This window comes from Sorex fumeus, unplaced genomic scaffold, assembly GCF_029834395.1.
Source record: "Sorex fumeus unplaced genomic scaffold, SorFum_2.1 ptg000047l, whole genome shotgun sequence".
NCBI lineage: Eukaryota > Metazoa > Chordata > Mammalia > Eulipotyphla > Soricidae > Sorex > Sorex fumeus.
In genome coordinates, this window is record NW_026606104.1 from 26,615,848 (window position 1) to 27,192,563 (window position 576,716).

Consider the following 576,716-nt stretch of genomic DNA (forward strand, 5'->3'; position numbering starts at 1 on the left):
ACAGATATTAAATAACAATTGGCAAATTGAACAAATTAACAAATTTTCTTCTGCATGGATTTTTCACAGTATTTTCAGTGTAGTGATGTTAGTATCATGGATAAGGCAGATTATTCAATATGAATGAGAAATTTGTTATAAAGATAAACAAAATGTTCATGGGGTTTTATCCAAAAATTTTAGGTTTTGTCTAGAATTTACATATGTCTCTAAATAATGTCTTTGTATTTCATGTCTTTCTGTACAAATCAAATATGCCTAAGTAAAATTATGTTTCTTGAAGTTAGGGTTGCCAATCTAAGAATCAAAACGGAGTAAAATAACAAAGATCCTATGAGCACTAAAATTCAGGTGAAATCTTACCACACTGAAATGCATCAGCCTTGTTATCAGAGAGAAGGGGAGAAGTGTGATTTAAGGCCTCATGTTTCCATATTGGTATGTGGGAATGGTTAAGAATCCTGACTCTCAGAAACAAAGGGACAGGAATTGAAAGATTGCACTCATCTGTGGAATATAAAGTAACAGAATGGGAGACTAACACCCAAGAGTAGTAGAGATAAGGACCAGGAGGTTTGCTCCACGGCTTGGAAATCAGCCTCACATGCTGGGGGGAAAGGCAGCTCAGATAGAGAAGGGAATGCCAAGTGAAGGATGTTGGGAGGACCCATTCAGGTTGAAGATGTGTGCCAAAAGTAGACTGTAGACCAAACACAATGGCTGCTCAATACGTCTACAGCAAACCACAACACCCAAAAGTATAGTGAACAAAAGGGAATGCCCTGCCGCTGAGGCAGGGTAGGGTGGTGGGGGATGGGGTGAGGGTGGTGGAAGGGATGTTGGGAACATTGGTGGAGGAGAATTGGCACTGGTGGAAGGATGGGTAAATGATCATTGTATGACTGTAATGCAAACACGAAAGTTCGTAAGTTTGTAACTGTACCTCATGGTGATTCACTAATAAAAAATAAAAATAATAATAATTAAAAAAAGAATCCTGACTAAGTTTCCTTCTCTTTTACATATTATTTATGTATGTATGTGTTCTAAGAATATGAAGATACACACACATACACACATATATAATTTTATTAAGGCACCATGATTTACAAAGTTATTTATATTTGGAATTTAAATTTCCTATGTTCCAGCACCAGTCCCACCACCAGTGTCTTTTTTCATCCATCAAGGTTCCCAGGTCCTCTAGTCCCCCTTTCCAATCCCCAGCTTGCCATCTTGACAGGTTCATTTTTACTTTAGTTGTTTAAACTTGACTCTCTTGTTTTCAGTGTTGCTGACTCTGATTTGAATATTTCACTGTATCATTCCTTTATACCATCCTGTACTTGGATTTCCTTGACCCCTACGCCCCATTGTTTCCTGTCTATTTCTTCATTCCTTTTTCACCTAGGAAAATATTTTAATGCACTTATTAGGCTTTTAAAAATATTTTTTACTAAAACACAAAGCCAAAAAATACCAAAGTTGAAGTTACTGTGCAATTAGGTTAATGTGTATACTTAAGATTTGCTTTGTCCAAACTGGATATCTTTCTTCAAAACTATTATTGTTAAAAAGTCCAGTGATATAGTATAAGGGTTTAGATGTTTGTCTTACATGCAACTGACTGTGGTTGGCATCTTGACATCATATATGGTCCCCCAACCTCTTAGGACTAACCTTGTACAAAGATCCAGGTGTAGGTCCTGAGAACAACCTGGTTTGATGCCCCCTCCCAAATTAGTATTAGAAATGTATTTCCTTATGATACAACATCCTGGATGATGGGCTGGAGCGATAGCACAGCGGTAGGGTGTTTGCCTTGCACGCAGCCAACATGGCCGACCCGAGTTCGATTACTCCGCCCCTCTCGGAGAGCCCGGCAAGCTACCGAGAGTATCTTACCCACACAGCAGAGCCTGGCAAGCTCCCCGTGACGTATTCGATATGCCAGACACAGTAACAACAAAGTCTCCAATGGAGACGTTACTGGGCCCACTCGAGCAAATCGATGATCAACGGGAGGGCCTTTACTTTTTACTTTTGCTTTACAACATCCTAAAATATACATAGCCATGTGAAAAAGTATATTCCTTCTATCTTAAAATTAAATCTGTGTAGTCTTATTATTTAAAAAATATTCCCTTTTGTTCACTTTTTTTTTTCTTTTTTAGATTAGTCACAGATTTTGCAGGTTTTTAAAATCTAAAGTGAGTGGGATGTGGCTTGGGGTTAGAGTACTTGCCTCACATACTATGGGCCATGAATTTAAACCCTGGTGTTGCCCCTTGTACTGAGTGAGATTTCTGACAGTGACAGTGTGGCCCCTAATCACACATCAGTGAGAACAAAGAAAAAGTAAGGAAGGAAAACCATAAGTGAACATGAACATTGAAAAAAAAAAACTAAGCTGGATGGTGGGACAGATAGCTCAAAGACCTGGCTTTGCATGTTGGATTCTAGGGTTTGTATGGCTCCTTAAGTACTGCTGGGAACAACCTCCAACTCTCTAGCATGGAACCAGTAGTAGTACCTGAACATCATTGGATATCACTCCCCAACAAAAATGAAAGCCCAACCAAATAAGCAAAAGACCCAAATCCTACGCAGAAGTGAATGTTACGATTATTTTGAGGAAAAAAATTTAAGTACTAGATATTTTTTTAATAGTGGGACAAGTTTGGATTCTTTTGACATCATTTAGTATTAGCATAGTTAAAATCATTGCTTTTGGTTTTCCTTTTTCTTTATTCCAAATTACAATAGTTAATTTGTGAATTGGCATTCAACATAAAATATTCTATCCAAAAGTACTCTTTGGAGGGTTATATTTTCAACCTTTTTACTGAAGTTGTTATAGCATCCAATTAATTATGCTTCATGTAGTATGAATTACATTTTCATTTTATTCTTTAGTGTAATTTGTAATGCAAGGTCATTTTACTTATATCCCACTTTATGCTTTAACAAGAGGAACATGTACTGCTTTTTATCAATTCTCATTTTTTTTTTACTATATGCGTAGTCTTAACATGGCTAAAACAAATGGTAACTACATATAGCTAAGCTTATTTTAGATTTTGGATAGTTTTGGAAAGGATTCATTCTGAACCTTTCTGTAAGGTAAATAGAGATAATGGCACTTTTGTTTTTGCCATCACCTTTATCATAATCATTATCATTATGATACTTTGTAATCATTATTATAATCATCAAACAGAATATTTCCTCATACTCCAGAGAGTCACATCTGGCTTAAGTTATTTTTTTTTATTTACTGTACACATTCATCTTAATGGCTCCAAGAAAAGCCAGAAATTTTAGAAAAAAAATTTCTCTTTTCAAGTCATTATTTGAGTGATGGATGCAAAAACTTGATAATTTTTAATTCTCAGAGCATGTATACACCATCAGAATCAGAATTTATGATTCAATTTCATCCATTCTGTCTGCATTTTTTAAAATAATGTTTGTATCATGTATTTCTTCCCATGATTGATTCCGAAAGATATTTTGTTTTTAGTCCTTAAGTAAAAATTTGCAATATGATCCACTCAAGAAATAATTGTGTTAGAAATTCAGGGTTTGGGTTTGGGTAGCTGTGATCATAGTACTCCTGGATCTGTCTCCTTCTCTCTTCAGTGGGAGTGAATAAAACTCTTCAGATGCTCTTTTTGCAAAAGTTGTAAACCTCAGTTGATAACATGCATGCGAAAATACTTTCAAATCCTACAGAATAAAATATTTTAACCACCCACCATCACAAAAAGAACCAGACATAATTTGTTAACTAATAAGTTGAGTTTCTTTTTCAGGAAAAGGTTGGCACCATGGCATGAATAAATAGTAGAAGGGAAAATTTCTTTGGTCTAAAGTGGAACAATTACACTTCAGAGCTGGTATCATGGGGATAATTTGGTATTGTGTTAGAAGAGCTTCAGAGAAGTACTGGAAATGCTCACAAGATAGTATGTCTCATCCACCTTATTTGTCTACAAAATAAATATAAAAGATAGGACACATCCTTTGAACTTAGAGACTTCTCGGGAACAAATGAAATAAAGTATGTGCTAGTATAGTATGCACTGCAAGATATTCTACTGTAGTCAATAATTAGTACTTAGTGATGAAATAAGAACATATGAAGCTTAAGAATATTTAAATACATGCACAATGACTTTAGAGTTTGAAGAGATGTCTGTGTAATTTTGAATGGAACCAGAGACATTTTCTAGAAAAGAAATGTTGACCGAGTTTCATTTCAGATGATAAGACTGAAAATGGGGCTGTTTTGTTCACTAGAATAAGCCTGATGTACTCCTCTGCTGGGAGAAATTGGGCAATTCAAGTGTTCTTCAGATAATCTGAGTCCACAACTATATTATATAAAGCTGATTTCAGAGGGCCCAAATCACATGATTATTTTGTAAATGAAAAAAATCTCAGGACATTTATTACAGAGGAGAGGAATTTTTGAAGTAGCTCACAAACCAGAAAACAGAACAAAGGAATATGACATGCCTTGTGCAAGTTATCAGGGGCTGGAAGGTGACGGCCAACTCAAAACCAAGCATCCATGTGGTCCATGTGGTCTGAGGCACCATATGGATGCTGGAGCAGCTTCTAATATGGTACAGAGTTGAATCACTGGTTGGATCACTGGTTGGGAGGGTAGGAAGAGGAAAGAGGTGTTAGTAAGATCTGAGTGAATTAGGTTAGGGGGACGCCTCAGGTCTAATGCAGGAAGAATTGATCTCACACCCATGGGTTGTGATGGAGCACAGTGTTAATCCCCTCCCGACCTAACCCCCTTGCCCTCCTTGGACGCGTCTGAAGCTTTTGCTTGCAGACCTGGGGCACTGGACGGCTGTTTCTCGGATCAGCACCCCAGAGAAGGACAGCTCCCTCTGGGGTGAAGCACTTTACAAATCTATCTCTGCCCCGCCCGAAATCAGCAGCTGGTCCCCCGGGACAGAGGCTCTACCCACCCGCTATCTTCTCCGACCCCAAGAGGGTTTAGCTCGCACCTCTCTCACCACATCGCTCAAGGACCTCAAGGAGGGTCCGAGTCCACTCGCAAGAAAGTGGCTTAGGGCCTGAACTAGGTCAACTCTTCCAAAGTGAACTGCCTCCGCGATTGAAGCTCTGCTTTCCTCCGCACTACCTCGACTCCCCACTTCTTACCTCTTCCCTTCCTCGAGAGCTGGGGTGGGGGCAGATGTCGCACCCCGCCCGCCTGGATGGGATTGGGGTTCTGTAACCCTGGAGGAGGTTTTTTATGGTGGGGGCGGGGAGGACAGCGGTGGGTCCGGACGGGAGTTCTTATTGGCCTCGGACACAGGTGCTGGCCGCGGGGGGTCCCTCAGAACCCACCCCACCCCCGGCCCCTCCTCTCACATAGCGTCCTGCAGCCGGGAAGGGAACTTCGGGGACCCGGAGCAGGTTAAGGGGAGGCACTATGAGGACTGCACCGCACCCCGGCTGCCTGGTTACCCCCTCCCTGGCCCTAGATGACTCCGGGCTCTGGCCAGCAGCGCCCCGCAGCGCCCCGCACCACCGCCGCCGCCGCCGCCTTCTCCAGCAGGGGCGGCCGGACCCGGGCGCCACCACTGGTGGGATCGGAACCCGCGGCTCGGATGGGACAGCGGGGGGAGGGGTGGAGGGAGGAGGGTGTGTACGGGGTGGGTGATAGGGGTGGAAAGCGGGAGGTCAGCGCTGGGCGGGCGCTTGGGGGACCCCACGCCGCCCCCTCCAGGTCTAGGCGCCGCACAGCATCCTCAGTCCGCCTCCAGCGCCGTCCCCGCGGCTCGGGCGGCGCGAGCGCGAGCGCCAGAGGCTCACGGAGCGGCGCGGCCCCGAGCCCACCGCCGCCGCCTGGCACATGCCTTCGCGGCAACAAAGAGGCGGCTGAACCGAGCGCGGTGGTCCGAGCTCGCCGGGAAGCCGCGGCGCCCGCTCGCGGAGCGGGGCGGCAGCCGGAGGACGCACGCGGGGCGTTTGGGGACCCCGAAAGGGGGCGGAAGATGGCCAAGAAGAGAAAGCCCCGAGGCCGCCAGGGTGAGTCTCGCGCCCTCTCCTCCCTCGGCCCTCAGCCCGGCCCCTCCCGCCGGCCCGCCGGCCTGTGCATGTCCAGACTCCGCCAAGTGCGCGGCTGCCTGCCCGGGAAGAGTTTGCCTTCACCGGGAGGCGCTGCTGGGGACTTGAGCTCTGCTCCATCTCCCTGTGCCTACGGGGAGACTCTCTGTCTGGAGTTTGTCCCTCGTTTAGGAGCCTGTAAGACACCGGAGATGCTTTTTGCTCTCACCTTTCCTCGTCCAGAAGCCGGGGTGTCTGTTCACCTCCCCTTAGAATAGTGTGTATACCTCCCCTTAGAATTGTGTGTGTGTGTGTGTGTGTGTGTGTGTGTGTGTTTGGCAGAAGAAGCCGCTCTCGGCTGGTTGCTAAAGGCCCATCCTTTTAGGACCCCCCCCCCCGCCCCCGGCCCCCATCCAGCGTTACCTTACTCCTCTCCCCTCCTTCATTTCTAGGGCGACAAGTTCTGCATCTGTTTTTCTCACCCTCCATCCTTAAAGAGGTGACATCCATCCACCCACCCCCCTCCCCAGTTCCCTCTCACCCCAGGGTCCAGGGAACTGGCTCCCCTCCGGGTCCTGCCCGGCACCGCTCCCTGCCCCAGAGCTCTGGCTGGCTGCAACTCTGGCTGAGCAGTTCCCCCTGTTGCGGCTTTGGATGGAACCTGAATCTTTCCAAATTGGAAAGTTCAGGAGATGCAGTAGCTGGAAGGGATACGGGACAGAGAGCTCATAGTTGGGGGTGACTTGAGGCTCCGCCGCGCGGTCTGGGGGCTGGACGCTGAAGGGAGCCTCGGTGCGAGGTCGCAGTGGTCCCGGCTACCCCTGCGCTTGGCACTCTCGCCAGGAAAGGACCCGCGGCCGCGGGAAGGGGGAGCCGGTCGACAGCAGCGCGGTGTGGGGCGTCAGGGCTCGGAACCGGGCCCGGTGGAGAGGGGAGGAGTGTGGGGTGGGGGACATCCGAAGTTGGTTTGCAGCTTTGGGGGTCCGAGATCTCGGGAAGCAGAGAATTCGTGCCTTCTCGGGGTTATGTAAATAGCCCCCCCCCCAGCCGTTGTTTCACTGATTTTCTCGACCCGGACCCCCCCCCCCCCCCGCCCATTCTAATCCCCCCCACGCCGGACACGCCGCCTCCGCGCCCCCACCGCCAGCCCGCAACATCCTGGTGTCTGGCTTATCCGAGGAGCTTAGCTCTACTCTAAAGGTCACCAGGGGGACACAACTTTATCTTGGTGCTTCAGCTTGCTGTTTGTTTCTGAATACGCAAATCAGTTAGTAGAAATGGTTTAGGATCTTAATCCTTAACCACAGACACCTGAGTCTTTGGTTTGAAACTCTGGTATAGTATGAGGATTTTATTGCAGTATATTTCTTTAAAAAAAAATCACAGCGCCTGTCAAATAGAAGAGCCCTCCCACCTCTCTCTTTACCTCTCTCACTGTTCATGTTTATAGTGGTAGAGAAAAAAATAAGAGGATGTATATATCTATAGTACTCTTTCCAAGGTAGCAAAGAATTAGTTGAAACCCAGACTGACAAATTGCATTAGCAGCACTTTTGGTTCGTTCCGTTTTTGTGGAACCATATGGCATGATGAGCAAAAGGAGGGATTGGTTTTCAGCGGTGCTGATGTGACTATCCATTGGCAGAATACATTTCACACCCACCCCAAACCTTGCAGAATGTACATGGTCCATGAATTGTTAAAATACTGTAGTTTTACAGTATTTATCCAAGCTGGAGACAGTCTTACCATTGAAGTTAATCTTGGCAGAAGCACCAAAAGATATGAGATTAAGATAATAAAAACCAAACCAATGTAAGAGATTTGATGAAAAAGACATCTCTTTATTTGTTCCTCAAAACACCAAGAAGTTTTGTATGCCAACATAGAAATGTGTGTATTCTCTTAAATTTTATTAGATAGTGAAATAATTGAAGAAAAGCAGTTACTAGAATTTTATCATTCAATTATTAAAGTTCCTGTGGAAGACTTAATCAAACTTTCCTAGGACAAGTGATCTCAAAAAATCTTACCCTGTCTCTGTTAGTTACTTTGGGTGCCTACCACTGACTGTAGGGCATCAAGCATAGGCATATACTCTGCCACTCTGCTTTATCCTGAGACCTATAATTTTTTGAAAATAAGGTTCAGATGGTAGAACTGATAGAGCCAGAGGATGAAGGTGTAGGGGGACAAAGAATGAAGGGAGAGCAGGGACATTCCTAGAATGGGGTTTTGGCACTTTGGTGATTTGGCATTTTGACAGCTTTTAAAGAGGCGTGAAAAAGCACTTCCAAATAAATAGTAAATCAGTGGTGCCTCTATGAAAATTTTTTTACCTAATATTGCATTTTTAAAGGAAAAGTAACTATATTCAGCTCTTATTGACCACTCTCTGTCTTTCTCTCTTGTTCAATTTGAGTTTCCATTTTTCTATATTTGTATATGTGCTCAGAGCTTACTCCTGGCTCTGTGCTTAGGGATCAGTCGTGGTGGGACTTGGGGGACCATATATGGTGCTGGGGATTGAACCTGGGTTGACAGCATGCAAGGCAAGTGCACTATCCACTGCACTGTCACTCAGGCCCCAAAGTTCCTTTTTATGTTGTTTTTTTTTCTTTTTGGGTAATACCTGGAGATGCACAGGTGTTTCTCCTGGCTCTGCACTCAAAAGTTACTCCTGGAAGTGCTCATGGGACCATACGGGATGTTGGGAATTTAGCCTGGGTCGGCCGCGTGCAAGGCAAAAGCCCTACCCGCTGTGCTATCTTTCCAGCTCCTCCAAATTCCCATTTTAACTGTCTAATTTAATATTTCTCAGAAGAAATGCTACAATTTTTAATTTTCACAGCTTCACTTTAGCAAATCAGAATTCATTTGTGGTATTTATAGACACAAAACCAAACCCAGCAAGTTATAATCCATTGGCTCAATTTTACCTTTTAAGAAGACTCTACAAATGCATCTGACTCCATGAACAGCTCTCAGACATCTGCTTCTAAGCTCTAGCAGACTGAACTGGGCTTCCTGGTAGAAAGCCAGATTGTTAAATGTCTAGGTTTTTCTTGTGGGGGGCAGGTCTTCTGGGGTGAACTTTGCTGGATAATAAGCTGCAGGCTTAGCAGTGTTCCATGCTGTGTTAGTTATCCTCTTAGGAGGGCTGCTTCTCTGCTTAGCTACACTGCATGAAAAGAGAGATCATTTGTTGGCACATATGACAGGCAAGTTGCTCATTGGCTCCTCAGTTCCTAGCAGTAGAGACTACATATCTAAAATGGCTAGACATTTGCCAATGTTATAGTATAGTATCCTAACGTGGTCAGAAGAATAAGATGAGTTATGAGTTTTTCTCAAGGGATAATGTTATTTATTTGTAACACAAAAAACACATCCTCAAAAAGGCAAACAGGATATCAGCTCAATATTTATAATGTTTAAGAAAAAATGCTATAATTCATGATTTTAAAATGTCGTATAAATACAAGTTATCACTATTAGTTGTATAGTAATTCCACCCCCCCATTTAAAAAAATGTGGATAAGTTGGACTGAAGAGATAGTACAGTGAGCAGGGTGCTTGTATTGCATATAGCTGACCTGGGTTTGATGTCCAGCAACCCATCTGGTCCCTCCAAGCCCACCAGGAGTGATCCCTGAACGCAGAGCCTAGAGTAAACCCCGAGCATCACCAGATATGCCCCCAAGACAGGATAATTTGTTTTATTTTCTAATAAATATTTTCTCACAAATCACAAATCACAAATCATCCTGTTATTCGTCGATTGCCTCGAGCAGGCCCCAGTAACGTCTCCTTCATCCTAGCCCTGAGATTATATTCAAGGCTCTTTAGGAGAATGAGACCCATCATTGTTACTGGTATTTGGCATATTGGGTACGCCACGGGGAGTTTGCCAGACTCTGCTGTGTGGGCAGGCTACATTCGGTAACCTGCCAGTTTGTCCAAAGTAGGAATGAGATAATAAGATGTCATAATAAGATGTTGCAAGGCCGCGAATGCGGCCGTGCGGTTCCGGGAGCTGGTTTTTATAGTCTCTGAGTCTTGGCTGTTGATGGGATTACACGGCGCCAAGGGGCCAGTTGGTGGGTGTGACCCCCGCCTACTGGAATATTTTCTAATAAATATTTTCTAATAAAAAGAATATGTTTTTACTGAATTATTTTAAGTTTAAAGGGTAAGTTGTGCTTGTACTTATCTATTCATGAATTATACATATGTTTATTGAGCATTGAATAGACTAGGTCCTGCAGGATTGAAAAACATAGATTCTCAAAGTATATAGAAGGCATCTGGAAGGAGGTTATAGATCATGATCAGGAAATTTTCAAAGTGTCTGACATTATGGAGTTTATTATAGGATAACCTGAAAAGGTGATACTTGATGAAAAGTAATTTTTATGGTAAGAACCGGAACAGAACTACAGGCCTTGAGGCAGAAATGAGGTGGCAGCTTGGAATCTTCAAATAGATATGGAAGGCTGGTTTGAAGTGTAATGCAGAAGTTAGAGACAAGTTAGAGACAAGTGGGAGGAGACCAGATCTTTTGAGTCTCAATTAGGAAGAGGGGTGTTGATTTTTAAAGAATAGCACATTGCTGCTCATTAGATGTTTATTTTAGACTAGATGGGGTTAGATTGCATTAGGTGTTCCATCTTATCCTTGGGATGATTTCAAGGAGGGCAGCCCTCCTGCATCAGCCCCTGAGATCAACTAAAGCTACCCATGAACTGCACTTTCCTAAAAGGTCCAGATTATGTTTAAGTATCTCTTACTAAGTCAGCATGAAGACTTGAACTGTTGACAGAATTTCTGGGACTTGCTGCTGAAAAAACACCACTTAGAGAGAACAAGGATAAAACCAAAATTTTAATAAAAGATTGTTAGGTTAGTCACCCACCTAGGAGGACTTTTTGAGCAAATAATTCTTAGAAAAGCATATTGTTAGAAAGGATGCTCGAGGGTCTGGAACTTAACTAACTGTTCAGTAGGTGGAATGTAGAAGGGTGTGAATGGGATCCTAGGAAACAGAGAGGGACCTAAGGAAGTAGAGTGGTGTTGGTCAAGGGGATATTGGAAGGTCTTGAAAACATGAACCATTTCATGATTTATTTCCTAAGAAAAGTGGAAGCCTAATATGAATGTGTTCCAGGAATAACAAAGCATGAAGTTAAGTTCAGATCAGGAGAACATTATGCTTCTGACGGATCTTTCACTTTGAAGCATTTATAACAATAAAAGCATACAGATTTTAAAAGAGAGCTTTGATTTTTACCTTTTTTGTTATCAGGTGGTTCTTATGAGTACACACCTCACTGATGACAATATCATACAAAAAGAACAATGAAAGCTGTCATTTGTTAGAGAAAGCTGCTTGTCATCTGGTTAGCAGAAAACTGCTTGTGGGTCTTTTTGATCTCACTGTGATGTTGGCAGTCGGGAAATGGGGGCTACTGGATGATTTTCTACTTGGAAAGTACTTGTGACAAGACAATGATATAATATTTAGAGAAGACAATTATTTTACAGCTCTCTACTGCTTTCTTCTACCTCCAAACTAGGTTTTGTCTACTTTTCCCATCTAAAATGAAAAATTAAAAGTATACTAACAATTTTTGTAGACTTAGACCTTTTTTCAGTCCATTCTTTCTCTTTCTTGGGACTTCGTGTCTTGTTGAGGTGAGCAGGATTGGTCAAGGGGATATTGGGACTTGGGCACTGTGTAACTAAGAAAAGAGATCTGACTGACCCTCACTGATACTGTAGTGACACTAGGTGTTTATGACATCAGCTTTTTTCATAGAGCTGAGACTTAGAGTATATCAGAATTAGAAGGAAGCAGAGTGGAGGAATCATAAAGAAAGAGGTGAGTGATGCTCCCAAATGAATATTTCTATAAGGAATTCGATCAGTCAGTCTATTTTTAATAAATACATATTCTGTATGAGCCAAACTTTATACTTGCTATATAAGTAATAATTTAAGATATATGTACTTTATTAAAGATATATATATATAAGTATATATATTCACACACACCTTGAATTTGATTGTTTACTATTTGTAAAGGAATACTCTACTTATATACTGTGATATATGTATATACAGTTTACATAATAGTGATCAGTTTCCAGTTAATACTTCCAGCTCATTATTTATACAGGGTGATATTTCTATTTCAATTGTGAGAAAAAATTGATATCCAGTGGTATTAGGAATTTCTTGTGGTCTGAGAAAAAATTGTATCTTGTGGTTAGAGGCATAAAACTCCATGACTCTTTTTACCTTTATCTAAATCTAAATCTAATATTTTAATATATGTAACTTTTGGGGGAGCACACCTACTGGTGCTCAGAGGCTTCTCTTGGCTCTTTGCTTAGGGATCACTCCTGGCAGTGCTTGTGTGTGTGGAGGTGAGTCTTGGGGACCATATAAACTTGCCAGAGATTATTGAACCAGGGTTGGCTGCATGCAAGGCAAGCACCTTACCTGCTGTTCTATCTCTTTGTCATCTGTTCACTTTCCTTAAGTTCTATCAAGTCTAACATTGAAAGGTAGATCATCAACTTACTTTTGATTGTTAAGTTAAGAGGATGATATATATTCTAATTTACCTCAGAAGTGACACAATTTTATTGTTTGGGACCCTCTTTAAAGATAAGAAATGCTAATGAAAAGTAGACTGATCACAGATGCTGAGGTAACTGCAGAGTTTTTAGGGCTCTCCAGAGGTAGAGAGGCAAGGCAAGATGAACAAATGTGCCCATGTTTTAAAGTTATATAGGAAGTGATGTATCTAGCTCAACTCTGAGGGGGTTTGTGATTAGTTTGCTATTCATAGGAGAAGTCATTTGACTGTTGTGGTAATCAGCCTTCAAGGTGGTCTCAGTGTTCTTCTCCTACCTTTGACATTGCCTCTGTCCCATGCCTGCCCCTCTGCCCCCCACTCCACCTCGCCACACACATATTGAATTCTTCTGATCAATATGACCAGTAGAATTTGTGAGAAGACTGATTCCCATGTACCTGAAAGTAGAGTGGCTTCTGCTTTGCTTGCGTGTGTCCTTTTATATTACTTACTTTGGGGGAAAACCACCATACCATGTTGTGAAAACCCTCAAGCATCCCTTGGGGGACCTCTGTGTGAGAAGGTGCTGAGGCTTCCTGCTGCAGCTTGCAGCAACGTGCCAGCCACACGCACAGTCTGCCTTGGAAACAGACCCTCCAGCCCTCTGTAAGTGCCTGCAGTGCCTATAGTCGCAGTCAACATCTGACTGAACTTCCTGAGAACTCAGATTCAGAAATCCCCAACCAGGCTGCTTCTGGATTCCTTCATCATGAAACTGTGAGAGATAATAAAGTGTATTATTGCCTTAAATTGCTGAGTGTTGGGGTAATTTGTTATACAGCATGAGATAATGCATATATCTGTTATTCATTATTCTGCACCTCTCACGGGAGGCAGAGAACTTCTTAATGGTGTGTATTTATTAGGGGACAAGCATGCATAAGAGTATTTTTCTTTCAAATCCTCCACAATAATGGTAATAATTTACTTATTTTTACAATTATTCTTTGATTTCCCCCTGAACTCCATCTGCCACTTCTGAGCTCCTCAAATGCATCTGCCACTTCCAAGCTCCTAAAATGAAAGCAAGACGCTAATTCACCATCTTCATTACTAGACTCAGCAGTAGCCTTGAATCTTACTTCTCTTCCCAGTTGAGTGAATTGTACTAAAACCCTAAATTGTACTAAAAGTTTTCCCTTCCTGTTTTCCTTGAGATCCTTTTAGCAGTTTATTTCTCCTGCACTTTCCCTCACCCCACCCCACCTTTCCATTTTTAGTCATATTTCCTAGTCCCTATAGTTTGGTATCTTTCACTTATTATTTATTTATTTATTTTTGCTTTTTGGGTTACATCTGGCAATGCACAGGGGTTACTTCTGGCTCATGCACTCAGGAATTACTCCTGGTGGTGTTCGGGAGATCATATGGGATGATGGGAATCGAACCCAGGTCGGCCACGTGCAAGGCAAGCCTGATATGCTATCTCTCCAGCCCCTTCTTTAATAATTATTATACATAATAAAATGTATTATAAACAGCTCCCTCTTGTTTTTTGGGTGACATCTGAGAGTGCTCAGGGATAATTCCTGGCACTGCACTCACAAATCACTCCTGGCGGGCTTGGAACCATATAGGATGCCAGGAATTGAACCCAGGTCGGCTGCTTGCAAGGCATGTACCCTATGTGCTGTGTCTCTCTGGTTCCCCCTTAGCTGTTCTTTATTACGATAATGTTGCATTCTTTTACTTGTGCTTGATTGTGTGCTCACTGCCATAAGATCTTGGCTGAGAACACAAGTTCTGATTGTGCTGGCTCTGGGTCTCTATGATATTTGTACAGATGCTCACCAGATCTTGCATTCCTGACCCTGGCATGTGCACATGTTTTTAGTTGCAGTACTAACTAGGTGCTGGAGAATTGTACCCCCTTTTTTTTGTACTACACACACCTGGCTGCGGTATGATCAGAAATGACTTGCAGCACTGGGACAGAACTGCTGACTCTTATTATTTTTATTCTATTAGATTAATTTGTTGATTCAGCATGGATTACGAAGTTATAGAGTTTTTCATGATTAAGTTTCAGGGGTACAATGTAATATTCGAGCATGGATCCCTTCATCAGTGAGCTAGCTGACTTTTGCGGGGGGATTTGGGTCAGGCCTAGTAGTGCTCAAGGCTTAATTCTGCCTCTTTGCTCAGGAATCACTCCTGTTGGTGGGCTTGGTGGACCATATGGGATGCCAGGGATTAAACTCCTGTAGTCCACATGCAAAGTAAGTGCCCTGTTCTCTCTACCCTCTGACCTCGTGGTCCTTGACCTTAAACTAAAAGGAGCCCCAAACAGTTTTGGACATACAGTAAATTGCTGAAAAAGTTTTGGGATATAAATGACCTTAAAATCCTAACCTAATTTCCCCCCCCCCCAACTTATCATTTAGACTTTATGTGGAAAGTTCCAAGATTGTCATACAATGACATTTTTATCTACCTGACTGCACAAGTAGAGAATTTGGAGGTTGCCTTTTCCAGATCTCTGCTCAACACTGAGTCAGTCACTACCATTGATCCTAAGTAACATTTCTTTACCTCCACAGCCAGACAGAATTTAGTGCTCATCATTTCTAATGTGGATTAGAAGCACCTCTACCCTTACATGTCTCCTTGTATAAGGTCTCAATATTCTGTAATTTACTTTCTACACTATGCTAAATATTCCCAAAGGAAAATCTGATCGTTTTAGAACTTGAAATTCCAGTGACTCTTCTTTACCTACTACTTGATAGTGTGAAATTTCAAAGCAAGTCATACAAGGCAGTTCTAGAGTTTGACACATGATTCTTTGTCTGATTTATCTCCCACCATCTCCCGCAGTCCCCCTAAGCTTAATGAGTGATCCCACCAGCCTAAGTATAGGGATCACACAATTCCTTTATCATCTCTCTGCCTTTATGAGTCTTTAAAAAAACTTTTTTGGTAATGCTTAAACTCCATTTTTTACATCCTTCAAGACTCAGCTCAAGTCTCTTCTTTCTCTGTGGAACTTTCCCTTCAACTCCACCTCTGACTTGCCCACCTTGCTCTGTCCCTCGGAGCACAGAGATGCTCCCTTTATGATGCTCCCATTACCTCTTTGTGTTCTTATCATGAAACTCATCCATCTTCTTTCTAGTTCTTCTGTAGGTAGTCTTCTGTTCCAAATCAAAAATAACTAGAGTTTGGCAGAAAGCCAGTCAGTGGCTTTATAACCCAGAGTCCAAGTGTCACTGAAATCAACCAACTTCTCATGTTCCTGTGATCAGACAGTTCATGCTTGAGAGAACGGTGACTTTCCCACAGTTAGCTAGAAACTTTTTTTTTTCTTTTTGTATCACACCCCACAATGCTCAGGGGTTACTTCTGACTCTGCACTCAGGAATTACCCCTGTCAGTGCTCGGGGGACCATATGGGATGCTGGGGATCGAACATGGGTCAGCCGCTTGCAAGGCAAAGGCCCTACCCACTGTGCTATCACTCCGGGCAGCTAGAAACTTTCTGCTCTTTGTTAGAGTTATGTTCAGTTTTTCTGACCTCTTTTGTTTTCCTGAACCTAATCTGTGTCTTGTCTTCTGTTGATGCCTGGACTTGAACCTGTATCTTACTACGATTAACAAAGGACAGTGAACTCATAGTACTTGGAGTTTTCCATGTTGCCTGCTCATCTACTTCTCTGGTGGATTAATTGTAGTTCCTGCTATAGATATTGCCCACTAGACTATGATCTCTGTGGGTCCTGATTTTGTGATATTATCTTTTAATCTAAAATGGCTAGAATAATTCTAGCATGCCACAGATATTAAATGAATGTTAATTGAATTAATCAAGTATATATATAATTTCTTAATAATTCAGTTGTTTTTCATAATTTTAATATTAATGGTTTGATAATTACATTCTTTATGTTAACTAACATAATTAGCTGAAATTTTTTAGTTTTTCTCTGCAAATATGACAGCTTAATGAATCTCTCTTTGTGTACTACGTTGAACTGTCTTTTTAAGTTAAAGAGATCCAGTAGCATAAAAGCTGTGACCCATGAAGTGAAGTGAATTTGTTATTAAAGTATCCAGGGACTGACTGGATATTAGATCTGATATTAGCTCTAAGACCTAGTGGTCTTAGAGCTAAGGGCTGGAGCGATAACACAGCAAGTAGGGCTTTTGCCTTGCATGTCGCTGACCCTGGTTCGATTCCTTTGCCCCTCTCAGAGAGCTGGGAAAGTTACCCAGAGTATCCTGCCTGCATGGCAGAGCCTGGCAAGTTACCCGTGATGTGTTTGTTATGCCAAAAACAGTAACAACAAGTCTCACAATGGAGTCATTACTGGTGCCTGCTTGAGCAAATCGATGAACAATGGGAGGACAATGACAGGACAGTAATGAATTCCCAACGTTAGATATAGCCTTGGGGTCAGATATAATAGCTCTAGTTCTTAGATACCAACCTTTCGGTTAACAGCCCACCCAGGGACGCGCGCCTATCTTGGGGCTGGAGCGATAGCACAGCAGTAGGGCGTTTGCCTTGCATGAAGCCAACATGGCCGACCCGAGTTCGATTCCTCCACCCCTCTCGGAGAGCCCGGCAAGCTACCGAGAGTATCCCACCCGCATGGCAGAGCCTGGCAAGCTACCCGTGATGCATTCGATATGCCAAACACAATAACAACAAAGTCTCCAATGGAGACGTTACTGGGTCCGCTCGAGCAAATCAATGAACAACGGGAGGACTGTGACTGTGACAGTTCTTAGATAAGTTGTGGAAGAGGGAGTGTGGCTCTGTGGAAGAGATTATATATATATATATATATATATATATATATATATATATATATATCACTGTCACTGTCCTCCTGTCGTTCGTCGATTTGCTCGAGCCCAGTAACATCTCCATTGTGACTATTGTTACTGTGTTTGGCATATCGAATACGTCATGGGTAGCTTGCCAGGCTTTGCCATGCGGGTGAGATACTCTCGGTAGCTTGCTGGGCTCTCCGAGAGGGGCGGAGGAATCAAACTCAGGTCGGCCAGGTTGGCCGCTTATAAGGCAAATGCCCTATCATTACTCCAGCCCATATATATATATATGGTTTGCATATGTGTAGCCCTGAGTTTGATCCCCAGCATTGCAAAACTAATTATGACTTAGAAGAAAGTTAGGCAAATTCTTTTACTTTGCAGTTAGAGGCCCTGCTATTTCCTTCTCTAGGGCATTTTTTGTGGAGGCTGGTATTTATCATATCCTGCTTTTAAAAACTTTGTGTCATTTTACTTATTTTTTTTGTTTTTTTGAAAAGCATGGGCTCAGCTTGTAGATCTATTGCTCCGGAACTATTAATGTTATTTTTTACTTTATGTGTTATCTGGTATGCTTTGGGGCCTGGGAATGCTGAACTTTTTTTCCCATATAAATGAATGGAAACATTTTCTTAGCTTGTTATCGCTTTAGTTTATTAAAGTTTTTATATAAATGCTCTGCTTTCATGTGGAGGAGGAAATTTGTTAGGATTAAATAGAATAAACCAATGACAAACTTTACAGCATCATGTTGTATATAGTTGGTACTCAGTAAGTGCTCGATTAATTTATTCCTTCCTCCCTTCTTATTTTTCTACTGCCTCTGGCAACCTTTCTTTATTCCTGTTTCTCTACAACTCCCCCTTTTCTTGAAATGAGAGAACTGTAGAAAATTAGAAATATAGTCAAAGCTAGCTGCTTGCTACAGCCAAGGGACTCAGTTCAGTTAACATCAGCCAGTTGCCTCTAGGTCAGTTTCTTCTTTTTCACAAACTCTCTTTCCTATTTGTATCAAAAACTGACCATACTTACCTTATTTTCCAACTTCACTTGTTTGAAATCTAATTATTCTGCCATATACTTTCTGGCCAATTTATAGTATGCTATGTCAAGCTAGCAAAAAAGTCTTAGTGATGGGGTCTGGAGAAGATGCTACAGAGATAATACAGGCGTTCATATGCTTGTCTTGCATGTTGCTGCATCTGAGTTTTATCACTTACACTCCATATTGTTCCCCAAGCTGTATTAGGAGTTACCCCTGAGCACAGAGCCAGGAATACACCCAGACCACAGCTGGATGCTGTCCCCATATGGGTCCAAAAAATTAATAATAATAACGTAACAGAAACAAAAAAAGAGTGAACTAGTGAGGACAGGCAGCCTTGGAAGGCCAGAGTTTAAAAATCTTGATGAGAGCATGTTAATTGAAGAAAATTGTTCCAGGATTAGTCTTTAGATGATTTAGGGCTCATCTACAAAAGAAAAGAGGAAGGTCACAGCTGTTTCATTTTCTTGCTCCTGACTGTTAAGGATGGTATTTCATTATCTTTAAATCAGGCTATGCTACAATTTTTTTTTTCTAATTGAGATTAGAACAGGCCTACTATGCAAAAATAAGAGTGTAGAATCACATAACAGAATTAAAGAAAAACACAAAACTACTTTGTGTTTTTTTTAAATTTTTAAATTTTTATTAGTGAAACAACATGAGGTACAGTTGTAGACTTACAAATTTTTGTGCTTGGGTTTCAGTTATACAATGGTCAAATACCCATCCCTCCACCAGTGCCCATTTCCCACCACCTCAGATTCCAGTATCCTTCCCACCCCCCATCCTCCCCATCCCACCCTGCCTCTGTGGCAAGGCATTCCCTTTTGTTCTCTCTCTCCTTTTGGGTGTTGTGGTTTGCAAAAGAGGCAATGAGTGGCAATCATGTTTGGTACTATAGTCTACTTTCAGCATGCTTCTCCCATCCTGGGAAGATCCTCCCAATACCCTTTATTTGGTGCTCCCTTCTCTATCTGAGCTGCCTTTTTCCCTAGCATGTGTGGCTGGCCTCCAAGCCACGGAGCAAACCTCCTGGTACTAATCTCAGCCACGCTTGGTTGTTAGTCTCCTATTTTGTTACTTTATGTTCCCCAGATGAATGCAATCTTTCTATGTCTGTCCCTCTCTTTCTGACTCATTTCGCTTAACATGATACTTTCCATGTAGTACCACTTGTATGTAAATTTCATGACTTGATCTTTTCTAACAGCTACATAGTACTGGAGCGATAGCACAGCAGTAGGGCATTTACCTTGCACGCAGCCAACATGGCCGACCCGAGTTCTATTCCTCCGCCCCTCTCGGAGAGCCTGGCAAGCTACCGAGAGTATCTCGCCCGCACGGCAGAGCCTGGCAAGCTCCCCGTGACGTATTCAATATGCCAGACACAGTAACAACAAAGTCTCCAATGGAGACGTTACTGGACCTGCTCGAGCAAATCGATGAACAACGGGAGGGCCTTTACATAGTACTCCATTGTGTAAATGTACCAAAGTTTCTTTAACCAGTCATCTGTTCTTGGGCACTCAGGTTTCTGGCTATTGTAAAGAGTGCTGCAATGAACAAACAAGTGCAGATGTTGCTTCGACTATACTTTTTTGCCTCTCTGGGGTATATTCCCAGGAGTGGTATTGCTGGGTCAAATGGGAGCTCAATTTCTAATTTTTTGAGAATCGTCCATACTCTTTTCCAAAAGGGCTGAACCAGTCGGCATTCCCACCAGCAGTGAAGGAGGGTCCCTTTCTCGCCAGATCCGCGCCATAGCCCATTGCTTTTGTTCTTGTGGATATGGGCCAGTCTCTGTGTGTGAAATGATATCTCATTGTGGTTTTGATCTTCATCTCCCTGATGATTAATGATGTTTGTGCCACACATGATAATGCTAAGGGGTTGTTCCCTGATCTGTGCTTTATCAAGACATCTAGAACAGGCACTCTTGACACAGGCACTTTCATGAGCAGTGATTGAGTGAGGTTGGGATTTGATTAAGGACCAACTTGGTCCTTAATCTAAACACTCAGAGAAAATCTTTGTGTGTTTTGCTCGGGGTGAGACTGTATTTGATTTTTAAGTTATCACTAACAGTTATCTTGGAGCCAAATGTTATCTTGGAACTAAAAGTTATCTTGGAGCCAAATGATTTCTGCAAAACAAATGGTTACATACTTGCACAAATTGTTGTTATTGATAACCTTTCTTTGATATAAGGCTAAAGAGTGTGATTTAGGAGTGTAATAGGAGGGTTTAGGACCACTGCATAATTAGTCCCTGTGAGTTATTCTAAATGCCAGTTTTCTTAACCTACTTAATCTGGACATTTTGAGCTATGTAATTTGCTGTTGCATGGGTTTCCCTGAACTTTGGAGAATATTTAGTAGCATCCCTGAAATCTGCCCACCCAGTGCTAGCAGTTCTTTTTCCAATTCTAAGAAAACAAGATGTTTCCTCATAGCCATATAGATATGGGGGTAGGCTTACTCCATCTCCTTTTGAGAAACACTGTTACAATGAAAGAGAGATGAATGGTCAATGGCTGTCTGTGAATCTCGAGACTCAACATTTATGATACTCTAACTATGTTTTTGTTCATTTATTAAGCATTTTTATTGAGTTTGTACAGCCTGTACTTTTCTATGGAGGTACATAGATTGATATGTTTTCTACCTGCAGGAACTTGCTTTTCTCAAATAAAAGGTAAGTGATGCCTTACCCATTCATTTCCCACAAGGCTAGGGAAATATTGTTAGATCCAATAATGCATCTGAAGTTAACACAAGGTGCAAGGACACTGCAAAGGTATGACCCTCCATTCACTCAAAAAAAAGTTTTACTTAAAATATCAGTGAAAAGTAATAATCATCTGAGGCTGTAGTTTAAGTTCTAAACAAAATCAACTTTGTTGACATATGCATGTTGTAAAATTTTGATACTGTGTCTTATGTCCTTGTTTTTTTATATAGGCAGAAGTTTTGGGGATGAGATTAATGTTTTACTAATGCAGTGATTCTCAAACTGTCATTTTTGGATCAACAGGCCCTATCATCTGAGAACTTGTTAGGAATTCTTGACTTTACCCCAGACATTCTGAATCAGAAGTTGAACCCAGCAATTTGTGTGTTTTTTTTTTAAATCCCTACTCCTTATTAGAATCACCTGAAGCTTGAGACCCACTGCTTGAATAATTCACAGATTTTTTTTAAGTGTTTGGTGTTAAATAACTTTATTCATAAATATGCGTGAAATGATGATTTAGAAAGTAGGATGTAATCTTCATACTCCCATGAATTAACGTGTTGATGTTAGTATGTGTCACCGGTGACACCTGCTTGGATGTCATTGGACAGACTGTACCATCAGAAATGGTTATTGTTGCCCAAATTTCATATAACGTTTTATCATTAATGAGGCCACCAGGTGGTGAGAGGCATGATTTGAGGATGATCAAATGAGATCACCAAATGATGATCAAATTTGGTGAGATCAGGGGCTGGAGAGATAGCACAGCAGGTAGGGCGTTTGCCTTGCACGTAGCTGACCTGGGTTTGATTCCCAGCATCCCATATGGTCCCCTGAGCACTGCCAGGAGTAACTCCTGAGTGCAGAGCCAGGAGTAACCCCTTTGCATCGCCAGGTGTGACCCCAAAAAGCAAAAAAATTGATTAGATCAGTGAGATGTACTGTTATCAACATGTTACATTTGTGCTCAGTAGTCATACATGATCTCATTCAGTCCACAACAGCCCTAAAAAGGAGTTTAGTAGTACAGAGCTGTGTGTTAGCTTTCACAAACCAGAGTTTGCCTCTGACCTATGATATCCTGACAGTTCTTGGCCAACAGGGGCTGCCAGTTTAATGTGAGGGTCCAAGGATATGTTGCTGCTCAAGCCCTGCAGTGCCAGGGGTTACCTGGGTTATTCTGGAGTGCTTCTGGGCTTACAGGGCTGCACCTGGCAATGCTCAGGGATTTATATGGTGTTGGAATGTAACTGGGGCCGGCTAAATGCAAGGTGTGGACCTTAACCCTAATAGTCTCTCTCTGGAGTGGGCATTATTATTTCTATATTTTCTGTGCATAAAGATTGTGTTTTAGAGGGGACACAGAATTTGATTAGAGTTTGACTAGTCAAATAGAATGAATCTGAAGTATTTCATTATTTATTCAGTAAACACTTGTTAACATTGAATGATTACCGAGACACTCTGGCTTCAAGGAATGTGCTCAGGTCAATTCTATTCAGGCAAAATCTATTTATGTAGTTTTTCTGAAAGAAGAAACATTTCATCAGAATAAATATAATATGTGAAATATCTAATATTTGCTAAGTAGTTTATAGCTCCATTGAAAAGTATCACAACCTTGTCATGCTATTATCACTGCTATTTTATAAATTAAGTAACCAAGGCGGAGTGAAATTAGATAATTTGTCTCAAACTTCACAGTCAGAATGTCCTGAGGCCATGACTGTGAATATTGGTTTTCTCACTTCAGAGTTTAGATTTTTCTTACAACTTAACTGCAGATTTATGTAAATCAGAATAAGGACATTAAGTTATACAACATTTGCAGTATTAATTACCTTCCAGATTCATCTTTGTAACACGGGAACTATCTTTTCTGATTTTTAAATATATAGACACTCTCATAATTCATTGTTAAGAATGCATGTATTTGTCATATAGGGTTTCTATTCTAGTGTGATTGGTACCTGGACAAGTTTGATGGTGTGGTGACTGAAGCAAGTAAATTCATTTACCCGCAAAAGAATGCATCGAGGATAGTGTACTACTCTTGATATTAAGTTCCTTTAAATTACCCTAGTGTCTTCTATTTTTTCCACACAGTCTGAGTCACAGGAGATGCTCCGTAAAAGGACAGTTTCATTTAATAGAAAACTTTTTTTTGTATGAGTATTGCTATTTATTCAGCCACTGATTAGCTGATTGAATTGGGCATGAACTCCACCTTACTGTTTTTTTAAATTTTATTTCTTTTTTTTTATATTTATTTAATCACTGTGGGAAAACTTACTAAGCTTTCAGGTTTAAGTCTAGGTCAGACAATAATCAAACACCTTTCCCTTCATCAGTACTCATTTTTCACCACCAAGAACCCCAGTATACCCCCTCCCATCCCTCCAAATGCCTGTGAGGCAGATGATTTCTACTTAATTCTTCTCTACATTGATTACATTCATTATTTCGACAAAAGATGCACCATTATTGTTTAGAATTTCCCCCCAAACAATCAGAATTGCTGAAAAGGCATTGTGAAATATTTTGTTTCCTATAGCTGGTTATGAGAATCATATGTCATGCGGCCACGATTTTGGATTTCTGCAAAAAGCAAGATAATTATGAAATTGGTTTCTGTGTGTCTGATGTTATGGCTGTGCCGGAGAGCTGCTCGTGGGGGGTAGGGCGTGAAGGACATGCCGGTACAGCCCCTCTTCCCATTAGACTGCATTTGCCCCATCACCACCGACTTGTACCTGGCTATCCTATAAGCTCTGAGATGGCGGCTACCTTGCTGCCGGGGGGGAGGGGGGAAGGTAGAAGGGAGCAACACCCTTTCCCTCCTGGGGAGTCATGGCACCATAGTTTAATGCATGGTCCATTCACTTTTCTTCTGTAAGCTGCTGGTCTCTGGACTAAGTCCTTTTGCCTCTGGAGCCACGGCCGTGCCAGAGAGCCGCTCGTAGGGGGCAACTCATGACCTCGGTAGGGCGTGAAGGACGAGCCGGTACCGTCCCCCTTCCCATGAGACTGCAGTTGCCCCTTCACTACCATTTCATACCTGGCTTTCCAATAAGCTCTGAGGTGGCGGCTACCTTGCTGCCAGGGGGGGGGGGGGGGGAAGGCGGAAGGGAGCAACACCCTTTCCCTCCTGGGGAGGCATGGTGCCATAGTTTAACGCATGGTCCATTCACTTTTCTGCCTCAAGCTGCCAGGTTCTGGATTAAATCCTTTTGCCTCTGGAGCCATGGCCATGCCAGAGAGCCGCTTGTGGGGGGCAACTCGTGACCTCAGTAGGGCGTGAAGGACGTGCCGGTACTGCCCTCCTTCCCATGAGACTGAAGTTGTTCCGTCACCGCCGGCTCGTACCTGGCTTTCCTATAAGCTCTGAGATGGCAGCCACCTTGCTGCCAGGGGGAAAAAGGCAGAAGGGAGCAACACCCTTTCCTTCCTGGGGAGGCATGGCATCGTAGTTTAACACATGGTCCATTCACTTTTCTTCTGCAAGCTGCTGGGCTCTGGACTAAGTACTTTTGTCTCTGGAGCCACGGCCGTGCCAGAGAGCCGCTCGTAGGGGGCAACTCATGACCTCGGTAGGGCGTGAAGGATGAGCTGGTACCGTCCCCCTTCTCATGAGACTGCAGTTGCCCCTTCATCACCGTTTCATACCTGGCTTTCCAATAAGCTCTGGGCCGGCGGCCACCTTGTATGTAGTCCAGATGCATTTCTGCCAAAAGCTGCTGGGTTTCAAGATTTGTTTCTGAGTCTCTGGTATGGCTATTAATCAGCTTGATCAGGAGCCAGAAAGGCCGTTTGTAGGCGGCGACTCGGGGTCTCGTTGGAATGGGGAGAAAGAGTCGGCTCCACCTCCAGGTAGTGAGGCCCCATGTGTCTCGTCACTGCAGGCCCAAACCTGACTTTCCAGTAGCCTTTGGAGGATGGTGGTCACCAGGCCGCCAGGTGGAACAGGCCACGGCACAAAACCTATTCCCACCAGGAGTGGCCCAGCACCAGTAACCTACTGCAGGAACAGGACACATTTCTGCCAAAAGCCTTTGGGTTCCAAGATTCGTTTCTGAGTCTCTGGGATCATGGCCATTAAGCAGTTTGATCAGGAACCAGAGAGGCCATGCCTCCAATTATATAGCTGAGCCGGAGGTGGTTTGTGGGTGTGTCTCCCACACACCTAACTTTTGGCCATTTACTTTCTTGGTAAACTTTGCCCCAAGTTTTTGGGGTCTGTCCAAAGGCACAGCAGCAATTTTGGGGTATCTGAAAGTCTGACATTGCCATCAGGCTGCTGATGCACTCACCTCACAGGTACAGATTGACCTGCTGGTGGCACCATACCCCCTTAATAAACAACTTTTAAATGAGAAACAATGCCCAGGATTGAATCCAGGACTTCTCACATGTGCAAATCATGTGCTCTACCACTGAACCATGTGCCCACTCTGACAGCTTCATTCTCAAGAGACAGAGTCATTTAGAGTGAGGACCTTTATCCCTTTACTTGATATTCTCCTCTAGAAGTAGTTGAGTGAATTCAGAAAGATAAATTGTTTTTAAAGGATCTTTATTTAAAAGTTGCATTATGTCTATAGCAATATATGGAACAGGAGATGTTGTCTTAATATTTGAGAATTCAAAGTTTAGGACATTGGATGACAATAACCTCCACATTTCAAAGAGAGGGGCTAGATAGAACACAGCCACAGAGAAAATTTGTCAGATTACTAATTTTATTGTCTGCTTTTGGTCTGTTGAGTACTAGAGAGATCCGTTTATGTTTCTTTGAAGAGAATTCATAAAATAGAAATCAATGTAGCAATTCCTTCTCCCTTTTTACACACTTCCAAGTCCGAAGGTCAGGGAACCTAAGAGTACTGTGTATAAACTTTAGAAATGCTTATGAAATGATTAGCATCTTGGGTGGTTGCTAGCAAAAGTACAGAAATGATTGAACATATCCATGTCTCTTGCATGACCAGAAGTGAGCCGTTTTATTGAGATAACTTGCCATGTGATTCATGCCTGCCTACTCCCCTCCAATTTTGACCATGGTGTGGTAACATTAGGTTTTTTCACTTCAATTCTGGGGAAAACTGAGAGTAGGAAGCTGATTGGAACTGCTTTTTCTTAGTTTTTCAAACTGAACTTGCATTAAAATTTCTGTTAGCCAAGTTAGCCTCAAGAGGACTGCCTTTTGGGTCAGAGTTACACTACAGTGGGGAAGGCAGTTGCCTTAAATGTGGCGGAACTGGTTTTGATCCCTGGCTATGAATATGGCACCCCTTGCCAGGAATAAGCATTGGGTGTGACTGAGTGTGGCTCCCCAACCAAAAAAAAAAAAAGGCTGCCTTTTGAGGATAAGCTGAGAAGAGTGTGGTGGTGGTTTAATGAAGGATGCATTGTTCATTATGCGAGACATATAATGGAGAACCCTCTAGGAATCTGTGGATATGTCTATGAGAATTCAGTATTTGGAAATGTATCGCAATAAAGAGTACATTTATAGTTAAGTGAGAATTGGAAGTAAAACCTTCATTTTTGATCTTTGGCATCAGAATTGGAAATGGTGTGCAAGGAAATGCAGTGGGGAGTAAGGAAGGAGAACAGAAATATGTTCCAACTGCATCTTCTTTGTTCTTCCAGAACTGGAGGCAGGGGAGTGGGGAGGGAGTAGTAACACATTGTATATGAAGTTGATGCTTTGAGTTTAGTAGCTTTTAAAATGGGTGAAACTTTACAAAGAAATTTAAAAGAGCTACCAGTCAAGGGGAGGAAGGGTAATTATAGGAAAGACCTGATCACTTGATCACTTGACTTCCTGTTAATCACCAATTTGCTCGAGCGGGCGCCAGCAACGTTTCCAAAACAGTCTTTTAAGTGCTTGATTTATGTAGGCAGCAAGTATTAATAATGCTTGAGAAAAGGATCACTGGTGACAGATCTTCTGATCACAATAAGCTTCACCAGAGGGAAAGACATCAAGATGGTCTTAAAAGATTAAGAGAATTTACAGTGATCACTTGATCACTTGATCACTTGACATCTGTTACTCATCGATTTGCTTGAGCGGGCACCAGTAATGTCTCCATTCATCCCTGTCACATGTTGGTGCAGCCCAATGGCGTCTGCTCATTCTAGGAACACAAAGAGCCTCAAACTGATCGTTCAGGGTCTTGACGAAGAAGTCTGACCATCTTGTAGGTGGGCGGCCACACGATCTTTGGATTCCCATGGAATTGAATTCCAATGGAATCTAGTCGGTAACAGTTCTAGTCCAGCGTCATCTCCAAATCTCATTACATGTTCAGCCCATCTGATTTTCGACGCCTTGGCAAATGAGACAGCGTCCCTGATTCTTGATGGTCAATGGGGTCGGAACTCCAGATTCTTTCTCTCATTTAAGTGAAGTGGGTTACTCCAAGCATAGCTCTTTTGATTCCTCTTTGGGAGATCCCAATAGCGTTCTCATCCTGTTTTCATAGGGTCCAGGTCTCTGAGGCGTATGTTAATGCAGGAAGAACAGTGGAATCGAAGAGATGTGCCCAGAGCTGGAGGTTCTTCATCCTCTTAGCTGTTTCTTCGATGCTCTTGAAGGCGTTCCAAGCCACTCTCTTCCTCCTGCACAACTATCTTCCTCCTTCTGAAGGAAAGACCTGATCAGGGCTAAAACTATTAGCTAGCCCTACTTCAGCTTTCCAGGTTCTTGACTTCACTGCAGGAAAGAATTCAAGTGAGTCAGTGAAAGTACTGAAAGCAAATTATTAGAGCAGAGAATACATTAAGTAATGAATAATGAAGACTTCTGTTTCTTAATAGACAAATTGTAAAGAAAAAAATGAAAAAAAAAGAAAATAATTTTCCTGAACTATAAGCAATTTAGAAAACTATATAGAAATGCCTCGTTGAAGTGAGATATATCAAATTAACCATTTCCATGATACAATGAGTGTGAAACATCTACCTTTTGGGGGTATGTGTCTCTTTAACAAGTTTTGGCCAAGAATAATTAATCAATTTTCAATATATTTTTGTACTTAGGCTCAAATATTATTTTCAAATACTGTCTACATTTTCTATACCATCTTATTCCAAATATAATTTTATGAGGTATTATAGAAGATTTTTCATTATAACTGTAAAATTACTTTTTTAGTTGCAGACATTGCAAATTTTATAATGCTGGTCATTTAATAGTGGCATTATATAGTTGGCATTGTTTGGAGTGGTTAGCATTTTAATCATATTATGCCAGTGGACAAATAATGACTCAAACCTTTTGAAATAGGTTTATTTATTTAATTCAGTTAATTATCAATTTTAAAAAATCAGGATACAATGTAAAACAATTAAAATGATAAACTCCATGATCAATTTTTAGACAATGAGCTTTGCTTTTACAAAACCTTCATCATATATCGTAATATAAGTGGTGGGTCTCTCTCCAATTCCTTTTTTAAGCAATTGGCTGTTAATGCTAATGGTCCTTGACTCATTTTAATGGAAGATTTTAATCATTCATTATATGTTGAATTTGGCTGTTTTTAGCAGCCTTCAGGATTTTGCCAGTCTGAGTTTTAAATTGGCAAAAGTGAATAACATTTGCTTTTAAAATTTCATTTATGAAAAATGAAACTTATTACTAGCTTCATAGATTGCAGGTATCCAAGAAAGATTTTTTCCCTCCCTACAGATACTAATTCTATCTTGTGTTTTTTTTTTCTTTTTAAAGCACAGAACCCTAAGGTCTTCGTGAAACCTTCTAAGCGTACTTTTCTTAACTCATTATTCTTTCTAAGTCTTTCATTCCCCCCCCCCCCCCGCCAGAACTAACTATAGAGAGTTATAGCATTTTCTGGTATTAAGCCTGGTTATTGAAGTTATTTATTTATTTATTTATTTGCTTTTTGGGTCACACCCGGCGATGCTCAGGGGTTACTCCTGGCTCACGCCCTACCCGCTGTGCTATCGCTCCGGCCCCTGAAGCTATTTTTTTTCTCCATGAACATGGCTATGGAATATAAGTCTTTTTTAAAAAATTTTTTTTTATTAGTGAAACACCATGAGGTACATTTGTAGACTTACAAGTGTTTGTGCTTGGGTTTCAGTTATACAATGATTGAGTACCCATCCCTCCACCAGTGCCCATTTTTCAACACCAATGATCCCAGTATCCTTCTCACCCCCCATGCCCCCCATCCCATCCTGCCTCTGTGGCAGGGCATTCCCTTTTGTTCTCTCTTGGAGCATAATTCTTGATCGGTTGAAACATCATAAAAACGCAAATATTTACATTTTAATCTCAAACTAAAGATTTTAGAATGAGTCTAGGGAGAGGCTTACCCTGCCTGTTTTAGAGGGCCATGACTTTTAATTCAAAACACTGCAAGTTGTTCTTATTTCCCTGGCTCATTGGCCATACAACTGTCCATAAATATTCCTTAAAGATGATTGGGTTTGCTTTTTATTTTTCCTTTTTATAATACAGATGTTATTGCTGGGGCATATATTCATATATTTAATTTGTTTGCTTTTGGGTTATACTTGGCAATACTCAGAGTTTACTCCTGGCTCTGTGCTCTGGAGTCACTCATGGCAGTGCTCAGGGAAACATGCGATGCAGAGGATCAAACAAGGGTCAGCCATGTGCAAGCAGTCACTTAACTCTTGTACTATCTCTTTGGTCCTAGATTCACATTTTGGACCCAGAAATATTATGTGTTTACTCTATTTTATAGGTCTTCCATATCACCTCCCCACTCCCCCCGCTCCCCCGCTCCCCCGCCAATTTGGTGGCTATTTGTTTTGGGAAGTAGTTGGATAAAAATTTTTTTTTAAACCTTTTTTTAATCTAGAGACTGTAGCACCATCCTCCTGTTGTTCACCGATTTGCTCGAGCGGGCACCAGTAATGTCTCACAACAAATTGTGAGACTTGTTACTGTTTTTGGCATATTGAATATGTCACAGGGAGCTTGTGAGGCTTTGCCGTGTGGGCAAGATACCCTTGGTAGCTTGCGGGGCTCTCCAAGAGGGGCAGAGAAATCGAACCCGAGTTGGCCATGTCGGCCATGTGCAAGGCAGACACCTTAGGGATATATATGTGTTCATTGGTTTTTAATTTGCAGCTTGTGAGAAACCACAATGAAAAATGCTATGCTCACTTTTTACAAGTTCAAATAAAAATGGAATAGTCTCAAAAGTCTCACTTTCATCCCATCCCTAGTAGGCAAATTAAGATAAGATGAAACATTTTACTTATTTATTTTTAAAACTTTTTAATCGAATCACTGTGGAATAGAGTGTTACAAAGCTGTTCATGGTTGTTCATGACTATTCATACAGTATTCCAACATCCATTCCAAAGCAGTGTACATTTCCTAGCACTGGTGTACCCTAGTTCCCTCCCATAACTCCCCAATCCCCACTCCCAGCCTGCATCTATGGCAGGCGCTTTTCTTCTCCTCCCATTCCACCTCTTCTTCCCTCCCTCACTCCCTCCTTTTCGGTGTTGTGGTGTGCAATATTGATACTGAGAAGTAGGGTAATATATTTTAGTGTAGATTCCAAATCTTTCATGGTGGTGGAGGGGGTCTGGGGGATACTGCCAGAAGGTTGGACCTTTGTAGTGCTCATGGCTTACTCATGTTTGTGTACTCAGGGACTACTCTTGGCTTGGGGGAATTATATTCAGAGCCTAGGATCCAACCCAGATTGACTGTGTGCAAGACTGCTTTACTATCTCTCCAGCCCCATTTCATTGAATTTTGGCATCTCAAAATTTTCCCTCTTTGTTAAAGCCAAGTTTACAGACTCATTTAAAATTTCTTTTCTTATATATACTGTCTTCTTCAAACTCTGTTTATTGATACATTGTTTTTATCATTTGTCAATACAGAAGCACACACAGGTCTTATCCAACTATATATGATTCTTGAGAGTAAGTGCACTTTCTTTAGGAAAAGACTTTTAAAATATATTGTCTGTGAGAACTCAAACTTGGGTTGGCAGACCAGCTGCATGCAAGGCAAACACCCTAGCTGCTGTGCTATCGCTCCAGCACCTAACACAGTAGCAACAAAGTCTCCAGGCCCGCTCAAGAAAATTGATGAACAACGGGAGGACAGTCTGTGAGAAAAATAGAATATAACATGAAGACCAATATCTTAGTGTAGGAAAGTGAGTGAATGGAGAAAACCTTTTAAAAGATTTTACTTGTCTAGAATTTATGCCATTCTACAATTTCTGATTTAAATTAATATATCCTGGGAAATCTAGCTGATTAGTAAGAATTATGCTTTATTTTTAATTGACTTTAATATTTATCCAAATCTAACACTTCCATTTATAACTAACCCCCTTTTCTGGTCAATTGATAGTCATAATTCTCAATCCATTTTACTTCTTGACTGAAACTCCTACCTATAGGAATATAAACGTGAATTTTTATTGTTTCATCTGAACATTTAAAACCCAACAAGTTCCAATATATGTTGATCAATGGTGTTTTGTCAAATAATTATACGTTATAATAGGCATCATTTTATCACCTGGTAGATTTTATGTTTTAATATTTTGTATTTTATTTATTTATTTTTTAAATACATTTTGTACTTTTTATTAATTTTTTGCTTTTTGGGTCACACCTGGCAATGCACAGGGGTTACTCCTGGCTTTGCACTCAGGAATTACTCTTGGTGGTGCTTAGGGAACCATATGGGATGCTGGGAATCGAACTCAGGTCGGCTGCGTGCAAGGCAAACGCCCTACTCGCTGTGCTATTGCTCTAGCCCCATATTTTGTATTTTAAATGCTGAAATTTGGCAGTATATTTTTTCTTGGAAAATTAAAATTCCTGTATTAAATATACAAAAGACCTATTTTGTTGACTTGGTAGGAGGATGAGACATTGGTTGACTAAAATATTTGGTTACTTGAAAATTACTATATATATACATTATGAAATAATAACTTGGCAAAAATAATATGCCTGAATGCCAAACTTCTAAAGCTATGCAAAAAAAGCAATATTTTATTGAATTACGAAACTTACCTACAGACAGATGTGGGGGTGAAGGTTAGATGAGAAGTGACATAAGGTGGAAGGTGGAGTGTCATGAGCACTTTGTTGATGTTGGGGTGTGCTAACTTTTCATGTAAATACAATACACCATTGTAATCATATTACTTAAACTTTAACAAAAAATAAATAAAAAGCAAGCAAGACTTTCTAGTAATTAGTCAGAATATTTTGCACATTTGTTGTCATTATGCTACAAATGTAGAGAAGTGCTAATAAAGAGATCTTTGGTTATGTTGGATTCTAGAAAGTCCCTGTTAGTAATATATTTTGTGTTTGATTCTGCTATGTTTAGAATTTTAAAAGCAGTGTAGAAAGATCATTATCTTCATGTTCAATTTTTTTTACTATGTGAATTATTTAGTGCAGATCTGAAAAAATATAAAAATATTTATATTGTTTAGTTCATAACTTTTAATAAATCAGGAAATGGAATATATGCCAATTATATTTAACATTGAGTCTTTTTATAATTATCATTAGGGGAATGTAGTTAGGAACTGTTTAAACATATAAAATACAATATAATGGTAAAGGTAAAAGGTAAAGGCCCTCCCGTTGATCGTCGATTTGCTCGAGCGGGCCCAGTAACGTCTACATTGGAGACTTTGTTGTTACTGTGTTTGGCATATCGAATACTCTCGGTAGCTTGCCGGGCTCTCCGAAAAATACAATATAAAGCTTTTAAAACTAATTTTTAATAAATTATGCTTGCAGTAAATATTTGATGTTTGATAATCATGAGCTTTTAATATTAGATTAATTGCACACTGAAGACAGAACACAAAGTAGTAAGAAATAGATATTTGTATTAATATAATATATAACTAAAGTAACTATTGAGAAGATTTAAAACACTTCTGATGTGATTACATAAACAAATACATTAAATGATAGCTAACACAGGATACTTAGTAGTCAATGACACATTTAAAAATGTTTTAATTTTGGGAATATGGTGCCACCAGCAGTCTGTACCAGTGAGGCAAGTGCATCAGCAGCCTGATGGTACCTTCAGACGTCTAGATACCCCAAAATTGCTGTTGTGCCTTTGGCCAGACACCAAAAACTTGGGGCAAAGTTTACCAAGAAAGTAAACAGCCAAAAGTTAGGTATGTGGGAGACAGACCCACAAACCGCCTCTGGCTCAGCTATATAATTGGAGGTAAGGTGTCTCTGGTTCCTGATCATACTGCTTAACGGCCATAATCCCAGAGACTCAGAAACAAATCTCGGAACCCAGCAGCTTTTGGCAGAAACATGTCAAAGGGTGCTGTCCCTCCACCTGCTCCCTCTTGGCAACTCGGTGGCCGCCATCCTCCAGAGGCTACTGGAGAGTCAGGTTTGTGCCCACAGTGATGAGACATGTGGGGCCTCATGGGTTGGAGGTGGAACTGGCCCTTTCCTCTCTGCCCCAACGAGACCCCAGGTAGCCACCCACGAATGGCTTCTCTGGCTCCTGATCAAGCTGCTTAATGGCCATAATCCCAGAGACTCAGGAACAAATCTTGGAACCCAGCAGGTTTTGGTAGAAATCCCTCAGATTTAATTGTTAAAATTTCAGAATTCCAAAATTGAGGCCATTATTGCGGTCGCATAATCACTTGACTTCCCGTTAATCAGCGATTTGCTCGAGCGGGCGCCAGTAACATCTCCATTTGTCCCTGTCAAGTGCTAGTGTAGCCCAATGGTGTCTGTTAGCTCTAGGAACATGAAGAGCCTCAAACCAATCGTTCTTGATCTTGATGAAGAAGTCTGACCATCTGGTAGGTGGGCGGCCACACGGTCTTTTGACATCCCGTGGAATCCAGTCGGTAACAGCTCTAGTCCAGTGGTCGTCTTTATATCTCATTACGTGACCAGCCCATCTGATTTTTGACACCTTGGCAAACTAGACAGCGTCCCTGATTCTTGATTGTCAATGGAGGTCAGAACTCCGGATTCTTTCTCTCATTTGAGTGAAACGTGATATTCCAAGCATAGCTCTTTCAATTCCTCTTTGGGAGACCCGAATAGCGTTCTCATCCTGTTTGCATAGGGCCCAGGTCTCTGAGGCATATGTTAATGCAGGAAGAACAGTGAAATCAAAGAGATGAGCCTGGAGCCGGAGTTTCTTTGTCCTCTTAGCTATTTCTTTGACGCTCTTGAAGGCATTCCAAGCTGCTCTCTTCCTCCTGCGCAGTTCGGGTGCCAGGTCATTTGTCATGTTGACTTCTCAACCTAGGTACACATAGCTGTTGCATTCGGAGATGGTCGTTCTGTTGAGAGTGAATGGGGCATCAGGAACGAGGCTGTTTCTTATAAACATTGTCTTTGTAAGATTCAGCTGTAGTCCGACCTTTCCACACTCACGGTCGAAGTCGGCCAGCATTTGTGCCGCTTGGCTAATGTTTGGTGTTATTAAAACAATATCATCAGCAAAGCGGAGGTGGTGTAGTTGCCGACCATCTATCTTTACTCCCATTCCTTCCCATTCCAGTCGTCATATGATGTTCTTGAGGGTGGCACTGAAGAGTTTCAGTGAAATCGTATCACCCTTCCGAACCCCTGTCTTGACGTCAATGATTACTTCTTTGTAGAATGGTGAGATCCTGGTAGTGAATCCGTAATACAGCTCATGGAGGATCTTGATGTATTGAGCTTGAATGCCCTGATTGGCTAGGGCTTCAATGACAGCTTCCGTCTCAACAGCGTCAAAGGTCTTCTTTTAATCAGTGAACGTTAGACAGAGCAGCATCTTGAACTCACGAGAAACCTCAATGAGCTTGGTTATCATGTGGATATGGTCGATGGTGCTGAATCCTTTGCGGAATCCGGCTTGCTTGCATGGTTGTCCTTCATCTAGTGTTCTGCCAATCCTATTTAGGATGACTCGAGTGAACAACTTGTAGATGACAGACAGTAGGCAGATCGGGCAATACTTGCCAATGTCGTGGATGTCTCCTTTCTTGTACAGTAGTACAGTCCTGCTGGTGTTCCATTGGGATGGAACCTTGCATTCAGAGAGGTAAGCCGAGCCAGCAGGTTCTTCAGGTGCTCAGATCTGACCTTGTCTGTGCCAGGTGCTGTTAGTTTCTTTACTGATGAAATGGCATTTCGGATTTCGGAAGGGAGAACATTGGAAATGACATATCCATCCTGTGGAATTTGTTATGTTGGCAGGTGGACATGGCTCTCAAAGAGATTTGAGTAGAAGTCATGGAAAATCTTCTCCATTGCCCTTCTGGAAGATGTGATAGATCCATCAGGTCGTCAGAGGGCAGTTATCTTGATCTTGTAGTTGGCAAAGGACAGGCGGGCATTACGAATACTTTTCTAGGCTTCTGCTGCATCTACCAGCTCTTCTGCTCTTCTGTCTTTGATGTCTTCCTTGATCGCATCTCTGCACTACTTTGCAAGCTTGGATGTTCGCTTGCAGTTGCCTGAGGCATGCGCCAAACCACGTTGGTGAATAAGCTCAAGAGTTTTCAAAGACAGACTTTTTTTGTGGATATCTCTCTCTTGGCGTTCCTCACACAATCATGAAGGTGCTGAACCAGTTGATCGTATTCCTCGTCAATGTTGTCAACAATGGCATCTTCCCATGTTGCAGCAATAGTGCTAAAAAGCTCCCAGTTGGTGTTCGTTCTGGGAGTTCTCTTTTTAAACTTTTCAGCCCTTTCTCCCCACTCTGTGAAGTAGAATTTTGCACGAAGGAGACGGTGGTACAATCCCGTTTGGAATTTTGAGACAACAACGACATCGGTCAGGAAAAACCATTGATTGAATATGATGTGGTCTATTTCACTGTGGAACCGTCCACCGGGAGACTCCCATGTCCGAAGTTTAGATTCGGCCTTCTGGAACTGTGAGTTACCATGGATGGTCTTGGTCGACATGATGAACTCAGACAGTCTCTCACCCTGTTTGTTCCATTCTAGGCCATGGGTCCCGATGTGGAGTTCTTCAGCTGATCTTCTCGGTCCTATCTTGGCATTAAAATCACCCACAATGATTTTGTAGAAGGTGTGGTCTTCTTTATAGAACTTCTCCAGCTCCATGTAGAACTTCTCAATTTCTCCATCATAATTGGATGTTGGTGCATAGACAACGAAGATAGAAACTGCCGGCAGTGAGCCACGTCTATTCAAATGTAAACGTCAGATTTGGATTGTTAGGCATTTGAATGAATCAATGCTCACAGTCAACTTTGTGTTGACAAGGACACCTCTTTTATCGCATGTTCTGAGAACAGTTCTTCTCCAGTGTCGAAAATGGCATGATGAGATTGGTGCCTTCTTGTCTCAGTCATACCAATGATGTCGTACTTGATCTTTCGCGCTTGTACCATCAGGTCCTGTATGGATGCATCTGATGCTATCGTACGTGCATTGAAAGTACAGACGATCATTTTTGTATTCCTTCTTTGTGGCAGCCTAGCTCGGCCTTGAGATTTTATCAGCCTCTCCTTTCTCATCCTTCTCAATGTTGCCATATTGGTGAAGCCTTCAGGGTCAGGGGTATGAGACCCATTGTAATTGCTGGTTTTGGCATATTGAATACACAACAGATAGCTTGCGAGGCTCTGCCGTGCGGGCGGAATACTCTTGGTAGCTTGCCACGCTTTCCGAGAGGGATAGAGGCTTTTGGGGCGACCTCTAATCGCCCTTGTAGGTGTTACCATATTTGAACCCTATCAACTATGGTACGGCAATTCCAGAAGATGGGTATTTAGTGTCTTATAATGTGTCTCTCCGCCGCTTTGCGGTCACGCGGGTCCGGAAAGCATCCTGGAGTGTGGCGGCGGCTGGGTAGTGGAGGTAGTGTCGCATAATATCTTATGCGGTAGCATAATATCATATGTTATTCATAATCAACGATAGAAAACAAATTGTCTATGGTTGCCTTTTCAACAGATCTGAGTGTTGGGATAAAATCCCAAATAATAATGGTTGGTTTGTGTGTAAACTCAAAAAAGGAGCACAGCAGCAGCGGCTCTGTCTCCCGCCACCAGCGTTCGGTAGTCTAACGCCAGTTCCCCCACCCCGGGGAGGTCGATGGCGATGGGCAGGCAAGGGAAAGAACAAGGGCCAGGCTGGTTGATGTCAGTTGCAGTTTATTCCATTCCTCTCTCCATCCACTCCTGTCTCTGTCCTCTGCCTCTTCTTCTGCTTCTTTCTCCCCCATGCTACTTCATTCTCCTTCTCAACCTCCCTTCATCCTCCTCTGGAGTTTGGATTCTGATTCTGATTCCCTTTCTCCTCTTGCTCTGGAGTCTCGATTCTGATCCCCCAGCCCACTCTTATAGTATAGTTAAATCCCAAAGCATGAGGGGTTGGGGTAACCATTACACATAGGTGCGATCACAATCAATAGGGGTAGAATTCTTTCCCTTGGGGACATCCACTCCTAGAACAGATGCTCATTATCAGATCAATCCACCCTAGAGCGGATTCCCTTGGGTGTGTTTCTCCTCTCCTTGTCTAACAAATATATAAGTATATGTAATATAAATCATTTTGTATGGATAAGAAATACCTTAAACTCATAGAATTGCCTTCCTAGGGCCATCTTGATCTCAGACTACAGTGCTCAGGCCAGATAGTCATTCCTACCCCTAGCAGGGTCCTGGTCTCGTCATTACTTTTGGATTATGACACCATTTGTCTATGATCAAGCTCTTAACTTATAGTTAAGAATCGTGGCACTTTGGCCTGTCCCATTTCAATGCCAGGGTAGCTCACCACTTCCCCTGTGTCCATTCAGTCTCTTGTTGGGAACCCTGCTTTTGGGGTGTTAGGAACTAAGGGAAACTGAGGCTTAAGTCGGGAAGGCAGATGCCTGGGAGTGAATAATATTCAGTCAATTAAACCCTAAGTTACAAAAGCATAGTATTAACTGTCTTTCTGTATCTATAGAAAAAGGACATTGCATTAAAGTAAACTATTCAAAAGACATAAGGAGAGGAGAAAGGCAATATTAACTTATACATATAAAATCATAGATTTCTGAGTAATCTAACCTTACAAGTTAACAGAGTCTGATTAGGTGGAAAGCTGATTAACTGGTTGAGGAGGAGAGCATAGGGAAGAATTTACAGATAAACACAATGGAATGGAAGTACCTCAGGAGCACTGTGATGGGTGTAACCTGATAAACTTAAGCTCCTTGTGTATAAAGGGAGAAAGGACAAAGCAATGTCATCCTACAGGTCTGGTGTCGAAATATTTTGAATGTAATCAAAGTAGAGAGAGAATAATGTGGAGGTCATTTGCCCCACAGGTAGGGGGAAGGTGTGGGATGGGGGTCACGGTCATGGTCACGGTCCTCCCATGTTCATCAATTTGCTCAAGTGGACCCAGTAATGTCTCCATCATGAGACTTGTTACTGTGTTTGGCATATTGACTACGTCATGGGTACTTTACCGGGCTTTGCCGTGTGGGCGAGATACTCTCGGTAGCTTGCCGGGCTCTTCGAGAGAGGCGGAGGAATCGAACCCAGCTTTGCCAGGTCAGCTGTGCACAAGGCAAATGCCTTACTGTTGTGCTATTGCTCCAGCCAATGGATGGGAAGTATACTGGGGTTTTTGGTGGTGGAAAATGAGTACTGGTGAAGGGATGGGTGTTTCATCATTGTATGACCGAGACTTAAACCTAAAAGCTTTGTAACTGCTCTCAGGATGATTCAATAAATTTATAAAAAGGAAAAAAAGAAAAATGTTTTAATTTTATTAACTTACTGGATTAAATTTGGCTGGAGCAATAGCATAGTGGGTAAGCATTTTCCTTACATGCGGACAACCTAGGTCTGACAGTTTTGCCTGACTGATGTTGCTGCTGTCCCAAAATTCCAAACGGGAGAGGACCACCGTCTCCTTGTGCAAAATTCTACTACATGGAGCGGGGAGAAAGGGCTGCAAAATTTAAAAAGAGAACTCCCAGAATGACCACCAACTGGGAACTCTTTGGCACTATTGCGGCAACTTGGGAAGATGCTGTCATCGACAACATTGATGAAGAATACAATCGACTGGTTCAGCACCTCCATGATTGTGCGAGGAACTCTGAGAGAGAGAGAGATAATCACAAAAAGACAAAAACTTCAAAAACTCTCAAAAACTCAAAAACTCTTGAGCTCATTCGCTAACATGGTTTGGTGCAAGCCTAAGGCAACTGCAAGTGAATGTCCGAGCTTGCAAAGCAGTGCAGAGAAGCGATACAGGAAGACCTCAAAGAGAGAAGAGCAGCAGTGTTGGCAGATGCGGCAGAAGATGTGAAAAGCATTTGCAACGCCTGCCTGTCCTTTGCCAACTACAAGATGAAGATGACTGCCCTTTGATGTCCTGATAGATCTATCACATCTTCCAGAAGGGCAATGGAAAAGATTATCCAGGACTTCTACTCGGATCTATTCGATAGCCATATCCACCTGCCCACATACCAAATTCCGCAGGATGGATATGTCATTCCCAATGTTCTCCCTTCCCAAATCCGACATGCCATTTCATCGATAAAGAAGTGAACGGCACCCGGCCCAGAGAAGGTCAGACCCAAACACCTGAAGAACCTGCCGTCAGTACTCATCAATACTCGGCTCAGCTCTTCACATGCTACCTGTCTGAATGCAAGGTTTCATGCCAGTGGAAAACTAGCAGGACTGTACTACTGTACAAGAAGGAAGACATCCATGACATTAGCAACCATCTCCCAATCTGCCCGTTGTCTGTCGTCTACAAGCGATTCACTTGAGTCATCCTGAATATGATTGGCAAAACACTAGATGAAGGACAACCATGCGAGCAAGCTGGGTTCTGAAAAGAATTCAGCATGATTGACCATATCCACACAATAACCAAGCTCATTGAGATTTCTTGAGAGTTCAAGAAATTATCAGGAATGACAGGGAATTATCAGGAATTCAGTTTTGGATATATTGAACTTGAAGTGCTTCAAGTGAAGATGTAGTCTTACAATAGCTTTGAGCAGGAATTAATACTTATTGTCTTTACATGTGTAGTTGGCATCTTTTGGCATCAAGATGCTGCTCTACCACATCACCCAAAAGGAGAGAGAGAACACAGGGGATTGCCCTGCCACAGAGACAGGGGGGATGGGGGGATGGGGGTGGGAGGGATATTATCCATGGTGGTGGAAAATGGGCACTGGTGGAGGGATGGGTATCTGATCATTGTATAATTGAAACCAAAGCACAAAAAATTGTAAATCTACAACTTTAAAAGAAATAAAATAAAATAAAGGGAAAAAAATTAAAACAAAACAAAACAAAAAAAAAAGATGCTGCTCTGTCTAACATTCATTGATTTAAAGAAAGCTTTTGATTCTGTTGAGACTGAAGTGGTTATTGAAGACCTAGCCAAACAGGTGTTCAAACTCAATACATCAGGATCCTCTGTGAGCTGTGTTATGGATTCACTACCAGGATCTCACCATTCTACAAAGAAGTGATCATACATGTCAAGAGAGGGGTTCCGCAGGGTGATACCATTTTGCCAAAACACTTCAGTGCCACCCTCAAGAATGTGATGTGACGACTGAAATAGGAAGGAATGGGAGTGAAGATAGACAGTCGCCAACTACACCACCTCTGCTTCGCTGATGACATTGTTCTAATAACACCAAATATTAGCCACATGGCACAAATGCTGGCAGACTTCGCCCATGAGTGTGTAAAGGTCAGACTACAGCTGAATATCACGAAGACAGTGTTTATGAGAACAGTTTAGTTCCTGACATTCCATTCGCTCTCAACGGAACAATCAGACGATCATCTTCAAATGCAACAGTATGTGTCCCTAGGTCAAGAAGTCAACATGATGAATGACTTGGCACCTGAGTTTCGCAGGAGGAAGAGAGCGGCATGGAACGTCTTCGAGTGTTGAAGGAATAGTGAAGAGGACAAAGAACCTCCGGCTATGAAAACAGAATGAGAACGCTATTCGGGTCTCCCAAAGAGCAATTGAAAGAGCTATGCTTGGAGTATCATGCTTCACTCAAAGGAGAGAAACAATCTGGAGTTCTGACCTCTGTTGACAATCGAGAATCAGGGATGCCGTCTCATTTGCCAAGGCGTCGAAAATCAGATGGGCTGGACACGTAATGAGATTTGGAGACAACTGCTGGACTAGAACCATTACTGACTGGATTCCATGGGATGTTAAAAGATCGAGTGGCTGCCCACCTACGAGATGGTCAGACGTTTTCGTCAAGACCCTGAACAATTGGTTTGAGGCTCTTTTTGTTCCTAAAACAAGCAGACACCTTTTGGCTACAATAGCAAGTGACAGGGATGAATGGAGATGTTACTGGCACCTGGTCGAGCAAATTGATGATGTCAAGTGATCAAGAGATCAAATATGGAGTGACTTCTGCCAAAACCTGTTGGGTTCGGAGAATTCTTCCTGAGTCTCTTGATTCATGACCGTTAAGCATCTTGATCTGGATCCAGAGAGACCATTTGTGGGCAGCAACTCGGGATCTCCATGGGGCAAGGAGGAAAGGGCCGGCTCCCCCCCCCCCCCCCCAGGCCTTGCGTGTGTCATTACTGTCTCATCCACCTCTAGAGGATGGCGGTCACTGAGCCAACAAAAGGGCGAGCAGGCAGAGGGACAGTACCCTTTACCCTCTGGGTAGCCTGACACCAGTAACCTACTGCAGGGACCAGACACATTGCTGCCAAAAGCCGCTGGGTTCTGAGATTTGTTTCTGAGTTTCTTGGGTCATGGCCATTAAGCAGCTTGACCAGGATTCAGAGAGGCTGTTCATGGGCAGCAACTCGGAGTTTTGTTGGGATGGGGAGGAAAGGACTGACTCCACCCTCATACTGTGAGGAACCACGTGTCTTGTCACTGTGAGCCCAAACCTGACAGTCCAGTGTCCTCTGGAGGATGGCAGCCACCGAGCCGCCAAGGGGGAGCAGGTAGAGGGACAACACCCTTTCCACCCTGAGGTGGTCTGCTCCGGTAATCCATTGCAGGGACCGAACACATTTCTTCCAAAAGTCGCTGGGTTCTGAGATTTGTCTCTGAGTCTCTGGGATCATGGCCATTAAGCAGTTCGATCAGGAACCAGAGAGGCCTTGCCTCCAGTAATATAGCTGAGCCGGAGGTGGTTTGTGGGTGTGTCTCCCACATACCTAACTTTTGACCATTTACTTTCTTGGTAAACTTTGCCTCAAGTTGTTAGGGTCTGGCCAAAGGCCTAGCAGCAATTTTGGGGTATCTGGAAGTCTAAAGGTGCCATCGGGCTGCTGATGCACTCGCCTCACTGGTACAGATTGACCTGCAGGTAGCACTATACCCCCCAAAACAACCTTTTTCTATGGAGAGTTTAGAGATACATTTTTAGATGGTAGTGCATTTTTGTTTTGTTTTGGACCCCACCAGGCTATACTTAGGACATACTCCTGGCTCTGTGCTCAGGACTTACCACTCATACTGCTTGTGTATGCAGTGATCACGAAAAATCATTCTCATGATATATATTATCAAAACTAATGATAATGAATAGTGACACTAGAATTTATATCACCAGATACTTCAAAGAGATAGAGTCTTTTTCACTTTTTTTTGAACACCATGTTATAAAAGAAGTATTTTTAGAAATGAAAAAGGATTGAGGGAAAGACAAAATAAAAAGTATCTAAACCTTGAACACCCCCTGTTTGTTCCTAATGAACTTCAATCCCATCTACTTTCTTCATTCCCTTTTTCTTTTGTTGTTTGTCAGCATTTCTGTGTCCTTCGAAGAACCCAGAGTGGATTCACTGGAACTTCCTTTCTTTTCTTAGTTTTTAAAGTTTTTTTTTAATTAAAAAATTTCATTAATAGTGAGACATCATGAGGTACAGTTGCAGACTTACACATTATTGTGCTTGGGTTTCAATTATCATGGTCACGGTCCTCCCGTTGTTCATCGATTTGCTCGAGCGGGCCCAGTATCGTCTCCATCATGAGACTTCTTGATACTGTTTTTGGCATATTGAATACGTCACGGGTAGCTTGCCAGGCTCTGCAGTGTGGGCGAGATACTCTCGGTAGCTTGCCGGGTTCTCCGAGAGGAGTGGAGGAATCGAACTCGGGTCAGCCATGTTGGCCGCTTGTAAGGCAAATGCCCTACCGCTGTGCTATCGCTCCAGCCCCGTGATCATATAGTGGGTTTCAATTATATAATGATCAAATACCATCCCTCCACCAGTGCCCACTTCCCACCACCACACATCCCAGTATCCCTCCAACCCCCCATCCCCCCATCCCACCCTGACTCTGTGGCAGGGCATTCCCCTCTGTTCTCTCTCTCCTTTTGGGTGTTGTGGTTTGCAAAAGAAACATTGAGTGGCAATCATGTTTGGTCTACAGTCTACTTTCAGCATGCTTCTCCCATCCTGGGAGGGTCCTCCGAACACCTTTATTTGGTGTTCCCCTCTTTATCTGAGCTCCCTTTTCCCCTAGTATGTGTGGTTGGCCTCCAAGTCATGGAGTAAAATTCCTGGTACTAATCTCGGCCATTCTTGGGTGTTAGTTTCCTATTTTGTTACTTTATGTTCCCCAGATGAATGCAATCTATGTCTATCCCTTTCTTTCTGACTCATTTCGCTTAACATGATACTTTCCATGTAGTACCATTTGTATGTGAATTTCGTGACTTCGTCTTTTCTAACAGCTACATAGTACTCCATTGTGTAAATGTACCAAAGTTTCTTTAACCAGTCATCTGTTCTCGGGCACTCAGGTTTTTTTTCCAGATTCTGGCTATTGTAAAGAGTGCTGCAATAAACAGGCAATTGCAGATGTCACTTCGACTATATGTTTTTGCCTCTCTGGGATATATTCCCAGGAGTGTTATTGCTGGATCAAATGGGAGCTCAATTTCTAATTTTTTGAGAATCAACCATACTGTTTTCCAAAAGGGCTGAACCAGTCAGCATTCCCACCATCAGTGAAGGAGTGTCCCTTTCTCACCACATCCTTGCCAGCACCGGTTGCTTTGGTTCTTGTGGATATGGGCCAGTCTCTGTGGTGTGACGTGATATCTCATTGTGGTTTTGATCTGCATCTCCCTGATGATTAATGATGTGGAACATTTTCTCATGTGCCTTTTAGCCATTCGGATTTCTTTGTGAAAGTTTCTATTCATTTCATCTCCCCATTTTTTGATGGGGTTGAATGTTTTCTTTTTGTGGAGTTGAACCAGTACTTTGTATATCCTTGAAATTAACCCCTTATCAGATGTGTAGTTGGCGAATATCCTTTCCCATTCTGTAGACTGTCTTTGTGTTTTGGTCACTGTTTTTTTTTTTTTTTTTGAGGTGCAGAAGCTTCTTAGTTTAAGATAGTCCCATTTGTCTATCTCTGTTTTCACTTGCTTGGCCAGAGGTGTGACATCTTTGAAGACACCATTAGCTTCTATGTCATGAAGGGTTTTGCCAACTTTTTCCTCAATGTACCTTATAGATTCCAGTCTGATGTTGAGGTCTTTAATCCACTTAGATCTTACTTTTGTACATGGAGTTAGGCAGAGATCTGAGCCCATTTTTTTGCATGTAGCCGTCCAGTTTTGCCAGCATAATTTGTTAAAGAGGCTTTCCCTGCTCCACTTCACTTTTCTTGCCCCCTTATCGAAGATTAGATGCTCGTATGCTTGGGGGGGAGATGTCAGTATATTCAACCCTGTTCCATTGGTCTACAGTTCTGCCTTTGTTCCAGTACCATGCTGTTTTAATTATTACTGCCTTATAGTAGAATTTGAAGTTAGGGAGGTTTATTCCTCCCATTTTCTTTTTCCCAAGAATTGCTTTAGCTATTTGTGGGGGCTTATTGTTCCATGTAAATTTCAGGAGTGTTTGCTCCACTTCTTTGAAGAATGTCATGGGTATCCTAATAGGGATTGCGTTGAATTTATACGGTGCTTTGGGAAGTATTGCCATTTTGACAATGTTAATTCTCCCGATCCATGTACAGGGGATATTTTTCCATTTCCTCGTGTCCTCTTTTATTTCCTGAAGTAGCGTTTTGTAGTTTTCTTTGTACAGGTTCTTTACTTCCTTAGTTAAGGTGATTCCTAGGTACTTGATTTTCTGGGGCACAATTGTGAATGGGATTTTTTTCTTCATGTGACTTTCTTCTCTTTCACTATTTGCATATAGGAAAGCCATGGACTTTTGGGTATTGATTTTATAGCCTGCCACTTTACTATACAAGCCTATTGTTTCTAGGAGTTTCTTGGTAGAGGTTTTAGCATTCTCTAGGTATAGTATCATATCGTCTGCAAATATTGAAAGCTTGATTTCTTCCTTTCTTACCTGGATGCCCCTAATATCTTTTTCTTGCCTAATCGCTATTGCAAGTACCTCCAGTACTATATTGAACAGCAGTGGAGAGAGTGGACATCCTTGTCTTGTCCCTGATCTTAGAGGGAAGGCTCTCAGTTTCTCGCCATTGAGGACGATGCTTGCTGTAGGCTTGTGGTAGATGACTTTAACTATATTGAGGAATGTCCCCTCTATCCCCATTTTAGCTAGGGTTTTCATCATAAATGGGTGCTGGATCTTGTCAAATGGTTTCTCTGCATCTATTGATATGATCATATGATTTTTATCTTTTCTTTTGTTGATATGATGGATTATGTTGATTGATTTCCTAGTGTTAAACCAGCCTTGCATCCCCGGGATGAATCCTACTTGGTTATGGTGTATGATCTTTTTGATGAGTAGTTGAATTCTATTTGCTAGTATTTTGTTGAGAATATTTGCATACGTGTTCATCAGGGATATTGGTCTGTAGATTTCTTTTCTCGTGGTTAAGTTTTTAAAGTTTTTTTTTTTTTTGGTGCCACATTCAGTGCTGCTCAGGGCTTACTCCTGGCTTTGTGGTCAGAGATCACTCCTATTGGGCTTAGGGGAGCAAGTGCTTTATCCATTGTACTATTGCTCTTCCCCCTAGACCTGTCTTTTGAACAGTAGGGGTTTTGAGTTTTCTGAGATGTGAAGACTCTGTCACTCTAAAGTGAATATCACTGCTGTCTGGTCTTGCCACTTTGAATTTTATGTGTTGTCCGACTTTCTTATTCCCCAAATCCTCAGCTGAGAACTTTACACCTGATTGTATGTGGTGATGGTGACTCCCCTCAAGGTCTCTGTGTATCAGCCACTTTGGATAGCTGAAACCTTGTTCTGGGGTTTAACTCTGAGTGAAGATTCTGGTTGTTGGGACGGATACATAGTGCTAGCATGTAGTGAAAAGTGATTCGATTCTGGATATATTTTGGACGATAGAGGAAATAGGATGTAGTGTCTGAGAGGAAGAAAAGAATATCAATTCAAAAAATTTTTGCTCTGAACAGTGAAAAGAGGATATTACCATAAAGACATAGAAGATTGTGGAAAGAGTCAAGTTTGACAGGGAATTATCAGGAATTCAGTTTTGGATATATTGAACTTGAAGTGCTTCAAGTGAAGATGTAGTCTTACAATAGCTTTGCGCAGGAATTAATACTTATTGTCTTTACATCATGTGCTGACCATATTTCAGTCTCAAAAAGACTTGCTTTTCTTTGTCACTCAGGAAGGATTCAAAGATAGGCAATTTGGCACTTAGTTCCTGATTTTAAACATTAAGGGATTTACACGTAAAGGTTTAGAAATGAGTGCAGTCAGGAATGTTGAACTGCAGAAAAATTCATACAAAGCAACAGATCTAGGACATATGGCAGATTTGAATAAAATGACTCTTTAAAGAACCATTTGTAATATTGGATCTTTGTACTTTTTATCTATGACTCTTCCTCTTCACTTTTATCCTAAAGAGCTACTTCTTTGAGTCTGTCTGGCTTTTATATACAATGTAACTTTAGCTGTCCTTTTTAGTGTTCCTTTTTTGATCTTTGAACTCTTCTGGTATTTATGCTTCCTTAGTTTCAAGATGTTTATTATCTTAGCTTCAAAGAAGCTCATGCAGTTCCTCATTACTTATTGAGTGTTGTTGGGTTCATGGGTTGTTTCCTGAGTTCACAGCTAATGACATTGATCAAGTTTAGTGTGTCCTTAGAGTTCCATATTGCCAAGTATGAGTAAAATTGTTTAACTTACCACATGACAGCTATTTCAGTATGCTTTTGTTGACTGATTTTGCCATACTAGCCCACTCTAGATAATTTGTGTTGCATTATGTATGGTATATGTCTATGAAACAAATGATTATAATTTAGCTATATACAATTTGTATTAAGTAGGATTAGATTAAGTAACATAAAATTCCACTGCTCTGTATAATTTGTTCAAACAAATGTGGAGTTAGAACAATCGTTTTTTTTTTGTGATCTGGGCTAAATTTCCTAGTAACTTATAGGAAAAGTTTTATATCTTGATATATCATCCCTGGAAATACATACTTGTTAATGAATGCTATACTTAGCATTAGCAATTCAGCATTACATTTGCTAGCTCAATACAAATGCAATGCATCATCAATAATCCACTTCATTTCTCACTAGTGGTTGGTCCCATTAGAATACTTCAGTGTTATAGAAACCAAAATGTTTTCCTTTCTGCAATGTATGCTATGTCACTTCACGATTGATTCAAAGTGTTAAATCCTGAACTCATTACATTTTGAATTTACAAGCAATAATGCATGTGACTGAAAGCATTTAGTGAAACAATATAATTGGCTGAGAGAATTTAATCTCATACTACACTGAAACAATGTATGACTTGGGGTTAAAAGCTTAAAAATATGGAGGACATTGAAATTAATTTGTTTTAGGAAAACAAAACTGTTTTCTAGCCTTCTATTTGTAATATTACCTTTTAATAGCATATGTTCTCTCCGGTTCTAACTGGAGTGCAGGTACACCTGTTTTCTGGACTGTGTTTTCTAGAGTCTCTCTCCCTATGGAAATATTCTTGTGCCATTCACTCATCGCATGCTCTTTTTAAAAAAAAATTTAAAGAAATTAAATTTTTATTTTTAAAATTTTTTAATTTTAAATGAATCACTGTGAGATACAGTTATAGACTTACAAGTTTTCATTTCAGTCATACAATGATTGAGTACCCATCCCTCCACCAGTGCCCATTTTCCACCACCAGTGTGCCCAGTATCCCTTCCCAATCCCCTTCCTTCTCTCTCCCTCTGCCTCTGTGGCAGACAGATGCCCTTTTTACTCGCTTTCTCCTTTTGGGTATTATGGTCTGCAATGCAGGTATTAAGTGGTGATCATGTTTGGTCTATAGTCTACTCTCAGTATACTTCTCCCATCCAGAGTGGGTCATCCAAGCATCTTTTACTTGGTGGTCCCTTTTCTATTTGAACTGCCTTTTCTCCCAGGTGGCCTGTTTCTGGGTTGTGATGCAATCCTCCTGGTACTCATCTCTACTATTCTTGGGTGTAAATCTCCCATACTGTTCCTTTACATTCCACAAAAGGCATGCTCTTTTATTTGACTCCTGTACTGTCACACTGTAGCACTGTCATCCCATTGTTCATCGATTTGCTTGAGCAGGCACCAGTAATGTCTCCATTCTGAGACTTGTTATTGTTTTTGCACATCGAATATGCCACGGGGGGCTTGCCAGGCCCTACCCTTTGGACGGGATACTTTCGGTAGCTTGCCAGACTCTCCAAGAGGGGCAGAGGAATCAAACCCGGGTTGGCCGTGTGCAAGTCAAGCACCCTATTCGCTGTGCTATCACTCCAGCCCTCCAAAATTAATATGTGTGATAAATATAAAACAAAAACAAGATTGTTACGGAATTCAGTACTATTAGTCAATAAGTATGGCAGACTTGGAACGGACAGTTTCATGAAGACACTGGAGGTGAAGTTTTTTCCAAGTGAAAGACAATTCTGGACTTCAAGAATATAAAATGTACTTTAAGCTGGGCTGGAGCGATAGCACAGTGGGTAGGGCATTTGCCTTGCACGCAGCCAACATGGCCAACCCGAGTTCGATTCCTCCGCCCCTCTTGGAGAGCCCAGCAAGCTACCAAGAGTATCTCCCCCGCACAGGCCCGTGACATATTCAATATGCCAAACACAGTAACAACAAGTCTCAAAATGGAGACATTACTGGGCCCGCTTGAGCAAATTGAAGAACAACAGGAGGACCGTGACCATGACTTTAAGCTATTCCTTCATTTTTATTTGTTTAGTATAAATATGCATGGCATAGTATATTTCTGAAAAAAGCAATAGGCATATTAAGAAAATAGATGTTTTTCTAAACTTTGTTAGGAATAATAGGAATAATATTATTAAATAATACTTAATAATAATTATTATTAAAATAATAATTCTAAAATATGTTGCCTGCACATGTTCATAAATATGTAATCAACATTTCTATCTTTGTATTTTTTATTGTTTAAATAATTTACTTAAATTACCTGAAGTCCCGTAATATGGATTTAATGCTTCTATTAATCATTAGATCCAGAGGACAGTCACATCTAGGAGAAGTATTTTATTAGGAAGATACTGATTGAGTTGATCTTCAAATAGTGCAAGTAATGGATAATGGGGTGTTTGTACGAGTGAGGCTGTGAGGGAGACGGGCCTCTGAGGATTAGTTATTTTGCAGTTTTGCCTGAGAGCTAGCCTGCTTCGATGTTATTAGTTGCTTGCTTTACCAACACTACTGCTTTATAATTATCAAAAGTATTTATTTTATACTTTTCATCAGGATCTGCTTTTAGAGAAGAAAAGATTTCAAGTTTAGTGAGAAAAGGTTTCAAATTTACTGTAAGGATATGCTTTGCTTACTCAGGCTTTGGTCTCAAAACCCAGTGACACCATCCAGATCCAAACTTAATTTAAGATGAGACTGTTGCATGATAGTTTGTCTGAAACAACTTTGAAAACATAACTAAGAAGATGAATAATTTCTTAATAGTTCATAATATCAGTTATTTCCCAGGGAGAGCACTGTGTCCCCTAGTTCCCCAGTTTACCCTTAGGCGCAGTTCAAGGTGTTGGCTTTGATGTATTCGGCTTTCTTCACTTAATTTTTTTCCAAATGCTACCTCATGCAGTTTATTTAGCTGAGACGGAAATGAGTTGAGATTTCCGCTGACAGTCTCTCAATTTGCCATTTTCATTGATGCATTAGTGCACTAGTGCATTGGGTGCATAACTATTCTTATCCATGTGGTAGATGCAAACTCTATACTTAAGCCTCGCTATGGTGAAAACATCAAATATTTCTCAAAACAGCGTTTTTTTTTTATGGAAAGAAGATGTAACCCCTCCCCCCATTTTATTAATTGAATGGCACTACATTTTTTTTGTTTCTTTTTTTTTAATTAGGGAATCACCATGAGGTACAGTTATAGACTTACAAACTTTAGTGTTTAAATTTCAGTCATACAATGATCAAGTACCCATCCCTCCACCAGTGCCCATTTTCCACCACCAATGATCCCAGTATCCCTCTCCCCACCCCACCTCTGTGGCAGGGCATTCCCTTTTACTCTCTCTTTCCTTTTGGGTGTTGTAGTTTGCAATAGAGGCACTAAGTGGCCATTGTGTTTGATCTATAGCCTACATTTGGCAAGCATCTCCCAACCCGAGCAGGTCCTCCAAACACCCTTTACTTGGTGTTCCCTGCTCTATCTGAGCTGCCTTTCCCCCCAGCATTTGAGGCTGGCTCCCAAGGCTTGGAGAGTAAACCTCCTGGTCCTTATCTCTACTATTCTTGGGTGTTAGTCTCCCATTCGGATACCTTATATTCCACAGATGAGTGCAATCTTTCTATGTCTGATTCATTTCACTTAACATGATATTTGAATGGCACTACATTTTTATCTTGTGAATTATTTCTGGTGTTACTCAGGGGACCTTATGGGATGCCAGGGATTGAACCTGGGTCGGCTACATGCAAAACAAATGCCCTAACTACTGTTCTATAGCTCTGGATTATCTTTAAAGGTCACAATCAGACTTAGAAATGTTTTAGCCTATTCATTTTACCTAACTTGTGGGGGGCTGCTTAAGGAGTATTTTTGTTTGTACATTGAAAAACATGAAAACTTATTAATTTAATGGTAAATTCATATGGTTAAAAAGTACAGCATAATATAAGTATGATTGTCTAGTAAAGAAACATTTTAAAATAAAGTCACAGTACTTGATTTATTTTCATTAAATCTACATGAGATATACAGCTACAAAGTTGTTCATGATTGAGTTTCATTCATACAATGTTTCAACACTCACCTTTTCACCATTGTACATTTCCCATCATCAGTGTCCCTAGTTTTCTCCCCAAACTGCTCTTCTCCTTCTCCTCTTTCTTCTCCTTCTTCATATCCTCCTGCTACTCCTCCTCTTTTCTCTCCTTTCCCCACTTTCTCTCTTTTTAGACACTGTGGTTTGGAATACTCTTACTGAAATGATATCATGCACATCACTTTTTCCTTTTAGCACTCAGTTTTGTCGAGAATGATCATTTCCAATTATTATTATCACAGTAGTCCCTTCTCTGTCCTAAGTGCACACCCCCTTTGTAGTAAGCTTCCTGCTATGGACCAGTTCCCTTGACCCTCATTTCCATTGTCTTTGGGTATTATTCTCATACTACTTTTTTTAAAATTCCACAAGTCAATGTGATCATTCTATGTCTATTCCTCTCCCTCTCCCTCTCATGCATTTCACTCAGCATGATACTCTCCTTGTTCCATTCATGTATAAGAAAATTTCATGACTCATTTTTCCTAATGGCTGCTTAGTATTTTATTGTTTAGATTTACTTTGTAAACTCAAAAAAGACTGCAGCTGCAGTGGCGGTCTATCTCTCCCACTGCCTCCATCCGGGAGTCTCATGCCAGTGCCCCCACTCCAGGGAGGTTGATCGCGATGGGCAGACGAAGGAAAGAAACGAGGGCCGGGCTGGTTGGTCTTAGTTGCAGTTTATTCCATTCCCATCTCCATTTTCCTCTGATTCTCCTCCTGCTTCTTCCTCCCCCATGCTACTTCATTCTCCTCCTTGATCCCCCTTCATTCTCCTTCTCACTCTGAAATCTGGATACTGATCCCCCAGCTCACTCTTACAGTCTAGTTAAATCCCAAAGCATGAGGGGTTGGGGTAACAATTACACATAGGTGTGGTCACAATCAATAGGGGTAAACTTCTTTCTCTCTGGGAAAGCCACTTCTAGGACAGATAGTCTCTCAGCAGGACGACCTACCCTAGAACGGAATCCCCTGGGTGATTTCTCCTATCCTTGTCCAACAAACATATAAGCTTACATAATATAAATCATTTTGTATGGATATAGTAAGAAATACCTTAAACTTATAGAATTGCCTTCCTAGGGCCATCTCGATCTCAGACTACAGTGCTCAGGCCAGACAGTCTTTCCTATCCCTAGCAGGGTCCTAGTCTTGTCTTTACTTTTGGATCATGACAACATTTGTCCATGATCAAACTCTTAACTTAGAGTTATGAATCATGGCACTTTGGCCTGGCCCATTTCAATGCCAGGGTAGCTCACCACTTGCCCTGGGTCCATTCAGTCCCTCATCGGGACCCTGCTTTTGGGGTGTTAGGAACTAAGGGCAACTGAGGCTTAAGTTGAGAAAGCAGATGCCTGGGAATGAATAATATTCAAAACCAATTAAATCCTAAATTACAAAGCATAATGTTAACGGTCTTCCTGTATCTATACAAAAAGCGCATTGCTCAAAAGTAAACTATTCAAAAGACATAAGGAGAGGAGAAAGACAATATTAACTTATAATACAATTTCAGTGTCCTAGAAGGATCTGACCTTACAAATAATTAACAGATTCTGATTAGGGGAAAAGCTGATTAACTGGTTGGGGAGGAGAGCATAGGGAAGAATTTACAGATAAACACAATGGAATGGAAGTGCCTCAGGAGCACTGTAATAAACCTGAGTTCCTCGTGGCATGGGGGAAAGGGCAAACCAATGTTAAGTCTAAAATATTTGGAGTTATATTCCAACAATTTACCATTGGTCCTCCCGTTGTTCATCGATTTGTTCGAGCGGGCCCAGTAATGTCTCCATTGTGAGACTTCTTGTTACTGTGTTTGGCATATGGAATATGTCACGGGTAGCTTGCCAGGCATTGCCGTGCGGGTGAGATACTCTCAGTAGCTTGCCTGGATCTCTGAGAGGGGTGGAGGAGTCGAACTTGGGTCGGCCATGTTGGCTGCATGCAAGGCAAATGCCCTACCTGCTGTGCTATTGCTTTAGCCCTAACAATTTACCATAGTTATTTTAAATTTTTAAAATTTATTTTATTTTTATTTATTTTTAATTTTATTTTTATATATTTGTCTACAATAATTGATTAAATTCAATATTTCAACACCAATCCCACCATAATGATACCTTCCCAACACCATTATTTCGAATTTTTCCACTACCACTCTAGCCTGCCTCACAGGCAGATGATATGTAATTTATTTAGTATTGCTAGTTATGAATGGGCTGGAGCGATAGCACAGCGGGTAGGGCGTTTGCCTTGCATGCAGCCAACCCGACTGACCCGGGTTCAATTTCTTTGCCCCTCTTGGAGAGCCTGGCAAGCTATCGAGAGTATCTCGCCTGTATGGACGGCAAAGCCTGGCAAACTCCCCGTGACATATTCAATATGCTAAACACAGTAACAAGAAGTCTCACAATGGAGATGTTACTGGGCCTGCTAGAGCAAATTGATGAACAATGGGAGGACAGTGACAGTGACAATCATCAGTTATGAATAGCATGAGATGTTGCACGCCACAAAGGTGGCTGTGTGCTCCTGGAATTCTAAAATTTTAAATAATTGGTGTCCAGAGACGTCTCTGCACCAAGCTGTTTGGTTCTGAGATTCATTTGTGAGTCTCTGGATTGTGGCTGTTAAAGCGCTAAATGGCACCCGGAGGCAGTTTGTGTGTATGACAGTCAGGACCCCGTAGGGTTGGGGAGATGGGAAGGAATGGCCTATCCCTGATCTCTTGAAGCCTGGAGTTTGCAATCATTGGTCTCACATACCTGAGTTTTTCATTGGATTCTGGTGGTTTGCGGCTGCTGGGATCCATAGGGGGTAGGTGGAGGATGACATCTGCTCCTGACTGTGGTGTCTGGTGAAATCAGCCTGGCACAAGCACAAGGTCCAGAGGCATGTCTGTGGTGAGCTGCTATGTTCTGAGGTTCATTTGTCTTTTTAATCTTTTTTTTTATCCACTCATATGTTCATGGGTACTTGTTTTTTTTCCAGATTCTGGCTATTTTGAATATAGGAGAGCAGATGACTTTTCTGCATGTTTTTTTTTCTTTTTTTGCCAGCAGAGTATATTCCCTGGAGTGGTATTGCTGGGAATATGGAAACTCAATTTCTAGTTGTTTGAAAAATGTCTGTATTTTTTCCAAAATGGCTGGACCATTTGGCATTTCCACACCTTTCTTACTTTCTTCTCACACCTGCACCAGCACTGGTTGTTCTTGTTCTTTTTGATGTGTGTCAGTCTCTGTGGTGAGTCACAATATTTTAGAAATGCAGCATCACTACAAGAAGAGTCAGAATTAAAGTCAGTCACTTCATTTAGCACGACTTCTCTAATTCCGTTCAAGTGGCAGCGGACTGCAAGATTTGATCTTTTCTCATAGCAGAGTATACTATTCTATTGTGTATTTATACCATGATTTTTTTTATAAACTCATATATTTGACACTTGGGTTCTCTTGCTCATATATGGCATGTAAAGAAACAAAACAAGAGATTAGACTATCCCCAGTGAAAACAAACATAAAAGCACTATGCCAATGGTGGATTGGGGGAAGGAACATTGGGATAACGGTGGAGAGATCTTGGCCCTCTAGTGGCTGCCAAAAACAAATTAGAGGATCCCATGAACTCCATCCTTCAGTGCTATTCAGTGCTATTAATTTGTTAGTGTGACTCAGAGAAGTCAGAAGCCCATTTACTCCACTGGATCTCTGATTTATTATGAAGACTTTAATTCAGGGAAAGTAAAGGAAGAGGATGGGATTATCCAGAATTTCCTAGTGCCATTCTCCCCCAAATCTGCACTTGTTCCACGTGTAATACAAGATTTCTGAAGTTTCTTTAGTTTTAGTTTACTTCAATTTTGTGGTTTTGGGTTCAGGTCTTATGCATGCAAAAACACATATATTCTTTGGTGTCTTTATTTTTTTCTAAAAAAATAGAGGCTTCATTACATAGGCATATTCAATTTTATCATTGGCAAGTGGTCATTGAACTCAACCTCTTCAATCCTGGGGACAGGACTGAAATTTTTCCTTCAGTTCAAGTTGAGTGAAGGAAACCAGCCTTATCCTCACGTGCTTTCCAAAAGTTACCTTTATTGCCTTCTAACATGAGGCTTTATTAACACCATCCACTACTAGGAAATTCTAAGACTTGGAAGCTGTGAGCCAGGATCTGTGAATGAAGACCAAATATTTATGAGAAATATAGTTCTGGTGATTTGAATGACCCAATACATGTACATATCCTATAAGCCAAGTGTCACAGAAGGGTACACCAGAAATTAAGTGAACGAGATTTTGGAAACCAGAAATATCTTTATGCTGCTTCCTTGCTTAAATGACCTAATAATTTGGTTAGAAATAGAGTTCTTGGTTGAAAATAATTTGTTTTTAAAGGTAAAGGTAAAGGCCCTCCCGTTGATCGTCGATTTGCTCGAGCGGGCCCAGTAACGTCTCCATTGGAGACTTTGTTGTTACTGTGTCTGGCATATCGAATACTCTCGGTAGCTTGCCGGGCTCTCCGAGAGGGGCGGAGGAATCGAACTCGGGTCGGCCAAGTTGGCCGCTTGTAAGGCGAACGCCCTACCCGCTGTGCTATCGCTCGCTTTGATGTTTTTATCACTTAGTTTTCTGATGTCAGATTGATTTTTAATTCATTTGTCGATTACTTGTATCTTTCTCTCTCTGGAATCTTTAGGGTCATTACTTTTTGTTCTAATTATCTCATTATGTGTTTTTTTTTCGTGTTATACTCTTTCTTTTCTCTGCTCTCAAGGAACCTCAAAGCAGTATTGATGTGACAGCTCATTCAAGGCAGTAGGGATTAAACTCAAGGTCTCATGCTTATCCTGGGCTCTTCCTAAACTCCTGCTCAGCACTGAGGTTTGAACTTGAGGACTTCAAAAGGCAATATTCTTCCTTTTGCTTTCTTATTTATTCAAAATTTGGCATTTTAGATTTGTCCTCTTTTTTCATATTTACTGTTATTATTAATTTATTTTTGTCCTGTTCTTTGTTCTGGAAGAGTTCCCTTATTTTATCATCTAGTATTTCTGTTGGGCTGGAGCGATAGTACAGTGGGTAGGGCATTTGCCTTGCATGTAGCCAACCTGGGTTCAATTCCTTTGTCCTTCTCGGAGAGCCCGGCAAGCTACCATGAGTATCCCGCCCACACAGCAGAGCCTGGCAAGCTCCCTGTGGCGTATTTGATATGCCAAAAACAGTAACAACAAGTCTTGCAATGGAGACGTTACTGGTGCCCGCTTGAGCAAATAGATGAACAAAGGGAGGACAGTGCTGCAGAGCAGTGCAGTACTTCTGTTTAAATGCGTCTTTTATCTAAAAGTGCATTCATGTTTACTGGTCTTTCTTTTTCATATTCCCCCCCTATTTACAGATTAGACAATTTCTGTAATATCTGAGCATAGCATTTTGAGTTTTTAAATCATCATTTTAAACCCTCAGATTTATCATGCTTTCTTGTGGGTAATAATTTTTTCCCAGCTAGTACATTAATATCTTAAAAAATATTTCAAAATGTTCTCAAAGGTGGTTTTGGTTGCCTTTGCATATGAAAGAATGAACAATTGACAGGAGGTTATGGGTACAGGGGAATTTTCCTGACTCACATCGTTTGTGTTTTTAGTTCATGGCTGGAGAACCAGCTATTTCACTTGTGAATTGCCAATTACCAACCCCAGGAAGACTTTAATCGGTATACTAACACTTGCTGTCTTTATTTCTCCCTGTGATTATCAGAGAAGAAAGATCAGATTTGTGTGTTCCTACAGGGTTAAGTGGCAGAGTTCAGGCAGTCTTACTTCCTGGGAGTGGAGATGACTTGGAATATTCATTATTCTATAAACTAGTGGTCAGTAAGAGCTTTCTGTAGAGGTCCAATTGTAATATATGGGCCCTATACAGTTGTCAAATATTTTTAAAAAACACTCTTAAAAATGTAAAAAAAAAAACTTAGCTCACTGACTCTACAAAAATAATTGTAGACTATTGTTTATCAGTTCCTTAAAACACAGACCAGAATTTAGTTTTCTGTTTTTAGACCTGTTTCAGTGTAGATTCCTGAGTATCAGTCTTATCTGGAACTGGGGTTCTGTAAGCTGCATGACCCCTTCCTTATCCTCCACACCTGCCTTCCTGGGTTTTCTCTTCCTGATCTGTATATTATGGGCTGTTTTTCCCCTTTGTATTTCTCAGTAATTAGTCTTTCAACTGCTTTATTTTCTTCTAAGAATCTGTTGAAAATTTATATCTACTTATGGCTCCCTCCCAGTCTTCCTTCTGTTACTGTGTGCAGTAAAATGCGGTTGACACACTCATCATCTATTTCCAGTTTCCCAGCACCCACCTTTATCCTGAAGGTTCTATCTGGCTGAAGGAGTTGGGGCAGGCAGAGGAGTCAGAATAGCCTCTCATACCATCTCTTAATCAGTGGCTAAGAGAAATAGCTGTCAAAATTCAGAAAAAAGAAAAAACCAATGAATCACTGAAGTGATAATTTATAAGCATTTATTGTGCACACCTATGAAAAAACAGTTTACAAAGTGGGGGTATTCAAACAATATCATGGAACAAGGTTTTGGGAGATGGTGTTGTAAAATACTGTAGATAATGAGAAAGCAGTCACTATTCTTCACAATGATTGTTATTTTTTGAATTTTTTTATAAGGTAGTTCACAATAGTTGATTACATTTAATATTCAAACACCAGTCCCACCACCATTACACCTTCCCACCACCTAACTTGGGATGTTTCCATCTCAAGCCCTGATCCCTGTCCCAAAACACAACTGAAATAATGTATTTTGTGTTGTTTGTTATGAAGAACCACTGAAAATGCTTACAAAAAAGTATTCATATAGGAAACAGTGTGAAGATTGTTCTATTTTGGCAGGGTCCATTAAGATTCTTCTAGGATATCACTAACATTTTGTTAAAGGTTGAGTGATGTGAGCTTTCATATATATATATATACGTATATGAAAATATGTATATTATGCATATATATTTCCCTCTATGATTTGTTGCCTACTATCGGAACCCAATCAAAGGTGGTATGGTACTTATGGAGAATTGATAAGGAGTGTCTTATGATGTGTCGCATGGCCGCAAATGCAGTCAGTGGTCCAAAAATTTGTTCACTCATGCAGGAGGCTCGTCCCTAGCATGTAGGGAAGCAGCCTTGAGCATGGCAGTGGTTGGGTTCTGGAGGTTTTTGGCTGTCAGAGCTGGGTCCCTTGGGTGGGGAGGACTCTCACCTGTCCCCGTCTGGGGAACCCAGAGTGAAACAACAGTGAAACAGCCTCCTGTGGAGTCCGATGGCTTCGTATTATGCTCCCTTCCAGGAGAAAGAGCAGTGGGATCTGGATTGTGACTGATGATGAGATTATCTGGCGCCAGTAGGAGGTGGCTTATGGGTGTGACCACAATGATTGGTTTTAATAGAATTTTCTTAATGTCTAAAGGATAATAAATTGCACTGTGGTTAAGTCATAGTAATCTTGGGAAACAGTTTAGAGTTTTTGCTTGGTTTGTAAAGGTATAAATAAGAAATGACCCAGGTCAAGTTAATCTCGAAAAACAAGTGAAATAAAGCTTAGTTTTTATGACTACTCTGGTTTGTTTACTCATGGACTTTCCAAGGCTAGTTTCCATGTGTTTTTTATTTTAAAACATTCTAGATCCTTTGACCCACAGTTGAGGGTAACTCTGAAGTACCTGCTCTGCCCTGGCTATACAGTTAATTACCTGTTTATTACAGTTTATTAAGCCCCAGGAACTGATAATTTCTTGCTTCATAATGGCCCCTATCAGTTCTCTTTTATTCCCTTATGTTCTCTTTCTCCGGTAAATATTTCTTGAGGTTTTCTTTCATGTGATTTATCTATATTTGAATCCTGATCTAGTCTTCTGAAGAATTCAAATGGAGATATCATAGTTTGATTTTAAATTACAAGATTTTAATGAAGACACAGGTAGAAGAGCAGATAATTTAGAGTAATTCTTTTATTATGATAATAGTCTGACAGATTATTACCACTATTGTATGTCTATTATGAATCAGGAATTTTTCATGAGGGAGAGAATAGTGAATTAGACAGGAACTCTGCCTGTAAGTAGTTTATGTTGTAAGGAGCAAATAACCCACACAGTGGAATGTTTAAAGATTTGCTAGAAGAAATTGAAAGGTAAGCATCATGGAATTCTAAGGCATGAAAAGTTATTTGCAGATGGGTGATTAAGATTGACTTTGGGATGAGATAAATTTGAATTCAGTAAAGGGCAAGTTATTTGAAAACAAAATGATGAGTTGGCCCTAGCGGAGAAAACAGCATAAAGATAGTCCTTTAACAGAGGTATGTTGGGACTGGATTGATAGTACAACGTGTAGCGCACTTGCTTTGCACGTGATTGACCTGGGTTTGATCCCAGCATCCCATAAGAGCCCCACCAGGAGTGATTCCTGAGCACAGAGCCATAAGTAAGCCCTGAACACTGCCTCTGGTGACCCAAAAACAACAAAAACAAAAACAAAAAAAAGAGGTTTTCCTCAAGAGGAGTCTTATATCCCTCAGAGAGGATAAATCATGTAAAACAAACTCAAGTCCATACAAACACAGATATCTCTATGAAGAATTAATTTATGTTTAAGAAGATGCTTAAATCAATATTGATGGAAATTGGTGTTAAATGATTAATATAATTTGACGTTTGGATTTGATCTAGGAAACAAATGGAAACCATCTAATTTCCTCTATGAGGGGAAATTCAAAACGATTCAGGGAGAATGTTATGGTGTAGGATTTTCATTTTTGTGAGGAGTATATTAAATGTAGTAAGGAAGAAATTATTGAAGATGATTTTATTTTTAACCTGAATCATTGGGGGGAGCCAGGGGATTAGGATTCTAAGAGCTAATTTGAGAATTATTGAGGAAAAATTTGATTTATCAAAGGCAGAAAAGCAGATAGAAGTTGGAGGACGACAAAGCAGGGAAAAATTCAAAGGAAGAGGGCCTTTGAAAGACTCGTCAGGGTCTTTCAAAGTTGAAGGGAATCTAGATAGAACAGAAACAGCAAAACCTTTCTTGGGACTCAGATCTAATTGGAATAGAGAAGATGAGCTGATAGAGCTTATTAGCAAGAACTCTGTTGCATTCTTTTCTCGTGTTAGCACTTTCTAGCCATTTGTGCCCTTCAAAAGAGTTGATGAAGAAGTGTATAAATCTACTGAATCATTGGATATATTTGGAAAAGTCTTTTTGGTACCATTCTCATTCTCCTATTACAGAGGTTTAAGTGGAAACAATTAAAAATAAAAAATAATGTGCTCTTCACTAAAAATAAAGCCTTTATTATAAGACTCTTAGAGCTTTCAAATTGCACATTATAGTGCCTATTTAAGCTGATTTGTTGCTTTAGTCATAGTTATTTGCCAGTTTCCATGTGAATGTGCTGTAAATAGAGGAATAAGTACAAAACAGAATTCACTGCTTTCCCAAAACTTTAATTTTTTAGGTACCAGTCTGTAAAATAGCACTATCAGATGGGTAAAGGGACATTTGATGCCTAGCCATGTGTATTTAGTTTAAATACACTATATGCAGAGAAGATATAGCACAATGGGCAGTGCATTCGCCTTGCACATGGCTGACCTGGGTTCGATTCCTCCGTCCCTCTCAGAGTGTGGCAGGCTACCGAGAGTATCCCACCCACACAGCAGAACCTGGCAAAGCTCCCCGTGACATATTCGATATGCCAAAAACAGTAACAACAAGTCTCACAATGGAGACATTACTGGTGCCCACTCGAGCAAATAGATGAACAATGGGAGGACAGTGCAAGAAGACAGTGCTACAGTGTGGAGGAGACCATGGTCATTACTGCAACTATAGGGTAGCTGAAGCTACACACTAATAAGGTATGAACAATTGTTTTGGTGACATTGTTTTACCAATAACAAGTAGTCTACATTCTATTTTTCTTCTTCCTTGCATACCTTTACAGAATAAAATTAATGCAGGGAATAGTCCATCTTGGAGAGACAGAAATATTTAAATCATCTTCAAATCGGACTTGCTGTCCTTGCCCAAACTTGTTGTTAGCATTTACAGTTATTCTTGCATTTCATTTGTTCTTTCGGATTTCAAGCTTTTGTTTTACTTCACACATCCCTTTAAGTCAACTCCTACCGTCTTTTCTTTTAGCAGTTAGTACAGGTGATATAACACTCTTAGAGTTTCCAGCATTTCTGCTTATTAGTAATTTACCTTTAAGATTCATTTTGATCACCCAGCAATTTAGAAATAAGCTACACTTCAGGATTTTTTTTTTTTGAGAAAGAACTTTGGAATCAGAAATTTCTCAAAAGTCCCCCTTTCTCCTAATTTTGCCTGTTTCTTTCTTTTTTTTTTAAATGTAGGATTACTGCTATTTATTCAGCCACTGATTAGCTGATTGAATTGGGCATGAACTCTGCCTTACTTTTTTTTCATAATTTTATTTATTTTTTTCTTCTTATATTTATTTGTAAAGGTAAAGGCCCTCCCGTTGATCATTGATTTGCTCGAGCGGGCCCAGTAACATCTCCATTGGAGACTTTGTTGTTACTGTGTTTGGCATATCGAATACGTCACGGGGAGCTTGCCAGGCTCTGCTGTGCGGGCGAGATACTCTCGGTAGCTTGCCGGGCTCTCGGAGAGGGGCGGAGAGGAATCGAACTCGGGTTTTTATTGAATCACTGTGGGAAAAGTTCCTAAGCGTTCAGGTTTAAGTCTCAGTCATACAGTGATCAAACACCTTTCCCTTAACCAGTACTCATTTTCACCATCAAGAACACAATATATCCCCCCTCCCATGCCTCCCAATGCCTGTGAGGCAGATGATTTCTACTTAACTCTTCTCTACATTGATTACATTCATTATTTCGACAAAAGAGTCACCATTATTGTTTAGAATTCCCCCCCCCCACAACAATCAGAATTGCTGAAAAGACATTGTTAAATACTTTGTTTTCTATAGTTGGTTATGAGAATCACATAATGTCACATGGCCACAATAGCGGCCGTGCGATTTTGGATTTCTGCAAAGAGCCAGATAGATAATTACGAGATTGGTTTCTGTGTGTCTGGTGTTATGGCTGTGCCGGAGAGCCACTCGTGGGGGGCAACTCATGACCTCGGTAGGGCGTGAAGGTCGAGCCAGTACCGCCCCCTTCACATGAGACTGCAGTTTCCCTGTCACTGCCGGCTCATACCTGGCTTTCCAATAAGCTCTGAGGTGGTGGCCACCTTGCTTCCAGGCGGGGGGTGGGGTGGGTGGAAGGTGGAAGGGAGCAACACCCTTTCCCTCCCGGGGAGGTATGGTGCCATAGGTTAACGCATGGTCCATTCACTTTTCTGCCGCAAGCTGCCGGGCTCTGGATTAAGTCCTTTTGCCTCTGGAGTCATGGCTGTACTGGAGAGCCACTCATGGGGGGCAACTCGTGACCTCAGTAGGGCATGAAGGACGAGCTGGTACCACCCCCTTTCCCATGAGATTGCAGTTGCCCTGTCACCGCCGGCTTATACCTGGCTTTCCAATAAGCTCTGAGGCGTCGTCCATTTTTTATGTGGTCCAGATGCATTTCTGCCCAAAGCTGCTGGGTTTCGAGATTTGTTTCTGAGTCTCTGGGATCGTGGCCATTAATCAGCTTGATCAGAAGCCAGAGAGGCCTGGCTTTTTTTGTAGGCAACGACTTGGGGTCTTGTGGGGATAGGGAGGAAAGGGCCGGTTCCACCCTCATCTGGTGAGGCCCCATGTCTTGTCACTGCAGGCCCAAACTTGACTGTCCAGTAGCCTCTGGAGGATGGCGGTCACTGGGCCACCAGGGGGAACAGGCCAAGGCATGAAACCTATTCCCACCTGGAGTGGCCCAGCGCCAGTAACCTACTGCAGGAAAAGGATTCATTTCTGCCAAAAGTCTTTGGGTTCTGAGATTCATTTCTGAGTCTCTGGGATCATGGCCATTAAGTTGTTTGATCAGGAACCAGAGAGGGCATGACTCCAATTATATAGCTGAGCCGAAGGTGGTTTGTGGGTGTGTCTCCCACATACCTAACTTTTGGCTATTTGCTTTCTTGGTAAACTTTGCCCCAAGTTTTTGAGGTTTGTCCAAAGGCACAGTAGCAATTTTGGGGTATCTGAAAGTCTGAAAGTGCTGCTGCTGCACTCGCCTCACAGGTACAGATTGACCTGCTGGCGGCACCATACCCCCAAGTTTCTTAAAAAAAATAAATGTTTCATTGCTTCTACTCTACTGTAGTATAATTAGAATATCACTGCTTGGTTATTGTCAGGTATTTCTGTTTAGAAAAATAGCAAGTGTTAAGGATTTGACTTTTGGTGAATATTCCTGCTTCTCTTTTTCAGATTGGTGGCATTACTATAGCAGAGGTTTTAAGAAGTTGGATTACTGGATTAAAAATTATAAATGTAAAGATAACTTTTGATTTTGGGGGGACCACACCCGAAAATTGCTCAGTGGCTACTTCTGACTCTATACTCAGAAATTATTCTTGTTGGTGCTTGGTGGGGACCATATGGGATGTTGGGGATTAAACCTGGGTAGACTGTGCGCAAGGCAAGTACCTTACCAGCTGTACTATACTACTACCCTCCTGTTCTGTTTTGTTTTAGTCCTTGCTATCTGTTGCTTTCAGAACATGTAAAGGCTATTTCTTTACATTGTGCCAAAATCTTTTCTTAGTTCTAGACAAAGAAACACACTGTTGGTTCCCTTTTACCTATGAAATATTTCCTACTAGCTCTGCATTGTATCACTTGAAACAATTTGCGTGTCATTCACACACAGACATATTTGAGTTTTTTAAAATCAAGTTATGTTTTCTTAATAACAGTAACAAATATTATGACAAATGTTTACAGTTTATCAGCATAATATAACCTCACTCTACTTAAAGAAAAACATTCTGCTTTAACAATAGCTGCCATTGACATTGTTTTCAAAGATGCAGTTTCAGACCTTTGCTAGTTTTTACTGATACTTGATTCTTGAAGTTATTTATGAATCTCAGAATATTTTAAAATATTTTAAGTAGACTTAAGGTAATTTTAGTATGTATGTATTTATGATAAAATAACCAGCACTGGGATAACTCCTGCTTGTTTTAATTTTGTATGAGTTAGTGCTCTAATCCTCAAGCACAAAGTCCCATAACTTCTGGCGCTGTGGTGTCTGTTTTCTCCCAGTTCTCACAGGCCCCAAACATTGATTTTAGAACTGCCTCATTACTGCATAATGTTCCTGGTTCATTGTTATGAACAGATAGCCTGAAGTGGAATGTATGCTATTTAAAGACAGCAATGCTTTTCTTTTTTCCCCATATTTGAATAATGCATCAGTGTGAAAAATAGTACCTTCAGTATTAAGTTTTGGAAGTCAAATTGAATTGCACAAAATTTCCAACGTTTGTGCTTCAAATGCAACTTCATAAAGCCCTATCCATGCCAGGTAGGGAAAATACATCATGTTTATTTAGTAGCTTTCAAGTGCCAGGTACTTTGCATAAATTGTATTATTTAATTCTCACAATAGCTCCAGGAGGTAGGAATTATTGCCCTCATTTTATTGAGAAGAAAAATGAAAGTTAAAAAAAAGGAAATAATTTGTTAAAATAATAGGTGCAAAGTTAGGATTTGGATTTGGATATGATACCAAAGACTGCCTACCTTTTCGCTCTCCTTCCTTGAGAAAAGGAGAAATAAATGTGTGTAGTGAAAAATAGAAATGGCTATGACCATCTGGAAAGATAGCTCTGCCAACTTATAATGTGTAAAGTTCTGGGCATTGTTATGGGAAACATTAAAACAGAAAGATGAAGCCCCTTACATTCCTATAATAATTCTGATACTGATCACACTTTAATTCTGAGTTTTATCCCTATATGTGAGGCTATCCACTGGCTATAGTTATTGATGTTGTGACTTTGTTTGTGAGTCAATTTTGTGAGGCTAGGTGAAATTTTCCATTTAGTAAGAGTGTGAGTCTTCCCTGTAGAAGTCCCTTAATCTCCTGCTGTGATCTTTTTAAACGTTTTGAGATGAACTAATCAGTGTTTTGCATCCTTTCAATAATGTGAATGTTTTTTTCTCTCAGCATAATTTAATGTGAGAATATTAAGATGTAAATATATAGAAACACTACCTTACCCAGTCTAGGAGCATTTTGTTTGGTTAAGTGGGCTAATTCAGTGATTCTGATGGGTAGACAATCTCATTAAGGTTTAATTTGAGATAGAGACTTCAGATGAATATTTATAATGGGCAGTGGTTTATAAACAAGTTTGAATAATTTTTTTCCTCAAAATTTAAGAATTAATGGCCATAGGTCACTTGCAGAAACTTGAATTTTTCCTTGGGGGTATGTGAAAGAAAGGAGACTCATTCACAGACTCTCATAAGCAATAGATAAACTTTTTGTGTATGTGTGTCACACTTGGTGATACTCAGGATTTACTCCTGGTTCTGTGCTTAGGGATCACCCGGGGTGCTGGTGATGAATCCAGGTCTGCCATATGCAAGGCAAGTGCCCTACCCACTGTACTATCACTCAAGCCTTCTTATAGATACGTTTTATTTTTTTATTGAATCACTGTAAGAGCATTACAAAGCTGTTTATGATTGCGTTTCAGTCATACAGTGTTACAGCTCATCCCTCTACCAGTGTAATTTCCCAGTACCAGTGTCCCCAGTTTCCCTCCCACCCCTTCAAATCATCCTCTACCCACTCTTGACTCTGTGGTAGGTACCTCTCTTCTCTCTTTCTTTCTCATTTTAGTTATTATGGTTTGCAATGCAGATGCTGAAAGGTTATCATGTATTGTACAAAACTAATCACGCTGAAGGTTGTGTGTTCACGGACTCTCTGGCTCTTTCTCACTGCCCGCATTTGGTGCTCTTGAGCCGCTGTGTGTGGCCTGGATCAGGACAGCTGTTGGCTGAGGGCAGATGAAGGAAGAGGGCAGATGAAGGAAGAAGCGAGAGCCAGGCTGGTTGATCTTTGTTGCAGTTTATTCCAATCCTCTCTTCATTCACTCATGTCTCTCCTCTGCCTCTCTCACTCTCTTGCTTCCAACTCCCCTGCACTCTGGGCTGACACGGCACCCAGTCAGATAGCAAAATCAACATAAGAAATTCCTGAGTGCCAATCTAAAAGGTATTCTAAAGCCCTTCCTGACTGCCCAAGGGCAAAATACCTCCTAAGGTGTTTTTCTCTTTTCCTCAGTCCAATAACTATCAACACTATCAACACTATCAACACTAGCTATTTTTGTATGGACATAGTAAGAGATAACATTGAGACTTGTAAGGCAGCTTTCTTGGGAACATCTTGCCACAGACTCAGACTATAGGGTTCAGGCCAGATTAATCATTCCTAACCCTAGCAGGATCCAAATCTAGGTATTACTTTTGGATCATGACCGCATTTCCATGACCAAGCTCTTAACTTACAGTTACATTATGGCACTTTGGCCAGGCCCATCTCTATGCCAGGGTAGCACATAGCTTACAGCTTGCCCTGGTTCCATTCAGTCCCTCGTCGGGACCCTGCTTTTGGGGGTGCTAGGAAGTAAGGGCAGCTGAGGCTTAGGTGAGAGAACAGATGCCCAGGAGGGAAATATCACTGAGAGTCACATTACAAAAGCATGTCTTCTTGTGTCCATACAAAAAGGACATTGCTCTGAATAAACTATGAAAAGGACTTAGAGAGAAGAGAAAAACAATATTTACAAGTCAACAGAGCATAAAGAAAGAAGTTGCAAATAAACACAGAGAAATGGGAGCACTGTGATGGGAACAACCTAATATACCTAAACAACCTGAGGCTATGCAGGAAGGACAAAACAGTGTTATCCTACAAGGTATATCCCTTTACCTACTTTAAAAACTCAGTTCTCATCCAGAGTGATCATTTCCAACTAGTATCGTCATAATGGAACTTCCCTATCTTAACTACCCGCCATCCTTTACACCTTTGTGGTAATTCCCAAGTATTGACCAGTCCTCCTGGCCCGTTTTTCTTGGCCTTGGGTATTAGTTTCATACTATTTTTTATATCCCACAAATAAATGTAGTCATTCTATATCTGTTCCTCTTCTTCTGACTCATTTCATTCCGCATGATACTCTCTCCAAGTCCATTCATCTATAGACAAATTTCATGACCTCATTTTTTTTCTAACAGTTGCGTAGTATTCCATTGTGTAGATGTACCATAGTTTCTTTGTTCATTTGTCTGTTCTTGAGCACTCATGTAGTGTCCAGTTTCTGGCTATTGTGAATAGTGCTGCAATGAATAGAAGTGCAAATGGTGATTCTTCTGTGTGTTTGTGGACCCCTAGGGTATATTCCCTGAAGTGCTATTGCTGGATAGCACTTCAGGGAATAGCACAGCAATACACAGCTATTCTCTGATAGCACTTCAGGGAATAGCACAAAAATACAGCAATAGCATAGCAGTAGGGCATTTGCCTTGCATGCAACTGCCTGGCTGACCCAGGTTCGATTCCTCCACCCCTCTCAGAGAGTTCGGCAAGCTACTCGCCCACATGGCAAAGCCTGGCAAACTAACCGTGAGGTATTTGATACACCAAACACAGTAACAACAAGTCTCACGATGGAGATATTACTGCACCTGCTCGAGCAAATCGATGAACAACTGGAGGGCATTGACAGTGACAGCTCTTGCTGTGTCAAATGGGAGCTCTATTTCTTTTTCTTTTTTCTCTTTTATGTAGGAGTACTGCTATTTATTCAGCCACTGATTAGCTGATTGAATTGGGCATGAACTCCACCTTTTTTTTTCATTATTTTATAATTTTATTTATTGAATCACCATGAGAGCAGTTACAAAGCTTTCGGGTTTAAGTGTCAGTCATACAGTGAAACACCCATACCTTCACCAGTGCCCATTTTCCACTCCCCAAACCCCCAGGATACTCCCATCCCATACCCTCCCCTACTTCTGGGGCAGGTGATTTCCACATTACTCTCTCTCTACTTTGACTACATTCAACATTTCAACACCACACCCACCATTATTATTTGGGATTTTACTCCAACACTAAGATCTGCTGAAAAGGCAACAGTAGACAACTTGTTTTCTATTGCTGGTTCTGAATAACATATGATGTCACGTGGCTGCTGTAGTGGCTGCGCGATTTTGAAATTCCAAAATTTTAACAATTAAATCTGGAGGGATTTCTACCAAAATCTGCTGGGTTCAGAGATTTGTTCCTGAGTTTCTGGGACATGGCCATTAAGCAGCTTGATCAGGAGCTAGAAAGGCCATTTGTGAGCCGTGACTCCGGGTCTCGTTGGGATGGGGAGGAAAGGGCCGGCTCCACCCCCATCCTGAGAGACCCCGCTTGTCTCATCACTGAGGGCCCAAACCTGACTGTTTAATGGCCTCTGGAGGATGGCGGCCACTGAGCCTCTCAGGGGAAGCAGGTCAAGGGACAGCACCCTTTCCCTCCTGGGGTGGTCTAGGAACAGTAACCTGCTGCGTGGTCTGACTCATTTTTGCCAAAAGTCACTGGGTTCTGAGATTTATTTCTGAGTCTCTGGGATTATGACTCATAAGCAGCTTGATCCAGCTTGATCAGGAGCCAGAGAGGCCATTCGTGGGCGATGACTTGGGGTCTCTTTGGGGGAAAAGGCCGGCTCCACCCCCATCCCGTGAGGCCCCACGAGGCTCGTCACTGAGGGATCAAACCTGACTGTCCAGTGGCCTCTGGAGGATGGCGGCCACTGAGCTGCCTAGGGGGAGCAGGTGGAGGGAGAGCACCCTTTCCTCTCTGGGGTGGTCCGGCAGCAGTAACCTACTGCAGGTACAGACGGGAGCTCAATTTTTAGCTTTTTGAGGAATATATATATGTTGTTTTCCAGAAATCCTGGACCAGTGGCATTCCCACTAGAAATGAATGAGGGTTGGGTCCTTTTCTCCCTGCATCCGCGCCAGCACTGGTTGTTCTTGCTCATTTGGATATGTGCCAGTCTCTGTGGTGTGAGATGATATCTCATTGTTGTTTTAATTTGCATCGCCCAGAAATAGATAAGATTTTCATGGTACCTATCAGTGTTAAAAATCCCACGTTTTCTTCTTCTGATGGATTACTTCACCATAAAATTAGAACAATGAATTTAAAAACATTCTTCCAAGAGGAAAACAGCTCTAATTTTCCTGTAGAGGTTATTGGTACCATTTCTTTGGGGTTAGTATTACAGAGTATAATGCTTTTAATATTCCAGGATTAGGACAATTTCTTTGAAAGTGAAAGGCATACAATAACTTGTAACAAGGAATCAAGTGTATTTGACTTGTATTCTGATGCATGAGACAAAAATTTCATTTTTTTGAGGAATGGTTTGGATCACACTTATGGTGTTCAGGGTTTTCTTCTGGTTTTGGACTCAGGGATCACTCCTGGTAGAGCTTCATGGACCACATGGGGTGCCGGAGATCAAATTCATGTCAGGTGCATGCTAAGCAAGTGCCTTACTCACTGGACTGTCTCTATGGCCCAGAGATAAAAATGTCTTTTGTTGTATTTAATTACAAGTTTCTTTTAATATAATTTCTTTAGTATTTAAATATGTAGAGATATAGGTAATGAACCAGTGTTGCTTTTCTTTATGATATTAGAACAGACTTTTAAGTGTCAGCAGTATTTTGCATTACTTTCCTATTGGTAACCTGAATATTTTCCAGCCCAAATTTTGAAAACAGTTTTTATAGTTTTATTTGGAAGAGTTGGAAATTATTAAAATGATAAAACTTCATGTTTTTCAGATACCTCAATGAAAATGCTTGTTTTTTAAATGCTTCAATATGAAACATTTTTCTCATTTTCATTTATTATATGGCTTTGGATGATAGAGTCAAATACATGTAACAATTTCATTTTATATCAAGTTTTTGATCCTGAATTTTTTTTACAGAGGAATCGTTAACATTTTTCTATATTCGAACATAATCTAACCTATTTGTGTGCCTACATATAGATACATAATACTAAAACACAACTGCATACGCATATGTAGTTATGTAATAGTCTTTTAGAGTGGTTCAATTATTTCTTTCATTTATTTAAAACAATAATTTCCTTTTTCTTTCCCTTTCTTTGTTGTTGCAATGAGTGAGGACCACATATACATTTGGTTGCTCTCTTCCCTTGGCTGTTGTGCTTGCTGGGGTTTTACATACTTAGTTAGATTATGTTCACATTTGTTCGAAGTGCTTGCTTGTACCTCACAGACTTGGCTGCAGTGTATTGCAATCATACACTCTACAGTGATACTGACACCCCCACCCTACTCCTCCCAGCATTGCTGCCGGGATTGCATGTAGTATATGTAGTAGTGTAGAAGATCAAACTGATGGCTTCGTGCCCACATGGGAGAAGCTTTACACTTAGCCATCTGGGGCTGGGGTGGGTAGGGTGTTTGCCTTGTATGTGATCAACACGGGTTCAATCCCCGACATTCCATAAGATCTCCTGAGCACAGAACCAGGAGTAACTCCTGAGCATCGCTGGGTGTGACTCAAAAAAGAAAAAAGAAATCACTGAGCCATCTCCAACCCCCTGGTTCAGTTATTCTTAACTAGTGTTTTTGAATATCATTTAAAACAGCATTTACCTCTTCAATAGTATTAAATATGGTATTTAAACTGTGATGACATAGAAAATGTCATCAATATTTTGGAATTCAAAGTGAGTAGAATGGACAAACTACCTCTCGTATAAAATGGTGGGTAAACAAGGTCCATTCTTGTTTAAATATGTCACACTGACTCAGCTTAAAAATACTCATTTGTACTTAGCAACATATTATGCCTTCTTTCAGTGTTAATGGGTTGGTAATATAATTAGTCTTAAAATGTTAAATTCAACAACTGGTTAACTTAGATAGCACAGCCGTAGGGCGTTTGCCTTGCACGCAGCCAACATGGCCAACCCGAGTTCGATTCCTCCGCCCCTCTTGGAGAGCCCGGCAAGCTACCGAGAGTATCTCGCCCTCACGGCAGAGCCTGGCAAGCTCCCCATGACGTATTCGATATGCCAAACACAGTAACAACAAAGTCTCCAATGGAGATGTTACTGGGCCCACTCAAGCAAATCGATGATCAACGGGAGGGCCTTTTACCTTTACCTTTATATAACTATCTCTGAGACATTACTATGAAAATCTATATCCCAAATATTTATTTTTCTTCTAGGGCAAGGATTCCATTATTTTAATATTTTAAGAACTATTCTTATGTAAGTAATATATAATTATATTAAGATATAGACAATGTGTATTTCAACCACATAGCATCAGATTATTATCTATCAAGAGAAAAAAAAATCCAAACTATGCAGTTGAAAGAAATCTAAAGTATGTTATCTCAAAACAGATCAAAACATTTAAAAGTACAAGTAATTTGGAAAAACTTTATAGTTCTTTCCTGTGAGCTGCTTCTTGAGTTGTTTTACATATTTATTTATATATTTATAACTATGATCTCTTGATATCTTGAACAAAGGGTGGCAAAAAAAATTCCTAGACAACTAAGAAGTGAATAGTGTGTCACACTTAATAGAAAAACAAATATACAGATCCTAAATTAACAAAAGGACAGTTTTCCTAAGGATCAGAAAGACAAAAAGGAAATCTATCCAGCAGTGCAGTTATTTAAATATTCTGTCATAAAATAACAAAGTGAAATAAAATTACTGATAAAAATTTTGGATTTATCTGGGAAAAAGTGAAAACTATTTAAAAATTAACTTTTCTGTTTTTGTTTTGGTATCACATCCAGTGGGCACCAGTAATGTCTCCATTGAGAGATAGTGCAGAGGTTAAGGCATTTGGCTTGCAAACTACCCACCCCCAGTTGGCTGCTTGCAACGCCCTACCCACTGTGTCATGGCTCCAACCCTGACAAATCTAACTGATGATTATTTCTCTTCCATAAAAGGGATGTTATATATCAAATGACACTGTGAACTATTTAGGAACCATCCAGTGATAGTAAAACATTTTTTATCTTGCCTTTTTGCATTTTAGAAAAATTATTGAATTACTGTGTGATAGCACAGAGGATTGCGCATTTGCCTTGCACGCGGCTGACCCGGGTTCAATTCTTCTGTCCCTCTCAGAGAGCCCGGCAAGCTACAAGAGTATCCCGCCCACATGTCAGAACCTGACAAACTACCCATGATGTATTCGATATGCCAAAAACAGTAACAACAAGTCTCACAATGGAGACGTTACTGTGCCCAATCGAGCAAATCAATGAATAATGGGAGGACAGTGCTACAGTGCTACAGGATCACATCCAGCGGAATGTAGGGCTTACTCCTGGGACAGTTCACTAGGAGCACGCTTGGGAGGAGTATTCAGGGAACCATATATGGTTTTGGGGTGGATAGTTTGCAAGCCAAATGCTTTAACCTCTGCACTCTCTCTCAGGCCTCAGGAATTAAGCATTTTTTTTTTTGTTGTTGTTGTTGAGGTGATGACAGGCGTAGGATAAAGTATAATGAATATATGAAGAATAAAAATAAGATATACGGGGAATGTATTTATCAACATTTTGTGGAAAGATCCTAAAAATTTTGTTTGTTAAATAAAAATTACTGTATAAATTTGGCTTGTTATAGAAAAAAATCTATTTTCAAATAAGATAGTATTTTCTTTATTTCACCATAAATCAGATTATAGCAATCACTTCATGGTAATACAACAGTAATAAGCAATCAGTTTAAAATAACCATAGTGGAGGCTAAAGATATAGTGGGCAAGGCTCTTGCTTTGCATGTGACTGCCCTGAGGGTTCTACTCTGGAACTCCACTATGCTCCCTTGAGCCTATCAGAAGTGATCCCTAAGTGTAGAGCCAGGAGTAAGCCCTGAGCACTGCCAGATGTGATCCAAAACAAAGAAAATAGCTAGAGTATAACTGAATAAGAAATTAAAATATTTTAAATTATATATTTGTAAAAAATGCCAAATCTTTTTGTTTTTAGTAGAGATGGCATCATTCATGGAATTTGAGAGTTTTCTGATATAATATTTTTGCTGTTTAAAAGTATTTATATATATTTTGTTTTATTCTGCAAAGGGCCACATGACTTTTCCTATGCTTTATAATGATTAAGTTTGTTGAATAGTTATTAATCATTAAAAAATAATGATCCTGTTAATATTGAATGGTATAAGTGCTTGAGATGTGGTAGTAAAAAATATCAAACTCACTGTTCCATAGTATCTACATTTCCTGGGAAAATAGAAGACAATTTACCTGTTTATTTGTTTGTGTTAATTTTGGGGACACACCCAGCAGTGCTCAGTTGCTACTTTGGTCTCTGTGCTCCAGGATTGCTCAGGATGGAGCTTGGTGTGGATTATTCAGTCCTGGGGATCAAAACTGCCTTTGGCATGCTAAGTATAAGTTTATACTTCAGCACTGAGTTGTTTTTGAAGCTCCACAATTGTTTAAAAAATGACAAAGAGGTAAGAATGTATCTCAGTGATAAAATCCAGGCACCACAGACACAAAAATTAAGCAGGTTAAAAGGAATTTTGTTGCTTTAGATAAGAGTAGTTTGAACGAACTATCCTAATAGAGTTTTGCTGTCATAAAAATATTTCTCTTCTTGCCTTTTATATTGTCAAAAATACTACTAGCAAACTAATAGCATGTCGTGAGACTCTATGTCTAATTATTTAAAATTTATTTTCTACCTTTTAACATAGTGTAGAGCTGATTATGAATCTAATACATTTGGGTCTTGCAGAGAAAAACATTTCATATAAAAAAGGTCCATGGAAAAAGGGGGACTGACATCTGATTTACTGCCAGAAACTTCAGCTAAGGACATGGCAAAGTACTGAAATAGTGCAGAAGCCTTGGAGACTTAATTAGGATCGATCTTTTATTATTATTATTATTATTATTATTCTTTTTGGGTCACACCTGGCAATGCATGGGAGTCATTCCTGGCTTTGCATTCAGGAATTACTCCTGGCGGTGCTCAGTGGACCATGTGGGATGCTGGGAATTGAACCTGGATTGGCCACGTTTAAGGCAAATGCCCTACTCGCTGTACTACTCCAGCCAGCCCCTAGGGATGATCTTTAAGCCTTACTAGAATTATTAACCATGTATATCAAAATAGGATCAAGTGCATGGTTTATTTTCAGGGGCAATAGTGATTATACAGGAGGAGATGCTTGCCTTGCATATGGCCAGCTTGACTTCATTCTGTGGAGCTGGGTATTCCCCCCTCCTGCTAAGGGTCACTCCTAAGGACAGAACCAGGTATCGTTCCCATTAGCTTAAATGGGTGTACCCCCCCCCCCAAATCAAAACCCAATCCAAAATGTAATTTATTATCAATTTGTTTTAGGTTTTGGTCATTGTAACCATGAGTCTGAAATGTAATTTGGAAATTTGAGTAAGATCTTGCCCCCTCTTGTCAATAAAGTAGGAGATTTCTTGTGGTGCTTAACAAATATTTCATTGAGTGACTCGCTTGCTTATGGGAGCAGTCACTGGAGTTACTTCCCTCCCTGGAGGCATTTGCTTAGTCTTGAGGCACAGAGTGTTGATAACCAAATTTATTAGAGGTGAAACTTTGGTAAGATGTTTATAAACCAACTTCAATATTTTTGGTGCCACACCTGGCAGTGCTGAGGGGTAACTCCTAACTTTGTGCTCAGGAGTTTCTTCCGGCAGTTCTCAGGGGATCATATGAGATGCTGAGGATCAAACTGGGACCAACCATGTACAAAGCAAGTGCTCTACCCACTGTACTATCTCTGCAGCTTCCAATTTTTTAAACTTAATTAAAAAATTATTTTAATTTAAAAATATTTATTTTTATTTAAATTATTTTAAGGAGCCAGCATTTACAAAGTTACTGGTGCATTTTTGGCACACAGTAATTCAACACTAACCCCTCAACCAGTCTCAACTTCCGCTCATGGTGTTCTCAGATTCCCTCTCTATCCCAACCCCCCACTCCATCCACACCTGTCACCTTGAAAGACACACAAAGTTTCAGTGGTTGTCGCTTAGATCTCATGTTTTTAGTACTGCTGAATCTGTGTTTTGGGTATATGGCTATACCCTTCACTAAAGTCACTGGTATAATTGAATCCCTGATGCCTGTCAACCCATTACTTTTTGTTCTCTTCTTTCCCGACACCCTCCCACCCTTGATTTCTTTCCTTCTCTGTCAGTCTGCTCTAAACACCGGGGTCAAAAATGATCTAAGTATTCCCTTTTACTACAGTATGGTTCTTCATCCAGTAGTCTATATTTTACAGATTAAGTGAGATCATCCTGTGCTTTGTGTTTCTTCTGGATTACTTCACTCAACATAAATATCTTCCAGTTGCAACAATGTTGCAGAAATTTGCATGGTTTCATCATTCCCCATAGCTGCATAGTATTCCGTTGTGTATATGTACACTACATCTTCACAATCCATTCAATCTGCCATTAGACAACTGGGTTGATTCAGTATCTTAGCTATTGTACTGAATTGTAATGAATAATGATCTGTGTACTTCCTTTTGAGAGGTAAAGGTAAAGGTAAAAGCCCTCCCGTTGATCGTCGATTTGCTCGAGCGGGCCCAGTAATGTCTCCATTGGAGACTTTGTTGTTACTGTGTTTGGCATATCGAATACGTCACAGGGAGCTTGCCAGGCTCTGCTGTGCGGGTGAGATACTCTCGGTAGCTTGCCGGGCTCTCCGAGAGGGGCGGAGGAATCGAACTCGGGTCGGCCATGTTGGCCACTTGTAAGGCGAATGCCCTACCGCTGTGCTATCACTCCAGTCCAGCCGGAGAGAGAGAGAGTATTTTTATGTCCTGGGAAGAGATGCCCCAAAGTGTAATTGCAGGGTCATATGGCAGTTCAATACTAAGTTTACTGAGAACTTTCCATACTGTTTTCCACAGGGGTTGTACCAGACAGCATTTCTACCAGCAATGGATAAGAGTTCCTTTTTTACCACATCCCTGTCAACACAGATTGTTCCTATTATTTTTGATATGTGCCTTTCTCACAGTGTGAGATGTTACCTCATTATTATATTGATTTGAATTTCTCTGATAATTGATGCTAGCATTTTTTTCTTGTATCTACTGGCTTCCTCTGAGAAGTATCTATTCATTTCCTCCCCCCTTTTCTTGATAGGGGTTTTGAACTTGTTTTTGTTGATCTTTTTGAGTATTTTATATATCCTGGATATCAAGCCTTTATCTGATGTGTTGAATGCAAATATTTTTCCCCATTCAGTTAGCTGTCTTTTCCTTTTTTTCTAGCATGAGATTTTATTTATTTATTTATTTTATTAGTGAATCACTGTGAGGTACTGTTATGTACTTACAAACTTTCGTGTTTGCGTTTTAGTCATACAGTGATCAGTTACCCATCAGTTACCCAGTTACCCATCCCTCCACCAGTACCCACTCTCCACCACCAATGATCTCAGTATCCCTCCCACCGCCCCCTCCCCTTTCCCCACCCTGCCTCTGTGGCAGGGCATTCGCTTTTGTTCTCTCTCTCTTTTTGGGTATTGTGGTTTGCAATGGAGGTATTGAGTGGCCATTTTGTTTGGTCTATAGTCTATTTTTGGCCACTCCCAACCTGAGTGGGTCCTCCCAGCACCCTTTACTTGGTATTCCCTTCTTTGTCTGAGCTGCCTTTCCCCCCAGCATGTGAGGCTGGCTTCCAAGCCGTAGGGCAAACCTCCTGGTTCTTATTTCTACAATTCTTGAGTGTTAGTCTCCTATTCTGTTACTTTATATTCTAGACAGCAATCTTCCTATGTCTGTCCCTCTCTTTCTGACTCATTTCACTGTTAGCTGTCTTTTAGTTTTAGCACATTTTTTTTCTTTCCATGCAGAAGCTCTTTAATTTTTATGTAGTCCAATTTATTTTTGATTTTGTTGCCTTTTCCAGTGGTATCAGGTGATTGAAGGTACCTTTGAGGTTCAAATTTTGAAGTGTTCTGCCTATACTTTTCTCAACATACTTTATAGTTTCTGGCCGGATCTCATGGTCTTTTATCCACTTTGAACTGACTTTTGTGTGAAGTGTGAGATGTGGATACAGCTTTATAAATTTTATTTTTGTAAAGACTTATTTTTTCAAGGTTTAATTTACATACTACACATTAACTGATATTAAGAGCTTACATTTCAAAAATATATTTACAAGATTGTGTAGTTGTACCAAAAACTAATTTTTTCAGAACCAACTAAATTTTAGGGAGCCATCTACATACTTTTTATTCCAATAAATTTACCTATTAGGGATGAAATTCATTCACTTTTTTTCTTACAACCAAATAATATTTCATTTTATCACCATACATCACATTGTTGACATTTGTATACTCTTTGAATATGATGATGATTAGTGATTAAATACAAAAGTACAGGTTTCCCTGTGGATTTAATTTTTGTTTTTATCATGTCTACACATAGGAGTGAAATAACTAGGTCTATAAAGCAACTTTATCTATTTGAGGACCTGTCAAGCTATTTTGTAAAATGGCTGTGATATTTTCATTTCCTACAGCAAAATAAGAAGATTCCAATTTATCTTTCCTCAATATAACATTCGCTACTATTTTTTGTAGTATAGCCTTCTCAGTGTATATGAAGTGGTGCCTCACCAGGATTTTGATTTTCACTTACCTAATGATGAATTATGTTAAATTAATTTTAATGTGATTATTGGTCATATATCTGTCATCTTTGGATAAAATTTCTTTAAACTATTGTTTTTAATTAGGTTATTTGTCTTTTCAGTGTAGCTGCAAAGTTCTTTGTACATTATAGATCAAGTCCTTTATCATATCTGATTTGTAAATATTTTCTTATATTCTGCTCTCCTTCTACTGTCTTTTGTGTGTTGTGGAGCTGAGGGAGTGGCTCCCAAGTGGTCCCACCTGGCCAGCAGTTTCAATGCAAGCATCTGAGGATGCTGCTTTGGCTCTGTAGTGCCTGGACTTACCTAGGTCACCCTGGTAGTACCTGTCGTCTGCCAAGGATGCACCTGACTATGCTCTGCAGACCATGAGGTGCCATGGATCAAACCAAGGTTGGCTGCATGCAAGTCAAGTGCCTTAACCCGTCCTACCTCTCTGGCCCCTCTTTTATTCTTCTTAACTGTATCATTCACAGCACATATATATATTTAAATTAATAAAATTTAATTTCATTTAATTATTTTCCTCGACCGAAGACCGGTCCGTCTCTATCGGGGAAGGCCGTCCTCTTCGACCGAGCGCGCAGCTTCGGGAGGGACGCACATGGAGCGGTGAGGGAGGAATGGGACACCCGCCTAGCCAGCCAGATCAGCCGAATCAACCCCTCTCGGAGAGCCCGGCAAGCTACCGAGAGTATTCGATATGCCAGACACAGTAACAACAAAGTCTCCAATGGAGACGTTACTGGGCCCGCTCGAGCAAATCGACGATCAACGGGAGGGCCTTTACCTTTACCTTTACCTTTTAATTATTTTAGTTTTAATTTTTTATTTATAGTTTTGGTGTCATGTAACAAACATTTGAATGTGTAGGTTCAAAGCACCTACTTTGTGCTAGGCACTGTACAAAGTGCTAAAGATAACTACAGGGATTGACAATTTTTCTGAGGCTACACGGTAAACCATTAGGAATACCACTGTACCACTGTGTTGTTGTTCATCGATTTGCTCGAGCAGGCACCAGTAACGTCTCACAACAAATTGTGAGACTTGTTGTTACTGTTTTTGGCATATTGAATATGCCACGGGTAGTTTGCCAGGCTTTGCTGTGTGGGCAAGATACTTTCGGCAGCTTGCCGGGCCCTCCAAGAGGGGCGGAGGAATCGAACCTGGGTTTGCTGCATGCAAGGCAAACGCCCTACCCGCTGTGCTATCGCTCCATTCCAAACCATCAGGAATAATTCTACTATATTTGATAAAATATTTTATGTTAAGAGCTTATTGCTCATGAACCTACTGTGATTTGAAGTGGCATAAACCGTCTGCTCAGTAGAAGTCTGGGTGGAGTGCAGTGAGATAGTGGTATTTTTAGAATTTTCTTCTTCCTCTAAATACCTCTCAAACTCTGAAAGAGTTGGTATTTTAAAAATGGAAACTGACCTGGAAGGGCCTGGAGGGTGAGATTCAGAACTAGCTTCAAATATGCCAATCAGTCGTTTTTCTGTCATGCAGTTTGCATAAATCCCTTCAGTTAACTTGCATAAGCTGCTAAGGCCAGTTTCCACACATCATCATTATACAATGCAATGGGAATGTTTTCCTTCCTAATTTCCTTTGTCTCATGTTTCAAAAATACGGTTCCTATGAAAGAATTTCCCCCTGGAGCTTCCTGAAGGGTGATGCTCACACTCTTATAATTATGTATTATAGATATCCCAAGGGCTGGAGCGATAGCACAGTGGGTAAGGCGTTTGCCTCGCAAGCGGCCAACATGGTGGCCAACCCGAGTTCGATTCCTCCACCCCTCTCAGAGAGCCCGGCAAGCTACTGAGAGTATCTCGTCCGCATGGCAAAGCCTGGCAAGCTACCCGTGGTGTATTCGATATGCCAAACACGGTAACAATTGTCACAATGGAGATGTTACTGGGCCCGCTCGAGCAAATCGATGAACAATGGGAGGACAGTGACAGTGACAGATATCCCAAATCTTGTTTGGTATATTATCTGGAACCTGTTCCCTATCCTTTCTCTTTACTATAATTTACTGATACATTGGTTATATTCTTATTTCTATCAAGATTTAGCATCTTGTTCATAGCTTTTACCTCAAATTTGATATCTATTATTAACCTGGGTGTCTTTACCTGCATATTGAGCATTAATTTTTTCTTTATTACTTTTATAGTGGTTCCCTATGGTCTAGTAGGTCATACTTCAGCTTCTTAATACAGTCATGTGTTGCTTAATGATGGAACACATTGAAAAGCACATTATTGGCCATTTCCTCATTGTTAATATCAGTATAATCATATAACCATAAATGATATAACCAGCTGCACATCTAAGTGTTTTATACAGACTGTAAAAGTAGTATGTTGTTTTCCCATATATCATGAAACAGTACATAACTGTATTGAACTGTATTGGTACAAGGCAAATATCCCTACAACTGATGTACTGTACTATCTGTCTGGTCTTTCTCTATTTTTGAGGACAGGGACTATATCTTATTTCAAATCAAACATAATGCATGAATCATAGTTGTTGTTTACATAAGTGATAAATGAATTTATTTATGTTATTGGAATGGGCTAAAATACAATAAAACTTAAAGAGTTGGGAACAGAGTTTAAGGGCACTTGCTCATGCTTCAGGTGCTAGAGATCTGGGTTCATGTTCATGATGATTTGTTACAGACATTCAATATTCCAACACTATTTGCACCACCATTGCACCTTCCAACCACCATTTTCTCAAATTTTCCCAACCACACCTTAATTCTGCCTCATAACAGACCCTCAATCACTTATTTTATATTGCTTGTTATAAATACTTTGATGAAATAATGATAAAAATGTTTACTTAGAGGAAATTTAGTGAACATTGTTGTATCTTACCATGGAGCTATTAAGGCGTTGTATAAGAGATTGCTAAAATGTTGTCACAGATTTAAGCATTTTGTTTTTATACTTTGTTCTTTGTTAATCAAGATTGGTTGCCTTCTACATTGCATGCCATCCAATCTGATGTGTTACTCCTGTTTTATCAGTGTCATTGAATTTGAGATGTCGCTCTAGGTAGTCCAAAGTGTTCAACGAGGTGATAAAACTGGAGTTAAATTTTTAACTGTGTGGGACCTTTGCGGAGTGTGCATGGCTGCCTGGGCTTCTGGAAGTACAGGGAGATGAGGGAGGTAGACCACCCCAACTCCGTGGAAGCCTGGAGATTTCAGACACACACACACACACACACACACACACACACACACCCCTCAACTGCATACTTGAGTTTTCAAATAGATTAAGTTCTGGATGAGGTTTATCTCGAGCAGTGGAGAGTCTGTTTGTTTTGGAGATTGGTGGTGGATGTGGAGTTTGGAGGCCATTGGTGATCTGTTTGGGTGGGTGAGGGATTCACTAGCCCTAGGGGGAAAACTTTTTATTTTTTAAACTTGTATAAAAGCTGTTCAAGTGGTTTTTATAAAATGGAAAATTACCTCAGTTTTGTAGTCATGCACATCAAATTAAACATGACGTTAATTTGTATAAAATTCTCTGTAAGATGAATTATTGTCAGATATTCTTTGAGCTCGAGCGGGCCCAGTAACGTCTCCATTGGAGACTTTGTTGTTACTGTGTCTGGCATATCGAATACTCTCGGTAGCTTGCCGGGCTCTCCAAGAGGGGCGAAGGAATCGAACTCGGGTCGGCCATGTTGGCCGCGTGCAAGGCAGACGCCCTACCTGCTGTGCTAGAGGGTAGGGCGTTCGCCTTACAAGCGGCCAACATGGCCGACCCAAGTTCGATTCCTCCGCCCCTCTTGGAGAGCCCGGCAAGCTACCGAGAGTATTCGATATGCCAGACACAGTAACAACAAAGTCTCCAATGGAGACGTTACTGGGCCCGCTCGAGCAAATCGACGATCAACGGGAGGGCCTTTATTTATTATTATTATTATTATTCTTTGAGCAAAAATGTTGCATGAACAATAGTTTCCTCTAAGACATATACCAGATTAGCCACCATTAACATCTATATATATTTTGTATTTAAAAATAACTGGTAATTCTGAAACACTTAAGAATGGATAAAAATTATCTTATATTATAACTTTGTTGAACTACAGTACTTTTTCAGCATTCCTTATCATCAAAAACATGGTTAAAGTTTAAAACTAGGAGCAACTTGGGGGTATGGTGCCAAGAGCAGGTCAATATGTACCTGTGAGGTGAATGCATCAGCAGCCTCATGGCACTTTCAGACTTCCAGATACCCCCAAATTGCTGCTGTGACTTTGGCCAGACCCCCGAAACTTGGAACAAACTTTACCAAGAATGTAAACGGCCAAAAGTTAGGTATGTAGGAAACACACCCACAAACCACCTTCAGCTCAGCTGTATAATTGGAGGCATGGCCTCTCTGATTCCGGATTGAACTGCTTAACGGCCATGATCCCAGAAACTCAGAAAGTAATCTTGAAACCCAATGACTTTTGACAGAAATGCGTCCAGTCCCTACAGTAGGCTACCAGCTCTGAGCCACCCCAGGTAGGAATAAGTTTTGTGCCATGGCCTGGTGGCCGTCATCCTCCAGAGGCCACTGGACAGTCAGGTTTGGGCCCACAATGATAAGACACTTGGGGCCTCAGGGGATGGAGGTGGAGCCAGTCTTTTCCTCCCCGTTCCAACGAGACCTCAAGTCGCCGCCCACGAACGGCCTCTCTGGCTCCTGATCTTAATGGCCATGATCTCAGAGACTCAGAAACAGATCTTGAAACCCAGCAACTTTTGGCAGAAATGCGTCCGGACTGCACAGTAGGTTACTGTCACTGGGCCACCCCAGGGAGGAAAGGTTGCTGTACCTCGGCCTGTTCCCTCTTGGCAGCCTGGTGGCTGCCATCCTCCAGAGGCCACTAGACAGTCACGTTTGGGCCCACAGTGACGAGACACATGAGGCCTCACAGGATGGGGTGGAGTTGGCCCTTTCCTCCCCGTCCCAACGAAACCCTGAGTCACCACCCACAAATGGTCTCTCTGGCTCCTGATCAAGCTGCTTAATGGCCATGATCCCAGAGACTCAGAAACAAATCTTGAAACCCAACGACTTTTGGCAGAAATGCATCTGGTCCCTGCAGTAGGTTATTGGCGCTGGGCCACCCCAGGTGGGAATAGGTTTCGTGCCTTGGCTTGTTCCCCTTGGTGGCCTGGTGGCCGTCATCCTCTAGAGGCCTCTGGACAGTTAGGTTTGGGCCCTCAGTGACGAGACACATGGGGCCTCACGGGATGGTGTTGGAGCTGGCCCTTTCCTCCCCATCCCAACAGGAGGCTGAGTCGTTGCCCATGAACGGTCTCTCTGGCTCCTGATCAAGCTGCTTACTGGCCATGATCCCAGAAACTCAGAAATAAATCTTGAAATCCAGTGGCTTTTGGCAGAAATGCGTCCGGACCCCCCATACTGTCATTGGGCCACCCCAGAGGGGGAAGGAGTGCTGTCCCTCTACTTGCTCCCCCTTGGCGGCTTGGTGGCCACCATCTTCCAGAGGCCATTGGATAGTCAGTTTTGGGCCCGCAGTGACGAGACACGCGGGGCCTCACAGGATGGGGGTGGAGCTGGCCCTTTCCTTCCCACCCCAATGAGACAGCGAGTCCCTGCCAACGAACGGCCTCTCTGGCTCTTGATCAAGCTGCTTAATGGCCATGATCCCAGAGACTCAGGAGCAAATCTCGGAAGCTAGCCACTTTTGGCAAGAAATTCCTCCAGATTTAAGTGTTAAAATTTCGGAATTTCAAAATGGCACGGTCACTACTGCAGCCACGCGACGTCATATGTTATTCATAACCAGCAATAGAAAACAAATTGTCTACTGTTGCCTTTTCGGCAGATCTGAGTGTTGTGGTAAAATCCCAAATAATAATGGTGGGTGTGGTGTCGCAATGTTGAATGTAATCAAAGTATAGAGAGAGTAATTTGGAAATTATCTGCCCCACAGGTAAGGAGAGGATGTGGGATGGGGGTATACTGGGGGTTTTGGTGGTGGATAATGGGTACTGGTGAAGTTATGGGTGTTTCGTTGTATGACCTTAACTTAAATCCAAAAGCTTTGTAACGGCTCTCATGGTGATTAAATAAATAAAATTTTAAAAAATGGAAAAAAAAAGTAAGGTGGAGTTCATGCACAATCCAATCAGCCTAATCAGTGGCTGAATAAATAGCAGTACTCCTACATAAAAAAAAGAAAAAAAGAAAAAAGAAAAAAAAACTTGGAGCAGCATAGAAGTAGCTAATGAAATTTACAAACGTAGAGTACATGTTTAGGGAAATAAACATTAAAACTTAACGGTTAAAAGAAAAGGTATTTTTTGGAGCCAGGGTAGCCACACTTGGCAGTGCTCAGAGCTTACTCCTGATTCTGAACTTATTGATAGTGATCACTGTCAGACCTTATGGAATGCTGGGAATCTAACCATGATCAGCTACGAGCAAGACAGGTGCCTTACCCACTGTATTATCTCGCTGTTCTCAAGAAATGGTATTTTAATGAGATAATCAGAGGTGGACAAATATATATATTATATGTATACATATATGTACATATATATATGCGAAGATATACATATAAATTTCACTAATTTTATTATCATTTAGATAATATACTTTCCATAGTGCTTAATTTTCTAGTAATAATATACAAATTTACTGCACATGACCACCACCAAAGTGCCCAGACCCTCCATTACTATTCTTCTCTCAGTTCTGGTTAGCTCTTCATTTTCTTCTCCACTCCTACCTACTCTGTTTGCTAATAATAACTTTTGTTACCCAACATCATGGGTTCATCATTATTAAATACTGGCTATCCCTAATTATCACCTTTTTAGCATGATTAATTATTTTAATACACAAATGAAGAACTTTTGGTATGTTTAATTATTTTAATATGTTAAATGTTTCTGTCCTGAAATTTGCCTATAAATGTAATGGAATAATTCTCATAGTAGATTAACATGTTGTTGCCGGTGATTTAATTAACACAAGTTGCAACATCAGTGTCAGTGTGTTAAACTAAGCTATTTTTGTATGTCTTTTTTGGACTGTGTGTATGCCCTTCGTGGTTGGGGGAATTGTGTAGCTTAGACTCAAATTGGCATTCCATTTAAACAACATTTTTAGTTGAGGCTAAATCTCTTATTACACCTATACTATTGCCATCATCATTTATTGATTCACTTGAGTAAGAAATGTAAGAGTTGTCACTCTAGATGGATTTTTAATTGTTTGATTTTTGGTTTGGGAGTCCATACCAGGTGGTGCTCAGAGTTTGCTCCTGGATCTCTGTACTCAGGGATCACTTTTGTGGGCTCTGGGGTCATATAAGATGCCAGGGATTGAACCTGGTCAGTGCTTTGTGAAATAATTATTTCAGATTACAGGTTGAGCCTTGTGTGCTAATATATATATGTATATATACATATCTATATATCAACTTATGTGTATATACACATAAATATACATACATATATATGTAAACATACATACATGCATGAATGTATATATGTGTATATATATATATAAAATTGAACGTTGGTTGCCTTCTAACTTACATTCTATCCAATGTATGCTACTCCTTGTACATCAGAAATTACACCTAGGATGTCACTCCAGGAATTCTAAAATTTAAAATAAGGAGATACAGCTGGAGTTAAATTTTTAACGAGATGGTGACCTAGGGATCTGAGGCATCTCTGCAACTTGTTTGTCTCTTCCAAGGCTTATTTGTGGGTCTCTGTATTATGGCCAGTTAAAAAGCTTATATGGCACCAGAGACAGTTCATGGGTGTAACTGCCAGGCTCCAGGAAGAACAGGGGGATGGGGGGGAGATAACCCATCCCCAACTCCGTGAGAGCCTGGAGATTTCAGTCACAAAACCTACATACCTGAGTTTTTCAATAGCTTCCCTTATGGTGAGGCTTGTCTGAGTCTGTGGAGTTAGGCCGTGAGCATGGCGGCAGTTGGGTTCTGGAGATTTTTGGCTGCCAGGGCTTTGTTAGGATTGGTGGTGGAACTCACTTGTGCCACTCTGGGGTGCCCTGGATATGAGGTTCAGTCTGGCATGGGGCTGGAGGCATCTCTCTCATAGTCTATTTAAAGGCAATATTTTGACTTTATTTTTCTTATTTACTTTCATATATCCTATATCTCTTTTCACAGAGTACATATTTCATCATTGTTCCGGTTACACTTTTCAGATTTCTTGAAAAATAAATTGACTGCACACTTTTTATCGTACTAAATCTAAACTAACATGGCTTATCAAATCCCATCATGTTTATCCCTTGCCCAACTCTACTATTATATATTGCCACTTTAACTGCAGCACTACAGATTTTTGTATAATCTCTCAAATGCATTTTGTTTCTTCAGATCTTTTTCTTACACTTGTTGATTTCCATCTGAAATATCCATTGCTTTTTAATTTAATTTTTAATTCAATTTATTTTAAGACATAAATTATAGGAATGTTTGTTGATAAAATGTTCTTTGACTCCTCTCCCTTCAGGCAGAATTAATCAATTTTTCTGCTATATTTTGGTGCTTTATATACATTTGTATCAGATACTTCATGTGTACCACTTCAAAATCTCTGAGTCTTACCTTTTATTTCAGCAATGATTGTTAGGTCCACATCTGTGAAGATACTGTCAGTCTTCACATAGGTACAAACTCACAGTGTCCTGCATCAGATCTGTGCAGTTTACATGTTGCTGAACCCTACTACCACCATGGATTCTGTACTTGATGGAGTAACCTGGGACATTCATAAAATTTTTTTTTCAAGCATGTGCAACTCACAAGTGACAAGAGTCGATATTCTGGGAGAACACCCTTGATTAGTGAGGAGTAAGGTATTGAATAAATGCCTTTTTCTTTTTTTCCTGAGTGATGGTTATCAGGATATCATATAAGACATTTGTATGGGTTTCCAGTCAATTCCACATGAATCATTTTAAAAATATTTTCTCCTTTCTCTGCTGTGCTCTCTTTTTCCTAACTCATGCTCCCTGACTTTTATTCCCCATAGGTTCTGTATTCTGGAAAATCTAGAATGACTGAGAAAATACAATGACCTGTATATATTACCACAGTTATTTAAATGTCTTTTGCTTCCTCCAGGCCAGCAAAGCAATAATATTTTTTCAGTCCTCAAAATATGTGACTTGTAAAGATAGAACAAATCTTATTGGAAATAGAATGAGAATAGAGGCTTTGAGAAATAAAAAAAATGTGCTAATTAAGCTATGAGATAAGAAATAAGAAAATATTAATCTTTCACTGTGATGAACCTGGTATAATGGCTGACTCTCAGCAGGTAGTCAATAATTTAACTGAATTAAATTGAATTGAGGAAAACTAAGTGTAGAAAATATGAATAATTTCATTTAAATGATAGTGATTATGTGTAAAAGATAAAACAAACAGAAATATTGTTTATACATTTTCTGGAAATGTGAAGTTTATTATAAGACAGTAAAATTTTTCGGCAAGCTTAAGTTTTTCCATGCTTGAGTTGTGTGTATCAAATTCCAAACTGTTGTCCTGTTTTCTGATAATTGCTAGTAGTATTAGGCTGTAATAGAATTAAAAGTATTTTGCACATTCTTTAAGTTATTTATTTGGTAATATTTATTTTGTAAATATTATCTATAATAATAATAATATTTTTGTTGTACTTGAAATCAAACCCAGGCCTCACACATACCAGGCAAGCGTGCTACTAATTAGCTACATCCCCACCTATAATTTCTAGTCATAAATATAAAATGGTAGAGTTAAAGATAATTTATAGAAAGTAAATTTATCACCACCACAAAATAAATTATTCACAAATGGAAGCTCTTATATCCTGTGATTGCAATCGATATTAAAAGTTGTCATCATTTCTTAAATGCAACATAAACTCCAGAGAGATTAATTTGTTAAGTGAGTCTTCTTTTTTTTCCTTTTTGGGTCATACCCAGTGATGCTCAGGGGTTACTCCTAGCTCTGCACTCAGGAATTACTCCTGGTGGTGCTGGGGGGACCATATGGGATGCCGGGAATTGAATCCAGGTCAGCTTTGTGGAAGGCAGATGCCTTACGCTCTGTACTATCACTCAGGCCCTGTCAACTTAGTTTTTTAGTGAACAACGCCTTATGAGGTATTTTGAGGGAGAGAAGTAAAACTAAATGTAAAAGTCTTAACAGAACACTTATGTTTTAACAATTTAAGCAAGTTATATTTTTGTGAACAAGTGCTTTTGTTTCTCTATTGATTCATCAATCCATCCACTGAGCATAATAATGCTGAGGGTGGAATGTAGAAATTCTACTTAAGGTTATGAGACTTATTCTTTAGGATCTATCAGTGAATTTTTTGGTTGATCATTATTATTAAAAACAAAATGTGTGTGTGTGTGTGTGTTCTGAAGATTGAATAAAGGGCCCAATATATGTGTTCTCCCACTAAGCCATAAACTTGACTCTAAACAAGAACTTTAATTCATATGGAGAGGCAATTAGTGTTTCATTTTTTTCCTCCTCTCCCCCAAACCCACCCAAGTGACTCTTTTCTAATTTATTTATTATAAAAATTGGGCTTATTTATGAAGTTTGTGAGTAAAATATAGTTTTAAATTGCATCCACCCAGTCCACCAATGTAAATCGAGTGACACTTACTTTGTGTTAAAGTACTGAGGGGCGAGGAAATGAACAGAAACTTTTGCAAAGAAGTAATCCGAATGGCTAAAAGGCACATGAGAAAATGCTCTACATCATTAATCATCAGGGAGATGCACATCAAAACCACAATGAGATATCATTTCACACCACAGAGACTGGCCCACATCCACAAGAACAAAAGCAACCGGTGCTGGCGTGGATGTGGCGAGAAAGGGACCCTCCTTTACTGCTGGTGGGAATGCCGACTGGTTCAGCCCTTTTGGAAAACAGTATGGATGATTATCAAAAATTAGAATTTGATCTCCCATTTGACCCAGCAATACCAGTCCTGGGAATATATCCCAGAGAGGCAAAAACATATAGTCGAAGTGACATCTGCACTTGTTTGTTCATGCAGCACTCTTTACAATAGCCAGAATCTGGAAAAAACCTGAGTGCCCGAGAACAGATGACTGGTTAAAGAAACTTTGGTACATTTACACAATGGAGTACTATGTAGCTGTTAGAAAAGATGAAGCTCAGATAGAGAAGGGAGCACCAACTAAAGGGTGTTCGGAGGATCCTCCCAAGATGGGAGAAGCATACTGAAAGTATACTATATAGACCAAACATGATTGCCACTCAATGCCTCTCTTGCAAACCAAAGGACCCAAAAGGAGAGAGAGAGAACAAAAGGGAATGCCCTGCCACAGAGGCGGGGGCGGGGGGAATGGGAGGGATGGGTGGGTGGGAGAAATTCTGGGACCTGTGGGTTGAAGGATGGCCGCTGGTGGAGGGATGGGTATTTGATCATTGTATAACTGACACCCAAGCACAAAAATTTGTAAGTCTATAACTGTACCTCGTGGTGTTTCACTAATAAAAAAAAAGTAAAGTATTGAGGGTATTAGAGATGGAAGGGACACCAAGAGGCAGCAACTGGGCTTTTTGGTGTAGTTACTTGTTATCAAAACATAAACATATAGAAAGGTTGAATGATTTGCCCAAATCACTATATTCAGATTTAATTTTCATTTGCTTCATCCTTTAAGCATCATTGAATGATAATTATGAAGATAATCAAAGATAAAAAGGTAGTTGCATCAATGAGAAAATGATTTGGAAACTGTTTTAAAGAGGGACAATTATGGTCATATTGCCATGCAGTGGCATTGCAATGCAGTGGACTGGTGCGATAGCACAGCAGGTGGAGCGTTTGTCTTGTACATGGCCGACCCAGGTTCAATTCCTCCATCCTTCCCAGAGAGCCCGGCAAGCTACTGAGAGTATCCCGCCCTCACAGCAGAGCCTGGCAAGCTCCTTGTGGTGTATTCGATATACTAAAAGCAGTAACAACAAGTCTCACAATAGAGACGGTACTGGTGCCTGCTCAAGCAAATCGATGAACAACAGGAGGACAGTGCAGTGCAGTGCAATGCAGTAGGACAAATAATGTAATCATTTAAATTCATTTTAAGTTTTTCAAACTTGGAGTTTTTCTTTTGTTGAATTGCATATGGTTAAAAATAATCCCCGCTGTTTACTGAGAGTCTAATACGTGAGAAGCACATTCATGTAAATAAACTCATTAAATATTGACAATTACTCTTTGAGGTTTGATACTGCTAAATCTGAATGGCTGTTTCAGTCCAGTGTCATCATATATGTGTCATATATTATATTTTAGTGTTCATCATTGCACAGTGTCTGACACATTGCTTTCTGGTTCAGAAACTGGGTTATTATATGGTCACCCAGAGATTAATAGGCCTGAGCAAATTGATTCCTTTTGGTCAGACTTACAAGAGCATGATTACAAACCTGAACATCAATTTATAAGTCTCTATGAGGAAATTAACTGCCACGTAGACTAGAATACTCATTTCAACTTGTCAGCATATTTTATTCCCCGTGGAAAAGAAAGCTTCTAAAATAAAATTAAGGACAGAGGATGCCAAGGAAGTGCAAAATTAGAGGAAAGTGACTTTTGAATGCTTTTAATAATCATGCATTTATTGGAACTTAATATACCTCATCACCTTAAGAATATACTTGCCCGAATATAAATATTACTGCCATCTATTCAAATGCCTCTGCTAATATATCTCAGAAAATTGACTCAGGTGCAGAAACATAGAAAAAGGTGGGAGTGTCTGAAATTTAGTTTAAAACCAATTTTCAAGGATTAGAAGGAGGGTCAGGTCTGGAACTATAGTACAGCGCGTAGAGCTCTTGCCTTGCATGTGGCCTGCCTATGTTCAATCCTCAGCACCCCCTCATTCTCTGAGCCCTGCCAGGAGTGATCACTGAGTGCAGAGCAAAAGTATGTCCTGAGCACTGCCAGTTGTGGCTCCCAATAAAGAAAAAAGAGGTTCAGAGAGACATTTGTGGAATAAGTTTAGTAATAAGAACAAATATTATAGCAATTCTAATATAATCAAGAATTTACTATATGTTACTAGATATTATTCTAAACACTTTATATCAATTTATTAATTAAATATTTAATAAAAATATGAGATAATTGTTTACTATTCATATTTTATGGATGAGGAATTTGAAGTTTAGCAAAGTTATATACTTCCTAGTGATATGTGGGGAAGAAGAGTTTGGGGCATCTCATAGTTAACACATTTGAACCCAAGTTCTTTGTTCTTAAAACATTATCCTCCTTCAGGTTGAAAGCCTTGGAGTTCTAGATTCTTCCTTTTTCTCTCCTTTTTTCCTGCCTTCTGACTTTCTTCACTTTCAGTTTTTGGCATTAACATATCTGGAAAAGTTTCTATCACAATATCTCTCTATTCTCTCTCCTCACATTATAGTTCCTATATGTAGGTGCTACTACAGAGCAAACTGAGTCTCCGATTGTCCAGACTTTTTTTCTTAGTTGAATTACAATTATTGTAACATATTCATCATTTTAACTACTTTTTAGGCAACTATAACTGGTAGTGATCAGGGCTTACTCCTAGCTCTGTGCCCAGGACTCATTCCTGGCGGGGCTCTGGGGATCATATATGGTACAAGGGATTCAACCTGTATTGGTCACATGCAAAGCAAGCTCCATATCCACTGTATTATCTCTCGGGGCCCCATTTTAACCATTTCTAAGCATTCCGTTAAGTAGTTTTTTTGCATAGTCACATTGAAAGTACCACAACTATCTAACTCTAGGATAGTTCCAAACCAACAAACCTCTCATTGGTTAAGAGTTCTTCCCATTCTTCCTTCTGACCATAAAAGCTAATAATATACTCCCTGTTTCTCTGAATTTACTTATTCTCAATATTTCATGTAGATAGAATTATCTGTTTGTGGCCTGTTGTATCTGAATTTCCTCATTTAGTGTAGTGATTTTATGGTTCATACTTTATGTATCATTTAACAGTATTTGGTTTATGATCAGATAATATTCGTTGTAAGGATGTATTGCATTCTGTTTATCCATGAGTTGATAGACACTTGGATTTCTACTTTTAGGCTAAAAAATGATGATATAAATATGTGTATCTGTTTTATTTTGAATACTTTTTAAAAAATCCTGGTATAATGTTATAAAATTAAGATCAGTGATTTTTCCACTCCAAAGCTCTGAGGGATTCTCATTGTAATGATATTAAATCTTTGTCATGACTGACAATGATTTGCATGATCTCTCCTTTCTTGTTTAAACATCTTTCCTCTTCCTTTCCTTTAACAGAACCAGTATTGTCCTCCACTTAATTCCTCTAATTCCTTTTGACTTTTTTAGGGTGTTAAATGTCTATTTTTTTTTTCCTGGCCTGAAATGCTCTTTCTAAGCTTCGCGTAGGGTCTGTTTTCAACTACCTGATAATCACATTGATGCTGCCTTCTAATTGAAGTTTTCTCTGATTAAACTCCATCACTCTCTATTTTCTTCTCCAGACTTTTCTCACTTTATAACTATTTGGCTTCTTTTTGAACATACTGATGTCTCATTCCCTTCACAAGAATAAAAGTTCATTATGGACAGGAATTAATCACTGCTATCTGTCTGTGCTTCTTAAACTTACTCTGCTTATAACCTCTTTTCACCTAAGAAGTGAAAAGATGGTGCTGCTGAAACCACCTAGAGCTTGTCATACATCTTATTTGAATCAATTTTTGGTCACTGTGCATTCAGAAATCCTTTCTTGGTGTGTATGTGTGGGATCTTGATTCCTGCAGAAAACTTCTATTGTTGTCATCTTTTTTGTAACCTCCACAAGATTACATGACTCCAAACGGAGTTGTGACCTGCAGTTTAAGAAGCTGTGCTTTTAACACAGAAGAGATATTCCAATGAATATTTGTTGAATAAGTTAACAAATAAGAGAGAACACATGTGTTTGAAGTAAGATAAAATAATTTAACATGTAGTGACAGACTACATTAACAAGAACCAAGAGTAAGGTCCTGAGAATTTTCAGTTAAAGTCAGAGCTCAAGAGTGAAAAAATAAAGAGGACACATTTAGTTAAATAAATTCTAAAGAAGTTGGTTACATTTTCTTATCTCTTTTTGCTTTTTTTTGCGTCACACCCAGCAATGCACAGGGGTTACTCCTGGCTACAAATGCAGTCCCATTTGTTTATTTTTGTTCTCTTTGCCAATGGATTTCAATCATCAGATACCTCTGAAGTCAATATTATGGAGAGTTCAGCCTATTTTCTTTTCAATGCATTTGGGTCTAATATTGAGGTCTTTAGTTCATTTTGAAATAATAAAGATCCAGTTTTCCTTTCTTCCTTTGTGCCTGCTGACAAGCAGCTAACCGGTTTCTCCAGCACCATTTGTTGAAGAGAATTTCCTTGTCCCACTTAATGTACCTAGTTCCCTTGACATAAATTTACTGTTCATACATCTTGAGGTTAACTTTTAGGCCTTTACTTCTATTTCATTGATATGAGAGTCTTTATTCCAGCACCCACAGTTTTGATTGCTGTAACTTTACAATATAGTTTAAAGTCAGGGACTGTAATGCCTTCAATCTTCTTATTTTCTGAGATTTTCTTTGGCTATTTGGTGAGCTATATGATATTATATAATTTTTAGCAGTGTTTGTTCTATGTCCTTGAAAAATGTCATGGGAATTTTTATAGGGATTTCATTGAATATGTACAGTATTCTAGTAGAATGATCATGTTAACAGTGTTAATTCTTCCAGTCCATGAACATCAAGTATGTTTACATTTCCTGTTTCTTCTATTTCTTTTAATATATATTTTTATATTTGTGGATTTGGGTCACAACTGACAGTGCTCAAGACTTACTTCTGGCTCTGTGCTCTGGAATCATTTCTGACGGTGCTTGGGGAACCATTTGCTGTTTCAGGGATCAAACTTGTGTTGGCTTTGTGTAGGCAAATGCCTTAAATCCTGTACCATTTCTCCAGCCCTCTTCTGTTTTCTTTTACTTTGGGGTCATACCTGATGCTACTCAGGCTCTGAATTCAGGGATCACTTCTACAAGGGCTTAGGGGGCTATATGTGGTGCCAGGGATTGAACCTAGGTCTGCTGTGTGCCCTGTCTACTGTACAGTCACTCTAGCCTCCGTCTTCTGTTTCTTTTAAAACAGAGTGGCAGTTCTTGACTTGGCTACAATCTTGGGAAAAACACCATATTTGGAGACTTCTGGTGCTTAATGACAAGAGGTAGAGCTTCAGAAATATAGAATTTGGATAACTTTTATTAGTTTAGTAGCAGAATTTCCTAAGTTATTGCTTAGTTTGGCAGTTGTTTGTCACTGTCACTGTCCTCCCGTTGTTCATCGATTTGCTTGAGTGGGCCCAGTAATATCTCCATTGGAGACTTTTGTTGTTACTGTGTTTGGCATATTGAATAATCACGGGTTGCTTGCCAGGCTCTGCCATGCGGGAGAGATACTCTCGGTAGCTTGCCGGGCTCTCCGAGAGGGGTGGAGGAATCAAACTCGGGTCGGCCATGTTGGCTGCGTGCAAGGCAAACGCCCTACCGCTGTGCTTTCGCTCCAGCCCTGGCAGTTGTTTAAGTAGTAGAAATACTTAAAAATAATTTAATTTCAGAAAGTTACTGTCTACACTACTTTCACTAAAATTATCAGCTAAATTCATTGTTTGAGGATTTCATTTTAATTTTTGTCTCAACTAAAATTGAACTAGTAAAAAAATTCACTGATTCCTAGATTATAGGATTATATTAAGTATGCTTTTGCTTTCCAAGTGTGATGAAACATGATAAGAATGAGAATTAGTCTGTATAAACTTGGTATGTATTAGCAAGATTTGTAGATAGGGGTTTTTCCAGAACTGATTAGGTAGTAATATAATAAGACCAGGCAAGTCTTGGATTATAATTAGAAGTCTTAAGCAAGTCTTAGTAGTTTCAAAGTTTTATGAAGTAGAAAGATAGTTAAGTTGGATCAGAGTGAAATGTCAATTCTGACCTTCTTGTAACATTGAAAGTGTGAAAATATAGAAAAAATAGATAGCATTCTTCAAAATTTAAAAATAACTTTAAAAACCTCTTGAATTTGAACCTTACTAATAAGGAATAAAAATACACATCAAAGAGAACTTTCACTGTAGCACTGTAGCACTGTCCTCCCATTGTTCATTGATTTACTCGTGCAGGCACCAGTAATGTCTTCATTGTGAGACTTGTTGTTACTGTTTTTGGCGTATCGAATACATCATGAGTACCTTGCCAGGCTTTGTCGTGCGGGTGGGATACTCTCGGTAGCTTGCTGGATGGGAGGAATTGAACCCGGGTTGGCTACGTGCAAGGCAAACACCCTACCTGCTGTGCTTTCACTCCAGCCTAAGAACTTTCACAGAGAAGAATAATTGTATCATTGACTAAATGTGAAAGGAACAATAAAACAGCAAATCACCATTTTGCAGTCGTTATGAGAACAATTAATTCAGAAGAATAGTCAAAGAATACTAAAGTTATAAGAGGAACAAAATTTAATATTTTATCAAAGTATTTCTCTACACATTACTAATTAGTTATAAAGTAAGAAGCTAGCTTTACAGTACAGAAACCTGTACTGATCACTACCTCGTTGAGTTATCAGAGCTAAAGTTAACTAGTGATGAATTAAAACAACTCCAGTTACATTGAGAAAGCAATAATATTGTTTATATAGTGTTTCTGCTGAAAATGCATAACCTGAATCTACTGTGTGAAAGCATTAGGCAGACTCAGAGGTACATTCTTCAATATAACTACCCTGAAACTTCTGAAAAATTTTAATGTCATGAAAAACAAATATGAAGAACTGTTTCAGATGAAGAATAACATGATATTCCAACTGAAATGTAGCTTATGATCATGCATATCAATCAGAGAAAAAATATGTGAACATAATTATTGAGACAATTGTAGAAAAAAATTTAGACTATATACTAGATTGTGGTGTTATCTTGAATGTTATATTCTTAGATTTGATAAATGTTTTGTGGCTACCAAAGAGAATGTCCTTGTTATTAGGAAGTCAATATTAAATTATTTGGGAACTAATGGGTATAATTCTACAAATAATTCTCAAATGTTTTATGACATGTTTTTTAGTGTGTGTATTCATGTGTATAGAAAGGAATCAAAATAGTAAAATTGTCTTTGGTGAATCTGGCTAATGGATCTGTAAATTTTCTGTTCTATTCTTATGACTCTTTAAGTTTGAAATGGTTTTTATACAGAAAATTATATAAAATATTATAAAATATAGGGCTGGAGCGATAGTACAGCGGGTAGGGCGTTCGCCTTACACGCGGCCAACATGGCCGACCCGAGTTCGATTCCTCCGCCCCTCTCGGAGAGCCCGGCAAGCTACTGAGAGTATTCGATATGCCAGACACAGTAACAACAAAGTCTCCAATGGAGACGTTACTGGGCCCGCTCGAGCAAATCGACGATCAACGGGAGGGCCTTTTATAAAATATATACCAAATGTAAGGGGTTTCTTTTGGCATGAGCCACTGTCACTGAGTAGAAAGGATTTGTCAGTACTAACGTGAAAGTATGACCCCCATGAGACAAAAATGAGTTGGAGGTGAACTTGCAGCATCATAGAAGTAGAAAACAAAGGCAATTCCCAGTAACTCTCCCAGAAGATTTTTGCTCTCAGTGGATAATTCAGTTGACTTTATAAAACATTATAGTGTTCCTATTAAATATTAGGATCTCTGCTGGACCCAGACATACTGTGAAGTCTGAGTCTCCTGATCTTGGGTTATTTACAGATGATGGGAGCACAGCCATCGAAACAAATTTAATATGCAACAATTGAAATAAATAAAAGGCCACATAGTGCTGGGGTTAAGGTTCTTGTCTTGCATGCAGCCAACCCTGGTTTGAATTTCACCAACACTTGATATCCTGAGCATTGCAGTGTGCAGCCCTTGAAGATTCACTACCCCTGTCCTAGCACTTCAGGCTGCCCAGGGTGGCCTTGATAACCTGTCACTGTAGGATCTCAGAAGCTGGATATCCTAGGCTTCTCTCACTGAAGCACAGGGCCTGGTTGGTTGAGACTTGCTGGGAGTGACCTCAGGACTCTTGAATGTCATTTGGATGGCTACTCAACAAGCAAACAAAGTAAACAGAGAAAAAGTAGAGAAGATAATAAGACAGTAGGTGTGTTGTGGTGAAAGGGAATGAGAATGAGGCCCAGGTGTCCAGCCTGCTGAGGAACAGAGCAGGAGAGAAGTCTTTGAGAGCTGTAAGAGCAGAGGCAGGAGATAGGATGCTTGAGCTGTTTGTGGCACTTCAGCAATTAAGTATTGCTCAAGTATAATAAGCTTTCTGGTTTTTAATTTGTGATATGGAAAAGAAGTCAGTTTTTAGTTTAATTATGGTTTAATGATGAATATTTATAGCACATTAGCACTGCACTGTAGCATGTCCTACCCTTGTTCATCGATTTGCTTGAGTGGGCTCGGTAACATCTCACAACAAATTGTGAGACTTGTTACTGTTTTTGGCATATTGAATATGTCACGGGGAGCTTGCCATGCTTTGCCGTACGGGTGAGATACTCTCGGTAGCTTGTTGGGCTCTCTGAGAGGGGTGGAGTAATCGAACCCGGTTTGGCCATGTTAGCCGTGCAAGGCAAACGCCTTACTCACTGTGCTCTTGCTCCAGCCCAATAGTATAATACTATATGCTTATACCAAATGATTCTTTGATCAGTTCTTCCTATTTGTATGACATGGTATCTTATTTTAAGTTGGGATTCCTTTTTTCATCTTTTTTGCCTAGTGTTGGTTTTGTCAAATTTGAATAATTCAGTGATTTATTTTAAGGAAAGAAATTCCGGTTAGTCACATATCCAGATGCTCATTTGTTGGTTGGTCCCAACTTGAGAAACAGTGAGTTAAGAAGTGAAAGCCTTATTTTAGGAAAATACAATTATTGCCATAAAAGAATATTTTGTTCTTAATTGGCAAAATTGTTTTTGGTATTGAAATAAAAACATAACAAAAAGTCAAACAAAAAGCATTTCCAGTATTTGAGTTACAAATAGTAGTCTTCACATGAAAGTTTAGTATACATTTGTAAATAATACATCAAAAATTGCACATGGGTATGTATGAGACTAAAGCAATAGTACAATGCCTTTGGCTTGCATGTGGCCTACCTGGGTTCTATCCCTGGCATCCAACATGTTCCCCTGAGCACTGCCTGGACTGATCCCTGAGTGCAGTGTCAGGAGTTAGCCATGAGCACTGCCAAGAGTAGTTCAAAGGGAAAAAAAAGCAAAACAAAAATGAGTATGTATATAGACAAAGATCACAAATAAGCAATTTACAATGGGTGAATCAAAATGACTAATCAGCATTTCACGTTCATATTTAATAGTAACTAAAAGGTAATTTAAAATGAGATGTAATTTTAGCTAAAAGAGACCCTAACAAAAACACTCCAAGACATATCATAGTTAGAATGATTGATGCTGCCAATAGAGATACAATACTGCAAGCAGCAAGGTCAAAGAAGGAAATCACATACAAAGGAGCACCCCTTAGATTCACAGCAGATTTATCAGAGAAAACCCTCCAAGCCCTAAGGAAGATGCAGTGAAAAAACTCATTGAAATGAATACTTCACCAAGAATACTCTATCCGGCTAAACTCTCACTCAAAATCGAAGGAACTATACAATATTTTCTAGACAAACAGCAGCTCAGGAACTTCATAGACTCAAGACCAAACCTAAAACAAGGGCTAAAGGAGCTACTTTAAGACAAGAAAAACCCTACAACCACAACACACCCTTACAGAAAGATGACACAAAATCCCATAACAATAATCTCTCTCCATGTCAATGGTCTAAATTCACCAATTAAGAGAGACAGAGTGGCAAAATGGATTCAGAGACAGAACCCAACATTCCGCTGCCTACAAGAAACTCATCTCAACAGCCAGAGCAAACACAGACTCAAAGTCAAAGGATGGAAAACAATCCTGCAATCACACAGCTCCTTCAAAAAAGCTGGGGTGGCCATACTAGTATCCGACAACATTAATTTCACCTTGAAAAAGATTAGAAGGGACAGAGAAGGCTATTTGCTCTTCATCAAGGGATACGTACAACAGGAAGAAGTCACACTTAAATGTATATGCACCTAATGAGGGAACAGCTAAAGATTTAAAACAACTGCTAACAGATTTTAAGGAGGACATCGCTACCAACACTATAGTAGCTGGAGATTTCAACATCGCCTTATCACCTCCGGATAGATCAACAAGAACAAAACCCAGCAAGGAATTATTGGCTGTGAAAGAAGAAATAGAAGAGAAAGAGCTTATAGGCCTATACAGGGCTTTACACCCCCAAAAGAAAGAATACACATTCTTCTCCAGTGCGCATGGAACATTTTCCAAAATAGACCATGTCCTAGGCCACAAAGCATACCTCAATAGAATCAGGAAGATAGAAATAGTATCAACAATCTTTTCAGACCATGAAGCAATGAGAATAGAAGTGAATCACACACAGACACAGAGGACCAAATCAAACACCTGGAAATTAAACAACTCGATGCTTAACAATGAGTGGGTCAGGAAGGAAGTCAAGGACGAAATCAAAGGATACTTGGAAACAAATGAGAATGAAGACACGAGCTACCAGAATGTATGGGATGCAGTGAAAGCCGTTTTAAGGGGAAAATTTATAGCTCTGAAAGCATATGTCAGGACAGAAGAAAGGATGCACATAAACAACTTGACTTCACAGCTCAAGATCTTAGAAAAGGATCAACAGAAAGAGCCCAAATTGGGCAGAAGGAAAGAGATCATAAAACTTAGAGCAGAAATCAACAACATGGAAACCAAAGAAACAATCCGAAAGATCAATGAAACTAAGAGTTGGTTCTTCGAGAAAATAAATAAGATAGATAAACCACTAGCAACACTCACAAACAAACAGAGAGAGAGAACCCTAATAAATCGAATCAGAAATAAGAATGGGGATATCACAACAGAAATCAAAGAAATTCAAAATATCATCAGAGACTACTTTGAAAGTCTGTATGCCACGAAACAAAAGAACCTAGAAGAAATGGATAAATTTCTGGATTCCTATCATCTCCCAAAGCTGAATCAAGAAGATATAGAGTACCTGAATAGACCTATTCACATCAAGGAAATTAAAACTGTAATCAAAAGTCTTCCCAAAAACTAAAGCCCAGGTCCAGATGGATTCACTAGAGAATTTTTCCAAACATTTAAAGAGGACCTATTGCCAGTTCTTCTCAAGCTTTTCCAGGAAATTGAAAAAACAGAAACTATCCCAGTTTCTATGAAGCCCATATCTCTCTAATACCAAAAGGAAACAAAGACACCACAAGAAAAGAAAACTACAGGCCGATATCCCTGTTGAACAAGGATGTGAAGATTCTCAACAAAATACTAGCAAATAGAATTCAACAACTCATCAAAAAGATCATACACCATAACCAAGTGGGATTTATACCAGGGATGCAAGGCTGGTTTAACACTAGGAAATTAATCAACATAATCCATCATATCAACAAAAGAAAAGATAAAAAACATATGATTATATCAATAGATGTAGAGAAAGCATTTGACAAGATTCAGCACCCATTTATGATGAAAACCCTCGCCAAAATGAGGATAGAGGGGATTTTCCTCAATATAGTTAAAGCCATCTACCACAAACCTACAACAAACATCATCCTCAATGGGGAAAAACTGAGAGCCTTCCCCCTAAGATGAGGGTCGAGATCAGGATGCCCACTCTCTCCACTACTGTTCAATAGAGTACTGGAAGTACTTGCAATAGCGATTAGGCAAGAGAAAGATATTAAGGGCATCCAGGTAGGGAAGGAAGAAATCAAGCTCTCACTATTCGCAGATGATATGATACTATACTTAGAGAACCCTAAAACCTCTACCAAGAAACTCCTAGAAACAATAGACTTGTATAGTAAAGTGGCAGGCTATACAATCAATACCCAAAAATCCATGGCTTTCCTATATGCAAATAGTGAAAGAGAAGAAAGTGACATGAAGAAAACAATCTCATTCACAATTGTGCCCCAGAAAATCAAGTACCTGGGAATCAGCTTAACTAAGGAAGGAAAGGACCTGTACAAAGAAAACTACAAAACGCTTCTTCAGGAAATAAAAGAGGACATGAGGAAATGGAAAAATATCCCCTCCTCATGGATGGAGAGAATTAACATTGTCAAAATGCCAATACTTCCCAAAGCATTGTACAAATTCAATGCAATCCCTATAAGGATACCCATGACATTCTTCAAAGAAATGGAGCAAACACTCCTGAAATTTATATGGAACAATAAGCCCCCAAGAATAGCTAAAGCAACTCTTGGGAAAAGGAAAATGGGAGGAATTAACCTTCCCAACTTCAAGCTCTACTACAAAGCAGTAATAATTAAAACAGCATGGTACTGGAACAAAGGCAGAGCTACAGACCAATGGAACAGAGTTGAATATACTGATATTTCTTCCCAAGCACATGATCATCTAATCTTCGATAAGGGGGCAAGAAAAGTGAAATGGAGCAGGGAAAGCCTCTATAATAAATTGTGCTGGCAAAACTTGATGGCTACATGCAAAAAAGTGGGCTCATATCTCTGCCTAACACCATGCACAAAGGAGGATCAAAATGCATTTATGACCTCAACATCAGACTGGAATCCATAAAGTTCATTGAAGACAAAGTTGGCAAAACCCTCCATGATATTGAAGCTAATGGTATCTTCAAAGATGTCACACCACTGGCCAACCAAGTGAAAACAGAGATAGACAAATGGGACTATCTTAAACTAAGAAGCTTCTGCACCTCCAAAGAAACAGTGACAAAATTACAAAGACAGTCTACAGAATGGGAAAGGATATTCGCCAAATACACATCTGACAAGGGGTTGATATCAAGGATATACCAGGTACTGGTTGAACTCCACAAGAAGAAAACACCCAACCCCATCAAAAAATGGGGCAAGGAAATGAACAGAAACTTTCGCAAAGAAGAAATACAAATGGCTAAAAAGCACATGAGAAAATGCTCTACATCACTAATCAAAACCACAATGAGATATCATTTCACACCAGAGAGACTGGCCCACATCCAAAAGAACAAAAGCAACTGGTGCTGGCATGGATGTGGCGAGAAAGGGACCCTCCTTCTCTGCTGGTGGGAATGACGACTTGTTCAGCCCTTTTGGAAAACAGTATGGACGATTCTCAAAAAATTAGAATTTGATCTCCTATTTGACCCAGCAATACCAGTCCTGGGAATATATCCCAGAGAGGCAAAAAAGTATAGTGGAAGTGACATCTGCACTTGTCTGTTCATGCAGCACTCTTTACAATAGCCAGAATCTGGAAAAAACCTGGGTGCCCAAGAACAGATGACTGTTTAAAGAAACGTTGGTACATTTACACAATGGAGTACTATGTAGCTGTTAGAAAAGATGAAGTCGTGAAATTTACATACAAGTGGTCATGGTTACGGTCCTCCCGTTGTTCATCAATTTGCTCCAGTGGGCCCAGTAACATTGTGAGACTTGTTACTGTGTTTGGCATATTGAATACGTCACGGGTAGCTTGCCAGGCTTTGCCATGTGGATGAGATACTCTCAGTAGCTTGCCGGGCTCTCCAAGAGGGGTGGAGGAATTGAACTCGGGTTGGCCATGTTGGCTGCATGTAAGGCAAATGCCCTACCCGCTGTGCTATCGCTCCAGCCCATATAAGTGGTACTACATGGAAAGTATCATGCTAAGCGAAATGAATTAGAAAGAGCAGGATAGACACGGAAAGATTGCATTCATCTGGGCAATTTAAAGCAACAAAATGGGATACTAACACCCAGGAGTGGCCGAGATTAGTACCAGGAATTTTTCTCCATGACTTGGAGGCCAGCCACATATGCTAGGGGAAAAGGAAACTCAGATAGAGAAGAGAGCACCAAATCAAGTGTGTTGGGAGGATTCTCCCAGGTTTGGAGAAGCATGCTGAAAGTAGACTATAGACCAAACATGATTGCCAGTCAATGCCTCTCTTGCAAACCACAGGACCCAAAAGGAGAGAGAGAGAACAAAAGGGAATGCCCTGCCACAGAGTCAGAGTGGGATGGGGGGATGGGGGGTGGGAGGGATGCTGGGACCCGTGGTGGTGAAGGACGGGTGCTGGTGGAGGGATGGGTACTTGATCATTGTATAACTGAAACCCAAGCACAAAAATTTGTAAGTCTATAACTGTACCTCAGGGTGTTTCACTAATAAAAAAAATTAATACCATCCCTATATTATATAAACTGAAATAAATGCCACTTTTCCTTTGATCTTAAAAAAATGAGATGTAATTTTGCTCTATAAAGTTACTAGATATTTAAAAAAATCAACCTGTGTTGAGGAAAATATTTTTATGACAAAAAACACTGAACAAGGTACAGTGTGGAGAGAGGATAAATTTTTTAAAAATTTATTTATTGAATCGCTGTGGGAAAAGTTACAAAGCTTTCAGGTTTAGGTCTCGGTCATGCAAATATCAATCACATTTCCCTTTACCAATACTCATTTTTCACCACTAAGGACCCCAATAAACCTCCCCCCCCAATGCCTGTGGGGTAGATGAATTCTAGTTAACACTCTATCTACTTTGACTAGCTTCATTGTTTCGATAAAAGTTGCACCATTATTATTTAGACTTTACCCCCCACCCCCCAATCAGCCATGCTGAAAAAGCATTGTGAAATGATTTGCTTTCTACAGCTGGGTTCAAGAATTAAATGATGTCGGCCGCACAGTTTTGAATTTCTGCTATTTTATTTATCAACCCTGGAAGTATTTCTACTGAGAGTGAGATAATTAAGAGATTGGTTTCTGTGCTTCTGGGGCCATGGCTGTGCCAGAGAGCCGCTCATGGGGGGCAACTGGTGCCCTCGGTAGGGCGTGAAGGACGGGCCGGAACGCCCCCTGTCCCATGAGGTATCCATCGTGCCCCCCACCCCCTGGCTCAGACCGGCTCTCCACCAGGCTCCCATGCAGCCGCCATCTTTCTTTCCAGGGAGGAGAGGGCGAATGGGGCAACACCCTTCCCCCTCTGGGCAGGCAAGATGGCATGGATTAATGCATAGTCCATTCGCTTTTCTGCTCCAAGCTGCTGGTTTTCTGTATTAAGTCCTTGTGCTTCTGGGGCCGTGGCCGTGCCGGAGAGCAGCTCATGGGGGGCAACTGGTGACCTCGGTAGGGCGTGAAGGACGGGCCGGAATGCCCCCCGTCCCATGAGGTATCCATCGCGCCCCCCACCCCCGGCTCAGACCTGCTCTTCACCAGGCTCCCATGCGGCCGCCATCTTTCTTTCCAGAGAGGAGAGGGCGGAAGGGAGCAACACCCTTTCCCCTCCAGGCAGGCAAGATGGTGTGGATTAACGCATAGTCCGTTTGCTTTTCTGCTCGATTAATTTGTTTTTAATTTAGTGATTTTATTATAAATTTTTTAATGAATTCTTATGGAATAATTTTAAAAATATAAACTCAAAAGAAGAGTGCCATTCATTGCACTTTGTTGATCAATGAGGTGCTAAACATAACATAAATATGAAGCTTAAAAGGGTCCACATGGGGAGAAACTGATAGAGACATCAGATGGTTAGGGATGCGTTTTATGGGTGAATCTGAATCTTGAGAGTAGATAATAAAAATAACGACAGATTTAGGAAACCGTGACATTGAGGATTTTATTTTAGTAGTAAAGAATAAAATGAAGACTTCAGAGTAGATTTGCTGCAGTATTTCATATGTGAGAAATGAATTAGACCAATTCTTTGGTGTTTTTAAAGAACATAAATCATAGTAGATTGCGGCAGTGCTCCAATAAGGTTGGTTTTTAATGACTTAAATATTTTGCTTCGGATAACCATCTTCATACTTGTTTTTATCACAGACTTCTTTCTAAGCAACTCAGCTTTGCGGTGATTCAGGTCTTCTGAAGATACAGCCCCTTAATGAGTGACAAAGGTAATCACAACCCACTAATCCTTCTCAATCTAGATTTTAATGTGCAATTATTTATTAGTATTAAGTAAGGCCAAGTAGAAAAACAAATGCATACGGTGACAACAGAAATTACACCTGAGGAATTGCAGCATGCTAAACATGTGATTCTCAGTTTTTTCCTAACTCGTGATCTCTGAGATGCATCCTCCTGGCATCCCTCTATAGCAGTGGTTCTGGGTAAATAGCATCTATGTGGCTCATAAAAGCACAACTCAAATCAGTTTTAGAATTGCTGCCTTTCTCCTGGATTAGCCATTCCACCTTTAGAGTTACTACAAAAGGAGAATATTTAACTTTTATAGTAGGCATTGTTTACAGACTTCTTTCCTGGATTAGCCATTCCACCTTTGGAGTTACTGCTAAAAGGAGAATATTTAATTTTTGTAGTAGTCATTGCTTACAAACTTCTTTCTTATGTATACAAAGACAAATCTTTCTACTTAGAGAAGCAGCAAGGTGTCAGAATTTGTTCCTTGGTAAGCCACTATGATGTTCTACTTTAAAATTTAACCTCATTCTACTTCTTAATTAGGTATAAGTCCCCTGCAGGCACAAATCTGGTTTTATCTATCTTTCCACCTTCTTCAAATTTAGCCTTTAACCAAGGTAGTTACTTGGTAAATGTTTATTGAGTTGAGGGGTACTATTTTTCTTGAGGGAAAATTTTATTTCTTCTTCTTGAAGGGAAATATATCTCTTGTGATAAAAAAGTAAAAGTTTGTGTAAGTACAAGTTAAATAAAATGAAAGGTACAGAAAGTGTAGCTTAAGGTTAAAACAGCAACTCTGATCTTTGGCGTAGTATTTTAAAAAGATTTAAAGCATTATTAAAAACAACCTAAAGGTTTAATGAAACTGGAATAAGGGTGTAAGTATGTTAATTTGCATAAGTTCCAAAAGATTGCAAGTACAGTGTCTTTGTCCATGGTATTGGACAGGGATACCTACTATTAGAGAGTTATAGGAGATATGTGGGCAAAGTTTCTGCTCCCTCTGTGAATGTGGATTACAGTTACTTCTTAAGTATAAAAACTGGGGAACAATGATAGACTTAAAAATCATTTTGTTTTAAGCAATATACAATGTTATTTTGTACTCATGCCTCTACCATACTTTTGAGACCTATTTGCACATCTGTGAAAGGGAAAATAGTGTCTATGATGTCTAAGTTTGGGATTGAATTGACTAATGCATAAGAAATAGTGTGTATATGCTAAGTTTACGATGGTTTTTAATTGTTGTTTGCAAATTGAAATTCAGAAATGTGTTACAAATGATTAAATGTGTTTGGAGTAGAATTATTAAAGGCTATTAAGGCCACATCGTACTCCATCTACATAGAAGTTTTGATTGGTTTATGTGAGCAGAGATCAATGCATTCTACCATGACCAACTATGCCTTACACAGAATTGTAATTTCTCAGTATTGTTACAGCTTGCTCAGGTTCTTGTCCTTAGACAGTCAGGATTGAAAGCAGAGGATGAAAGATGAGGTGGCTGAATTCAATAAAAATTTATTTGAGAAAAGGAAGGGTAGTATAGGGAAGATGGTGAATATTCTTAAGTAGGAAGCCTGGGACCCACTGAAAATCTCTTTATGTTGGTTTTTTTTGTTGTTGTTGTTGTTTTTTACTGTGGGGATGGCTGTGTACTTTGCTGTGGGTTTAGAACTTGCAAGATAGTAAGACAATGATCTGGAGAAGAGAAGGATGTTTGAAAAGTTTATCTTATGCATATCCTGGCCCATCTTGGGTCATTCTCAGGAATTTTCCCCTCAAGTGTTTTCTTTCTAATCTCACCCTGCCTATATTTCTCTTATTTCTCTTTAGCAATATCAATACTGTACAGGTATGCTGCCCCCTAGGATTTTGAAATTGTGACATACTCAATACTATGGTGGTCAACTCAGAGTTGAATGTTGTCATTTTATAACCTCATATATTATTTATGTTTTATGAATATTGAGTATTGGATAACCAAGAAGAGTCATCTTAATGAAACATCAGAAAGCGGGGCCTGGAGAGATAGTAGAAGGGTTCAGGTACTTGCTTTATGGCCTACACTAGTTAGATCCCTGGGAGTGCTTTTGGCCCCCTAGCAAATGTCTGGAAGATCAATAAGCACAGAGCCAGGAATAAATTCTGAGAAGTTATGGGTGTGGCCCAAACCACGTGCCCTCAAAAAAAAAAGTCTGGAGAGTTATTAGATGGAGAGTTATTACAGGGCTTAAGGACCTTCCCTTGCATATGGTTTACCACAGTTCAAATCCATATTACCACAGATGATTCCTCAGCACCACAGGGGTCACTCCTGAGCATAGAGTCAGAAATAATACCTGAGTACTTCTGGGTATCACCTTAAAACCAAACCAAATGAAACCAATACCAAACATACATAAATTCAGTAGTTTATTTATTTATGACTTAAAAAATTTTTAGTTTATTTTTATAAATTTGTTCACAATAATTAATTTCATTCAATATTCAAACACCAATCCCACCACTGTGCACCTTCCCATCATCATAAGAGCAAAGTGTTTGAAGATTGTTGTGTTTCACTGTGGAGCCATTTAAGCCCTTGTAAAAGAGATTAAAACATGTATGTTTAACCCCAAACAAATATGTGCTGCTTTTGGTACATCAGTGGGCTAGAGTATGAAAGGTCCAGGAATTTGAAATTTAGAATGATGATAGGCAGATTCACTCATGGGTAAGGTGTATGGCTCTCTCTTCTGGGAACTTTATTTCAGTCTCTGGATCTTGGCATTGATGAAATTATATGGCTCTGGGGGCAGTTTGTGGGTGTGACTGCCAGGCTACTAGAAAACTCGGGACCCGGGGGGTGGAGGCCCAGTCCCACTCCTGGGAAGCTTGGAGATATCAGTTACAGGTCCTGCATAGCTGTGTCTTCTCTGCAGGTTCCCTTGTGAGTGAGGCTTGTCTGAGCCTGTGGACAGTGGCCTTGAGCATGGCTGTGGTTGAATTCTGGAAGTTTTCGGCTACTGAAGTTCCGCTGGAAGTGCAGTAGTTTAATAGCAATTTCCCTGCCTCCAACCCCCCTTTATATTTCTGCTCATTGATGCTTCTCTTGGTTTACTTTTACTTTGGATTCCTTGGGCTTGAATCATTACTTATGTCACCCTATAAGGACATTTTAAAAAATTTATTAAGGTATCATAGTTTATAATAGTGTTAATTTATTATTTCACAGTTGCAGAATACTATACCGGTTCCTTTATCACAGAACTTGGCAAACCTTGTCCATTTGTAAGATAAGGCTTCTATACTTGCTAGAGTAAGACAGAGAAGTCATACTACCACAAGCAGTGCCCTGATGAATAGAAAATACTCAGTAAAGTTAAAATTGCCTGTGAAGTTCACTGAGTGTCATGAGAATCACATTGAGAATGGTGACCAGGAATTATTATATAGAATTGATGCCAGAATAAAGACATTAAGCAAATATCCATTTAAGTGTATGCTATGGTTTTCATTGTATGCAGGTAAGGTAAAAAAATGAAGTATTGACTTGTGGAAAAGGTTATATGACAGAAATACAGATTAGGGATGAAGTTTAGAGCTTTCCTGTCTTATTAGTTGATGCATGATTGTATGGGGGAGTATTTCATGGGAATTTCCGCTTTACCTGTTAGTTCCTTTGACTCCACACAAATTGACACAAAGACAGATTAACTAGAGAAAAGGCACATGGAGGTCTATAAGATTTGAAACCAACTGAATGACTTTTTAAAATATAGTTTTTACTACAGAAGCAATAAATCTGTGAAGAACAAATATGACAGTCTTGTTGATTTGATCAATTAATTTAAGCAGAGCTTTACACAGCTTCCCCTCTTTTTTTCTGTTAATATGGGGTCTCTCCATATTTTTGCAACAAGTGTACTTTTCACAGAGATTTACTGTTTTCAGGGGAATTGGAGGAACAGTTTGAGAAAATTCCTGCTCTTAGGAGAAATGAGCTCTTGGACATATTCCTGGGGGTTAAGATATCAGCTATCCTTTGATTTTAGGTGATTATTTTTTTATAACTTTTTTTTACACTGTGGTTTGCAAAGTTGCTCATATACAGTTGTTCTGGGCAGTCGGTGTTTCAATATTAGTCCCACCACCAATGTGACCTTAACCTCCACCATTGTTCCTCCCATTCTTCAAGACTGCCCCCATAGCAGGCACAAAATAATTTATTTTCTATTGCTTGTTACAACAAAATGGTAAAAGGAATTATCAGAAAGAAGTTCAGTAAAAGAAAATTTGTGAAAATTGTTATACCTCACGATGGTGTTATTAAAGTCATAGTCTGAGGATTTACTGAGTTGTTGCTGTTGAGCTCTCTACGTTATTGTTTTTCCCTATTGAGTTAGTGGGACTCTATGTTACTTTCCCAACTAATTAGATGTGTTGCTACTGGGCTGCCAATATTGTGGAATTTGGAGCCATCTTCCTGCTGCATGTGTGGCCAAGCTGAGTGCTCCAGGAGCTGCAGAATTCTGATGATTCTTTGTCTTGGCATCCCTTGAGCTTAGTAGTGAATTTGTAAAGCTGGGCTATTTATATGCCTTAGGCTGTGGGGTGTGGGTGTGGCTGCAGAGCTCAGAAAAAATGGTTCCCGACCTTAGAACGTCTCCAGGAAGCTGTAGATCTGACAAAGAACAATAGTAAGAATATGACATTGTTCTTTAGAGTTTGTCAGGGCCTAGAATATTCATTAGTGGTGGTGGCCCATAGAATAAGACTTCAGGAAAGAGCCTGGGGGAATCCCTGGCTATTACTTTTGGAATTAAAAAAAACTCAGACTCTGAGGAAGCCTCTTGCTTGTACCTGAGGCAAGGAAATGTCAAAATGTGCAATTTAAATCTGTGGCGGGGAGTGGGGCAACAGATGGGAGCACAATATTTTTATGCAGGTAGCTCCAGGGCATTGTATAACTTGAGGGCCAAACCCAATGCTGACCATCACCTAGATACTGTTTAGTAAAGGAATGAATAGCACAAAAATTGCCTTAAAGAGAAAGAGTAAATTTCACCTGAAAGTGATGTGAACTTTATATTTCTAAGTTTGTATGTTTTTAGCAGTAGACATTTAAATAGGATTTCCAAAATGATATTTCACGCAGACTTTGTACTTTAGCTTAAATAAGAGTGTTGCAATTCACTTCTTATTCATTCTTGGAATTGAAGTCTAATATGTCTTAAAGTACAGTGATAATTTATTTGTATTAACTTACTAATTTTGCTAAATGCCAGTAAGTGCTATCCCTTAAATTCATTTTTTTTGTTGGAAATTTCCTAGAGCAAAATATTTCATTGTAAAATTTAAAATATATAACTAATAATTAAAGCAGCCAAGATGCTATTTATATACTTATCATACAGTTGTATGTACATTCATAGCTATCTTGCCATATGGTCCAATGGTGACACTAAAAATATATGACAAAAACTGGCACGTTTACTAATAGCTAATAATATTAAAAATCATATAAAATTTACAACTTTACAAAGACTATAATTCAATTCCATCTTTCCTGTTCTTAGACAAGCATAGCTGATCAAGACTTCGTTTATTCTTAAACATGATCAAAATCTGTTTGTTCTTGTTTTTTCCATTCTAAGCCTGTGGGTTACCTCATTCCTATATTTTACATTATAACAATACTGGAATATCATCTTGGTGATTAGCATAGCCCCTGTGCAAAGATGGCTCACACATTTTGTAAGTTGACATATTTTTGCATAATTACTTCCCCTTTTCCTTCCCATAGCACATTCCATCCACAATAGTTGTCATTGTGCTGTATTATAATTTGTTTACTCCATTGTCTCTATTATGAAAAGAAATTTTTAATATAAGAAAATTATTCTCTGTATCCAGTATTGGTAAGCACAGTCCCTGGCTTCTGAAAATTACCCAAAAATATTTAATGAATGAATAGAAAAATAAATAAAATTTATGTGGTTTATAAGTAAGAAATATGAGGCAATTCCCAGTGAATGGATAAATAAATTCTAAAATAGTTCATCCTTTTCTTTCCTTTTCACCTTGTCTTACTGTTGACAGAAAAGTTATTTTAGTATAAAGCCCATGTGACCACTTCCTGTTGATAACTTGTGGACACAACAACTACAATCTAATTTTGATTATGGACAGACGGACAAGCTTTCTGTTCTTTTTCTTTCTTGCTCTCTTGGTTGCATCAACATGCCTATCTTTCCCTCTTCTCCCCCCTCTCCCCCCTGGACTGTACATATTTGCATCTAACATTGTCTTGTTATATTTACACTATTTGAAGCTGTAAGCATCCTTCATATGGAAGATAAACAAATATTTTGAAAGATGCAAGTTGTGTAACTTGAAAAAAACGCTTCATATTAAAGACCATAGCACTGTAGCACTGTCTACTAATTGTTCATCAATTTTCTCGAGAGGGCACCAGTAACATCTCCACTGTGAGACTTGTTGTTACTGTTTTTGGCATATTGAATACGCCATGGGGAGCTTGCCAGGCTCTGCCATGTGGGTGGGATACTCGGTAGCTTGCCTGGCTCTCCAAGAGGTGCGGAGGAATCGAACCCTGGTTGGCCGTGTGCAAGGCAAATGCTCTACCTGCTGTGCTATAGCTCCAGACATTAAAGACCATAAAATGTTCTTTTTTTTTAATTTTTTTTCCCCTTTATTTTATTTTATTTTTTTTAAAGTTGTAGATTTACAATTTTTTGTGCTTTGGTTTCAATTATACAATGATCAGATACCCATCCCTCCACCAGTGCCCATTTTCCACCACCATGGATAATATCCCTCCCACCCCTATCCCCCCATCCCCCCTGTCTCTGTGGCAGGGCAATCCCCTGTGTTCTCTCTCTCCTTTTGGGTGTTGTGGTCTGCAAAAGAGGCATTGAGTGGCAAACATGTTCAGTCCATAGTCTACTTTAGACATGCATCTCCCCTCCTGGGAGGATCCTCCAAACATCCTTTATTTGGTGCTCCCTTCTCTATCTGAACAGCCCTTTCCTCTAGGATACCCGGCTGGCCTCTAAGTTATGGAGTAATCCTCCTGGTGCTGATCTCAGCTATTCTTGGGTATTAATCTCATACTTTGTTACTTTATATCCCCCAGATGAATGCAATCTTTCTATGTCTATCCCTCTCTTTCTGACTCATTTCGCTTAGCATGATACTTTCCATATTGTACCACTTGTATGTAAATTTCATGACTTCATCTTTTCTAAGAGCTACATAGTACTCCATTGTGTAGATGTACCAAAGTTTCTTTAACCAGTCATCTGTTCTTGGGCATTCAGGTTTCTTCCAGTTTCTGGCTATTGTAAAGAGTGCTGCAATGAACAAACAAGTGCAGATGTCACTTCGACTATACATTTTTGCCTCTCTGGGATATATTCCCAGGAGTGGTATTGCTGGGTCAAATGGGAGCTCAATTTCTAATTTTTTGAGAATCATCCATACTGTTTTCCAGAAGGGCTGAACCAGTGGACATTCCCACCAACAGTGAAGGAGTGTCCCTTTCTCGCCACATCCACGCCATCATCGGTTGCTTTTGTTCTTTTGAATGTGGGCCAGTCTCTGAGGTGTGAGATGGTATCTCATTGTGGTTTTGATCTGCATCTCCCTGATGATTAATGACGTAGAGCATTTTCTCATGTGCTTTTTTGCCATTCGGATTTCTTCTTTGAGAAAGTTTCTGTTCATTTCATTGCCCCATTTTTGGATGGGGTTGGATGTTTTCTTCTTGTGGAGTTTAACCAGTATTTTGTATATCCTGGATATCAACCCCTTGTCAGATGTGTATTCGGTGAATATCCTTTCCCATTCTGTAGACTGTCTTTGTATTTTGGTCACTGTTTCTTTGGAGGTGCAGAAGCTTCTTAGTTTAAGATAGTCCCATTTATCTATCTCTGTTTTCACTTGCTCGGCCAGTGGCGTGGCATCTTTGAAGATACCATTAGCTTCAATGTCATGGAGGGTTTTGCCAACTTTATCTTCAATGTACCTTATGGTTTCTGGTCTGATGTTGAGGTCTTTAATCCATTTTGATCTTACTTTTGTACATGGTGTTAGGCAGAGTTCTGAGCCTATTTTTTTGCATGTAGCCGTCCAGTGATGCCAACACAATTTATTAAAGAGGCTTTCCTTACTCCACTTCACATTACTTGCACCTTTATCAAAGATTAGATGAGCATATGATTGAGGAGAGATGTCAGTGTATTCAACCCTGTTCCATTGGTCTGCAGTTCTGCCTTTGTTCCAGTACCATGCTGTTTTAATTATTACTGCTTTGTAGTACAGTTTGAAGTTCGGGAGGTTGATTCCTCCCATTTTCTTTTTCCCAAGAATTGCTTTAGCTATTCGTGGGGGCTTATTGTTCCATATAAATTTCAAGAGTGTTTGCTCCATTTCTTTGAAGAATGTCATGGGTATCCTTATAGGGATTGCATTGAATTTATACAATGCTTTCGGTAGTATTGCCATTTTGACAATGTTAAGTCTCCCGACCCATGAGCAGGGGATATCTTTCCATTTCCTCATGTCCTCTTTTATTTCCTGAAGTAGTGTTTTGTAGTTTTCTTTGTACAGGTCCTTTACTTCCTTAGTTAAGCTGATTCCTAGGTACTTGATTTTCTGGGGCACAATTGTGAATGGGATTGTTTTTTTCATGTTGCTTTCTTCTCTCTCACTGTTTGTGTATAGGAAAGCCATGGACTTTTGGGTATTGATTTTATAACCTGCAACTTTACTATACGAGTCTATTGTTTCTAGGAGTTTTTTGGTGGAAGTTATTGGGTTCTCTATGTAGAGTATCACATCATCTGCGAATAGCGAGAGCTTGATTTCTTCCTTTCCTACCTGAATGCCCTTAATATCTTTTTCCTGCCTAATCGCTATTGCAAGTACTTCCAGTACTATATTGAACAGCAGTGGAGAGAGTGGGCATCCCTGTCTCGTCCCTGATCTTAGAGGGAAGGCTCTCAGTTTTTCCCCATTGAGGATGATGCTTGCTGTAGGCTTGTGGTAGATGGCTTTAATTATGTTGAGGAAGGTCCCCTCTATACCCATTTTGGCTAGGGTTTTCATCATAAAGGGGTGCTGGATCTTATCAAATGCTTTCTCTGCATCTATTGATATGATCATATGCTTTTTATCTTTTCTTTTGTTGATATGGTGGATTATGTTGATTGATTTCCGAATGTTAAACCATCCTTGCATCCCTGGGATGAATCCTACTTGGTCATGGTGTATGATCTTTTTGATGAGTAGTTGGATTCTATTTGCTAGTAGTTTGTTGAGGATCTTTGCATCTGTGTTCATCAGGGATATCGGCCTGTAATTCTCTTTCTTTGTGGTATCTCTGTCTGCTTTTGGTATCAGTGTGATATTTGCTTCGTAGAAACTGTTTGGAAGTGTTTTTGATATTTCAATTTCGTGGAAAAGCTTAAAGAGCATTGGGAGTAAGTCCTCTTTAAAGATTTGGAAGAATTCACTAGTGAATCCATCCGGGCCAGGACTTTTGTGCTTGGGGAGACTTTTTATTACCATTTCAATTTCCTTGATGGTGATAGGTCTGTTCAGGTATTCCAAGGACCATAAAATGTTCTTAATTGTTCTGAATAAGAAAGCTCTTCCACTTTTCTTTTACCATAGTATGATTGATTAAAAGGGAAATAAAGTAGCCATATATTTTTGGGAAAAGCAATCCAGATTATAGTATCACTGAATTAGTTCACTAGATAATCACACAGAATTTTAATTCACTCAAATTGCTTAATCACATATATGAGTAGTGGAAGTAGTGGATTCAAAATGAGCAACTGATTTGTTAATTGTTTAAATTGTATAGAACTTTCAAAAGCATTTTGACATAGACTTTTTTTTATTTACAATAATAAGGGAAATGAGAGAAGAAAAGTTATTTATTTAATTTTGATCAACTGCCTGGCATTTATATATATTTTTCTATTTTTTTATTTAATCTGATGAAATATACTATGCAAAACATTTGAATTATCTTTTTGGGGGAAGTTCCCAAATGGTGTTCATGGGCCTCTAGGGTCCCTCTCAGTAATACTTGACTAACCAGTCTGGTGCTAGGGCCTGAGGATCCTAGGGAATTTTTAAATCAAGTCCTCCAACTCTCACATTTATTCTTGCAGTTGCCCCTTGAGCAGTAGGGAAAGGGGAAGCCAATTTCTAAGTAGTCAGAAACTTGCTTATAATTTACATCTCGCCCAAAGCTAACTACTAGCATTCTGATGTTGACTAGACACTTTATCAATAAATATTAGCATATTTTGTATGTTGTATACATTTTTATATGTATTATAGACTGAATTCTTAAAAGAGTAAAAGCTAAAGAATAGAAAAGCTATAGAAAATGTTAACAAAATATTAGGTAAAGGTAAGGTAAAGGCCCTCCCGTTGATCGTCGATTTGCTCGAGCGGGCCCAGTAACGTCTCCATTGGAGACTTTGTTGTTACTGTGTCTGGCATATCGAATACGTCACGGGTGGCTTGCCAGGCTCTGCCGTGCGGGCGAGATACTCTCGGTAGTTTGCCAGGCTTTCCGAGAGGGGCGGAGGACTCGAACTCGGGTCGGCCATGTTGGCTGCTTGTAAGGCGAACGCCCTACCCGCTGTGCTATGGCTTAAAAAGAAAATATATTTATAATTTTGTATTTATTAGTATCTTTACTTTGTTAAGGAGAGAAATTGTGTGTAAGTGGTTTTATATAGTTCATATCCATGTTGTTCATCAGTTAGCTAGATTTACTTTGTTGAATTAATCTTTATTTTTCAAGGAATTTATTTAAGTTGTAGTTTTCTTAAGGATTTTCCTTAATTGTGAATGGTGTCTTGGCTGCCCCCTAAAAGTACTTCTGCTGAATTTGGGGTACTGTTTACTTTTACTTGAATAAGTATATTGACTGAAAAATAATTCCAAATTATGATTTAGAGGAAGTGATCTCTGAAGTTTTGGATTTACTAAGCCAGGAAAGAAAGAGCTTCAGTGTTTCACAAATATTCCTCAGATACTCCTGTAGGTACTCTTTCTAGAAGTTATTTTTTGTTTTGAGCTGAAGGATTCTGTTTGACTTAAAGAATCAATCCTTGGATTACCATGATGGGGTCTCACTAGAACTCATGCTTTGATTTATTTTGTTTTTACCAAATTCATGAAATCTTAGTAATTCTCACTCACAGTTGGGGGATGGGGATGAGAATCACTCTAGCTTTGTGGAATCATCCTTAGCAAGCATCAATATGTGGCTAGATGTTTTGAGACCCATTGGGATTCTCCTTCACATCCAGGTCTACAAGAGCAATTGTACTGTCTCTTTTCATGGAGCTGCAGCATTCCTGGCTCTAGTTTTTTCCTGGCAGTTTGAGCATATAACTTCCTTTCTCCTCAACCCTTTGGTTCATCTCTTCTACATTCAAGGATGACAAGTTGCTTTCCTAAGAGATGAAGAGCAGAGCTTCTATCTGATTGCACCTTTTCTCATTCTGCCCTAAAATATGAGTCAGACACCTTCCCAGGTGAAAAGGACCAATGGTACTTTGTAACTCAATAACTTGGTTTTTAAATTGGATTAACTCTTAACTAACAGAAGTGCCAGTTGTCATATTTCTTTCCTTAGGTAAGCAGACAAAGTCAGAGGCAATTTCTGTTAGATAATGCTCTCTTCTCCCTACCCAAAACTGCTTCAATTATATATGCCAAAAAATGAGTTAATCAAGACAAAATTATCAACTGGCGAGATAAAATTTGACAAGTGATTTTCATTCCAACCTAGTTACAAAGGTGATTTTAATATTGAGAAACTGCTTTAGAGAGAAACTCTGGTTAAAGTACTAATTCTAAAATATTGGCATAATTTCCACAATGAGAAATTGGTCATTAAATTAAAATCAATATTGATTTTTTGTATATTTTTCATATATTTTTCATATAATTTCAAATATGTGTATTTTAATAAAGTTACAGTATAATCAAGCTATATTTAAAATAACGCTTACTCAGTAATAAGAGGAAGGTCACCTTTAAAAAGTGATTTGGTAATGCACATTGTTTCAGAACTGGATTTGAGCCAGTGCCTATTAATAAAGACTATTTCCATTTTCTTTTCCTGTTACCTTATTAAAATGATGTTTTGTCTGTTTCCAGTGATGACACATTCTAGGCTTGGGTAAATAAACCCAACTGAAAATAACAGACAAACCAACCCTGTCTGTCACTTGACTTGAAGCTGTCATTTTTTTTGGTTTCAATGTTATATATTCATGAGCATGAATATGAAAACTCCGTCAAAGAGAGATAGTTGTGTTTTGATTGCTTTACAATGAAAATTTAAATGCTGAATTTCAGAAATAAATTAGGAAGAAGAGTGGATTAAAGGGTTCTGGAAAGTGCTGATTTTAGTCTTGGTCTGCTACCATGTGTGTATCTTGATAAATCACCTTTAAGTTTCTTAGTGTTAGTTTCCTATGCTCTTAGAACCAAGATGGTTTAACAAGGTTAGGATGGCACACAGGTGTTCCCTTGCCTGTCAACTCTGAGGCAGTGGTTTAGAGGACTGTATGGGGATGAGGGTGAGATGGCCTCTTCCACATCCAGTGACAGAAGACAGAGGACAAAGACCCATTTATTTGCCATCTCTGAATTCTACAGCTTGAGTAATTATGTTTCTATTTTGACTTTCCTGATGTGTCACTTTTACAAACCAAAAATTAGCCTCATACTTTACCAGATACCTTGAAAATTTGAGGATACTGTTTTTGAGACCATTTTATTAAGACTAGGTTGATGTGTCTGAATGTGCTTTGTAAAATATAGACAATTACTTTTATTATTTTAGGGTATTTTGGCAATTAATGAGAAATTTTCCCTATTGTTTTACTTGGGGCTCTCTTATTTTTATGAAATTGTTGTTGCGTGAATGACATAGCTTCTTTTAGTAAATTTCTTAGAGGTTACCCATTACAGTGACGTTTAAGATCATTTGTAGTAAAAGATGATAGACTTGCGAAGAACTAGAGAGCTATAGAGTCATCATAGGAATAGTAAAGAGAGAGGAAGAACTTTAGTGAGGATCTAAAAGGGACTGAATATGGAAGAGCATTATTAGCAATGGAACAGAACTTTAATAAAGCTTCGGATGAGATATAGACAAAATTGCAACAATAAACAGGAAGTATGAACTATTAGGTTTCAGTAAGGAAAAAATTAGTGTCTGAAAGAAATGTGGAGGACTGGAAATTATTAGAGATACTGATTACAAGCTTAATTACAAGCTTAATTATCGAGTGAGGAAGAAACATGGAAGTTTGGCAGTTATAATACACAACTGTCAGCACATATGTAGTAGAAATTAACATGAAACAAATGAACAGATCCATTTGGGGAATAGGATTGATTTAGATTTAGACATGATGCCATTTTGTGGAAAATTAATGGCCAATTTTAATCCTGTGAGGTTGATCATATCATATTATAGAAATCAGATAGTATTTTATTTTAAATTTTATTCACTATGGGTAGCTGTAATATATTCTTGACTTGAAGTTTCTTTTCTTTTCTTTTCTTTTTTTTTTTTTTTTTTGGTCTGTAGCACTGACTGTAGCACTGTCCTCCCATTGTTCATCGATTTGCTCAAGTGGGTCCAGTAACATCTCCATTGTGAATTTTGTTGTTACTGTGTTTGGCATATTGAATATGTCATGGGGACATATTCAGGCTAATATTGCCAGGCTTTGCCATGCGGGCGAGATACTCTCAGTAGCTTGCCAGGCTCTCCGAGAGGGGCAGAGGAATTGAACCTGGGTCGACCGGGTCAGCCTCGTGCAAGGCAAACGCCTTACCTGCTGTGCTAGAGAAAATCTATTCTTGGTGTAGTAACAGGAATTAATGTATTTTCTTAATGGTGCACTTAATTTTGAAAGTAAGTCCTATCAATTGTATTTCTAAAAATGTATTTTCTCCTTACACGCCAGTGGAAAGTATTTCATTATAACTGTCTCTTCAAATGCTCAGAAGAAGTTTTACTTTTTTATTGCCTTTTCTTAACATTTAAATCATATCATTTTAGATCACTTTAGCAAAAAGCAGTATCATTTTATCTCATTTACTTATTTTTTGGGTTTTGAGCCTCACCTGACTATTCTTGTTCTGTACTCTGGCATCACTCCTGTCAGGGATTGGGGTCCAATGGGGTGCAGCACCATGCCAAGCTGTGTGAAAGCACCCTGTCAACTTTCATTTCTGGAAAAAATTAAGGTAGCTTTATTTTCTACTTATGATAACAATAAAATTTTTCTTAGGACTTTTTGTTTTAAGTCACTAAATTCAATATTACTTTCATGTGTAAACTTGGATATTCAGGGACTGGAGAGATAGCACAGTTGGTAAGGTGCTTGTCTTGGAGGCCATGGGCTCAGATTTGATTCCTGGCACCATGTATGGTGTTCTGAGCACCACCATGCGTTATCTCTGAGCACAGAACCAGGTGTAAGTATTGAGCATAGCAGGTGTGGCTCAAAAAAAAAAAATCCCCAAACCCAAATCAAACAACTTGGCTGCGCAAACATTTCAAATTGAGTTTAACTGGAATATTTATTTAATTTACTCTTAGTTAACTGGATTTTTTGTTGATTGGATATCTTAGTTGACTTGCAGGATAAATTTTTGAAGAGAAGGAAACAAAATTTTGAAAGTCAATCAGAATGTATAGAATTAAAGTCTTTGCAGTAAATTCTAGAATGGATTAGTGTTAACTTTTTTTCCCCTAAAATATATATATTTCACAGACCTCTCTGACTCGGATGATGATCCTCAGATGTTATGGGCTGTGAAATCATTTCAAAGAAATGGATTTTTTTTAAAAAAATAGTTTTACTATATTTACTAAGAAAGAAAACTAGAATGATTCATTTCAGAACTGACAGAAATAGATAGTCTTCAGAAAGAGTGCTAAAGTACCAGATTTATTCTATTTTTAAAATAATGGTAGGAGATACATTTACTAGATAACCCTGTTGCTTCAGTGAAGTGGGATAGGTAAGAATGTGGTGGTGAGTGGTGCCTTTGAGTAGTGGTAGATGGGTGTTAAGAAAGCTCCCACTCATAAGTTTTGGGCAGCATAGGCAGCTTGTGCCAAGTATAAAGCTCTCGTATGTGGTAGGAGATGTAGGGAAGAGATAACAGAGTCAGAAACTGTCTCACATGCCTCAGGAAACTTACTAAAAGGTAAAGGTAAAGGCCCTCCCGTTGATCGTCGATTTGCTCGAGCGGGCCCAGTAACGTCTCCATTGGAGACTTTGTTGTTACTGTGTCTGGCATATCAAATACTCTCGGTAGCTTGCCGGGCTCTCCGAGAGGGGCGGAGGAATCGAACTCGGGTCGGCCATGTTGGCCGCTTGTAAGGCGAACGCCCTACCGCTGTGCTATCGCTCCAGCCCCAGGAAACTTACTAATGCACTTTATTAAACATTAATGTTAAATATTGCCAGTAACTTTGCAATGATTTTGTAGATTGACACCATAAACTTTAACATTATCTAAATCCCTAAACAATACCAAATTTTAGGGGTGAGCAATATTACAATGGGTAGGACGCTTGCCTTGAATGTGACTCTGGCACCACATATAGTTTCTTCCCCTGACTGCCATCCACCTTCTCACTCTGCCAAGAGTAAGCCCTGAGCACTGTTGGGTCTGACCCAAAACCAAAACAAAAGAAACCCAAAATTAAAATTCCTAAATTTTATTTTAAAAAGGAGTTTGCCAGCATCTTATTTTAGAAATATTTTTTAACAAGAATTTAAATTAACAGTAAGCCTTGGATTACTACATGAATCCATTAGCTAAACATTTGTATGAGACTCATCTAATTAATTATTAAACGTCATCAGGTAGCAGGTACTGTGTTGTGGGCTGGAATAACTTTACAAAATTAGATAAGCATGAACATTGAACAAAAGTAGATAAACATTGTTATCATTGTTGCTGACCAGACTGAAATATGGATAAAAAACCAAAATAGGGCAACATTTGATAGGATAAATATGGTGAATCATGATAGTATACAGAGATACTTAAGGAAGCAGGTAAAAGGAGGCATCTATAGGAAGAGTGAACAGGCATTAGACAAGTGGTAGAGATGGGACAGGAAAGAACATTCTGGGTAGGGGAGAAAGCTTATATAAAAGCACAAAATAAGCACTTTAGCACTGTCCTCCCATTGTTCATCGATTTGCTCGAACGGGCACAAGTAATATCTCCATTGTGAGACTTGTTACTGTTTTTGACATCGAATATTCCAAAAAGCAAAAAATAAGAACATAAATAATGCTTTTTGGTGGCATACAAATCTTAGAATAGTAGAAATGATGAGGATTGAGTCTAGAAAAGTAAACATAGTCCAGACTTGTAGAATTTTCCAAGAATTTGGGTTTTAATGTAGATGGAATAGTGTTACTGGAAGGTGTTTCAGCAGAGAAATGAATAACATGCATTTTTATTTGTTTGTGGGTCACATCTGATGGTGCTTGGTGGCTACTCCTGGCTCAGTACTCTGGAGTTGTTTCTGGCAGTGTTTAGGGAATATGTAGCTTTGGGGATGAATCCTGGACCTCCTACATGAGAAGCGTGCATTCAACTAGTTGAGCTCTCTTTCTGGCCTTATTAAATGTCTACTCTAAGTAAATGATTGGTAGCATTAGGGGCAGTGGGTTGGAAAGGAACAAAACTGGAGAGTGATGTCAAGAGGCAGCTTGTTACAAATGTTGTGTAAAACAAAAACGGTAGCATATTCTTTATTGATAATTGATGGTGTTCTTAATAGCCAGCAATTTTATGAAAATCTCACATGCTGGACATTAGTTATTTGCCCCTTTATAAAACTGAAATATATGTGTGTACTCTCAATAGTTCTGAATTTTATAATTCTTCAAGATATAATCTTCATTACCTCCTTCTAATATCTTTATAAACTAGACTATATTTTTATTGCTTTCTCAGTATTCCTCTGAAAGTATCTTTTCTGTTTTTGAAATATATCACTTTTCCAGATTTTATCATTATGATTTTTTCCAATATGAATAGAATTAATTTGAGTTGGAGTTAGTTTTGAGATGGAAGAGTTATGATTCTAGTAAATAATTGATTTAGTTGCCACAGCAATGAAGAGTCTGAGATTACCTGGAGAGGACTAAAATTGCTGAAAAAATTCCAGCAATTCTCTCAGTATTGGAAGGAAAGAAAGTAGTTTAAGGAAAAACAATGTTCTTAGAGGGGAAAAGGAGTGCTGAACAGCGATCAATATAGTAGGATTATAAAAGACCAGCATGGATCAACCCCAAAGTGCAAAAAGTAATTAAGGGCACAAAAGGCACATAACATATGTCAACTTCAAAAGAGAAGCTGAGAAATTACAGAATGAAATTCAGAGTTTAAAAATGACAGAAAGAGCAAAGGTGGAAAATAACAAAAAACATTTCATGTAAGACTGAAAATGTTGCACTATTACAGCAGTATTACCCAGGACACAAAAGGTCAGTGAACAGTCTAGAAAGGTGTCTAATGGAGAGCAAGGGTAATCTGTTGACTAAGAGTGTCTTGTAGACATTGACTTAAAAGATGGGAAATTAAATGAATTTTTTGCCTCAGTGCTCTCAGAAAGCATAGATGGGCAAAAGGAGAAATCAATTTAAAAAAATAAAATTGTTCTTGGAAATGTTACCAATCAATATGTGGTAAAGAAATGGAAGAATCTGAAATCTTATCTAGGACTATAAATGCTTTCTTTCACAATTAGTGCTGCTCAAGACCAACAATTCATTTAGAAATGGAATGAATTTAGAAATTTTTTCTAAAAGGCTATTTTATTGCCTTTGTGAATTTTGTTCCCAAACCACCAAATGTAGGTCATCTTTAATACTTTCTTGGCGGGCTATCTCTATGTCAGATTCTGAGCCTCACTAAATGCAAAGGGAAACATCAGAAATATGCTTAGAAGCCCCTGCAAAGAAGCCCCCTCTTTTTATTATTTTATTTATTTTTTTAGTAAGTATGCTAATTTTCACGTGAAGTAGAGAACTGGAAGATTGGGCATTGTTCACTCTGGAAATCTTTTGTCTTGATCAGTTTGGGTTACTATAACTGAACTAGCGTGGACTGATTGGGGGTGTGGATGGCTTAAAGCAGGGCTGCTTAAATTTTTTCCACTAAACCTCTTTTGCCTGAGAAATGTAAACTGGGCACGTGGTACCAGAAACACTTTAGATTCATTATATGGTTGATTTTGAATTAATTATGATCATGGTGCATGGTACATGTTGCCAACTTTTTGGTGAGACTCAGAGTTTAAGAAGCTAGAACCCAAACAACAAACTTTAAACTTGTGGTTTTGGAAGCTGGAAAGTTTGAGATTTGTTTCCCGTTTACTGTCTTCTTGTAGACAATACTTATAGCGTATCAGATGGTGTGGGTTGGGGGAGGGAGGAAGAATGAAGGGAAAGAAGAGGTAGTGAGGAAAAGAAGCAGCACTCATACACTGCACGTGGGTGTGTATGTGTATTTGTGTGTATGTGTATGTGTGTGCACGTGTGCATGCATGCATGTATATAGAGAGACTGACTCTAATTTCATCATGAGAGTTCCACTCTTATAACCTAATTATCTTTGAAACGCTCTAGCTCCAAATATCATACATAGCATCACACTGAGGATTAAGAGTCTGACAAATGAAATTGGAGGAGACATAAACATTCTGTCCTTATCATCCTCAGAGAGAGAATTTTCTCAAACCACAACAATGATTTGTTCTTAATTGCATGGCAAGCCAGCAAAGGTGTGTTTCATGCAAAAACAGGGCTACCCTCTCAGAAAGGATTCAGATTCACATGGGTAAGCCATATGAAATTACTGTCTTTATAGGTCAAACAGACAGACAGACAAACAAAAACCAGTAATAGTGGCAGTTTCATCAAGTTCAGTCTCACGGTTGAGAGATTCCTCTACATTAGCATTGGCTTAATTTTTCTACCCTGGTGTCCCTAGTCTGCTTCTTCATTGTGAGTGGAAATTATCCCATTTAAGTTAAAACATTTTTTTTTTACCACTTGAACATAGTGCCAGATGCAGAAAACAGAGAGAGAAGCCTCAGACTTAACGAACACAATGGCAATTATCCTGAGGAGAATGTTGGCTCTTTGAGCCATAAGAAATAATGGATAAGAGGTACTCTAGGAGACAAAAGCCCTAAGGGGTTAGCCTGAGGGACCAGGTGGGGTTCCCTGTTTCTCTGTTTTCTTAGAAAATGATGAGCATTGGGGGAGTGTGGCCTTGCACACGGCCAACCCAGTTCTATTCCTGGTATCCTATATGGTCCCCTGACCACCATTCGGAGTAAATCCTGAGCACAGAGCCATGAGTCACTCCTGAGCATTGCCAGGTATAGTCCCAAACCAAAAACAACAACAACGAAAATGAAAATTATGAACTTTGGGAGCTAGCATCAGTTAGTTGATTGTCTGTAGCACTGTAGCACTGTCCTCCCGTTGTTCATCGATTTGCTCGAGCGGGCACCAGTAACATCTCACAACAAATTGTGAGACTTCTTGTTACTGTGTCTGGCATATCGAGTACGGCTCGGGGAGCTTGCCAGGCTTTGCCATGCGGGCGAGATCCTCTCGGTAGCTTGCCGGGCTCTCCGAGAGGGGCGGAGGAATCGAACTCGGGTCGGCCATATTGGCCGCGTGCAAGGCAACCGCCCTACCCGCTCTGAAAACTGATAAGCAATGAGTCTGAGTCCTACAGACTTAGGAGATAGGGAATTTAGTTGCTGTTTAGTCTATAATCTGTTTCCTTTATTCTTGGAGTGAGGGCAAGTATTTCCCCAAAATGAGTAGGTAGAGAAGATAGTAACTCTTGAAGGTGGAGAAGAAGGCTACTCAAGTATAACAGGAGCTAGGGAAATAGTGGAAGTGGATCAGAAAGAGCTGGTCTGAAGCCTGTGCCAGATGAAAAAGTTTCAATATTCAGGAAACTGTTGTTAGTTTGCCGATTATGTATACCTCTTAATTATCTGGTCTGGGAAAGACAGTGATTAACTCTGGCATTGTTAACTATCTTACTTTCAATGTACTTGTAGCACTGTAGTACTGTCTTCCCATTGTTCATCGATTTGCTCGAGCGGGGCCAGTAACGTCTCCATTTCTCCATTTGAGACTTGTTGTTACTGTGTTTGGCATATTCAATTCATCATGGGGGAGCATGCCAGATTTTGCCGTGCGGGCGAGTTACTCTTGGTAGTTTGCTGGGCTCTCCGAGAGGGGCGGAGGAATCGAACCCGGCTCGGCCAGGCTGGCTGCATGTAAAGCAAACGCCCTACTGCTGTGCTATTGCTCTAGCCCAAATGTGCTTGTATGGCTTACAATATAATTAAATTATTTATAACTTAAAATTTCACATAACTTTAGATTTAAACATTTGTTAATACATAGGAAGATTGAAAGAATAAATATGAGCACTTATATACTAATTATTTTTTTTGAAGGGTTCACCTGGGGTGCTCAGGGATTACTCCTGACTCTGCTCTCAGGGATCACTCCAGGTGGGCTCCGGGGACCGTATTGGGTGTCAGGGATTGTACTTGGGTTGGTTATGTGCAAGGCAGATGCCCTACCTGCTGTACTATCTCTTCAGCCCTGTACTCATTATTTTGCATACATGGATGTAATTTGATATGCATAAATATTGCAGATTTGTATGTACAAATAATAACATGCACATCATTTTACAATAATATCAGCTGTTGCTTTTACTTTAAATATTTTAATTATTATTTGTAAGCATATGGAATATTTTTTGAAGGCCTTAAAGTAAGTTATCATAAATATTTATATAGCTACCCTACTACCATTACTATGAAAGAATTTGATCAAGTGATCAATTTTAAGTACAAATTTACAGTGAAAGCAATTTTCTTAATTATTTAAAAAATGACTTTCCTGTCTTTTGTAAAAATAGAGATTTAAATAAAGTCCACAGATTGTATTTGGTGCTTTTTTTTAAAAAAATTTAGTCACTGTGAATTCCATGACTGGATTTCAGGAATATAATGTTCCAGCACCAGTCCCTTCATTAGTGTCTTTCCAGTCAGTATCTTTTAACCTAGAAGTCCATTTTTTTTATGGTGTCTTTTTTAGAAATAGCATTTGCTTTTGAAGACATGACAGAACACTTATTGAATGTCCCACATACTGAAATTGTTATATTTCTCACAGATGGTGTTGTTTTCCTAGTTCTTAACATCCCATCTTTTCCATTTCCTAAATGCTAAAATTAAGCATAATAGTTTAATTAGAGTCAAACAGTAAATATTTTTGGCATGAATTTTACATAGAGGATATGCTCATTTTATATTATGTTTCAACAGAAGGCAAGTAATGTTAGACTATCCTCTAAAATTGTGTTTAATTTCATCATTTACTTATATAGCAATTGCTAGATATCTTCATTGTAAAGGAATCATTCTTTTCACTTTGCAGTTAGCAAGTAATATGTAATATACCATCTTGGAACCATGTGAATAATACCATATTTAACAAATAGTAGTTTATATGACATGTTTACAATAGTATTAATGTGTTCGTACAGTTATTGCACATTACTGAGTTCAAAGTGCCCAACACCCTCCACCAATGTACTTATGTCACTTCTAGCTGCCTTTTCATCCCCCTTCCACCCTACGTGGCTATTTTTGCTTTGTTTTTTGTTTGTTTGTTTGGTGTGTGTGTGTGTGTGTGTGTGTGTGTGTGTGTGTACATGCATGCGCATGTATATGTGTGTGTGTGTGTGTGTTTTACACCTGGCAGCCTGGCAGTATGTAGGGTTTACTCCTGGCTCGATGCTTAGGGATTACTCCTGGTGGGCCTCAGAGTCCCATATATGGTACTGGGAATTGAACCTGGGTTGACCATGTGCAATGCAGATGTCTTATATACTATGCTATTTCATCAGCCCTGGCCTATTTGGTAAATTCAAATTTATAATCCCAGACCTAGTTAAAAAATTTATGCACTTACATCCACGATGCTTTCCTGAAACATTTTATTAGGAATTGCAAAAATAGTGATTTTTTAATTTAGGAAATTTCTTCAGTATTTAATAGTTGGTAGTTCTCTGTGTAAAATAATGTTATCTCCTGAACTAGGACTTAATTGTATTTTTCCCTGAAAATCAGGATGAATTTACACTTAAAAATTGTAACAATTTTGAATACAGTAAAAGGCATAAACATCAAGTGTAATCTCAATGAAAAATTGAACCAGTATTAACAATTTGATGTATTCATTCCAGTCTTTTTAAAAACCTGTATAGATATACATTATAAAATCTGATATATAGATTTTATACCTTCCATCTCTGTCAATATTATATTATCATTTATTATTAAGTATTATTTATAACATTTGTGCTGGCTGTATACAGTTCCATAATCAAAATATGCCATACAGTATTTTTCAATTCACTTCTAAGCAGAATACCATATAACCTGGTTTGTCTAGGGTAATTCTTATTTATGACAACCCTTCTAGCAAAATTATATAAGCTTTACCTTTCTTTGGAGAATCATGCCCATTTGGAAGATGAATAATATATTCATCTTTGTAAAATTGTCCTATGTACAACTAATGTTTTGCTGTATAAATTTTTCTGATGTATTTACCAAGTCATTCGGTTGAAGGGTTGAATATGTTTTTCACAGAGCCTTTACCAGTCTATGCTTTGGGAACAGGGTCTCATCACAGTGATGTTTGTGGGATCATGCAGGATCAAACTCAGGGCATTGCACATATGTATATGCTCTACTGTTTAACTTCTGTCTTTACCTAGGAGATAACTACATATTGCCCCACTTCTGTTTCTCTCTTAATCACTTAATCACTTAACTTCCCGTTAGTCGTCGATTTGCTCGAGCGGGCACCAGTAACATCTCCATTTGTCCCTGTCACATGCTAGTGTAGCCCAATGGCATCTGTTCACTCCAGGAACATGAAGGGCCTCAAACCGATCGTTCATGATCTTGATGAAGAAGTCTGACCATCTGGAAGGTGGGCGGCCACGCGGTCTTTTGACATCCCGTGGAATCCAGTCAGTAACAGCTCTAGTCCAGCGGTCGTCTTTAAATCTCATTACGTGACCAGCCCATCTGATTTTCGACACCTTGGCAAATGAGACAGCGTCCCTGATTCTTGATCGTCGATGGATGTCGGAACTCCGGATTTTTTCTCTCATTTGAGTGAAACGTGATATTCCAAGCATAGCTCTTTCTATTCTTCTTTGGGAGACCTGAATAGCGTTCTCATCTTGTTTGCGTAGGGCCCAGGTCTCTGAGGCATATGTTAATGCAGGAAGAACAGTGGAATCAAAGAGATGTGCCCGGAGCCGGAGGTTCTTCGTCCTCTTAGCTATTTCTTCGACGTTCTTGAAGGCGTTCCAAGCCGCTCTCTTCCTTCTGCGCATGCGCAGCTCGGGTGCCAGGTCATTTGTCATGTTGACCTCTCGACCTAGGTACACATAGCTGTTGCATTCGGAGATGGTCATTCCATTGAGAGCGAATGGGGCGTCAGGAATAAGGCTGTTTCTCATAAACATTGTCTTCGTAAGATTCAGCTGTAGTCCTACCTTTCCACACTCACGGTCAAAGTCTGTTTCTCTCATGCAAAAAAATTATATATTAAATTGATTTAGGCTGCCAAATCAATGAAAAAAATTCAGAGTGAAATTTACTGACTTTCAACTTTGAATATTTCATTCTCTTTGAGCAGCACTTCTCGATATTGACATTATTATTATTATTAACATTTTGGTTTAGATAATCTCTTTCATAAGAGCTATTGGTTTATTGTAATATGATTTAGCACCAGTCTTGGAATATACCTGCTAGATGTTAGTCACTTTCACCCCAAGTCCTGACGATCAGTAGTCTCTAGGTATTAATAGCCCTCAATTGAGACCCACTCACTCAGTTTAGAAAACCACGCAGAAGTAATATTAATACACTTATGCAACTTGTTTGTGCTAAGAAGCTATGGATTTTCAATGAAAAAATTGATTAGTACACCAAAACTGGTATTAATTCAAGACTCATGACCGAAAGTGACAGAGTAGGTATTTAAATTTAGTGCTTTCTGTCTTAAAAGTCTCATTCGTGTGTCTTGCTGCCTGAAGAACTTAAATAAGTACTGTTTACTCTTATTAATGTACTCACCATGCAAAAAAGGCAAGGCAGACATGGGGGGTGGGGCGGGAAGTGTTTTCTCTCAAGTGAGTTCTGTTTTTCTTATATAAGTAATTGAAATCAATTTTATTTAAAACTATACATAAATTAATAATACAGCCAAGGGGTTTTTATTCATTTACCGGGGACATAATAGTCCAAGAAGAATAATATTTATTGCTGATTAATTGTATCACTGCAATAAAACTTACAGACCTTTTCAAGCTGCAGAACTTGGAAAACATTTTATAGCCTCCTGCATGGGCACAGAGCATTGGGCCATGGTCCTGCCCTCTAGGAGCTTACTGTGTACCAAGAGGGAAAAAAACAGTCACAACACACAAAGAGTTCACATTTCTGTCATAATAAGAGCAGTTACTAGCATGTCATCAAATGTTTTAACAAGTAAATCTTAGGCTATTTTAGCATACGTATAGTTACTTGAACTTTTAGCTTCACTTACCAAATTTTTAAAAAATTTTTAATATAATTTGTATTTATTCGAGTTTCAACACAATTTAATTAAAGGAGGGAAATGTAATTCCAAGCCAAATGCTCCATATTCCTTTCTGTTCCAAATAAAGAAATAGATTGTTTACATCCTGAAATTTTTCTGCTGCTTCATATCCAGATGTCAAGTTCCAGTTTGTTTAGGCTACCAAATCAATGAAAAAATTCAGAGTGAATAAGCAGTGCCCCTATTCAAGTTCATTTTGAAATCTAGGAAAATACAGGACAAAATGTACACTCTACTATCAATACAGAGATAATTTGGAGAAGGGTTTCTCCAGTATCAATGCAGGGATTGTTTGGAGGAGGCTCCCTCGAATCTAGTCCTCCTTCCCCCAGAACCTTCTACGTGAGATTCATCAGAAGAGAAATTATTCAAATATTAATTTACATCAACACTCTGAATTCCCTTTTAAACTGTGGAGGATGCCCACATCAGATTTAAAGACACCTTCCACAGATGTCCTTCTTCTATCAGAGGGCCAGGGAGATGGAAGGGCAGTGTTGAGGATGTAGATGGAGCTTCAGTACTCCCCTCAGTGTGCATGAGTGCCAGAGGTTGCTATCTTTTACCTCTTAGACTTGTTTTCCTGGCATTTTAACTAAATAGTATTTAAAAGAGTGATTATGTGGTTGCCTACCCCTCGATTTAATGCAGCATTTCAGCATGTGCCTGACATGTGTCTATTTATGTTTGCTCTTTTGTGTCCTTGTGTGAGACTGAGTGAAATTTACTGCTGTATGTTTATCTCATTTAAAATTTTTGATCTCTTTTCTGCTGTCTCTTAGGGGTTGGATATTTACTGTGTTTCAACCCCTGTGACCCTGTGTCAGGACAACTCAGCTCAGGGATGAATTGCTGAGCTATTTAATTTTAAAACCTCTTAGCCCTTCTCTCTGTCAAATAAGCTTGGACATCTAATAATGTTGTCTTAAGTAAGACAGAATTGGGATTTATTTTGAGTAAATGAAGAATATTTGAAAAATACTGCAAGTTATAAACAGCATAAAATCTCTGTCTTTCTGCTCATCTCTCACTGTCCTCTCTTCTGCTGTTTTCTGTGGTCAATTATGCACAGTGTATTAAGGCATAAAGTAAACTTGGAAATGTAGTTCTTTATATATACATATATACATATATATACATATATATACATATATACATATATACATATATACATATATACATATATATATATACATATATATAAAGAACATATGGAGGACTCCATATGGTCGTATTAAGTGTCAGGAATCAACACCAGGTTGGGCTATATGCAAGGCCAGTGTCCTAGCCACTGTATTATCGCTCTGGCCCTGGACATAGAACATTTATAGGAAACTTACACATTTCATGGAATTTAAGGTGTTTAAAAGTATTCATCTTGAGGATTAAAGTGGCCAAAAGCTTATAAATGAAATTATATAAACTGATATCTGAGATTTTCCAATTAATTGTTTTAGTGTATGCTGCCCTGTACCTTTGGTTTCAAGTCTGGAGTTGAAAAGGTGGTCACTGCAAGCCTGACTTTATAAACCAATTTCATTGTCAATGGTTTATGATAGAAAATCTCAGTGAAAAAGAATAGAACAGTTGGCAAAAATGAGTGCTGAGCTCTCACAGACTTCTTTGAATTCCAAATAGAGACATTTTATCTGAAATTAGTATAGATACTTAAACATTTATGGAGAAATAGGGACAAGAAAGATATTTTTGAACTCAGTTTTTTTTTGCATAATACCTGGTAATGCACAGGGGTTACTTCTGGCTCATGCACTCAGGAATTTCTCCTGGCGGTGCTCAGGGAACCATATGGGATGCTGGGAATCGAACCTGGGTCAGCTGCGTGCAAGGCAAATGCCCTACTTGCTGTGCTATCGCTCCAGCCCCTAAAGTCAACTTTCAATGGAGACTTTGTCTCTACAATCACTGATGTTTGAGAATTATTACTTCTTGGACCTTCATCTGTAAAATTATTTAAGATTTTTTTCTTTTTTTCTTGTAATTGCTTCGTGATTCTGCACCCTCTTCTTCCTCCTCCTCTTCTTTCTCCTTCATGTTTATGAAATCACATGATGTATCAGATCAATATATTGGATGATGAAAGTAACCATTCAAGAGCTTTCATACCAACAAAAAAGACCAAAGAGCCATTTGGATGGATAGGATAAGATACCGTACAGCTGGTAAGGCATTTTTTGCATGTGGTCGACCTGGATTGAGTTCCTGGCACTGACATGTTCTCATAAGGACTTAATCACTGAGCTCAGAGCCAGAAATAACTCCTGAGCAGCACTGGGTGTAGATCTTTCACCCAAAAAAATGTTAACTAGAACTTACTGTGGGACTGTGGTGCTGTAAACTTGCCAGATTTGGGGAGATATAAGGTGAGCTTGCATATAAAGAACTGATTGGTTATAGTCCAGCACCAAGTTTGCACCCATTCATCAAATTATTTACCTAGACTTCAAAGAACAAAATCTTAAAATCTTGATCCCAAGTAGTTTCACAAACCACCTCTTGCTATTGTCTGTGGACACTCATGTTTTATACAATAATGGCATTTAAAAAATTATATGATTTCAAACTACTGCAGTTATTTTTTGAAATGATCAAGAGACTTTAATAGTGATTCTAGTATAATTGAAAAGTTAATAATTTCTAAAGCTTATTTCAAAAATTATTTTTTCTCATTTTATTTGTATCTATTTTATAAATTAGTTTCTATCCTTTTGATTTCATATACCATAAAAGATATTTAAGTAATTCAGATAGGATAAATGATAGGTTCTCTAACCAAAAAGATCACTTTATTTTCAGTTATACTAGGTGCCCCCAAATGATACTGAATTTAAAGATGGTCCAAATTGATTATTAAAAGTGAATGTACTTGATTCAGCAATACCACTCCTGGGAATATATCCCAGAGAGGCAATAAAGTATAGTCAAAGTGACATCTGCACTTGTTTGTTCATTGCAGCACTCTTTACAATAGCCAGAATCTGGAAAAAACCTGAGTGCCTGAGAACAGATGACTGGTTAAAGAAACCTTGGTACATTTACACAGTGGAGTACTATGTAGCTGTTAGAAAAGACGAAGTAATGAAATTTACATACAAGTGGTACTACATGGAAAGTATCATGTTAAGCGAAATGACTCAGAAAGAGAGGTATAGACATAGAAAGATTGCATTCATCTGGAAAACATAAAGTAATAAAATAGGAGACTAACACCCAAGAATGGCCGAGATTAGTACGAGGAATTTTACTCCATGGCTTGGAGGCCAACCACACATGCTAGGGGAAAAGGGAGCTCAGATAGAGAAGGGAATGCCAAATAAAGGTGTTGGGAGGATCCTCCCAGGATGGGAGAAACATGCTGAAAATAGACTATAGACCAAACATGATTGTCACCCATTGCCTCTTTTGCAAACCACAACACCCAATAAGAGAGAGAGAACAAAAGGGAATGCCCTGCCACAGAGGCCAGGTGGGATGGGGGGGATGGGGGGATGGGAGGGATACTGGGATCCGTGGTGGTGGGAAATGGGCACTGGTGGAGGGATGGGTATTTGATCATTGTATAATTGAAACCCAAGCACAAAAATGTGTAAGTCTGCAACTGTACCTCATGATGTCTCACTATTAAAAATTTTTAAAAAAGTGAATGTATTTTTTCTCTTTTATTTATTTTTAACTTTTTAATTAAATTTCTCTGATATAGACCATTACAAAGCTGTTCATGATTGTATTTCAGTCATACAGTATTCCAATACCCATCACTCCACCAGTGTATACATTTCTCAGCACCACTGTCCCCAGGTTCCCTTCTACCACCCTGCACTCCTCACTCTCTGCTTGCCTCAATGGCAGGCGCTTTTGTCTCTCTGTCTCTGTCTCTGTCTCTCTCTCTCTCCTTTTGGGCATTGTGGTTTGTAATATTGATACTGAAAGGTTATCAAGAATATCCCTTTATCTACTTTTTTTTACTTTGATTACATTCATTATTTCGACCAAAGATGCACCATTATTGTTTAGAGTTTACACCCAACAATCAGAACTGCTGAAAAAGCATTGTGAAATAACCATATGATATCATGACTGTGTGATTTTGGATTTCTGATATTTTACTTATTAAGTCTGGAGGGATTTCTGCCAAGAGCTAGATAATTACAAGATTGGTTTCTGTGGCTCTGGAGCCATGGCCATGCTGGAGAGCCACTCGTGGGGTGCAAGCCCTCAGTAGGGCTTGAAGGACGAGCCGGGAATACCCCCCTTCCCATGAGGTTGCAGTTGCCCTGTCACTGCCAGCTCATACCTGGCTTTCCAAAAAGCTCCAAGGTGGCCGCCATCTTGCTACCCAGGGGGAACGAGGCGGAAGGGAGTGACATCGCTTCCCTGCAGGGGAGGCATGGTACCGTGAATTAAGGCATAGTCCATTCACTTTTCTGCCGCGAGCTGCCGGGCTCTGCATTAAGTCCTTGTGCCTCTGGAGCCATGGCCATGCTGGAGAGCCGCTCGTGTGTGTGTGTGTGTGGGGGGGGCAACTCGTGACCTGGATAAGGCGTGAAGGATGAGCCAGGAACGCCCCCCTTCCCAGGAGGTTGCAGTTGCCCTATCACCACCGGCTCATACCTGGCTTTCCAAAAAGCTCCGAGGCGGCCGCCATCTTGCTGCCCAGGTGGGAAGAGCTTCTTTATCTATTTTTAACCCTCAGATCTTGTCTAGTGTGATCATTCCCAACTATTATTGTCATACTGGTCTCTTCTTTATCTTACCTACTCTCAGCCCCACACATTTGTGGTTAGTTCCAACTGAATGTATTTTTTTGATCTGGAATAATCATATAAAAATAACTCACCTTTATAATTGGATGTTTAAATCAAAAGTCTGTTTTCTTTGCATAATCTCAAATGTACTGCTTAGTTGATGCAATCAGTTTGTTTTCCTATGATGTATAAGTATTTGAAAATACTAATTACCTAATTAAGCACCAAAAAATAACGTTGTTTCAAATAAAATTTATGTTCATAAAGAAGAGACTAAAATCATTATATAATATTGGATGAGAAGGTGTTCAAAAGGGAAGGAGGTTTATATATCTCATCTTTATTACTCTTGGCTTTCATTTGATCACCACATCAATATTTTTTTCTTCACGTGCAGAGTATCAATATTTCAACTGATGACTGTATTGTCTCACCTGACACACAATTGTTATCCTCATAATGTTGGTGTGACAAACAAATGTTGATTGAAATGCAAGGCTGATTTTAGACTCAAAGTAGTAGAGAGCTATTAATAATCTTCACTAATGATTTTTGCCTGAAGTAAATGTAAAGAAGATATAGTAAATAACAAGTAGGGATAAATTATTTTTTCATATCAATGGTGACAAAATTTTGGTTCAGGACACTCAAATGCTCGACAAAGTAATGTGCAGACATGAAGTGATATGCCTATCATTCTACTTGGAGTTGGAGTAATTGTTTGCTTAAATCCAGCTGCAGATCTTTAGAGCCCTCAGTTCAAAGTAAATTGGACACTCTAATAACATGAAAAAGATTTCTGGTTTTAGCACTGTTTATTGAACTGAGTCAGTCATCCTAGATTTTGAAAATCCTCCTGTTCTAAATAAATTTTGAGTCAAATTTCTATTACTCATTTAGAAAATAATTCCTTAAGTAGGATTACAGTTTCAGAAAGGAATCTATATCTTAAGGATTTTGTGTGTGTGTTTTTTTTAACTTGAGTTCTTTGCATGAGCACCTTTCCAGATTTATTGAGGCCAAACCATAGCACATCAACTGGATTACTTGTAGGACTTAGCACAAGACCCAATGGCTTATCAGCTCCTGTCACAGAGCTGCGCATAACTTCTCTGTGGCCTTGTGCCAGTCAGTAAGCTCTTCTGGACTTTCATGTCCTGGTCATGTAATTGGGATTATAATATGTGTCTCTCCCCTGCCTCACTTGAATGGTGAGAGGATTAATGAAGAGAATGGCTTGACTGTCCTGTGAGAAAGAAGTAAATCACTCGCTTTTTAGAGGGGCTCATTAACTCTTTGAAGCTAGTAGTTATTTAGTGCTTGGAAAAATGATAATTTACTAAATGACCTCAGGCTAGCCTCAGAGATGAAAAGCAGTTCCTTAAAGTGAGAGATTGTTCACTTCTTACTGGCAAGAGCAAGCATTCAACCTTGGGTCTCACTCTGTATCAGTAAATTTCACAAACATGCGTAGTAGTCAAATAATGCTGATGATAGTATACTGAGGATATATTTGAATGAATTTTATAGGTATATCTTACTTATTTAAACAAGATGTACTTTACCATACTTGATTTTGCTGTTTTGCGTTCTTAATTAGGTTTTAAAAATTTTTTTTATTTATTTATTTTTTTATTCTTTTCTCCTTTTTTTTCTCTTTTATTTATTTATTTTTCATTTATTTTTTTATTAGTGAAACACCATGAAGTACAGTTATAGGCTTACAAATTTTGTGCTTGGGTTTCAGTTATACAATGATCAAGTGCCCATCCCTCCACCAGTGCCCGTCATCCATCACCACGGATCCCAGCATCCCCCCATTCCCCCCCCCCCCCCCGTCCCATCCTGCCTCTGTGGCAGGGTATTCCCCCTTGTCCTCTCTCTCTTCTTTTGGGTACTGTGTTTTGCAAGAGAGGCATTGAGTGGCAATCATGTTTGGTCTATAGACTACTTTTAACATGCTTCTCCCACTCTGGGAGGGTCCTCACAACACCCTTCATTTGGTGCTCTCTTCTCTTTTTTTTTTTTTTAATTAGTGAAGCACCATGAGGTACAGTTGTAGATTTACAAATCTTTGTGCTTGAGTTTCGGTCATACAATGATCAAATACCCATCCCTCCACCAGTGCCCATTTCCCCCCACCCCCCCTCCCACCCTGCCTTTGTGGCAGGGCATTCCCCTTTGTTCTCTCTCTCCTTTTGAGTGTTGTGGTCTGCAAAAGAGGCATTGAGTGGCAATCATGTTCAGTCCATAGTCTACTTTCAACATGCATCTCCCCTCCTGGGAGGATCCTCCAAACACCTTTTATTTGGTGTTCCCTTCTCTATCTGAACTGCCCTTTCCCCTAGAATATCTGGCTGGCCTCTAAGCTATGGAGTAATCCTCCTGGTGTTGATCTCAGCTATTCTTAGGTATTGATCTCATATTTTGTTGCTTTATATCCCCCAGATGAATGCAATTTTTCTATGTCTATCCCTCTCTTTCTGACTCATTTCGCTTAGCATGATACTTTCCATATTGTACCACTTGTATGTAAATTTCATGACTTCATCTTTTCTAACAGCTACATAGTACTCCATTGTGTAGATGTACCAAAGTTTCTTTAACCAGTCATCTGTTCTTGGGCACTCAGGTTTCTTCCAGTTTCTGGCTATTGTAAAGAGTGCTGCAATGAACAAACAAGTGCAGATGTCACTTCGACTACACATTTTTGCCTCTCTGGGGTATATTCCCAGGAGTGGTATCGCTGGGTCAAATGGGTGGTGCTCTCTTCTCTTAATTAGTTTTGTGGGAAAAAATATGTTCACACAAGTTATAAAGGTCACAATTGCTTGTAGCATAATGATTTTTGTTCAGTCCATCTGTGTGTGTGTAGAGTTAAACTATTGATGTATTAAATTAAATATATAGTGTGGAAAATTTTTTATGTTTAAAAAATAAGTCCACATACTTGACAAGTTCAGAAAGTATTGTTTGATAACAAAGCTGATTCTATTTATCGGATGTCTGACATCATTGTTATTCTTGACTGTAATATATGAGATAACATTTTGGATTTTCCTCAATGTTCTTACCTACCATTTCAATTTTATTTATTAATATTGTAATTTTTGCTACACAAATTGGATTCAGAGGGCAGATATCCAAACATGATTTTCAAGGCACATCAAGAATTTATCAGCTGTACTAACTAGCCAATGGATTTGAGATTCCTAACCAGACAACATTCCCCATAATTATCATGGTGATAGTATATAGGATGTGGTTAGCACAGTGACTAATTGCTATGTGGAATGGCCATTTAATTGACAATTTCATTTCCCTTTGCTTTAAAACCGCTGTCTCGGGAGTGCTTTTTAAATAATTCAGTCATTATCTTTATTTATTTATTTATTTATTTTGCTTTTTGGGTCACACCTGGCAATGCACAGGGGTTACTTCTGGCTCATACACTCAGTAATTTTCCTGGTGGTGCTCGGGGGACCATGTGGGATGTTGGGAATCAAACCCCGGTTGGCAACATGCAAGGCAAACGCCCTACCTGCTGTGCCAAGCTCCAGCCCCAGTCATTATCTTTAAATGACTGAATAATGTGTTAGGTCTGTTTTGTTCTCCTTTTTATCTTCCAATTTGGTAACATTTATTTATTTATTTATTTATTGAATCACTGTGAGAACAGTCACAAAGCCTTTCAGTTCAAGTCTCGGTCGGTCATACAATGATCCAACACCTGTCCCTTCAACAGTGCACATTTTCCACTACCAAGAACCCCAGTTTACTCCTCCCACCCACCCCCGACCTGTGTGGCAGATTTCCACTTTTCTCTCTCTCTCTCTCTCTCTCTCTCTCTCTCTCTCTCTCTCCATTGATCGCATTCAATATTATGGCAAAAGACCCAACATTATTATTTGGAATTTTTCCCAACTTTCAGACCTGCCAAAAAGACATCATTAGATAATTTGTTTTCTATTGCTAATTATGAAGAGCACATGATGTTGTGTGGTCACTAGAGAATTTGAATTTCTAATATTTTAGTAATAAACCTAGAGGGATTACTGCCAAAAGTCCCTGGGGTCCGAGATTGGTTTGTGTGCCTCTGGGATCATGGTCGTTCAGAAGCCAGAAGAGGCATTTGAGGGTGGCAACCCGGAGCATTGTCGTGGCGGGAAGCAGGGCCGATTCCACACCCCATCCCACGTGCCTCATCAATGCAGTCTCATACCTGGCTGTTCATTAGGCTCTAAAAGATGCAGGCCACTGTGCCACCGCTGCATGGGGGGACAGGCGGAGGGACAGACACCCATCCCCTCTCAGGGCAGCAGAGCACCATAGTTAAGTGCACAGTCCAGATGCATTTCGGTTGGGCATTATATTTTGCTCAGATTTTCCCACCGCCATTCAAGCCTGTTTTTCAGGGACAAATGCTAGATCATTTACTTTCCATTGATCACTTTGCATATCAGGAAATGTCAGAAAATAGTTCTGGTGCCCGCATACCAGAGCCATGCTTTTAGAAGCTCATCGCCACAGGGATTTCATCGGGAGAAGGCGGGGCCAATTTGGTAACTCTTTTTCTGATCTATACTTAGTTTCACTGAGAAATAGTTTTTATATATGTACTTTATTTGTAAATGTATCTTACTGAGTTTCAGACTCATACTTGTTGTCCTTTCTGTTGTTTCATAGTCTGTTCAGGAACCTCACCTACTCTAATCGCCCATAATCCCTTTGAGTTAGGTGCTGCTCTAATTGTAGAAATTTATGTGCATCTTTAATAGTTCCCAAGTATATATGGCTTAGTTACTTAATCTGTTTCATTCACACACAATCCCAAGGATGGCCAGGTGAGGCCCTGGTGGTCCTCACATTGAACCAAGTGGCCTGCACAGCTGGACCAGCATGGGAGTGACTAGCAGGCCACCTGAGCATTGCTTGGAAGCCCCCTTCTCCAAGTGACTTGGTCGACTTATAAAATATTCAAGGCAAATGAATCATTGGGAAGCGAGACATAAAGCATTAAGATTGGATTAGAATAAAAACTCTCTGATTAAGGAAAAATGTCTAAAACATTCTGAGAAGTGAAATGTGGGCTTAATTCTTTGAAATAGCAATATCATAAATCTCATGTTCTTACGTCTCATCACTTACCCAAATTAGTGACCTTTCCAACTGTTACATGAGGGCAGCATAGTGCTGGTGTTCCTGGGACCATGTGAAATAGTCTGCCTGCCTACATGTTACTGGTAGTGGTGTGTGTGTGTGTATGTGTGTGTGTGTGTGTGTGGTGGGGTGGTATGACCATTCAAATAAACACAGTTTTCATTGTAATCTAATGTCATGGCAGTTCTTTTTTTTTTCTCTTGGACCATTCCTGGGGATATCAGGGTATAATCCTCTGTGCTCAGGATTCACTCCTGGTAGGGCTTTGGAAACCATATAGGGTGCCAAGAATGAAACCCGGGTCGGCCATGGGTAGGCGAGTGTCCTACCCTCTGTAGTATCTCTCTGGCCTGGCAGTCCTATGTTCTGACAAGGCAAGTGCCCTACCCTCTGTACTCTCTCTCTGGCCTGGCAGTCCTATGTTCTGACAGCGTGTGATATTTGTCTTAAAAGTGGACCATTTGTTCCTGAAATTTATATGGAACAATAAGCCCCCACGAATAGCTAAAGCAATTCTTGGGAAAAAGAAAATGGGAGGAATCAACCTCCCGAACTTCAAACTATACTACAAAGCAGTAATAATTAAAACAGCATGGTACTGGAACAAAGGCAGAACTGCAGACCAATGGAACAGGGTTGAATACACTGACATCTCTCCTCAATCATATGCTCATCTAATCTTTGATAAAGGTGCAAGTAATGTGAAGTGGAGTAAGGAAAGCCTCTTTAATAAATTGTGTTGGCATCACTGAACGGCTACATGCAAAAAAATAGGCTCAGAACTCTGCCTAACACCATGTACAAAAGTAAGATCAAAATGGATTAAAGACCTCAACATCAGACCAGAAACCATAAGGTACATTGAAGATAAAGTTGGCAAAACCCTCCATGACATTGAAGCTAATGGTATCTTCAAAGATGCCACGCCACTGGCCGAGCAAGTGAAAACAGAGATAGATAAATGGGACTATCTTAAACTAAGAAGCTTCTGCACCTCCAAAGAAACAGTGACCAAAATACAAAGACAGTCTACAGAATGGGAAAGGATATTCACCGAATACACATCTGACAAGGGGTTGATATCCAGGATATACAAAATACTGGTTAAACTCCACAAGAAGAAAACATCCAACCCCATCCAAAAATGGGGCAATGAAATGAACAGAAACTTTCTCAAAGAAGAAATCCGAATGGCAAAAAAGCACATGAGAAAATGCTCTACATCATTAATCATCAGGGAGATGCAGATCAAAACCACAATGAGATACCATCTCACACCTCAGAGACTGGCCCACATTCAAAAGAACAAAAGCAACCGATGCTGGCGTGGATGTGGCGAGAAAGGGACACTCCTTCACTGTTGGTGGGAATGTCCACTGGTTCAGCTCTTCTGGAAAACAGTATGGACGATTCTCAAAAAATTAGAAATTGAGCTCCCATTTGACCCAGCAATACCACTCCTGGGAATATATCCCAGAGAGGCAAAAATGTATAGTCGAAGTGACATCTGCACTTGTTTGTTCATTGCAGCACTCTTTACAATAGCCAGAAACTGGAAGAAACCTGAATGCCCAAGAACAGATGACTGGTTAAAGAAACTTTGGTACATCTACACAATGGATTATTATGTAGCTGTTAGAAAAGATGAAGTCATGAAATTTACATACAAGTGGTACAATATGGAAAGTATCATGCTAAGCGAAATGAGTCAGAAAGAGAGGGATAGACATAGAAAGATTGCATTCATCCGGGGGATATAAAGTAACAAAGTATGAGATTAATACCCAAGAATAGCTGAGATCAGCACCAGGAGGATTACTCCATAACTTAGAGGCCAGCCGGGTATCCTAGAGGAAAGGGCAGTTCAGATAGAGAAGGGAGCACCAAATAAAGGATGTTTGGAGGATCCTCCCAGGAGGGGAGATGCATGTCGAAAGTAGACTATGGACTGAACATGATTGCCACTCAATGCCTCTTTTGCAGACCACAACACCCAAAAGGAGAGAGAGAACACAGGGGATTGCCCTGCCACAGAGACAGGGGGGATGGGTGGATGGGGGTGGGAGGAATATTATCCATGGTGGTGGAAAATGGGCACTGGTGGAGGGATGGGTATCTGATCATTGTATAATTGAAACCAAAGCACAAAAAATTGTAAATCTACAACTGTAAAAAAAATAAAATAAAATAAAGGGAGAAAAAAAAAGTGGACCATTTGAATAGAACATAGACTTCATAGGTTTATTAGAGTTAATACATCTCTTCAAAGAGAGTGTGAGTCAAATTCTGTTGAGTTTGAGTTTACAAATACAAATTATTAATGGACATTAGCATCATCAAGAAGAACTAATTGGCATTTCTTTGGCGATATTGTAAAGATTGGAGACAATGTGATTCTATCCAGGATGTGAGTTTACTTTTTATGTAACTATTCCTGTGGCTGTGTCATTGTTATTTTAAATAAAAATGGTGGCAGGTGATAGCTTTTGATGACGTTACACTTTTGATACTGTTCTTAGAATAACCTCTCAATATAGGCAAGAAGAATATGAATCACCTGAGTAAATTGGACTGAGGACAAGCTGGATGATTTGAGGACCAGCAGGGTAGGTTGCTGGCCAAGCCAAGCCTGGAACCTCCTTTAAAACTCCCATTGCCTATTTGGACCTGTCCAAGTCCTATTTGAACTTGTTAAATAGTACTAGAAAACTCCACCTGAGTCACTTAGAAGTAATAATTCTTTCCAGTCGATAGCCCCCCCCGCCACCATTACCAAATAAAAAGATTTAAAAAGCAGTATCTTTGTATACATGGACCTGGGTTTCGTTGCTGGCACTCATTGGAAAACAAAAAGGAGAGACTGTGAATTTTATCCCTATTCTCTTCATGCATGAATATTAATTGTGGTTCATAGTGTGGTTGGCACTGTAATTAGCTAATTTTATGTGAATTCAGATTTCCCATAAGGAGGTGATAAAGTAAAATGCTGCTGGCTAAAAACATTCTGTCAGATACACAAGAGGCAAAAATATTTTTTGTCCTTTGATCATTATTGCTTTGCCTCATTTAGACAAAATTTTTCATCCTATGTGTGCAAGCAAGACATAGGAGATACAAAGCTACTACTGATTTTGAAAGAATCTCTGCACTCCGAACGCTGTGTGACTGGAGGCATGCATGTGTGTGTGTGTGTGTGTGTGTGTGTGGTGTTTGGTGGGGGAGGAGGGTTTGGGAGAAGGGGGTTAGGGGAATCACAACTGCTCCTTTCCTGTATTGCTTTTGTTAATAAAACCTTATAGACCCCACACTTGTTTTTAGGACTTGAATTTGCTTTTATGCTTTTTTGATCACAAAGAACTTTAGTAATTTTATTCTTGGTGTATCTGACTGATAAACTTTGTATGTAAGACTTGGGCTTCTTATATCCAGTTTTAGCATGTGTGCCTAGAGAGAAAGCAGGTTTTAAAAAAAGAACAACAGAAGTCAATTATTTTGCTGTATAATGCTGTTTTATTAAGCATTTGGCTTTGGCATTATTCATTGGCATCTGTCTTTTTTTGGTGCCTGAGGATTTTGATTCAGATAACAATTCATCAGAGAAGCATAATTATTCAACAACAATCCTCTATGTAGCAACCTGGACTGTAAACTATTTCTGCTGTCTTTTGGAGTGATGTGAAAGCTTAGTGATAACTAATAAAACCACAGTAATTTCTCTTTGGCTCATGAAATTCATGACTGAAGGTTTTATTTTTAATAGGTGTTTCTTGATCATATTTTTTCCCATTTTAAAGAGAAAATGAATGTGAAAGTGCTTTGAACTTTGTAGGATGCTTAGAAAACATCAGAGAATTGCTACTGCTATCAGTTATGCTCACAGAATGCTCACCCTAATATATATGAGATTAACTTGAAAAGGGAACAAGATGTGGTATTTTTAGTTTTGTGCAAGTATGGAGAATGTAGGAACAAAATCTCTGCTGACAAAGAAAAATATCTGGTCCATTATCTATTTTGTCACTGCCTTTTAGGCTCTCAGTGCTTGGCAAAGGAGGATGAGGTTGAAGCAGGACAGAGAAATGAAGAGATAAGAGGGAAATAATGCCCAGGAGCCTCTCACTGAGATGTGGTGCAAAATCTGGTTCTTTGTCTTCCTCGCCCATCTGTTGTGCTAATAGTTTTTTTATTTTTCATTTTTGGATATTTACTGAAGCAGTTAATAGAACCTTTTACTTACTAAATTAAAAAATAGAGTTACTTTTATATCAATCAATACAAACTAGTAATTTTCTAAGTATTAAAATTAGTAAGAGGATAGAGAATCAACTGGAAACTTAATGTCTGACTAAGCATCTTTTCTCTGATAAAGTGTTATTAAAACAGTCCCACAAAATAGTAGGTTCTCCTATTTTATGTATGAGAGCACAGAGGATCCAAAATAGAAACTCTATGTGGCATTCCAGGCTTGGAGATCCCAGCCCTGGGACCCGCATGCCTTTGTTCCTCTGCCGGTACCTTCATGTGTGTGGAGAGTGATCTCAGCATGGTTGTGGCTGGTTCTGGAGGTCTTCGGCTGCCAGGGCTCTGCTCAGGGTGGGGAGGGAAACTCAACCTGCCCCCTCCAAGGGGCCCTGGCGAGGACAGCCAGGTGTGGGGGCAGGAGACTCTGCGCTGTTCTTTTCCGGGAGCTGGGTTTTATAGTCTCTGGGTCTTGGCCGTTGATGGGATTACACAGCACTGGGGGCAGTTGGTGGGTGTGACCCCTGCCTACTGGACTATGGAGGATCTGGGTGGAGGATGCTCAGCCCCGATCTAAGCAGGCTTGGAGATCTCAGCCCCTGGTCCTGCATGCCTTTGTTCCTCTGCCGGCACCTTCATGTGTATGGAGAGTGGTCTCAGCATGGTTGTGGCTGGTTCTGGATGTAACCTGTCTACATGGCAGAGTCTGGCAAACTCCCCATGGTGTACCCAATATGCCAAATACCAGTAACAATGATGGGTCTCATTCTCCTAACCCTGAAAGAGCCTAGAATATGGCACTTTTTAGAATCTTAGGGCTAGGGCAAAGGAGGGAGACGTTACTGGTTCCTGATCGAGGCAATAGTTGAACAACAGGATGATCGTGATCGTGATTGTTGAAAAGAAATGATTACATTTTTTGTTTCATTTTGTTTTGCTTTTTTTTTGTTGTTGGGCTGAATCTGGCAGTGCTCAGCGCTTACTCTTGGCTGTGTGCTATGGGAATCATATATGGTGCTGGGGATTGAACCTGGGTCGGCTGCTTGCAAGGCAAATGCCCTACCCGCTGTACTATTTGTCTGACCCTAATTTTTCCTCATTCACACACTATCCTGTACATTTCAAACATTCTTTTAAAATTTCATTAATGTAATATTGTTGCCATAGTGTTAAAGTTTGTAGTATTGAGGTACAAACTGAGTTACTGTATCCCACCACCATCAAATTTCACAATACCCTCCACAACTATTCTTATATCACCTCTCATTGGACCTCTATTTCCTGCTTTTATTGCCTCCCCTGTTTGTTACTAAGTTTTGTCATCCAAGGTCTTTGGTGTACCATTATCCTAGACCATTTCCTTGTTTGTCTTTGTGTATTACACAGATGAGTGAGATCATCTGGTTTTTGTCCCTGTCTCTCTGAATTATGTTCATCTATGATACTCCAGTTCTATTCACAATTCTATTCACAATTTCATCTTTTCTTACATATCCATAATATTACAGTGTATATGTACCACAACTACTTTATCCAACCCTTTGTTCAGAGGACATGTTTTTGTTTAGGGGCCACACCTGGCAGTGTTTGGGTATATTCCTTGCTCAGAAATAACACTTGGGAGACCATGAAATTCTGGGGGACCAACTCTAGGACTCCTGCTTGCAGGAGTGCCACTCCAGCCCATCTCCTTGGCCCATTGAGCTATCTCCTTGGCCCCTTTTTAAAATTTTACAGGTGAGCCTCGGAGTATTTTATCAATTAGGATTCCTGTTTTCCAAGATTGCAATGGTGGGGAAAAAAAGACCCCCAAAAAAAGTGATGGAAAGGCCACTTCCACTTCTGTTCTGTCCTGAACTAGTCATATGATCTTACTTAATGGCAGGGAGAACCGCTAAGTTTTTTTTTTAATAAAGTTTATATAAACTGTAGCTGAGCACAAATGCAGGTTCAAAAATGTGGATGATATGCCTTTTAAATTTTATTTTATTAAAGCATCATTATTTACAAAGTTGTCTATATTTGGATTTTAGGCATATTGTGTTCCAGCACCAATCCCAACACCAGTGTCTTTTTCCCTCCACCAGGGTTCCCAGGTTCCCTCCCTCCCCAACCCCCCACTTGCATCCTGCCACCTTGACAGGTTCATTTTTAACTTGATTGTGGAAGTTTGGATCTCTTGTTTTCAGTGTTGTGGACTTTCAGATGATCAGTCTTGGAGGGTTTTACAGGTGATAGTGCTGCCAAATATATTGTCACTGCATTTCAAAACCTTCCATCTTTTCTAGCCTCTGACATTAATCTTTATTATTCTTAGCCTACTATAAATCCGATGACCAATTTTAGGAATTTCTTAAAGCAACACCTCATTTTATGTGATGATTTTCTGTATTGATTACAAATAGTATTATATTTTTCATGGATTAATACTGTCAGAGTTTATTTCTTGCTCACATAATGATAGTGTGGGACCACATTGTATATTTGTTGTTTTTGTGGGGATTATGGTCAGAGAAACTTTTTGTGCAATAATTTTGACATCTGGCCTTTGTTGGTTTGATATCTTTAATAGGTAGCTTCCATTAAAGCGTTGACAAGCACATAGTGAATGACAGAGTACTTACATATCTATTCACATTTCATTAGCTAGAACTAAGTCACATGACTGTGTAAGGGAGCCTGGAAAATATAGATTAACCTGTGTACAGGAAGAAAAGGCAATGGTTTGGTGAATAGTTAGCTCTGTTAACTATCACTCTATCACTGTCATCCCATTGTTCGTCGATTTACTCAAGCGGGCACCAGTAACGTCTCCATTCGTCCCAGTTCTGAGATCTTAACAGCCTCTCTTTACTTGCTTTTCCCAATGATTGGAGGCTCTTTCAGGATCAGCGGAATGAGACCCGCCATAGTTACTATTTTTGGCACATCGAATATGCCACAGGGAGCTTGCCAGGCTCTTCCTGTGTCAGCGGGATACACTCGGTAGCTTGCTAGGCTCTCCGAGAGGCATATATATATATTCCTCTCTATGATTTTTTGCCTACTGTCTGAACCCCATCAAACATGGTGTGGTAATTGTGGAAAATGGGTAGGAAGTGTTTTAAGATGTATCATGCAGCTACAAAGAGGCTGCGTGGTCCAGAAAGTGGCCTGGAGTGTGGCGGCAGTTAGGCAGTATACGTGGGCTGCCGGGCTCCGGTCCGTTGGGGCGGGGAAGGCTCTCACCCGCCCCACTCTGGGGTGCTCCGAGTGAAAACAGCCTGGCACAGAGGCCGGTGGCATGGTTATGGGAGCGTTATTTTATGCTCCCTTCCGGGAGTGGATAATAATTTTAAAAGCATACGTACATTTGACACATCTGTGTATATGAAAAGGATTTTATGCTCACATAAATAGAAAAGTACTAAAGAATAGTCTATCTAAAAATTAGAAAGAGTTATGACATCAACTCCAGCTGGAGCGATAGCACAGTGGGTAGGGCGTTTGCCTTGCATGGGGCCGTCCCAGGTTTGATTCCTCCATCCCTCTCAGAGAGCCCGGCAAGCTACCGAGAGTATTCCACCCTCATAGAAGAGCCTGGCAAGCTCCTCCTGGTGTATTCAATATGCCAAAATACAGTAACAAGTCTCACAATGGAGACGTTACTGGTGCCTACTTGAGCAAATTGATAAACAATGGGAGGATAGTTCTACAGTGGTATGACATCAAAAAGATAACTAGCTTCAGCTAAAAATTATGTTTTATGTAAGTTTCTGAAATATGTTGACAAATATGTAAAATGAAGCAAAACTGTTTTGATAGTATCTGCAGATAGTAAAAATTTGACTTTCAGTGTACTACATATAATGTCTTTTAAGAGATGTTTATTTGAAGAACTATGAATGAGTCTCTCATCTTGAAAAAAATCATTATTTGTAACAAAATTTAATTTGTTTCACGGAAATTAAATGCACCTGATAATTTAAAGAATATGATTCTGATAATAATTATTTAGCATGTCTGACTTTAATCTTTTTTCATAGGAAAAATAGAGTATCTTCAGTTGAATTATTATAATAAATATTTTTGAAGAGCAAAACAAAAGTAACCAGAAGCAGAAAAATGTCAGCATTATACCTGACAAATTGCTATTTTGTTATGGAAAATAGAAATTAGACATAGTAGAGTGGATGCTTTGTTTTTATTTATATTTAAAAATGAGTGCAGATAGAGAAGGGAGCACCAAATAAAGGGTGTTGGGAGGATCCACCCAATGGGAGATGCATGCTGAAAGTAGATTATAGACTAACCATGATTGCCACTCAATGCCTCTTTTGCAAATCACAACACCCAAAAGGAGAGAGAGAACAAAAGGGAATGCCCTGCCACAGAGGCAGGGTGGGATGGGGGGATGAGGGGTGGGAGGGATACCGGGATCCGTGGTGGTGGGAAATGGGCACTGGTAGAGGGATGGGTATTTGATCATTGTATAATTGAAACCCAAACACAAAAATTTCTAAGTCTCCAACTGTACTGCATGGTGTCTCACTAATAAAAATTTTTTAAAAAATGAGTCTTTTATAAAGCTCAATATATAAAAAGAAATGATAAAATATAATATATAATAAATATAAATTCTTACTTTCATATTTTTCATGAGTTGGAAAAATATCAGAATTGAGAAAGATGGTGCTGTTATTTCAATAATTTTGTTATGAGTGTTTAGTGTCAGTTTCTTGACTTAATTATAGTTGAGGCAGACATATGTAAAATAAGTCCAGTTATATTTCATTTCACTTGGCATATTGACATTCATAGTTCTCAAAATAGGTTTTGAGAAATATTTGTTGTGTGAATGGCATATTTTCAAGAGATTAAGTCCAACATATTATCAGAAACAGAAATCTTACACTTACACAAAATCATAATTTTTTCTAGCAATTAAAAGTTAATTTGTGTTTTTATCCCAATTCCTTGAAAAATGCCTTAATAAACTTTAAGTAGCCATTTTCATCTAATTTTTATTGTACAGGAATTTAGTTTTTCATTTAAGTTATCAGCTTTTTGTATGAATTACAATTTTCCTTTGGGTTTTCATTTTGTTAAAATGTATACTAACATAATTGGTTTATTTACAATATAATATAACTTATCTTGTTATCATAATATATCTAAAATGAGGAAATTGATTTTATCTTTATTCATAGATGGAAGTTTTAGTTTGGTAGAAATCTTTGACAAAAACCATTTCCCTCAGGCTTCCGAAGATGTCATTATACTACTTTGTTTTTCTTGTGACTCATAAGACTATTGTAAGCTTTATTACTCTTTTTTATGGTAAATCTGCTTCCTATCTAACAGCTTTTCTTATTATAGATTTAGTATTTGTCCTTATAATTCTGTCCATAGCACAGCGGGTAGGGCGTTTGCCTTGCACGCAGCCAACATGGCTGACCCGAGTTCGATTCCTCCGCCCCTCTCCGAGAGCCCCGCAAGTTACCGAGAGTATCTCGCCTGCATGGCAGAGCCTGGCAAGCTACCCGTGACGTATCCGGTATGCCACAGTAACAAGTCTCACAATGTTACTGGGCCCGCTCGAGCAAATCGATGAACAACAGGAGGACCGTGACCGTGACCGTTGTATAATGTTATTTGAGGCTCTATTGTTATGTGCATATATTTTATAATGAATATATTATACTCATTGCTATAAAATGATTCTTTTATTCTGATTACTGACTTGGAGAGATAATGTTTAAATGCCATTTAGGGGTTGCTCTTCAAGGCCATGAACGAAGATCTCACTTGTTTTTCCTCTACATTTCTTTCCTTGCTTATTTCCACTCTAGATAAGCCTGTGTTCTCTCTTGAACACAGGACTTCTCTCTCTCTGCTCACGTCTTTCTAAGCAAGTTACAATAAGAACTATCTTACTTCACACACACAAAAAATTCCATTCAGAGTGATTATGGGATGGAAAAGATCAGGCACCACAACTTGAGATTATCTGCTATACTTATTCTTATATTTTATATTTCATATATTATATTTCATGGTCTTTGTTATTTTGTTGTTTTTGGCAATACAGGGTAAGGAACCAGGATATCAGACAGGTGAGGCACATACTGTACCTCTGAGTCATATCCCCAATCCAATTCCTTGGTGATACTATTCTTTTAGTACTGCACTGTAGCACTGTCCTCCCATTGCTCATCGATTTGCTCGAGTGGGCCCAGTAACGTCTCCATTGTGAGACTTGTTGTTACTGTGTTTGGCATATAAAATACATCACGGGTAGCTTGCCAGGCTTTGCCCTTTGGGCGAGATACTCTCAGTATGTTGCCCATCTCTCCGAGAGAGGCAGAGGAATCAAACCCGACTTTTAATTTCAAAAATTAGAAGTACAGAGTAGCTTAAATAAGGAAACAATATTTTATTGTTAAGGAATTATGAAGGGCAAGGATGACTGAGTTTATTGGAAACAAGACCCTAAATGCTTCATAAGACTTCATCCATTTCTGTATACCCCATCAGTTCTTTATCATCTTGCACTGCAGTCTCTTTTTATGATAGTGTCATGGGTTTTGGAATACTATGTTGTCATCCCCAGAAAAAAAATTTCTAGTGAATTTTGTGATTTTGGATATTTTTCTTTTCCTTGTCAGAGCTATTGTGCCCAAATAAAAAGACAAAGTTTTGACCCAGTTTTCTTAATATGTTGATGTTATGATAATCAAAATGAAGGTGTGATTTATTATCAAGAGTAGGGGTTAAAGGTGTTAAGTAGATTAAAAACAATATTGGGCTGAATTGATAGCACAGCACATAGGGCATTTGCCTTGCACACCGCCAACCCGAGTTCAATTCCCAGTATCCTCTATGGTCCCCCAAGCATCTCCAGGAGTAATTCCAGAGTGTAGAGCCAGGAATAACCCCTGTGCATTGCCGGGTATGACCCCAGGAAAAAAATACATTTTATTCTACTCTCCAGTTTAGGAATGTGAACTTTTTAAAATTCTGATCATGTTCCGGGTGAAAAACTATATTTTTATTGTTGCCTTTATGGAAATTCTAATCTTAAATATTGTAATTAGTAATTTCTTCACATGCTTTTTCAGCACTTTATATTTACTTTATACAAACTTTGTGTTTTTTCTCTTTTTAGACTAAAATATCTTTGTGAAAGACTTTTGTTTTTTATTTTATAATCATCACTCATCTACTCAAACTTTCATCTAGCTACTATTGAATACATTGTGTCAGATCCTATGATAGCCATCAAACAAAAGTTGAACACAATAAGTTCCTTCTTCAATAAAGTTTCATGCATATTACAGAAAATATTTCTGTTGTGCTGCTAAGGTTTGGATAAACCAGATGCTTTAATTTTGTTTTCCTGTTACTGTAATTTAAAAGCCCCAGCTCCAAAGATTGACCTATGAGACATAACAGATGATATATATTTCAAGAGAAAAGAAATTGGCTTGGCACATCAACTATTAAAGTTTTGAAATATAGTTAGGGTTGAGGCTAAAGAACAAAGCAGGCCCAGATCTCCACAGAGAGATGAACTACAGGGTCTGATGCTTCTTGTTTTCATTTTAAAATAGGTAGCATGCCCATTGTGTTGTCAGCTACAGTCTCTTTTTGAGATAGATTTTAACACTCTCAAGTCATTAAAATAAAATGCTATTTTTAGTGAAGCACGAAATGAAAGACAAAGCCCACCAAAAATGACTCTCCCATATTTTATGTTCTGATTCCTAATTGCCCTAATCAGATAAACAGTTCTTCAGTTCTTTTTAACATAATTTTATGACAGACTCACATTAAATTTTTTTTTTAGAAATCAGCAACTGATATTTTCATACAACCTGATATTTTCCCGGCATATGCTCTGGTTCTACCAAAACCTCAGGTATCCAAATGTGTGCATGTGCACGCATTTGAGTTGTTAAACTCTGACACTGTGTGAGATTTGGAAGTAGAGGAAAATAAAATATGATAGAACCAGGAAGTGTCTTAAAAATGTACTGATTCATTTATTTTTATACAGTAGGAATACTTTTTCTCACATTTTTGACTATACATAGTTTCTCATTCTTATATTGATGCTCCTCTTGCCCATATCAAAATCACATTTTTCAGCTGTATCAGAAAAGTTCCTGCTTCCAAGACTTAGTAAACACAAGTTTCATGGATACCTAGACCTTCTGTATTGGTTAATTCTAATCTCACTGATATCATTGAAAATCCATGTCCTTGTCATTTGAAAACTCTGATACCTCAGGTTAATTTATTTTGCTGTTGCTAAAAAGTATTACAGTGACAGTATTGACCTGCTAAAAAGGGTCTATTGCTTCCATTGCACCTATTTTTCAGAGTCTAGGAAACTTTCCCATAAAACACATCAAATTTCTTTCATACTTCATTATCAAGGACTAAACCACATGTATCTAAATAAATCATTCCTTGGAAGGGCCTTGGGATTGCTGTCATTGACTTGGATTGGTAGGATTTATTTTTGAGGAATTAGAGGGAAGGGTGGACAATGGACAAAATCAGCACTCTGCCAACAAGGAAGAAAAGGGAGTTGATTACCAGATAGATCACTTTTTTAATTTTATTTTTATAAGTTTGTTCACAATATTTAATTACAGTTAATATTTGAACACCATTCCCACCACCATTACACCTTCCCACCACCATATTTCCATCACAAACCTCAAACTCTGTCCCCAAAGCAGAATTGAAATAATTTATTTTGTATTGCTTGTTATGAATAATTCACTAAAAAGGACACTAAACAGGTTCATTAGAGGAAAGTGTGTGAAGATTGTTGTAATTTACCTGGGCCTGGGAGACATTAAGCCCTTTTATAAGATTAGTAACATGTTGTTAAAGGTTGAGCTTTGTGTGCGTGTATCTATATCTGTGATATATATATATATATATATATATGTATATACATATACACACACACACATATTCGCCCCCACCCCAAGATTGGTTGACTTCTACTCTAAACCCCATCAAATGTGTTGTTCTACTCTTATAATATTGGTGATGTAAAGTATGGGATTTCCAGGAATACATTTACTCCTGGGTGAGGCTCATCTGAGCATGTGGAGAGCAGCCGTGAGCATGGTGGTGGTTGAGTTCTGGAGATTTTTGGCTGGGTCTTTTGGTGTGGGGAAGGGCCTCACCTGTTCCCCTCAAGGTTGCCCAAATGAATACAGCCTGGCACAGGATCTGGAGGCATGGCTATAGCATATCGTACTGTGCTCTCTTCCAAGAGATTTATATTGAGTTTCTGGATCATGGCTGTTAATGAGATTATATGGCACCAGTGATAGCTTGTGAACATTTTTAATGGTTGGCTATGATAATCTTATCTCAGAAATTTTTCTACCTTGATTATTCCAAATATAATTTATTCTCTCTTTTTAAAAATTTCTCTGACTAAAGTCATACAGTACTTGACTGCTTGTCCCTCCCACCCTGCCACACACAAACGCACTTTTGTTTATTTCACTAAGTAAAATATCCTGTAGGATCAGTCACATTGTTAGAAATGACAGGATTTCATCTTTTATGGTGGCTGAGAAGTATATCACTGTGTGTGCATAACTACATCTTTACCTGTTTACTAGTCAGTGGGCACTTGGATTGTTTCCAGTACTTGGCAATTGTGAAAGATGATGCAGTTAACATAGGTGTATCATTTCAAATGAAAGTTTTTGTATTTTTCAGGTAAACACCAAGGCACATTAAGTAATTAGCTAATTGATTAATTGACTTTGAAAATATGCTTCTAAGACAAATATTTTTTCACTGCTGTATTCTATTTCTCTGGTCTCTGTCTTCTGCCTATATTGAAGACATACTGGAATAATAGTGTGGATTCGGTCCAAGGAGTTCCAGAGTAGATAGAAAGTGACAGAAACTGAGATGGAGACTACTGTATGTCTAATACTTGGGATCACATATCTTATTTTTGGGAGAAACTAAAACCTTAGAAATATTTTATTAAAAAATTTAAATATATTTATTTTTGTTTTGTGGGCCACACCCAGTTATTTTAGGGGTTATTCCTGGCTCTGCACTTAGGAAACACTCCTGACAGGGCTTAGAGGACCATATGGGTTGCTGAGGATTGAACTTGGGTTGGCCACATGCAAGGCAAGTGCCTTTTCCATTCCCACTGAATATCTCTCTCCAACCCCTGATAATGCTTCTTTACTTTCTTTGATGTCCAATATATAATTTGTTATTCCTATGACTGAGAAAGCCTATTATAAGTTTTATTTAGTGATTTGCAGATAGAATAATCATTAAGAAAGAAATGAATATTAAATAATGTCATCATTGCCTTTATTATTTTTTTTCTTGTTCTTTTTTAAAAATTGCTTTTGACCCACACCCAGTGTTGCTCAGGGCGTACTTCTTGCACTGTATCAGAGATCACTCCTGGTGGTACTCAGGGGACCACATGGAGTGCCTGGGATTGAACCTGGGCTGGCTTCATGTGAGGCATATATTCTACCCTTATTTATTGCTCTGGTCCCAAATTTCTTTTTTTTTAAATAAATTTATTGGATCATGGTGAGATACAGTTACAGACTTGCATGATTACATTTCAGTCATACAATACTCGAGTACCCATCCCTCCACCAGTGCACATTTTCCACCACCATTGTTCCCAGTGTCCCTCCTGCCACCCCCACCCCACCCCACTCCACTCCCTGCCTCTGCCTTCTTACTGTCTCTCTAATTTGTTACATTATGATTTTCAATACAGATACTAAGAGGCCATCATGTTTGGTCCTTGGTCTACTTTCAGTACATATCTCCCATACCGGGTGATCCCTCCAATCATCATTTACTTAGTGGTTCCTTCTCTATCCCAACTGCCTTTTCCCCCAGCATGTGGGGCTGGCTTCCAAACCATGGCAAGATCCTTAGGTGTTAGTCTCATATTATGCTACTTTATATTCCAGAAATGAGTGCAGTCATTCTATGTCTGAAACCTCTCTTTCTGACTGATTTCACTTAGCATGATACTCTCCATGTCTGTCCAATTATATGCAAATTTCATGATTTCATCTCTTCTAACAGCTGCATAGTATTCCGTTGTGTAGATGTACCAGAGTTTCTTTAACCAGTCATCTGTTCTCGGGCACTCAGGTTTTTTCCAAATTCTGGCTATTGTGAACAGTGCCACAATAAACATACAAGTGCAGATGTCATTTCATCGTTTCTGTTTTGAATCTCCAGGATATATTCCCAGGAATGGTATTGCTGGGTCATATGGAAGCTCAATTTCTAGTTTTTGAAGGACGTTTTAAAAAATTTAACTTAATGCTGTTAGATGAAGTTGAGGTTTTAATAAATGCTAATTTTAGTGTCCTTATGAAAGTTGAATTCCCAAAGGGAATTCATAGGGGAATTCATAGCATACAATTTATGTGACCTTTTATTTTTTTTCTTTTGACTTTCAGTTAGGTTAATGGATGTTGAAACTGAGTAAAGAATTAGTAATCTTGGGGCTGGAGTGATAGCACAGTGGGTAGGGCAGTTGCCTTGCACGTGGCCGACCTGGATTTGATTCCCAGCATCCCATATGGTCCCTGAACACCACCAGGAGTGATTTATGAATGCAGAGCCAGGAGTAACCCCTGAGCATTGCCAGGTGTGACCCAAAAAGAAAAAAAAAAGAATTAGTAATCTTTCCTTGTGTAGTTACAAGTATTTTTCATATGAAAAGTAAATCTACTGTTACAGTGGGAGAATTAGGTTATTGGGATTATAGTATCCTTCCTGACTAAAATATTCTCATTTTATGACATTTTTGGGGTTATCAATACTTGTTATTTTTGCCTTTTTGACAAAGCATTCATTCAGTCATTCAAACTGTCACAAAGGAGGACAGATTGACTCTTGATATGGACCAGTCACTCAGTTGGAAACTTCTGTCTGACACAATACACTTGTCCTGCTCTGGTACTGCTTCTGACACAACAACCTAGTTCTCCATGATCAGAGCAGGCACAAATGATGCCAGAGCACCTGGGAGCCGGCTAGATGTTTGTCTTTTCCATCCCTTTACTTTGGTTGTAAATTCATAGTAATCAATAAGGCAAGACTTAAGGAACAGAATATTTAAGAATCTTTATTTTCAGGTCACTAAAGCTTGCTGATTACTCTCCTTTTCACATACATACATTTTTATAGTTTGTTATCTCTACTTTCTGAATTCACAGAATATATTCTGGTCTTATTTTGAGGAATAAAGATTACTTTCATTTTGGATTGTAGAAACAGCTAACATAGTTTTAGATTATTTTCAGTCAGCTCTCATAGACATTTGATCTAATTATATACATTTTTAGTAAGTTTTTATATGTGTCATTAGATCATTTCACCACAGAACATAAAAATAGTGCTGTAATTGCAGGGAAATGTCACTTGCATCTCATTATCACATGACAAAGTTTGTCTTAGAGAAATACATAATTTCATTCTAAAGAAAGGATGAAAGTTCAAGTATTTTGGGGTATTGCCTATGCCTTAATGCATAATTGAATAAGAATGAACCTGTAGGATTAAATATAGGGAATAAGAGTGACTTTTTAAAAAAAATCCAGATTCTTAAGTCAGAGAGAGAGAGAGACAGAGAGAGAGAGGGAGGGAGAGAGAGAATGAGTGAGAGTAGAGGGGTTAATATTCTTGACTTGTACTGAGCCAACTCAGATTTAATCTTTAGCACTACATATGGTCCTCCAAGCACCAGTGGGATGATGCCTGATTATGGAGTCAGGTGCAAGCCCTTTGCTGGTTATGGTCACCCCCCTTCCCCAAACAAACACCACCACCAAAAATCCAGATTACTTAAACAATCCTTTGCAAATTCAGATAGAAAATTCTTAGTTCTTTAGACTTGGCCCAAATAATTCATAGACACAATCATGTTCCAGTGAGATCTGAATCCAACACCATAGATTATTATAACATCAAGATTATTTCTTGAGGTCATGGGAAATTTATTAGTTTTAGACAAGACATCCCTTATTATGCAGTATGTGTGATTCACACTTCACTTCTTCAGAATATACTTCTATAGAAAAGTGTCACAGTCCATTTTGCCTCAGAGCTAATACGTGTGCATTTTTCCATTGTGTGTTGGGAACTATTTTTCTTGCCCTGTTTGCCTGACTAGTTCTCTTCTCACACTTCTACTTTCATCACTTCCTTTTCCAAGTATCATCACTTTTGAAAAGCCTGTTTTTTTTGGGGGGGGGGCACCAGCAATGCTCTAAGCTTACTCCTGTGGTACTCAGGGACCATATGAAGATGGGGACTGAACAAGAGTTCCATGTGCAAGGCTAGTGCCTTAATCCCTGAACTATGTTTGTGCTCATGAAAAGCCTTTTTTTCCCCTTTTGCTATCCCATCAGAGATTTTTCTATTATTTAATATCATCTCTCTCTCTCTCTCTCTCTCTCTCACACACACACACACACACCTCACACACACACACCTCATCTCTTCCTTCATTTTGTCATAATTTATATTTGTCCATTTATTTAAACTATCTTTTTTTGTTCCTATCTAGGTTTTCACAGTGCTAGTGGGATAGAGGCACATAGTAGGAATTTAATAAATATTTGATGAATCAATGAATGATCCTATTTTAGTACTGGAATTGGACTTTAGATCTTCATAATCCTACTATTGTACTTTAGTCAGACACACCTTTATCACAAAATATCTTGAATTGCTTTCTGCTTTCTATTCACATAGGAAATAAGGCACCAAATGACCCAGATCCAACCAATGTTATATTTAAATAACATAAAAGAAATAAATAAGGATTTTGTAGGTATTTTATTGAAGTGTAATATAACATTAAGATGTACAATTATGAGCAGATATGGTTATTTTCTTTTGATAGCAAAAGCGTCTTTCAAATGTATGATTGACTCAAGTAAAAAACGACTGTCTTCAAAGATAAATAATTTTCTCCCCCCCGCATCTTGTCAAAATAGGAAAAGTATAAAAATTAGTTCTATTTCTGTAAAATTCAGCTTTTATTAGATTTATTTTCATAAAATCCATATCTTATTGTATAATATAACATCTCCTAGTCATGTGCACATATATACACAGCCCCCTTTCTGCATTTTTTTCAAAAATAAATTATCTTGGACACCTACTTGATTGATTTAGGTGAGAAATAATTTTCTTGTCTACATTAGGGACATATATGTCAAATTTCAGATTCTCTTAGCAGCAGGCATTAGATTTTTTTTCTTGAATAAAACCTTTTAAAATGTCCTTTGTGGATAAGATATCATATTTGAAAATGTAAAAGCATTTTTATATTATAACTTTATTACTAAAGTAATTTATATAATGTTAGAATTGGAAGGTTCTTTGGAGATAATCTAGTTTAATTCCATCATTACTTATTTTTATTTTTGATTTTAGGCACCAGGATTTATAATACTTTTAATGTTAGGGTTTTATTTATATAGTATTCCAACAAGCACCCTTCATGAGAATGTTCCCCTCAATCCTACCCTCTTCCCTTTCACTTACCTACGGTAAATTTAGTTTTGTAGACTAGTTCTCATATTCTGTTGCGTTTGGTTATTTGCTTTTTCCTTACTATGTTTCTTTATACTTTTTTTACTATGTTTTTTATACACATATGCAAGAGGTCATTCTGTTTATACCCCTCTCATCCTGACTTACTTCACTCAGCATCTCTAGATTCATCCATGTAATAGACAGTTGTCTACTTTCATCTTTTCTTGTAGCCAAGTAGTAGTCTGTTTTGTATATGTACCATAGTTTCTTTATCCAGTCATAAGTTCTAGGGCACTTGGGTTGTTTGAGATTTTGGCTATTGTGAATAGCACAGAAATGTCCTTAACCCCCCTGTAATGTGTTTATTTATTCCTATTTAATAGTTGTGATACTATTAAAATATTAATCTATTAAAGCATAAAGAAACTCAGAAAGATAAAATAAATTCCCTAGTTTCACACAGATAGTAAGGGGTGAAGTTGGGTTAATTTACTGTACCTCTATATACCCTCACTCAATTTAAATGCTGTATTGTGTCTGATTAGATTCAAGATCTTCTGAGCCCTTATTTCTAGCTTTCTAATGTTTTCATTATGGGTATTCTTCTATACTTAAAAGTTTAGAGATGGCTGAGTGTTATAAGTGAGAAATAGCTTGTTAGTGTGGTAGTGAAAAAATGGTAACAATAAAAGGAAGCTAAAACCAGTGAAATGAGAACTGTATATCAGATAACTTAGGTGAAGGGGTGGGAATAGTGATATAGAATTCTAGAAAGACAATCATAAAATTTTATTGAAAAAATAAATACATTTGATTTTTAGATGAATTTAATCACCTTAGTATTGATGTGGGTGAATGTTTCCCAGAGAGAAAGTGCATTAGAAAGACCATTCTGAATTTTATTTACTGATATCTCTATTACATACCTTACTCATTGAGTCTTTACCTTCTTTGTAGTAAATTTGCTATTATGATTATTATTTATCTTTTGAAAGTTTTCCTCAAATGACTCTGAAGGGCACCTAGGCAAAGGACATAAAGGCCACTTTCTTCATTTGGCTTCTTGCTGAGGTGTGAATATTTAAGAGATGAGGCGTAAAATCATCATTATTGATGTTATTTTGCCATATAAGGGATTCTTTCATAAGTGCTACAGAGGTCAAGTGGAAAAGGACACAGAACTCCATCTCCTGTCTCCTCATTTAGCTTCCTGCTGATGTGTGAATAATTCAGGACTAGTGAACAGCATTTCTTTTTGTGCCATTTGACATCTTATACATGCAATTGGGTAGCTAAAAAATCTCTTAGCAGAGGTCTTAGTAGGACTACCTTTCCAGAACAGCTCTGTAGGGTTTTAGAAATCTTTGAAAGATTTCAGAGCTATGTGAAAATATTATGAAGAACTACCTTATGAATCATTAAAATAAAAACATTATTTGTATTGTTTATCATGAGATTAAAAAGAAAAGCACAAAATTTTGTATTTTTAAGAGGAAATTTACAAAACTCATGGATTATAAATGTATATTTAAATAAGAAAATTATAACTATAAAATTACACTGATTATGTCCTTTTGTGTATTGTCATCTTGAAAAATGTGCTTGATCCATGTGATCATAAACCCCAGAAAGTAAACTTACAATTAACTTGGCATACCATTTGGCAGTAACAAAACAATCTGTGAAAAGTTATACATAATTATCTATCAAGACTAGCCAATGACCCATATCTTATGATATAACAGTAAATCCAGTTTATTGGTTATTCAGAAAGAATATTAGCATTTAAGTATCTGTTTAAAAAGACTGGTATTATAAGATTGAAAATAATATATGAATATAGATGTACATAATGATAATTATGTGAGGACATAATTTAGTTTTATTGTGCAGTGTTAAATGACTAATAAACTGAAAATGAATCTGGTAGGCTTAGATTGGACAGATTTACTATAGACAGGAAGTGCTTAGGAAATGGTGGGAGGTGCAGAACAAATTTAATGAAATAAAAATATGAATCAGTAGAAGTTTTGCCTTTTTTGTTTATCATACTGTTCTTTTTTTCCTGTCTGAAACCTATAATAAAATTGTCTATTGATAGTGAACTGACTTAATGAAGGAGTGTTAAATATTCAACAAGGCAGCAAATTGGCTCATATTTTTATTAGCATGGGGTTATGAAGAAATAAAAAAAAGTGTAGGGAAAGAGATTCTGAGATACAGGTGTAAAACAAGGTCATGTTTATATGTAATGTTCATACTGACTTAGTACTTAAATATTTGGCCTCTAATTTTCTGTAGCAGCCACACTGCAGTGATATAAGAGCTTGTATTTAGAAGACTAATTACTCAAAAGTAAATATTACATTCCCAGCTGACTGGAAATACTGTCATTGGACAAAGTTTAAAAAAAACCACTGCAGAGAAAAATTTATCTTATTACAAAGGAAGATGATTTATAAAATTATGTAAGTTCACAAGAAAAAACAGGCTAGAACCAAGAGAAAAACTTAAAAAAAAAAAGATATGTGCTTTAACCAGAGACACCGAATACAGTAGAGAAAGTCGTTTGTAAAATTTTCTCTTGAAAGTAAACATGGATATCTTTGCAAATCAACAAAGAGAAGAAGATGAAATATCTATGTGTAAATAGATTTTCATTGGCGCATATAGGTGAGGGCTTTGTAGCAAAGAACAACATAAAGCAAGTATTCCCCAGTAAGCAAGAAAAGCCCCATGTGCCTCTACATCACTCAGAACTGTCAGACATAGTCTAAATCCATGTCATCCATTTAGAGATTTTACTTTGGAAACAAGCCAAAGAAATTAAATTATATCTTTAAGGCACCATTTTCTTCTTATTGGAATACTACAGAACAATTTCATTTGTGAGTTTAAAAAATAATTTAACAGTCTTGTTTTATTAGCTTTACCTAATTCTTGGTTCTTGAGTATTCCTAAAGACAATTTTTTTGAGGATTATGCAGAGTAGCTCCCTTTGGAATGTCTGTGTAGACTTTAGAGATAGTAGGAAATGCTTGTGGGTAAATTTCACCTAGAAAAAAAAAAAAAGAAACCCAGCTGGATGCGAGACTGTAATTCAGTCAGGAAGTTCTGATGGTATTCTAAAACTCGAAAGTACAGTTTGAATGCTTTATGAATAATACCACAATGCCAACATTGAATTACAGCTAGTATTTTTACTTGAGGACCAGGAATACGGGGAACATAAAACAATTTTATAGCCAGTTACCTTTGAGGTTGAGGGAGATGACAATTCATCACACCAGAGGTCTTTAGTGCATGCCACAAAGAAAGATTATATGTGTAGGAATGGAAGCCTGCCACTTGCTAGTCTGTGAGGAGAGAATTTGAGTCTAGAGGACACAGTGGTCTATGAAGCATTACAAGACTTGTGATAGACAGTATTGCAGTGCCTTGAGGACACCCGGGTGGCTAGGGACACAAATCCCACTCTTGATACATGCCACATTTATACTTTAATCAGAGAATTTCTATTGAGACTAACCTTTCAGCAAGGGAATATTATCTAAATAGAACACAGTCATTTCAGCTGTTAGATGAAAAACTTAAATTTTCTAAGCCTGGAAAGAAGTCAGTGAATGTTATCATAAGATAACACATGGTCTTGAGGCACCCTGGGGTGCTGATATCTCAATTCCCAGCATAAGTTTAAAACCCCCCTTGCCTGGTTGGTAATTGTCAAAGTTATTTTAATTTGAGCCATAGCCCATTATATATGTAAAAATGTACTGTAAGGCTTATTGGAGAGCAAGAACACGGAAATGTATTTTTTAAGGCTGGTTGAGATTAATGAACCCTCAAAAAATGTTATTAAATTTGCAGAATGAGTAACAAGTCTAAACAGCTCCGCATTTAAAAATGCCTTGACTTCCTTTTCAGAAGAATGATTTAAGTCCATACTCACAATCAAGTTTCCTCAGTTTTACCATGAAGTCATTGTACTTTAGCTGTGTTCCTTGGGGTGTGTTTGTGTATGTGTGTGTGTGTGTGTGTGTGTTGGGGGGGTGTTGTAGTGGCATGAGAGTATGAGGAATAAATGCACAGGAAGCGTTGTTTCTATTCTGTTCCCTTTTGTATCATATTGGGTATCACTACTTTTTAAACTTACCAAGAGGGTTTTTACACTTATTTCCCGAGTATCCAGAGTAGCATGTGGTGTTTATTGTCATCTGACCTGCTTTGTGGGGACTTGAAGAACCCCAAAGGATGTTCAAAGACACGCCACAAAACAAACTGATTAAAAATGAGAAATTTTAGGAAATGGAAATAGAAATTTGGAGCACAGAAGGTAAAGGTAAAGGTAAAGGCCCTCCCGTTGATCGTCGATTTGCTCGAGTGGACCCAGTAACGTCTCCATTGGAGACTTTGTTGTTACTGTGCCTGGCATATCGAATACTCTCGGTAGCTTGCCGGGCTCTCCGAGAGTATTCGGAGAGAGTATTTACGGGCTGGAGTGATAGCACAGCGGGTAGGGCGTTCGCCTTACAAGCGGCCAACATGGCCGACCCGAGTTCGATTCCTCCGCCCCTCTCGGAGAGCCCGGCAAGCTACCGAGAGTATTCGATATGCCAATTGGAGCACAGAAGAAGTTGTTTACTGGCTCTCCGGTTTTGATTCTTAGAAATGTGAAGAATTCTAGTGGATATTAACTTAATCACTTAATCACTTAACTTCCCGTTAGTCGTCGATTTGCTCGAGCGGGCGCCAGTAACGTCTCCATTTGTCCCTGTCGCGTGCTAGTGTAGCCCAATGGCATCTCTTCGCTCCGGGAACATGGAGGGCCTCAAACCGATCGTTCATGATCTTGACAAAGAAGTCTGACCATCTGGTAGGTGGGCGGCCACGCGGTCTCTTGACATCCCGTGGAATCCAATCAGTAACAGCTCTAGTCCAACGGTCGTCTTTAAATCTCATTACTTGACCAGCCCATCTGATTTTCGACACCTTGGCAAATGAGACAGCGTCCCTGATCCTTGATTGTCGACGGATGTCAGAACTCCGGATTCGTTCTCTCATTTGAGTGAAACGTGATATTCCAAGCATAGCTCTTTCTATTCTTCTTTGGGATATTAACTAGTGCTCTAAAAAATATCATCCTTGTTGATAATGCAAAAGCAATGGCATTAAAGCAATGACAAAGGGCTTTAGAGTGTGAAAAAAATTAAAACCCTACCAGTCTAAGACAGTCAGCAGAAGAAAATTAATAAGACATAGAGGGTAGTGAAAGTGACACAGTGCAAATATTTTAATGAACTAGAAAAGGGAAGGGCCAGGAATATAATTCAGTGGTAGAGCACTTGCCTTGCTTGTGTGAGGTGCTTGGTTTAAACCCTGGTGTGTATGTGTGTGTGCGTGTGTATGTTCACGCGTGCGCAAGCTTCTAAAAAGTACCAGTAGCACTGTCTGCACTCTCTCAAGAGGATGGTGACTAGATAGAGAAATTGTGTTCTCCAAACCACCATTGGGAGACAAAGGTCATGTAAATGCAGTGTTTCTGAAAGCTTTTGATACCATCCTCCCTTCCTGTTCGCACTGAACTGATATAGCCTCTCTGCCTCTCTGTGTCTCTTTATCTTTCTCTGACTCTTTCAGTCTGTCTGTCTCTCCGTGTGTGTGTGTGTGTGTGTGTGTGTGTGTGTGTGTGTGTGTGTGTTGAATGGAAGGAAGAATCAAAAACAATTTGCCCTTTTTTTTGTATCTCAGATTATTTTTTATTTCTTCAAATTTTGTTATTTATCAGGAGTGACTGAAATAAAAAATATAATTGAGTCCTATCATTGTTGTGGAAATGATGAGAGACATTTGGTCAGATGAATATTATTGCTTCCCATTTTCAACCAGTCTTAAGTTGTCACTGATAAATAGATAGCAGTTGAGAATGCTCAAGTTATGTTACATAATATAACATGCCTGTTCTGAGAAGAAACCTAGGAAATAATTTATCTGTAGTTCTTGATTTCATCATACAAAATCAAGCACAAAAGCACCCCCCATGCCTCTTAGTACATTGGACCAGGCACCCTTGAAAAAAACTTTGCTTCCTTCATCACGAGCAATCTTCCTCCAGCAGTAAGTTGTGCCAGTATACATGCTATCAGTTCCTTTGCGCCTTGACTGCATCATCATTCAGCGACAAACTGTGTCAAATGAATAGGAAGTCAATCCAGCCACCTCAGTGACAGAGTGTGCAATCATGCAGCTGACAAACATGTGAGTATTCTTGGGTTCTGGAAGCATTCCCTTTGCAGTGTCATAGATTCCAAAGTAGGCAGCTCGATAGATGATAATACCTTGCACAGAGACATTGAAGCCTTGATACAGGCCCTTAATCCCGTCAGATTTAGAAATCTTAACCACACAATTGCCGAGCCCTTGGAATTCTCTCTCGGCTCCGATTTTGCCCACGTCGGCAGCTAAACGGGTAAGGGCAAAATCAAGGGGATAGATAAAGCATAAGGAAGAAGCCCCAGCAGCATCCCCTGATGCCAGATAGCCGGCAAAGAAGCGCCCAAACTGGGTTCTCTTGTCTATACCGCCCAGGAAGATCTGCTTGTATTTATCTTTGAAGGCGAAGTTGAGAGCCTGCGTAGGGAAGTATCTGATGACATTGGCCAGGTTGCCACGCCAGAAGGACAGGACTCCCAGCTCCTTCGGGATACGAACCACACAGTCCATAATGCCCTTGTATTGCCTATCAGCGGTGATTTGCTAACTGGCAAGCTGTACCTGCAGCCGCAGCTTGACCCGCTCCATGGGCGCTACCGCCGTCTTCGAGATGGCTGCAGCCACTCCACCGGCCAAGAAGTCCTTGGCAAAGGACACGGCAGTGTCTGTCATGGTGAATTGAGAAGAGGAGGACAGGCGGCTACGGGACCACAGTAGGAACCGGCTAGAATTCCAAAGCTCTGGGCCTTGGAAGGAAGGAAGAAGGAAGAAGAAGGAAGGAAGAAGTTCACAACTCAGAAAAATTTCTGTCCTGGAAATTTCTTTTAAGACAAAGATTCAAGCAGTGATGAGAAAGGTGCCCTTAGACTTGCCCTGTAATGAGATGCTACATACCATTAATTTTATAACAGTCCTAAGAAACCACAGTGAAGCCATAAAGAAGGGGGAAAATAGATCTTCTAAGAATTTCTGAGAAAACACCAACTTTCCAGGTTTAGTGAATGAATTTGACTGAGCCTTCTTTTTTTTTCTATTTATTTGAAGCCAGTTGTGTTTAATAAGTTTTTGCGTTTTCTTTTAAAAGCATTATAAATGCACTACTTCTAGGGGTCTTAAGTAATTAGGGAACTATAAACCCCAAAGATGTAGGAGGTAGCGTAAAAAACTGTCACTCATCTCTATAGTGCTCTGAAGATCAAGTTCACATCCCTTGCTAATGAGAGATCATAGGGTCCTTCCCTGTTCCTATCCATAAATCTCTAACCTCATCCAGTGGTTTCTTTCTTTCTTTCTTTCTTTCTTTCTTTCTTTTTTTCTTTCTTTCTTTCTTTCTTTCTTTCTTTCTTTCTTTCTTTCTTTCTTTCTTTCTTTGCTTTTTGGGTCACATTCCTGGCTCTGCACTCAGGAATTACTCTTGGCAGTGTTCCGGGGACCATATGGGATGCTAGGAATCGATCCCCGGTTGACCTCGCGCAAGGCAAATGCCCTACCTCCTCTATATTGCTCCAGTCCCTCGTCCAGTTTTTTTTTTTTTTATTTCAAGTGTTTGACATTCCTTGATTCTCCTATGTTGGTTTTAGAATATCGTGCTTTCTTAGCTTTAATTAAGCTAATGCCTACCCACATTAGAGGTTTGGTGTTGAATCACTTTTTTCAGTCACTGGACCCATTACACACTTTACTTCTAATGTAGGTTCTAGACGCTCCTATGTACTTCCATCATGTCTTCTATATTTAGATATTCTTTATGTTTACTCCACTTCATAAAATAGTTTAGATGCTTATTTACTTTGTTCTAGTAGTTCTCTCTAGATCTTGGCTTCTTAAACTATGGAACACTATCCCATATGGACTTATATAATTGAAGGTGGGGTCATGAAAGATTTAAAAATGAATTTATGATTTATTTTCATTAACTGTTTGGTTTTTGTGCCTACTTAATATACCTGGGTCATATAAAAATTCCTTGGGTGAATTAGGCTCCTGAGGAAAAAACAGTTTAATAAATTCTTTCCTAGAGGGCTGGAGCACAGCGGGTATGGTGTTTGCCTTGCATGCAGCCAACCTAGGTTCAATTCCCAGCATCCCATATGGTACCCAGGCACTGCCAGGAGTAATTCCTGAGTGCAGAGCCAGGAGTAACCCCTGAGCATTTCTGGGTGTGACCCAAAATGCACAAGCACACACAAAAAAGTTATTTCCTAGATCATGATCACGATCACGACCATCCTGTTGTTCGTCGATTGCCTTGAGCAGGCCCCAGTAACATCTCCTTCTTCCTAGCCCTGAGATTTTTTTTAAAAAGTGCCATATTCAAGGCTCTTTCAGGGTAAGGGGAACGAGACCCATCATTGTTACTGGTATTTGGCATATTGGGTACGCCACGGGGAGTTTGCCAGACTCTGCCGTGTGGGCAGGTAATATTCAGGTCTCTTCCAGTTTGTCCAAAGTAAGAATGAGATAATAAGATGTCATGTGGCCACCGTGTGCTTCCCGGAGCTGGGTTTTATAGTCTCTGGGTCTTGGCCATTAATGGAATTACACGGCGCCAGGGGGCCAGTTGGTAGGTGTGACCCCTGCCTACTGGAATATGGAGGATCTGGGTGAAGGATGCTCAGCCCCGATCTGAGTAGGCTTGGAGATCTCAGCCCCGGGACCCACATGCCTTTGTTCCTCTGCTGGTACCTTCATGCATGTGGAGGGTGGTCTCAGCATGGTGGTGGCTGGTTCTGGAGGTCTTCGGCTGCCAGAGCCCTGGTTGGGGCGGGGAAGGAAACTCAACCCACTCCCCTCCAAGGGGACCTGGCGAGGACAGCCAGGCATGGGGGCAGGAGACTCTGCGCTGTTCTCTTCCGGGAGCTGGGCTTTATAGTCTCTGGGTCTTGGCCGTTGATGGAATTACACGGTCCCTATTTCCTAGATCATAGAAATTATTATTTTTTATTATTATTTGTAGAAGTTATTTTAAAAGCTAGCTAGCTTTTGTGGGAGAATTATTTCAAACGGGGGAGGTTAATTTTGGCTCCAGCAGCAGGCAAATATTTTTAAGGGGTATAACTATATATTCATTTTTTCCTCTTAAGTGTCAGTACTCTTTTGGATTATTTTTTAAAAACTTTTTATAGAACTAACCCTGGAATTTAAAAAATGAATTTATTAGTTTCACAAATATGAATCTAATTTTTTTTTGGGGGGGAGGGCGCCATATTTGGCATACCAGAGTTTACTCCTGGTTCTGCTTACTCATGGCTGTGCTCAAGGGACCATGTATGATGCTGGGGACATCCAAAGCATGAGTCTTACCACTATACTATCTCTTTTACTCATTTAAAAACATCCATATAATGAGGATTGAGTTAAGAGTTTGATTGCTAGGAAAAGATCTTACTTCCTAAGGTGATTCAAAATGTTTCTTGCAGAAATTCTGTGGAAATATCTTTAATGTGATTTGTTTCGAAATGGTCATTGTAAATATTTGCCTCCACATAGTTTTGCAGCCTAGAAAATACGTAAGTTATTCTTGAAGGCCTTTTCCGTTAGCTTTCAATTTCTCATCTTGAGGCAAGATGCATTGACTACTTTTCAATTTTCATCATAACTAATACACTACCCCAATGTCAAATTTTTATTTCATTATATCTCATGACATTTTGATTATATTTTTCACTAAGTTACACGCACATTGATTTCAGAATGATACAACAAAAAGAAAAAATGCATTGTGTTTTCAATTGAGAATGCTAATACAATCTAGTTTTGAATGATATAAACGGTATTACTGTCTTTTAAAAATTTTGTTTACTTGTTCACGGTGATTTACAAAGGTTTTGGTTTAAATAGAGTCTAAGGCTTTTTGTGTTCCAGCTCCAACCCACTTAGTGGTGTCAGGTTCTTCAACCAGGTATTGTTGTCTTAAATGACAGATGCTGTTACAGAATAATGATCTTTATTTTGCACTTTACCTCATAAAAGTATTTTTATGAATCATTTGATCTTCAACTATCCTGCCCCATGACGTTAGACTCCAGTCATGTGTAAGAACTGAACCCGTGAAATGTGGCTAATCTGAATTAAAATGAGCTGTAGGGGTTGGAGCAATAGCACAGCAGGCAGGGTGTTTGCCTTGCACGCGGCTGGGCTGACCTGGGTTCAATTTCCAGCATCCCATATGGTCCCCGGAGCACTGCCAGGAGAAATTCCTGAGTGCATGAGCCAGGAGTAACTCCTGTGCATCGCTGGGTGTGACCCAAAAAGCAAAACAAAACAAAACAAAATAAAAAACTGAAAAACAAAAATGAGCTGTAAATGCAAAATACAGGCCTAACATCAACAAACTTAAGGTGGGAGACAAGTGTAGGGAGGGGGGAAATTGGTGGAGGGAAGTGGGCACTAGTGAAGGGATTGGTGTTGAAACAATGTATGCCTAAAACCCAGTCCTGAAAAACTTGGTGACTTTATGGTGACTAATAAAAATAAAGAACTTAAAAAATACCTCATTAATTATTTTTGTACTTAATTACAAGTTGAACTGATTATTTGGAATCTACCAGCTTACATTAAAGGTAATGTTGGTCCAGAAGATGTATAGTGATTAGGGCTCATTTCCCAGTATTAATTGGTCTCCTAAGCATACTGGGTGTAGCCCTAGAAAACTCCAGCACTACTGGGTGACTCAGGTATCCTCAGAACCATAAAGTCTGAGAAATATCAAATCCTTGGGTACTGAGCCCTGAGCACTAAGCCACTGGCCTGGCTGCCTGAGAATTTCTCTTGGGACCTCCAGGGCCCTCTTGTGCACTGCTTGTGATCCTCTCTCCCTACAAAATATAAAAGTAAAGTAAAAGGCCCTCCTGTTGATCATCGATTTGCTCGAGCGGGCCCAGTAACATCTCTATTGGAGACTTTGTTGTTACTGTGTCTGGCATATCGAATACTCTCGGTAGCTTGCTGGGCTCTCCGAGAGGGGCGGAGGAATCGAACTCGGGTCGGCCATGTTGGCTGTGTGCAAGGCAGACGCCCTACCTGCTGTGCTATCACTCCAGCCCTTCATCTTTATGTGTTTTTAGTGTGGATACTGGGCTGGAGTGATAGCACAGCAGGTAGAGAGTTTGCCTTGCATGTGGACGACTCGAGTTCCATTCCTCTGTCCCTCTCGGGGAGCCTGGCAAGCTACTGAGAGTATCCCACCCACACAGCAGAGCCTGGAAAGCTACATGTTGTGTATTCAGTATGCCAAAAACAGTAACAAGTCTCACTCTGTGTTCCTGGAGCGAGCAGACGCCATTGGGCTACAATAGCACATTGGGCTACACTAGTACATGACAGGGATGAATGGTTACTGGTGTCCGCTTGAGCAAACAATGAACAACGGGACAACAGTGCTGCAGTGCTACAGTGTGGATTCTAGAAAACTAAATATTACATACATGGCTTGCACAGGTGCAACATTGGGTATATGTGGTAACAGTGCTGGTCTAGGTAGTATCTAAATAATAAGGACTTTTCTTCTACTCCTAAAAGAGCTATTTAGTCATTGTAGCAAGTAAAACTTGGTTCCTGGTTGATTTGTACCAATGGGATCCCTAGCAACTAAATATGCTTAATATCTTGAGATTAACCTCTCAGAATATGATGAACTATTAATAACTATTTAGTCAACTAATATGATTTACCACTTCACATTTTAAGAGATTAAATCATATGTGCAAAGGAGATCATCTAAATCAGTGATTTTCACCTTTTTATGCTTGTAGACATGAAAATCAGAGAGATACTTTGTTGGCTTCACGGGCAGAAATAACTGTAATTATTAAAATAATGATATTTTTATATCAGCATTTATAATTATAGTACTCCTGCATGCTCTAGACATAACCTGCGATAAAGAGCAATACTCTTTTTGTGTGTGGACCAGCAGTAAATTTTCGCAGACCAGCATTAGTTCATGAACTGGCTGTTGAAAACTATTGATCTAAATACTGCTGTCTTAGTGAGAGCAGAGTGCAAGTGAAAACTCTGATGTGAAAGCTATAAGGAACAATTTTTGCAGTCAGTTAAATAGTTGAGCAGGCAGAATTCATGTTTTGCATGTAAGAATCATGGATTTGATCTGTGGTGCTTTTTGTTTCCTTTATCACAACCAGGAGGAGCTGTTGAACACTTCTGGGTGTGGTCCGAACCCCCCACCCCCAATGTTAGGGAGGGAAAGATCAGAAAAATGTTAAAACTGTTTTCAAATATGATGCATAATAAGTAAGGAATTACATTATCTGTGAATTCAATTAAAGCATCAGAGATTGGACTTCTTTCAGTTTATGGGAAATCTTGCTATATTAGAAGTGTTTGTCATACATTTGTGTAACTGTGCTTCTAAATGACTCATAGTATTTAAATCAATATATTTTAGGGCTGGAGCAATAGCACAGTGGGTAGGGCATTTGTCTTGCACTGTGGCCGACCCGGGTTTGATTCCTCTGTCCCTCTCAGAGAGCCCAGCAAGCTATTGAGAGTATCCTGCCTGCATGGCAGAGCCTGGCAAGCTCCCCTTGGTGTATTCCATATGCCAAAAACAGTAACTTAACAAAGTCTCACAATGGAGACGTTACTGGTTACTGGTGCCCACTCGAGCAAATCAATGAACAATGGGAGGACAGTGCTACAGTGCATATTAGTTTTTACCTAGTAACTTTATTCTTGGGAATTGCACAGCTCCTATTTTTCTTCCTATCTATAATTGATATCATGGTAATAAATATCTATAAAACTCTTCTCTTATTTTTGATAATTTTCCAAGGATGTTAGATGATTTTGAAAGAGAACATGGATTTTTATAGTAGTAGAAAAATCATTCTGGTTTCTTGCTGAAGCTGAACAAATAGGAAGGAGTTGTATATGAACAGTTCTTTAGTCTTGTAGTTTTAAAGTAGGAAATATAAATTGACAGAGGTATCTTAAATGTTGACATGATGCTATTTCTATTGTGAAATAGTGACAAAAATAAATATAAAGACAACAGAAATTTCAGATCATTCATGTTTGTACATTTTTAAGGCATTAATTTTAAAACTCTTGATAATTTTCTAATTGAGAATGAGTTCTTGTGCCGAGTTTGTAGGTCATAGAAGATCTTGGTTGTGACCATCGTTGTGTTTATAGATTTATATGCGGAAGTATCCTGAATACTGGTAGAAAGAACAATATCAATCCTACCTGACTTAGGATGTGTAGAATGAGCCTGGTGTGGGTAGACTACTATCCCTACTCCCACACTGTCTCCCACCAATCTTCTCCATATTCTCTTTGCTTACTTAATGCAATATTCTTGTCAATGCTGATGATGTTTTTGCATCGGACATTGATCACCTTATATAGAGATTTTTCTGAAGATTCTTGAGAATATTCCAAGTATCCTCTCCCTTCTATCTTAAGATCTCCCTAAATTCTCCATGGTTTCAATATTTTCTTGATTTCTTAAAGTTGTGCTAATTTGAACTCAGTATGTGTAACATTTGCTTTTCTACTACATTGGGGGGATCTTTTCCCATGACTTGCATGTAGATGTGGGAATGTAGATCTTCTGAAATCCATCTTGTTTTGAATATCCCCACCCCCCTTGTATGTGACAAGTCACTGTAAGTATCTCTTTTCTTGTGAGCACTCTCTCTTCCTTGTTCTTTTTCTGCAATGACCCATTTCTGCATGACGTTGCGAATGTCTTGTACTTGTGACTGTGGGTCTTCTTTGTCCCCACTTGAAGCTATTATTTGGGTAGTCATGAACTGATGTGAGCATTCTGGTGACTAGTTTTGGTCAGAGTATTGCCTCTGGTTAACTTCTTTCTTCTGTAAATCAGCAGTAGTTGTTGGTTGGTCCCCCATAATCTGCAATTTCTTCATAAATTTACTGTTAATAATGTGTCCATCTTTTGTCATTTTCTATGTTCTCATCTTCATTCAACATATCAAGTTCTTCCACAGTGTTTACCTCTTTGGTCCACAGGCATTGGGGTGGGAGTACGTGGCTAACTTGAAATTTGGTTGGGGGGCATGTTGGAAGAGAGCATACCTACCCAGCTCAAAAAATTGAGCAGCAATAGAAAACTAACCCAAAAGTAAGAGAGATAACTTTAATAATAAACCCACTTAAAGTAGTGTCTAATAATCTTACGAGCCTTGTTTGTAGCCAGGGTTCCAGAGTTCAAAAGCAAATGTTCAAAGTTCCTGCAGTCGTGCTCATTCACATAGAGAGAGCAGCACTGGAGAAAGTATATTCAAGGAGGTCTATTTGTGTGGTTTATGTTCTGTGCATATGGAGCTGTTAATTTTAATATAGTTACACTTACTCTCAAGAACACCTGCTACCCAGACAATTTAGTTATAAATCAACTCTCCTAAGAGTTGTTTCCTACTTAGACTTCTTGATTTTAAGGGCAATGTGTGAGCACTGCTTGTGTGTACGTATGTTTTAATTTTGTGGCTGTTTTAGTGAATGGACACTTGAAAGGTTTAGGTACATTACGGACAATGACTGTTGCTCTTATATCATGCATCACAGCTTCTAATAATGAATGGTGATGATCTGACATTGATTGTAGGTGTGCTTCTTAGCTGAGGACAATTGCTATAGGTAAGGTTGGTTAAAGGAGCAAAAGGGAGGATAATATAATTGGAATATATATTTATACAACCATACATATGTTTTTGTTTTTGTTCTTTGCTGTAAGCAAGACTAGCTTTGTGAATGTTTAAGGTTGTGATAAATCATGTGTCCAGAATCAAAAACTACAGATAAAGAAAGAAAGACATCATTGGAAGGAACAAGTTAGAACTGAAGCTATAAAAGCCTCAGCTAAAACATGCACACACACACACACACACACACACACACACACACACTTATACACACACACTAATTAAAGACAGTGACAGGATTGCAGAATGCTGTCTGTATATAATAGGGATGTAATGTTTTCTGTGGATCCTGGAACCTTTCCCTCAGAAAGCAGTTTGTGTTCAGAATTGATTTATGAGTCCGTGAGATAGCTGAAGTGAGCATCCTATTAGAAAGATAAGCAAGTTCCAAATCTCTGTGGCAGGTGAGAACATTCTAAGGGTGAGAAACACAGAAGGCAGGTGTGAGACATACAGAGCATAGATGTTGGATGGAGGGAAATTCTGAATAGAGACTAGAGGAAAGAAGGTCAAATGTGAAAGACCGTAGTATACTTGTAAGTGACTCCAAAGGGCACTGGGAAGCAACTGAGAGACTTTAATCAGAGTTATTACATGATTAGATTTGCATGTTGAAATGGTCCCTTTGGCAGTAATGAAGACAATTGATCTGGGACCAAAGGATAATGCACATGTGGGAAGATCAGTTATGAACCACTAGAGAAAACAGGTGAGAAGTGAAGATGCATTAGACAAAGGCGATGACAATAAAGGAATAAATTGGCAAACTGACAGCTTGATGAAATATATAGGAAGCAAATAGAGCTAAATATAGTGGTGATAAAGATAGATTTGATTTTGTATGATGAAAACCATTAATTGTTTCCAGCACATGGACATAGTGCTGATGATCCAATTTCCATCCATTCAAGATTTTTTTTTTGCTTTTTGGGTCACACCCAGCAATGCACAGGGGTTACTCCTGGCTCCGCACTCAGGAGTTACTCCTGGTGATGCTCATGGGACCATGTGTGATGCTGGGAATCGACCTCGTGCAAGGCAAATGCCCTACCCGCTGTGCTATCTCTCCAGTCCCTCCATTAAAGATCTGAATAGAAGAAACCCAGGTTCTGGGATGATCTTGTGAAACTTAGCCCTGAAGCTGGGTCAGTTCTACTTATTTCTGAATTTTGTGCATGACAGATCTTTTTTGATCTTAGTTCAGCCACCTTACTTTTAACTATTTTTGTTTTGGCAACATCCTAATTATTCCAGGTGGTGGGAGGGGACTGAAATGGATGAGTGGCGATTTCATTACTGATGTAAGGAGCATTTATTATTTTTAAGATTTGGGTCTTTCACATATTTGATTAAATATTTCTATATTAATTTGTGCAATTGATAAAAAAATTAAAAAAAACTAGATACCACTCCTTGAATTGTCACAGATTCACTCTTTTTGTTAGAATAAGCTTTGCCAATTTTATCTAATTATGCTGTCCCCCAATTCATGTTTTCCAAGTAATTATGGCACAATGAAAAGCAAACTGAGTTTCTGAAGTCTAGATTTATTTCTAATCCTTGAACTGAATTTTCCGTATAATTAAACAACAAAGAACAAAAGAAGACATATCAACAAAGAGAAGGAAGAAAAGAGAAAATGAGGTTAACTTAGTTTGAGTTTGTTAGTTCATCCTTGAGGGCCTCTGGAAAGAGTCACTAACTTTAAAGGAAGATTTGCATACTCTACACTTAGTAATCCACTTAATAATTTTTTTGGATATGAGTCACACACAAATTCAGAATTTATCTATTGTTCATTTAAGAACCAATAGAATCACACACATAAAACTATTTTAAAAATAATTTCTTGTTTTTATAATAATTTAAAATATTTCTATTCAAAACAATTTCTCATTATTTATTCAGGGAAATTTATTGCAGTATTAGACACAGATATCACACTAGTATTTAGAAGAAAATGAAATGAAATTTATGTTTCTTAATTACCCCTGTGTTGGTCCAGATAGTACAGAGTTGCTAGTCTTATATTCTACTGAATACAGTGTGTATTGTTTCACTGGGCAGTTTGAATCTCCAGTGACATATGTGGTTCTCAAAGCACCACCAAGGCACCCTCCTATGCACAAAACACCACCAGATTTGGTCCAAAAACAAGCAAGCAAACAAAAGATTGTCCCTGTTTTACAAAATATTTGCTAAGCTCACTTCTTAGCTTTTGTTAACTTTTCCCTTTAGTTCAAATAGATAAAAATCAATAAAGTGTTTCAATTTATCCAGTAATATTAATAGGTAAAAAGGTAAAGGTAAAGGCCCTCCCGTTGATCATCGATTTGCTCGAGCGGGCCCAGTAACGTCTCCATTGGAGACTTTGTTGTTACTGTGTCTGGCATATCGAATACTCTCGGTAGCTTGCCGGGCTCTCCGAGAGGGGCAGAGGAATCGAACTCGGGTCGGCCATGTTGGCCGCTTGTAAGGCGAACGCCCTACCCGCTGGCTGGAGCGATAGCACAGCGGGTAGGGCGTTCGCCTTACAAGCGGCCAACATGGCCGAACCGAGTTCGATTCCTCCGCCCCTCTCGGAGAGCCCGGCAAGCTAACGAGAGTATTCGATATGCCAGACACAGTAACAACAAAGTCTCCAATGGAGACGTTACTGGGCCTGCTCGAGCAAATCGACGATCAACGGGAGGGCCTTTATCTATCTTAAGTAATATTAATTAAAAAGAAAAATTATAAACCTGTTTTATCACTTATGTGCACCTCTACTCATTTATATGTATCTATGTGAATTTATTGAGAGATTATTAGGGAAGATGTTCCTATACAAAATTAAGCAATGAGCTAGTACAATTATTAAATAACAGGAACTTTGGTAGTTTCATGTGCTCTTCAGAAAATAGAGATTCTATTCTGAATGTTTTTAAGTTTACTTCAAAGTAACTTCCACAAAACTATGCTTATGTTAAATGAAATTTCATTATCTAATTAGGGGATACTGTAATATATTTGAAATTATGTCAATAAATAAGCTAATTGCACCTAAACTTTACTTCCAAATCTTTCAGTGTTATTTTAAACATTATAAAGTCAATTTATAAAATGACTATTATTCTTCTAGGAACAAAACTGACTTTAGGATGTACTGTGATTTATAAATCCATATGTTTGATGCAAATAAAATGAGTTAGAAGATAGATTTTCCAATTAGAGTGAATTTAGTTATGATTTTCAAAACTATTTGAAATAGACTTGAGCTCATTCAACCAACAAATATGTTTTGTCATCCACTGTTCACAGTTCACAGTGATCAACAAGACTGTCTCTACCTTTAAAGAACTTTCCTTTGGGTCTGAGCGATTCTCAAATAATATAAGAACAGAATATAATTAAGAAAAAAAATCAATTAATCCTGGCAGAATCATTTGCCCCTGCACCAGGCTATATATTCACCAGGGCACTTCGGAGGGGAGTGGGTTGAGTTTCTCTCCCTGTCCCAAGCAGAACCACGGTAGCCATAAACCTCCAGAATCCAGCCACAGCCATGCTCAAAGCCACTTTCCACACGCTCAGATGAGCTTCACGCGTGAATAACTGGCAGAGGAATCCAGGTATGTGGGACCCTTGGCTGAAATCACCAAGCCTGCTTGGATCGGGACTGGGCCTCTGCCACCCAGATCCTCAGTTTTCCAGTAGTTTGTCAGTCACACCCACAAATTTCCCCCAGTGCCATGTAATCTCATCAACGGCCAAGATCCAGAGACTATAAAACAAAGCTCCCGGAAGAGAGCAACGCAAATACAGCCACACAACCTCTTATACTCTAGCCCACTGATGTACAAAAGCAACACTCATGTGTTTGGTTTTAACATACTTGCTTATATTCTCTAATATATGGGCTTAAAGGGTCCCAGAATGAAATCAACAACCTTTACACACTTCCCTCTTATTGTGGTTGGAAGATGCTTGCTGGTTGGGTGGGTGTTTGAATATTATTTGTAATGAACTATTGTGTAATATATGAAAATAAAATTTATAAAAATCATTAAAAAATAAATAAATTTACCTAGGGGAAAAATTAAAAGAAAAAATTCAATTAATCCATGCAATTAAGACAGAATGTACTGTCTGTAGCACTGTTCTCCCGTTGTTCATTGATTTGCTCGAGCAGGCACCAGTAATGTCTCACAACAAACTGTGAGACTTTTTGTTACTGTTTTTGGCATATTGAATACGTCACAGGGAGCTTGCCAGGCTTTGCTGTGAGGGCAAGATACTCTCAGTAGCTTGTTGGGCTCTCCAAGAGGGGTGGAGGAATCAAACCTGGGTCGACTGCATGCAAGGCAAATGCCCTACCTGCTGTGCTATCACTCCATCCCAAGATAGAACACAATAAAGAAAAAAAATAAAGTAGAATAAAGAGATAAATGAGGAAATGTACTTTTGCATTAAAATAATAGCTTCAAGAGGTGATATTTGAGAAGAAATTGGGGCAGGTAGGGTATTTTCCTTGCACATGGCCGACCCAGCCAACTCAGGTTCGATTCCTCCGCCCCTCTAGGAGCATGTGGCAAGCTACTGAGAGTATCTCACCTGCATGGCAAAGTCTGGCAAGCTACCTGTGGTGTATTCAATATACCAAACATAGTAATAAGTGTCACAATGAAGACATTATTGGGCCAGCTCGAGCAAATCTATGAACAACAGGAGAACAGTAAGAGTGACAGTGATAACCTAAAACATCCAGTTGCAACATTGACTACTGATGTAAAGTTTCTGAGGTAGAGTTTAACTAGACAACTGTAAGAAACAAGAATGCTGATGTTGCTGAAGCAGAGTAATAGAGTGGAGAGTGATGGAGGGATATGGTTAAAGAGATAACCAAGGAAGATTATGTAGGGTAGAGAGAGGAGAGTGAGGACTGTGGAGTTTGTATTTGCAACTGAAGTCATGGAAAGGTTTGAGTACATGAAGGTATTCTAATTTGTGTTCTAAAAATTTCACTATGTATACATTTGGAAAATAGACATGGGTGGGATGGGAATGGAACTATTATGGAGATTGGGAACTATTGTGATGAGTTTGAACAGAGATGATGATGAGTTAGTAAAGATGATGAGAAAGATTATTTGGAAGGTAGAGCTCATCTGAGTTTTGGGCAGGGATGTAGTGAGAAAGAAATTCATTGATGTTGAGAGTGTCAGATAGTTCAACCACTCTGGAAAGCAATGTAAAGATTTCTCAAAAAAAGTAAGAATCAAACTCCCATAACCATTTGACATTTACCCTCCAAAAACAAAAACATTAACTCAAGAAGATATATATGTATATATGTGTATATATATGTATATATGGACACCTATGTTCATTACAATGCTTTGGTGGATAGACAAGATATGAAAACAACCCAAATGTTCAAATATGGATGAATGGATCAAGAAATTATTGTATATTTACACAATCGATACTGTTCAACTGTAAGAAAGATTCATGCAATTCATGATAGACATATGGAAATAGATGGCATCATGCTGAAGAGAAGGACAGATACAGAATGACTTCCTTCATATGTGAAATATACAGATACACAGTTATGGAACAACAAATGGACGAAGGCAAGAGAACTGGAGAGTTTGTCTACAGAACTGGGTTGGAGGAATGAGAGGTGGATGGGAGGGAGTTTGGGAAGTTTTTGAGAACCTCACCAATTTCATTGTATTAGTGAAGCAGTCACTGGTGTAGGTGTGGCATTTGAATGCCGTATGCATGTAACTCATTAATACTTTTATAAATAACTACTGCAATAAAATGTAGTATGAAATAAAATAATGGGGAGAGAACATGAACATACACATCCACAAAGTTGTCAGAAAAATGGCCAACAGGCATATGAAAAAGTGAAATGCAAATCTCAAAGTGAAATGCAAATCAAAACATAACATAATGATCTATAACGTCTCACCAATGAGCATGACCTGTATGAAAAACCTGAAAACAATACACACAACTAGGAATGTAGTGAAAAAGAAAATTTTTTTCATTGCTGGTGGAACTGTGTATGTAGTTTTCTCATTTTTGAACTTAATAACGATATGCAAAATGCGTGAAGACTTTGTATGTCTTGTGTCTTTCACTTTATTAGTGTGTCTAAGATTAGAAGCAACCTACCTAATTGGGGTCTTGTTTTTTATATAATATTTTATTATAGGACTGTTCTACATGATATTTATCTATTCATTTATGGTTATCTTTTCCTGCTAGGGTATATTTGGATTGATTCCAGATTCTCTGATATTGTGGCATTTGGATTGACATGAGGATCTAGGGTTCACTCTACTTTTCTTGCAGCTGGACTAAGCTTAGTCTTATCTGTGAAGATAATCAGTATTTTTTTTGGTCTAACATACCCCATTTCCTCTTCTTATTTGATGTTGCAAAGTGCTGCTTAATTAGTTTTTTTAGCTCTTGGGTATTTTTTTTTTTTTATTGTTGGTGTGGATGCTTGGATATTTTTTTTCTTTCTTGCAAGTGTCCTCTAAAAGAGTATGTATTATTCATGAACTGTGTGGATTGTAGCAAAAAGACTCTTTAAAAATTGGTTTACCATTCTGTGGAAGCCTTCATTCTGTCTTGAAGCCACTCCAATCAGGCTTTCTTCCCCATCATTTCAGTAAAACAGTACTTGCTAGAATCAAAACTATACTTCCAGGATGCTGAATTCAATGATCAGTCCTCATCACTCTACCTTTCTTTGCAGTGCTTGAAAGACAACTTAAACCTACCTTTTGAACCTTTAACCTTTTGAACAACTGGGATTTAAATTACTTGATTTTTTGAGATGCATCTTTTGTATTAGAGTAAATAAGTAGATCTCCAATAGTGATTCACTTGGGGTTTAATCCTACTCAGGATTACTGCAGCGCATAGCTTTCACAAGTTCAATTGAACTAATATAATACTTGAAAATAAATATAAAGATACACTAACAAAAAGCTACTGCACTCATATAGAATTTATCTTTGCTCTTAGCCAGTATACTTATTAACAAGAAAGGTCATACTATTGATAATCTCCTCTCAGAAGAAGAGTCAAAAATTTCTTTGCTCTCTAACAATGATAGAATCACAGTAGATGAATTTTGGTAGAATTTCAGAAACTGACATAACTGTTACACACCTATAAATAAACGTTTTATTAGAGATTACGTTAATAATTTTGGCATTTTTGTACTACCCTATTTTATTACTTCAGTGATTTCCCAGAGTTTCTTCTGTTTGTTGGACGCCCCCCCTCCCAGTCTTAGAGATAATGACTGAAGTTACTTTGGGTACCATTTCTAAATTCCCATAAAACACAAGATCTCTCTCTCTATGACATATATATGACATATATATGTGTGTATATATATATATATATATATATATATATAGCACTGTAGCACTGTCCTCCCATTGTTCATCGATTTGTTCAAGCAGGCACCAGTAACGTCTACATATTGAGACTTGTTGTTACTGTGTTTGGCATATTGAATACACCATGGGGAGCTTGCCAGGCTCTGCCATGCGGGCGGGATACTCTCGGTAGCTTGCCAGCCTCTCTGAGAGGGACGAAGGAATTGAACCCTGGTCGGCCCCATGTAAGGCAAATACCCTACCCGTTGTGCTATCGCTCCAGCACCCCATATATATATATATATATATATATATATATATATAATCAAAGACTGATGCAGGCATAACATTCAGGAAAAATTTTTTGTCCTACATATACTCTAAATCAGAATTGTTAGGATTTTATTTGTTATTAGGTTATGTCATTCCTTCATTGTACATAAGGGGAATTTCATATATCTGTATACCTCTTAATTTCTGCTGCTGCGTGTCATATTTGTTTAAATTAATTACATTGCTTAAAAATCTTATAAATGAAATTAGTAGTATCAAATTCCAAACCCAGCTTCTTTATAAATTGATTATTTCAGTTTTTAGTCTTATGAGTCTGTTATGTTTTGAACATGCTAGGGTCTAAATACAAATGACCATAAAAGTTTCTAAATGATTCATTCTCTCTTGTAGATCCAATTTGTTTCTTAATACAAGTGGAAAAGAATCAGGGATAAAACTCTTATGAACCAATGTCAAATTCAAATATTCACTCTAATAAAAAGCTTTTGAAGCTTGCCTGCGTCTGTGTGAATTATTTGATTTGAATTGGGTAAAAATTGGTAACACAGATGATTAAGGTTCTTTTGGGAGGAATAAAACCTTGAAAGCAATCAGTGATAGAAAAAGACTATTATAACTATGACATGTATAGAGTTGTGAAACCTAAATTAACTCTAGTATAATACAGAAAGAAGACAACCACATTTGCTCTGTCACATATTCATTATGCTAATTTTTAATATTAACTGTCATTTCCTTTAAAGTAATAAAACTGAGATAATTATCTGATTCTATAGAGCAAAAATGAATGAGTTTACATAAAAATTCTTTTTATTGTGATATTTGATAGTCATTAAAAATAGGAATTTGACTCACATTCAAACATACATTCATGGACTATCATATATGTTTATATATTTTTGAATTCCCTTAAGATTATGATATGGAATAAAAGCTAATCTTGGAAGTTTCTTTTTCCCCAAGACCTAATAGGAAGAATGTTTACTGACACTGCTAGTTCTCTCATTATACTTTTTTAAATAAGTGGTAGAGGGCTCAGTTATTCCATTGTTGGGTTCGAAATTCAGTTTCTCATGAACCAAGGAAGAAAATCATCCATTAGTTTACTCTGATGAGTATGAACCAGCTTTACCTGAAATAGACTTAAATAAATATCTTTTTCATAACTCTGTGGGGGAAGCAACAGCTCCTAGTTGAGGGTCAAATCTAAAATTCGGGTAGGTCATCCCTAACCTGTAGCCTGTCCTCCACTGCTTCTTTGACATTTTAAAAGTGTTATGGATAGATGCTAATATGAAGATAAATAAAGCTTAGGGAGTAGGATAGTTCTAGTTTCCTTGGTTAGTAAGTATCCACCTTGTATAGAAAGAAGTAAGGTCATAATCTGAGGTTTAAGAGCAGCCATCATTACATTATCATTTTGGTGTATAAGAGAGACTGGAATCAGGGTTCATAGGAGGAGACTTAGAATGGACAACTTTAGAAAAAAAGGTTCCTTTTACCCCAGTAAACAGAATGATGCTAATATAAAGAATTAATGTTTAAGAGTTCTATTTTCTTTTTTATCAAAATACAGTGTTTTTAATTGAGGTAGCATTGCTTTATAGTACATGTATTTCAGGAATGCTTTTCCACACCTCTTCAAAAGTAAGTTATCCTAACCATATCCTTCACCAAACTGCTAAAACCCTTACACCATAAGCTTCTGGATCTCTTTCTTTGACAACCTCAGTTCTATATTCAGAATCCAAGGATTGATTTTGGAAATGTTTCCTTGTTTTGTTTCTGACTGACCATATATAAGTGAGATCAGCTAGTATTTTTTTTTAACTTTCTGATTTACTTATCATTATATTGTCTAATTCAGCCATGATGTAGGTAATGGCAAAATTTTATTTTATAACTGAATAGTATTCTATTGTGTATATAGACTACGTATTTCTTTTATCTACTTTTTTGTTGTTGGGCACATAAGTTGTTCCATTTGTTGGTTATTATAAGTAGTGCTGCAGTGAACTTAGGTGTGTGTATACTAATCTTTTTGCATTAGGATTTTTGTTTGTTTTGGCAACACCTGGCATAGCTCAAGGTTTACTCTTTTGTGCTCAGGGATCACTCCCTGGTGGGGCTTGGGGGACAAGAGCCGGTGCCAGGAATTAAACCTGGTTGGCCACTTGCAAAACAAACACCTTACTTGCTATTATTATTGCTCTGGTACTCCATATTTTTGTATTCTTAAGATAGATTTCCTAGGGTAGAATATGCTAGTTCTTATGGTAAGTCTATTTTAAGCATCTTGGAAACTGACATACTAATTTTTAAACAGGTCAAATAAGTTTACTGTATCACTGTATCACTGTCAAACTGTTGTTTGTAGGTTTTCTGGAGCAGGCCCCAGTAACGTCTCTGTTTGTCCCAGCCCTGAGATTTTAGCAGGCTCTCCTCTTTCCCAATGATTGGAGGCTCTTTCAGAGACGGGGGGAATGAGACCTGTCATAGTTACTGTTTTTTGGCATATATAATACGGCACGGGGAGCTTGCCAGTCTCTGCCCCTGCAGGCCGGATACTCTCGGTAGATTGCCAGACTCTCCGAGAGGCAAAATCAATTTACATATTCATTATAAATTTATGACTTACTACTTTTTCTTTACACCCATGCCAGGACTTGATTATAAACCATTTTCACAGGTACAAGGTAATATATCATTATGACTTTGATTCTAAGAAAAGATGAGCATTTTTTGGGTACTTGTTGGCCATTTGTATATGCTCATCTTTGAGAGTATTCATTATCTTTGCTGATTTTGTGGTGGGTTTTATAATTTTTATTGTTTTAAAATTTTATGAGGGCTTTGCATACCTTGAATATTACCCCCTGGTTGGATGAATAATATGAGGTGCAGAAATCTTTCTCATTCATTAAGATTTCCTTTTGATTATTTCTTTGCTGTGCAGGAGCCTTTTAGTTTGATATAGTTCCTTTCCTTATTTTTGTTTTTGTTTTCTTTTTGGTTGGAGTAAAGTCTCCAGGGACACTACTAAAGTCAGTCTCATGGAGTGTTTCGTCTGTGCTATCCTTCACGTGTTTTATGGTTTATGTCTTCATCCAAGTCTTTACTCCATTTTATATAGTGTGTAATAGTGATCTAGTGTGATTCCATAGCAAATGGATATCTAGTTGCCCCAGAACCATTTGTTAAAAATCTTTCTTTCTTCATTGTATGCTTTTCTTGGACTTCTTTGCTATAATTTAAGTGCCTCTCTCTATGTGAATTTCTTTTTTGACTCTCAGTTCTATTTCAGTGATCAGTCTATTTCTTTAATCAATGAATTATTTTCCCCCTAATACCCACTGTGAACAGATTTTTTATAAGTTAATTTTCATGCTTTACCAATATATATATTTACCACTTTAAAATTTTATCAGTTTTTTAAACTATTGATTTAACTGACATTATTTCAATTAAGACACAGTACTAGTACTGTGTGTGTGTGTTCACAGCACTGGGTATGAAACCCAGTGCCTCATACATGCAAGAACATGTACTCTACCACTGATTTACATCCCTGACCCCTATGGCAGTGCTTTTTTTGGGCTCACAGTAGCATGACGTAGTCAACACACTTAAGTGTTTTGATCCACATATGCCAATATTAGAGAAGTTAGTGCTCCAATTATTAAACTGGAAATGAAGTGAGAGGAGGAGAGTTATAGTGTCACTTCAGTAATCATTGTATCGAATGCTTTTGATGAATGGCACTGTGTGGAATTTACAATGCCCTTGCATTTACTTCAGTTCAGTACAGAAAACTCTTGTCTGTACCTATAATGCAGAATAAAGTGCATTGGGTGCCATAAAAAGTACAAAGCACCACAGTAAGATGTGAAGAGGTGAAATTTTATTTTAACCTTAAAAGTTGAATAGGATTTCTGTAGACAGAGATCACAAACCTGCCCTTTCAGTGTTAGATGTTGGTAGTAGAATGGCTTTTAGAAATGAGAAAGAATAAATTTTATGCGTGGCTGACTGGCATGGAGATGCACAATATATGGTGGGAGATCATACAAAGTAGTAGACAAAGCAGGCTGCATTTTTTTCTTTTATTTTTGGGGCATGCCTGTTGACACTCAGGAGTCTCTTCTGGCTCTTCACTAAAGGATCACTCTTGGTTGGGCTTGAGGAACCATGTGGGGAGCTGGGGACTGAACCCATGTTGGCAGCCTGTAAGGCAAGAGCCCTACCCTCTGTACTATGGCTTCTGTCCCACAGGCCATCTGTCAACTCTGGGTTTTCCTTTTATTCAAGAGCATATCATTGAAGATTTGGGGGTAGTGAATTTACAAGATCAGATTTGTTCCTTAGTAAGATAATTGTTGAAAGTGGTAGTTTAGTCCCACAAGTGTGTATTGTGTGCTTGTGTGTGTGTGTGTGTGTGAGCCAAAAGGTTACAAGAACACTTCTATGTTCAGACAATGCGATCTTTTTTTTCTCTTTTTGGGTCACACCTGACTATACTCAGGGGTTTCTACTGGCTTGGCACTCAGGAATTACTCCTGGTAGTGCTTGTGGGGCTATATGGGGTGCCGGGGATCAAACCCAGGTCGGCTGCATGCACGGCAAACACCTTCTCCTTTTGTAATATGGCTCCAGCCCCAATGTCGTCATTCTTTATGGAAAAAAAATGGTTGGAGAATGAGACCGGTGTTAGAGTGATTGTTGGCGGTGGTATTTAGAAATAGTATCAACAGAACTTGAAGCTGAATAGAAGTAAACAGGTAAACTGTTACTCCCAAAATGGTCTAGTTTCCAGGAGAGATGCTGCTGTTATTCCCTATCATGGAAATAAAGAAAGGAAGGAGGATCTGCCTTGGGGTAGGAGGGAGGACATGTTGAGTTATGTTCTGAGTCTATTGAGTTTGAGATGTCAGCATAACATCAGTGAGGAATTGAGAAATACATACCTGAGAGGTAGAAGGAAAATGAAAAATGAGAGCTGTAAATTTAGAAGTTGTGAATAGAGAAGGTAATTAAATAATGATGTTGGCTGAGGTCTGTTGAAATAATATAGAGTAACAACAGGAGACAATAAGAAAAGTTTCTGTCATCAAAGAGTTTTGGGAGGTTTGATGACATACGTAGGAGAAGACTTAGGTTATTGCAAGGAAACTTGAGAAAGATTATTAATAATGATGGTTTGGGGAATCATGCTAAATGTGATGCAGAACTCATGAAGGTCAAAGAGAGCTCATGGATTTTTTTAAATTAGAAAATTATTGGCCACCTCTTGAGACCAGTTTTAGTAGAGGAGTGGGCTGAGTAATTTCATTAGATTGCAGGGAAAGGATAAATAAATTTGAGAAAAAGCAGTAGGGAATTAGATTTCTTTTTTACCCACTTAATAAATATTTATTGAACATTTGCTTCTCATTTGTGAAGTGAAGACCATGAGAAAGATGGGATGGTTATTTAAAAGAGAAATCAGGGTCATAAAGAGAGCATTTTTTAAATGGGAAAACTTCTAGCAGAGGGAATAGAGACAATGCAGAGAGAGAGAATGATACAGAAGAAAGAAATAATTGAGCCAAGATCCCCAGAGGTAGTAGAGGATGAGCTCATAGCATAGGGTAGAGATTTACTTTGGACTGCCAATCCAAATACTGAATACAAGTGTTCAGGTCGGTGGGGAAATAAGGGAGATTAAACTAGAGCTTTGTGGTCAGAGTTCTGTTTTTATCTACACTAAAAATTGCACTGTGTGTGTGTGCGTGTGTGCATGTGTGCATGAGTGCATGTGTGTGTGTGTGTGTGTGTGTGTGTGTGTGTGTGATAAACAGTACTTAGGGTGGTGGTAAGGACCACTATACCAGTTGAGCTGGAAAGTTCAAGGCTAGGGTCCTGCATTTAGGTGCTGTTCAGGCTCAGTAGTAACAGATGTCACTAGGGCCCAAGAGATACTTGGGGACCCATACATTGTTGGAGATCAAATTCTGGTCCTTGGGCATGGAAGGCATGTGCCTGTGACCGCTGAGTACTTTCTTCCTATTATCCAATTGTTTTCTTTGTGTCTGCTTATTGTTTGTGATTAAGTTTATGAAATGGCATAATAATAGTACTTTTCTTTGGGGTGTGTCTACATTTTTTCAAGTGACCTGACAGTTGTCTGAATACCATTTGTGGTATTATTGGGAGTGCAGTGTTCTTAGGACTCCTCCTAGGTATTTAAAGCTACTGTTATAGAATGGAGCTAGTTGTAATTTCTAGTAGTGCAGTCACGCAGAAACAGTGTCTGCCAAGTAGTCATTTTCTTACTATGTAGATCTTAATGTAGATCTCAGGAAATGACTCCTATTGGAATCAGTTGTTAAGTACATGAAATAACTATCAGCTTCTGAACATATATGACATACATAAAATTTAAATAGTTTTGAGAACTGTAAATGAACTGTATGTTTTCATTCATAATAATTTAGAGTGTCTGAAACATATATTAATCTTGCAGAGGAGGGGTTTAAGCTAAGAGAGGTCTTCTTTATTTTCATTTGGCTTGTGTTCCATTTCCCCCTGGACTAGCAACAGGGGATATGTTGCGAGAACTTATTGAGGTGATCTCATTGTAGGATAAAAGAAAAGGGCTTTTTAAAAAAGAATATTTTTAATTTGACCTTTGGCCCCACATATGATCCTCTGAACCCTACCAGAAGTGATCCCTGAATCCAGAGCCAGGAATAAGCCTTGAGAACTGCTGGGTGTGACTCCCCTCCAAAAAAAAATGCTCACTAAAATGATTGAGGAAGGGTGGCAGTGAAAGGGGAATTCTGTTTTCATTATTGACAAGAACTGGCTTAACATTCAGGTACCCTAAATGGCAACTGTCTGTGCACATGGGCAAAAAAATAAACGTAAAGTTTACTCAGAAAATTTTTCCCTGTGTTAAATAGTTAAAAAATGTAGTTTAAAACATTTTGTTTGGATTTATAGGAAATAAATATTCTTTCGACTGAATTACATGCTTTCATCTAAGTCACTGACCTATTCCTTCTCTCCACCTTCAGATGACCATTTTTATTGTTTACTTTTTGCTACATCGTCAAAAATTTTATATATTTCTCATTGGACATGAATTATTAATGCTTTACCTACAACACAAATAACTATTAAAGTGATAAAAAAGGGCAGTGATTGTATTTCAGCTCTCTGATAAAAAACAAAAATCCATTCTTCGCCCCAACTAGACTATTAAGTGCCGAAAAATCCTTGGGGTTTTTGCAAAGAGGATCACATTATAAGTTAATTCTAACTTGACATCCTAAAAAAATTATAAAAAGTTCTTATTGACTTTTAAACAATATTAAAATGATTTGGTACCTTATATTCTCTTAAAATATTGTAACCCAATCAATTCCATTCCACAGTAAGTCACTCTTGTCTGCTGATTTGCTAAAGGTTTGAAACAGTTCATTTGATTAGTAGTGGTGATAGCCTGGGGCAAGGAAGGACAAAAATCATTGAAGTTTTAGAGAAATAACAAGAATTTTTAATTATTTTATTGATTCTCCCAGTATTTGGTTTGTTTCTTCCTTGAGAGTTTAGTAAAACACAGAAGCCAGTGTGTTCAACTGTATTACATTTTACTTAAGCCATAATTTACTTAACATTGTTGGATTGAGTATGTTCTTTAGAAAAATGATTTCCAAATCATTAAAAGGATCTAAATTTTCCACCATGAAATTCTCCAGATATGCTCCACTTTACCCCTGACTTGATTGCTAAATTTATGGACCAAACCAGTTCATAATCTCTTCTTCAAAACTGTCTTCTTTATCTTCATAATGAATCTTTTTTCCCCTATTAAAAACATTTAAATAGAATCACAGTGAGATACACAATTACAAAGTTGTTCATGATTGGATTTCAGTCATATAATGTTCCAGTACCCATCCCTTCACTAGTTTACATACCAATGTCCCCAGTCCCTCCCTGCTCATGGGCACTCTCTCTCATCTCTCACCATTCCTAAACACTAACAACTATCAGTAGGTAAGGTAAGGTAAGGTAAGGTAAAGGCCCTCCCGTTGATCATCGATTTGCTCGAGCGGGCCCAGTAACATCTCCATTGGAGACTTTGTTGTTACTGTGTCTGGCATATCGAATACTCTCGGTAGCTTGCTGGGCTCTCCGAGAGGGGCAGAGGAATCGAACTCGGGTCGGCCATGTTGGCCGCTTGTAAGGCGAACGCCCTACCCGCTGTGCTATACATTTATTTAAAGTTGTCAATTGGTAAGTACATGTTCCAGGATCCTGCCTTTATGTGTGTTGTTTTGCCAGATTTCTCACCTGACAGGTCTTCAGATCTCCTGAATTCAGATAGCTATGAGTTTTGTAGAGCAGTAGACTTCATGAGGGCCATAACCTCATGAGGGTCTTTTATCACTGTGCTGTATTTTAGTGCCCTGCACATTGCCAGCACTGAGTACCTTTTCAATAATTTTTATTCTGATGCCTTCAGTTTTTATGTTATATTTTTCCTTTTTACAAGAAAAATAATTTTTCTGCTCTATCTTTGGAACACAGTTTTAACATGAAACTACTTTAAGATAGTCAACTTTCGGTGTAGTGACCCTGGAACCTGTTTCTTGGTTTTTTAGGATATATTTTTCTGATGAGAACCACTATTGGTAGCAACAAACAAAGGAAGTGTTCTTTCAGAAATTATGTTTATGTAGTTTGGGTATTGCTGAAAGGTAAAGGACAGTTGATATTCTTCAACCTCAGTCACTATCAGAATCCCTAAAGAGAGGACCCAGGCATGCATCTTTTCAAAAACCTAGAGGAGATTCTGATATAGGCTTCTCATACTACGTGTAACACTGTAGCACTGTCCTCCCGTTGTTCAGTGATTTGCTCGAGCAGGCACCAGTAACGTCTCCATTGTGAGACTTGTTACTGTGTTTGGCATATCGACTACGTCACGGGTAGCTTGCCAGGCTTTGCCATGCGGGTGAGATACTGTCGGTAGCTTGCCCAGCTCTCTGAGAGGGACGGAGGAATACTACGTACACTGCCTGTCAAGTGCATCTTTTATCGACCATATATTAAGGGTATGAGATATCGTGGCAGTATCAGGAAAGGTGGAGTTTTGGTCCTGCTCCTTCCTACCTTCATCCCTGAGAACAGTTACATATTGCTACAGGATGTCCGTTTTGTTATCTTTAAAATGGAATATTGATTAGATAATCTCAGATTCTTTTGCAGGAGGAATGGGGAATGGGAGTCACACCCAGTTGAGCTTAGGGCTTACCCCTGACTTTGCTTAGAAGTCATTCCTGGTAGTGCTTGGGGGTACGATATGGGGTATTGGGGATTCAACTGAGATGCGATGTGCAAGGCAAGATCTCTACCGTGTGTACTATCTATTTGGCTTCAATCTATCATATTCTTAAAATTCTACTTTTTTATGCTGTCTAGTTTATGAGCCAAAGTAAAATCAGGTATTGGAATGGCAGAGTTTCACAGTGCTCTGGATACCTTTTGAATAGCTATCTTTTATTTATCTTAATTAAATCTAAATTAACTCTTTTTGTTTGTTTCTGGGCCACAGCTGGAGGAGCTCGGGACTTACTTTTGGCGTTGCACTCAGGGCTCACTCCTGGTGGTGCTTGGGGAACTATATGGGGTGCCAGGGTTTAAATAAATAGGTCTGTTGTGGGCAAGGCAAGTGCCCTACCTACTATACTATTTCTCCAGACCCTAAATTGATTCTTGCATTTAGAATACCTATCAGATTTAGTTTATTGTGCTAATAAATAAGCTAACTTAGCTTCCAAAATCACATAAAGCAACTTTCACAATGAGATCATCTGATGAAAGCACATTTTATACCTTTTGCCATGTTAATCAAATTTTTTGTCACAATGATTCCCTTCTAGCTTTGTTTCTTTCTTGTGGGTCCCTGTCCTGCTTGTTAGCCACTGATTTCATGCTATGGTCTTCCAATTATATGAGTTTCAACCTATGACTGCTTGGAATATCCTGGAAGCACATGGAGGGGTCCTGTGTCTCCTGGTTCAGAAATACTGCTCAGTGGCTTAAATGGGTTTGCAAACATTCTCTGAGCCCAATAAGCTTAACATAAGCAGTGCTAAAACCCAAAACACAAAGACTAACGTGCTAGTTCTAAGTTTCTAACAAAGATAGTGAACAAATAGGAAGGGTGTAAACATATTGATCACTCTTTTGGAACACTAATGACTTTCAGTTTTCTTGCTTTAGATGAGGGTCTTTTATATAGGTCTTTCTTCTAGCTACAATCAGGTCTTATAATGAAGAGATGAGTCTCTGGACTAGAAACTGCATAAAATAGCTTTGCTTTATTATTTTTTTGGTGGGGGTGCAGGTTTGGGCTACCCCAGGCAGTGCTCAGGACTTACTCCCAGGGATTTTGTGTATAGGACCCATTCCGGGTGGTGTTCTGGGACCATAAATGGTGTTGGGAATCAAATTGGGCTCACTGCATACAAAACAAGCAAATTCCTCTACTATCTCATAGGCCACGTTAGCTGTGCTTTTCAGGAAGAGTGGGAACTGTGGAAGTGACTGTGATTGGAAGTGAGTTTTAGAGTATACGTGTATATATATATATATATATATATATATATATTTCATTCAGGAGATCAGGAGATTGGGGTTGATCCCTAGTACTGCATTGTCCCCAGAATACTGCTGGAGTGACCCTTGAGCAAGAACAGGTGTGGCATGAAAGCTTAAAAATAAAACCAAACTGGTAGATCATGTATTTGCTTGCACTGGATAGCTGTAAATTATTGATTTATAGTTGATAGAATATATGAGGGGCTTGGACATGTGTATAACTGGAAATATAACTTTGTATGTCTGTACTGATATTGATTCTACAGAAAAAAATAATCTGAGTTTTCTAGGGTCTAATTTAGTATCACTGAAAACGAGTTAAGGTTTTGATTTAACCCAGTTTAAATTCATTATTGTTTTCAAATAAGAACATGATGTTAATTAGATGGAAGATATAAGAATATAGCAACAACTTTGTTAGACTACTGATACTGCCTTGGCATTCCAACAGAATTATAGAGGTATGGAGATTTGCTTTTCTTGACTTGGAAGATCTTTCATGACTAATGTTCACATACTTTCGCAGACCAATGCTAATTAAGACTGAGAAAAATATTCTATTATAGTGAAGAAATGAGATAATGAAAATGATAGTAGCTAATGTATGCATGCTGTATGCTAGGCAACGGGGTAAGAATTTATTGTCTGATTTAATTCTAACAGTAACCCCCATTATAACTTTCCAGATAAGAAACCAAACACAAAGACATTAAATAAATTGCCTAAATTTAAACCCCTAGTAAGTGGTGCCACTGGGAATCCAGCGCACAAGTTAGTGAGTACCTCCAATGCCACATAAAAGAAATAAATCTTATTTATTATTAATAGATTTATTAAATCTTATTCCCAGATCTGCTTAAACAGCACTAGACTTACTAATATAATCCTTGACATGAATGAAATCAGACCTGGGAAGGGGTTATATTATGAATATCTCTGGCCTTTTTTCTTTGTTTTGTGTGCCTGCTTTTACTACTTCTTACTCCTTCACCAATTCTGGCCCCCTGGGTTGAATTGGAAAAGTAAGAGCATAGAGTAGTGTTTAAAGTCCTGATGTGGGAGTCATACAGGCATGATGAGCACTGCAGTTATTTATAAAGTGCCGTTGTGCAAGTTATGGGGGCTGAATGGAGCAGCAAAGCTTATTGTTGACCGTGTGTCTAGTGAGAGATAGATGTTAGATAACTTTGGCCCCCCACAAATCTCTTATTCTGAAATGTGTAAAATGGAAGATCTTGAGTTTCTCTCTCAACTTTTTTTTTTCTTTTTTGGGTCACACCCAGCAGTGCACAGGGCTACTCCTGGCTCATGCACTCAGAAATTACTCCTAGCGGTGCTTGGGGGATCATATGGGATGCTGGGAATAGAACCCTGGTAGAAAGAGTGCAAGACAAATGCCCTACCCACCATGCTATCGCTCCAGTCTCTATCTCTTAACTCTTATGCTTCCCTGATTACTCCTGAAAATGAATTGAATAAACACATTTAGTTAAATCTATAAAGAGTTGATGGCTTTTTAAACTTTATTATATTTTTTAATTGACATAAGCAGTATGTAAGTTTCAGGTGCACATCATTGAAAATCAACCTGTGTGTATACTTCATTAAGTTCTCCACTAAAGGAATTTGATGAATTATGCATTACTTCTCCCAGGGCTTCATGCCCTATTTAAAATAACAGCATGTGAATAATTCCTAGAATTTCTTCAGGATGAAATTTTAAACCCCAATGGAAGGATTGAGACAATATAGACATTTGGGGATCTCATTAATCAGCATTCTTGAGGTTATTCTTTATATGCCTTCTCTTCTAGAGAAGAGATGTCAAGGATGTCATTCATTTGAACAAAGAATATGTAATTGAAATATCCAGATAGTAATCTTTCTTTATTTTAATTTAGGATAGGCAAAGTATATGCAGTATTGGCAACGAACACTCCCCAAAGCATCAGTAGGTGGAAACAACAATGGACCCTTTATCTTTTGTTTGTATAACATATCTCAGAACAGCAGAGAGGCGCTGTTCATTTAACACTCCAGTCTGTCAGTTTGCCTACAAACATATATTCCTTTTTGTGCCAGAGAGGAAAGAGTGATCAGGAGACGCCTATACTGTTATTTAAATATGCTAATTTATTCAACTTGGTCTTAACCAGAGATAGAAATTGACTCCACCCAACCACAGAGTGCTAGGGAGATCCATGTACTAGAAGAAAAGAGAACATAACTTGCTTAATAACATCAAGAGCTACAGTCTTGTCATTTTCCTCCATAGGTACAATTGTAGAAAATGAAAAAGCAGAGCTTCAGTAGTATTTAGATTGAGATCAGGTGCTAGCTTTTCCCCTTTATTTATATCTTGTCTTGTTTAATCTTCACAATAATCTTTTGCTATTTCTACTTTAAAGATGAGAAAACTGAGACAAAAAGTATTTGATCCCAGGCACCAGAGTCCATATTCTTAACCACAAAGACTATGTGTTATATCTGGATTATTGCAAGAAAATTTCTGAGATATGATTAATTAATTACACATTTCCTGGAAAAATTTGAGTTTATTGACACTAAAATTTCTGAAAGTTTATAAACTAAAAAAAATAGTAGCCCAATTCTGCACATGTTCCACAGGAAGAAATTTTTAGTTTCGGTATACTTTATAATTTAAGTGCAAGGCAGATAGTCTTATGGCATACTTTAGACAGATAAGTTAAAATAGCTTGTTTAGAGAGCTCAACATGCAAGCTTACTTGACTACGTGTGTAGAAAAATTGTAGCATGTAGACTATTAACTTTCATTTTAGGGGGGACTCCCAAATTGTGTTCAGGGGTCCCAGGGGCCACTCCCACACCAGTGTTGCTCAGAGGACCATGAGTGGCTGAGACTCAAACTTGGGGATTCTGTGAGATATTTCCTCGGGATGCAAACCTAACTGACAGAACCTTGCTGTCATGCAGTAGGGAACCCCCAACAATATTAAGAGTGAGGGTGACAAGGAGCAGGATTTGGCCTTGTTTGATTAAGATAGAAAATGATTCTGCATAGTTAGTAAAACTGCTGAGAAGTCTGGAGAATGGATTCCAGGAAAGAGGCAGGAAGAATTGGAGCTGGGCTCCTAGAAACAGTTGATACCATGAGTCCCGATCATTGGGACGGCCCTATCCTCATGTTGGACTTGGGTTATAGCAGCTAGTTGTGCTGGAATAAAAGGGATGACTGCATCCAGAAAGGGACATTGCTGCTCAGCACCACAGAATGGATTCTCTTCTGTCCTGGTGCTACCAGCTCCACATTTCATAGTCTATAATGACTTCAGTGGTTTGGTCTGGCCTAAGTCAGAAAACTTGCTTTAGTTGCTAGTGGAAAAGTGAGTTTCTGTTCACACATTATGGTGAGTTGTAGATTTTTCCTTTTTGATATGTAGGCACTTTTTAAACAAAAGGGAGTTCAGATGCTGAGCAACCAATAATGAAGAAAAAAGAAAACAGAAAAAAATACCTACTATAACTGGTTAAGTATAACTTTCTGAATTTTTTTTTATGCTTCACCAGTAAAATGTGTCCTTATATCCTTATCTATTTTGTTGTTTTTATACATAGAGGTACACATGAAAAAGACTCAATTTGCTCATTAATGTAGTTTAAAATAATCAGTTTCCTTTAACATGTAAAAACTTATTCTGGGCACTGAGAGAACTGCAAAACTTCAGACACACACTCTACCTCTAGTTCAGTGGAGATGGGCAGAATGAGCGATTTTTATGTGAATTTGGAGGATGGGGAGAGGGTTCAGAGAGGCAGACAAAAGAAAGGGCTTCATAAGTTGGTAGTTGCACTGACAATCACACGCAGAGACTGCAGGTAGATAGACATTTCACATGGGAAAGAAATCAGAGATAGTTCAAATAGTGTCGTTGACTGTAGAGCACACATTATTTGACTGATGGACACAGGGATAACACAGGACAGCTGATCAGGCATGAATTAGTGAGTGGAAAGTTAGAATAAGAGATCATAGCTACTGTGAACTACCAGATACATGTTAAGTGGTGGGTTTTTATTTGTTTTTTGTTTTTGTCTTTGGGTCACCCAGTGGTACTCAGGGGTCATTCCTAACTCTCATTCAGGGATCACTCCTGGAGGTGCTTGGGAACCATTTGGGGTGCCAGGAATCGAACTTGGGTTGGCCACATGCAAGGCAAGCACCCTTCCTGCTGTGCTGTCTCACTGGCTCCAAGTGGGGGAACCTCAGGGGATAATATGAGGTTCTGGGGATCAAACCTGGGTCACCATCATGCAAAGCAAGTGCTCTATCTGCAACTCTCTCTCCAGCCTCTACGTTATGTTTTTGAGCAGAGAAAGTAACAGAAACACAATTTTGATTTTGAAAAGTCAGTCTGGCCACAAAATACGAGATTAGATAGACAGAAAAGGAAACCAGGGTCAGTATATAATAGTTCATAGGATCCAGGGCAAAAATAGTTAGCTCCTGAAAGAAGTTGGTAGCCCAAAGCATAAAGAAAAATGAGAAATGCTGTAGTTAAGGAAGTGGGTTTTTGTTATTGTCTGTTTGATTTTAATGTGATTACATCAATGAGCTTCCTAGTAAGAGGCTGACCACAGCCAACCAGATAGAGGCAAAGGGGCAGAGGAGAAATAATGAGGAGAGGGATGAGCAAATTCAAGCATTGAACCAACTCTTTCCTGAATCACGTTTGTATGTTACTGTCTGGTCTTTTACTCTCCTTTTTGTTTTCTTGCTGTTTCAAGGATTGAACTCAGAGGGTTGCACATGAAAAGTAAATGCTGTGCTGAGCTGTATTCTTGGTCCCCCTATTATTCCCTTACTGAGTCTTGATGCTACCCCTTTCTATCCTGGCCTTATTGTATTTTTTTTTAAGAAAAAAAGAAAGACCTCTCATTAGTTATTCTGAATACTGGAGTTTTTTCCAAGGTAATTGTTAAAAAAAAATGTTCCCATGTGTGAGTGTCCATTCTGTTCTAAGCATTTTTTATGGTGCATTTTCAATCGTCCCCACAAGCTTGACAGGCAAATAATATTATATCCCATTAAAGAAGAAGAAATTGGGATTTCAGAAGCAATAAGCAAACTCACCTACGAACTTAAGTCTTTTCATCAATAGCCTATATGGTTTTTTTTCCTGTTGCCTTTTCATGCTGAGACCACTCTCCGCACACCTGAAGGTACCGGCAGAGGGACAAAGCCACGTGGGTTCCGGGGCAGAGATCTCCAAGCCTACTCGGATTGGAGTCTAGCATCCGCCACCCAGATCCTCCAAATTCCAGTAGGCGGGGGTCACACCCACCAACTGGCCCCCTGGCGCCGTGTAATCCCATCAGCGGCCAAGACTCAGAGACTATAAAAACCAGCTCCCAGAGGGAGAACAGTGCAGTCTCCTGCCCCCGCGCCTGGCTATTCCTCGCCGGGGCCCCTTGGAGGGGAGCGGGTTGAGCGCATTCGCAGCCGCACGACATCTTATTATGACATCTCATTCCTACTTTGACAAACTGGCAGGCTACCGAATGTAGCCTGGCCACATGGCAGAGTCTGGCAAACTCCCCGTGGCGTACCCAATATGCCAAATACCAGTAACAATGATGAGTCTCATTCTCCTAAAGAGCCTTGAATATAACCTCAGGGCCAGGATGAAGGAGATGTTACTGGGGCCTGCTCGAGGCAATCGACAAATAACAGGATGATTTATGATTTGTGTGATTGTGCCTTTTCATGAACTTCAACCAAAATAGCACTGTAGCTCTGTCCTCCTGTTGTTCATCATTTTGCTTGAGCAGGCACCAGTAGCATCTCCATTGTGAGACTTGTTGTTACTGTTTTTGGCATATTGAATATGCCACCAGGAGCTTGCCAGGCTCTTGCTGTGTGGGCAGGATTCTCTCGGTAGCTTGCCAGGCTCTCTGAGAGGGACGGAGGAATCGAACCCAGGTCGATTGCATGCAAGGCAAATGCCCTACTCGCTGTGCTATCACTCTAGCCTGATTTAGATGAGTTAAAAAAATTTGGCCACACTTCCTCCTGGCTTTAGGCACAGGGATCACTTGTGGGAGGTTCACGGACCACATGGGGATTGAACCCAGGATGGCTGCTTGCAAGGCAAGCACCTTACCTGCTGTACCATTACTCTGCCCCAACTGAGAAGCCCTTAAGCCTCAATTTTTTGGGGTCACCTGCCTAGGAATCCATGTACAATCATTCTCATATCCTTCCTGATTACTATGTACCAGTTAATGAGACCTCAATGTTGTCACCAGCAAAGCCAGGTTTAAAAAATAAACCTGCTTCTGTGGGAGAAGCATGCTGAAAGTAGACTATAGACCAAACATGATTGCCACTCAATGCCTCTCTTGCAAAACACAGGACCCAAAAGAAAAGAGAGAGAACAAGGGGGAATGCCCTGCCACAGAGGCAGGGTGGGATTGGGGGGGGTGGGGAGTGGGAGGGATGCTGGGACCCATGGTGGTGGAGGATGGGCGCTGGTGGAGGGATGGATTCTTGATCATTGTATAACTGAAACCCAAGCACAAAAATTTGTAAGTCCATAACTGTACCTCTTGGTGTTTCACTAATTAAAAAAAAATACTTCATAGCTTTTACAAAATGGCTACATATTTGTAATAAAATATATACAGAAAATAAAAAAAATAAACATGCTTCTATTGGCACAGGTGATGAGGTAGTCTAAGAATTAACACTGACATCTAGGAGAGCATATCGCTGAGCGATAGCACAGCGGTAGGGCGTTTGCCTTGCACGCAGCCAACATGGTCGTCCCGAGTTCGATTCCTCCGCCCCTCTTGGAGAGCCCGGCAAGCTACCGAGAGTATCTCGCCCGCACGGCAGAGCCTGGCAAGCTCCCCATGACGTATTCGATATGCCAAACACAGTAACAACAAAGTCTCCAATGGAGACGTTACTGGGCCCGCTCGAGCAAAATCGATGAACAATGGGAGGGCCTTTTAATAATCTAGGAGAGAGTATGGAATGAACTCTCACTGGCCAAAATAAGTAAAATAAATGAATAAACATGTAATTTATAAGAAAACAATTTTAAAGAAAGCAAAATGACAAATCTGTGAGGGAGGCTTTCAAAGTTAGACTTTTCACCCATCAGCTACATTCTACTGTAGTTTAGCTTCACTTGTAACACTTCTCAGGAAGAAACAACCTAATTCCTCTCCTCAGTGGAAAGTGTCAGATCCTTTGATGCTGAATCCTTTACTGTTTGTTCGTGAGCTGGCAAATGTGCCATCAGCAGGGAGTTAGGTGTGAGGCCATCCCCAGCCAATAAAACCATAAGAACCTGTCAGACACCTTCCCTTTTTTGTGAACAATCACGGGTCATTTCTTGGAGACCAGTCAGGTGAGACAGAGATAAAAACAGGAGCACATTCTCCAGAGGAGACAGAAGAGGAATATGGAAGGGAGGCCTGGCTGGGTTCTGTGAGGATGGTGGTGGTGGTGGTGAGACCCTCTGTAGCGTTGCTGTGCTCTTTTTTTTTCTTTTTTGCAGGGATGATCCCAATCATGCTCATGAGAGCCGAGGTGCCTTCCTAGTGATTTTCAGCCAAGCAGGTTCAGGAGCCTGAGAATTTAGTGCTGCTCAGGCCCTGGAGTGCCAGGGATTACCTGTGTGTGCCATCCTGCTGGTGTTTGGAAGAATTGGGGGGAGGGGAGAATTCAACCCCCAACCCGGATAACAGGCACCCCAAATTGTACACCATCTCTCCACCTCCTGCTCTGGTACCATCTCTCCAATGTACTGCTCAAATGCTTTGGTGATCGTAGATCCCTAAAATCCCCATCTGACAAGGAACAATACCAGGCACATGCACCATTACTGATGGAATCCATCAGTGCAGTGGCTGCCCTGACCCACAGATTTTATTCTCCTGGGTAATGATTAGGACAAAACCTGTGGATCTGAAACAGGCTTCTTAATGAAACCCTCCTGTCTCATGGACAGGCTTGGGAATGTTGAGAAGATAAGATCTGTGCAGTATGTCTCTTCTGCCAGGTGTCAGCCTTATGATTGCTGACAGGGTTCCTTTAAAATGCAATGCAGCTGCAAGTTTACAGACTTCAGGACTCTGCAGCCTTATCGACCATCTGCCACTTTCACACAAGTAGTTTTGCTCTTTCTCTCAGATTTTAATTGTCCCGATTTACAAAGACTTTTCCTCATAAGTCTACCTCATCAGTCTTTTATTATGCACTCAACCACTATTTAATTTTTAATGACTCTTTCATTGGTGCCTTGCCCAGTACGTGACACCTGCAAAAGGCAGGGGACCTCCTCCCCATCCCTTTCAACTGCCTCTTGGTTAGTACATTTTCACTAGGTTCTCTCAAATTTTGGACAAATTCTATTTAAAGAGCTACAAGAAAATAAAGATTAAAGTTTTAAGAACCTGGAGGAGAAGCTAAAAAGGTCAGGAAAAAATGGACTTAATGGCACAGTGCTTTTATTACTATTATTGTCTTTCCGTCAGACTGTTGTTGAAGAAATGTATTTCAAAGTTCTTGAATTGCTTGTTCTTTTTAAATATGTGTTTCATATCTTCTTTTGTGCCTACCAAGTTGAGGGATACAGTTTAACTCACTAAATTCCTCACTGTATCTTTTTAAAAAGTAATAATAATATTGAGTTACTGTAAGCTAAACTCACATTCTCTGCAATTTGATGCAGAGAATGCATTGCTTGAAATGATGTTAGAAATCAATTTCTTTTTTTTTCTTTTTGGGTCACAACCAGCAATGCACAAGGGATACTCCTGGCTCTGCACTCAGGAATTACTCCTGGCGGTGCTTGGGGGACCATATGGGATGCTGAGAATCGAACCCAGGTTGGCTGCGTGCAAGGCAAATGCCCTACCCGCTGTGCTATCACTCCAGCCCTGAGATCAGTTTCTTTGCATGATAATATTCCATCTGTTATATAATTTTGATATCAAACACAAAACAACTTCATAAAATAAGAATTTTCCCTTATTGATTTGCCAATTTTATTATGAATAGGCTGGAGCGATAGCACAGCTGTGGGGCATTTGCCTTGCACGCAGCCGGCCTGGCTGAGCCAGGTTCGATTCCTCTACCCCTTTCGGAGAGTCCGGCAAGCTACCGAGAGTATCTAGCCTGAATGGCAAATCCTGGAAAGCTACCTGTGACGTATTCAGTATGCCAAACACAGTAACAACAAGTGTCACAATGGAGACATTACTGGGCCCGCTTGAGCAAATCGATGAACAACGGGAGGACAGTGACAGTGACGGTGATTATGAATAGAACTCAGACTCTTGTTAGTACAAAGACCTTGGCTATTTAAAAGTTTGGCAACATCAGATATTTAAAATGATCTTAAGAAAAAACCTCAAAAATCCAAAGTCTTTTTTGTTAATAAATTATTATTTGATATGAATAAGCCACTATGATTATACACTATAAACTGAGATTTTTAATGTATACAGTCAGTATCATAAGATAATCTTCATAAGCAATGCAAGTTTTTTCATCAAATACAGTGAAATAAATTATCGAGAGCCTTTTAGCAAATGAAAGTGTATTCTGTATCCTAAATATTAGGAATATCTGATTACCTCCAGACAAAGAAAAAAAATGGTCACATACAAAAGTCAGGTCCAAATTCTGTAGGGCCACCTGGGCTTCCAGCAAAGCAGCATCTCCTTCAACCACTTGATGGTGTTTTTGATGCTTAAACCCTGAGTAACAAACCATAGGAAACTAATGGTGTTTTAAATGGAAAACAGCAGTTCATTAGGATTGGTTAATAGATTCTTGGCAAAATTTCAACTTAATGGGTATGCAAGTGTATCTGTGTGTGCTCAGCAAGGCTTGTCCCAAGCTCTCTAATGGTGTCACACACTTAGTACTATAAATTTACTTTGACAGCTAGTAAACAGACAAGAGTATCCCAGGAGAAGGGAGTGTGAAGCTGGAAGCAATTTCCCAAAGAGGCAGGGCAAATAGAGACAGGCTTATATCAACACAGCAAACATTAAACTTTTCTGCTTATCCATTCTTCAATGGAATGTTATCAATGTAGCAAAACCTGAAGCAAAGCCTCATTTCTTAAAATCTATAAGTCATTGACTGTAGTTCGTCATCTGGGATTAGAAATGAATTAATGAAAATGTACATTTTTAAGGTAAAATAACCAAAGGCTAAACAATCTTTCAAAGATATTAGCTTTGTTGTTCATGTCTGATCAATATTTCTGTTGACTACAGCTGAGTTGGTAGAAGGTTCATAGAACAAGTCGACAAGCATCTAATTTAATTCTACCTGTTACAAGAAACTATATTTGGTAATGTTTGTATTTCATTGTTGCTGAGAAAGCTTGACCTTACTAAGAAGATCACTAAGCATTTTTTTATGGTGTATATTTGAAATTGCTATGCATGTGAGAAATTGGTAGAGGTGTTATTCCATAGAGAGTACTGTAGATTTCTGCTCTTTCAGACAGCTGTAATAATACAGACTACTCCAGAGAATGCTTTTCTCAAGTGCTTGCAAAAGATGCATTTGGGGAGGGGGGGAAATCAGGTTTGATTGCCAATGAATGGTAAATAGCTTGGACCTTGAGAATTTTTAGAGCAGAGAAAATTAAAGGTAGCTTTTATTTGTTATTTTTTAATTAGTGCATAAGGGGAATAAGGATGGTGAAGGACTGTTTTGTTAAGTATAGATTATAAGAGAAAGCAGTTTTGGGTAGTGGAAAGAGCACTGCAGCTAGAGACAGAATGTAGCCTCAAGCTCTAGTTTGTGTATTTAATTATTATGCTTCCTCGTACTTTCTAAAAAATAGGACAAATAGGACTTGTTAAGGTGTTATACAAAAGAAAAATATTGTAATGGCTTGTTAACATATTAAATTTAGTCTACATTTCAAACCATTATTTCCAACTTTTCTGTTTTTGTTAGTGACGTGGACATTTCTACCCAATCAAACATCTTAATTTTAAAAACATTTAGGCATTGTTATTTACAAAGTTCTTAATAATAGAGTGACTTATGAAGTTATTAATGGAGTATCAAATACAGTGAATCAGTTACAATCCCACCACCTGTGTCTGCGTTCCTCCACCCAGTGTCCTTCTATCACACCTCCTTCCAGCCTACACATTTTTAGGTTTAGTTATTGTGGTTTGGGCCCAAGATTACAGTAGTGTTGACCCTAGTGATTAAGAACATATCATCAGTGTGTCAAAGACTCCTGACCATTGCCTCTATATTACTCCAGAACTTCTTTTCCTGCCCTCCATTTCTCTTATTCCCTGACATTTTCATTTCTTCAGGGCCAAGTGTTTTCCAACTTTCATCATCTTCCATTCCATTGCCTTGTTTTTCTGTATATCACACATTAGGGAGAACATCTCTAAGATGTTCTCTGACTTACTTCACATTTAACAGGACATCCTCTAGTTCCATTCACATTGCAGTGAATTGCATGTTTTCATCATTCCTTATTGCTTCGGAGTATTCCAATGTGTGTATTTGTGTATATGTATAGCATAACTTCATTATTCATTAATCAATCATTGGATATTAAAGTTTTTCTCTAAATTCAAGCTCTAAATTCAACGAACATATGTTTTAAATTCAGTGAACACAGATGTGCATATATTGAAAGTTTTCATATTTGTGGGGTTAGATATCAAGAAATGGAATCAATGGTTTTTTTTTGTTTGTTTTTTTGTTTTTTGGTGGATTTTCTTATCTTACTCTTTGGAGAAATCTCCATACCATTTTACATGGATACTGAACTTCCCAGCAGCAATGCATGAGACTTCCTTTTTCATCACATCCTCACCAATACAAGGTGTTTTCAGGCTTTCTGATAAAGCTATTCTCACTGGTGTGAGATGACTTTTCAATGTTTTCTTGATTATACTTTCCTAATAGTAAGTCGCAATGGAAACATTTTCATATGCTTGCTCATTATACAATCTTTCTTCTTCAGAGATGTGTGTAACTCCTCTCCCTATTTTTGATGGGGTTATTGGATTTTTTTCATCTTTTTTTATTGACTTTTTGGGTCACACCCAGCAACACTCAGGGATTACTCCTAGCTCTGGAATTACTCCTAGTGGTGCTCGGGAACCATATTAGATGCCAGGGATCTAACCGAGGTCAGCCGTGTGCAAGGCAAACGCACTACCCTCTGTACTATTGCTCCAGCCTCTTTTGTTCATCTTTATGAGTGATTTTACACATATTAGCCATTTTTTTTGCTGTGTTGTGTACAGATATTTTTCTTATACTGTAGTGTGCCTATTAACCTTATCCCTAGTTTCTTTTGCTATGCAGAATGATGATCTGATGATCTGTTTATTTTGGTTTCTGTTGTCTTGCCAGGGGGATCATATCATTGAGGTTGTCTTCAAAGTCCAAATCTTAGGAACACTGCCTATATTTTCCTTTGTGTATATTATATATTCAGGCTTGATTTTGAGGTCAATGATTCACTTTGAATTAACTTTTATATCACTGTCAATGTCCCTGTCCTCCCGTTGTTCATTGATTTTCTCGAGCGGTCCAGGTAATGTCTCCATTGTGAGACTTTGTTGTTACTGTGTTTGGCATATCGAATACGTCATGGGTAGCTTGCCAGGCTTTGCCGTGTGGGCGAGATACTCTCGGTAGCTTGCCGGGCTCTCCAAGAGGGGCGGAGGAATCGAACTCGGGTCGGCCATGTTGGCCGCTTGCAAGGCAAATGCCCTACCTGCGGTGCTATCGCTCCAGCCTTTTGTATAAGATGTGATATATGGTTTTAGTTTAATTGTTTACTTGTGGTTATCTGGTTTCCCATTCTAATTTGTTGAAGAGACTATCTTGACTCTACTTTGTGTTCCTGACTTCTTTGTGATAAATTAGCTGACAGTGAACCTAAGGGTTTATCTTTATGACCTCATTTCTAAACTATTGGTCAGTTTATTATTCAAGTGTCATAATTTTTTTACTGCTATAGCTTTATAATCCAGTTTCAAGTCAGGTACAATTCTTTAGTTGTTACTATTGTTTGTAGTTTGGGATACAATTTTGTGTGTAATAGTGCATACCAGAACTTAATAATATACTTTTGCTTCACCTCATTTCTTTGAAGTGGGTGAGTATAAATTTAGTTTACACCCAGCAGTGCTCCTGGGCTATAAGTGACTTTTTGCGTGACCTTTGGTTATTCCCTAAGGGACCCAATGTGATGCTGGGAATTGAACTGGGGTCAGCTGCACAACAAGTGTCTTACTTTGGGTACCATATCTCCAGTCCTTAAAAATTTATCACAATTTTTAAAAATTGTGATAAATAGTTTTTATCACAATAAAAAAAACAAATTTTCTTTCCAAGTTTTTTTTAACTATGCAATTTTTTTCTTTTTGGGTCACTCCTGGCAATGCTCAGGGTTCACTCCTGGCTCTGCACTCAGGAATCATTCCTGGCGGTGCTCAGGGGACCATATGGGATGCTAGGAATTGAATCCGGGTTGGCCATGTGCAAGGAAAACGCCCTACCCACTGTGCTATCTCTCCAGCCCCCCCTTTCTTTTTTGCTTTTTCTTTTGTGTGTGTTTCATTTTTTTCGCTTTTTTACTATGCAAATATTTTGAGGTGAAAGCAAGCTTGTCATAAAGTGACTTTGTTTTCATTCCTAGCACAGCAGTTCACTAAAGTTCTACTAAAACCAACATAGTGTAACTGAACTCTGGCAGCTTAATGAAGACATGAATGAGAGACTCTACTGGGTTCTCAATGAGCTGGAAGCTCAGTTAGGATTCATATATGCCCTCAACTAATCCCGACACGAACCAGTGCTTTTAGAGCTTCTTTGGTCACTCTGACTTGGCAGCATCAGCTCACAGAAACTCACTCCAAAATGGCATCCACTTTCCAACAGTTGGTCTGAATTTTATATCATGCCACTAGGAATAAGAAGCCTACCCTTTGATTTAAACACACACACAAATACACACAACTATATACACATACACATAAATGCCAAATTCTCCTTTGACAAATATTTCTTGACAGTATTGTTACTGAATACTTGAGGGTGTCACAATATCATCATATTTCACAATTACATCTTTAACTTTCTCCATGTCACATGAATAGTAAGCTGTACCATGATAGTCTTTGATAAATACTCCACATTGCAGAATAGCTCAGCAATGCTATTTTTTCCCAATAAATAGAATTTTTTGAAAAATAATTTTTGGAGAATATAATGTTTACCTTATTATTCCACAAGATATTATAAGTTAGAACAAAGTTTGCTTAACATAAGATATTTTAAAATAATAAGATAGTTTTGAGAGATAGTACAGTGGGCAGGGTTGTTGGCTTGCATGTGACCAACCTGGGTTTGATTCCCAGCAACACATGCAGTCCCCCAAATCACACTGGGAGTGATCCCTGAGCTGACAGCCAGTAGTAAGTCCTAAGCACAGCTGGGTGTGACCCCTAACACCTTCATCCTAAACACACACACAAGACCAGTAAGATAGTAATTAAATTTATTGAGGATTTTTACATGCCAATCATCTACTATTTAATACTCATATGAATTCAGTGATTTGTGTTAATTTCTGAAGGCATCTCTAACAGATCACCACAAACTTGATATCTTACAAAAACAGCAATGTATTCTGTCCCAGTTCTGGAGTCCCGAAGTCTCAAAATCAATGTGTTGGGGTCACATAGATAGTATAAGGGGTTAAAGCATTTACTTTGCATGGAGTGACCTGGTTGAAATCCTAGCTATCACGTTTAATCTCAAGCATAATTAGAAATGTTCCTTGAACATAGTACCAGGAATAAGCCCCGAAGAATACTAGGTGTGGACTCCCAAAACCACAGGAAGGAAGGAAGGAAGGAAGGAAGGAAGGAAGGAAGGAAGGAAGGAAGGAAGGAAGGAAGGGAGGAAGGAAGGAAGGAAGGAAGGGACAATATTCAGGCTATAAGGAAAAGCAAGGTGGGTTCCTTCTGGAGGTTCTAAGGAGGAATCAGTTCCACGGCTGTCTCATTCTTGGTGGTGGCTCAGAGAAATTGTTGGCATCCATGACTTTCTTGTCCTTCTCTTTTCTGCTGTCCTTCCATGTGTTATTCTCCATCTTATAGAAATCATCTCCTTGGATTTATGATCCTCTTAAATCCAATACATTTTTCCCCTCAATTATCTCAATTACATCTGCAAAGACTCTACTTCCTAATTGAATCACAGTCTGAAGTTCTGGATAAGTGTGAATTTGGTGAGGCAATTTAATTTGTAATAGACTATTTGTGAAATAATTTTAGCTGAGAACCCTGAAGCTTATTAATAATGCATCCATTTTCCTATATAACTATTTCAGAACACAGCAGATTAATCCAGAAAACACTGATTATTTCTCTCTATATTATGATCATCTAGTTCTTTTGGATTTGCTTGAGTAAAAGGTTTTTTTTTCTGCTTACAAGTTTTCCTTTCTCTACGTTTTGAACTCCTTAAACAATGCAATTAAGAGTTATTGATATATATGGAATGAATAACCATCAATAGCACCTTCAAGAGGTATATGCAGTGTGGCAATCTTGTCACTGTCACTGTCTTCCCGTTGTTCATCGATTTGCTCGAGTGGGCCCAGTAACATCTCCATTGTGAGACTTGTTGTTACTGTGTTTGGCATATCGAATACGTCATATGTAGCTTGCCAGGCTTTGCCATGTGGGCGAGATACTCTCCGTAGCTTTCAGGGCTCTCCGAGAGGGGCGGAGGAATCAAAGCCGAGTCGGTCAGGTTGGCGGCGTGCAAGGCAAATGCCCTACTGCTGTGCTATCACTCCAGCCCATGGCAATCTTAATAAAAGAAAAGGAAGTATTGGGAAATATCTCACACCACCAGGGCACCATTGAATGCAGTTCTGAAACAGTATCTCTGTGCAGTCAGCAAAATGAATAACAGCACACTATAGTACAGTGGTCATTGGCAAATCCTTACCATTGAAAGAAAGATTAAAACGAGAAGACTAAAAGGGGTGTCATGCATTGATTTCTTGCACATATGGCTAATGATATACATCAATATCTCTATATCAAATCCTTCTCTACATAAAATAAACAGCAGACCCCTTTCTTCCTCCTCAATTTGCAATGATCAGGCTAAATAGGGTTTCTTAAAAATGGTGATAAATGTGGCTAGAAAGACTCTATAGGGATTAAGATGCATTCCTTGCTTGTAGCTGACTCCACTTTGATCGCATGCACCATATGGGACTCCAGAGCATAATTGGGTTCCTGGAGGTTCCAAAGCATAGCAGAGAGGTAGGTAATGTGACCCTCATATTTAACTTCAGACCACAGTCACAACTGAGAATCACTGTGAGAGACACTGCAACACCACTAAAAATGCAGCTATTGCTTTAATCCCAAGGACTAAATCAATTGTTCATATCAAACTATTCTGTGCTGCTTAAAATGAATAAATGATTTTGTAATATATATGTATTACCATACTATATAGTATACAGTTCCTCCCTTTAAGATAGTTTGTGTTAAATATACTATTTTATAAGAGCATTATCTGAAGTAGATTATACTATATTTGAAAATAGTCCTGTGAATAAAATAAAACTTATTCTCTGAAACAGCAAAATTATATTAAATTCCAAAGAGATAATTTCTTAGGTGTCTAAATATTTTATTTTTGTGAAAAGAATTTATTTTATAACCAATATCAGGTAGAGTCATAAACTTTTAAATCTCAGGAAAGAAATTTCTAGGGCCTTGGTCTTTTGAGAGTAAAAGAGCTGTGGGATGTCAAGTCTTCCACTTGATGGAAAATGATAGAAAAAAATCAAAGCATGAGAAGAGAAATTTTAGCCTTGGTTTTATGAACATTTTATAAATTCATCTATAAACCTATTCTATAATAATAAAGATGTAGTTATTATTGAGAAAATAGTGCTTTCAATTTGCCACAAAGTGCTACGTTTTTATGGCAAAAACTGTATACCACAGTAATTTGAGAATGTTGACTCTATTAAAACTATTTAATTGATAAGAAATTGGTAAGACTTTATTGAAATAGTAGTAAAGCCCAGGACTTGTGCTTCTGTGGACGGCAGGTAGGACAGCAGATGGATGAATCTTCTTTTGTTTTTGTTTGTGGGCCATACCTGGTTGTGCTCTGGGTTTACTCCTAACTCTTCACTCAGGCATTACTCCTAGTAGGTTTGGGATACTGAGAATGGAACTTGTGTTGGTCATGTGCAAGGTAAGTACCCTACCTGCTGTATTCTCTGTCACTCTGGCCTGATAGATGAGTCTTGTGCTGTTCTTTTATAGCTATCTAAATTGACAGCTTTACATTGTTAGTTTGCTTTTAATCTATCAATGGAGTTGTGTTTTAACCTAGTATCATGCTGTTCATTTTCATTTGTACATCTGTTCTGTGTTCTTTTACCCCTTTTTCTTTTTTTTTCAAATGGGTTTTAGCAATTATTTTATCTCTGCCAATGATTTAAAAGCCATGCTTGTTTTGTGTTTTAGTGGTTTTGCTCGGGTTTACAGTTTACATCTTTGACTAATGACTGTCTACCTTCAAAGTATATGACTCGTTGTATAGTATAAAAATGTTGCTATAATATATGTCCTTTATTCTCCTTCTGTTTTTACTCTGATTATTGTCACTCATTAAAATTTTCATGTGCTATAAATCCCACAAACACTATTTTTCTTTGATCAATCCTGTATCAATTATTAAAAATTAGTAAGATGATTTTATTTTTTTATCATTACTTTTTTGGTTGTTCTTCATTTCATTGAATAAATTCAACTCACTATCTGATATAATATTCCTTCTGCCTAGAGAGCTTCCTTTATGATAATATACATATCATTGGCAATGAGGTATCTGCCCTTATACTGGTATGAATAAATAATTTATGTCTTCTTCACTTTTAAATCATTTCCCTCCCCAGATACAAAACATAATAATGGTACTTTCCCCCTTCAGCACTTTAAAGCTGTCATTTATTATCTTAGATATCTGAGAAAATGTCTGTCATTTATTTTCACTTTTATTCCTCTTTATTGTTTTTCGAGGGTTGGAAATTTTTCATGAGTTTGATTATGTTCTCTGGTGTGATTTTCTTCTGTGTTTAATCTGCTGGTAATTATTGGTTTCTTGGTTCCATAAGCTTGGCTACATTACATTTTTCTGGGAAAATTTCCACCCATTGTTTCTTCAAACAATTTTCTACCCTTCTCCCCCCTTTTAGAACTCCTGTTAAGTGTATATCAGACTGCTTGATATTGTGATGCTGATAGCCTGATAGCTCACATGTTATAGCATCTCGGCCCTTTAAAACTGTAATCTCTTCCCCCTTGACTGCATGAAGTTGCTGAGCTGTTTCAGGTGCCCTCTCCAAGCTTTACCTACTTCTTTTTCTGGGCAATAAGAAGACTTCCCCTGCTTTCTATCTCTTCTCTCAGATACCACAGTCCTTGGCTTTTGAAAAAGGTTTTTCTTTTTTTCTTTTTTTTTTTTTGGTTTTAGCTCTTTATTTTTTATTTTTATTTTTAAAATTTTTATTAGTGAATCACCATGAGGTACAGTTACAGATTTACATATTTTCGTGCTTGTGTTTCAGTCCTACAATGCTCGAATACCCATACCTCAACCAGTGCCCGTTCTCCACCACTGAAGATCCCAGTATCTCTCCCACCCCCTCATCCCCCCCACCCCACCCCACCTCTGTGGCAGGGCATTCCCTTTTGTTCTCTCTCTCCTTTTGGGTGTTGTGGTTTGCAATAGAGGTACTGAGTGGCCATCATGTTCGAACTATAGTCTAATTTGCATGTAAGTGGATCAACATGGAAAGTTTCATGCTAAGTGAAATGAGTCAGAAAGAGACAGACATAGAAAGATTGCACTAATCTGTGGAATATAACTCACAGTTCCAGAAGGCCTAATTTAAACGTTGGACATGGGAGTATCCCGGTGGACGGTTTCATAATGAAATTGACTACATCATATTCAATCGAGGGTTTTGCATGACCAATGTCACTGTTGTCCTTGTTGTCTCAAACTTCTGGGATCGGACCACTGTCTCCTTCATGCAAAATTCCACTTCATGGAGCGGGCAGAAAGGGCTGCAATGTTTAAGAAGAGGACTCCCAGAAGGACCACCAACTGGGAGCTCTTTGGCACTATTATGGCAACATGGGAAGATGACGTTGTTGACAACATTGACAAGGAACATGGTCGACTGGTTCAGTGCCTCCATGATTGTGTGAGGAATGCCGAGAGAGAGATAGCCACAAAAGACACCTGTCTTCAAAAACTCTTGAGCTCATTTGCCAATGTGGCATGGTGCAAGCCTCAGGCAACCGCAAGCAAACATCAGAGCTCGAAAAGCATTACAGAGAAGCGACAGAGGAAGACCTCAAAGAGAGAAGAGCAGCAGTGCTGGCAGCAGCGGCAGAAGCCTGGAAAAGCATTTGCAATGCCTGCCTGTCTTTTACCAACTACAAAACCAAGATGACTGCCCTCCGACATCCTGATGGATCTATCACATCTTTCAGAAGGGCAGTGGAGAAGATTATCCATGGCTTCTATTTGGATATCTTCGATAGCCACGTCCACCTGCCCACATACTAAATTCCACAGAATGGATATGTCATTCCCAGCATTCTCCCTTCCAAAATCTGACATGCCGTTTCGTTGGTAAAGAAGCGAACAGCACCTGGCCCAGACAAGGTCAGACCCGAACACCTGAAGAACCTGCTGTCAGTACTCATGAATACACTGGCTCAGCTCTTCACATGCTACCACTCTGAATGCAAGTTTCCGTCCAAATGGAAAACCAGCAGGACTGTACTAGTGTACAAGAAGGGAGACATCCACGACATTGGCAACTATCGCCCAATCTGCTTGTTGTCTGTTGTCTACAAGCTGTTCACTCGAGTCATCCAAATAGGATTGGCAGAACACTAGATGAAGGACAACCCTGCGAGCAAGCCGGGTTCCGAAAAGGACTCAGCATGATTGACCATATCCACACGATAACCAAGGTTTTTCGGGAATTCAAGATGCCGCTCTGTCTAACGTTCATTGATTTAAAGGCCTTTGATTTTGTTGAGACTGAGGTGGTCATTGAAGCCCTAGCCAAACAGGATGTTCAAACTCAACACATCAGGATACTCCGTGAGCTGTATTATGGATTCACTACCAGGATCTCACCATTCTACAAGGAAGTGATCATCCATGTCAAGAGAGGGGTTTAGCAGGGTGATACCATTTTGCTGAAACTCGTCAGTGCCACCCTCGAGAATGTTATTCAACGACTAGAATGGGAAGGAATGGGAGTGAAGATAGACGTTTGGCAACTATACCGTCTCCGCTTTGCTGATGACATCGTTTTAATAACACCAAACATTAGCGAAGCGGCGCAAATGCTGGCCGACTTCAACCGTGAGTGTGGAAAGGTCAGACTACAGCTGAATCTCACGAAGACAGTGTTTATGAGAAACAATTTTGGTCCTGACATTCCATTCCCTCTCAGTGGAACGAACATCTCCAAATGCAACAGTTATGTGTACCTAGGTCGAGAAGTCAACATGACAAATGACCTGGCACCTGAGTTGCACAGGAGGAAGAGAGCAACTTGGAACGCCTTTAAGAGCATCAAAAAAATAGCTAAGAGGAAAAAGAACCTCCAGTTCTGGGCACATGTCTTCGATTCCACTGTTCTTTCTGCATTAACATATGCCTCAGAGATCTGGGGCCTATGAAAACAGGATGAGAATGCTATTCGGGTCTTCCAAAGAGCAATCGAAAAAGCTATGCTTGGATTATCATGCTTCACTCAAGTGAGAGAAAGGATTCGGAGTTCTGACCTCCATTGATGATCAAGAATCAGAGACGCTGTCTTGTTTGCCATGGCATTGAAAATCAGATGGGCTGGACACATAATGAGATTTGGAGACGACCGCTAGACTAGAGGTATTACCGACTGGATTCCACAGCATGTCAAAAGATCGCGTGGCTGCCCACCTACAAGATGGTCATACTTCTTTGTCAAGACCCTGAATGATCAGTTTTAAGCTCTTTGTGTTTCTGGAGCGAGCAGATGCCATTAAACTACACTAGCACATGACAGGGACGAATGGAGACATCACTGGCGCCCTCTTGAGCAAATCGATGAGTAACGGGGTGTCAAGTGATCAAGTGATCAAGTGGAATATAAAGTAACAGAATAGGAGCCTAACACTCAAGAATAGTAGAGGTAGGTACCAGGAGGTTTGCTCCATGGCTTGGAAGCCGGCTTCACATGCTGGAGGAAAAGGCAGCTCAGATACAGAAGGGAACACCAAGTAAAGGGTGATCGGAGGACCTGCTCAGGATGGCAGAAGTATGTTGAAAGAGTTGTTTTATTTGATATGATTTTAGTTTCATGAGAAAGTTAATTCCCAGAGCTAACAGTCTTCCATGGGTCTTAGCAAGAAGTCCTCTGATTTATTTACTTAGTGTTTGGGGGCCCACACCCAGCTATGTTTAGGGATTAACCCTGACTCTGCTCAGGTATCACTCCTGATGTGTTCAGGGAAACAGATGCAGTGTTGGGGATTGAACCGACACTGGCTCCTGCAAGCAAGCAGTTTGACCCCTGCTATCTCTCTTCACCCTTCTCTCCAATTTATTTTTAATCAAGTCATTAAAGCATTAAAAATTAATTATTGTTTCTAAATAGAAATTCATACCTCTTGATCAAATTTCTACATAGGGTAAAATCCCATATCTTTTCCCTCTGAACCTCCCACCCACCAGTCCAACGACCATAACCATCCCATGATTTGACCTTTTATTTCTATGGTAGGTGTTTCCTTTACTTTCTCTCCCCTCCTCACACCCAAAAGTGCCTCCCACCCCCAAAGTCCTTCGGTGATTCTGGATAAATCCTTTCATTCCTTAGAGGAGCCACTGCCTCGTGTGCTTACCCCAATCATTTCTTGGATGCCTCTTTCTCACCTTTTATATATGGGCTTCAGTGTCACTCAGAATGATTCTTTCTCTGATCCCTCAGCAGTCATGCATAAAAAGATGTTTCCTTGCTATATTCTGTCCTACCCCCCCCATACTTTCTTTCTGAGTGCTGAACATGGTACTGTGTGTGTGTGTGTGTGTATGTTTAATTTTTCCCCTGCCTGTGGACTCTAAGGTCTAAGAGGGCACAGGGACTGTGGTTATTGTGTACATTCCTTTATTTTAGACCTTGGCAGATAGGAAGTACTTTCTAGGTATTTGTTGACTGCTGGATGTACAAGTTGGATAATTGGGATTTTGTTATCTTGCAGGGCCAGTGATAAGAAACAGTTATTATTATTAGGAAATTACACAATTCCAAGAAGATAATCTAAATGTTACCATCTCCGCCTCTACATTATTGACTTTTTAGTGCCACAAGATTGGTGTAAAGAAAACAGCAAATGTAAAAGTCACTTTGTGGAATATTCTTGCTTATCATCATTATTTATTATAGTATTATTTTCAGTTATTTTAAGATATTACGATTATACAAAATTTGTAAATTTTCTCCCACTGCAAAAAAATTATATTGTTTCCCACTGATATAACAGTATAGATGAAAATCCTAGGCTACAAGATTCTTTATTAAACCATCTGTTCCTCCTGCCTTCTCTTACCATTTTCTTTTCTCTCTCTCTCTTTTCTCTTATAGTAGACTTTTATCAGGTCCTTTAATTAGAAAATTCTCTTTTTTCTCATAGGATCCCTATATTACTGTGCTCTTTGCTCTGATTTCTTATCCTGACAGCCTGTTTTTTTTTTAATCCCTGATTCTATTTCAGCATGTAACACATGGTGTCCTGGATTCTTGAAATAATGTTTCTTATTGTATGTTTTTAATAGCATCTTACCCTTCTTTATAGCCCTTCCACACAAATGCAACTTGATAATTTATTGTGTAATTACTTGACTTTATCTTTATTTTATGAGAATGTAAGACTCTATGAAGCCAACTTTATCTTATTCCCAAATACAGTTATCTAGAATTAGTTCCATATAAAGTGGGTGACTCAGTAAATATTTTCACTTGTAAAGAACATTTGTAAAGGATTGTTAGATCAGTACTGCTCCTCAGAGAGAAAAAGGCAATGTGAAAAAGAGCCTGAGACATTTTGAGAAGTAGACCAAATCAGTGATTTATTAGAATCTGATTTGAAAAGGAAAAAAAATAGTAATAGGAATAAAGGAATAAAGGACAATAAAGGACAATTGACCAAAATATAGGCATTCCTGAGCATAGAAAATTTTTGACACCACTGTAAATTTTGTTCAAAATTATATGCAAGATATTTCATTAAATTCAATGTTTCAAAATATTTGTTACTTTGTTTCTGATATTTACTAAAATTTAAAAAGAAATTTATATTTGGAATTAGAAATTAAATACCTATTCTTTATGCCTTCATCTAGTGAATAAGTTTTTCCTTTCTTAATTATGACTAGTAGGCATCTGTCCATAAGAAGCGAATTGCTTGACAAGGGCTTTGGAATACTGTAATAAAGAAAAGTACATACATAATTTGTTTCTTTCAAAATAAAAAACTCATGAAAAGAGGAGTAATGTGTTATTATCTAGTTCCTGATTTTTTTAAGGTAATGAGGGAAAAATGAAAGAATAAGATTCCTGGACTTAGTTTATCTGTATTCAAAATGGGGGTCAGTGGGGATTCATCACAAGGGAACACTGGCTAGACAAGGGAAGGAAAGTAAGACTGAATACAAATGAAGAGTATTAAAGCTTTCAATTCATGGAGGGAACATGGGACTCTGTACCTCCTTAGCTATCTGACTTGTTGGGGTGGGACAACGGTACTCTCAGAATCATCCTGTCAATTTGCTGGTGGAAAAGGAATTCCTAAAAAATGTCTCCTGCAATTGGGCCACATTAAGCCAGATATTCAATTAAAGAAAACTGTATATATTGACAATTTCTTGTGTCCACTGGTGGTTAGAACATTCAAAACTGTCCTGGATGCCCCTATCCTTGTTTCGCTGGCTAAGTGTCTATCACAATCATGATCATCCTGTTGTTCGTCAATTGCCTCGAGCAGGCACCAGTAACGTCTCCTTCGTCCTAGCCCTGAGATTCTAAAAAGTGCCACATTAAAGGCCCTTTCAGGGTTAGGAGAATGAGACCTATCAGTGTTACTGGTATTTGGCATATTGGGTACGCCACGGGGAGTTGCCAGACTCTACCGTGTGGGCAGGTTACATTCGGTAGCCTGCCAAGTTAACCTAAGCAAGAATGAGATAATAAGATGTCATAATAAGCTTCCGAGAGCTGGGTTTTATAGTCTCTGGGTCTTGGCCATTGATGGGATTACATGACGCCGGAGGGGGGTGGGATGGGGAGGATGGTGGTCCGGGGGGAAGGGCAGTTGGTGGGTGTGACCCCCACCTACTGGAAGATGGAGGATCTGGGTGGAGGATGCTCAGCCCCGATCTGAGCAGGCTTGGAGATCTCAGCCCTGGGACCCGCATGCCTTTGTTCCTCTGCCGTTACCTTCATGCGTGTGGAGAGTGGTCTATAGTTTGAAGAATTTATAATCCAGTCTAGCAGCAAATATTTATGGTGAACCTCATATGTGCTAGATACCAGAAATTATGTTGTGTTGTAGACATTAAATAAATATATAACCTCAGGTAATAGGAAACCATTGTCAAATGTTATACATTACACTGTGTGTAATTAGACTTCATTAAAGTATAAACTCACAAGTTAATTTCACTTATTATGAGAATATCAATAAAAGCTTTATTATGCTGAATCTGTGGTCCTCTCAAAATTTATGGATGAAAACAATGATGGGTAAGAGAAGAAGAAGATAACAAATTGACTAAAATATATATGCTCATGAATGTGATAATTATCTGAATTGTTTGTGTGTTTGGACTAGAGGGGAAGTTCTGGAAAACTCTTTCCCGCTTATGGCCTTCATGCAAGGGACTTCTATAATAAGGAGAGGAAGAGACTTTAAGAGGAAGAAAATTTATTTTAAATGTCAACTCTGATTTAAGAGTATAGTTGCCAAGCGTGTATGTGAAGATTCTAAGACTCTTTCTAAGCTTGCGTTATCACTGTGATTAATGTATTTGCCATAAGCCCAAATGCACTCATGTCCCAAATTGACCTTCCTTATTCTATATCATGATAGAAATTAGCACCTCACCTTCATTGAAATAGATTATTTATTTATTCAACAGACATGCGTTGAATGCTTAGTTTTACCTGACACGGTATTGTGCACTGAAGATGCATGACACTTTTGTACTTAAAGAACTTAGAGTTAAATAAAAAATAACAATGCTCCTGCATTTAAAGAATGTCATGTATTGAAAGAATTTAAACAATGTTTTTAAAGAATGCATTGTAAAAGAATTAGCAGTATAGTATAATGCTAAATTTACTTTTTATTTTCCCATCATATCCTGATGAATAAAATCTATTCCATTTAATTAAATGCTGAAGGTAGGCTGAAAACTGTTGCTTTTATTTTACTTTATTTGAAGTTCAAGAACAAAGCAATTCTTGCAAAATTCACAAATCAAAGTGAATTGTCATCTAACAGAGAATATTTTTATCTAAGGATATGGTTTACAATGAACTAACAATTGTATTTTGGCACATAGTCTAAATCCCATGGCAACAGCAGGAGAAAAACATATCATTGTGTGTGGCAGCTGTTCAGAATAAAAATGAAAATACTCCAGAAAAAGTACTATTAAGAGCACATTTGTGCATATTTAATGATCTCTCTACTTTTTTTTTTTTTACATTTTTTTTACCCTTTTCTCCCTCATTGTTACTCCATACCTACCTCCCCAAGTCATACCGAAAATTTCTTTTCTTTTTATTGAAGATTATAGTTCTGTGCACTTTGTATTTGAAGATTGGATTTTGTTCTGGGTCAATGGCTGTAAAAGAGAGAGGACCTCTCTTCTGTTTGTGATTACTTTATCCTTATCTTTTTAAAAAAATGTTATTGAATCACTGTGAGATAGTTATAAGCTTTCATGTTTGGGTTACAATCACACAATGATCAAACACCCATTCCTCCACCAATCCTTTTCTTATCTAAAGTAAATCACATGCTGGGCAGCTCATGTGCATTCAACTTGCATCCTTTTCCTCCTCTTTGTCCACTACCTGTACTGATGTATGGGTATTGTTTTGTTTCTGACCTTTAGAGAGAGATACATCATTGGAGATTCTCCAAAGGCAAATGGATCTATTTGAAGTTATCTTTAGATTAACCTGAGAATTGTGGAATTGATTAAGATCTAGACACCAAGCAAATTTGTCCACCTTTCTTCAGGGGCCTTATTTAGTTCTAACAACTCTATTACACTTGATATCCCTATCTTCAAATCTAAAGTTTCTTAGAATGGAATGAGTTAGGAGTATTGAGTGCTGTATTATCTAATCTGCTCTCAAGTCTCAGGATGTAGGTAAAACATGCTATGCTTCTGGCATTCAGAATTAAATATACCAGTTGCCAATAATCTGATTTCAATTTCTTCATAGTTTCCATGAATTGTACTTCAAACATCTTCCTTATTCATACCGGATTGGGGGGACACCTCCGTGTGCTGTCACTGATTCAAGAGTGGGTAAAACTCATATTCCCACCTAACTGCAAAACTATATAAGGGCAAAGACAGGGTCTTGCTCTTTTTCTTAAAGCCCCAGTGCTCTGTTATATAGCATCCAGCAGGTGCTCATGAAATTTTAGTTGGATAAAATTAGTATATATCACTTGATCACTTGACATCCCATTACTCATTGTTTTGCTAGAGCGGGCGCCAATAGCATCTCCATTCATCCCTGTCACATGCTAGTGTAGCCCAATGGCATCTGCTCGTTTTAGGAACACAAACAGCCTCAAACCGATCATTCAGGGTTTTGACAAAGAAGTCTGACCATCTCATAAGTGGGCGGCCATGAGATCTATTGACATTCTGTGGAATCCAGTCAGTAATACTACTAGTCCAGTAGTCATCTCCAAATCTCATTACGTGTCCAGTCCATCTGATTTTTGACATCTTGGCAAATGAGACAGCATTTCTTGATTCTTGATCGTCAACGGAGGTCAGAACTCTGGATTCTTTCTCATTTGAGTGAAGTGTGATAATCCAAGCATAGCTCTTTCGATTGCACTTTGGATGACCTAAATAGCATTCTCATCCTGTTTTCATAGGGCCCAGATCTCTGAGGCATATGCAGGAAGAACAGTGGAATTGAAGAGATGTTCCCAGAGCCAGAGGTTCTTCATCCTCTTAGCTATTTCTTTGATGCTCTTAAGGTGTTCCATGCTGCTCTCTTCCTCCTGCACAACTCAGGTGCCAGGGCATTCGTCATGTTGATTTCTGAAACTTAGGTACACATAACTGTTGCATTCGGAGATGTTTGTCCCATTGAGGGCTAATGGAACGTCAGGAACGAGACCCTTTCTCATAAACATTGTCTCTGTGAGATTCAGCAGTAATCCGACCTTTCCACATTCACGGTTGAAGTCGGCCAGCATTTGTGCCACTTGGCTGATGTTTGCTGTTATTAGAATGATGTCATCAGTGAAGTGGAGGAGGTGTAGTTGCCAACCATCTATCTTCACTCCCATTCCTTCCCATTCCAGTCATTGCATGACGTTCTTGAGGGTGGCAAAAATAACAAAAATGACTGTCTGTACTTTCAATGCATGTACGCTGGAATCAGATGCATCCATCAAGGACCTGATGGTACAACATAAAGATCAAGTACGACATCATTGGTCTGACCTAGACAAGAAGGCATCAATCACATCACGCCATTTTCCAAATCTAGCACGCCACTTCATCATTAAAGAAATGAACAGCACCCAGCCCAAACAAAGTTAGACCCAAACACCTGAAGAACCTGCCGTCAGTACTCATCAATACACTGGCTCGGCTTTTTACACGCTACCTGTCTGAATGCAAGGTTCCATCCCAATGGAAAACCAGCAGGACTGTTCTTCTGTACAAGAAGGGAGACATCCACGACATTGGCAATTATCAACCGATCTTCCTGTTGTCTGCCGTCTACAAGCTGTTCACTCAAGTCATCCTGAATAGGATTGGCAGGACACACAATGCGAGGAAGTCAGATTCCGGAAAAGGATTCAGCACAATCAAACACATCCACACAATAACCAAGCTCATTGAGGTTTCTTGGGAGTTCAAGATGCTGCTCTGTCTAACATTCATTGATTTAAAGAAGGTCTTTGATCCTGTTGAGACTGAAGCAGTCATTGAAGCCCTAGCCAAACAGGGCATTCAAACTCAATAATACATCAGGATCCTCTGTGAGCTGTGTTGCGGATTCACTACCAGGATCTCACCATTCTACAGGGAGGTGATCATTGACATCAAGAGAGAGGTTTAGCAGGGTGATACCATTTCACCAAAACTCTTCAGTATATATATCTGAATTAAAAGTAGTAAATAAATTACAGAAGCAATGTATCTACAGCTCTCTTCCCCACGCACTGTGTAGATAATGAAAGATTGTGATTCTCTATGCAAATATTAGTTTTATCTTTTATAAAATTTCTTACTTGCATTTACTTACCTTCCTTGCTACACACCATTATGTTTTACAGAGACTGGTAGGAAAATATTGTACCCTTCCCTTATTTAAAGTTTAGTGCCAATCTAGCTGGAGAAGAGGAATCCTAGAGGCATTGATTTACTTAGGATGACATTGCTTGAGATGATATCACATGGATCTTTTTCATTCAATGAACCTTTAATCTTCTTTGGAACTTGGAGGGATGAGCTCTTTTAAAAATTTGCAAACAAGCACTGGAGAAATAGCACATGAAATTGGATGCATGCTATGCATAAAGGAGGCCTGGATTCAACTTTTAACTCTACATAGTTCCCTAAGCACTTTTGGTAGCAAAATTTCTAATCACAATGCTAGTGAAATCTCTTAACTCAGAGCAAGTGTAACCCTTGAGCACTGACAGTTGTGGATCCAAACCTAAGCACATTACAAATGAAAGGAGACAACAGTGTACATATTGGAAAATGTGGCTTTAACTTGAAGTTAGGTTAGCAGGTAATTAATTGCATGGGGAATTCAGGGATGGCACAATTACTGTTAAACTTATCCTTTCTTTACCTTCTCCAAAATGTCATCCATCATCTGATGTTACAGTTTCTGCAAGGAGTTTGTGCTTTATGTTGATCTCTTTTGGGACATATTTAAACGCAGTCAACACAGATATGCACAAGTTATCTAGTATTATTCTAAGACATGTAGCACATTTTGTTGATTCACAATACAACATCAAAGACATCCCGGAGAGGCAAAAAAAAAGTATGGTTGAAATGACATCTGTACTTCTATGTTCATTGCTGTACTGTTCACAACAGCCAAAGTCTGGAAAAAACTTGAGTGCCCAAGAACAGGTGACTAGTTAAAGAAACTTGGTACATTTACAAAATGGAATACTATGCGGCTGTTAGAAAAGATGAAGTCATGAAATTTACATACAAGTGGTACTACATGGAAAGTATCATGCTAAGTGAAATGAGTTAGAAAGAGAGGGGCAGACATAGAAAGATTGCCTTCATCGGGTGACTATAAAGTAACAAAATAGGAGACTAACATCCAAGAGTAGTTGAGATAACTACCAGAAGGTTCACTCTATGGCTTGAAGGCCAGCCACACATGCTAGGGGAAAAGGCAGCTCAGATAGAGAAGGGAGCACCAAGTAAAGTGTATTGGGAGGATCCTCCCAGAATGGGAGATGCATGCTGAAAGTAGACTCTAGACCGAACATGATTGCCACCCAATGCCTCTTTTGCAAACCTCAGCACCCAAAAGGATAGAGAGAACAAAAGGGAATGTACTACCACAAAGGCAGGATGGGATGAGGGGGATGAGGGAGTGGGAGGGATACTGGGATCATTGGGGGTGGAGAATGGGCACTGGTGGAGGGATCGGTACTCGATCATTGTATAACTGAAACCCAAGCACAAAAACTAAAAAAAAAAAGTCTACAACTGTACCTCATGATGTTTCACTAATAAAATTTTTTAAAAAAAGACTGATTAAGAGTGGATTTAAAAGTGATTTAAAATCTGATCAAGAGTGGATTTAAAAGTGGTACATTTTATCTATCAGGATCAGAATGAGTCTATGAGGGAGAGCATTAAGTAGGAGCAACAGATTTAAAAATTGAGTTGAAAAGTCCTGCAAGAAATGTATGTCTGAATGTAGATATGTATGTATGTATGTGTGTGTATGTATGTATGTAGTATAGTGGAAAAAGCTCTGACAATTAAATGGGTAAACACTGAATTTTAGGTCTGAGATTCTGAGGGTATTATTATCAAAGAAGTATTGTGAGATCCAGTCTGTGTAGGTATAAATGACCAACTATTGTAGTATTGTTTATTTTGGAATGAATGCTATTGGGTATATATATTATTGAATCACCGTGAGATACACATTTACAAAGCTGTTAATGGTTGGGTTTCAGTCATACAATGTTCCAACAACCATCCTTCCACCAGTGCACATTTCCTACCACCAATGTCCTAAGTTTCTCTCCCCCAACTGGTCTCTATGAAAGGCACTTTCCTTCTCTCTCTCTCTTTCTCTCTTTCTCTCTCTCTTTTTCCTTTTGAGGTTTGCAATATACATACTGAAAGTTTAAAATGTTTGTCCCTTTACCAATTTTCAGCACACAGTTCTTATCCAGAGTCATCATTTCCAATTATCTTTGTGTTAGTGGTCCCTTTTCTATCCCAACTTGCTGATTCCCCAGCACTTGAGGCAAGTTTCCAACTGTGGACCAATCCTCCTGGCCCATGTTTCTACTGTCCTTGGGTATTATTCTCATATTGTTTTTTTCATATCCCACAACTGAGTGCAATCATTCTATGTCTGTCACTCTCCTTTTTACTCATTTCATTCAGCATGATACTCATTATAAGCAAATTTCATAATTTCATTTTCCTAACAGCTTCATAGTATTCCATTGTGTAGATGTACCATAGATTATTTAACCAGTTATACCAATTATTCATTCTTAGGCACTCAGTTTGTTTCCAGATTTTGGCTATTGCGATTAGAACTGTGATAAACATGGAAGTACAGATGGCATTTCTGCAGTGTGTTTTTGGGCAAATGGCATATATTTCCAAAAATGGTTTTGCTGGGTCAAATGGAAGCTCAATTTCTAATATTTTGAGGAATGACCATATTGTTTTCCAAATAAACTGGACCAATTGGCATTCCCACCAACGATGAAGGAGATTCCCTTCTTCCCACATTCATGCAAGCACTGATTGCTCTTGTTCTTTTTGATGTGTGCCAGTATCTGTGGTGTGAGATGGTATCTCATTGTATTGATTTGCATCTCCCTGATGATTTGTGATATAAAGCATTTTTAAATGTCTTTTGTCTATTTGTGCTTCTTCTTTGAGTAAGTTTCTGTCCATTTCTCTCCCCATTTTTTTTTCATTAGTGAAACACCATGAAGTACAGTGGTAGACTTACATATTTTTGTGTTTGGGTTTCAGTTATACAATGATCAAGTACCCATCCTTCCACCAGTGCCCATTCTCCACCACCAATGAACCCAGTAGCCCTCCAATTCCCCCATCCCCCTCACCCTGCCCCACCTCTATGGCAGGGCATTCCCTTTTGCTCTCTCTTTCCTTTAGGGTGTTGTGATTTGCAATAGAGGTATTGAGTGACCATCGTGTTCGGTCTATAGTCTACTTTCAGTATATATCTCACTTCTCGAGCGAGTCTTCCAAACACCCTTTACTTGGTGTTCACTTCTCTATCTGAGCTGCATTTTCCCCGAGCATGTGCTGCCAGCTTCCAAGCCATGGAGCAGAACTCCTGGTACTTATCTCAACTATTCTTGGGTGTTTGTCTTCCATTCTGTTACTTTATATTCCCCAGATGAGTTCAGTCTTTCTATGTCTGTCCCTCTCTTTCTGACTCATTTCACTTAGCATGATACTTTCCATGTAGAACCACTTGTTTGCAAATTTCATGACTTCATCCTTTCTAACTGCTGCATAGTATTCCATTGTGTGGATGTACCAAAGTTTCTTTAACCAGTCATCTGTTCTAGGGCACTCGTCTCTCCCCATTTTTTGATGGGGTTGGGTATTCTTTTTTTTCTTGCAATGTTCTACCAGTGCCTTGTATATCTTTAAAATTAATTTCTTATCAGATAGTTTTTGGGTAAATAATTTTCATAATCCATGGCCTATGTTTTATCTTGGTCACCATTTCTTTTGAGGTGCAGAAGCTTCTTCATTTCATGCAGTCCCATTTGTTTATCTTTGCTTCCACTTGTCTGCACAGTGGAGCTTCATCCTTAATGCTTCAATGTCATGGAGGGTTTTGCCTTCATTTTTTTTTTCATGTACCTTATGGATTCAGGTCTGATGTTGAAATCTTTAAACTATTTTGATCTGACTTTTGTGCATGGTATTAGAAAAAGGTCTAAGTTCATATTTTTACATGTAGCTGCTCAGGTTGCATGCTCTCTTCAGCTCTGGGTACTTCTCAGTACTCAGGGTTTTGACAGTTGTTTCTTTGGCAGGATTTTCTTCCTTCCCCTCTGGTACCCTAGTCATTCTTATGTTGTTCCACTTGACTTTATCCCCATGCCCCCTGTCATCTGTTGATTTATTTTGAGGCTCTTTACCATCTTTTGCTGTTGTCTGGAGATTTTCTGCACCTCATCTTGGAGATCACTGATTCTGTTCTCAGTAGCTGTTATTTTGCTGCTGAAGCTTTCCAGTGAGTTTTTCATTTCACTTACCAGGTTCTTCAGATCTATCATTTCTGCTTGTATTTTCCTCATTTCTTCTCTTCTATCCTCCTGTATTTTACTGGTGGTGCATTCCATCATTTCTTTGAGTTCCTTATGTATCCTTACCAATTCCATTATAATTTTTTTGTCAGAGAAGATATATATAGGTTAACTGGGCAAGCTTCTTCCTAACTTGGACTTGTGGGTTTCTGCTTTGCTTTACCACTGAACCTTTGCCGTTTGGAGTTGTTTATTGCTTGTTTTTGTGTGGTTCGAAGCCTTCAGTCTTTGTATGTTTATGATGAGTTATGGAGTGGTGAAGAAATCAGCCCTAACGCTGAGCACAAGGTCGCTCGCAGGCCTCTCTCCTCCAAGCGCAGGTTTGGATGACGCCTGTAGAGGAGACCAACTCTCCTGAGTCCAGAGGCAAGCTTCGATGTCACCCACTGGATATATTTTTCTTTAGCGTACATGTTGCCCTTAGAGTACAAACTATTGCAAGAAACTTAAGTGATTTAAATATAGTTTATTATCAGTGACTTCTATTTTCATCTATTTCAATTAGTAACATCTTTGAGAGCTCCTTTATTCTATAAGGCAAGTGATTGACATTCACTGAGCATCTGTTTGCTCGTCTTATTATCCTGTCACTTGCATATTACAGCATCCATGTGATAGAATCCTGTCCCGTTTTACAGAGATAAAACAAGCAGCATGCTCTTCCCCCAGCACTCATTCTTGAGTGCTGCTCAATGTCTCTCTGACCTCATCAGGGCTTTAGAAAAGCAAACTTTGTCTTACCTGTCTGAAATGTGTCTCTAAAATGTTTTCCCTAACTAAAAAATGTTTTTTTTTCAGTTATGCATTTTAAAATCTCCTACATTCTTTATAAACACACTGTTTTCCTTATTGAAATGTAGTGTTGAATTTCTATGACCGTGCTATAACATTTAATTTTATAGACCTTGATCACATTGGCTATTATCTATTTCTATTTCCACTATTTCTCTTCAAGTAAAGAGCTTTATGTGTAGACTACGTCTTCTAGCCTTTCCTTACCTATCTCTGAACCTTCTCTATTACAAATTTTTCAACCTGTGTCTGTAAGAACTGCAAAAATGATTGGGGCTGGAGAGATAGTACAGTGGGTTATGCCCTTGGTTTGCACATGGCCTACCAAGGTTTGATAACTGTCATCATGTATGTTGATATGATGCTAGGAGTGATTCCTGAGCACAGATCCATGAGTAAGCCCTGAGCAGTTCTGTTTGTGTCCCCCCAAACAAACAAAATGTTGCATAAACTTGGGATCATTATTGTTTTGTTTCCAGTTCCTGACACTATTGTCAGAATACTCTTACCTTTGTGTGATTAATGGCAATTATTATATTACTGGAGTAATTCATTAAATGACCATAAAAAGTTACTGGTGATACTTAGTAGCTTCAGTTCCATCTCAGACTTAAGGTACTCAAGCAAGGGCACCTAGATGGGAAACAATTGGAGTGTTTTATGCCAGTCATGCTGTATCCATCAGCCCTCCCTTCCTGCTTCACCAGCCCCAGCTCTCCTTGCTCAGCCTCTCACCCCTAGCCATGTGGCCTCCTTTCAGTGCAATGTAGCTGCCAAGCTCCTTCCTTTTTAGCTTTTTGCCCATCGGTGCCCTTTGTCAAGACTTCCAACCATCACGCCACCTCCTCCTCATCATTTAAACTTCAGCTTAAGTAGTGCTCTCACCCCTGTCCTTCATCAGAGTACCTGTCATGTTTTTGTAAGTAAATAATTCTTGGTGTACTTGCTTGCTTAAGGTCTGTCATTCTGGTATATTGCAGACAAATTCCTGAGGTCAGGAATTCCTTTGGCCACTTATGCTGAGCAGAGTTGAAACTCTAGAAGAGGTTGATAAATGAGTGTTAAATGAATAACAACATTAAGATGGGAAGGAAATAATGAGCTTGTGTCCAGAATGGTGTCCACACTCTATCTAGTTCAAGCTCTCCCTCTTCACAAGGAGTTTATAGCCAGCCTGTTTCTCAGAAGATAGAGGTTTAGCAACACATCTGTCTTGTGCTTGCACACTGCCAGGTTTCTGTTTCGGGGTCTGTGAAGCCAGGACACTGTGAGAAATGAAGTGAGCAACAGAGGATGACTTTTCATGTGTGGCCACCTGGCCCTGGCAGTATTCTGAGGCTTCTCAGCTCAAATGCAGTTTGGGTAGGCCGCAGAAACCAGAGGGGGTCTGATTTGCCAGGGACAGCAACAGCAGTGGCTGTTCTAGCTACCAACAATGTTGGAAATTCAGATAAATGACCACATTGTGGCTCTGGGCACTCTGTCTTCATCAGAGAATTTAAGTCAGAGAATTGGAGTCCTGGGAGCAGGAGCACATCTATGGAACTGGCAAGGATGAAGCAGGACTTCAGGGCCAATGCCAGACAGGTGGACCAGGAAAGCAGACTGGGGCCTGGCCAAAGCAACCAAAGTAGAAGCTTAACCTTTCTTGCTGATTGGTCCAGTCCAAAAGCTAAAGTTTCCAGGGCTGAGACTCAATCCTATCACTTGGAACCTAGAGGAAGAGCACAAATTAATTATATTGACAAATGCTCGCCTTTGGGTTTAATTTCTTTAGATTCTACTGATGAGTAGTGTATCGTGGGTACTGAAAAAGAATGCTGTGGAGGATCATGCACTTCTACTTTAATACCTAACTATTTTTTTTCCTAAAAAAAATCTTCACTGTTCAATAAAAAGACACCTCACAGATGGAGAGAAAATATTTTTCCACCACTAATCTGACAAAGAGTTAATACCCAATACCTAAGATATGTAAAGCCCTGGTGGAATTTTGCAAGAAAAACAAACACCATAATCCATTAAAAAAAATAAAAGTAAAGGAAAAAGGATGAGTAGAAACTTCCTCAAAGAAGACATTCAGATGGGCAACAGGTATAAGCCAAAATGCTCTGCACCACTTATTATCAGGGAAATGCAAATTAAACCAAGGATAAGATATCTCACATCAGTGAGACTGGCACATGTCACAAAGAAGAAAACCAACAAGAATTGGTATGGATATGGAAAAAGGGACCCTCATTTATTTCTGATGGGAATTTCAACTAGCCCAGCCTTTTTGAAAAACAAGCGATAGCACAGCGGTAGGGCGTTTGCCTTGCACGCAGCCAACATGGCTGACCCGAGTTCGATTCCTCCGCCCCTCTCGGAGAGCCCGGCAAGCTACCGAGAGTATCTCGCCCGCACAGCAGAGCCTGGCAAGCTCCCCATGATGTATTCGATATGCCAAACACAGTAACAACAAAGTCTCCAATGGAGACGTTACTGGGCCTGCTAGAGCAAATCAACGAACAACGGGAGGGCCTTTACCTTTAACTTTACCTATAGATATGTCTCAAAAATCTAGAAATTGAGCTTCCATATGATTTAGCAATTTGACTTCTGAACATCTATTCCAATTACCAAAAAAACTCTATTCATAAAAGACATGTTTTACTCCTGTGTTCATTGCAACCCTATTCACAGTAGCCAGAATTTGGAAAAAACACAAGCACCCAAGAACAGATGATTGGATAAAAAATATATGTTACATATGCACAAAGTCATATTAATGGGTTATAAGAAATGATGAAATCATGTGCTTTTCTGCTATTGTGAATGGATCTGGAAAATATCATGCTAGTAAATTTAGTATGAAGAAGGCAAAACATAGAATGATCTTTCTAATATGTGTGATATAAAGAAACACAGTAGGTGGGTAATAAATGCTCAAAGGCTACCGAAACTGAGAACTGGTCTTTAGTAAGTAGCTTACCACAGCAGGGAAGATGAGGGTGGATGAGGAGGGTAACTGTGAGTCAATGGTGGATGAAAGTGGACAATTGAAGTCTGTGGTGCCGGAACATTTTTTTTTCATTCTTAAAAATCTATCATTATTGAATGGTTAACACCCATTAGACTTCTTTTTTTAAATTAAAACAAAAAAAGTTAGATAAAGATAGCTAATTATTCTTTTTTATTAGTGAAACACGATGAGGTACATTATAGACTTACAAATTTTTGTGCTTGGGTTTCAGTTATACAATGATCAAGTACTCATCCCTCCACCAGTGCCCATCCTCCACCACCACGGGTCCCAGCATTCCTCCCATCCCCCCTCCCCCCATCCCACCCTGCCTCTGTGGCAGGGCATTCTCTTTTGTTCTCTCTCTCTCCTTTTGGGTCCTGTGGCTTGCAAGAGAGGCATTGAGTGGCAATCATGTTTGGTCTATAGTCTACTTTCAGCATGCTTCTCCCATCCTGGGGAGGATCCTCCCAACACCCTTTATTTGGTGCTCCCTTCTCTATCTGAGCTGCCTTTCCCCCTAGCATGTGTGACTGGCCTCCAAGCCATGGAGCAAAATTCCTGGTACTAATCTCAGCCACTCTTGGGTGTTAGTTTCTTATTTTGTTACTTTATTATGTTCCCCAGATGAATGCAATCTTTCTATGTCTATCTCTCTCTTTCTGACTCATTTCATTTAATATGATACTTTCCATGTAGTACCACTTGTATGTAAATTTCATGACTTCATCTTTTCTAACAGCTACATAGTACTCCATTGTGTAAATGTACCAGAGTTTCTTTAACCAGTCATCTGTTCTTGGGCACTCAGGTTTTTTCCAGATTCTGGCTATTGTAAAGAGTGCTGCAATGAACAAACAAGTGCAGATGTCACTTTGACTATACATTTTTGCCTCTCTGGGATATATTCCCAGGAGTGGTATTGCTGGGTCAAATGGGAGATCAAATTCTAATTTTTTGAGAATCGTCCATACTGTTTTCCAAAAGGGTTGGACCAGTCGGCATTCCCACCAGCAGTGAAGGAGGGTCCCTTTGTCACCACATCCGCGCCAGCACTGGTTGCTTTTGTTCTTTTGGATGTGGGCCAGTCTCTGTGGTGTAAAATGATATCTCATTGTTGTTCTGATCTGCATCTCCCTGATGATTAGTGATGTAGAGCATTTTCTCATGTGTCTTTTTGCCATTCGGATTTCTTTGCGAAAGTTTCTGTTCATTTCCTCACCCCATTTTTTGATGGGGTTGAGTGTTTTCTTCTTGTGGAGTTCAACTAGTACCTTGTATATCCTTGTTATCAACCCCTTGTCGGATGTGTATTTGGCAAATATCCTTTCCCATTCTGTAGACAGTCTTTGTATTTTGGTCACTGTTTCTTTTGAGGTGCAGAAGCTTCTTAGTTTAAGATAGTCCCATTTGTCTATTTTCGTTTTAACTTGCTTGGCCAGTGACATCTATGAAGATACCATTACCTTCAATATCATGGAGGGTTTTGCCAACTTTGTCTTCAGTGAACTTTATGGATTCTGGTCTGATGTTGAGGTCTTTAATCCATTTATCTTACTTTTGTGCATGGCATTAGGCAGAGATCTGAGCCCACTATTTTTGCATGTGGTGCTGGAACATTTTATACATGAAACTTTACCATTCACAGTATTGTAAAACACAGTGCTCAAAATAAACTGAAAGGTGATTGAAAAAAATCTTCACTGTACTAAAAAGCAGTGTATGTGCATTGTGGAAAGTTAGAAAATATGTCGAAGTAAATTTTAACCAAATAATTCCAGTCACTACAGAAACAAACTTTATCATGTTCCTTTTCAAATCTAATTAGGCTCCCCAGTGGTGCTCAAAAGGCCTTGGGCGTTTCTCTGGGCAGTTATTTTGCCTATCATTCTTGGAGAACCTGAGTACCACAAAGGGGTACTAAGCACCAGTTCGGAGGAACTCCCTCCCAATCTAATTGGAGAAGGAGGTCTCCAGAACCATGTGACCTACGTAGCATCAATTTTTTAGGCCCCCTTGCATGAACCTCAAATTTCTATCCTCCTCTACAAAATGTAAAAGCTACTTTATGATGTAGGTTATTGTGAAGATTCAGCCCTGCCTGTAAGGTGTCTATACTACAGTGAGTACAAATTGTGAATTGAATTATTGATCTGAGTTCAGAATTCTCAGCCCTGATTCTGGAGGGGCCTAGTCCTACCGCTGGAGTTCATTAGTGAATGCAGAAGTTCCCGTGGTTTTACTTTTTGCAATTTTAGGCTAAAATTCATTAAATAGAAAATTTTAGAAATAAATTATTTACATTGCATTCATTTTGAGTAGCATAATAAGATATCATACTCTTCTGCTCTAACCTGCCCTTGGTATAAATAATCCCTTTGTCTCGTATATGCATGCTGTAAACTGTAGCCACCTCTTAAATACTGAGTAGCTACCTCCATCATCAGATTGATGGTTTTGGTGCTCGTGTTCAAGTAACTTTAATTTACTTAACAATGACCTGAGTGCATAAGAGGAGTGAAATTCACAGTCCTTTTTTATAGCCTCAGATGGTAGCCTGTTGCTATTTCTCAATTCCTATGTCAGTCCCCTTTATTTCATCATGTAGGCATTTTATCATTACATTATTATGAAAAGCTGGAGTACAGTATAGTACGATATCTCGAGACAGACCTTACTCATGTAAATTTTATTACAGAACATTATTATAATTACTTTATTTAATGAGTTATTATTGTTAATCTCTTCTGTTCCTAATTTATATATTAAACTTTATTATAACTCCGTATGCGGAACAAAAACAAGACTCAGTACTTTTTACAACTTCAGACATATGGTGGTCTTTAGCTCTAGCAGATAAGGAGGAGCTGTTGTACAGCTCAGGGACTTGGGGGAGATCAGCCTAAGGATCACAGGACAGCGTCTGGCCTCATTTCATTTCAATGAACTGACATTTCATTACAATAGTACAGTCTTGGTCTTTTACAAAAACCATTGTGATATGATTTTAATATAAGCACAAGCCTCAAATTTTGTTGTTTTGCAGGATATTTGGGATATTGTAGGTTAGCCTAGTGACGATAAGGAAGCAGCTAGTGCCACGTCTTTATATTTTGTTCTGTCAGGCATTAAGCCTACACATACAATGCTATGAATTTAATAAAGCAAGTGAAGCATGGCCAATATTACAAAATTTTGGGATATTATTTAGCTTTGCAAGAGATAAGTCTGAAACCTGTGTAGTTTAAATAAAATATCTGAGCTGTACTTATCATCCTAAGGACTATGGTTCAACTTTGTTGTTCTTAAAAAGCAGACTCCATGGTTTTGAGGACAGCCGCACACACTAGGGGAAAAGGCAGCTCAGATAGAGAAGGGAGCACCAAATAAAGGGTGTTGGGAGGTTCCTCCCAGGATGGGAAATGCGTGATGAGAGTAGACTATAGACCGAACAAGATTGCCACTCAATGTCTCTTTTGCAAACCACAGCACTCAAAAGGAGAGAGATAACAAAAGTGAATGCCCTGCCACAGAGGTAGGGTGGAATGGGGGGATGGGGGTGGGAGGAATACTGGGACTGGTGGTGGTGGAGAATGGACACTGGTGGAGGGATGGGTATTCAGTCATTGTATAACTGAAACCCAAACACAAAAATTTGTAAGTCTACAACTCTACCTCATGGTGTTTCACTAATAAAAATTTTTAAAAAAGCAGGAGGATAGAGAATATCCTGAAAATCTTATGAATGATCTTTTATTTTTATTTTTGTGATACATTTTAGATACATATTAGAGTGATACATATTAGAGATCAGTAGTTGTGCCACTCTGAATGGACCCTAGAGCCAAACAGACTATGAATTCCAGTTCCTCACTTACTGGCAGTATGACTCCTAGAAAATACTAGACCTTATGTTCTCACTGCTGATGGGAGATTCAGATTCCCAGTTTTTGAAAAGAACATTATTGTGCTACAGTAAAGGTTGTTGTGAGTATTAAATTATATACTACAATTGAAGCATTGCACCAGGTATACAGTAAAGAATTCAAAAATTGGTTTCTTATTATAATTATTATGTTTCCCAGGTGAAAATAGTTTACTTACTTTTCCTAAAGTAAAGTAAAGGCCTTCCCATTGATCATCGATTTGCTCGAGCGGGCCCAGTAACATCTCCATTGGAGACTTTGTTGTTACTGTGTCTGGCATATCGAATACATAACGGGGAGCTTGCCAGGCTCTGCCCTGCAGGCGAGATACTCTTGGTAGCTTGCTCTCCGAGAGGGGCGGAGGAATCGAACTCGGGTCGGCCATGTTGGCTGCGTGCAAAGCAAACGCCCTACAGCTGTGCTATCACTGTGCTCTCACTCACTTTTTAGGCAAACTCCCACTATCACTCACTTTTTAGGCAAACGCCCTACCACTGTGCTATCACTGTGCTATCACTCATTTTTACCGCTGTGCTATCACTCACTTTTCCTAGAAAATTCATATCAGGTTTTATTCACCTTGCTGAGTAGCATTAATGCTTATGTTATGTCTTGGAATTTTTCCAATCAAATATAGGAGTTTCTTTCCATAACTTTCATAATTGGGTCAGGAAGTCTGATAAAGTTCAGGAAATGGGATATATATATGTATGTATATATATATATATATATATAGAGAGAGAGAGAGAGAGGGCATTTTACTTTCTTTTATATACCTACAGCGGGTAGGGCGTTCGCCTTACAAGCAGCCAACATGGCCGACCCGAGTTCGATTCCTCTGCCCCTCTCGGAGAGCCCGGCAAGCTACCGAGAGTATTCGATATGCCAGACACAGTAACAACAAAGTCTCCAATGGAGACGTTACTGGGCCCGCTCGAGCAAATCGACGATCAACGGGAGGGCCTTTACCTTTACCTTTACCAAAATCTTTAGGTGCTATCACTGTGAAGTCTGCCTGCCATCTGAACCCCACTGCAAAATTACTGTCAACTATACAATCCAAACTGAATTGATTACTGTAATAAATGTGTTATGGGAGCTTTGTTAAAGCAAAAGGACACATATAATGTGGTTAAAGTACAGTTGCTGAATTAAACGTTTCTTGTTTTTTCCTATGCTCTACACTGACCATTCTGTGTTTGATTAAAATTATGTAGTGTATTAGGTTTTCCATGACTTAAGTATCTTCTAGATCTAAGCAGTGACATAAAGTGAAAATAAACAGAGTCTCACTTTTGTTGCTGAGTTTTTCAAAAACTATTCCATATCCTTACTTTGATTATAGGATGGATACAAATGGAATGTTAAGTTTTAACAGTTTTGCTACTTCATCTCCAAACCTCTTATTCTCATTATCAGCATGTGGATTTTTCTAACTTCTTAAGATTATTACTATCAATGACTTTAGGTAGTATCTGTTCAATAAGTCCAAAGGATCTTACAGTACCCTGTGTTTTAAAAGCTACATACAAAGATTTTTTTAGGATAAGAAAGAATGGGTATAGATAGAGCTTCAGAGTCACCAACTTCTACAAATAAACATTTCTTTCTCTGTTATGCTTTTTCCTTAGAAAATCAGGCAGACCACTACTTAGAGGATAACCCTTACTATGGTAAGTCATAGTATAAGCACTGATCACTAAGTCCACAAATCCTTTACAGCAGATAATTCTTTTAAAATCTGGGATCACCTAAATATTTGATTGTTAATAACTAATTGCTGATGATCTTTTTTCAGGTGGCTAATATTTTTTTGACCATTCCCTCTCACTATTTATTATTATTATTACTTTTTTAAAAAATTTTATTGAATCACCGTTAGTTACAAAGCTTTCATGTTTGAGGCTCAGCTATACAATGATTAAACACTCATCCTCCACGAGTGCACATTTTCCACCACCAATATTCCCAGTATCCGCCCCCCCCTCCATTCCAGTCCTCACCCTGACTCTATGGCAGACAATTTTCCCAATACTCCTCTCTAATTTTGGGCATTATGTTTAGCCTGAATTTTCCCACCACCATTCAAGCCTGCCTGCCAGGGGCAGATACTAGATAATTTCTTTTATTTTTTTCGATATCAATAATTTTTATTCAAATTTTACAGCACAAATCAAAGTACGATATCATTTATTTATTTTTTATTATTGAATCACTGTGAGATAGTTACAAGCTTTCATGTTTGAGATTCAGTCATGGTAAAGGTAAAGGTAAAGGCCCTCCCGTTGATCGTCGATTTGCTCGAGCGGGCCCAGTAACGTCTCCATTGGAGACTTTGTTGTTACTGTGTCTGGCATATCGAATACTCTCGGTAGCTTGCCGGGCTCTCCGAGAGGGGCGGAGGAATCGAACTCGGGTCGGCCATGTTGGCCGCGTGTAAGGCGGACGCCCTACCTGCTGTGCTATCGCTCCAGCCCTGAATACTATGATCAAACACCCATCCCTCCACTGTTGCACATTCTCCACCACCAATGTCCCCAGTATACCCCTCCCCCTTTTTCCAACCCTCCCCCTGCCTCTATGGAAGACAATTTCCCCCATACTCTCTCTTTCTACTTTTGGGAATTATGATCTGCAATACAGATATTGAGAGGTTATCATGTTTGGTTCTTTATCAACTTTCAGCACATATCTCCAATCCTGAATGATTGCTCCAACCATCATTAACTTAGTGATCCCTTCTTTATTCCAGCTGCCTTCTCCCCAAGCTGGCCCTTATGTCTACTGACCAGGGGTGTCCATCTCATATGATATTATTTTATATCCCACAAGTGAGTGCAGTCTTTCTATGTCTGCCCCTATCTTTCTGACTCTTTTCACTTAGCATGATACTCTTCATGTCCATCATCTTATAAGTAAATTTCATGACTTCATTTCTACTAACTGCTGCATAGTATTTCATTGTGTAGATGTACCAAAGTTTCTTTAACTAGTTATTTATTCTTGAAAGCACTTGGGTTGTTTCTGATTCTGCCTATTGTGAACAGTGTTGCAATGAATATATAGATGCAGATGTCATTTCTACTGTGCTTTATTGCACCCTTGGACATATTCCCAGAAGTGATATTGTGGGCTCATATGGAAGCTCAATTTCTAGTTTCTGAAGGACTGTCCATATAGTTTTCCAGAAAGGCTGGATCAGTTGGCATTCCCACCAACAGTGAAAGAGTGTCCCTTTTCCCCTACATCCACACCAGCACTGGTTGCTTTTGTTCTTTTGAATGTGTTCCAGTTTCTGTGGTGTGAGATCAGATTTCATTGTTGTTTGATTTGCATCTCTCTGATGATTAGCAATGTGGAACATTTTTTCATGTGCCTTTTGGCTATTTGTATTTCATTTTTGATGAACTTCTGTTTATTTCTTCTCTCCATTTTTTGGTGGGGTTGGAGGTTTTTCTTCAAACTGTACTACAAAGCAGTAGTAATTAAAACAGATCATTTATTTTATATTGTTTTTCATTTTGAATATTATAATATTATGAGAGTTCATAATATCCAGGCTTCTGGGAACCTAGATGGTAGATGATTGGGTTCCAGAGACATCTATGTAGGGCAGAATCCATTTTTGGGATTCAATTGGGAGTCTCTGGACCAGGGCTCTTGGTGCGCCAAGATAGTGCCTGGTGGAAGCTTGTGGGCATGACAGTTAGGCCACTGAGCAGGTGGGGAGCCGGGGTGGGACGGCCCAGCGTCTCTGCCGCCATGCGGCCTGGAGATTTACTTCTGGTACCAGAATACCTGGGCCCTGCTTGTGGGAGTTATTATTACTTTTGAACACACCCAGTGACAGGGACATCCACACCCCTAACAGTGCCCAGGAGATAAGCTGTGTTGGGTACAGAACTAGGGGGGGAGTACATGTGAAGCAAACTAGGGGGACTGCATGTGAAGCAAAAGATCTCTCTCTCTCTCTGTCTCTTTCTCTCTCTCTCTCTCTCTCTCTCTCTCTCTCTGTGTGTATCTGAGTGTGTGTGTATGTGTGTGTGTTGCCAGGGACTTGTGACTCACAGAAACATGGCAAGTTCATCACTTCTGATCTGCATCCCCATCCAAGATCTCCATTTCCTGTTTCATGCCCTTTAAAGTAGCTCAACTTTCCTCCCTCCATCCCCACCTCCTCTTTATTTAAACACTGTGGTTTTAAAAGTTGCCCATTATGATTTATGATAGGCATTCAATATTCTAACACCAATCCCACCACCACTGTCACCTTCCCTCCACCATTGTCACCATTTCCCAACCACGCCTCAAGCCTGCCCCCATAGAAGGCCCACAGTAATTTATTTTACATTGTTTGTCACCACAGAATGGCTCATAGAATGATCAAAAAATATTTCAGTAAAAGAAAATTTATGAAAATTGTATCTCAACATGGGGACATTAAGTCTTTGTTTGAGGGTTTACTAAGCTGTTGTTGCAAGTTAAAACTTACGTGTTAATGTTTTTGTTAGTCAAGATTAATTGGCTTCTATGCTACTTTCCAATCTAATGTAATATGCTCTTGTTGGGATGTTAGTATTGTAGAGTTTGGAGGTGAAAATCCAGAAAATCCAGAATATTTGAGTCAGGCCAGAGGCATGGTGACTGCTGTTTGGGATGTGAGTACAGCTTTGATATGGGAAGTTGGCCCACTCTCCTCCCCGGATCACTCCAGAGGTCAAAGCTACTTTTGAAACATCATTATACTCCTCAGTTAGACTCTTATGACTGAGTCTGACCACTCAAACCATGGTTTGCAGACTTGCCTAAATATCACCTGGGAATTTGTGGAAATGCAAAATTTCTCACCCCAGGAGAGACCCACTGAATCGGAACTTGCATTTCTTACAATATCTTAAAATCAAACATGCATAGGAGGATGGAGAGATATTATACTGGAGAGGGAGTTTTCTGTGCTTGTGGTTGGCTTTAGATTAGATCACATATGATTCCCTGAGCCCTACCAGGAGTGATTCCTGAATGCTGAGCCAGAAGTAAGCCCCAAGTACCATCTTGTGTGGCCCATAGAACAAAACCAATAAAACATCCCAGAGTAATTTACATGTAAACAAAGGTTTGAACTGTGTTGACTGCAACAATTGCTCTTTCTTTATACACTTCCATTGCTTTTGACATATACAAATGACTAAATTTCTGCTGTGACTTTCAATTTTATCTAGATCCCTATCCTTATAAGACTATCATAAATATATTTTCCTGCCACTGTGCTGAAAGCTTTTTTGTTGACTCTTGTGGACTTTTCATTTTACCTATGTAGATTGTCTCGTTGTTATTACACTTAAATGACATTTTTTTTTCCTTTTTGAGTCACACCCAGTGATGCACAGGTGTTACTCCTGGCTTATGCTCTCAGGAATTACTCCTAGCGGTGCTCAGGGAACCATATGAGATGCTGGGAATTGAACCCAGGTCTGCCATATGTAAGGCAAACGCCCTACCTGCTGTGCTATTGTTCCAGCCTCAGCATTTTATAGTTTTCAAAGTCCGTTCATATATACTTTGTTATTTGGTCATGCATGATCCAGTTTAAGGTAGAACAGTAAATAATGAAATCTTTCGTACATTTTATAAATTTCCATGATTTTCAAACTTTAGGGATTAAAATGTATCCATGAACTCTTTCCAATCCCCACCCCACCCGCCTCCACTTTACTTGGAAAAGTAAGTAAAAGTAAGTAAAGGCCCTCCCGTTGATCATTGATTTGCTCGAGCGGGCCCAGTAATATCTCCATTGGAGGCTTTGTTGTTACTATGTTTGGCATATCGAATACGTCACGGGGAGCTTGCCAGGCTCTGCTGTGCGGGCGAGATACTCTCGGTAGCTTGCCGGGCTCTCCGAGAGGGGCAGAGGAATTGAACTTGGGTCGACAATGTTGGCTGCGTGCAAGGCAAACACCCTACCGCTGTGCTATCACTCCAGCCAAAAATGTTGATACAAAGTCTACAGAATGAATGAATTATTCTGACTTAAAATGTACTATGATTCAAATTATGTTTTATTGATCAATACGGGAATTATATTTCCATTCATTAACCTTGTCTTCTTAAGATAAAGTGTAATTGGGTCATAATAAAATCATAACCTTTATGGCAGGGAATAAATGGTCCAATGAAGAATAAACTTTCCACTCTAACTTAATAGCATAAGGAAAAAGGGACTGTTGAGCACTGATCCTTCTTGGATGGATGGAAAAGGAAAGCCCCAACATAGGACATTTCTTTGAAAATCTCTGGAAATTTCATTCTCTCAGTTAAGTTACATCTGGTGGAAATCATTGCTGAGTCCTGGTGCAAGAACTGTTGACTTTGTACCCCTAAAATAATTTTACACTGGAGAAACACTCCCCTTTCTTAGAAATGACCTCACCCCAGAGTTAGAGGTGAATGGATAAGTAAATGGGTGATGCAGGTGAAAATGGCAAGTGATGTGACTTTTGTCGTTTTATTTATTTATTTTTTTGATCCATTGACTCAACCCTTCTACTTCTAGAACATTCTGTTAGAAAGGGCTTACTTTGTGGCACAATCTCCCAACTGAATCAACTAGGGATACAGTCTCCCAAGTGAATCAACTTGGGAGAATTGGAATGTGTTGAGGTTAATCCTTAGATGTATCCCCATGTATGTATAAATATAACTTAATATTGGGCACTGGAAAAAAGTTGTGAAAACCTCCAGTGACACCCTCATTATCTTTCAACTACCACCCGATTTTCCTCCTTTAAACCATATTAAATCTCTTAAAGCCACAGAGTTTGCTCATTGGTCGAACATAAGTCCTTATAGGTGTAGAGACTTGGGTGTGACTCTCAGTTCCCTGGGAGCAACAACAGCAGCAGTCTCCTTAGATTCGCCTATTGATACACCTAGTCCTCTTTGTTCTCTCCTGTTCTAGAATCTCACCAACTGCCACATGTTTGTACTGCTTCATGAAACATTTTTTACACAAATTTCAAAAAACTTGTACTTGCTCCTTAAATCGAGAACTATGTATCTTTCCGTATCTCTCACAGCAGCATTGAACACCTCTAGCTGCTTTCTGTTTTGTCCTTCCTCTGCTACTTCCATGATCTCCTACTTCCTGCTTTTCCTTTCCTCTGTTACCTCTTCTTCTGCCCAACACTAACCTTTAGAATCTGAATGCTGAAGAGCCCCAGGATCTTCCCTCTCTCTTTTTCACTTGGTGATTTCATCTGTTCTGATAGTTGTAAAGTCTATAAATGTGAAGTAGAGGCCCAATTTATATCTTTGAACTTGATTGCTCTGTCTTGTTCAAGACTTAGCTTATTCACCTCAACATTCCACCAAACCCACTCTCATTTCTATCTTCTCTTCTCTAATAAGGGCTTCAATATCACTGTCTCCACTGCATTACTGTATTTAAACTTCATTTAAACTATTGCTCTTTCTCATTTCACACTTGCAATAACATCTCAACTAGTTTTATGCATTCCTACTTGCCCTGTGCTGGCTCCAGATTCCACAGACTAATCTGTTTATAATTGTAAAATCTATCCCCAAATTCAGTAGTGAACTTAACTAATACCCAATCAATACCTTTTTAAATATTTGGATCTGAGTGATAGTAGAAGAGTGAAGGTGCATGTTTTGCATGTAACTGACCCTTGTTTGATCCCAAGCATTGCCTATATTTACCCCGAACACCTCTAGAAGTTAGTTACTCCAAACACAGAGCCAGTAGTAGTCCTAGAGTAATACCAGAAGTGGCTCTCAAAAGCTATTAAGAAAAAGCATAAATGTAATAATGTAATATGATTTTCCCAAATTACATTTTACTTAATGTGTTAATTTGATTTTCCTTAGTACACATATATAACTCACCACAGAAAGTATTATATTAACTTGGTGGATAATTCACTATTTTGCATAGTGACTATTTTGACTTTACTTTTTTATTATTTCTGATATATTTAAATATATACATATATTTAAATATGTACATATTATTGCTAGAATGTAGCAGTAGAGTACTTGCATTGCATATGTAAGACCTTGGTTTGGATTTTAACACTTCAAGAAAAAGAAAAGATAGAAGGAAAGAAAGAAAAGGAAGGAAGGAAGGGTGGGAAGGAGAAAGGGAGGGAGGGAGGGAGGGAGGGAGGGAGGGAGGGAGGAAGCAGATAAACTTCTCTGTGGTAGACTAGCTCATTGGTAGATCTCCTGCCTAGTACATGTGTAAGACCAATCTCTGCATCACCAAAAAAAAAAAAAATTCATGGATATTTTAGGTTTTAAATGTCAACATTTAAACCAGATTAACACCTTTTTCAATTAATATGGCTGATTAAATTATATTTGTTAATTTGAGTTCTTGAATTTTTTTTTTTTGGCTTATATATTTGTTAATTTGAGTTCTTGAATTTTTTTTTTTTGGCTTTTTGGGTCACACCCAGTAATGCTGAGGGGTTATGCCTGTCTCTGCACTCAGGAATTACTCCTGGCGGTGCTTTGGGGGAACATATGGGATGCTGGGGATCTAACCCGGGTCAGCCACGTGCAAGGCAAACACCCTACCCACTGTACTATCTCACTGTCCCCTTGAATTTTTCATAGTAGGTTTTACATATGATTTCTACTCCTTTTTGTCTATTAAGCCTATTTTTACATAGCTATAGTATTTCCTATATACATTTTTAAAGATTTGATTTATTTATTGTTTTTATAGACCTCAAGCTTCATCAACGGTAGTTGTTTCATTGAATATTTCTGTGGTCATCATTTCTACGCAGTTCAGTTTTTCCATACCATAATTTTCAAGAAGATACGATTCTTCTATCAGTTTTTGGTCAATCAATATTACTTTGAGAAATTTTAGCTAGTGTTAGTTCTATGTTCAGTTAATTATTTTCCTGAATAAAAATTAAATTTATTTTAAGGTCTTTTTTTCAGTTTTCACAATTTCTAGAACAGACAACTCGTCAGTCTATTTGAATTTTTAAAAAATGTTGCTATATATAAACATATCTTTATCACTGTTAATTTTTTGACATGATAATTTCTACTTAATCTAATATTACTTGTGTCAACTTGTATTTTGTGCTGAATGTCCTTGGTGTCAAAATGCCAGGATTAAAATATTCTACTGTAATTTTAATTGCTCATTATTTTCTCTCAGTCATGAAATCAGTGTTAGCTAGAAATATAACAGCTGAAAATTACTTCTAAAATAGTAATTGATTCCAAATAGCTATTGCAGAAAGCCCAGAGGCACCTCATCATGGAAGGGGTGAGTACATATAAATTTAAGGGGAAAGGACACACTTATTCTCCAGGCAAAATATATTCAATAAACTTGACCTTGAGTCTCTTCCCTGAGAAAGGGCTCTTTTCTTACTTTAGAGCCTTTCTTTCCTCTGGCAATCCAATTTGGCTTTCTCTTGCTTGATATCATTGACTGCCTCTTTGGCATAAAATAATGCAATCAATTATCCTACATGTAGATGAACTAGAGACTCCAGAAGGAAGAATTACTTAGAATATATAAAGTCTTGTGCTGAAAGATAGTATAGCAAGTAGAGAACTTGCCTTGCATGTAGCCAAACTAGACTCGGTCCCAGCACCATACATAGTCTCCTGAGCCACATCAGGAGTGATAGTACAGCAGCTGGGACTCTTGCCTTGCACTCAGCAGACCTGGATCTGATCCTTTGCACCCCATATGGTCCCCAGAGTCCACAAGAACTGATCCCTAAGAGCAGAGCTAAGAGTAAGCCCTGAGTACCACCAAGTGTGCCCCCTCCCCCCACAAACACATAAAAGAAAAATAAATAAAAGCCTGGTCACTGACACATATGCCAAGTGTGTTCTCAGCATCAGTCCCAATTGGGGTCCAGGAAACCAAAACAGAACTGTGAAGTCTTTGGCACTCAGTAGCCAAGTGTCTGAGAGCATCACAGACGGAGCATGGTGCTCCTGGTGAGCATCTCCTACACGCGGGCAAGTATTGCCACCACTACCATTGTAAAAACACAGAGAAGGGGAATATTTCTGATACATTTAGCAGATTGTTCTATATTGAAATATTTGAATAATAAGAATGAAGGAATGAAGGAGCGGTGAGATATTTCAGCATGTAAGATGCTAGCCTTGCATGCAGCTGACCTAGATTTGATCCCCAGCATCTCATATGGTTCTGGAGCACCAATAGGAGTGATTCCTGAGTACAGAGCTGAGAGTAACTCCTGAGTATCACCTGGTGTGGCACCCTCCATCAAAAAAAGAATAAAAATTAAAAAACTAAAAAGAGCAAAGGGATGACTTGCTAACTTCCTTTTGATATTCTTTTATGAAATCCTAAGACTAAGAGCACTGTGTGCCTAGTGGAAAATTTCTAGTGGACTATAGTATTATTGTCAAAACCTAATATATATTTATGTGGTGAGAAGGTTCCTATTCTGTACAGTAATTTCCTGTGTTCCAAGATAGATTGTGAGAAAATGTAGTTACTTTGAAAACATGGATAATATTCTTACAACTTCATATGCCTTTAGATAGAGGTTTCTTGTTAATAATAATAGACATTGCTTCGAATACATTTTTAAAATATCTTTTTGATTTTGAGTATTCACACTGTTTGCATGTATGTTCTCTATTTTATGTGTATGTGTTTTGGGTGTATATGTGGAAATGAGAGAGGCAAAATCAATTTTATTGTTAAGATCTCAAAATACCAATATAAAGTCAAATATGTAAACATTTTTCCCAAAATTGAGGTGATACCATTTTCAGGGTGCAAAGGAAATCATCCCAAATCCTTCTCAGTTATTCTAGGTTGGCAAGTCATCAAACACAAGATATTAATTTTGGGGGGGTCATACCCAGCATTGCACAGGGGTTATTTCTGACTCATGTGCTCAGGAATTACTCCTGGCGGTGCTCAGGGGACCATATGGGATGCTGGGAATCGAACTTGGGTCGACCACATGCAAGGCAATCGCCCAACCCTCTGTGCTATTGCTCCAGCCCCAAGGCATTAATTTTTAAAAAGCGAAAACAGGTTTAATATAGCTTCTGTTCGTTATGTGTATGTGGACATCGGCAAGACTGAGTGACTTTCCTAGATAGATTTTCCCGTAGTTTTTAAGTAGCTTAATTAAAAGAAGGAGTTTTGGAAGGAAAAGGGAAAGTCTATGTTTTTTTTTTTATTAGTGAAACACCATGAGGTACAGTTGTAGATTTACAAAGTTTTGTGCTTGGATTTCGATTATACAGTGATTAAATACCCATCCCTCCACCAGTGCCCATTTTCCACCACCATGGATCCCAGTATCCCTCCCACACCCATCCCCCCCATCCCACCCTGCCTCTGTGACAGGGTATCCCCTTTTGTTCTCTCTCTCCTTTTGGGTGTTGTGGTCTGCAAAAGAGGCATTGAGTGGCAATCATATTCAGTCCATAGTCTACTATCAATATGCATCTCCCCTCCTGGGAAGTAACCCCTGAGTATCACCTGATGTGGCGCCCTCCATCAAAAAAAGAATAAAAATTAAAAAATTAAAAAGAACATAGGGATGGGTTAGAAGATCCTGGGAAGATCCTCAAAACACCCTTTATTTGGTGCTCCCTTCTCTATCTGAGCTGCCCTTTCCCCTAGAATGCCCAGCTGGCCTCTAAGCCATGGAGTAATCCTCCTGGTACTGATCTCTGCTATTCTTGGGTATTAATCTCCTATTTTGTTACTTTATGTTCCCCAGATGAATGCAATCTTTTTATGCCTATCCCTCTCTCTGACTCATTTCGCTTAGCATGATACTTTCCATGTAGTACCACTTGTATGTAAATTTCATGACTTCATCTTTTCTAACAGCTACATAGTACTCCGGAAAGTCTATGTTAAGGAGATTATTAGAGAAGTTGTTATGTAGATTTAAGTACTGCTGTCTCCACTGAGAAAAGTTAAGGACATAGGTCTTTGTGGTACGGCAAGGAAGAACACTTACTGGGTTCTTTATATGTAAACACTTTATTAAAAAGAACTTCCACCTAATCTTCAGATCTTGTACTATGTAAGCAGCCTTTGGGATAGCATAGTTTATTCCCTAACACCATGTAAGTTAGAACCTATTAGTATCTACAGAACCAGTCATTATTCAAGTTAGTGATTGTGATAAGAACTTTGTCCTTACTGGTGAGATAGTCTTGTTACAGGTAATATTTAGTGGAGCGCCTTTTTTTCTTTGTTGCTCTATTAAATAATTCTGAGTGAAACAAAATTTCTTGATTATATTGACATTTTACTCTAATGCCAAGCCCAGTGATGTGATGCCAGCCTAATGAAGTATTAACCAAGAAACCATTACATGTTTAAACTTTTATAAATCTTGCTAAATACTCTTTTGCAAAACTGCAAACAAATGTATATTTTAACCATAGGGAATATGTTGTAAAAAAATCAATGCAAAAACTTGACTTTTCATATAATTACCTTATTAAATTGTGTTCTAAATATATAAAATATTAATGGTGTTAGCATAAAAATGTTAATTATAGTTTAATTAAACCAATATGGCATGCATACTTATCAAGCTTCTATAATTCATAACCATTTTCCCTGTGCTTCACATGTTCACTGCATCTTTATTTGCATCTTTATTTCTTGAGTTGAATATTTGTATGTCTAATATCTAAGAAGTGAAATCTACAAATAGCTGTGTGAATCTCAGAATTAGAAGAGGAAAAGAACCCTGAAGGCTTATATTACTTTTATATATAAAGCCTTTTAAAAGAATTAAACTAAGATTATCTAGAAATGCATATAATAATGAATTATAAAATAAGCCAGAAGCTACGTTCTTAATATGTAGGACAGTATTGGCAGTTATTTTTTCATTTCCCTATCTTTTATTTCTGTTTTCTCTTAAGGGCATCTGATTTGATTATATTTTTACCTTTTCACTTGGTACTCAGTATTTCAATCATTCTCTTCTGACATTTACATTCTGATTTATTTATTTATTTGTATGTAGGGCCGCTGGAGTGATAGCACAGTGGTAGGGCATTTGCCTTGCCCACAGCCTGCCCGGTCGAGCCAGGTTCGATTCCTCCACCCCTCTTGGAGAGCCCGGCAAGCTACCCATGACGTATTCAATATGCCAAACACAGTAACAATAATTCTCATGATGGAGACGTTACTGGGCCCACTCAAGCAAAACGATGAACAATGGGAGAATAGTGACAGTGACAGTATGTAGGTCCACACCTGGCAGTACTTAGGGCTGCTCCTGGCTCTGAGCTCAGGGCTGACTCCCAGTGGGGCTGGGAATCAAATTCAGGGTGGCAATGCAGAAAGCAAACATCTTACCTGCAGTACTATCTCTGAATTTATTTTGACTAAGCTATTATTCTGAATTATTTATGTTTTCTTAATTTCTGCCTTGCTTTTTGTCTGCACGCATGTTTAATATAATGTTAAATATACCTACTAATTTTTACCTTTTGCCAGGGCAGGAGCAGACTCAGAGTGAATTGCAAAAGAATTTATAAATGCTCCAGCCATCTCTAAACACCCAGTAAATTTATTTAAAGGAGAAAGTGATGCAGTTTATAGGAGTAGGAGTAGGCAGCTGGAAGGCACATGGCCCTGATTGGCCCTAGGTGCTAATTCTCAGTCCCTGTGATAATGAAGAGATAGAATAATTGCATTAAAGAGTGGAGTTTAGGGTTGTCTTTCCCTGGAAAGCCTAAGCCTTTTCCCTGGATGCTGGCTTCCATTCCTTCTATATTCTTTGTGACTGACTCAGAGCTGTCATGGTGGTTATCAGGAGATGCTGGTTAGGGAAGATTCCAGACCTGACAATAAGGGAATTGGGGACTGTCAGTTTCATAGATGGCAGGAGAACTTGGAAATCTGTTTCCAGGGATTGTGTGAATCAGTAATTCTGTGGATGTGAGAGGTCTGGAGCCTCCCCTTGCCTTCAGGCTTGCTGCCTCCACCTCAGGTGTTTTCTGGACCCGTCAGTTTCATTTGCCTGTCACTCACCATTTCAATTTGCTCCTTTTTAATCTTTGTTGGTTTGGGGATGACACAGAGCTGCTCAGGGTGTATGCTGCTCTGTGCTCAGAGATCAGTTCTGCTGGTATTCTAGGGACCAGTGCTCAGGGCAAATTGGGATCGGCCAAGTGCATATCCCATATCTATCTTTCTGGCCCTTGCTTCATTTTTAAACTCACTTAAAATTTTAAGTTTAATTAAAAATAACTTTATTTTAAATTGAAATCAACTTATCACAAAACAATGGATGATTATTTTAAAATAATCTATGATGCCCCCGCGCCTCGGTGTTCCTTCCCGGAGTCCCTTGGAGGGGAGCGGGTTGAGCTTTCCTCCCCGCCCCGGCCAGGGCTACGGCAGCCGGAGACCTCCAGGACCAGCCACCACCATGCTGAGACCACTCTCCGCACACCTGAAGGTACTGGCAGAGGGACAAAGCCACGCGGGTTCCGGGGCCGAGACCTCCAAGCCTACTCGAATTGGAGTCGAGCATCTTCCACCCAGATCCTCCAAATTCCAGTAGGCGGGGGTCACACCCACCACCTGGCCCCCTGGCGCCGTGTAATCCCATCAGCGGCCAAGACTCAGAGACTATAAAATCCAGATCCCAGAACCGCGTGGCCGCATTCGCGGCCGCGCGACATCTTATTATCTCATTCCTACTTTGGACAAACTTGCAGGCTGTCGAATGTAGCCTGCCCACAGGGCAGAGTCTGGCAAACTCCCCGTGGCCTACCAAATATGCCAAATACCAGTAACAATGATGGGTCTCATTCTCCTAAAGAGCCCTGAATATAATCTCAGGGCTAGGATGAAAGAGACGTTACTGGGGCCTGCTCGAGGCAATCGACGATTAACAGGATGATGAAATGAAAAAAAAAAAATGAACATAAATACCTCATGAGTTTGTCTATTTATTTCATGTTTATTATGTAATTCTTTCATGACCTTTGATTCTTCATGTTGATGTAGGTGGACCCCATGGATGGCTCATGTGAGTCGGGAGGAAAGACAGGTCACTTTTTCCTGAACCTCCTCTGCCACCTGGGACCCAGGCTTACTGGATTCTTGTCTCGCCTCGCAGAAAAGAATTTCAGGAATAGACAAGCAGTGAAGTAAAACAGATTTTACTTGGAGGGTTTGTGAAGGTATGGAAGGGGTCAGAATGAGAAAAAGAGAGTAATGGTCAAGAGAGAACGTGGGATTCTCCAAGGGAGGAGAGAGCCCCTACACACATTCTAGCATTATACACGAAAGCGTGAAAGTACACGTCTCAAGAGGGAAGAATTGGGCAACACATATGCTCGGGTGCCACATGTGCTCGGCCACGTGAGTGCAAGCAGCACATGGGCTCAGACAGCATATGTGTGCTCTTCCTTTATTCAAGGTAGCTGTTATAGCCTCTTCTCAGAGAATTGTCTTGATCCGAAATATTCTGGAGTCTTCTTGGGCAATCACTAAAGTTAATCGGAGAAGGGAGAAGTCCCAGGATTTGAGGAACTTCTTGGGGAGGGGTTCAATCTCCTTAGGGGGAGGGGTTCAATCTCCTCAGGGTCTGCTGCTGAAGATCTTATCATGTCTGCTGCTGAAGGTCTTATCAGGTCTGTTTTCTGTATCCACAGGGTGGATCTGTTCTAGAATTTTCCTCCCAGAAGTTTTGTTGACCTGTTTCATTGCCAAGGGCCTTTCCCTGTCTACCTGTCTACATCAATGTGATATTGTATTACAACTTGTATATATTTTTTGAAAATTATTTCTGGCATTTATTAGGAAATATTCCTACAGAGGTTTGTAGCTATTGTTTGTTTTACCTACCAGCGATTTGGTGATAGGATTCAGATAGAATCCACTTAGTATTACTTCACATATTCTAAACATTCAGAGTGAGTTGTGTCCTATGGTGATGTTTCTATTCAGTGATAAAATGACTTTTCAAAGGGTGAGTTGGACCTCATTTTGAGGGCATATTCCTTTGTACCCCTGAAACTTATAGAGGGAGGTCTTCTTATTTGAGTCTCCTTGAGCAGCCTGTAGACCTATTATCTCTTCCTTTTCCTCCTGAGATTTGTGAAGTTGGAAAATGTCTTCAAGTCTATATTGGTTTTGCAATATTTTCTCTCTGGGTCTTCATTTGCACTGTATTTTGGCCTGACAGTACTTCGTAGTTTTGTCAGAATGTCTGTGCTTTTAAAATGTTATGCATTATATGCAATATCTTAAGGGGAGGGTTGTTTGCTTGTTTGTTTTTGTTTGGGGGCCATACTCAGTACTCAAGGCTTACTCCTGGTTCTGAACTCAGGAATCATTCCTGGCTGTGCCTATAGGGACCATATGGGATGACGGAGATCAAGCCCAGGTGACCATGGGGAAGGCAAGTGCCCTATCCTCTGTACTATCTCTCTGGGTCCCACAAGTACTGTAATTTTTTGTTGAGAGAGGGTAAACAAAAAGCGGTGAGCCTTTCTTTCTTTTGGAATTGAAGCTAACAGACAAACTGACTTACAGATTTATCTTGGGTGTTTTGTACGACCTCCATTATGGCAGAGTGTAAGGCAAACTATATTTTGTTTTTATTTTTATTATTTTCAAGTCTATGCAAAATAGATAATCCCAAATTCTCTTTTGACAGTGAATTTACAATATGTTTCATTTTTGTGTGAAGAGTCACATAATGGATAGAACTAGAGATATAGGACAAGTGGCAGAACATATGCCTAGCAGGTACAAAGTCCTGAATTTTATCCCCCCGCCTTGCCACAGGCACTACTGTCCCCACCACACAGGCACTGCCCCGATCACAGGCAGTACCCATCACCCCCAAGGGTAGCCCTGTCCTCCATTCCATTATCGAAACTTGCCCTACCCCACTCAGTACCAATGAGTGTGTAATTTAAAAAGATGAGCCTTTACGCTTTACATATGCAGCATAGAAATTAAAAGCATAGATTCCATTCTATTTTCGGAGATGTTTCTGAGCAGTGCTTGAGGCCACTCCTAGGGATAATTGGCCCAGCAATCTGGGCTTAACATGACGGTTTGCTGCTTCTCAGCTGGGTCCACCACCTGGACCTTACCCAAGGGTGTCAGAGATCAAAGCATGTGATCTAGTGCTTTCAGCTAGTTCTTGGAAATCCATTCTGCTTTATCTTTAACTTGATGCAAGTAGACAGGATATCAAAAGAAAATGGGATAAGATCTCAATATAGTACCAACTGCTTATACCCTCTCCTCTCACCCCCTCTAAAATCTGTCACATTTTTGATCTCTGAATAAATAGTTGAGGGAGGATCAAATAGCATGTTTATACTGTTTATATGCAACACTGTTGTTCACTCTTTTGCTTTGACATTATAGGTGATGAATCTGACCCATTGGTGTTATACTATAGTTTGCCATACATTTCCCATCAACTTTCCTTTAAGTAGAAGCATTCATGTGATATAGATTACATAGTGGACTTCACTTGTTTTGTTTGTTGAATCATGTTGCCTGGTTTGTATAAACGATGCAGTAAATGTTTTTCCCTATACTTTCTCCCCAGAATAGGAATTTTTCCAAAGGCTACTGCCTTTCACAATCTTGAGTTGTGACAAAACTCAGAGTAGATGAGCAATTTGATCTTGTTTTCATCAGTAACCTGTGATCTGAGGAAGTAGAGTGTAGTCATAATTTACCCAAACGTTTTATGCATTAGAATAAATGGACACATTCTTGCTATTTATCTTTAGTCCAATGGGAAATATATTACACATATATAAATAATATTCTCATTTTTTAAAAAATAAATTTTTATTTTTATATCATGACAAAAAACCATAATTTCCCCCAGTCTTTATTTATCGTGCTATTGCCTCAACTTTGCAGATAGAAAGGCTTGATGAAGTCACTTATCTGTAGAGTGAGTAAATGTGACCTTCATTTCCTTTTTCTGACTGTGAAGTTTTTCTTATGTATTTTAGGAGGTGGGGAAATAGGACCTGGCTGTTTATGAAATGAATAGACTATGAAACTAGAATAAAATAAGAATTTGGCTCAGTTTAATTAGAGTCTGTGATGAGTATTTTTTGAGTGCCTTATGTTGAGCAATAAAACACAAATATGGCTAGAATAAATATTAGAAAACACAAGCTGATAACCTTCAAACTCAATTCATGATCTTGTTTGCTTCCAGACTTTTTTTGAATCAATATTGATTCAGAATTTTATTTATTCTGAGAATGTGTGATTATCCAATAACTCATAGCTATATGATAGCATAAATTTACTGCTTTGACACTGTAGTCAAGAAAAATCAGGTTTTTCAGGAGCACATTTCCGATGCCCACTAAATGTGCCTCTTTCTGTACTGCCTATAAAATAAGTCCATTAAGAAACAACCTGAGTGCTTTATGTATGTTTATTTTGCCTCTTCAGTGGAGATGGTGGAATATTTTCTCCTGTTTGTTTTTGTCATTTTGCTATTAATTCTAAGGTTGACAAATCTATTGTAGCACTGTAGCACTGTCCTTCCTTTGTTCATCGATTTGCTCAAGTAGGCACCAGTAACGTCTCCATTGTGAGACTTGTTGTTACTGTTTTAAGCATATCGAATACACCACAGAGAGTTTGCCAGGCTCTGCCGTGTGGGCAGGATACTCTTGGTAGCTTGCCAGACTCTCCGAGAGGAACGGAGCTGGGTCGGCTGCCTGCAAGGCAAATGCCCTACCAGCTGTGCTATCGCTCCAGCCCTGACAAATCTAACTGATGGTTTAGATTACTTATCTTCATATAAGGGATGTTATGTCAAATGATACTGTGAACTATTCAGGAACCACTCTGTGATAGTAAAACATTTTTGGTTTTGCCTTTTTGCATTTAAAAATTATTGAATTACTGTGTGATAAAAAAAACTACAAAGTTTTTCATTATGGAGTTTCAGTAGTACAATGTTCCAGCACCCATCCTTTCACCAGTGTTCACTTTCCTCCATCAATGACCCCGGTTTAACTCACGCCCTTCAGCTTGCCTCTATGGCAGATATTTTTCTTTTTCCCTTTTATGCTCTGTGGAGAAAAACATTTCTTAAAGCAGAATATTTGGTATTCTGGTTATAACAGGATATTTTGTCATCCAGTATGTTCAGGAAACTACTCAGACTAGGAGCAAAATCATCACCATGAGGTCTTATGATATGGCACTTTTTTTTTATTTTGAAGCAATGCTTAAAGATTGTCATTTGCATTTCCATTAATCTTGCCATGTCCAATGTGAGGTCGTATTTTTACCCAAGATGAGTTTCTGTAATACACATGATTTTCTGCATGGGTTGTTGCTGTCGTTGGCTGATGAAGCATGATACCATGTCTTTTTTCTCATAGCCATAAAAATATATTATTCTGTACTGCTCTGGAATGGCCATAGCCTTTCTCACTGATATAGTGTCAGTCAGTTCCTACCATTTATGTCTGGAATATGACATCAGTCTTCTTATAGGTTCCTCTACCTTAACTTTCAGATTCCTTTGCATTATACAGAACAAATGTGCCAAGGCTGTTGCTTTCTCAGAAGGACTAAGAGTTGTTGTAAACCCTAATCGAACTGTTGATAATTCCTGATAGCTTCATTTCCTAACTGCTCTCATATCTCTTCCTCCAGCTATGGCAGTTTTCTACCTTTCGTCAGGCTTTTTCATGTGACTTATTCTTTCCTTTAAACATTTTCCTCCTAAAAATTGTTCCATAAAGTTCATATCCTGTTTAGTCATAAAATTTTTAATAATATTATCACTTATAGTCGCTGTGGGGAGTGGCTTGAGTTTCCCTCCCCACCCCGACCAGGGTTCCGTTAGCTGAAGACCTCCAGAACCAGCCACCACTATGCTGAGACCACTCTCCGCACACATGAAGGTACCGGCAGAGGAACAAAGGCATGCGGGTCCCGGGACTGAGATCTCCAAGCCTACTCGGATCGGGGCTGAGCATCCTCCACCCAGATCCTCCAAATTCCAGTAGGCAGGGGTCACACCCACCAACTGGCCCCCTGGCGCCGTGTAATCTCATCAATGGCCTAAGACTCAGAGACTATAAAACCCAGCTCCCAGAAGCAATGTCTTATTATCTCATTCCTACTTTGGACAACCTGGCAGGCTACCGAATGTAATCTGCCCACATGGCAGAGTCTGGCAAACTCCCCGTGGCTTACCCAAGATGCCAAATGCCAGTAACAATGATGGGTTTCATTCTCCTAATCCTGAAAGAGCCTTGAATATGGCACTTTTTAAAAATCTCAGGGTGAGGACGAAGGAGACGTTACTGGGGCCTGCTCAAGGCAGTCAACGAATAACAGAATGGTCATGATCGTGATCATCGTGATAGTCACTGTGGCAATTCTATTAATATTGAACTGCGTGAATCCTTAATGATATATTTTGATGAAGATATGTAAATGATCATTCACACATGCTATTTCCCAGCTTGGTGGTCATCCTGAAGAAGAAATTATTTTCCTCCTTTGAATTTTTAAAATACATTTGTTACTACAGTAAGTCTGTGTCAAGCCATAGATGGTGGTCTCTGTTCCACAAGATGGGGTTTATGAAAGTTGTCAAGAATAAAGCACATTTCAAGAGATATAAAATGAAATTTTGAAGATGATGAGAGGGAAAAACCAATTGCTATGCTTGGAAATGTTTGGTAAACCAGGATAAAAATAAATATAGCATACCAAAATGTGGGATGATAGTCCATGTAACCAACTAAGGCGTCATTTGCCAGATTGCTTGTGCCTTGCATAGAAGGAGATATGATAGTTTGTGCAACATATGCTCATAAATTTACAGAGTATGGGTGAAGGTTGGCCTGACAAATTGTGCTGCAGCATATTGTACTGGCATGCTGCTGATGCACAAGCTTCTCAATAGACTTGGCATGGACAAGATTTGTCAATTCCAAGTGGAGGTCACTGGAGAATAATATAATGTGGAAAGCATTGATGGAAAACCTGGTGCCTTCACCTGCTATTTTGATGCAGGGCAGGACTTACCAGAACTACTACTGAAAACAAAGTTTTTTTGGCCCCCAAAGGAACTTCAGATGGAGGTTTGTCTGTTCTTCACCGTACCAAATAATTTCCTGGCTATGACTCAGAAAGTAAGGAATTCAACACAGAAGTACATCAGAAACATTATGGGGCAAGACGTTGCTGGGTATATGCATTACCTAATGGAAGCAGATGAAGATGCCTACAAGAAACAGTTTTCTTAATACATAAAGAATAGCATAATCCAGACCTGATAGAGGAGATATATAAGAAAGCTCATGTCATTGTACAGGTCAACTCTTTATATGAAAAGAAACCTGAGAGAAATTAAAAAGAGATGGAACTGTACCAAAATACCTCTTTCCCAGAAGAAAAGTTGTGTAGCCCAGAAGAAAGCAAGTTTCCTCAGAGCTCAGGAGCTGGCTCCTGAAAGCCAAAATTAAATCATGATTTTTTAATGGAGATTTGGAGCAAAGACAATAAAAAATCTATTGATCAAACAGTGCAAAAAAAGTTACTACTTATAGGGGCTGGAGCAATAGCATAGCAGGTCGGGCGTTTGCCTTGCACATGGCCAACCTGGGTTTGATTCCCAGCATCCCATATGGTCCCCTGAGCACCACCAGGAATAATTCCTGAGTGCAGAGCCAGGAGTAGCCCCTGTGCATTGCCAGGTGTGACCCAAAAAGCAAAAAAAAAAAAAGTTACTACTTATTATTTTGATGGCAAGATGGTACTTCAGAGAGAAAAAGTAATTCTCCTAAGCTTATAGGTGGTAACGATGACTTTTGATACTCTATTTAGTTCCCAGTTTTTATTCACTAGATGATATTTTGTTTTGCTTAATTCTTATGTTGACTTTTGACATTATTGATTAGATATTGAATTAGTGTTGGTTATAGTAGGGAGAAAAATTGGGTGGTGGGGCGGGTGGTGCTTACCCCTGTCTCTGTGTTCAGGGATCACTCATGATGTGAGTCAGGGTACCATATGGGGAGCCAGGGAATGAACCCTTGTTGGCCACATGCAAGACAAGAATCCAGCCTAAGATAGTAATTTTTACATAATTGAAATTTGAGGAGTCTTCTAACTTTCCTTTAATTCAAGTTGAAATTTTAGGGCTGGAGAGATAGTATAGTGGGCAGGGCACTTGCCTTACATGCAGCCAATTTAGGTTAGATCTCCAGAACTTCATGTGGCCCCCTGAGCACTGCCAGGATTAATTCCTCAACACAGAGGCAGGAGGAAGGCCTATGGATTGTCAGGAGTGGCAACCCCACGGAAGAGAAATCTATCTAAAATGATTTGTTTAATATAAGTTTGTTCTCTTATTTATATTTTCATAACTCAAATTTAGAGTTGTGAGTTATGAGCTGGAGAGATAGTACAGTGGATTAGGTTTTTGCCTTGCATGTAGCTGACCCCTGGTTCAATCCTTGACACCCCTCAGCACTACCAGAAATGATCCCTGAGCACAGAATCAGGAGTAGTTCTGAGTACCACCGGAGAGGAAACCTCCAAAGAGATATGGTTCCCAATCCAGAAAAATATAAAATAATAAAAGATATGAATTATTTACTTGTCCAAATTTTATTGATTTTTTTTGTTTGGGGCCACATACGGCAGTTTTCAGGGACACTCCCAACTCTATAATCAGGGAAATCATTCCTGGTGCTGCTTGGAGAACCTTGTGGTGCTTGGAAGTTTCTTTTAAAATGTACACTGTAGACATTTCTGGAGGTCTTCAGCTGCCGGGGCTCTGCTCGGGGTATAGAGGGAAACTCAACCCGCCCCCCTCCAAGGGGCCCCGGCGAGGACAGCCAGGCGCGGGGGCAGGAGACTCTGTGCTGTTCTCTTCCCATCAACAGCCAAGACCCAGAGACCATAAAACCCAGCTCTCGGAAGCGCGAATATGGCCACACGACATCTTATTATCTCGTTTTTACTTTGGACAACCTGGCAGGCTACCGAATGTAACCTGCCCACATGGCAGAGTCTGGCAAATTCCCCGTGGCTTACCCAAGATGCCAAATGCCAGTAACAATGATGGTATTTGGGTCTCATCCTCCTAATCCTGAAAGAGCCTTGAATATGGCACTTTTTAAAATCTCGGGGTTAGGACGAAGGAGACATTACTGGTGCCTGCTCCAGGCAATTGACGAACAACAGGATGATCGTGATCGTGACTGACATTTATTGCGTCCTATTACATATATGCAAATCACCAAAGTAGACAATATCCAAGACCTAGTTTCTGTTCACAGAATAGTTATCTGGTAAGAGTAATACTTAACACCCAAGAGAGAGAGTAAGAGGGAATGTGCCTGCCACAGAGGCAGGGGGTTGAAGGAGTGGGGTGGCGGGAGCGATACTGGGAACATTGGTGGCAGAGAATGGGAACTGGTGAAGGTATGGCTACTCAAACATTGTATGACTGAAGCGTAATCAATCATGAAAGTCTGTAAGTCTGTAAAAAATAATAATAAAAATTTAAAAAATAGTTATGCATCTTAGCTTCCTCTTACTTGTTTAATGAATAACCACAAGTACTGTGGTTTAAAATCACATATTTATTGTTCTAAAATTCTGGTGGTCTGAAACCCAAAACATCTCATTGGGCTGAAATGAGTTGGGCAGCATTCCTTTTTAGCGACTAGGAGAGAGAGATCGTTTTCTTACTTTTCCAGTGTCTAGAGACGGTCACATTCCTTGTCACATACCCCCATGCACGTTTAAAGCAATCGGGTCAATCAAATTTTTCTCATATGGTGTTGCTCTGATCTTTCTTGCAATGTCATCTTTCCCACCTCAGACTTATTGGTCTTTCTCTTCCTCATTAAGGAGTTTTGTGCGTGCATCAACATCATCTAGATACTTGGGAATTATCTGAACTGCAAAGGCCTCTTTGTAAAGATTAACAAAGTAACATTCGTAAATTGGTGGATTTAGGCATAGGCATCTTTGAGAAACCAGTATTCCAGTCTGCCTCAGTGTACAAACACATGCTCTATGGTATCGTTGACTAATGCAGCAAGACAAATGATAAAAGTTTCTCTATTTTTGGAGACAAATGGAATTAACTACTTGGTAAAAAGAGTTTGTATCTGAGTGCTCAATATTGATCTCTAATCAAAGTGGGCTCCCACACTAAGCAGAGTGGTCAGTAGTTTTTTTCCTTTACTTCTTGGGAAATACGCTTTAGCCATTGCTGAAAGAACAATGAGGGAATTTTACAGTGGACTCTGTGTAAAATACATGATTTTGGAGGGGAACTATAGCAATATTGACTTGCTAGAAGATAAAATTTGTAGTGAAAGATGGTCAGAAATAAGACTGATTAGAGAGGGACGATTCTTACTGGTCTTATTTTCAAACATTTTGAGAAGTTATGGGTGCTAGGCCGACTAGGAGGGTTGGACATTATTTTAATTGAATCACAGTTTGTAAGATACAAAGCTTTCATGTTAAGAATTTCAGTCATACAATGATCAAACACCCATCCCTTCTCCAGTACACATTTTCTACCATCAATGTTCCCAGTATCTCCTCATCCCAGCCCTCCCCTTGCCTCTATGGCAGACGATTTCCCCCATACTCTCTCTCTCTCCTTTTAGGCATTATGGTTTTCAATATAGATACTGAGAGGCTCTCACGTTTGGTCCTTTATCTACTTTCACACACATCTCCCATCCCGAATGATCCCTCCAACCACCACTGACTTAGTGATGCCTTCTCCCCCAGCTCATGAGGCGGGCTTCCAACTATGGACCAATATTCCTGACCCTTGTGACTGCTATCCTTGGGTGTCAGTCTCAGGTTAATTTATGTGGAATGGACATCTTTATATAAGAAATAGTGGAAGAACATGGTTCCTTAATATATTTTTATTTTTTTTGTTTCAGTTTTTAATTTTTTAATTTAAAATTTTTATTTTTATAAAGTTGTTCACAATAATTTATTACATTCAGTATTCCAATACCAACCCCATCATCATTGTACCTTCTCACCAGCAAAATTTTGAATTCCCCTCAAAACCTACCCCAAAAGCAGGCTCTAAATAATGTATTTTGTGTTGCTTATTATAAATAATCTGCTAAAAATGATCAAAGTTTGCTTAAGAGAAAAGTGTGTGAAGATTGTTGTATCTCACCCTAGAACCATTTAGCCCTTGTATAAGAGATTTACTAACATGCTGTTACAGGTTGAGCCTTGTGTGCTCATATATATCTCTCTATCTCTATATCTATATATACATATATATCACTTGTCATCCCGTTGCTCATCGATTTGCTGGAGCGGGTGCCAGCAACTTCTCCATTCATCCCTGTCATGTGCTAGTGTAGCCCAATGGCATCTGCTCGCTCCAGGAACACAAAGATCCTCAAACCGTTTGTTCAGGGTTTTGACAAAGAGGTCTGACCATCTCATAGGTGGGCAGCCACGCATATTTTGACATCCTGTGGAATCCAGTCAGTAACAGCTCTAGTCCAGCAGTCATCTCTAGATTGCATTACGTGTCTGGCCCATCTGATATTCGATGCCTTGGCAAACGAGATAGCATCCCTGATTCTCGGTCGACGGAGGTCGGAACTCCAGATTCCTTCTCTCACTTAAGTTAATTGTGTTATTCCAAGCATAGCTCTTTCAAATCTTCTTTGGGAGACGCGAATAGCATTCTCATCCTGTTTTCGTAGGGCCCAGGTTTCTGAGGCGTATGTTAGTCCAGGAAGAACAGTGGAGTTGAAAAGATGTGTCTGGAGCAAGAGGTTCTTCATCTTCTTAACCACTTCTTCGACACTTTTGAAGGCGTTTCATGCTGCTCTCTTCCTACTGTGCAACTCAGGTGCCAGGTCATTTGTCATGTTAAGTTCTCGACCTAGGTACACATAACTGTTGCATTCGGAGATGTTCATTCCGTTGAGAATGTCAGAACGTCAGGAACTATTCCATTTCTCATGAACATTGTCTTCGTGAGATTCATCAGCAGTCCAACCTTTCCACACTCACAGTTGAAATCAGCCTGCATTTGTGCCACTTGGCTAATATTTGGTGTTATTAGAACTATGTCTCAGTGAAGCGGAGGTGGTGTAATTGCCAACCGTCTATCTTCACTCCCATTCCTTCCCATTCCAGTCATCGCATGACGTTCTCAAGGATGGCACTGAAGAATTTTTGTTGAGATGGTATCGCTCTGCCAAACCCCTGTCTTTACGTCGATGATCACTTTTCCTTGTAGAATGGTGAGATCCTGGTGGTGAATCTGTAATACAGTTCATGGAGGATCAGTATATATGTGTGTGTGTGTGTGTGTGTGTGTACTGATGTACATCAGGAAATTAATATATATTAAAATTAAGATCAGTTGCCCTCTACTTTACACCCCATTCAATGTGGCATGCTATTCCTAGTATATCACTGATGTAGAGTATGAGATGTCACTCCAGAAATTCTAAAATTTTAAATAGGTTGATAGAGCTAGAGTTAAGTTTTTAACTGGATGGTGACTTTGGGACAGAAGGCATGTTTGCAGCTTTTTGCTTTCTTCAGAGATTTATTTGTAAGTCTTTGGATCATGATTGTTAATGAGCTTATATGGTGCCAGAGGCAGTTCGTGGTTGTGACTACCAGGGTTCTGGAAGTACAGGGAGATGGGAGAAGGCAGCCCATTCCTGACTCCTGCAAGCCCAGAGATTTCAGTCACAAAATTTGCATAGCTGAGTTTTTCAGCAGATTCACTCATGAATTAGGCTCATCTGAGCCTGTGGAGATTAGCCGTGAGCATGGTGGCGATTGAGTTCTGGAGGTTTCTGGCTGTTGGGGCAGGGGAATCCTGTGACCTGCCCCCCTCGAAGCTGCCCCAGATAGGTTCAGCCTGGGTGGGGTCTGGAGACATGTCTGTATCTTGATGCTCTCTTCTATGATTTATTTATCTTAATATCTTTTTAGACTTGGAAATCCCTCCTACTTGGAGAAAATCGCTTCATATTCATTTTAAATCACTCTTATGTGTCATACGATAAAAAACTGTACTCATTTATGGAATATAAAATATCATAATATGAGACTAACATCCAAGGACAGTAGAGATAGGGCCAGGAATAGTACTCCACAGTTGAAAGCCTGCCTTATGAGCCGGGGGAAAGGGCAGCTGGGATAGAGAAGGGATCACTAAGTCAATGATGTTTGGAGGGATTGCTCGGTAAGGGAGATGTGTGCTGAAAGCAGATAAAGGATCAAAGGTGATGGCCTCTCATTATCTGTATTGTAAATGATAATGCCCATAAGCAGAGAGAGAGTAAGATGGAAACTGCCTGCCATAGCGGCAGGGGGATGGGTGGGACTGGGGGCATGGAGAGGGATACTGGGGACATTAGTGATGGAAAATGTACACTGGTGGAAAGATGGGTGTTCGATCATTGTATGACTGAAACCCAAACATAAAAGCTTTGTTAAGTGAAAAAAAAGTGTCTGAAAAACAAAGTAAAATAAGTATTAGCAGTTCTCCATTACCTGTTGTTGAGTGTTGAAACAAGAATTAATTTTTCACATGCTATTTTTTCCATGTTTGTTGGAAAGTTTTCTGTATAAGAGTTCTTCCTTAAGTTAAAGAATATTTTATTTATCCCACATTTAATCCCATTTTGTTCTCTAAATAGAAATAGATTCTCTGTAGGAATCAGAGCATACCTCAAGGAATAAATAAAAATGTTTTAAGATTTTGATTTTTAAAATGTATCAATCAATGGTAATTATATTGTCTTTTTCCCTGACAAACAGATTGGTTTTAAACAAAATAAGATAAGCATGACTGGCTGCTTTATCTTGCCATTTGTATTCAACAGAGTCATGTGAAATCTGCACTCATGAATTGAATTAATTACCTGGACTGTTTCCTTTAATATTTACAGATTATTTCTAGTTAAGAAAATTGCATATGTGTGAACAAAGTGCAAACTGTTAACTATAATAACAAATGTGTTGCTATCTTTTAGAGATATTTTTCTGATTCTGTTTTCATAATGATTTAAATAATCAGAGTCACATGAACTTAGAAGCTTTTAAAATGATTACCTAATTTAAATTGTATTTATTTTTTAACAGAGAAATATGAATTGTATTCAAGTGGCTAGGCTGTATGATTGGGAAGCATTGTGGCTCTTTTCACTTAGCTGGACCCTCAGTCTATTTATTCCAGAGATGCAATTAGAGTGTGTTAGAGCCTCCATAAAAGCGATGCCCTGTATTGATTTCAGGAAATAAAAAATTTGCATGACAATACGGATTCTGCCAGCACATGAGCAGGCTGAAGTCATCACTTTCCAGCTGTCATTACTATTTGGAATCAGCTAAATCTTATCATTTGACTGTGGCTTCAGTATATTTTTAACTGAATTATAAGGCAGCCAGAATTTACAATCAGAAAATGTCAGCTTTTTAGACAGATCTGACAATAGCATTTCATTTTCACTGCAGTCTGCTTTTTTCTCTTGGTAAGGTACAAATCACACCAAAATTGGAAGCCAGCCTGAATACTTATAAACCAATTTTTTTGGCCCATCTTTAAAGTAAAAAAGGTACATATTTACCAGACATATAGTCATTTGTTAACCCATCTCAATCTGCCTCATCTTCTTATCACTGGAATTTCTCTGAGATCACTAATGTGCTGTTATATAACACAGTGCAGGCTTTGGGGTCTATTTGTCTTCCAAGCTCGCCTTCATGTCTTGGATGGGTCAGGGCAACTTAACGCACCCTATTGTGTCTCATCTGTAAGTGTCTAAGGAAGAGAAGCTAATAGAAAGGAAAGTTAGCAATGTGTCAGAGTACTTGGCACAAGTTTAGACAGACTGTCGCAACAGGAAACATTTTACACACTTCCCATGGAGTTGAAGCCAGTGTTGGTATTGCAGGATAAGACCAGCAGCATCTGTTCTGTTGTAGAAAGACTAGGCATAGTGTACACTCCCAGGTGGGTCATTTATCAACTGAGTGATTTTGGGCATGTTTCTCATGTTTCTTATTCTCTCCAAGTCTTTCTATTTTTTCCCTTCTCAGATAGGTACAGTGTTTTCAGTCTGTTTATATCATAAGGATTTTATGTCAAAGTAGACAGGATTTTGGAATGAGATGATATGTTAATATTGCCCCACCAGTTGTAAGGTCTTCAAGATAGGAGAGTACTTTTTTTTTTGGTATATATCTTTTGTGTTCCCTTCGAATTCTCAGCAGTTAATGGGTATTTTATGAATAGTCACTGACTGGCTGGCTCTTGGATTTCTGTTGTCAGTTGGATTGTTGCTGCCTTTTCTTTTCTCCCTTGGTCTGTGATTACACTAAAGATGTTCTGAAGTCCTCAAGCCCAATTTCCACACTGAGTACAGTAAGACAGGGGGTGCACTGAGGTCATTTGGCCACTCTCTTTTGAATTCTGTCTTTAATTCAGGACTAGGCTTTTTAACAGAAACGAATCTTAGAGAAAGGTATGGGCTTTGAGTTGGTGGAAAATAGTAGTAGAATTGGGGGATAGAAAAATGCAAGCAATGAAAACTGCAAGTAATGGCTTTGTAGAACTTAATACTAAGATGGTGGGGAGGGAGGGTAGGAAGCCATGCAGTGTTAGATGAGAGTAATCCAATCATGACGCTACAGGGAACAACTATAACATCTCCTTTAAATTGCATGAAACCTTTCAATAAACAATAAATCTTGTTATTATAAGAATAAAATTTATATAATAAAATAAGGACTTGATTTTACCATACTTCAAACAGTGACTAGAAGTCCCAATTCTCAAAATGAAAACGTAATTAACTGATAGTACAGGAGCACTGGTATATGCAGGCTTCCTACAACACTGTGTACTTACCGCACTTTTACTCAGCAATACTCGTGGATAGGATAGTTTTCTAGACTTGTGTGGCTTCATATTTTGCTACTCTGTAGATAATCTATAATGCTGTTACTCAAGACCATGAGAGGGTACACATAATATGGTTCTTAAAACTCTTTCCCCGCAATTGTCTGCCATAAAGGCAGGGTGAGGACTGGAATGTGGGTGGTGGAAAATGCGCACTGGTGGAGGAATAGGTGTTCCATCATTGTATGGCTGAACCTCAAACATGAAGGCTTTGTAACTCTATCTCACAGTGATACAATTTTTTAAAAAAAAGTGGAGTTCATGCCCAATTCAATCAACTTGATCAATGGCTGAACAAATAGCAGTACTCCTACATTATTCAAAAAGGAAAAAAAAAACTCTTCCCCATCTTTCTTCTCTAGTTTGAGAGAGAAAAGGATTGAGAGCTATCACCTAAAACAAAAGTAATATTTTACTGATAAAAACTGATATTTTACAAAGAATGAAGTCATCTAACCCAAACATAATTATGTAATTCATCAATGTAATAATGAATAAAGAAATGCATTTTTCATTATTAATATTTTATTGTTATAATTTCCTTGGCTTACATTTGTAAAAGGTCTTTGTTTTAAATGCAGGTGAAAGAAAGTCATTTGATCCGAATTTTACAGGGCCTGTTGTCAAGAGGTAAGCAATTCTTTTTCTTGGAAATACATATTTTAACAAACACTGAAAGCTTATTTTCTGGTCAATGAATAATTGTATGTATTATTGGGGAGGAAGAGAGGATGACTTAATTTAAGCCTGAGTGTCACATTATTTACAATGAAGGAAATACAGAGAATAAATCTTTCTCTGAGTCATGAATATCTTCCACCTATTTAGCAAAATGAACTGCCTTAAGTTATTACACTAAAGAGTTTGCATATCTCAAAAAGAAAAAAAATGCTTTACAAGATTTAACCACTCTGTGTAGAAGAACACACATTTGAGTAGCTTTATGCCTCTGTTTACTCTGTGATTCACTATTCCAAATGCAGAGTTGCTATGCCAACTTCATCCACATCAGGTGTTTGTGCTATTCAGATTCCAAAAGCATAACACTTTCTCAGAGACATCCATTCCCTGATGCATCATGTACACTTGAGGATGGCTTAAAATTATCTAGGGAAATATGAACCTGTCTCAACTGGTGTTTCTCTCTCAAGACATTGGTATGACATTTAAAAATTATTCAATAATTCATAGGTTTCTCTTATTGTTTCCTCCGTTCCAAGGCTTCCTGTTCATCAAAAATGGGGGTTGTGGCATAGGATGACTAAAAATTAAGTGATGATTATGCTATTGATAACTGTTTTTCACTTACCTTTGACTTTGATATCTGATAGTTGTATGTTTAATGAACTGTAATATGATAATCAACATGCTTATTTGCACTTGTCAGTCCTAGGCATGTATATTAGCATTTGCTGTTATGCCCCTATAATATGCTACATTTAAGCAAATGTGTGTTCAGTTTATTCTAATTTTGTAAAAAAAAAAGTCATTTATTTTGGGTTGTGCATTTAAAGGTGTACCAATGCTTGCCTTAGAACAAATATATAATCTCTCTCATTTTCTCCTTAGTTCATCATAAACACTTTTAATAATTTAGTACATAAACTCAGTCAATACAAAGATTACTTGTATTAATTTACTTGCATTCATTTCATAGTAAGTGATTTATAAGAATTAAACCTAGCCTATGGACCTCAATTGATCTCTAGGTATGATACAGATTAAACAGTGATATTAATGACAATAGCAAGATACAGATTGTAGATGTTCTTTCTTTAGCTTGAAGGAAAATTCAGAGCTATATCTGGTGGTTCTAGGTGTGAAGGAGTCCTCAGTTATTTAGGTTTTAATGACAGAGACAATCCAGGTAAAGTCTAAACAACAGTGATAATCACTGTGAGGAAAATCATTTATTTTTAAAAGAGGCACCTTTTGTGATGCCCTAGGATCCTCAAAGACTTCAAAGGTGAACCAGTGATTATGTGGGCATAGCTCCCCACCTCTTCAATCCAAGAGCAGAGGCAAGTATTCTAAACCTTAGAGGCAGTGCCACATGAGAGGTTTTCATTTGTTCCCATCTACTAGGAATTGGGTGTTTGTTAAATTTTGCCTCATTTTGTTGACCAAAACAGGAAAATTTTTATGGTTTAAGGATTATTCCAATCCCTTTTGGAAAAGTGGGTATCTAGTGTTCATGCTTTTTCCCTATTTTCAAGCATTTTAAAACTGAGTATATTAGAATGAAATTAATTTTTAAAGTCTCAGAGAGCCTGGCAAGCTACCGAGAGTATCCCATCGGCACAACAAAGTCTGACAAGCTACCCATGACATATTCGATATGCCAAAAACAGTAACAACAATTTTCACAATGGAGATGTTACTGGTGCCCGCTCGAACAAATTAATGAACAACGGGAGGACAATGCTACAGTGCATAAAAGTTTAAGGACTGCCCAGCATTATTTAGAGGACAAAAATTAATTTATGAGAACTAAGATGTCATATTAGAAACTCCTCTCATTTAGAACAAATTAAAAACGCCACTACATTATTCTCTCTTCTGTTAGATAAGTAGAGTTGTAAAATTCACTGGTTCTCCTTGTATACTGACTTGAAGAAAGCCCACAATAAATTTAATGCCAGCAACTACATTAGCCTTTGAGTTGGGAATTTCCTTTCAAGATTTTAAATTTCTACTTTTAGTACACCATGCACCCAGATGCTTTAAATTTTTCATTTAAGATCCTTTATGGGGAAAAAAAAAGCATTATATGGAAATAGGTAGACATATAAAAAGAAGTGAAAGCCTGCATGTCCCTAATTGCCTATTTTCCTCTTCTTAATATACAAAATAGGTAAAGGACATATGATTCACACTAATTAAATTGACAAGTCTCACAGTGTTGCATCTCTTGTTATAGAAAGTAGGAAATATATCTGAAATATGTAATAAGATACATTTATTTTTACCTGACGCTGTGTGCAAAGGTGGAAGTTCCTTATCATGAGAACTCCAAGGAAAGGCTGAAGAGATACTTATTAAATATATTATAAAAGGGAATCACATACGAGTGGGACTAAAAGAAATCAGATATTTTCAATCTTGAAATGCAGGAGCTCTGATTAGTGACAACACACTAAGGAAGAATTCAGCTTCTGCCTTAAGCAATACACACACAAAGCACTATGCTGATGCTCTGAATTCTATGAAGAGAGAAGTCAAGGAGACTTCTCAAATTATTGTGATAATGCAATGCTATCATCTAAATTTATGCAGGTCTTATATTTGTTTCTTGTTGACACATTGATTTGTTTTCTGTCACTGTAAAGGAAATCTAGGTAGAGGTGGGGTTCATTCTCATAGAGAAGTGTGAAGAAATGATTGTCAGAAAAAAGCAGATACACCACATTAAGTTCAAGAGAAAGATGTAGGATCAAGCACATACTTTTGCACTACCAGTTGTCATTACCATCTAGTACTTTTTGGTCTTTGCCCCAGGTCCTTCATGACAAGTCAGTCTACCAGTTACTCTATGCCACATCATTGAATCATGTTTATCATTGAATCATGTTTATCTTATAGTTTTTACCAATACTAAAACTGCTTTATTCATTCCCTGTATAATATCTCCCAGGGCCTGTCCAGGGAGAGGCCTGATGACTTTCCGCATGCGTTCTGTGGGCCTGGGCCACTCCCCAGCAGGGGCAGCCCAGGCCATGGGGAAGACAGAGGAGGAAACGAGGTCCAAGCCGGTTGATTGATCAGATGCCCTTTATTCCATTCTCCCCACGCGCCTGCCCCAATCTCTCTGAGCCTCCCGGTCTAGTTTCACACTGCCTCTCATTCCCGTCTCCTCCTGTCTCTCCTGCTCAACTCTCTGCACTCCATCTTGAAGCCTGGGCTTGCTCTCTCCACATGCCTGCTCCTGTAGTCTTCTACATCCTTCTCCCTCTGTCTCCCTTGCTAGTCCCTCCACAGCCCATCTTGCTGCTCTGCTCTCTCTTTCTCATCTCTTCAACTCTCTTCCTCTCTCCAGCTCTCTTCTCACTCCAACTCTCCTGCACTCTAGGCTGACACTGCACCCAGTCTGGTAGCAAAATCAACATAAGAAAGCCCTTCCTGAGGGTCCACCATGTTCAAAGGAAACACCACCAAAGAGGTATTCCAAAGCCCTTCCTGACTGCCCAAGGGCAAAATACCTACTATGGTGTTTTTCTCCTTTCCTCTGTCCAATAACTCTATCAACATCTTGATATTAGTTATTTTTGTATGGACACAGTAAGAGATACACTGAGGCTTGTAAGACAGCTCTCCTGGAAACATCTTGCTGCAGACTCAGACTACAGAGCTCAGGCCAGATTAATCTTTCCTAACCCTAGCAGAGTCCAAATCTAGTTATTACTTCTTTGGATCATGACAGCATTTGTCCATGACCAAGCTCTTAACTTATAGTTAAGCATTATGGCACTTTGGCCAGGCCCATCTCGATGCCAGGGTAGCACATAGCTTACCAGTTGCCCTGGTTCCATCAAGTCCCTCCTCGGAACCCTGCCTTTGGGGGTTCTAGGAAGTAAGGGCAGCTGAGGCTTAGGTCAAGAGAACAGATGCCCAGGAGGAAAATAACACTGAGAGTCACATTACAAAAGTATAGCATATACTGTCTTCTTGTGTCCATGCAAAAAGGACATTGCTCTGAATAAACTATGCAAAGGACTTAGGGAGAAGAGAAAAACAATATTTACAAGTCAACAGAGCACAAGGTTTACACATAAACACAGAGGAATGGGAGTATTGTGATGGGAGCAACCCAATAAACCTAAGCTGCCTGAGGCTATGCAGGAAGGACAAAACAAAGTTATCCTATAATTTACTGTGTTGTTTAACTAGTTAGTGTCTAATGTGGGATTTCAGGTTTATGAGACTCAACAGACTTATGTGTTTGTTCATCAATTTATACCCTGAATTTAGAAAAGTCCCTGAAATATACCATGTATTGTATACATACTTAAATGAAGGTGACCGTAGTTTCAAAATTGAGGCTATACTACAAAGAACAAAAGAAGTAAAAATGAAAACTGAATATCATTTAAATTATTTAAGTAATTCAGTGAAAAGTAATGAGCCTGCATTAAGCCAGTGGCCCCAGGAAAGATAAATCTAAGAGGCAAAAATCTACATGGCTTTCAGATTGATAATATGTTGGGAGTAGACATAAGATTCTAGCAGAACTATGTCTAATAACTTGACAGGGTGTGGTTATCAACAAAGTAGGGAATGCATGAGAAAGGGTTGGGATGGGTTTTAAGGGTAGAGAAAATGTGTTTAAGTTTGGAATGTTAAGTTTGTGGATGCTTTTGGCACTTCCAGCTAGGAATATTTAGCAGAAAGTAAGAAATATTTTCCTGAATATCTTTGCAATATTGTTATATCAATTTTAAACAAAATACAAATGGAGGATCTTTTTAAAAATGCTTTTATTTAAAAAACTGTGATTTACAAAGTTCAATAGTTGAGTTTTAGGCATACAACATTTCAACACCAATCCTACCATCAGCATCAACTTCCCTCACCAGTGTTCCCATATTCCCTCCCCATACCCAACCCCACTCCATTTCCACATGCCAACTTAATATATTACAAAGCTTTAGTGGTTGCAAGCTTAGACCTCATATTTCCACCTTTGTTGAGTCTGTTTTTTGTATATATGTTTAAATATCATTCATATCATCTATATGACTGAAGCCCTGATGCCTATTCACTCCTTACTTCCCATTCTCTTTTCACCTCTTCCCTTACTCTCTCCAGACCCCACCCTGGAATATTTTTTCTTCCTGTCCTCTCTAAACACTGGGGTAAAGAGTGATCCAGGAAACCACATTTTACTATAACATATTTCTTCATGCAGTGTTCCATATACCACAGATAAATGAGATTATTCTGTTTGTCTTTCTTCTTCTGGCTTACTTCACTGAACATGATATCATCCAGTTCCAGGTTGCAGCAAATTGCATGATTTCATCATTCCTTACAGCTGCATGGTATTCCATTGTTATATATATATATATATATATATCTCACATCTTCATAATCCATTCATCTGTCTTTGGATACCTAGATTGATTCCATATCTTAGCATTGTACTTGCAGCAATGAATACTGGTGTGCAAATGTCATTCTGAGAGAGTATTTTGTGTCCTGGGGGGCTAGATGCCCCAAAGTGTAATTGCTGGGTCATATGCAAATACTGTTTTCCACAGTGGTCATATCAGACAACATTCCCACCAGCAGTGATGAGAGTTCCTTTTCCATCACACCCCACCAACATAGATTATTCTGCTATTTTTGATATGCACCATTCTCGCTGATGTGAGATGGTATTTCATTGTCACCTTGATTTGGATTTCTCTGATGATAAAATAAAGGGGAACTCTTGTAAGAAATCCTAAGTATGATTAGAAAATATTTTATCTTGAAAATCCTCATTATTGTCCTGAGAATGAAAGGCAATGCCTCCTTGGTGCATCCAGATTATTTTACACTGCTATAATATTCTTCTAATTGTGTGGTGTTTGGTTAGTTCCTTAAACTCTGAACTCTGCCAAGTAGATGTCGGCTCATAGGAGACCTGTAACAGTTATAATTATGTCTCTCCTTCCATTCAAATTTCACCAGTGAGTTCCCACTGTTGAAAAAAATTAACTCTCAATGTCTTAGCTTTCAAAGCTCTCAACAAATTTATCTTAATATTTCCACCTTACTCTCTCTGAACTCTTTGTTGAGCTAAACTAGTCTTACCTATTTCTGCAAGATCTGAAAATTGTTTTTGTCTGTGCTGCTCTAGAATTTCGCCAACCAAGGGACAATGACTGACACTAACAAAGTTCACAAAAGACTGATGTATTAAACCAGAATGTCAATGAAGTAGAAAACACTGAGAAATTCAATTGCCAAGAAGCCCTTATATCCATGACCAGCTCATTGCTCCCTTTAGGCAAACTATATGACAAATCTAATAACCAAAACGTTATTTCATGAGTGCATAGTCAGTACATAGAAATTGTATGAGTTGAAATGACTAATGATATTTGATCCTGCTAGCAAGTGGTGTTGGTTAGCAGAGCAGGATCCTCATATTAGAGCCATGTCTATTTGCCTTAGGGCACCTTGGAAGAGTGCTTGCATAAGCAGGTCTATTTGATTATGACTTGTACTTCTCTTTAGATAGGCTAATAAATTTAGGAAGTTTAGAACTGAAGCTTTCTGGACTGGGAACCACAGTCTTATGGTTCAACCACATGGACTGATCATGCACATTTATACTTTAATTATATGCTGATTTTTTAATCCAATTTTAGTAATGGAGCATTATTATTATAAAGTATTGCAGGGCACTTTACTGCCATTTAAAGTCTTAGGATTCCTTGATGCATATCCATGCAACATATCCTGCATCTCTGACCTGGCCTCACAGTGTTTTTCCTTCACTGAAATATACTATAGCTTTTGTTGTTAATAGTACAAAACGCATGTTTACTTATTCACAATAGCTCTTTTGTGTTTGCTACTCCTGCATTATCATCTCATCTAGTTTATAATTCCCTTGGAAAACAAAATTCTGTTTTGTATGAGTGAGTAGTTAATGATAAGGACATTACATTTTTTTTCTTTCCTATCACATATACTCATATACTCTGAGTTAGAGAACTCCTTAGAATGTATACTGCTTATAAAGTTTGGGTTCTGGAGATATAGTACAGTGGAGAAGGCACTTGCTTTGCACATGGCCAACCTGGGTTTGATCGCCAGCCCTCCATATGGTCCCCAGCCCTGCGATGAGTGATCACTGAGTGTAGAGCTAGGAGTAAGCCCTGATCATTTCTGGGTGTGGCCCAAAAACCAAACAAAAAAGAATGGGTTACTTTTTTTCACCATCGCTGTTTTAAAAACATCAAGATTCTTAATTTGTATACTCTTTCGGGTGAGTTTTTAAAACTAAAAAAGATTAACAAATCTCATCTACCCTGAGATGTACTCTGAGAACATGTACCTTGAGAACGTAATGTGTGATCTTTATTAAAAGATGCCAATTGTAGTGATTTGGACTTCATTTCTCTCAACTTGTAACACAGGTAAAGCAAATTATTTTTAACACTTTTTGTTTGTTTACCTTTGCTCTGACATAAAAAGATAAACATAGTAAGCAGAACATGTTTGCCTTGGCATCTGTTACTCCTTGACCTACCTTGATAAAGTATTCTTTGGTAAACACTGTGCCTAGTACCATTCCTTTTATAAACACAACATAAAATTGAATTGAAAATACAATCTGTGGTATATTTCATAAAGTTATTAAAGCAGAAAGCCCAGAAAACTCTGATGCTGCTTTTTTATTAACTGAACATCACATTTAGAAATTTGAACTCCCATACCACACCAATATCATTGGGAAATAGCATAGTATTTGGATAATATCTCAGCAAGAGCTTTAAAAATAATTTAAAATTATGTTCAAATTTATGCATATGGTAGTTGTTTAGTCTTTTTAAAGACCATTCTTGTATTTATCCATTGTTTCAACATGACACTGTTTCCCTCCCCTTCCTTGTTTTCCTTTTTACCTTGAACAATGCTTACAGTACTTGTTCATAATGCAAAGATTTGCTGTTTTTTCCTCAAGGAATTAACTAATAATAGAAGAGACAGACAACTGAAAATGCTTTCTGATTCAGTGTAGGGAATATAGCTGTGGAACAAAGAACAAAAGACCTGGCTCTCAGTGGTAGATGTCTTATGTGACTGCCATTACAAAGAATACTTACTCAACACATCAACACATATTTATTGATCATCTTATGCACCCAGTCTCCTCTGGGCATTAGAGATAGGTGAAAACAGCTTGGTACTGTGGAGAGCTCTGGGACTGGAGAGTGGGTTGGTAAGAGAGCTCTGCAAACAGCACATTATAGTAAGTGTGATGGAAAAAGGCTTTTGAAGTATTTTACTAGGAGAGTGAGTTAATTTAATGACTTTGAAAATCATTCTGATGGCTATGTGGAAAATAACTTCTAAGAATCTAAAAGAAAGAGCAGAAAGATCAATAGGAAGCTTTCAAAATGAAGGGGTCAGTGACTTAACGAGGATAGGTGTAGAAGAGACACAGACTGGTAATGCATCTGAGATACATTGCGGGTAGAGGTGGCAGCACTTATTTATGTGGGGGTGGGGGAGAGAAGAAAAGAGTCAACCGTTACAATGTGATTTGAGGGGCTGAAGCGACAGCACAGCGGGTTGGATATATGCCTTGCAAGCTGCTGACCCGGGTTCAATTCCCAGCACCCCATATGGTCCCCTGAGCACCGCCTGAGTGCATGAGCCAGGAGTAACTCCTGTGCATCGTCAAGTGTGACCCAAAAAGCAAAAACAAAAAAAAGATTTGATTTGAACAGTGGGGTGGATGATGGTCCTGAAAATGGAAAGTTTAGGGGAAGAGCAGGTTTGTGGAATCAAGACTTCTGTTTTAACCTACATAATGACAGTGCCCTTGTGACAAGAGCACACAGATAAGTCTGGAGCTTAGGAAGGAGAAAAGTAAGACCTAGAGATTGAGTTGGGGATCCATCAGCAAGTAACAAAGCCAAGTCTGTGTTGGAAGGTATAGAAGGGGGCCAAGGATAAAAATTCAGACTTAATAACATTTAGAGGTGAAGCAGAAGTGGAGGAGTCAAAAAAGAAGGTTTTGAGAATTAGGAGAAAAATCAGAGAATATAACATTGTTGTTGCTAACTGAAGGGTTAGAATAAGAGTTTGCCTCTTACTCCTTTGTGACTTCTTTTTCATTGTCTTTCAGTTAAGCAGGCATATCTCACTGTAAGTAGGAGCTCTCCTGACTTGGAGCTCAGGTGTTACTTCCAGCATTGCTTGTGGACTGCCAATGCTGGGAATTGAAATTAGCAACTCACACCTGCAAGGCACTTTTTCTACTACTGAGTCACACCTCTGAGCTATCTCTTTTTTATAAGTGATTTGTGATAGCTCATTTGAAAAAGCAAGCCGATAGAAACTGGAAATCAACCATCAGATTGGGCAATGTGAAAGTCAGTAATAGCCAAATGCAATCTCATTGATAATAGAGGACTCTAAGTCTCACGGGAGAGTGAGAGAATGTGAGGCGAAAAACTCGATATAGCTATCAGAAACCTCTTTTTAAAATCCAAGTAACATTGAATTATGATGTATTAGTTTTGGGTGTGTATCATTAAAAATCAACTTGGCTATACTTCAGTTTCTGACCACAAAAAGCCCAAGTCTACCTTCCACCATACCACTGATTTTTTTTTTTTGGCTTTTTGGATCACACCTGACGATGCACAGGGGTTACTCCTAGCTCTACACTCAGGAATCACCCCTGGCGGTGCTCAGGGGACCATATGGGATGCTGGGAATCGAACCCGGGTTGGCCGCTTGCAAGGCAAATGCCCTACCAGCTGTGCTATTGCTCCAGCCCCCATACCACTGATTTTTAAACAATTTATAACCTTTCTGTCTTTCTTACAATGACAACAATTAGTGGTCTCAGAGTTTTTTTTTTCATTTCATTTTATTCATCGTTTTTCTCTATATACCACATATGAGTGTTAATCGTGTGGTGTCTGTCTTTCTCCATCTGACTTATTTCACTGAGCATAATATATCTATGTCTGTCCAGGTTGGTAGATTTCGTATTCTTTAGTCCTGAATAATACTTCGTTGTATATATATACCACATATTGTTTATTTTGGTTTTCTTTAGGTTTATTTGCTTTCGGATCACACCCAGAACTTACTCTGGTTCAGTGTTCAGGGGTTATTCCCGGTAGACTTGTGGGACCATATAAAATGCTGGACATTGAACCTGCGTCCATAGCATGCAAGATAAGCAGCTAATCCACTATACTATTACTCTGGCCCCAGTATTCCACATATTTTTTTTAACAAGTCAGCCATCAATGAGCACTTAGGTTGATTCCCATTCTTATTGATTATAAATAATGCTGTATTATACATGGGGGCGCACATGTCTCTTTGAATAGGAGCAATTCCTATATGAACACATCTCCCTGTGTATCATAACAAACGAGTGCAGGATGTGCCCTGTCATGTTGCAGAAGTCTGGGACAGACTAATGCAAAAGACACATTGAGAATGAAGCTGAGTTTCACTCTGGGATTATGTAAAGCTTTGAAGATCTTTACATAATAGTATTTACACAAAAGAGTGTTTGGAACTTTCTTTTCCTATAGAGATTTGCAAAGGGTATTAAGAGGAGCTACATGATCATATAATTTTCTGCTTTATGAGAGAACTTCCAGTAGTGAACCTGGGACCTCAGAGTCTATTTGCAGTTATAGTTGCTGCAAAACGCAGGTGCCTAATGAATTTGTGTCTGGAATTGGGGAAAATATTGAACATATATTGTGTCTATTTCATTAGGAACTCTTATTCTTGGGAAACAGTATCCTTGATGGTTCCTTCAACACAGACATCTGACCCTTCACGTTTGCTACATGTATAAGTAGAATGTACGATAGACATATCACCTTTTTTTGGTGAAGGCAATACTTATCTCTGCTATAACATGATCTGTATCAGACAAACTCAAATACCTTTGTCAGAAGTATATATTCCATATATATTTTCTGAATATTATTGTGCTTAAGCTGTTCTTTTTTGCTCTCCATTGTTTTATATCTATATATATGTAGTTAATAATTTTATGTTTTTTCAAGTGTTCTATTTAAAAGTCAGAAGGAGTCTGTGTCCAGATGGAGTAGGAGGCCAGTAAACAGGCACAGTTGGGAAGCCAGCAGGGGGCCAGACAGCAGGAAGCTGTCAAGGGCTTGGGCCCAGGGCTATGGTGCAACATCCCATTAAGGGATTTCTGAGTCATTAGAAATGCAGTGGTGTGGAACCAGGAGACCAAGTCTAAATAGAACAGCAGAGGATGTGAGGCTAGAAAGAGTTTACCAGGAAACAGAAAGAAAGACATGTAAAAACTCCCTTCCTTCTCTACAAGCTACTTTGATGCTCTGACTTGGAATGACTTTGCAGACCTTTGATGCTTAGCGTTACTTTGCGCTTACCCCTCTGAGGCAAAATTAGTGAAATTATATATAATTTTATCTGGGTGTTTTTTATTTGACTTTTTTCTAATTGTGTATTGTGTTTTAAAGATTATTTAAAATAATAGCTGGGTTACTTAGGAATTAGATTTAAAGAATATTCAGTGGTCACTTCTGTCTTAAGATCTGAGACCAGTTGTAAATTCCTTCAAAATTATAAGCCAGAGAGCCTGGGAGATAACTAAGAGTGATGGAACAATTGCTTACCTTACATGAGCATGTAAGCAGGAGCATTGACCTGAGTTTGAACCCTGGCCCCACATGGCTCACTGAGCACTTCGTGGGAGTAGTCCCTGGGTCCCTAGTCACCACTTGGGAACACCCCTGGAATAAAAAGTCAGAAGCCAGCATGACACATGCTGAACAGTTCCTGTGCCTCTTGGAAATATTGAGAGATGGAATAAGAATAAGTTAGTTACCAGTTGAAAGAGTGATAGAAATACATTGTTTTAAGGATCGCATTCATTTATTTGAATTGGCATGTTAAAACATGGGGGAAAATAAACACTGTGGACAAGGCAAAGCCCTGAGTTGGACATAACAGTTATCAGTGCCTTGTGTATAATTGCAAACATTTGCATCTGAAGGTATAAGTCTGTGTATTTACATATATAAAAACATGTATATCCCTTATAATATAAATGATAGGCTTAAGCAGCAATCTACACTATAAAGTAGTTATACTCCGTGTGCAAATTTTTTTTAACCTAACAATATCTCCAGGAAATGAGATCATGAGTACACACAGAACAGTCATAAGCATTTAAAGAGAGATCTTGAGTGCACCTGATTTCATAATTATTTAGACCTAAAGAGATAATGTGCTCAATAATTTTCTCTATCTTCCTACTCACACAAAGGTCAAGTTCACTTTCCCCTCATCTAACTCATTCCTGTTCATGCTCTAGCAGTATCAATTGTTTTTATGTTCCCTAAGTAATTTATGTATCAAACATACTACATTTATGATCCTTATCATACTGGGAATTTTCTGTTTGCTTATATATCTGGTTTATCTACAAGTACATTTTGTTTCTTAAAGGTTTTTCTTATCTGTAGTATAAAGTTCAATATAAAAAAGATGCTTAATAATTATTTGTCTGATATTCTAGAAAATGTAAAGCCCTTAATTCAATACTTTGAAGTTCATATTCTCCTGTCACTTATTAAAAACATTTAATTTAAAGTAAAATATTAATCTCCCCAACAGAATTCTTAAGCAATGTTTAAAATATAATTATGGTTTAAAAAGAAAAATAGAAAAAAGAAAGATGGCGGCCACATGGGAGCCTGGTGGAGAGCAGGTATGAGCCGGGGGTGGGGCGCAACTGAAACCTCATGGGATGGGGGGGGGGGGGGGTCGCTCCGGCCCGTCCTTCACGCCCAACCGAGGTCACCAGTTGCCCCCCACGAGCCGCTATCCAGCACGGCCACGGCCCCAGAAACACAGAGACCAATCTCTTAATTATCTGACTCTCAGTAGAAATACTTGCAGGGTTAATAAATAAAATAGCAGAAATCCAAAAAAAAAAAAAGAAAAATAATCCACCTGGAAGTACATATACATTGCTCCTATGTAAATCATTTAATCACCTAATCACTTAACTTCCCCTTAGTCGTCGATTTGCTCGAGCGGGTGCCAGTAACGTCTCCATTTGTCCCTGTCGCGTGCTACTGTAGCCCAATGGCATCTGTTCGCTCCGGGAACATGAAGGGCCTCAAACCGATCGTTCATGATCTTCACGAAGAAGTCTGACCATCTGGTAGGTGGGCAGCCACGCGGTCTTTTGACAACCCGTGGAATCCAGTCGGTAACAGCTCTAGTCCAGCGGTCATCTTTAAATCTCATTACGTGACCAGCCCATCTGATTTTTGACACCTTGGCAAATGAGACAGCGTCCCTGATTCTTGATCATTGACGGATGTCAGAACTCCGGATTCTTTCTCTCATTTGAGTGAAACGTGATATTCCAAGCATTGCTCTTTCTATTCTTCTTTGGGAGACCTGAATAGCGTTCTCATCTTGTTTACGTAGGGCCCAGGTCTCTGAGGCATATGTTAATGCAGGAAGAACAGTGGAATCAAAGAGATGTGCCCGGAGCCAGCCAGAGGTTCTTCGTCCTCTTAGCTATTTCTTCGACGTTCTTGAAGGCGTTTCAAGCCACTCTCTTCCTGCGAAGCTCGGGTGCCAGGTCATTTGTCATGTTGACCTCTCGACCTAGGTACACGTAGCTGTTGCATTCGGAGATGGTCGTTCCGTTGAGAGCGAATGGGGCATCAGGAACGAGGCTGTTTCTCATAAACATTGTCTTCGTAAGATTCAGCTGTAGTCCTACCTTTCCACACTCATGGTCAAAGTCGGCCAGCATTTGTGCTGCTTGGCTGATGTTTGGTGTTATTAAAACAATGTCATCAGCAAAGCGGAGGTGGTGTAGTTGCCGACCATCTATCTTCATTCCCATTCCTTCCCATTCCAGTCGTTGCATGATGTTCTCGAGGGTGGCACTGAAGAGTTTCGGTGAAATGGTATCACCCTGCCGCACCCCTCTCTTGACATCAACGATCACTTCTTTGTAGAATGGTGAGATCCTGGTAGTGAATCCACAATACAGCTCACGGAGGATCCTGATGTATTGGGCTTGAATGCCCTGCTTGGCTAGGGCTTCAATGACCGCTTCCGTCTCAACAGAATCAAAGGCCTTCTTTAAATCAATGAATGTTAAACAGAGCGGCATATTGAACTCCTGAGAAACCTCAATGAGCTTGGTTATTGTGTGGATATGGTCGATGGTGCTGAATCCTTTGCAGAACCCGGCTTACTCGCATGGTTGTCCTTCATCTAGTGTTCTGCCAATCCTATTTAGGATGTCTCCAGTGAACAACTTGTAGATGACAGACAATAGGCAGATCGGGCGATAGTTGCCAATGTCATGGATGTCTCCCTTCTTGAACAGTAGTACGGTCCTGCTGGTTTTCCATTGGGACGGAACCTTGCATTCAGACAGGTAGCAAGTGACGAGCTGAGCCAGTGTATTGATGAGTACTGACGGCAGGTTCTTCAGGTGTTCAGGTCTGACCTTGTCTGTGCTGGGTGCTGTTTGTTTCTTTACCGACAAAATGGTGTGTCGGATTTCAGAAGGGAGAACATTGGGAATGACATATCCATCCTGTGGAATTTGGTATGTTGGCAAGTGGACATGGCTATCGAAGAGATTTGAGTAGAAGTCATGGATAATCTTCTCCATTGCCATTCTGGAGGATGTGATGGATCCAGCAGGACGTCAGAGGGCAGTCATCTTGGTCTTGTATTTGGCGAAGGACAGGCGGGCGTTATGAATACTTTTCCCGGCTTCTGCCGCATCTACCAGCACTTCTGCTCTTCTCTCTTTGAGGTCTTCCTTGATCGCATCTTAGCACTGCTTTGCAAGCTCGGACGTTAGCTTGTGGTTGCCTGAGGCATGCGCCAAACCACGCTGGCGAATTAGCTCAAGAGTTTTCGAAGATAGGCGATTTTTTGTGGCTATCTCTCTCTTGGCGTTCCTTGCACATTCATGGAGGTGCTGAACCAGTCGATTGTATTCCTCGTCAATGTTGTCAACAATGGCATCTTCCCATGTTGCCGCAATAGTACCAAAGAGTTCCCAGTTGGTGGTCATTCTGGGAGTTCTCTTTTTGAACTTTGCAGCCCTTTCTCCCCGCTCTGTGAAGTAGAATTTTGCACGAAGGAGACGGTGGTCCGATCCCGTTCGAAATTTTGGGACAACAGCGACATCAGTCAGGCAAAACCGTCGATTGAATATGATGTGGTCTATTTCATTGTGGAATTGTCCACCGGGAGACTCCCATGTCCATCGTTTAGATTCTGCCTTCTGGAACTGTGAGTTACCATGAATGGTCTTGGTCGACATGATGAACTCAGACAGTCTCTCACCCTGTTCATTCCATTCTAGGCCATGGGTCCCGATGTGAAGTTCTTCAGCTGATCTTCTAGGTCCTATCTTGGCATTAAAATCACCCACAATGATCTTGTAGTAGGTGTGGTCTTCTTTATAGAACTTCTCTAGCTCCATGTAGAACTTCTCGATTTCTCTTTCATCATAATGAGATGTTGGTGCGTAGACAATGAAGATAGAAACTGCAGGCAGTGAGCCACATCTATTCAAATGTAAACGTCTGATTCGGGTTGTTAGGCATTCGAATGAATCAATGCTCTTGGCCAAGTTTGTGTTGACAAGGACACCGGCGCCTCCAACACCTCTTTTATCCCATGTTCCGAGGAACAATTCTTCTCCAGTGTCGAAAACAGCATGGTGAGATTCATGCCTTCTTGTCTCGGTCAGACCAATGATGTCGTACTTGATCATTCGCGCTTGTACCATCAGGTCCTCGATGGATGCATCTGATGCAGCCTACGTGCATTGAAAGTACAGACGATCATTTTTGTCTTCCTTCGTTGTGGGAGCCTAGGTTGGCCTTGAGATTTTGTCGGCCTCTCCTTTCTCATTCTTCTCAGTGCTGCCATGTCAGTGAAGCCTTCAGGGTCAGGTGAATGAGACCAGTTGTAGTTACTGGTTTTGGCATATCGAATACACGACGGATAGCTTGCCAGTCTTTCCGAGAGGGATAGAGGCTTTTGGGGCGACCTCTAATCACCCTTGTAGGTGTTACCATATTTGAACCCTATCAAATACTGTACGACAATACAGAGAATGACTCCTATGTAAATAAATAAAATAAATAATAAATTTATTTTATAAATAAATCTGCAGTCTTCAGCCTAGAGTAATTGCCCATATATATATTTGAATGTTCCCTTAAACCTGCCTCATGTTGTATGCAGTTTATGTAGTCTCACAGTGATGTTTCCTACCCTGCTTCAAAAATCTCAATATCTGGCTTACCCAAGCAAATATTGCTCTAATAGCATCATGGATTTTGTTGCCAGTGATGTAAGACTACGGCACTATTTTCATATGTCTTTCTCCTGCTCGTATCATCCTCTTTGCTTACAACATTTAATAGAAACTTTAGTGTAAATGCAAATAGTTGGAAGAATTTTTTTATTTGCTTATACTACGAAGTGTGTAGATCTGGTTTAACCATCCTTAACTTTGCTTTGAAGGTCATTTAAGATTCATCTACCTCATTACCTCAAAAATACTGTTCTCTTATAACAACTAATCAGGAAATTCAAAGTATTTGAAATATATTAGGAAAAAAGCAGATGTTTGCTAAAGTATACTGCAGATGATTGTCATTTCTTTTTCTAGTCAAAAACTATTTGTCCTCCCTATATAAATGTATTGTCTAGAAGTGTGCTTCTTTATGCATACCAGTGGTGGAGGAAGGCTTCACTTCTAGAGTCAGAAATTAAACTGCTCTGCTATTGTTCTGCTTAACTGTTCATTTGCACAGTATGATATATTGAGATAGGAAAACACCAGTAAATTTCTCTCTTAACCTAACATGAGAAATAGACAGTGGAACTAACTGTTGTTGACTGGTTCTTTGAAATACAAGCACACTGAATGAATTCAGTGGCCACTTTCTGGTATCAAAAATAAACTTAGCTGATTTTGTAGGAAGACTAAACCTAGTAGATAGATGTAGATATTAACGTGTTAGGAAACCAAGCACTGTAACTAAGTCTAAAGGAACAGGAAAAAAGTAATAAAAATAAAAAAATAAAGGAACATGATAAAATAAAAATAATAAAAATAAAAAAATAAATAAACATGAGGCAGTTTTAAGGGAACATTCAAATATATATATGGGCAATTACTCTAGACTGAAGACTGCAGATTTATTTATTTATAAAAAAAATAAAGCTACTTTGGACAAACTTGCAGGCTATCGAATGTAGCCTGCCCACAGGGCAGAGTCTGGCAAACTCCCCGTGGCCTACCAAATATGCCAAATACCAGTAACAATGATGGGTCTCATTCTCCTAAAGAGCCGTGAATATAATCTCAGGGCTAGGATGAAAGAGATGTTACTGGGGCCTGCTCGAGGCAATCGACGATTAACAGGATGATGAAATGAAAATGAAATGAAAAGGAACAGGAAAAATTAACTTGGCATTTAATTATTCATTGAATCCAGCTATGAGGATTTTGAAGATTTTGTATAACTTAGATACTTTTATTAGAAGAGAATCATAACTATCCATTTTCTTTAATTTTTTATTGTTATGTTAAGAACATTAGAGGTTTTTTTTTTGATTCACTATTCTGTTTTAGTAAATAGTACTAGACTGGATGATAAACTTAACCAAGATTACTTTCTTTTTTTGGCTTTTTGGGTCACATGTGGCAAATAGGGGTTACTCCTGGCTCTGCACTCAGGAATTACTCCTGGCGGTGCTCAGGGGACCATATGGGATGCTGAGAATCAAACTTGGGTAGGCCGCATGCAAGGCAAATGCCCTAGCTGCTGTGCTATCGCTCCAGCCCCCCAAGATTATTTTTATGACTGTGGAAAATTTGAGCTTTGAATCAAAATCTCTAGGTTATGAATCTGAAGTGCTTTCTTCCTAAAAGAATTTTCTAATCTGTCATTTTTTAAATATTGCCTAATGACTGTAATTTTTTAAATTCTATGGCAGAATGTTCTTTGTTTTTCTTTATGGTGAGTGGGAAGGCAATCTGAGGGATAAAAAGAAAACCTATCTATGCAGAGGATAGAAGAGAAAAAAAGTTGATGCTGATTTGCTAAGGGGGAGAACTTTTGGAGATCAAAATGTTTATAGGGACTATTTGGTATTTTTGAATCCAAATAGTGGTGTATATTGGTGTGCCTTCTGTCTCACCCATTAACTCTGCAGCAAACATATATTCCTCATTTCCATCGTAGAGTTGGATCTATTTTGATATGTGTCATGAAAATATTCAGAGTAACGTCTGAGTGGGTGGGATCAAGAGCCCAGACTGCCGCTTCTATCATTTGTATTTATTTTTGGAATTATTTGTGTAAGTTTTGTCACTAAACTATTGAGCTCAGATTGAGCATAAGTCTGTCTTGTTTATTATACCTTAACACAGAGACCATCATTTCACCTATAGTGTGTATACAATAAAGTTGATGAAATCTGTTTGAAGTGTAATATGACTATTTCTTTGAAAAGTATATGTGTCAGACACTTGGTTTTTGACAGTTCAGTCCCAGGAAAACAATGATGTGCTTATTTCCAATTCCTATCTATAGATTCAGAGCTGAATCTCTGTGATAATAATTTTCTGTTCAAGGACACATAACTCTTTATTGTATGTCTATTAAGTTTATATAATCTGTACAAATGAATTATATAACCAAGAAATATAGTGATGACAAAATACATGTGTCAATAAATTTAAAAATTCCATTATGAGAATTTTAAAAATTATATTGTTTACTTCTTGGTGGCCAAAGAGATAATATAGCTGCTAATGTCCTTACCTTGTATACGACTGACACAGTTCGATCCCCAGCATCCTATCTGATCTCTTGAGCTCACTAGAACAGAACAGGAAATTGTAGGTTGACATTGCTTTGTCCTTTCTCCCTTTCTCCACAAGGAGCTTAGGTTTATCAGGTTACACCCATCACAGTGCTCCTGAGGAACTTCCATTCCATTGTGTTTATCTGTAAATTCTTCCCTATTCTCTCCTCCCTAACCAGTTAATCAGCTTTCCCCCTAATCAGACTCTGTTAACTTGTAAGGTTAGATTCCTCAGAAATCTATGATTTTACATGTAGGAGTGAAATATTGCCTTTCTCCTCTCCTTATGCCTTATGAACAGTTTTCTTAAAAGCAATGCCCTTTTTGTATAGATATAGGAAGACCGTTAACATTATGCTTTGTAATTTAGGATTTAATTGGCTTTGAATATTATTCACTCCTGGGCATGTGCTTTTTAGACTTAAGCCTCAGTTGCCCTTAGTTCCTAACACCCCAAAAGCAGGGTCCCGACGAGGGACTGAATGGACCCAGGGCAAGCGATGAGCTACCCTGGCATCGAAATGGGCCAGGCCAAAAGGCCACAATTCTTAACTATAAGTTAAGAGTTTGATCATAGACAAATACTGTCATGATCCAAAAGTAACAACGAGACTAGGATCCTGCTAGGGGTAGGAAAGACTATTTGGCCTGAACACTGTAGTCTGAGATCGAGATGGCCCTAGGAGGGCAATTCTATAAGTTTAAGGTATTTCTTACTGTATCCATACAAAATGGTTTATATTATATATGCTTATATGTTTGTTAGACAAGGAGAGGAGAAACACACCCAGGGGAATCTGCTCTAGGGTGGATTGATCTGATAATGAGGATCTGTCCTAGGAGCAGATGTCCCCAAGGGAAAGAATTCTACCCCTATTGATTGTGATCGCACCTATGTGTAATTGTTACCCCAACCCCTCATGCTTTGGGATTTAACTAGACTGTAAGAGTGGGCTGGGAGATGAGGATCAGAATCCAGACCCTAGAGAAGGAGGATGAAGGGGGATAGAGAAGGAGAATGAAGTAGCATGGGGGAGGAAGAAACAGAGGAGGCAGAGGAGAGAGACCTGAGTGGATGGAGAGAGGATTGGAATAAACTGCAACTAAGACCAACCAGCCTGGCCCTCATTTCCTTCCTTCGCCTGCCCATCAACATCAACCTCCCTGGGGTAGGGGAAGCAGGGTGAGACTACGAACGTGGGCGGCGGGAGAGACAGAGCCACCGCCACTGCAGCTGTGCCCTTTTTTGAGTTTACACAGGAACTAAGCTCTGAACACCAAACAAAAAAATTTATGCTACTTTTTTAACACTTTGATTTTTCTCCTAACTTTTATTGCCTTCTTACTGGAGAATTTGAGGCTGTAGTATCAGCTATATAATATTGTTTATTGCTAGATTTTCCCCCTCATATTATCTAATTATGAACTTAATATTTATAAAGAATTATAATTTATTATTTCTTGAGATGAGTAGAAAAAAGTTAGCTTGTTGAGAATAAGGAAGATGTATTTGTTAGAGACTAAAAGTTTACAGGCAAAGGCAAGTGATCTTTCTTTGTTAAAATTGAGGGAGACTGGGGGCTGGAGCGATAGCACAGTGGGTAGGGCGTTTGCCTTGCATGGGGCCAACCTAGGTTCTATTTCCAGTATCCCATATGGTCCCCAAGCACCGCCAGGGGTAATTCCTGAGTGCGGAGCTAGGAGTAACCCATAAGCATCGCCGGGTGTGACCCAAAAAGAAAAAAAAAGATAAAATTGAGGTGACTGTAATTATATATGGGTAGTATTTCTGAGAAATTAATGTTTTATTTAGCATAATGAAGTTATAAATAAACATTATAAAATCATATTTAAAAATTATGATATAATAAATTCTAACCAAATTCTACAGTAGCAAGTCAAAAATAATAAACACACTCTTTTAGAATCCCAGATAGATTTTTTGAAATAAGGTTATGTATCACTAGTCTATATTGTGCTGCCCAAAGTTTTTTACCAGAAGGTTCCCAAGAGAGTTTTGAATTAAATCTTTGAGTGTCTTTAAAGAGCTTTTCTGGTAATTGGACAAAAAAGACCCTTAAATACAAGGTCACCTAACCAAAATGATATTTAGGTCATATTCCTCTCTAATATTAAACATTTGGAGGCACACACATATAATTAAATGAACTGCAAAATTTAATGAATATCTTCACATTCAAAATATTGCTTCTACTAGGGAAAAGTGGCAACTACTTTTCATCCTTTGGGCTGTAATATAAAAATGAACTTACACCCTTAAACACATTGAATGCATTTGACCTTCTTCAGTGCACAAGAAAAACTACACATGTATCTGGAGTTTACTCTCACTCAATCTTTTGGATCATAAAATCTTGGTATTTCCATATAAATTAATCTCATGTTGTAGTTAGTTTCTAAAGATATCATAATTTTGATATTTTTTTACAGAGTACATGAACTATAAAATAATGCTTTTGACATAATTTCTAGGTTTTATTTTAAGAATTTTATGGTGGTTTATTAAATATATCAAGTTATGAAAACAAAAGATAAATTGTTACAGAGCCCAGAAAGCCACCAAGTATTTCGCCCATACAGCAAAGCCTGGCAAGCTACACGTGACGTATTCGATATGCCAAACACAGTAACACAGTAACAAACAAAGTCACAATGGAGACGCTACTGGGCCTGCTCAAGCAGATTGATGAACAATGGGAGGATAGTGACAGTGACTTCAAAAACAAAATAATTTAGACAATTTTCAATACTGCTAGTGACCCGGTTTCATACATACAACATTAGAATAGCACACTATTCACCAGAGTGCCCCCCATGTGCTCCCTCTGCCTGATGCCCCATGGGAGGAGGAAGCTCAGTACTGTTGACTATTTCTAAGGGTCTGTTGTTGCCTTTGTCCATTTGTCCTTTCCTTACTATGCTGCTTTATATATCACATATGAGAGAGATTATTCTGTATCTGGTCCTGTCCTCCTGACTTCACTCAGCATATTACCTTCCAGATCCATCCACCATTTCTAGGTTTTGCATGAAGTAATTTCACATTTTTTCTTGTTTATTTTATGAATTTCTTTGCCTGCTCTTATGGATTTTTTTCTTAATCGGATATAGCTTGGTGACATTCTCTATTATTTTTCTCAAAGATCTATTTCTCTCTGAGATTACTGGCATATAACTTCTACTGAATTTAAATATAAGCGCCTATCTAAATGCTATACCTCTTGAGACTTAGATGTCATATCTTCTTTACTTTCCAGAGTAGATGTGTTACAAATAGTAAATTTTTTTGTGTTAAAAATGATATCTTCTTTCCACTAGAATGGTCTAAAATATTTTTTAGAAAATCAGTATAAATGGTCCAAGAAAAAAGAGATGAAATAAAATTTTATGCTGTTTTCTTTATTTAAATAAATAATTTTATTGGTGTTCTCTCTCTTTCTCTCTCTCTCTTTTTCTTTCTCTCTTTCTCTCTATCTCGTTTTGGGGCCACACCTGGTTGTGCTCAGGAATTACTCCTGGCTGAGCCCTTAGAGATCACTCCTGGCAGACTCTTGAGATCATATGGCTACCATAAATGAAATCCCAGGCATCCGTGCACAAGGCAGTGCCCTACCTGCTGTTCTAACTCTCTGGCCCCTATCATGTTTCTTTTTTTGCAAGATATATCTTTTTTCTGGGAATCATTATTATTTTGCCTATTATATTTTGAAAACCTTTCAAGGAGTTGTTATCATTTTTCTTTCTGACTACTTTATCCATGTGAATCTCAGAAGTTAAATCATGCATGATTGAGATAGTCTAAACTGAACCTGACATTTAGGGTTTAAACACACCTATCATTTGAGGTGGGTATGAACCTAGACATATCTTTCTAGGGATCTATAAAACAAAATTCAGGAGAAGAACAGATCTTGGACCTAAGGTCCTATTTCCTTTTGTAAGAATAGCTATTGATTTAAATAAAACAATAATTTAAAAGTTTTATTAAAGTTTAGCTATTTCTTCACCCCTTTTAGTATCACCTCTGATGAGAAATTTGAGAGACATTATTTAAATTCACACTACAATAAAACCAAGCTAAGAAAGCTTTATTACAAATTTTAAGAACCCCATCAACCTGGGGTTATGTTTATAAATTTTCCTATCATATGAGTTCATATGATTAGGACAAATGCTATTTCTTATATGCTACCCACATATTAAGAGAGGTTTATTTTCCCATTTATTGGAGGTAGGTATAGGCAGGAAAGATTTTATATTTCTATTTTGTACAAATATTACTATATCCCAAAGCATACAGAAGTCTCTACAGAATCATATTGAGCAAAAAGAAATCAACACAATCCACTGTTTACCAGCCGAACATCTAAATGTCAGCTTGGTTAGTTCTTCGTGGAGCTTCTTCTATTTAATAGTCTTGATGTATTGTTGTTAACTGAGCACACATCTCTGAAAATTTGTGCATTCAGAAAGCAATGAAAATATGGAAAGCGGAGATGTGTGCTAAGGGTAAGATTTGAGCTGGATATTTGGAATGAAGCATGAAAAATTAACTTTGAATACTAATGCTAAAGAAAAAACCAAACCTTTGCCCTTCACTTCATTTTACTTCATTTTAATGCTTTCTTTATATAAGATAGCTGCCAAGTGTACCAATGAGACCAGAAAGCAGGGGAGTAACAAAGACTGACGCTAGCCAAAAACTCGACTGAAAACGAAGCTTAGAGTAGAATATTCAAGAGCTAGCCAAGGGTAATGCTTCTGCATTCAAAGCCAAAGGACAATGCGAGTTAACCTTGCATTTGTATTTGGCATTCTTTTGTTTCTTCCACAATTTTACTTATCCTGAGATTCAAGGACATGAAGCCTGTAGTAACTACATTAAATCTATATGTGCATGTCCTTGGACTCTAATGTTATTTATTTATCCATGCTTTTAGAGTAAACAAACTAAACCTTGTTTAAAATTAAGCACATACTCACAATAGTTAAATGTTTAAACATGTACCTTTTTTTTATTATTATTATTAGTGAAACACCATGAGGTACAGTTGTAGATTTACAAATTTTTGTGCTTGGATCTCGGTCATACCACGATCAAATACCCATCCCTCCACCAGTGCCCATTTTCCACCACCAGGATAATATCCCTCCCCCTCATCCCCCCATCCCCCCCAGGGCATTCCCTTTTGTTCTCTCTCTCCTTTTGGGTGTTGTGATCAGCAAAAGAGGCATTGAGTGGCGAACATGTTCAGTCCAGTCTACTTTCAACCTGCATCTCCCCTCCTGGGAGGATTCTCCAAAAACCCTCCACGTGGTGTTCCCCTTTCTATCTGAATTGTCCTTTCCCCTAGAATACCCGGATGGCCTCTAAGTTATGGAGTAATTCTCCTGGTGTTGCTCTCAGCTATTCTTGGGTATTAATCTCATATTTTGTTACTTTATATCCCCCATATGAATGCAATCTTTCTATGTCTATCCCTCTCTTTCTGACTCATTTCGCTTAGCATGATACTTTCCATATTGTACCACTTGTATGTAAAGTTCATGACTTCATCTTTTCTAAGAGCTACATAGTACTCCATTGTGTAGATGTACCAAAGTTTCTTTAACCAGTCATCTGTTCTTGGGCACTCAGGTCTCTTCCAGTTTCTGGCTACTGTAAAGAGTGCTGCAATGAACAAACAAGTGCAGATGTCACTTCGGCTACACATTTTTGCCTCTCTGGGATATATTCCCAGGAGTGGTATTGCTGGGTCAAATGGGAGCTCAATTTCTAATTTTTTGAGAAACGTCCATACTGTTTTCCAAAAGGGCTGAACCAGTCGGCATTCCCACCAACAGTGAAGGAGTGTCCCTTTCTCACCACATCCGCGCCAGCATCGGTTGCTTTTGTTCTTTTGAATGTGGGCCAGTCTCTGAGGTGTGAGATGGTATCTCATTGTGGTTTTGATCTGCATCTCCCTGATGATTAATGATGTAGAGCATTTTCTCATGTGCTTTTTTGCCATTCGGATTTCTTCTTTGAGAAAGTTTCTGTTCATTTCATTGCCCCATTTTTTGATGGGGTTGGATGTTTTCTTCTTGTGGAGTTCAACCAGTATTTTGTATATCCTGGATATCAACCCCTTGTCAGATGTGTATTCGGCGAATATTCTTTCCCATTCTGTAGACTGTCTTTGTATTTTGGTCACTGTTTCTTTGGAGGTACAGAAGCTTCTTAGTTTAAGATAGTCCCATTTATCTATCTCTGTTTTCACTTGCTCAGCCAGTGGCATGTCATCTTTGAACATACCATTAGCCTCAATGTCATGGAGGGTTTTGCCAACTTTGTCTTCAATGTATCTTATGGTTTCTGGTCTGATGTTGAGGTCTTTAATCCATTTTGATCTTACCTTTGTACATGGTGTTAGGCAGAGTTCTGAGCCCATTTTTTTGCATGTAGCCATCCAGTGATGCCAGCACAATTTGTTAAAGCGGCTTTCCTTACTCCACTTCACATTTCTTGCACCTGTATCAAAGATTAGATGATCATATGATTGAGGGGAGATGTCAGTCAGTGTATTCAACTCTGTTCCATTGGTCTGCAGTTCTGCCTTTGTTCCAGTACCATGCTGTTTTGATTATTACCGCTTTGTAGTAAAGTTTGAAGTTAGGGAGGTTGATTCCTCCCATTTTCTTTTTCCCAAGAATTGCTTTAGCTATTCGTGGGGGTTTATTGTTCCATATAAATTTCAGGAGTGTTTGCTCCATTTCTTTGAAGAATGTCATGGGTATCCTTATAGGTATTGCATTGAATTTGTACAGTGCTTTCGGTAGTATTGCCATTTTGACAATGTTAAGTCTCCCGACCCATGAGAAGGGGATGTCTTTCCATTTCCTCATGTCCTCTTTTATTTCCTGAAGTAGCGTTTTGTAGTTTTCTTTGTACATGTCCTTTACTTCCTTAGTTAAGCTGATTCCTAGGTACTCGATTTTCTGGGGCACAATTGTGAATGGGATTGATTTTTTCATATAGCTTTCCTCTCTCTCACTGTTTGCGTATAGGAAAGCCATGGACTTTTGGGTATTGATTTTATAGCCTGCAACTTTACTATACAAGTCTATTGTTTCTAGGAGTTTTTTGGTGGAGGTTATTGGGTTCTCTAAGTATAGTAACATCATCTGCGAATAGGGAGAGCTTGATTTCTTCCTTTCCTACCTGAATGCCCTTAATATCTTTTTCTTGCCTAATTGCTATTGCAAGTACTTCCAGTACTATATTGAACAGCAGTGGAGAGAGTGGGCATCCTTGTCTCGTCCCTGATCTTAGAGGGAAGGCTCTCAGTTTTTCCCCATTAAGGATGATGCTTGCTGTAGGCTTGTGGTAGATGGCTTTAACTATGCTGAGGAAAGTCCCCTCTATACCCATTTTGGCTAGGGTTTTCATCATAAAGGGGTGCTGGATCTTGTCAAATGCTTTCTCTGCATCTATTGATATGATCATATGCTTTTTATCTTTTCTTTTGTTGATATGATGGATTATGTTGATCGATTTCCGAATGTTGAACCATCCTTGCATCCCTGGGATGAATCCTACTTGGTCATGGTGTATGATCTTTTTGATGAGTAGTTGGATTCTATTTGCTAGTAGTTTGTTGAGGATCTTTGCATCTGTGTTCATCAGGGATATCGGCCTGTAGTTCTCTTTCTTTGTGTTATCTCTGTCTGCTTTTGGTATCAGTGTGATATTTGCTTCATAGAAACTGTTCGGAAGTGTATTTGATATTTCAATTTCATGGAAAAGCTTAAAGAGGATTGGGAGTAAGTCTTCTTTAAAGATTTGGAAGAATTCACTGGTGAATCCATCCGGGCCAGGGCTTTTGTGCTTGGGGAGACTTTTTATTACCATTTCAATTTCCTTGATGGTGATAGGTCTGTTCAGGTATTCCAGGTCTTCTTGGTTCAGCCTTGGGAGTCTGTAGGAGTCTAGGAATTTATCCATTTCCTCGAGGTTTTGATGTTGCGTGGCATAAAGCTTTTCAAAGTACTCCCTGAGGATCCTTTGAATTTCTGTAGTTTCTGTTGTAATGACCCCCTTTTCATTTCTGATTCGGTTTATTAGGGTTTTTCTCTCTCCCTTTCTTTGTGAGTTTTGCTAGGGGCTTATCGATTTTGTTAATTTTCTCAAAGAACCAGCTCTTGGTTTCATTGATCTTTCGGATTGTTTTCTGGGTTTCCATCTCGTTAATCTCTGCTCTGAGTCTTATTATTTCCTTCCTCCTGTTCGGGTTGTGCTCCTTTTGTTGGTCCTTCTCCAAGCTCTTAAGCTGTGAGGTTAGTTTATTTATGTGGCCTCGCTCCTCCTTTCTGAGGAATGCTTGTAGAGCTATAAACTTTCCTCTTAAGACAGCTTTTGCTGTGTCCCATAAGTTTTGGTAACTCGTGTCCTCATTTTCATTCGTTTCTAGGAATCTTTTGATTTCCTCTTTAATCTCCTGTCTAAGCCACTCGTTGTTTAATAGTGCACTGTTTAATTTCCATGTGTTTAATTTAGTTTTCTGTTTTTGTGTGTGATTTACTTCTAATTTCAGCGCATTATGGTCTGAGAAGATTGTTGATATAATCTCTATCTTCTTAATTTTATGGAGGCATGTTTTGTGGCTCAGCATGTGGTCTATCTTGGAGAACGTTCCATGTACGCTTGAGAAGAATGTGTATTCAGCTTTTTGTGGATGAAGTGTCCTGTATATATCTACTAAGTCCCTTTCTTCCATTGTTTCCCTCAGATGAAGTATGTCCTTGCTAAGCTTGAGTCTGGTTGATCTATCAAGAGGTGACAAAGCGGTGTTGAAGTCTCCCACTAGTATTGTGTTGCTATCGATGTCTTTTTCCAAATCTATGAGTAATTGTTTTAAGTACTTTGCTGGTCTCTCATTAGGTGCATATACATTTATTATTGTAAGTTCTTCCTGTTGTACAGATCCTTTGGTCAATAGGAAATGGCCTTCACTGTCTCTTATGACCTTCTTCACTCTGAAATCGATGTGGTCTGATATTAGGACAGCTACCCCAGCTTTTTTCTGGGAGCTGTTTGCCTGTAGGATTGTTTTCCAGCCTTTGACTCTGAGTCTGTGTTTGCTTTGACTATTGAGATGTGTTTCTTGCAGGCACCAGAATGTTGGGTTCAATTTTCTAATCCATCCTGCCACTCTATGTCTTTTAATTGGTGCGTTTAGCCCATTGACATTGAGAGAGATTATTGTTATGGGATTTTGTCCCATTGTTCCATTGAAATTTGGTTTATTTGAGAGGCCTGTCTTGCCTTAAAGTAGCCCATTTAGTTGTACTTGTAACCATGGTTTTGAGTCTATGAAGTTCCTGAGCTGTTGTTTGTCCGTGAAACTGTGTGTTGTTCCTTCTATTATGAATGAGAGTCTCGCTGGGTAAAGTATTTTTGGAGAAGCATTTATTTCATTGAGTTTTTTCACTATGTCCCACCACTGTTTTCGGGCCCTGAGGGTTTCATCAGAAAAATCAGCTGTGAATTTTAAGGATGCTCCTTTGTAAGAGATTTCTTTCTTCGATCTTGCTGCTTTCAGAATTTTGTCTCTGTCAAAAGTTTTGGTCATTTTGATCAGGATGTGTCTTGGGGTATTTTTATTCGGATTTCTTCTAGCCGGTACCCTTTGGGCCTCCTGGATGTGGTCACAAGTTTTCTTCAGCTCTGGAAACGTTGTAGCAATGATTTCTTTGACAGTTTCTTCTTCATCAAGGTTTTCTTCCCGTCCCTCTGGGACTCCAATAATTCTTATGTTCTCTTGGCTTCATCACGATCTTCTCTTGCCATCTGTTCTCGAACTGTGAGTCTCTTTTCCATTTTCTGCTCTTTTCTGACAAGACTTTGAACTTGATCTTCGAGCTCACTGATTCTGTTCTCAGCCGCTGTAACTCTGCTGCTGAGGCCTTCCACTGTGGTTTTCAATTCGTCTACCAGGTTTTTCAGGTCCGACATTTCCGATTGCATTTTCCTCATTTCTGCCTTCAAATCCTCTTGTCTTTTATTGGCATTGGTTTCCATTGTTTCTTTTAGTTCCCTAAGCATCCTGAGTAGCTCCATTCTGAATTCCTTGTCAGAGAGGTTGTCTAACGCTATAGTACTGTTGGTGTCTTCTGAGCTAGCCTCGTGAATAAGAATGTTTGGTGCGCTTTTGCGTTGCTTTACCATTGTGACCAGTGTGGTTTGGTCCTTCACACTCGCTTCTACTGTTCTGGTTGAGTGAGGAGAGACTGCCAGGAGCCGTTCAGCTTTGTTGCTGCTAGATGCGCCTCTTCTACATTTCTGAGTCTGACCTTCTTCTCAATCAGGCGTTATTCTTTGTTTTATAACTGACATTGAGTGAAACTTTTGGAGGAGTTGCTATTTACTACAGAGCTTGTATAGCTATTTTCAAACAGAACTGGATGGGGGGGGGGGGGCTGCTGTGCGCGCCGGTCCGGAGCCGGACGCGCGGCTGGGCCCTGGGGTCTGTGCTGTCTTCCGGCGGGGCTCGCTCGGCGGGCCTAAACATGTATCTTACTTTTATTTTAAATGTTTAAAGTAAATATTCATCTTACTGAATAACAGATTTAAATGATCTCCAACTGTATTTTAAAAAGTGGTTTAAATGTATTTTAAAAATGGATGGTAAGCCCAAAGTTAAATAGATGTTGTTTGACACAACACTCTCAATGTTATTGACTTACACCAATGTTTGTGTCCCCTCAGAATGTGCATGTCGAAACCTACCATGCCTATTATATTTGAAGGTGGGATATTTGGATATGGAAAGTGTTCAGAGATGACTATGAATATAGAGATCCTCATCATGGGATTAGTACCGCTATAAGAGTAAACCAGAAGTAGTTCTCTCTCTATTTTTTCTTATCTCTCATCCCACTCCCTAACCCACAAGCACTTGTAGTTATAGCAAGAAGGCAATCAGCAATGAATGAGAAAGAGAGTTTTCCAGAACCAGACTATGCCAGTCTATGATCCGGACACCCCAACCTCCAGAGCCATGAGCAACAAAACATTGTTTGAGTTGCACCATCCATGGTATTTTGTTGAAGCACTCCAAGCTGATTAAGACAATTGAGTTGCTCATCTGGTTTACCAACATAAAATTTTTAAATAACACATGCCTCCTCCTAACTTAAAAAAATCCATCTTCACCTCCAAGCATTGCTGGGAAAACCCTGGTGGCCACTGAGCATTGGCAGTTCAAGATAATATAATTTCGTATCAAACTCTCAGGTCTGAACCACAGAGCAAGAATTAGTGCTCTCCACTCCCAGGGTAGCCCATATGAAACTTTAAAAATGTATGTGTTAAAGGGGTTTTATGATAACCACAGAAATGTAATTTAGAATAAGAAAAATTCCTACTGGTACTACCACACTCTGCCTCTCTCCCCAGTACACTACCAAACTTTTTTTTTCCTATAGGTTTGCGGTGGGGATTCTGATTCCAATAAAGAGATTGGATTTCTCGCGCCACCCCCCCCCCATAAATACCAGAATAATTCCTAGCTTAGAAACTTGCTATGTATAATTTTCTAATTAATCATGCCAATTTCAGCAACCCATCCTATGTACCTAACAAGATAGCCTGATTCTGGCATTCTCAATTTTGTTTTATTAACATATGTGGAAATTGGCTAAAGAAGAGTCTCTGTCTTAGCTCTGTTTAAGCTCTTTCTGAGTCTGAGTCCTGCTGTGGTTGTTACCGCTGTAGGCTCCAATGATTTTCTGGGTCCTGCACCTCCTTTCCTGTATCTGTAATCAGTCCAACCTGTATGTACAACTTCCTGTGATCAAAGACAATTGTAAAAGTTGAAGCATTCATAGCTTCTAAATCTAAAATTATACTTTCTGTATATGTGATATTCTAAGTTCTGACATTAGTCATATGTGAAGTCCAGTCTATTAAGTACAGACTTTTATATCTTTTTTCTTTTATATCTTTTGCACTTGTTTTTTTTTCACTTAGTCACTAATTCCACTAATATGTAAAATGCCAGAAGTGTAGCCTTTTTTTAAAAAATACAAATAAAATCTGCAAAAATGTATGCCAAAAGAGCCAAAGAGATTGTAGAGCAGATAAGCACTTTCCTTGCATGCAGTTGCCCCAGGTTTGATCCCTAGCGCCACATATGGTCCCCCAAGCTCCACCAGAAGTGATCACCAAGTACAGAGCCACGATTAAGCTCAGCACACCATAGCATTGGTCAAAAAAACCAAAACCCAAAATTAATGGTCTGCTAAAACATGTCTCCTGTACATTTTTCATTGTCGTGAATATCCTTCATGCATTTTGAGGAAGGGGTTTAATTGAGTCCCTTAGATTTTGGTGGATAGAAAACAATTTTGGTTGAATGTTACAAGAAACAATTTTAGGACTGCGTAGGAATTATTTACTTCTTCCTGTGTCTTCTGTGTCCTGTATTTTTCTAATTGGACCTCATACATATACTTTAATGTGGGTTGCATAGTTACATTATAGAACTACTGTGACCACCATTTCATAATAGAAAAAAAGGCATTCTGTAATACATTAAATCAGAATATTCATCTTGCTTTCATTTCTAACCAAAATGATTACCCTTTCCTTTGTTCAGAAGGGAGTCTTTTCCACAAATATTTACATAAAGATAATTAAGACCCAGGCTCCATTCTCAAGTTTTTTTTTTTATATTATAATGTCAGGGATGGATATGTAAAAATACTTAAACACAGTGAGTGCTAAGGCAGGGGTATGGACAAAGGCATAAGGGAGCACAGAGGAGGGCCTGCTCTTTAACCTAATCTTGCCAATGATTGCTTCCCAGAGGAGGTAACATTTAATCTTGGTCTTGATGTTTTGACAAGTAGAAAGGGTGAAAGGGCATTTAAAGCAGACAGAGAAGCATTTTCTGTTGAGCCGTTAGAGTGCCATTTTTTTTAGTTAAAACCATTAAATATGAGCAATTTCATATGGTTAAACTAAATACTAAGATTTGTGAAAGCATAAGTTATTTGTGAGAATGGAAGGAAGATAGAAAGTAATTTTGAGAAGCTTAGTAAAGGCCAGGCTAAGAAGTTTAGATTTTATTTTGTAAGCAATTGAGACTGTTAGAAGAATTTAAATGTCAAGTTCTGTATTTTATAAACTGTGGATGACGACTCAGAGAGAATAAGAGGCAATTACCTGAGGCTGTGGTATCTAGACTGACAGTGTCAGTGAGATTAGAGAGGAAGAAACAGCATTGTGGGATGGAGAATTAGTAGAACTTGTCAATCAACTAGATGTGGAGGGTGAGAAAGGAACAAAGAATGACAGGATATTTCAGACTGGACCAAAAGAATGAATGGTAAATAGAAATAGGCAAGGAAGAGCAGAAAATGTTTGTACCTAGGAGAAATTGTAACATTTAAACACATTTGATATTTGAGTTTTAAAATAAGGAGCTAAAAACAATAAACTAAGGGCTAGCAATAATGTGAGATGTTAGGGCTATTCATAACTGAAGACTTGAAAATCACTTTTAAATAAGACCATGTTAAGTTAGCAGTTCGAGTTGGAAAAAGATTTAGATCAGAAAACACATTAAGGGACTAGAGTGTTAGGACATTATCTTCCAAGCAGCTGACCTAGGTTTGATGTCACCAAATACATATTGTCCCCTGAGCCTACTAGGAGTGATCCCTGAGCACAGAGCCAGAAGTAAGTCCTGAGCACTGCCAGGTGTTTACCCAAAGAAACAAACAAACCAAAGAGAGCACCTTGAGATTCTGTCCTTAGGCAGGGCAGAGAAAGGAAGACAGACTGAGAAGGAGGAACAGGAAAGATGAGAAATGTATGGGTGAGAGTTTTTTCTAGAAGACAGAATTTTGAGATTGGAGTGTTTCCTAAGAACTTCAGATGTAGGGGTGAACCAACAACAAACCATACGCAGTGTTTTGACCAGTAAAATGAGAACTAATATTAAGAATTATTGGGATATTTCAGAAGTTAAATTAATAAAATAGAGACTTTAAAAGACTGGTGCAAACTTTTTATGGTCCTAAAGGTTTTTTTCAATTAGAACTCTGCATGTGGAACTATGTGCACCACAGAGGTAATAATTTATAGTTCTACCTATTCCAGTTTTTGCTTCTCCGTATGGTTTTCTGAACTTTCATGGACATACACTCCTAAGTTGGGTTTTTCGATGGGGAGTTCTACAGGCTTTACAGATGTTGCATAATTTATTTTCCACCTTTCAATTTTATGTTGCATACAGAAATAAGAACTTTGTGCTAGAAACTAAAGTAAAGAGGTGTTCAGAGATTTTCTAGGTGTTAACTGTAGATAGAACTTAAATTCCCAGACTAATTTCCATGGCAATTTTTTACCTCAAGGAGGAAGCAAGATTAAGAGATATTTTAAGTATCTCTCTCTCTCTCTCCCTGTTGCAGAATGATGCAGAAAAAATAACTGAAAGCTGCAGTTCAAGTATTTAAATGAAAATTTTGTTCTTCTTGGAAAAACTCTTCCTCCCCTGCCTCCCCTCCACTCCTGGCTCCCCCTGAAAAAACTCTCAGTGAGCACAAACTAGGATATTAATTTTCTATCTAGGTTTAGCATAAACCTGATGGATAAGACTGTAGAAAACAATCATACAACTCAATAATCAGAGATGCTTCCTAATTGTTGATGTCAATTTCATAAAATGAGAGTCACCGTTACCTTTATAAATGTTTGTATTAGTTACAGGAAACTTAAGTTTTTTTTCCTGCTTAGCATATTTTATTATGACCTTTTAAGGCTTTAGGCAATATCTCAACTCTTATTAGTGCTACTGCAACCCCAGAGTGGATTTACATCTAATGACAGTCTTTCTCAACATACTTTGGCACATTTATCCAGTAACTAAAAGATGATGTAATGGTGAAAGTCTGCCAGCTTTTGATAATAAACTGCTGCTTGAAGTCATAAGATATTTGCATCAGAGTATAAAAGATGATGCCAGCATTTTCCCTATTGACCTGTATTAATTAACCAGTGTGAAATGAAGATAGTCCTGTCTAAATCATCTGGGACCTGTGTGTAGGCATGAAGTTTAGATTAATACTTCAAGTGCTTTGCAAGAACATAGATATATGAATAACTTTTTGAAATTGAAAACATAGTGGTTGAATTAGAGGGACATTAACGATAAATGTCTTCAGAAGGAGAGCAGTAGATACAAAGACCTTGATATTTAGTGCTTGAAATTTGCTCTAGTGTACAGCCTTTATTATTTCACTGTTGCAGTCACATCATAAAAGAAAGTAGAGACTTTAAGGCAATATGATCATCTTTTCCCACCGCTTTTCCTTTTACCTACTTATAAAATATAATATTTGTATCTGTGCCTTAGATTTTTCTCAAACTCAAGCAGATTTAAGCAAGCTGCTTTATTTTTAGCTCACATTTATTTTCTCTTTCCTTTCTTACAGATCTTTCTTTGAATTTCTCTATATTTTGTTTTTCTGATTTCTTCTTATTTGCCTTTCCGTAAACATCTCTCTCCACCTTAACATCAATTCTTATTTTTATCTGTAGCTTCTGCTCTTTCCTCTTAACATTTTTCTTCTTCAAAATTGAGAAAACAGTGGGGGGGTTCCTTGGTCTTATCTCACCATCAGTTGTCACTTTATCCCTTCCCCTCTACTCCTTTATCTTGTCCTTGCACATCTATATGTGACTGACAAGACCTGGAAACACACTTCACTAACCTTTCACTTGTGTAGCTAATAATGCACAATCTACATCCAGGAGCCCTCGGTGCCAGTTCTCCCAGAGTGGCTCTTAGGGATTAGAACCAACAATAGAGCAACCCACAGGTTCATTCCAGAAAGGACAGTTGTCAGCTAACCACATTCATAGAAGAAAACTGGAACAAAAGAAAAAAAGATCTCTGGTTTCTACAAGCTCAGAGGAAAAAAATTTTTTTAATCAATAAAGTGAAAATGTGTTTTGAAGACTGTAGAAGAGGTAAATGAAAGCTTTGGTGCTCAAATAATGGTTGAATATCTCTTCCCGCTCTGTGTTAAAAATCACTAGAGAGAAATCCATCCGTATCCAGTCTAGCCCCTGAGGCTTCTCTGTGGAGCTGTAAACTCTTCATTTCTGTGGTATTTATCGCAACAATATCCTGGTGATCCACGGGAGCAGATATACTTGGGAGTCTGGTGACACTGGTAAAGCTGCACTGTCCTTGGCTTTATTCTTGTCTCGCTTCCCACCATCACAGTTCAGTCTTCATTTCTAATTCACTCCCTACGTCATACAAACTTGATGTCTATCCTGGCACCAACTAAGTCCTACTAAAATACTACTCTTGACATACTGCTTCTCTATTTAAGGACTTCCAGGAAAAAAATGCACTGAATTTATAGTCAGGAGTTACCGTATTTTTAAAATGAGGTCATAGTAAAATCACGTACCAATTTTATAGTTGTCATGATCCAAATGAGATAAGGCATGTCAACATACACACATAAAATGTTGTAACTCTGATATTCCCTGACAGACTCATCCAAACTGAAGATTGTACAGTCATTCTGCTGCACCAATTTGTCTTGTACCAATTGCTCCTTTCTGTTAGATAATATATGCCCTCCATAAACTTTTTGTCTTAGAATGACAGGAAACAGGCTAGCGGTAGGAACTGAAACTATTCATCTTAGAACAACGGCAATTCTTTCCTATAGCTTAACTTAAACTTCAAACTCCATTCCATTGAACTTGAGTTTCAAGAATCCATTCAATATAAACTACAAAATTATCCAGATGTAAGATTTAACTTGCTATTTTCTGTTATTGACAATATGCTGTAGTATATGCTTTACTGAGAAATTTATCTTTTTGGGTTGAATTCTGTGATTAATATACAATATCCAATTTTCCTAAACTATTCTTATAAAATGCATTTTATATTTAACAATAGTGATTATAAGTTTCAGAGAAAATACATTAGGGTGTTTGACAAAATTATTTTAATAGAAAAATCATCTTATTTTATAATTATTTAAATAGATCTCACTAGAAGCTCTGGTACATTTTATATTTTATCACCCTAAATATTCATTTTATTTATTTTTTTCATGTTATAGATGTCCTTTATTATCTTGAGGAAGTTTCCTTCCACTCTTATTTTGTTTAAATCCCCTTCTCTCTTATAGAAGCGAAAGAGTCAGCTTTTCTAAGTCACTTCCAAGCAGGCATGGCCATAAGATACAATTTTAGTCACTGAATTAAAGAGGAAATCTGCCAGAGGAACTTCTTTTCTTAATAGAAAGGCAAAGCTTTATTAAGAGATTCAGGTGTCTTGAGTGCAGCTGTCAATTTGTGACATGAAGTACAAGCATGAAGATAAATGTCTACAAGTTCAGGATGAGAGTGGCAGGAAGATGAAATGAGTCAGGACTTAATAGCATTACTTCATGACACACCACACCAGTGCAGGATTAACAACCACAGCACTTTTGTTTTTTCTTCCTGAAACAAATTCTTTGGGATTTCAACCTCTATTTATGGTATAATTTTTTCCTGATATTTTCAGCTACATATGTTGACTTAGGTTGACATATATATATCGTTTTACATGGATATTATGTCTAAAAGTTCAAATCAAGAAGTATAAATTCTTACAAATTTCAAGTGCTTATAAAAATAGTGACATTGTTGAAATAGCTGAAGTGGAATGAGAGAAATAGTCTAGTGGGTAAGATACGTACCTTGCACACAGCTCAATCCCCAGACCATGATGGCCTCCTGAGTTCTTCTAGGGCTGATCCCTGAGCATACAACCAGGGTTGACTTCTCAGCACAGCCGAGCGCTCAAACAAAAAAACAAACAAAAAGAAGCAACCGAAATAACACCGATCCTATTCTTACTAGTAGAAACACCATGTCATGTATAAAAAGCAGCATATAGAATAACTTGCACTGGGAAATATTTATAGAAAAGAGTGGGCAATTTCAATATTATTTAATGCTGAAGTCTAGGTTAATGGTTAGAATTTCCCATTTTGCTGAACAATTTGAAAATAGGGGAATAACAAACTCTTTACTTTTTGTTGATGTTGTTTGCTTTGGGAACATACCTGGTTGTGCTTGGAAGTCAGTTCTGGGGTAGGAATCACTCTTGACAGTGCTCAGGGGACCACACATTGTTAGAAATTAAACCCTACCTCCAGTGTGCAAACATACAGTCCAGCCTTTGAAGTCATCTCCAGGAATCATTATAAAATATTTATGTTAATATTAAGTGTTCAGGTAACACTTTTACTCATTGTATTCAGCAGATATGTGTTAAATGCCTATTCTCTTTTGTAATGGGCAAACCATTAAAAAAAATTCACTACCATGCATTATACCATCTTACAAGTCTGTTAATTTTATTTTCATAACCAGTAGAAACCTTTTATTTTACAGTACAAATTTACCAACAGTATACTAGTATATCAACAATATACTAGTTTAATATCACCTAAACAGAATCACCTAAGTTTTACAACTAGACATTAATTAATTAATGTCATCAATCTTTGTATAGTCTTTTAACTTAGTCATTTGCATACATGCATAAACACATAAAAACCATGGTAAGTATGTATGTTATCAAATACATATGTATATCTGTGTAAATGTGTGTATAAATATATATGTATATATAATTTTTTTTGTTTGGGGGCAGTGTCTAGCGATGCTTAGGGCTTGTTCCTGGCTGGGGTTTGGGAGGAGCCAGATGTATTGCTAGGGATCAAACCCCTCAGCCTTGTGCAATTTAAATGCCTTACCCACTGTACTATCTCTCTAGCCCAAATATACTTTTTGTTTTTACTCATATCATAAATATGTTTTCATATTTATTATTCTAAAATGTATTTCTAATTATTTTTCATTATAAATAATAGTTTAAAATTTTACAAGTAAATTCTTGGTACATATTTTTACAGTAAAAATTACTAGAGAGGGTCATTTGAAGACAGAGTTCTTACCTAATTCAAGAAGATTAATGAGCATTCTAAATTGATATGGATTTCCTGTAAACTTGGTTGATAATGTTGGATTAATGTCCTAAGGCCATTCCAAGCAGGTTCTCCTAATCTCTCTTCTTGTATGTCATTTTTGGTCCATGCTGCTAGCTGTCCTATGGGACAGTGGGCATTAACTATCATCCAGCTCTCGCTCTACTATCAATTTGCAGAATGGTTTCTACCTACTATAAGAGTCTTAAATGTTATGCAAGTTTTGCAAGGTTGATAAATAACCTAGCAAGAACAATTTTGTCTAGCTGTGTCTCATTTGAAACAAAAAGACAATTATATAGGCATCAGTTCTCTGTATAAAAGAGTGAACTATATTTCTCCTGACAAATAGAAAATATAAATCACAACCACTTAAAGCTACTCTTTCAAGGTAATGAAAACCCAAATGCAAATGAGACCAAAGTAAAAATAAACCATAAAGGATAGGGAAATGTTTAAGATTCATATATTCAGAATGAAATAAAACAGGTATTAAATGCATATCAACTTACACGATGCAATAAATTTGAAAGACATTATAAATGTCATTCTGTGATTCCTTAGGGTAGTGTGTTATTTAGTATATTTTCTTTTTCAGCAGCAGTTTAAAATGTTCTAAAAAATTAAAATCTCACAAAACTAACACTTCTTTATCAATAATTAGATTCCAGAGTTATCTTCTAAGGCAAACTTAGCTTTAAACTTATCTTTTAAATATTTTAGACTTGAAAAACTTACTTTAAGATTGAATATCTGAAAAACGAGTTCAATAACGAAAAGCTTGTTTGGGTGTTTCTATTTAGTTACTGGTTCCACTAGCAGAGGAGGTTCCTATTTTTTGTTGTTTTTTTTTCTTTGTTTGTTGATTTTCTATGGCAGAGGAACCATGCACAGCCATGCTTGGAGGCCTTGGGAATATAGTTATCATACCCGGCCTCCTACATACACAGCATCTGCTCAGTACATGGTTATCTCTCAGTCCTGGGGGAGGAATTTTCAAGATAATCATTACTTCTAATTATACTTGTAGAAATGACCACGATATCTTACTTTTTAAAAATACATAGTGTGGTATAGGACATAATCTAAAACTGGGGGAATAAATTAACAGAACTTTTGAAAAGTGTCTGGAAAGTAGGAGAGAAGCTGGAAGAAAAGGAGAAAGGGTAAAGTTAAAGCATCAGGTACAGAGGCTTAGAGGATACTCCTCACAGAAAGCCACCAAATTCCCAATAGTGAATCAATAGTGAAGTGTGAAGGGGTAAACTTATAGAGGACTCTACCCTCGTTTGAAGATTAATTAGAACCAAATCAGACATTCTGACCAATTCAAGACACACTACTTTGTGACATGTAACTCAGGGAAACTTGGCAGATGACCACAAGGTTCACTGACCTCTATTAAGTCCTTTGAGAAGTTACCATTCTATCTTCCTGGAACAGATTTTAGCAGGATGAATCTGAAAAGCAGCCATGGCTTCCTGGCATCACTAATGTGAAACAGAAGCACGTAGAGTAGTGCTTCTAGAACATATCTTACAAAGCAGTCGTGTTGTCAACAGCCATACCAGGTGACAATAGAAACTTGTGAATGAGAGGTGAGAATCTAGCTGAAAACACAGGCAATGACAGTCTCTAAACCAACTCATTAGGCACGAATGTATGAGCTGTCAGAGTAATGATTTTTAGGAGTTACATTCTTGCACTCATGCTTGATATTAATGACTTTCTTGGATAATTGATAACTCTAGATTTCCTGTCACAGAAGGAAAAAAAGAAAATGAAGGTCCAAAGCTATCCCTGAAAAGTTATTGGATGATAAGAGTTAGTGGAACTAAAATATGAATTTAAACAAAACTTTGATTGCCTTTTTTTTTTCTTTTTTGCTTTTTGGGTCACACTCGGCGATGCTCAGGGGTTACTTCTGGCTCTGCACTTAGGAATTACTCCTGGCGATGCTCAGGGCACCATATGGGATGCTGGAAATTGAACCCGGGTTGGCCTTGTGCAAGGCAAACGCTCTATGTGCTGTACTATCGCTCCAGCCCCAAAACACTGATTGCCTCTTAATTGAACTACTGGCTTGTTGTTGTTTTATAGGTTTTAAAAAATAAATTATCCCCCTCCCCCTTTTTTGTCATTGTTCCTATTTTTGATAATAGAGTTGCTGGGATCCTCCTGGGTATGTCAGGTGATGCCCAGAATGAACCTGGGGCTTTCCAGGCCTTACACTGGTTAATGAGACCCCTTTTGGTGATTGTTTTTTCCTTGGGTCATGTATTTTATTGTTGATAGTGGTGTTCTTCTGGTAGCCTTAAGTTTGAGCCAAAAAATGAATCTCTAGACCACAAGTTAATCATCTAGCAACTACCTCAAAAACCCTGAAATTTGAAACTCAGTTTTTAGAATTATATTTTTATTGTTGCCATAGTATAAAAGTTATGGTATTGTTCAAAAGTACAGAACCCTACCTAAAATATTTGTTTTCCAAAGGTGCTCAGGAGACCCAGGGGCACCTCCCAGCAACTCAGTCAACTGTAGCATTTTCTCAATGCAAGGACTAGAGAAAGCAGTGCTGGGGATCACTGGGCCACCCTATCAAGCGCTTGGGGGTCTCCAGCACGGTGTACCTGGTGGTGCTCAGGAATGTCAGAGACTGTGCCTAGTGATATTAGGGTCACTATGTGTTGCCAGGATTTGATCCATGTTTGACCATGTGGAAATGCATGTGCCTTAACACACTTGTACTGTTTTTCTAACCCTAATACAGCTTTAAAAAATCACAAAGCATATGTATGATGTCATGGCTTGTCAGAGATTGTAACATGAATAATTCATGGAGCATCAATTACTGCATCTCTATAGGCATTGTTCTAAATGCTTCCCTAGAGAATGTTATGATACAGGTTTAAAAAAATGTTTTTAAAATGTAGAAAACATTCTTAATTTGGAAGCTTTATAGAAACAGACGTGAGGCTAAATTTGGCCTATCTATAGCTTCCCACCCACCTGCCTAGGTTATACTAGGTAGAAGAAGAAAAGATTTTAGTAAAGTATGTAGAAGTGAGAGTGATCTTTTTTAGTTAAAAACTTTGAGTTTTTTTATTTACATTTTATTTACATTTTAAATCTGGAATTTTGGCTATTTTTAAGTTAAAATGTTTCATTATTGAAATAAACTTATTTGAAACATATTAAACTCACATATAACAGAAGTTTAGAGTCAAACTATATGATAATAAACAGAGACATTCTTTTTTTCTCATGCCAGATTTAATTGTTTTAATTTTTGTTGTAGTTTAGATAACTTGGTTACAATAGTGTTACCATTTCTGGTTTTGATGTTAAAAGTTAATGCACCTTCACCACCACCAAAGTGCCTTAATCCTTCCACCACTTTTTCTTTTCTTTTTTTCTTTTTTTTTTTTTAAATTGTAGTGCTGCTCTATCTTGCCCATCATCAGAGTACAAGGATCCCTCCACCATTATCCCCTTCCCTCACACCTCTCCTAGCTCCCTCAGATCACAGTTGTACTGACTATATATCTTAGGCTTTTATCCACTGGGGATTGTCTAATCCTTTGCAGTTTCAAAGCATTGTGTATAAACAGATGCATCCTTGTATAGTATGTCCTAGAAATGATTATCATCTCTTTTATTCTATAATTTTATGTTAGTAAGCACAAAATATAAAGTCTATTCTCAAAAATATTTAAGTGACTAGTATGGTATGGCTAAACAGACATATTGTATCACAGAACTCTATTATTCATCATGTATAATTGAAACTTAAACATGAAGAGAAGTAGCTCCCTCTTTGCCCCTTCCCCAGCCCTTGACAATCACAGTTCTACTTTTTGTTTCTATGAACTTGACTTTTTTTTTCTTTTTTTCCGGTTTGGGGGATATCTTGATGTTGCTTAGAAGTCACTGCTAGTGATGCTCAGGATGGTCATATCTCCTCAGATCCCTTCTGTGCTAATAGGGGGATGGGCTGAAGCCTTGGGAAATGTAATAAGGTAAAAGAAAGGAGTCACTGACTACTCCCAGACCATTTTCCATTTTCTGCCTCAGCTGCCTTGATTAGGCACCATTTTCCTAAGTATTTCTGGTTATAAATTACCCAGTGACCACGGAGGTACATACAGAGAGAGCATTCCAGCACACAGGGGCGTTTGTCCCAGTCCTGTTTCTGCTCTCAGCTACTTCCTCTGATCACACTGAGCAGATACCCCTACCCAGGCTAGCATCAGACCTGTCCCTGGAGAGGCAGAGGAAAGTCATAATGAACAACAGAGACACAGGATAGGTCACAGGGACAAAGGTGCATCAAGCAGGTGCAGGGCCAGCTCAGGCTCATTCCGCTCAGCTGCATGAGAGGAGTGTCTAGCCAAAGCCTGTTTGGAAATGTAGAGGAAGCGTCCTCGCATTGTCCCCAATCTTCCCCACCTTCTTTCTCCTCTTTTTGTTCCTCCTGTCACTTCTCCGACCCACTTTCTCCCAATTTGTCTCCAAACCGCAAAATCTCAGCCTCCACCTCGTCCCAGGACCCCTACACCTGATTCAGCTTCCCAGTCTACGCACTATTGTGAAATTTCAAACTGTGTTTTCCCGGGACTCTGCCCGCGGGACTGATCGTCCCAAAACGTCCTCCCGTCTTCCCAGACCACCCTCTCGCCCACCTAATTGTCTGCCTTCCCTTGAACTCTACTTCCGCAGAATGACCAGGAACCCTTGACCTCCCCCTCTTTATTAATTCCTCTCCCTCCATCCTCTGGAGACTCTGCTGCTCAACCAGACCAGGGTGAGTCAAACTACAGACTTAGAGCTACAGTCAGTGCTGGTTGCTAATACCTGGGTCTAGGGCAGCCAAGTGTTTATTGAACTGGTGGTCAGTATTAAGCTGGCCCTGCACCTGCTTGATGTGCCAGGGATCAAAATGAGGCCTCTGGCATGCAAAACATATGCTCAGTCTTGTGAATTCTCCCTCCAGCCCCGAATTACATTATTTCAGATAACTGACTTAAGTGGATTTACATAGAATTTGTCTGGAGATTGGCTTGTTTTGCTTAGCTTAAGCAAATGTCCTTCAGGTTTACTTTTTATGTTCTCACAAATAAAAGAACTGAAATTTGGAAGCAAGAAAAATAGTACAGTGGGAAAGGCACTTGCACACACTGACCTGAGTTCACTTGCTGGAACTGCATATGGTCTCCCAAGCCCCACCAGGAATGATCCCTGAAAACAAATACAGGAGTAAACTCTGAGCACACTGGGTGTGGCCCCAGAGTCAATAAGATTAACAAATAAAATAATTCAAATCAGGATCTCAGGATGCTTGCATTTTCATGTTTATTGAAATATTATTCACAGTAACATATATAGGTAAAGGTAAAGGTAAAGGCCCTCCTGTTGATCGTCGATTTGCTCGAGCGGGCCCAGTAACGTCTCCATCGGAGACTTTGTTGTTACTGTGTCTGGCATATCGAATACTCTCGGTAGCTTGCCGGGCTCTCCGAGAGGGGCGGAGGAATCGAACTCGGGTTGACCATGTTGGCCGCGTGTAAGGCGAACGCCCTACCGCTGTGCTAGGGCATTCGCCTTACAAGCCGCCAACATGGCCGACCCAAGTTCGATTCCTCCGCCCCTCTCGGAGAGCCCGGCAAGCTACCGAGAGTATTCGATATGCCAGACACAGTAACAACAAAGTCTCCGATGGAGACATTACTGGGCCCGCTCGAGCAAACATATATAGAAACAAACTAAGTGTACACTGAGTAAATTGATTTAAAAATGTAGTATACAGAACTCAGTTTACAATGTTGGATAAAGGGGTAGGTTGATTAAAGGTAGACCAGTACACTGAGACAGTGATGGAAGGAAAGACACTGGAATATTGTGGGAATAAAACCCTATCAACAGTTTTGTAAATCGCAGTGCCTAATTTTTTTTTAAATCGTTTTTATAAAATTGTCTGTAGAACAAAAAATATATAGTATGTCTATTTTGAAATGTGTTCTCACTATATATCCTTAGGAAAATATATTCTAAGAATAAAATAAATTGCAAAGTAATTATAAACTTTCATGAGAAAAATGTGCAGTATATCAGATGAATTCACTCCTGTGTGGAATATAAATAAAACAAATTAACTTAACCAAAAAAAAAAAGAAAACCCTGGATTTCTTACAAAAGAACTGTGTTTACTCTAGGAGAAAGAATTAGGGAGTGGGAGCAATTGGATTACGATGGAGAGTAATTAGAATTTAGTGGGTGGCAGATATGCTTTGGTATCATACAGTTGATGAGATGTGAATCTGTGTTCCTAATGCATGTACAGTGTTATAAATCAATATTACCTCAAAATTAATTAAATGAAACTATTTAACGTGCATTTAGTCTTGAATCACTTAAGAAGGTTTCAATGTTAGACTGCATATCTGATTATAGTTGCATTAGGCTATGCCATCTAGCATTGCTTGTTTTGTTTTGTTTGTCAGGATGAGTCTTATATTGTTCCTCTTGAATTCATTCCATAGTTCTCTGGTATGCTGTTCATTTCTTTTCAGACTATTTTCTACCTTCTGCTGTTTCCTCCTCATCTTGGAGCACCTGATCTTTTGGTCAGCTGCTGTTATTCTGCTATTCTATTCTAAAACTTCTATTGAGTTTTTATATCACCTACCATGTCTTTATTTCTGATTGTAGTTTTTATTTCCATTTCCACTTTTACACTTTTCTAATGCTTTCCTGACTTCCTGTGCCAGTGTTTCTTTCAGTTTAACATCCACATCATGGTTTCACTGGTCATTGTCAGAGTATTTACTAAGGTGATTGGTATTGTTTGAGTCTCTGGTAATTTTATTTTCATTGATTTAACTTGGTGGGTTACTACATGTTTTCCCCATTGTTTTTTCTAGTGTTCTTGGTGTGCTAGGGTGTAGTCTTCATAGTTAGACTCCCTAGAATATGCTGAGGGATTAGGCTGGAGGTTGCTCTCTCACTTCTCTGCCTGTCTTCACTGAATGACAGGAAGCGTAACTGTGAGCAGAGTGTAATTTGAGTATATCTGTTGCTTCAGAAGCTGTGTGTGGTCCCTTGATATGGCACAGGTCTGATGTGGAGACTTCTGAGACCTTGCAAGAAAGGAAAGGTTCTGCCTTCTGTTCTGAAGTTGGCCCAGTGATGTCAGCCAAAGGTAAACCTCACCTGTGATGGTGGAGCAGCAAGCAGAAGGTCGGGAAGGAGCTATTGTGTAGACCCTTAATCTGACCTGAAGTATACATTCTTAATATCTGCTCCCTTTCACTCTCAAAGTAACCCTGGGTGGTCTTCAATCATCCACCAAAATCTCATTCTATATACAATACGGTATCAAACTTTTCAAGCTTGAATAATATTTTACTTCATGTATGGTCTTGTCGATAGCACAGCGGGTAGGGCGTTCGCCTTACAAGCGGCCAACATGGCCGACCCGAGTTCGATTCCTCTGCCCCTCTCGGAGAGCCTGGCAAGCTACCGAGAGTATTCGATATGCCAGACACAGTAACAACAAAGTCTCCAATGGAGACGTTACTGGGCCCGCTCGAGCAAATCGACGATCAACGGGAGGGCCGCTCGAGCAAATGGTCTTGTCACTCAATGATGAAGATACATTTTAAGAAATGCATTGCTAAGTGATTACATGCAAACATCACAGACTATAATTTCACAAAATTTTGTGCTGGAGAGATAGTATAGGGGTAGGCCACTTGCCTTCTATGCAGCTGAGCCCAATTTGATTGACTCACGGTCCTACATATAGTTCCCTGAGCACTACCAGGAATGACCACTGAGAAGAGAGTCTCAGTGAGGAAAGAAAGGCAAATGTGATGAAGAAATAATAGTTAAGGAGATCATTGATGAGAATTTCCCAGAGTTAAGAAATATAGGCACCAAGATCTAAAAGGCCTGTAGGGTCCCAGCAAAAATTGACCTAAATATACATTGAAGATAAAGTTGGCAAAACCCTCCATGACATTGAAGCTAATGGTATCTTCAAAGATGCCACGCCACTGGCCGAGCAAGTGAAAACAGAGATAGATAAATGGGACTATCTTAAACTAAGAAGCTTCTGCACCTCCAAAGAAACAGTGACCAAAATACAAAGACAGTCTACAGAATGGGAAAGGATATTCACCGAATACACATCTGACAAGGGGTTGATATCCAGGATATACAAAATACTGGTTAAACTCCACAAGAAGAAAACATCCAACCCCATCCAAAAATGGGGCAATGAAATGAACAGAAACTTTCTCAAAGAAGAAATCCGAATGGCAAAAAAGCACATGAGAAAATGCTCTACATCATTAATCATCAGGGAGATGCAGATCAAAACCACAATGAGATACCATCTCACACCTCAGAGACTGGCCCAAATTCAAAAGAACAAAAGCAACCGATGCTGGCGTGGATGTGGCGAGAAAGGGACACTCCTTCACTGTTGGTGGGAATGTCCACTGGTTCAGCCCTTCTGGAAAACAGTATGGACGATTCTCAAAAAATTAGAAATTGAGCTCCCATTTGACCCAGCAATACCACTCCTGGGAATATATCCCAGAGAGGCAAAAATGTATAGTCGAAGTGACATCTGCACTTGTTTGTTCATTGCAGCCCTCTTTACAATAGCCAGAAACTGGAAGAAACCTGAATGCCCAAGAACAGATGACTGGTTAAAGAAACTTTGGTACATCTACACAATGGAGTACTATGTAGCTCTTAGAAAAGATGAAGTCATGAAATTTACATACAAGTGGTACAATATGGAAAGTATCATGCTAAGCGAAATGAGTCAGAAAGAGAGGGATAGACATAGAAAGATTGCATTCATCTGGGGGATATAAAGTAACAAAGTATGAGATTAATACCCAAGAATAGCTGAGATCAGCACCAGGAGGATTACTCCATAACTTAGAGGCCAGCCGGGTATCCTAGAGGAAAGGGCTATTCAGATAGAGAAGGGAGCACCAAATAAAGGATGTCTGGAGGATCCTCCCAGGAGGGGAGATGCATGTCGAAAGTAGACTATGGACTGAACATGTTTGCCACTCAATGCCTCTTTTGCAGACCACAACACCCGAAAGGAGAGAGAGAACACAGGGGATTGCCCTGCCACAGAGACGGGGGGATGGGGGGATGGGGGTGGGAGGGATATTATCCATGGTGGTGGAAAATGGGCACTGGTGGAGGGATGGGTATCTGATCATTGTATAATTGAAACCAAAGCACAAAAAATTGTAAATCTACAACTTTAAAAAAAATAAAATAAAATAAAGGGGGGAAAAAAAAAAAAAAAAGAAAAAAAAATTGACCTAAATAGAAAAACTCCAGGGCACTTTATACTCAAAATGATAAAATCAAAAAAGAGAAAAGATAGAATATTAGAAGCAGCAAGATCAAATAAGGTGCTTAAAAACAAAGGAAAACATGTAAGTTATACAGCAGATCTATTAATGAGACTCTATAAGCCAGGAAAGAATGAAGGGATATCGTACAAAAACACAATGAAATAAACAGCTCACCAAGAATACTCTATTCAGCAAGATTATCGTGCAGATTTGAAGGACTGATAGAGAGTTTGGACAGACAACAACTTGGGAAATTCATAGCCTTGAAACAAGTTTTTCAAGAATCATTGAAAGTATGTTACATGCCTGCAAAAGGGGAAGGCTGGGGTTTGGGAGGAAACCTGGAAACCCCTGTGGAGGGAGGAGGACATTGTTGGTGGAACTGGAATCTTGGAACATTGTTCAGCCTTGGAACATTGTATGCCTGAAACAAGTTGATTATGAATAATTTTGTAAATCATGCATCTTAATAAAAATCAAAAAGAGAAAAATGCTTATTTCCAGATAATAGGAATAAATCCTGGCTGTTTCATGCTAGTGGAACATATAGTTAATTCGAGAGATTGAGTGTCCATAGCAGAGAACCCTTGAGCATAATTAAGGGAGAATGCATAATGGACTCAGTGAATGTAAAATGCCAAATTAGTTGAAGTGCTGTAGAGGAATAGTGAGAGAGAATGCTAGAAAGATAGTTTGGGACTTGAATTAGCATTGAATTAATACATAGGTGATGGAGAAGCACTTGAATTTTATTTCTTAATTTTTTAATTGTATCACAGTAGGATACACAGTTATAAAATTGTCCACAACCGAGTTGAGTTTCAGTCATATAATGTTTCATTACCCATTCCTTCACCAGTGTACATTTCCCACCACCAATTTCACCAGATATCCTCCTGTATTCTTCCCCTGCCTCTCTTCCTCCCTTTCTCTCTCCCTCCCTCTCTCTCTCTCTCTCTCTAGCCCTTTTATTTCTCTCTTCCCTCTCCTTTTTTTCCCTCTTTCCCCATTCTTTCCCTTTTCTTCCTCTCTCTTCCTTTTGTGTATTATGGTTTGCAATACAGATACTGAAATTTTGTCAGGTATATTCCTGTACCTACTTTCAGCACTCAGTTCTAGTCCAGAATCTGTATTTCTATTATTGTCATACTGGTCCCTAGCACTTGAATTTTTTAAAACAACAAAGCTATGTCATAAAATATCAGTGATATCAGTGATGTGCAGTATGAATTAGAACAGGCAAAAACTACATGCAGGACCCCATTTAGGAAATGAAGACATTAATTTGAAGAGAGGATAAGAGAATGTGGAACAGAAAGGAAAGGGTCTAGATGAAAGACACGTCAGAGGGAGGGAAGCAAGAGAATGTGTCAATTGAATATAAAAAGATGAACTAAGAAGAAGGGAAAGTCAAAGCAAACTCCCAAGATTTTAAGTCAAAGTTACTATAGACCTAGTATATTTATGGATTGCAGACGAAAGATAAAGGGAAACCTGTGCAAACTTTCGATATTGTCAGTCAGTCCTATTTTTATTCTAATAAAAACTGTATGTAAGGTGGCAATGGGACTGTGGTAGGTTAGCTTTTGTAAATTCTTTTGTACCACTGAATGAAAAATTCAGTGGCTTTCTGATAAATGTATGAGTTAGCTTGGTTTTTTAATTTTGTTTTGGAAAAGTTAAGTTTTGATTGGGGGAGAAACAGAGGAAGAGACTGAGGCATAAATATTTTCTCTTTTGTTTGTGACTGACTGGAATGAAACTAACTCACTTCAGTCATACTTTCGTGACTTTATGTGCTTGCTCTAAAAGTGAGTCCACCTGAGGAAAAGATACAGCTGTCACAGGCTTCCAGCTAGAATGACTCGGAATGATTTTTAACCAGAGGCACATTAGCACCATTACTGAAAAAGCTGTCATGAGAGTCTTAAAAATTAGCCAAATTAAATGTCTTTTTTTTCAATAGAACACTTAGTTTTTTTACAGAAATCCTGACATTAAAAGAAAAAATAGCAATGTGTTTCAACTTTTAAAATATTTTATTAAGGTACTGGTATGGTATTGACTCAAAATATAGTATCCAAATTGTACTAAACTGTAAATTAAATTTTGCAAAAATTTACAAGCAAGATAACCTCTCAGTATCTGTGTTGCAGACCATAGTACTCAGGAGAGAGAGAGAGAGAGAGACAGAGACAGAGAGGCAGAGAGACAGAGACAGAGACAGACAGAGACAGAGAAGGAAAGTACTTGCCATAGAGCCATAGAGGCAGGCTGGGTGGCTTGGGCAGGGTGGCGGGAGGGAAACGGGTAATTTGTGATGAGAAATGGATACTGGTGGAGGGATGAGTGTTGGAGCATTGTATGACTGAAACCTGATCATAAACAGCTTTGTAACTATGTATCTCACAGTGACTCAGTTAGAAAAATAAAAATTAAAAAAATAAAATTTCCAAAAATTTTCTAAGCACTCATTTTTTTTTCCTGGAGGAATTATATCTGAAGTAAGTGAGAGAAACAAATATATTAATTATTTTAAAAAGACAGCTATAATTAACTGATGGTAAAGCACAAGATTCACACATAAAATTCTTATTTTTAAAAGTAAAATTTAAAAATTAAATCAATTAGAAAAAAATCACTTAATCACTTAACTTCCTGTTAGTCGTCGATTTGCTCGAGCAGGCGCCAGTAACGTCTCCTGGCAGACTTCCACTATCGACACTACCTCCACTACCCAGCCGTCGCCACACTCCAGGATGCTTTCTGGACCCGTGCGGCCGCAAAGCGGCCGCGCGACACATCATAAGACACTAAATACCCATCTTCCGGAATTGTCGTACCATATTTGATAGGGTTCAAATATGGTAACACCTACAAGGGTGATTAGAGGTTGCCCCAAAAGCCTCTATCCCTCTCAGAAAGACTGGCAAACTACCGAGAGTATTCTGCCCGCATGGAAGAGCCTGGCAAGCTATCCGTTGTGTATTTGATATGCCAAAACCAGTAACTACAACTAGTCTCATTAAGGTGACAAAGGGATTCTAGAAAAAAATATTTCAGCACAAATATTTTTCTTGCTTTTTGAGACTCCTGATAATTGTCAATGAACGGGCCATTTCTGTTTTTAAATAAAATAAAATAAAACTAAGAATCTGGCCATGGGAGCAGTTCTGATGTTTCTCTAAGACAGTGTACCAAAAAATCAAAGTGAATTTGAATATATTATTCTCCCCAGAATAGAGTCATCATATACATTCATATGTGAATTGTTGAGAAATATGTTGTCAACAGGTATTCCATGGTGATGTGTGTCCTTAGCATAAATCACTGTCACTCTCACTGTCACTATCCTCTGGTTGTTCATCAATTTTGCTCGATTTGCTCGAGCGGCTACCAGTAATGTCTCCATTGTGAGTAACAACAGTAACAGTTGTTACTGTTTTTTGGCAGATGAATATGCCACAGGGAGCTTGGCAGTCTCTGCCATACAGACAGGATACTCTGAGTAGCTTCTGGGCTCTCTGAGAGGGACGGAGGAATCGAAACCTGTAGGATAACAGTTTTGTCCTTCCTGCATTGCCTCAGGTAATTTAGGTATATTGGGTTGCTCCCATCAAGTTTTCCCATTCCTCTGTGTTTATTTGTAACTTCTTTCTTTGTGCTCTGTTGACTTGTAAATATTGTTTTTCTGTTCTCCCTAAGTCCTTTGCATAGTTTATTCAGAGCAATGTCCTTTTTGTATGGACACAAGAAGACATGCTTTTGTAATGTGACTCTCAGTGATATTTCCCTCCCGGGCATCTGTTCTGTCACCTAAGCCTCAGCTGCCTTTACTTCCTAGTGCCCCCAAAAGCAGGGTCCTGAAGAGGGACTGGATGGAACCAGGGCAAGAGGTAAGCTATGTGCTACCCTGGCATCCAGATGGGCCTGGCCAAAGTGCCATAATGCTTAACTGTAAGTAAAGAGCTTGGTCATGGACAAATGCTGTCATGATCCAAAAAGTAATAACTAGATTTGGACCCTGCTAGGAATTCCCTGTTAGGAATGATTAATCTGGCCTGAGTGCTATAGTCTGAGATCTGTGGCAAGATGTTCCCAGAAGAGCTGCCCTACAAGCCTCAATGTTATCTCTTACTGTGTCCATACAAAAATAACTAGTATTGAGATGTTTTTTTATAGTCTCTGAGTCTTGGCCATTTATGGGATTACACGGCGCCAGGGGGCCAGTTGGTGGGTGTGACCCCCGCCTACTGGAATTCGGAGGATCTGGGTGGAGGATGCTCAGCCCCGATCCGAGTAGGCTTGGAGATCTCAGCCCCGGGACCCGCTTGCCTTTGTTCCTCAGAGACTATAAAAACCAGCTTCCGGAAGAGAACAGTGCAGTCAGTCTCCTGCCCCTGCGCCTGGCTGTCCTCCCCAGGGCCCCTTGGAGGGAGCAGGTTGAGCTTTCCTCCCCGCCCCGACCAGGGCTCCGGCAGCCGAAGACCTCCAGGATCAGCCACCACCATGCTGAGACCACTCTCCGCACACCTGAAGGTTCCGGCAGAGGAACAAAGGCAAGCGGGTCCCGGGGCTGAGATCTCCAAGCCTACTTGGATCGGTGCTGAGCATCCTCCACCCAGATCCTCCGAATTCCAGTAGGCGGGGGTCACACCCACCAACTGGCCCCTTGGCGCCGTGTAATCCCATCAACGGCTAAGACTCAGAGACTATAAAAACAAGCTCCTGGAACATCTTATTATGACATCTTATCTCATTCCTACTTTGGACAAACTGGCAGGCTACTGAATGTAACCTGTCCACACGGCAGAGTCTGGCAAACTCCCCGTGGCGTACCCAATATGCCAAATACCGATAACAATGAGGGGTCTCATTCTCCTAAAGATCTTTGAATATAGCACTTTCTTAAAAATCTCAGGGCTAGGATGAAGGAGACGTTACTGCAGGCTCGAGGCAATCGACGAATAACAGGATGGTCGTGATTTGTGATTCGTGATTGAGATGTTGATAGAGTTATTGGACTAGGGAAAAGAGAAAAACATCTTAAGGGTTATTTTGCCCTTGGGCAGTCAGGCTTTGGAATATCCTAGGTGATGTTCCCTTTGAACTTGATTTTGCTACCTGACTGGGTGCAGTGTCAGCCTGGAGAGATAAGGGAGTTGGAGAGGCGGGGGTGGGGGGGGGGGGTGAGGAGAGAGAGCAGGGCAGCAGGCAAGATGGACTGCAGAGAGGTTAGCAAGAGGGAAAGAGAGAGAATAATGTAGAAGAATACAGGAGCAAGCAGTTGGAGAGAGAGGAGAGGAGAGACAGGAGTGAAGGAAGAGAGGATTGGAATAAACTGCAACGAACACCAACCAGCCTGGCGCTCTTTATTCCTTTGCCTGCCCTTGGCCAACAGCCGTCCCAATCCAGGCCACACACAGTGGCTCAAGAGCACGAATGTGGGTGGTGAGATAGAACCATCCAGAGAGCCCGCGAACACACAACCTTCTATGTGCATAGTTTTTACAGAACCTGGGTCGGCCTCATGCAAGGCAAACGCCCTACTCGCTGTGCTATCACTCTAGCCCCCTCAGCATAAATAAGAAAAAGAAATAATAAAATTCCATATTTTATGTAACCCTATACCAATTGATGCCATTTATCAGTTGCCAGCAACTAAGAAATGTGGGTTTTACTTTAAAATGTGGTTCTTCTTTGGGTGAGAGGAACAAATACAGATGATGTCATTCATATGTAAGGGAATTACAAATGAACAATGGCAAGAACTTGAGAGCTGGTCTACAGAACAGGGAGGGAGGCAGGTACTAGTGAATGTTTGGAAAGGGACCTTGGGACCTACGTGGAGGGAAGCTGGCACTCTTGTGGAGAGTGTGTACTGGAACATTGTATGCCTGTTACTACCATTAACAGTATTGTGAATCTCCATAACAATAGAAATTAGGGAAAACTTTTAAACTAGCATAAGTTCTAGAAAATATCAATAGTGACTAAAAAAGAGGTACATACATATAAGATTCCTTATTTAGAATATATTCTGTTTTTCAAAGAATAAATTTTAAGCATGCCATAAGGAAAACAAAAATAATTCTCTTTTGGGGGTGTTTCTTTCCTTAGAAATTGGTAAATTTATTACTCTCATCATGTTGTTTACTTACAACATATTACAAGTGTATAACATAGTACCATGGATAATTTTAGATATACATTGTAATACTTTTACATATCACATAATAGAGATATAAGCATATTATAAATAGATATATGATACTGATAAAGCTGACACTGCTTCTAGTCAAATTACTTTCTCCCTCTTCCTGGTAATTATTATACACAAGGACATTAACAACTGGAAGATTTCCAATTTAGGCATGTCAGTGTTCTAGTTTTCTCTCATTTTGTTCCTTGCCTGAAGGCATTTCTTAATAGGTATCTTGCCTTTTGATAACTGTTTGACAGGTTGAGAAGCTGGTCTAGAGTTGGATGTGTCAGAATGCAAGTGAATCAGATACACTCCTCACACAGAATGGTTTTTGCTTTCAGTGGTTATTAACATTAAAAAATGAGATAAACGAATATCTTATTTTTGCATTATTTTCATTATTCTGAAATCCAAACAACAAATTAATGGGTTGAATTTGTATTTGAATACAGAAAAGTTTGTGTTGGGACTGTGATTAACCTTCTCCATGAAAAATTCACTTCCGGTGATTAGGTAGGGTAATAAAGATGTGTTTAAAGTTTTAGATATAGATGATTTGAGTCATTACAAAAATTACCATGTTAACATAGCTACTAAACAAAAAGGTTAGGCATTAGAGACCTAGATATTTGCCTAACTCTGTAATTACTTCTCTTTCATGGTTTTTAATCAACTCACCCCCATCCCCTACCCCCACAGCAACCTTAGATGTTCTTAAGAAATATACAAGTTATATATGTGAAAGCAATAAAAGTGCAACAGAACATCATCAATGTAAGGTCAATACTAGGTCTATTACTATTTAGTTATTAATTATCATTATTTCAGCTGCTACATCATTAATTTTAACATGTCTGAGAAAAAAGTTTAGAACATATGCCTTCAATGTGAGAAGCATTTGTTTTTGTGCCACTTTTAATTCTGTCAAGTAAGTTGATCTTTTTCTTTATAAATATAGTCTTCATTATGTTTCAAATTAAGAATGGTTGTATTGGTTCTCACTTCTAAGATTTAGGTTTTGTCCTAATCACTTCTAGGCATAATAAAATTTACTATTAAATGAAAAGGAAATGCTTTAGTTGAAAATATTGAGTCCTGCTAAGCCTTAGCTTGACTAGTGATGCTTAGATAATCACTGCATGTCCATGAGCCAACTTTCCTCTAAACCTAATTTGATGGTATCTATTTAGAGGATAACTGGAAAAGTTGCAGTTCTGAATCATTTTATTTTTAACATGTTACATATGTTGTTGTTGTAACTGTACCTCATAGAAATTTATGTAGTGACTCCTCTAATGACGGATAATACCCTCAAAAATTTTATATAGAGAATAAAGGGAGAAATAAAAAATTGCTATCTTTTTTTACTGCATGAGGAGGTAACATGTAGAGAAAAACCATAAAAATCAAATAGCTTAAATTATGTTTTCAAATATAAAATAATAAATGTTAAAATCCTCTAATTTCTAAGGATATTTTACACATAAACAAGAAAGATTAAGCACAAAAAATTCTGGGGACGTTTCTTTAAACCTTTCATGAAACCATGACTATGTATTGCTGCTGGAGATATATATATACATAAATAGAGAGAGAGATGTGTATTTATTTACAGAAAGTACGTTTGATCTTCATAATTATTAGATACAAAATATAATACAACTATTATTTCATTAATATTTTTATTCTCTTCATATATCTTGTGCATTAAACATGAAGTCATTTGGACCTCTTTTAATCCTTTTGTTTCTTTTTGTCCTTAGGTGTTGTACAGATATTTTATGCTGTTTAATCTTCATACTGTTCATTTTTGGCTACATTCTTTTAGGACTTGTGGGTGAGTACATACAGGTATAGAAGATACTTAACATTTGCTAATGGAACAACTTAAGTCAGTGTTGAATTTTAAACATTAATTATTTTCTTCCAAAAGCACTTATATTGGAGGCTGGAGGGATAGCACAGTGGGTAGGAGATTTGCCTTGCATGCTGCCATCCAGGTTCAATTCCTCTGCCCCTCTCGGAGAACCCGGCAAGCTACCAAGAGTATCTTGCCCATACTGCAAAGCCTGGCAAGCTCTCCGTGACGTATAGTATATGCCAAAATCAGTAACAACAAGTTTTACAATTTGTTGTGAGATGTTACTGGTGCCCACTGGAGCAAATTGATGAAAAATGGGAGGACAGTGCTACAGTGCTATCTTTTCCTGAGGAAATAGATTTCACCAGTTTTCAGAGGGTACACAACACTGTAAGAAATTAACACAGGGCCAGAAAGATAGTACAGCAGATAATTTGACTGGCATGCAAGAACCTAGATTCAATCCCTGGCTTGAATGTTTCGCTGAGTACCACCAGGAGTGATACCTGAGTGCAGAGACAAGATTAAGTTTTGAGTGAAGGTGGGTGTGGCTTAGACACCAAAACCAAAATCAAAAAAAGCATACGAACCCAAAATAAATTATACCATGACAAGTAAATGCATATTATTTTGTGGCATAAATAAGTAAATAGTTATACCAACGGGGAAGACAAAAAACTTAATAGTTTATAGTCTCTTTTAAATGGTTTCACTTTTGAAATTCCAGCAAGCAGCTAAGTATGTTCATGTTGTTGTTTACTAAGCTGGAACATAGATTTCAATTTTGCTAAAAGTAACAGCTGACCTTTATTTTTAATAAACAAAAAAAGAAAGGATCATTACTAAAAATATTACCAACAAATTAACTGGTATATAATTCATATTGTCTTTGCCTGCCAGGAAAAGATATCCTGTGCTTTAGTCAGGCTAAAGATTTTAATATGAAAATGAAAATGAGGACAAATATATTCTTTTAAAAACACCAAAGTAATCAATGTGAATACTTTCTGTTAAATGATTTCATAAATGCATATGAAGGTATCATGTGTCCCCATAGGAATGTTTTGGCTGAGGATAAAGAAGGAGCAGAGAGCATCTCCTGAGAGGTCCTAAGGAAGCCTGGGGTGCCCATTCAACCCTGTACTATCTCTCTGGTCCCTCACTGGGAACCTAAATCTTATCCCTTAGATCTGATTTAGGAAAATTAAATATATTATTTTTAGTGGAAAAGCCAAACAGTAGGTTCTAATAACTAACGGCTTGAAGATAATGTGGAAAGCATTTTTTCTGTACTAGTAGGAACAAAGGGCTGTGCCTCCATTCTGTGTCAACAATAGAAAATACTCTTACTTGTTCTTTGAAAGATTTTGAAAGAGATTTTTATCATTCAACAAGAGAAAATCTTTGAGAATAGCTATTAAAAGTACTTTCCAGTTTGCTGCAACTTGGATGGAATTGGATGGTATCATGCTGAGTGAAGTGAGTCAGAAAGTAAAAGTCATATGTTGCTCATGTGTGGAGTAAAAATCAAAGAAAGGGATCAGACCATCCCCAAGGGAAACAAATCTTTAGATATGACCATTGAATGGGAAACTGAGGGGATGTGGGGATAAAAGAAAGGGAATATCAGAAAAAGAAAAGGGAATTTTGAAACACTGGTGGAAGAATTTCTGTATTACTCTCAACTCTACAACTATAAAATAATTACTTAAGTAGTATAAATGAAGACAGTGCAATTTTAGAAACTAAAACACTTAAAAAAACCTTTAGAAGAAAAAAATTGTTTTAGCAATACTATGAAAAAACTACACAGAACTACAGAATTTAAAAAATTAGCCAGGGGCTGGAGTGATAGCACAGCAGGTTGGGCATTTGCCTTGTACGCGGCCAACCCGGGTTCGATTCCCAGCATCCCATATGGTCCCCTGAGCACTGCCAGAAGTGATTTCTGAGTGCAAAGCCAGGAGTGACCCAAGCATTGCCAGGTGTGACTCAAAAAGCAAAAAAAAAAAAAAAAAAAAAAAAAAAAGAAGAAGAAGAAGAAAAAAAACCAAGCCAGAAAATTAAGAGGAGAGTGAATAAGAGAGGAGCATAAATCACCACCACTAAATGATGTACACTGAGGTATCTAGAACATTCCTTTGGTATTTCTTCAAAGTATTTTACTCCCAGACAATAATGCAATTGTAACACGGTGCACGTTGTTTAAATAGAATGTTAGTTGACTTTTTTCCTTCTACAAATCATAAAATTTTTAGCTTCTTTGACTTTGAGACACATCTTCATCTTTCTTATCTACATAATTCTCTTTGTTTTTGTTTCTTGATACACAATCAAAATTTCTTGCATATGAAATGGAGATGTGGCATCAAGCAGACCTAAGATTTTTTCATCTTTGGTGGACTTGGGGTAATTTCTTAGCCCCAGTTTTCTTACCTATAAAATATGAAAACTCCTACTTCCAGGGCTATTGTAAAGACTAAGTGAAATAATATCCTACTATACCAGTAATGCTACATAATAGCACTGGGCAGTGTTTTGTGTTCTAATGTTGTATGATCTAGTAGTTCAGAATTTTAATCATTTGCTTTTTTTTCCCATTTTTTTAATGAATCACCATGAGATATAGTTACAGACTTACACAAACTTTCTTGATTATGCTTCAGTCATACAATGTTGGAGTACCAATCCATCCACCAGTGCCCATTCTCCACCACCAATGTTCTCAGTATCCCTTCTGCCACCCCACCCCTTTCCCACCCCCTGCCTCTGTATCAGGCACATTCCCTCCCACTCCTTTTGGGTGTTAAATCACTTGCTTTTAAGTTTAATTTTCTTTTTTTTCTTTTTTTATTAGTGAAACACCATGAGGTACAGTTATAGACTTATAAATTTTTGTTCTTGGGTTTCAGTTATACAATGATCAAGTACCCATCCCTCCACCAGTGCCCATCCTCCACCACCACGGGTCCCAGCATCCCCCCCACCCCCATCACCCCCGTCCCACCCTGCCTCTGTGGCAGGGCATTCCCCCTTGTTCTCTCTCTCTTCTTTTGGGTACTGTGTTTTGCAAGGCATTGAGTGGCAATCATGTTTGGTCTATAGACTACTTTTACCATGCTTCTCCCACCCTGGGAGGGTCCTCACAACACCCTTTATTTGGTGCTCTCTTCTCTATCTGAGCTTCCTTTTCACCTAGCACGTGTGGCTGGCCTTCAAGTCATGGAGCAAAATTCCTGGTACTAATCTCAGCCATTCCTGGGTGTTAGTCTCCCTTTTTGTTGCTTTATGTTCCCCAGATGAATGCAATCTTTCTGTGTCTATCCCGCTCTTTCTGAATCATTTCGCTTAACATGATACTTTCCATGTAGTACCACTTGTATGTAAATTTCATAACTTCATCTTTAATTTTCTTAAGTATAATTTACTGTCTTGTATTGCAAACCATAATCTAGGTTAGTATAGTTTAAATGCACACAGGAATTTCATAAGGACCTTATATTGTGTTTGGAAGGCCTATTGCACAATGGAGAATAGTCTCTACTCCCATATCTCAAAATCAGTCATTGTAATCCCAAAAAAGAAACACCTGCTATCTTTGTATAGAGTTTATTTGGGAAAGCCACTACTGCTCTCTCCTGTTGACAGAATACAAGGACAGGAGAGAAGTTCACAACACTGTTCCACATGGAGCAAGATAAGAAGTTCGTCTTTTTATTCAAGACATCCAGATTCATTTTGTAAAGACAGCAGTTCACCTAAGGGAATTGAAGAGTAAATGTTCCTAAATGAAGGACTACAATATTGGATTGATTTAGAGATTTTCCCAAAATCAATCCTGATGCCAACTAATTAAAATGAGTGAATGAAAAACTGCATGTATGCCATATGTATGCTATATTTACAGCTTTAATAGCCTGTCTCTAATATAAGCATAACTCTTCAGTTACATCCAGTGTTGGAAAAATGAAAGAAAAAAAAGAATGAAGGAAAGAGATTGGCAGAGGTTGCTAAGAAATTGAAGAATCTTTTACAAGGAAACAATGTGTGTGTGTGCCTTCAGCTGAGGAAAGGCAATGTTAAGTCAGTCTCACTAACATGTTGTAAAGCTAACGTGTTGTAAATAGTCTGGCTTCTTTCATTGCCATCTTTGTTAGGTCAGGATCTCCTTAGCTTTATCTTGCATTCCTACTCTTTTCATATGAAGTATTGCCATGAAAGAGCCATGTTTCTCACAAATTTTGCTGAGAAGAAACTGTTTTTACCCTTTATGTGGAATACTGCCAGTTAGGGAACAACAAAGGGACTTGATACTCGACTGCTGAAAAGCAGAGCCTCCATTGAAGTGCAACTGAGTCTGGGTAAAAGGTACTCAAATCTTGAATGATCAAACTAATATTTATGATAATAGCCCTCCTTTTCCTTACTTCACTGATGATTGCTAATCACTTATTTTACTAACTAGAGAAAGGAATATTTATGATGTACATTATTCTTTACAATCCTTGTGTTAACATTAGATCTATAATAAAAGCATAATTTTAACAGTCATAAATTTTTATTTGTTTTTTCAAAAGGGTTTCTGTTGAGCAGATTAGTTAATTGTTGCATTTACCAAGCCACTACTTGGAACTATGGTTCGGAGTTTTTGTTTCCAATCTTGCTAAGGAACTGTTAACAATATTCACTGGATTGATAGGAGATTAACAAGAAGGTGTTTAAATGCAAAGAAACCCAGAACTCTCACCATGAGAAGTTGCATGTAAGCATTCTGGTCAACAGGCTTGACTGAACTTTCAAAGAGTGTCTTTTGTCACCGACTGACTTGGTTTTTAAACATTTAAAGTCCTAATCAACATCTGACTGAGAGATCCCAAATGATCTCACACAATAAAGTGGTTGTACTAAGTTCATTATGAGGAAAGATGTAGCAACAGCTAGCAAATAAAATTTGATGCCTTGAAAAATGAATACTGAAGTCTCAAAACTTAAAATGTGAGCTTTGGTTTTGGAATCAGGTGGGTATTCAGAAACCCAGTGGGTTTGAAGAGGCTGGTGGTGCAAGTATGAAGGAAAGTGAAGAAAATGAAATTGGAAGCAAGGAGGGTAGGACTGTAGATGGTAGGAAGTAGGACTGTTTCTGATGAATTTGGTGATCAAGAAGTTATCCTTAGGAGAGGAACTAACCCTACAGCGCGTGCTGTATTTGCATTTTCTCTGACCTAGGGTGATTAAATCTGAAGCTTGAGCCTGAGCTTGTAATTGGATGAGGTTTCTGGTGGTGTTTGGGGAGTATAAATGCATTTGATTGTATAGGAATCCTAGAATATGCATGGTCAGAGGCTGATTAATAGCAGATACACGTAAGGTTGCAAATTCTCTTTTTTGTTCAGTATTATGTTCAAGCAGTTAGGAGAGGGCTCCTTCTGGCACCACTTCCTGGCAATACCTGGCCAGGCTTTGTGGGCCTGTTGCATCAGAATTTGGTCTTCAGTGCTCTGCTACTCAGGCTTAGCAATGCTGTGGATCACTAGGACTGTACCAAGTGTTTGGGGGACTCTGTGGTGTCAGTAATTGAACTCAGGATCTAGTGCGTACATGACTCATGCTCCAACATTTGAAGCTATCTTCTCAACCATTGGTTGTAGATTCTTTAGCCATTCTTCCTCTTGAGAGGTGGGGCATTCATACCTTTCTCTGGACTCTGGTAAACTTTGGGATTGATTATTCAGTGGAGATATGGGTCTGGCGAAAGACCAGTAATGGGTCTTGGTGTACAAGTAATTTAAAGATCAAAGAAGGTCATCATGGATTGGCTAGAAACAGGGGTGGGGGGGGGGGAGAGGGGGGCGGGCGGGGCTGATATTGCATCATATAGACAAAAAAGAGGTTAACCTGATTCAGTCTTAAATTCTTAATGTTGTTTAAGTGAGAGAATAAAAAATGCTAAATAGTTTAATGTGATCCAATATGATTCCATCATTGCTGAATTCAAATATTCATGCTGGGGTCAGAGAGATAGCACAACAGATAAGGAACTTGTCTTGCATGTGGCTGACCCATGTTCAATCCTTGGCACCACATAGTCTCTCAGACCCCACCAGATGTGATCCCTGAACACAGAGCCAGGAGTAAACCCTGAGCACCACCACGTGCATCCTGGCACCCCCCTTTTCAAAACAAGTGTTCATGCTTATTGGGGGTATAATATAGTCATATGTCTTTTTTTCCCTGTTTGCTTGTGTAAATCCAGTAGATTATTCTTTTCTCTGACCAAAAATGTCTTCAAATGCCAAGAAGGGAGCATTCTCATTTTTAGTACCTTATAGGTACTAGAACTTGGAAACTTGATTGGTGCTATTTGGTAGAATTTCTTTGTTGATTGCTCATTTGGATTTGTTTATTTGTTTTTGCAATTTCCTGTCACATTTAATGAAGGCAGTGAATAAGTAGTCCCCACAGGTTGCAATCCCAGAATCCCAGCCACCCTGATTTTTGGCAAAAAAATCTCCTGCTTTAGTGTGGGGTGGTGTAAGGAAAGAGCCTGAAAATGGTTTTCCATGGTGGGAATCAAGACTTTAAAGTCTTTATACAGTGTGTATCTGGTGTTTTATTTCAGCTGTTCATCAGCCTCAGAAGGAATTAATGCCTTTTCACTATAGCAGCCCTATTATCCAGCAATGACAGTTTAATACTCCAGAGTATTCTCTAGGCCCTTGTGTTCAGCTATTAATGTTGAGCACCCACACACCCATCTTGTTTTTTTTTTTCTTTCAGTACAGCATTCAATAAATTACAAGAAATATTCAACACTTTATTATAAAAAAAGGCATAGAGTTTGGATGATTTTGATCAACTATAAACTAAGAACAAATTCTGAACATACTTAATGGAGGTTAGGCTAAGCTATTATTTTTGGTAGGTAAGGCTTATTGAAAGAATTTTGATTTACCTTATTTTCAACTTTTGATTGGTTAATTGGGCTGTAACCCCATCATAAATTTAAGGAAGATTTGTGTTTGTATCACATGACTCAATTCAGGCTCAGACTGCTCTATTGTAAATTAAAATCTTGGGGGAAAAGTTTGAGGTCCTACCTTTTCCTTTTCTTAAAGCAAATTGGTTTCCATCCCAAGAAATATGAGATATGAAGGAAGCATATTTTTATAAATAAAAGAAGTCACTCAAGTGGCCTTTTTAAGCACATAGGTAATTCTATGATGACTTTTTGTGTTTTTCTACAGAGAAACACTGAACAGTTTGTCTTACTATAAATAAAATTATATTTTTAGTTTGTGAATATGGTGTCCTCATTCTAATAAGAATTATAAAGGGAATCTGCAGTGGGATCTGGTTATGGGTCCTCATGGAACTAAAAATGTACCTATCAAACCATAGCTTATAACAGCTTTAGCAAAGAAAATTTATTTCTTTGAATAAAAATGATCGAAAGATTTGAAGAACTATAGTTCCAGTTTTTAAAAATTGGTCTAGTGAATTTTTTCTAAAAATGCATTATATTCATAACTAGAATCAATATTAAGATGTCTTTTGCAGGGTTGGATAGTGCTTACAGTGCTTTGCTTGTGGCTTACCCAAGTTCTATTCCCAGCACACCATATGAGCCCTCCAGGACTGATATTTGAGCACAAGCCCTCAGCACCACTGGGTGTGGCCCTCATGAAATAAACAAAAAGTCCTTTTGCATTCTTTAAAAAACTTTTACAGATTAGACTCTCAAACTATACTTGTTTTAGTTATAGAAATATTCATTTTAAAAAGAAAATAATATTGAGAATTTCTTGGCCAGTTTTCTCTAGTAATGAGTGACATGTTTACTGTTTGTTGAATGGAATATCGTTAGCAAGAGAGGAATTCGTTTGTGCTCAAGGACATGGCCCTAAACTCACCATTGGGTGGAAGAAGCCACCTGTGCAATGATAAATAACATTTTTCTTATGCAGGCAACTGGATACAGGGCCTTTCCAAAAAAATGTTTCTACAGCAGTAGTGTCATCAACACAGATTTTCAAATTCAGTATCATGTGTCCTATTATCTGCTTCATTGCATTTGTAAATTGCTTGTGTTAAAAAGCCATAAGCACAATTTGGCAGGCCTGCTCTTCACATATTAAAACAGTTAAAATGTACCTTTAAGGGATACAAAATAATGATTTGAAAGCCAACATTCCCAACTAGCAAGTGTTTAGGGAATGCCTTAGCTGCCCCAAACAGATTCGCAGTTAATTTTTAAGTGTCAGTGCAAGCAGTTGGTCTAATCACATTTTCTCCTTGACAGAGGGCTTTATAATGGCTCCAACTTCTGACTCAGACCTGGAGCATAATAGGAACATGCTTTGCAAATGTTGGGAAATGAAAGATTATGCTAGATAATAATACTCGCTCTTCATACTTCAGCATCACACACTTTCTAGATATGTATGAAACAAGAATTTACCTGAATAAAGTTTTCACACATCTACTAATTTTTGCTTATTTGTAATGAATAGCTGAAAACAGGTCTTTCACAGATCCCCTCAACACACACACACACACACACACACACACACACACGCACACACTATCATTTCTTTAATTGTCTCCAGATTTACATTTAAAACAAAAATTAAGAGGAAAAGATGACTGACCCAGATGTGTATTAATTGCTATGCAGCTTGGTTGTTTGGCTTTATTCATTAATATAACATAAGTTGCTTAATTCTAGAGATTGTGCTCTTAATCACAGTCCTATACTATTTTTTATTTAGTAGGAGGATGAATGAGACTTTTAAAAAATGAATGTTACTGAGAGTGGTCAGAGTAGATATCCCCAACATATACTCCTAATACTTTTCTCTCATCCCGAGCGAGTCCTCCAAACACCCTTTACTTGGTGTTCCCTTCTCTATTTGAGCTGCGTTTTCTCCCAGCACGTGCTGCCGGCTTTCAAGCCGTGGAGCAGATCTCCTGGCACTTATCTCAACTATTCTTGGGTGTTCATCTCCCATTCTGTTACTTTATATTCCCCAGATGAGTGCAGACTTTCTATGTCTGTTCCTCTCTTTCTGACTCATTTCACTTAGCATGATACTTTCCATGTAGAGCTACTTGTTTGCAAATTTCATTACTTCATCCTTTCTAACGGCTGCATAGTATTCCATTGTATAGATTACCAAAGTTTCTTTAACCAGTCATCTGTTCTCAGGCACTCAGGTTTTTTCCAGATTTTGGCTATTGTGAACAGTGTAGCAATGAACATACAAGTGCAGATGTCATTTCGACTATACTTTTTTGCTTCTTTGGGATTTATTCCCATGTGTGTATTGCTGGGTCAAATGGGATCTCAATTTCTAATTTTTTGAGAATTGTTCATACTGTTTTCCAAAAGGGCTGAACCAGTCGGCATTCCCACCAGCAGTGAAGGAGAGTCCCTTTCTTGCCACATCCACGCCAACACCGGTTGCTTTCATTCTTTTGGATGTGGGCCAGTCTCTTTGGTGTGAGATATCTCATTGTTGTTTTGATCTGCATCTCCCTGATGATTAGTGATGTAGAGCATTTTCTCGTGTGCCTTTTATTCATTCGGATTTCTTCTTTGAGAAAGTGTCTGTTCATTTCGTTATCCCATTTTTTGATGGGGTTGGATGTTTTCTTCTTGTGGAGTTCAATCAGTGCTTTGTATATCCTTGATATCAACCATTATCGGATGGGTATTGGGTGAATATCCTCTCCCATTCTGTAGATTTTTTTGTTTTTGTTTTGTTTCATTTGGGGCCACACCAAGTAATGCTTCCTACTCTGTACGTAGGAATTATTCCTGGCAGTGCTCAGGGAACCATATGAGATGCTAGGGATCAAACCTCAGTCAGCCACATTCAAGGCAAATGCTCTACCCACTTTTCTAACACTCCAACCCCAAAATAGTACTCAGCAGGCCTTGGGAACACTTTCTTTGATACTGAGCCTAGCTCTGAGGGCTCCATAATTCAATGCTTGGTTTTGGTACCGCATGCTGGTGGTCACCAGGGCAGCACTAGCAGGGATCAAACTTGTACTGCCTGGGATCAAACTTGGTGTCTCAGCATTTAGAGCTCAAGATCTACTTCTGAAAAGAAGAGGTAATTTGAAATAAATGTAGACTAAAACCCTCAGGACCTCTGACTCCTATCCTGTTACAGACATTTGCTAGAGGCCCTATATGACATCCTGTCCCTTGATAGATATTTTAGCTACCATTGAGTCCATTCTTCTATACAGACCTAACAACAGACCTGCCTAATAGCCTGGATAATCTAACATGTATTTAGTTCTCCGAATTCATCTCAAATATGGACCTTGAAGGGTGGTTTTCCTCTTAATAGACAAAGCAAGTTGCTGAAACTTACTTTGTCTTTTGGAAGGACTATAAGTACAAGACCTCTTTCATGATAAGACTGCTCTATATTTTTATGATGTTTAACTCTTATCCATCAGCACACACGTTTTTTCAAGATATTAAGACTATGTGGTATCCAGAATTCTCTCAATTATCAGCATAACAATATCAATATAAAGAAAACTTTGGTGTCCTTTGGAGTAGGCAAATCAGTAAAACCCTCTAGAATAAATTGTAACCAAGGACTCAGAGGTCATATAATCTTGAGGAAAGACAGTGTAGACATAGAGCCAGGTATCTGTTACTGCCCACTAAAAGCAAAACCCCACCTGGGGGGGTGTTTTCTACGATGGGAGAAAGGAGGAGTTTGTTTTATGCTAAATATTAATGTGTCCAGCTCTATAGTTTCAGAGGCTTTATATGCCTATCACATAATAAAGGCCAATAAGTAAAGTGAACAGGAATATGATAATTGACAATTCAGATTAAATGAATGATATTTAATCCATATTGCAGACTGGAATTTTAAGATAAAATTTTCTTCTAGGAGTAAAGACAGATATATGTCATATTTTGCCCTAAGGAATTAAGTCAAGAGCCACAGGTATTAAATAATATGGTAAAGAATCCCCCAGAAATACGTAACATTTTATCAATTATAGGTATAAGTTTAAAATATTATAAACAGGTCAAATTTTTATTTACAAAAAGGAAAGGTTGAAGAAGAAAATGATAATTTAACTAACTGTCCTTTTCAAGTATCTGAAATATTTAATAATTCTGTATAATGTTTATATCTGGGTTGGAGCGATAGCACAGAGGGTAAAGTGTTTGCCTTGCATGCAGCTGACCTGGCCGACCCAGATTCGATTCCTCCACCCCTCTCTGAGAGCCTGTCCAGCTACCGAGAGTATCTCGCCTGCACAGCAAAGCCTGACAAGCTACCCGTGACATACTTGATATGCCAAACACAGTAACAATTGTTACAATGGAGACATTATTGGGCCCGCTGGAGCAAATCGATGAAAAACGGGAGGACAGTGACAGTGACAGTTTATATCTATTGCTGCATTGCAAATTACCGTCCTCCCAAATCTTGTAAATATAAATGTAAAAAGACAAACATGTCTTATCTCACACAGCTTCTATGGTTGGGAGTCAACAACATGTCTATGGATAGTTCTGACTCTGAGTTCTTCTTTAGTAGCAGTTGAGATGTCAGCTAACAAGGTTTAACCAAGAGAGAGCTCAACAAGTTGAGCATATACTTTGCATGCAGGAGACTCTGATTCAACCCCTGACATCAATGGTGCCCTAAGCACAGTGTCTGACTCCCTGAAAGAGAAAGTAAGGCCTGAAACTTGACTATGGTGGAGGATCAGACTTCCAGATGACTTCCTCACAGAATGTTCTCAGTACCTGCTGATAATCATGTGGACTTTATGTAGGACCACCTGAATGTCCTCATGACATATTAAATGTCTTCCCTAGTAATCTAAAAGACAGATCAAAGAGGAAGCTGCAATTTATTATTTTCTCTTGCGACTAACATAATACATGATTCCTGCAGTACCTCAGTATATGATTTCTGCTACAGTCTAGTAACATCCATTCATTAAGTCTAAAATCTTACCTCAACACATGGGAAATTATGTACTAGCAAATGACTGATTTGTGAAATACATATTAAAGTGGTTTTAGTTAGACCACTTTTTGTGACTACTTTAGAGTCAGTCAAGGTGGAGTGCCAGGAGGGATTTTGTGATAAAGAGGAAGTTAGAGTGGCAATTAACAGTAACCTTAAATAATTGTGGTTAGGGCCAGAGTGATAGTAAAGCACTAGGGAAAGAGAGATGTGCTTAAGAGAGAATGTGGGAGTCTCCAAGTTGGGAACAGCAAAATATACATCCCAAGCAGATGTGGGCCATTTTAGAGAATCAGCGGATCCTTCCTCAGCTGATGTCGCTGTTTCACATTGTTATCAAGTTTATTCCTATTCTAGTATTGAAAGGCAGTGTTCTGATACCGATAGTCCAGATGTTAAAGTATAGACCCTGGGGAGCAACAAACCTGGGTTCAAACTCTGTTTACACTACATAAAAGGTAGACTGAGTTGCAGTTATCTATAAATCTTCGATGCAAATAATACATACTGTGTAAACACAAAAAAGACAGCAGTGGTCTTTCACTCCCACCGCCCGCGTTGGGTAGTCTCACGCCGGTTCCTCCACCCCAGAGAGGTCAGTGACAATGGGCAGTTGAAGGAATGGTCAGTGGCGAGGGCCAGGCTGGTTGGTGTCAGTTGCAGTTTATTCCAATCCTCTCTCCACTCACTCCTGTCTCTCCTCTGCTTCTCCCCCAGCCCACTCTTATAGTCTCATTATATTCCCCAGCGTGAGGGGTTGGGGTCGCAGTTACATATAGGTGTGGTCACTATCAATAGGGTAGAGTTCTTTCCCTCAGGGAAAGCCACTTCCAGAACAGATTCTTATTTAGCAGGTGAACCCACCCTAGAGCGGAATCCCATGGGTGTGTTTCTCCTCTCCTTGTCCAACATACATATAAGCATTCATAATATAAATCATTTTATATGGACACAATAAGAAATACTTTAAGCTTATAGAATTGCTCTCATAGGGCCATCTCGATCTCAGACTACAGTGCTCAGGCCAGATAGTCTTTCCTATCTCTAGCAGGGTCCTAGTCTCATCATTACTTTTGGATCTTGACAGCATTTGTCTATGATCAAGCTCTTAACTTATAGTTAAGAATTGTGGCGCTTTGACCTGGCCCATTTCGATGGCAGGGTAGACCACAGCTTGCCCTGGGTCCATTCAGTCCCTCGTCGGGAACCTGCTTTAGGGGTGCTAGGAAGTGAGGGCAATTGAGGCTTAAGTCGAGAAAGCAAATGCCCGGGAATGAATAATATTCAAAACCAATTAAATCCTAAGTTACAAAGTATAATATTAACTGTCTTCCTGTATCTATAAAAAAGGACATTGCTTTAAAGTAAACTATTCAAAAGACATAAGGAGAGGAGAAAGGCAATATTAACTTACAATTTTAGTGTCCTAGAAGGATCTGACCTTACAAATTAACAGATTCCGATTAGGGGAAAAGATGATTAACTGGTTGGGGAGGAGAGCATAGAAGTGGTTACAGATAAACAAAAGAATGGTAGTGACTCTGTGGCATTGTGATGGGTGTGACTCAATGAACCTAAGCTCCTTGTGGCAAGGGGGAAAGGACAAACCAATGTGAAGCCTAAAATATTTGGAGCTATATTCCAACACATACCCCATAGAACTCTGGTGACTTGCTATCATGGAATCATTACTCCGTTGTGACAACTAGGTAATGCATTCAGCTTAATATGCAGCTCAATGTAAGTGATTTATGAATTAAAGCTTTTGTTGTTATCCTATTCTTTAAATCTGCAATGACTTTCCTATTTCTGGTCCCCTTCCCAAGTTCTAGTCGTTGTTCAATCTTACTCAGATTCTACTCTTAGTCTTCTACAAACTTTTTTCTCTCCTTTTCGAATGTTTCTTGGAAACTGCATAAATTATAAGGTTACTGACACATATGTTAGGAACACATAGTGATCATCTAGCAAATTCTCTGATTAGTTCATTGATGGTGAAAGAGAACAAGCAAACTATACTAGATGCTGCTGATGCCCCTTAGTCCTTCTGTGTTTGCTTACAGCTATGTCCACTGATGGGCATATTTTACATTTGGTCCCTAGCAAGATGAGTCACTGGTGCCGATGCAGTAATCCACTTAGATCTTTATTGGCTTAGATCCCTTCCCTCTTACTTTTATTGCTCCCACTAAAGTTCCCTAAAATCACCTTCCAAATTAACTATTTTCATCAAAGTTTCTGAATTTATCTTTAAGGAAATCTAAATAAGATAGGAACTAACATTACCAAATCAAAGGCTGTATGACAACCACCATGTTAGACATTTTGTTTTCATTATCTTCTTTCGTATTTTAACAGTCTCATTAAACTGAATATTGTTATTATTGCCTATTTTATTGTAACAAATTAGAAAGTCAAGACTCAAAACAATGGACTTACTGAAAGTGATAAATATATTAAGTAGCAAAGATAGCAAGCAATCCTAATGCTTTTTTAAACATCCAATTCTGCTTTAATAATACACAAAATAGGAACAAAACACTTAAGGATAGGCGTGAGAAAAACATCAAAAATAGGTAAAATTAGATTGTTTTTAGAGTTAGCCAAAGTTAAAACATTAAAAACAATATCACAGAAGCGACAGAGGCATTGTACATTGAGCTTTGATATCACTTGAATGCCTTGTTTATGGTCCACTCTCTTCATTCTGGAAATACATATAAGGAAAACATATTGTAGGAGGAATTACGTAGATGAGTCAGATTTTCTAAGAAGGTATTAGAAGATGAAACCGATTTGGCCTCAGTGACATTAGAAAAAGAAAGACCTTTCTGGGCACTTTGATGCTAAAAGGAAGGCCATAAATAGATGAGAAAATGATTGAAAAAAATTTCTCTTCTATATTAAAATTCTTACTCAGAATCGATTTTTTTTTTATCTTCCTAAAACACACAGGCCATGTACATAAGGGCTGATGGGATTATAGCTTGAAGTGTCAAATCAAATCCAATAAATGTGAGTAAGGAGATATCTGGGCAAATGTTTAAAAAAAAAAGCAAAGGACAATGAGATATGTTCTCCATCTGCACATGTAGCTTTATATGTCCAATATAGTCTTTAGATTTTTAGAGATGATTTTTTAAAAATTCAATAAGTAAAAAATGGGATAGAATTATGGAGTATTACCCAATTTAAGTAATTCATGTAACTCTGGTTCTAAACTATAATTGTCAGTTCAAATTTATAATTCATCAAAAATAAAGGTTATGAGTTTCTGAAGGTAGAACTCTTTGTCTTCTGAGAAAGTATAACTGAGTATTTGGTGTTCATAAAGTATGAAAAAACTTGATATTTATATTAAGATTTTAGATTATCTGACAAATGTATAATAAAACCCTATTATGGGTTGCCTATAATATTGCTTTTCTTTGCCTTCAGAATGAAATCATAACAAACTAGCCAGTTTGAATTGAGTATTATAGTTTTAGTCTCCTAAATTTTTAGTGAATTTCATTTATGTATAACCCAAAAGAATAAAATCATAACAATTAATGTAAATTTGTTAGCTTTACTATGAAGTCATTTAGCTTAGCTCCTTAGAAAGGTGACTTCTGGCCAACCAAGCTTTTGTAGTGTACCCTCTAATTCACATTTTAATAAATGTCATTTTCTAAGTGCATTACCTCATGTTTTGGCTACAATCCAGATGAGTCCTGAGAGAACAAGAGAAATGTGCTTTCTGACTGATTCATCCATATTTTATTTCACTTTTCATTAAGAAATTACTCTTTGAAGAAAATCAATAATCCTCTGTGACTAAGAGGAGAGGTTAGTGTGTTGCCGTGGTGCATTCTAATTTCTCAAATCAGACAGCCCTTAGCCAGCTGTTACTGATTAGAGTTTTTATCCTTTCTTATTTCTGCAGCCTGGGTACATGGCGACCCCAGGAGAGTGGCGTATCCTACAGACAGTGATGGTCATTTTTGTGGCCTGAAGGGTACCCCCAATGAGTGAGTATGCCTCTTCTCTGTTTTGTTTGATTTTAGTGTCTAAATTGGAACCTAGAGCTCACTTTTACATTCATTCTCCTAGAGTTTATAAGATTGAAATTTATAAGGGATGTGTTCGCTCCATCTTTTCCTGGAAACTGTTTATAAGCAATTGGGAAACTTCATGCTGTAAGACATAAGACAAGATTTTATTGCTATGTAGCATTTTATTACAATGCATGGTGATCTGCTTAATAAAAATATACATAATTTTAATGGGTGAATTGGTTTTTTTTTTAAATCAGAAACCATATTTTTAAATGTCTTATGAAATGGGTTGTTGAAAATTTTAATTCTGAGTAACTAATCGAAAGCTGGGAAATGCAGTTATTAGAATTATTTAAGCCACAGGGCCTACTGATAGATCTGTTATCTCTTTCAGTATGAGTGAAACACCCAGAAACTCTTCAGTGTATGATGAATTTGACTATTTCAGTGATGCAGAGTAGCTGAAACAAACAAGGAAGAATTCATCAAATACCTTTTTATTTTAACCATGATAAAATTTTCATTATATGGTTAGAACCATAACAGAAATTCCATTCTAAAAGCAAATTCACACAAATCTCACATTTTTAACTAAATTTTTGTTGTTGTTTTGTTTCTGAGTCATACCCAGTAGTATTCTGGGTTTCTCCTGGCTCAATGCTCAGGAATCACTCTTGGTGGTGCTGGAGGAACCATATGGGGTGCTGGGGGTCCAATCCAGGCCAGCTGTATCTAAGGCAAGCATCTTATCTTCCCACTATACTATCTCTCCACCCCCAGATTATTCTTAATCAATTTCATTTTTATACAAGTGTTAGAATAGGTTAGAAAACTTAAGTAAATATAAACCCACCACTGTGACTCATTTCACTTTTGTTAGGTTCCCGAACTGCCTGCCCTGAATTGTGGTTTCTGGTTCTAAGTGATTTTAAAAACAAAAAGATAAAAACAAACATCAGGATTCATGAGGTTAGCAAAGTACTCACAGAGTAATATTATAGACATTCAAGAGAAACCAGAAATTTTCAAGTAGTAAGGCCTCAATCATGTCAGGTCGAGTTTAGAGAAAACAAGTTGACCTCCACAAAAATGTTCTTACTGTCTATTGTAAATGACAAATTCTGACCTAGAGAAGTAATTCTTATTTCATCCTCTGTAATTAAAAGTAGGTCCTAGGGGCTGGTAGCACAGCTTGTAGAGCATTTGCCTTGCACGCAGCTGACCTGGGTTTGATTCCCAGCATCCCATATGGTCCCCTGAGCACCACCAGGAGTAATTCCTGAGTGCATGAGCCAGGAGTAACCCCTGAGCATCTCTAGGTGTGACCCAAAAAGTAAAATAAAAGTAGGTCCTATATATTGCTAGCATAACCTTCACAATGTATGATAAACTTCATTTATATCTTTAAATATATATTGCTTTGAAATAGGTTGTGGGGCCTCCACAGAAATGATTTTTAGAACTCAGACACTTTCATATAAAGACACCCTAATATAACAAAAATAAAGACACTCTAATATAGCACAGATATCTTTGTTAAAGTATAAGTCCCATACATAGGAAACTTTACATATATGTAGCATTATAGTTCATTTTTAAAATGAACTATAATGGAGCCATTAAAATTGTTGATGTTTTCAAGAATTGGTTTTATTAATTTTCCTTTGAGGTTTCAAGATTTTGTGTCATGATTATAATTGTCTTCTTCTGAAAATAACATTTACCTATATTTCTTATTTTATCATCTGCTTTTTTATAACTAAATCTCTAACCCACTTGAAACTTGTTTTTGTAAGTAATAAAGTAGGAATCACATGCCTTTTTTTTAAACTGCAGAGCCAGTTGTCTCAGAATAGTTTGTTGAGTAATATGCCTCACCCCTATGATTTATGATACCACTACTACTGTATGATAAATTAATTCACTTGTTCTTGAAGTCTGTGTTGTTCCTTCCAGTGAATATCTTGAGACTCAGTGTAAACCTAAACTGAAGAACACCAAAATACCCTGAAACTAAAATGTTAAGAGCCAGAAAAATATAATTCTATGAGCAGCAAATGTAAAGCCAAAAAAGTGCCTATCATGGAGTCTATAAAATGCAAAGCAGAACTCCCTAAGGAAATCCTACAGTTTTTAATGGCATTTTTAACAATCTTTCATGTCTGGTTTATGGGAACATTCTTGGGAGAATTTTTGATCCCTTAGATCCAAGTTTATTACTCACTGGTAGATTGAAGCATACTTTGGGTTGATTTCTCAGTCTGCAGAAATCTTAGAAAAATGTCTTTATTTTATAAAATGTTTAATTTTCTATTTTAATTCTTGTGATAAATATGTATTGATTCAAATTTTTAACAAGAAAGTTAACTCAAATGCTTCTTAGAATATTTGCATAATTACTTAAGCATTTTCAGCTGTACTTCAGGGCTTTAAATAGGAAGTCACTCTCTGACATGCCAGGTTGAATAGACAGTTCAATACTGGGGCCTGTTCACACTCAAGTTCTTGCATCTCTAAGGCATATGTCCCTGGCCCTGGAACTATCCTCCTGATCCCTCATAATTTTTAATAGTAGCTAAAAATATTTATGAAAAAATCAAATTTAATCTATAATGTTAATAATACAATATGAGACTTTCATAAAACTAAATATAAATAACTCTGTCCATTGTAGCACTGTAGCACTGTCCTCCCATTATTCACGATTTGGTAGCGTGGGCACCAGTAACGTCTCCATTGTGAGACATTTTACTGTTTTTAGCATATTGGATATGCCGCGGTAGCTTGCCAGGCTCTGCCATGCTGGTGGGATACTCTCGGTAGCTTACCAGGTTCTCCGAGAGGGATGGAGGAATCGAACTCCAGGTCAGCCGCATGCAAGGCAAATGCCCTACCCACTGTGCTATCGCTCCAGCCCATAAATATATAAATAAATAAAAAGAAAAATATATAAATGAAATTTTGATTATGATAAAGATGAGATTTCAATTTAGAGCAAAAGATGTTGAAATTAATGGTATTTAAGTAATTGAAATTCTGTTCAGAAATATGAAATAAAATTGAATATTTCTTTCATACTTGCATCAAAATATTGAATACTGAAACATTAGATATGTGTTATATTATAGAGTCAAAATATAACAGAGATGCAAGGATATATTTATAGAACTATGGGTGAAAGAAATCTTTTCTGAAAATGACAAAAAAGCCGGAAAGCATAATAGAAATTTTAAAATATTTAACCACTTAAAGCAAATCTACCTTTATGCATCGCACATCCAATTAAAAGATAAATGATAATTTTATTCAATAAAAGAGTAAAACAACTTATTTTATATTTTAAAACACAATTTCTGCTTATATCCAAATTGATTCTATTGTTCTCAAAAACAGGAATATAATTTCAGGAGTACAATTTTGTTATACTACACCCACCACCAGAGCATCAGCATTCCTCTATCACTATCTTTCGTCTTTCTTCCTTTTCCTTTTCCTTCCACTTCCCCTTAAGAGATCTAGTTCTCACAGTCTGTTTTCATTTGCCATTGAGCAATTTTTACTATGTTTCTAGATATAGTGTTATTTGAACATGGCAGTGCAATCATCTTTTTGAATTATGATGATTATGCTCTTGAAGTAGATGCTGAGAAGTGGAATTTTGAAGTCATTTCTAAGCTCAATTCTTAATTATTTTTTTTGGGGGGGGGAGGGCCACACCCGATGGTGCTCAGGGTTTACTCCTGGCAGGTTCAGGATAGCATATAGGATGCTGGGTATCAAAACTAGATTGGCCACATGCAAACCAAGCCCTCTACCCGTTGTACTGTATCTCCAGACCCTCAATTCTTGATTTTTTTAGAAGGTTCTTATCCAGAGAGGCTGAACCAAAAAATCCCACCAACATTGAATGAGGGGTCCTTTTCCTCCACATTCCTGCCTGTACTAGTTGCTTCCAGTTTTTTTGATGTGTGCCATTCTCACAGGTGTGAAGTAATATCTCATTGTCATTTTGGTTTACATTTTCCTGATGATAAGTGATGAAAAACATTTTTACTTACCATCTGCATACCTTCTTTGAGAAAGTGTCTGTTCAGCTCTTCTCACCAGTTTTTAAATGTGGTTTGGTTTTTTTTTTTTTGTTACTAAATTTTGCGAATACTTTATAATCTTCGGTATTAAACCTTTATCATGTGTAGCAAATAAATATTTTCTCCCACTCAAAAGAATTTTTTATTCTATCATTTATATCCGTTTTATTATGTATTATGTTCACAGATCACAGATCACAGATCATCCTGTTATTCATCGATTACCTCGAGCAGGCCCCAGTAACGTCTCCTTCATCCTAGCCCTGAGATTATATTCAAGGCTCTTTAGGAGAATGAGACCCATCATTGTTACTGATATTTGGCATATTGGGTACGCCACGGGGAGTTTGCCAGACTCTGCCATGTGGGCAGGCTACATTCGGGAGCCTGCCAGTTTGTCCAAAGTAGAAATGAGATAATAAGTTGTCATAATAAGATGTCGCACGGCCGTGAATGCGGCCACACGGTTCCGGGAGCTGGTTTTTATAGTCTCTGAGTCTTGGCCGCTGATGGGATTACACGGTGCCAGGGGGCCAGTTGGTGGGTGTGACCCCCGCCTACTGGAATTTGGAGGATCTGGGTGGAGGATGCTCGACTCCAATCCGAGTAGGCTTGGAGATCTTGACCCCGGAACCCACGTGGCTTTGTATTATGTTACTGTGTATAAAAAGTTTCTACAAAAATATGTAATACTTTTATATTTCCTGCAAATTGTCCAAAATAAAATATTTCAAAGTATATAGGCTAGAGCAATGAATGACCTTACTTATCAAGGTTTTTAAAAACAGAGAAGGACATCTCAATTTTCAAGGGTAGAGTTAAGAAATCCATGGATTTCAGAGAAATTCCCTCTGAAAAAAATATAAAAACTAGATGAGCAAGTCCTATACATCAAGTAAAAGAGAAAATACCCACATTGAAACAAATATACACACTGACACAGTCTCATTATAAACACTACTCTTGGCACAGTGCCATCCAATTGAAACAGAACCCCTAAATCTCATCTCGAAGGAATGAAATGTTTGAATGATATATTTTGCACCCCCTCAACTGTTTTTAATTAAAAATATTTTTAAATTTAGATATCGTGATTTCCTCTGCCCCCCTTGGAGAGCCTGGCAAGCTACCGAGAGTATCTCGCCTGCATGGCAAAGCCTGGCAAGCTACCCGTGATGTATTTGATATGCCAAATACAGTAACAAGTCTCACGATGGAGACGTTACTGGGCCTGCTGGAGCAAATTGATGAACAACTGGAGGACAGTGCTACAGTGTTACAGTGTTACAGATACTGTGATTTGCATAGTTGCTTACAATAAGTGTTCGGGCTTACAGTGTTCTTACCTGCCATCCCACCAGTTTGGGCTAGCAGTAGTGTCAGATCTAGTGGTGTAGATATAAGCAGATACTTCATCTGTCTACCATAAAGAGGTCTGAGACTCGTGTCCCTTGTCTCTATATTGCTTCCAAGCCTCTGCTTCTTCCCTCCCTCCCTCCCTCCCTCCCTCCCTCCCTCCTTCCTTCCTTCCTTCCTTCCTTCCTTCCTTCCTTCCTTCCTTCCTTCCTTCCTTTCTTCCTTCCTCTTTCCTTCCTTCCTTGCATCTGGATTGAAGAGCTTCAATCAAAAAGTTATTGCACTGCAAATGAAGTTTCTATAGCAGGTTTAAATACCTCTGCTTCTTTCTTCCCCACAATTTTTCCCCATCCTTGGCATTTTTGTTTCTGTAATCGAGAACCAATTTTGCCCACCGTTGCTATCTACCATTCCCTAGACATGTTATTGTGTGTACCGCATGTTATTATATATACCACAGAACAGTGAGAGCATCCAGTATTTGTCTTGTTCTTCTGATTTACTTTACTTAACATAAGATCTTCAGGGTGTGGGGGAGATGTGGGGAGATCATCCTCTTCCATCCAAGTAGCAGTTCATCATTCCTTGTGACTGCACAGAATTCCATTGTGTGTATATATGCATCTACTCCTTGTGGTGCCCAGGGAAACCATCTATGATATTGGATTGGACCCACGTCAACTTCATGCAGAGCCAGTGTTCTACCCCCTATACTACCTCTCTAGCCTAAAATAGAATTCCATTGTAGATAGATAGATAGATAGATAGATAGATAGATAGATAGATAATGGACCAAACATGATTACTTCTCAGTATCTGTATTGCAAATCATAATGCCCAAAAGTAGAGAGAGAGAGTATGGGGAATATTGTCTGCCATGGAGGCAGGGGGAGGGTGGGAAAGGATCTAGGAAAAGAAATAGAAACAAAGCTCCTTAGTAGAAAGAAAGAAAGAACAAAGGAAAAAAATCAGTGAAACAGATTAAAAAGATAATAGAAAAGATTAAAGAGACTTAAATGTTAATTTTTGAAAGTATGCAAAACTGATACACCTTTAATTAGACTTACCAAGAAAAAAAGGGGGGGAGCGGGAGTGATAGTACGGCATTTACCTTGCACGCTGCTGAGACCCGGGTTCAATTCCTAGCATCACATATGGTCCCTTGAGTACTGCCAGGGGTAATTCCTGAGTGCAAAGCCAGGAGTAACCCCTGTGCATCTCCTGTTGTGACCCAAAAAGAAAAAAAACAAAAAAGAGGGGGGAAAAAAGAAACATAAATTCTAAGTGAAAGAAACAATATTACAGCTCAGGAGACACACATACAAAGGTTCACAAGTGATTGCTATGAATGTTATTATTTATTTTTTGTTTTTGTTTGTGAGGTCATACCTATTGGTGCTCAGGGCTTACTTACTCCTGGCTCTGAGCGCAGAGATCACTTCAGACAGGCAGCTAGAGCTCATATGCCACATAAGGAATCAAATGCAAATTGGTTTCATGCAAGACATGTGCCTTTCTTGCTCTGTGATCTCTCCAGCCCACAAAAGATTACTATAAATGATTATACACTGGCAAATTGGACAACTGAGTTTAAATTACGTGTTAGAAATGGTATAATCATATTTGGGTTATAGAGTTTGGCCATTTTGTGTTTTCAATCCATGACTAACCAAAAGGATCTTAGGAGAAACTGGAAACTTTCCAAAATGTTGAAACCTATAAAAGAAACATCAAAGGAAAATGATATGCTTTGTCAATAGGTGTAACTTTTCTGCCTTTTGAGTTTCAAGGAAGTTGTTCAAGATACCTAGGCATGATTCTTTTTGTGAAATCTTCACTGAAATGCAAAACTTAGTTGATTTTGATGCCACCTTCTGGCTATTCAAAAAATTTCAACTGACAAGATTGATACCAAATTAGACTGAAAAACCATATCCCTGTATGAGTTTCAGATGAGAAAAAAATGAGAAAGATTAAGAGGAAAAAGATATTCTACTACTCCATTTTTCATCCAAACAGCATAAATGTAAAGTGATAATTGTCTTCAGTAAAGAAGTAAAATTGTAAAATTGTCTAAAGAATCTCATAAAAATAGTAAGTTCTCACCAGTTTATTTGAACACAGTACAAGCCCCAATTATTATTCGACTTAATTTTCAGCTTATTTACCAACCAATGTATGTAATTGATTGACTGACTATAAGGAAGTGCTTATCATAGTAGCAATGGTCTCCTGTCCTAGGACTCTACGAACAACTTCATTCCACAAAGACAATCTCTTTGGATGTCTTAGTTCAGCCTGCTATAACGGAGTATCATAGACTGTGACTTATTATCAACAGAAATGTATTGTATATGGTTCTGTGGACTGAAAGTCCAATATTAGGGTTCTAGCATAGTCAAGTTCTTGTGGGAGTGATTTTTCAGGCTAGCAGACTAATATATTTATTCTGCATTCTCCAATGCAGGCCAGACGCATTTGACCTACATCTGGGAGAATTCTCTGGAGTCTTGTGTGTAGGCACCAGTTGCATTCATTGGAAACCACCAAGACTCCTTCCCAAGACTCCTTCCTTCATATACTGTCAGATAGGGGCAATGTGGGAGGGGATGGGGTGATTCAGATTTCATCATGAAAACTTTGGGAGTATTCAAACATACTGTTCATAAGACATACTTTTTTTTTACCTTCCTTTTAACAATATACTTATTCTTTTATTTCATTCTCTCTTACCATGAGGGGATGGATACTGTGTATGATCCCCTGAATACTGCCAGGAGTGGTTCTTGAGTACAGAACCAGGAGTAAACTATGAGTACCATCAGGTGTGGCTCAAAACCCAAAAAGAAGTAAATATATAAGTAACTTTTATTAAATCCATTGAAATCCTTTTATAAAAATAAAATGTTTACTCATGTGGATTATCTTTTCCAAATCCTTGTCCTTCTCCTATCTTTGTTAATTTACTTTAGATTTTTATAGTTTTAATGACTTTAAATCATAGAGTAATGTGTATCTATTCCCTTTTATTTTAGAGGGGGGTGTTATCCTCACTACTCTTCTCTCCATCCTTCTTTTCCATGCCCTCTTTCTCATAAGGTTTGGTTCTCAGTTTCAGCAGATCTGTTGGAGGATTGATTCTAGACACAAAACAAAACACCAACTTTGTTATACCTCTGTTAGCTTCACTCACTCCAGGCTGTTTCATTGCATTTCTCCTATGCAACCAAAAGTCGAAATTTGCATTTTATTAGTAGCTTACTATTATCTGGGCTGGAGCGATAGCACAGCGGGTAGGGCGTTCGCCTTACAAGCGGCCAACATGGCTGACCTGAGTTCGATTCCTCCGCCCCTCTTGGAGAGCCCGGCAAGCTACCGAGAGTATTCTATTCGGTATGCCAGACACAGTAACAACAAAGTCTCCAATGGAGATGTTACTGGGCCCGCTCGAGCAAATCGACGATCAACGGGAGGGCCTTTACCTTTACCTTTACCTTTACTATTATCTACCTTTTAATTTTCCTTGTGTGGGGGTTCATCAATTTGCTCGAGCGGGCCCAGTAACGTCTCCATTGGAGACTTTGTTATTACTATGTCTGGCATATCAAATAAGTCACGGGGAGCTTGCCAGGCACTGCCGTGCGGGCGAGATACTCTCGGTAGCTTGCCGGGCTCTCCGAGAGGGGTGGAGGAATCGAACTCGGGTTGGCCATGTTGGCTGCGTGCAAGGCAAACGCCCTACCACTGTGCTTGATAGCATAGTGGGTAGGGCGTTTGCCTTGCATGCGGCTGACCCGGCCGACCCGAGTTCGATTCCTCCACCCCTCTCGGAGCCCGGCAAGCTACCGAGAGTATCTCGCCCGCACGGCAGAGCCTGGCAAGCGACCCGTGACGTATTTGATATGCCAGACACAGTAACAACAAAGTCTCCAATGGAGACATTACTGGGCCCACTCGAGCAAATCAATGAACAACGGGAGGGCCTTTACCTTTTACCTTTACCTGTGTGGGGGTTAATTGTATTCTTGTATAATTTTTTTTTCCTTGACAGATTTTCTGCTGACTCAGTCACAATTTTTAGAGACCCTTTTGGTCGGACACCTAGCTTTTTTTTTTATTATTTCAGGCAGGACCTGCTACATTTTAGGCCTTTCCCATAGCTTTAATTGGACATTTCTCCATATTATTAAATTGGACCCAGCTTCTGAGTTTTTATTCTTTGTTGTTGTAGCGCTGTAGCACTGTCTTCCTGTTGTTCATTGATTTGCTCAAGCAGGCACCAGTAACATCTCACAACAAATTGTGAGACTTGTTGTTACTGTTTTTGGCATATCGACTATGTCACGGGTAGCTTGCCAGACTTTGCTGTGCAGGTGAGACACTCTCTATAGCTTGGTGGGCTCTCCGAGAGGGGAGGAGGAATCGAATCTGGGTCGGCTGCATGCAAGGCAAACGCCCTACCCACGGTGCTATAGCTCCAGCCCTTTTTTGTTGTACTTGTTTTATTTATATATTTATTAATTATTTTGCTTTTTGGGTCACACCTGGCATTGCTCAGGGCTTACTCCTGGCTCTGCACTCCGAAATCTTTCCTGGTGGTGCTCGGGGTACCATATGGGATGCTGGAAATCGGATTGGGTTGGCCTCATGCAAGGCAAACACCCTACCTGCTGTGCTATCGCTCCAGCCCCTGTACTTGTTTTAATAGAAAATACAATTTTGATAGTCTTTCTAGGAAAGAGAGAAAAAAAAAGAAAAGAAAGAGAGAGAGAAAAAGAAAAAACATTAGAAAGTAAAAGTGTTAGGTTCTTAGACATATTTTGTTTTTCCCTCTGTATAGTTGAGTGGTATATTAGTTATAGAATATAATTTAAAGACAATTCCTATCAGAATTGTAAAACTTTTTTTCACTGCTTTCAATTTAAGAGTATCTGTTGTCAATTTGACTCAGGTACCTTGTGATGTCCAATTCTAGGAGGGTATTTAAAATAATTTCTTCTTGGTGTTCTGAAATATCACAATTTAATATACAGTTTTTGTTGTTGCTCTCTTTATTTAGTTCTATGTAGGTCCATTAATTCCAAAGAACTTGGACTTTTACCAGATCTGAATTTTTTTTCTTCAGTTATTTCTTTGATCTCTGTATTCTTTTTTATCTTTTTACTTCTCTTTTTGGAACTCGAGTTCCTTGATCTTCCTGAATCACTCTTAACGTCTCTTTTCCTCCTTATAGTTTTGATTTCTGACTTTTATTTGGTAGTTCTAGAAATTTTCTCAGTTCCCTCATTCTTGTCACTTTTTCTTTTGCTTTTGTTTGTATGGGGGTCACACCCAGTGTTATTCGGGGATTACTACTGGCTCTGCACTCAGAAATGAATCTTGGCGGTCTTCAGGGAACCATATGAGATGCTGGGGATTGAAACCAGATCAGCCTTATGTAAGGCAAGCGCCCTACCTGCTGTGCTATCACTCCAACCCCATTTCCCCACAACATTTAAAACAATCATTCTTTAAATCTCTGCAAATCTTGTTACTTTTTATTATACCTTTCAATAACGTAGTAGTTTTATTTTTATATTACTTGTTTGCTTTGTGTATTACTCTGAAAATACTGTTTTTAAAGCCCAGGCCCATAAGTAGTAGTATTTCATCCAGAATCAGATTTTCTTTACCTTGTTGTGTGTGTGTGTGTGTGTGTGTGTGTGTGTGTGTTCTGATTCCTCTGAACATTATGTGTGGTACTTGATTATACAGTTTTACTAAAGAAACTGATCTTTAGGTAAATGTGCTATGCCTCTACTGACATAATTTTTGTAGTTCGGTTTTCCAGGGAGGCCTCTGTTCCATATAGGGTGATAGGGCTCTTTGGGCTGTCCGATTGAACTGCACATGAACTGGCAGGAAGCTGGCTGTCAGGCATGAGTTTTCAAAGTTCCAGAATATGAGAAATTGTAGGTTAGGTAACCAAACCCTACAAAATACCTCGCTTTTCCCAAAAGGTTCACTCAACCAAAAAAGGCCTCTGATGTTTTGTTTTTGTTTTGTTTTGTTTTTCAATGTTATAATTCTGATTATAGGGCTATGTCAGAAGTACAGCAGTGTTGATTTGAATTATGGTCTGTATTAAATCTTCCATAATCTTGCGTTCAGCCACATTTTTCATCCTTAACTGAGTTCAGCCTGTGCTCCCATGATTTCTAACAGGTAAATCATGTCCCACCATTTTTCTAACTCCTCTCTGGTGCATTCATCACTCAACACATATGCTTTCCATCTTCCAGTAATTGTTGCACTCCATTCTGCAATTTTGAGCACATTCTATCCTCCACCTCCTTGGATGATGTGGTGGGGTTAACTCCTTTCTGGACTCTAATTTTGTTATTTCGGTGAATCTAGGAAAGAAGCGAGGCAAGCTTAAGTACACAGTACATAATCCTGAGCTAGTATTTTGAGACTCCTTCTCTTTTATTATTTCTTCGTGAAAATATGCTTCAAGTTAAATCATGACTTATTTCCTCAAATTCTACTTCCACAGAATTGCCGAGTTGCTACTACCATCATCTACTTTACCTAAGGAATCTGAGGTCCACTGAAGTTTAAACATATCAGACAGTTTGAATGACTATAGAGTTGTGCCAAAAAAAAAAGCAGTAGGATTATAAAATTGCATTCTGGAGTTGGTCTTATTTATTCTGTAACATTTGCTTGTACTTCAGATGGACTATGTCTGAAACTAAATGTTGTCACAGTATGGTTATAAAGATGAGTCAAGTATATACTTTACTCACAATAGGATAATCTGGCAAATAGTTTTGTTTATATAGCATTTTACAGCTAATCAATTTTACCTCCTGAAACTCTTGACACTGAATTATCCTTCACAGTTTTTACCACTCACAAGGGACGTATGCAATAAGTTATTCATTTCCTTAGGTGCAAATTTTAATAACATCATCATAATACTATGGATATTACAATAGCTCGAGTAAGGAAAGAAATAAGCTTATTCTTGTGAAATGTTTAAGTAAACTTGTGCATATTGTGTATAAATTTATAAGCATACTCCTTGTTTTGTTTTGGGGCCATACGCAGCAGTGTACAAGATTCCTGGCTCTATGCTCAGGGATCACTACTGGCATTATTTTGAGGACTATTGGTTGTGCCAGGGATCAAATCAGTAGTTAGCTGTGGGCAAGACAAGCTTCTTATCCACTTTGCTATTTTTCTGGCTCTATAAGCAGACTCATGAACCATTTGATGGGCTTAGATGCATGAAATACGTTTCCCCGCCCCCATCATTGCACTTTTAAATTATACTACTTCAATTCTTAACACTCTTATAGCTTAAATATTTTAAATGTTTCAAATACTTTTTGTCACTAAACAGTTCAGTATAGCTCACAATGAAGTTTTACTCTGACTTCTTGCAACTTCTCATCAGATTTGATTCTGTGAAAATCTAAGAAAATATAAAAAATCTTATATTTTCCATGTCCCTCCTACACACACTTTGTTTTTTTTAAAAAAAATTATTTATTGAATCACAGTGTGATGCACAGTTGCAAAGTTGTTCATGATTGGGGTTCAGTCACATAATGTTCCAACACCCAGCCTTTCACCAGAGTACATAGTATATGTTTCCCACCACCAGTGTCCCCAGTTTCCCTTCCCCTCCCCCTTTTCCTTTCCCCCACCCCGCACCTCAAGGTAGGCTCTTTCCTTTTGGGCATTATGGTTTACCTGAAAGATACCTGAAAGATCATCAGATATGTTCCTTTACCTACTTTCAACATTCAGTTCCTGTCCAAAGTGATCACTTCCAACTATTACTGTCTTCCTGGAGATGGGACCAGTATGACACACACACTTCTTTTTACAATTATTTTATTATGTTGTGAGAGGTGGAAGGAGGAGTGTTTGTTACTTTCCTGGGTGTGACCTTATTCTAAATTATTGTTTCCACAACTAACACAGTGACTGGCCAGCAATACATTCCTTGGCTGACTCTTAATGATTACTGGGAAGCTTTCTCTGGAGTTACATGTGAGATATTTCCTCAATAGTTTTCTGATTTGAGAGGCGGACTTTGGCTTTTCCTTTGGCTGTAGTCTCCGTGGGTCCCTCAACTGTGCTTCACTTCTGGTATCTTATTGTCAGATGAGGCACCACAAGGGAGGCACAAACCCATTTACTTCACCTTACCTCCTACCATCACAGCATCTTCTCGTGCTTTGTTATTACCTTCTTTGCTCCAATTGACTTTTCCCATTCTCTGTTGGTCTCTCTGTGTCTTTTCCCCTGCTTCAATGGTCCTAAGAGCTGAATAGTGGAGAAGCCATTTAATATGTTGAAAATGAGATGCTGGTCTTCCTTCGTGCAGGTATCCTCCAGTCTATGAGACTTTCACTGAGTCCTTTATAATTTGGAATTGAGGCGAACTTGTCCATGATCTCAAAGAGAAGGGGAGGGAAAATCAACTTAGTGTGCTGTACTGCTTCTGATCCACCTCCCTTCCCTCACCCTTTGCTTCTGAAAATAGAAGTAGGAAGTAGAATGAAGTAAGAAATGAACACACATTGTTTTGGAGAAGTCTTTCTTCACCCTAAGATTTGAATCAGACATGATTCTGAGTCAGAATAAGCATTACTCAACAGTCTACCAGATCTTTTAGTAATCTGTGTGATTATTCAGAGTTAATCCAGAATTTAGCAAGCTGCTGAGAATATTTTTTTAAAAATTATAACTTTTGAACCTTTTTTATTCCCACTTTATTTAAGCACCGTGGTTTACAAAACTGTTCATGATGATTTGTTACAGGCATTCAATCTTCCAACACCGGTCTCACCATCACCATAACCTCCTTCTCCACCTCTGTGTCCATTTTCCCAACTACACCTCAAGCCTGCCCCCATAACAAGCCCACAATATTTTTATTTTATATTGCTTGTTACCACTGAATGGTTAATGAATTGATCAAAACATATTTACAGAGAAGAAAATTTGTGAAAATTGGTGTATCTCACCTTAGAGATATTAAGTCCTTGTCTGAAGGTTTACTAAGCTGTTGTTGCAAGTAATGTTTTGTTGCAAGTAATGGATAGGTTGGCTTCTACATTACATTTCCATCCAATCTGGTGTACTATTACTGGAATGCCAGTATTTTAGTGTTTGGAGATGTCACTCCAGAAAATCCAGAATATTTTCTTGGGCAGCCCAGCCGGAGGTATGGTGGTGGCTTTGGGGCGTGCCTGTGGCTGCCTGGGCTTTGGCAGGACGGGAGCTGGACCTTACCAATGAGAACATTTCTGTGGCTGTTTTGAGACATTTTTTTCAAAGTTTAATTTATAGAAGAGCTATATCTGAATCTATAGTGCAGCAACATAGGGAAAAATAAGTGAATTTCTGGATCCTGTATTCATAGTTATCAGCTCTCAAAGGTAAAAGGGAGAGGCTAGAGCAATAGTACAGCTGGTAAGGCTGCATGACTTGCATGCAGCAACTTGTGTTCAATCTCCAGCATTCTATATGGTCCCCTGAGCATACCAGGAGTAATCCACGAGTGCAGAGCCTGAGCATTGCTGGATGTGGCTCATCCACCTGCCCCCACCCCCTCAAAAAAATGAAAAGAAGCAAGGAATCTATATTCTACAACACTCCAAGTTTTAACAATGCATTCTAAAATTCAGCAACTATAATTTTGATGTTAGCATTATATCTTATTGCCACAGTGGAGTAGTCAGGTTAGTACCTTTATTTTACTGATGGGGAAGTTAAAATATAAAGAACAAGGCCTTCCAAACTGAGACTCCCCTCAGTGCTAGTGATAGTGTATGTTGACTATGCCACTGATCATCACTTAATCACTTAACTTCCCGTTAGTCGTCGATTTGCTCGAGCGGGCACCAGTAACATCTCCATTTGTCCCTGTCGCGTGCTAGTGTAGCCCAATAGCATCTGTTCGCTCTGGGAACATGAAGAGCCTCAAACCGATCGTTCATGATCTTGACGAAGAAGTCTGACCATCTAGTAGGTGGGCGGCCACGCGGTCTTTTGACATCCCGTGGAATCCAGTCAGTAACAGCTCTAGTCCAGCGGTCATCTTTAAATCTCATTACGTGACCAGCCCATCTGATTTTCGACACCTTGGCAAATGAGACAGCGTCCCTGATTCTTGATCGTCAATGGATGTCGGAACTCCGGATTTTTTTTCTCATTTGAGTGAAACGTGATATTCTAAGCATAGCTCTTTCTGTTCTTCTTTGGGAGACCTGAATAGCGTTCTCATCCTGTTTGCGTAGGGCCCAGGTCTCTGAGGCATATGTTAATGCAGGAAGAACAGTGGAATCAAAGAGATGTGCCCAGAGCCGGAGGTTCTTCTTCCTCTTAGCTATTTCTTCAATGTTCTTGAAGGCGTTCCAAGCTGCTCTCTTCCTCCTGCGCAGCTCGGGTGCCAGGTCATTTGTCATGTTGACCTCTCGACCTAGGTACACATAGCTGTTGCATTCGGAGATGGTCGTTCCGTTGAGAGCGAATGGGGCATCAGGAACGAGCCTGTTTCTCATAAACATTGTCTTCGTAAGATTCAACTGTAGTCCTACCTTTCCACACTCAAGGTCAAAGTCGGCCAGCATTTGTGCCACTTGGCTGATCTTTGGTGTTATTAAAACAATGTCATCAGCAAAGCGGAGGTGGTGTAGTTGCCGACCATCTATCTTCACTCCCATTCCTTCCCATTCCAGTCGTCGCATGATGTTCTCGAGGGTGGCACTGAAGAGTTTCGGTGAAATGGTATCACCCTGCCGAACCCCTCTCTTGACATCAACGATCACTTCTTTGTAGAATGGTGAGATCCTGGTAGTGAATCCGCAATACAGCTCACGGAGGATCTTGATGTATTGGGCTTGAATGCCCTGATTGGCTAGGGCTTCAATGACCGCTTCCATCTCAACAGAATCAAAGGCCTTCTTTAAATCAATGAATGTTAAACAGAGCGGCATCTTGAACTCCCGAGAAACCTCAGTGAGTTTGGTTATTGTGTGGATATGGTCGATGGTGCTGAATCCTTTGCGGAACCTGGCTTGCTCGCATGGTTGTCCTTCATCTAGTGTTCTGCCAATCCTATTTAGGATGACTCGAGTGAACAACTTGTAGATGACAGACAATAGGCAGATAGGACGATAGTTGCCAATGTCATGGATGTCTCCCTTCTTGAACAGTAGTATGGTCCTGCTGGTTTTCCATTGGGATGGAACCTTGCATTCAGACAGGTAGCGAGTGAAGAGCCGAGCCAGTGTATTGATGAGTACTGACGGCAGGTTCTTCAGGTGTTCAGGTCTGACCTTGTCTGGGCCTGGTGCTGTTCGTTTCTTTACCGACAAAATGGCATGTCGGATTTCGGAAGGGAGAACGTTGGGAACAACATATCCATCCTGTGGAATTTGGTATGTCGGCAAGTGGACATGGCTATCGAAGAGATTTGAGTAGAAGTAATGGATAATCTTTTCCATTGCCGTTCTGGAGGATGTGATGGATCCATCAGGACGTCGGAGGGCAGTCATCTTAGTCTTGTAGTTGGCGAAGGACAGGCGGGCGTAATGAATACTTTTCCCAGCTTCTGCCGCATCTACCAGTACTTCTGCTCTTCTCTCTTTGAGGTCTTCCTTGATCGCATCTCTGCACTGCTTTGGGAGCTCGGATGTTAACTTGCTGTTGCCTGAGGCATGCGCCAAACCACGCTGGCGAATTAGCTCACTGATCATAATCATAATCAACCATAACTCTGACGAAGAATCAAAATGTCTTTTTTTCTGGTTATTATTAATGCGTATTAATTTTAGTAAATTCATAAAAGCAAAACAATTACTATAAGGGTAATACCATAATTCATATACACTTATTTCCACATATATACGTTTACTTATTTTGCATGACATTTAATAACTTGCTTTTAAAAATTAATATATTGCAAATGTATCCATCTTTTAAACCATCTTTGTTACCATTTTCAATGGCAACAGTTTTTCAATTTATAGATGTAGAATTCTTTATTTAGCCGGTTGCCAATCATTCAACTTTTTACTCTTTCATTAAGGTGCTTTTAATGTTAGATGTGTTAGAGGGGGGATTGGAGGAATTTATTTTTTTGCTTTTTGGGTCACACCCAGCGATGCACAGGGGTTGCTCCTGGCTTTGCACTCAGGAATCACTCCTGGCGGTGCTCGGGGGACCATGTGGGATGCTGGGAATTGAACCTGGGTCGACGGGGTGCAAGGCAAACGCCCTACCCGCTGTGCTATTGTTCCAGCCCCTGGAGGAATTTATTAAAGATACCTAGAGAAGTTGAAGAAGTCAGTTTCTAGAGGTCATTTATATTAAATAAATTCGGGGTTTGAAATTATATGAAACATTTCCACAGTCATGAAAAAAGATTTTAAAAAAATAATTTTGTGTAACAACCAGCACTGCTCAGCACTTACTCCTGGGTTTCTGCTCAGAAATCACACATGGTGATGCTCAGGTTATCATATACAGTAGTGGGAATTGAGTCTGGGATGTTTGCAAGCAGGGCAAGCATCTTCCCCGTACTATATCTCTAGCCCACAAAAACCCATTAATTTTATAAAAATTAGAGTAGCAATTAATTAAAAATCTATGTGTTTTAGTGGTACAATTTTAGATCCATTCAAAATATATGTGCCTTAGCATACCTACCATTAAAGTAGCAACAACATCCCTTCACCATAATCCATGGCACCACCTTTCTCCTTCCTTTCTTCCCATTCTGGTAGCCTCATCCAATGATCATTCCTAGGGTTTTCTTTTAGTTGACTTTGTTCTCTTCATTTCCCTCTTTATATATCATGAGCAATGCTATCTACCATTTGTCTTTCTCTGACTTATTTCACTCAGCATGACTCCTTCTGTTTCCATCAATGTTATTTCAAAGGCAAACTTTTATCTTAAAGATGAGAGTAGTATTCCACTGTGTATGTGTATTCACTAAATTTTCTTTATCCACACAACATTTATTAGGCACTGGGATTCATATCTTGACTGTTATAAATAGTGCTACAACAATACTGGTGTCCAGATATCTTTTCAGATTTGTGTTTATCAGAAAGATACTTAGAAGTGAAATTGATGGATCATATAATAGATTTCACTGTAATGTATTTTGGAGGTTCCTCCCAAGCAGTGCTCAGGACACTAAAGGTTACTTCTGATGATACTTGACTGTATAGTTCAATGCTGAGACAACAAAGCAACAATACTGGGTTCATCAGCACACCTAGTGGTTCACAGGGGAGTCATGCAGTGGTCATGCAGGGGATCAAACTTGAGTCCCTGCACAGGTTAAGCTGCACCCTTGATCACTGAAATATCTCCTCATCCCGTGTTTTTGATATTTTGAGAATTCTCCAAAAGATTTCCATACAGGACATGTTAGTTCATATTTCTACTAGCAGAACATAGGAATTCCTTTATATCCACACTGCTCCAACACTTGTTGGCACTTGCAGTAGTGAATTATTCATCAGGATAAGATGATTGTTCATTGTTATGTTTATTTGTCTTTCCCTGATAATAAATGATCATGAGGATTTTTTACGTGCCCATTCACTATTTTTATGTCTTTGCTGGTGAAGTATCTGTTCAGGTATTCTCCCCATTTTTTGTTTATTTGGGGGTCACAGCCTGCAATGCTCAAGGATTATTCTTCCTAGCTCTCCACTCAGGGATCACTCCTGGCAGGCTAGGGAAATGTGAGGAGCTGGGGACCGAACTCAGGTCAGCCACATACATGTTAAGTGCTTTTCTCATTGTTTCTCAGGCCCTATTCTCCAAATATTTCTTGATGAATTTTTTTATTATTGTTGAGTTTTGTGAGGTTTTATTTTTGCATATATGTTAGATACTAATTAGTTCTTTGTTATGTGATATGTGAATATTTTCTTTCATTTGGTAGAATGCCTTTTTGTCTTAATGATAGTTTTGTTTACTGTGTAGAGGTTTTTGTTTGATTAAATCTGATTCTTTATATTTGCTTTTGTTTCCCTTGCCAGTGGAGTTGAATTCCTAATACATCACTGAAGTCAGTATTGTATGATATATTGCCTATGTTTTCTTTGTATTTTATGATTCCAAGTCTAGCACCAAAGTCTTTTATCTATTTTGATTTAACTTTAGTGCATGGTTTGAGATAATGATTCAATTTTATGCTTTCACATAAAATTATCCAGCTTTCCCAACACTAGTCAAGGTACTTTCTTTTATTTTATGCTCTTGGCCCCTTTATCATAAACCAACTGTGCATATGTCCATATGGATTTAATTCTGGATTCTCACATCTCACATCTATTACACTTATCTGTCTATTTTGATTCCAATAACATGCTGTTGTTATTACCATTGCTTTATATAATATATTTTGAAATCATAGAGCCTGATACTTCCATTTATCTCAGGATGACTTTGGCTATTCAGTATCTTTTGTGGTTCCTTATGAATTTAGTAATGCTTGTTCTATTACTTCAAAGAATGTCATTGGAATTTTGTTGAAGATTGCGGTTAGTCTATAAAATTCTTGGTGTAAGATGGTCATGTTAATAATGTTAATTGTTATAATCCATATACATATCTATCCTCTTATGTCCTCTAGTTCTTTTTTTTAAGTGATATAATTTTCTTCCTAGAAGTAAAACCAGGAGGGAAATTATGAAAATTCATAATACTGAATTTACAGTAATTTCTGGGTTTGATCCTCAGCACCACATGGTTCCCTGAGCACCAGCAGGAGAGCAACCACTGAGCAATATGCCAGTAGTAACCTCTGAGAACCTCTCTGTGCCCTGCTCCCCCACAAGGGGCACACGTATTTATTTAGTTTTAGTATTCTGGGATAGCTTTCACTAAATTATCCTTATGGACTTGGAAGTCTTTGATACTCAGCATGGTTTTAAATGATTTGCCTTCTTTCACCAAAGGTAGATAAAAATTGTCAGGTTATGGATATAGTTCAAAGGGTTGGAGTGGAGCTTTACATGCTGTAATCTGAAATTTGGTCCTAGCATCTCAATATCCCCCCACACCACTGGGAGCAAGAGACACCTGAGCACAACACCACAGAAGCCCCTGAGAACAGCCAGTTGTGCTCTTTCCCTGAAAAATACATTAATAGATAGTAACTTTTAAACATAATTTTCAAGTAAATAAAAATGGTATCTTTTTTTTTTTTTTTGGCATCACACCCAGCGATGCACAGGGGTTACTCCTGGCTCTGCATTCAGGAATCACTCCTGGAGGTGCTCAGGGAACCATATGGGATGCTGGGGATCGAACCCGGGTTGGCTACGTGCAAGGCAAATACCCTACCCCCTGTACTCCAGCCCCCCACAATGATATCTATTATTACTTGAATAATACAAAATACAATGTGTCTGTGTAAAGAGTCAATACAAAAGTTCAAAATATAGTGTTTAAGGTTTTTTTGTTGTTTGTTTGTTTGTTTTGCTTTCTAGCTTGTTAATAGCTCCCTGGTTCAGCTATTTCTTGGGTACTTAATTTTTCCTGCTGCAATCATAAATAGCATTATTTGGAATTTTTTTCTCCACTAGTTTGTTGTTGCATACAGAAATACAGTGAATTTTTGATGTTGTATCTTGCCAGTTTCTATGTTTCTCTATTGTCTCTGATAGTTCTAGCGTAATCTTTCAAAGAATTTTTCACATATAATATCACATCGTCTGGAAGTAGTGATCATTTTCTTTAAATGATTATTGTATGTTGTTTGCTTTCTTAACAGGAACAAGTCTATTTTGTTTTACTTTAACCTCTTCAGCTGTTCCCATCCCGCAGTGCTGATAAACCTGCAGTGCCCTACTACACAGGTAAGCACAGGATACCGTGAAGATGGTGCTAGTAATTTTGGATGAAAGAATTAAGAAATTAATTAAAAATTAAGAAAAAACATTTGAGTTTTTTTCTCTCTCTAATGATTGATTTATGAAGGATGAGAAAATGTAAATATTATCTCATTTTTTTATAGGCAGTCAAAACTAGGTTAGGCTAGAGTTAATCATTTTAGAATCACTAAGCACCCTTGGTGATTATCTTGTACAACCGCTCATTTCTACTTATTATTGTTATAGTTATTATTTAGTTATTATTGTTGTTATTTTTATTATTAACTATATATTATCATATAGTAGTAGTATTACAATTATTAATTTGGATTTCCCAAGAAGTGCTCAGGAGGCCTGGAGGACCCTCCTGGAAATTTCTGGGCAACTGGGCCAGAGTTTCTATGTAAAGAACTGAAGAGGTGCTGCCTCTTGGTCCCTATGCTGTTGGGGACGACTCAGTTTACACAGGGGTACTCTGGGACATCCAGGGATGTGACCTAGCAATGCTCTGGGGGAATCTTGTGGTGCCAGGGATCAAATTAGTAACAGCCACATGCAAAGCATATCAATTAATGACTCTAATAGTTCTACAGCCCTTAATTGTTTATTTTTTATAAATGAATAAACTATATTCCAAGAGAAGTGGAGATATTTTTTTCACAGTCAATATTGGGAAGAACAAAGCTAACCACTGTAATCAATAAACCCCAGTTACTTGGTGACTATACAATGAAACTTGTTAGGGGCACATATCACAGTGTAAGGTGGCACTTGTGGTCAGTGAGTGACTCTCTTCCAGGCTTGTTTGATCAGGAGGTTCCACTCTTAAATTCTCCTCATGTACATCCAATAGCCAGAAGAAAACAGACAGCATAAGTGAAGCACTTCTGCTCTTTAAAACTTTACATAAACACATTGAATTTTTATTCATATGGCAAGATATATTCCTTTTAAACATGTTCACACCTAGAAGCAGAAGGAAAGACGCAAACACTTCAGTGAACTCTGTTGTCCTCTGGTGTCTGGACCACCCATTCCCAGGGGAAACTGTTCAGAGTTCTATAGAGCATGCTCATTAATCCAGCATCCAGGGGCTATGAGTGATGCATAGCCCTTCCATCAGTTTTCGCCATTGGACATGCAATGGGGAATGAGGCTAGGTAAATGAAAATGCAATCTTCCATTGGAGGAGTTGTTTTTGGTATTGAGCACTGAGGTCATTTATTTGTCCTTGACAGTGTTCTCTGTAAGGAACTTCCTCACCCATTACATTCTGTTGTCCTTTGCTCATCCACCTGGCAGATTGTCTTCTCTCTGATAGTCTTTAGGCCACACTGATGCCAAACAAAGAAAAAAGTATGCCTTTGAGGGATCCTGAAGCCTTAAGGTTTTCTTCCTTTTGTGCTAATTTACTACTTCAAAAATTATTTTAACAGTTAAATGCATTTTCAGGTGAGCTCATTAATTCTTTTTCTCCCATCTCTGTTAATGCCTCTCCATTTGTATACAAACATTGTGTTATTTCTTCCATCTTAAAATATTCTCTCCTTGATCGCACATCCCATCTTACTATTGCTCCTTATCTCAGTACTTTTTATACTAAAAGAGTAGTCTCACTCTATTGACTTTCTCTCTCTCTCTCTCTCTCTCGCTATATATATATATACATATATATATATTTTATTTTTTTTTATTGGGCTGGAGCGATAGCACAGTGGTAGGGCGTTTGCCTTGCATGCAGCCAACATGACTGACCCGAGTTCGATTCCTCCGCCCCTCTTGGAGAGCCCAGCAAGCTACCAAGAGTATCTTGCCTGCACGGCAGAGCCTGGGAAGCTACCTGTGATGTATTCGATATGCCAAACACAGTAACAACAAAAGTCTCCAACGTAGATGTTACTGGGCCTGCTTGAGCAAATCGATGAACAATGGGAGGACAGTGATATCTTTTTATTACCATTAAGGATTAATCCTGTTCCAGTTTCTTCCAAATGATAGCCTTGACCTCCATTTATTAAGCCAATAGTCCTCAATTCAAATTTACTTGATCTAAAACATTGCTTAATCAATGTCTCCTTAAAATACTTTCCCTTCTTGGCTTTCTTGGGCAGACATTATTTATTTTTATTATCATCAGGATTTTACATATTTATTTATTTGTTTTTTAATGAATCATCTTGAGATACAGACTTACAAACTTTTGTCATTACATTTCAGTCATACAATGATCGAGTACCCACCCGTCCACTAGTGCCCATTCTCCACCACCAATGTTCCCAGTATCTCTCCCACCATCCTACCCCTTCCAACCACCCTACCTCTGTGGCAGGCACATTCCTTCACTCTCTCTCTTTCTCTCTCTCTCTCTCTCTCTCTCTCTCTCTCTCTCTCTCTCTCTCTCTCTCTCTCCTTTTGAGTGTTATGGTTTGCAATACAGGTACTAAGCGGCCATCATGTTTGGTCTATAGTCTACTTTCGGCATGCATCTCCCATCCCAGGCAAGCCCTCCAACTATCATTTACTTAGTGGTCCCTTCTCTAACCCAGCTGCCTTTTTCCCCAGCACGTGAGACTGGCTTCCAAGCCATGGAAATATCCTCCTGTCCCCTATATCTACTAAGGATATCTACTATCTGAGGATATCTACTGTCCATAGGTGTTTGCTTCCTATTATGTTACTTTATATTCCACAAATGAGTTTTAAAGGTATCTCCAAAGATGAAACGCCACTGACCACGCAAGTGGAAACGGAGATAAACAAATGAGACTATCTTAAACTAAGAAGCTTCTGCACCTCAAATGAAACCTCAATTCAGAATACAAAAACAGTCACAAAGGGTATTCACACAATCCCCTTCTGATAAGGGGTTAATATCAAGGATATACAAGACACTAGTTGAACTCTATCAGAAGCAAATATCCAATCCCATCAGAAAATGGGGTGATGAAATGAACAGAAACTGTCTCAAAGAAGAAATCCAAATGGCTAAAAGGCACATGAAAAAATGCTCTTCATCACTAATAATCAAGGAGATGCAGATCAAAGCAACAATAAGATAACATCTCACACCAGAGAGAATGGTACATATTCAAAAAAACAAAAGTGTGGAAGTGAGGTGTTGGTGTGGATGTGAGGAGAAAGAGACTCTCCTTCTCTGGTGGTGGGAATGCCCGACTGGTCCAACCTTTTTAGAAAGCAATATGGACATTTCTCAAAAAACTAGAAATTGAGCTTTCATTTGACCCAGCAATACCGCTTCTAGGACTGTATCCTGAAGATGCAAAAAAGTACAGTAGAAATGACATTTGCAGCACTATTTACAGTAGCCAGAATCCAGAAAATACCCGAGTGCCTGAGAACAGATGACCAGTTAAAGAAACTTTGGTACATCTACACAATGGATGCAGCAATCTATGCAGCTGTTAGAAAAGATGAAATCATGAAATTTGCATATAAGTGGATGGACATGGAGAGTATCATGCTAAGTGAAATGAGTCAGAAAGAGAGAGAGAGACATAGAATGACTTGCAGACATTCTTTTTTATATATTTTTTCCGTATAAGTAGTTCCTTGATACTCCCTATTGGAGTGTTTTGATCATATTTCCAGCATCTCCTAAACTACTGTGTTTCCTCTGGCACAAAGTTTAGACCTCTGAAATTGCATTTACTCCTTTAGTAATTTTGCCTAGTCCTGTGCATTTAACACTATTTATATGTTACCCTTCTTGATTTATATCCATAAATAAGAGTGTTCCTTAAACAGTAGATCTTTGCATCCAACCATCTGTGCAATTTCTCTGCATGGTTAGTTAGTTGGCATCTCAAATTTAGTATCTCCAGAACTCAATTTCTAATCTTAAACTTCATTCCAAAAGGTATTCCCCACCCAACATTTTCTCTTATTTTAATTAATACCAGCTACAGGTGCCAATGAATCACTTTGTTATTTCTGTCTCTCAAATTTGTGTCAACTGTCACAAGTGTCAACTGTCATTAATTCCTCTGATCTTTATTCATAATATATTTTAGATCAAATGAATGGTCACCATTTCTTTCAAAGAACTGTTATCTGATTTTCTCTTAAGGCTCAATGATCTTTCTGTCTTTATCTTGTCCTCCCACCTACCTCTGACTATTAGTATTTTTTCCTTAACCTGTGAAATATGTCATATTATGTCTCTTATGTCTCTCCTTTACTTAGTCGCCACCTGGCTCCTGATGGCTCCCCTCCTCAGCTCCCCTAGCTGCTCAGATTAAAGCCAAAGTCATAACAATAACCTATAAGATCCTTCACTGTTTGCCCAATCCTTGGGCCACATGTCTGTCCACTTGGGTGATGTTTTCCATTGAAAAGATCCAGAAAAACTCTAGGACTGGGGAGATAGCACAGCAGTTAAAACACTAGTTTTCCATGTGCCTTACCCTGATTCCATCCCCAGCACCACAGAAGGTCCCCCTGAGAACCACCAGGAATAATTATTAAACACAGACCCAGGAGTAAACTCTGAATAGTGTTGGGTATGGCACCCCAAAAACAAAGAAACAAAACCAGAATAGCTGCTGCTTCAGGGTCTTACTCTTCAAACATCCATGGTTTGAGCACTTGTATTCTTTAAGACTTTTTTTCAAATGTTACCTTTTCAGAAAGTCTTTTCCTAACTACCTGTTTAAAATTAGAATCCATTTATCCACTTTTCATCCTTTATCCCCCTTTCTAGCCTTGTTTTACTTCATCATACTTATTACTAATATATGACAAGCAACTTATTTACCTGTTATTATCCATTTCTTTCTGCTAGAAGGCAAACTGCTTGAAGGCAAGGATTTTAATTTGTTCAATATAGTGTTACCAGTACTTAGGACTGGCTCCAAAAGGTAATAAATAAATATTTGTGGAACAAGTGAATGAATTATCTTCCTACTCCTTAGTCTAAAACATTTTTCATTATCCTATATAAACTAATTATTCCATGATATAACAGTCAACATGCTATTTCTTATGTTTTGGAAAACCTTTACTAGGACCATTTTTTATTCATAGTTAATGTAGTTTTTGTTTCAGTTGGGAGGAGGGTTATCAAGGGGAGCCCAGAGACTTCAATTCTCAGCCCCTGGGACTGAGAGTTGAATAAGACGAAACACCAGGACCACCTTGAGGGTCACAAGAAGTCACCAGGCTATATCCAGTGATGACTGGAGCTTCCTGGCCTCCACCCAGCAATGCTCAGGGAAACTTGTGGTGTCAGAAATAGAACTCTTGTACTATTTCCTCAGCCCAGATAATTTAGTGTTTTTGACCTTCAGTGCACCTCTCTTTTCTACTCACCAAACCCTAATTAGTACTACAGAGCTAAGTCTCTATAAATTGAAAATGTCAAAACAATGGTGAACTATATTCAGAGTACCCCTTTAGCTAATTCAGAATTTATTTTAGCGGCTAGTAAGGCAGAGTTACTTTGAGTCTGCCAGGCTAAAGAGTGCACCTGCTGATGTAAAGCTGTGCTTTTACGCATTATGTTTTGTTAACTGTCTGCATGAGCCACACTTGCATAATAAGCACTTAAAGGACAGATTGTGATCAGTTAGGATATCCAACCTCAATGTGACCTTTATTTCTGGATAATTATATGTTGATTGCTACTAATCAGCACCCTATTTTCGGTGAATAAATTGGTCTAATAGAGAGAGAGAATAGTACAGTTGCTATATTGTTTTTTAATGACTCATTTGTATCGAATAAAATTTGATGTGATTCTTTTTGACAAATTATTTTTTGCCATTTTAATTACTTTCCTATATAAGTTGTATATATACACACTTATATGTGTGATAGACCATAGTGTGTGTTTATATTTATAAATACAGAAATCATCATAGTACTCAGTAGTTTATGCCATCATTTAGGGCATTTGAAGTTATAATAATCCACATATATAAGTTTATTTAAAGTTAGTCAGTGGAAGAATTCAGTTATTTTTTAAAATCATGTAAATAGTCTAAATAACTTATCTCCCAGAATTTACCCACAGCTTTTTAGAATGTCTGTGAAATATTTCCTGTAGATGAATATGAGTGTTGGGGGGGCAGGGACTAGGGACGGGAGGTGCAGAGTGATTGTGCAGTGGTTACGGCACTTAACCTTCCACACAGCCAACCCGGGTTGGATCCCTAACAACCGTATGACACCCCCCCCCCCAAGCCTGTCAGTAGTGATACCTGAACACAAAAACCAGTAATAAGCCCTGAGCACAGCTGTATATGACCAGAAAGCAACAAAAAAATACCTTAAGAGTACATGTGATTATGTATATGTGTTTATATATATGTGCACATGTGTGTACCAGAGACAATGAAAGAGAAAATTCAGAGGTCTATATGGAGATGGGCTGTTTACCTTGTCAAAATTTCTGGAAGTTAAACTGTTCCCACTACAAAGAGATTTAAACTGTGAGATTTGAGATGCCCTTTTAGTTATGCAGCTACTTTGCTGTGACCAAAGGCAAATGTCCTCATGTAACAGGAACATGATCCAGAGGATAGGAAAGCAAAATAATCTCAGCAGCAGTTTTGCTGAACAGTCAGTGGGGTTGAGCTAGTCTTGTCGGTGAAAACGTTTGCCAAAGTACAGAAAGGAAAGGAAGTCTGAACTGAGAATATTTTCACGAAGTAAAACTGAAAGGATGGTGGGGCAGGGGTGGGGGTGGGGTAGTATGAGGATGGATTCAACTAGATTGGCTAGATGTCATATTCATTTTTTATTATAAAAAAGGTAAAAGGTAAAGGCCCTCCCGTTGATCGTCGATTTGCTCGAGCGGGCCCAGTAACGTCTCCATTGGAGACTTTGTTGTTACTGTGTCTGGCATATCGAATACTCTCGGTAGCTTGCCGGGCTCTCCGAGAGGGGCGGAGGAATCGAACTCGGGTCGGCCATGTTGGCTGCGTGCAAGGCAGACGCCCTACCCGAAATAAAAGTGAAACCACTAGAGTTCATTTTCCCCGATTCAGCTTTCTCTCTGTAGATTCAAAGCTAGGTTCATCTTACTGGATTTCCATCATTTCTTGGTAACTCTGTGGGCAAACACAGTGCTCTGGTTTAGCACTGAGAGACTCCCAAGGTCACTCATGTCAAGTAATTGAAATGGTAATCTCTCTGCACACAATTTATTAGTGTTAGTAAAAGACTTCAATAATAATTGGATTTTTTTGCAGTAACTCTAATTTTATTTCTAATGATAATAAAAACCCAATTATGTACTGAGAATTGTTGAAAATTCATGATACCAGTAGTTTGCAGGCAAAAGTCGATGTTTGAAGTAATTTAATCTCCATTTTACTCATATAGTGAAGGAAGAAATATTAACTCGGTAAATGTATAAAACACATAGAAAAACTCTAATTATACTCTTATCTGCCAACTCAGAAAGGTATAAGAAATTATTTTATTGGGTTCTGAGAGATAATACAGCAGTTAAGCTATTTGCCTTGCATGCGCCTGACCACAAGTTCAAGTTCTCTGCACCTCATATCTGGAGGGAGAGTCAGAAGTAAGCCCTGAACACTACTGGGTGTGGCCCCAAGCAAAACTAAAACCAAGAAATTATTTTATTTAAAGTCTACCATTGTCCCCTGGTAATAGCACATAAATTCATATATATGGCAAATTTCATAGGATAGTATGTGCATACATGCACAAGCATTCACATGAGTACATATAAAATTGAAAACATGATAAAATAGTGAGTTATAACAATATCAGCTTCATAGTTGAAATATTATACTATACTTATTATCATTGGGCAAAACTGTTTCAGTACATTTGGAATATTTTACTTCTCCCAGCTACATGTAAATTTACTGTTATCTCAAAATCAGAAGTAAAAAATTAACTCTGTCATTGTCATTGTGCAGTATCTTCTGGCTTTAGCAGAGATAAATCATCAAAGAGAAAGGTGTAGATTTGACAACTAGGCATAAAGCTTTGTTTCTACACTAAGATCAGAACATTGATTCCGTTTTTCTTAGATAAAAAATAGTGCTTTATGAGCTGGAACATGGTCTAGCAGGTAATGTGTCTGACCCAGGTTTGATCTCTAGCATTTCATATGTTCCCCTAAGCACCACAAGGAATAATTCCTGAGTGCAGAGCAATGCATAACACTGAGCATCTCCAGGTGTGGCCCCCTCAAAAGCCAAAAAGATAAAAGTTGCTCGCTGAAGCTGAAGTGATAGCACAGCAAGTGGGACATTTACCTTGCACACAGCCAACTGGTGTTCAATACCTGACATCAGTATGGTCCCTGAGCCTTCCAGGAGTGATTCCTGACTATAGAGTCAAGAGTACCCCTTAACATCATTGGGTGTGGCCCCAAAACAAAGCAAAATGGTTCTTGCTCTTTATTGTGGTGAATAATTTAGAAATCAAACCTTATAGGTGTTTTCTTTGTTTGCATCAGTTCCTACCATTGTTTTTCCTTGTCTTTAAAGATCTGTGTCTCCAAATGCCCCGATAAGTTTTTTACATACACAGAAATACAATATAAATATCCGAAAGACAAAGAACATTGGACATATTACAAACAGTTCTGCAAATCTAATATGTCTGAACCTTCAAAGGTAGGAGTGTTTTGTTTGGGTATTTTTGTCTGTTTCTTTTGTCTAGAGCTGGGAACTAATTTGCATTTGCCATTTCATTAATGTGGCAAGGAAGCTATAACACTATTTAGTAATGAGCAGAATTTTACCTCTGGAACCAGTCTGATAATTACTCATAAATCTGGTTTAAAATTTATAAGGAAATTCTTAAACGTTATGTTAAATAGTTAAGAAACTTGTAAATCAGAGAAGAGGCTGGCTTGTTAAGGGGGGGAAAAATCAAAAGTCATACTTAGACTGTGACTTAGACAAAGATTCATAATTTCAAAGATTATTAGCTTCAGCACATCCCATTGTTGATGGAACTGACTTTACATTGGAAACAAGGGAATTTCTTAAACAAATACGTATTTATGATAATTTTATTATTATTATGGGACTTATTTTAAATAAAAATATTACTGTGAATTTTAAGTTTTGAAGCATAAAAAGTTTATGCTGAAAGTGAGCAGCTTATCATCACTTAACCTTTGATGCATAAATAACATATTTTTCCCATTTTAGACCCTCTCACAAATATTAGTGGATGATGATTGCCCAACAGCAATTTTTCCAAGTAGACCTTGTAAGTATTTATTATTTTCGCTTTAGAACTCAGAGTCTATCAAGAAGTTATTTAATTTAGTCACTTTATTTTGCAGTTGATGATAGTTTCTGAACTGGTCCAAAGCCCCACTATCAATTAGGAGGGATGCTAAAGCCATTCTCCTGACTCCTTTTCATGGGAGCTCTCTGAATTTTTGGCATTTGTTTCATAAAAATGCACACAAAGACCGAAAGTAAATTTTCAAAATTTACTTAGAAAACCCATACAATCCATTTAGATAGATTATTTGGGGGGTTGATGGGTATACAAGCATGTTTAAATACTCAACCTTGAATTTAGCCAAAAAGTGTTTATAAATTGCTTGTTAGACAGTGAAGTGGGGTCACATTTCATTATAAGTTGAAATTTGTTGTATTTATATGCCTCCTGATGAAGCAATATGTTATTTCTTTATAGTATATTTGTTGTTTAAGAGAATTACCTAAAGAATCCATGGTAGTTATTCAAAAAGAATAAAAAAAAAGAGAAAACACTGTATGTTCAAAAGCAAGCAAATAATAAAATAAATTTTGATGTATTTATTAAATATATTATTTAATATAAATATTGTATATTTTGTATTCTGTTAATTAAAATTAAAATGTCATCTAAAGTAAAAAAGAGTAAAGTAAAGGCCCTCCCGTTGATCATCGATTTGCTCGAGCGGGCCCAGTAACGTCTCCATTGGAGACTTTGTTGTTACTGTGTCTGGCATATCGAATACTCTCGGTAGCTTGCCGGGCTCTCTGAGAGGGGCGGAGGAATCGAACTCGGGTCGGCCATGTTGGCTGCGTGCAAGGCAAACGCCCTACCCGCTGTGCTATCGCTCCAGCCAAAATGTCATCTAAGTATATATAAATTGAATAGATATAAAAAGCATTCAAAGACAAATATTGAAAAGAAATATGCTAGAATATTAGGTGTCAGTTTTGAAGGTGGTACACCTATGAGCATTTTCTATGTTCTCTCTTTTTTCATTTTCATTTCTATATTTATGCTATGAATATATATTTCTTGTAAAATGGAAGAAAGGCAGTAGTCATCCATTTGGATAGAAATTCAAGTGGCTCCAAAGTAGCTACCACCAAGCAACAGATTGTTTTGCTTGCTCCAATCTCTCTTGTCTGGATCATTATAAAGGCTTTTCAACAAAGATATAGTTTCTTTAAAGCATTTGATCAAAAAGTCCTGAGTAACAAGTGTCTATAAACAACAGAAAAGTTACAAATTTTTAAGCAAAATACTTTTAAATGAATCATTTATAGTCACTGAAGATGAAATAGGCATAAAAGTGCAAGAAACAGTCCCTGTTCCTTCAAGTACAGTTAGTTAAGTTGCACAGTATACAGTGTGCACTTAGAAAATAAAACAGCACAATAGAAAGAAAACTAAATCACTACTAAAAGTAATAGGAAAATAGAAGTAATATCTCCCTCCCAATGAGGGAGTTGGAGAGATAGTACAGTAGGTAAAATAATAGCCTTGCCTGTGGCTGACCTGGGTTCAATCCCTGGCACCCCATAAGGTCCACTAAGGGATTACTCAAGTTCACCAGGAGTGATGCTTTATTGCGGAGCCAGGAGTAAGCCTGGAACACTGCTGGTTGTGGCCCAAAAAACAAAACAAGAAAACATAAGAAAATACATAAGGAAATAAATACTAGAAGATTTAATATTATCAAAATGAACATACTTCCCAAAACACTATATAAATTCAATACACCACCTATAATAATACCCAATGACATTTAACAACCAAATATTGTTAAATTTTATGTAGAGTTGTAAACCCCCTGAGTAACCAAAACAAACTTAAACTAAAAGAAGATGAGAAGCTTTACTTTTCCTAACTTTAAGTTATACTGTAATGTGTTAATAATCAAAACAGTGGGGCACTAGAATCAAGACAAACTCTTGGACCAATATAATGGAATTGGGAGCCCAAAGACATATGCTCAGATAAATGATTTTGGACAAAAGAGCTAGGAATTTGAAGTCTCTTCAGCAAATGGTACTAGGAAAACTGGTCAGGCACATATGAAAAAGTGATTTCATATACCTCATCATACCATTAACACAAAACTCATTTCAAAATGGATTCTAGACCTTTAGAACAGACCTCAATCTCTAAGTTATGCTGAGGAAAAATATATGCAGACCCTTCGTGGCATTGAATTTAGATGTGTCTTCAATGATTCAATGTTATTGGCCAAGTAAAAAGAAGCAGAAATTTTTAAAAAATGTATGACTGCATGAAATTAAGAGGATTCTGGTCCATAAAAGAAATAGAACAGGAATGAGAAGACACCCCACAGACTTGGAGAAAATATTTGCCCAGACTGAGAGGGGTCCTTTGGATATTGGTAGAGAGAAGTGAGCACTCTGGTAGTGGGTGTGGTATTGGAACAATATATGCATGAAACTATAGTTAACTGTATTGAAATCATAATACTCAATATAAGCAGAAAAATAAAAATAAATGAGTTTTTTATTAATAATTAAGTTCTAGTTTTCCTTTCCATTTCATTTTAAATTGGGCTTTAGTGTATCACTAGTCATATAGATTAATAAAGTGGCAAGCACATAGAAGCATTTAGAAGCACATAGCAGACTAGAAAGTGAATCAACTTTAGAAACTATGTCAACATAGTCTAGACCATTTTTTAATGCATTAAGATTTCTATTTACACTCTCTGGAAAAAATAACATAAATGAAAAACCTAAAAATGAGATTCTCAAGTACCAAATGAACGAAGAGTTTACTTAGTAGCATAAAATTTTTTATTTTCTAAGGAATTATTTATTAACCCCCAGTTTTCAAAGTTTTATTCTGGGAATAAATAAGATGTTTATTGTATTGAGGTTGGGGGTAGTTGAGCCACATCCAACTCTGCTCAATACTTACTCCTGGCTCTGTGCTCAAGGTTCATTCCTGTCAGGGTTCAGGGGGCTATATGTGATGCTAAGAATCTAATCAGGTTGGCTCCATGCAAGTCAAGTGCTTTATCTGTTATACTATCCAGTCCAGATAAGATGCTCAAAAATAAAAAATCCAGACCCAGAGAAAGAGTTGAATGAATATATAGTTTAGCAGGAGTAATCCCTGAGCACCAAGTCAGAATTACCCCTGAGCATGACTGGTTATGGCCCCCCCAAAAAAATAAAACAAAAATCTAAGATAATCCTATCCTGAAAATAAATGTAGCACTGTCCTCCCATTGTTCACTGATTTGCTCTAGTGGGCCCAGTGACGGCTCCATTATGAGACTTGTTGTTACTAAGTTTGGCATATCAAATACATTACAGGGAGATTGCCAGGCTTTGCTGTGCAGGTGAGATACTCTCGGTAGCTTGCCGGACTCTCTGAGAGGGGTGGAGGAATAGAACTTGGGTTGGCAGTGTCGGTCGCATGCAAGGCAAATTCCCTACCGCTGTGCTATTGCTCCAGCCCCAGCCTATTCATTAAAATACGTTTACACTGGAAGTTACATCATCATTATTCTTTTAATTCATGGTATGCTTCTTTAAGCTACTTGATGAATATATCATGTATAAAATGACACATGATTTTAAAAAAATAGATTATATTTTAGGTTGTATGGTAATTTGATTTCTTTGTCAGCCTAGAACCTTCAGAAAATGTTCTAGATGTAAAGTAATAAGAAATGAGTTACCCATATTGAGCAGTTTATATATGGGCCGGCAAAATCTTGATGATAAGTAACAAGAAAGTTAAGAGAGGGAGAAAATATGTAGAAATACATAGAAAAGTGATTATTGTAATTTTCATTTATTTTTACAGTTCTCCAGAGATGTTTCCCTGATTTCTCTAGTGAAAATGGCACTGTAGCAGTAGGAAATAGGACTAAGTTTCAAGATGGAAATGGAACTTCAAGGAATGCTTTAGAACTGAGGACAGCTTCGAAGTATGTTTGTTTATATTTCCATTTTCAGCTTTGATGCATCCCAATTATTGTAACCAAGTGTAAATAATCTGTTACATTAGCAGTTCAAGAGGAAGATTACTTATTAGGAAATAAACATATCACTGAGTTCGAGAAATTGGTATATGTTCACTAAGAAAAGTGTCTAAAGAGAAAAAACTAGAGTAAATCAGAACAATAATGTTTTTCAAAATGATTGAACCATTCATTATCAACATACATGTAGGATACATAAGAAAATATATTAGTATAACTTAAATCAACATAATAAGAGTGTTTTTGAAAGTTCTATACAAAAATTAAAATAATCAAACTACCAGCATGATTTTAAAAGGAAGATGAGCTAGCCACAATGACTTCAATACTGGAACAAATTTATACCTGCCAACACAATAAAGCAAATGCTTTGTCCCGTGACTATACACATTGGTCATGGTCAGTTTTAGTGGGTGTAAACAAACACAACTAAACATAAACACAATTTTATTGCACTATTCAGTTGTTGAATTAAACATTTAACATGGGAACTAGATATAGTAGGGTCATGGAATTTGCTTTGCTTGCTTCTGACTCAGGTTACGTCACCAGCACCTCATATGGCCCCCTGAGTCCCACTAGGAATGATCTCTGGGTGCAGAGCCACTTGTAAACCCTGAACATACCTGGGTATGCCTGCTCCCAATATATAACTTCCTCTTTCTTGAAAGGCCATAAAATGTCCCAATACAATAATACAGCTCTCTGTGATGAGAATTTAATAACAGATTAATTTCACACATATAAAATTTTATATGAAATTAATCACAAATAATGATACAATTTTATTATTAAAAAGTTAAAAACCAGCATAACCAAATTGCCTTTTGTTGCATCTGTAAGTGATAAAAAAAAAAGAGGAGCCATGAGAGCAGGCAACTGGTTAAATAAACTATGATAGATCTTATTCGTCGATTGCCTCGAGCAGGCCCCAGTAACGTCTCTTTCATCCTAGCCCTGAGATTATATTCAAGGCTCTTTAGGAGAATGAGACCTATCATTGTTACTGGTATTTGGCATATTTGGTACGCCACGGGGAGTAGATGATAGATCTACACAATGGAAAACTTTGCAGCTGTTAGGAAAGATGAAATCATTGTATTTTCTTATAAGTAGATGAACATGGAGACTATTATGCTAAGTGAAATAAGTCAGAAAGAGAGGGACAGACATTGAATGCCTGCACTCATTTGTGGAATATAAAGTAGCATAATATGAGACTGACACCCAAGGATAGTAGATACAAGGGCCAGGAGGATCACTCCACAGTTTGGAAGTCTGCCTCATGTGCTTGGGGAGAAGGCAGTTGGAATAGAGAAGGGACCACTAAGTCAATGACAGTTGTAGGGATCACTCGGGATGGGAGATATGTGCTGAAAGCAGATAATGAACCAAACATGATGGCCTCTCAGTATCTGTATAGCAAACCATGATGCCCAAAAGTAGAGAGAGAGTAAGATGGAAGGTGCTGCCACAGAGGCAGGGGGTGGGGTGTGGCGAGGATGGTGGGAGGGATACTGGGGACATTGGTGGTGGAAAATGCACACTGGAGGGCTGAGTATTGGATCATTGTATGAGTGAAACTCAATCATGAAAGCTTTGTAACTGTATCTCAAAGTGATTCAATAAATAAGTAAATAATAAAAATAATAAAAAATTATAAAAAATGAAAAAAGTGGGCCAGAACGATAGCACAATAGGTATGGTATTTGGCTTGTATGGCAGCCAACCAAAGTTTAATGCCTCATACCCCGTATGATCTGCTGATCCCTGAACACAGAGCCTCGAGTATGCCCAAAAGAACAAAAACCAAAACAGAACAGTAGGAAATCACTACTAAAAATGTTAGAATTGTGGTTATTTGGGGGAAAGATAGAAATATTGTAATAGGGAACATAGGGCAAAGGGCAAAGGAAAATGATGTTGTAGTTTCATAATTGTGTTCACTTTGATAATTTTTCAAATTGTACAGTGATGATTTGTACATTTTTCTGTGTGTGCTCTAGCAGACCTTCCCACTGATGTGATCGGGCAAAGGAAGGTGCATTGAAGATGATGATGATGTTCGCTCTTTAAAAAAATTTTTTAATTAATTTTTTAATGAATTACCATGAGATACAGTTACAAATCTTTCATGTTTGAGTTTCAATCATACAATAATCGAACACCCATCCCTCCACCAGTGTTCATTTTCCACCATGAATGTCCTACCCCATCCCACCCCTGCCGCTGCCTCTATGGCAATTTCCCTCTTTCTCTCTCTAGATGATGTTCACTCTTGACTGTATAGATTTTGAAAATTAAAAGCTGATACTATCATTTAAGTTCACTCTTGTGATATTTCTTAACTAATACATGTAGTGAGATTTCTTTACTATTACATCAAATACATCAAATATATCCTTTGATGTATTTGATATGTTCCCTGTTTCTTTACAGACCCTGCACAGGGAAAGGCTATGCTGGTTGTTATTAAACGCTGTGTTCTCGCTCTGTATAGCTATTTCGCCTCTCATAGGATTACTATAGTGACAACCTCATGTATTGCGGCTAGGAAAAGTCACTGCTGATAAATGGCTTCTAATGTTTTGAACAGCAACTTGCAAAATGCCTCTTATAATTCTGTTTAGAAGTAATCAAAAAATAATTGATCTTTTTCTCCTTTGAATTCAGTCATGTCAATAAAATCCTTGAAGCAAGGGCCATTGGAGTCAAAGTGTTTGAAGACTATGCAATAACTTGGCATTGGATTCTCATGTAAGTGAAAATACAGGTGTTTCATCTCCACCTCGATTCTGATTTTTATCTTTGTAGAATTTGTTTTTCAAATTCTCTTTCATATTGGTAAATAAACTTCATTCAAGGATCAGTACCTACCTTTTATTTTTAGATAGGGTGAATATGGAGCAAAGATATTTAGAAATATACCTGAGTTTGATTCCTCTGCCCCTCTCGGAGAGCCTGGCAAGTTACCGAGAGTATCTTGCCATCACGGCAAAGCCTGGCAAGCTACCCGTGATGTATTTGATATGCTAAACACAGTAACAAGTCTCACAATGGAGACATGAACAACGGGAGGACAGTGACAGTGATACTCAGTATTCACAGAAAAGCATATGAATGTAATACTTAATCTATTAACTAAATTTCTTTTTTTTTTACTGGTTCCATTTTTTAAAAATTTTTTTTTATTACTGAAGCACCATGGGGTACAGTTGTAGATTTACAAATCTTTGTGCTTGGGTTTCGGTCATACAATGATCAAATAGCCATCCCTCCACCAGTGCCCCTTTTTCCACCACCATGGATAATATTCCCCCTATCCCCCCCTCCCACCCTGCCTCTGTGGCAGGGCATTCCCTTTTGTTCTCTCTCTCCTTTTGGGTGTTGTGGTCTGCAAAAGAGGCATTGAGTGGCAAACATGTTCAGTCCATAATCTACTTTCAACATGCATCTCCCCTCCTAGGAGTATCCTCCAAACACCCTTTATTTGGTGCTCCCTTCTCTATCTGAACTACCCTTTCCCCTAGAATAGCCGGCTGGCCTCTAAGCTATGGAGTAATCATCCTGGTGTTGATTTCAGCTATTCTTGGGTATTAATCTCATATTTTGTTACTTTATATCCCCCAGATGAATGCAATCTTTCTATGTCTATCCCTCTCTTTCTGACTCATTTTGCTTAGCATGATACTTTCCATATTGTACCACTTGTATGTAAATTTCATGACTTCATCTTTTCTAAGAGCTACATAGTACTCCATTGTGTAGATGTACCAAAGTTTCTTTAACCAGTCATCTGTTCTTGGGCACTCAGGTTTCTTCCAGTTTCTGGCTATTGTAAAGAGTGCTGCAATGAACAAACAAGTGCAGATGTCTCTTCGACTACACATTTTTGCCTCTCTGGGATATATTCCCAGGAGTGGTATCACTGGGTCAAATGGGAGCTCAATTTCTAATTTTTTGAGAAACGTCCATACTGTTTTCCAAAAGGGCTGATTTTTTTATTAGTGAGACACCATGAGGTACAGTTGTAAACTTACAAATTTTTGTGCTTGGGTTTCAATTATACAATGATCAAATACCCATCCCTCCACTAGTGCCCATTTCCCACCACCACGGATCCCAATATCCCTTCCACCCCCCCATCCCTCCATCCCACCCTGCCTCTAATAAAAGTATGTTTATAAATATGTGCTTCAAGTCAGGATAGCATCAGTAGCACATTTACTACTCATCATCACATGTTACAGTAGATAGTGTTTCACTGGTTATCTTTTTTCCTTCTTTTTTCCTTTTTGGTTTTGGGGTCCGGTTCTTAAACAGGGATAACTCCTGGGAGACTCTGGAGACCATATGGGATGCTAGGGATCAAACCCTGATGGGAACTTTACTATTTCTCTGGCCCCCACTGGTTGTGTTTTCTTATTTGTCCTGTCCTCACCCTCAAAGGACCATTGACATTTTTGACACATCCTTTCTACATAGATTGTTATCTTCATCATGAAAGTTTATTGTCATTATGAGGGGCTTAAATTGCAGGAGATTTTAAATTTTTACTCCTAAGATTTGCATCCCTAGAAAGGTAAGGGAAAATAATGCAGTCACCATACTGAAGTGGATACATGTGATATAATTATGACTTATCAATATATGACTTGTATCAATTTCAAAAACCTCAAAAGCATATATAATCTTTGGTGATCAGAGATTAATATAAAATATTCTGCATATATTTTAAAATGCCCTTTTCATATTGACCCAACTTAATTTCCCATATTCATTTTCACACAATTTTTAAGACTATATATCATTTTGTTTGTTTTCGATCATACCTGTCAGTGCTCAGGTATTGCTCCTTGCTCTGTGCTCAGAACTTACTCCTTGCTCTGTGCTCAGCAATTACTCCTTGCTCTGTGCTCAGGAACCATTCTTGATGTGGCACAGCAGAGATCATATCAGGTACTGGGGATCAGACCCCAGAAAGCCACAAACAGGACAAGCATCCTACATGCTGTACTCTTCAGCCGCTAAGTCTACACTCTAAACTTAAATAGCACATCCATCTGTCAAATCTCCTTATTTTTGTACATTCTCTTGTCTTCCCAGCATATCTTTTGTTGTATCCTGAAAAACTCCTTTTCTTCTTTCTCTCCCTCCCTTTTTTTCTTTTGTTCTTTTTCTCCTTTCTTTTCTCCCTCCCTTCCTTTCTCCCTTCCTTTTCCCTATCCTCCCTCCCTTCTTTCCCTTTCTCAAACTCACCTCATCACCACCCTCCAAGCATTTCTTCAGGTAAATATAGCTCTGTTATATATGTCTAACAGTTTACTTTTATTTTGTTCTATTTGTTCATAAGTTTTATATCCTTATATAAGTGAAAACATTAAATACTGTATCTTTTTTATTCTGACAAGATTGGGCACAGTCAGAGTAGTATGGCAGTAGACATCTTCATTCTGGGTGTATTTGATTTCACGTTTATATTGAGCTCTATTTTGCTGAAAATAGCTTATTTTGTCCTAAATATCACTGAATGGTATTCTGTTTTGTGAATCTACCTCATAACTCAAAATCAGTTTTCTTGTATTTCGTGGATTCTTTCTTGATTTCCCAAGATATAACTAATTTCTGCCCTCTCTGAGTTCCTTGTCACCACTGTCACCACTCACTATCACTGTATGAGTATGCACACACTCCTCTACTCTCACACAGTTAGCTGTCTTCTATATAACCCACCATTTTGTGTTTTATTTACCTAGTTCATACCCTCTATCCCTCTCGGAAAGACTGGCAAGCTACCGAGAGTATTCCGCACACACGGAAGAGCCTGGCAAGCTATCCGTTGTGTATTCGATATGTGAAAACCAGTAACTACAACTGGTCTCATTCACCTGACCCTGAAGGCTTCACTGACATGGCAGCACTGAGAAGGATGAGAAAGGAGAGGTCGATAAAATCTCAAGGCCGAACTAGGCTGCCACAACGAAGGAAGACAAAAATGATCGTCTGTACTTTCAATGCACGTACGCTAGCATCAAATGCATCCATCGAGGACCTGATGGTACAAGCGCAAATGATCAAGTACAACATCATTGGTCTGACCGAGACAAGAAGGCACGAATCTCACCATGCCGTTTTCGACACTGGAAAAGAATTGTTCCTCGGAACATGTGATAAAAGAGGTGTCGGAGGCGTTGGTGTCCTTTTCAACACAAACTTGGCCATGAGCATTGATTCATTCGAATGCCTAACAACCCGAATCGGACGTTTACATTTGAATAGATGTGCCTCACTGCCGGCAGTTTCTATCTTCGTTGTCTATGCACCAACATCTCATTATGATGAAAGAGAAATCGAGAAGTTCTACATGGAGCTGGAGAAGTTCTATAAAGAAGACCACACCTTCTACAAGATCATTGTGGGTGATTTTAATGCCAAGATAGGACCTAGAAGATCAGCTGAAGAACTTCATATTGGGACCCATGGCCTTGAATGGAATAAACAGGGTGAGAGACTGTCTGAGTTCATCATGTCGACCAAGACCATCCATGGTAACTCACAGTTCCAGAAGGCAGAATCTAAACGTTGGACATGGGAGTCTCCCGGTGGATGATTCCACAACGAAATAGACCACATCATATTCAATCGACGGTTTTGCCTGACTGATGTCGCTGTTGTCCCAAAATTCCGAATGGGATCAGACCACCATCTCTTTCGTGCAAAATTCTACTTCACAGAGCGGGGAGAAAGGGCTGCAAAGTTTAAAAAGAGAACTCCCAGAACGACCACCAACTGGGAGCTCTTTGGCACTATTGCGGCAACATGGGAAGATGCCATTGTTGACAACATTGACGAGGAATACGATCAACTGGTTCAGCACCTCCATGATTGTGCGAAGAATGCCAAGAGAGAGATAGCCACAAAAAAAAAGTCTGTCTTTGAAAACTCTTGAGCTTATTCGCCAGCATGGTTTGGTGCATGCCTCAGGCAACCGCAAGCTAACGTCCAAGCTCGCAAAGCAGTGCAGAGATGCAATCAAGGAAGACCTCAAAGAGAGAAGAGCAGAAGTGCTGGTAGATGCGGCAGAAGCCGGGACAAGTATTCGTAACGCCCGCCTGTCCTTCGCCAACTACAAGACCAAGATGACTGCCCTCCGACGTTCTGATGGATCTATCACATCGATTGTGAGTGTAGAAAGGTCGGACTGTAGCTGAATCTCACGAAGACAATGTATGCGCAATGGACTCATTTCTGATATTTCATTCACTCTCAATGGAACAAACATCTCTGAGTGCAACAGTTATATGTACCTAGGTTGAGAACTCAACATGATGAACGACCTGGCACCTGACTTGTGCAGGAGGAAGAGAGCGGCATGGAACACCTTCAGGAGCATAGAAAAAATAGCTAAGAGGATGAAGAACCTCCAGCTCTGAGTACATCTCTGCAACTTCACCATTCTTCCTGTATTAACGTACGCCTCAGAGACCTGAGCACTATGACAACAGGTTGAGGATGTTATTTGTGTCTCCCAAAGAGGAGTCGAAAGAGCTATGCTTGGAGTATCATGCTTCATTCAAGTGAGAGTAGGAATCCAGAGTTCCGACCTCCGTCAATGATTGAGAATCAGGGATGCTGTCTCGTTTGCCAAGGTGTCGAATATCAGATGGGCTGGACACATAATACGATTTGAAGACGACCATTTGACTAGTGCTATTACCAACTGGATTCCACAGGATGTCAAAAGATCGTGTGATTGCCCACTTATGAGATGGTCAGACTTCTTTGTCAAGACCTTGAATGAACAGTTTGAGGCTCTTCGTGTTCCTGTAGCGAGCAGAAGCCATTGGGCTACACTAGCACGTGACAGGGAGGAATGGAGACGTAACTGGTGCCCACTCGAGCAAATTGATGAGTAATGGGATGTGAAGTGATCAATTGATCAAGTGATTGGTCAGCTTTAGCCTGGCAGTACTGGTGGCCCACCAGGGTCAGAATAAAGGAAGAACTGGTGGTATCTAGGAGACATTCAGTGCACGGGATTGCAGTCAAAGTTTTACAATTTCAAGCTTTATCTATCTCTCTGGATGTTAAGTATCATTATGCAATTCTGAATTTATTGAGAACCTTTACGCTCAGCGCATTTTGAACTCCCGAGTAACCTCAATGAGCTTGGATGTTCAATCTCTAGTACCCCATGTGGTCCCCCACATAATCCATGAATGCATAGCCAGGAATAAAATCTGAGTACTGCTGGGTGTGGCCCAAATTTTTTTTTAAAAAATTTCCAATCATATATTATTAAAATCATTAAAGTGTTTATGGCTTGAAAAGGTAATGGCTTCTGATCCTAAAAGTATAGATCCTAAAAGTATAAGACTATGATCTAAGAAGGTACTTTGATTTCTCATCATGTAGGTACCTTCCATGTCTTACAATACCATGCTGCCAGCTATCCAGTGACAATAGTTAAGATTTTGTTTTTGGAGCCTGAAAACAATATAATCATAAAATGTACCAGATTATTCATATTATTATTATTATTTTGATTTTTGAATCACACCCAGTGATGCTCAGGGGTTACTCCTGGCTCTGAACTCAGGAATTACTCCTGGAAGTGCACAGGGGACCATATGGGATGCCAGGGATTAAATCCAGATTGGCCATGTGCAAGGCAAATGCCCTCCCCACTATACTATCATGCTGGCTCTCTGCATATTATTATGTTTGTAAAATTGAAGATAAAATTAAAGGTTTAAGTTATTTTTTTATTTGGGTTTTTATATGATACTCAGTAGTTCTCAGGGGATGGTTCTTGCTCTATGCACAGGAATAACTCCTGCGCTGCTTGGGGAACTATATGGGATTTCAGGGATCGAACCTGGATTCGCTGCTGCAAAGCGAACACCCTACTCTCTGTATACTATTGCTCCAGCCCCAGGAGAGGTATAAATTCTTTGACAGTCAAACTTGTAATCTTAATCTATTCTCTTTGATGAGATTATCTGGTAAATTTCATTGAGTTAAAATATATATACATATATATGTGTGTGTTTATATATGAAGCAGGGAGAAACATTTCCCATAAATCAGTCAAATTATTATAAGAAATTAAAACAGAAGAATAGTGACCACTGGTCACTTCATAAATCACATGGCCCAGGAGACATAAAAGTCTTATCATTGTTCTAAATAAAAACCCACAGAACACTATAGACCTAAAATAGATATTTGATGATGTCAGATATCACAACCTAACAAAAGATAATTAAACCATAGCAATAATAAATACAAAAATATCAATTTAGGGACTTTTCCAGTTAGCTGATTTTTCTGGTGCTTCTTAGTAAAACTGTTCCCTCTTCTAGATAGAATCCAGTATTTCCCAAAGTGGGAGATACTGAATCCTGGGTAACACTGGAATAATCCAGAGACTCAATAATAGCTTCTCATGGGATTAAAAGTGTGACTTTCTGTTTGGTGGCTTCAAGAGAATAGAATTTCTGCAAAGCACTGGTGATTTTTTTTTTCTTCAAAGGAGGCAGTAGATCTAATACATTAGTTACTGGTACCCATGTGATTGATTCATGTGTAAATACCTTGATGTTCTCTCTCTCTCATATGGAAGGCTTAACTGAAACCATCTTTTTCTTTCAGTCATAGTTTCATCATTATGTTGCTATAGCTGGGTAAAATAAGATAGTATAAAAATATTTTGAATTGAAATGTCTTAATGTTTTTATCATGTTTTATTCAGCATAATTGGCCCCTGTGTTTATTGTGTGTTTTCTCTTTCAGTGGCTTTACTATTGCCATGATCCTCAGTTGGTTCTTTGTGATACTTCTGAGGTTCACAGCTGGATTACTCTTCTGGGTCTTCATGTTTGGTTTGATTGGAGTTTTAGGTTATGGTGAGTATCACCCTTCTTAAAATCACAAAATATCAAAGGAATATTCTTTTTGGTTGCCTTTATCAGTTATCATGAAGTATTTTACTTGCAGTAAATTTATTTTTTTATTTGTTTCCCCAAAGTGTTAACCTGAGCAGTTTGTTTAATCATGCATTTGTTGTATCAAAACATTTTCTTCCTTATTTTGGAAAAAAAGTGCTATCAAAGCACATTTTTCTTTCCGTTTTTCCCTACCAATCTTTGCTCTTACACCCCAGTGGTATTAAAGAGGTAGAAAGAATCTCTTTTAGGTCAATAAAAAACATTCCAGACAACTTATTTTATTCCTTTAACTTGTCTATCTGATCCAAGAGCAGTCTGCATTGTTAAAGAGGTGTGATCTATCTTTCTCTCAATTTAGTCCATTTTTTTTTCTTTTTTGGGTCATACCCAACAATGCACAGGGGTTACTCCTGGCTTTGCACTCAGGATTACACTTGGCATTACTCCCCGGACCAGATGGGATGCTGGGAATTGAATCCAGGTCAGCCACAATGTACAAGGCAAACGCCCTACCCACTCCACTGTACTATAGCTCCAGCCCCTAATTTAGTACTTTCAGTCCACGTAATTTAGCTGACCAGTCCTCCATAATGAAGTATTACCCTTTGCACAGGTATTCTGAATTATACTCATTGGATGGAGAGTTACTGTTTCAGTGTTGAAATATTGACTGACTCGATAGGCCTGCTTAAAAGCAGTACAAATGCTATGTACTATAACTGTAATTATATCTGTCTATAATAAGCACTAATCAATTAAACTAAAGGAATTTAAATCTCACCCAAGAATAATACAACACAAGTAGCAGCATTATTTCTGCCTTTTAAGAAGTGTGTGAACCAATACTTGAATGTGTGATAGGTTTCATTTCAAAAGAATGATTTCTGGGGCCAGCGATATAGCCCAAAAGATGAGTGTGCACAACATATTCCAGCACCACACCTCCACCAGTGTTGCAGTGTCCTACTTATCTATAATATTAGAACAAACAGTGGTATCTCTATTGCATAAGATTGTGAGGATTAAATGAGGAAATGAATATGAAACTCTCAGCACTTCCTAAAGCACTTAAACATTCCATATATGTTGAGTTGTGGTTATTATGCTTCTTACTTACATCCTAGCATGTTTCTAGACAATGCATATCTCTTTGGGTTTTCTTTATTTGTTTCTTGTAGAGGACTTGAATCTGTCTGTTTGAGGATCATAAAACTCTACTTCCAATCATATACTCCCAAGGATAATTTTTAAAAAATTTTTATTAGTGAAACACCATGAGGTACAATTGTAGACTTACAAATTTTTGTGCTTGGGTTTCAGTTATACAATGATCGAGTATCCATCCCCCCACTAGTGCCCATTCTCCACCACCACTAATCCCAATATCTCTCCCACCCCCATCCCCCCATCCCACCCTGCCTCTGTGGCAGGGCACTCCCTTTTGTTCTCTCTCCCCTTTTAGGTGCTGTGGTTTGCAAAAGAGGAATTGAGTAGAAATCATATTCGGTCTATAGTCTACTTTCAGCATGCATCTCCCATCCTGGGCGGATCTTCCCAATACCCTTTATTTGGTGTTCCCTTGTCTAACTGAGCTGCCTTTATCCCTAGAGTGTGCAGCTCGCCCAAGGATAATTTTTATAAAAAAAATACATCATTGCTTCTCAGCCTTTTGGCTATGATCAAGTGTAGTATAAAATATACATCTTTAAATGTTATTATAGTTTAGAAAATATATTAACAATAGTATTTAATTTCATTGTATTTGTGTACAAAGTTACTGGACACCACCACCATCACCACCAAAGAACCAGTGACCCTGCATCACTGTCCAAAAATCCCTTATTTATAAGTACTTGTGTTTCTGTTTGGAGCTTAAAAAATACCTTCCTGCCCTTTGCCACTTTTAAGTCTAAGCATGTGATTTAGTCAATCTTTTATCGTCTTCAAGAAGAAAAGGGTAGTAAAGTCTACTATTGATTTTACTGAATTGTCTCAAAGATCAAGAAAAATTCAAGACTGGCTGTAGTACAATGCTGACAGTAGCAAAGAGAAAAAAGATGGTTATTATCTAAGAAGTACAGGTAAAACCAGCAATATCAGCATCCTACTTCCTCCTTACATAGCACAATCCAGAAATTAATGGTGTGGCAAATAAATTTGAAATTATTTGGCGGGGGAAATATCCAAGTAGATTAGGAAAAATGCCCAACACTATGTAACTGACCTCTGCTACTACCATCTTAGACAGCCAACTCTCTTCCTATTCCTGGGAAACCAATCATTTTCTACTGACAGCAGCCTACTTACTGGGGCAAAGACCAATGTGGATGTGTCCTACTGAGGAAAGAAAGCCAGGCTATTTGTGTGCAAATGATTGTAAGCAGCAGTAGAACAAATCTTATTGACCCAGAGCAAGATTAGAGAGACCTATTCCAGACAGGCCATATAGCACGACGATTTCAAATATGGATTTAGATATTGAAAAAGACACAATCCCTGAGTCACCACATATTTATTAACTATGATTTTCTGCTAGTATATAGTCTCTAATTTAGCATTTCTCCAACCATACAGTAGTAAATATGAGTCAAAGTAATGTACATAGATAGTTAAAAAGTTGCATAGTACATACTAACTAATCTTAAATAGCTTATTCTATTGTTGCTTGTTATATAGAAATATTATGAAAAAAGAGAACTTGAAGCTCAGGGGGTTGTGCCTTTAAACAAAAAGAGCTAATACAGAAGAGAGAAGAAGTAGAGAAATAAATTGGAAAACGCGGTAGGGCGTTTGCCTTGCACACAGCCAACATGGCTGACCCAAGTTCGATTCCTCTGCCCCTCTCGGAGAACCTGGCAAGCTACCGAGAGTATCTCGCCCACATGGCAGAGCCTGGCAAGCTCCCCGTGACATATTCGATATGCCAGACACAGTAACAACAAAGTCTCCAATGGAGACGTTACTGGGCCCGCTCGAGCAAATTGATGATCAACGGGAGGGCCTTTACTTACTTTACTTTTAATACTTTCACATCTGCCTATATGAAGAAAGAAAATTTTGTGGAGGGCCCTATTGTTTTTTTTTAATAGCAAAAAAGTGCTATTTTTTATATAATGTATTTTTATATAATGTATTATTTTGCTGAGTTAATAGAAAATAAGAAAATCTCTTAAAATTCTTAAATATTTTGGGGGGCTGGAGTGATAGCACAGCGGGTAGGGCATTTACCTTGCATGCGGCCTACCCGGGTTCAATTCCTCCATCCCTCTCGGAGAGCCTGGCAAGCTACCAAGAGTATCCCGCCCACACAGCAGAGCCTGGCAAGCTCCCCGTGGAATATTCGATATGCAAAAAAAACGGTAACAAGTCTCACAATGGAGACGTTACTGGTTCCTGCTCGAGAAAATGATGAACAACAGGAGGACAATGACAGTGACAGTGACAATATAACTGGCAGTGCTCAGAATTTACTACTATCTCTGGGCTCAGGAGTCACTGCTAGAGGGGCTCAGGGAAACACAAGCAATGCTGTATATTGAAGTTGTTTTAATGCATACAAGGCCAGCACCTTACCTGCTGTACTATCTCTTCAGCCAAATAAAAGTAAATAAAATTACACCCACATTCTTAATTAAAATTGGGGGGGATGAGCCTAAAGCATGTGTATGAAATTCTAGGTGGCCCCTTCCACTGCTCCAATCAGGAAACTTGAACTGAAACTTCAGCAGTGTTAGAACTGGAAACTTTAACATTTGTCTGGGAATCTGGAAAATATCAAAAATGAGCCAAGTTTGGTAATATTTTAAGGTTGTCACAGAAACAGAAATATCTTCGGTAGACCAAATCACCCAGTCAGGTCAGTAGGTTTCCAGAGGCGGAGATGAACAGAGTATGAGTCATAATCAAAGATTACTCACCATGCAAGAAAAGTCTTCTCATTATGAAAAATAAAAAATACAAACATTAGATCAGTGTTCAAGAGAGTCAGATATGGAAATCGGTAAGTATAGAACATGAAGTAACTATGCACAAAGTGTTTATAAATTAAAAGATCAAGTTAAAAACAAATAATGAAAATGTCCAAACATAAATGAAGATTAACTAAATAGAATATTGAAAATATCAGTTGAGGGGCCAGAGAGATTGTACTGTAGGCAGAGTGTTTGCCTTTCATGCAGCCAACTTGGGTTCAGTCCCTGGCACTCTCTATGTTCCCTTTAGTCCTGCCAGGAGTGAAGCCTGAGCACTGAACTAGGGAGTAAGCCCTGAACACCACTGAATGTGGCCTCAAAGCCAAATAAATGGAGTTTCGAGGTATAGTATATGAATGTCATTGTAGTACAGATAAAATATTCAAATTTAAAAATATAGATTAAGTGCTGTACAGTGGTTAAGGCACTTGCCTTGCATGTGGCTGCTCCTGGTTTGATCACTGGCTCTGCATAGTGGAACCCCCTGGCCCTCCCACCAATGCAGAGCTAAGACTAGCCCTTTAATGCCACCAGATACGATCCAAACTTTCCCCCAAGAAATAGTAAATGATTGTTTAAATTAGGTTAAAATAAAATTGTTAGATTATATTAATAGAAAATAAAATGAAAGATTTATTTGTTCAGCAGATATCAAGTAGTGCCTTTATAGTTGCTAGATGGGATGCTATCTGATTTAATAAAATCAGTAAAGTCAATTAAATATCTAAAATTGTACAACACAAAATCAAGTAGCTATTGTGTAAAGACATCATTTTGAGAGAGACCTATAAACAAAAAGACAAAGGTCTTTATTCTCTCTTATAATTTACTTATAAGCCCAGGTAAATTATCTATTTGTAGTGATTATTGGGGTCTGGCAGATTGTATAGGGGTTAGGGCAGCAAACCATGTTGAATCCCTGGCACCTATGGTTCTCAGAGCACTGTCAAATATGCCTGGTGGTTCCCAGAACTGCAGGACCCAAGCAGCATCACATCCTTGGGTTCACTGAACTGCTGGTTGAGTCAGCAGAGTATTGCCTGGAGTGGCTACCAAACTCACTGAGTACCACTTGGGGTGACCACCCCATCAACACACACACACACACACACACATGCACACACACACACAAGAATACAAGAATATGATGTTTGCTTTGGAAAATAGAAAAAAAGAGAACAGGTAAAGGGCATTATCAGAAAGTATTATGATAATAAAAGTGCAAGCTGCAATATATTATAGGGTATATCTTTTCAAGAGGGCACCAAGATAAAAACCCTGAACGGGAAATGTTGTTAGACATTGGATTAGGGAAAAAGTTTAATACGATGAGTATATTGCAAGAGCAAAATCCCAAAGAATGTGTAGAAGTGTGTAGAGGAAAGGACCAGAAAATTGGTGTAGTAAGTAAAAGGAAGAACAACAGAATAGGAGGCTTTAGAATTTATCAGGGGTCAGAGCTTTATAGTTGTTTGTCAGATCTTGCCTTTTACTCTGAGTGAAACGAGAAGGTAAAGAAGGGTTGAAAATAGAAAGGGAATATGAAGTGATTATTCCTCTAGTCCCTGTGTTGAGAAAAGATTGTAGTGAAGGAAGAGCAGAAATAATCAGAACAATATGAAGGACTTGCAAAAGCCCTGTTCTAAACAAGGGAAATACAGAACATCATGGCTACCATGAAAATGGACAAGTATTTCCAGAAGGAGCTGTGGTTTTTAATGTGGAATCAACTGACTTCTGATGTATTGAATGTATATAATGAAAATGAAGAGCCAAAATGGCTTCAGAGATGAATAAATAGTGTAGGGATTAAGGCACTTGTCTTGCATGTACTGACCTTGATTTGGTCTTTGTGTACCACGTAGGCCTCCATACATCTCAGAGCACAAAGCTGGGAGTAACCCACCAACACCATTGGGTGTGACCCAAACATTTAACCTAAAAAACAGGAAAAATGACACTGCTATAAACTGAAAAAAGGAAAATTTGAGTAAAATAAGGCTGGTTTAGGAATAGAATTGATTGGAGTTTTGGATCTGTTGACTTTAGATCATTTATTTTCATTAAACTGGAGGTGTTTGGTATGCATTTAAATGTACAAGCAAGATTTATAGTGTATAAAATGTAAAAATATTTTATGGTATTCAAGCCATAAAACTGCCCAAGATCACATTTAAAATGTCTAGATAGCTGTGTATACCAAGAATGGCACTCAGAAATTATTGAATATTAAGGGGTCAGGGGAAAAAATAACTCACAAAATCAGCAAAAAAGAGAAACACGCATTTTGAAAAGCAAGATGAGGTACTAAGAGCGGTGAGGAAAGGAAGGAGTGCCCAACCATGTCAAATTATGTTGATAGATCAAAAATATGAAATTGAGAAGTGACCTTCAAGTTGGAAATTGACAGAGATATAATAATTAAAATAATGAGGGGGCTGTCAGAAAATGGGAGAGGAGAATAATAATAAATAATATAGATGACTATACTGTATAGTTCTGTCACAGTATGAAATAAGAAGTGAGGACGAGGGTCTGGAGAGATAGAACAGTGAGTAGGGTACTTGCCCTGTATGCAGCTGACCTAGGTCTAATCTCCAGAATCCTAAATGATACCTTGAACCCCACCAGAGGTGATCCCTGAATGCAGATCCAGGAGTATGTCTCCCTGGTGAGACCCAAAAAACAAAACAAGACAAAAAAGATCACTCAGGAATCACTTCCGTTGATACTCAGGGAACCATATGTGGTGTATGCCAGTAATCAAACCAGTTTTGGCTGCATGAAAGACAAGAGCCTTAACCTATATACTATATATCCAGCCCCTGTTTTTTCTTTAATATTAGAAAATTTAAATACATTGCTATTGCTCTTATTACAAAAATTACAGCGTGTTTTTACATAACTTCATATCTTGTTTATTTACTTTAAAGCATCTTAGTGATTATTCTGTTTTACTAGATTCTCTCCTCTTAACATGGAAATGTAATTGCTTACTATACACATAAACTCTTTATTGAATCAGTCACTATTGGTGGTCATTAGGATTATTTCTATTTGTAAGGACATTTGCAACCGTGAATTTGCCAGCATCTTCCAGACAAGTGGTAAAAACATTTACCTTTAGACTATTAGCTGTTTATCACATATTTGCTGTTCAAATATGAATCCTTTTTCAGAAATGACAATGCTAACAGTTCTATGTAAATATGTGTGATAAATCACTAACTTACAGCTCAAAAACATTTTTATTGGTTTTTTGTTTCATTTTCAGGAATATGGCACTGTTACCATGAATATAACTATCTTCAGGAAAAGCCAATGCCTCAATTAACTATATATAGCATTGGGATTCAGACTGATATAAGCATGTACTTTCATCTGAAACAGATGTGGTTCGTACTTAGTGAGTAGATTTTAAGGATTGATTTGTTAAAATTGTAATAATTTTTTATAAAAAACTTAAGGTTGTACCACCAATTAAATATATTACTAATACATTGACTTATACTAATACATTAATAAATTGACTTATTTCTGTAAGCATACTAGCTACAGAAAATGGTAAGGTCAATCAGAGGAATTTTTCATATAGTCTAAGAAAACATTATCTTGGTATAATTTCAAGCTATTGCCTTCAACTTAAGATGATTTGGATGAGGAGGTGGCGGGGGGAGAGGCACACTGAGATCATTGGTGGTGGAGAATGGGCACTGGTGGAGGGATGGGTACTGAGCATTGTATGACTGAAATGTAATACAAAAGTTTCTAAGTCTATAACTGCACCTCACAGGGATCCATTAGAAAAAAAATAATTTTTTTAAAAAAATAATAAATAAAATAAAAGTAAAGAAAGAATAAATGAGAAAAATAGCATCACTCTTCAGAAGTAAACATCCTGTAAAGGTTTAAAAAAAAGATAATTTGGATGAGGATACTCTCAATCCTGGAGTCACCAAAATCTCAGCTTGATAAGTATCATTTATCTTCCTTTGGGCTGGACTGATAGCACAGTGGGTAGGGCATTTGCCTTGCACATGGCCAACCCGGGCTCGATTCCTTCATCCCTCTTGGAGAGCCCGGCAAGCTACCAAGAGTATTCCGCTCACATAGCAAAGCCTGGCAAGCTACCCGTGACATATTCAATATGCCAAAAACAGTAACAACAAGTCTCACAATTTGTTGTGAGATGTTACTGGTGCCCGCTCAAGCAAATCGATGAGCAATGGGAGGACACTACAGTGCTATATCTTCCTTTACTTTATGGTCTCTCTTCCTCTTTCCCAAACTCTTTCTAAATAAAACTATTTTTACTTCTTTCTCTCTCTCTCTTTCTCTCTCTCTCTCTCTCTCTCTCTCTCTCTCTCTCTCTCTCTCTCTCTCTCTCTCTCTCACACACACACACACACACAGAGCTGGTTTTGATGAAGATGTTCATATGTTGGGGCCGGAGCGATAGCACAGCCAACCCAAATTTGATTCCTCCACCCTCTTGGAGAGCCCCACAAGCTACCGAGAATATGTTGGCTGCATGGCAAAGCCTGGCAAGCTCCCCGTGACGTACTCGATATGCCAAAAACAGTAACAAGTCTCACAATTTGTTGTGAGACGTTACTGGTGCCCGCTGGAGCAAATCGATGAACAACAGGAAGACAGTGCTACAGTTCATATCTTAGTATCTAAGAAGAATAAAAGGAAGAACACTTGATGAGGGTAGTAACAGTTTTTAAAGCATGATGATTTCAGAGATTGTTTTAGTTCTCTGATCTTGGAATGACTATTACACTATTCTTTACCCTTCACAGAGATTTGAGTTGTTTGATCAATATTTTTAAAATAATCTCTACATCTTGCTTATAAAAGTTATTTATGTATTGTTTAATTGAGTCAGGCAAGACATGTTTGAGGAAGCTTAGTAAGTAGCCTGAAAGAGATTATATCTTCATATGGGCCATCATGTTTCCATGTGGGTTCTATCCTCATAAATTTATAACCTTGATTTTTTTTCAAGGCTTTCAAGAACATACCTAAATTCTACATCATCTACCTACATACCTACATCACCAGTGTGATATTTGTTTACAATTTTGGGATACTTTCTCTGAGACCAGATTATAATCATACCCTACCTAAAATACCTTTTTTCTAAGACTAAGACATACGGGAGGCAAGTCTTTTAAGCAACTTTATTTTGGCAGAGATCCTTAATCTTTTTGTTTATTTGGGGGCCACACTTAGTGGTCCTCAGGTCTAATCTAACTCTGTGTACAGGGATCATTCCTGGTGGTGCTCCAGGAGTAACGTACACACCAAATTTGAATACTTTGTGGCAAAGTCCCCATTAGATTCCTTCATCTACTAAATTCATGTTTCTCTTTTCCTTGGAAAATAATGAATCAAAATATCAAATCCTTGCTCTTTGGCCTTCCAAACCTAGCTCTCATGCAAATTAGCTGCCTTCAAATATCAGTTTTAAAAGTATGTGGCAGAAAAGGTGTTTCATTCAAGCAACTTCTTTTTAACAAAAAAAAATTATGCATTTTGAGGACCAGGAAGTAGCTCAATGGTAAAGCATATGCTTTATGTCAATGAGGCCCTAAATTTGATCACCAACATCATCCTTCCCTCCCACCCCACCCACCCCCGCCAAAATGTCAGACAGCTTGGGATTTGCATCCTTTTTACTTTTCTTAAATTTGAGTGATTTCATGTATATTCAGCAATCTTCTTTCTTTTCTTTTTTTGTTTTTCTTTTTGGGTCACACCTGCAATGCAAAGGAGTTACTCCTATCTCATGCACTCAGGAATTACTCCTGCCGGTGCTCAGGGAACCATATGGGATGCTAGGAATCGAACCTGGGTCGGCAGCATGCAAGGCAAACACCCTACCTGCTGTGCTCTCGCTCCAGCCCCAGCAATCTTCTTAATGCTATATACCACTTATCAAAATGATAAGTTTTATCATTATGTATTAGCACTCTCTAGATTTACTCTCAAGTATTTTCTAAGCTACACTTTCTAAGGTTATCCCCCTCCTAACTATTCTAAGACCATCCACATAAAACTCACGAAAATAATCAGAATCTGCCACTGGAAAAGTTGCAATGTACTCGGAGGAAAATACAGTGCTACTTTTGTTTTCAAGTCTACAAATAGCACTGCACTGCACTGTCCTCCCATTGTTCATCGATTTGCTCAAGCGGGCCCAGTAACGTCTCCATTGTGAGACTTGTTGTTACTGTTTTTGGCATATCGAATACATCACAGGTAGCTTGCCAAGCTTTGCCATGCGGGCGGATACTCTAGGAAGCTTGCCAGGCTCTCTGAGAGGGATGGAGTAATTGAACCTGGTTCGGCCTCATGCAAGGCAAACTCCCTACCCGCTGTGCTATCGCTCCAATCCAAGTCTACAAATAGTACTCTCAAATGAGCTTTAGCTTCCATACCCAAGTTATCAGGAATTAATTATTTGATCTGTATTTGGACAAAATTCCAGCCACCAGAGATAAGGGTATATATGTGAAATTATACTCATTGACAGAAACACTGGAAATATGCTGAGTTTTGTGTACAGGTGTTACTGTTTTATTTTTATAGGCCTTAGATATTATTAGTAGACAAATCCATTCTCACTCCATGCTGTAAATGATCATAGTATCATCTTTTGAGAAATTAGGTATGCCAGTTATTCTTTATTTATTTTCAAATTTATTTCTGATGTTCCAATTCAAGCACAAGGAAAAATATATAAATGTCTCTAGTACAACCATCTTGGATATATGATTTCCAAAGGTAGAATTCTAAATACAATGTTCTTTATCAGTGCAATTTTAAAAAATAAATTATTTCTGCTATGTTCCACATTATTAGATTTGTCTAAGGATGATAATGGTTTTTAGCTTAGAATGCTTATACTCCATATTTTGGACTCAGTTCAGTGTTTTAAGAGGATGTATATGCATGGATACTAAGACTTCCCATATTTGGGCTAAGTTATCTACTTATTTGGAGATATTAATTCAAGAATGTAGGATGTAACATCTGAATATTAATGGTACTATAATGGACAATAAAAGTTGCAATAGCACCATAAATAGCACAGCGGGTAAGGTGTTGCTTTGCATGCGGTCAACCAGGGTTCTATTCCTCTGTCCCTCTCGGAGAGACTGGCAAGCTCCCCATAGTATATTCGATATGTCAAAAACAGTAACAAGTCTCATAATGGAGACATTACTGGTGCATGCTCGAACAAATCGATGAACAATACCAGGACAGTTCTACAGTGCTACTATAATGGACTGCAATAGTGCATGCTCTGTCACTGGAAGTTAGACACAAGCAGAACCACTCTCTAGCAAGGATACTACAGATGGAGATTTAACTTTCTGTTTCTTTCAGTTTCTTATTCTATTATTAGCAACACTATGCTTTCTTAATATAAGACTCATAACTTACCATATTTTTACCAGGATGTATCATAAAATGAATAGAGATTTAACAAAGTGTGTTTTAAGTTTTAAATTTTAAGTTTTCCTAAAATGTTATTACTAAATTTAAGATGTGCCTTAGAATTGAAGAAATGTACCAGTTAAAATATTTAGCTTGAAGTAAAAAGAAACTAATTCAAAATAATTGAAAAATAAAATGAGAACAAGTTGTAGACAAAGCCAGAACACTTTAAGAACTTATAGCTATCTCACCAAATTCAAATGTAGCAAGGCAGCAAATCGAACTTTCAGGATTCAGGATACTAAAAGCTAAAAAGGAGCCCAAAATTTCCTTTCCTTGTTCTTCTATATATGCAGTTTGTTTTTTGTTGTTATCTTTTGCCAATTTACTTTTGATTTATAAACTTCAGTTAAAGCTAAACTAGATTTTATGTCTAATTCTGAAACATTTATTAAACAATCTGGGTTGGATTTGTGCCCTAATTCCAATAATATACTGGCCATAATGGATGGAAACAAAACTAAAATGTTGCAGTCAAGACTCTACCATCAATTTTAATTCAAAGTTTTCTCTGAAATTGTTCTCTTATTCACTGAAATATAAGTGGAAATTTCTGAAATAGAGCTGTCTAAAGGAGCCCGTCCTTCCTTCCATACCTATTGGATCATTTCTATAATTGGTGTGAAAAGTTCCTTCCTGGAGATAAGTGAAGTAAATTATTGAAAGGAATCATTGCTTAAGGGTTTTGTTTGTTTGGGTTTGGGGGCCACACTCAGCAATGCTCAGGGATTACTCCTGGCTCTGCACTCAGGAATTACTGCTGGCAATGCTCCGGGAACCATGTGGAATGACAGGGATAAAACCTGGGTTGGCATCCTTCAAGGCAAGCTCCTACCTACTGCTTTGCATAAGGTTTCAATCTAGATTTCTTAGCAGGATGGACATAGGTCACACTCATCTGTGGGATATAAAGTAACAGAATGGGAGAGTAACACCCAAGAGTGGAGAGATAAGGATCAGCAGGTCTGCTCCACTGCTTGGAAACCAGCCTCACATGCTGTGGGAAAAGGCAGCTCAGATGGAGAAGGGAACACCAAGTAAAGGATATTGGAAGGACCCATTTGGGTTGAAAGATGCATGCCGAAAGTAGACTATAAACTGAACACCTTGCTCAGTCAATACCTCTATTGCACACCACCACAACAAAAAGGAGAGAGTACAAAAGGGAATGCCCTGCTGCAGAAGTGGGGGATGCGGTGGGGGTGGTGGGAGTCATATGGGAAACATTGGTAGAGGAGAATGGGCACTGGTGGAGGGATGGGTAAACGATCATGGTATGACTGAAATGCAAACACGAAAGTTTATAAGTTTGTAACTATATTATGCTGATTCACTAATAAAAAAAATTAGAAATAAATAAATAAAAATAAAGGGAATTTCTAAACTTTTTTCTGCTTTAATTATGAAATATCAATCATGAAGCTAAGTCCTACTTTTTGCTATGTAATTTTGTACTTTTTGTATTGATTTGTATAACATACTTTTTTTCTATTTAAAGTGATAATACTCTGCAGCTTTGAAGTGTTGATCATCGTCATGCTGATTTTCCTAAGGGAAAGAATCCGAATGTCCATTGTCCTGCTGAAGGAAGGGAGCAAGTAAGACCCTGATGGAGAAATTCATATACTTATGCCAGTCAGTCAGAATAGTCATTATCTATTGGGTAGATTGTCCAGACTTTTTTTCTTAATAATATTTATTTAAAAGGTCTGATTTCCATTCAGTGCTGGCTCAAATTGAGACTATTGGTTTCAACCAATAGGCTATTAAATTGGTTGAAACCAATAGTTGGTTGAAACCAATAGGCTATTAAATTTTTCAACATCCTCAGTCCCCAGTTATCTGAGAGTAACATAAAGTTATAACTAGTCTATGTATTAGGACTTTTAACACCAAATGTATGTTACTAAAATAGCATATGTGAAAAAAATATTGATGTGCTACATAAAAGTTGTACTATATATTGCTTTATTCCCATACTAATCAATGTGTTAATATGACTGATAAGATCATTTGTAAAACTTTAAATCACCATAATCTTATAGTTAATTTTGTGCTTTTTCCATTTCTGTTTGTATGACAAAATTTGCTAATAGGCAGAAAAGTCCATCTTAGTTATATAAGACTATATAATTTATATAAAAAATTTTTATCAGAAAATCATATTCATTTTTATTTTAAGATTCCATGAAAGACATTATATTTACTTGTAAAATTTGTCTTGGGAAGCAGTAATGTCTATAGTTTCCCAACTATTCCAAAAGGTTACCTAATACTGTAAACTTTTGAATAATATATGGAACATAAAGAAGAGCATTATTAGAAAACCAAAAGTGTTCTCTATTTAAAATGTTTAAAACTAAATTATTAATGACCACATACCAAAATTGTTTTAAATAGTCTTCAAGATTATTTTAACAAAATCATAATCATGCTACCTGAATGTTTCTGGTTAAAATAGTCAACAAGCACTTTGTTAAATTAAACTCTTCCTTTCCACAATAACTGAAGCCCTTTTATTAGCCACTGAAAAATACTGGTTTGCTGTATTTATGGAATAATATGATATTATGCAATTCACTGTAACTTGCCCTACTATTTTTTCTCTTAAGTGTGTGTGTGTGTGTGTGTGTGTGTGTATGTGTGTGTGCTGTTTGTGTGTGTATCTGTAAATGTAAGGACCTGTGACAGGCTGATTGCTTACTTAAAGGAAAAAATAAAACTGGAAAGGGTGTGAAAATGGTGAATATAGGAATGTGTAACAATAAGAACAGTGAGAAGAGCAAAGCTCAAATTATCAAACCAATGCAAAGATAATTCAGTATGTGTCCATGTATTAGTAATGGGAATATTTCATGATAATTTTCATGGCTATATCTGTTTTGAGTTTAATCAGTTGGCTTATGCAAAACAATATGAGGATCTAGACAAATGAAAGGAATACTATGATGGTAATGTAATCAATCTTTATTACACAGAGGCATGAGTTTGGGGAATTTTGACAGTAATGTGAGCATTGAAACAAACCTCTAATTTAAAATAAATACATGAATTTAAAAAATAATAATGTATTTGTTACTAAGTGATAATTATTACTAATAACAAAAGACATTTAAAAAATAATATGCCATAGTTAACAAGAAAACGGATGATGGTTATTATCACTGTTCTTAGAACTCATTCTAAGACATTTATAATTCTTTCAGATAAAAGCTTAATTGAGACCAAGGGGGCTAATTATAACTCTGGATCATTTTGAATTTCATCTATTTGTTTTATTTCAGAGCCATCGGATGCATCCCTACTACATTATTTTATCCATTTTTAACTTACCTTTTCCTGTCTATCTGCATTTGCTACTGGGCTGTGATAGCAATGTATCCTTTAGTAACTAACCTTTTTTAAACATTAGGTCTGCATATTCTGTTGAATTTTTCCTCAGATAGATAGTATTGTAGTTTTGACTTTTCCTCATATTTAGTACTACTCTATGGAAATATAACCTAAGAAAGATCCTGTGTATTGTATTTTTTTTCTTCCCTTTTGGTTTATGGTCTACACCTAGTGTTTTTCAAAAGATCCTGGCTTGGTGCTCGCTGGTTACTATCAGTAGTGCTCAGAGAAACATGCAGCACTGGAACAGGAACTCAGAGTTTCACATATGCAAGACAAGTGCTCTTCCACTTGATCACTTGATCACTTGACCCCGTTAGTCATCGATTTGCTCGAGTGGGCGCCAATAACGCCTCCATTTATCCCTGTCACGTGCTAGTGTAGCCCAATGGCGTCTGTTCATTCTAGGAACATGAGGCGCCTCAAACCGATCATTCAGGGTCATTACGAAGAAATCTGATCATCTCGTAGGTGGGCGGCCACACAGTCTTTTAACATCCCATGGAATCCAGTTGGTAATGGCTCTAGTCCAGCGGTCGTCTCCAAATCTCATTATGTGTCCAGCCCATCTGATTTTCGACACCTTAGCAGACGAGACAGTGTTCCTGATTCTTGACTGTCAACGGAGGTCAGAACTCCGGATTCTTTCTCTTATTTGCATGAAACGTGATACTCCAAGCCTAGCTCTTTCGATTCCTCTTTGGGAGACCTGAATAGAGTTCTCATCCTGTTTTCGTAGGGCCCAGGTCTCTGAGGCGTATGTTAATGCAGGAAGAACAGTGGAATCAAAGAGATGTGCCCGGACCCAGAGGTTCTTCGTCCTCTTAGCTATTCCTTCAAAGCTCTTGAAGGTGTTCCAAGCTGCTCTCGTCCTCCTGCGCAACTCAGGTGCCAGGTCATTCACCATGTTGACTTCTTGACCTAGGTACACATAACTGTTGCATTCGGAGATGGTCATTCCATTGAGAGCGAATGGAACGTCAGGAACGAGACTGTTTCTCATAAACATTGTCTTCATGAGATTCAGCTGGAGTCCTACCTTTCCACACTCACAGTCAAAGTTGGCCAACATTTATGCTGCTTGGCTAATGTTTGGTGTTATTAGAACAATGTCCTCAGCAAAGCGGAGGTGATGTAGTTGCTGACTGTCTTCACTCCCATTGCTTCCCATTCCAGTTGTCACATGACGTTCTCGAGGGTGGCACTGAAGAGTTTCGGTGAAATGGTATCACCCTGCCAAACCCCTCTCTTGACATGGATGATCACTTCTTTGTAGATTGGTGAGATCCTGGTAGTGAATCTGTAATACAGTTCACGGAAGATGCTGATGTATTGAGTTTGAATGCCCTGATTGGCTAAGGCTTCAATGACTGCTTCTGTCTCAACAGAATCAAAGGCCTTCTTTAAATCAATGAATGTTAGACAGAGCAGCATCTTGAACTCCTGAGAAACCTCAATGAGCTTGGTTATCATGTGGATATGGGCATCGAACTGAATCCTTTGCGGAACCTGGCTTGCTCGCATGGTTGTCCTTCATCTAATGTTCTGCTGATCCTATTCAGGATGACTCCAGCGAACTGCTTGTAGATGACAGACAATAGGTAGATAAGGCGATAGTTGCCAATGTCATGGATGTCTCCCTTCTTATACAGTAGTACAGTCCTGGTTTTCCATTGGAACAGAACCTTGCATTCAGACAAGTAGTGCATGAAGGGCTGAGTCAGTGTATTTATGAGTACTAATGGCAGATTTTTCAGGTGTTCAGGTCTGACCTTGTCTGGGCCTGGTGCTGTTCATTTCTTTACCGACAAAATGACGAGTTGGATTTCGGAAGAGAGAATGTTGGGAACGACATATTCATGCTGCAGTATTTGGTATGTGGGTAGGTGGACCTGGCTATCAAAGAGATCTGACTAGAAGTCATGGGTAATCTTCTCCATTGCCCTTCTGGAAGATGTGATAGATCCATCAGGATTTCGGATTGCAGTCATCTTGGTCTTGTAGTTGGCGAAGGACAGGCAGGCGTTACGAATGCTTTTCCCGGCTTCTGCTGCATCTACCAGCACTGCTGCTCCTCTCTCTTTGAGTACTCTTCCACTGAGCTATATGTGAAGCCCCTATTTTATTTGTGTACGAAGTCTCTAGCTGACCTCCATTATATTCTTCTTGACTTAACAAATAGATGAATTACTAAAATGTTACTACTTTGTTCTGTTTGGAGTTGGCTTTATGGCTTTTGGGTGGTGGTGGGTGGAGCAACTCCTTGCTTTGTGCTCGGAGGTAACTGTCAGCAGTGCTTTGGAGATCATGATGTACTAAGGATTAAACCTAGTCCTCCTCATGCAAAGCATTTACTCAGCCCATTGGGCTATCACTCAAGTCCTAGAGGGTTTTATAAAATTAATCTCTAAGCATAATTTTAAGTTATTTGTATACTTACAATATACAACAAATAATTTATCCTTAATAGAATTCACTTAGGTACTTGGCTACATCAGGGATACCTATATACAAAGTGGTATCCCCAGATGGACTATGTAAATATGAAAATTCTACCTGTAGCCCAGAGGTAAGTTTTTTCTAAGGCCACCTTTTACTTACTTCAGTATAGAACTGTACTACATTTGCAATAGCAGTTTTAGGAATCATCCTGACATTCTCGGGTATACATGGTAATCATCATAGATAAGGTGGGTCAGGTGATGCTTAAGAGCACTGAAAATGGTGAGTAGACTAGAAAACATGCTTTTCTGATCTCATTTGTCCTATCATATAAAAGTAGGTATTATCAACAACAGAACTAATAAACATGAAATGATATTGGGTAATGATGATGTCCATTGGATGAAAATCAGATAGTTTTTCAAAGCATATTAAAGAACTGTATAAGGAATGTGAGAAAAAAATAAGGATAACAGCAGAAACTGATGGTGGGAATGTAGAACATACAATTGGATACTACGTAAGAGAAGACAGAAAGTCTATTATCTTGGAATGCTAGTTAAGATTCTATTATCCATGTTATGCTTTTTTGTTTTCTTTTTGAGTGCAGGTGTTTAATGCAACTGAAATTGCCAAAGTTTGCCCTGGGGCTCACTGTAATTTTGCTTTCTATGGTGGAAAGACCCTGTACCATCAATACATCTCTTCCTTCCATATACTCAATCTGTTTATCTTTCTCTGGCTTATAAACTTTATAATTGCATTGGGCCAGTGTACTCTTGCTGGTAGCTTTGCTACTTATTACTGGACCTTAAAAAAACCTGATGGCATCCCCTCATATCCAGTATTTACTTCATTTGGACGAGCTGTGCGGTAAGTTTCATTTTGACCCCTATACCTACCTTACCAGTTATATTTTAATGTACTTACACAGCATTGTTATGGCTATAATTCAAGTGGCAAGAAAATAATGTCAGAAAGTATGATTCAAGATCCTTGGCAGTCCATTGTCTTAGTCTGGTTTTATAACTACAGTTTTATCACCTTATAAAGTTATGGTATAAAAGAGAAGGTCAAGAGAAGTCAAAATGATAGATTAAGGATGAGTGTGGCTGCCTCTGCTTCATCTTGGTATCATTTTTTGTAGATGAGGGGCAGGGCAAGTTGTATATGGTTTAAAGTCTTTATGAGAAACCTTCACAACCTAAATGGGAATATAAGATCTTTCTTAGAAATTCAGATGCTTTTACTTGTAAAATTACTGTTGCTATTGTTATTTGTTTTTGGACCACACCTGGCAGTACTCAGGAGTTACTCGTGGCTTTGTGTTCAGAGGTCACTCCTAGAAAAGCTTGGGAGACCATGTGGGACCAGTTACTGAACTTGTGTCTCCTTCATGAAAAACATGTGCACAACACCTTGGGCTATCTATCAAGTGTGTTGTTACAATTATTTGACATTTCTTTAGATAATAGTCACTTTCACTGTCACTATCCTCCCGCTGTTCATCGATTTTCTCGAGCGCACCCAGTAACATTGTGAGAGTTTTTGTTACTGTGTTTGGCATATCGAATACGTCACGGGTAGCTTGCCAGGCTTTGCCATGGGGGAAGGATACTCTCAGTAGCTTGATGGGCTCTCCAAGAGGGGCAGAGGCATCGAAGGCAGAGGAATCGAACTCCGGTCGGCCTAGTCAGTCATGGGGCAGGAGCAATAGCACAGTGGGTAGGACATTTCCCTTGTAGATAATAGTAGATAATTTTTATTCTTAACTTATCTTTACCCAGATATCACACAGGATCCCTAGCATTTGGATCTTTAATTCTTGCATCAATTCAGTTCTTTAAAGTTACCTTAGAATACCTGGACACTCAACTTAAAGGTAATATTCCAGAATTTCTGTTTTCTAAATATGTATTTTCTAGACTTCTGTAAAAAGAATAAATAGGGGCATGGTGTTAGGTGAAACAATGACTATAACTTGGACTGGGGTGGCTAAGATAGGTGTTATAAAATAGGGATATATTTTGAAGACAAAAACCATAAAACTTGCTGAGGGGTGTGGATAGGAGGGGTATCAAGAGAAGCAATAGTGAAAAAAAGAATAGAGGAAATGTGTGAGACGCTACTTACCAAGATTTAGAAACAAATTCAAAAAAAGAGATTTAGAGTTGTGTTTTGACATGCTAATACTGAGCTTTGTCAGGCAATTTCAAGCCTAGAGTTAAGTGTAGGTCAAACTGAAAATATAAGCATGAGAGTCAATACACATGCATGCACATAGAGTTCATAGTTAGATAAAGTCTAATTATAACATACTTTAAAATTTATATTATTAATTACAAAAACAGTCTTGAAACAGAAGTTAAAACACATTTCCTGATTTTTTAAGCTTAATAAAAATCTATAGTAAGTATAATAGTGTAGCAATTAATATGACTCAAGAATGAATGTAAAAATAAATTATTTAAGACCACTCAATGAGGAAAGGATATTCTCTTCAACTAACATCATAGGAAAACTGGATCTCTACATCCAAAAGGATGAAATTTAACTTAACTTAAATCATGTACAAAAATTTGTTTCATAATGGATTAAAATCCCAAACATTCACTGTCACTGTCCTCCCATTGTTCATCGATTTGCTCGAGTGGGCCCAGTAATGTCTTCATTGGAGACTTTGTTGTTACTGTGTTTGGCATATTGAATACATCACGGGTAGCTTGCCAGGCTCTGCCGTGTGGGCGAGATACTCTCGATAGCTTGCCGGGCTCTCTGAGAGGGGCAGAGGAATCGAACTCGGGTTGGCCATGTTGGCTGCGTGCAAGGCAAATGCCCTACCCCTGTGCTATAGCTCCAGCCCCACAATCCTAAACACTAAAATGCAAAACCTTAGAATAAAGCATGGAAGGAAATCTTCCTGGCAATGAATTTGATAACAGTTTCTTAGATATGACTCCGTAAGTATAGCGAACAAAAGAAAAAAATATTAAATTAGTGTTCATCAAAATAAATATTCCTCAGAGGATACTATCAAGAGAGAAAAGATACCCCACAAAATGGGAGAAAGTATTTGCAAATTATATGCCACACAAATTCTCATATTTGAAATATATGAAGAATGTCTATAACTCAAACAGAAAATCTGATTTAACAGGGGCAAGGAATATTTGTGATAATGTATTATTTTCAACTTTGAGATATAACTGATAAATAACATTATTACTATATTTATTGTGCAACTTGTTGACTTCTTACACCTATAATGTGAAAGTTTTCCTACACTGAGGATCACCTCACATACTGATTTTTCTTTCTTTTTTTTGTAAGACTATTTAAGTTATATCTTGGAAAACTTGAGCTATACAGTATCTCTTTGTTTTTTGTTTGGGGGATACACCCTGTAGTGCTCAGGGCCCATTCCTAGCTCTGCGCTTCAAGATCACCCTCGGCATAATTCTGGGGACCACATGTGGTGCCAGGTATCAAACCTGGCAGGCAGCATTTAAATGGCAGCAGGTAGGGCTTTTTGTCTTTCATGCCATCAACCTGCATTTGATTCCTGGAATCTTATATAGTCCTCCAAACACCTGGTCAGCCATATGCAAGGCCAGTGCCCTGCCAATTGTCCTGTTGCTCTGTCCCACAATTAGACCTTAACACCTTGCTCATCTTATTGAAAAAAAAAGTCTAGACATTTTTTTCTAGCCTGTCCCTATTTCTCCCTCCCCTTTGCCTATGTCAACTATCATTTCACACTTTTTCTGTTAGCTCATTTTTCATTTTAATTGGTATCTGCAAGTAATGCCATATGTTTTTGTCTATATCAATTATTTCATTCAATTGTGCCTCCTAGGACCAATTTTGCTGTTGTACAAGCCATATTTTCTCCATTTTAAAGACTTGATGATATTCTTTTGTGTATTTTCAGCATATTTTCTTTATTTCTTCACCATAAAATGACTTTTATGTTATAAACAGAATTTCAAAAAAAATGGGAAAGTAGCTATTTCTGAGATAATGGTTTCATTTCCCTTTGCAGTGCAGAAATGGGTCATGCACACAGCACGGCATGAGAGTTCCCTTTTCTCTATATCCCCACCAACACTTGTCATCTCTTGTATTTTTGTTTTGTTTTGTTTTCGTTTTGATTGTAGAAAGCCTAACATGGGGCTGGCTTCTCTGAAAAGTGGAATATCTTACCGGGTACCCTGTTATTGCAACAGTTGAGGGACCGGTGGGGCTCTCCTGGATGCAGCGTGTACTCGGAAAGACACGGGGGGGGGGTGTCACAGAGTGTGCGGCTCTGGGGGTCACTTCCGGGTCAGAAGCCAGAGGGGCTTTTCTCGCTGCCGTACCTGGTACCCACCTGCAGACCTCCTGCTTCTTCCTCTGCACGCCCTGAGCTCTGCTTCCTAGCTCTGAGTCCCGCCTTGGAGAGCGTTTCCCCTGGGGAGTACAGCAGTGGCCCTGTGGACGTGGATGGTGAGACCGCCACGGGGCCCCTGCGGCAAAGGCAAAGCACAGCTGGGGTGATGGAGCCTGGTCACCAGTGGGAAAGGGAGGGTTGCACAGCGTCAGAGAGATGAATTCTTGGCTGTAGTGGATTTTCTGGGGTACTGCTGAGGACTTCTGTTCCCGGTAGTGAAGGTTAGCGGAAGCGGTTAGCAAGGGACAGTGGGTAATGACTGAGATCTTGCAAGGATGAAGAAAAAAAAAATATATATATATACATATATATACACATATATATGCACATATATTTAATTCTTTAAACTATATTTAGGGCTGGAGTGATAGCACAGTGGTAGGGCGTTTTCCTTGCAAGGCTGGCCCGGCCAAGCCAGGGTCGATTCCTCTGCCCCTCTCCGAGAACCTGGCAAGCTACCTAGAGTATCTCTCCCGGCAGGGAAAGCCTCGCAAGCTACCCTTGATGTATGATATGCCAAACACAGTAACAAGTCTCACAATGGAGGCGTTACTCGGCCGCTCCAGCAAATCGATGAACAAGGAGAAGACAATGCTACAGTGCTATTGTTGAGAACATACATATATAAAGTCTTGATTAATTGATCCCCTTATTATTAAATTATGGCCTCTGTGTCTTGCTACACCTTTTTTTTCTGCTTCATGTTATTTTGTCTTATAAAAATATATAGCTACTCCTGATTCAGTTTGGTTTCTATTTATTTTTTAATTTTTATTTGCCTCACTGTGGTTCTCTTAAGTTTAATCTATTTTGGTATTTTTTTTAACTTTCTAGATATGGATGTATTTCCCCATTATTAAGGGTTTTTTTTTCTATTGTCATTGTTTCTTTGCAGAGACTTTCTATCCCTTTCCCGCTGTCTCATTTCTCATCTTAGTTCCTCTTTGATGTATGTGTTAATCTGCTTGAAGATCTTCCATGGTTCTTTAAGCTAATTTCACTTTTTTTCCTTCTTCCTTTTGTCCCACCAAATGAAAGAATTGCACTGCACTGACTTTGAATGTTGATCTTCTCTTCCACTTGCTCTAGTCTTCAGTTGACCGTTTCTGTTGAACTTTTCATTTAGTTGTATTCTTCAGCTCCCTGAACGATGTTTGATATTTTTTTCTTTCTTGAAGTTCTTGCTCCTGTTATGCCTTGCTTCCCTGCTTATTGACAGTATGTTTATCACACCATTTTGAACTCTTATCAGGTTAAACACTTACCTCCATTTCTGGATATTTGTGGTTGCTCTTTTGTTTCTTTTTCTCCCCCCTCACTTATTCTCTATACTTATTTCCATGCACTAGATAATACAATCACCTCTTTTAATTTTGATTGACAGGACTTATGTAAGAGAAAATCTTTGTCAGTTATTCCAATCCAAACTTCTGGGGCTCTCAAACATTTGTTAGCCATGATAGTCATTCTTTCTGGTTCACAGTAGCCAAGAATGTACCGGGATTTGTCAGTATTCCATATAGTGCAACCTGCTTGGAATTCAAACTTTTAGGTAGTATCTGGTAGTGTCTCAGAAACTGAAAGGTGGATATTTTTTGGACCGTTGTCTTCTACTAGAGCCAGGCTATCCAAGTTTAGTGAGGAAAGAGGGCACTGCTGAACTACTTGCAAACTGCTTCTTTGTTTTCTAACAATCTATGGGACTTGTGAATATGTATTCTATGGGCTATCAGATCCAGGTGAAGTGGGGAACCTCCTAAAACAGAAACTGCAAGAACTGGAGTGCCAGACATGGGTACCATTTCCTTCTAGAGAGAAGTTGGTATCCAGGTCTTCTAAGTGGAGTAGAAGAAGGAGACAACAGATGTGTCCTGTGCCTCCCCTTGGCTCCATGGAAGATCTGCAGCTAGTCCCTAAGTGTATACAAATTAGAACTCAACCCTTCAGGAATCAGTTTGTAAAAGAATGCAGTCAGGTTGTTCAGGAAAATATTGGAAAATATTGGAATTTGGAATTTTTTTTAAATGTAGATGTACTCTAAAGGATGCTTGGAAGACCCACTAGGGATGGGAGATCAACAATATCAACAATATCATTTCTAAATATATATTCAAAATAATTGAAAACAAAACTAAAATACTTGCATACCAATATCATGACAGTGTTATTCAAATATCAAAAAGGAGAAGCAACTCATATTTCCATTAATAGAAAAAGGGCTAAACAATGTGATATATATATATTGCAATGTTATTTAGCTCTAAAAACAAACAAAATGATGAACCTTTGAAATTTTTTGCTAAATTAAATAAACAGGACCAAGACTAACAAGGTTAAATATAATATGAGGCAAATTCGTAGAGAGAGTTTATAATTGAAAGTGTCGGGAACTGGAAAAAAGAAAATGGGTTTGTTTTAGTAGATACCAATATTCTGCTTAAAATGAAAAAAAAAATCTGTAACTAAAAGGTATGACTGCACAACATTGTGAATGTATATAATGTTCGTAAACACTTAAATTGGGTAAAAATGGTACTTTACATATATTTCACTGTAATTAAAAAGTGTAAAGCTCGTTAAATTTTTTAAATTATTTTTGATTTGTAAATCATTAATGATTTAAGCATCTTCTCATAGATTCTGAGAACAAAGTTGCTAAATTCCTACAATGCTGTCTGAAATGCTGTTTCTGGTGTTTTGAAAAAGTGGTAAAGTTTTTGAACAGAAATGCCTATATTATGGTAAGTAGATTAATTTTTATCTATTAAGCATTTGCAAACCCAAATACCATGTCTATATTTCTATCTCTAGAACACTTTGACATCATGCAGTTAAATTTGTCACTACAGTGTTATAAGGACTTGTGCATCCAATGTAGTATTGAGGGCTTTTCTTCTTGCTGATAGTATCTTAGCTTAATTAGCACCCTCAATATTTTTGGAGAAGTAAAATTCATGTAACATATAGATTTGAAAATGTGCTATATTAGATTATTTTTTTGTGTATGTCTTGTTCTAATTTGGTGCAAAGAGAGCTTACTCAGTCTATGTTTCACTCTAATAAGGAAATGCCATTTTAGTTCTGGGATTTATACATAAATTACCTTTTTAATTGAATATTATGTTGAAATGTGGACATTGACAATGTCTAACTAAATATATTAAAAGGTAAAGGTAAAGGCCCTCCCGTTGATCATCGATTTGCTCAAGCGGGCCCAGTAACGTCTCCATTGGAGACTTTGTTGTTACTGTGTTTGGCATATGGAATACATCATGGGGAGCTTGCCAGGCTCTGCCGTGCGGTAGCTTGCCGGGCTCTCCAAGAGGGGCGGAGGAATCGAACTCGGGTTGGCCATGTTGGCTGCGTGCAAGGCAAACGCCCTACCGCTGTGCTATGGCGGGAACTAAATATATTACTTGTGTCTTATTGCAACATTGGCACTTCTAAGGGGATTTTTCAAATAGGATATCTAAGAATAATAATATTCTAAATTTTAACCACGACCTTATGACAGTTGTTTATTACCAACATGGTTAGGGTCAAGAATTGTGATTCAGATTACTCAACAATTTACCTCCAGTGAAAATATTACACAGAGCCTTTTAATCACATAGCCTAGTATATTAAGATACATTGAGATTTTTAAGAATTTTTTTTTAATGTGAACACTACAACATTCAACACTTTCAGCAGCAAATTCTAACGAAAAGACTTTAAAGACAGATGTCATATTCTGGGGTTTAGAAAAAGGTCTACCTCCCTCTGAAGTTGTATAACTAATTCTCTTTAAGTCCATGTGACTCACACCTTAAATGTCAATGACCATGAGAGATTTTTGTTGTTTTCAAGGGTTTTTTGTTTGTTTGTTTGTTTGTTTCGGGGGCATATCCAACAGTGCTCAGGACTTAACTCCTGTCTCTGTGCTCAGAGATTACTCCTGATGAAGGTGAAGGAATCACATGGGGTGCTAGGGAGCAAACCCAGGTTGGCTACATGCAAGGCAAGTGCCCTACTTGCTATTACAATGTATTCAGCTCCTGTGACCATAAGAGTTTTGTGGAGTCAAAGACACAAAGTTCCTAGACCTCTCAAACCCAAATGCTAAGATTCAACTGTATGGGTGGCAGAAAATTAATTTTATTTTTTTTATCATTGTATTGATTGTCTTCTGATCTTTTTTCATTCATTCATTCATCATCCTGTTATTTGTCGATTGCCTCGAGCAGGCCCCAGTAACGTCTCTTTCATCCTAGCCCTGAGATTATATTCAAGGCTCTTTAGGAGAATGAGACCCATCATTGTTACTGGTATTTGGCATATTTGGTACGTCACAGGGAGTTTGCCAGACTCTGCCCTGTGGGCAGGCTACATTCGATAGCCTGCAAGTTTGTCCAAAATAGGAATGAGATAATAAGATGTCATAAAAAGATGTTCTGATAAAATGTCACCGGGAGCTGGATTTTATAGTCTCTGAGTCTTGGCTGTTGATGGGATTACTTCTGATCTTATGTAGGTTTATTACTGACTCCAGAATAATTCCATTATTTCTCTAGATTGCAATATATGGCAAAAACTTCTGCAAGTCAGCAAGAGATGCTTTCAATCTATTAATGAGAAATGCTGTTAAGTAAGTAATCAGTTGCACATTACAGTAGATAATTTGTTGAACCTTGAACATTATATATCACATGCTATTATTCAAAGGTTTTTTGGACATATGAGATATATATATTATATTTTGAGTTGAAATATTTAAATCTTTTCTCATACCATTAAATTCCCCCCATCTTCATTGAGCTACAGTGATTTAGCATACTATTGATAGTTTCATACATACATTTTTTTCCCACACTATACCTACTACCAGAGTGCCAGTTTCCTTCACCAGTGTCCCTCTTCCATCCACTCCAAGTCCCTGCCCAGGTAAAGTCAGTTCTGTAAACTAAGTCTCCAGTTTCCTGTCTTTAGCCATTATTAAACCTTTATTGTGTATCATCATATTCCACACATGAGAGAGATCATTCTGTTACTATCCCTTTCCTTCTGACTGACTTTACTTGTCATGATACCTTCTCATTCCTTCCATTTATCAGCACACTGCATGATTTCATTATTAATCACTGCATAGCATTTCATTGTGTATATATACTCCAACTTCTTTATCCATTCACCTGTAGTTGGACATTAGGTTTGTTTCTATATTCTATACCTATTATAGAAAATATATATTGTTTCTATATTAAGCAATTCAAAAAACATTATCCTTTCAAATTAATGTTTTTGAATTTGTGGGGTTAGGTGTTATAAATTGGAATACTGGGTCATATGGGAGTTTTAATCTTACTTGTTTGAGAAATCTCCGCACTATTTTCCATACAGGTTGAACTGGACAACATTCTCACCAACAGTGAATGAGGGTTCCTTTCTTATCACATCCCTCCCAATACTGGTTTTTTCAAGACTCTTTATATATGCCATTAGAACTGTAACAACATTAATTTTTCAAGTTTTAAGAAAATTTCTTCCATCATCTACTTATGCCTTTATACCCAATGGCATTTATTCCTTTTCATTCTTTCTTAAGAAATTCCCAACATGTATTTTATAATCATATTTTTATTTCCTACCTTTTCAATAATGATAAATCCTGAATGTAAAAAATCATGAGTACAAAATCAAGCAAACAAATGAAAAATCCTCAGGATTTGGGTGTGCATTAAAAACTCAAAAAAGAAACACTAACACAACCTTATAGTATCTAACAAGCCTGCAATGCCATCTTCTGTTTATTTTATTAAAAATAAGTCAGAACTTCAGACCTTGGTCCTGCTCTCATTTCTTGTGTTTAATAAATGACAAATAAAATTTCAGTTAAAACACATCAAAATGATCTCATAAATATTTCCTAACAAATAGCCAAAAGCAAAGTATCTATAAGCTGATCTACAGAACTGAGCTTACCATGGTAGGGAGGTGGTGAGGTTGTTGGAAAGAAGTTTGAGAGGGAGCCTGGAAGCTAATGGTGGAGGAAAACAGTAGTCTGGTAGGGGATATGATGTTGGAATGCTCATACATGAAAACCTACCATTGACAGGACTGTAGACCATGTTGTGTAAAACCAAAAAAAAAAAATTAATAAAAGATAAAGAACTGGAATGACAGCAAAATAGGTATGGTGTTTGACTTGCATGTAGTTGACCCAGATTTGATTTCTATCACCCACCCCATATGGTATCCCAAACCTGCCTGGAGTAAGCCCCCAGAACAGCCAGGTGTGACCCCAAACTTTTTTAATTAAAAAGAAAAATTACTTATTCTTCAAACCAAGTTATAAAAGTACTATGAACATAAAATTATAGTTGTTTTTCTTTATTTAGAGTTGCGGTTATGGATCAAATCACAGACTTTATACTACTTCTGGGGAAACTTCTAGTTGCTGGGTGTGTAGGTAAGTAATAATAAAAATGATAAAAAGTTTAAAATGTACTTAATAAAAATTATAAAAAGCTCTAATCCTGTGAAAATTCATAATATATATGTTTTCCCTTTTCAAAATAGGGGTTCTCGCCTTCTTACTCTTCACACAAAAACTCTCAGTGATTATAGAAGGACCGACATCTCTAAATTACTACTGGGTACCTTTACTGGTAAGAGCTGTGGTCTTAGTTAGTTTGTACTACCTTAACAAAAAATGCCATAGAAAGGCAGCTTTAAATACAGGCATTGATTTCTCAGTTCTGAAGCCTAAAAAGTTAGAGATTAAGGTGCTCATGGATTTAATTCCTGGCAAGGGCTCATTTTGGTTTGCAGAAGGAAGCCTTGTTTCCTTATACAGTAAAGAAAGATATAATCTCTCCATTTTTTTAATATATAAGAACACCTTTATTCCCTAATTACTTTCCAAATGTGCCACCTCAAATATCATCAGTTTGGGGTTAATGTTTCAACATAAACATTTTGTGGCCACACAACTTAGCATTTGAATAATATTGTCTGTGAGTTATCAGGGATGACAATAAAAAGAAAGGATTGAGAGAAATCGTGATAACAACCTTTATTTAACAAGCCCCATCATTCCTTGGAAATAAGTGGAGATGGAGGATTGCATGTAGGTTTATTAGGAAGTATTCTCATGACCACGCAACACATCATAAGACTCTTAATACCCATCTTCCAAGATTACTGCACAATATTTGATAGGGTTCAAATATGGTTTGAACCATGGACACACCTGCAAGGGCAATTAGAGGCTGCCCTAAAAGCCTCGATCCCTCTTGGAGAGCCTGGCAAGCTACCGAGAGTATACCACCCTCACTTAGAGCCTGGCAAGCTATCTGTGGTGTATTTTTTATGCTAAAACCAGTAAATATAATGGGTATCATTCCCCTGGCCCAGAAAGAGCCACCAATACGGCAGCATTAAGAAGGATGAGCAAGGAGAAGCGGATAAAATCTCATGGCATACTAAGCTGCCACAAAGAAAAAGGACAAAAATGACTGTCAGTACTTTCAATGCACGTACGCTGGCATCGGATGTATCCATAGCGCAAAAGATCAAGTATGACATCATTGGTCTGACCGAAATGAGAAGGCATCAATCACATCACGCCATTTTCGACACTGGAGAACTGTTCCATGGAACATGCGACAAAAGAGGCATTGGCGGTGTTGGTGTCCTTATCAGCACGAATTTGGCCATGAGCATTGATTCATTTGAATGCCTAACAAACTGAATTGGATGATTACACTTGAATAGATGTGGCTCACTGCCAGCAGTTTCTATCTTCATTGTCTATACACCAACATCCAATTATGATGAAGGAGAAATTGAGAAGTTCTACATGGGAAGTTCTATAAAGAAGACCACACCTTCTACAAGATCATTTTCGCTGATTTTAATGCCAAGATAGGACTGAGAAGATCAGCCAAAGAACTCATATAGGGACTCGTGGCCTAGACTGGAACGAACAGGGTGAGAAACTGTCTGAGTTCATCACGTTGACCAAGACCATCCATGGTAACTCACAGTTCCCAGAAGGCTGATCTAAATGTTAGACCTGGGAGTCTCCCGGTGGATGGTACCACAACAAAATTGACCACATCATATTCAATTGACAGTTTTGCCTGACCGATGTTGCTGTTGCCCCAAAATTGCAAACGGGATCAGACCACCATCTTTTTTGTGAAAAATTCTACTTCATGGAGCAGGGAAAAAGGGCTGCAAAGTTTAAGAAGAGAACTCCCAGAACAACCACCAACTGGAAGCTCTTTGGCACTATTGGGGCAACATGGGAAGATGCCGTTGTTGACAACGTTGACGAGGAATACGATCGACTGTTTCAGCACCTCCATGATTGTGTGAGGAACGCCGAGAGAGATAACCACAAGAAAATGCCTGTTTTCGAAAACTCTCGAGCTCATTAGCTAACGTGGCTCAGGCAACTGCAAGTAAATGTTCGAGCTCGCAAAGCAATGCAGAGATGTGATAAAGAAAGATCTCAAAGAGAGAAGAGCAGCAGTGCTGATAGATGTGGCAGAAGCTGGAAAAAGCATTTGCAATGCCAGCCTATCCTTCGCCAAATACAAGACCAAGATGACTGCCTTCCAATGTCCTGATGGATCTATCACATCTTCCAGAAGGGCATAGGAGAAGATTATCCATGACTTCTACTCAGATCTCTTCTATAGTCACATCAACCTGCCCACATACCAAATTCTGCAGGATGGATATGTCGTTCCCAAAGTTCTCCCTTCCGAAATCCAACATGCCATTTAGTCGGTAAAGAAGCAAACAGCACCCAGCTCAGACAAGGTCAAACCTGAACACCTAAAAAAACTGACGTCAATACTCATCAATACACTGGCTCGGCTCTTCACACACTACCTGTCTGAATGCAAGGTTCCATCCCAGTGGAAAACCAGCAGGACTGTACTACTGTAAAAGAAGGGAGACATCCATGACATTGGCAACTATCACCCGATCTGTTATCTGTCATCTACAAGCTGTTCACTCGAGTCATCCTGAATAGGATTGGCCGAACACTAGATGAAGGACAACCATGCAAGCAAGCTGGGTTCTGAAAAGGATTCAGCATGATCGACCATATCCACATGGTAACCAAGCTCATTGAGGTTTCTCGGGAGTTCAAGATGTTGCTCTGTCTAATATTCATTGATTTAAAGAAGGCCTTTGATTCTGTTGAGACTGAATGATGTAGTATCATTGGACGACTGGAATGAGAAGGGATGGGAGTGAAGATAGACGGTCAGCAACTACACTACTTCCGCTTCACTGATGACATTGTTCTAATAACACCAAACTTTAGCCAACTAGTACAAATGCTGGCCGACTTCGACCATGAGTGTGGAAAGGTTGGACTACAGCTGAATCTCACGAAAACAATATTTATGAGAAATGGTCTTGTTCCTGACTTTCCATTCGCTCTCAATGGAATGAACATCTTCGAATACAACAGTTATGTATACCTAGGTCAAGAAGTCAACATGACTAATGACCTGGCACCTGAGTTGCTCAGGAGGAAGAGAGCGGCTTGGAATGCTGTCAAGAGCATTGAAGAAATAGCTAAGAGGACGAAGACCTCCAGCTCTGGGCACATCTCTTTGATTCCACTGTTCTTCCTGCATTAACATACGCCTCAGAGACCTCGGCCCTACGAAAACAGGATGAGAATACTATTTAGGTCTCCCAAAGAGGAATTGAAAAAGCTAGGCTTGGAGTATCATGCTTCACTCAAAAGAGAGAAAGAATCCAGAGTTCCAACCTCCGTCGACAATCAAGAATCAGGAACACTGTCTCGTTTGCCAAGGCATCAAAAATCAGATGGGCTGGATAGATAATGAAATTTGGAGATGACACCTTGGACTAGAGCCTTTACTGAGTGGATTCCATGGGATTTCAAAAGATTGCGTGGCCACCCACCTATGAGATGGTCAGACTTCTTCCTCAAAACCCTGATTGATCGGTTTGAGGCGCTTCATGTTCCTAGAACGAGCAGATGCCATTGGGCTACACTAGCACGCAACAGGGACGAATGAGATGTTACTGGCATCCACTCGAGCAAATCAGTGAGTAATGGGATGTCAAATGATCAAGTGATTCTTGTGACATACATTTGTAAGGTAAAGCTAGAGGAAGGTAATCCTGAGAAAAGAAAGAAGCTTACCCACATGGTAATCACAGCTCAAGCCTCAGACGTGGTTGCTGGAAGTACTGGCAAAAGGATTCAGCATTTGTATGCTGTCCAAGGCAGCTTTTAGCCAGGAGTTGCCCCCAAATCAGAGCTAGTTCCCTGTGAGTAGCATAGTTCCAGTTCCTACTGAAGGAAGAAATTGAGTTATCAGCAGAATACATTCCCAGAAATGTAGGAATAGATGTAGCATCTGTGGAGGATCTGGTTAGAGCCCTGAAGTATTTACTACAGCACATTAGTTCATTTAATCCAGTGTCAGAAGCCTTATTATTATGCAGATGTCCCCTCCCACACCAAAAATCTTTACATATCGGCGGAGGCCCAGAGAGGTTAAGTAACTTAAGTGAGAGCCTGAAATTGATTCAAACTTGGGCAATTATGTGTGCACTTAACTCCTTGGATTTACTCTCTGTCTGCAGAATCCTCGATCTGTCATATTTTGTACAATTTAGGGATATCAGTAAGAAAATTGGCAGGTAGCTGGTATTTTATTTAAATCTAATTTCAAAGTTCTTAAAATGACTATCATTGATTTTTATCTCATATTGAAATTTTTCTAACACAATAACTCAGAGCTTTTTAATTATGATTTTCATTTAAAGTTGTATTATTATTATTCTGGACTTCCTCATTCTCTCCTTTTCTCTTTTACAGACAGTTATTATTGGATCTTACCTAATTGCACACGGATTCTTCAGTGTCTATATAATGTGTATTGAAACAATTTTCATCTGCTTCTGTAAGTTGTCAGTATGTGCATTTTTCTTCTTTGGTAGAGAACTGAAAAGGTATAGCTCCACATCTTATGATTGTTTTTTAATTTGCTTGGCTGCAAAAGCAAAAAGTGGTGCTTCTTTAGAAAGAGATATTGCTTAGTAGATGCTCTTTATACCGTAACAACTCAGAGGACAAGAGTTTGACAAAGTACAGGAAAGTCAGCTACTGAAGTACACCTCAGGTTACATGGCATGTTGCTAACGTGAAATTAATTTTCATTTCTGAATGTTTTAAAATGTATGAAAATTATTAACTCATAACTCTATCATGGAATTTTTTTCTGGAGGGGGGCAGACCTAAAGACACAACCTAGTTTTGAAACTGAGCTTTGGAACTCTTCGAGTTGGGCCTTTATAAAGTCTGCTAGACCATTCTAATAGTTTCAAAGATACCTTATGCCAACAAACACTAAGAAATCCAGTGGGGGCAAAAGGTAGAATTCATAGGGGATAATGTTTAGAAAATGGCTGGGTAATTCTGATACTTTGAATTAAATCATGTTTTTGGTATTATCTTCACTAACTTAGACATGGTGTCTCTATGTAGCATATGTAAGTCACATACATAGAATAGTTGTATTTTCTTTCAGTACCTTATCTTAAAAGTCCCAAGAACCTGCTTCCCAACAGGAGCTGGATCTATCTTGCATGCAACCTAGGGAAAGTAGGTCAGCAGATGAAATAACAGAACATATTCACCCTATAGCTACACCTCCTAAAAGATTATTTCTCGGGACTTCCTGCTTTAAGAAAAGCAGAGAAAACATTTCATGACAGGGAATTTCTAAGTGATTCTTATACAAACCTTGTATAAAACTGTCTTATTTGGGGCCAAAATGATAGTACAGTGGGTAGGACACTTGCCTTGCACGTGGCTGTTTCTGGGTTCATCCCAGTGTCACATATAGTCCCTTGAGTCTACTAGGAATGATTCACAAGTGCAGAACCAGGAATAATTTCTGAGCACCGCTGCATGTGGCACATAAACAACAACAAAAACAACAACAACAGAGCTGTCTTATTTTTTAGCCAAACCCACTGCACCAACTACATGTTGGTATCAGAAAAAGAAATAACTATAGTAGCTATATTTAGAGAAAACCCTTCTAGAAAATGGTTTCCTTGTTTTATTTTTGTTAACATTTTAAATATCAACTTTCATTAAATAGACAAATCATGAGACTTCAGTGCACTAGTTATTCTTCCTTTAACTGTTAATACATCAGAAAGGTTTGGTCTTTTTGTACTGCCTTGGTGATTTGGTAGAAAAATCCACTAATAAAATGCCCATGAACAAGGTCTTGTCAAATATAAGAGGGAATAGGGAGTGTGGGGGTGAGATAGTACCTAAAGACAAACCTGGCAAATGTTCAAAGGTCTCAAATGCTAACCATGATAGCAATTTCAGTAATATGTCCCCTGTTTCTGTAACTAAAATTATTTCTTAAAATATATTCAGAAAATATCTATAAATCTACTAGTTTCTAGTCTTCAGAAGTTTTGGCAAATCTTTTGAATTTGAAATCTGACAGTGGATTTTAAACATGTTTTACACTGTTGCATTAATCAGATATTATCAACTGTTAAGTTATTGAAAATCAGAGGTACTTCCCACTTTATTCAATGTATCAGTGGTTTTCAACCTCTTACACCTGCCCACTGGTATCTGTCTGTGGATAGGTGGCTGAAAACCATTACAATGCATCGTATGCTGTACAGTAACAGTTTCCTTTCAGAGATACTTATTCTTAATAATAAACAGTAATGAAGAAGTGCTCTCTTTGTATCCAAAGGCCCAAGTTCAATCTCTGGCATTGCATGTGGACCCTGAGCATCAACAGGAACACCCCTAAGTACCACTGGGTGGGTCCTACATCCCCCAAATGAAGGGGAATAAGGGGAATAAATAAAATACTCTCTTATCCTATATTCCTTCTCTAGATGTTAGTAAAGAAAGCATCTTATTTTGGAAAGCCTTCTTTGTAAATGATAATCAAAACTACATTCTATTGTGCACACACATCAATATTCACACAGTTTTTTGTACCTATTATCTTGGCTATGCCAGATCTATACCATTTGTATATTTATACCAATTATCTTGGCTATGCCAGAAGATCATTGATAAATACTTCATTAATTGATACATAGCATCCTTTGAGCCACACACAATGGTGTTAATGGGCTACTCTCCAATCAGCCTCAGGAGATAATAGAAGTAGTGCTCAGAACACTACACGGTACCAGTGATCAAACCCAGGCATTCTACATACAAAACCTGTGTTCAGCCTGTTGAGCTCTTTCCCTGGCTCTGCATCTTTTGAACATTAGAAGATACTGAGAATTCTGGTCATAAGTAAGTTAAGAAAAATAATTGTGGTACACAGTTTTAATATAATCAATATCAGACTTCCTATCAAAATTTCAAGGAGATAGATATGTGATATATAATATAGAAATATGATTATGGAAGAAAGGATGAATATGATCTGTGTCTATCATGTTCTCCTCTTAACTTTTTATTTTGTTTATAAAGGCCATTTGGAGGACTAGTGTAAAAATCTACTGAACCAATAATCGACCATACTCAAGATTCTGGTGAAAAATAGTTTCGATTTCGTCCATGAATCTATGATTATCTTATCCTAAAACCCATATTATATGGTTTTATATAATATGTCATCTACTTTATATATGCTATAAGAAATAAGGGCTACAAATAATATTTAATAATATTTTAGTGAAACACAGGATTACTTTTTATTTCTTTATTTCTTGATAGACATTGCTACTTTGAATTCTGTGTGCCTGCATAAAACTTCAAAGTTCCCCTTGCTTATCACCATTATGGTATTTCCTCCAACCGTCCATCAAGTGTGTACTAAATGAAACCTCATACTATTAGCCTACACATCATACTATTAGCCTATACAAAGTGGGATTATAAATTCATGTATTAGAGAAGTCAGAAAATATGATATTAGCTTTCAAGTATAATGTTATTTTGTTGGAAAAGATTTGGGAATAGACACGATATATTTCAGTAAGACAAGAACTAAACTAAGCTTCAAGAGGCTGACTTACCACCTCAGTCTGATTGCCCCAAAGTGTTTTGACTTCAGGAGAATCATTTTTCTATCTCTGGCTTCAGTTTATTCTTCTGTAACACTAAAGTGTGAATTGCCATTAAAACCGACTTTGAACACTGAAATTCAAAGATTATTCTGCATTTAATACAGGATTAATTATATTTGTATCCAGTTTCAATTCAGAGGACGTGGTAATTTGGCTTTCTGAAAAGAAGAGCTGCCGAAATTAAAGATAAGGTTTTTTTTTTAATGATGTGTGAGATTGTATTCATTTTAAACTAAGAAAATAAACTCCTGAGAGTGGGTGGGATTTAGGAAATTTCAGTTCTTCATGACCAAAGTTGAAATTCTTATTTTGTCCAGCATCAGCAACTTAATTGCACTACTTTGTCTTATATTTGACTTTCTAACACTGTTTTCTCTGATTTTTCCCTGTTCAACCCTCCAATTTGTCAAAATTACATGTAATTATTATGCTGCTACTTGCTGCTTTTGCCTGCTTGGGCTGCCGGCTGCATATACAGGTGAAGATCTGGAAAAAAATGATGGATCTACAGAAAAACCCTACTTCATAACCCCTATCCTGCATGGAATTCTGAACAAGAAGCAACTAGTTCCCCAGAAGCAGAAAAAGTAGAAAAGCACCAATCAGTGCCACTCATTTTAAGTGAAGTTGTACAAATTAGGCTTTCTGTCATTTGAAAGTGATCCTTTTTATTAATGTGAAATTTCTTTGGTGATTTCAAAGCAGGGCAAACCTGGCATTATCTGAGATGCCAGACATTTGCTGACAGTTGTAGCCTTTGTGAACTTGGATACTTTATAGACTATTGTCCAGATGAAGAGTGAGATGTATATGTCAGCACATTTTATAAAGTCTATAGCCAAAAGTGTTTTAATAACTTTTATAACTTGGCATGCTGTTTCCCATTACAGCACTTTGATAGACTTACTTTATATAGATGTATATTGCAAAGGATATTCAGGAATTTTTTAAAACACTATAAATGTAGAATTAGTTAATCATAAAAATAATCTATAGTTTACCGGCATATGGTACTAAATTTGTAAATAATGGTGCTATGATTATATTGATATTGTTCAAACTAATGGAAAACTCTCTAAACTGTGATAAACTTGTATTAATGGTACCCTAGGAAGTATATTTCAGTAAGTTACTCAAGTCTGAAGTCTGTAACACATATAGAGCTATATGTAGGTTGCTTCGAGAGCATTACTAGGTAAAACCTTGAACCTTCAGAACCCATTTTGCTTTAGTGAAGATATATTTATTGTGAAGTTGAATCTGAGTGCTGCAATGTCAGTTTCAATAATACAAACCTCTGACCAGGGTGAAAATACTCAGTGGGGGTAGGAGGAGGTACTAAAAACAAAAAAGGAACACCTGAACTGGCCACAAAACTCATGGCTCTGTCTCTGACCCAAATTAAAGTAGATTACTATTTTACTGACCTACCATTTTGAAGGTCAGTAAGGATTTGTTTGAGAACACTGATGGTATCTTTTCATAAGCATACCTATTTTTCTAGATTGAATAGATTGCATAGCTTTGTTCTGGAAAAGGTTCAATTTCCTCAACTTTCAATGAAGAAAGAGAAAAGAATTAGTAAAACACTTAAGGTGTTACCCTAAGGAAATAGACTATTAACCCTTCATTGTAACCTTATCTGGTACCTGTAGGGGTTGGGGAGAGGGGAAGGGGACAATTCTTTAAGGTAGGAAATCCTCCCTCAAGGGTATAAAGGGGACAGTTATTACCATACTCCAATATGCTGGTCTGGGCAAAGAGCTGCTTTCTGCAACCTTGACTTAAGTCTTCTCTGTGGCAGGACAAACCCTGAATTAGAGTGTGGAAATACATATTATAGGGCTAAATGTAAAAGTGTATTTCCTAAAGATCACTCAACTTATACCCTTTTGGATTTTATATTGAGCTTATGGGTAAGAATTATTTATGTACTGACAGAAAAGAACTTGTTGATCTAACATTTTGATCTGAAATGATCCATGCATCCCAGAAAAGTCTGAAATGTGAGTTTGTGGTATATATTAATATCAATACTTATTTTGTCATCCTGAAATGTGAAAATCTACATTTTAGATGGATTTACATCGGTTTAATAGCAAGAAGTCAATGAATAGGGGAGATTATTTAAATATTGCCTTTCATAACAGCCATCTTCTTGTCCTTGCTTTACATTTCGAGACTTACATAATGAAAACATCACTTGGTTTCACCACTTGGCAAGGAACCTTCTTCACTCTCATTCTCTGGAGAATATTTCAGAGAAGGGTAATAATTTGGCTTCTAGATGGTTATAATTATTATATTATTTAATAACATAGGAGTTACCACAAACTATAGTTAAACAATTACCTCTATCCTAAGGGTTCAAAATTATAAGAAATAAATTACATTTGGAAGAACTAAAAAATTCATAATGAGAAAACTCATTCAAATTTTTATTGTGTCAGGATCACACTCTGAGAACTTGTTATAAATATAGGTACCTATACTCACCATTTTCACCTCTGTCCAGCTCTTCAGATATACTGTGTTTGTTAGGGGAAGTTTGTTAATTATTATAAATTTTCCTAGCAGATTTTGATATGCATGAAATTTGAAAAATCACTCAAGAATATAAATTGACAGATGAAAAACTAATTCTTTATTTTCTCTGTTGATTCTTGGCATTTCTAGGAATAATGAAATTGTGAAAGATAAAGTAAATAAATTTGGAGTTAAAGAAGATTATTTATAATTATGATAACTTCTTATATGTCTTAAGTTCTTGCTGTTATATGGGGCTCATGTTCAGTATGTTAAAAGTTTAGAATGTCTGCTGATTTGACCATTGAACTATGTGGAGGAACATTCTTAACTTGATAATATATTGAAGTGTATAATATTTAAGTACAGAATCCCAGAAAAAGAAATTCAACTGGTTCAATATTTCTTAATAATTGAACATTTATAGTAATAATATCTCTCTATGTAAGTTGTAAGTATAATATGGATTAACTAGACTATAACTTATATACTAAAAATCCACAGACTGCAAGTTTTGAGAAATGTTTTCACAGTTATACATTTAATTGCTTTAAGAAAATAGCTTCTAAACTTTTTTCTCAAAAAATGCTAATTTTTGCCATATATTTCTTTCTATATCTCTCAAGCAGTAATATTGGAAAATATTTTTGATTAGAAAATTTTGCCCTAACCCATTATATAGTTAAAACTTCTGTATATAAATATTCTTCCTATAAGTGTTAATCTATTAGGAAACATTGAACCATGGTTTAACTATAACATAGAAGATGAATTTAGAAATTGCTGGTAAATCTTTGGAGTGGCATAGTGTTCGTAATTGCTTGCTTTCCACAGAAAGGTCAGAGTTATTTCCCCGATCAGACAGCTAAGAGACATGTGCTATTGCAGAATCTGACCTGGTGCATTTGATGAAATCATGTTTTTGACATAATAACAAGGGCTAATTGTTTTTCTCATCGTCTATCTTTACAATAGTGTTGATGCCACAGTATGATGTTATAAAACAGTGTATCAAAACATTTGAAAGTGCTGTAAAGCAAGTATGCAGCAGATGGCGATGTTACTTCTCTTACAATCTTGCTTTGATATTTACTTTGTGTCGTTCTTCCTCCTAGTGGAAGATTTAGAAAGAAATGATGGTACTGCTGAAAGACCCTATTACACGAATCAGAGTCTGATGAAGATTTTGAAGGAGGAAAGAGCACAAAATAAGAAGCAGTAGAATTGCAAATTCACCATCCTGCACCGGTGTTACCTTTCCTCATCAGCTGATCTGTGCTACACTCCTTTCATAAGTGCTCTGTGTTTGAAACACTGTATTCATGACCTTGTTGGCTTTTATTTGCATGTTTTATACCAAAGCTTATATTGTATTATGTGAAGCCATCAGAAGTCGCAAGGGAATTGTTAATAACATGGAACATTTTTATACTAAGATCTTTTGTTTTGTAGTTCATTTTTAAGTAGAGTGGGCTTGGATGTTTTGAAGATACTAGTGAGTATGTCAGTATTCTTTTAAGAATTACATGGAAAAAGGATGTGTTATTAAAATTGATAGCTCCTACTATATTTTTAAAATTACAACTGAAAGACTTCTGCAGGGAACAATGATAAACAAAGTGAAATAGAAAATTTTTTAAGTTTTCTCACTGCTTGACAATAAATCAGTAAAAGGACCCCCCAGAGCAGATTTTACTTTCTTCAAGTATAGAATGTTTCCTATTAAACAAATTGCCAATCATCCAGCCTTTACTACTTCGTCCTCTCTGACAAAGTGCCTTACTGGCTGTTTAATGTTACCCAGCTTTTGCGGGCAAGTTTACAAACACAGTTTAAAAACAAAACAAAAAGAAAAAAAAAACCTGCAATGTTTAGTAATTAAAACAAGTCTTCTTGCTTTTGTTTTCCTCTCAGCTCACTGGTTTGAAACTTTTTGTCATTTTAGTACTTTGACATCCTCACTAGATAGAAGTATGCTTTTTAGCATAAACAATTTCCCTTGCGCCTAGTGGACATTTGTGAATGTGTACTACACGCAAGAAAAAAAAAAGCCTGAAAAGACACTTGTTGGGTTTGTGTTTTTACTAAGTGCAACAAGTTAAAAACCTTTTCTATAGTAGATCTTTGAAAAAATAGAACTACATTTCTCAGTGTTTTATACATTTGGAAAGGAAAGCTTCCAGAAATCAAAAAGGGAAACTTTAACCCTTAAAAGGTTGCCCATAGATGTCATGTACTCAGTAGGTCTGTTTGAAATTATTATCGTCAAGTATTCTGTGTTATATTATTTTATTTTCTAACTTTTGATATGAAATAGTCATTTTACTTACAACATGATTTTCTATTGTGTCAATATAAACAGGAACACAATTTCTAGTTCAGCTTTAACTAATTTTACTAGTTCTATTAACTTTAAAGAAAATGAATTCAATTTGTTACTCTGTATTACAGAATGATCATAAAGCATTCACCCCAAGAGAGTATCAGTTAATGATAATTTGTGAAAGCTTTGGAGTGATAAGTTACTATCAATTAACCTATTATCACATTTGTTTAAATGTGACTTTAGATATCCTTTTATGCCAAAAACAACCTCTTATGAGCAGTGACCCAGAACTCTATCATCAGTGTGCTTTTCTGCTGTGCAGAAATCTTAGGAACATATTGTCTAAATATCTTTGGTAATGAAACTGTTTAATATTTAATGAAATTTGTTGTTACTCATTGTTTTAAATCGATATGGTTTTTTTCTTCTAATAAAAATTTCAGTAAGAAAAAACTGCCATTTTATTTCTTTAACTGGGGAACTAAATGTAATTATACAAATGTTGATTTATAATGGTGCATAAGAACACAATTTTAGTTCAGTAACATTTTTTTAAAAGGTAGAAAAAGAGAAAAGCATTTGATTTTGAAGCCAAACAAATCATGAGAGGATATCCTCTGAACCAAGTATCTCAGGTTTTTTTTTTTCTTAACAGCTAAATTTATCTTTAAAGCGTTTTTTTAAATTTTCTCTCGCTATGCGCTTACTGCAGAAATAACTCAAACTGAGGATTTATGCAAAGTAAATAAGTCAAAACTAGATGAAGAAGAGATAAATTTTGTGAAGCCCGAACAACGGCGTGAATTTATTAGCTTGTCTTTATAAAAAATTTGCTCAATTCCTCATTTACCTTTGTCAGCTCTCACAAGAAACAAGTTTCATCATTTTATTTATTTTGTTTTGTTTTGTTTTCAAGCCACATCTGGAAGTCCTGGCTCTGTGCTCTGGGGGACACTTGTTGAGGACAGGGGTGTGGAGTGGGGGGTATGTGGTGCCAAACATCCCAGGGCTCCTGATCATGCGTTCCAACCCTCAGAACCATCTCTCTACAAGTTTCACCCTTTAAAGACAGGGATAAATTTAAAAACTATGAACACTGATTAATAAATAGTTTTCCAAGATAAAACAACTTCACCTAATCTAAACTTGAAATTTTTCTTAAATTCTTTTATCCCTTAACAAATTTGTAAATTATTTTTACCTATATAGAACTGTTAAATCTTTAAAATAATTTTTCTTTAAAATGTATTTAATGACTTTCAATGAAAACATAAAACAAAATTACCAGATTTTATGGTTCTTGTTAAGTGTTCTAAATCTAATGAAATAGTTGCTTCAATAGGTAATGGTCCTTTTGTTCATAACATTAATTTTTGGCTCCGAGAAAAAAATTAAAATCTGCTTTAGATCTTAATATCTTCTTTTAAATGATAAAGCACTATTTTAACAGTAATAATTTATTTTAAATTGGATTATGATTGATTTGATTTTTTTATGTGCCAGAATGTTTAAAAAGCATCCTTGAATTTGTGTAAGCTCACCCTATTGAATATCTGTAGGTTCCTAATGCAATTATTGTTAAATTAACATTGCAAGCATACTCCATGCAACAATTTCGTATTTTTCTTTAATCCATAGCTGACTAGCACTCATTTCATTGTATGTTCTTTCACTTTTACAAGTGGTTCCTCAGGAAATTGCTTTTAAATTCCAACCAGACAGAGTAATTATCTCTAGTATTATCTTGTCTGGACTGGACACGTGCACTACAAATTAGTCTTTGTTGTCATAATATATGCTGGTATTATTGAACTAAAATCATTATTACAATCCATAGTATAGAAAATGGTGTCTACTTTTTTTCCATTCTCTTGCAAATACTATCAGTTGTTTGTAAATGTTCAAATATACTTGTATGGTTAAAATTATATAATCACTAATGACAAGAAGCATCTTAACAATATATCAGGAATAACTTCTCCAAATGCATTTTCCATATATAATTTTGGGGGTTGAGTCTTCAGAACCAAGCTGAGTTACTTCTGGTCCTCAGTGAATCTATCATCATTTAGAAAAAGCCAGCCTGCAATAAAACAAATGTGAATTAATTTATGAGAACTGAGCCCCATTTTATGCAAGACACCTATCGGGATAATGTTTCAGTCATTCACCCTCTTAAAATTTATCAGGCCAAACTGAACTACCCCCTCTTCCACTTATGACTCTCCAATTGCTTGGAAAGAAAGGTAGCCAAACAATTTAGAGTCAAAACTTTATTTCCCCCACCCCTTCTTTCTCCCATCCTTCTTTTTGTTATATCTTTCCTAATAGTTTCTGTTCTGAAAAAAATGACATACATTCAAAGTAATCAATTCAATTTTATTATTTGACATCATTGGCTTTTTAATATTTTTTTCTGACTCCTTTACTTTTTTTCCAGGTTTTTTTTTGTCTACTGTATGAATACAGATCATCTAAGAGAGTAAACAGTCCAATTGTATTGAGAAACTAATATGTCTTTGAATTACTGGCCCCAAAAGATAGATGTCTTCATATTCTGTCCTTCTCTTCAAGAGCATACTGTGTTAACAAGGTTTGAAGAAATGTTTCAAACATAAAGGTGTTTTCATTTAGCTTATAAATAAATGAACTTAGACTTGATTTATTGTGATATTAATTTTAGATTGTGTATTCTTCTAGTCAGATGAATTTTTACTGTTGTATGTATACATTGTATGCTGTACACAGAAAGCAGAAAATGGAGGTAAGATGAGTATTCAAGAAGAGATCAGGGATAATTAATAAGGAAATATAAAAATATTTTAATGATCTAATGGGATCCAAAAGAGTAATGTTACAGAAAGTGGGGTCCCTTCTGAATACCATCTCTAAATTTACTGATAGAAGAAACTCTACAGCAAGTTACAATCTATTTATTCAACAAGTAAAAATAATATTTTCAGTATTCTGATAGTGTTGAAAATATGTTTTATTGCAAAATAAAACTAATCACATAACTATATTTAGTCCAAACTGAAAAGAGAATAATATTCAACTGGAACAAACAATTTAAAGTCAAAAAATATATTTTTTTAAACATAATACACGATTAAGGCATAAAAATATCTGCTTGTTTTTCTAGTTTCACATGTTAGCAGAAGCTTTGCTATCATGATGAGCTGCTCTAGTTTTCTCAGTTGTAAAATGGATTCCCTTTTGGGGTGTTTTTCTCACTTCCTTCATTCCAATTCAAAAACCTAATTTTATTGTATCTCACCTATGAGGTAAGGTATTGGGAGGCAATGGAGAGGGGGGAGGAAAAGAAAGGACAAAAATGACTCTGCTGAGTGGTTGGATGTTTCTAGGGTTGTAGGTTGGGAGTGTGTGTTCTGGAAGGCTCAGAAAGGCAAATGAGCCCAGCCAGGGAACACAATGACTTTTAGCATAGGCTTTACAACCAGACCAGTCACCTTGTTACTCCAAAATCATGCACAAAGTGTTTAACATCTTTGCACTTAAAAGTTGAAGTTAACTCGGATTCCTGTTGGTACTACAAGAGGGTGCCAGGAGGTGCCAGCACTGTGCCTCCAGCTCTTTACTGGGGATCTGAAACACAAACATGCTATCCATGAGAGCTAAGAATGAAGGTATTTGCTTCTCTGAGGATCTGGGTCATTGATTTTTAGCCCCCTCCTATTCCAGTGCACAACTTAGTTGAGCCTCTCTGAGAAGCTGCTGGAGAGCATCACGGCAGCATGCCCATCCTCAGCCCCACATCCAGACAGCATCTATGTCTACAGAATGTGGGTGGCTGATACACTCCCTAGAGCATCATCACTCCAAATCCCAAATATGACATTTCCATAACAAAGCTTGAATTTTTCTTCCTTGCCTTTTAGTTTGGGGGTCTTCCAAGCAGTGCTGGGGGCAGGGAGTAAAGGAAGGACCCCCAGTTGCTACTCAACACCACTCAGCTACAATGGTTCCATGCTTAGGCCTGGCAATGCCGGTGTTGCTCAGGGCAGCAGTGCTGGGCACAGAGCTTGAATTCTTGAGTCACTGCTAACAAAACTTTTTGAGTAACCAAGAGGATTTCATTTCTTCAATTCTTTTGACTTATACTTGCTCACAAGGACCCCCAACTATTTTTTTCAAAGTTGGCAAATTGACAGGAGCCTCTTTGTCCTTTACTCTTCATTTGTTCTCTAAGTAATGCTGAAGACAAACATTTACAGTTGAGGTTGCAGAACTGGAGGACTGAGATCACAGACCTCTTACACATCAGGTTGCGATGGGTTTTCTCCACAGATTTTGCTCCTTGAGTTTGATTAGATCAATGGAAACATCTTTTCATTCTGCTTTTCTGTGTTGGGTCCCAAGCAGGAAATCTTTGAACTGCTAGTTCAGGCCTCTTTGTGGGTACCTAATATGCTGCAAAAGAACAAGGTAGTTCTGATAGTATGTGATTATCAGCAGAGAAGAAATTATGCTTTAGGCTAAGTATTCTATGGCCAGACAGGCAACTCAGCGGACAGGAGCATAAGCAACAGGACTCAAGTTCCAACACTGACACCAAGTGGTTTCCCAAGTGCATGGGGGATGTCAGAGGAGGCGCCAAATACTCTCCTCGTAGCCCCAGCACCATGAGGTGCAAATAAGCAGTCACATCATAAGATACTGTCTGGTACCACAGGGCCCAAGCAGCTCGACCTTCTCTGGCCCTATCTTGGAATTGTTGCAATATCCCAGGACTGATCCTTGAGTTCCTAAGCACTGCACTGCTCTGGAACCCTGCCTCCAAAACAACAACAGCAACAACAAAAACATACAAACAAACAAACAAAAATGTAATCCTTTGGTGGATCTTAATTAGCTTATTGTGGATTTTATGTTTAAATTTTTTTTAAATTACGGTAAAAGGTGAAAGACAAGTTATAATTTTATGCCATGCCATTTTAAAAAAATTAGTATTTATCTCAGTCTACCTCTTCCACTATGAGTCGACAACTCATTTTGCCATCTATAATGTGAAACCTGAAATACCACTATGTCTGGGAAGGTGAGGTCAAGAAAAATCATGCTAGTCAAAGACTTTCAAAATCATTCTATTATGTTCTTTTATGTAGGTTGTGGGGTTGATTTAGCATTTATTCACTCTGAGAGGTAAGGAGTATGTGAATACAAAATTTGTTTCCTAAAAAAGCTGTTAAGATAAAGGAACAAAAATAATGCAACAGCACATAGCAAACATTAGCAATGTTCTAGTATTTTCCTTTCCGATTAAAATATAATCTTTACATTTTAAATTCTACCCCCTCTCTTTGAAAACAACATCGCATTGTTTTTGCTACAATTCAGTTCTTTTCTTGAAATTATCTCCTGACATAATTTGTGCTCCTTGTTTTTGTTGTTTTGCATATGTTAGTCTTGGGCATGTAAATTGCTCTTGAACTGGTTTTACCAAGTGTGGGCCATTATGAAACAGTCACTCTCTAATGGTACTTAAAGGAACTTAAAAGCAGAAAATAAACCACAAGTATGGAGGACCCTTGATGGGCCTTGATTGCCTCAGATCGTGGTGCCTGCAGAGCGCGTGCCTGCCCGGGTGCAGATGTGCAAATGCAAGTGTGTGAGGAAGGTGGTGGGGTGAGCGTGCCCAGCATAAAGTGGAGGACATGAATAATTCTCATCTATTGCTACTATCTCAGCAGGGGAGGGGGTGGGGGGGAATACTTTTTCTTTTGTATAAGAACTTTAGAAACAGAAGATTCACCAAATTTTAGAAACAATAAAGAACTGATCTGAAATCCTTCCCATTCCATCCATGACATATCCCCAAACCATCAAAATATCCTTTTTAGACTTACAACATGGTGGTGATCTTAGAGGAATGTCACACTCTTAGGGTCTTAGGGTGACGCCATCTTCAAAGGGAAAATTCACAGCAATGGCAGGGCAAGCTATCTGGCAGTCATTTGTTCCCCAGCCAACTTTTTTAGCTGAATCTCCATAAACTATGTCATGTGTAGATGTGTATCCTACTCAAGTTCTAGAGAATGGCAATTCCTGCCAGCACTAGCCGTCAGCACACAGAGAAGCAGTAGTTTGATTCAGGCTGCTTATACACAGGCAGAACATGGCCAAGAATTTTTCCCACCTGAGAATACTTGATTATCAGTCACCTATAAACAACCCCGGACCACAAGACCCTGGAGTGCAGACAATGGCATGCACAGGACTCAGCTGCATTGCTCCTAGGTCCTCCCACCAGAATCTTCTCTAAGATTTGAAAAATATTCAGCTTGACCATGACTAAACTGTTTCTGGGGGGGAAACAATGAGAAAGATTGAAGCTATTAGGCTGTCCCTGCCCTATGCTTTTCCAATACAGAAGCTGTAATTGTTTCTAGTTCCCCTAGATTGTAAATTCTATGTGCATTGGGTTTTGTTCTCTATGGTACATGTCTGGCAATTTGTTGCTTGGGCTGACAATGCTGAAGCCCACCAGGCCACCCCCAGTGATGATTGGAGGCCCATGCAGTGGGTAATATGGGCTTGTGTGTGTAAGACAAGTACACCAAAACTTCAAGCTATCTCCTTGTCCTGAGTCTCATGTTTTGACTCAGTCTCACCCTGGTTTGTGTACTCTCAGGAGAGGCATTACAAGCGTTGATGAGTGCTACAGCTGGGGGTATAGGCCAAGGTCCTGAGAACATAACAAGAGCTTAAGCAGAGGGGTCATAGAAGCCCTGGAGTGGATACCTGCTTAGGAAAAAAGCATGAGCCAGGAGGCTCCAGGGCTGAGGAAGCTTCCAAGTGAAATACACAAGGACCCAGGAATAAGAGAGACCAGAAGTAGAAAACAGAAATATGAAGAGAAGTCCAGAAGATGGAATAAAGATGCATGTATCAGCAAAGGATTAGGACATTAGGCTTTTTCTCCATCTCGTAGCTCAGCTGACAGAGCTCCCACTCTACTGGGCACCAGGCAAGTTCTCTCTTCAAAACTAGTCTGGGGTAGGTAAGATGGCTCAGTGGTCCAATTGCTTGCCTTGCATGTGCTAGGACAGAAGTCCATCCCTGGTGCTGCTTGAGGTCTGATCACCCAGTAAGTCCTAGTGGCCTGTAGCACCAGTGGGCTGATCAGCACATCACTAGGCCCAAGCAGTGAGCCATCCATCTTGGTTAGTTGAGTATTACCAGGAGGGGCCCCTTGATCTCATGAGCACTGTTTGGGAAGCAACACTCCTATTTTGTCCCCCCCCCACCCACACACACAAAAATGGCTTGGGATTATGATGCAGTGCACACACATTGACTATGGTCCTTCAGACAAGTTATTTCATCCCTCTATAAAACTGGTATGAATTCATGTTTCTCAGGATAATATTGTCAAATTTTAATGTGATAAGGCATCTAAAGCACAAAGCATAGTGCCTAACACATCACAGAGAGACATTTAGATAATAGGTAGAATCAATTTATTTTTCTTTCTTCTTATGTATTATTTTTGTTGTTTGTTTTTGAGCTGCACCCAGTGCTGATTAAGACTTACTCCTGGTTCTGTGCTCAGGAGAGGTTTGGGGGGATAATAGGTGGTCCCGAGGATCAAACCAAGATTGACCAAATGCAAGTCAAGTGCCTTTGCCTTTATACTATCTCTTCAGCCCTAGGTTTACTTTTATTCATTTACTTAGACCTAGACTTATAAGTGTTGTATTTAATTAAGTTTAAGGAAATGTAAGATCTCACTCTGCCATTGAACTAGTATATATGTAATCATGGATGCCAGTTTCCTTAGAGGAAAGCAGAAGATTAACTGATCTTTCTCTAAACTACTTTCAGGCTTGAACCTTCTCGAATTCTCAAATTATAAAGAGAAAAGTCTTCACATTGTATACTTAAGCTTTTTAACAGTGTAACTTCTGTGGAGAGGCAAAAGTCTAAAATTCTCTAGTTTTATTTTAGCCTCATCAGTTAAACTTTAAAGATGCCTGAGACTCTGATCTTCCTTCTCACACAGGCAACAGATGCTTCTTAGTAAGAGTAAGAGACAATTCTTTGGAGTATTCATGAGTGAATAGAAGGACTTAACCCCATGAGGGAAATGCCTTATTTTCCTACAAGTCTCTGTAAACTTCAAGTGTGGTTCACCTCCAAGACACAGGAGTGACTAAATATCATGAAGGGAGGCTCTCAGATGCAGAGGAGGAATTGCACTATAAGACCATTTCTCCCAGTATATGTTTAATATACATGTATATTATGTATCCACATAGTGGAAGAACGGGTTCTCCCAGGATATGTTAAATGAATGCTATCTTCAGAGCCTTCAGCTTTCAGGACAGAACAGATATGCCATGGATCAGACTCATAACTCCTCTGCTCCAGGATTCTGCCTTAGACAGAAGGACCCAAGCAGTTCTTGGTGGAAAACCCCTGCACTCTCCACCACCACTTATCTTCCCCCGCCAGAAGGCCAGCATCTTCAGACAACTAGCCTCATTCTTTGGATCCTGCTGCATCCCGCAGCAAGAGGTGTTACTCAGAGCTGCATTCAGAAAATACAGAGTAAATGAATGAAAGGTGGGCAGCATACCATAAGATGTGTGAGGCTATCTGAATTTTGAATTTGTTTTATATTTTCAGTCTGCATGTGTTTGGAAGATTAGTGACAAAATGCTTCCATTCATTTGTTCCAAACTGTTTTCTCTTCCTTGAAGCATCCTTTCAATGAGTCCTGTGCTGATATGAGAGGTGACAGATAAATTACAAAGCAAAGTGTGACTATTCGCACCATGATGTTTTAGAGAAGATGCATTTCAGGGAACTAGAATGCTTTGTGGACTGATCAGGATTTTTGTCAGGTCTTTAAGGAGTTCTGAGATTTTGAACAGATAATAGAGGCATTTCAAGCAGAGTCTAAGCAGGGCATGAAAGCAGAAATTGCATGCTTTCTAGTTGAAAGCGACTAGTTAGATTAAAGGTAGGCTAGTTAGAGAAATTATTGACGAGATTAAGAGAGTCAAAGCAGAAATAGGGTGAATTTTATGGTAAAATTTATTTGCCACTGAATTATGTTAACAAATGCTTTCACAGAGAAAGAGCAAGATCAAAGCTTCTGAATGTTAATCTGAACATTGGACTGAAGAGAAAAGCATGTGCACACTTGTGGTCTCACTAGAAGACTTACTAACTGAGAGTGTGTGACTTGCACCTTTGATAACCCCGGGGGAGCTTGTTAGAAATGTAGAACTTCTTCATGAAATTTACATACAAGTGGTACAATATGGAAAGTATCATGCTAAGCGAAATGAGTCAGAAAGAGAGGGATAGACATAGAAAGATTGCATTCATCTGGGGGATATAAAGTAACAAAGTATGAGATTAATACCCAAGAATAGCTGAGATCAGCACCAGGAGGATTACTCCATAACTTAGAGGCCAGCCAGGTATCCTAGAGGAAAGGGCAGTTCAGATAGAGAAGGGAGCACCAAATAAAGGATGTTTGGAGGATCCTCCCAGGAGGGGAGATGCATGTCGAAAGTAGACTATGGACTGAACATGTTTGCCACTCAATGCCTCTTTTGCAGACCACAACACCCAAAAGGAGAGAGAGAACACAGGGGATTGCCCTGCCACAGAGACAGGGGGGATGGGGGGATGGGGGTGGGAGGGATATTATCCATGGTGGTGGAAAATGGGCACTGGTGGAGGGATGGGTATCTGATCATTGTATAATTGAAACCAAAGCACAAAAAATTGTAAATCTACAACTTTAAAAAAAATAAAATAAAATAAAGGGAAAAAAAAAAGAAATGTAGAACTTCTTCATGAAATTTACATACAAGTGGTACAATATGGAAAGTATCATGCTAAGCGAAATGAGTCAGAAAGAGAGGGATAGACATAGAAAGATTGCATTCATCTGGGGGATATAAAGTAACAAAGTATGAGATTAATACCCAAGAATAGCTGAGATCAGCACCAGGAGGATTACTCCATAACTTAGAGGCCAGCCGGGTATCCTAGAGGAAAGGGCTGTCCAGATAGAGAAGGGAGCACCAAATAAAGGATGTTTGGAGGATCCTCCCAGGAGGGGAGATGCATGTGGAAAGTAGACTATGGACTGAACATGTTTGCCACTCAATGCCTCTTTTGCAGACCACAACACCCAAAAGGAGAGAGAGAACACAGGGGATTGCCCTGCCACAGAGACAGGGGGGATGGGGGGATGGGGTGGGAGGGATATTATCCATGGTGGTGGAAAATGGGCACTGGTGGAGGGATGGGTATCTGATCATTGTATAATTGAAACCAAAGCACAAAAAATTGTAAATCTACAACTTTAAAAAAAAATAAAATAAAATAAAGGGGAAAAAAATGAAAAAAAAAAAAAAAAAAAAGAAATGTAGAACTTCTGAGTATCCCAGACCTACAGGATCAGTCTGCATTTGAACAGCAGACCCAGGTGATTCACACATGCACGATTCTCAAAAAATTAGAAATTGAGCTCCCATTTGACCCAGCAATACCACTCCTGGGAATATATCCCAGAGAGGCAAAAATGTATAGTCGAAGTGACATCTGCACTTGTTTGTTCATTGCAGCACTCTTTACAATAGCCAGAAACTGGAAGAAACCTGAATGCCCAAGAACAGATGACTGGTTAAAGAAACTTTGGTACATCTACACAATGGAGTACTATGTAGCTCTTAGAAAAGATGAAGTCATGAAATTTACATACAAGTGGTACAATATGGAAAGTATCATGCTAAGTGAAATGAGTCAGAAAGAGAGGGATAGACATAGAAAGATTGCATTCATCTGGGGGATATAAAGTAACAAAGTATGAGATTAATACCCAAGAATAGCTGAGATCAGCACCAGGAGGATTACCCCATAACTTAGAGGCCAGCCGGGTATCCTAGAGGAAAGGGCAGTTCAGATAGAGAAGGGAGCACCAAATAAAGGATGTTTGGAGGATCCTCCCAGGAGGGGAGATGCATGTGGAAAGTAGAACATGTTTGTCACTCAATGCCTCTTTTGCAGACCACAACACCCAAACGGAGAGAGAGAACACAGGGGATTGCCCTGCCACAGAGGCAGGGGGGGATGGGGGGATGGGGGTGGGAGGGATATTATCCATGGTGGTGAAAAACGGGCACTGGTGGAGGGATGGGTATCTGATCATTGTATAATTGAAACCCAAGCACAAAAAAAATTGTAAATCTACAACTGTAAAAAAATAAATAAATAAAAATGAAAAAAAAATATAAGGAGGCAGCACAGGTTAAGGAGAAGCTAGAAAAATCTAAGTTCTGAAAAGATACTGGTGAAGAGAGAGAAGTGATATGGTGACACAGCTCAGAACAGAAGCATCTACAACACTGGAAGCTTAGTTTAGGGAAATAAGAGAATAGGGGATTATACTCAGAAATATCCAGTGGAAAAGGATGTAGTGTAAAAGGGACAATAGACAAGGTTAAAAAAAAACTATATAATGTCAGTATTTCTCAAATGGAGTAACATACTTCTCCAGAATAACAATAAAAAAAATACTGGGGGGGGGGGGGGATGAAGGTCCAAGTGTCAACTTGTGATGTATTTTTATATGATCTAAAAGTTGGTTAAGTTAGCTATTGGTATTGTTGGTATTACTGTTCATTAAAGCAGTTCAGCTAAGAATAAAATATTTTAAGGCTTTTTAAAGAAAAAAATCTGCTTTCTCTAATAGAGGAGGATGAGTAGGCTTGGTATTGATGCTCAGGAGATATTTGGAGATGCAAATTAGATCACAAAGAACATTTACTTCCATCTTATCTCAGTAATAAGGACATTCAATTGGAAAGTGTGAAAAATCAACTAAGAATTCTGAATAAGATAATGTCACAAATTAAAAGAAACACAGATATTATCTCCTCCAGTTTTCTATGTGGGGAGAAATCATAGGCTTACAGGTAATTTTTTTCAGGCATATCAGAAATAACTAGATACTGAGACTTCCCACTAACACAGGGCTTATCATTTTTATTGGTTTTGATAAGAGCACAGTTTTGGGGACCAATTAGTTTTAAGAAAGAACCCCCTCCCAGCAAAGTCAATGAATATCTTAGCAAATAGCTCAGAAAGAATTCAGGAATTTTATCAATAAAGTTTTTTGTTTCATTCACAGAGCTTGATTAGATACAGGGTGATTTCAGAATATGCTTGGTACTGGCTTATCAAGAATAATCTGAAATGTTCATTGCATAGAAACTATATAAATTAGCATTTATAAATAATTTCCTATTGCCAGGCACTTTATAGGTGGTTCACATATATTGTCTTTTCTTACAACAACTATGTGAAATAGATTCTAGTATACACTCCTATTTTACAGATGGAAAAACTCAGGCATACATATATCAAATAACCTACCCACAAAGCTAAGTGCTAGAACTAATGTACAAAATTATAAACTCTTATTTTTTCTTGAAAAATTAACCACAAATACTTTGCTTCTTTTCAACTTTCTGTGAGATTCAGTGTTGACCTGCACTGACAATTTGATTAATAGAAGTGTTTGGCCTGAAGTTCTACAAGGGGTTATATCCTCTTTGGCTAATCATTCACAGTTTTCATCCAACACTGGATTCTATCCATTGATGTTAATCCACTTCCATATCCTTTTTAATACCTCTCAGTCCCATTATCTTGAGGGCATTTCCAATGACCATCCTACTGTGTTTGCCTTGCAATGTGTTTCAGCTATAGGAGACAAGAAATAGCACTGCTTTACTGTTTTTGAAGGATGAAATCTTCTTAAATGAGTTTTCCCTTTCAGCTTTGAGGCAGAAAGTTCTGTTGAGAAAAATTGAGTTTCTTTAGAAATACATCAGGGCACTAGCTATGGTTGGCTCCTGCTTTCCATGCTGAAGAAGCAACTTCCAACCTGCCACCTGCGCCTCCTTTGCAGCATTACTTAGTAAAACGTGCTCTGACTGCGTTTCCCTTGAAAGATGCTGGCACGGTTCCTATGAAATAAATCCACCCAGCTGAGAGAGCTGGGCTAAGGGCAGAATGCAGAACTGTAGAGACTGTCTTATGGGGATCTTCATTAATGTCCTCGTGAGTTCCCTTGATTTTCCACACTTCTGACCAAGTCAATTTCCTGTCTTGGATCATTTTCTGTTTTAGTCAAATCCCAAGTTTTCTGCTCATTCTTTGCCTGGCTATTGGGGAGACGGATTTTTATTTTTCTGCTTGAAATGTACCAAGTGTTTGACTTCTGGAAAGGAATTCAAAGTGTCAGGGAAGTGCCCAAAGTTTCATTTTCTCCAAATAATAAAACTGAAAGTGTTTTCTTCAATTCCTCTTTCTAATCCCTTTTGAAAACTAGTAGTAGATTATTAAACTTATATAAGTAAAATCAGCCCTTTAAATGAATACATATTATTTCTACAATTGCATCAAGTTATAACCACTCAGATAAACAACTTTTTTTTTTATAATTTATTTCTTTATTGAATCACTGTGGGAAAAGTTACAGAGCTTTCGGGTTTAGGTCTCAGTCATGTAAATATCAAACACATTTCCCTTTACCAATATTTATTTTTAACCGCGAACCCCAATAGAACCCCACCTCCCACCCCTCCCAATTCCTGTGAGGCAGAGGAGTTCTAGTTAATACTCTATCTACTTTGACTAGATACATTGTTTCGATAGAAGATGCACAATTACTGTTTAGAGTTTACGACCCCCCCCCAATCAGACATGCTGAAACAGCGTTGTGAAATGATTTGCTTTCTACAACTTGGTTTAAGAATAAAATGATCAGATACCCATCCCTCCACCAGTGCCCACCCTCCACCACCACGGATAATATCCCTCCCACCCCCATCCCCCCATCCCCCCGTCCCTGTGGCAGGGCAATCCCCTGTGTTCTCTCTCTCCTCCTGGGTGCTGTGGTCTGCAAAAGAGGCATTGAGTGGCAAACATGCTCAGTCCATAGTCTACTTTCGACATGCATCTCCCCTCCTGGGAGGATCCTCCAAACATCCTTTATTTGGTGCTCCCTTCTCTATCTGAATAGCCCTTTCCTCTAGGATACCCGGCTGGCCTCTAAGTTATGGAGTAATCCTCCTGGTGCTGATCTCAGCTATTCTTGGGTATTAATCTCATACTTTGTTACTTTATATCCCCCAGATGAATGCAATCTTTCTATGTCTATCCCTCTCTTTCTGACTCATTTCGCTTAGCATGATACTTTCCATATTGTACCACTTGTATGTAAATTTCATGACTTCATCTTTTCTAAGAGCTACATAGTACTCCATTGTGTAGATGTACCAAAGTTTCTTTAACCAGTCATCTGTTCTTGGGCATTCAGGTTTCTTCCAGTTTCTGGCTATTGTAAAGAGGGCTGCAATGAACAAACAAGTGCAGATGTCACTTCGACTATACATTTTTGCCTCTCTGGGATATATTCCCAGGAGTGGTATTGCTGGGTCAAATGGGTTGAAACCAAAGCACAAAAAATTGTAAATCTACAACTTTAAAAAAAAATAAAATAAAATAAAGGGGAAAAAAAAAAAAAAGAATAAAATGATGTCACGCAACTGCCATAGCAGCCGCGCGGTTTTGGATTTCTGCTATTTTACTTATTAACCCTGGAAGAATTTCTATTAAAAGTTAGATAGTTAAGAGATTGGTTTCTGTGCTCTGGAGTCATGGCTGTGCCGGAGAGCCGCTCGTGGGGGGCAGCTGGCGACCTCTGTCGGGCGTGAAGGACGGCCCAGAAAGCCCCCCTTCCCATGAGGCCCCTGCCACTCCCACCTCCGGCTCAAACCTGCTGTCCACAAGGCTCCCGTGAGGCCGCCATCTTTCTTTCCAGAGAGGAGCGGGCGAGTGGGACAACACCCTTTCCCCTCCGGGCAGGCTTGGTGGCGCGATTTAACACATAGTCCATTTGCTTTTCTGCTCCAAGCGGGTGGCTCTCTGTGCTAAGTCCTTGTGCCTCCGGGGCCGTGGCCGTGCAGGAGAGCCGCTCGTGGGGGGCAGCTGGCGACCTCGGTCAGGCGTGAAGGACGGCCCATTACGCCCCCCTTCCCATGAGGTCCCTGCTGCCCCCACCCGCGGCTCAAACCTACTGTCCACAAGGCTCCCGTGCGGCCGCCATCTTTCTTTCCAGATAAACAACTTTTTAATCACTCCACTCTTTAAATAATATCGTAAGAAAACGTGCTAATACTTGGTATATCATACTAGAACTGTTTTAGTACCAGACTTTTTTTCTTTAAAGAGGATTATGTTATTTATTAAGCCATTTTAAACATGGCAGTGTTTTGTTTATACCTAAGAGAAATTTACAGTTCTTGGATATATAAGTATAAGTGATTAAGAGCAATGTTTTCATATCTAATACATAGCTTTAAGTTCCTTTTTCTCTGGATTAGTAAGAACTGTAGTTTGTTTTAAAGGATATTGTTTTCAGGACAAATTACATGATATCTGCTTAAAAAATAATATTTTCATCTCAGGAAATAGAAAACAATGTTATAGAAATCAAATAAGCAGAGAGATACAAATATATTCAACCTTGACTATCATTTTCATCACAATTCCAGATCTGAGGAAAAGTAATCATCATGTGTGAATGTGGCCGAGGGGAACAATCTGTCTACAACTTTATATTCAAAGCCAAACACATAGGGAGAAAACAAAGAAAAAAGAATGTGATTAATGGAAAATAATTGGCATCATTCTGAATAATAAAAACAAAAGGCAAAAAATAAATTTAGATCTTGACTCCTAGGTTGTAAAGAGAAATTATTATTCTCAGATTTCTTTACTGAAGAGTCTTTAAAATAGTCTATTTATCTGTCTCTCATTCTTTATGACCCAGCTAAAGGTAATCCTTAAAAAGCTTTTCTGATGCCCCATGGATGTAGTTTATCTATTCTCTTGTCTCTGTTCAGTTCAAAGATCCCCAACAGTATCAACATTTTGCATGTTATAAGCATCGATGTATACTTACAATACTCCTTGGGCTTGAACTTCATGAGTAAGGGACCATGTCTGATTCACCCTTCTTTGATAGAGACCTAGTAAAGAATCCACTTGGCAATGAATGAAAAGTGAATATACTTGATTAAATGGTCAATATTCACATCTATAGCACAGCGGGTAGGGCGTTCGCCTTACAAGCGGCCAACATGGCCGACCCGAGTTCGATTCCTCCGCCCCTCTCGGAGAGCCCGGCAAGCTACCGAGAGTATTCGATATGCCAGACACAGTAACAACCAAGTCTCCAATGGGGACGTTACTGGGCCCGCTCGAGCAAATCGACGATCAACGGGAGGGCCTTTACCTTTACCTTTACCTATTCACATCTATTGAATAAAGAGTATGAGGCACAATAAAGTGTTAAGAATACAGTGATAAACGGAACTGTCTTGGCATTTCTCTTCATAGAGCTTATTTTTGGAAACAATAATAATAAGTTTCATCAACTTTAAAGAGTTCTTTTTTAAATGGAATTAATTTTAAATCAATTAATATATTTTCTGCCATAATTTTAATGAGACAGAAATATGATATTACTCTGATGAGATTTTAGTTTTGGCAAAGGGCCAATCGAAGCATGCTATCATTGTCACTGTCACTGTCTGTTCTCCCGTTGTTCATCAATTTTGCTCGAGCGGGCCCAATAACGTCTCCACTGTGACAATTGTTACTGTGTTTGGCATATCCAATACATCCAAGGTAGCTTGCCAGGCTTTGCCGTGTGGGTGAGATACTCTCGGGAGCTTGCTGGGCTTTCCGAGAGGGGCTGAGGAATCGAACTCGGGTCGGCCATGTTGGCCGCTTGCAAGGCAAATGCCCTACCTGCTGTGCTATCACTCCAGCCCATGATATCATTAATTAGAAAATATGAGTGTTTATTTCTTGGGTCTTATTGTTTGAGTAAGTTAAATATAAATACACATTAAATATATATAGTTTTATATAGTTATTGTATACAATAATGTATGCTGGGTAAGTGTAGTTGTAAAGAGAACAAATGAATTCAAGTTGGAAGATGGTGGTTGTGACTCCACATCTACTGTCAAGAAATTCTATATTTATTCAGTATTTACAAATTTCTCTCCTCTTAGTAAAGAGAAACAAACCAAAAGAGGATGTTGTGTGACATAGATTACAAATGTAAAATGATAAATTAAAATTTACAGCTACTTAGAGGCCAGCCGGGCATTCTAGGGGAAAGGGCAGCTCAGATACAGAAGGGAGCACCAAATAAAGGGTGTTTGGAGGATCCTCCCAGGAGGGGAGATGCATGTCAAAAGTAGACTATGGACTGAACATGTTTGCCACTCAATGCCTCTTTTGCAGACCACAACACCCAAAAGGAGAGAGAGATCACAGGGGATTGCCCTGCCACAGAGGCAGGGGGGAATGGGGGGATGGGGGTGGGGGGGATATTATCCATGGTGGTGGAAAATGGGCACTGGTGGAGGGATGGGTATCTGATCATTGTATAATCGAAACCCAAGCACAAAAAATTGTGGATCTACAACTGTACCACATGGTGTTTCACTAATAAAAAAAATTTTTTTTAAAAATTTACAGCTACATTGCCAGTGTTATATGGGTCTTTGCATCCAAATACAGAAACATTAGTCGAATAGCTTTGCTGCTTCACTGACCCATCAACATCAATAAAGAATCAAGGGAGAATACTTTGCAATGATTGATTCAGATCTATATTTTTTCCTCTTCATTATTCTTTAATTCTGAAATAGCTTAAAGAAATTAATGTAGAGGGAAAAATCATATGATAGTTTTCTATTTAATATATTTTAAGCAAGTTTTTTATTTTAATTTATCATGAGTGTCTGTAGAATTTAGAGATATCTCTATACATTATTCACAATCTAACTACAGTGGATGTCCAAGGGACTGCCACAGTAAAGTTAGTAATTTTCACTGCACATAAGCTCTGTGACAACTTTAATTTATTCTTTAAAATTTTAAGAAACTTTTATCTTGAAACTGAATTAGTAGAAATGGTCTAAGCATTGATACGATCAACAACAGAAGGCTTTGAACAGGCCAACCAGTGGGGATGATGGGTCTTTCCAGGGTGTTGTTTAATAAAGCTGGGGGTGGGGTGGGGGAGGAAGAGCTTTAAGTACCAGAGAACCTCTACATTTTATTTTTGCTATATACTGCTTTTTGGCACTACACTGAACTTGTGAATATTATTGAAAAAAATTAAACTACTTCATAAATCTAGTGATAATTTATTCTGCAAAATCAGATGAAATTTGAATATCCCTGGATGGCCTGGATGCTGAAAACTTGCCTTTTAACACCCAATCCATAAATGCCATTGTGCATACCAGCTGTGTGTGCCACTTGCACTAAGATCAGTAGAATAGGCTGCTTGTGCCTTTCTTTCCACTTTAAGGCTTGAATTACATTTATGATGATACTTTTATAAATGAATGGTTTGGCTGAATCAATAACTTGCATTCAAACCATCTAAATTTTGATGGCAAACTTTCTCTTTACTAAGTGTTTTAATTAAATACATGAAAACTGGGGAAAAGAAAGCAACATAATTTTTTGTTTACTAACTGGTGTTTTGTTTTCCTTATTCCAAGAAGGAAGAAGTCTGCTTATGTTTTGATAATGCCATTTATCTGTCAGATGGTGCAGGCAGGAGCCAGCTGTTTCCCATAAAGATATCTTGGGAAATAGCAATGGTGCTGTCTACAATGGCAGATGCTATCTGATACCACTTCTAGGGGGTAGTTCCTGTTGAAATGCTGTAAGAGGGTTTTCTAAAGAACAGGCCAAGATGTCAAGAATGGTTAGAGCTGATACATGCCAAAGCCAATGCATAAGGGGAAAACAAAATCCTCTTTGAAGGTGAAAGGAAAGGTTCAGAAGATGGCAAAAACGTGCAATGTCCATAGAGTGTTGAGAGAGGAAGTGGCAAAACTGATAGAGAGAAAGCTGAAAGCTATGGCGACAATCTTGGGTGCTGAGATTTTAGCAAGTATTTTCATCAAAGAGATTAGGGGTTTGAACTTGATGATGGATGGAAGAGAAAGCGTAGCTTAGAAGTCCTCACATGCCCAGAGCCAGGTCATTTCACCTAATTGATTGTCCATTGATGAATATTAAGAATTTGCCCTGAAGTCACCAAAGAGAAATAGAGCCTCCACATATGTGGAGATGCGCCCAATCTGTATCCCATATGGATGAAAGGCAAGCACAGCAGCAGTTACAGAGCAGGCAGTGCGAGGGAGAGGGAATGGTGAGTGGGAGCTCTGGTTCATGAGAAAAGAGCACTGAAACAGGGAGTTCCAAAAGTTGATTTTCACCACTCTGCCTCTATAAACTGGTTCTTTGGAAAAGTCTTTCCCTACTCTTCATCAAAACTTGGGAGAGTCCATGACATTTTTGTCCCTTTAGGTAAAAGGAAATTCTATAGCTTAAAGAACACAGCCTCAAAATATTTATTTAAAATGGTGGAACTGGGGCTGGAGTAATAGCACATCGGGTAGGGCATTTGCCTTGCACGTGGCCGACCTGGGTTCGGTTGGCAGCATCCCATGTGATCCCCTGAGCACTGCCAGAAGTAACTTATGAGTGCATGAACCAGGAGTAACCCCTGAGCATCGTCAGGTGTGACCCAAAAATAAAATAAAATAAAATGGTAGAACTGTGCATAGCTCTTCTCTGTTTCCCAGCCTCTTGCCATTTCTCCCCCACAGCTTGCTCACATATTTCTGACCTTTCTAGGTAGCAGCACTGGAATAAAGAAAAGATAAGAGCAGGAAAGGCCCATTTGGCATGTTCTGCTACATGCTCTCAGTTCTGCAGGGTTCCTTGACCTGGGTGATTGTAATCTTCCTCTACTCTTAGAAATCTTCCTCTAGCTTTTCTTTTGCTGAATCTCTGGCACTCATTGAGTAGCCATTGAGCAGAAGCTGAGAAACACCCCCACTATGGTTTGCTTTTACACTTACACACTCTGTAAGTCCATGTTCTTTCAATACAGAATTTCTCCTCTAATTCCCCTGGCAAAGTAACTGGCTGATCCCTTCATCTTTCTTAGTTTCCTGTGCCTGCCATCTAGAGGAGGCAAGTACAGGTCATCTAAATGGATCTGATAAAGCCCACTTCCCCCTGAGTAATGTCGATAGTAAGAAAAAGACTCTTCAACTGCTTCCCCACAAGATCCTTTATAACTTCCAACAGTTTGACCCTTAAATATCCTGCATGTTGCAGACATGCCTTCTAACAATTTCTCCACCTCAAGAGATCTGTCTCACAGTTCACTTTGGAATTTGGCATCTGCTGTCAACAGGGACTGAAAGAAGAGTTTCATGTTAACACCTTATTATCCAAGGGAGAGCTTGTTAGGATAAATAGTGCGCTATTTATCATGCTAAATTGGGGCTGGATTTAAATTGTACTTTCCAAACTATTTTGGCCATGCATTGCAATTTCATGGCACTGCCTTTGGGGTTGTAGGTGGAGCAAGAGAGATGCCTCAGGATGCCTGTCTCCTCACCAACTGGGGAAGTTCCATTATTGTGGTTTTTATATGTCATGTTTTCACATAAACATTCATTGGAAGAGGGTTGGGCTGCTGAAAAAAAGAGTTGCTTAACTGCTTGGAGGGCTCGCTAGGGATGGGAGATGCATGCTGAAGGTGCTGGCCACTTATTACCTGTATTGCAAACAGTAACACCCAAAAGGAGAGAGAGAATAAGAAGGAATTTGCCTGCCACAGAAGCAGAGGCATGGATGGGATGGGGGTGGTGGGAGGGATACTGGGAACATTGGTGGTAGAGAATGGGCACTGGTGGAGAGATGGATACTTGACCATTGTATGACTGAAACTTAATCACGAAAGTGTGTAAGTCTGTAATTGTATTTCATAGTGTTTCATTAAAAAATTTAAAATAAGGGGCCAGAGTGATAATACAGTGGGTAGGACATTTGCCTTGCACACGGCTGACCCGGATTTAATCCCCGGCATCCCATATGGTCCCCGAAGCACTGCTAGGAGTAATTTCTGAGTGCGGAGCCAGGAGTTACCCCTGAGTATTGCTGGATATAACCCAAAAAGAAAAAATTAAATAATAATGTAGTGACAACTGGAATGGGAAGGAATGGGAGTGAAGATAGACGGTCAGCAACTACACCATCTCCGCTTTGCTGATGACATCATTCTAATAACACCAAACATTAGCCAAGCAGCACAAATGCTGGCCAACTTCGACCATGAGTGTGGAAAGGTCGGACTACAGTTGAATCTCATGAAGACAATGTTTATGAGAAACAGTCTCGTTCTTGATGTTCCATTCTCTCTCAACGGAATGAACATCTCTAAATGCAACAGTTATGTGTATTTGATATGCCAAAACAAGTAATTACAATAGATCTCATTCCCCTGACCTTGAAGGCATCACCAGTATGGCAGCATCGAGAAGGATGAGAAAGGAGAGGCCGATAAAATCTCAAGGCCGAACTAGGCTGCCACAACGAAGGAAGACAAAAATGATCATCTGTACTTTCAATGCACGTACACTGGCATCGGATACATCCATCAAGGACCTGATGGTACAAGTGCGAAAGATCAAGTACAACATCATTGGTCTGACCGAGACAAGAAGGCACCAATCTCATCACACTGTTTTCGACACTGGAGGAGAATTGTTCCTTGGAACATGCGATAAAAGAGGTGTTGGAGGCGTTGGTGTCCTTGTCAACACAAACTTGGCCATGAGCATTGATTCATTCGAATGTCTAACAACCCGAATCGGACGTTTACATTTGAATTGATGTGGCTCACTGCCGGCAGTTTCTATCTTTGTTGCCTACACACCAACATCCAATTATGACGAAGGAGAAATTGAGAAGTTCTACATCAAGCTGGAGAAGTTCTATAAAGAAGACTACACCTTCTCCAAGATCATTGTGGGTGATTTTAATGCCAAGATAGGACTGAGAAGATCAGCCGAAAAACTTCATATAGGGACCCACGGCCTAGAATGGAACAAACAGGGTGAGAGACTGTCTGAGTTCATCATGTCGACCAAGACCATCCATGGTAACTCAAGATTCCAGAAGGCCGAATCTAAACGTTGGACATGGGAGTCTCTTGGTGGATGATTCCACAACGAAATAGACCACATCATATTCAATCGATGGTTTTGCCTGACCGATGTTGCCGTTGTCCCAAAATTCCAAACGGGATCCACCATCTCCTTCATGCAAAATTCTACTTCACAGAGCGGGGATAAAGGGCTGCAAAGTTTAAGAGGAGAACTCCCAGAACGACCACCAACTAGGTGCTCTTTGGCACTATTGCGGCAACATGGGAAGATGCCATTGTTGACAACATTGACGAGGAATATGATCAACTGGTTCAGCACCTTCATGATTGTGCGAAGAATGCCAACAGAGAGATAGCCACAAAAAAAGTCTCTTTGAAAACTCTTGAGCTTATTCGCCAACGTGGTTTGGCGGATGCCTCAGGCAACTGCAAAGGAACTTCTGAACTCACAAAGCAATGCAGAGATGCGATCAAGGAAGACCTCAAAAAGAGAAGAGTAGAAGTGCTGGTATAAATATGCATATATTTACATAAATTAACATATATCTTAAAAACATGAAAGACTTGTGAGAATAACTGGTAAATAACTTTTCTCAGGCTATCCTAAGGATAAGAGTGACATTGAAGAAAACATTTTAGCAGGACTTCTCACCTTTGTTATTGACATAGACCACGTTTTCCTTAGCTGGATCCCTTTCTCTAAAGGATATTCACTTCAGAACCTTATAAAACTGCTTTCAGATATAGAAGCTCAAATCTTCAAAGACATATCAACTTCAACCTGATTCTAAATGAACAAGCCTTTTTCTGGCAAGTCTGGTGCAAAAACTACAGACTCCTGAGATCCAGAGGCGTCCCTGTCAGGATCATGGAGCTAGGTAATGACCTTCAGTGCCACAGACTTTCTCTTCTGGACTCCTATGACGACTGTGAAAAAATACACAGTCTCGGAAGGTGACTCAGTGTCTAAAGCACCTGCCTGGCAAGCAAAAGGCTGCCAAGCTTAATTCTACACGCCTTGAGCTCAAGCCAGCAGCTCTAATGTTTGTGATCTTTGGGCTGCAATGATTCCCAGCCAGGTGTGTGAAGTGTGTGTGTGTGTGTGTGTGTGTGTGTGTGTGTGTGAACACTACAGCTAAAGAGGACCCAGAGTGAGGAAAGCAAAGAAAAAGATGTGCAAGCACAGGAGCCTGACGCCCCTCTTCCCTCAGCACCCCTGCACTGTTTTGCTCCACAGCGACCCCCGGCGGGTACTGAGGCGTGTGTGCAGCATCTGACCTTGCGCTGTGGCATCAATACGTCTATCAATACTGCAAGCAGGGAAGGCAGGGAAAAAAACGATCTCAATTTTATGGATATATTTATAAAACCATGCTTGTTACTCTGTGGTTCAGCAAAAAAAAATTATTATCACAGACTGCTAGAGAATTTTACTTTGCTCTGAGACAAGATAGCTTTCAAACCATTCCACATGGATGAAAACAATTATAATAATAATAATAATAATAACGTCACTGTCACTGTCCTCCCGTTGTTCATTGATTTGCTCGAGCGGGCCCAGTAACGTCTCCACTGGAGACTTTGTTGTTACTGTGTTTGGCATATCGAATACATCACGAGTAGCTTGCCAGGCTCTGCTGTGCAGGTGAGATACTCTCGGTAGCTTGCCGGGCTCTCTGAGAGGGGCGGAGGAATAGAACTCGGGTTGGCCATGTTGGCTGCGTGCAAGGCAAATGCCCTACCACTGTGCTAATAATAATAATAATAGTAATCCAGAGGGATAGCACAGTGGTAGGGCATTTGCCTTGCACACGACTGGCCTGGCCGAGCCAGGTTCGATTCCTCCGCCCCTCTCAGAGAGTCTGGCAAGCTACCAAGAGTATCTTGCCCTCACGGCGAAGCCTGGCAAGCTCCTCATGGCGTATTTGATATGCCAAACACAGTTAACAACAAGTCTCACAATGGAGATATTACTGGGCCTGCTCGAGCTAATTGATGAACAATGGGAGGACAGTGCAGACAGTGCAATAATAATAATACATTTTTAAAAACAGTTGCTTTAAGAAAAATACCAGTCTAGGGCTAGGAAATAACTCAAAAGGCTGGAGCACTTGTTTTGACTGAAGGAGCCCCAGGTTGGATCTATGGCACCACGTGATTCCTTGAGCACAGCTAAAATATGAGGAGGAAAAAAAATAAAGCCCAAGTCAAAATAGTCTAGATCAGATCACTCTGATTCTAGATATTCATAACTGTTATCACAGTTTATCATCAGTTTCTAATTACAATGACATAAAAGTGGCTCTTTTCAAGAAATTCGAATGGCAAAAAAGCACATGAGAAAATGCTCTACATCATTAATCATCAGGGAGATGCAGATCAAAACCACAATGAGATACTATCTCACACCTCAGAGACTGGCCCACATTCAAAAGAACAAAAGCAACCGATGCTGGCGCAGATGTGGGGAGAAAGGGACACTCCTTCACTGTTGGTGGGAAAGTCAACTGGTTCAGCCCTTCTGGAAAACAGTATAGACGTTTCTCAAAAAATTAGAAATTGAGCTCGCATTTGACCCAGCAATACCACTCCTGGGAATATATCCCAGAGAGGCAAAAATGTATAGTCAAAATGACATCTGCAGTTGTCTGTTCATTGCAGCACTCTTTACAATAGCCAGAAACTGTAAGAAACCTGAATGCCCAAGAACAGATGACTGGTTAAAGAAACTTTGGTACATCCACACAATGGAGTACTATGTAGCTGTTAGAAAAGATGAAGTCATGAAATTTACATACAAGTGGTACAACATGGAAAGTATCATGCTAAGCGAAATGAGTCAGAAAGAGAGGGATAGACATAGAAAGATTGCATTCATCTGGGGGATAAAAAGTAACAAAATATGAGGTTAATACCCAAGAATAGCTGAGATCAGCACCAGGAGGATTACTCCATAGCTTAGAGGCCAGCCGGGCATTCTGGGGAAAGGGCAGCTCAGATAGAGAAGGGAGCACCAAATAAAGGGTATTTGGAGGATCCTCCCAGGATGAGAGATGCATGTTGAAAGTAGACTATGGACTGAACATGTTTGCCACTCAATGCCTCTTTTGCAGACCACAACACCCAAAAGGAGAGAGAGAACAAAAGGGATTGCCCTGCCACAGAGGCAGGGTGGGATGGAGGGGATGGGAGTGGGAGGGATATTATCCATGGTGGTGGAAAATGGGCACTGGTGGAGGGATGGGTATTTGATCATTGTATAATTGAAACCCAAGCACAAAAAATTGTAAATCTACAACTTTACCTCATGGTGTTTCACTAATAAAAAATAAAAAATAAAAAATTTAAAAATAAATAAATAAAACAAAAAATTACTTAGGGAAAAAAGTGGCTCTTTTCAAAATAGACTTGGGGAATTATCAATATTTTCTATATTTTGTTTTCCTTCTCTGTTAAATAATTTTGAATATTGTGTTATCTAGTACCTAACATGATGACGCAGCTATTGTTGGCACTCAGAAAATCATGTTATGGGCCGGAGTGATAGTACAGCCAGTAGAGCATTTGCCTTGCATGTAGTTGACCCGAGTTCTCATCTCTAGCATCCCATATGGTCCCCCAAGCACTGCCAGTAGTAATTCCTGAGTGCAGAGCCAGGAGTAACCCCTTAGCCTCAGTGGGTGTGACCCAAAAAATTTAAAAATAAATTAAGAAGAAGAAAGAAAGAAAAAGGAAAAGAAAATCATGCAATGTGACCTTTCAAATCTGCCTTGGAGATTAACAAAAAAAAATACTCTACTATATCTTTAGTTTAAAGAATTTTACTCTGATGATACTAGGACCAGGAGAATATAGTTTCCTCAAATCATTTTCTTTTCTTGATTCCCAGATGAGGAGTTAAAATTCAGCAAAGCCAGAGATATTGTAGAAGACGTAGGGCACTTGCCTTACTTGCTGCAACTCCAGTTCAATGCAGTGCAGAAATACCACCAGGACTCAGTTTAGAGCCAGTAATAAGCCCTGAGCACTGCTTGAAGTAATCGAAAAACTAGAAGCAAAATGATCAATAAAAACTCCTCAGAGAGTTATCTATAGGCTTTTACCATGGCCATAGGGAGCATAAGAGCATAATTAAATAGATAATCCTAAACAGAGACCTGAGCAGATCTCATTATTGAGTAACCCTAACTAGCCACATAGTGTTCCTGGTTTTTTGTTGTTGTTTGTTTGGTTGGTTTTGGATGCCACACCTGGTAGGGATATTACTGACTCTGTGCTTAGTAAACACTCCTGGTAGTGCTCCAGGGACCATTTGTGTTTGCTGCATGCAAGGCAAGTGCCTTACCCTTTGTACCATTTCTCTCGCCCCTAGAAGACAGAATTAATAAGAGAGAATAATAACTACTATTAACTAATAACAGCTGCTGTAATTCTGCTTCGATATTGTAATCACCTTGTCTACTTCCAACATTTTTTAGAGCCCCAGGAAATAATTCCCAATATCAGAACTTCCAGATGGAGGATGTAGTGATGGTTAATTTTTGGCTAGGCTATGGGGCCCAGTTTAACTTCACTGTTATAGTGAAATTTTTATGTGAAATTAAATTTTAATCAGACTTTGGATCTAACAGACATGTTAGATCTACATCATGCGTAGACTTCATCCAATCATTTATAATACCCTTAAGTGAAAAAACTGAAGTTTGATGAAAAAGAAAAGATTGCATCTGCAGACTACAGGCATAGGAACCCTGCCTCAGTTTCCAGCTAGGTGGATGGTCTACCTTACAGGTTTTAAAATTCAGGACTGCAATATCAACTCTTTTTTGAATTTCCATCCTTTCGGCCTGCCAAATAAATTAAGACTTGCTGGCTCCTACAATCAGGAGTTTCCCTCCCCACCCTGAGCATGTCTCTGACAGCCGAAGACCTCCAGAACCAGCCTCAGCCATGCTGAGACCACTCTCCACACGTCCGGACAAGCCTCATGCATGAAGGAACCGGCAGAGGAACCAAGGCATGCAGGTTCCGGGCTGAGATCTCCAAGCCTCCTCGGATTGGGACTGGGCCTTCTCCATTCAGATCCCCCATCTTCCAGTAGGTAGGCGTTACACCCACCAGCTGCTGCTGACACCAGGTTGTTTCATCAACGGCCAAGACCCAGAGACTATAAAACCCAGCTCCTGAAAGTGTGCGGCCGCATTTGTGGCCGCACCACATCTTTTTATCTCATTTTTACTTTGGAGGACCCGGCAGGCTACCAAAAGTATCCTGCCTGCACGGCAAAATTGTCTGGCAAAATTCCCTCGTCCTACTCAATATGCCAAATACCAGTAACAATGATAGGTCTCATTCTCCTAGCCCTGAAAGAGCATTGAATATGGCTCTTTTAAAATCTCAGGGCTAGGAAGAAGGAGACGTTACTGGTGCCTGCTCAAGACAATCGACGAACAACAGGATGATTGTGATCGTGATTGTGGCTCCTACAATCACATGTGCCAACTCCTTAAAATAGAAAGTATACTTTGGGGGTGTGGTGCCACAAGCAGGTCAGTCTGTACCTGTGAGGTGAGTGCATCAGGAGCCTGATGGTGCCTTCAGACTTCCAGATACCCCCAAATTGTTTCTGTGCCTTTGGCCAGACCCCAAAAAACTTGAGGAAAAGTTTATCAAGAAAGTAAACAGCCAAAAGTTAGGTATGTGGAAGACACACCCACAAACCACCTCCAGCTCAGCTATATAATTGGAGGCATGGCCTCTCTGGTTCCTGATCGAACTGTTTAATGGCCATGATCCCAGAGACTCAGAAACAAATCTCAAAACCCAACGGCTTTTGGCAGAAATGCGTCCAGACCCTGCATTAAGTTACAGGTGCTGGGCCACACTGGGTGGCAATAGGTTTCGTGCTTTGGCCTGTTCCCCCTGGCGGCCCAGTGGCCGCCATCCTCCAGAGGCCACTAGACAGTCAGGTTTGGGCCCACAGTGATGAGACACGTGGGGCCTCATGTGATGGGGATAGAGCCAGTCTTTTCCTCCCCTTCCCAACAAGACCCCGAGTCGCTGCCCACGAACGGCCTCTCTGGCTCCTGATCTCATTACTGCTTAATGGCCATGATCCAAGAGACTCAGTAACAAATTTTGGAACCCAGCAGATTATGGCAGAAATCCCTCCAGATTTAATTGTTAAGGTAAAGGTAAAGGTAAAGGCCCTCCCGTTGATCGTCGATTTGCTCGAGCGGGCCCAGCAACGTCTCCATTGGAGACTTTGTTGTTACTGTGTCTGGCATATCCAATACTCTCGGTAGCTTGCCGGGCTCTCCGAGAGGGGTGGAGGAATCGAACTCGGGTCGGCCATGTTGGCCGCGTGTAAGGCGAACGCCCTACCCGCTGTGCTATCGCTCCAGCCCTTAATTGTTAAAATTTCAGAATTTCAAAATTGCGCGGCCACTACTGCAGCCACATGACATCATATGTTATTCATAACCAGCAATAGAAAACAAATTGTATAACTGTTGCCTTTTCAGCATATCTGAGTGTTGGGGTAAAATATCAAATAAATAATGGTGGGTCTGGTTCAAAATATTGAATGTAATCAAAGTAGAGAGAGAGTAACGTGGAAATCATCTGCCCTGCAGGAGAGTATGGGATGGGGGTATACTGGGGATTTTGGTGGTGGAGAATGGGCGCTGGTGAAGGTACAGGTGTTTCATTGCATGACCGAGACTTAAACCTGAAAGCTTTGTAACTGCTCTCACAGTGATTCAATAAATAAATTATAAAAAAAGAAAGTATACTCTTTGTATCTGACCAATTGTCTCTTTCTTTTTGACTTATGACGGTCCCATCTTGGTGCTCCTCATAGAGTTGCCATTTCTTAGGTAGTGTTGGTCATTCCTTGAACATTAAGTCATAGCACCAGTGACTACAAGATACGGCTCTGTCTGAACAACACATGCCCTGTCTTGGACACTGTCCTGCCACTTAGAACAGGTACTTGGTCCTGCAATCTGCTTGAAAATCCAGCTAGATAAGCTCAGGGCATCTCCTTCTGACATTGCTTGTGAGCTCTTCCTCAGTGGAGCCCCTAGTGGCAGAAGTCACAATGACTAGCACCCAGGCTTATGAGACAGGCCCTGTGGAGACTCTTTCCCCAAAAATGTTCCCAAGGGGGAATAGGTCACACAAACTGAAGTTGTAGAAAAACTAAAACCACATAGAACAAAACCTTTTTATCAAAAGAGACTAGATAGAAAGGATTTAGCAGAAAATGTTACTGTTCTCTCTTTCCATGTAACAACTCTGGAGAAGTGTGATGAGTTTCAATAAGTATCATCTTGAATTCTTCCTTCCTTTCTTGCCTTTTTTCTCTTTTGCCTTTATTGTTTAGTCTCTGGAGTTGAACCCTCCCACTCATTCTACCAAATTAAATGTTGGCACATAAGATTTATTCAAATTTATTTTCTCCTAAGGATCTAAGGCATAAGTTCTATGATATGACCTTGGTAAATTATTTGACCAATTCAAACACCAATTCTCATGGCTTTAATGTGGAAAGAGTATATACCTTCTTTGTAGGTATATTTGGAGGATTGAAGAGAAATTGTGTACATCTTGGGAAGTTTTGAGGAATGAGAGCTATGGGCATTGCTGCCCCATGCAGGAAGTTTCCACAGGTAACCCCACGAAGAGGAAAGAATAAAGCTTTTCAGAGTCACCTGTAAGAACAATTCTATCTAATTTGAGGGCTGATGAATAGGATGTCTTGTTGCTGCTACACGCACATAAGAAGTTTTCTAATAATAACCGAGCAGTGTTTCCCAAGGGCAAGTGGTTCCCAAGTTAAAGAGGAGGGAGGAGTTAACCTTCTCACTCTATTTACATAAGAAATGAGTGGAGGGTGGAGCAATCAGCTGGAAGTATTTAGACAAATTTCCTTCTCAGGAAAATCTGTAGTGATGAAGACACACTCCATGTATTCCAAAGCTTTGTATCACTTTATCATGTTTTTCCCTGATCTCTGTAGAAGATATGTCATTAATCCTGAAAAGCAAAATGCAACAAACTGTGAGGCTCACATTTCAGGGCTAAAGTACAAAATTAGGGGAAGAAGCTAATTCCTGGTTCCTGATCCTTAATGATGTGTCTCAGGGTAGATGGCTATCGAGTGTGTGTGTGTGTGTGTGTGTGTGTGTGTGTGTGTGTGTGTAAAATATAGAAGCCTAGAGAGAGCCAAGCATATTTCCAAAACTTTGAAATTAGATAACTCATGAGCTAAGTGAATGTTTTGTATGTAGGAGGCTCTGGCTCTATACTCAGCATCACATGATCCACTGAGCATCAGTGAGGGTGACCGGTGATAACAGAGCTGGGAGTAGCCTCTAATACCACTATATGTAGCCCTAAAGCAAATAAAAGTGACCAGAAACTTGTATGGGGATAGAAATATCCTACAGCTAAGAATATCTAGGTGAGGAAATCAGAAGGAATGAGTCATTTTCTCCCTTATGACTGGAAAACTCCAGCTGCATCAGTGACCAAGGCAGAGCTCTGATATCACTACTCCTCTTTAGGGCTGATACCAAGATCCAGGATTACCAGACGAGTACATACTAGGACTCATCAGCCAGCCCTTAGGTTGTCAGTGCTTCAGAGACACCCCAAGGCACAGTGGCCAAAAGAACAAGTCTAACAAAACAAAAAGTGTCCTTTCAGACTAATTTCTTGGGCTGAGGAGACATGATGAAGATTCCAGAAGCTACCATGAAAGAAACGAAGGATGACACACTTGTGGTGTCTCAGTTATTTCATTTGGATGTATAAAAGATCAGGTCTTGGAGAAAAATAGTTCAGGAGTTAGGGGGTATGCTGTGCATGTAGCCAGACCCTGTCTCATTCCCCATGGTCCCCAGAGTGTCACAGAATATACACCTGGAGATCCCTCAGAACCCTGGAGATAGGTCTCAGGAGTCTCTGGCAGCATTATACCCCTGGGCCTTTGCATTGAATATATGACTAGGTTGGCCAAAATATACTGGTGGGGCCCCTGGTTTCCCCACTCTCCCCCAAAACTATCTTTTTAAATTTGATTGATATCTTGAGATGGTTCTTTGTTTGGGGCTACAACAATAGTATAGTGGGAAAGATGTTTGCCTTGCATGTGCCCCACCTGGGCTTGATTGCCAGCATTCCATATGGTCCCCCAAGTACCACCAGGAGTGATTACTGTGCACAGGGCCAGGAGTAACCCCTGAGCACTGCTGGGTGTAGCCCCAAATTTTAAAAAAAGAGGTTCTTTGTTTATACCTTATTGGGTTGGAATAAGCATATATATTTTGGAACTAAACTGCCTGGATTTAGTTCCTGGCTCTGCCACTGCTAAGTTTTGTGACCTATGCTCAGTCTCTTAAAGATGAGAAATTGGGTTGGAAAATAACTAACTCATGGGATGTAGGGAGAATCAAATAAAGTTCACACATGCAAATTCTTGGCACAATGCCTGAAACTTACTAAGTGTTCACTGTCGGGTATGAGTATGGCTTGGTAGTTTCTCCTTAGAGATCGTGTCCTCCCCCATAGAAATGGAGATTCCCAAGACACGGGCTAAGCACACTCACAACCATTTCTTAATGACAGAACCTTTCTTCAAAAGAAAAAGGCAGAGCTGAAAAGAAACAATGCCAGAACCCAGAGTTTGACATCAGGCTTTCCAACTGAGCATCATTTTATGATACATGCAGGTAGTGTCACGAAGACTTGGAGCAGCTCTATGATCCCACAGAGATACCACTGGCAAGTACATTATTTAGCAGAGCTGAGGGAGTTTCTCAGAGATGGGGGGTTGTGGGGAGGGAAGGGTGTTTCTGAACTGAATAATTTTTGTCTTCATTTCTAAGGAGAGGCTGGAAGGGAGAGGAATTTGGATTCCGAGAGTAAAATGAAGGGATTTGATGAGATGATCTCTAAAGACTGTTCCAGCATTCCACGAGGCACTGACTCTATGAGCATGACTAAAAGAAGGGAGATTAAAAAATATTCAAGGCAGGGGAATTCAGGCAAATGCTCAGGAAAAATATATCCCAACTGAATTCCTGCTGAGCCTCAGAATACCCTGGTAAGGATAATGATGTGAGTTTTATACCCAGAGTTGCGGAAAATAAAATGAAGCACATAAAGTTGGAAGAAAATCTTACTAGCAGAGAGATAAAGCTTTTTTTTTATCCAGCCAGTCTCCTCATTTCGCCATAGGGAAAGCTATGTTTTGTCAAAGAAAGCTAGAAAAGGGTTTAATTGGATGGGCTCAACAGTGGCAACAATGAAATTATCTCTATTCTCTCCTGCAATCTCATATTTGAGCAATGGTGGTTATTTTCAGAATTACAAGGGTAAAATAATTCAAGAATTATTTTCAAGTGCGACTGTCTGAAGATCTTAGGAATGTAATGGCCCCACATGTCTCTAAAAAGCAATCCAAAGTGCTGTGATATGCAGTATGCTTTGTGAGTTATATGGTCAGGAAATTAAACTGTAAAACTCCATTTGATGGATAAGGATATTAAAATGGAATTAAAGTACTGTTGCAAGAGCGGAATTCTTATGCCTCAAGATATGAAAGATGGGGGAAGCATTGGCAAGAGTCAGATATGAAACAAGCAGCTGCTGTACAAATCTCTTTGCTATTATTCTACCAGAGCATCTCGGAAGTTTCCAGTGCAGGATCTCTTCCCTTACATAAACACTAATCTTTCTTCCAAGGTATTGCCTCAGCAGTGAGAGCTGAAGGAGCTGAAGTCATACTATTCAGCAAAGCCTTAAAGTCACCATATTACTCTCAGCCATTCTGGCTCTAAGATGGCCCTGGTCACCTTGATTATCATTCATTTTTTGGTGGAAAGAAAACAGAAGGGGAAACATTACACGGCATCAGCTAAAAGCTGAGACATGACAGAAGTCCTTTCCTAGCATGCCTTCTTTCCTGCTCACACCGAGTTTCATCAGTTTAAAGGTAAAGGTAAAGGCCCTCCCGTTGATCATCGATTTGCTCGAGCAGGCCCAGTAACGTCTCCATTGGAGACTTTGTTGTTACTATGTCTGGCATATCGAATACTCTCGGTAGCTTGCGTAGCTTGCCGGGCTCTCCGAGAGGGGCGGAGGAATCGAACTCGGGTCGGCCATGTTGGCCGCTTGTAAGGCGAAGGCCCTACCCGCTGTGCTATCGCTCCAGCCTTGCATGCAACGAACCCAGGTTCGATTCCCAGCATCCCATATGGTCCCCTGAGCACCACCAGGGGTAAGTCCTGAGTGCAGAGCCAGGAATAACCCCTGAGCATCGCCGGGTGTGACCCAAAAAGAAAAAAAAATCCCATCAGTTTAAAATAAGAACAAAATATTATGTTGATTTTTTTTTTTTGGTTTTAGGTTTTGGGGAAATATCTTATGGTACTCAGGAACTGTTCCCAGCTCTGTGATAGAGGTGCACCCAGTGGTGCTCAGGGGATTATGCAGAGGGAGCAAGGGACAGCTGCATCCAAGGAATGTGTCCAAATCTCAGTCAGAGCACAATTGAAAAAAAATGAAGTGAAGCATAAAGTTCAGGCTTCAGCTTGGGCAATCTCTTATTGAGGTGCAGAGGTACATCTGTAAGCACTGATTCCCTTGATCTCCAGCATCATCCTTGATTTATTTAATTTCTTTATTTTTTTATTTTTATTGTAGTGTCATTTCTTTTAAAGAAAGAAAGAGGAGAGCAACCTGTGACACATATACTGTACTGGGTCCTTACCATTTTTGGAAGAAGTGATTCCATTCATGCATGCTAGCACGATAGGTAGAGCAAACATATCCCCGTCACCCACCCAAATTTTGACCCCAATTCTTATTCCCTCAGTGATTCTGATTTCCTACCTGAAAAAGGGGGGTGGGGGCGGAAACGGGCATAAGACAATCTGTGACTAGCCCAAATGTCTATTTGGATAATGTGGATATGGGTACCAGCGCACTCATTCAGAGGACTGACTCACATTTTGGCAGCAGTATAATGCCAAATAGCATCTGGGTCAAAGATTTCATGGAATTAAAAAAAATCAGTAGAGGAACTTTCTCTGTAAACAAAACAGAACTAATTGTCAAATGTTGAAACCCTGAGGCTGGTGTAGCTCTTTGTGTGTCTTAGCTGGTTTGGTGCCCAGCTACCAGCCTCTTTCAACCTTCAGGTTAATATTTGCAGTGAAAAGAAAAGTAAAAGTCCTAGACCCAAACCCACCCTATTAAGAAAGATTTTTGGTAAACCCTGAATCTCAATTGTATCATTTGTAAAGTGGAATGTGAATAAGTTACCAGTTGGTATTGTGTGGAATAAAGATAATGTACTTAAACCCCCAGCAGACCTTAGCAATGATTTTTAAATGGCAAATTTGGGTCAGTTAGCACCTGCAAGACAGAATCAGAGTGTTCAAATTTCTTTCTTCTGCTCCAGGGTTTTCCAAAGTAGGATTTGGGCCATGTGTTTTGGGATCCCTCCAGAAGCTATAGGAGACACATTTTTCTGGTCCCCACCCCTGATGTCATAAATGAGAATGTCTGAGAATCCTCATTGCTAATATTTCCCAGTTTCCAAATCTTGAATATCATAATACTTGATAACTAGCAAATTTTACCAGTGTTGTTCAACTTTTTTCTGATCCTTACATCCTTCCAACATTATTTCCTTCCTATGCCCCACCCCTGCCCTACTGGTTGGTCCCTTGTCTTGTCTTCTGGTTTCCCATTTGTAATTATCATCTATAGCCCACTGTAGAATATTCTGTAGGTTTATAGAGTTCAACATAGCCCCTAAATAAGAAATGCCAAATCATACTAATGCTGAGAGATATTACAGCAGATAAGGCATTTGCCTTGCATGCAGCTGACCCAGTTTTGATCACTGACTCCACATGTGGTCTACTGAATACCCCTAGGAGTGATCGCTGAGCACAGAGTCAAGAGTAAGCCCTGAGCGTCACCAGGTACATCCTAAGCCCCCTCCCTCAACAAAAGATATCCTTCTCATTGGTTTATAAATAAATGGTTTGATGATTTTTAAGCACTCAGCATTTCTGAATCCTGAGGTCCTTAGATCCTCTAAAAGATTAGATAAGGTAGCTAATTTTATAATGTTTAAAGGGCCAATCAAGAGACCCAGAGATAGCACAGAGCTGGGCACTGCCAGAAGGCCCCAAGCATAGAATCTGAGCACTGTTAAAACTGTCACTGTCACTGTCACTGTCCTCCTGTTGTTCATCAATTTTCTCAAGCGGGCCCAGTAATGTCTCCATTGTGAGACTTTGTTGTTACTGTGTTTGGCATATCAAATATGTCACAGGTATCTTGCCAGGCTTTGCCATTCAGGCGAGATACTCTCAGTAGCTTGCCAGGCTCTCTGAGAGAGGCGGAGGAATCGAACTTGGGTCAGTCATGTTGGCTACTTGCAAGGCAAACGCCCTAAACGCTTTGCTATCAGTCCAGCTCCACTGTCAAAACAGCAACCAAAAACCCACAATTTTAAGATAGTTCATAGGGAGGTATTTTATTTTCCCTTGACTAGTGGGACAACTGAGTTATTGTGTGCTATTATTTAGGACCAATGGACAACATTTACCAAATTCCTTGGGCCATTAAGTACAATTTTGTATTACTGCTCATTTAGCTTAATAAAATTCCAACAACTGTAGAAGATGCCTTGTTAAAAGTCCACATATTTTTAGACTACATGATTCAAAAGAAAGTTTTGAGTTTGGAACACTGAAGGATTGAATTTACAGTTGAACACAGAGCAATTATTCAGCAGGCATGAGATTCTGGGCCAGTAAGAATAGGTAATAGCACAAAGATGACAGTCTAAAGAGCAAACACTGGCCTTTTCTCTGGCAGTGGGAAAGAGTAGCACTGGGATATCTGCTGAAAAGACAAAAGGAGAGATCACTGAGCTGTCTGATACTGGTGGTGTTCCAGCCTTGAATCCAGGGAAGCACCAAAAAAAGACTGCAAAGTGAGTGAGCCAATTTTGTTGACAAAGACTGTGAGCTTTATTTTATTAAATAGAACCCAAAGCGGAGGAATGGAGAACTTGGAGATAGGTGACAAAAGGCAATCAAGGCCAATCATCTGAGGAATGAATTCTTCAAGTACTGGCCTCCTTTAGACTAGAGCAAAAGAGTAGTGGTTGAGGGTGACACCATTCAAGGGAGTTCAACAATTCATTTAGATGGCTTAAGCAGCAGGGTTGTAAATATTTTTATGAACTAGGTCTGAGTTTTTGCGAAACTCAGTCTTGGATGTGAATACCTGGGTGCGAAGGAGTGTTGCTCTGGTTCAGTGTTTGAGGGGAAGAGCTTTAATGCTTCTTTCTCCCTCTCTTGAGAGAACTATGCGTCCCTACTTACCTCAATCGCACTCCATTTGTCACCCTTTCCTCATGAGGACTGACAATATGCCAGATACTGGCATAGCTGCTTTGTGTTTAATTATCACAATAACTGAACAGAGGATAGTGGTATGATCGTTTACGGCAGAGAAAATCAACTCTGTGGGATAAAGCAATTTTCCAGGACCACACTAAAGATCAGAATCATTGTGTCTCAGTTCAAATCTTTTAAGACTGTTTGTTTATTGAATCACTGTGAAATACACAGTTACAAAGTTGTTCATGATTGGATCTCAGTCAGTGTTCCATCACCTTTCCATTCACCAGTGTACATTTCCCATCATCGATGTCCCCAGTTTCCCTCCTTCCACCCTCCACTTTCAGTCTGCCCTTATGACTGGTACTTTCTTCTCTCTCTCTCTCTCTCTCTCTCTCTGTCTCTCTCTCTGTCTGTCTGTCTCTCTTTGCTTTGGGGCATTATGATTTACACTATAGATGCTAAAAGTTTGTTTGTCCCTTTACCTACTTTCAGCACTCAGTTCTTTTAAGATGTTTTAAGCTGCTTCTCTTCCCTATAGCTCAGGCATCCAGTGTAGCTGGATTCAAGTAAGCAAGTGAGAGACTTAGCATGCCATAGGGTAAGAGACAGGGTAATGGGCTAGGACTGGCCTCCAGATGATGGGTACCTCAAAAACCATAGAGTATCTTGGATTTTCTTTTGAATGTGAAGAAAAGCTGCTGAAGGTTTTTGAGCAGACATGTACTTAGCTAGGTTTTAAGCACATTAATAAGTGTGAAACTACTTTCCTCATTTTCTTCTTAAGGGAGATAAGATTAAACTAAGGAAATAGCTGTACAGCTATTAATAGCCCAGATAAAATAAGGGAGCTTGCACTAGGTGGTCATGGCAAAGTTGTGGGGCAGTAGGTAGACTCCAAAGGGACTTTGGGTGCAGGGGACAAATAGTATATAATGGATAGGTAAGTGATGTGTTCAAGTAACATAGATGGCAAGGCTGGTGCTGAGCTGGCATGGAACAGGACTCTAAAATGAAACCCTGTGATCTTTAGTTACTGAGGAAAAAAATGATTTCCTGAAACCAAGGCCAAATGACTGTGTAACATGTCAAGTTTATGACTGTACTCTGTATGTAGAAGTGTGTGAGAGTGTGTGTGCCATATGTCTGTGGTCCTTTAATCATACCAAAAAAGAGAAATGTTGATAGGAGGTTATATAGCACACAGATATAAAAACAATTATCAACCTCCTGTCCCGATATCTCAGCTACTTGGAAGACTAATGGAGCCTAGGATAGCTACCATGGGCATGGTGAAAGGTAAATTTTTCTCTATGCTCCATTGGGTACAGGATGGGAGAGTCATTCAACAAAAATGAAAAGACTGGCCACATTAGCACAGTAAAAGCCAAATGGAATATTGAGCAATTACTTAGTAACTAGACTGGGGAGTCAGCCAATTTGGGTAACTCAGATAAAAACATGTATTTTGTCTGCTTCTCTTGCCTGAATTACTTGATAACGGCCCCACAGTCTGCTTTGCAAAGAACAAGAAACAGGTTCATCTGAACTTGAGGCCTTTCATATGCCATGAAATAGCCCAGTCTGAGAAGTTAAAGAGAGAAAGGCTGCCCCAAGAATCAGCCCTCAAATGGGCATAGCACAGTTAACTTTGGTAAAGAACCAGTCTGCCAGGGCCTTGTGCTATATGCTAGAGGCTCCAAGAGGAATTATGCATATTCTGATTATTTTCAGTAATCTTGAGACAAACTGAGGAAGGATCATTGTAATAAAACATGTGAAGTATAGCTATATTCGTTGAGGAAATTATGGGAACCCAAAGGTACTAGAAAGGCCACACTGTGTGGTGTGGTAGGGGAAGATGATGTCTAAACTGGCTCCAGGAAAGTTAATAGTTATTATTTGGGAAAGGAAAGATGGGGAAAGGGAAGTGAGGGTTAATGAGAAGTCTGGTGAATTTTTTCTCATTGTAATAATTTATAAAAATAATAGATAATTAGATAATTTTACTGTGTGCCAGATAACTTACTAAGCAATATTTATATGTATTATCTTAACCATTGTTAATAACCATATCAGGGGCTGGAGAGATAGTGTAGCGGATAGGGCATTTACCTTACACGTGGCTGACCCAGCTTCAATTCTCAGCATCCTATTTGGTGCCCTAAGCAGCATCAGGTGTGAACCCTGAGTACTACCTTAGTACTACCAGGTGTGGCCCAACTCCTGCCAAATATAACTATTATCAATTGCATTGCTATTATGTTATTGATAATTACTTGATAATTGAGAATAGTACTATTGGTTTTTGTGTGAGCTCACATATTTGTATGTATGTGTGTGTGTGTTTATGCATGCATGCGTGCGCACATACTCATGAGTGCACTTGTGCCTGAGGAAACAGAGGCACAGAACAGCTCACTGTAGTAATGGTTGTGGGGTGTGAAAAAAAACAGCATTTGAGACTAAAGGACTTAAAAATCTTTGCAACTATTGGAGCTTGGTTGTTTTTTTTTTTATGTCATGTGACTTCTGTAGCCGTGGTGCTGTGATTTCACAAGTGTTCATGACAAAATGATAAATAACTCACATGCTTCAGGAGACTAAAAAGCTGTTCACAGAGCAGAACACTAACACCAAATAAGTGGAGATAATACTTCTACCTTTGACCTACCTGCTCCTATGCCAATTCTCCACATCACCACTCAGTTCCCTTGTCCCTGAGAACTTGTCTTCTGCCCTATGTGCACTCAGTGGTTTCCTCAGAGGCTATGAACTCCCCACAGACACTGCCTACTTCCTTGTAAGTCTCTCCTTCCATACTCTCAGGAACGCAAGCCTGACAAGAGGGTCAGAACCACTTCTTTGTTACAATTTTCTTGAACTTGACTGATCTCCTGAAAGTGTCGACTCTACTGAAGAGATTGTGAATTCAACTTTGCCCAGCAGGACTCTTAAGACATATTTTTACCATTGTCATAAAATACACTAGGCTGGGTTTCAAAAGACAAACAGAATTTGCACTAGGAGAGTTGCACATGGTCTTGCTTGGAGGAGTTTCAACCAAAGATGAAATTTTGTGGTTCAGAATCATGCTGGCAAAGTAACAGACTCATTTCAGTGCCTCTGAAAGAAATGAGCTAATAACTAGTAGTGGTTCTCTAGAGACTTCAGTCTGGTTCCGGGAAGTAAATATTTTGAAACTGAAGTTGTAACAATGGTTTCCATTTTCAAATATAGTATTATAGTCCCACTAGGCTTTAAAAAGTACATTTTTTGCAAACATTCATATCACCTCTGCAAGCACAATGATATATTTTTCTAAACCTAAATTTTAGAAAGTTACACTTCCATTTGCTAGAAAAATATTCTTAAGATCAATAAGAGAATTTATGTGGACAGCACGGAGATGTTTTCCATTTGTGCTGAGGTTGGAATAAGTGAATACCTTCTCTTGAGAACATGGAAGTCATTACAGCATAGATACTACACATCGGACTTTTTATTTTATTTTAATTTTTTGCTTTTTGGTCACACCCGGCGATGCGCAAGGGTTACTCCTGGCTCATGCACTCATGCACTCAGGAATTATTCCTGGTGGTGCTCGGGGGTTGGGGGGGGGACCGTATGGAATGCTGGGAATTGAACCCAGGTTGGCTGCATGCAAGGCAAATGCCCTACAAGCTGTGCTATCACTCCAGCCCCTCCACATCGGACTTTGAAGAAGTGGGTAGAGTGCAATTCTTTGGGGTTCTCTGGGGGTAGAATAGCGCTTGTCCGATTTCTGGTGCTCCAGCCTTGGGTTACCACTAGCCTCACCCTCCTAAATTAATATATTAGGTTCTTAACATCTCACTTTTATTTACTCTCCCACGTTAGTCTCATAAAAATCTTTCATATACTGTAGAGAAAAAACAGAATCCATAGAACTAAGTATCCTTGTTACACAGCTCATTGGTCTCAGCGAAAGTACTAAAATGCAGAGGTCCTGTATCTCAGATTAAATGATATAAAAAGAATAGAAAATGCCACAGATCTTTGCTAAAGAAAGGAATAAAAAATATTTTCTTTGAGTATTTTAAGAAGTGCTTTATTTTAGAAATTTGAAGTTATTCTATAATATGTATTAGTCTGGCTGTTTTCTACCAACCTCATCAACTATTTCCCATATTTACACTATGGAATGCAATAGAAAGAAAGCCCTTCCCTGGACTCACTATTCCTTTTCTTTATGAAGATTCCTTTGTTTTCCCATGGGTCCTAGAGGGGTTTTCACATCCTCTGAGCCTAAGGGAGTCTATCTTGTTTGGAGTTGCTTAAAAAATTCATGCTTTCTTAACAAACGACTTACAAATGCATTTTCATGAGCTACTTACAGATTTACATATAAAAACTTAGCACTGCAGCACTGTCCTCCCATTGTTCATCAATTTGCTCAAGCAGACACCAGTAACGTCTCCTTTGTGAGACTTGCTACTGTTTTTTGGCATACTGAATATGCCACAGGGAGCTTGCCAGGCTCTGCCATGAGGGCGGGATACTCTCAGTAGCTTGCTGGGCTCTTTGAGAGGGATGGAGGAATTGAACCTGGACTGGCCACGTGCAAGGCAAATGCCCTACCTGCTGTGCTATTGCTCCAGCCATATAAAAACTTAACCACTGGAAATCTTGTGCATATTAAGTCCAGAGATCTTGGCCAGAGAGATAGTACAATGGGTAGGACACTTGTCTTGCATATGCTTGGGTTAAATCACCAGCACCCCATGTAGTCCCCAAGCCCTGCAAGGAGGGCTCTCTGAACACAAAGTCAGAAGTAAGCTCAGAGCACTACCATATATATATATATATATATATATATATATATATGCACACATATATATATATGCACACATATATATACACACACACATATATATAAGTGAATGAATCTGAATGTCTTATTATGGTAATTAATAATTCTTTAAATTTCAGTTCCTCTCAATTGAATGGGGGGGGCACAATGACATGCAGAAAGTAACTGAAAAATGTTAAAGGCCAAGTAAGCAAAGGAATATAATGTACAAGACAAATGGCATTATTATTGTATAACAATAAAAGTCATTAAATGATTTCAGCTGAATAAATACTAAAGGATACTCCCATTACTCAAATGCAAAATAATGGGAAGAAGTCACATAAGTGGTAACTTGTGGTTAATCTTATCCCATTTATAAGAAACAAGTGCTTTAAAATATAAAGCTTCACACCAAGTAGTAATATGTAAGGTTCTTAGAAATTATCATTTAACTATGAAAGTGAAAAAATACCTGTTATTAATTCCACTGAAAATAGAAGTGATCCCCTATCAGAGTCACAACTAATATCTGAGCACTGTTGGATATGGCCCCCAAACCAGAACAAATAAATATTGCAATCAGTTTTCAAATGCCTATAAAGGTTTTTTTAAAACAAGAGCAGGGGCTTGAGGGAGAGTTCAATAGGCTGTAGAGTATGATGTGCATGCAGGAAACCTGTGTTCCATCCCTGGTAACACATGGGCCATCAAGAACTGCGGAGAGCAACCCCTGCTTTGAGCACTGAACGAGGAGTGGTCCCTGAGTACCACTATGTGTGACCAAGAAACAAAAATACTGATTCTAAATATTTTAATAAGATATTCAAAACAAAGAATTTATAATATGGAATTTTAAGAATGATCTTTGCATAATATTCAGCTTTGTTTTAACCTAGAGGTTTTGAATGGGATTAAATTGACTTGCATAACCAAAAAAAAGAGTTATCATACCCTCTAATAGCTCACAAATCTATTAATGTCTAATAAAGCTTTCTTCCTTCAACCTTCACAAAGCTATTTGATGACTCAATTTCAAGAAAACCAGTCACTGTCACTGTCCTCCCCGTTGTTCATCAATTTGCTCAAGAAGGCCCAGTAACGTCTCCATTGTGAGACTTGTTACTGTGTTTGGGCATATTGAATACGTCATGGGTAGCTTTGCCGTGTGGGCGAGATATCCTAGCAGCTTTCCCGGCTCTCCAAAAGCGGCCGGCCAAGAGCTTGCCGGGCTTGCTGGGCTCTCCAAGAGGGGCAGAGGAATCGAACCCGGTCGCCTGGGTTGGCCTCCTGCAAGGCAAACGCCCTACCTGCTGTACTATTGCTCCAGCCCAAGAAGAAAACCAGTACTATTCCTATATGCTAGTACTGAATTCTTCAGTTTCTTTTCCTAATCCTAACTTTTAATCATTTAAAGTTAAAAATTAGGCCCCCTGACTTCTGCCAAGAGAAATGAAAACAGTCATGTTTTTATCACATGAAAATTTTTAGCACTTTCATGTCTATTTCATTTCATTGTTAACATCAAATAAATAAAAGTTTTATTCCTTGTGACAGCTTTGAACTTCTCTGTTATGGAAGTTGCACTTTAACTCTGATCACTTATGTTTGGAACAAAAAAAGGAAATGATTTGCTTTGTAAAATCTATACAGGTGGTAGTGAGCACAGAAGAAAGAGCATGAGTGAGAGTGGGGGGGAGAGAGGGAGAGGAAGAGAGAGGGAAGGAGGCAGAAAGGGAGAAAGAGAGAAAGAGAGATCAACCTAATACAATCAAAGCATCTCCTAAACTAAGCGATATTATATGATATCCAGCTGGGCAATGCTACATGCTGCTAACAGTGCAGTTTGGCTAGACTACAAGAACTTTCCCCAACATCTGGGAAAGGTAAAGCTGACTTACCACTTCGTGCCAGGGAGAGGTAGACAAAAACCCAGAGATTAGCATCAATCTCACAAGATTATATAGAGCAACTGTTAGCTACATTCTTTGTTTGGGGCCAAAAAGAGTAACTGGTGTGGCAGATTTAAACACTAAAAAAATTTTCACTCTTTTTGTCATAGAAAGTTTGTTACTTCTGGTTTAAGACATTAAGTCACTTAAATTCATGTGAGAGCTTTCTGGTTGCATTTATGATGACCAGAATTCAATTACAAATATTCCACTATTACTTCCAGCTCCCAGCCAGACGTGAATATACTGATTCAAACAAAGACTTGAGATTATTGAAATTTTAACTTATTACATTGAAAAAAAAAAGAAACCTGACTGGTAGATGAAAGATAATAAACAAGTACTGATGAAGTTCTTTAAATGCAGAAAAACAGGGAATGTGGCACTACATTTGTAATCCTCTGAAACTCATCTGCTACTATACTATATATATGTATATATTTATACACACACACATATATATTTATACAGTTGTATATTGTATATACTATACAAGTCCTGAGCTTTACATTTCTGCTCTCAGACCCTTGAGATCACAACCCTAGAAGGTGTTTACTTAGAAGAAAATGTATGAGAGCCACTGCTATAGAAACAGTACTCATCACCTCCAAATACCTTTCAATTTTGCTCTTGTTTTGAATAGAACATTTTATTTGCTATAACTTTTCTGCTTTTCTTTTTTCATTGAATCATCATGAAATAGTTACAAAGCTTTCATGATTGAATTTTAGTCAATGATGGAACACCCATCCCTCCACCAGTGTACATTTTCTACCACCAATGTCCCCAGTATCCCTCCCACCATCCTCACCCCACCACACCCCTGCCTCTATGGCAGGTACTTTCCTTCCTTCTCTCTCTACTGTGTGGCATTATGGTTTTCAGAACAGACACTGAAAGGTCATCATGTTTGGTCTTGTGTCTACTTTCAGCACACATCTCCCATCCCAAACTACCCCTCCATTGACTTAGTTGTCCCTTCTCTGTCCCAGCTGCCTTCTCCCCTAGCTCATGAAGCAGGCTTCTAACAGTGGACCAGTCATCCTGGATCGTGTCTCTACTTTTCTTAGGTATCAGTCTCATAGTATGTTTATTTTATATTCCACAAATGAATGCAGTCATTCTGACTGTCTCTTTCAACTCGAAATGCCTTTATGTCTTTTTTACCCCTGAAGAAATATATTCATATGATCCATATTTCAGCTTGTGTTTGGAGTTTTTCAAAGGATTTTGAAAAGCCTACCTTTGCTTTCAAACTGGCTTTCTCAGCAAATCAAGAGATTTTTGCAAATTAGATATGTTTATGAGTTCCTTGTTTAATAAGTGCAATTGCAATTATCTACACATTTCTTATTTACAGGAATCACATCACAGCTCAAAACAAAATGACCAAGTCAAGAGTCGCTATATTTTTAAAGAGAGTAAAATGCTACTAAAATCATACAAAAATGACAAAGTGAAATTTTCACAAGAATGGAAAATATTTAATAAACTTAGAATGATGGACTTATTAAACTATAGTGTTATTTACAACCAGAATTCATCAACCATAAACACAATAATGTGTTTGCATGGCATGCTAAAACAGAAGCTTTATTCAATTCATCCGGAAAACATTGGCAAAATAAATTTCAGTTGCAAATTCACAGGTACAAGCTTCAAAGTATAAAGTTGTATATAACAAAAAATAAAAGTAATATTTGTAACAATAACTTACAGATACAAACTAATGATAAACTACAATTTCACAAAAGATTGTAAACATTTTGCACACTTGTCAGTCCTTTCTTTTAGGCAAAGTGCTCTTTTGATGACAAATAAATTAACAGATACATACTAGAGTGAACTATCTCCAGACAATACAAAAAAGTTCTGATTTGTTTCCTTCTTGTAAACATAAATTTTACCAAAAAATGAAGAATCAATAAAAGTGTCTTGCAGGCCAACTATAGATACATACCTGGGCAGCAAAGTGATGTTGGAAATGCTTTGGGTGTTAAATAAAAAAATTAACATTAATATCTTTTCAATGGTATTTTATACACAATAAATGACATGTTTATATCCTTAATCATTTCTATCCCTGAAAAAAGGAATTAGGTATGACTTATTGGCAGTTGTGTCATTGAATGGGGTAACAGGGGCTGGAGTCCAAGAGTAGTTGGTGAATGAGCTACAAAATAGAAAGAAATTTTTGGATCAGTTTTCTAGGGTGAATAAAACTGATTAAAAAAAATCAAGAACAAACCAAGACAATGTGTTTTATTACTCACTGTAACTGAGGGCACCAAGCTAAACTCATTCCATGGACCTCAGCTGGAGCATTAACTTAGCATAATGGACACAGCGTTAAACAAAGATCCAGAAACAGTTTATACCCAAATCTTTATTTGGGGCTACAAACTTTTGCCACTTTAATGTCCTCCATCCATACCCCATTCACTGCACTTTACCCTCAATCTCAGAAAGACACATTAACTTTGCATTGCCGGCACTCAGATGAAGGTGACTACATAGTACTCTCCCTAATTTTTTATTTATTAATGCTTACCTGCATTTTCCCTAACATACATTTGAGAAAAATTGACTCAGGCAACACCACAGTAACTCATGTGAAAATTTTGATGACTGTAAGTGGTAAAGGTAAGGTAAAGGCCCTCCCGTTGATCGTCGATTTGCTCGAGCGGGCCCAGTAACGTCTCCATTGGAGACTTTGTTGTTACTGTGTCTGGCATATCGAATACTCTCGGTAGCTTGCCGGGCTCTCCGAGAGGGGCGGAGGAATCGAACTCGGGTCGGCCATGTTGGCCGCTTGTAAGGCAAACGCCCTACCGCTGTGCTATGGTACAATAATATATGCTGATTTCTCATTTAATAAAAGAATGAAATTTCCACTTTCAGTAAGGTTATATTGCTTCAAACCAAGGTCCCCTCTTAGCTACTAGATGGACAAAAATTTAAAAAATATAATTGAAGACATCTGGAATATACCAAAACTGCAATAACTTTAAAAAGTCGAGTCCCCAGAGAGGAGGGAAGTATGATGAGGATACTTACCCCACCAAGCAAGGCCAGTAATAATTTTTAAAAGAAGAGAAATTTAAAATAAAAGTTTTTAAATGGCTGTCAGGTTAAGCAGAATCTTCAAGAGTCAGATTTGGGTTAGTAGAAAATAAAAATTCAAGAACAGGGACCAATGGAAAAGTTCTACTAAAATTAACTACAAACAAAACTAAACATATGCTTTCAGGAGGCTTGCAAAGGGCTAAATCTGAGTAATGATTCAGAAATACAGAAATCCCTAGCTTTGAGAAATGAGGACTGACAGGATTAAGTCTATTTTATCCATAGTCTCACTCCCTGCCAGAGGCAAAAACTAAATCCTCTCATTTTTGTTGGTAGATGGAAGATGTCATTCAGATCCTCAAGTTCTAGTTTCTTTGTTTGCTTTTGGGGCTTTGGAAAGTCACACTTAGTGATGCTCAAATTTACTCCTGGCTATGCACTCAGGGATCACTCCTGGCAGGGCTCAGGGGACCATATGGATGTTTCAGAATGAACCCTGATTACCCATGTGCAAGGCAAGTGTCTTAACCACTGTACTTCTTTCTGACCCCCTCAAGTTCTAGGTTCTTATGCCCAGTATACCTAAAACATGAGAAAAAACAAGGCAAATAAGAAGACATGATTTGGCTGTAAAACAAAGAGAAAAAAGAAAGCAGAACCATAAAACACCCACATATTAGAGTCATTAGAACTTTAGTATAAGTATGATCTAAGTAAGAATAATCAAGAGATAAAGTGACAAACAGGTGAGTACCAGATAGAAGTGGCAGCTATGTAAAAGAAATGAAAATCGAAAAATGAATTCTGAAATTGAAGGTACAATGACAGATATTAAAAATAACTGATATTAACTGATGCATTTAAAAAGATATTAGATATTGGAGAAATAGTGAACTGTAAGATAAGTCAGAAAAAATATATAGATTGAAGCATGGAGCTTCAGAAACTAGAAATATAAAAGATTTTCATTTGGGAAGCAACAATCGTTGAAAGATAAATGCTGAGCAGGAGTGATTCTTAGGTTGCAGGGCCAGGAATAACCCCTGAGCACCAAAGGTTGTGGATCAACTTCCAACTCCACAACCTGCCCCCCCATCCCACCCCAACACCCTTTAAATAGAACACTAGACACAAAGTGAAAAAGCTGGGGGGAAACAACATTCACTTTCAAAGTAGCAAAAATCAGACTCACTGCTGACTTCAACAAACAGGATCAAGTTAATTTTACATATTCTAAACAATAGAAAGAGTGGGAGTCAGAAGACAATGTTTTAAGATATTTACAGTGCTGAAAGAAAATAACCACCAACCCAGATTTTGATACAGAGGAAAGAACATTTACAACCAAATTAAAAACAAATACTTATGACTACACCTATGTATTTGTGGGCCTACCTATGTGGGCCCCCAGGATATTTCAAGGGCCACAGATGAAAATTGACTAAATGGGTACCCATTGCAACAGAGTAGGGGGGACAAGTGGTTGAACAGAAAAGTCACAGGAAGGAAACAGTCAGAAGGGAGCCATCATTGGGAAAAGGCTGAGAAACACTGGTCTAAAGGAAACACTTGTCTGAAAGACAGTTTTAAGATGGCAACATGAACTGGAGAGATGGTCGCCTTGCATGACGCTGAGTAGGTTCAATTGCTGGCATCCCATGTGGGTCCCCTGAGCACCATCAGGAGTAATTCCTGAGTGTAGAGCCAGGAGTAATCCCTGAGCATTGACAGATGTGACCCCAAAACCAACATTTTTTTTTAAAAAAAGCAACACAGGTCTGGGCAGTAGCTAGGAGGGATGGAGTGCATGTTTTGTATGTGGAGGGCCCAGGTTCCATGCCTGGCACTGCATGGTCCCCTGAACAGTGTCTGGAATAGTTCCCCCCACACCAAAAAAAAAAAACAGGAAAAAACATAGTTATGCATTGACCTAATAGATTATATCAGGAGCATCTGCTTTCCCTTGTATGATGTGGAAATTGAGAAACTGATAAAAATTTGTGGAAATGCAAAGTATAGACAATATCAACTAGAAAAATAAGTACAAAAGCCTACAGAGTAAAAGGATTATAGACCTAGCATAATTCAAATAGTTAACAATATGAAGAGACAAACAAAATAAAGGATAAACCAGGAACACAAACTTGATTTATGACAAATATTATGCTGTAAAACATTTGGAAAATCAGTATTTTCATCCATACAACAACAAAAAAGCTTAATTTCCCTGACTCACACCACAACTCTAAAACACAATTTTAGATGGATTCTCAATCAAAATATCAAAGGCAAAGCTATATTAGTAGAAGATAAAAGAGGAAGGGCCAGAGCTATAGCAGATAGGGTATTTCCCTAGCCTGATGCCAACCCGGGTTTGATCCCCAGCATCCTATATGGTCTCCAGCCACTGCCAGGAATAATTCCTGAGTGGAGAGTCAGGAATAATTCCTGAGCATTGCTGGGTGTAAGCCAAACAGGCAAAAAAAGGGGGGCACGAATCTTCATTACTTTTATGTGATAAGGAATTAATCGTCATAATAAATTTTTTAAAACTAGTCACAAAATAATGACTTTCATGAAGAAAAAATGATAAAAAACACTAAAAATTGTAACTGTTCTCAACAAAACATACTCTGAAGACAAAAGAAAGAAGAACTCATTGAGAATAGGAGTTAGTGAGAATTAAAACAAGTCAAAGGAATAAAAACAAAAGTAGTGTAAAATATAAAAGTTGACAGATTAAAAGACAAAAGACATAAATAGGCTTTTCATCCAAAAAGGATGTGGTGCATGAGGGATCCTCCATTTAATCAGTCATAAAGGAAAAGCAAATTAAAATTAGCTAAACTCTCTGTTGCTTACTCTATAACATATCAAGGCGTGAACCTGAAATTTTGTACTGCTGGTCCAATAAGAAACTGGTTCAACCCTATTGAATACTGGCAGAATCAAGTAAAGTTGAGCATATTTGTAGCCTATGGCCCTAAGTTCAATTCCCAGGTACATACCAATATGAAGTGTAAACGAATGTGCACCAAAAAACATATACAATCAAGTACATAGCAGCATACTTTTTAAAAAATGGAAAATAATACAAATATCATTAAAATGAATAAATTATGGCATATGCTTACAGTGAAATTCTAGGTAATAACAAAATCCATGAAATTCTAGATAATAACAAAACCCAATTCTTCTAATACAGATGAATCTCATGAACAAAGTAATTTTAAAAGGTCATACAATAATAGATTATGTTTCAATTTATATAGAGCTTGAAAACTGGCAAAACTGAAAGTTGATTTTTAAAAGTCAAGGATAAGTTGCTTTGAAGGAAGATGATAATAATTGGGAAGGAACATAAGAGAGGTTCCTAGGGTGTTAATTATGGTCTGTTACTTTATATGCATAATATTTATGTGAATATGCTCTTTATTCACCAAGCTGCATATTATGTGTACACTGTTCTATATGTATGTTGTATTTCAATTAAAAGTCTTAATGAAACTGGATAAACCACAATCTAAAACTCTCAGTGCAAATACTTTCTCTGACCATACGAAAATAAATTATTTACATATTTATCAGTGAAAACCAAATTTTTTTCTAAGTGAAAATAAAATACTAAAAACCATTATCAACAGCTGCATTTCTGCAGTAAAGTGGGTATTAAACCTGTCTTTTAAAAATATATTCACAGAAACAGGAATGTGTGGATACTTCTGCTCCTCACTGCACCCACCAAACCAGTATTTTTCTGCTTCTACTGTGTGGTCATATTTCAAAATATGAACCCTATTTATAAACTAACAAAAAACTAGGTTCTCTAGAAGTCAGTTACTCATTGCTTGGCAGATAGTGGTTAGGTGCTGGGATACCTACCATCCATATAACTATGCAGCGCAGTTAACATCGTCCCATCTTGGGGCACGTAGGCAGAATAAGCCATTTCTTCTAACATGGGTGGAGACAGCCTGGAAGGTGGGACCGCTGTGACTGGGGCAGAGGAGGAGTGATTAGGACTGACGTGTTTCTTGTGGCGTGCTCTACAATTTTGAAACCACACCTGAGGGATGAGATAAATACAGCAGCATCACATATCTGCTTCTGAGCACATTTATCAACTCAACTAAGGAATACAACCTCGGTTTCTCTACTATATAAATAAGTAACCATCTGAAGAAATTTTAGGAAGCTTCTTTTGATAGAAAAAAAATTTTGAGCAAATAATGGAATTTTTTGTTGTTGTTCATTTAATATCTAGTGATTTTCCTTGGAATCTATTCTATATTAAACAGGCATCTTCAAATAAGGAGAAGAAAAAGAGGTGGTGGAAAGGATTCAACAATTCTTGAAGTTTCCCTCCTTTTTATATTGGCATTTGGCACAAAAAAAAAGGGTGGAGGGGGGAGACTTTTAATCAAAACCTAAGGCGATAGCACAGCGGGTAGGGCATCTGCCTTGCACGCAGCCAACATGGCCGACCCGAGTTCGATTCCTCCGCCCCTCTCGGAGGGCCCGGCAAGCTACCGAGAGTATTCGATATGCCAGACACAGTAACAACAAAGTCTCCAATGGAGACGTTACTGGGCCCGCTCCAGCAAAGGAGAAAAAAACTACAAATTGTATTCTTATATGCCTGCTGGACTTACTTCAAACAAACAAAAGCAAACACTGTCCTCCCGTTGTTCACTGATTTGCTCGAGCGGGCCCAGTAACGTCTCCATTTTGAGACTTGTTGTTACTGTGTTTGGCATATTGAATACGTCATGGGTAGCTTGCCAGGCTTTGCCGCGCGGGCAAGATACTCTATGTAGCTTGCCGGGCTCTCTCTCTGAGAGGAGCGAAGGAATCGAACCCCGCTAGACCGGGTTGGCTGTGTGCAAGGCAAACGCCCTACTACTGTGCTAGTACACAGGCTGGACTTACATGAAACCACTTTTTTCTTTAATTGAATCACCATGAGATACAGCTTCAAAGCTTTCATGACTGAATTTCAGTCACACAATGATCGAACACCCATCCCTCCACCAGTGTATATTTTCTACCACCAATGTTCCCAGGATCCCTCCTGCCATGCCTACCTCAGCCCACCACTTGCCTACATGTCAGACAATTTTCTTCTTTCTCTCTCAAATTTTGGGTATTATGGCTTTCAATACAGATACTGAGATGCAGTCACATTTGGTCCTTTATCTACTTTCAACACACATCTCCCATATAGAGTAATCCCTCCAACCATCATTGACTTGGTAGCTTCTCTATCCCAATTGCCTTCTCCCCAAGCACGAGGCAGGCTTTCAAACTGTGGAGAAATCCTCCTGGCCCTTCTCTCTACTGTCCTTGGGTTTTAGTCTCATATTATGTTATTTTATATACCTCACTCATTTCACATGATACTCTCCATGTCCATCCACTTATAAGCAAATTTCATGATCTCATCCTTCTTAACAGCTGAAAAGTATTCCATTATGTAGATACACCATAATACCATAGTTTCTTTTGCCAGTGATCTGTTCTTGGGCACTTGGGTTCAAACCACTTTTCAGATAACCAAAAATCCCTACTGTGAATTTATAGCTTTTTACATACCACTTGATTCTGTTATTCAATCACATTTTAACCTGCTATGTTTTCTCTTTGCGAATGCAGAGGCTACTCTGTAAGATGTACATTAAGGTCAGATTTATAATAAGAATATTGGCAATATTTAAGTAGAATAAAATATAAACATACCCAAATGAATGAGTTCACAGGATGGAAAGCGCTAACTACACCCTGCTGTCCACTGTCAGAAAAAGTAAAATTCAGGCTTTTACATTTAGGTTAGGGTAAGTAATGCTAGGATTGCCCTGAATTCTGTCATTGAAGTACCTGAAAACATAATATAACCCTATTAAAATTTTAATTTATTTTCACTCACTCCAAACAATTCTATCATGAACAGAAATGAGGTAATTTAAAAAAAACATTTAGAATATTAGAAAAAGAACACTGGGAATCAGGGCTGAAGGGAGAATAGATAGCTGACCTGGGTTTGATTACCAGCATCCCATAAGGTTCCCTAAGCACCTCCAGGAGTGATTCCTGAGCACAGAGCCAGGAGAAATTCCTGAGGACCACTTGTGGTAAACCCAAAACCAAAAACAAAGGAAGAAAATGAACATTTGGGACCAGGGGAGGCAGTCCAGGAGTGATAAGGAACAGACATCTTTGTGAAGGTCTAAAAAATAATCACTTGATGGACAAGGAAATCAGGACCAAATAACGTGGGACAGATTATTTTATGTATTATGGCTGCAGCCATTATTTTAAGTATTAATGATACATAAAAAGGAAAAGGTAAAAACATAAGGAAAAGAAAGGTAAGAAAAAGTTGAACTGACTTTGAAAACATGCTGTCACTAACTGGAACTCAAAAGCTGAGGGCTGGTAAAGTAAAAACTGACGGGGTAGTGCTAACCAGATAGTAAAAAATGGGTCTTAATTGTCTCAGGGACAATGTTAGGGATATATCAAAGAAAAAATAAAGTGAATGCCACAGCTTTCCCCCACAATTTTCTAAATTGTTCTACTCAGATATCTATCAAGACCACACCTGTAGATTTCCACCACAGTTCTGTCCACATGCTCCAGTCTCACCACTGTTACTCACCCAACTGAGGGACACTCACACATGAGAAAGCTGCAGCCCTCTGCCTTGCCTCCCAGTGACTACAGTGCCAAACCCCAGAGGGCTACATCTAACCTAATTCTCATACTAACGAGGTTCTGAGCTCCTACAAAATCTCATTAGCTTCAACAAATTATAGATCACACACTATTCAATTTCTTAATCCCATTTTTTGGAAGAAAGAAAAATATCTCAGACAGAATTTAGAAATAAACATGAAAATATGACAAATAGCAAAATAACTAATATCATTTCAAATAGATCCTTGAAAGGATTATCTTTAGGTAATGAAGCAGAGAAATATTTCTACACATAAGGTGTCATGTGAAAGAACATCAAAATATAGTTGAGAATTCCAGACATTAGAAAGTAACTTTGGGGCTAGAGCGATAGCACAGAGGGTAGGGCATTTGTCTTGCACACGGCTGACCCAGGTTAGATTCCCAGCATCCCATATGGTACCCCAAGCACCGCCAGGAGTAATTCCTGAGTGCAGAGCCAGGAATAACCCCTGTGCATTGCCGGGTGTGACCCCAAAAAACAAACAAACAAAAAAAGTAACTTTTACATGAATGGACATGGAGAGTATCATGCCAAGTGAAATGAATCAGAGAGAAAGGGACAGGCATAGAATGATCACACTCATTTGTGGGATTTAAAAAAAAAACAGCAAAAAACCCCCCCAACTTATCATGAGAATAATACCCAAAGACATAAACAGAAATAAGGGCTATGAGGACTGGGCCATGGTAGGAAGCTCACCACAATGTAAGGGTTAGGAGATAGAGGGCACTTAGGACAGAGAAGGGATTATGACAATGATTGTTGAAAATGATCCCTCTGGACAAGAGTACTGAAAGGAGATAACGTACTATGCATGATACTCTTTCGGTAACAGTATTGCAAATCTCAGTGCCTAAAAGGAAGAAAAAGGGAGAGAGAGAAAAAAAGGTCTGCCATTGAGGCAGGCTAGAGGGTGAGAGAGTTGGAGGGAAATTGGGGACATTGGTGGCAGGAAATATACACTGATGAAACAACTTTGTAACTGTGAGTCACAATTTAAAAAAAAAAACACCTTTTTGGAAAGTTACTTTTGACAGGATTATTGAGCTTCAGAATTTAAATCAAAGTCCTTTTGACTTTCCTTTTTTTTTTGATTCTTGGGTAACACCTGGCAATGCACAGGGGTTACTCCTGGCTCTACACTCAGGAATTACACTCCTGGAGAAGCTCGGGGAGGGGGGGTGGACCATATGACAAACAGCAAAATAACTAATAGCCCAAAGGCAGGCTTCAGGGTGGATGCTGGGATTCAAACCCGGGTTGGCCCAAGGCAAACGCCCAAATCCTTAAACCACTGTGCCATCACCCCTTGACTTTACTTTTGACTAGAAACTTCCTCCTTCTACTTTACAAACCTCTAACAGAAATTAAGCTTTCTTCTAAGGCACATATTTTAAGAATTTTTTTGAGTTCCAAATTGTAAACTATATAACCTGAAAACAGCCCAGATAGACATTTTGCAAATGTAAAGGCTAATGAAGAAAATAAATCTTTATAAAGTCAAAGAGTCAAAGACAAGCATTTAGTGTGTAGAAACTGAGCTTTCACATGACCCAGCAATACCACTTCTGGGAATATACCCCAGGGTCCTAAAAACACACAGCAGAAATGCCAACTGCACTTCCATGCTTATTGCAGCACCAGTCACAATAGCCAGAATCTGGAAATAATCCGAGTGCCTCAGAACAGAAGACTGGTTAAAGAAACTATGGTACACCTCCACATTGGAATATTAAGCAGCTGTTAGGAAGAATGAAATCGTGAAATTTGCTTATAAATGAATTGACATGGAGAGTATCATGCTGAGTGAAATGAATCAGAAATAGAGGGACAGACATTGAATGACTGCATTCATTTGTGGGATGTATAAAAACAATATGAGACTAATACTTAAGCACAGCAGAAATAAGGACCAGGAGGATTGGTCCACATTGGAAACCTGCTTGAAGTGTTTGGGACAAAGGCAGTTGCAATAGAGAAGGGACCACAATAACAAAGATAGTTGGAAATGATTACTCTGGATAAGAACTGTGTGCTGAAACTCAGTAAAGGAACAACCATGATAACCTCTCAGTATCTGTACTGCAAACCATAATGCCTCAAATAAGGAGAGGGGGGAGGAGAGAGGGAGGAAAGAGAGAAGAGAGAGGGAGGAGAGAGAGAGAGAGAGAGAGAGAGAGAAAGAAAGAGAGAGAGAGAGAGAGAGAGAGAGAGAGAGAAAGGCAGGATTCAGGGTGGGTGGGGGGAGGGTGCAGGAGGGAAACTGGGGTCATTGGTGGTGAGAAATGTACACTGGTGGAGGGATGGGATGTTGGAACACTGTATGACTGAAACCTGATCATGAACAGCTTTATAACTGTATCTCAAGGTTACTCAATAAAAAATAAATTAAAAAATTAAGTGTGTAAAAAGATAGTATTTTAATTATTGGTCAGTGCACAATAATGATTATAGAACTTAGATAATCACTTGGGAATAACGAAGTAATTCTTTTTCACATCTAACAAAAATTCAATTCCAAACACTGCAGCTTATATGTAAAGTTTAGGTGTAAATAAATGGAACTATAAGTGTTGAAAAAATAGTCTATATTAAGTCTAAGTGGAAAAACATAAAAGAGGTCAAAACTATCCAAAAAGTGGGGGACGTGAATATATTAAAAATATAAATACTCCAATAGAAAAGTGGTAAAACTCAGTTTTTAAATAATGAAATAAAGAAGCATGATAATAGAGAAATACACAAAATATTTTCTGGCTACCAAATTAGAAAGGATGTAAACAAGTGATAGTATTCAGTACTTTTGTGGAATTGAAATGACAGTATTCAGGGTTTTTGTAAACTTTCTTAAATAGTACCTAGTAGAATTAAGATGAACTTGCTAGAAGGCTATTTTTGCACTGTCAGTTAAGACTAAAAGGTATTATCTTTAATTCAACAATCCCACTGTTAGATTCTTATTCTCTGGAAATGATTAAATAAATGTACCAATGCATTGTTGTTACTGCTGTTTTTACAGTGAAAAAATTGAAATACAATAATTTAAAAAGTCATATTCACTATATGGAGCATTCAAAATTAAATAAACCTTAATGGTAATTAGTTACAGAATTTTATTGGGGAAAATGACACTATTTGAGCATGTTTATATCTGACTGCACAGTGTGAAAAGTGAATCACTCAACTTAATTTTTAATATTAATATGATTATCTTCTCTGTTCGTGTCTTACCAAGCAAACTTAAGCTAGCAAACGTGGGACCATTCCATAGACTGCTTCTTCCACTTAAACTTTGAGTAACCTAGTTTGCTTATTAGAATCCATGTACAGCAATCAAAACTATTTAACTTTTTTTTAAAAAAACCCAGAAGAACCCAATACCAGATATAGACTGGTAAAACAGGGTAATAATTATCACCTAATTAAAAAACATAATAATTCAAAAATACTATGATGGGCTATATATTTAAATTTTTAAAACATGCATATTTACCAATAATATAATTGCTTTCTAGTACTCTTTAGAATTTTATTATTATATGTTTCTATTTGGGGGCCATACTTAGTGGTTCTCAGGGTTTACTCCTTGCTCTGCACTCAGGAATCACTCCTGGAACACTTAGGGTAACCACATAAGATGTCAGGAATGAAACCCGGGTCAGCTGTGTGCAAGGCAAAGGATAGTACCGGGTGGCCCCTCATTTTATCAAAAGTATTTCAGTTCAATCCTCCTATGTTAAAAGCCACCAGGATATGGTCTACAAGTTTTAGTGATTGGGATCAAGTTAACTTGTTGGAAATTCTGGTGATCTAACCACCTAGAAATAGTATGACAGATTTGTCTGGGATTCTTCTTCAAACAGAAAAAACTCCAGAACATCTTCCATTTTCCATTGCTTCTAACTTCAGAATGACCAAAGCTTAGATGATCATTTAGCTGTCACTGTCACTGATCACTGTCACTGATTGTATTGATTGTGAAATTAGAAGGAACCCTCAGTCCATTGAGTATGAACTATATCAATTAAGGAACGCTTACTTCCAAGTGGCCTATCCCATTTTTATAATCTTTCACAATGAGTTTTGAAAGCTCCTCCTCATGAGTGGAATACACTCTCCAGTGTTCACTTGAAAAGACTTTCTGCAAAGTAGCCTTTCACTAATATTTAAAGATACTTTTTATTTTATACAGTTCCTTTTCTTACTAAATCCTGATCTTCTCCTTAACAGATAAGCACAGTCTGATGTCTCTACTATTAGCACACAATTCCTAAATCTTTCCTAACTTATTAAGCCTCTCTTTAAAAGTAGGGCTATGCTTTTAAAATTGTTCCTTATCAGTTCTTTTTATTATGGTATGGGGCTGGAAGACACCCACTGGTGCTAAGGCCTTACTCCTGACTTCTTGTGCTGCTTGGGAACCTGAGTTGGCTTCATGCAGAGCAAGTGCTTTACATCCTGCACTATCTCTCTGGCCATAAGGTCTTTTTGAAGAAACTGGTTTAGAAAGATAATACAGGGGGTAAGGACTTTGCCTTGCCTGCAGTCAACCCTGGTTCAATCTAGGCACTGCACCGCGGGGAATAACCCATGAGTACACAGCATAGAATAGTACCCAAGTAATACTGTGTATGTACCAATGCTCCGCACACAAAATATGTGACTCTCTGTAATGAATGCAAAACCCTAGACATCTGGAAAGTACTAAAGTCATGGAACTTCCCTCTTCAGAGAGTCTCACCAAACTTTCCTCTCAGACAGTCTAAGACATTGTAGTCACCAAATCCTCTGGGAATCCACATCTTTGGAGAAGCTATAGCAACATCAAATATTTTATAAGTGTCTGTGTAGATTTTTTGTTAATATGAATTACTTTAGACTTAATAAGAACTAGATGAAGAATAAACAGGAACTACCCAATATGAGAAATAAAAGATATGTATAATATTGGCCTTTGTCTTTCCCTCCACCAAATTTCATCTTGCTGGTTATATTTACATAAATTTACCTTGAATAATATTCACAATAATTTGCATTTCTACTCTCTTTCAGTAAGACCTGTACCCAATAAAAGTTGGCCAGTGTTTCTTTGGCTTTCATATTGCTTTTACTACACCAGATATATTCCTTAATACTGACGTTTACTCTGTTTAAAGAACATCTTTTACTCTGATATTTTATTGTAGTCCAGTCTTCACTTTTTACTGTCTATAATCTCTTCCTAAAGAATTCATCTCAATTCATAATCTTGGTGCTCTTTGCTTAAATCTTGTTTATCTTTTCAAATGCCTATTTAAGTGCCTGTTTTCCCCATCATTATGTGATTATCAAAGTCAAACAAAAACTATCTTCCCCTCCCCCATCAACAAAACCAGTTTTCTTTTAACCTTAATATTCCTATCAATGGGCATCATTCCCATGGATACTCTGACCTCAAATTTGACTTTTCTATGACTGCTCTCTGCTTCCCCATTATAATATCTAGATTCTTTCTTGTCTGCCACGTCAGCAACTGCCATTGGGGTATAGTCAATTAAATGCTTCTCAAATGAATTCTAGACCACTGCCTCCAATTAAATCTCTGTTCATAAAATATAATTGTGCTATGCAATTCTAACTAATAAGATCTAGCTTTCCCCAGTTCTAATTTTTCTATGTGCTGTCACAATCCTTTCTAGAATCACGTGTCATGGTTTTCTCCTAATCAGAAGAGAATACTATATACCTCTTTAAGTTAAACTCCAACAACTGTCCCTCACAATTTTTAAATTTCAATAGATTTTCCATAATGTGTTCCTTCTCTTGCTAAGTTAATATCAGCTACTAAACCTGTATCTTTAACAATAGTTATCAACATCCCCTACACACACACACACACACACACACACACACACACACACACACACCACGAAAACCATCTCATGAAAAAGTAGCAAAACATAGCCTCATAATCAAATTTTGCTTGGAGCTGAAGTTTTTTTTTCTGAGCTTGAAAATCTTAGGGGTGCTGTGAAAACCAAATGAAATAACATGTACAGTGACTGGACAAATGGTAATGCAGGCCAAATTATCAAATTACCAAGTTTTAAACAACTGATTTAAAAATATAAAAATACCTATAGTCTAAAGCTAATGATATGACCTTTTTTTTCCAAAAAAAGACACATTCATAAGAGACCATAAGAGACCATAATATAACCTTTAGTATCACTTGGCTGACCTTTAAAATACTAACCTGTATCACACGTCTGCTCAAGCCTGTTCTTTCTGCCAGTTTCTGAAGGGTCTGTGCATCAGGGTTATTATCCTGAGCAAACTGTGCTTGCATAACCTGATTTTTAAAAGAAATATAGGAAGTAAATAGCAAAATATAGGAATTTCAGTCTTCTGTGTTTTGATAGTGGGAAATATACGTTAAAAAAGAACCATTTGTGATTTTATTACTTAAAATGATATGGGAAAATGTATAAAAGAATGAAAATGCTGTAAAATTACATACAAATTGCTATGCTGATTTTTAAAATGACCTATTTCACATTATTACTTTTCTCTCAAATGTGCTATTAAAAATAATCTTATTTCCCCCTTCATTCTTAACCCAGAAATTGAAAGCTTAAATGGTTTATGTCTTATTTACTATTTTCCACTTTGATTTAAAAGATTGCTAGTTTTTTTAAAAAAAAATTAATCACCTTTAACTCCAACCTCTATTGAGATAAAAAGGCTCAGTATCCCTACTACAATTTTCATCAGTGTGCAAATAGTACAGAGCAAATGATGGATTCATTTAATTATGTCTCTGTCACTGCTTAAGTACTTTCTCTATGCAAAGGAATATCTGAGACCACAAAAGACACACATCAATTCACTGAATAAGAATTTCTTGACATCAAAACATTATTTATTGAAAAAGTTCCCATATCATTTTGATGGAAACCTTTGAATTTTAAGCACTGTACTAAATACTAGAAGATATTGAGGCATGAAAAGAATGTTCCTGGAGCTGGAGGAAACTTCAGTGGGAAAGGAGCTTGCCTTATACACAGTCAACCCAGGTTCAATCCCCAGCACTATACATGGCCTCCCCAAGCCCTGCCAGGAGTGATCCAGAGTCAGGAGTTAGCCCTGAGTACAGCCAGGTATGGCCCAGAACAAAACAAACTAAAAAATTAAAAGGAAAATATTTTTCCTGAACTCAACTTCTTGGAATAAAAATATAGATATATCAATAACTGCCTATAATGGAAGATAAGAGGAAAGGTGTGGAGAGGGCTTGGGTAGGAAGTAGCACTGTAGCACTGTCCTCACAACATGGGTAGCTTGCCAAGCTTTGCCATGTGGGCAAGATACTCTCGGTAGCTTGCCAGACTCTTCGAGAGGGGCAGAGGAATCAAACCCGGGTCTGCTGAGTGCAAGGAAAACACCCTACCCACTGGGCTATTGCTCCAACCCCTGGTAGGAAGTAGCAAGATAAAAAATAGGTCAGTCCAAGTCTTCTGTTTTTTTTTCAGAAGCAGGACTCAAGCTGGAAACTTCCATTTTTTAAGTATTTTTAATTGAGTAGTTAGAGAATATATATTATAAACAATTAGAGGGAGAAGTATGGCATCTGGCATGATTGCTATGCATGCCTGCATAGGACTGGGATAGGAGATGGAGAAAACAATCCACTGAAAAGACTTAAGCACCAGTGCCTGCCACAAAACTTCTAATGGGCAAAATTAAAAGCATTCTCCATTGTACTTCTCTTATAATACTATTTTCAATCACTGCATCTGTCACAGTGTAGCTAAATAATTTGCTTACAAGTCTAGTCCTCTGTAGCCAAAAGTGAGCTCCTTAAGGGTAAAGGGAATATCTTATTCTTTAAATTCAGGAGTTAAAAGTAGAGAAAATTTATGCCTTTAAAAATTTGACAGGGGCAGGAAAAAATAGTTCATAGAACTAGTGTGCAGATTTGTTTGTGGGAGGTCAGATTCGATTGCTGGTACTACATAGTTATCTGGGCACAGGCAACAGTGAGCCCAGAGCAATGTGCTAGTAGATTTTGAGAACCACCAGGTATAATCCAAAACACAAAAACATTCTAATGATATAAGGAAAACCCAAAGATAATGTGGAGAAAAAGACCAGTGTTATCCCAGGAAAACAAAGCTTTTAAATAATTTTTTAATTAAATTCTGTTTAGAATAACTGAGAATCACTCCAAATATTTCTGGATATATACCAAATTACATTGCCCACTGGCTCCCTGAAAAAAACAGCCAAATACTTTTACTTTTAAAGTGGGCAGTTTGGAATATAATACAGGAGTTAAGTCTCATGTCTTGCAATTGAGTCACCCCTGTTAAAGCCCTGCCACCACATATGGTTCCTTAATCACTTTCAGCAGGGACGCCTGAGTACAGGGCCAGGAAAAATACTAAAAATAAATAAGTGGGACCAGTGAGACAGTACAGGGGTTAAGGGATTTTGCCTAGCATGTGACGACCCTGGTTTCATCTCTGGTAAAACTTGATCCCCAGAGCCTCAGGGTGTTGCACTAGAGGCTCTCTAACATTGACCCAGTAATCTCACTAATCTCCAACACTGCAATGCTCAAGCAGCACCACATTTCCAGGTATGCACATTAAAACAGCAGCCTGGTTGTCAAGAATCATAGGAGGAAGCTCTGATTTTCGCCACCACCACTTCGGAACCCACCCCATGAAAAAAAATATATATGTATATTAGAGAGAGAGAGAGAGAGAGAGAGAGAGAGAGAGAGAGAGAGTAGACCGGAGAGACTGTACAGCAAATAGGGCATTTGTCTTGCATGCAGTCGACTCTGGCTTAATCCCTAACACCCATATTGTCCCCTAAATCTGCCTGAGCACAAGTGTAGCCCAAAAACAAAACAAAAAACATTTTTAAACAACAGAATCTGCCTAAAAGCCCATTCAGTTCCCTTCATTCTGGTTTCCATTTCCAAATGTGTTAATGTCTTCTTGTGCAAATAGTGCTATTTGTATATAAAATTGAGCATGTAACAGACCAAAGAGAAAAAAGAATAAGCAAATTAAGTGTGTCCTTGTTGTTTAATTTTTCAAGAAGAAAGGCAGTTTTCAGGTCATCATTGATAACTTATCAAACAAAAACAGAATGCTTTTAATACATTTTAAATTAAAAATTTAATAACAGAATCAAATTATACTAAATAAAATAATTTATTAAAGAACAAGGCAAAAGTAAATGAACATTGATGGTTTAGAAATGGAATACTTTAAGGAAAACTAAGATGTGCTTATCTGTGTTTAGTCTGAAAAATAACCCTCTAAATTTCTATTTAGTACTATTTTTCTCCAGTTACTAATGATGTCAAAACCCATCATACTCCTTCTGAAATGTTCTCATATGAACAAAGAATAATCTTTTTGTAGACATATCATTTAAGACCAGGAAGTCTACGAGAAGCGTCAAGAAACTTCAGAGTAGCAGATGACCATCTCCATCACAAAATTTAATAAAGTAGGTGCTAGCCTTGGCATGTTTAATATCAACAGTCATTAAAATCGTGCTTCTAATTTTTAAAAGTACTATTGTTAGGTGCTTTTTAAATATGATTTCCTCAAAATGGAACAGTATCTGAAATATTTTTGCCAATAGAAAAATAGTATTTCATTTTTATTTTACGAATCATGAGCAGTTTTTTACCAATGTTTTTCTAAAGAATTTCAGGGAAAAAATTTTAATAAAGAGGAATCCAAGAAGTATCTGGTTCATCTCTCCCATTTCAGTTCTCCATTCACCAAAATAGATACTTTATTAACAGTCTTAACTTACTTTACTAATCATTTACTAATCAATCATAATATGTTATTATTTTTGTTGAATTCAAATACTACTTGACTATGCTCAGGTTTTTTTGTAAGGAAAATTGAGAAGGGGTACACTGTCTTATTTATTAGAGATTTTGGTAAAAATGATTTAAGTTTTTAAAAATCTACTGTGAAAAATATCTATAGCTCTTTGTATAAGGTTCCTAAATGATAAAGAACCACTTGAGGACAAGGATTGTCTGTCATTTATTTCAGTAATGCACAGAAGACAGGTGTTGACAAAATAAGAATGTAATTTGAGAGTATTTCAATTTCAAGTTCTAAAAATTGTGATACACGTTTAAAACATGATTTTGATCAAGTTTTGTTATAATAATACAAGGCTTAAAAAGTTTATGCATATACACAATTTGAAACTATAAGGCAATCTGCAAAGTAATCCTGGATTCTCTTGTACTTGTTACTGGTGCCATTAAGTAGAATTTTAATAAGGCACAGTTTCATTCATGTGAAATGCCATGCAAAATGAAAGGATTATAGAGGTTTGAGAAACAGGGTCCAAATTCCTCCTATGCCATTTCCTATTGGCGTAAGAGTTAAAATAGGGCTGGAGCACAGTGGGTAAGGCACTTCTGGGAGACTCAGGATCAATCTCTGGCACCCCATATGGTCCCCCATGAACCACCAGGAGTGATCCCTGACCATAGAGCCAGGAATAAGGCCTGAGCACTGCTGGGTATGGATCAAAACAAACACACAAACAAAGTTAAGGAGATAAATAAAACATCTTACATGGAGCTCGGCACACAAAGACCCTAATCAAATAGAAAATTCTGTTATTTTCCTACATGAGATTACATATGTTCCTAAACTGATTCAAATTTTCACAACTGTAATTTTGATAATAAATTGTATTGCAAATTACCAGCTTTGTAACTGAAAGTATATTCAACAATTAATGAAAAAACTATTTAAATATATATATATATATTAAAATTTCAGTTTTAACTCAGTCAGTTTTTAGCTATCATGTATTTTGTTACTGTTTTCCCATAGTTAGTCATATATCCTGGGTTTTTTGTGATCTTCATTACAGCCCAATGGGGCATCCAGGAAAAGGCAGATTAATGTAGAAACATTTTTTGAATATTTTTTATATATTGATTACGACAAGTCTAGACATAAATTAATAAAACCAAAACACTCATTTATAAATGTTTTATAATGGATCTAGATTTTAATGCTACATGATTCTCTTATAATTAAGTTGGAATATTCATGAAAATATCAAGATTTACTGATTACTATCAAAATTCTCTTGAAACATTTTTATTATACTTATCTTTAACAATGGCAAATCTTACAAAATGTTTTTTCAAAAAAAAACTTTTGTTCATTTGTTAATATTGCAAAAAAATGCTTTTTAAAAAATATGAATTTAGATACTTTGAGTAAAGCATCCTAGAGTATGTGACAGGTAAATGCTCAAAATACTCTACCTCAGCATGAAACAAATACCTTTCCCGGTACATTGTTTTCGAAAACACACCTTATCCAAAAAAAAAAAAAGTCAAAGAATTATCTACTTAACAATAAAGCAAAAGCAGTTACTTTCCTCACAATTTGCATAAATTAAACTTTTAACAGCTATACTGAGGGCAACTAAGCCAAAAAATTACCCCTCCATTTCCAGGGGAAAGAATCAACCTTCAAATTCTTCATCTATACCCTCCCTCCCTGCTAAAAATAAGAAAGGGTCTTCTTGATTGAAGACCACCAGTAGATTGTTATTTATGTCAAGGCACATTCAATTCTTCTCTACTCAGGGAACAAACAATCTTGTCCATTAAAAGTCTCTGTGTGGTTTGTTAAAAAGATGAACACATTAGTTTTTCATCAGACAACCTCCAATATGTCTTTCTGTTAAGAATATCAAAATATTTTGTCTCTAATCACATTTACAGGTAGTCATGTAAATGTCTAGGCCCAACAGATTTTATCAGAAGGTTGGACAGATGAATGGTTTGTTTCCACCAAAAGACCATGCTTGAAAGACTACTTACCATGTCAGAACTTTGGAAATATTGATAAACATTTTAGTGCACTAAATGTTTTCATACATTCAAGTTATTTTTCACAAAAATACAGGTTAACCTTTTTGAAAACATAAAAGCACTTTAAGACAGCATGGAGACTGTTTTTGGTAGGGAATGACTTCAAAAATCATAAATTCTTGTCATGTCTACCTGGAGTTGATCAGCTGTAAAGCTAGTCCGAGCTCTTTTTGCTGGCTTTGGGTGATTAACATCTTGCTCTGTAAGGAGGGCACCTTCAACACTAATTCCATTACCTGCATTTGAAAAAAAAAAAAAAGCAAAACATCCACCATACATGTTGGTACTTCAATAGGTCCACTGGACATTCAGTAGTAAGTTTCTTGCATCTCCTGGCTTGGTGTATAACTGTATATATTTCTAGATTACACTAAATCCTTTATTTTAGTTGCAAAACACTAAAACTCAATGTGGAAATAATGCTCCATTTGTTGGCTTGCATACTTAGTCAAAAGTGCAAAAATTCTGCAAGTGTCCATCTTACGTTCACCCATTAGAAAGGCAAGTGCAAAGAAACAATCAGAATTTGGGCCATAAAAGGTAAAGGTAAAGGCCCTCCCGTTGTTTGTCGATTTGCTTGAGCGGGCCCAGTAACGTCTCCATTGGAGACTTTGTTGTTACTGTGTTTGGCATATCGAATATGTCACGGGGAGCTTGCCAGGCTCTGCCGTGCGGGCGAGATACTCTCGGTAGCTTTAGCTTGCCGGGCTCTCCAAGAGGGGCAGAGGAATCGAACTCGGGTCGGCCATGTTGGCTGCGTGCAAGGCAAACGCCCTACCGCTGTGCTATCGCACCAGCCATAAAAAAACAGAATTTTAAAGAGTGTCTGAGACTATAGCATACGAGTAATATAAATCCCAAGGTTTTCCCTGTAAACAGATGAAGATTATCACTGACAGCAAAGCACTTAATGAGTTTTAGCAAAATTGGACTGCACATAATACTGTATTAAAATGAAAAAATTATTTTTATCGCTTTCCCCAAAGATGCAAAAGTGTTTTAAAGTGTCTATTTACCATTTTCCACTTCTCTTTTTAAATTATCCAGCATGCAGTCATAATGCACTCTGCAGAGGACTTTCTCCTCCACCAAAGCAAACTCCTCTCCTGTGGAAAGTTGCCTCTTGCAAGAAAAGCAGGCAAAGCACGCCAAGTGATAGACATTCCCCTTGGCTCTCCGGACCCAGTCAGTAGAATGGATGTGCCTCCCACAACGAGAGCAGCGAGTTCCATACCTTCTACAGTAAATAAAAAGGTTGGGGGGTGAGGGAGGGGGGTAAATATTTAATGTTTGGCAAGATATTCATCAACCCTAAAATTAAATTAACACATTATATTACTCATTGGATTAAACTAAGTATCTAAATCTTTTGAAATTAAAACAGGAATCAATTATTTTCCTAAAAAGTCAATGTGGTAGTAATCAAGACTTGAGATGGAGTCATAATTCAGCCCTGTTTATAAAACAAAGGCTCCCTTTTGTGACTTGAGCTAGAGTGGAAATTTTCTTTTAAAATACATGAAAGATAAGTTTCAATATTCCTCTTGTAACAAATATCAGTGCATTTATAAATGACAGAGCTACTCAAGATACACACACTCTCACACTCTCTAGATTGAAAATCTAGAAGCACAAAAGTATATTGCTAAAGTTATAAATAATGACTTCATAAAACCAAGCTGAGATCACTGGAAATGTTTTAAATATTTTTAAAGTTAAAACACATAAACATTTCAAGTTGTTATTATTTTAAAAAATGAGAACATTGTTCACCTTGTGGGTGAAGATGGAAAGTTCAAAAATGTTTCCTTGGAGAACAAGCGCTTGCATTACTATCCAAAGATTATGGGGTGGGAGTGTTATTCAAAACTAGAGATAAATTCAGGGTAATCAAAATGACATGAAAATATTCCTACTTTCTCCTAATCTAGGTGACAGATGCTCTTTGTCATGTCTCCTATCATAGTCACAGCCTAGCATATCTACAAGTGAGGAGAGTATTATCTATCTGTCTATGTTAATTTTTACATCTTTAACAGTATTGTCAATTTCTCTAAATTAATCTTAATAACTAAGCCCTAACTACATTTTGGAATATTATTCAATATGAACTGTTAAAAACTCCTTAAGAACTAGACTTTCAATAAGACTTTGAAACCAAACCATCCAAAATGCTTTAAGAAACCAATTAAAAATTAAAATTAGCAAATCCTAAGTGAAGAAAATTACTGCAACTTTTAGGAAATGGAGGGCAAAGCTGATGATAAATATATGGTTTTGGTAATTATAAAATTTCGTGACTTGATAAATAAAGGACTCTGGGCCTCGTGAAGTACTTCAACTAAGCTAGCAATTTTATTCAATAACCAAACTCTTGGAAATCAGTTTTTGAAATTGAGTATAAACACGTAAATTAGTATTATATACTTTACTATGTAGCATTAACTTCCCAATTTCACAATGAGCACTTTTCTTCATTTGGAAATGCAAATTAAGAAACATGGTAATTTTTTTTAAAGTCATACTTAGGGATGATTTAATTTTCAGGACAGCTATACACTAAGAATAGAATTATATTCTAGAGGAAACTTTACATCTAAATAATTGCTAAGAGATCACAGAGAAAAAAAGTGATAGTTAATATCTCAGGCAAACATAATTTCATAACACAAAGATCAAATACCAAAGGAAACAACTTTGGGGCAGCATCATTAAACTTGGTATATTTCTGTTAGTGGAAAAATCAGTTCTTTAGAATGATACATGGTTTATCACAGTTTCTAAACTGCTAGTACTCTATCAGTGTACAACTAAATATCATTCTAAAGTAAACTGAAAATGGCACTTTTTGTTTGTTTTGTGTTTGAGCCACAACCAGCATTGCTCAGGGCTTATTCTTGGCTCTGTGTTAAGGGCTCACTCCAAGCAGGGCTCAGAGGGTCATATGTGGTACGAGGGATTAAACCTGGGTCAGTCACATGTAAGGCAAGCACCTAACCCACTGTTCTACCTTCCTGATTTTGACAATAGCATTTTTTATAAAAACAAACAAACATATTACTCCTTTCCTATAGTTATTTCATTTTGCATTACCACTCTCCCCAAACAAGTGTCTTTTTTTCACAATAAGTCATCTTATGCTTCATTAACTTATTGTAGCAGATAGGTTTTTCTGTCTTTAAAATCTAAGGTGTTCATTCCCCAAAGCAGAAGTAATTATTTTTAAATATTTTATACACAAATTCATAAAGCATCCAATTATTCTTATTGTATATTATAAAAAATGTATTAAAAAATATCAAGCACTTTCATTGTGAAATCCTCCAGGCTTCAATAAATAAACTGAACAGGAAAGTCAATTTGCAGATTCTTTTTGAGTAATAATTTCTTGGAATATCTACTCCTCTAAGATATTTCACAGTGTACCTGAAATAGTCAAGTTTGCAGAAAATGTCTTTGTCTTTGATATAACAGCTCGTATGCCTTCCTAAGGAGGTTCTGCAGACACTGCAGGAGAGACACCGAACATGCCAGCACAAGTCATTCACCTGTGAACAAAAATGGGGCAGGATGAGAAGACATTAGAATAACCTACTGCATACGCTAAGTAATTTTAAAAACTGGTCCCTTAATATTTTATAACACATGCTGTAAACATGTTGCATTTAAACAGTGTCATTTTTAGACATGCATTTAGACATCTTTTCTTTTAGACCTGAACCAAATGCTTACTATAGCATATTCTACATTTTGTTTAATTTTCCTTTATACAAAATATTCACTTTTTAAAAAACCTTCTGAAAATGCAATTGTCATCTTTTTCTCACTTTTTAGTTTACTAGGAGCAGAGAAAAATTTGGTCACTTTAAAGTCCTGCATACAGGTATTTTATTTTTCCTTGAATCAAAATCTTTCTTCCATACAACGTGGTAAAGAATTCTCTTATTGATCAAATTAGAAAGTGCGCACCAGTGAAAGTGAAAGTAATAAAAGTAATTATTTATTTTCATAAGGAAGATAGCAAACCACTTTTACTTGCAAAATAAACTTAAAGTAGATTTAATAGTTTAGCAGAATCCTGTGTTCCCTTCTTACACTAATCAAAAATGAAGTAATGAATGAGTCAATAACACAATTTGATTTCCTAAAGAAAAAGGTAAGCCTGAAAAAATAGTTCTAAAAAGGGCACCTGAACACTGTTAATTACATTTTAAGTAATAAGGCATAAAATGTTTTTTATAAATCATAGGACTTTACATTTTATAATTAGGAACATGAAATATTGTCAATTCAGAGAACAAATCATAATTATTCTCACCTTAAGCTTTTGTCACAATGCTGCAAGCATCACAGCTTTAGTTTCAGAAATGGTGTGAAAAGTATAAAACTTGCCTGCAATATAAGCTTCTAAAGTTTGCTCTTGCTGAATGAACAGAGAACATAGCTCTAAGCTTAATTAAATTTCATGCAAAAGAACAGCAAAGAAGCAAAAACATCCATTACAGCCTAATAAATGGGTCTAATGTCTAACATGGGAAAGAAAATCATTGTGAAACATGTCTTTGAGTATATCTCTTCATAAATAAAGACTACTCAATGCCTTTTATCAAATTAGCACCAGTTTTTAAAATACTAAAAAACATATTACCTAAAAAAAGTTGAAGAAAAAATTTTCACTGGCATTGAATTGTAGTTATGTTCCTCTTTCCAAGGTACTAAGTAAATATTGTTTTGGTAAAATTATAAAAGTTTTAAGTTTTTGGGACTTGTTAGAAAGGAATTACATATTTACCATATAATTAACAAAATGTGAAAAACAGCAAAAATACTAAAATATGAAAGTCAATTTAGAATAGAAATACATGAACAATGAATACTGTCCTAGAAATAAAGTATTTTCTTTCCTTTTTTCATAAAATGAGCCCAATTAAGTTAAAAGTTTAGAAGTAAAGATTTCCTTAGGTATGCCACTGCTTAGGGGCTTTAATGCTTACATATTACGAAGACGGGGGTGTTTGTATTTTATTTTGTTTTTTTCAAGCACGGGTAGATTTCAGTCTTCAGGGTAAAGTAGTGGCCATCCTGTAATTCTCTTAAATCGGAGAAAGCCAAGAATCATCAAGCCAAAAGAATCACACAAACAGGACACTAGAGTAGTCTGGACAGGAGATACGTCTAATTCCTTGCACTTTTTTGTTCTAACTCCATTTTACTTCCCTTACAAGGTGATATTTTTCTATATTAAACTCTCAAGTCTTCAAATACTATACTAGCTTAGAAATCTCTATTTATTAACTTTTAACAATGTATCAAATTGAATTCAAACTCATCTGGAAGACTCAAAATGAAAAAAGTAAACTCAAGAGATACTAAATCCAATCATATAATACCAAGTTTATGTACATAATAAAGAATAAAATAAGATTTCATGTAGAAGATGATTGTGAACACTCTAGTCCAGTTATGAAGGAAAACAGCATGTAACTTATACAGATCATTTAGATATTGTATACCTTACAAATACATATTAACATAAAAAGATAACTAGAGACTAGTTTATCAGAGGATGTTTTAAGAATCACTTCATAAGGTTTTTATTTATATCCTCTCTACTGTAAAGTGGTAGATTTTGTAATTCTATTCAGTAACATTCTTAAAGATTATGCTTATGGAGAGAGCTCATTAAAAATGAATTGGCTTTATCCAAATGATAGCTTTGTAATATCAAAAAAAGATCCAGGCCCATAAACACAGAAAAGAGACTCTTCAGAGCACAAATTCAAAGAGAAAGTCTTTAAAGTCTTGGCTATATTTAGGAATCAACAACAGTTAAGATTTTTACTGTTTGCTTATTAATGTTACCACCAAAACTTCTTGCAGTCCTTTATCTGGATTGGATCTATATAGGGCACCCTACCAGTTTACAGATGCAATTTCTATCTTGAAGTAGATATTTAAAGCATCTCACTAAGTTGCTTTTTGACATCACAGGCTTCATAATTAATCCTTTTTAAAAACTGGTGGTGGGGATTGTAGGGAGGATACAGAAAATGAATCCGCTTGCTACTAATTCAGTGTAGGAGAGATCATTATTTTAAATAGTGGTTTTTAAAAGCTATTGAAGTTGAAAGCCCATAGTATTAGCATTAAGACACATGGGACCACGATCCTGCATGCAATGACATGGATAACTAAGGCCTGCCAGATTTTTACTCCAAATTCCCCCAACAGTATTTTGAGAAAGAAGTAAAACAAATTAAGACAGACAGTCAACTCTCAAACCACCACTTGAAGAACTTCATTCCAGACATTTTCCTTTCTCTTTCCTCATTTGGTCTAACTTTACGTTCAATTCCATCCTCCGCCCCCCTGCTCTGGAGATGACATTCAAACAGACAAACAAACAAACAAAAACATTGGATGACCTTTAAATATTAAACCTCGATAAGAGGAAAAGTTGTTGAGAACAGATTTTATGTCAATACATCCAACTTTTATTTTGGAAAAATCTTGGGTCACTGCAAATAAACATAAGAAAACTTTTTTGGGAGGGGGCGTGGGGGGGGAGAGAGAAGACAGTAACTTTTTACAGTGGTTTTGACCAAAGGAGACCGGGAAGTGGGGAATTTTAAGGTTTTTGATCCTGAAACCTTCACAAGTAGGCGAACTTAAAGGGTGAAATGGGAGGTGGTGGGACCTAACTCCGGACTCATAAAAAATCAGGCAGAACAGTTTCAAAAAGGGTAAGAGTTCTCCCACTTCCATTACCCTCAGGTTCCTCCGGGATATCTGCATTCCCAGACCACCACGTGCCGCACACCAGCTATTTTGCAACAATGCGGGGACTCTAAATTTGCTTTCTTCTCTCCTTCTTTCCCAGCCCTGGAGTTGCGCTCGCCCGAGCTGTTGCGGAGAGAAATCCAGCAGACGCCTCGAGCGAGGAGTTGGGAGAAAAAGCTTGAGAAGGCAGGGGCCATGCCAGGAATTAACTTTTCTCTTACCCCCCAGCTCCCAGGGTCACCGACTCCGCCCTACCTTGAGAAGGTACTTGTCCACGATCTCCAGGCCGCAGCTGTTGCACACACACTTGCCAGGCGGGCAGACGGAGCCCGAGGCCATGGACCGGGGCGAGGACGACGGGGACAGCGGGGCCGAGGAGGAGCACGAGTCCTCGTCCCCTGCTCCCTCGGGGCTCACCTGCAGGAAGCCGCAAGGCGCGGTCGCTGGCAGTTCTAGACCCCTCCTCCTCTCCCGGGCCAACCGGACGCAGGTCTAGTTCCACATCGCCCAGCTCTTCCCCGGGACCAAGCTCCCGCCACCCACCCGCCAGGACAGCCAGCCCCTGACGTCGAGGGCTCCCGGCGTCCCGCAGCCCAGCGACCCGCAGAGGGTCAGGTCCCACCTCCCACCCCCAGCTCCATCCCGGACCCCGAGTCTCCCTCCCGAAATTCCCCCGAGACTGGGAACCCGAAGAGTCCGAGAGTGTGGCGGGGTCAGCGACCCGGCGTCCAGGGCCTCCTCCCGCACCGTCGGGGCCACCCGCACCCGGGGGCCTCCCCCACTCACCAATCCCTCTTCCCCGGCGCCTTTGCGAGTCCTCCCGGCCGCCAGGGCTGCAGTTCTCCCGCACTCGTCCGACATGAGCCCCTGACACTGCGGGGTGGGTGGGCGCGGGGGAAAGCAAGGGAGGAACTGAGCACGAGTTCGGAGCTCGAGCGCCCGAGCCGCGGCGGCTTAATGAAGGCCCCCGGCGCGCCGGCCGCGCGTGCAGCCTGCAGGGCGCCGGGCCCGGGCGCGCAGCCTCCGTCGCGGGCTCCCGGCGGCGACCGCGGCGCAGCCCCCGGAGCGTGGCGAGCGGCCACCCGAGCGCCGAGGGCTCGCCCGGAGCGCTGCGGCGCTCTTGGGGCTCCGGGTCCCCAGAGCTCACCGGAGCACGTTGGTTCTCCGCCCCCCTGCCGGGGGCAACAAGTTAATAACAATCATCCCGGCACAAAGCATTTTCTTTCTAGACGTCAATCACCGCGGAGCCGGGATCACCCAGCTAAAGGGGGTGCTCGGGGGAGGAGGGCGGGGGAGGGAAGTGGAGAGCGAGAGAAGAAAAGAGGATTGAGGAGGGGGTGGGGGGAGCAACTTGATTTCTTTAATAACCTCAATTAAAAGAGCAAGACACACATATATTTTTTAAAAGGAGGCTTTTTGAATTGGATAGCCCGAAAGGTGAAGAGGTTTAATCGGATACTTGAAAGCTAATTACTGCGGGATTTAAGAAGCCTGGTGTTTGTTCTGATGACAATTTGAATGAAAATGCTTCAGATTAAACCGAGCCAGCAGCTCTTTCGTAAACTTAGGGCAATTAGAGCCGCGAATGATTTACACTCTTTTCTTTAAGGTGTAAATTGCCACTTACTGCTCAGTAAGTCAACATTTGAGCTACTAAAGGATCGTTTTTAACCAGCGCAAAAAGCGGGTCGAATAATGGAAAATAGCCAGCTGAATTTAATTTGTGCTATTAAGGAAACTCACCCAAACCTCAGTCAAAACGTTTTAAAGCAACAACGCGCGTTACTCGAGTGTTTCCAAAGCCTTCGCTGGCATTTTGTTTCCTAAAGGAAAACGCAGTCTCTCCGGGCTTTTTCCACCTTCGCTTACGAAATCTCTAATGCGGGGGGAATGAGGGGTCCCCCACCCCTAGGGACCCCCACCTCCGTGACTTTCACCTCTCCCTTTCTTTGGCAGCACCTCGCAAGATTCGGTCCAACCCGGGATGGATGTGAGGGGTCCCTCCACCCTCTGCAGGTACCCTCGGAGTGGAGGTGGGTATTCCCTAGAAGCAGACCCAGTGCCGCAGCACCGAGGCCGCTTCTTGGCAGACGCAAAGAGTCCAAGTAGAAAAGCGCGGCTCTTGCGAGCTGTCTCCCAGTAAGCAGGCGTTGCAGGGGGGGGGGGGAAAGGAGCGGGAGAGAGTTTTGAGTCCCGCTGCCGAGGATTTCCCCGTGTAGAACGCTGGACCTGCACAGATCCAGCCTCCAGAGTGAAGGACTAGCCTGTGCCACCCACACCCCCCGCCGATTCGCGCGCCCTGGGCTCTGCTTCTTTTCTTCCCGTTATTTTTTAGGAGTAAAACAGCCGTGCGGGCGACACGCCCGAGGCCTTCCCGAGCCGTCTGCTCCTCTACTCGGCCCGTGGAGCGCGCGGCAGCGCCTCCCTTGGGTTCCCCCGCCCCGACTCGCTCTTCCCGACCTCCACGAGGAACACGCGTGGCAAATAAAACAAAAGCACGACTCACATGGACCCGAGAGCGCCTTAGGCTGGAGGCTTCGCGTCCCAAATGGCACTCTCCATGCCTCGGGTTAAGTGAGCTTGTGCAGAGGGGAGGCAATGATTACCGACTAACGCCAACTACGTAATGGTTTAAAAAAAAATCGCCAGGTCTGAAGATGAGGCAGTGCCAGGTAAACTTCGGAACCTCGTCTAGGCTCCCCAAACCGCTCGCGTTTCGAGAGAAGCACGGCTCCGCCTTTCTGGTTTGCTCACCTTCTCCGGGGGTACTACCAGCTCCGGCACGTCCTTTTCTTCTAGTTTACACACAAACATCTGATCGCTTTTCCAATACATGGCACTGCCAGGGCTGCTCTCACATCCCAGCTCCCGAGGGTCAGAGGCGGCGGGTGTGTGCCCAGCTCCCCCGCCCCCGCCCCCAGGCTTTAGTGACAGCGGACACCAGCGAGGATGAAAGCCACACGCGCGTCTCGGTCCGCAGAGGCCGCTGTGGCCGTGCCCACTCTGCTGCACAGTTCTCAGGATCCGTCTCCCAACTCCACTGAGTTCTGTCCCTCCAGGAGGAGGAGAGAAAAAGTTTTGTTTTCCAGAGGGTGGAACCTTACATAAAGGGAGGGAAGGGGTGTGGGGAAAGTCTTTTCCTGGAGGAATAGCCTCACCTCCTGAAGGAAAACCCGCCTTCTCTACACGCTAAGATCTTTATCAGGACAAGCCAACTTCAGATTTAGTTATTAAAGAGGATGGGGGGAGGGGAGAGAGAGACGAAGCTGGGAATGGCCTGTTAACTTTTGACTTACACACACGCAAAACACAAAACTGCTCTCTGCGTTTGTCGTGGCTTTTTAATTCTTACTCGCCAACCAAAACTTAAACAAAGATTCAGGTTACATCTCTTTCTGCTGCAAGCAAAAGAGGAAGCTGAGGTCTGTGTGACTCCAAAGTTTTAGTCCTTCTCCGGAGTCGCGCAGCCCCTTGGGTCTAAGCAGAGGGAATTCCGGCACCACTTTCTGGCAGCCTGAGGGCTGACTTATCTGGTGGTTCTCAGTCCCTTTGCAAAAATTTTCTCATTAAGATAAAGAAAGAACATCTGAGCAGCATCTAGACGTAAAATCCAGGCTGCAAGAAAGTCAAAAGTACGTTGGCAATAGCTCCGCTGTTTCTTACCATCCTAGAAAAATAATCTAAGTTCTAGAGACCAACAGCTATTGCCCCTAATGTTGGCTTCGGGTTTGTTGGGGAGTGGGGGCTATCCAGAATTCTGTAGTTTTAATTAGGATCACAGGGTGTATTTGTTTAAATCGCCTCATTGTGGTATACAGTATACTTCTTTAGTGTGTGAAGAGGAATTCGGTGAGAAAAATAATAGTTTTTACTCCCAATTTTCCCTTGGGGGGGAAAAAAGCCCAAAGCGAAGCAAACTTCTGACATATAAGAAATAAAAGAAAATCTGGGTGGCTGTCATTCTAGAATCGTGTGACATTGTATAAATATGCATGTGTATATGATTGTTTCCTTGTCTTATTTGTCTAGAAAGAAAAGATTCCACGATGAGCCCCTGCAAGAAACTGAGATGAAGCAACGACTGCAAATTTACTTTTTCTCAATGACATTTTCCTCATAAATGCGGGAGTTCCTAAAATGTTTTTCTTACGCCATTGTTTTCCTTTTAGCGCAGTTGCATACACGGGGTGAATATTAACCACCCCATGCAGGTCTTTGGAAGATGGCGCTAAAATTTACTGGGGGTGGGGGTGGGTGAGGGGTGGAGGAAAAAGGGGCTCCACGGTTAACCTGTGCCCTTTTACAAACTGAATGCTTGGGGTGGGCCGGCTTCTCAAAAAGCTGACCTGTGCCTTGAGAGGAAAAGATTTGCGTTTTACATCTACTGCAAAACTTTAAGTCTTTGAAGAGAAATCCACATAATGCATTTTCCATGAAATAGCACAGGTCTCAAGATGATTCTCCCGAAATCGAGCAAAAGAAAGTCGTGCAGAGAGTTGGCTCTATCAAGGATCAGGTCGAATATAGAGCAGGATTGAAGAGGAAGCAAAAATTAAGATCCAGTTGGGAGATTTAGTTACAGTTTCTATTTGGTGAAGTCTGCAAAACGAATCTGGGGGTACTGCTTGGCTACTATCCGGGAGAGTTAATCGCGTGGGTCATTTAGAGATCCCGAGAACGCTGGAGCTGTTTGGGGAAGTAGGGCGGGGGCGCGGGCGTTTATGCGGTCTTTCCACCCACTCTCGCCTAATCAGGCGGCTCTCAATCAGGTCTTCAAAATACTAATCTTGATCTAAGAGCTCCTATCTCTGCATAAGTGGAGGAAATGATTCATTTTTAGAAGCTGCTGGGCTGGGGGGAAGAATGGTCGTCAAACATAAGAAGATCTAAGACTGGTCTGGCGTTCGCTTTATTCCTGGCGCCCGGCCGGACGCGGACTTTTCCCCTTGGTGTAATAGCGCGCACCCAGCCTAGATCTATAGGCCTCCCCGCGGTGAGTCCATTTCTGCGACCCAGGTGGCGTAAACCGTTGGTTTGGGGAGGGGTTCTTGTGTGGAAGTGGGAGAAGGGCGACCCGGAGGTACGTGCTTTAAATATTCGGGCTGAGAGCATCCCGCCCATCGGGGCCCAACGACCTCCTGACCCCTCGCTCAGTGGCGATCCTGTCCCAAGGTCGCTACCGCACTGTGACCCGCTTCTAGGGACTCGAGTCACACCCTCCTCCGCCCGAGCTCCTGGAAGGAAAAGTTCGCCTGCTGTTTTGCAGATTTACCTCTTCCAACGTTAGACGCTGTGCTAAAAATCAGAAAAGCTCCTTTTGTCTTCCTAATGAGGGGTCTTAGCTCTAACTCCAATTGAAATCACTTTCTAGCTGAGCGGGAACAGACCCCAACACCGTCGTGAGAGGGTCTACAGGTGGGAGAGGACTCCCCATGTTGAGGATTTGCAGTTTCTAGACGGTCACCTCTGGGTGAATGAAATGAACAGACAGCAAGGGGACCACCACCCCCCACCCTGGACAGCGGGACGCTTTGAAAGTCGGTGGGAAGGAATGCTAGACCGACTTGGGGCAGTCCCCTATCTGCGGCCGGGCGAGTCTGGGGGCGCTGGGTGTGTCTCCCCGAAAGCCCGTGGGTATGCGGGAAGAGGTTTGGGTCCCGTCGAGTCGTGATTGGAGGTCCGGGGCTGGAGAACAGGAATACCAACCCGCCCTGACTCCCACCGCGTCCACTCACCGCGAAGAGCCGCCTAATTGGGCTGCGGAGCCGCTGAGAAATTTGTAATCGCCTAATAAGCCTTCCACCTCGATAATTCTTATCAAAAGGCATAAAACTGATATTTTCACACTCGGCTGGCGCCACAGGCACCGTTTATAAACATCCTTCATCAGTGGGATGGAATTAAGCCTGCATTGACAGAGGTCTCTGGAACTTGATATTTAAAAGCAATAGATCCGAATTAGCAAATTATTACTTTAAGGAGGGCAAGTCCTCACCAACTTGCCTATTGAACCCTTTGCCTCCGAGTTGCTCCCGGGGCGTAACCACACGTTTGAGAGAACTTAACCTGGAGGTTCTGCGGTGCTTGGGAGTCTCTTTAACCGGGTGCGCACCGGCTACGGCTCTAGCCCTCCCTCTCACCTCGGTGGACGCCTCCGAGCCCGACTAGTGGCCACCCGGGGGCCCGACCGCTGCAGCCTGGAAGAAAACGGGCAGATCCGGCCAGGGCAGGACTCCCCGGCCCGGCAGGCTCAGGGCCAGCGACTACCTCTGCCAGTTACTCCCGCTGTAGCGCTAGGGGGTCTTAAGAGCGCTATTGGAGGGTGAACATAGGGAGACTCCGTGCCAGGAGGAAGGCGCAGCTTTTGGCCGATGCTTATGGCGACCTCTTTGCCCTTGGAGGTTAAAACGTCAGTCCAGAGCTCTCAGAAGCTGAGACTGACACAGGGTCCGGGTTAGAAGAATAAGTCCTGGGACTCCCCCACCCCATCCGTTTATTATTCACATTCGTCTGGCCTGGGTCTGGAGGAGAGGGCAGCCAGCGAGTCTCTACCGAGTTGTGTAGGTCCAAGCACGCGCCACTCTGCAGAGAGCGGGAACTTGGAAACGCGCTCACCTTGGAACTTAAGCGTCCCAGGCTCCTTCTCAGACTGTGTCACTCCGTTTCCGAGAGGAAAGGCTGGAGAGCGTTTATCCCTGCCAGGGAGGTCCTCCAGAGGTGAGGAGGGTCTCCATCTGGGCCTCTCGGGTCTCTCCCTCACAAAATCAGGGGAGAAGCTCGCGGAGCTTTGGCTCGACATCAACGTGCAAGGGCGCGGGACTTTCGGGCCGCCCCGGTCTCACACACGACCCAGAATGAGGCTCTAGCCAAGTGCAGCGGGTGTGCGACTTGGAACCACTGTCTGCAGGCAGAGGTCCTAGGGACCCAGTAACAGAGAGCTTTGCGCCCAGAGGGAGTAGTTTGGGCTCGGGGTTTATTCTGAGCGGGTGCGCGGGTCCCGGGTGCCGGGTCAACTTGGAGCGCAGGCTGTACTAGGAAAGGGGGACGCGCAGGGCGGTGTTTCTGGCATGGCAACTGAAGATAAGTGATAGAGAGAAACAGGAACTCTAACCAACTTGAAATTAAGATGGGGGGCAGCCTCGGCTAACACTCCCCGTCTAACTCCTCTATGCAGAGTACAAAAGTCCAAGCCACTGTTTACTCATTATATTTCCAAGCTGACCATCCCGCCATAAGTACGCTTGCGGTTTGGAACTGCTGGCTCTTATATGTATCTTATGGTTCAGAATGTGCATGTGTGGCGGGCAAGGTCAGTGGAAACTCAGTTCTGACCCGTTTCTACAACCTCCTACTCACTTAACTGTGAAAGTCAAACCCCAAGATTAGGAAAAAGAAATAAGAACACAAGTGCTCCTTATTACCCCTTCTCCCACCTCCACTCCTACCCTACACCCAATTTTTCTCCCAGCAGGAGTTTAGAACACATCCTGGGCACTCTGACCTATCTAAAAAAGAGGACATAAAATGAAAACCCACCAGTTTCCCCTCGGCCATACCCGTTCCCCAGGGATCTCTGACAGTATAACTTAAAGTCTCACCCGAATAGCAGGAAAGTCTATCTTGATCTGTTGATGGGGCGCCAGATGGTGTTTCTCAAGTGGAAAGGGTGCGTGGGGGTGGAGAATGTCAGGGAGCTAGGTGAGCTTCCTACTTGGCAGTTTTGATGAACTTTTCATAAGGAAATGCGCAGTTCAGAAGGTTCTCCTGTGAGTATACACCAGGGTGCAAGCTCCCCACACAGCCATTCTGGCCATTCTGCCCAAAGTGTCAGAATAGATAAGAGGATATCCAATGGCGGTTCCAACCCCCCCCCTCATGTTTTATGGGTGCTTAAAAAAGGTCTCTGGTGAATACTCAAGCACCAGTATTCTTTTCTCCTCCCCACCGCCCAACTTCCTTTATTCTTAAATTTAATAGTTTTATGTGGATTTCTACTACCAAAGACTTATGTACTGTACCAATGTTTTCTTCCTTTGCTTTTTCTCTTTCTGTTTGTCTCTTTCTTATTTGCTTTTTCAGTGCTTGCCTATCTGTCTTCATGGGTGTTCAGTGTTTAAAAGTTAGGCACTGTGTCATTAGAGCAGGAGATTTGATATTAGTCAAACCATCAATAAAGTTTTGAGCAATTTATTTAACTTTTTAGCACCTCTATTTTCTTCTCTGTAAAGTGAAGATGACCCCTTAAGGGTGTTGCACTAATTATTCACCAGCACACAGCAAGTTATCAATGAATGTCTTTTTCTTGCTCCTGGTATACCTTGATTCCTGGCTTGAAGTGTCAAGATGCAGAGGAGTCATCAAAGGCTTTACTTTCTAGGGGTAGGGCAGATGGGTGCCCTCCAGCAGGAACATAGATTCCCCATGATCATTTCCAAGTGCTCCGCTAGATAGATGTAGTTGCAGATGCCAGAAGAACCTCTCTGGGTAGCAGAGGTGCTGGAGAAATTCACATAACTGGGAGCCACCTTTAACTGTTTTTTAAGCCTGAGGTGCACAGCTAACAATTTTCTCTCCACTTTTGTCACTACTTTATCTGGTTTCTAATCCGGTGCATTGGAATGCTTGACACCCTGAATCCCTGACTTTTCTGCTCAGTTTGTGTGACCTTCTAATTATTGCACAGGTAGCAGTAATCAGAGCATTGCTTACTTGTCAAGCAACTCATTGATGGTAAGGCAGAAAGTCTTCAGGAAAGTTCCTGTGGCCACCCTACCAGGCTAGGTTAGAACTGAACCCAGAAGTTGGGCAATGGTGAGGTCCTTTAAAGGCCTGATAGTTCATCATTCTGCTTTGTTTTCCTCATAAAGTGTCAATAAAGCATTTGTTTACACCCCACCTCCCCACCCCTGACACTGGAGGTAGTTCTTCACAAAGTCCTATTGATCTGATTTATCTTCCAGAGCAGGTGACCTAGTTGTTATGCTATGTTCTCCCTTGGTTTCTGACCAGGTTTCAGGCTGGCAGAAACCTTGAGTATCTGCTGACAAAGAGCACTCCCTTCCTATCTCTGTGTGGAACTCAAACCACAAAGAGTTTGAAGCAGGAGATAACCTGCCACAAGGGAAAATAGGTAATCACATATTTAAAATGATGGTAAATATTTTCCTCTCTCCTTGTCTTTGCAAATTGCAGAATCTGATAACTAACCATCAATGAGTAAACCAACGTCTGAATTAAACAAACGACCATACTTAAGTTCTGTGGGACAAAGGTAGTGCTCACTTCTGGAACTTTACATTCAGCTTAACCAAAAAGCAGATCATTTCCTGGTGTCTGAAGAGGTCAAGGTGCCCAGGTGAAGTTGTGTTCAGATCATCTTGCAGACCCTCTTTCTACTTCAGAGATCTCTTTATATATAGTTTCTCTGGCAAGCAGTTGAATAAAGTTAATCTCAACACTTCTTCCTGCGACTCCAAACTTGGACCATCCATCCTAATGACAGAACAATATATTCCTGTACCAGCTCTCTGTCTGGAACCTAGCTTAGTGCCTGACACCAGGAACAAAGGATTGTGTATTAAATAAAAGGAAACTGTGCTGGCAATAATAGGAAGTTTCACATCCTCTTGTATATCCCTATGGTTCTAGCAACCTACTTTCCATTGGTACTTCTTGCTCAGTGCCTTACTCTCTAGGAGGTTAATCTCTAGAAGGATGAAGCACGGATGGTCTTAGATTTTTTTTTTTTTAAAACAATTTAAGTGCAAGACTAAACACCACTTTTCATTCAGGATGAGAATCTTGCAAACCAATGTCTCCTCTGTTGTAATAGTTCATTTCAGTCCCTCTGCAGGATTCTTCAGACCTCTAAGTTCACAACTAAACTGGAAATCTACTCTGGCTGCTTAAAAGATCAACCAGAGCTCTAGTTGTAGAGCAGAGGTTATCAGGAATTAGACTAGGAACATGTTTATTCCCCTAGAAGCCATGGTAAACCTCCATGGACCAACACATGGAAACCCTGTGTGTGTTGGCTGAACATTGATGCATACTCTGTTTGGCCCCAGAGCATGAAGGATGGACAGGCAGGAAGTTGAAATCACTTGGAACCAGATGCTTCTGCCCTCAGGCATCTTTGGCTTGGAAAGAAGATGCTATCTCAATTTACAGTCTACAAAAAGGAAGAATACCAAGGGCAACAGAAGGGAGAAATGATGGGCTCTCAGACTGGCAGATCAGGCTTCTGCACCAGGTCAAATACCCTTTGGCCTGTGTGCCCTCCTGACTCAGCTCCATTTCTCCTAGATACAACTCATTTCTAATAGGTAAGGTCTGGAGCAGTTGGGAGTAGGCAACTAGGATCTAGGGTTTGTGGAAAGGGACCAGAAGAGATTTTGAGACCAGGGACAGCAGCACTAGCCTTTCTGGTGATAAATTTACCGTGATACTAAAAAAGAAAGCACTCGAACTTTATCTTAAGTACTCCAACTCTTGACTAAGGAGTCAAGAATGTTTGCAAACTCAGCTAAAGCTGCTGCAGGCATACATCCTTCATATTTAAAAAGTTTTTAATACCAGTCATTGCCTTGGAATAGCTGCCTTTATCTCTGAAGAGGCTCATAAGAGAAAGTTTGTTGTTGTTTAACTTGTTTTTAAGGGGGCTTTCTCACTGCACTACCATTCAGAAAAAACACCTTGATCTAACTCAGTGCTTAAGGATTTGCATTAATGATTACTTTTGAGTTTTAAAGGCACCAAAACAATAGTCAGCAGTCTCTTGTGAAATTTTTTATAAATACAAAGTGATGCCAATACTTCTTCCTCCTCTTTTCAGAATATTTCTACCCCGCTTCAATAATTTAAGAGGTAGTATGGGGAAACTTAGTATTATAAAATATCTGTATCTCTCCCTGTAAATCTATTTTCAAGGTCAATGTGGTAAATTAAAAAATTAAAATAAAAAAGGCACTCTATAATCCAAGCCATGTTTCCTCATTCTTTACACTGCCTCCCATACAGAAAAAGACATCTTTTCCTTAAAATGGGTTAGTATTTTTAGAGATGTGTACGTGTATATATAAACTGGTATTTTTTTTAAAAAACAAAGCTCATTGCACCATTTAATCATTACAAATTCCCATTTACAGTTCAGTATTGCCCGAATTTCACATTTATTGTCACCAATATTTCTCTCATCCCTGTATGCCCAACACAGAGATGAGAAACCTAAAGATCTGACAGGAGGTTCAATTTCCGGGACTGGGCACAGAAATGAACAAGAGCTTGCATGCAAACTCATCCCAAGTGTTAACTACTGCGCTCTATAGAAAGTGCATCTTGTGAAGTTAGTGGGGAGTCTTAGTTCCTGGTGCATTGGAATGGGACTCCCTCTCTCAAGGAGTCTAGAAGAGAGTCTTTCAGGCCTTTCGTGCAAGGGTGCAGGGGGCTGGCAAGGTTGAGTGATTCTAAATTCTGCTCCAAGACCGCTAAGACCCAGGGCTCAGACGCACGTGTGAAACCCTGGGGAAGGACAGGCGCCGGGGATGGAAAGCGGTTGGGGGAGGAGGTGCGATCGCGTGAGGGACCCACACTTTTGCACCCGGGCCGCGTGATAAATATTGTTGCATTTCCTTGGTAACCCCAGCCTCCCGCAGAGCCTTGCAGGCCACCACCCTTCCTCGCCCCCGGAGCACTGAGCTGACTCGACCTGCCCTCGGAGATGGCCCGCGAGCCCCGCCCGAAACCCCGCAGCACCCCGGCACTTTCGCGTCGTCTTTTCTGGCCCTCTTTGGCTTTGGGCCCAGCAGGGCAGCTCCGGGGCAGGCCGGGAGCGGCCCTAAAGCGCGCGCTGCATTCCGGGAGGCCCTGGGCCGTGGGACCCAGGCTGCAGCCAGGGAAACGTGCCGTGGACCCTAAATGCGTCGGGCGACGCCGCGGGAACAGCCACTCCCCATCCTTGAAAGAAACGCGGGGAGACAGCCAGGAAGGGTGGCCCGGCTCCCACGTCCCGCATGCCCAAGGCCAGCTCCAAGTCAGGCCCCCCGCCCAGGTAGTTTGGTGACTGTCCACCAGCCCTTTTCCGTGGGCGACGTCGGGGCAGAGGGCTGTGTTTCATAGGCAACACCTTCCTTACCAGCTCGCTGGGATGGCTTCAGAGTATGTCCAGACTGTCCAGAGAAAGGCCTCCCCCCGACCCAATAGGTAGGTAATTCGCATTCAAGCTGCCCCGCTCAGAAGGGCAACCTCCCATCCCCAAACCAGTAACAAACCAGCCGATGAGGCAAAACTGCGGACTAGGTCTAAGCAAGGGGTAGCCCAGGTGTTTAGCAGAGTATAGTACACACAGGTTCGGGACTCCGGAGTCGGGAATAAAGGCGGCTGGTTAAACACTGGCCTGGAGCCCGCTGAGGGTTCCCCTGGGGGTGTGGCGGGGGGAGCTTCGTCCCGGGCTCGCCTTCTCCCAGGAGCGGCGTCGGCGCCGGAAGGCCCTCGACCTGCGGAGCGACCCCCAAAGGACCCTGCGTGCGCTCTGGGAAAGCGCGGTGACAGCCAGATCGAGGGCTTCTCCAACGGTGTTGAGTTTCCTCGACGTGGCCTAGGTTTCTGTGCCAGCAATAGTACATACATAGCCTTTTGGCTCTGGGTACTTTTTCAATTGTGTGATGCTTGCGCGCATGGTTGCAATTAACCAGGTACTTGTGCACCGGTCTTCTGGGAAGGAGGGAGCCGTGCATCTCAGATACATCACACACACACACACACACACACACACACACACACACACACACACACACTGCATATACACTCACTATGTATGTTATATATACTAGAGAGAAGAGACTTCCCCCGTGCTCCGCGGGCCCCCCGCCCCGCCTATGAGACTGTTTTCAGTTCCAAATAATGTAAGGACCTCTAGATTTTGCCTATGTTTCTGAGGTTAATTAAATTAAAGACATGTTTTTCTTAAAATTGCTGTTCTTAAAGTTATATTCTTTAACTTTAGCTACCCTGATAGAGACTTAATACCTGCGCTCCTGAGGAAATCGAAGGGAAGGTATTTGTGTGTCAATTTGGCCTGGAAAAATAGCAGTAGCATTACTTGACAAGGAAATGTATTTGTTCTTTTTCTTCTCTTCCCCCCCCCACACTTGGCAAGGGCATCATTTTCAAATGTATATGCCGTGTTTATTGTTTCTCTTTGGTACTTTGGTCATTTGCAGCACATCTGTTTCTGATATTGTTCCTGTGTCAAGCACACACTATTGTGTTAGCAAGATTTTACACCATCTGTTAAAGAAAATTCTTGCCAGTGCTATTTGATGCCCAGTTGAACTTTAGCCAAACTTCTCCATTTTATAGTGTTTTCTCAATCCTGAGTATATATAATACACTTTAATGAAATTATGCTTTTATACTTGCTGACAGACGTCAGAAACACATTTATCCAGGTCAACAGCAGTTTAGCTAAATGTTGGATAAGAAAAAAAATAATAAAATAGTAAAATTGTTGAAAAAGAAAAATATTTGACAACAGATCTATTAAATTAAAATGAAATCACCCAAATAAACAGTGCCTCCCTCAAAAAAATTGGATATGACCAAATTAGAAGTTAACATATAGTTTTGATGATTTATGTATTATTATTATATATATGCAAACTTAGAAGTTAGTAATTTTTACTAATTCCTAAGGGTGTAACAACTGCTTTAAAAGATAGCAAAGTGTCAAGACATTGCAATGGTACTATCAAATATTTAAGTGAAGATTACTTAAATCATTGAGCCTAGTTAAAGTTTTGTTTATTTTTATTTATTGGATCTGGGCCACATCTAGTGGTGTTCAAGGCCTAACTCTATTCTGTGCTCAGGAATCATTCTTTACAGTGTTACTTGCAAGAGGAGTACTTTAACCTCTGTATTATTTCTCTGTCCCCAACTATTTTTTTTTAATCTAATGGATTGTCATATTTGGTTTTTATCCTGTATTATCAAAAGTTAGCATGGGAAATTAAAAGTAGAGGTATTTGCAACAATAATTTTTTTTATATCTACAATTGATGGTTGAGCTATCTAATTGTGGAATTGGCTTGGAAATGTGGAATAGTAACAATAGATTTTCAGGTATCTTTTCTAGAACACAACTCTCTTATTGATGCATTAACCTTTTATGTTTATACTCAATGTGTGTGCTGCAGTATAAAGCCTGAACAATGATAATTTCACAGGATATTTTAACTATAGGCTTAACCTTGAAAACTGGGTTAAAATAATAAGTGCATAACATTCATTTCTAGGATAGTTATTCTTCAATGGACCAAAAAAAAAAGTTTCTTTGATTGAGATCTGCCAAAAACAGGTTGCCACATTCTTTCAGTTGTCATCTGGACAAGACTTTTTTTTTTTTTTTTGCAGTTACTGTGATTCAGTGTATGTCCATTAGATAATTGCTTAGGAGAACAGAATCTATTTGTTTCTTTAGAAAAACAAATCTTTGTTTTGGTGTACTTAATTTCTACATAAAATGCATTCTTGGTCATGTGAGTAACTGACCTTTTCATGTAAGACAATTGTAATTCAGTACTTTGTTACTGTGAAATGAATCTGATCATAGAAAGAGAACCAGTTTCAGATCATTTATGCCTACATATACTAAAAAGTCATTATCAAGATTTGCATTTTCCTTAAAATTTTAATTTGGACGTTCTGGATGTGGCCAGTAACTTTCTTTTTTAATAGCCTATGTTACTAAAAAGAAAATCCTGTGAATGTTCACATGTCTGGTTCCAATTAATCTGCTTAGACTATTTAATGGATAAAATAACAAACTTGATTTAGTCAATCTGGAGTTCTGCACCAGTTTTAATTTTCTGTGTGTCTCCTTAAGCCTAATGCTTATGTCCTACACATTTGGTTCGCAGTTAAATAAAACGTGAGAACAGAAAACTTAATTAGGTGCCTTCACAAATATTTTGTAATCACATAGGTATATAAGGGAGATGATCTCAGAATGTTTCGAAAATTGTTGAAAGAAAACTATATACATTTTAAAAGTTTAATTACTCAAGTATATATATTAAGCACCCCTACAGTATACCAGGTACTGCAGATACAAAGAAAATATGGGTGGTCCTTTATTCTCAGAAAATCCCCAGTCCACTAATGAGACTGACAAATTGCTAGCTCATCCTTGCAGTTACATAAATATTTCTCTCTACTTCTTGGGTATGACATCATCTTTAAGCTTGACATTTGTATGGACCAGAAATAAAGGTGTACTTTCCCAGAAGGCTTTGTGACTTCTGAAATCACCTACACATTCTGTACTTTTTTCACGTATGGGAAGGGTGCAGCATTAACTGATGTTCATGAAATTATGTACCCAATTATTTTCAATCTTTCATAACTTTCCTTTTTTCCTTTGTAAAATCTGGCTAAAGAGTAATAATGGGGTATTATATTGGAGTCAGAAGTTTTGGTTTATTTAATTCTAAAATCTGAAACAATTTTCAGATTTTTACCTCATTTGTTCTAAAAAGTAATTTTATTAATATTGGAAATTTTAATAGTTAATTGAAATAGAAAAGAAGATTTTACAAATGATGTCATTTAAAGCAATAATTTCACTTTTTCCTAGCATATATATACTAGCTTTGGAAAACTATTATCCCCAAGCTACAAGGCTAAGTCATTTTCCACACAAATAAGGGAATCACTTATTTAGCAGACTTCTTAAAGTTGAATGTTTTTGCTTATAAGTTTTTGAGATTTTTAAGAGCGAAAAATTTAGATGTAAATTTTCTTTAGCGCTCATAATAATTATAGCCAAGTTAAATTTAATTGTGTTGATACTTTTAGAGATGAAAGCATAACTTTCTTTTTTTTTTTATACTTTGGTGGAAAATGTCAGTAAAGAAGGAGTAATCATTCGATTGAATTAATTGAATGCCTTTTGTTCCTAAGAAAAACATTGCATTTTCATTGTCTTCTGTTTAATCATAATTTTGGAGTTAGTCTGTATTACCCTTTCATTTGAAAACATATTGCATGCACCTCACCACAATCACAGATCTGTTTATATGATCAGTTGGTCCTATTGGATGTTGTCACACATTCTTTTTCTGATTCTCTCCAAGTTTCTTCAACGCTTCTTAGAAAGGCCCAATGCTGAACTGAAAGCTGACTATTGAAGTTGGATGGTACCTATTTCAGTTTTAGCTCCTATACTTTTTGATACTGTGACTTTAGGAAAAACCATTTAACTATCTGAAGCCTAGTTTCTATATTATTTATTATTACCATTGATTTTGATAATAGCAAGTTATTAAAGCAAGTTCTTAAAAATCTTTCTAGCTTCTAATGATGAGTCATCGTTCACAAATTTTGAAGAGATTTTCACAAATTAGCTTTGAAATCTTGTTATGACGATCTATCAAAGGGAAACTGTTCTTCTGGGCTCTGTCTCTGTTAAAGAATGCCATCGTGTCATAGTTTATTTGCTGGAATCAAGTGGAGGCTAAATTCAGATCTCTATACAACAGTAGTTCCTTCTCCAACGCTAGACAAAATTATCTTCAGAAAAGTCAACTCTCACTTCAGCCTAGAGATTTAATACAAGTATAACAAAATAAGAAATTCCTAGGTGGTTTTTCTTCATTTTCCTATCTTTTTATTCTCTCTCAGAATGTAAACTGTTGTTTGAATGCTGCCAGCATGAGGGCTCAAAATTGAGGTGTTTTCTCTTTTCTTTCAGTTGTTGAGTTGAAAATAGTTACTTTGGTAATTAGCAGCTATGACCACAAAAGTGAGTGTGAGTCTCCCCATGACTTAACTCTGGCATCTTATTTTTGGTGATTCAGTCTTCTTCACTTGATCACTTGTCTTCCCGTTAATCGTCGATTTGCTCGAGTGGGCGCCAGTAACGTTTCCATTTGTCCCTCTCACATGCTAGTGTAGCCCAATGGCGTCTGTTCGTTCTAGGAACATGAAGAGCCTCAAACCGATTGTTCATGATCTTGATGAAGAAATCTGACCATCTGGTAGGTGGGTGGCGACACAGTCTTTTGACGTCACGTGGAATCCAGTTGGTAGCAGCTCTAGTCCAGCGGTCATCTCTAAATCTCATTACGTGACCAGCCCATCTGATTTTTGATACCTTGGCAAACAAGACAGCATCCCTGATTCTTGATCTTTGACGGAGGTCGGAACTCTGGATTCTTTCTCTCATTTGAGTGAAGCGTGATACTCCAAGCATAGCTCTTTCAATTCCTCTTTGGGAGACACGAATAGTGTTCTCATCCTGTTTGCATAGGGCCCGGGTCTCTGAGGTGTATATTAATGCAGAAAGAACAGTGGAATCAAAGAGGTGTGCCCAGAGCCGGAGGTTCTTTTTCCTCTAAGCTATTTCTTCGACACTCTTGAAGGCATTTCAAGCCGCTCTCTTCCTCCTGCGCAGCTCGGGTGCCAGGTCATTTGTCATGTTGACTTCTCAACCTAGGTACATGTAGCTGTTGCATTCACAGATGGTTGTTCCATTGACAGCGAATGTAGCATCAGGAACGAGGCTGTTTCTCATAAACATTGTCTTCGTAAGATTCAGCTGTAGTCGGACCTTTCCACACTCACTGTCGAAGTCGGCATTTGTGCTGCCTGGCTAATGTTTGGTATTAAATATATCTCACTAATGATATAGATGAGGGAGAGTTCAGGACTGCTTAATGTGACCTTATTAGTCATTTGTTAAGCTCTCTATATTCTACTTTTTGTTTTTTATTTCAAGAATATGTTTTATCTATCATGCGTATGACATACTTTTTTGTTTTATTATATGGAAGTCATAATGATTTTGTACTGAAATGGCTAACTCTCTATTCAAGTATTATTACTAGTTATTTGCATTTAGTTTTTTAATAGTAGACTAAAATTAAGGATGAAGGTGGTGATCTTAGAAGAGACCAAAGAGAATTATGGCATTGTAGACATTGTGATATTTTAATTTCCAAAAATACAATTTAAAAAAGTTATAGGATATAATCCCTAATATTAATTGCAGTAATAAAAAACATTGGCGTGGAAAATGGTCAACATAAACTAGGAAACATGGAGTAAAGGTGTTCAACTTGTTAGGCATTAAGGAAATACCTAAGGATGGTGCATGGGAGAGAGAGGAAGGCAAAACTAAGAAACAATGCTTTGTAGTAATCTACACTTATAAATTATCTCTGTGGTTTAAACTATCTTGAACTAGATAGTTTTATTTCACCCAAGATCCTAAATAATATGCTGAGAATAGTTTAAATTCTGTAACAAAGAACAGTTAATACATTTATTAGGTCTTTTTCCTATATATTGATACTTGAGGAGTGGAGTGTAAAAACTTGAACATGTAACTGCCACAGTACTAACAACATTGTTGGCCAATCCTTGACTGGGTTAGGGAACTTGGTAAATAATGCATAAAACATTGCCTAGGTACTTCTTCCAATGATTTTTGATCAATAGGCCAGATATTGGAATGTTAGTGCCCCCAAATTAAGTGATGTTTGGTATCTGTAGTGTTGGGCACCTTCAGGGACATATCAGAAGTACTCTGGTGGTGGGGGAGGTTCAATACTTGTACTACCTGTACTGCATATAGTACTTGAGAGACTATATGCAGTACAGGTATTGAACCAGCGTCATCAGCAGGCAAGGTAAGTGCCTTAACTCCTGTACTCTCTCCAGCCTGACATTGGCCACTTTTACACACAAAATTATAATGATTTGAGCATCCTGAAACTAAAGCTATAGTTACTTTTCCATTCTAATAGAATATAAGCAAAGACTCAAAAATTTTTTTATGCTTTTTTGGGTCACACCCAGCAATGCTCAGGGGTTACTCCTGGCTCTGCACTCAGGAATTACTCCTAGCGGTGCTTGGGGGACCATATGGATGCTGGGAATCGAACCTGGGTTGGCTGTATGCAAGGCAAACACCCTACCCACTGTGTTGTCGCTCCAGGCCCAAAGGTGGTCTGGGATACCAGTTGAAAAACAAAATGAGAGAGGCAATCAATCCTTAAGGGATATCCATACAATGATCACCTCCATCATCTGATCCCTGAATTTTTTTTTTTTTTTTTGCTTTTTGGGTCACACCCGGCAATGCACAGGGGTTATTCCTGGCTCTTGCACTCAGGAATTACTCCTGGCGATGCTTGGGGGACCATATAGGATTCTGGGAATTGAACCCGTGTCAGTTGCGTGCAAACACCCTACTCACTGTATGCAAGGCAAACACCCTACCCGCTGTGCTATCACTCCAGCCCCTGATCCCTGAATTTTCTTTTAAATAGTTATCCTTTGTGCTTGCCTGACTCTGTGTGCTTTTCTTCCAGGCTACCATGTTGTTTAGATGAATTATTTGATTCTCTTGCTTGCTTAAAAACTGTTCGAGGATAATGATTCTGTCTTGAGGTTTTTAGTGTTTCAAATAGTGGTTTTACCATTTGATGAGCTTACTGGGTGGATCAACAAATAAGTGATGGTGTTTCTATTTGTTGAACAAAATTCTATTCTTAATACACAGAACTTCAGGATCATTTGATATTATGAAAGTGGGAAAAGTGTCAATAACTATAAAAGTAAGTTGCAGACCTAGTATGCCTAGATTAATGATTAATTTTCATTTAAAGACAATGTCAAGACACTTAGGAATGTCTAGAGAGATAGTATAAAGGTTAATATACTTGCTTTGCATCTGATGACCCATGTTCAAATCCCTGTGCCACATATGGCCCTCCTAGAACCACTGGAATCAATCCTAACATAGAGCACAGAACCAGGAATAGGCCCTGAAACTGCTGGTTGTGACCCAGAAACCATCCCCCTCAAAAACAAACAAAAACATATTTAGAAAGGTACTGGCTTGAAATCACTGGTTAAATCTCAAAAAAATCTGATTTAGAAAAAATCTCAATTCTACTGCTTACTTTTATGATCACTCTGTTTGTTTTTATTTAGGAAATGAAGATAGTTACTTCTCTGACTTTTATTATTATTGAGATGATCCAAAGAGATGCTTCAGAAATTTTTTATAACATAAAACAATAAACACATAATATGAATTTTTAGAGCATAAATTGTTGGAGGATTGTCTAAATTCAAAGCCCCAACCCCCCAAAGCTATCATGATAAATAGTCTTAAGGAAATCTTCTAGTGTTTCTGTTATTGTAGTGGTTTCTAGTGTAATACATATCTCAATTCAGGTCACCTGATATAAGTAGATAATATATAATCAAAGGATTTAGAACATAGGGGTTTTAAAAGATTTTATTAAGTGAAGTACAAAAGAAGTCTTCCTTGTAAGAGAAGATACAAAGGGAAGTTCTGGTAAAATAGCAAGTGGGATGGATACTGATTGAACTAAAACATTGCCTATTCACAGAAATTAAATATCTTTCTCTGAGTTTGTGGTGATCGATGGCGTATCTGTCTTTCTTTCACAGATAGGCCTAAACCCTTTCATGGCAAGGAAAAAGCTGTGGTACTAAGATTCTATATCCAGAAGTACAGTACCTTTCTAGAACTGGTTTTTCAAACATGTAGAATATATATAACCCAAGTAATGAGCAGAGTAGCATTAGACTCTTTCTTCTAAGAGGAAGAGAATGAAGATATGGGCTGAACAATTACTTACAGAGCACCTGTTCTTTGCTCCACACTATACAAAGCATTAGGGACACTCTTGTGGACAGAACAGGTAAGCTTTTTAAACTCTTTAAACTTAAAGGAAGTATTCAACACAGATATTAAACTTAATTCAGTAGTTTTCTAGGCAACCGAAAGAAGGGAATAAGATAAAGCATCTTTAATATACCTTTTGGCAGGAGTGAGTTGGGCGGAAAAGGGCAGAAGGAGGGGGTGTCGGGGGTTTTGATGCAGGGGACCTCTCAAACAGTGCCAGGAATTGAGATGGAACCAGTGTTGGCTGCAAGCAGGCCTGTGCCTTAACCCCTATTCTAACTCTCTAATTCCTCAAATATAATTTATATTGACTGCTTGACTGCCTTGTTATTGCTATATGTCTACTGCTGAAATGGCCTGATTTTCTTTTTTTTTTACGAGAACACCAAACTAACCAGTCTCAGCAAGATTTAAATACAAGTGAAAAGTAAAACAGCTGCTTTTAGGGCATTTCTTTCTTATTCCTTGGGAAACAAGAAAATTCTTAAAATACTGTTCACAAACATTCTGTTTTAAATTATCAAAGAGATATATTAAGTAGAAATTTATAAAACACTAACATGATAGTGAAAATAAACCAAATTTATTTAAATGACAGAAATGAACAGATAATATTTAGTTCATTCGGAAAAAATTCATAACTTTCATATTGTAGAAAACAGTTTTAAGAAGATTGAGCAAAAATCTATCTAGAATTTGTTATCTATATTTGTAAAAATCAGCAGTTAATCCCATATGGGGGATAAATAATATTTAAAAGAGCCTTAGTTGACGCCTAAAGATAGTAGATACATGAGACAGGAAGATTGCTCTAGAGCTGGAAGCCTGCCTCATGAGCGAAGGTTAGAAGGCAGCTGGAATAGAGAAGGGATCACTAAGAAAATGATGGCTTGAGGAACTGGTCGAGATGGGAGATGTGTGCAGAAAGTAGAGAAAGGACCAAACATGATAACCTCTCAGTGTCTGTATTGCAAACCATAATGCCCAAAATTAGAGAGAGGGTATGGGGAATATTGTCTGCCGTGGAGGCAGAGGGAGGGTGGGAAAGGGGGGGTATACTGGAGATATTGGTGGTAGGGAATGTGCACTGGTGGAGGGATGGGTGTTTGATCATTGTGCATTTGTAACCCAAACATGAGAGCTTGTAACTATCTCATGGTGATTAAATAATTATTTTTTAAAAAAGATGCTTAGTTCCAAGTACATTTTTATTATTTATTTTAGATAACCAGGCCTGACCCTGCTTAGCTTCCGAGATCAGACGAGATCGGGCGCATTCAGGGTGGTATGGCTATATAAGGCTGGAGCGATAGCACAGTGGTAGGGCGTTCGCCTTACAAGCGGCCAACATGACCGACCCGAGTTCGATTCCTCCGCCCCTCTCAGAGAGCCCGGCAAGCTACCGAGAGTATTCGAGAGTATTCGATATGCCAAACACAGTAACAACAAAGTCTCCAATGGAGACGTTACTGGGCCCGCTCGAGCAAATCGACGATCAACGGGAGGGCCTTCCCATTTTAGATAAAGGATTTTGAGAATTAACCTATATTCAAGCTAAAGTTGCAAGGGGTCTTGAGTGTTTTTGTTGTTTACCATTGTCTTAATTCTCATGTAAGTCTATTATTATGATGAAGGAAAAATAACAGTATTATGCTAATGAAGATGAATTTTCTGTTATGGAATTAGCAAAGCAAAATAATTTCCTAGGAAAAGTGATACTGAAACAACTGCTTTTAAAAAGCATGATATATTTATTTATACATTTTCTCTGTGTGTGTAGACTTGAAATCAATACTAAAATGAAGTTACCAAACAAAAGAAGCTAGAAAAATAATACAGCAGGTAGTGCATTTTCCTTGCATGAGACCTAGGCTCCATCCCCAGGACCCTATATGGTCCTCTGAGCCTGCAGGAGTGATCCCTGAACACAGAAGCTGGAGTAAGCCCTGAGCACTCACCTGTGCAGCCCAAAAAGTCAAATTAAAAAAAATAGGAAAAAAAGAAATGAAAAGAATTTTAAAATGAAATTTGTAGACCTCTGATCATTTTTACAAGATATTCAATAGTTTTATTAAGAAACCACTAAAAAGAATTTTAATTTTATTAAAGAAAATAATTTGCAAGATTTATTGATAGTTAAGGCTTAGACATATAGTGTTCTAATACCAATCCCACCACTAGTTATTAAATAGAAGATAATTTAAGTATTTAAGATAATACCATAAGCTTTTCTTAAATTAACAGTATAAATGGAAATGCTATATATTTAAATCTTTTTAAAGTATATGTAAGTTTTTAAAAATATATGCTGTTTTATTCCTCATATTCAATATACTTAATCATAAAATTGTATAATATTTAACACATGAGAAAATCATAACTATAATTAAGACATGGAAAGATTATAAATTTTGTAATCCTTTGTTAATTATATCTGTATTTGTCTAAGAGAATATTAGAAGAATGTTATGCATATTTATTAAGATAATAAATATACTGACATTAAATTTAGTGTTATAGTTTTTGCATGAATTTTATATGAAATCCTCTGTGTGACCACAAATAAGAAAATACTCATTCAGAGAGAGAAAGAGTGAAAAGAGAGACAGAGAGAGAAAGAGAAAGAGAGAGAGAGAAATACCTGCAGGATGGGTGGGGGAAGGGTGCAGGAGGGAAACTGAGGAAATGTACATTGGTGGAGGGATGGGTGTTGGAACTCTATATGGCTAAAACCCGACTATGATCAGCTTTGTAACTGTATTTCATAGTGATGCAATAAAATAATATTTTTTTAAAAAGAAAGAAATTGTGCAAACAAGAAAAAAAATGTATTTTTCAAAGATAAGGTCAAGGCAAATGTTTTCATCGAGTTACAAAAATACTACAATGAAGATCTTAAGCACTGTAGCACTGTCCTACCCTTGTTAATTGATTTGCTCGACCAGTAACGCCTCCATTGTGAGACTTGTTGGTACTGTTTTTGGCATATCAAATACACCATGGGGAGCTTGGCAGGCTCTGCTGTGAGGGCAGGATACTCTCGGTAGCTTGCCGGGCTCTCTGAGAGGGACAGAGGAATCGAACCTAGGTTGGCCACGTGCAAGGCAAACACCCTACCCGCTGTGCTATTGCTCCATCCCATGAAGACCTTAGCTTATTTTTACTTTATATATTACAAGGTATGCTAACATTAAACTTTGCATTTTATCATTTGAAATAATGAGCTCTGTTTTTCTAAAGCTGATAGTGTGTTAGGAGTTGGAGACTTTTTATTTTCTTAGCTGCATTTTGTCTATTTGGTTAAAGGTATGGTTCCAGCAGTTTTATGATGACCAAATTATTAAACACAAAGTTCTTATATGGATGTGAATCAAAATAGATTTATTTTATGTTTATTTTGGAATAAAGGACAATAATAAGGTAAAGGTAAAGGAAAAGGCCCTCCCATTGATCGTCGATTTGCTCGAGCGGGCCCAGTAACGTCTCCATTGGAGACTTTGTTGTTACTGTGTTTGGCATATTGAATACTCTTGGTAGCTTGCCGGGCTCTCTGAGAGGGGCGGAGGAATCGAACTCGGGTCGGCCATGTTGACCGCTTGCAAGGCGAACGCCCTACCAAAGGACAATAATGAATTTAAGATATAAGATTATTCAGAAATACTTGAAGAGAAAGGCATAAATAAATCTCTAGTTATAATAATTGTTAAATTGTTTAATTTTGAATCATAGATTTCTGAACTATTTTATTTGATTGAATACAATTGTATACAACTTTATGCTTCATTTTGCAGACTATTGACATTTTATTACATAATAGATATAATCATTTAGTCCCTTGCAGAGAAAACTTTTTTTTATCATGAAGGTAAATCAGAAAATACATTCTAAAGAGCTAACTAAGAATCGGGATCAGACCACTGTCTCCTTTGTGCAAAATTCTACTTCATGGAGCTGGGAGAAAGGGCTGCAAAGTTTAAGAAGAGAACTCCCAGAATGACCACCAATTGGGAGATCTTCAGCACTATTACGACAACATGGGCAGATGCTGTCGTTGACAACATTGATGAGGAATACGATCAACTGGTTCAGCACCTCCATTGTTGTGCGAAGAACGCCAAGAGAGAGATAACCACAAAAAGATGCTTGTCTTTGAAAACTCTTAAGCTTATTTATCAATGTGGGTTGGTGCAAGCCTCAGGCAACCTCAAGTGAACATCCAAGCTAGCAAAACAGTGCAGAGAAGTCATCAAGGAAGACCTCAAAAAGAGAAGAGCAGCAGTGCTGGCAGATGCGGCAGAAGCTGGGAAAAGCATTTGCAATGCCCGCCTGTCCTTCACCAACTACAAGACCGAGATGACTGCTCTCCGACATCCTGATGGATCTATCACATCTTCCAGAAGGGCAACGGAGAAGATTATCCATGACTTCTACTCAGATCTCTTTGATAGCCACGTTCATCTACCCACATGCCCAAATCCTGCAGCATGAATATGTCGTTCCCAACGTTCTTCCTTCCGAAATCTGACACGCCAGTTCATCAGTAAAGAAGTGAACAGCACCAGGCCCAGATAAGGTCAGACCCGAATACCTGAAGAGTTTGCCATCGTACTCATCAATACAGTGGCTTGGCTCTTCACACGCTACCTGTCTGAATGCAAGTTTCTGTCCCAGTGGAAAACCAGCAGGACTGTACTACTGTATAAGAAGGGAGACATCCACGACATTGGCAACGATTGCTGGATCTGCCTATTGTCTGTCATCTACAAGCTGTTCACTCAAGTCATCCTAAGTAGGATTTGCAGAACACTAGATGAAGGACAACCATGCGAGCGAAAGGATTCGCTCCAAAAAGGATTCTGAAAAGGATTCAGCATGATCGACCATATCCACATGATAACCAAGCTCATTGAGGTTTCTCAGGAGTTCAAGATGCTGCTCTGTCTAATGTTCATTGATTTAAAGAAGGCCTTTGCTTCTGTTGAGATGGAAGCAGTCATCGAAGCCCTAGCCAAACAGGGCATTCAAAATCAATACATCAGGATCCTCCATGAGCTGTATTATGGATTCACTACCAGGATTTCCCCATTGTACAGGGAAGTGATCATTAACATCAAGAGAGGGGTTTGGCAGGGCAATACCATTTCACCGAAATTCTTCAGTGCCACTGTCGAGAACGTCATGTGATGACTAGAATGGGAAGGAATGGGAGTGAAGATAGACGGTCGGCAACTACACCACCTCCGCTTTGCTGAGGACATTATTCTAATAACATGAAACATTAGTCAAGCAGCACAAATGCTGGCTGACTTCAACTGTGAGTGTGAAAAGGTCAGACTACAGCTGAATCTCACCAAGACAATGTTTATGAGAAACAGTTTCATTCCTGATGTTCCACTCTCTCTCAGTGGAATGAACATCTCTGAATGCAACCTAGGTCAAGAACTCAATATGATGAATGACCTGGCACCTGAGTTGTGCAGGAGGAAGAGAGTGGCTCGGAATACCTTTAAGAGCATCGAAAAATAGCTAAGAGGACGAAGAACCTCCGAATTTGGGCACATCTCTTCGATTCCACTGTTCTTCCTGCATTAACATATGCCTCAGAGACCTGGGCCCCACTAAAACAGGATGAGAACGCTATTTGGGTCTCCCAAAGAGGAATCCAAAGAGCTATGCTTGGAGTAACCCGCTTTACTCAAATGAAAGAAAGAATCCGGAGTTCTGACCTCCACCGATGGTCAAGAATCAAAGACACTGTCTCGTTTGCCAAGGTGTCAAAAATCATATGGGCTGGATACTTAATGAGATTTGGTGACGACCACTGGACTAAAGCCATTACCGACTGAATTCCACGGGACGTCAAAAAATCGCGTGACTGCCCACCTATGAGATGGTCAGACTTCTTCTTCAACACCCCAAATGATCGGTTTGAGGCTCTTCATGTTCCTAGAATTAGCAAACGCCATTGGGCTACACTAGCACGTGACAGGGATGAATGGAGACGTTATTAGCACATGCTTGAGCAAATCGATGAGTAACGGGATGTCAAGTGATCAAGTGAACTAAGAATCATTATTATTTTTTTCTAACTATATAAATGTGGTATATGCTGATATATATTCATTTTAAAATTAAAATGTTAAGCATCCTGAATAAAAACGCCACACATATCTCACATGCAGATTGCTCTGTGGTTTAAATGATAAGCTGATGTCCATCACTTTGTTGATTCCTATGGAAAAACTATATAAAATGCATACTGTTGGTTTTCTTACTACTAAAAAAATAAATGCCCTGCTTTATTTTGTAAATCAGATTTTATAGAGAAATCCAGGAAAGTTTTATTTTTAAGTTGGATTATGTATTGACTTCTGCCACCCGTTATCCTATTTTAATTTATTATTTGTAAAGAATATCTAATTAGTTTTAATTTGTGTAATATTTTGAATTATAAAATATTTAAATACTTTGAAATTTTGTTAATCCATAAATATTCTGTATTGCTTGTGAAGACTTTACCTAGTATGTTCGCATAAGTATGCTTGGTTAAACTTCCATTAGAATGAAATGTTTGGGCATTGGTATTTTTGCTCATATATAACTTACTATTTATTAGACACGGTGGTTGCTAATAAATGATTCAAACTCCTTCCTCAGCAATATTTTTAAGGTGGGATTATCTAAAGTGGGGCTTAGGGGACCTTGGAATCCCCTCTGAGTCCTCAGGTCACATTCATGTGTGATTAGGGGGCTTCTGGGCTGTACTCTGTGGTCTTTGGGGAAACATTTCGTGCCAAGGATCAGAGTAGGGGTACTTTACATACTAGGCATGTGTCTTGATCCCTGTATGTACCATTTTTCTAGTCCGCACAACTAGATTTTTCTTTTTTGGCTTTTTGGGTCACACCTGGGGATGCTCAGCAGTTACTCCTGGCTCCGCACTCAGGAATGACTCTTGGCAGTGCTCAGGGAATCATGTGGGATGCCAGAGATAGAACCCAAGTTGGCTGCATGGAAGGTAAATATCCTCTCCACTGTGCTATTGCTCCGGCCCAAAAATTAGATTTTTAAAGTGTGTGTGTGCATGTGTGTGTGTGTTGGAAGGCTTTGGGTCATACCTGGCAGTACACAGAACCTATTTCCGGCTCTTTGCCCAGGAGTGACATCTGGTGTAGCTAGCGGGACTTAATGAGGTGCCAAAGATCCAATCAGTGTAGGCAGCATGCAAGGAAGGGAAGCATCTTAATCCCTCTACTATCTTTTCTGGTTCCTAATTTTTTATTCAGAATTGAACAGGTCCTCAAAAAGCACCAAAATTATAGGTCATGAATATAACTTTAATTTGCTTTTAAATTAAAAAAATAATTTTTATGTAGGAGTACTGCTATTAAAAATAATTTTTAAAATGTAATATGAGCGGGCCCAGGGCGTTCGCCTTACAAGCGGCCAACATGGCCGACCCGAGTTCGATTCCTCCGCCCCTCTCGGAGAGCCCGGCAAGCTACCGAGAGTATTCGATATGCCAGACACAGTAACAACAAAGTCTCCAATGGAGACGTTACTGGGCCCGCTCGAGCAAATCGACGATCAACGGGAGGGCCTTTACCTTTACCTTAATATGAGAATTTTGTTTATGATAAATGCTTTTATTGACTTAATATTTATATCTTTTATTAAATAACTTCTCTTTATAATCTTGAGTGAATTAAGATAGTATTTAGCAGGTAGGGCATTTGCCTTGCACGTGGCCGACCCGGGTTCGATTCCTCTGCCCCTCTCAGAGAGCCTGGCAAGCTAGCAAGAATACCGTGCCTGCACGGCAGGGCCTGGCAAGCTACCGTGACGTATTCAATATACTCAAAACAGTAACAGGTCTCACAATGGAGATGTTTCTGGTGCCCGCTCAAGCAAATTGATGAACAACAGGAGGACAGTGCTACAGTGCTACAGTTTTGTAAAATTTATTCTGTATTAATGTAATGAGTTAAAGTTTTTTCATATTTCAGACTTATCTCCTAAAATTATGTTTATATCTGAATAGCGTTTTCTTCTTTTACTCTTCCTTCCATGAATAAGGATAGGAGGACTGAAATTGATGTTATTTACTGTTTCTTATCCCCTGTGAATATTCTAAGTTCATTAGGTTTCTATATTTTGAAAGCTATAGAAATTTCTACAGGTATATTTGTATTTGATAGCATATCTATAGTTGCACAGATTTTTTTCTGTGTGGAAAAAACACATTACCTTTGTCATTTTACAGTAATTCTTAATATTTAAGGTGAAAAACATGGGTCGAACGTTTAATTAATGAAATATTAATTGAATATTTAAGACATTTCATTGAATTAATTGACACACTTATGTTAAGCTATAATATGAAAAAATTGGGCTGAGCGATAACACAGTGGGTAGGGCATTTGCCTTGCACACGGCCAACCCGGGTTCGATTCCTCTGTCCCTCCCTCTCGGAGAGGCTGGCAAGTTCCCAAGAGTATCCCGCCCACACGGCAGAGCCTGGCAAGTTCTGGAGTATTTGATATGCCCAAAACAGTAACAAGTCTTACAATGGAGACGTTACTGGTGCCTGCTCAAGCAAATCGATGAACAACAAGAGGACAGTGCTGCAGTGCTATGATAAAATTGGATGTGTGTATTGAACATTACATTTTGGAACTTAAAATTTGCAATAAACATGACAAATGATTAATAAACTTGTTTTGAAAAAGGCTCAAAATTTCCCCCTCGGTAGCATATAAAAAATGAGTGTTGAGATTACTTATCATTAAAATCAACTTAGCAGCACCTTAAAGTTATTTTATGATGGTGAAGTTAAAGGTCATTAATACTTTGGTTGTTGTTATCAGTTTTATTTGTTTATCTTGGGGCATACCTGTGGTGTTCTGGTCTTACTCCTAGCTCTGTGCTCAGGGATCACTCCTGGTGGGACTTGGGGACCATGTGTGGTGTCAGGGATTGAACCCAGGTCAAATATGTGCTTGCAGGTGCCCTATTCGTTGTACTATTGCTTTGGTCTTCAAATCAGAGTTTTGTCAGTAGAGATAACTCAGCTGAAAATAGGATTGTTTTCTTGTAGAAGCATGTAATTCATTAGTTTCTAACTATTAGTCTCTAAACAAGTCTATTTAAAGTTTGATAACCGAGTTACATTGTTCAAAACATACTCAGAGAAAAGCAGCCAAATAAAGAAAGCTCTTGAATATGACTGAAAGCATGGTTTCATGCATCTCACTAAATGAAAGTTCTAGAGTATCTTGGAATAACTTTTTGAGAGTCATTTAAATCATGTATGATTCATTTCTTTGCAGAAAAGTCTTAAAAACACAATGTAGAGGACAGAGTTTTCACTATCTTAAGATGAAGATGTTATGTTAATGATGATGCCTATTGTGGTGTCAAACTGAGGAAAATAGGTACTACTAGGGTAGAGGACAGAGGTTTCACTATCTTAAGATGAAGATGTGATTTAATGGTGATGCTTATTGTGGTGTCAAACTGAGAAGAAAATAACTTACAAAACATATTTTCAAACAATGCAGCCTACTACAAGATTATTTCCTGGTAAAAAGTAAAGAAGATCAAAACACCTGAATAACTACTCTACATTTTAGCTAACTGAAGTCTGGAAAATTTAGAGGTTCATAATAGAGAACAGGTATTTCCACCCATATAATATGTTGGGGATGTCTGCAAGATCCACATTTGACAGCCTGTTCACTTTCATTTGGCTGCAGAATCCTCACAATACTATCTTGGAAGGTCAAACACATTTCGTTAATATACACATGAACTTTAAAGTAAACCATCCCTCTCATCAGTGGACATTATGTAGAACTGCAACACATGTGCTTTATTACAAAGTGATTTAGGAGAAAAATTTGAGCAAAATAAGAAAATAAAATAATTAAAAACAAAGTTTTTGTCATTTAAAAATTCCATTTCAAAAATAAACATATGGCATATAAACACAAACCATCAGCTCCTATACAAGGTATCTTACCTTAGAAGTGCTGTACTAAATGTTTCTATAGTTGAATAAATCTATGCTATAGAATGTATTTATGTTAAGTATATGTTCACATAAAATCACCTCAACTAATCATAAGCCATGTTATTCTTTTTCAGAAGCACAAACTAAGATTTAAACTATCCAAAATACCAAGATCCTTTCTTTGAAGGAAGCATGATTTTCTGGAAAACACACAGTTTTTGATTTCGGCAAATTAAAGATTTAAGAGTCCATAAATATCCATAAAGGTAACTTGTAAAAGACAAATCTGTTGTGAAATAGTACAATAATTAAAAAACACTAGTGCCATTTTCTTTCCTTCTTTAAAAGCAGGCCTGAATCAATTAAAATAAAATCCATCTACAATCTTTCTCTCTTCCCCAAACCTTCCCCAAAGCAAAAAACAAAAAAACAATTTTGTTCATATGATATTTCCCCTGAGGTCTTAATCGGTTTAGTCTGTAGGATTTCCTTTTTGGGTGACATTATCAGAAGAAATTACCCTGTACCATTACCTATGGTCAATGAGATTTGACAGGCTTTCCTTCTCTCTCGTCTGTCTCTGAAGGGAGGTTGCAAGCAATTCCCTGAGACAGGAAGGTGTCGTCTAGACTTGACCCTTTGAAGTTTCTTTTACTTCCATCTTCAGCACTGAAATTTTATTTTGGGGGTCATCAACCTTACTCACTTAGAGCCTGTGGATGCTACTGCTTCAGTTATAAGCAGTTACTGTACTACTGTCTGTGTACTGGAAGAAAAGTCAGGCTAGCTTTAAAATTTGCCTGGAACTCATTCAGTGTCAGCCTTGGTGGCCCTTACCCAGGCAGTGGCTTTAGGCCAGAGACAAGGAGAAGCTGAGAAGAATGCTTTGCAAATTACAAAGTTCCAAGGGAGTTGATATCAGTCATACAATAATAATTTTTTTATTTGTTTTGTTTTTCAGAGGAAAAGAGCTTGCATTGCAAACTTGCAATTTAAAGTAGGTAATCAACAATGACAGACAATGTTACTCTAGCCAGTTTTTTAATTAGAAATTTTGCATTGTTTTGGCTTTATTCTTTTTATATTAACCTTTTATATTACTATAAAGAAATATCATTAAGTTCTTTTGAGATTTGTACTTTTTAAGAGTAAAAGCTTCCACTTCAACGTTTATCCTTTTTAATGTACCCCATTTCTCTCATTATATAGAGTAGATATGGGTGAGGTATTTGCCTTTAGCGTGGTGCTTATCCATTTGTCATGATTATATTAAAGAAATGGTAACAATAATAAATGTTGAAATTCCTTTAAACTTTAATCTAGAAAAATATAATGGTTATAGAAGTCAGTATGAGATAGAAGCTATTTTGGGTCGAGGAGCAAGGGTGGAGTAATTTTTGATTTTGTCCCTTTTTTTATCAATAAAGTACAGAGTAAACTATTTTTTTTCATTTTGCATACCTAGTGTTTTGTTTCAGGGTCAGCAGCTGTTCAATGCATGTGCTGTGTGTTTTCTCTGTAACAGGAGGGAAAAAAGAGAAAAATATATCTGTCCTGTCTAGGTTTTGATTTTAGGGGAAATGTGAAAAGTGGTCAATTTGCCAAACACTTTTGTAAGTAGCCTTTAATGGTTCATCTGCCAAAGCTTTAGTTCCAGTGTTAACTTACTAATTGAGTAGATAATATGATGGGAAAAGGGGGCTATTAGCCTCAAGAAATGCACTAATATTTTCAGATATTATTCTAGTCTTTTATTAGCATATATTTGAATCACATCCAATGATTAAATATAATAATATTTTATATTCATTCCTGTTATAGGGGAGTGAAAATGAAAAAGAATATGCAACATAAGTTTTTGTTGGTCTTGGAATACCAGTTACAGGAGTAATGTTTGTTTTATAGAATGCTTTAGTTTACAAAGGTGTATACTTCTTGTAATTTCACTTTGATTCTGATCATAAACATAATCCTTTTAAATAGACCATCATCAAAATAGGCACTGTCAAATTTCCATTTATTATGGGTATGAAAACAGGTTTATATTAATAACATTTTAGTAATTTTTGTAAGGATCAAAATTATTAAAACCTAGGTGTTCTGAATGCAAGATACTGCCACTCTATCAAAATTTAATTAGGATACCATGGTGAGGAGAATTATAGAGATATTTGGTTCCTTGAGATTTTTCAAAAGCTAAACTTCTATTAGCATTATTAATCTTAAGAATAATCAAATCTGCAATGTGCAAGTAAAATATCCATCATCTTAAACACCCACTGAAAAATGATAACTGATTTATAATTATTTTTTCTTTCTTTCGATATCATCTCCTCTAACCCTTTGAGCGATTTTCTGGGCCCCAGATGTTAATTGTTTTATTTGATAGACTATATACATTTTCTAGTTTTTAGTACAACTAGTAGGTGACAGATATTTTCCAAAATTGTATTTTATATGTGGTTCTCTGTTTTTCTAACAAAGTTATGTAGCACCTGGGATAAAATTGAAAGATAAAGTCAAAATTAAAAATATTTCACTTAGTTTGGGACTTAGATGAATTTTCAAGACTATCAAAAAAAATTGCACATTGTAAATATCTGGAAGAGTGTCTAGGTAGTCTTTGTTGTGATTCAAATGGATAGTGAGTTTTCACCTTTAGTTGTAGATGAATGTTTTGGATCCTTCCTTCCTTCCTTCCTTCCTTCCTTCCTTCCTTCCTTCCTTCCTTCCTTCCTTCCTTCCTTTTTTCCTTCCTTCCCCCTCACTTTGTTATTAATGCTGTTGTAATGATCAGGGATTACAGCACTTGGTTATGGTGCTCACTTGGAAATCATCCAGTTTTACTGTAGTGCCAAAAAGTCCAATATGCTGTGTGCTCTGAAATTACATTCAGCATATTAGGTGGTGTCAAGGATTAAAATCTTACTCAATCTTGTGTCAGCAAGGGAGCATCTCTGTGAACATATCCCAGACTTTATCTATTTTCTTTTCTTGACTTATGGGTCACACTGAGTAGTGCCCAGGGTTTACCCCTGACTGCACGCTCAGGGATCACTTCTAGCAGGCTCAGGGGCCCATATTGGGTACTGGGAATTGAACCTGAGTTTGCTGCATACAAGGCAAGTGCCCTAATCACTGTACTATAGATTCATATTCCCAAGCTGTTTGAATTTTTTTTAATTCAAAATATTTGTACTCTTTTTTCTTTTCTTTCGTTTCCTCTGTTTTTGTGATGACCGTGGCTTCCACATGCCTGACAGTGGTACTTACACATTTCATTATGTTGCTCACTGAGGGTAACACTCTAGTTCTAGTGCTCATGCACATTTTGGTTGGAGTGCTTGCCGGGGGTCACAGAGGTTGACAAATGTCAAATTTCTTGACCCTGGTTCTGCAATATGGTGTGTGTGTGTGTGTGTGCGCGCGTGCGTGCATGCGTGTGTGTGTGTGGGGGGGTACTTGTTGGGTCTGTCCTTTTTATTTGCAAGGCTCACATATGCACCTGTCTGCAAGTGGAACCAGAAATCACTTGCAGCTCCTGAGATCCCACCTGTTTCTGGACTACATAGTGGCACTGGGGATGAATTTAAGATCTTCTGTTTGTAAGACAGTTGTTTTAAGATACTGAGCTCTCTCTCTCCAGGCCTTCATATACATTTTCACAAACCCACTTATAAACCTTCTAATGAACTTTTAAAAAATTATGTTTGAATACAATATCATATTCTATCTCTGTATGGTTAAACATATTTACAATGTAAAGTCGTGAAACAAAACTATATATATATTCAAACTTTTTAATAGGGATTTTTCTTTTGAGGAACTTGTTTTTTTATGTTTAAAAAGTATGCACAATTTGATAATTAAAAAATTAATAATTTAAAAATTGAGAATTTATCATGATATCTTTTGTTTAATGATAAATTTCACCATTACTAAAATTTTTCTTGGCCATCACAACTAAATTTCTAATTTTTAAAATTGACAGAACTCTTCTATCTGTAGTGTTTTGCTATCTAACAGAACCAGAGGATTTCCACAAAAGAACATATCTCACTGCAATTTTGAATCATTCCAATAATTTTATTGGGCCTTAAAATATTCAAAGCCTAAAGGAAACACTCTCTGTAAAATGTGCAGCTTCATCTGGTAGTGATTTGTCACTTACCATGTTTTGGGCTTGTAGCCAGGTCAGCTGTTGCCAAGTGAAGGCAGACAGGGGACCGAGGGAATCAAATTATTATCAAGAAAAGACTTGGAAATGTACTGAATGAAGCAAACTGAGACAAACTCAAACAAAATATAGGTGTACTATACTCCCAGAAATAATTTAAAAACATCTAGAAAAAGAAGAGGATTCAATTCTTCTAAGTGTTCTTTTTCCCGTTACCCTCTGCTCTGATGTATCAAATATTAGTCTTAAAATTTAATTAATTGGACAACCAGGAATAGAGTTATAACATTTTAGTCACATTGATTCTATAACCTGGAAATTTTCCCTACTAAAGTGGTGTTTTATTTTTTTCTAGTGGGATTCTCTCTTGAACCTTTATGCTATCTTCTATTAAGCCAATAGCATATATAGACATATATAAAGAACTCTAAAAAATAATGGTTTAGTTTTAATAAGAAAACATGGACTGAGAATTTAAAGAGTTCAATATTTTTAGTGGCAAGGTTTCTGAATAAAGATAGGTACTGCATAGATTAATCCTTTCCTTATAGAATATTTGTAACAGACTTGAAATTGATATTCAAAATCATTAGACTTGAAAAAAATTCCAAGTTCACCAAACTTCACTAGTTTTTTGTACTTTAAATTTCAGGTTCTTCCAAAGCAAATACATTGATTCAAAAGGATATATACACGACTATGTTCTTCGCTTCACTTAATACAATAGCCAATACATGGAAACAACCCAAATGCTCAACTAAAATTTGATGGATAAAGAGAAGTTGTGGTATGTACTCATGGAATACAGCTTGAAGAAAAAACAAAAACATGCAATTTGAAGCAACATGAGTGAAACTATAGGATATCAAGCTGAGTGAAATTAGTCAGAGGGAAAGGGTTAGATCCAGAATGATCTCTCTCATATGTGGGACTTAAAGAAACACAGCAAGGTAGCAACAAAGGTTCAAAGGCAACAAATGTTCCCATGCTCCGTTATGCCACCTTGACAGTACACACACACACACACACACACACACACACACACACACACACACACAGAGCTATAAGAAAAGATGGAATCTTGCAGTTTGTTGAAACAGGTGGAAATAGAGGGCAGCATACTGAGTGAATGAAGTCAATCGAGAAGAATAAATACAAGATGAGCTCAGTTATCTGTGGTAGATAAACAAAGGGACAGATACTTGGAATACGGTGTAAGAATATTAACTAAATATATTTATATCAACTCAAATAACTCTTTCTTGATAAGGGAGAGGAGCTCAGAGATTAATTTTCAAAATCAACGGTAGATGTGATTCACTTTTATAGGCATTGGGAGGGAGGTGTTGGGCCACTCAATGTTGCTCAGGTACTAATCCTGGATCTGTTCTCAGGAGTGATCCCTGGTGGTCTTTGGTGGATTAAATTTAGTGCTGGAGTGCTGGGGATTTGAATTGGGCTTGGTGGGATGCAAGGCAAGCACAGTAACCTCCCTACTATCTTTCTGGCCCCAGCACAGTGTTCTTTATTAAGATAAAATGTTGGACAATAAATTTTTTAAATTGCTGTTTTACAAAAATAATGATAAAATAGTGCAATTTTCTTTTAGCCTCCTTAGCGCAGTAGGCAGCGCGTCAGTCTCATAATCTGAAGGTCCTGAGTTCGCAGATTATTTGGAAAATGAATAATATTTGGAAAATGAATTGGAATATTTGGAAAACTATAAATATTTGGAAATATTTGGAAAACTATAAAAATTTAGTACAAAATGGTTTCCAGTACATCATACCTACCTGAATTCAATCCCTGTATAGTCTTCTCTCACTTTGAATCTGGGCTGTCCTTATGATTTGTTTGGTCTCATAGAATGTGTGAAAGTGGTATTGTACAAATTGTGGGGTTAAACCTTGAAGGTTTTGTTGTTAACATAAGATGGCTTGTAGCAGGTTTTTTTGTTGTTGTTTCGCTTCCCTGAGATCATATGGTGGAAAAGCTAGACTTCACTTGAAGATAAGACTGGGGAACTTTCCCTTGGTGGAAAGACTTCAGTCAGAACCCAGTCATTCTAACCATAACTAGCCTAAAATCTTAACAAATAAAATGTTTTTTGATTATTATCTCCTGTCAGTCTGCAAGCTGAGTGCAGATGTATGAGTGGTCCTAGTTACTACCATATGGAGAAGACATAAGCTGACCAACTGGACCCAGAATCATTAGAGATAATGATTGTTTTATTTTAAAAATTAAATTAGGGCTGATTTTTGTAGCAGTAATTGTTGTGTATGTTATTTATTGCCATAATAATATTACATGTAAGTAAATTCCATGTAATCCTACCACTTGGACACATATGGGCATTTTGATAAAAAATTTATATTGTGTAGTTTGTAACTTGAAATTTTAATTTAGAATTGTATCATAAATATTTTTATGCAATTAATCTTAAAAAATATTTAGCATTGCTCACTCAAAGGATCAATATAAATCATCAACCAAAAGAGCACCATAAGATAGAAGTTTGAAAATGAAAACTATGTTTCTATAATTATGGTTGCATAAATATATGTAAGTTATAGGAATATTCTGTGCTATAGTTATTACTAGGAAACAAGTTGCCTCCCAAATTAGTGGTTTGATATAACAATAAACATATATTATCCCTCATAGTTTCTTTCCGACACAAATTCAAAAGTAACTTAGCTTGGTGGTTCTGAGTCCACCTCTGTCACTAGATCAATGTCAAGATGTTAACGGGCGTGCCATCATCTGAATCCTTTACAGGATTGGCACGTTTATCTTCAAGGTGACTTACTTAAGAGGCTGGCAGGTTAGCCTTGGTTGTCTGTGGGAGACCTTCTTTCCTCTCCACCTGAGTCAATCCATATGGCTTTTAGTGTGTTCTCAAAATGGGGTGACTTATTGTAGATGCTATGCATTGTCTCTAGTGCCAAAGTTGAGCAACTCAGGAATAACTAGGTATTACAAGGATTGTATTCATGAATGCCTGACAACTGCTAAGGTCATGAGGACCTGGGTTTTAGCTGGGTAACCATTGAGAGGGTAGTTATGAGTATAGTGTAGAGATCTCAGTCCTAGCTGATGGTACACATTTGATGATTGATAGAGTATAGAGTCTGGTTGACCTTGTTTCAGCAATGGAGCCAAGCAAGTCTCAGTGACAATTAGAATGTTTTTGGGAGCAAGTACCTGATACATCTGTATGCCCGGTTAAAACAGGCAGGGAAGTGACCAAGTATATAGAGTTACAGTACCCAGAAACAGTTGTCTGACAAGCTCAAAAGGGCCTGAATGGAGACAAGGACATAACAAACTACAAGGCTGCTTCTGTCAAGTTGAGGGGGTTGCTGCAGAGCCCAGACTAGGTCAGGTTGAGAGAAAACTGGGGTCTCATCTGCTGATGCGATAGCACAGCGGGTAGGGCGTTCGCCTTACAAGCGGCCAACATGGCCGACCTGAGTTCGATTCCTCCGCCCCTCTCGGAGAGCCCGGCAAGCTACCGAGAGTATTCGATATGCCAGACACAGTAACAACAAAGTCTCCAATGGAGACGTTACTGGGCCCGCTCGAGCAAATCGATGATCAACGGGAGGGCCTTTACCTTTACCTTATCTGCTGATGGAATCAGGCCGCATACAGAGGCTGAGGGCCAAGTCCAGAAAGGAAGCTAAGCAAATAGGACCCTTCTGTTAACTGCTGATGCTTACAAAGTTACTTTTTGATTAATTAATCTTCCAGATATTTTAATCTGTGAATAAAAGAGACATTCAATCATGGTCACTGGTAAAAATATATTTGTCATTGTAAATGAACACAATCTTCCTGAGTCAACTCTGGTTAGTTGGGCTAGCCTATATTAGTACCTGAATGAGGGAGGATTAATTTGGAAAAAATTCCAGTCTTAATTCTTGGTGTTTCAAGAATTCCCAAAGTCATATAATCTAATTATAGAACTATGAAGACTAAATATAATATAAATATTTAGATAGTATAATAGCAGTAAAAGATATGTAAGTGTGGTAGGCAGAAAAAAATTGGCATCCACAAAGGTATATTCATTTCATAATCTCTAAATCTTTAAATATTACCTTAAATAACAAAAGATGTGATTAAGTTAAGGAACTTGAGAGTCAGAGGCTATTCTGGGCCCGTTTGCTCAGTCACAAGGGCAAGGCAGAGGGAGATTAAACAGACAGAAAATAAGATACACCACTGAGGATAATGAATATGAAGACAAAGCAAAATAGGCATGACCACAACCACAGAATGCCTTCAACTGCCAGAAGCTGGGATGGGTTTTCTCCAGAGTCTCTGGAGACAATAGGTCCTTCTTATAGACACTTTGATTTTTCACTTCTGGTCTCCAGAACTATGAGATAATAAATTCATGTTGGGGTAAGCAACTAAGTTTTTATAAATATGCTGTAATAACCGTAGGAAACCAATATGAATATAGGTTTTTTGAAGAATACTTTTTTCTTAAAGCAAAATATTTTTTCTGTATGATGTTATAGATAAAGATATACGGTTGAATCTTGAAATATATTTAATATTCAACAGATAATCTTTCATCTGTACAAGATTACATGTCATTTTTTTTTTTTTTTGCTTTTTGGGTCACACCCGGCAATGCACAGTGGTTATTACTGGCTCTGCACTCAGGAGTTACTCCTAGCGGTGCTCAGGGGACCATACGGGATGCTGGGAATCGAACCTGGGTCAGCCGTGTGCAAGGCAAAGGCCCTACCCGCTGTGCTATCTCTCCATCCCCTACATTTCATTCTTATACTTTTAAATATTCTTCACTGTTAATAGATTATTTCTAAATATTCTTGGCATTAAAAGCAGTTGTCTGGTCTGGTAAAGTGTAAGGGCAATAAAATTATTTACAGTTGTTTTCTGGTATGCATAAAAACACAATGATAACATGTGATGCTCACTTTACTTTTTTTCTTAACTTCCAAATCCAGTAGTATTCATTTTAGAGCCAAAGAAAGGAGCACTTATCTCAGATTCAGTGCTTGAGATTTTTACTTACTAGCACTTCACATGGATAATTCTGTCTTTCCTTCTACTTTACTTATTATCCTATTATTTGTTGTTATTATGTGCCATAGTCTATTCAAAATGTTGAGACTGAGGAAGAGTGTATGAGGCAGATGTTGTCTTGTCTTATTTTTTCTCTTTAAATTCTATGCACTGTGGTTTTCATTACTGTTTATAATAGGATTTCTTGCATATCATTCCAGCACCACACCCTCCACCAGAGTTCATTTCCCTCCAGTTTACCTTGTCCCAGTATTCACCCTGTCCTATACTTGCCCCCATCACCACGTCTCTCAGTTTCTGTTGCCTTTGGGTATTTTCTATTTTCTTAATATGTATATATATATATATGTATTTTTTATATTCCATGTGGAGAGACCATTCTGTTTCTGACAAGATTTATATAGTCATGCTTGTCTTAAAAGTCCCCACTAGGTTTGCTCTTCAGGTTCACATTCTCCATGGAACATGGATCTAGCTTGCTTTTCTCTGCTTCTTTTCTTGCTTATTTCCAGCATGGAGAATCCTGTGTTCTCTTCTGAACATATTTCTAAATCACTTGTATCACTTGTCATCCTGTTAATCTTCGATTTGCTTGAGTGGGCGCCAGTAATGTTTCCATTCGTCCCCGTCGCGTGCTAGTGTAGCCCGATGGCATCTGCTCGCTCTAGGAACACGAAGAGCCTCAAACCGTTTGCTCAGGTTTTCAATGAAAAAGTCTGACCATCTTGTAGGTGGGTGGCCATGTGTCCTTTTGACGTCCCATGGAATCCAGTCTGTAACAGCTCTAGTCCAGCGGTCATCTCTAAATCACATTACGTGTCCTGCCCATCTGATTTTCGACGCGTTGGCAAATGAGACAGCATCCCTGATTTTTGATTGTCGATGGAGTTTGGAACTCCAGATTTCTACTCTAACTGGAATGAAGCATGATACTCCAAGCATCGCTCTTTCGATTCCTCTTTGGGAGACCCAAATAGCGTTCTCGTTCTATTTTCACAGGGTCCAGGTCTCTGAGGCATATGTTACTGCAATGTTTCTAAATAAGTTTTAATAAAGATTACCTTGTTTCCCTAAAAAAAAAAACCACACACACACACACACACACACACACACACACACACACAAATCCAGTCCCCACTGACTGCCTGGAGTCATATTCTTTGTATATTCTTTTGGCTATTATGGGGGAATCGGGTGGGCAAAAGATGTGAAGGTGGGGGTGGTGTCAGTTTTCATATGAATAAACAGGATCTTTCCAACAACCTTTACACTTATAGAAAAAATTCCTTTGTCCCAAGATAATTATTATGCAGCCATAAGCATATAGTTCTCTCAGAAGCTCAAGCACTTCAATTTTGAAAGAGGAGCAAAACCATTTCCTTTAAAATAGAACAGGCTCAATTACCAAATAATGTTGCATACATCTCAGAACTAAGAAAATGAGAAGGTAAATATGGATACCTTTCATTAGTATATAAGTTCTCACATTGAAACTGGCAGGATTTTTTAAAAATTAATTTTGGTATTTGGGGCCACACCTTGTGGTGCTTATGCCTTACTACTGCCATTATGCTCAGGGATCACTCCTGAAAGTGAGGGGAGCGTTTAACTGGGCTATTCTCTCTCTGGCACTCTATGCAGGTTTTCCTGAACCAAATTCTATCCCACAGATTAGAGAATTTGTTCTAATCTATGTTTTGTTTTGTTTTCTTTTTTTCAGAAGGTGTCATGCTGAAGAATAAGTCTTGGGAAATAAATGAAATACTCAAGATGCTTGGAAGTATTTTGTGAGTGGTGGCTGCTAACATTTGTGGAATTGTGCAAGAAACTGTGAAAAAACTACTTGAGAGAATGGCTTATTAGTAAGAAATATTACAGTGACATGTAATTGGTACTGCAACACAGATGTGTATAAAAATGCTATTCTTGGTGTTTTTTTTTCTTTTGGGGTCACACCCAGCAGTGCTCAGGGATTACTCTTGGCTTTGCACTCAGGATTTATTTCTGGCAGTGCTTGGAAGACCATATGAGATGCTGCGGATCGAACCCGGATCAGCTGTATGCAAGGCAAATGCCCTACCCGCTGTACCATGGCTCTGACCCCCAAAATTCCTATTCTTTAGGGGTAGCTCAGAATTATCACTAGGCAAGAATAGAGAAAATTCTTGATTTCTCAGTATACTTCATCTTTCACAGAGGAAAAGAAAGGCAATTGTAAATAAATTGTATTTATTCCTAAAGTAAAGATATAGGTTTTCTTCTAATTATTATCTGCCGGAAACTTGAGAAGGTTGTGGGATTTATGGTCTGTGTGAGGAGGTGGGGGTGTATATGAATGAGTACATAAGAAACAGATATGTTTTACTTTTCTTTTAAAAAATATGTTTTACTTTAAAAAGATAGTGGGAGACTAAAGTTTCCCCATCTTTCCTTATCATAGCAATGGGATTTAGAGACAGAATGTTAACTGATAAGAGATTATTTTAAATCTGCAAAAAAAAGTACTTAGTAATCTAGCTTGCCAAATCAAGACTGATGTAGGAGAAAGATTTTTATTTTAAGAGCTGGGGTTGAGTGGGAGTGGGGGAAAGGATCTGAAGGGGGAAAGTAAGCAAGAACAGGCTGCAAATAGTTAGGAGGGAGCCAAGAAAGAGACAGAGCCAAGATCTGGAAGATTCATTCCATTCTAAAATAAGTATCTCCATGGCTTAGTTAAGTTGAGAGAATGGTTTATGTTAAAATTGCCTGTATGTGGAAATGCTCACTAGGATTTTCTCTTTGGATGACTGAACTACTCATTGTGTTATAGTTAGCTTGGACAAAATAGATAAAGTTCTTTGAGTTTTGACAATGTAGATAATTATTATAATTTAGTGTGATGGAAAATTATATGTGATTTTTATATATTTGAAAAATAGCCTTATTTTCCACTAATTTATTTGGGTTTGCTCTTAGTAAACAGAAAAATCCATATAATAAATCATTTTTTTCTTTCTTTGATTTTTCCACAGTTGAATAGAAAAGGCAGAGGTCAGCTATCTTCTTATTTTCTTCTACCCTTGAAGTTTAGGTGGGAAAGTTTAAATTTCACAAAATGTTAAATATCTCTAGTTTATAGTTTATGAAACTCTGCTAGCTCTAGTTTGGGGCTTGGGACATGATTACAGAACTTATGTGGTAGCCCTGGTATATGGTGTGAAACTTTGTCTTTAATAACCTCTTTGATCCTTCTTCAACTTTTCAAGAATGCCTGGCTTCTTCCTACAGAGTCATTCTTATTTCTTGAGTGCTGAGTCAGAGTATGTCACTCCATCCCATCTAATGATCACCCTTATAAGAAGAAAATTGCATTAGTTGACACACAAAATGAAGGATAAAACAAGCGGAGTAAAAGCACTTTGCACCTCCAGATAGCTTTTTTTTTCTCTCTGGAAAATTGCAGAAACATGCCAAACTAGAGGAAACAATTCCCAGATCCCAGCCTGGGAGGAGTTTATTATCTTCTGGAAGGCAGCATAATGTAGTCATTAAAAGTTCCAAAGTCAGATTTCCTGGATTTGCATTCCAGCTCCTAAAGGACTTTAAGACTTTGTAAAAGTTCAGCTATATATATATATATATGTTTATATATGCACACATATACATAGATATGTATGTGTATAACATTTGTATCTATGTATATGTGTATAACATACATATCTATGTATATGTGTGCACATATACACATAATTTATATATTATGTATATGTGTGCATATATATGTATATGTGTGCATACACCACCTCTGCTTTGCTGATGATATCATTCTCGTAACACCAAACATTAGTCAAGCGGCACAAATACTGGTCAACTTCGACTGTGAGTGTGGAAAGGTCGGACTACAGCTGAATCTCACGAAGACAGTATTTATGAGAAATGGTCTTGTTCCTGACGTTTCATTCCCTCTCAATGGAATGAACATCTCTGAATGCAACAGTTATGTGTACCTAGGTCGGGAAGTCAACATGATGAATGATCTGGCACCTGAGTTGCGCAGGAGGAAGAGAGTGGCTTGGAACACCTTCAAGAGCATCGAAGAAATAGCTAAGAGGATGAAGAACCCCCAGCTCCGAGCACATCTCTTCGATTCCACTCTTCTTCCTGCATTAACATATGCCTCAGAGACCTGGGCCTACAAAAACAGGATGAGAACACTATTTGGGTCTCCCAAAGAGGAATTGAAAGAGCTATGCTTGGAGTATCACGCTTCATAAAATGAGAGAAAGAATCTGGAGTTTTGACCTTTGTCAACGGTCAAGAGTCAAGGATGCTGTCTTGTTTGCCAAGGCGTCGAAAATCAGATGGGCTGGACACATAATGCGATTTGGAGACGACTGCTGGGCTAGAGCCATTACCAACTGGATTCCATGGGACGTCAAAAGATCGCGTGGCCACCCACCTACGAGATGGTTATACTTCTTCGTCAAGACCCTGAATGATCGGTTTGAAGCTCTTCATGTTCCTAGAACAAGCAGACACCATTTGGCTACACTGGCACATGACAAGGACGAATGGAGACGTTACTGGAGCCTGCTCGAGCAAATAGATGAGTAACGGGATGTCAAGTGATCAAGTGATAAAGTGCAAGTGATCAAGTGATCAAGTGATAAAATAACATTAAATAATAAATATATATATACACACATAGATATGTATGTGTAACATACATATCTGTATATGTGTGCATTATACATATATACATAGATATGTATATATGTAAATATATATAAAATTTCCTCCCCCCTCAAGAGTTTTAGGGGTCAGGAGCCTTTCTTAGTGATACTAATCTTAGTTGGCTTGAGGGGTTCAATATGAGGAGCTGAGGATTTGATGCTTCTCAAGCCCTATGGTGCCAAGGACCACCAGAGCTACGGTACCTCAGTGGTGTTTGAGGGGCCTGTAGGGCCACAATTAAGAATGTTCATGGTGGGTTGGGGAAGGTTTGCACCCAGTGATTTTCAATGCTTGGGAGCCCATGTGATGCTGGAGGTCAAACCCAGATTGGGTGCAATGCTTGGCATATACCCTAACCCTTGAACTAATCATCATCTTTTGTGCCACATTTTCTTCATTACAGTGAATCTTTAACTTATAGGATCTTGAATACTGTAACTTTCAGTAAAAATATGTAAGGAAACCAGTTTTTTTTCTTTTTGGGTCACACCGGGCTATGCACAGGGGTTACTCCTTGCTCTGCACTCAGGAATTACTCCTGGTGGTGTTCAGGGGACCATATGGGATGCTGGAAATCGAACCCGGGTTGGTCACATGCAAGGAAAACGCTCTACCCGCTGTGCTATCACTCCAGCCCCCAAGAAAACCAGTTTTATCCCAGGCTAATTTGCATAAATAATATGCTCCTATAGCAAAAACACTTCAATATCAAATAATAAATAAATAACATTAAATAATAAATCATGGAAGATGCTCGACTCCAATTCGAGTAGGCTTGGAGGTCTCGGCCCCGGAACCCGCGTGGCTTTGTCCCTCTGCCAGTACCTTCATGTGTGCGGAGAGTGGTCTCAGCATGGTGGTGGCTGGTCCTGGAGGTCTTCGGCTGCCGGAGCCCTGGTCGGGGCGGGGAGGAAAGCTCAACCCGCTCCCCTCCAAGGGGCTCCGGGAAGGAACACCCAGGCGCGGGGGCAGAAGACTGCATCTTCCACCCAGATCCTCCAAATTCCAGTAGGTGGGGATCACACCCACCACCTGGCCCCCTGGCGCCGTGTAATCCCATCAGCGGCCAAGACTCAGAGACTATAAAATCCAGATCCCGGACGAGAACAGTGCAGTCTTCTGCCCCCGCGCCTGGCTGTTCCTTCCCGGGGCCCCTTGGAGGGGAGTGGGTTGAGCTTTCCTCCCCGCCCCGACCAGGGCTCCGGCAGCCGAAGACCTCCAGGACCAGCCACCACCATGCTGAGACCACTCTCCGCACACATGAAGGTACTGGCAGAGGGACAAAGCCACGCGGGTTCCGGGGCCGAGACCTCCAAGCCTACTTGAATTGGAGTCGAGCATCTTCCACCCAGATCCTCCAAATTCCACTAGGCGGGGGTCACACCCACCACCTGGCCCCCTGGCGCCATGTAATCCCATCAGCGGCCAAGACTCAGAGACTATAAAATCCAGATCCCGGAACCGCGCAGCCGCAAATGCGGTCGCGCGACATCTTATCAGAACTTTTTTTTTTTATGACATCTTATTGTCTCATTCCTACTTTGGACAAACTTGCAGGCTATCGAATGTAGCCTGCCCACAGGGCAGAGTCTGGCAAACTCCCCGTGGCGTACCAAATATGCCAAATACCAGTAACAATGATGGGTCTCATTCTCCTAAATAGCCTTGAATATAATCTCAGGGCTAGGATGAAAGAGACGTTACTGGGGCCTGCTCGAGGCAATCGACGAATAACAGGATGATGAAATGAAATGAAATGAAATAAATCATATTCATTCATTAATTCATTTTCCAACCTGTTTTATTCTAGTTCAGGCTCTGATGAACGGAGCCTACTCTGGCAACAATACACAAGGCAGGATACAACGGTAAACTTGACATTATTCCATTGCAGAGCAGTGTACTCACAGAAACCTATCTTCATTCATGCTAGTATAGTTTAAATACACCAATGAACCTATTTTGCACATCTTTGGGGTGTGACCTAACACCATGTACAAAAGTCAGATCAAAATGGAATAAAGATCTCAAAATCAGGCCAAAATCCATAAGCTACATTGAAGACAAGGTTGGCAAAACCCTCCACGATATTGAGGCTAGTGACAACACTCCACTGACCAACCAAGTGGAAACAGAGATAAACAAATGGGACTTTCTTAAATTAAGAAGCTTCTGCACCTCAAAAGATACAGTGACCAGAATACAAAGACAATCTACAGAATGGGAAAGGATATGTACCCAATAACCATCTGATAAGGGGTTGATATTAAGGATATACAAGGCACTGATTGAACTCTAAAAGAAGAAAACCTTTAACCCCATCAAAAAATAGGGCGATGAAATGAACAGAAACTTTCCCAAAGAAGAAATCCGAATGGCTAAAAGGCACATGAGAAAATGCTCTACATCACTAATCATCAGGGAGATGCAGATCAAAACAACGATGAGATATCATCTCACACCACAGAGACTGGTCCACATACAAAAGAACAAAAGCAACCAGTGTTGGAGTGGATATGGCGAGAAAGGGACTCTCCTTCACTACTGCTGGGAATGCCGACTGGTTCATCCCTTTTGGAAAACAGTATGGACGATTCTCAAAAAATTAGAAATTGAACTGGTGGAGGGATGGGTACTCGATTATTGTATAACTGAAACCTAAGCACAAAAATCTGTAAGTCTACAACTGTACCTCATGGTGTTTCACTAATAAAAAAAATTAAAAAAAATAGAAATTGAGTTCCCATTTGACCCAGCAATACCGATCACGATCACGATCACGATCCTCCCGTTGTTCATCGATTTGCTCGAGCGGGACCAGTAACATCTCCATCATGAGACTTGTTGTTACTGTGTTTGGCATGTCGAGTACATCACGGGTAGCTTGCCAGGCTCTGCCGTGCAGGCGAGATACTCTCGGTAGCTTGCCGGACTCTCCGAGAGGGGCGGAGGAATTGGGAGCCGGCCATGTTGGCTGCGTGCAAGGCAAACGCCCTCCTGCTGTGCTACCGCTCCAGCCCTCAGAGGCAAAAAAGTACAGTTGAAATGACATTTGCACTTCTATGTTCATTGCTGCACTGTTCACAATAGCCAAAATCTGGAAAAAACCCGAGTGCCCAAGAACTGATGACTGGTTAAAGAAACTTTTGTACATCTATAAAATGGAGTACTATGCAGCTGTTAGGAAAGATGAAGTCATGAAACTTACATATAAGTGGTACTACATGGAAAGTATCATGCTAAGTGAAATGAGTCAGAAAGAGAGGGACAGACATAGAAAAATTGCATTCATCTGGGGAATATAAAGTAACAAAATAGGAGACTAACACCCCAAAATAGCCAAGATAAGTACCAGAAGGTTCACTTCATGGCTTGGAGGCCAGCCGCACATGTTAGGGGAAAAGGCAGCTCAGATAGAGAAGGGAGCACCAAGTAAAGGGTGTTGGGAGGATCCTCCCAGGATAAGAGATGCATGCTGAAAGTAGACTATAGACCAAACATGATTGCCACTCAATGCCTCTTTTGCAAACCACAGTACCCAAAAGGAGAGAGAGAACAAAAGGGAATTTCCTGCCACAGGGGTGGGGTGAGATGGGGGGGGATGGGAGGGGCGGGAGGGATACTGGCATCATTGGTGGTGGAGAATGGGCACTGGTGGAGGGATGGGTACTCAATCATTGTATAATTGAAACCCAAGCACAAAAATTTGTAAGTCTACAACTGTACCTCATGGTGTTTCACTAATAAAAATTTTAAAAAAGGAGAAAGAAAAAAAAACGTAAAGCCCCCCCCCAAAAAAAGAAAGTGATGTTCATGTATAAAATGAGAATAATAGCCATAAAATTGTTATGGTGATTAAATGAGATAATGTACATATGTAGTTAGTTTAATATCTAAATATTGTGAATATTTGATCAATGATTAGTATACACACTACTGCTTCTATCTATATTACAATTAATAATAATAGTAATTATTATTAATAATGGGGCAATTTTGACTTTGATTTTGACTTTGCCAAAATATATCCTAAGAAATATGTGTATATTCTGGAGCCATAGCACAGCAGGTGGGGCATTTGCCTTGTACACAGCCAACTCAAGTTGGATGCCTCCATCCCTCTCAGAGAGCCCGGCAAGCTGCCAATAGTATCAGACTCACTTGGCAGAGCCTGGCAAGCTTCCTGTGGTATATTCAATATGCCAAAAACAGTAACAACAAGTCTCACAATGGAGACATTGCTGGTGCCCGCTCGAGCAAATTGATGAACAATTGGAGGACAGTGGACAGTGCAGTGCTCCATGTATAAAAAAAGAGTCTAGTTCCTCTGATAATAGGGTATTAGCTTATGTGTTTTAAGGTTTCTTTCTAGTCAGGAATTTTAGAATACTTAAAAATGGGAGATAATTTACATTATAGGACATGGTGTTACTCTTCATGTGTTTATTATGCTAACTCCTTTGACTATTCTATTATTTATTATTCCCTACTTTATTTAGAATTGTTTAACCTATATATAGTTCAGCGGCATTCTTTGTTAGTATTGTAATTATGGACTTTCTTCTGTTTATAAAGATGAAAAGGAAATGGGATAAAGATATTAGAAAAGTGTCAAATTTAAATATCAATGTTCTTTATTTCTCTGCAGTAGACAGGTTAGATGAGAATTATTTTAGAAAAATGTCATCTTGTTTATTTTCCACTGAAAGCCTTTTTGGTGACTACATATATTTGGTGATTACATTTTTTTTCCTGTAAAAAGTTCAGTCAAGAATAAAGTAAAAATCAATGCTTTTTTTCACTCCAAGGTGAAAGAACTGAATTGTCAGAAGCAAGACAGGAAACAATAACAACCAAAAAAAAAAATCCCTAAAGCAAAGGATATATTTAAATGAAGGGGAAAAGTGAAAGCTGTAATTTATCCTATTGCTGAAAGTATCTGCTCTTGATATAAGGTATTTTATAAGAATATCTCTTGCTGTTCTCATATGGATTTATGGATGGTGAGATAGATCTCCACAGGACAAATGAAATACTTCAGCTTTATCAATGCCTATGAGAAAATAGAGTACAACAAAAAGGAACATAGATAGTGAACTTATAAAGGATTTAAAATAATAAATGCCTTTTGCTCTATAATTTCTGCTTGCTTAACATAGGACAAATGGAAGCCCTGTTGGAGTTTGGCTTCATTTTAATTTTTGCTCTATGTATTCAGTTTACTTAGGCTCCCTTCTTCTTCAAGGATTCCCCCCACCCCCCCTTGCCTGTAGGCCTGCAGAGGCAATCAAGGTTGAACAATAGGTGCCTTCTTATTTCAAGTAGGCAATTTGCATTTTTGAGGATCTCCTGACTGGATTAAGCACATTTCGTGGAGGTTTCTGCAGCTCAAGAGAATGTTGCTTATAGAAATTTACCACATTTTCAGCAGTGTAGGATGTTGCCCAGCTTTCATACTCCCAAGAAACACAGGGCACCTGAATTTGCACAAAGTAATTGTTTTCATTTCCTCTGTGATTTCATTGTTCATAAATTCAGAACTGTTAAGTATCTGCTTTTTTCTAATTTTCATTGTTTGTGTAAATCTTTTACTTAAAACGGAGCCAGTGGCACACAAAAGAGCAGGACGCTGGAATTTTGAAAATTCTGTCTCTAATGAGTCCTGTGATTTTAAATCACTTTGTGTTTTGAAACCCAGTTTTCTTATTTATAACATGAAGGGTTACCACCCTTTACAACTTTAAGAGTTGGATATTCTATGCAGACATTGGTTAACATTTCTTTTCTTCCTCCAACAGGAAGAATCTGTGTATGAACCAAGTGTCAGGCATAAAAGACACAAAGTAGAACACGAGCTTTTCTTATTGTTTGTAGGCAGAAGTTGATATAGTAAATGCAATGCAATGCATTATAATTGTGAACAAATACTTCAGGATTTGACTTTGTGATGCAGGTAACATTTTAGTTAAATATTAAGGCATGAAAAATTCAAGTATGGACAGGTCATATTGGAAGATGAGATATTAGATGTCTGAAAGATGAATACATTTAAAGTCTGTGCATTTAGAAGAGCTTACCATTTAGAAATCAAGCAAGGAAATCAGGCAAGGAGAAAAGCAAGAGAAACCAAAGTTTTGAAAGTTGAGGAAAAATTACTGCAGGGAGTCAACAACACTTGAGACTCATGTCTGTAATAATAGACAACAGAGTTCACGGGAGACTTTTCTCATGAAATTTGATACAACAGTGGGAGAGAAGATAGATCTACTATAGGTTTAGCAGTAAATGTAAAGTGGAAATTGGAAATATGGATTTTCAGAAGTGTGGACATATTGACACATGGAAAGATACAAAAATACATAAATGTAGAATCAGCTGAAAAAATATTTTTTGAAGGAGGAGAGGCACTGGTATGTTTATATATCCAGGAAATAAACAGAGAACAGAGAAAGGTTGAAGGCAGAGGAAGAGATGGTTGAGATTCAATAGTCATCTTAGCTTGACACAAAAAGGCCTTTGAGTTCTGACTATTCTTTATCTCTCCAGTTTTATGTATTACCTCTGCTTGAATTAAATTACAGTATAGTTTACCAAGGACATTTTCTGTAATATCATTGTGTATGCTGCCCCAAATATTTTGTTTACTTTCCTTTTTTTTTTTCTGGATGGGGTTGTGTAGGGGGAGGGTTTTCTGGCTAATTTTCCCCTTATCCCAAAACTTTGTTTGACCTCCTTCTCTGGGAAACTTTCCTCACATTTCTCTCCTCCTCACCCTTAGCTTATGGGTGGTCACTTCAATCTGAACTTCTTTAACACTCTTTATAGACTTTTGTGTTATAATTAGATAATCAAAACTTAATAAATAACTTTGTGAATTATTTTCTCCTCATCAAAATTGTGGTGGAGTCTCTAGGATGATGGAAGCAAAACCATACCAACTGTAGACTTATAGTTTGGTTCATGTGACAGTTCCTCCCTTGGAGCAGTCTAATTGTTGTATTGTTTTGGTTATAATTAATCAAGACAGAAGCTAAAAAATAACACTGCAGATAAGGACCCAAGTTCTTGGCTGGATGAAACAGTAGGAATGGCTCAGTAGAATATGTCTGCCATTAAAAATCTTACCAAGGGCTGGAAAGATTGTATAGGGGTTGGTTAGGACATTTGCTTTGCCAGTGGCTGATCCTGACTTGATTCCTGGCATGTATATGATCTCCTGAGCACCACTAGGGGTTACTCTCAAGCACAGAGCCATGAATAGCCCCATTGAGTACTGCAAGGTGTAGTGCATCCCCTCCCACCTCCTACACCACAAAGGCTCCTTACCTTATGACTTTATCTTGAAACTACTGTACAAGTAACATATAGTTGTATATATTGTATAACCTACAGCTGTGAATATTCACTATTTTCCTCATTTACATGCATGATTTTCTTTGAAAACTTCTAAATATGCAAAAAGTTATGTCCACTTAACTCTATTCAGTATAGAGATAGATTTTTCTCTACCCCTTTCTGAAGCTTACTCTATAGCCTGTGCTGGCCAGACCAGATCCAAATTTACAAGTTGTTTCTCTACAAAATATTCCTAATTTTCTATTTAGCGATTTCTGTGAGTTTGGGGCACATAGTATTGAAATTTCCTATTTATTTTTCTTATCTCTTACAGGTGGCCATAATTCCTTTGGACCAGAGAGCATTATTTGATAGGTAGCACTGTAGCACTGTGCTCCCGTTGTTCATCAGTTTGCTCAAGCAGGCACAGGCGTCTCCATTGTAAGACTTGTTGTTACTGTTTTTGGCATGTTGAATATGCCACCAGTAGCTAGGCTCTGCTGTGCAGGCAGGATACTCTCGGTAGCTTGCCGGGCTCTCTGAGAGGGATGGAGGAATTGAACCCCGGTCGGCCGTGTACAAGGCAAACACTATACCCACTGTGCTATCACTCCAGTCCTCTTAATAGGTAAGTGCTCAATAAATATTTATTAAGTAAGACAAGGATGGCAACACTAGGGAATAAAGATATCTAAACGAAATTTTACTTTGCTTCAAAGAAATTAGTTTGAACATTTGCTTTTCAGTTCTTTCATAGAGTAATACAGAGTCTCCTCATTAGGTCATTAGGATGTAAGTGTTGCTAGTATTGTAGAAAAAGCTTGGTGAGGGCTAAAGCTGTTAGCTCTGCTGCCAGGAGTATAGGCTCTTGACTTCACCACAGTAAGAACTGAAGAGTGAGTCAGAGAAATAAAATGCAGAAGTAGTTGATTAAAACAAAAGTGCATACTCAATAACCTAAAGAGGGAAGCATTGTTTCTAAGTAGGTTAAGCTATTTAATACAAGCCAGAGTGTACATTCCAAGTATGAAGATACTCTATAAAGAGTATCACAATTTATACACAAATATTTAAACTATATAGATCTTTTGAAGATAAATAATTAAGGGATAGACTATACTTTAGATTCTAGAGGAGAGGGAGATTTTGGGGGGTGGTTATGTGTGAAAGCACCACCCAGTTTCTAGCTACGTTTGGTTGTTTATGACAGTTGCCATGACAATTATAAATTTTCATGGTACAAGTCTGTGTGATTTTTACAACGCATATGTATTCAACTTTGGTACCCTATATTTCTAATTCATTATCTCTGTTGGCAGAAACAGACCCACATTTTAGGCTTTGTGTGCAAGTACATGAATAAAGATGGGAACTGATCAAAGTTAGGAACAGGGGTAACACTGATGTGGTAAAGGAGAGAATGCAGTAGTTAGAAGTCAGAGTCTTTGTAAAAGCACGTAGATAGTTGCTTAAGGGAATAGCACTATGTTTTAGTTATTAAGCTTTGCAGGGTCTGTATAAGGTAATTTAATTTTTTTCATGAGGGAAAAAATTTCCTATTTCTTCTCCATCTAGGTCAGTTGTATTCCACATTTATACATGCCACTTTCTTGTCTCACTAAGATGCTAGATAATACTGTTGGAACACAGTAGAAAATTTCCTTACCTCTCTGAGTTACTTTGAAATGAATAAACATATAAATATCAGACAGAGTAGCAGAAAAAAATTCCAAAATTTAGTAACACATATAGAGAGAATTTAAATGACTAAATTTCTTTAGATGGGGGCAAAACCAGGGGTTTGTAACCTGTACTAGAGGACTTAATGAGTTCCCTATGCTTAGAAACTCAATATTTTCCTTAGAAACTTATTATTGAAATCATACTTATATATAACATTGTAATGAAGTTCAAGTGAGGTGATTTCTCAAATTAATATTTGAGAAGATATATAACGGGGGAGGGGGCGAAGAGGTAGCAGAGTGGGTAAGGCATTTGCACACCCAACCTGGGTTCAATCCCTGCCTCCACACATGGTTCCTTGAATTTCACCATGAGTGGTCGCTGAGCACAGAGCCAGGATGTACCCTGAGCCTCACCACATATGGTCCCCAAACCAAACCAAACCTAACCACCTCCCCCAAAACCCACCCCCAAATAAAAACCTAAAATAGCATAAAACAAACAGAATCCAAACAACTAAGAAATATAGTAAGGGGATTGCTGAGGGGGGAAAGATAATATTAAATATACACAGAAAAAGATACTGAAAAATTCCTCCCTCCCTTTCCCCTCTCTCCCTCCCTCCCTCCCTCTCTCCTTCCCTCCCTCCTGCTCTCCTTCCGTCCTCCCGTCCCCCCTCCCTCTCTCTCTCCTTCCCTCTTTCTCTTCCTCCTTCCTTCCCTCTCTCTTTCTCTCCCTCCTTCCTTCCTTCCCTCTCCCTTCCTTCCTTCCTTCCTTCCTTCCTTCCTTCCTTCCTTCCTTCCTTCCTTCCTTCCTTCCTTCCTTCCTTCTTCCCTCCCTCCCTTCCTCCTTCCCTCTTCCTATCCTTTCCTTCCTTGTACTTAATATTTGAGAAGATATATAACAAGGGAGGGGGAAGTGTGTGGAGTGCCAGGGAACAAACAGGTTAGCCATGTTCAAGGCAAGCACCTTTACCCCTGTACTATTTCTCCAACCCTACCTATGATTTTTTTAATTGCTAGTAAGACATGGACTGGTGCTAGTTTAAAGTTATAAAAAGATTGAAAACACTTTAACAAAACATTGTTGAATACTCACTTGTGCTAAATACTGTACTATAGAATGCTATAGAAGAATAAAATGCATAAGACGGTAAAATGCACTCAGAGAATTTAGTCTTGGTAGGGAAGGTACATAGAATGATAATGGAAAATGTACTAATTTGCCGTTGTCTGAATGGTCCTGTTTATCCAACTGTGTTTTTTAAATAATGAGATCATTGCTAACTTTTAATTTTAATGATAAAAATCACTTAGAATTTTGTTGTTAAATTTGAATCATGTGTGTATTTCGGGTAATTCTCATGAATTATGAGGATTGCATATGGATAAGAGCTTATAATTTTATGAGTAAAACTTTAAAACGTATTACATCATATATAGTATATATGCTAAGTTTTTTGACCAGTAATTCAGAAGTTAGAATTTAGTAAGACTGAAGAATTAATTAATTTTGAAAATATTACCTTTAAAAAAAAAAGTCCATCCAAACTTTGTTGAGTCTGTAGAATTGACTATTGTAAAAGGCAAATATAAACTTTATTTAGAAAATTAAACACGCCCCAAACTATCTCCCCACCCTGTTTACTCTATACTCAAATTCCAGCACAAGCTTTAAAGAAAGTCCTGGTAAACTTACTGCATTCTCTAGTGAACATTAAAATTAGCACCCACATGGAATATTATAAAAATAAAGAAGGGAATGTTCACAATAAACCTTAGAAAGATTCTGATACAGATAAAGCCAAATGTTTCATTTTCATTTTTAATGTAATGCTGTTACAACTTACTTGCAACATTATTCCCTGCATGGCGGCCCCCTAATTATTTCATCATGCAGCAGGAAATCCTGGTAGGTCATATATAAACAGCCTGAGGCAAGAACCTCTTCATCTGATGGAGTATGACATCTGACATCTGTGCAGCCTGCTGCTCCCTGCCACAATTAGCCAGGAAGTGCAGACATTAATGCAAAGGCAACTGGGAACTTGGAATAATGCAGAGTAGCAAAGGTCTTTGCTAATCCCATAAATTCCTATGAAGATGAAAAAGTGACAGCAAATAGGTGACAATTTTCTTAGGAACTGAACCTTTATGGTCTTTTCCCTGACTGTTTTCCAAAGAGTGGCAAGTCATCATTCTTATTTCCCCTCCTATTCTGCCGCTCATGTATGCATAATTTCCCTTGAGTTTGAATGAGAGTTAAGTGCACTTGGAGGATGCTGAGTTTAGCTCTTGGCATTTTTGTCATGCTTACTGGTAAGATAGGGGGTGGAAGTCCCTTTCTGGACTTATGAGACCATTATGTGGACATGTTTAAGAACTGAAGTAGCACCTGCTTTATAGGCTAATTGTTTCTACCAGACATCTATTGTTCATTTTTATTTTTTGACGTAACTGCTTATGGCAGAGAGTGGCTTGCTTTGCCATTACTTTCAAACAAAATTTTCATATTTGTTTCAATATTTTATTAAACAAATATTTACTGAATATCTACTATATTTGAACCCAGAGTGAATAAAATCATCTCTACTCATGAACATGGTCTATTTAAAAAGTTGACCATAGAAAGCATATAACATGCAAGTGTGATTGGTGTTTTGTAAATCAACTAAATGAAGAAGCAAGTGACTTAATAAGCAAAGTCAGTAAAGATAGCCCGAAGAAACGTGATATTTAATATAGATTTTGAGTATTGAATTTCAAGGGTTTTTTTTGACTCACAAAATGAGGAATAGTGTTATGCAATGAGTAATAAATCAAAACCATTGAGAAATTGCAGAAAATCAGGAATACTTGAGGGAATTTCAGGAGGATTAATAGTTTAGAAAGGATATAGAAGAGAGTGGGATATCAGTCTAGAAAGTAGATTTTGGATCTTGGTATAGAAATGATTAGCTTGATTTTCATTTAAAATGGAAGGAAATTGATCTCTGGAATTATACTTTAGGAAGAATGTTCTGGTAGAAGTATAAGAGATAGAGTAGAAAGTGAAAGATTTAAGTGAGGAAGCCAGCTAGGAAGCTGATTCAGTAGGGATTCTCCAGTCTTTTGTTGGTTTCTTGCACAAGTAAATGTCTTATATTATCAAGAAAAGATATCTTTGAATTTTTACGTATCTTTCCTTAGAGGGGATGGTACTGGGAATCAAACCTAAAGCCTAACACGTGCAAGGATGAGCTCTACTGCCAAACCGCAAATCTTACTATTTTAAGATTCTCGTACGAGTTTATGATTAGTTTAACTATCCTTTCTTCTTATTCCCCAATCCATTTCTGCATTTTTTTCTCTTTGTAAACCCTCAAAACCAAGAAATGACTGAAATCACACCCCATTTGAGATTAAAGCTCTTGGCTAACATTCCAATAGTTTCAACACTATCCAAGTTGAACTCTTTGAAGTCCATGATTTGCTAATAATGATATAGCAGATATTTGTCCAAAATAATCACTAGTGGATTTGTAACAGAAAAAGAAGGCCTAAAAGGAAACGACTGGGAAATACATATGGTCAATTGTGAATTGATTTTTAAAAATTGGACTGAAGGAATTTGATAAGGGGGCATCTGTGGGATTCAGAACAGACATACTGTATTAATTATTATTCATCCACTATTGCCACAAGTACACACAATAATATATAAATGGTTGACAGTGCTAGAGAATAATACTCCAGCCCTGAAGTGCTTTACAATTTATATAAACACATCTTTTTTATTTTGTTTTTCAAACCATATATCTGAATTGTGATTGTGTTTATTTTTCTCATGTTCATATTTCATGTCTAGTTCTCCTGTAAACTTAAAACAAACCATTTTAAGATGTATGCATGTTTTTCCAAAATAATGGTTCTCTTTCATACTAGAATAGTTGCTTTGGGAGTTCTAATACTGTGATACTTTTTGCTTGTGTCCATATATATTTAAAACTGAGAAAGCATGGTTCTGTTTAAGACCCTCTAGAGATAAATGAGACTAAAAGAGTGTAATACTTTAACTTTTATTAATAGAACGTTAACATCTTTTCCTTTTCAAAATATATTTGCTACTATGAAAACACAGAGGAATACATGTAGAGACGCACTGTCACTGTCACTGTCCCCCCGTTGTTCACCGATTTGCTTGAGCAGGCCCAGTAACGTCTCCATTGTGAGACTTCTTGTTACTGTGTTTGGCATATCGAATACGTCAGGCTTTACCATGCGGGCAAGATACTCTTGGAGATTAGTACCAACAATTTAACCCTAAATTCCTTGCTAATTTATACCGTGATCATCCTACAGGTTCATCAGATTCAGTGGGTTCCTCAGTATATATTCATGCTATATTAATGTTTTATTTTATTTTGCCTATGAAAATCTTTAAGCTATCTTAACTTAGAATCAAATTGAGTGGGTCATATTCTCAGGATTTTGTTCAGTAGTAATAAGCATTCCATAGACAGATAAATTCAATATTAGTATGAATAGAGACATTTAAAAAAATTCATCTACATATATAACTTTTTTGCTATCTTTGATTTTACTATTTTAAAAGCATTTGAGATATAATTTAAGCCTTCACACAACCTGTATGAGTCTCTGAAAAAACTTTTTCTTAAACTCAGGAACAAAATTTATGACCAAATTTGGAACTTTTTAAAAACATAATTCATGGGCTGGAGTGAGAGTACAATGTGTAGAGCATTTGCCTTGCACACGGCCAACCCGGGTTTGATTTCCAGCATCCCATATGGTCTCCCAAGCACTTCTAGAAGTGGTTCCTGAGTGTAGAGCCAGGAATAACCCCTGAGCATTGTTGGGTATGACTAAAAAAGAAAAAAATTAATAATGATATCTATTTTCCAATATTAAATGACCATTTATAAGAGATAATAGGTAAAAAAAATGAGTTTGTTCTGGCAAGTGTTAATTGGAACCTGGATTGTGTGAGATTTTACACTAATCACAATGTTAATCTTTGTCATTAAAGGAATATAAAATAACATAGTATGAGACTAACACTCAAGGACAGTAGAAACAAGGGCCAGGAGAATTAGTCCATGGTTGGAAGACTGCCTCAAGTGCTAGAGGAGAAGGCAGTTGATTTAGAGAAGGGACCACTATAGCAGTGATGGTTGAAGGAATTGCTCTGGAAGGGAGATGTGTGCTTAAAGTGGGTAGAGGACCAAATATGAGGGCCTCTCAGTATCTGTATTGCAAACCATAATGCCCCAAAGTAGAAATAGAATAAAAAAAGGTAGGTGTGAATAGAGGGGTGGGATGGATGGGTGGCAGGAGGGATACTGGGAACTTTGATGGTGAGAAATGTTCACTGGTGAAGGGATGAGTGTTGGACCATTGTATGACTGAAACCTGATCATGAAAGCTTGGTAATTGTGTCTCACAGTTCTTCAATAAAATTTTTTTTATAAAAGGGATATACCCTGGACTTAGAGTTATTCATAACATAAACTATAAGCAATTTGGGGAAAATGTTTGATAGATGTACAGAATAAATTGGGGATTCCAAATTGTATTTAATTATCAGAGTGAGATTTGTCAGATGAAATGTTTAAGTAGTGACTGAAAAAATGAGTGAGCATTAGATAAAGTGTGGGTTGGATGTTTGGAGAAAAATCCAGACAGAGATAAAATAAAATTATAGAGAGAAGTGAAATTTCAGTAACAGTTTATGATTGATTAATCCAATTTTAACTTAAATTTAGATCATATAGAGCCTAAAGAGGGGGAGGAAGAAGAATTAAACAAAAGTCAAAATATATTGATTTGTGTTCAGCATCATATAAACCAATATATTTATATTGTATATGAAAATTGAGTTCTAAATTTGGGTTTCATGTCCTTGTACGAATTTATGTATGAGTTCTGGGGAACTGTTTGTGAATATTTTGTCTATATATAGGTTCTCAAAAGGTTTCAACAAGTAACTCCCCTTGGTAAGAGCAAAGTTCCTTCTTGATATTCACCTTACCAACACAAAACTGTTTGTAAAGGACTTTGATGACTTTGTTAATTTATTTTCACATTCAATAAAGTTTTATTGATTTTTATTATAAGAGATACATTATGAAAAAGAAAAGTCAATCTTTCAAGAGGGAGTGTGAATAATAATTAACGACAAGTAAATAATTATTAGCAACAAGTAAATACAGCTCCTCAGTAATACACATTATAAAGAAACTAAAATAAGAGACTCTAATAAAGACTTCTTTGATGAGATAGCATTTGAGTTAAAACTTGAATTAGCAAGAAACATAACAGCTAATGCAAAGGCTCTGAGATGAAATTGATTTGATACAGGTACTATAGGGAAAGGTTGATGTGACTGTGGTATAGACTGTTGGAGACAGAATAGTACAAAGTAGGGTGTGACATTCAAGAAATGGACCAGTTGGGGTATAGTGCCACCAGCAGGTCAACCTGTACCTGTGGGGCTAGTGCATCAGTAGCCTAATGGTGCCTTCAGGCTTCCTGATACCCCAAAATTGCTGCTGTGCCTTTGGCCGGACTCCAACAACTTGGGACCAAGTTTACCAAGAAATTAAACAGCCAAAAGTTAGATATGTGGGAAACACACTCACAAATCACCTCTGGCTCAGCTATATAAGCTCAACACAGGCAGGGGAAGGATTAGAATGGGAGTGGGAGGGTGGTAATACTGGGGATTTTGGTGGTGGAAAATGTGTACAGGTGAAGGGATGGGTATTTGATGATTGCATGATTGAAGCTCAACCATAAAAGCTTTGTAACTGTATCTAACGATGAATCAAAAAAAGGGGGAAATAATAATAAATAAAATTAATATTCAGAATAGAAATAAAAAAAATAATGTGGAGATCGGTCACCGTCCAGATCACAAAGCTGCTTCTCCTGAAAGAGAGCATAACATGAGGCCCCCATAACCATGCCACTGGACTACGCATCAGGCTGTTTCACATGGGGCGCCTCAGAGGGAGATGAGTGAAAGCCCTCCCAGCCCCATGGGACTCAGCTCTGGCAGCCAAAAACCTCCACAAACCAACCGCTGCCACTCTCAAGGCTTTTCTCCACGTGCTCAAGCCGAGCCTCACATATGAGTAAACATATTCCTGGACACATCATAAGGCACTCCCTATGCATTCTCCATAATTATTACCACACCACATTTCATGGGGTTCAGATAGTAGGCAATAAATCATAGAGGGAAATACATATAGAAATATATATATGTATATATACATTTGGCATATTGGGTACACCACGGGGAGTTTGCCAGACTCTGCCGTGTGGGCAGGTTACATTCGGTAGCCTGCCAGGTTGTCCAAAGTAAGAATGAGATAATAAGATGTTGTGTGGCCACAAATGCCAAATACCAGTAACAATGATGGGTCTCATTCTCCTAACCCTGAAAGAGCCTTGAATATGGCACTTTTTAAAATCTCAGGGCTAGGGTGAAGGAGACATTACTGGTGCCTGCTCGAGGCAATCGACGAACAACAGGATGATCGTGATCATGATATATACATATTTTCAGATACATATATACTAAAGCTCACATCACCCACACTTTAACAACATGTTAGTGATATCCTATAGAAGGTCTTAATGGCTCCTGCCAAATAGAACAATTTTCACACTGTTTCCTATATGAACTTTTTTTGTAAGCAGTTCTTCATAACAGACAATATGAAATACACTATTTTGGTTGTGTTTTGGGTCAGGGATTGGGGCTTGGGATGGAAATACCTCAAATTTGGTGGTGGGAAGGTATAATGGTGGCAGGATTGGTGTTTGAATACTGAATGTAATCAAACATTGTGACCTAACTTATAAAATTAAAAAATTAAAAAAAAAGTAATGTGGAGTTCATGCCCAATTCAATCATCTTAATCAATGGCTGAATAAATAGCAGTGTTTCTACATAAAAAAAAAAAAGAAGAACAAAATGGGTCAGCAATCAGCAGGTCATGGTCAACAACTTGCAGTTTTAACTTTATTGTTTTGGGAGCCATCCAGCAATGCTTAGGGCCATTCTTGGCTCTGTGTTCAGAAGTTACTACTGGAGGTAGTCTGGTAACGAAGTGGTTCCAGGGACCAAACTGGGAGTCTCACATACAAAATATAAGCTTAGCCCATTGAACTGTCTCTCTAAACTCAACAATTTGTATTGTATTTTTAATGCCATGAAAGAACCACTGAAGAAGTTTAGAGTCAGCATTATATAATTTATGTTGAGAAAAAAAGTAGGAAATGGAGGAATAGAGAGGGAGACCAGTTAGAATGGCTCATCTGAAGAAAGATCATTTTGCTATAAACTAGAGGCATAGTCATGGTAATGGTTATTAGTATGTGCATTTGAGATCTATTATGGTTAATAACAAAGTTATCTGTTGTGTAAACATGGAAAGATGCCAAACTAGATTGGATAAAATTTTACCAACACCAAATCTCCCTCAGAGGAAAATGCTGAAGATATTGAAGCAAAATTACTTTAGAGATTTGTCTGACAGAGGTCAAATACTGACCCTGCTAGTTTGTGACCTTAGACCATACCTTTCAAAACTATTTGGCCTACTGCCTCCTCTAAAATAAAAGACACTCAGTGTCCATGGAAATGTACTTTCCTAAGCGAGAAAACAGAAAGTTTGCACCCTTAATTGTACTTGAAATTACCACTATACCTTTCCCCTGGATCTTTCCAGACCCTGAGATCAGTATCCCTGCCCCCACTCCAATTTGGGAACCACTGCTTTCAAGCAATAGTTTACTGTCTCTAGTTCAATTTTCTCATCGAAAACATGAAATTAATAAAATATGAAAGTTGCCAACATTCTTAGGCACTAAATTTGTCTTTTAAAATAAAAATAATTCGAACTACCACATGATTTTAGAGCATATGAAACAGAAAAATGAGATAAGAAGAAGATAAATGGGGAAAAAATCCTCATTTTACCAAAAGAAAAATTATTCCCTTTCTTATTATGACTGCTCTACCTTGAAATTGTGCTATCAAGACACTATTAGACATGATTTTAAATTTGTTTCTGTATTCAGAAACACACCACACACACACACACACACACACACACACACACACACGTGCACTAGGCAGTGAGGAAATTTCCAGAGCTATGTAAACAATGTAGTCTGGCTTCTGAGAATTCGTTCCGCATATATTACTTGCATTGATATTCAAATATTCACATGAAGTTCCCAGCAAGCTTGCAGTGATTATGACCTCCACAATCACCTTAATTGGCTCAGCCCCTCTTCATGAGTGTGCCTTGGAGTCATTCGAGATGACAGTCCTCTGTAACTGTGTATTTATACATGTTGTTTTTCTTTCTGCTTTTTTCTTTGTGAAAGCTCTATAGTTAAAAGTACCTCCGGGAAAAAGGTTTAAGGTGGGGCTTTCAGATACTCAAGCCCCCCCACCAACTAGATAAATAACAGTTTGTAAAATCCACGGATTAATATTTGATATGTTGATGTATTAATGCTTAATTATAATATCAAAAATTATTGGATGTATTTTTATTTTAGGCAATTAAGTATGTGTTCAGTCAAATTGTGATTGTTTTGCTGGTAGACATTAGGTTATTTGTCCTACTAGTATACTGGTATCAAATAAAAGAAACACTGTATATCTTTGCTATTCTCTTGGTATAAAAAAAGTCTCTTGAATTGGATGAGGATATGACCTGAGTGAGAACATGTGTGGGAAAGACAGTTGGTGATAAACATAAACTTTCCTAGTTGGAAAATACGGTTTTACAGATTTGCTTCTAGAATCTTCAGAGTAGACTTGAAACTCATTGCCTAAGCGGTTTGAAAGGAACCTGCTCAGCTGTAAACCAGAATTTAGAAAGTCTTGATAGGAAACAAATCAAATATTTTAAATATATCAGAAATATTGATCTTCTGCCTCTCCCCATTAGTTTTGGGTAATATAACTCATTTTATGGGGTAGGAAATATCATTTCAGGTGGTGCTCAGTACCATGTAGTATCAGGGGTTTTACCTGGGTCTCCCAGATGCAAAGTATCCCTTGTAGCTATCTTATCAACCTCAAAATTTCTTCATAGACATCTTGATAGAAAGCATGTTTTTAGGACGTGCCTATAAATACTATGTAATGAGTATTTGAATAAACTGGGCAGTACTCTAATGAATCAGCTTATAAAAATTATGAATATTAATTTAATTTTTTCCATCTTATTTTTTGTGGTACTAGGGATTGAACCCAGTTCTCAATCTTCCAAGGCATTCATTTTGCCATAGGACTATGTCCTTGCCATGAAACTTACTTTTACAGGATCCTGCACACGTATTAACTCCTATATTAAGTTTGACAAATTTTAATGAAAAAAATCCCTTGAATTTGATCACCTGAGCTCTCTACACTGCTGGGATATTTCTTCAAAAATCAGGGCAGGAAATGCTCTGGTAAAGTAAGATATTGCAGTAAGTAGACCAAGCAGGGGAGGGCATGTAGGGGGGAACAAGGACTTCGGGGTTATCTAAGTCTCCAGGACTCTAATGAACTCCTTGACAAGAGAGGGGAAGAGTTGGGCTCCTCCTAATGCTGTGACCAGGCACTGAAGCAGGGTTAATGAGATCCTTCCCTGTTCCTTGGAAATTCAGGGAAATATGCTTTTTGGAGTATACTCCTCTTTACTGCACATAACTTTACCGGACCTGAAGGAGGTATCTCTGAGCATAGTCTGAGCATAGACTTTGTGATACTTCTGAAATGTGTTTGTCATGACGGGGTAGTGAAGGACATATTTTTTTTTTCTTTTCGGGAGGAAGGTTCATATCCAGCTAAATAGACATTTCAGTGGTTTCCTATTCGAGGCTTCACTCCTGGCTCTGCTCTCAGAGTTTTTTGTCTTTTGAAGGTCTTTCCTTTGACTGTTAATGGACTCTAAGACTGCTTTGAAAACAGTAATTTAGGCTTAGACGTCTGGGAATTTTGAAATCAGAAATTTAAAGTATTTGGAAGCTCCCATTATTGATATGTTTTGAGAACCGTGAGCTAAGTACTCCTGTGACTACCTTATTAGAAAGGTTACATGGAGAAGCCTTGCACCATAGGGAGGAAAATTGAGAAGCTTGGATGATAGTGAAAATTTTAGTCCCCAATAAATGATCTCACGTAAAACATTTTACTGGCTCTCTAGCTATTTGACCATTTTACCTGAGGTCATATGAAAGGTATATGAAAGAAGACATGATGTTGGGTATAACAATCCCAGCAGGAAAATAGACATTTCAGTGGTTTCCTATTCAAGTTTTGACTCAGAGTAATGAGGAATAGTAACACACACACAACGCACACACACACACACACACACACACACACTTCACAGGTACTTTAAAATCCTTTGGATCTGTCAAGTCATAAAATACAAGTGGTAGAAAAGTTTGGATTTATTGAGGAGTTCCTCAGAACTCTTAATTTTACGGTTTATTTGAAGACAGATTAGCAAATCACACCTAAATATGCTATGTATCACCTTTAGGCCCAAAGACATTCATCAAGTTTTGCATATTTTCTTTTGCTTAATGTAAATTTTAATACTTTGTCCTATACTGTATTTAGTTCTCTGTTAGATGGGTTTCCACTTACTTCTCAGGAATCTTTTAGAGGTATAAACTTGAACTACATAGGAACTACTCCTCTCCTACCTTATGCTGGTAAAGTTTATATTGGGTCATATGGCAAAGGAGAAATATTTACAAGTTGCAGAGTAGACAGTAAAAGATGGCTTTAGAGTTGAGAGGCAATCTGTTGGTAATTACAGCAACAGTAAAATTTATTTTTGTTAAGTCTATGTCAAAAAATAGTAACCTACATTAAAGATATTAGGGGTATCTTGTTTTATACTGATTTTAATAGACATTTTCATTTACACTCATTTTAACCATGACTTGGATGCTTATAAATCAAATTTATATGTGATTCATCTGGAAAAGTTAGCTAAAATTGCATAGTGTGTACAGTGATATGTGGTGCTATTACAATATATATGTTTGTTAGGTGATAATATTTTTATGGTAGATGTTTGTTTAGACAAGTACTTAAGTAAATGGGTAACTGTTTTTTTTTTGTTTGTTTGTTTGTTTTGGAGCCACACCTGGCAGAGCTCAAGGCTTACTCCTGGCTCTGTGCTAAGGGATCATTCCTGGCAGGACTCAGGAACCATATGCTGGGACAGAATCTGGGTCGGCCACATGCAAGGCAAATGCCCTACCCTCCACAATATTGCTTGAGCCCAGTTAATATTATTATTTAACTGTATTTTAGGAGACTCTAGCCAAGTTTTGATATTTTAATAATTTTAATAAATTAATTACACACGTAGTAGTATTTTTCTTGGAACTTCTTTGAAAGAAGAAGTGTAGGGGCCAGAGAGATAGAACAATGGGCGAAGTCCTTGTCTTGCACACAGCCTGTCATGATTTGATTCCCAGCACCACATATGGTAACCCCAAGCCTACCAGGGGAGATTCTGAGTACAGGACAAGGAGAAAGCCCTGAGCACAGCCAGGAGTAGCCCCAAAATAAAAAGAAAAAATTGTTCTAGTATCTCAAAGCTCACATTTGTATGAAACTTTATATGCAAGCTATGAGTGTTACAGAAAAATATGGTTAACTTTGAAAGAGAGGTATCTGAATTATATTTCCAGATAATTTCATGTGGAATTTTGAGTCAATACCAAATTTCTTTCATAATCAATTACCTCTTCTGTTATCTCTTCTGTAAACTAGAAGATCTTACAGGGGCTGTGGAGATAGTACAGTAGAGATAGTACAGTGGCTGAGGAGATAGTACAGCTTGTCTTGCATACATCCAATCTGTGTTGATCCCCATCATTCTGTATTGTCCCATGACCACTGCCAGGAGTAATAATTCCTGAGTACAGAGACAGGAGTAAGACCTTAGCATCAGTGGGGTGTGCCCTCATCCCCAACCAAAGATTTTATAAAGTTGCTGTATCTTATGGCCAGAGAAACAGTACAGGGGTTAAGACTTTGCACTCGGTGTATCCTGGTTCAGTTCCTGGCAACATATATAAAATATTTTGATCAGACAAATAAAAACCATTTAGAAACTCTAATAAAGCATGCATTTATTAATGATTTTATTTCTTTCCTCTCTAGAAATGTAAAGGAGTTCAAAGGTATACAATTAAGCATCTTGACTCGTGAAGCTGGAAAATAAAAACTTTTAACTCTTTTGGGAAGAGGAAGTTTCACACATACCATGCTAAATTGAAATTAAGAATTCCAGAGGCGCTTCCCTATTGCCTTTCTCTCTTACCCTATACAATTTCTGTTCCAGGATTAGAGAAATTTCCTCATCTTCCCTTTATTTATTTACTAAAGCAAAGTGGTTAGCTTCATAGGATACTATACCAGCAATCTAATTACAATACTAAGCTTTAATTGATCACTTGACCTTTGGTTACTCATCGATTTGCTCTAGTGGGCGCCAGTAACGTCTCTATTTGTCCCTGTCGCATGCTAGGGTAGCCCAATGGCATCTGCTTATTCTAAGAACACAAAGAGCCTCAAACCTATCATTCAGGGTTTTGATGAAGAAGTCTGACCGTCTGGTAGGTGGGCGGCTACACGATCATTTGACACCACGTGAAGTCCAACTGGTACTGGCTCTAGTCCAGCGGTTGTCTCCAAATCTCATAACATGTCCAGCCCATCTGATTTTTGACGCCTTGGCAAATGAGACAGCGTCCCTTATTCTTGATCGTCGATGGAGGTCAGAACTCTGGATCTTTCTCTCACTTGAGTGAAGCATGGTACTCCAAGCATAGATAGATCTTTCGATTTCTCTTTGGGAGATTTGAATAGCGTTCTCATCCTGTTTTTGTAGGGCCCAGGTCTCTGAGGTGTATGTTAATGCAGGAAGAACAGTGGAATCGAAGAGATGTGCCCAGATCCAGAGGTTCTTCATTCTCTTAGCTATTTCTTCGACACTCTTGAAGGCATTCCAGGCTGCTCTTTTCCTCCTGCACAACTCAGGTGACAGGTCATTTGTCATGTTGACTTCTTGACCTAGGTATACATAACTGTTGCATTCAGAGATGTTCGTTCCATTGAGAGCAAATGGAACATCAGGAGAAAGACTGTTTCTCATAAACATTGTCTTCATGAGATTCAGCTGTAGTCTGACCTTTTGACACTCACCGATGAAGTCAGCCAGCATTTGTGCTGCTTGGCTAATGTTTGGTGTTATGAGAACGAAGTCATCAGCAAAGTGGAGGTGGTGTAGTTGCCGACCGTCTATCTTCACTCCCATTTATTCCCATTCCAGTTGTCGCATGACGTTCTCTTGGGTGGCACTGAAGAGTTTTGGTGAAATGGTATCACCCTGCTGAACCACTCTATTGACACGGATGATCACTTCTTTGTAGAATGGTGAGATCCTGGTAGTGAATCCATAGTACAGCTCACGTAGGATCCTGATGTATTGAGTTTGAACGCCCTTTTTGACTAGGATTTCGATGACTGCTTCCATCTCAACAGAATCAAAGGCCTTCTTTAAATCAATGAATGTTAGACACAGCGGCATCTTGAACTCCCGAGAAACCTCAATGAGCTTGGTTACTGTGTGGATATGGTCGATCGTGCTGAATCCTTTTCGGAACCTGGCATGCTCGTATGGTTATTCTTCATCTAGTGTTCTGCCAATCCTATTCAGGATGATTTGAGTGAACAGCTTATAGATGACAGACAGCACCTCCACTACCTCCACTACCCAGCCGCCGCCATGCTCCAGGATGCTTTCCAGATGCTTGGGCCGAGACTCACGCATGAGTGAAGCCCCACAGAACCAGGTAAGCAGAACTCTGCGACCTTGGACTCCAGGCTCAACAGGACCTGGGAACAGAGATCCTCTGCGTGCTCATACCAATCTCCGGCAACCCAGGGATCAAACCCAGAAGCCCCACCCTATCCTGCCCTGTCTGCTTCCACCAATCTCCGGCGACTCAGAGATTACACACAGAAGACCCACTCTACCTGTGCCAGATAAATACTCATCGGCAGACCTCCACTCCACTACCTCCACTACCCAGCTGCCGCCTTGCTCCAGGATGCTTTTCAAATGTTTGGGCCGAAACTCACGCAAGAGTGAAGCCCCACAGAACCAGGTAAGTGACACATCATAAGACACTTAATACCCATCTTCCAAGATTACCACACCATATTTGATGGGGATCAAATATGGTTTGAACCATGGGAACACCTGCAAGTGCGATTAGAGGCTGCCCTAACAGCCTCTATATCTCTCGGAGAGCCTGGCAAGCTACTGAGAATATCCTGCCTGCACAGCAGAGCCTGGCAAGCTATCTGTAGCGTATTCGATATGACGAAACCAGTAAATACAATGCTAAGCTTAATTAGTCTAAATGTTTGTGAAATTTTGTCATTAGCAGCATTTACTGCATACAAATTTATTGATTTTCAAATCGCCCTGTTCGATAGACAGATGAGACCATGTTTATTCTTCTTTGACAAATGAATAAATTCAAATCCTGAGACTGAAGGTCTTCCCATAGTCACTCAAGGGAAAAAAAGGTAGATCTAGATCCTGTGTTTAAGACCAGCAGCATTTTTGCTTCTTTCCCCTTACAGAGCTGAAAGCAGAGACTAGTGAATACAAATTTGAATGTTTAAGATTATTTTCTTAGAGCAGCCACATGCAGAGGTGCTTGCAGGGTCATCACAGCTGTACCCCACAGTGCCAGAGGTGGATAGGTGAGGGAGTAGCATGCTGTGTCTTGGATGGAACCCAGGTCCTTGAAGGACTTGAGCTATACCCCTGACACGAAGGTAATTTTGTATTTTGCAGCAACATTGAAACCTTTCAGGACAACTTGATTCAAACAGAGATATATTCAATTTTGCCTTTTAGGACCTGTGTATCTATTCTGGTATAGAGAATTCTGGGCTTCTTGACTTATGTTTAGAAGTCTTCTTAGGAAAGGTAAAGGAAATAAATTGCTCTTAGGATAGTTGGAAATTTTTTTTTCAAATGGAATCATTGTGAGATACACGGTTACCTCGTTGTTTATGATTTAGGTTCAGTCATTAAATGTTTCAATACCCATTCATTCACTGGTGCGCATTTCTCACCACCAGTATTCCCCGTTTCCCTCCCTCCTGCCACCCCCTAACCTGTCTCTATGGCTGATACTTTTCTTTCTCTCTCTCTTTTCTCTTTTTCTTTCCTCTTTCTCTCTCCTCTATGTCTCTGTCTCTGTGTCTCTGTCTCTGTCTCTGTCTCTGTCTCTGTCTCTCTCTCTCTCTCTCTTTTCCTTCCAGGCACTATGGCTTGCGATAGTGATAGTTACTGAAAGGGTATCAGGTATATTGTGAATCATTCTTAATACATGATAAAACATACAGATCGCCCTCAAGAATCAATCTCCAGGTCAGGCTTGAACATATTCCTCTCCCTCGTGCAAGAGCAGCAATTCACATTCTATAAAATTTACCCTGTTAAAACATACAATTCATAAAACATAAAATTTAGTAATTTTTAAAATTTATTTAGAATTCTACAATACTACCACGATCACGATCATGACCATCCTGTTGTCCGTCGATTGCCTCGAGCAGGCCCCAGTAACGTCTCCTTCGTCCTAGCCCTGAGATTTTTTTAAAAAGTGCCATATTCAAGGCTCTTCCAGGGTTAGGAGAATGAGACCCATCATTGTTACTGGTATTTGGCATATTGGGTACGCCATGGGGAGTTTGCCAGACTCTGCTGTGTGGGCAGGTTACATTCAGTAGCCTACCAATTTGTCCAAAGTAAGAATGAGATAATAAGAGGTTGCGAGGCTGCGAATGCGACCATGCACTTCTGGGAGCTGGGTTTTATAGTCTCTGGGTCTTGGCCATTGATGGGATTACACGACGCCAGGGAGCCAGTTGGTGGGTGTGATCCCTGCCTACTGGAATATGGAGGGTCTGGGTGGAGGATGCTCAGCCCTAATCTGAGCAGGCTTGGAGATCTCAGCCCCGGGATCCGCATGTCTTTGTTCCTCTGCCGCTACCTTCATGCATGTGGAGAGTAGTCTCAGCATGGTGGTGGCTGGTTCTGGAGGTCTTCAGATGCCAGAGCCCTGGTCTGGGCAGGGAGGAAAACTCAACCCGTTCCCCTCCATGGGGCCCCAGAGAGGACAGCCAGGCGCGGGGGAAGGAGACTCTGTGCTGTTCTCTTCCGGGAGCTGGGTTTTATAGCTATAAAACAATACTACCAATGTCTAATTTTATAGTATTTATATCAAGCCCCCAGTTCCCTCACCTTCCCACTCAAGAAACCATTAGCAGTCACTTTTCCTCTCTTTTCAGACCCAGGCAACCACTGACCTCCAGTCTTTACTACTTTGTATATTCTGGGCATTTGTCTAGATATTTCATACAACATGTAGCATTTTGTGACTGACTTTTATAACTGCATGAAGTTTTAGAAGTTTATTCATATTGTAGCAGGCATGTTTCGTATTGTTCACATGTTGCATATATTATTGCATGCAATTTTTTAAGTTGTAAAATAATATTTCATTATATGTAAAGGTAAAGGTAAAGGTAAAGGCCCTCCCGTTGATCGTCGATTTGCTCGAGCGGGCCCAGTAACGTCTCCATTGGAGACTTTGTTGTTACTGTGTCTGGCATATCGAATACTCTCGGTAGCTTGCCGGGCTCTCCGTTATATGTATATACCAAATATTGTTATCTACTCATCAATTGATGGCCATTTAGGTTGCTTTCAATTTTTGTAATTATGAATATTGTTGGAGCGATAGCACAGCATAGGGCATTTGCCTTGCATGCAGCCAATATGGCCAACCCGAGTTCAATTCCTCCGCCCCTCTTGGAGAGCCCAACAAGCTACCGAGAGTATCTCGCCCACACGGCAGAGCCTGGCAAGCTACCCGTGATGTATTCAATATGCCAAACACAGTAACAACAAGTCTCACGATGGAGACGTTACTGGGCCTGCTCGAGCAAATTGATGAACAACGGGAGGATCGTGATTGTGATCGTGATGAATATTGTTGTTTTGAGCATTTGTGTGCAAGTTCTTGGCTGAGTAAGCGTTTTTATTTCTTGGGTATACAAACCTAGCAGTGAAACTGCAGGGCTCTATGGTTATTCTATTTAACATTTGGGGAAGGGATTGGGCCATACTTGACTGTGCTCAGGAATCACTTCTGGTGGTGTGCAAGGGGCCATAACAAGTAACAGGGCTCAAACTCGGGGTGGCTGCATACAAGGCAAATGTCTTAACCACTGCATTGTATTTCTGGCCCTCCATTAAACATTTTAAGAAATCATCAAACTACCCGCAGAGGCTGGATAGATCATTTTACAATATTGCTAGCAATGCAGAAGAATTTCTTTCTGCACAATCATTCTAAGTACTTGTGTATTTCTTTTTTAAAGAGAAAAAAAATTATTTATAGATGGTATGCCCCCACAGTTTTCCCTATTATCATTTGGGGGGTTGGTCACACCAGCTGTGTTTGTTGCACTGTGCTCAGGGGATTAAAGTGTTGGGGATTAATTAAAATGTTGGGAATGGTCACATGTAAAGCAAGTGCCTTAACCTGTTGGAAGTATTTCTATGTCTTTTTATTTTATTCATCCTAGTTGGTATAGGTAGGTTGTGATTTCACATTTTCACTTTCCTAAAGAGTATGATGTTGAGATTATTTCCATGTGCTTGTAGTGATTTGAATGTCCTCTTTAGAAGAATATTTATCCAAATCCAAAATTTATCCAAATTTAAAATTTTGGCTTAGTTTTATATTTTTGTAAGAATTTATAGTTTATAAATTCTTAGTTTTTTATATTTTGTAGAATTCTTTTTTTTGGTGGGGGGGGTCACACCAGCGATGCACAGGGGTTACTTACTCCTGGTTCTTCACTCAGAAATACTCCTGGCAGTGTTTGGGGGACCATATGGGATGCTGGGAATTGAACTCGGGTCAGCTGCATGCCCTACCCACTGTGCTATCACTCCAACTCCTGTAAGAATTCTTTATAGTGCTGATGGTGGAGTTCTGTGATAGAATATTTACCTTGCGTGTGTGAGGCTCTGGATTTGATCCCCAACATTGGAAGTGGGGGGAGTTATTTATCATAGCCTCAACACAGTTAAATTATTTGAAAATATTTCCTTTTTGAATGAACTCATTCATTCAGTAAGTTCTCTTTTACTTAATAGTGTCCTTTGAAAAAAATTTTTAGTTTTCAATCCAAATTACTTATTTTTTTGAAGAAACCGTTTAACATAAAGCCTCTTAGAAATACTTCTACATTTTCTTTTAATAGTTTTATCTCTGTAGACCTCACATTTAGGTGTATGACCCATCTTTAGTTAATTTTTATTTATAGTGTATTGTACATGTTCAGTTTCATTCTCTTGCATGTGACTAACTAGATACCCTACCACCATTAAACAAACCAGCACAAAAGATTACAGTAATTCCACATTTGACGTTTGGGAAATGGGACTTTAAAGAAAACAAAATATGATGACAGTCTGAGAATAAACTTGATTCATTTAACATTGGCCAGGATGTAATTTGAGAACTGCCATTTTCTTCCCTCATTAATATTCTTGGCATCCTTAGACTTAGGTTTAATTTTCAACTTTTAATTATGTCTATTGATCTATCATCTAATCTTTTGCTAGTACCATGCTATCTCTATGTATTTTCCTACTACGTTTTGAAAATAGAAGTATAAATTCTTCAACTAGTTTATTTTTTAAGATAGTATAAGCTCGGTTGGATCTTATATTTTCATATGGATTTTAGAATCTTTAAATTTTGACAAATGGTTACTTATTTTTTGAGATATTGTTTTGAATATCTACATCATTTAATGGGTATTGTATTGTTAGACTATTAAATCTTCATATAAGATAACCGTGGGATGACCTCCAAATTATTTAGATTTTCTTTATTTCACTATAATTTCATAGTTTTCAGTATATAATGATTGCATTTATTTTATTAAATAACTGATTCTTTTTATGATGTAAGTGGAATTATTTTCACAATTTTATTTTTGGATTCTTCATTGTTCATATTTAGAAATAGAACTGAGTAATTTAATTTTAATAAAAATATTATTTGGGGGCTGGGGGATGTGACTTAAATGGTAGAGTACATGCTTTGCATGTTTAAAGCTCTGGGTTTGCTATCAGGCTGTTTATGACACCCCTCCAAACCCAACACTGTGAAGTCCAGTCAGAGTGGCTCTTGGGCACCTCTAGAGCATGCTCCACAACAACAGTGATGAAAAAGAAAATTGTGATTTTTCTAATGATGCTTATGACTCCAAATTTCTCAACTTGAAATAGTCATGTCAATGGAATCATTTAAAATTTTTGAGATAGGAGCTCACTCTGAGTACATATGAAAATGTCCATATGTACACATGAAATATGTACGTATATGAAAATGTACATATGAAAATATTCGTGTACATATGACAGTCTTCTCATTTATCTTAAGGAAATCAACTTTATAGCTCAGAGAAATTATGGTTTAAAATAAACTTCATTTTATTTTTATAACTTACATAATGAGACCCATTGTATTTACTGGTTCAGCACCTCCATGATTGTGCGAGGAACACCAAGAGAGAGATAGCCAAAACAAAACTCCTGTCCTCGGAAACTCTTTTTTTCCCCTTTTTTATGTAGGAGGACTGCTATTTATTCAGTCGCTGATTAGATGACTGAATTGGGCATGAACTCCACCTTACTTTTTTTTTCATTTTTTATAATTTTATTTATTGAATCACCGTGAGAGCAGTTACAAAGCTTTCAGGTCTAAGTCTCGGTCATACAATGAAACATCTGTACCTTCACCAGTGCCCATTCTCCACCTCCAACAACCCCAATATACCCCTATTCCATACCCTCCTCCCCCTACCTGTAGGGCAGATGATTCCCACATTACTCTCTCTCTACTTTGATCACATTCAATATTTTGACACCAGACCCACCATTATTATATGAGATTTTACCCAAACACTCAGATCTGCTGAAAAGGCAACAGTAGACAATTTGTTTTCTATTGCTGGTTCTGAATAACATATGATGTCTTGTGGCTGTAGTAGTGGCTGTGCAATTTTGAAATTCCGAAATTTTAACACTTAAGTCTGGAGGGATTTCTGCCAAAACCTTCTGGGTTCCGAGATTTGCTCCTGTGTCTCTGGGATCATGGTCGTTAAGCAGCTTGATCAGGAGCCAGAAAGGCTGTTCGTGGGCAATAACTTGGGGTCTCATTGGGGTGGGGAGGACAGGACCAACTCCACCCCCATCCCATGAGGCCCAAAATGTCTCTTCACTGCAGGCCCAAACCTGACTGTCCAAGTGGCCTCTGGAGGATGACGGCCACTGAGCCGCCAGGGGGAAGCAGGCGGAGTGACAACACCCTTTCCCCCCTGGGATGGCCCAGCGAGAGTAACCAACTGTGAGGTCCAGACACATTTCTGCCAAAAGCCGCTGGGTTTCGAGATCTGTTTCTGAGTCTCTGGTATCATGGCTGTTAAGCATTTTGATCAGGAGCCAGAGAGGCCATTCGTAGGTGATAACTTGGGGTCTCATTGGGGTAGGGAGGACAGGACCAGCTCCACCACCATCCCGTGAGGCCCTGTGTGTCTCATCACTGCGGGCCCAAACCTGACTGTCCAAGTGGCCTCTGGAGGATGACGGCCACTGAGCCACCAGTGGAAGCAGGCGGAGTGACAACACCCTTTCCCCCCTGGGATGGCCCAGCACCGGTAATCTACTGCAGGGACCAGACGCATTTCTGTCAAAAGCCACTGGGTTTCAAGATTTGTTTCTGAGTCTCTGGGATCATGGCCATTAAGCAGTTCAATCAGGAACCAGAGAGGCCATGCCTCCAATTATATAGCTGGGTGGGAGGTGGTTTGTGAGTGTGTTTCCCACATACCTAACTTTTGGCCATTTACTTTCTTGGTAAACTTTGCCCCAAGTTTTTGGGGTCTGGCCAAAGGCACAGCAGCAATTTTGGGGTATCTGGAAGTCTGAAGGTGCCATCAGGCTGCTGATGAACTTGCCTCACAGGTATAGTTTGACTTGCTGGCGGCACCATACCCCTATGTCCTGGGAAACTCTTGAGCTTATTCGCAGACGTGGCTTGGCACAAGCCTCAAGCAACCGCAAGAGAACGTCCAAGTTTGCAAAGCAGTGCAGAGAAGCGATCAAGGAAGACCTCAAAGAGAGAAGAGCAGCAGTGCTGGCAGAGGCAGCAGAAACTGGGAAAAGCATTCACAATGCCTGCCTGTCCTTCACCAACTACAAGACCAAGATGACTGCCCTCCGACTTCCTGATGGATCTATCACATTTCCAGAAGGGCAATGGAGAAGATTATGCATGACTTCTACTCGGATCTCTTCAATAGCTACATCCACCTGCGCACATACCAAATTCTGCAGGATGGATATGTTGTCCCCTTTGTTTTCCCTTCCGAAATCCAACACCCCATTTCATCAGTAAAGAAGTGAAGAGCACCTGGCCCAGACAAAGTCAGACCCAAACATCTGAAGAATCTGCCGTCAGTACTCAACAATATACTGGCTGGCTCTTCACACGCTACCTGTCTGAATGCAAGGTTCCATCCAATGGAAAACCAGCAGGACTCTACTACTGTTCAAGAAGGGAGACATCCACAATATTGGCAACTATCACCTGATATGCCTATTGTCTGTCATCTACAAGCTGTTCACTTGAGTCATCCTGAATCGGATTGGCAGAATACTAGATGAAGGACAACCATGTGAGCAAGCTGGGTTCTGAAAAGGATTCAGCACAATTGACCATATCCACACAATAACCAAGACTCATTGAGGTTTCTCAGGAGTTCAAGATGCTGCTCTGTCAAACGTTCATTGATTTAAAGAAGGCCTTCGATTCTGTTGAGATGGAAGTGATCATCAAAGCCCTAGCCAAACAGACTGATCAAACTTAATACATCAGGATCCTCCATGAGCTGTACTACAGATTCACTACCAGGATCTCACTATTCTACAAGGAAGTGATCATCTATGTCCAAAGAGGGGTTCGACAGGGTGACACCATTTCACTGACACTCTTCAGTGCCACCTAAGAGAATGTTATGCGACGACTGGAATAGGAAGGAATGGGAGTGAAGATAGACGGTCGGCAACTACAGCAACTCCGCTTCGCTGATGACGTTGTTCTCATAACAACAAACATTAGCCAAGCGGCACAAATGCTGGCCAACTTCGACCATGAGTGTGGAAAGGTCTAACTACAGCTGAATCTCACGAAGACAATGTTTATGAGAAATGTTCGCTTGTTCCTGACATTCCATTTGCTCTCAATAGAAAAACCATCTCCGAATACAACAGTTATGTGTACCTAGGTCGAGAAGTCAATATGACAAATGACCTGGAACTGAGTTGTGCATGAGGAAGAGAGTGGCTTGGAACACCTTCAAGAGTGTTGAAGAAATAGCTAAGAAGACGAAGAACCTTTGGCTCTGGGCACATCTCTTTGATTTCACGCTCCTTTCTGCATTAACATACATCTCAGAGACCTAGGCCCTACAAAAATAGGATGAGAACACTATTCGGGTCTCCCAAAGAGGAATCAAAAGAACTATGCTTGGAGTATTATACTTCACTCAAATGAGAGAAATAATCCGGAGTTCGGACCTCCATTGACGATCAAGAATCAGGGATGCTGTCTTTTTTGCCAAGGTGTCGAAAATCAGATGGGCTGGATATGTAATGCGATTTGGAGACAACCACTGGACTAGAGCCATTACCGAGATGGTTGGAGTTCTTCGTCAAGACCCTAAATGATCGGTTTGAGGCTGTTCATGTTCCTAGAACAAGCAAATACCATTGGACTATACTAGCACACAACAGGGATGAATGGAAAAGTTACTGGCGCCCCACTGAGCAAATCGATGAGAACGAGATCTCAAGTGATCAAGAAGTTAACTTACATAAGTTGTTTGTCAAGTTTGGAAAAAATATTAATGCCCATTTTATTTTTAAGTGTGTATTATGCTTGTATTGATCACTTGACTTCCCGTTAATCGTCGATTTGCTTGAGCGGGTGCCAGTAACGTCTCCATTTGTCCCTTTCGCGTGCTAGTGTAGCCCAATGGCGCCTGTTTGCTGTAGGAACATGAAGAGCCTCAAACTGATCGTTCATGATCTTGATGAAGAAGTCTGACCATCTGGTAGGTGGGTGGCCATGCGGTCTTTGTCATCCCGTGGAATCCAGTCGGTAACAGCTCTAGTCCAGCGGTCATCTTTAAATCTCATTACGTGACCAGCCCATCTGATTTTTTGACACCTTGGCAAACGAGACAGCGTCCTTGATTCTTGATAGTCGACAGAGGTCGGAACTCCGGATTCTTTCTCTCATTTGAGTGAAACGTGATATTCCAAGCATAGCTCTTTCAATTCCTCTTTGGGAGACTTGAATAGCGTTCTCATCCTGTTTTTGTAGGGTCCAGGTCTCTGAGGCATATGTTAATGCAGGAAGAACAGTGGAATCAAAGAGATGTGCCTGGAGCCGGAGGTTCTTCATCCTCTTAGCTATTTCTTCGACACTCTTGAAGGCATTCCAAGCCACTCTCTTCCTCCTGTGCAGCTCAGGTGCCAGGTTATTTGTCATGTTGACTTCTCGACCTAGGTACACATAGCTGTTGCACTGGGAGATGGTCATTCCGTTGAGAGCGAATGGGGCGTCAGGAACGAGGCTGTTTCTCATAAATATTGTCTTTGTAAGATTCAGCTGTAGTCCGACCTTTCCACACTCACAGTCGAAGTCGGCCAGCTTTTGTGCCGCTTGGCTGATGTTTGGTGTTATTAAAACAATGTCATCAGCAAAGTGGAGGTGGTGTAGTTGCCGACAATCTATCTTCACTCCCATTCCTTCTCATTCCAGTCATCGTATGATGTTCTCGAGGGTGGCACTGAAGAGTTTTGGTGAAATGGTATCACCCTGCCGAACCCCTCTCTTGACATCAGTGATTACTTCTTTGTAGAATGGTGAGATCCTGGTAGTGAATCCGAAATATAGCTCATGGAGGATCTTGATGTATTGAGCTTGAATGCCCTGATTGGCTAGGGCTTCAATGACCGCTTCTATCTCAACAGAATCAAAGGCCTTCTTTAAATCAATGAACGTTAGACAGAGTGGCATCTTGAACTCCTGAGAAACCTCAATGAGCTTGGATATCGTGTGGATATGGTCGATGGTGCTGAATCCTTTGTGGAACCCGACTTGCTCACATGGTTGTCCTTCATCTAGTGTTCTGCCAATCCTATTTAGGATGACTCGAGTGAGCAACTTGTAGATGACAGACAATAGGCAGATCAGGCGATAGTTGCCAATGTCTTGGATGTCTCCCTTCTTGTACAGTAGTACTGTCCTGCTGGTTTTCCATTGGATGGAACCTTGCATTCAGACAGGTAGCATGTAAAGAGCCGAGCCAGCGTATTGATCAGTACTGACGGCAGGTTCTTCAGGTGTTCAGGTCTGTCCTTGTCTGGGCCGGGTGCTGTTCGTTTCTTTACTGACGAAATGGCGTGTCAGACTTTGGAAGGGAGAACATTGGAAACGACATATCCATCCTTTGGAATTTGGTATGTCGGCAATTGAACATGGCTATCGAAAAGATTTGAGTTGAAGTCATGGATAATCTTCTCCTTTGCTGTTCTGTAGGATGTGATAGATCCATCAGGACGTCTGAGGGCAGTCATCTTGGTCTTGTAGTTGGCGAAGGACAGGCCGGCATTACGAATACTTTTCCCGGCTTCTGCCGCATCTACCAGCACTTCTGCTCTTCTCTCTTTGAGGTCTTCCTTGATCGCATCTCTTCATTGCTTTGCGAGCTCGGACATTTGCTTGTGGTTTCCTGAGGCATGAGTCAAACCACGCTGGCGAATAAGCTCAAGAATTTTCGAAGACAGGCGCTTTTTTGTGGCTATCTCTGTCTTGGCGTTCCTCGCACAATCATGGAGGTGCTGATCCAGTCGATCATATTTCTCATCAATGTTGTCAACAATGACATCTTCCCATGTTGCCGCAATAGTACCAAAGAGCTCCCAGTTGGTGGTCATTCTGGGAGTTCTCTTTTTAAACTTTGCAGTCCTGTCTCCCTGCTCTGTGAAGTAGAATTTTGCACGAAGGAGACAGTGGTCTGATCTCGTTGGGAATTTTGGGACAACAGGCAATACCTTTGATTGAATATGATGTGGTCTATTTCATTGTGGAACCGTCCATCGGGAGACTCCCATGTCCAATGTTTAGATTCGGCCTTCTGGAACTGTGAGTTACCATGGATGGTCTTGGTCGACATGATGAACTCAGACAGTCTCTCACCCTGTTCGTTCCATTCTAGGCCATGAGTCCTGATGTGAAATTCTTTGGCTGATCTTTTCGGTCCTATCTTGGCATAAAAATCACCCACAATGATCTTGGAGAAGGTGTGGTCTTCTTTACAGAACTTCTCCAGCTCCATGTAGAACTTCTCAATTTCTCCTTCATCATAATTAGATGTTGGTGCGTAGACAACGAAGATAGAAACTGCCGGCAGTGAGCCACATCTATTCAAATGTAAACGTCTGACTCAGGTTGTTAGGCATTCGAATGAATAAATGCTCGTGGCCAAGTTTGTGTTGACAAGGACACAGATGCCTCCGACACCTCTTTTATCACATGTTCTGAGGAAAAATTCTTTCCAGTGTCAAAAACGGCATGATGAGATTGGTGCCTTCTTGTGTCGGTCAGACCAATGATGTTGTACTTGATCTTTCGCACTTGTACCATCAGATGGATGCATCTGATGCTAGCGTACGTGCATTGAAAGTACAGACGATCATTTTTGTATTCCTTTGTTGTTGCTGCCTAGTTTGGCCTTGAGATTTTATCGGCCTCTCCTTTCTCATCCTTCTCAATGCTGCCATATTGGTGAAGCCTTCAGGGTCAGGGGAATGAGACCCATTGTAATTACTGGTTTTGGCATATCGAATACACAATGAATAGCTTGCGAGGCTCTGCTGTGCGGGCAGAATACTCTCAGTAGCTTGCCAGGCTTTCCGAGAGGGATAGAGCCTTTTGGGGAGACCTCTAATCGCCCTTGTAGGTGTTACCATATTTGAACCCTATCAAATATGGTACGGCAATTCCGGAAGATGGGTATTTAGTGTCTTATAATGTGTCGTGCGGCTGCAAAGCGTCCTGTAGTGTGACGGTGTCTGGGTAGTGGAGGTAGTTTCCAGATTCTGACTATTCTGAATAATGCTACAAGGAACATAGTAGTGCAGTTGACTTTTCTGTGTTTTGGTTTTGGGCCCCTAGGGTATATTCCCAGAAGTGAATAATTGTTAAGTCATATGGGAGCTCAATTTTTAGTTTTTTGAGGAATGCCCATATAGTTTTACAAAAAGGCTGGACAAGTTGGCATTCCCACTGCTAATAAATGAGAGTCCCTTTCTTTCCATATCCGTGATAGCACTGGTTGTTCTTGTTATTTTGAATATGTGCCACTCTCTGCTGTGTGAGATGATGTCTCATTGTTGATCTGCATCTCCCTGATGATTAGTGATGTAGAGCACTCTTTCATGTGCCTTTTGGCCATTTGTATATCTACTTTGAGGAAGCTTCTGCTCATTTCTTCTCCCCAATTTTTAATGGGGTTGCACAATTTTCTTGTAAATGAACTTCAATTATCTTTATTCTATTAATGAACTTTTTTCTTTCACTTAAAGGAAAAATCCCATTTTCATTTCATATAATTTTCAAGATCATTTTCAATTTACCATGGATGAAGATAATGGTAACATATTTTTTAATGTATACATTGGAGTGTAGTTCAGAAGTACCTAAATAATCAGTGTAAAGGGACCAAATAGTGAAAAAATATTCTGAAATATTTTTTTTCAGATTAGAATTCCTGTACATTTCCCTCTTTGGTAGATGGCTTGTTGTTACCAACCACAATCTTTTGTCTGGTCACCATGTAGTGCATGGGCAAGTGACCTATAGTTTTCCTGTGTGCTAGTACATCTGTTTTGGAAGTGTTGTGGCTTTATATTCTTCAAGCAACAAAGTTCAGCTTTTAAATTTATCTTCAAGTTGTTTAGCTCTTACTCATTTGTCCTTAGACAGTTCACCTGGAAGTGACTTTAAGAAGGCCTAGTAGAACTGCTGTTGACCTTAGAGCATTGGGCAGTTTGAAATGTCCCTCAATAAAAGCAAAGTAATAGAAATCTGGCTACCCAGAAGCAACCTTGCACTGCTGCCTCCCATCAGAGTTGCAGTCAGCTAATCCTCCTGGAAGATTAGCTTTTTGAGTCAGTTAGACAGGTTATTGGATCAACATTTTCTGGCTTGCAGCCCTGTCAGGTGCTTCAGGCTTTGCCTCATGTAACCAGAATTTTTTTTTCCCTCTGGATGTTCCATTACTTTGAACCTTGAGGACATGGACTTTGGAATAATCTTATTTCTCAGCATTCTGTCAAGTACAGATGTTTTCTGCAGTTTTTTAAAAATTGTAATAACTGGTGGGGCTGGAGTGATAGCACAGTGTGTAGGGCGTTTGCCTTGCACGTGGTTGACCCAGGTACGAGTCCTCCAACCCTCTCGGAGAGCCTGGCAAGCTACTGAGAGTACCCCACCCGCACTGCAAAACCTGGGAAGCTACCCTTTACATATTCAATATGCCAAACACTGTAACTACAAGTCTCTCAATGGAGATATTATTGGGCCCGCTCGAACAAATTGATGAATAATGGGAGGATAGGACAGGACAGGACAGGACAATAATAGCTGGTATTCAGAAATTTATACCCATAAAGGGGTGGGGTAACAGGGACTATAATGTAATTATAGCTATTAGTCTCTGTTGTGGTATTAGTTCAATCTGGATTTAAATCATAGTTTCAGCACCTGCAACCAAGTGATTTTTAAAATCTGAAAACTGGAACAATAATATCTTCTTCAAAGAATGTAAAAATGCTTATATGAATGTTAATTCATAAAAAGGACTTAACAGCATCTAGAAAATAAAAATCCAATTTTTTCTAGAACTTTCTAATATATGCCAGTGATAAATGCATAGGATATATAATACATTTATATGAACTGTTGATTAATTAGAATGTGCTATTTTAAATATTTATTCAAATTCATAATTCCATTTTATTTCTTTTTTAAAAGTTTATTTTTTATTGAATCACTATGAAATACAGTTACAAAACTTTTATGATTGGGTTTTAGTCATACAATGTTCCAACACCCATCCTTCCACCAGTGTACATTTTCTACCACAAATATCCTCTTATCCCTCCTGCCACCCCCTCCCCCACCTGCCCCTATGCACTTTACTTCCTCCCTCCCTTCCTTCCTTCCTTCCTTCCTTCCTTCCTTCCTTCCTTCCCTCCCTTTCTTTTTTCTTTCCTTTCTTGATTTCCTTCCTTCCTTCCTTCCTTCCTTCCTCCCTCCCTCCCTCCCTCCCTCCCTCCCTCCCTCCCTCTTTCTTTCTTTCTTTCTTTCTTTCTTTCTTTCTTTCTTTCTTTCTCTCTCTCTCTCTCTCTCTCTCTCTCTCTCTCTCTTTCTTTCTTTCTTTCTTTCTTTCTTTCTTTCTCCTCCTTTTGGACATTTTGTCACTGTCACTGTCCTCCCGTTGTTCATCGATTTGCTCAAGCAGGCCCAGTAACATTGTAAGACTTGTTGTTACTGTGCTTGACATATCGAATATGTCACAGGTAGCTTGCCTTATTATTTACAATACAGATACTGAGAGGCCATCATGTTTGGTCCTTTACCCACTTTCAGCACAAATCTCCCATACCCCCATACAGAATTATCCCTAATCATCATTATCATAATGGTTCCTTTTCGGTCCCAACTGCCCTCTCCCCCAGCCCTTGAGGCAGGGTTCTAGCCATGAACCATTCATCCCGGCCCTTATTTCTACTGTCCTAGGGTGTTAGTCTCATACAATTTTTTTTTATATCCCACAAATAAGTGCAATCATTTCCACCTTTTCGTTCTGATTTATTCCATCCATTTATGAGTGAATTTCATGACTTTATTTTTTTCCTTATAGCTCTATAGTATTTAATTGTGTAGATATACCATACTTTCCTTAACCAGTTTTCTGTTCCTGGGACAGATTCTGGTTATTGCGAATAGTGCTGCAATGAATATACAAGTGCAGATGTCATTTCTGCTGTTTGTTTTTGTACCTGGGCATAGATTTCCTGAAGTGTTAATGCTGAGTCATGTAGAAGCTCAATTTTTAGTTTTTTGAGAAATGCCCATATTGTTTTCCAAAATGGCTGGACAGCTGGCATTCTCACCAACAATGAATGAGAGTCGCTTTCTCCCTTCATCAGTGCCAGAACTGGTTGTTCTAATTCTTTTTGATGTGTGTCAGTTTCTGTGGTGTAAGTTGATATTTCATT

At 38.9% G+C, this 576,716-nt stretch overlaps 2 protein-coding genes and 1 pseudogene across 2 annotated transcripts; 1 reads left to right on the plus strand and 2 right to left on the minus strand.

Moving 5' to 3' along the window:
- Window positions 1–5,942: 5,942 nt before the first annotated feature.
- Window positions 5,943–421,030, plus strand: SLC44A5 (solute carrier family 44 member 5). The gene is made up of 22 exons (XM_056123215.1): window positions 5,943–6,057; window positions 263,707–263,755; window positions 319,198–319,271; window positions 335,241–335,325; window positions 356,599–356,683; window positions 365,185–365,313; window positions 365,857–365,917; window positions 369,740–369,863; window positions 372,591–372,674; window positions 379,713–379,825; window positions 387,113–387,244; window positions 392,846–392,945; window positions 394,632–394,724; window positions 397,222–397,309; window positions 397,793–398,055; window positions 398,970–399,064; window positions 404,249–404,352; window positions 406,165–406,238; window positions 407,989–408,059; window positions 408,170–408,258; window positions 412,476–412,560; window positions 419,374–421,030. Exons 1-22 carry the CDS (start codon window positions 6,024–6,026, stop codon window positions 419,478–419,480), a joined length of 2,139 nt encoding a protein of 712 aa, XP_055979190.1. The 5' UTR covers window positions 5,943–6,023; the 3' UTR covers window positions 419,481–421,030.
- Window positions 165,155–166,115, minus strand: LOC130031736 (ADP/ATP translocase 2-like; annotated as a pseudogene).
- Window positions 421,031–465,436: 44,406 nt separating the features above from the next.
- On the minus strand, window positions 465,437–495,295 carry LHX8 (LIM homeobox 8). The gene is made up of 9 exons (XM_056123544.1): window positions 495,191–495,295; window positions 493,223–493,309; window positions 492,692–492,853; window positions 489,083–489,204; window positions 486,673–486,893; window positions 485,789–485,892; window positions 479,960–480,055; window positions 470,871–471,054; window positions 465,437–466,095 (listed from the first exon to the last, which is right to left on the minus strand). The coding sequence occupies exons 1-9, from the start codon at window positions 495,269–495,271 to the stop codon at window positions 466,019–466,021; spliced, it is 1,134 nt and encodes a 377-aa protein (XP_055979519.1). The 5' UTR covers window positions 495,272–495,295; the 3' UTR covers window positions 465,437–466,018.
- Between the last annotated feature and the right edge of the window lie 81,421 nt (window positions 495,296–576,716).

Coding starts and splice junctions, on each gene's coding strand:
- LHX8 (XM_056123544.1), bottom strand. CDS start 495,271: ATGTATTGGAAAAGCGATCAGATGTTTGTGTGTAAACTAGAAGAAAAG. Junction 489,205..492,691: donor TGGACAAGTACCTTCTCAAG/GTAGGGCGGAGT, acceptor TTTTGTTCACAG/GTGAATGACTTGTGCTGGCA. Junction 486,894..489,082: donor TGCAAACTTGACTATTTCAG/GTACACTGTGAA, acceptor TATTTACTGTAG/AAGGTATGGAACTCGCTGCT.
- SLC44A5 (XM_056123215.1), top strand. CDS start 6,024: ATGGCCAAGAAGAGAAAGCCCCGAGGCCGCCAGG. Junction 263,756..319,197: donor ACAGGGCCTGTTGTCAAGAG/GTAAGCAATTCT, acceptor TTTTGTCCTTAG/GTGTTGTACAGATATTTTAT. Junction 369,864..372,590: donor GAACTGAGGACAGCTTCGAA/GTATGTTTGTTT, acceptor CTTTGAATTCAG/TCATGTCAATAAAATCCTTG.